The sequence below is a fragment of the Dendrobates tinctorius genome, unplaced genomic scaffold (assembly GCF_039654945.1).
Source record: "Dendrobates tinctorius isolate UK_male_01 unplaced genomic scaffold, ASM3965494v1 ptg000099l, whole genome shotgun sequence".
NCBI lineage: Eukaryota > Metazoa > Chordata > Amphibia > Anura > Dendrobatidae > Dendrobates > Dendrobates tinctorius.
This window is the reverse complement of record NW_027361767.1, coordinates 9,005,408-9,557,504: the sequence shown is the minus strand read 5'-3', so window position 1 is coordinate 9,557,504 and position 552,097 is coordinate 9,005,408. Positions and strand designations below refer to the sequence as shown.

Sequence of the window (552,097 nt, the reverse complement as noted above, 5' to 3'; positions counted from 1 at the left end):
TCAGAAGAAATCCCCAGATCTACGTCCTTCTAAAGAACCTAATAACTGCAAGATACAATATTGTTACGCTCCAGGAAGACATCCGGGCCTCTCTTGAACCCCTTGACTGAGTTCGCCATCCCCACCTCCTCAGACAAGGAATTCCAGATTCTCCCTGCCCTACCAGTAAAGAATCCTTTTCTATGTTGGTGGAAAAACCTTCTCTCCTCCAGATGCAGAGAATGCCCCCTTGTGACCGTCACCTTCCTTGGTATAAACAGATCCTCGGAGAGATATATACTTATACATGGTTATGAGATCACCCCTCAGTTTCTAGACTAAATAATACTTTTTACATTGATAATACATTGATAATCTCGCTGGGTACCGTAATTCTTCCATCCCGTTACTAAATTTTGTTGCCCCTTTTTGGACTTGCTCTAGTTCCACAAAAATCATAATTTCCAGGCTTGAATTGGGCAGGTTAATCTTTGCGAAGGACATGTGAATCAAGCCACATACAAGGTTATCCTGGAAAAATAGTTGATTCCTTCTGCTCAGGAAACGTTCCCCAACTCTGAGGACTGGCTTTTCCAGCAGAACAATGCACCATGCCACACGGCTAGGTAAACCAACGTGTGGATGAAGGAACACTAGCTCAAATCGCTGTCATGGCCAGCCCAATCTCCAAACCTGAACCCCATTGAAAACCTCTTGAATGTGAGGAAGATGGATAGTCACAAGCCATCAAACAAAGAAGAACTGCTTAAATTTTTGTACCAGGAGTGGCATAATGTCACCCAAAAGCAGTGTGAAAGACTGGTGGAAAGCATGCCAAGACACATGAAAGCTGTGATTAAAAATCATGGTTATTCCACAAAATATTGATTTCTGAACTCTTCCTGAGATAAAACATTAGTATTGTTGTTTCTAAATAATTATGAACTTGTTTTCGTAGCATTATTTGAGGTCTGCAAGCACTGCATTTTTTTTGCTATTTTGACCATTTTTCATTTTCTGAAAATAAGTACAAAATTTAGTGCTTGGAAATTCGAAGACATGTTGTCAGTAGTTTATAGAATATAAGAGCAATTTACATTTTACTCAAAAATATACCTATAAAGAGAAAATTAAGACAAACTGAAGATTTTGCAGTGGTCTCTTAATTTTTGCCAGAGCTGTAGTTAGCAAGGCCGAAAAAAGACATTTGTCCGTCCAGTTCAGCCTATATTCCGTCAGAAGAAATCCCCAGATCTACGTCCTTCTAAAGAACCTAATAACTGCAAGATACAATATTGTTACGCTCCAGGAAGACATCCGGGCCTCTCTTGAACCCCTTGACTGAGTTCGCCATCCCCACCTCCTCAGACAAGGAATTCCAGATTCTCCCTGCCCTACCAGTAAAGAATCCTTTTCTATGTTGGTGGAAAAACCTTCTCTCCTCCAGATGCAGAGAATCTAAATAATAATAATAGACTAAATAATACTTTTTTGCTAATCTCTCTGGGAATTGTAGTTGTTCTTTGTACTCGCTCTAGTTCCACACAGATCATAATTTCTTTAGACCTTTTATCAGCATACAAGTTACACCCACATTGCACCCCCATGATGACCTCACCTATTTTACATAACATTACCATTTATTAAAAGCTTACGCCCGAACAGGGACTTGAACCCTGGACCCTCAGATTAAAAGTCTGATGCTCTACCGACTGAGCTATCCGGGCTCTCTACATTGATAATCTCGCTGGGTACCGTAATTCTTCCATCCCGTTACTAAATTTTGTTGCCCCTTTTTGGACTTGCTCTAGTTCCACAAAAATCATAATTTCCAGGCTTGAATTGGGCAGGTTAATCTTTGCGAAGGACATGTGAATCAAGCCACATACAAGGTTATCCTGGAAAAATAGTTGATTCCTTCTGCTCAGGAAACGTTCCCCAACTCTGAGGACTGGCTTTTCCAGCAGAACAATGCACCATGCCACACGGCTAGGTAAACCAACGTGTGGATGAAGGAACACTAGCTCAAATCGCTGTCATGGCCAGCCCAATCTCCAAACCTGAACCCCATTGAAAACCTCTTGAATGTGAGGAAGATGGATAGTCACAAGCCATCAAACAAAGAAGAACTGCTTAAATTTTTGTACCAGGAGTGGCATAATGTCACCCAAAAGCAGTGTGAAAGACTGGTGGAAAGCATGCCAAGACACATGAAAGCTGTGATTAAAAATCATGGTTATTCCACAAAATATTGATTTCTGAACTCTTCCTGAGATAAAACATTAGTATTGTTGTTTCTAAATAATTATGAACTTGTTTTCGTAGCATTATTTGAGGTCTGCAAGCACTGCATTTTTTTTGCTATTTTGACCATTTTTCATTTTCTGAAAATAAGTACAAAATTTAGTGCTTGGAAATTCGAAGACATGTTGTCAGTAGTTTATAGAATATAAGAGCAATTTACATTTTACTCAAAAATATACCTATAAAGAGAAAATTAAGACAAACTGAAGATTTTGCAGTGGTCTCTTAATTTTTGCCAGAGCTGTAGTTAGCAAGGCCGAAAAAAGACATTTGTCCGTCCAGTTCAGCCTATATTCCGTCAGAAGAAATCCCCAGATCTACGTCCTTCTAAAGAACCTAATAACTGCAAGATACAATATTGTTACGCTCCAGGAAGACATCCGGGCCTCTCTTGAACCCCTTGACTGAGTTCGCCATCCCCACCTCCTCAGACAAGGAATTCCAGATTCTCCCTGCCCTACCAGTAAAGAATCCTTTTCTATGTTGGTGGAAAAACCTTCTCTCCTCCAGATGCAGAGAATCTAAATAATAATAATAGACTAAATAATACTTTTTTGCTAATCTCTCTGGGAATTGTAGTTGTTCTTTGTACTCGCTCTAGTTCCACACAGATCATAATTTCTTTAGACCTTTTATCAGCATACAAGTTACACCCACATTGCACCCCCATGATGACCTCACCTATTTTACATAACATTACCATTTATTAAAAGCTTACGCCCGAACAGGGACTTGAACCCTGGACCCTCAGATTAAAAGTCTGATGCTCTACCGACTGAGCTATCCGGGCTCTCTACATTGATAATCTCGCTGGGTACCGTAATTCTTCCATCCCGTTACTAAATTTTGTTGCCCCTTTTTGGACTTGCTCTAGTTCCACAAAAATCATAATTTCCAGGCTTGAATTGGGCAGGTTAATCTTTGCGAAGGACATGTGAATCAAGCCACATACAAGGTTATCCTGGAAAAATAGTTGATTCCTTCTGCTCAGGAAACGTTCCCCAACTCTGAGGACTGGCTTTTCCAGCAGAACAATGCACCATGCCACACGGCTAGGTAAACCAACGTGTGGATGAAGGAACACTAGCTCAAATCGCTGTCATGGCCAGCCCAATCTCCAAACCTGAACCCCATTGAAAACCTCTTGAATGTGAGGAAGATGGATAGTCACAAGCCATCAAACAAAGAAGAACTGCTTAAATTTTTGTACCAGGAGTGGCATAATGTCACCCAAAAGCAGTGTGAAAGACTGGTGGAAAGCATGCCAAGACACATGAAAGCTGTGATTAAAAATCATGGTTATTCCACAAAATATTGATTTCTGAACTCTTCCTGAGATAAAACATTAGTATTGTTGTTTCTAAATAATTATGAACTTGTTTTCGTAGCATTATTTGAGGTCTGCAAGCACTGCATTTTTTTTGCTATTTTGACCATTTTTCATTTTCTGAAAATAAGTACAAAATTTAGTGCTTGGAAATTCGAAGACATGTTGTCAGTAGTTTATAGAATATAAGAGCAATTTACATTTTACTCAAAAATATACCTATAAAGAGAAAATTAAGACAAACTGAAGATTTTGCAGTGGTCTCTTAATTTTTGCCAGAGCTGTAGTTAGCAAGGCCGAAAAAAGACATTTGTCCGTCCAGTTCAGCCTATATTCCGTCAGAAGAAATCCCCAGATCTACGTCCTTCTAAAGAACCTAATAACTGCAAGATACAATATTGTTACGCTCCAGGAAGACATCCGGGCCTCTCTTGAACCCCTTGACTGAGTTCGCCATCCCCACCTCCTCAGACAAGGAATTCCAGATTCTCCCTGCCCTACCAGTAAAGAATCCTTTTCTATGTTGGTGGAAAAACCTTCTCTCCTCCAGATGCAGAGAATGCCCCCTTGTGACCGTCACCTTCCTTGGTATAAACAGATCCTCGGAGAGATATTTGTATTGTCCCCTTATATACTTATACATGGTTATGAGATCACCCCTCAGTTTCTAGACAAAATAATACTTTTTTGCTAATCTCTCTGGGTATTGTAGTTGTTGCACCCACATTGCACCCACATTGTACCCCCATGATGACCTCACCTATTACCTATAACATTACCATTTATTAAAACCTTACGCCCGAACAGGGACTGAGCTATCCGGGCTCTCTACATTGATAATCTCGCTGGGTACCGTAATTCTTCCATCCCGTTACTAAATTTTGTTGCCCCTTTTTGGACTTGCTCTAGTTCCACAAAAATCATAATTTCCAGGCTTGAATTGGGCAGGTTAATCTTTGCGAAGGACATGTGAATCAAGCCACATACAAGGTTATCCTGGAAAAATAGTTGATTCCTTCTGCTCAGGAAACGTTCCCCAACTCTGAGGACTGGCTTTTCCAGCAGAACAATGCACCATGCCACACGGCTAGGTAAACCAACGTGTGGATGAAGGAACACTAGCTCAAATCGCTGTCATGGCCAGCCCAATCTCCAAACCTGAACCCCATTGAAAACCTCTTGAATGTGAGGAAGATGGATAGTCACAAGCCATCAAACAAAGAAGAACTGCTTAAATTTTTGTACCAGGAGTGGCATAATGTCACCCAAAAGCAGTGTGAAAGACTGGTGGAAAGCATGCCAAGACACATGAAAGCTGTGATTAAAAATCATGGTTATTCCACAAAATATTGATTTCTGAACTCTTCCTGAGATAAAACATTAGTATTGTTGTTTCTAAATAATTATGAACTTGTTTTCGTAGCATTATTTGAGGTCTGCAAGCACTGCATTTTTTTTGCTATTTTGACCATTTTTCATTTTCTGAAAATAAGTACAAAATTTAGTGCTTGGAAATTCGAAGACATGTTGTCAGTAGTTTATAGAATATAAGAGCAATTTACATTTTACTCAAAAATATACCTATAAAGAGAAAATTAAGACAAACTGAAGATTTTGCAGTGGTCTCTTAATTTTTGCCAGAGCTGTAGTTAGCAAGGCCGAAAAAAGACATTTGTCCGTCCAGTTCAGCCTATATTCCGTCAGAAGAAATCCCCAGATCTACGTCCTTCTAAAGAAACTAATAACTGCAAGATACAATATTGTTACGCTCCAGGAAGACATCCGGGCCTCTCTTGAACCCCTTGACTGAGTTCGCCATCCCCACCTCCTCAGACAAGGAATTCCAGATTCTCCCTGCCCTACCAGTAAAGAATCCTTTTCTATGTTGGTGGAAAAACCTTCTCTCCTCCAGATGCAGAGAATCTAAATAATAATAATAGACTAAATAATACTTTTTTGCTAATCTCTCTGGGAATTGTAGTTGTTCTTTGTACTCGCTCTAGTTCCACACAGATCATAATTTCTTTAGACCTTTTATCAGCATACAAGTTACACCCACATTGCACCCCCATGAAGTTACACCTCACCTATTTTACATAACATTACCATTTATTAAAAGCTTACGCCCGAACAGGGACTTGAACCCTGGACCCTCAGATTAAAAGTCTGATGCTCTACCGACTGAGCTATCCGGGCTCTCTACATTGATAATCTCGCTGGGTACCGTAATTCTTCCATCCCGTTACTAAATTTTGTTGCCCCTTTTTGGACTTGCTCTAGTTCCACAAAAATCATAATTTCCAGGCTTGAATTGGGCAGGTTAATCTTTGCGAAGGACATGTGAATCAAGCCACATACAAGGTTATCCTGGAAAAATAGTTGATTCCTTCTGCTCAGGAAACGTTCCCCAACTCTGAGGACTGGCTTTTCCAGCAGAACAATGCACCATGCCACACGGCTAGGTAAACCAACGTGTGGATGAAGGAACACTAGCTCAAATCGCTGTCATGGCCAGCCCAATCTCCAAACCTGAACCCCATTGAAAACCTCTTGAATGTGAGGAAGATGGATAGTCACAAGCCATCAAACAAAGAAGAACTGCTTAAATTTTTGTACCAGGAGTGGCATAATGTCACCCAAAAGCAGTGTGAAAGACTGGTGGAAAGCATGCCAAGACACATGAAAGCTGTGATTAAAAATCATGGTTATTCCACAAAATATTGATTTCTGAACTCTTCCTGAGATAAAACATTAGTATTGTTGTTTCTAAATAATTATGAACTTGTTTTCGTAGCATTATTTGAGGTCTGCAAGCACTGCATTTTTTTTGCTATTTTGACCATTTTTCATTTTCTGAAAATAAGTACAAAATTTAGTGCTTGGAAATTCGAAGACATGTTGTCAGTAGTTTATAGAATATAAGAGCAATTTACATTTTACTCAAAAATATACCTATAAAGAGAAAATTAAGACAAACTGAAGATTTTGCAGTGGTCTCTTAATTTTTGCCAGAGCTGTAGTTAGCAAGGCCGAAAAAAGACATTTGTCCGTCCAGTTCAGCCTATATTCCGTCAGAAGAAATCCCCAGATCTACGTCCTTCTAAAGAACCTAATAACTGCAAGATACAATATTGTTACGCTCCAGGAAGACATCCGGGCCTCTCTTGAACCCCTTGACTGAGTTCGCCATCCCCACCTCCTCAGACAAGGAATTCCAGATTCTCCCTGCCCTACCAGTAAAGAATCCTTTTCTATGTTGGTGGAAAAACCTTCTCTCCTCCAGATGCAGAGAATGCCCCCTTGTGACCGTCACCTTCCTTGGTATAAACAGATCCTCGGAGAGATATTTGTATTGTCCCCTTATATACTTATACATGGTTATGAGATCACCCCTCAGTTTCTAGACAAAATAATACTTTTTTGCTAATCTCTCTGGGTATTGTAGTTGTTGCACCCACATTGCACCCACATTGTACCCCCATGATGACCTCACCTATTACCTATAACATTACCATTTATTAAAACCTTACGCCCGAACAGGGACTGAGCTATCCGGGCTCTCTACATTGATAATCTCGCTGGGTACCGTAATTCTTCCATCCCGTTACTAAATTTTGTTGCCCCTTTTTGGACTTGCTCTAGTTCCACAAAAATCATAATTTCCAGGCTTGAATTGGGCAGGTTAATCTTTGCGAAGGACATGTGAATCAAGCCACATACAAGGTTATCCTGGAAAAATAGTTGATTCCTTCTGCTCAGGAAACGTTCCCCAACTCTGAGGACTGGCTTTTCCAGCAGAACAATGCACCATGCCACACGGCTAGGTAAACCAACGTGTGGATGAAGGAACACTAGCTCAAATCGCTGTCATGGCCAGCCCAATCTCCAAACCTGAACCCCATTGAAAACCTCTTGAATGTGAGGAAGATGGATAGTCACAAGCCATCAAACAAAGAAGAACTGCTTAAATTTTTGTACCAGGAGTGGCATAATGTCACCCAAAAGCAGTGTGAAAGACTGGTGGAAAGCATGCCAAGACACATGAAAGCTGTGATTAAAAATCATGGTTATTCCACAAAATATTGATTTCTGAACTCTTCCTGAGATAAAACATTAGTATTGTTGTTTCTAAATAATTATGAACTTGTTTTCGTAGCATTATTTGAGGTCTGCAAGCACTGCATTTTTTTTGCTATTTTGACCATTTTTCATTTTCTGAAAATAAGTACAAAATTTAGTGCTTGGAAATTCGAAGACATGTTGTCAGTAGTTTATAGAATATAAGAGCAATTTACATTTTACTCAAAAATATACCTATAAAGAGAAAATTAAGACAAACTGAAGATTTTGCAGTGGTCTCTTAATTTTTGCCAGAGCTGTAGTTAGCAAGGCCGAAAAAAGACATTTGTCCGTCCAGTTCAGCCTATATTCCGTCAGAAGAAATCCCCAGATCTACGTCCTTCTAAAGAACCTAATAACTGCAAGATACAATATTGTTACGCTCCAGGAAGACATCCGGGCCTCTCTTGAACCCCTTGACTGAGTTCGCCATCCCCACCTCCTCAGACAAGGAATTCCAGATTCTCCCTGCCCTACCAGTAAAGAATCCTTTTCTATGTTGGTGGAAAAACCTTCTCTCCTCCAGATGCAGAGAATGCCCCCTTGTGACCGTCACCTTCCTTGGTATAAACAGATCCTCGGAGAGATATATACTTATACATGGTTATGAGATCACCCCTCAGTTTCTAGACTAAATAATACTTTTTACATTGATAATACATTGATAATCTCGCTGGGTACCGTAATTCTTCCATCCCGTTACTAAATTTTGTTGCCCCTTTTTGGACTTGCTCTAGTTCCACAAAAATCATAATTTCCAGGCTTGAATTGGGCAGGTTAATCTTTGCGAAGGACATGTGAATCAAGCCACATACAAGGTTATCCTGGAAAAATAGTTGATTCCTTCTGCTCAGGAAACGTTCCCCAACTCTGAGGACTGGCTTTTCCAGCAGAACAATGCACCATGCCACACGGCTAGGTAAACCAACGTGTGGATGAAGGAACACTAGCTCAAATCGCTGTCATGGCCAGCCCAATCTCCAAACCTGAACCCCATTGAAAACCTCTTGAATGTGAGGAAGATGGATAGTCACAAGCCATCAAACAAAGAAGAACTGCTTAAATTTTTGTACCAGGAGTGGCATAATGTCACCCAAAAGCAGTGTGAAAGACTGGTGGAAAGCATGCCAAGACACATGAAAGCTGTGATTAAAAATCATGGTTATTCCACAAAATATTGATTTCTGAACTCTTCCTGAGATAAAACATTAGTATTGTTGTTTCTAAATAATTATGAACTTGTTTTCGTAGCATTATTTGAGGTCTGCAAGCACTGCATTTTTTTTGCTATTTTGACCATTTTTCATTTTCTGAAAATAAGTACAAAATTTAGTGCTTGGAAATTCGAAGACATGTTGTCAGTAGTTTATAGAATATAAGAGCAATTTACATTTTACTCAAAAATATACCTATAAAGAGAAAATTAAGACAAACTGAAGATTTTGCAGTGGTCTCTTAATTTTTGCCAGAGCTGTAGTTAGCAAGGCCGAAAAAAGACATTTGTCCGTCCAGTTCAGCCTATATTCCGTCAGAAGAAATCCCCAGATCTACGTCCTTCTAAAGAACCTAATAACTGCAAGATACAATATTGTTACGGTCCAGGAAGACATCCGGGCCTCTCTTGAACCCCTTGACTGAGTTCGCCATCCCCACCTCCTCAGACAAGGAATTCCAGATTCTCCCTGCCCTACCAGTAAAGAATCCTTTTCTATGTTGGTGGAAAAACCTTCTCTCCTCCAGATGCAGAGAATGCCCCCTTGTGACCGTCACCTTCCTTGGTATAAACAGATCCTCGGAGAGATATTTGTATTGTCCCCTTATATACTTATACATGGTTATGAGATCACCCCTCAGTTTCTAGACAAAATAATACTTTTTTGCTAATCTCTCTGGGTATTGTAGTTGCTGCACCCACATTGTACCCCCATGATGACCTCACCTATTACCTATAACATTACCATTTATTAAAATCTTACGCCCGAACAGGGACTTGAACCCTGGACCCTCAGATTAAAAGTCTGATGCTCTACCGACTGAGCTATCCGGGCTCTCTACATTGATAATCTCGCTGGGTACCGTAATTCTTCCATCCCGTTACTAAATTTTGTTGCCCCTTTTTGGACTTGCTCTAGTTCCACAAAAATCATAATTTCCAGGCTTGAATTGGGCAGGTTAATCTTTGCGAAGGACATGTGAATCAAGCCACATACAAGGTTATCCTGGAAAAATAGTTGATTCCTTCTGCTCAGGAAACGTTCCCCAACTCTGAGGACTGGCTTTTCCAGCAGAACAATGCACCATGCCACACGGCTAGGTAAACCAACGTGTGGATGAAGGAACACTAGCTCAAATCGCTGTCATGGCCAGCCCAATCTCCAAACCTGAACCCCATTGAAAACCTCTTGAATGTGAGGAAGATGGATAGTCACAAGCCATCAAACAAAGAAGAACTGCTTAAATTTTTGTACCAGGAGTGGCATAATGTCACCCAAAAGCAGTGTGAAAGACTGGTGGAAAGCATGCCAAGACACATGAAAGCTGTGATTAAAAATCATGGTTATTCCACAAAATATTGATTTCTGAACTCTTCCTGAGATAAAACATTAGTATTGTTGTTTCTAAATAATTATGAACTTGTTTTCGTAGCATTATTTGAGGTCTGCAAGCACTGCATTTTTTTTGCTATTTTGACCATTTTTCATTTTCTGAAAATAAGTACAAAATTTAGTGCTTGGAAATTCGAAGACATGTTGTCAGTAGTTTATAGAATATAAGAGCAATTTACATTTTACTCAAAAATATACCTATAAAGAGAAAATTAAGACAAACTGAAGATTTTGCAGTGGTCTCTTAATTTTTGCCAGAGCTGTAGTTAGCAAGGCCGAAAAAAGACATTTGTCCGTCCAGTTCAGCCTATATTCCGTCAGAAGAAATCCCCAGATCTACGTCCTTCTAAAGAACCTAATAACTGCAAGATACAATATTGTTACGCTCCAGGAAGACATCCGGGCCTCTCTTGAACCCCTTGACTGAGTTCGCCATCCCCACCTCCTCAGACAAGGAATTCCAGATTCTCCCTGCCCTACCAGTAAAGAATCCTTTTCTATGTTGGTGGAAAAACCTTCTCTCCTCCAGATGCAGAGAATCTAAATAATAATAATAGACTAAATAATACTTTTTTGCTAATCTCTCTGGGAATTGTAGTTGTTCTTTGTACTCGCTCTAGTTCCACACAGATCATAATTTCTTTAGACCTTTTATCAGCATACAAGTTACACCCACATTGCACCATTTTTTAAAACCTTACGCCCGAACAGGGACTTGAACCCTGGACCCTCAGATTAAAAGTCTGATGCTCTACCGACTGAGCTATCCGGGCTCTCTACATTGATAATCTCGCTGGGTACCGTAATTCTTCCATCCCGTTACTAAATTTTGTTGCCCCTTTTTGGACTTGCTCTAGTTCCACAAAAATCATAATTTCCAGGCTTGAATTGGGCAGGTTAATCTTTGCGAAGGACATGTGAATCAAGCCACATACAAGGTTATCCTGGAAAAATAGTTGATTCCTTCTGCTCAGGAAACGTTCCCCAACTCTGAGGACTGGCTTTTCCAGCAGAACAATGCACCATGCCACACGGCTAGGTAAACCAACGTGTGGATGAAGGAACACTAGCTCAAATCGCTGTCATGGCCAGCCCAATCTCCAAACCTGAACCCCATTGAAAACCTCTTGAATGTGAGGAAGATGGATAGTCACAAGCCATCAAACAAAGAAGAACTGCTTAAATTTTTGTACCAGGAGTGGCATAATGTCACCCAAAAGCAGTGTGAAAGACTGGTGGAAAGCATGCCAAGACACATGAAAGCTGTGATTAAAAATCATGGTTATTCCACAAAATATTGATTTCTGAACTCTTCCTGAGATAAAACATTAGTATTGTTGTTTCTAAATAATTATGAACTTGTTTTCGTAGCATTATTTGAGGTCTGCAAGCACTGCATTTTTTTTGCTATTTTGACCATTTTTCATTTTCTGAAAATAAGTACAAAATTTAGTGCTTGGAAATTCGAAGACATGTTGTCAGTAGTTTATAGAATATAAGAGCAATTTACATTTTACTCAAAAATATACCTATAAAGAGAAAATTAAGACAAACTGAAGATTTTGCAGTGGTCTCTTAATTTTTGCCAGAGCTGTAGTTAGCAAGGCCGAAAAAAGACATTTGTCCGTCCAGTTCAGCCTATATTCCGTCAGAAGAAATCCCCAGATCTACGTCCTTCTAAAGAACCTAATAACTGCAAGATACAATATTGTTACGCTCCAGGAAGACATCCGGGCCTCTCTTGAACCCCTTGACTGAGTTCGCCATCCCCACCTCCTCAGACAAGGAATTCCAGATTCTCCCTGCCCTACCAGTAAAGAATCCTTTTCTATGTTGGTGGAAAAACCTTCTCTCCTCCAGATGCAGAGAATCTAAATAATAATAATAGACTAAATAATACTTTTTTGCTAATCTCTCTGGGAATTGTAGTTGTTCTTTGTACTCGCTCTAGTTCCACACAGATCATAATTTCTTTAGACCTTTTATCAGCATACAAGTTACACCCACATTGCACCCCCATGATGACCTCACCTATTTTACATAACATTACCATTTATTAAAAGCTTACGCCCGAACAGGGACTTGAACCCTGGACCCTCAGATTAAAAGTCTGATGCTCTACCGACTGAGCTATCCGGGCTCTCTACATTGATAATCTCGCTGGGTACCGTAATTCTTCCATCCCGTTACTAAATTTTGTTGCCCCTTTTTGGACTTGCTCTAGTTCCACAAAAATCATAATTTCCAGGCTTGAATTGGGCAGGTTAATCTTTGCGAAGGACATGTGAATCAAGCCACATACAAGGTTATCCTGGAAAAATAGTTGATTCCTTCTGCTCAGGAAACGTTCCCCAACTCTGAGGACTGGCTTTTCCAGCAGAACAATGCACCATGCCACACGGCTAGGTAAACCAACGTGTGGATGAAGGAACACTAGCTCAAATCGCTGTCATGGCCAGCCCAATCTCCAAACCTGAACCCCATTGAAAACCTCTTGAATGTGAGGAAGATGGATAGTCACAAGCCATCAAACAAAGAAGAACTGCTTAAATTTTTGTACCAGGAGTGGCATAATGTCACCCAAAAGCAGTGTGAAAGACTGGTGGAAAGCATGCCAAGACACATGAAAGCTGTGATTAAAAATCATGGTTATTCCACAAAATATTGATTTCTGAACTCTTCCTGAGATAAAACATTAGTATTGTTGTTTCTAAATAATTATGAACTTGTTTTCGTAGCATTATTTGAGGTCTGCAAGCACTGCATTTTTTTTGCTATTTTGACCATTTTTCATTTTCTGAAAATAAGTACAAAATTTAGTGCTTGGAAATTCGAAGACATGTTGTCAGTAGTTTATAGAATATAAGAGCAATTTACATTTTACTCAAAAATATACCTATAAAGAGAAAATTAAGACAAACTGAAGATTTTGCAGTGGTCTCTTAATTTTTGCCAGAGCTGTAGTTAGCAAGGCCGAAAAAAGACATTTGTCCGTCCAGTTCAGCCTATATTCCGTCAGAAGAAATCCCCAGATCTACGTCCTTCTAAAGAACCTAATAACTGCAAGATACAATATTGTTACGCTCCAGGAAGACATCCGGGCCTCTCTTGAACCCCTTGACTGAGTTCGCCATCCCCACCTCCTCAGACAAGGAATTCCAGATTCTCCCTGCCCTACCAGTAAAGAATCCTTTTCTATGTTGGTGGAAAAACCTTCTCTCCTCCAGATGCAGAGAATCTAAATAATAATAATAGACTAAATAATACTTTTTTGCTAATCTCTCTGGGAATTGTAGTTGTTCTTTGTACTCGCTCTAGTTCCACACAGATCATAATTTCTTTAGACCTTTTATCAGCATACAAGTTACACCCACATTGCACCCCCATGATGACCTCACCTATTTTACATAACATTACCATTTATTAAAAGCTTACGCCCGAACAGGGACTTGAACCCTGGACCCTCAGATTAAAAGTCTGATGCTCTACCGACTGAGCTATCCGGGCTCTCTACATTGATAATCTCGCTGGGTACCGTAATTCTTCCATCCCGTTACTAAATTTTGTTGCCCCTTTTTGGACTTGCTCTAGTTCCACAAAAATCATAATTTCCAGGCTTGAATTGGGCAGGTTAATCTTTGCGAAGGACATGTGAATCAAGCCACATACAAGGTTATCCTGGAAAAATAGTTGATTCCTTCTGCTCAGGAAACGTTCCCCAACTCTGAGGACTGGCTTTTCCAGCAGAACAATGCACCATGCCACACGGCTAGGTAAACCAACGTGTGGATGAAGGAACACTAGCTCAAATCGCTGTCATGGCCAGCCCAATCTCCAAACCTGAACCCCATTGAAAACCTCTTGAATGTGAGGAAGATGGATAGTCACAAGCCATCAAACAAAGAAGAACTGCTTAAATTTTTGTACCAGGAGTGGCATAATGTCACCCAAAAGCAGTGTGAAAGACTGGTGGAAAGCATGCCAAGACACATGAAAGCTGTGATTAAAAATCATGGTTATTCCACAAAATATTGATTTCTGAACTCTTCCTGAGATAAAACATTAGTATTGTTGTTTCTAAATAATTATGAACTTGTTTTCGTAGCATTATTTGAGGTCTGCAAGCACTGCATTTTTTTTGCTATTTTGACCATTTTTCATTTTCTGAAAATAAGTACAAAATTTAGTGCTTGGAAATTCGAAGACATGTTGTCAGTAGTTTATAGAATATAAGAGCAATTTACATTTTACTCAAAAATATACCTATAAAGAGAAAATTAAGACAAACTGAAGATTTTGCAGTGGTCTCTTAATTTTTGCCAGAGCTGTAGTTAGCAAGGCCGAAAAAAGACATTTGTCCGTCCAGTTCAGCCTATATTCCGTCAGAAGAAATCCCCAGATCTACGTCCTTCTAAAGAACCTAATAACTGCAAGATACAATATTGTTACGCTCCAGGAAGACATCCGGGCCTCTCTTGAACCCCTTGACTGAGTTCGCCATCCCCACCTCCTCAGACAAGGAATTCCAGATTCTCCCTGCCCTACCAGTAAAGAATCCTTTTCTATGTTGGTGGAAAAACCTTCTCTCCTCCAGATGCAGAGAATCTAAATAATAATAATAGACTAAATAATACTTTTTTGCTAATCTCTCTGGGAATTGTAGTTGTTCTTTGTACTCGCTCTAGTTCCACACAGATCATAATTTCTTTAGACCTTTTATCAGCATACAAGTTACACCCACATTGCACCCCCATGATGACCTCACCTATTTTACATAACATTACCATTTATTAAAAGCTTACGCCCGAACAGGGACTTGAACCCTGGACCCTCAGATTAAAAGTCTGATGCTCTACCGACTGAGCTATCCGGGCTCTCTACATTGATAATCTCGCTGGGTACCGTAATTCTTCCATCCCGTTACTAAATTTTGTTGCCCCTTTTTGGACTTGCTCTAGTTCCACAAAAATCATAATTTCCAGGCTTGAATTGGGCAGGTTAATCTTTGCGAAGGACATGTGAATCAAGCCACATACAAGGTTATCCTGGAAAAATAGTTGATTCCTTCTGCTCAGGAAACGTTCCCCAACTCTGAGGACTGGCTTTTCCAGCAGAACAATGCACCATGCCACACGGCTAGGTAAACCAACGTGTGGATGAAGGAACACTAGCTCAAATCGCTGTCATGGCCAGCCCAATCTCCAAACCTGAACCCCATTGAAAACCTCTTGAATGTGAGGAAGATGGATAGTCACAAGCCATCAAACAAAGAAGAACTGCTTAAATTTTTGTACCAGGAGTGGCATAATGTCACCCAAAAGCAGTGTGAAAGACTGGTGGAAAGCATGCCAAGACACATGAAAGCTGTGATTAAAAATCATGGTTATTCCACAAAATATTGATTTCTGAACTCTTCCTGAGATAAAACATTAGTATTGTTGTTTCTAAATAATTATGAACTTGTTTTCGTAGCATTATTTGAGGTCTGCAAGCACTGCATTTTTTTTGCTATTTTGACCATTTTTCATTTTCTGAAAATAAGTACAAAATTTAGTGCTTGGAAATTCGAAGACATGTTGTCAGTAGTTTATAGAATATAAGAGCAATTTACATTTTACTCAAAAATATACCTATAAAGAGAAAATTAAGACAAACTGAAGATTTTGCAGTGGTCTCTTAATTTTTGCCAGAGCTGTAGTTAGCAAGGCCGAAAAAAGACATTTGTCCGTCCAGTTCAGCCTATATTCCGTCAGAAGAAATCCCCAGATCTACGTCCTTCTAAAGAACCTAATAACTGCAAGATACAATATTGTTACGCTCCAGGAAGACATCCGGGCCTCTCTTGAACCCCTTGACTGAGTTCGCCATCCCCACCTCCTCAGACAAGGAATTCCAGATTCTCCCTGCCCTACCAGTAAAGAATCCTTTTCTATGTTGGTGGAAAAACCTTCTCTCCTCCAGATGCAGAGAATCTAAATAATAATAATAGACTAAATAATACTTTTTTGCTAATCTCTCTGGGAATTGTAGTTGTTCTTTGTACTCGCTCTAGTTCCACACAGATCATAATTTCTTTAGACCTTTTATCAGCATACAAGTTACACCCACATTGCACCCCCATGATGACCTCACCTATTTTACATAACATTACCATTTATTAAAAGCTTACGCCCGAACAGGGACTTGAACCCTGGACCCTCAGATTAAAAGTCTGATGCTCTACCGACTGAGCTATCCTACATTGATAATCTCGCTGGGTACCGTAATTCTTCCATCCCGTTACTAAATTTTGTTGCCCCTTTTTGGACTTGCTCTAGTTCCACAAAAATCATAATTTCCAGGCTTGAATTGGGCAGGTTAATCTTTGCGAAGGACATGTGAATCAAGCCACATACAAGGTTATCCTGGAAAAATAGTTGATTCCTTCTGCTCAGGAAACGTTCCCCAACTCTGAGGACTGGCTTTTCCAGCAGAACAATGCACCATGCCACACGGCTAGGTAAACCAACGTGTGGATGAAGGAACACTAGCTCAAATCGCTGTCATGGCCAGCCCAATCTCCAAACCTGAACCCCATTGAAAACCTCTTGAATGTGAGGAAGATGGATAGTCACAAGCCATCAAACAAAGAAGAACTGCTTAAATTTTTGTACCAGGAGTGGCATAATGTCACCCAAAAGCAGTGTGAAAGACTGGTGGAAAGCATGCCAAGACACATGAAAGCTGTGATTAAAAATCATGGTTATTCCACAAAATATTGATTTCTGAACTCTTCCTGAGATAAAACATTAGTATTGTTGTTTCTAAATAATTATGAACTTGTTTTCGTAGCATTATTTGAGGTCTGCAAGCACTGCATTTTTTTTGCTATTTTGACCATTTTTCATTTTCTGAAAATAAGTACAAAATTTAGTGCTTGGAAATTCGAAGACATGTTGTCAGTAGTTTATAGAATATAAGAGCAATTTACATTTTACTCAAAAATATACCTATAAAGAGAAAATTAAGACAAACTGAAGATTTTGCAGTGGTCTCTTAATTTTTGCCAGAGCTGTAGTTAGCAAGGCCGAAAAAAGACATTTGTCCGTCCAGTTCAGCCTATATTCCGTCAGAAGAAATCCCCAGATCTACGTCCTTCTAAAGAACCTAATAACTGCAAGATACAATATTGTTACGCTCCAGGAAGACATCCGGGCCTCTCTTGAACCCCTTGACTGAGTTCGCCATCCCCACCTCCTCAGACAAGGAATTCCAGATTCTCCCTGCCCTACCAGTAAAGAATCCTTTTCTATGTTGGTGGAAAAACCTTCTCTCCTCCAGATGCAGAGAATCTAAATAATAATAATAGACTAAATAATACTTTTTTGCTAATCTCTCTGGGAATTGTAGTTGTTCTTTGTACTCGCTCTAGTTCCACACAGATCATAATTTCTTTAGACCTTTTATCAGCATACAAGTTACACCCACATTGCACCCCCATGATGACCTCACCTATTTTACATAACATTACCATTTATTAAAAGCTTATTAAAGCATCAGATTAAAAGTCTGATGCTCTACCGACTGAGCTATCCGGGCTCTCTACATTGATAATCTCGCTGGGTACCGTAATTCTTCCATCCCGTTACTAAATTTTGTTGCCCCTTTTTGGACTTGCTCTAGTTCCACAAAAATCATAATTTCCAGGCTTGAATTGGGCAGGTTAATCTTTGCGAAGGACATGTGAATCAAGCCACATACAAGGTTATCCTGGAAAAATAGTTGATTCCTTCTGCTCAGGAAACGTTCCCCAACTCTGAGGACTGGCTTTTCCAGCAGAACAATGCACCATGCCACACGGCTAGGTAAACCAACGTGTGGATGAAGGAACACTAGCTCAAATCGCTGTCATGGCCAGCCCAATCTCCAAACCTGAACCCCATTGAAAACCTCTTGAATGTGAGGAAGATGGATAGTCACAAGCCATCAAACAAAGAAGAACTGCTTAAATTTTTGTACCAGGAGTGGCATAATGTCACCCAAAAGCAGTGTGAAAGACTGGTGGAAAGCATGCCAAGACACATGAAAGCTGTGATTAAAAATCATGGTTATTCCACAAAATATTGATTTCTGAACTCTTCCTGAGATAAAACATTAGTATTGTTGTTTCTAAATAATTATGAACTTGTTTTCGTAGCATTATTTGAGGTCTGCAAGCACTGCATTTTTTTTGCTATTTTGACCATTTTTCATTTTCTGAAAATAAGTACAAAATTTAGTGCTTGGAAATTCGAAGACATGTTGTCAGTAGTTTATAGAATATAAGAGCAATTTACATTTTACTCAAAAATATACCTATAAAGAGAAAATTAAGACAAACTGAAGATTTTGCAGTGGTCTCTTAATTTTTGCCAGAGCTGTAGTTAGCAAGGCCGAAAAAAGACATTTGTCCGTCCAGTTCAGCCTATATTCCGTCAGAAGAAATCCCCAGATCTACGTCCTTCTAAAGAACCTAATAACTGCAAGATACAATATTGTTACGCTCCAGGAAGACATCCGGGCCTCTCTTGAACCCCTTGACTGAGTTCGCCATCCCCACCTCCTCAGACAAGGAATTCCAGATTCTCCCTGCCCTACCAGTAAAGAATCCTTTTCTATGTTGGTGGAAAAACCTTCTCTCCTCCAGATGCAGAGAATCTAAATAATAATAATAGACTAAATAATACTTTTTTGCTAATCTCTCTGGGAATTGTAGTTGTTCTTTGTACTCGCTCTAGTTCCACACAGATCATAATTTCTTTAGACCTTTTATCAGCATACAAGTTACACCCACATTGCACCCCCATGATGACCTCACCTATTTTACATAACATTACCATTTATTAAAAGCTTACGCCCGAACAGGGACTTGAACCCTGGACCCTCAGATTAAAAGTCTGATGCTCTACCGACTGAGCTATCCTACATTGATAATCTCGCTGGGTACCGTAATTCTTCCATCCCGTTACTAAATTTTGTTGCCCCTTTTTGGACTTGCTCTAGTTCCACAAAAATCATAATTTCCAGGCTTGAATTGGGCAGGTTAATCTTTGCGAAGGACATGTGAATCAAGCCACATACAAGGTTATCCTGGAAAAATAGTTGATTCCTTCTGCTCAGGAAACGTTCCCCAACTCTGAGGACTGGCTTTTCCAGCAGAACAATGCACCATGCCACACGGCTAGGTAAACCAACGTGTGGATGAAGGAACACTAGCTCAAATCGCTGTCATGGCCAGCCCAATCTCCAAACCTGAACCCCATTGAAAACCTCTTGAATGTGAGGAAGATGGATAGTCACAAGCCATCAAACAAAGAAGAACTGCTTAAATTTTTGTACCAGGAGTGGCATAATGTCACCCAAAAGCAGTGTGAAAGACTGGTGGAAAGCATGCCAAGACACATGAAAGCTGTGATTAAAAATCATGGTTATTCCACAAAATATTGATTTCTGAACTCTTCCTGAGATAAAACATTAGTATTGTTGTTTCTAAATAATTATGAACTTGTTTTCGTAGCATTATTTGAGGTCTGCAAGCACTGCATTTTTTTTGCTATTTTGACCATTTTTCATTTTCTGAAAATAAGTACAAAATTTAGTGCTTGGAAATTCGAAGACATGTTGTCAGTAGTTTATAGAATATAAGAGCAATTTACATTTTACTCAAAAATATACCTATAAAGAGAAAATTAAGACAAACTGAAGATTTTGCAGTGGTCTCTTAATTTTTGCCAGAGCTGTAGTTAGCAAGGCCGAAAAAAGACATTTGTCCGTCCAGTTCAGCCTATATTCCGTCAGAAGAAATCCCCAGATCTACGTCCTTCTAAAGAACCTAATAACTGCAAGATACAATATTGTTACGCTCCAGGAAGACATCCGGGCCTCTCTTGAACCCCTTGACTGAGTTCGCCATCCCCACCTCCTCAGACAAGGAATTCCAGATTCTCCCTGCCCTACCAGTAAAGAATCCTTTTCTATGTTGGTGGAAAAACCTTCTCTCCTCCAGATGCAGAGAATCTAAATAATAATAATAGACTAAATAATACTTTTTTGCTAATCTCTCTGGGAATTGTAGTTGTTCTTTGTACTCGCTCTAGTTCCACACAGATCATAATTTCTTTAGACCTTTTATCAGCATACAAGTTACACCCACATTGCACCCCCATGATGACCTCACCTATTTTACATAACATTACCATTTATTAAAAGCTTATTAAAGCATCAGATTAAAAGTCTGATGCTCTACCGACTGAGCTATCCGGGCTCTCTACATTGATAATCTCGCTGGGTACCGTAATTCTTCCATCCCGTTACTAAATTTTGTTGCCCCTTTTTGGACTTGCTCTAGTTCCACAAAAATCATAATTTCCAGGCTTGAATTGGGCAGGTTAATCTTTGCGAAGGACATGTGAATCAAGCCACATACAAGGTTATCCTGGAAAAATAGTTGATTCCTTCTGCTCAGGAAACGTTCCCCAACTCTGAGGACTGGCTTTTCCAGCAGAACAATGCACCATGCCACACGGCTAGGTAAACCAACGTGTGGATGAAGGAACACTAGCTCAAATCGCTGTCATGGCCAGCCCAATCTCCAAACCTGAACCCCATTGAAAACCTCTTGAATGTGAGGAAGATGGATAGTCACAAGCCATCAAACAAAGAAGAACTGCTTAAATTTTTGTACCAGGAGTGGCATAATGTCACCCAAAAGCAGTGTGAAAGACTGGTGGAAAGCATGCCAAGACACATGAAAGCTGTGATTAAAAATCATGGTTATTCCACAAAATATTGATTTCTGAACTCTTCCTGAGATAAAACATTAGTATTGTTGTTTCTAAATAATTATGAACTTGTTTTCGTAGCATTATTTGAGGTCTGCAAGCACTGCATTTTTTTTGCTATTTTGACCATTTTTCATTTTCTGAAAATAAGTACAAAATTTAGTGCTTGGAAATTCGAAGACATGTTGTCAGTAGTTTATAGAATATAAGAGCAATTTACATTTTACTCAAAAATATACCTATAAAGAGAAAATTAAGACAAACTGAAGATTTTGCAGTGGTCTCTTAATTTTTGCCAGAGCTGTAGTTAGCAAGGCCGAAAAAAGACATTTGTCCGTCCAGTTCAGCCTATATTCCGTCAGAAGAAATCCCCAGATCTACGTCCTTCTAAAGAACCTAATAACTGCAAGATACAATATTGTTACGCTCCAGGAAGACATCCGGGCCTCTCTTGAACCCCTTGACTGAGTTCGCCATCCCCACCTCCTCAGACAAGGAATTCCAGATTCTCCCTGCCCTACCAGTAAAGAATCCTTTTCTATGTTGGTGGAAAAACCTTCTCTCCTCCAGATGCAGAGAATCTAAATAATAATAATAGACTAAATAATACTTTTTTGCTAATCTCTCTGGGAATTGTAGTTGTTCTTTGTACTCGCTCTAGTTCCACACAGATCATAATTTCTTTAGACCTTTTATCAGCATACAAGTTACACCCACATTGCACCCCCATGATGACCTCACCTATTTTACATAACATTACCATTTATTAAATGCTTACGCCCGAACAGGGACTTGAACCCTGGACCCTCAGATTAAAAGTCTGATGCTCTACCGACTGAGCTATCCGGGCTCTCTACATTGATAATCTCGCTGGGTACCGTAATTCTTCCATCCCGTTACTAAATTTTGTTGCCCCTTTTTGGACTTGCTCTAGTTCCACAAAAATCATAATTTCCAGGCTTGAATTGGGCAGGTTAATCTTTGCGAAGGACATGTGAATCAAGCCACATACAAGGTTATCCTGGAAAAATAGTTGATTCCTTCTGCTCAGGAAACGTTCCCCAACTCTGAGGACTGGCTTTTCCAGCAGAACAATGCACCATGCCACACGGCTAGGTAAACCAACGTGTGGATGAAGGAACACTAGCTCAAATCGCTGTCATGGCCAGCCCAATCTCCAAACCTGAACCCCATTGAAAACCTCTTGAATGTGAGGAAGATGGATAGTCACAAGCCATCAAACAAAGAAGAACTGCTTAAATTTTTGTACCAGGAGTGGCATAATGTCACCCAAAAGCAGTGTGAAAGACTGGTGGAAAGCATGCCAAGACACATGAAAGCTGTGATTAAAAATCATGGTTATTCCACAAAATATTGATTTCTGAACTCTTCCTGAGATAAAACATTAGTATTGTTGTTTCTAAATAATTATGAACTTGTTTTCGTAGCATTATTTGAGGTCTGCAAGCACTGCATTTTTTTTGCTATTTTGACCATTTTTCATTTTCTGAAAATAAGTACAAAATTTAGTGCTTGGAAATTCGAAGACATGTTGTCAGTAGTTTATAGAATATAAGAGCAATTTACATTTTACTCAAAAATATACCTATAAAGAGAAAATTAAGACAAACTGAAGATTTTGCAGTGGTCTCTTAATTTTTGCCAGAGCTGTAGTTAGCAAGGCCGAAAAAAGACATTTGTCCGTCCAGTTCAGCCTATATTCCGTCAGAAGAAATCCCCAGATCTACGTCCTTCTAAAGAACCTAATAACTGCAAGATACAATATTGTTACGCTCCAGGAAGACATCCGGGCCTCTCTTGAACCCCTTGACTGAGTTCGCCATCCCCACCTCCTCAGACAAGGAATTCCAGATTCTCCCTGCCCTACCAGTAAAGAATCCTTTTCTATGTTGGTGGAAAAACCTTCTCTCCTCCAGATGCAGAGAATCTAAATAATAATAATAGACTAAATAATACTTTTTTGCTAATCTCTCTGGGAATTGTAGTTGTTCTTTGTACTCGCTCTAGTTCCACACAGATCATAATTTCTTTAGACCTTTTATCAGCATGATGACCTCACCTATTTTACATAACATTACCATTTATTAAAAGCTTACGCCCGAACAGGGACTTGAACCCTGGACCCTCAGATTAAAAGTCTGATGCTCTACCGACTGAGCTATCCGGGCTCTCTACATTGATAATCTCGCTGGGTACCGTAATTCTTCCATCCCGTTACTAAATTTTGTTGCCCCTTTTTGGACTTGCTCTAGTTCCACAAAAATCATAATTTCCAGGCTTGAATTGGGCAGGTTAATCTTTGCGAAGGACATGTGAATCAAGCCACATACAAGGTTATCCTGGAAAAATAGTTGATTCCTTCTGCTCAGGAAACGTTCCCCAACTCTGAGGACTGGCTTTTCCAGCAGAACAATGCACCATGCCACACGGCTAGGTAAACCAACGTGTGGATGAAGGAACACTAGCTCAAATCGCTGTCATGGCCAGCCCAATCTCCAAACCTGAACCCCATTGAAAACCTCTTGAATGTGAGGAAGATGGATAGTCACAAGCCATCAAACAAAGAAGAACTGCTTAAATTTTTGTACCAGGAGTGGCATAATGTCACCCAAAAGCAGTGTGAAAGACTGGTGGAAAGCATGCCAAGACACATGAAAGCTGTGATTAAAAATCATGGTTATTCCACAAAATATTGATTTCTGAACTCTTCCTGAGATAAAACATTAGTATTGTTGTTTCTAAATAATTATGAACTTGTTTTCGTAGCATTATTTGAGGTCTGCAAGCACTGCATTTTTTTTGCTATTTTGACCATTTTTCATTTTCTGAAAATAAGTACAAAATTTAGTGCTTGGAAATTCGAAGACATGTTGTCAGTAGTTTATAGAATATAAGAGCAATTTACATTTTACTCAAAAATATACCTATAAAGAGAAAATTAAGACAAACTGAAGATTTTGCAGTGGTCTCTTAATTTTTGCCAGAGCTGTAGTTAGCAAGGCCGAAAAAAGACATTTGTCCGTCCAGTTCAGCCTATATTCCGTCAGAAGAAATCCCCAGATCTACGTCCTTCTAAAGAACCTAATAACTGCAAGATACAATATTGTTACGCTCCAGGAAGACATCCGGGCCTCTCTTGAACCCCTTGACTGAGTTCGCCATCCCCACCTCCTCAGACAAGGAATTCCAGATTCTCCCTGCCCTACCAGTAAAGAATCCTTTTCTATGTTGGTGGAAAAACCTTCTCTCCTCCAGATGCAGAGAATCTAAATAATAATAATAGACTAAATAATACTTTTTTGCTAATCTCTCTGGGAATTGTAGTTGTTCTTTGTACTCGCTCTAGTTCCACACAGATCATAATTTCTTTAGACCTTTTATCAGCATACAAGTTACACCCACATTGCACCCCCATGAAGTTACACCTCACCTATTTTACATAACATTACCATTTATTAAAAGCTTACGCCCGAACAGGGACTTGAACCCTGGACCCTCAGATTAAAAGTCTGATGCTCTACCGACTGAGCTATCCGGGCTCTCTACATTGATAAACTCGCTGGGTACCGTAATTCTTCCATCCCGTTACTAAATTTTGTTGCCCCTTTTTGGACTTGCTCTAGTTCCACAAAAATCATAATTTCCAGGCTTGAATTGGGCAGGTTAATCTTTGCGAAGGACATGTGAATCAAGCCACATACAAGGTTATCCTGGAAAAATAGTTGATTCCTTCTGCTCAGGAAACGTTCCCCAACTCTGAGGACTGGCTTTTCCAGCAGAACAATGCACCATGCCACACGGCTAGGTAAACCAACGTGTGGATGAAGGAACACTAGCTCAAATCGCTGTCATGGCCAGCCCAATCTCCAAACCTGAACCCCATTGAAAACCTCTTGAATGTGAGGAAGATGGATAGTCACAAGCCATCAAACAAAGAAGAACTGCTTAAATTTTTGTACCAGGAGTGGCATAATGTCACCCAAAAGCAGTGTGAAAGACTGGTGGAAAGCATGCCAAGACACATGAAAGCTGTGATTAAAAATCATGGTTATTCCACAAAATATTGATTTCTGAACTCTTCCTGAGATAAAACATTAGTATTGTTGTTTCTAAATAATTATGAACTTGTTTTCGTAGCATTATTTGAGGTCTGCAAGCACTGCATTTTTTTTGCTATTTTGACCATTTTTCATTTTCTGAAAATAAGTACAAAATTTAGTGCTTGGAAATTCGAAGACATGTTGTCAGTAGTTTATAGAATATAAGAGCAATTTACATTTTACTCAAAAATATACCTATAAAGAGAAAATTAAGACAAACTGAAGATTTTGCAGTGGTCTCTTAATTTTTGCCAGAGCTGTAGTTAGCAAGGCCGAAAAAAGACATTTGTCCGTCCAGTTCAGCCTATATTCCGTCAGAAGAAATCCCCAGATCTACGTCCTTCTAAAGAACCTAATAACTGCAAGATACAATATTGTTACGCTCCAGGAAGACATCCGGGCCTCTCTTGAACCCCTTGACTGAGTTCGCCATCCCCACCTCCTCAGACAAGGAATTCCAGATTCTCCCTGCCCTACCAGTAAAGAATCCTTTTCTATGTTGGTGGAAAAACCTTCTCTCCTCCAGATGCAGAGAATCTAAATAATAATAATAGACTAAATAATACTTTTTTGCTAATCTCTCTGGGAATTGTAGTTGTTCTTTGTACTCGCTCTAGTTCCACACAGATCATAATTTCTTTAGACCTTTTATCAGCATACAAGTTACACCCACATTGCACCCCCATGATGACCTCACCTATTTTACATAATATTACCATTTATTAAAAGCTTACGCCCGAACAGGGACTTGAACCCTGGACCCTCAGATTAAAAGTCTGATGCTCTACCGACTGAGCTATCCGGGCTCTCTACATTGATAATCTCGCTGGGTACCGTAATTCTTCCATCCCGTTACTAAATTTTGTTGCCCCTTTTTGGACTTGCTCTAGTTCCACAAAAATCATAATTTCCAGGCTTGAATTGGGCAGGTTAATCTTTGCGAAGGACATGTGAATCAAGCCACATACAAGGTTATCCTGGAAAAATAGTTGATTCCTTCTGCTCAGGAAACGTTCCCCAACTCTGAGGACTGGCTTTTCCAGCAGAACAATGCACCATGCCACACGGCTAGGTAAACCAATGTGTGGATGAAGGAACACTAGCTCAAATCGCTGTCATGGCCAGCCCAATCTCCAAACCTGAACCCCATTGAAAACCTCTTGAATGTGAGGAAGATGGATAGTCACAAGCCATCAAACAAGAACTGCTTAAATTTTTGTACCAGGAGTGGCATAATGTCACCCAAAAGCAGTGTGAAAGACTGGTGGAAAGCATGCCAAGACACATGAAAGCTGTGATTAAAAATCATGGTTATTCCACAAAATATTGATTTCTGAACTCTTCCTGAGATAAAACATTAGTATTGTTGTTTCTAAATAATTATGAACTTGTTTTCGTAGCATTATTTGAGGTCTGCAAGCACTGCATTTTTTTTGCTATTTTGACCATTTTTCATTTTCTGAAAATAAGTACAAAATTTAGTGCTTGGAAATTCGAAGACATGTTGTCAGTAGTTTATAGAATATAAGAGCAATTTACATTTTACTCAAAAATATACCTATAAAGAGAAAATTAAGACAAACTGAAGATTTTGCAGTGGTCTCTTAATTTTTGCCAGAGCTGTAGTTAGCAAGGCCGAAAAAAGACATTTGTCCGTCCAGTTCAGCCTATATTCCGTCAGAAGAAATCCCCAGATCTACGTCCTTCTAAAGAACCTAATAACTGCAAGATACAATATTGTTACGCTCCAGGAAGACATCCGGGCCTCTCTTGAACCCCTTGACTGAGTTCGCCATCCCCACCTCCTCAGACAAGGAATTCCAGATTCTCCCTGCCCTACCAGTAAAGAATCCTTTTCTATGTTGGTGGAAAAACCTTCTCTCCTCCAGATGCAGAGAATGCCCCCTTGTGACCGTCACCTTCCTTGGTATAAACAGATCCTCGGAGAGATATTTGTATTGTCCCCTTATATACTTATACATGGTTATGAGATCACCCCTCAGTTTCTAGACAAAATAATACTTTTTTGCTAATCTCTCTGGGTATTGTAGTTGTTGCACCCACATTGCACCCACATGATGACCTCACCTATTACCTATAACATTACCATTTATTAAAACCATACGCCCGAACAGGGACTTGAACCCTGGACCCTCAGATTAAAAGTCTGATGCTCTACCGACTGAGCTATCCGGGCTCTCTACATTGATAATCTCGCTGGGTACCGTAATTCTTCCATCCCGTTACTAAATTTTGTTGCCCCTTTTTGGACTTGCTCTAGTTCCACAAAAATCATAATTTCCAGGCTTGAATTGGGCAGGTTAATCTTTGCGAAGGACATGTGAATCAAGCCACATACAAGGTTATCCTGGAAAAATAGTTGATTCCTTCTGCTCAGGAAACGTTCCCCAACTCTGAGGACTGGCTTTTCCAGCAGAACAATGCACCATGCCACACGGCTAGGTAAACCAACGTGTGGATGAAGGAACACTAGCTCAAATCGCTGTCATGGCCAGCCCAATCTCCAAACCTGAACCCCATTGAAAACCTCTTGAATGTGAGGAAGATGGATAGTCACAAGCCATCAAACAAAGAAGAACTGCTTACATTTTTGTACCAGGAGTGGCATAATGTCACCCAAAAGCAGTGTGAAAGACTGGTGGAAAGCATGCCAAGACACATGAAAGCTGTGATTAAAAATCATGGTTATTCCACAAAATATTGATTTCTGAACTCTTCCTGAGATAAAACATTAGTATTGTTGTTTCTAAATAATTATGAACTTGTTTTCGTAGCATTATTTGAGGTCTGCAAGCACTGCATTTTTTTTGCTATTTTGACCATTTTTCATTTTCTGAAAATAAGTACAAAATTTAGTGCTTGGAAATTCGAAGACATGTTGTCAGTAGTTTATAGAATATAAGAGCAATTTACATTTTACTCAAAAATATACCTATAAAGAGAAAATTAAGACAAACTGAAGATTTTGCAGTGGTCTCTTAATTTTTGCCAGAGCTGTAGTTAGCAAGGCCGAAAAAAGACATTTGTCCGTCCAGTTCAGCCTATATTCCGTCAGAAGAAATCCCCAGATCTACGTCCTTCTAAAGAACCTAATAACTGCAAGATACAATATTGTTACGCTCCAGGAAGACATCCGGGCCTCTCTTGAACCCCTTGACTGAGTTCGCCATCCCCACCTCCTCAGACAAGGAATTCCAGATTCTCCCTGCCCTACCAGTAAAGAATCCTTTTCTATGTTGGTGGAAAAACCTTCTCTCCTCCAGATGCAGAGAATGCCCCCTTGTGACCGTCACCTTCCTTGGTATAAACAGATCCTCGGAGAGATATTTGTATTGTCCCCTTATATACTTATACATGGTTATGAGATCACCCCTCAGTTTCTAGACAAAATAATACTTTTTTGCTAATCTCTCTGGGTATTGTAGTTGTTGCACCCACATGATGACCTCACCTATTACCTATAACATTACCATTTATTAAAACCTTACGCCCGAACAGGGACTTGAACCCTGGACCCTCAGATTAAAAGTCTGATGCTCTACCGACTGAGCTATCCGGGCTCTCTACATTGATAATCTCGCTGGGTACCGTAATTCTTCCATCCCGTTACTAAATTTTGTTGCCCCTTTTTGGACTTGCTCTAGTTCCACAAAAATCATAATTTCCAGGCTTGAATTGGGCAGGTTAATCTTTGCGAAGGACATGTGAATCAAGCCACATACAAGGTTATCCTGGAAAAACAGTTGATTCCTTCTGCTCAGGAAACGTTCCCCAACTCTGAGGACTGGCTTTTCCAGCAGAACAATGCACCATGCCACACGGCTAGGTAAACCAACGTGTGGATGAAGGAACACTAGCTCAAATCGCTGTCATGGCCAGCCCAATCTCCAAACCTGAACCCCATTGAAAACCTCTTGAATGTGAGGAAGATGGATAGTCACAAGCCATCAAACAAAGAAGAACTGCTTAAATTTTTGTACCAGGAGTGGCATAATGTCACCCAAAAGCAGTGTGAAAGACTGGTGGAAAGCATGCCAAGACACATGAAAGCTGTGATTAAAAATCATGGTTATTCCACAAAATATTGATTTCTGAACTCTTCCTGAGATAAAACATTAGTATTGTTGTTTCTAAATAATTATGAACTTGTTTTCGTAGCATTATTTGAGGTCTGCAAGCACTGCATTTTTTTTGCTATTTTGACCATTTTTCATTTTCTGAAAATAAGTACAAAATTTAGTGCTTGGAAATTCGAAGACATGTTGTCAGTAGTTTATAGAATATAAGAGCAATTTACATTTTACTCAAAAATATACCTATAAAGAGAAAATTAAGACAAACTGAAGATTTTGCAGTGGTCTCTTAATTTTTGCCAGAGCTGTAGTTAGCAAGGCCGAAAAAAGACATTTGTCCGTCCAGTTCAGCCTATATTCCGTCAGAAGAAATCCCCAGATCTACGTCCTTCTAAAGAACCTAATAACTGCAAGATACAATATTGTTACGCTCCAGGAAGACATCCGGGCCTCTCTTGAACCCCTTGACTGAGTTCGCCATCCCCACCTCCTCAGACAAGGAATTCCAGATTCTCCCTGCCCTACCAGTAAAGAATCCTTTTCTATGTTGGTGGAAAAACCTTCTCTCCTCCAGATGCAGAGAATGCCCCCTTGTGACCGTCACCTTCCTTGGTATAAACAGATCCTCGGAGAGATATTTGTATTGTCCCCTTATATACTTATACATGGTTATGAGATCACCCCTCAGTTTCTAGACAAAATAATACTTTTTTGCTAATCTCTCTGGGTATTGTAGTTGTTGCACCCACATGATGACCTCACCTATTACCTATAACATTACCATTTATTAAAACCTTACGCCCGAACAGGGACTTGAACCCTGGACCCTCAGATTAAAAGTCTGATGCTCTACCGACTGAGCTATCCGGGCTCTCTACATTGATAATCTCGCTGGGTACCGTAATTCTTCCATCCCGTTACTAAATTTTGTTGCCCCTTTTTGGACTTGCTCTAGTTCCACAAAAATCATAATTTCCAGGCTTGAATTGGGCAGGTTAATCTTTGCGAAGGACATGTGAATCAAGCCACATACAAGGTTATCCTGGAAAAACAGTTGATTCCTTCTGCTCAGGAAACGTTCCCCAACTCTGAGGACTGGCTTTTCCAGCAGAACAATGCACCATGCCACACGGCTAGGTAAACCAACGTGTGGATGAAGGAACACTAGCTCAAATCGCTGTCATGGCCAGCCCAATCTCCAAACCTGAACCCCATTGAAAACCTCTTGAATGTGAGGAAGATGGATAGTCACAAGCCATCAAACAAAGAAGAACTGCTTAAATTTTTGTACCAGGAGTGGCATAATGTCACCCAAAAGCAGTGTGAAAGACTGGTGGAAAGCATGCCAAGACACATGAAAGCTGTGATTAAAAATCATGGTTATTCCACAAAATATTGATTTCTGAACTCTTCCTGAGATAAAACATTAGTATTGTTGTTTCTAAATAATTATGAACTTGTTTTCGTAGCATTATTTGAGGTCTGCAAGCACTGCATTTTTTTTGCTATTTTGACCATTTTTCATTTTCTGAAAATAAGTACAAAATTTAGTGCTTGGAAATTCGAAGACATGTTGTCAGTAGTTTATAGAATATAAGAGCAATTTACATTTTACTCAAAAATATACCTATAAAGAGAAAATTAAGACAAACTGAAGATTTTGCAGTGGTCTCTTAATTTTTGCCAGAGCTGTAGTTAGCAAGGCCGAAAAAAGACATTTGTCCGTCCAGTTCAGCCTATATTCCGTCAGAAGAAATCCCCAGATCTACGTCCTTCTAAAGAACCTAATAACTGCAAGATACAATATTGTTACGCTCCAGGAAGACATCCGGGCCTCTCTTGAACCCCTTGACTGAGTTCGCCATCCCCACCTCCTCAGACAAGGAATTCCAGATTCTCCCTGCCCTACCAGTAAAGAATCCTTTTCTATGTTGGTGGAAAAACCTTCTCTCCTCCAGATGCAGAGAATGCCCCCTTGTGACCGTCACCTTCCTTGGTATAAACAGATCCTCGGAGAGATATTTGTATTGTCCCCTTATATACTTATACATGGTTATGAGATCACCCCTCAGTTTCTAGACAAAATAATACTTTTTTGCTAATCTCTCTGGGTATTGTAGTTGTTGCACCCACATGATGACCTCACCTATTACCTATAACATTACCATTTATTAAAACCTTACGCCCGAACAGGGACTTGAACCCTGGACCCTCAGATTAAAAGTCTGATGCTCTACCGACTGAGCTATCCGGGATCTCTACATTGATAATCTCGCTGGGTACCGTAATTCTTCCATCCCGTTACTAAATTTTGTTGCCCCTTTTTGGACTTGCTCTAGTTCCACAAAAATCATAATTTCCAGGCTTGAATTGGGCAGGTTAATCTTTGCGAAGGACATGTGAATCAAGCCACATACAAGGTTATCCTGGAAAAATAGTTGATTCCTTCTGCTCAGGAAACGTTCCCCAACTCTGAGGACTGGCTTTTCCAGCAGAACAATGCACCATGCCACACGGCTAGGTAAACCAACGTGTGGATGAAGGAACACTAGCTCAAATCGCTGTCATGGCCAGCCCAATCTCCAAACCTGAACCCCATTGAAAACCTCTTGAATGTGAGGAAGATGGATAGTCACAAGCCATCAAACAAAGAAGAACTGCTTACATTTTTGTACCAGGAGTGGCATAATGTCACCCAAAAGCAGTGTGAAAGACTGGTGGAAAGCATGCCAAGACACATGAAAGCTGTGATTAAAAATCATGGTTATTCCACAAAATATTGATTTCTGAACTCTTCCTGAGATAAAACATTAGTATTGTTGTTTCTAAATAATTATGAACTTGTTTTCGTAGCATTATTTGAGGTCTGCAAGCACTGCATTTTTTTTGCTATTTTGACCATTTTTCATTTTCTGAAAATAAGTACAAAATTTAGTGCTTGGAAATTCGAAGACATGTTGTCAGTAGTTTATAGAATATAAGAGCAATTTACATTTTACTCAAAAATATACCTATAAAGAGAAAATTAAGACAAACTGAAGATTTTGCAGTGGTCTCTTAATTTTTGCCAGAGCTGTAGTTAGCAAGGCCGAAAAAAGACATTTGTCCGTCCAGTTCAGCCTATATTCCGTCAGAAGAAATCCCCAGATCTACGTCCTTCTAAAGAACCTAATAACTGCAAGATACAATATTGTTACGCTCCAGGAAGACATCCGGGCCTCTCTTGAACCCCTTGACTGAGTTCGCCATCCCCACCTCCTCAGACAAGGAATTCCAGATTCTCCCTGCCCTACCAGTAAAGAATCCTTTTCTATGTTGGTGGAAAAACCTTCTCTCCTCCAGATGCAGAGAATGCCCCCTTGTGACCGTCACCTTCCTTGGTATAAACAGATCCTCGGAGAGATATTTGTATTGTCCCCTTATATACTTATACATGGTTATGAGATCACCCCTCAGTTTCTAGACAAAATAATACTTTTTTGCTAATCTCTCTGGGTATTGTAGTTGTTGCACCCACATGATGACCTCACCTATTACCTATAACATTACCATTTATTAAAACCTTACGCCCGAACAGGGACTTGAACCCTGGACCCTCAGATTAAAAGTCTGATGCTCTACCGACTGAGCTATCCGGGCTCTCTACATTGATAATCTCGCTGGGTACCGTAATTCTTCCATCCCGTTACTAAATTTTGTTGCCCCTTTTTGGACTTGCTCTAGTTCCACAAAAATCATAATTTCCAGGCTTGAATTGGGCAGGTTAATCTTTGCGAAGGACATGTGAATCAAGCCACATACAAGGTTATCCTGGAAAAACAGTTGATTCCTTCTGCTCAGGAAACGTTCCCCAACTCTGAGGACTGGCTTTTCCAGCAGAACAATGCACCATGCCACACGGCTAGGTAAACCAACGTGTGGATGAAGGAACACTAGCTCAAATCGCTGTCATGGCCAGCCCAATCTCCAAACCTGAACCCCATTGAAAACCTCTTGAATGTGAGGAAGATGGATAGTCACAAGCCATCAAACAAAGAAGAACTGCTTAAATTTTTGTACCAGGAGTGGCATAATGTCACCCAAAAGCAGTGTGAAAGACTGGTGGAAAGCATGCCAAGACACATGAAAGCTGTGATTAAAAATCATGGTTATTCCACAAAATATTGATTTCTGAACTCTTCCTGAGATAAAACATTAGTATTGTTGTTTCTAAATAATTATGAACTTGTTTTCGTAGCATTATTTGAGGTCTGCAAGCACTGCATTTTTTTTGCTATTTTGACCATTTTTCATTTTCTGAAAATAAGTACAAAATTTAGTGCTTGGAAATTCGAAGACATGTTGTCAGTAGTTTATAGAATATAAGAGCAATTTACATTTTACTCAAAAATATACCTATAAAGAGAAAATTAAGACAAACTGAAGATTTTGCAGTGGTCTCTTAATTTTTGCCAGAGCTGTAGTTAGCAAGGCCGAAAAAAGACATTTGTCCGTCCAGTTCAGCCTATATTCCGTCAGAAGAAATCCCCAGATCTACGTCCTTCTAAAGAACCTAATAACTGCAAGATACAATATTGTTACGCTCCAGGAAGACATCCGGGCCTCTCTTGAACCCCTTGACTGAGTTCGCCATCCCCACCTCCTCAGACAAGGAATTCCAGATTCTCCCTGCCCTACCAGTAAAGAATCCTTTTCTATGTTGGTGGAAAAACCTTCTCTCCTCCAGATGCAGAGAATGCCCCCTTGTGACCGTCACCTTCCTTGGTATAAACAGATCCTCGGAGAGATATTTGTATTGTCCCCTTATATACTTATACATGGTTATGAGATCACCCCTCAGTTTCTAGACAAAATAATACTTTTTTGCTAATCTCTCTGGGTATTGTAGTTGTTGCACCCACATGATGACCTCACCTATTACCTATAACATTACCATTTATTAAAACCTTACGCCCGAACAGGGACTTGAACCCTGGACCCTCAGATTAAAAGTCTGATGCTCTACCGACTGAGCTATCCGGGATCTCTACATTGATAATCTCGCTGGGTACCGTAATTCTTCCATCCCGTTACTAAATTTTGTTGCCCCTTTTTGGACTTGCTCTAGTTCCACAAAAATCATAATTTCCAGGCTTGAATTGGGCAGGTTAATCTTTGCGAAGGACATGTGAATCAAGCCACATACAAGGTTATCCTGGAAAAATAGTTGATTCCTTCTGCTCAGGAAACGTTCCCCAACTCTGAGGACTGGCTTTTCCAGCAGAACAATGCACCATGCCACACGGCTAGGTAAACCAACGTGTGGATGAAGGAACACTAGCTCAAATCGCTGTCATGGCCAGCCCAATCTCCAAACCTGAACCCCATTGAAAACCTCTTGAATGTGAGGAAGATGGATAGTCACAAGCCATCAAACAAAGAAGAACTGCTTAAATTTTTGTACCAGGAGTGGCATAATGTCACCCAAAAGCAGTGTGAAAGACTGGTGGAAAGCATGCCAAGACACATGAAAGCTGTGATTAAAAATCATGGTTATTCCACAAAATATTGATTTCTGAACTCTTCCTGAGATAAAACATTAGTATTGTTGTTTCTAAATAATTATGAACTTGTTTTCGTAGCATTATTTGAGGTCTGCAAGCACTGCATTTTTTTTGCTATTTTGACCATTTTTCATTTTCTGAAAATAAGTACAAAATTTAGTGCTTGGAAATTCGAAGACATGTTGTCAGTAGTTTATAGAATATAAGAGCAATTTACATTTTACTCAAAAATATACCTATAAAGAGAAAATTAAGACAAACTGAAGATTTTGCAGTGGTCTCTTAATTTTTGCCAGAGCTGTAGTTAGCAAGGCCGAAAAAAGACATTTGTCCGTCCAGTTCAGCCTATATTCCGTCAGAAGAAATCCCCAGATCTACGTCCTTCTAAAGAACCTAATAACTGCAAGATACAATATTGTTACGGTCCAGGAAGACATCCGGGCCTCTCTTGAACCCCTTGACTGAGTTCGCCATCCCCACCTCCTCAGACAAGGAATTCCAGATTCTCCCTGCCCTACCAGTAAAGAATCCTTTTCTATGTTGGTGGAAAAACCTTCTCTCCTCCAGATGCAGAGAATGCCCCCTTGTGACCGTCACCTTCCTTGGTATAAACAGATCCTCGGAGAGATATTTGTATTGTCCCCTTATATACTTATACATGGTTATGAGATCACCCCTCAGTTTCTAGACAAAATAATACTTTTTTGCTAATCTCTCTGGGTATTGTAGTTGTTGCACCCACATGATGACCTCACCTATTACCTATAACATTACCATTTATTAAAACCTTACGCCCGAACAGGGACTTGAACCCTGGACCCTCAGATTAAAAGTCTGATGCTCTACCGACTGAGCTATCCGGGATCTCTACATTGATAATCTCGCTGGGTACCGTAATTCTTCCATCCCGTTACTAAATTTTGTTGCCCCTTTTTGGACTTGCTCTAGTTCCACAAAAATCATAATTTCCAGGCTTGAATTGGGCAGGTTAATCTTTGCGAAGGACATGTGAATCAAGCCACATACAAGGTTATCCTGGAAAAATAGTTGATTCCTTCTGCTCAGGAAACGTTCCCCAACTCTGAGGACTGGCTTTTCCAGCAGAACAATGCACCATGCCACACGGCTAGGTAAACCAACGTGTGGATGAAGGAACACTAGCTCAAATCGCTGTCATGGCCAGCCCAATCTCCAAACCTGAACCCCATTGAAAACCTCTTGAATGTGAGGAAGATGGATAGTCACAAGCCATCAAACAAAGAAGAACTGCTTAAATTTTTGTACCAGGAGTGGCATAATGTCACCCAAAAGCAGTGTGAAAGACTGGTGGAAAGCATGCCAAGACACATGAAAGCTGTGATTAAAAATCATGGTTATTCCACAAAATATTGATTTCTGAACTCTTCCTGAGATAAAACATTAGTATTGTTGTTTCTAAATAATTATGAACTTGTTTTCGTAGCATTATTTGAGGTCTGCAAGCACTGCATTTTTTTTGCTATTTTGACCATTTTTCATTTTCTGAAAATAAGTACAAAATTTAGTGCTTGGAAATTCGAAGACATGTTGTCAGTAGTTTATAGAATATAAGAGCAATTTACATTTTACTCAAAAATATACCTATAAAGAGAAAATTAAGACAAACTGAAGATTTTGCAGTGGTCTCTTAATTTTTGCCAGAGCTGTAGTTAGCAAGGCCGAAAAAAGACATTTGTCCGTCCAGTTCAGCCTATATTCCGTCAGAAGAAATCCCCAGATCTACGTCCTTCTAAAGAACCTAATAACTGCAAGATACAATATTGTTACGCTCCAGGAAGACATCCGGGCCTCTCTTGAACCCCTTGACTGAGTTCGCCATCCCCACCTCCTCAGACAAGGAATTCCAGATTCTCCCTGCCCTACCAGTAAAGAATCCTTTTCTATGTTGGTGGAAAAACCTTCTCTCCTCCAGATGCAGAGAATGCCCCCTTGTGACCGTCACCTTCCTTGGTATAAACAGATCCTCGGAGAGATATTTGTATTGTCCCCTTATATACTTATACATGGTTATGAGATCACCCCTCAGTTTCTAGACAAAATAATACTTTTTTGCTAATCTCTCTGGGTATTGTAGTTGTTGCACCCACATGATGACCTCACCTATTACCTATAACATTACCATTTATTAAAAGCTTACGCCCGAACAGGGACTTGAACCCTGGACCCTCAGATTAAAAGTCTGATGCTCTACCGACTGAGCTATCCGGGCTCTCTACATTGATAATCTCGCTGGGTACCGTAATTCTTCCATCCCGTTACTAAATTTTGTTGCCCCTTTTTGGACTTGCTCTAGTTCCACAAAAATCATAATTTCCAGGCTTGAATTGGGCAGGTTAATCTTTGCGAAGGACATGTGAATCAAGCCACATACAAGGTTATCCTGGAAAAATAGTTGATTCCTTCTGCTCAGGAAACGTTCCCCAACTCTGAGGACTGGCTTTTCCAGCAGAACAATGCACCATGCCACACGGCTAGGTAAACCAACGTGTGGATGAAGGAACACTAGCTCAAATCGCTGTCATGGCCAGCCCAATCTCCAAACCTGAACCCCATTGAAAACCTCTTGAATGTGAGGAAGATGGATAGTCACAAGCCATCAAACAAAGAAGAACTGCTTAAATTTTTGTACCAGGAGTGGCATAATGTCACCCAAAAGCAGTGTGAAAGACTGGTGGAAAGCATGCCAAGACACATGAAAGCTGTGATTAAAAATCATGGTTATTCCACAAAATATTGATTTCTGAACTCTTCCTGAGATAAAACATTAGTATTGTTGTTTCTAAATAATTATGAACTTGTTTTCGTAGCATTATTTGAGGTCTGCAAGCACTGCATTTTTTTTGCTATTTTGACCATTTTTCATTTTCTGAAAATAAGTACAAAATTTAGTGCTTGGAAATTCGAAGACATGTTGTCAGTAGTTTATAGAATATAAGAGCAATTTACATTTTACTCAAAAATATACCTATAAAGAGAAAATTAAGACAAACTGAAGATTTTGCAGTGGTCTCTTAATTTTTGCCAGAGCTGTAGTTAGCAAGGCCGAAAAAAGACATTTGTCCGTCCAGTTCAGCCTATATTCCGTCAGAAGAAATCCCCAGATCTACGTCCTTCTAAAGAACCTAATAACTGCAAGATACAATATTGTTACGGTCCAGGAAGACATCCGGGCCTCTCTTGAACCCCTTGACTGAGTTCGCCATCCCCACCTCCTCAGACAAGGAATTCCAGATTCTCCCTGCCCTACCAGTAAAGAATCCTTTTCTATGTTGGTGGAAAAACCTTCTCTCCTCCAGATGCAGAGAATGCCCCCTTGTGACCGTCACCTTCCTTGGTATAAACAGATCCTCGGAGAGATATTTGTATTGTCCCCTTATATACTTATACATGGTTATGAGATCACCCCTCAGTTTCTAGACAAAATAATACTTTTTTGCTAATCTCTCTGGGTATTGTAGTTGCTGCACCCACATTGTACCCCCATGATGACCTCACCTATTACCTATAACATTACCATTTATTAAAACCTTACGCCCTAACAGGGACTTGAACCCTGGACCCTCAGATTAAAAGTCTGATGCTCTACCGACTGAGCTATCCGGGCTCTCTACATTGATAATCTCGCTGGGTACCGTAATTCTTCCATCCCGTTACTAAATTTTGTTGCCCCTTTTTGGACTTGCTCTAGTTCCACAAAAATCATAATTTCCAGGCTTGAATTGGGCAGGTTAATCTTTGCGAAGGACATGTGAATCAAGCCACATACAAGGTTATCCTGGAAAAATAGTTGATTCCTTCTGCTCAGGAAACGTTCCCCAACTCTGAGGACTGGCTTTTCCAGCAGAACAATGCACCATGCCACACGGCTAGGTAAACCAACGTGTGGATGAAGGAACACTAGCTCAAATCGCTGTCATGGCCAGCCCAATCTCCAAACCTGAACCCCATTGAAAACCTCTTGAATGTGAGGAAGATGGATAGTCACAAGCCATCAAACAAAGAAGAACTGCTTAAATTTTTGTACCAGGAGTGGCATAATGTCACCCAAAAGCAGTGTGAAAGACTGGTGGAAAGCATGCCAAGACACATGAAAGCTGTGATTAAAAATCATGGTTATTCCACAAAATATTGATTTCTGAACTCTTCCTGAGATAAAACATTAGTATTGTTGTTTCTAAATAATTATGAACTTGTTTTCGTAGCATTATTTGAGGTCTGCAAGCACTGCATTTTTTTTGCTATTTTGACCATTTTTCATTTTCTGAAAATAAGTACAAAATTTAGTGCTTGGAAATTCGAAGACATGTTGTCAGTAGTTTATAGAATATAAGAGCAATTTACATTTTACTCAAAAATATACCTATAAAGAGAAAATTAAGACAAACTGAAGATTTTGCAGTGGTCTCTTAATTTTTGCCAGAGCTGTAGTTAGCAAGGCCGAAAAAAGACATTTGTCCGTCCAGTTCAGCCTATATTCCGTCAGAAGAAATCCCCAGATCTACGTCCTTCTAAAGAACCTAATAACTGCAAGATACAATATTGTTACGCTCCAGGAAGACATCCGGGCCTCTCTTGAACCCCTTGACTGAGTTCGCCATCCCCACCTCCTCAGACAAGGAATTCCAGATTCTCCCTGCCCTACCAGTAAAGAATCCTTTTCTATGTTGGTGGAAAAACCTTCTCTCCTCCAGATGCAGAGAATGCCCCCTTGTGACCGTCACCTTCCTTGGTATAAACAGATCCTCGGAGAGATATTTGTATTGTCCCCTTATATACTTATGCATGGTTATGAGATCACCCCTCAGTTTCTAGACAAAATAATACTTTTTTGCTAATCTCTCTGGGTATTGTAGTTGTTGCACCCACATTGCACCCACATTGTACCCCCATGATGACCTCACCTATTACCTATAACATTACCATTTATTAAAACCTTACGCCCGAACAGGGACTTGAACCCTGGACCCTCAGATTAAAAGTCTGATGCTCTACCGACTGAGCTATCCGGGCTCTCTACATTGATAATCTCGCTGGGTACCGTAATTCTTCCATCCCGTTACTAAATTTTGTTGCCCCTTTTTGGACTTGCTCTAGTTCCACAAAAATCATAATTTCCAGGCTTGAATTGGGCAGGTTAATCTTTGCGAAGGACATGTGAATCAAGCCACATACAAGGTTATCCTGGAAAAATAGTTGATTCCTTCTGCTCAGGAAACGTTCCCCAACTCTGAGGACTGGCTTTTCCAGCAGAACAATGCACCATGCCACACGGCTAGGTAAACCAACGTGTGGATGAAGGAACACTAGCTCAAATCGCTGTCATGGCCAGCCCAATCTCCAAACCTGAACCCCATTGAAAACCTCTTGAATGTGAGGAAGATGGATAGTCACAAGCCATCAAACAAAGAAGAACTGCTTAAATTTTTGTACCAGGAGTGGCATAATGTCACCCAAAAGCAGTGTGAAAGACTGGTGGAAAGCATGCCAAGACACATGAAAGCTGTGATTAAAAATCATGGTTATTCCACAAAATATTGATTTCTGAACTCTTCCTGAGATAAAACATTAGTATTGTTGTTTCTAAATAATTATGAACTTGTTTTCGTAGCATTATTTGAGGTCTGCAAGCACTGCATTTTTTTTGCTATTTTGACCATTTTTCATTTTCTGAAAATAAGTACAAAATTTAGTGCTTGGAAATTCGAAGACATGTTGTCAGTAGTTTATAGAATATAAGAGCAATTTACATTTTACTCAAAAATATACCTATAAAGAGAAAATTAAGACAAACTGAAGATTTTGCAGTGGTCTCTTAATTTTTGCCAGAGCTGTAGTTAGCAAGGCCGAAAAAAGACATTTGTCCGTCCAGTTCAGCCTATATTCCGTCAGAAGAAATCCCCAGATCTACGTCCTTCTAAAGAACCTAATAACTGCAAGATACAATATTGTTACGCTCCAGGAAGACATCCGGGCCTCTCTTGAACCCCTTGACTGAGTTCGCCATCCCCACCTCCTCAGACAAGGAATTCCAGATTCTCCCTGCCCTACCAGTAAAGAATCCTTTTCTATGTTGGTGGAAAAACCTTCTCTCCTCCAGATGCAGAGAATGCCCCCTTGTGACCGTCACCTTCCTTGGTATAAACAGATCCTCGGAGAGATATTTGTATTGTCCCCTTATATACTTATGCATGGTTATGAGATCACCCCTCAGTTTCTAGACAAAATAATACTTTTTTGCTAATCTCTCTGGGTATTGTAGTTGTTGCACCCACATTGCACCCACATTGTACCCCCATGATGACCTCACCTATTACCTATAACATTACCATTTATTAAAACCTTACGCCCGAACAGGGACTTGAACCCTGGACCCTCAGATTAAAAGTCTGATGCTCTACCGACTGAGCTATCCGGGCTCTCTACATTGATAATCTCGCTGGGTACCGTAATTCTTCCATCCCGTTACTAAATTTTGTTGCCCCTTTTTGGACTTGCTCTAGTTCCACAAAAATCATAATTTCCAGGCTTGAATTGGGCAGGTTAATCTTTGCGAAGGACATGTGAATCAAGCCACATACAAGGTTATCCTGGAAAAATAGTTGATTCCTTCTGCTCAGGAAACGTTCCCCAACTCTGAGGACTGGCTTTTCCAGCAGAACAATGCACCATGCCACACGGCTAGGTAAACCAACGTGTGGATGAAGGAACACTAGCTCAAATCGCTGTCATGGCCAGCCCAATCTCCAAACCTGAACCCCATTGAAAACCTCTTGAATGTGAGGAAGATGGATAGTCACAAGCCATCAAACAAAGAAGAACTGCTTAAATTTTTGTACCAGGAGTGGCATAATGTCACCCAAAAGCAGTGTGAAAGACTGGTGGAAAGCATGCCAAGACACATGAAAGCTGTGATTAAAAATCATGGTTATTCCACAAAATATTGATTTCTGAACTCTTCCTGAGATAAAACATTAGTATTGTTGTTTCTAAATAATTATGAACTTGTTTTCGTAGCATTATTTGAGGTCTGCAAGCACTGCATTTTTTTTGCTATTTTGACCATTTTTCATTTTCTGAAAATAAGTACAAAATTTAGTGCTTGGAAATTCGAAGACATGTTGTCAGTAGTTTATAGAATATAAGAGCAATTTACATTTTACTCAAAAATATACCTATAAAGAGAAAATTAAGACAAACTGAAGATTTTGCAGTGGTCTCTTAATTTTTGCCAGAGCTGTAGTTAGCAAGGCCGAAAAAAGACATTTGTCCGTCCAGTTCAGCCTATATTCCGTCAGAAGAAATCCCCAGATCTACGTCCTTCTAAAGAACCTAATAACTGCAAGATACAATATTGTTACGGTCCAGGAAGACATCCGGGCCTCTCTTGAACCCCTTGACTGAGTTCGCCATCCCCACCTCCTCAGACAAGGAATTCCAGATTCTCCCTGCCCTACCAGTAAAGAATCCTTTTCTATGTTGGTGGAAAAACCTTCTCTCCTCCAGATGCAGAGAATGCCCCCTTGTGACCGTCACCTTCCTTGGTATAAACAGATCCTCGGAGAGATATTTGTATTGTCCCCTTATATACTTATACATGGTTATGAGATCACCCCTCAGTTTCTAGACAAAATAATACTTTTTTGCTAATCTCTCTGGGTATTGTAGTTGTTGCACCCACATTGCACCCACATTGTACCCACATGATGACCTCACCTATTACCTATAACATTACCATTTATTGAAACCTTACGCCCGAACAGGGACTTGAACCCTGGACCCTCAGATTAAAAGTCTGATGCTCTACCGACTGAGCTATCCGGGCTCTCTACATTGATAATCTCGCTGGGTACCGTAATTCTTCCATCCCGTTACTAAATTTTGTTGCCCCTTTTTGGACTTGCTCTAGTTCCACAAAAATCATAATTTCCAGGCTTGAATTGGGCAGGTTAATCTTTGCGAAGGACATGTGAATCAAGCCACATACAAGGTTATCCTGGAAAAATAGTTGATTCCTTCTGCTCAGGAAACGTTCCCCAACTCTGAGGACTGGCTTTTCCAGCAGAACAATGCACCATGCCACACGGCTAGGTAAACCAACGTGTGGATGAAGGAACACTAGCTCAAATCGCTGTCATGGCCAGCCCAATCTCCAAACCTGAACCCCATTGAAAACCTCTTGAATGTGAGGAAGATGGATAGTCACAAGCCATCAAACAAAGAAGAACTGCTTAAATTTTTGTACCAGGAGTGGCATAATGTCACCCAAAAGCAGTGTGAAAGACTGGTGGAAAGCATGCCAAGACACATGAAAGCTGTGATTAAAAATCATGGTTATTCCACAAAATATTGATTTCTGAACTCTTCCTGAGATAAAACATTAGTATTGTTGTTTCTAAATAATTATGAACTTGTTTTCGTAGCATTATTTGAGGTCTGCAAGCACTGCATTTTTTTTGCTATTTTGACCATTTTTCATTTTCTGAAAATAAGTACAAAATTTAGTGCTTGGAAATTCGAAGACATGTTGTCAGTAGTTTATAGAATATAAGAGCAATTTACATTTTACTCAAAAATATACCTATAAAGAGAAAATTAAGACAAACTGAAGATTTTGCAGTGGTCTCTTAATTTTTGCCAGAGCTGTAGTTAGCAAGGCCGAAAAAAGACATTTGTCCGTCCAGTTCAGCCTATATTCCGTCAGAAGAAATCCCCAGATCTACGTCCTTCTAAAGAACCTAATAACTGCAAGATACAATATTGTTACGCTCCAGGAAGACATCCGGGCCTCTCTTGAACCCCTTGACTGAGTTCGCCATCCCCACCTCCTCAGACAAGGAATTCCAGATTCTCCCTGCCCTACCAGTAAAGAATCCTTTTCTATGTTGGTGGAAAAACCTTCTCTCCTCCAGATGCAGAGAATGCCCCCTTGTGACCGTCACCTTCCTTGGTATAAACAGATCCTCGGAGAGATATTTGTATTGTCCCCTTATATACTTATGCATGGTTATGAGATCACCCCTCAGTTTCTAGACAAAATAATACTTTTTTGCTAATCTCTCTGGGTATTGTAGTTGTTGCACCCACATTGCACCCACATTGTACCCCCATGATGACCTCACCTATTACCTATAACATTACCATTTATTAAAACCTTACGCCCGAACAGGGACTTGAACCCTGGACCCTCAGATTAAAAGTCTGATGCTCTACCGACTGAGCTATCCGGGCTCTCTACATTGATAATCTCGCTGGGTACCGTAATTCTTCCATCCCGTTACTAAATTTTGTTGCCCCTTTTTGGACTTGCTCTAGTTCCACAAAAATCATAATTTCCAGGCTTGAATTGGGCAGGTTAATCTTTGCGAAGGACATGTGAATCAAGCCACATACAAGGTTATCCTGGAAAAATAGTTGATTCCTTCTGCTCAGGAAACGTTCCCCAACTCTGAGGACTGGCTTTTCCAGCAGAACAATGCACCATGCCACACGGCTAGGTAAACCAACGTGTGGATGAAGGAACACTAGCTCAAATCGCTGTCATGGCCAGCCCAATCTCCAAACCTGAACCCCATTGAAAACCTCTTGAATGTGAGGAAGATGGATAGTCACAAGCCATCAAACAAAGAAGAACTGCTTAAATTTTTGTACCAGGAGTGGCATAATGTCACCCAAAAGCAGTGTGAAAGACTGGTGGAAAGCATGCCAAGACACATGAAAGCTGTGATTAAAAATCATGGTTATTCCACAAAATATTGATTTCTGAACTCTTCCTGAGATAAAACATTAGTATTGTTGTTTCTAAATAATTATGAACTTGTTTTCGTAGCATTATTTGAGGTCTGCAAGCACTGCATTTTTTTTGCTATTTTGACCATTTTTCATTTTCTGAAAATAAGTACAAAATTTAGTGCTTGGAAATTCGAAGACATGTTGTCAGTAGTTTATAGAATATAAGAGCAATTTACATTTTACTCAAAAATATACCTATAAAGAGAAAATTAAGACAAACTGAAGATTTTGCAGTGGTCTCTTAATTTTTGCCAGAGCTGTAGTTAGCAAGGCCGAAAAAAGACATTTGTCCGTCCAGTTCAGCCTATATTCCGTCAGAAGAAATCCCCAGATCTACGTCCTTCTAAAGAACCTAATAACTGCAAGATACAATATTGTTACGCTCCAGGAAGACATCCGGGCCTCTCTTGAACCCCTTGACTGAGTTCGCCATCCCCACCTCCTCAGACAAGGAATTCCAGATTCTCCCTGCCCTACCAGTAAAGAATCCTTTTCTATGTTGGTGGAAAAACCTTCTCTCCTCCAGATGCAGAGAATGCCCCCTTGTGACCGTCACCTTCCTTGGTATAAACAGATCCTCGGAGAGATATTTGTATTGTCCCCTTATATACTTATACATGGTTATGAGATCACCCCTCAGTTTCTAGACAAAATAATACTTTTTTGCTAATCTCTCTGGGTATTGTAGTTGTTGCACCCACATGATGACCTCACCTATTACCTATAACATTACCATTTATTAAAACCTTACGCCCGAACAGGGACTTGAACCCTGGACCCTCAGATTAAAAGTCTGATGCTCTACCGACTGAGCTATCCGGGCTCTCTACATTGATAATCTCGCTGGGTACCGTAATTCTTCCATCCCGTTACTAAATTTTGTTGCCCCTTTTTGGACTTGCTCTAGTTCCACAAAAATCATAATTTCCAGGCTTGAATTGGGCAGGTTAATCTTTGCGAAGGACATGTGAATCAAGCCACATACAAGGTTATCCTGGAAAAATAGTTGATTCCTTCTGCTCAGGAAACGTTCCCCAACTCTGAGGACTGGCTTTTCCAGCAGAACAATGCACCATGCCACACGGCTAGGTAAACCAACGTGTGGATGAAGGAACACTAGCTCAAATCGCTGTCATGGCCAGCCCAATCTCCAAACCTGAACCCCATTGAAAACCTCTTGAATGTGAGGAAGATGGATAGTCACAAGCCATCAAACAAAGAAGAACTGCTTAAATTTTTGTACCAGGAGTGGCATAATGTCACCCAAAAGCAGTGTGAAAGACTGGTGGAAAGCATGCCAAGACACATGAAAGCTGTGATTAAAAATCATGGTTATTCCACAAAATATTGATTTCTGAACTCTTCCTGAGATAAAACATTAGTATTGTTGTTTCTAAATAATTATGAACTTGTTTTCGTAGCATTATTTGAGGTCTGCAAGCACTGCATTTTTTTTGCTATTTTGACCATTTTTCATTTTCTGAAAATAAGTACAAAATTTAGTGCTTGGAAATTCGAAGACATGTTGTCAGTAGTTTATAGAATATAAGAGCAATTTACATTTTACTCAAAAATATACCTATAAAGAGAAAATTAAGACAAACTGAAGATTTTGCAGTGGTCTCTTAATTTTTGCCAGAGCTGTAGTTAGCAAGGCCGAAAAAAGACATTTGTCCGTCCAGTTCAGCCTATATTCCGTCAGAAGAAATCCCCAGATCTACGTCCTTCTAAAGAACCTAATAACTGCAAGATACAATATTGTTACGCTCCAGGAAGACATCCGGGCCTCTCTTGAACCCCTTGACTGAGTTCGCCATCCCCACCTCCTCAGACAAGGAATTCCAGATTCTCCCTGCCCTACCAGTAAAGAATCCTTTTCTATGTTGGTGGAAAAACCTTCTCTCCTCCAGATGCAGAGAATGCCCCCTTGTGACCGTCACCTTCCTTGGTATAAACAGATCCTCGGAGAGATATTTGTATTGTCCCCTTATATACTTATACATGGTTATGAGATCACCCCTCAGTTTCTAGACAAAATAATACTTTTTTGCTAATCTCTCTGGGTATTGTAGTTGTTGCACCCACATTGTACCCCCATGATGACCTCACCTATTACCTATAACATTACCATTTATTAAAACCTTACGCCCGAACAGGGACTTGAACCCTGGACCCTCAGATTAAAAGTCTGATGCTCTACCGACTGAGCTATCCGGGCTCTCTACATTGATAATCTCGCTGGGTACCGTAATTCTTCCATCCCGTTACTAAATTTTGTTGCCCCTTTTTGGACTTGCTCTAGTTCCACAAAAATCATAATTTCCAGGCTTGAATTGGGCAGGTTAATCTTTGCGAAGGACATGTGAATCAAGCCACATACAAGGTTATCCTGGAAAAATAGTTGATTCCTTCTGCTCAGGAAACGTTCCCCAACTCTGAGGACTGGCTTTTCCAGCAGAACAATGCACCATGCCACACGGCTAGGTAAACCAACGTGTGGATGAAGGAACACTAGCTCAAATCGCTGTCATGGCCAGCCCAATCTCCAAACCTGAACCCCATTGAAAACCTCTTGAATGTGAGGAAGATGGATAGTCACAAGCCATCAAACAAAGAAGAACTGCTTAAATTTTTGTACCAGGAGTGGCATAATGTCACCCAAAAGCAGTGTGAAAGACTGGTGGAAAGCATGCCAAGACACATGAAAGCTGTGATTAAAAATCATGGTTATTCCACAAAATATTGATTTCTGAACTCTTCCTGAGATAAAACATTAGTATTGTTGTTTCTAAATAATTATGAACTTGTTTTCGTAGCATTATTTGAGGTCTGCAAGCACTGCATTTTTTTTGCTATTTTGACCATTTTTCATTTTCTGAAAATAAGTACAAAATTTAGTGCTTGGAAATTCGAAGACATGTTGTCAGTAGTTTATAGAATATAAGAGCAATTTACATTTTACTCAAAAATATACCTATAAAGAGAAAATTAAGACAAACTGAAGATTTTGCAGTGGTCTCTTAATTTTTGCCAGAGCTGTAGTTAGCAAGGCCGAAAAAAGACATTTGTCCGTCCAGTTCAGCCTATATTCCGTCAGAAGAAATCCCCAGATCTACGTCCTTCTAAAGAACCTAATAACTGCAAGATACAATATTGTTACGCTCCAGGAAGACATCCGGGCCTCTCTTGAACCCCTTGACTGAGTTCGCCATCCCCACCTCCTCAGACAAGGAATTCCAGATTCTCCCTGCCCTACCAGTAAAGAATCCTTTTCTATGTTGGTGGAAAAACCTTCTCTCCTCCAGATGCAGAGAATGCCCCCTTGTGACCGTCACCTTCCTTGGTATAAACAGATCCTCGGAGAGATATTTGTATTGTCCCCTTATATACTTATACATGGTTATGAGATCACCCCTCAGTTTCTAGACAAAATAATACTTTTTTGCTAATCTCTCTGGGTATTGTAGTTGTTGCACCCACATTGTACCCCCATGATGACCTCACCTATTACCTATAACATTACCATTTATTAAAACCTTACGCCCGAACAGGGACTTGAACCCTGGACCCTCAGATTAAAAGTCTGATGCTCTACCGACTGAGCTATCCGGGCTCTCTACATTGATAATCTCGCTGGGTACCGTAATTCTTCCATCCCGTTACTAAATTTTGTTGCCCCTTTTTGGACTTGCTCTAGTTCCACAAAAATCATAATTTCCAGGCTTGAATTGGGCAGGTTAATCTTTGCGAAGGACATGTGAATCAAGCCACATACAAGGTTATCCTGGAAAAATAGTTGATTCCTTCTGCTCAGGAAACGTTCCCCAACTCTGAGGACTGGCTTTTCCAGCAGAACAATGCACCATGCCACACGGCTAGGTAAACCAACGTGTGGATGAAGGAACACTAGCTCAAATCGCTGTCATGGCCAGCCCAATCTCCAAACCTGAACCCCATTGAAAACCTCTTGAATGTGAGGAAGATGGATAGTCACAAGCCATCAAACAAAGAAGAACTGCTTAAATTTTTGTACCAGGAGTGGCATAATGTCACCCAAAAGCAGTGTGAAAGACTGGTGGAAAGCATGCCAAGACACATGAAAGCTGTGATTAAAAATCATGGTTATTCCACAAAATATTGATTTCTGAACTCTTCCTGAGATAAAACATTAGTATTGTTGTTTCTAAATAATTATGAACTTGTTTTCGTAGCATTATTTGAGGTCTGCAAGCACTGCATTTTTTTTGCTATTTTGACCATTTTTCATTTTCTGAAAATAAGTACAAAATTTAGTGCTTGGAAATTCGAAGACATGTTGTCAGTAGTTTATAGAATATAAGAGCAATTTACATTTTACTCAAAAATATACCTATAAAGAGAAAATTAAGACAAACTGAAGATTTTGCAGTGGTCTCTTAATTTTTGCCAGAGCTGTAGTTAGCAAGGCCGAAAAAAGACATTTGTCCGTCCAGTTCAGCCTATATTCCGTCAGAAGAAATCCCCAGATCTACGTCCTTCTAAAGAACCTAATAACTGCAAGATACAATATTGTTACGCTCCAGGAAGACATCCGGGCCTCTCTTGAACCCCTTGACTGAGTTCGCCATCCCCACCTCCTCAGACAAGGAATTCCAGATTCTCCCTGCCCTACCAGTAAAGAATCCTTTTCTATGTTGGTGGAAAAACCTTCTCTCCTCCAGATGCAGAGAATGCCCCCTTGTGACCGTCACCTTCCTTGGTATAAACAGATCCTCGGAGAGATATTTGTATTGTCCCCTTATATACTTATACATGGTTATGAGATCACCCCTCAGTTTCTAGACAAAATAATACTTTTTTGCTAATCTCTCTGGGTATTGTAGTTGTTGCACCCACATGATGACCTCACCTATTACCTATAACATTACCATTTATTAAAACCTTACGCCCGAACAGGGACTTGAACCCTGGACCCTCAGATTAAAAGTCTGATGCTCTACCGACTGAGCTATCCGGGCTCTCTACATTGATAATCTCGCTGGGTACCGTAATTCTTCCATCCCGTTACTAAATTTTGTTGCCCCTTTTTGGACTTGCTCTAGTTCCACAAAAATCATAATTTCCAGGCTTGAATTGGGCAGGTTAATCTTTGCGAAGGACATGTGAATCAAGCCACATACAAGGTTATCCTGGAAAAATAGTTGATTCCTTCTGCTCAGGAAACGTTCCCCAACTCTGAGGACTGGCTTTTCCAGCAGAACAATGCACCATGCCACACGGCTAGGTAAACCAACGTGTGGATGAAGGAACACTAGCTCAAATCGCTGTCATGGCCAGCCCAATCTCCAAACCTGAACCCCATTGAAAACCTCTTGAATGTGAGGAAGATGGATAGTCACAAGCCATCAAACAAAGAAGAACTGCTTAAATTTTTGTACCAGGAGTGGCATAATGTCACCCAAAAGCAGTGTGAAAGACTGGTGGAAAGCATGCCAAGACACATGAAAGCTGTGATTAAAAATCATGGTTATTCCACAAAATATTGATTTCTGAACTCTTCCTGAGATAAAACATTAGTATTGTTGTTTCTAAATAATTATGAACTTGTTTTCGTAGCATTATTTGAGGTCTGCAAGCACTGCATTTTTTTTGCTATTTTGACCATTTTTCATTTTCTGAAAATAAGTACAAAATTTAGTGCTTGGAAATTCGAAGACATGTTGTCAGTAGTTTATAGAATATAAGAGCAATTTACATTTTACTCAAAAATATACCTATAAAGAGAAAATTAAGACAAACTGAAGATTTTGCAGTGGTCTCTTAATTTTTGCCAGAGCTGTAGTTAGCAAGGCCGAAAAAAGACATTTGTCCGTCCAGTTCAGCCTATATTCCGTCAGAAGAAATCCCCAGATCTACGTCCTTCTAAAGAACCTAATAACTGCAAGATACAATATTGTTACGCTCCAGGAAGACATCCGGGCCTCTCTTGAACCCCTTGACTGAGTTCGCCATCCCCACCTCCTCAGACAAGGAATTCCAGATTCTCCCTGCCCTACCAGTAAAGAATCCTTTTCTATGTTGGTGGAAAAACCTTCTCTCCTCCAGATGCAGAGAATGCCCCCTTGTGACCGTCACCTTCCTTGGTATAAACAGATCCTCGGAGAGATATTTGTATTGTCCCCTTATATACTTATACATGGTTATGAGATCACCCCTCAGTTTCTAGACAAAATAATACTTTTTTGCTAATCTCTCTGGGTATTGTAGTTGTTGCACCCACATTGCACCCACATTGTACCCCCATGATGACCTCACCTATTACCTATAACATTACCATTTATTAAAACCTTACGCCCGAACAGGGACTTGAACCCTGGACCCTCAGATTAAAAGTCTGATGCTCTACCGACTGAGCTATCCGGGCTGGATAATCTCGCTGGATAATCTCGCTGGGTACCGTAATTCTTCCATCCCGTTACTAAATTTTGTTGCCCCTTTTTGGACTTGCTCTAGTTCCACAAAAATCATAATTTCCAGGCTTGAATTGGGCAGGTTAATCTTTGCGAAGGACATGTGAATCAAGCCACATACAAGGTTATCCTGGAAAAATAGTTGATTCCTTCTGCTCAGGAAACGTTCCCCAACTCTGAGGACTGGCTTTTCCAGCAGAACAATGCACCATGCCACACGGCTAGGTAAACCAACGTGTGGATGAAGGAACACTAGCTCAAATCGCTGTCATGGCCAGCCCAATCTCCAAACCTGAACCCCATTGAAAACCTCTTGAATGTGAGGAAGATGGATAGTCACAAGCCATCAAACAAAGAAGAACTGCTTAAATTTTTGTACCAGGAGTGGCATAATGTCACCCAAAAGCAGTGTGAAAGACTGGTGGAAAGCATGCCAAGACACATGAAAGCTGTGATTAAAAATCATGGTTATTCCACAAAATATTGATTTCTGAACTCTTCCTGAGATAAAACATTAGTATTGTTGTTTCTAAATAATTATGAACTTGTTTTCGTAGCATTATTTGAGGTCTGCAAGCACTGCATTTTTTTTGCTATTTTGACCATTTTTCATTTTCTGAAAATAAGTACAAAATTTAGTGCTTGGAAATTCGAAGACATGTTGTCAGTAGTTTATAGAATATAAGAGCAATTTACATTTTACTCAAAAATATACCTATAAAGAGAAAATTAAGACAAACTGAAGATTTTGCAGTGGTCTCTTAATTTTTGCCAGAGCTGTAGTTAGCAAGGCCGAAAAAAGACATTTGTCCGTCCAGTTCAGCCTATATTCCGTCAGAAGAAATCCCCAGATCTACGTCCTTCTAAAGAACCTAATAACTGCAAGATACAATATTGTTACGCTCCAGGAAGACATCCGGGCCTCTCTTGAACCCCTTGACTGAGTTCGCCATCCCCACCTCCTCAGACAAGGAATTCCAGATTCTCCCTGCCCTACCAGTAAAGAATCCTTTTCTATGTTGGTGGAAAAACCTTCTCTCCTCCAGATGCAGAGAATGCCCCCTTGTGACCGTCACCTTCCTTGGTATAAACAGATCCTCGGAGAGATATTTGTATTGTCCCCTTATATACTTATACATGGTTATGAGATCACCCCTCAGTTTCTAGACAAAATAATACTTTTTTGCTAATCTCTCTGGGTATTGTAGTTGTTGCACCCACATTGCACCCACATTGTACCCCCATGATGACCTCACCTATTACCTATAACATTACCATTTATTAAAATAAAAAAATTACCTATAACATTACCATTTATTAAAACCTTACGCCCGAACAGGGACTTGAACCCTGGACCCTCAGATTAAAAGTCTGATGCTCTACCGACTGAGCTATCCGGGCTCTCTACATTGATAATCTCGCTGGGTACCGTAATTCTTCCATCCCGTTACTAAATTTTGTTGCCCCTTTTTGGACTTGCTCTAGTTCCACAAAAATCATAATTTCCAGGCTTGAATTGGGCAGGTTAATCTTTGCGAAGGACATGTGAATCAAGCCACATACAAGGTTATCCTGGAAAAATAGTTGATTCCTTCTGCTCAGGAAACGTTCCCCAACTCTGAGGACTGGCTTTTCCAGCAGAACAATGCACCATGCCACACGGCTAGGTAAACCAACGTGTGGATGAAGGAACACTAGCTCAAATCGCTGTCATGGCCAGCCCAATCTCCAAACCTGAACCCCATTGAAAACCTCTTGAATGTGAGGAAGATGGATAGTCACAAGCCATCAAACAAAGAAGAACTGCTTAAATTTTTGTACCAGGAGTGGCATAATGTCACCCAAAAGCAGTGTGAAAGACTGGTGGAAAGCATGCCAAGACACATGAAAGCTGTGATTAAAAATCATGGTTATTCCACAAAATATTGATTTCTGAACTCTTCCTGAGATAAAACATTAGTATTGTTGTTTCTAAATAATTATGAACTTGTTTTCGTAGCATTATTTGAGGTCTGCAAGCACTGCATTTTTTTTGCTATTTTGACCATTTTTCATTTTCTGAAAATAAGTACAAAATTTAGTGCTTGGAAATTCGAAGACATGTTGTCAGTAGTTTATAGAATATAAGAGCAATTTACATTTTACTCAAAAATATACCTATAAAGAGAAAATTAAGACAAACTGAAGATTTTGCAGTGGTCTCTTAATTTTTGCCAGAGCTGTAGTTAGCAAGGCCGAAAAAAGACATTTGTCCGTCCAGTTCAGCCTATATTCCGTCAGAAGAAATCCCCAGATCTACGTCCTTCTAAAGAACCTAATAACTGCAAGATACAATATTGTTACGCTCCAGGAAGACATCCGGGCCTCTCTTGAACCCCTTGACTGAGTTCGCCATCCCCACCTCCTCAGACAAGGAATTCCAGATTCTCCCTGCCCTACCAGTAAAGAATCCTTTTCTATGTTGGTGGAAAAACCTTCTCTCCTCCAGATGCAGAGAATGCCCCCTTGTGACCGTCACCTTCCTTGGTATAAACAGATCCTCGGAGAGATATTTGTATTGTCCCCTTATATACTTATACATGGTTATGAGATCACCCCTCAGTTTCTAGACAAAATAATACTTTTTTGCTAATCTCTCTGGGTATTGTAGTTGTTGCACCCACATGATGACCTCACCTATTACCTATAACATTACCATTTATTAAAACCTTACGCCCGAACAGGGACTTGAACCCTGGACCCTCAGATTAAAAGTCTGATGCTCTACCGACTGAGCTATCCGGGCTCTCTACATTGATAATCTCGCTGGGTACCGTAATTCTTCCATCCCGTTACTAAATTTTGTTGCCCCTTTTTGGACTTGCTCTAGTTCCACAAAAATCATAATTTCCAGGCTTGAATTGGGCAGGTTAATCTTTGCGAAGGACATGTGAATCAAGCCACATACAAGGTTATCCTGGAAAAATAGTTGATTCCTTCTGCTCAGGAAACGTTCCCCAACTCTGAGGACTGGCTTTTCCAGCAGAACAATGCACCATGCCACACGGCTAGGTAAACCAACGTGTGGATGAAGGAACACTAGCTCAAATCGCTGTCATGGCCAGCCCAATCTCCAAACCTGAACCCCATTGAAAACCTCTTGAATGTGAGGAAGATGGATAGTCACAAGCCATCAAACAAAGAAGAACTGCTTAAATTTTTGTACCAGGAGTGGCATAATGTCACCCAAAAGCAGTGTGAAAGACTGGTGGAAAGCATGCCAAGACACATGAAAGCTGTGATTAAAAATCATGGTTATTCCACAAAATATTGATTTCTGAACTCTTCCTGAGATAAAACATTAGTATTGTTGTTTCTAAATAATTATGAACTTGTTTTCGTAGCATTATTTGAGGTCTGCAAGCACTGCATTTTTTTTGCTATTTTGACCATTTTTCATTTTCTGAAAATAAGTACAAAATTTAGTGCTTGGAAATTCGAAGACATGTTGTCAGTAGTTTATAGAATATAAGAGCAATTTACATTTTACTCAAAAATATACCTATAAAGAGAAAATTAAGACAAACTGAAGATTTTGCAGTGGTCTCTTAATTTTTGCCAGAGCTGTAGTTAGCAAGGCCGAAAAAAGACATTTGTCCGTCCAGTTCAGCCTATATTCCGTCAGAAGAAATCCCCAGATCTACGTCCTTCTAAAGAACCTAATAACTGCAAGATACAATATTGTTACGCTCCAGGAAGACATCCGGGCCTCTCTTGAACCCCTTGACTGAGTTCGCCATCCCCACCTCCTCAGACAAGGAATTCCAGATTCTCCCTGCCCTACCAGTAAAGAATCCTTTTCTATGTTGGTGGAAAAACCTTCTCTCCTCCAGATGCAGAGAATGCCCCCTTGTGACCGTCACCTTCCTTGGTATAAACAGATCCTCGGAGAGATATTTGTATTGTCCCCTTATATACTTATACATGGTTATGAGATCACCCCTCAGTTTCTAGACAAAATAATACTTTTTTGCTAATCTCTCTGGGTATTGTAGTTGTTGCACCCACATTGCACCCACATTGTACCCCCATGATGACCTCACCTATTACCTATAACATTACCATTTATTAAAACCTTACGCCCGAACAGGGACTTGAACCCTGGACCCTCAGATTAAAAGTCTGATGCTCTACCGACTGAGCTATCCGGGCTGGATAATCTCGCTGGATAATCTCGCTGGGTACCGTAATTCTTCCATCCCGTTACTAAATTTTGTTGCCCCTTTTTGGACTTGCTCTAGTTCCACAAAAATCATAATTTCCAGGCTTGAATTGGGCAGGTTAATCTTTGCGAAGGACATGTGAATCAAGCCACATACAAGGTTATCCTGGAAAAATAGTTGATTCCTTCTGCTCAGGAAACGTTCCCCAACTCTGAGGACTGGCTTTTCCAGCAGAACAATGCACCATGCCACACGGCTAGGTAAACCAACGTGTGGATGAAGGAACACTAGCTCAAATCGCTGTCATGGCCAGCCCAATCTCCAAACCTGAACCCCATTGAAAACCTCTTGAATGTGAGGAAGATGGATAGTCACAAGCCATCAAACAAAGAAGAACTGCTTAAATTTTTGTACCAGGAGTGGCATAATGTCACCCAAAAGCAGTGTGAAAGACTGGTGGAAAGCATGCCAAGACACATGAAAGCTGTGATTAAAAATCATGGTTATTCCACAAAATATTGATTTCTGAACTCTTCCTGAGATAAAACATTAGTATTGTTGTTTCTAAATAATTATGAACTTGTTTTCGTAGCATTATTTGAGGTCTGCAAGCACTGCATTTTTTTTGCTATTTTGACCATTTTTCATTTTCTGAAAATAAGTACAAAATTTAGTGCTTGGAAATTCGAAGACATGTTGTCAGTAGTTTATAGAATATAAGAGCAATTTACATTTTACTCAAAAATATACCTATAAAGAGAAAATTAAGACAAACTGAAGATTTTGCAGTGGTCTCTTAATTTTTGCCAGAGCTGTAGTTAGCAAGGCCGAAAAAAGACATTTGTCCGTCCAGTTCAGCCTATATTCCGTCAGAAGAAATCCCCAGATCTACGTCCTTCTAAAGAACCTAATAACTGCAAGATACAATATTGTTACGCTCCAGGAAGACATCCGGGCCTCTCTTGAACCCCTTGACTGAGTTCGCCATCCCCACCTCCTCAGACAAGGAATTCCAGATTCTCCCTGCCCTACCAGTAAAGAATCCTTTTCTATGTTGGTGGAAAAACCTTCTCTCCTCCAGATGCAGAGAATGCCCCCTTGTGACCGTCACCTTCCTTGGTATAAACAGATCCTCGGAGAGATATTTGTATTGTCCCCTTATATACTTATACATGGTTATGAGATCACCCCTCAGTTTCTAGACAAAATAATACTTTTTTGCTAATCTCTCTGGGTATTGTAGTTGTTGCACCCACATTGCACCCACATTGTACCCACATTGTACCCCCATGATGACCTCACCTATTACCTATAACATTACCATTTATTAAAACCTTACGCCCGAACAGGGACTTGAACCCTGGACCCTCAGATTAAAAGTCTGATGCTCTACCGACTGAGCTATCCGGGCTCTCTACATTGATAATCTCGCTGGGTACCGTAATTCTTCCATCCCGTTACTAAATTTTGTTGCCCCTTTTTGGACTTGCTCTAGTTCCACAAAAATCATAATTTCCAGGCTTGAATTGGGCAGGTTAATCTTTGCGAAGGACATGTGAATCAAGCCACATACAAGGTTATCCTGGAAAAATAGTTGATTCCTTCTGCTCAGGAAACGTTCCCCAACTCTGAGGACTGGCTTTTCCAGCAGAACAATGCACCATGCCACACGGCTAGGTAAACCAACGTGTGGATGAAGGAACACTAGCTCAAATCGCTGTCATGGCCAGCCCAATCTCCAAACCTGAACCCCATTGAAAACCTCTTGAATGTGAGGAAGATGGATAGTCACAAGCCATCAAACAAAGAAGAACTGCTTAAATTTTTGTACCAGGAGTGGCATAATGTCACCCAAAAGCAGTGTGAAAGACTGGTGGAAAGCATGCCAAGACACATGAAAGCTGTGATTAAAAATCATGGTTATTCCACAAAATATTGATTTCTGAACTCTTCCTGAGATAAAACATTAGTATTGTTGTTTCTAAATAATTATGAACTTGTTTTCGTAGCATTATTTGAGGTCTGCAAGCACTGCATTTTTTTTGCTATTTTGACCATTTTTCATTTTCTGAAAATAAGTACAAAATTTAGTGCTTGGAAATTCGAAGACATGTTGTCAGTAGTTTATAGAATATAAGAGCAATTTACATTTTACTCAAAAATATACCTATAAAGAGAAAATTAAGACAAACTGAAGATTTTGCAGTGGTCTCTTAATTTTTGCCAGAGCTGTAGTTAGCAAGGCCGAAAAAAGACATTTGTCCGTCCAGTTCAGCCTATATTCCGTCAGAAGAAATCCCCAGATCTACGTCCTTCTAAAGAACCTAATAACTGCAAGATACAATATTGTTACGCTCCAGGAAGACATCCGGGCCTCTCTTGAACCCCTTGACTGAGTTCGCCATCCCCACCTCCTCAGACAAGGAATTCCAGATTCTCCCTGCCCTACCAGTAAAGAATCCTTTTCTATGTTGGTGGAAAAACCTTCTCTCCTCCAGATGCAGAGAATGCCCCCTTGTGACCGTCACCTTCCTTGGTATAAACAGATCCTCGGAGAGATATTTGTATTGTCCCCTTATATACTTATACATGGTTATGAGATCACCCCTCAGTTTCTAGACAAAATAATACTTTTTTGCTAATCTCTCTGGGTATTGTAGTTGTTGCACCCACATTGCACCCACATTGTACCCCCATGATGACCTCACCTATTACCTATAACATTACCATTTATTAAAACCTTACGCCCGAACAGGGACTTGAACCCTGGACCCTCAGATTAAAAGTCTGATGCTCTACCGACTGAGCTATCCGGGCTCTCTACATTGATAATCTCGCTGGGTACCGTAATTCTTCCATCCCGTTACTAAATTTTGTTGCCCCTTTTTGGACTTGCTCTAGTTCCACAAAAATCATAATTTCCAGGCTTGAATTGGGCAGGTTAATCTTTGCGAAGGACATGTGAATCAAGCCACATACAAGGTTATCCTGGAAAAATAGTTGATTCCTTCTGCTCAGGAAACGTTCCCCAACTCTGAGGACTGGCTTTTCCAGCAGAACAATGCACCATGCCACACGGCTAGGTAAACCAACGTGTGGATGAAGGAACACTAGCTCAAATCGCTGTCATGGCCAGCCCAATCTCCAAACCTGAACCCCATTGAAAACCTCTTGAATGTGAGGAAGATGGATAGTCACAAGCCATCAAACAAAGAAGAACTGCTTAAATTTTTGTACCAGGAGTGGCATAATGTCACCCAAAAGCAGTGTGAAAGACTGGTGGAAAGCATGCCAAGACACATGAAAGCTGTGATTAAAAATCATGGTTATTCCACAAAATATTGATTTCTGAACTCTTCCTGAGATAAAACATTAGTATTGTTGTTTCTAAATAATTATGAACTTGTTTTCGTAGCATTATTTGAGGTCTGCAAGCACTGCATTTTTTTTGCTATTTTGACCATTTTTCATTTTCTGAAAATAAGTACAAAATTTAGTGCTTGGAAATTCGAAGACATGTTGTCAGTAGTTTATAGAATATAAGAGCAATTTACATTTTACTCAAAAATATACCTATAAAGAGAAAATTAAGACAAACTGAAGATTTTGCAGTGGTCTCTTAATTTTTGCCAGAGCTGTAGTTAGCAAGGCCGAAAAAAGACATTTGTCCGTCCAGTTCAGCCTATATTCCGTCAGAAGAAATCCCCAGATCTACGTCCTTCTAAAGAACCTAATAACTGCAAGATACAATATTGTTACGCTCCAGGAAGACATCCGGGCCTCTCTTGAACCCCTTGACTGAGTTCGCCATCCCCACCTCCTCAGACAAGGAATTCCAGATTCTCCCTGCCCTACCAGTAAAGAATCCTTTTCTATGTTGGTGGAAAAACCTTCTCTCCTCCAGATGCAGAGAATGCCCCCTTGTGACCGTCACCTTCCTTGGTATAAACAGATCCTCGGAGAGATATTTGTATTGTCCCCTTATATACTTATACATGGTTATGAGATCACCCCTCAGTTTCTAGACAAAATATTACTTTTTTGCTAATCTCTCTGGGTATTGTAGTTGTTGCACCCACATTGTACCCCCATGATGACCTCACCTATTACCTATAACATTACCATTTATTAAAACCTTACGCCCGAACAGGGACTTGAACCCTGGACCCTCAGATTAAAAGTCTGATGCTCTACCGACTGAGCTATCCGGGCTCTCTACATTGATAATCTCGCTGGGTACCGTAATTCTTCCATCCCGTTACTAAATTTTGTTGCCCCTTTTTGGACTTGCTCTAGTTCCACAAAAATCATAATTTCCAGGCTTGAATTGGGCAGGTTAATCTTTGCGAAGGACATGTGAATCAAGCCACATACAAGGTTATCCTGGAAAAATAGTTGATTCCTTCTGCTCAGGAAACGTTCCCCAACTCTGAGGACTGGCTTTTCCAGCAGAACAATGCACCATGCCACACGGCTAGGTAAACCAACGTGTGGATGAAGGAACACTAGCTCAAATCGCTGTCATGGCCAGCCCAATCTCCAAACCTGAACCCCATTGAAAACCTCTTGAATGTGAGGAAGATGGATAGTCACAAGCCATCAAACAAAGAAGAACTGCTTAAATTTTTGTACCAGGAGTGGCATAATGTCACCCAAAAGCAGTGTGAAAGACTGGTGGAAAGCATGCCAAGACACATGAAAGCTGTGATTAAAAATCATGGTTATTCCACAAAATATTGATTTCTGAACTCTTCCTGAGATAAAACATTAGTATTGTTGTTTCTAAATAATTATGAACTTGTTTTCGTAGCATTATTTGAGGTCTGCAAGCACTGCATTTTTTTTGCTATTTTGACCATTTTTCATTTTCTGAAAATAAGTACAAAATTTAGTGCTTGGAAATTCGAAGACATGTTGTCAGTAGTTTATAGAATATAAGAGCAATTTACATTTTACTCAAAAATATACCTATAAAGAGAAAATTAAGACAAACTGAAGATTTTGCAGTGGTCTCTTAATTTTTGCCAGAGCTGTAGTTAGCAAGGCCGAAAAAAGACATTTGTCCGTCCAGTTCAGCCTATATTCCGTCAGAAGAAATCCCCAGATCTACGTCCTTCTAAAGAACCTAATAACTGCAAGATACAATATTGTTACGCTCCAGGAAGACATCCGGGCCTCTCTTGAACCCCTTGACTGAGTTCGCCATCCCCACCTCCTCAGACAAGGAATTCCAGATTCTCCCTGCCCTACCAGTAAAGAATCCTTTTCTATGTTGGTGGAAAAACCTTCTCTCCTCCAGATGCAGAGAATGCCCCCTTGTGACCGTCACCTTCCTTGGTATAAACAGATCCTCGGAGAGATATTTGTATTGTCCCCTTATATACTTATACATGGTTATGAGATCACCCCTCAGTTTCTAGACAAAATAATACTTTTTTGCTAATCTCTCTGGGTATTGTAGTTGTTGCACCCACATTGCACCCACATTGTACCCCCATGATGACCTCACCTATTACCTATAACATTACCATTTATTAAAACCTTACGCCCGAACAGGGACTTGAACCCTGGACCCTCAGATTAAAAGTCTGATGCTCTACCGACTGAGCTATCCGGGCTCTCTACATTGATAATCTCGCTGGGTACCGTAATTCTTCCATCCCGTTACTAAATTTTGTTGCCCCTTTTTGGACTTGCTCTAGTTCCACAAAAATCATAATTTCCAGGCTTGAATTGGGCAGGTTAATCTTTGCGAAGGACATGTGAATCAAGCCACATACAAGGTTATCCTGGAAAAATAGTTGATTCCTTCTGCTCAGGAAACGTTCCCCAACTCTGAGGACTGGCTTTTCCAGCAGAACAATGCACCATGCCACACGGCTAGGTAAACCAACGTGTGGATGAAGGAACACTAGCTCAAATCGCTGTCATGGCCAGCCCAATCTCCAAACCTGAACCCCATTGAAAACCTCTTGAATGTGAGGAAGATGGATAGTCACAAGCCATCAAACAAAGAAGAACTGCTTAAATTTTTGTACCAGGAGTGGCATAATGTCACCCAAAAGCAGTGTGAAAGACTGGTGGAAAGCATGCCAAGACACATGAAAGCTGTGATTAAAAATCATGGTTATTCCACAAAATATTGATTTCTGAACTCTTCCTGAGATAAAACATTAGTATTGTTGTTTCTAAATAATTATGAACTTGTTTTCGTAGCATTATTTGAGGTCTGCAAGCACTGCATTTTTTTTGCTATTTTGACCATTTTTCATTTTCTGAAAATAAGTACAAAATTTAGTGCTTGGAAATTCGAAGACATGTTGTCAGTAGTTTATAGAATATAAGAGCAATTTACATTTTACTCAAAAATATACCTATAAAGAGAAAATTAAGACAAACTGAAGATTTTGCAGTGGTCTCTTAATTTTTGCCAGAGCTGTAGTTAGCAAGGCCGAAAAAAGACATTTGTCCGTCCAGTTCAGCCTATATTCCGTCAGAAGAAATCCCCAGATCTACGTCCTTCTAAAGAACCTAATAACTGCAAGATACAATATTGTTACGCTCCAGGAAGACATCCGGGCCTCTCTTGAACCCCTTGACTGAGTTCGCCATCCCCACCTCCTCAGACAAGGAATTCCAGATTCTCCCTGCCCTACCAGTAAAGAATCCTTTTCTATGTTGGTGGAAAAACCTTCTCTCCTCCAGATGCAGAGAATGCCCCCTTGTGACCGTCACCTTCCTTGGTATAAACAGATCCTCGGAGAGATATTTGTATTGTCCCCTTATATACTTATACATGGTTATGAGATCACCCCTCAGTTTCTAGACAAAATAATACTTTTTTGCTAATCTCTCTGGGTATTGTAGTTGTTGCACCCACATTGCACCCACATTGTACCCCCATGATGACCTCACCTATTACCTATAACATTACCATTTATTAAAACCTTACGCCCGAACAGGGACTTGAACCCTGGACCCTCAGATTAAAAGTCTGATGCTCTACCGACTGAGGTATCCGGGCTCTCTACATTGATAATCTCGCTGGGTACCGTAATTCTTCCATCCCGTTACTAAATTTTGTTGCCCCTTTTTGGACTTGCTCTAGTTCCACAAAAATCATAATTTCCAGGCTTGAATTGGGCAGGTTAATCTTTGCGAAGGACATGTGAATCAAGCCACATACAAGGTTATCCTGGAAAAATAGTTGATTCCTTCTGCTCAGGAAACGTTCCCCAACTCTGAGGACTGGCTTTTCCAGCAGAACAATGCACCATGCCACACGGCTAGGTAAACCAACGTGTGGATGAAGGAACACTAGCTCAAATCGCTGTCATGGCCAGCCCAATCTCCAAACCTGAACCCCATTGAAAACCTCTTGAATGTGAGGAAGATGGATAGTCACAAGCCATCAAACAAAGAAGAACTGCTTAAATTTTTGTACCAGGAGTGGCATAATGTCACCCAAAAGCAGTGTGAAAGACTGGTGGAAAGCATGCCAAGACACATGAAAGCTGTGATTAAAAATCATGGTTATTCCACAAAATATTGATTTCTGAACTCTTCCTGAGATAAAACATTAGTATTGTTGTTTCTAAATAATTATGAACTTGTTTTCGTAGCATTATTTGAGGTCTGCAAGCACTGCATTTTTTTTGCTATTTTGACCATTTTTCATTTTCTGAAAATAAGTACAAAATTTAGTGCTTGGAAATTCGAAGACATGTTGTCAGTAGTTTATAGAATATAAGAGCAATTTACATTTTACTCAAAAATATACCTATAAAGAGAAAATTAAGACAAACTGAAGATTTTGCAGTGGTCTCTTAATTTTTGCCAGAGCTGTAGTTAGCAAGGCCGAAAAAAGACATTTGTCCGTCCAGTTCAGCCTATATTCCGTCAGAAGAAATCCCCAGATCTACGTCCTTCTAAAGAACCTAATAACTGCAAGATACAATATTGTTACGCTCCAGGAAGACATCCGGGCCTCTCTTGAACCCCTTGACTGAGTTCGCCATCCCCACCTCCTCAGACAAGGAATTCCAGATTCTCCCTGCCCTACCAGTAAAGAATCCTTTTCTATGTTGGTGGAAAAACCTTCTCTCCTCCAGATGCAGAGAATGCCCCCTTGTGACCGTCACCTTCCTTGGTATAAACAGATCCTCGGAGAGATATTTGTATTGTCCCCTTATATACTTATACATGGTTATGAGATCACCCCTCAGTTTCTAGACAAAATATTACTTTTTTGCTAATCTCTCTGGGTATTGTAGTTGTTGCACCCACATTGTACCCCCATGATGACCTCACCTATTACCTATAACATTACCATTTATTAAAACCTTACGCCCGAACAGGGACTTGAACCCTGGACCCTCAGATTAAAAGTCTGATGCTCTACCGACTGAGCTATCCGGGCTCTCTACATTGATAATCTCGCTGGGTACCGTAATTCTTCCATCCCGTTACTAAATTTTGTTGCCCCTTTTTGGACTTGCTCTAGTTCCACAAAAATCATAATTTCCAGGCTTGAATTGGGCAGGTTAATCTTTGCGAAGGACATGTGAATCAAGCCACATACAAGGTTATCCTGGAAAAATAGTTGATTCCTTCTGCTCAGGAAACGTTCCCCAACTCTGAGGACTGGCTTTTCCAGCAGAACAATGCACCATGCCACACGGCTAGGTAAACCAACGTGTGGATGAAGGAACACTAGCTCAAATCGCTGTCATGGCCAGCCCAATCTCCAAACCTGAACCCCATTGAAAACCTCTTGAATGTGAGGAAGATGGATAGTCACAAGCCATCAAACAAAGAAGAACTGCTTAAATTTTTGTACCAGGAGTGGCATAATGTCACCCAAAAGCAGTGTGAAAGACTGGTGGAAAGCATGCCAAGACACATGAAAGCTGTGATTAAAAATCATGGTTATTCCACAAAATATTGATTTCTGAACTCTTCCTGAGATAAAACATTAGTATTGTTGTTTCTAAATAATTATGAACTTGTTTTCGTAGCATTATTTGAGGTCTGCAAGCACTGCATTTTTTTTGCTATTTTGACCATTTTTCATTTTCTGAAAATAAGTACAAAATTTAGTGCTTGGAAATTCGAAGACATGTTGTCAGTAGTTTATAGAATATAAGAGCAATTTACATTTTACTCAAAAATATACCTATAAAGAGAAAATTAAGACAAACTGAAGATTTTGCAGTGGTCTCTTAATTTTTGCCAGAGCTGTAGTTAGCAAGGCCGAAAAAAGACATTTGTCCGTCCAGTTCAGCCTATATTCCGTCAGAAGAAATCCCCAGATCTACGTCCTTCTAAAGAACCTAATAACTGCAAGATACAATATTGTTACGCTCCAGGAAGACATCCGGGCCTCTCTTGAACCCCTTGACTGAGTTCGCCATCCCCACCTCCTCAGACAAGGAATTCCAGATTCTCCCTGCCCTACCAGTAAAGAATCCTTTTCTATGTTGGTGGAAAAACCTTCTCTCCTCCAGATGCAGAGAATGCCCCCTTGTGACCGTCACCTTCCTTGGTATAAACAGATCCTCGGAGAGATATTTGTATTGTCCCCTTATATACTTATACATGGTTATGAGATCACCCCTCAGTTTCTAGACAAAATAATACTTTTTTGCTAATCTCTCTGGGTATTGTAGTTGTTGCACCCACATGATGACCTCACCTATTACCTATAACATTACCATTTATTAAAACCTTACGCCCGAACAGGGACTTGAACCCTGGACCCTTGATCCGGGCTCTCTACATTGATAATCTCGCTGGGTACCGTAATTCTTCCATCCCGTTACTAAATTTTGTTGCCCCTTTTTGGACTTGCTCTAGTTCCACAAAAATCATAATTTCCAGGCTTGAATTGGGCAGGTTAATCTTTGCGAAGGACATGTGAATCAAGCCACATACAAGGTTATCCTGGAAAAACAGTTGATTCCTTCTGCTCAGGAAACGTTCCCCAACTCTGAGGACTGGCTTTTCCAGCAGAACAATGCACCATGCCACACGGCTAGGTAAACCAACGTGTGGATGAAGGAACACTAGCTCAAATCGCTGTCATGGCCAGCCCAATCTCCAAACCTGAACCCCATTGAAAACCTCTTGAATGTGAGGAAGATGGATAGTCACAAGCCATCAAACAAAGAAGAACTGCTTAAATTTTTGTACCAGGAGTGGCATAATGTCACCCAAAAGCAGTGTGAAAGACTGGTGGAAAGCATGCCAAGACACATGAAAGCTGTGATTAAAAATCATGGTTATTCCACAAAATATTGATTTCTGAACTCTTCCTGAGATAAAACATTAGTATTGTTGTTTCTAAATAATTATGAACTTGTTTTCGTAGCATTATTTGAGGTCTGCAAGCACTGCATTTTTTTTGCTATTTTGACCATTTTTCATTTTCTGAAAATAAGTACAAAATTTAGTGCTTGGAAATTCGAAGACATGTTGTCAGTAGTTTATAGAATATAAGAGCAATTTACATTTTACTCAAAAATATACCTATAAAGAGAAAATTAAGACAAACTGAAGATTTTGCAGTGGTCTCTTAATTTTTGCCAGAGCTGTAGTTAGCAAGGCCGAAAAAAGACATTTGTCCGTCCAGTTCAGCCTATATTCCGTCAGAAGAAATCCCCAGATCTACGTCCTTCTAAAGAACCTAATAACTGCAAGATACAATATTGTTACGCTCCAGGAAGACATCCGGGCCTCTCTTGAACCCCTTGACTGAGTTCGCCATCCCCACCTCCTCAGACAAGGAATTCCAGATTCTCCCTGCCCTACCAGTAAAGAATCCTTTTCTATGTTGGTGGAAAAACCTTCTCTCCTCCAGATGCAGAGAATGCCCCCTTGTGACCGTCACCTTCCTTGGTATAAACAGATCCTCGGAGAGATATTTGTATTGTCCCCTTATATACTTATACATGGTTATGAGATCACCCCTCAGTTTCTAGACAAAATAATACTTTTTTGCTAATCTCTCTGGGTATTGTAGTTGTTGCACCCACATGATGACCTCACCTATTACCTATAACATTACCATTTATTAAAACCTTACGCCCGAACAGGGACTTGAACCCTGGACCCTTGATCCGGGCTCTCTACATTGATAATCTCGCTGGGTACCGTAATTCTTCCATCCCGTTACTAAATTTTGTTGCCCCTTTTTGGACTTGCTCTAGTTCCACAAAAATCATAATTTCCAGGCTTGAATTGGGCAGGTTAATCTTTGCGAAGGACATGTGAATCAAGCCACATACAAGGTTATCCTGGAAAAACAGTTGATTCCTTCTGCTCAGGAAACGTTCCCCAACTCTGAGGACTGGCTTTTCCAGCAGAACAATGCACCATGCCACACGGCTAGGTAAACCAACGTGTGGATGAAGGAACACTAGCTCAAATCGCTGTCATGGCCAGCCCAATCTCCAAACCTGAACCCCATTGAAAACCTCTTGAATGTGAGGAAGATGGATAGTCACAAGCCATCAAACAAAGAAGAACTGCTTAAATTTTTGTACCAGGAGTGGCATAATGTCACCCAAAAGCAGTGTGAAAGACTGGTGGAAAGCATGCCAAGACACATGAAAGCTGTGATTAAAAATCATGGTTATTCCACAAAATATTGATTTCTGAACTCTTCCTGAGATAAAACATTAGTATTGTTGTTTCTAAATAATTATGAACTTGTTTTCGTAGCATTATTTGAGGTCTGCAAGCACTGCATTTTTTTTGCTATTTTGACCATTTTTCATTTTCTGAAAATAAGTACAAAATTTAGTGCTTGGAAATTCGAAGACATGTTGTCAGTAGTTTATAGAATATAAGAGCAATTTACATTTTACTCAAAAATATACCTATAAAGAGAAAATTAAGACAAACTGAAGATTTTGCAGTGGTCTCTTAATTTTTGCCAGAGCTGTAGTTAGCAAGGCCGAAAAAAGACATTTGTCCGTCCAGTTCAGCCTATATTCCGTCAGAAGAAATCCCCAGATCTACGTCCTTCTAAAGAACCTAATAACTGCAAGATACAATATTGTTACGCTCCAGGAAGACATCCGGGCCTCTCTTGAACCCCTTGACTGAGTTCGCCATCCCCACCTCCTCAGACAAGGAATTCCAGATTCTCCCTGCCCTACCAGTAAAGAATCCTTTTCTATGTTGGTGGAAAAACCTTCTCTCCTCCAGATGCAGAGAATGCCCCCTTGTGACCGTCACCTTCCTTGGTATAAACAGATCCTCGGAGAGATATTTGTATTGTCCCCTTATATACTTATACATGGTTATGAGATCACCCCTCAGTTTCTAGACAAAATAATACTTTTTTGCTAATCTCTCTGGGTATTAGTAGTTGTTGCACCCACATGATGACCTCACCTATTACCTATAACATTACCATTTATTAAAACCTTACGCCCGAACAGGGACTTGAACCCTGGACCCTCAGATTAAAAGTCTGATGCTCTACCGACTGAGCTATCCGGGCTCTCTACATTGATAATCTCGCTGGGTACCGTAATTCTTCCATCCCGTTACTAAATTTTGTTGCCCCTTTTTGGACTTGCTCTAGTTCCACAAAAATCATAATTTCCAGGCTTGAATTGGGCAGGTTAATCTTTGCGAAGGACATGTGAATCAAGCCACATACAAGGTTATCCTGGAAAAATAGTTGATTCCTTCTGCTCAGGAAACGTTCCCCAACTCTGAGGACTGGCTTTTCCAGCAGAACAATGCACCATGCCACACGGCTAGGTAAACCAACGTGTGGATGAAGGAACACTAGCTCAAATCGCTGTCATGGCCAGCCCAATCTCCAAACCTGAACCCCATTGAAAACCTCTTGAATGTGAGGAAGATGGATAGTCACAAGCCATCAAACAAAGAAGAACTGCTTAAATTTTTGTACCAGGAGTGGCATAATGTCACCCAAAAGCAGTGTGAAAGACTGGTGGAAAGCATGCCAAGACACATGAAAGCTGTGATTAAAAATCATGGTTATTCCACAAAATATTGATTTCTGAACTCTTCCTGAGATAAAACATTAGTATTGTTGTTTCTAAATAATTATGAACTTGTTTTCGTAGCATTATTTGAGGTCTGCAAGCACTGCATTTTTTTTGCTATTTTGACCATTTTTCATTTTCTGAAAATAAGTACAAAATTTAGTGCTTGGAAATTCGAAGACATGTTGTCAGTAGTTTATAGAATATAAGAGCAATTTACATTTTACTCAAAAATATACCTATAAAGAGAAAATTAAGACAAACTGAAGATTTTGCAGTGGTCTCTTAATTTTTGCCAGAGCTGTAGTTAGCAAGGCCGAAAAAAGACATTTGTCCGTCCAGTTCAGCCTATATTCCGTCAGAAGAAATCCCCAGATCTACGTCCTTCTAAAGAACCTAATAACTGCAAGATACAATATTGTTACGCTCCAGGAAGACATCCGGGCCTCTCTTGAACCCCTTGACTGAGTTCGCCATCCCCACCTCCTCAGACAAGGAATTCCAGATTCTCCCTGCCCTACCAGTAAAGAATCCTTTTCTATGTTGGTGGAAAAACCTTCTCTCCTCCAGATGCAGAGAATGCCCCCTTGTGACCGTCACCTTCCTTGGTATAAACAGATCCTCGGAGAGATATTTGTATTGTCCCCTTATATACTTATACATGGTTATGAGATCACCCCTCAGTTTCTAGACAAAATAATACTTTTTTGCTAATCTCTCTGGGTATTGTAGTTGTTGCACCCACATGATGACCTCACCTATTACCTATAACATTACCATTTATTAAAACCTTATGCCCGAACAGGGACTTGAACCCTGGACCCTCAGATTAAAAGTCTGATGCTCTACCGACTGAGCTATCCGGGCTCTCTACATTGATAATCTCGCTGGGTACCGTAATTCTTCCATCCCGTTACTAAATTTTGTTGCCCCTTTTTGGACTTGCTCTAGTTCCACAAAAATCATAATTTCCAGGCTTGAATTGGGCAGGTTAATCTTTGCGAAGGACATGTGAATCAAGCCACATACAAGGTTATCCTGGAAAAATAGTTGATTCCTTCTGCTCAGGAAACGTTCCCCAACTCTGAGGACTGGCTTTTCCAGCAGAACAATGCACCATGCCACACGGCTAGGTAAACCAACGTGTGGATGAAGGAACACTAGCTCAAATCGCTGTCATGGCCAGCCCAATCTCCAAACCTGAACCCCATTGAAAACCTCTTGAATGTGAGGAAGATGGATAGTCACAAGCCATCAAACAAAGAAGAACTGCTTAAATTTTTGTACCAGGAGTGGCATAATGTCACCCAAAAGCAGTGTGAAAGACTGGTGGAAAGCATGCCAAGACACATGAAAGCTGTGATTAAAAATCATGGTTATTCCACAAAATATTGATTTCTGAACTCTTCCTGAGATAAAACATTAGTATTGTTGTTTCTAAATAATTATGAACTTGTTTTTGTAGCATTATTTGAGGTCTGCAAGCACTGCATTTTTTTTGCTATTTTGACCATTTTTCATTTTCTGAAAATAAGTACAAAATTTAGTGCTTGGAAATTCGAAGACATGTTGTCAGTAGTTTATAGAATATAAGAGCAATTTACATTTTACTCAAAAATATACCTATAAAGAGAAAATTAAGACAAACTGAAGATTTTGCAGTGGTCTCTTAATTTTTGCCAGAGCTGTAGTTAGCAAGGCCGAAAAAAGACATTTGTCCGTCCAGTTCAGCCTATATTCCGTCAGAAGAAATCCCCAGATCTACGTCCTTCTAAAGAACCTAATAACTGCAAGATACAATATTGTTACGCTCCAGGAAGACATCCGGGCCTCTCTTGAACCCCTTGACTGAGTTCGCCATCCCCACCTCCTCAGACAAGGAATTCCAGATTCTCCCTGCCCTACCAGTAAAGAATCCTTTTCTATGTTGGTGGAAAAACCTTCTCTCCTCCAGATGCAGAGAATGCCCCCTTGTGACCGTCACCTTCCTTGGTATAAACAGATCCTCGGAGAGATATTTGTATTGTCCCCTTATATACTTATACATGGTTATGAGATCACCCCTCAGTTTCTAGACAAAATAATACTTTTTTGCTAATCTCTCTGGGTATTGTAGTTGTTGCACCCACATGATGACCTCACCTATTACCTATAACATTACCATTTATTAAAACCTTATGCCCGAACAGGGACTTGAACCCTGGACCCTCAGATTAAAAGTCTGATGCTCTACCGACTGAGCTATCCGGGCTCTCTACATTGATAATCTCGCTGGGTACCGTAATTCTTCCATCCCGTTACTAAATTTTGTTGCCCCTTTTTGGACTTGCTCTAGTTCCACAAAAATCATAATTTCCAGGCTTGAATTGGGCAGGTTAATCTTTGCGAAGGACATGTGAATCAAGCCACATACAAGGTTATCCTGGAAAAATAGTTGATTCCTTCTGCTCAGGAAACGTTCCCCAACTCTGAGGACTGGCTTTTCCAGCAGAACAATGCACCATGCCACACGGCTAGGTAAACCAACGTGTGGATGAAGGAACACTAGCTCAAATCGCTGTCATGGCCAGCCCAATCTCCAAACCTGAACCCCATTGAAAACCTCTTGAATGTGAGGAAGATGGATAGTCACAAGCCATCAAACAAAGAAGAACTGCTTAAATTTTTGTACCAGGAGTGGCATAATGTCACCCAAAAGCAGTGTGAAAGACTGGTGGAAAGCATGCCAAGACACATGAAAGCTGTGATTAAAAATCATGGTTATTCCACAAAATATTGATTTCTGAACTCTTCCTGAGATAAAACATTAGTATTGTTGTTTCTAAATAATTATGAACTTGTTTTTGTAGCATTATTTGAGGTCTGCAAGCACTGCATTTTTTTTGCTATTTTGACCATTTTTCATTTTCTGAAAATAAGTACAAAATTTAGTGCTTGGAAATTCGAAGACATGTTGTCAGTAGTTTATAGAATATAAGAGCAATTTACATTTTACTCAAAAATATACCTATAAAGAGAAAATTAAGACAAACTGAAGATTTTGCAGTGGTCTCTTAATTTTTGCCAGAGCTGTAGTTAGCAAGGCCGAAAAAAGACATTTGTCCGTCCAGTTCAGCCTATATTCCGTCAGAAGAAATCCCCAGATCTACGTCCTTCTAAAGAACCTAATAACTGCAAGATACAATATTGTTACGCTCCAGGAAGACATCCGGGCCTCTCTTGAACCCCTTGACTGAGTTCGCCATCCCCACCTCCTCAGACAAGGAATTCCAGATTCTCCCTGCCCTACCAGTAAAGAATCCTTTTCTATGTTGGTGGAAAAACCTTCTCTCCTCCAGATGCAGAGAATGCCCCCTTGTGACCGTCACCTTCCTTGGTATAAACAGATCCTCGGAGAGATATTTGTATTGTCCCCTTATATACTTATACATGGTTATGAGATCACCCCTCAGTTTCTAGACAAAATAATACTTTTTTGCTAATCTCTCTGGGTATTGTAGTTGTTGCACCCACATGATGACCTCACCTATTACCTATAACATTACCATTTATTAAAACCTTACGCCCGAACAGGGACTTGAACCCTGGACCCTCAGATTAAAAGTCTGATGCTCTACCGACTGAGCTATCCGGGCTCTCTACATTGATAATCTCGCTGGGTACCGTAATTCTTCCATCCCGTTACTAAATTTTGTTGCCCCTTTTTGGACTTGCTCTAGTTCCACAAAAATCATAATTTCCAGGCTTGAATTGGGCAGGTTAATCTTTGCGAAGGACATGTGAATCAAGCCACATACAAGGTTATCCTGGAAAAATAGTTGATTCCTTCTGCTCAGGAAACGTTCCCCAACTCTGAGGACTGGCTTTTCCAGCAGAACAATGCACCATGCCACACGGCTAGGTAAACCAACGTGTGGATGAAGGAACACTAGCTCAAATCGCTGTCATGGCCAGCCCAATCTCCAAACCTGAACCCCATTGAAAACCTCTTGAATGTGAGGAAGATGGATAGTCACAAGCCATCAAACAAAGAAGAACTGCTTAAATTTTTGTACCAGGAGTGGCATAATGTCACCCAAAAGCAGTGTGAAAGACTGGTGGAAAGCATGCCAAGACACATGAAAGCTGTGATTAAAAATCATGGTTATTCCACAAAATATTGATTTCTGAACTCTTCCTGAGATAAAACATTAGTATTGTTGTTTCTAAATAATTATGAACTTGTTTTCGTAGCATTATTTGAGGTCTGCAAGCACTGCATTTTTTTTGCTATTTTGACCATTTTTCATTTTCTGAAAATAAGTACAAAATTTAGTGCTTGGAAATTCGAAGACATGTTGTCAGTAGTTTATAGAATATAAGAGCAATTTACATTTTACTCAAAAATATACCTATAAAGAGAAAATTAAGACAAACTGAAGATTTTGCAGTGGTCTCTTAATTTTTGCCAGAGCTGTAGTTAGCAAGGCCGAAAAAAGACATTTGTCCGTCCAGTTCAGCCTATATTCCGTCAGAAGAAATCCCCAGATCTACGTCCTTCTAAAGAACCTAATAACTGCAAGATACAATATTGTTACGCTCCAGGAAGACATCCGGGCCTCTCTTGAACCCCTTGACTGAGTTCGCCATCCCCACCTCCTCAGACAAGGAATTCCAGATTCTCCCTGCCCTACCAGTAAAGAATCCTTTTCTATGTTGGTGGAAAAACCTTCTCTCCTCCAGATGCAGAGAATGCCCCCTTGTGACCGTCACCTTCCTTGGTATAAACAGATCCTCGGAGAGATATTTGTATTGTCCCCTTATATACTTATACATGGTTATGAGATCACCCCTCAGTTTCTAGACAAAATAATACTTTTTTGCTAATCTCTCTGGGTATTGTAGTTGTTGCACCCACATTGCACCCACATTGTACCCACATGATGACCTCACCTATTACCTATAACATTACCATTTATTAAAACCTTACGCCCGAACAGGGACTTGAACCCTGGACCCTCAGATTAAAAGTCTGATGCTCTACCGACTGAGCTATCCGGGCTCTCTACATTGATAATCTCGCTGGGTACCGTAATTCTTCCATCCCGTTACTAAATTTTGTTGCCCCTTTTTGGACTTGCTCTAGTTCCACAAAAATCATAATTTCCAGGCTTGAATTGGGCAGGTTAATCTTTGCGAAGGACATGTGAATCAAGCCACATACAAGGTTATCCTGGAAAAATAGTTGATTCCTTCTGCTCAGGAAACGTTCCCCAACTCTGAGGACTGGCTTTTCCAGCAGAACAATGCACCATGCCACACGGCTAGGTAAACCAACGTGTGGATGAAGGAACACTAGCTCAAATCGCTGTCATGGCCAGCCCAATCTCCAAACCTGAACCCCATTGAAAACCTCTTGAATGTGAGGAAGATGGATAGTCACAAGCCATCAAACAAAGAAGAACTGCTTAAATTTTTGTACCAGGAGTGGCATAATGTCACCCAAAAGCAGTGTGAAAGACTGGTGGAAAGCATGCCAAGACACATGAAAGCTGTGATTAAAAATCATGGTTATTCCACAAAATATTGATTTCTGAACTCTTCCTGAGATAAAACATTAGTATTGTTGTTTCTAAATAATTATGAACTTGTTTTCGTAGCATTATTTGAGGTCTGCAAGCACTGCATTTTTTTTGCTATTTTGACCATTTTTCATTTTCTGAAAATAAGTACAAAATTTAGTGCTTGGAAATTCGAAGACATGTTGTCAGTAGTTTATAGAATATAAGAGCAATTTACATTTTACTCAAAAATATACCTATAAAGAGAAAATTAAGACAAACTGAAGATTTTGCAGTGGTCTCTTAATTTTTGCCAGAGCTGTAGTTAGCAAGGCCGAAAAAAGACATTTGTCCGTCCAGTTCAGCCTATATTCCGTCAGAAGAAATCCCCAGATCTACGTCCTTCTAAAGAACCTAATAACTGCAAGATACAATATTGTTACGCTCCAGGAAGACATCCGGGCCTCTCTTGAACCCCTTGACTGAGTTCGCCATCCCCACCTCCTCAGACAAGGAATTCCAGATTCTCCCTGCCCTACCAGTAAAGAATCCTTTTCTATGTTGGTGGAAAAACCTTCTCTCCTCCAGATGCAGAGAATGCCCCCTTGTGACCGTCACCTTCCTTGGTATAAACAGATCCTCGGAGAGATATTTGTATTGTCCCCTTATATACTTATACATGGTTATGAGATCACCCCTCAGTTTCTAGACAAAATAATACTTTTTTGCTAATCTCTCTGGGTATTGTAGTTGTTGCACCCACATTGCACCCACATTGTACCCACATGATGACCTCACCTATTACCTATAACATTACCATTTATTAAAACCTTACGCCCGAACAGGGACTTGAACCCTGGACCCTCAGATTAAAAGTCTGATGCTCTACCGACTGAGCTATCCGGGCTCTCTACATTGATAATCTCGCTGGGTACCGTAATTCTTCCATCCCGTTACTAAATTTTGTTGCCCCTTTTTGGACTTGCTCTAGTTCCACAAAAATCATAATTTCCAGGCTTGAATTGGGCAGGTTAATCTTTGCGAAGGACATGTGAATCAAGCCACATACAAGGTTATCCTGGAAAAATAGTTGATTCCTTCTGCTCAGGAAACGTTCCCCAACTCTGAGGACTGGCTTTTCCAGCAGAACAATGCACCATGCCACACGGCTAGGTAAACCAACGTGTGGATGAAGGAACACTAGCTCAAATCGCTGTCATGGCCAGCCCAATCTCCAAACCTGAACCCCATTGAAAACCTCTTGAATGTGAGGAAGATGGATAGTCACAAGCCATCAAACAAAGAAGAACTGCTTAAATTTTTGTACCAGGAGTGGCATAATGTCACCCAAAAGCAGTGTGAAAGACTGGTGGAAAGCATGCCAAGACACATGAAAGCTGTGATTAAAAATCATGGTTATTCCACAAAATATTGATTTCTGAACTCTTCCTGAGATAAAACATTAGTATTGTTGTTTCTAAATAATTATGAACTTGTTTTCGTAGCATTATTTGAGGTCTGCAAGCACTGCATTTTTTTTGCTATTTTGACCATTTTTCATTTTCTGAAAATAAGTACAAAATTTAGTGCTTGGAAATTCGAAGACATGTTGTCAGTAGTTTATAGAATATAAGAGCAATTTACATTTTACTCAAAAATATACCTATAAAGAGAAAATTAAGACAAACTGAAGATTTTGCAGTGGTCTCTTAATTTTTGCCAGAGCTGTAGTTAGCAAGGCCGAAAAAAGACATTTGTCCGTCCAGTTCAGCCTATATTCCGTCAGAAGAAATCCCCAGATCTACGTCCTTCTAAAGAACCTAATAACTGCAAGATACAATATTGTTACGCTCCAGGAAGACATCCGGGCCTCTCTTGAACCCCTTGACTGAGTTCGCCATCCCCACCTCCTCAGACAAGGAATTCCAGATTCTCCCTGCCCTACCAGTAAAGAATCCTTTTCTATGTTGGTGGAAAAACCTTCTCTCCTCCAGATGCAGAGAATGCCCCCTTGTGACCGTCACCTTCCTTGGTATAAACAGATCCTCGGAGAGATATTTGTATTGTCCCCTTATATACTTATACATGGTTATGAGATCACCCCTCAGTTTCTAGACAAAATAATACTTTTTTGCTAATCTCTCTGGGTATTGTAGTTGTTGCACCCACATTGCACCCACATTGTACCCCCATGATGACCTCACCTATTACCTATAACATTACCATTTATTAAAACCCTGGACCCTCAGATTAAAAGTCTGATGCTCTACCGACTGAGCTATCCGGGCTCTCTACATTGATAATCTCGCTGGGTACCGTAATTCTTCCATCCCGTTACTAAATTTTGTTGCCCCTTTTTGGACTTGCTCTAGTTCCACAAAAATCATAATTTCCAGGCTTGAATTGGGCAGGTTAATCTTTGCGAAGGACATGTGAATCAAGCCACATACAAGGTTATCCTGGAAAAATAGTTGATTCCTTCTGCTCAGGAAACGTTCCCCAACTCTGAGGACTGGCTTTTCCAGCAGAACAATGCACCATGCCACACGGCTAGGTAAACCAACGTGTGGATGAAGGAACACTAGCTCAAATCGCTGTCATGGCCAGCCCAATCTCCAAACCTGAACCCCATTGAAAACCTCTTGAATGTGAGGAAGATGGATAGTCACAAGCCATCAAACAAAGAAGAACTGCTTAAATTTTTGTACCAGGAGTGGCATAATGTCACCCAAAAGCAGTGTGAAAGACTGGTGGAAAGCATGCCAAGACACATGAAAGCTGTGATTAAAAATCATGGTTATTCCACAAAATATTGATTTCTGAACTCTTCCTGAGATAAAACATTAGTATTGTTGTTTCTAAATAATTATGAACTTGTTTTCGTAGCATTATTTGAGGTCTGCAAGCACTGCATTTTTTTTGCTATTTTGACCATTTTTCATTTTCTGAAAATAAGTACAAAATTTAGTGCTTGGAAATTCGAAGACATGTTGTCAGTAGTTTATAGAATATAAGAGCAATTTACATTTTACTCAAAAATATACCTATAAAGAGAAAATTAAGACAAACTGAAGATTTTGCAGTGGTCTCTTAATTTTTGCCAGAGCTGTAGTTAGCAAGGCCGAAAAAAGACATTTGTCCGTCCAGTTCAGCCTATATTCCGTCAGAAGAAATCCCCAGATCTACGTCCTTCTAAAGAACCTAATAACTGCAAGATACAATATTGTTACGCTCCAGGAAGACATCCGGGCCTCTCTTGAACCCCTTGACTGAGTTCGCCATCCCCACCTCCTCAGACAAGGAATTCCAGATTCTCCCTGCCCTACCAGTAAAGAATCCTTTTCTATGTTGGTGGAAAAACCTTCTCTCCTCCAGATGCAGAGAATGCCCCCTTGTGACCGTCACCTTCCTTGGTATAAACAGATCCTCGGAGAGATATTTGTATTGTCCCCTTATATACTTATACATGGTTATGAGATCACCCCTCAGTTTCTAGACAAAATAATACTTTTTTGCTAATCTCTCTGGGTATTGTAGTTGTTGCACCCACATTGCACCCACATTGTACCCACATGATGACCTCACCTATTACCTATAACATTACCATTTATTAAAACCTTACGCCCGAACAGGGACTTGAACCCTGGACCCTCAGATTAAAAGTCTGATGCTCTACCGACTGAGCTATCCGGGCTCTCTACATTGATAATCTCGCTGGGTACCGTAATTCTTCCATCCCGTTACTAAATTTTGTTGCCCCTTTTTGGACTTGCTCTAGTTCCACAAAAATCATAATTTCCAGGCTTGAATTGGGCAGGTTAATCTTTGCGAAGGACATGTGAATCAAGCCACATACAAGGTTATCCTGGAAAAATAGTTGATTCCTTCTGCTCAGGAAACGTTCCCCAACTCTGAGGACTGGCTTTTCCAGCAGAACAATGCACCATGCCACACGGCTAGGTAAACCAACGTGTGGATGAAGGAACACTAGCTCAAATCGCTGTCATGGCCAGCCCAATCTCCAAACCTGAACCCCATTGAAAACCTCTTGAATGTGAGGAAGATGGATAGTCACAAGCCATCAAACAAAGAAGAACTGCTTAAATTTTTGTACCAGGAGTGGCATAATGTCACCCAAAAGCAGTGTGAAAGACTGGTGGAAAGCATGCCAAGACACATGAAAGCTGTGATTAAAAATCATGGTTATTCCACAAAATATTGATTTCTGAACTCTTCCTGAGATAAAACATTAGTATTGTTGTTTCTAAATAATTATGAACTTGTTTTCGTAGCATTATTTGAGGTCTGCAAGCACTGCATTTTTTTTGCTATTTTGACCATTTTTCATTTTCTGAAAATAAGTACAAAATTTAGTGCTTGGAAATTCGAAGACATGTTGTCAGTAGTTTATAGAATATAAGAGCAATTTACATTTTACTCAAAAATATACCTATAAAGAGAAAATTAAGACAAACTGAAGATTTTGCAGTGGTCTCTTAATTTTTGCCAGAGCTGTAGTTAGCAAGGCCGAAAAAAGACATTTGTCCGTCCAGTTCAGCCTATATTCCGTCAGAAGAAATCCCCAGATCTACGTCCTTCTAAAGAACCTAATAACTGCAAGATACAATATTGTTACGCTCCAGGAAGACATCCGGGCCTCTCTTGAACCCCTTGACTGAGTTCGCCATCCCCACCTCCTCAGACAAGGAATTCCAGATTCTCCCTGCCCTACCAGTAAAGAATCCTTTTCTATGTTGGTGGAAAAACCTTCTCTCCTCCAGATGCAGAGAATGCCCCCTTGTGACCGTCACCTTCCTTGGTATAAACAGATCCTCGGAGAGATATTTGTATTGTCCCCTTATATACTTATACATGGTTATGAGATCACCCCTCAGTTTCTAGACAAAATAATACTTTTTTGCTAATCTCTCTGGGTATTGTAGTTGTTGCACCCACATGATGACCTCACCTATTACCTATAACATTACCATTTATTAAAACCTTACGCCCGAACAGGGACTTGAACCCTGGACCCTCAGATTAAAAGTCTGATGCTCTACCGACTGAGCTATCCGGGCTCTCTACATTGATAATCTCGCTGGGTACCGTAATTCTTTCATCCCGTTACTAAATTTTGTTGCCCCTTTTTGGACTTGCTCTAGTTCCACAAAAATCATAATTTCCAGGCTTGAATTGGGCAGGTTAATCTTTGCGAAGGACATGTGAATCAAGCCACATACAAGGTTATCCTGGAAAAATAGTTGATTCCTTCTGCTCAGGAAACGTTCCCCAACTCTGAGGACTGGCTTTTCCAGCAGAACAATGCACCATGCCACACGGCTAGGTAAACCAACGTGTGGATGAAGGAACACTAGCTCAAATCGCTGTCATGGCCAGCCCAATCTCCAAACCTGAACCCCATTGAAAACCTCTTGAATGTGAGGAAGATGGATAGTCACAAGCCATCAAACAAAGAAGAACTGCTTAAATTTTTGTACCAGGAGTGGCATAATGTCACCCAAAAGCAGTGTGAAAGACTGGTGGAAAGCATGCCAAGACACATGAAAGCTGTGATTAAAAATCATGGTTATTCCACAAAATATTGATTTCTGAACTCTTCCTGAGATAAAACATTAGTATTGTTGTTTCTAAATAATTATGAACTTGTTTTCGTAGCATTATTTGAGGTCTGCAAGCACTGCATTTTTTTTGCTATTTTGACCATTTTTCATTTTCTGAAAATAAGTACAAAATTTAGTGCTTGGAAATTCGAAGACATGTTGTCAGTAGTTTATAGAATATAAGAGCAATTTACATTTTACTCAAAAATATACCTATAAAGAGAAAATTAAGACAAACTGAAGATTTTGCAGTGGTCTCTTAATTTTTGCCAGAGCTGTAGTTAGCAAGGCCGAAAAAAGACATTTGTCCGTCCAGTTCAGCCTATATTCCGTCAGAAGAAATCCCCAGATCTACGTCCTTCTAAAGAACCTAATAACTGCAAGATACAATATTGTTACGCTCCAGGAAGACATCCGGGCCTCTCTTGAACCCCTTGACTGAGTTCGCCATCCCCACCTCCTCAGACAAGGAATTCCAGATTCTCCCTGCCCTACCAGTAAAGAATCCTTTTCTATGTTGGTGGAAAAACCTTCTCTCCTCCAGATGCAGAGAATGCCCCCTTGTGACCGTCACCTTCCTTGGTATAAACAGATCCTCGGAGAGATATTTGTATTGTCCCCTTATATACTTATACATGGTTATGAGATCACCCCTCAGTTTCTAGACAAAATAATACTTTTTTGCTAATCTCTCTGGGTATTGTAGTTGTTGCACCCACATTGCACATTGCACCCACATTGTACCCACATGATGACCTCACCTATTACCTATAACATTACCATTTATTGAAACCTTACGCCCGAACAGGGACTTGAACCCTGGACCCTCAGATTAAAAGTCTGATGCTCTACCGACTGAGCTATCCGGGCTCTCTACATTGATAATCTCGCTGGGTACCGTAATTCTTCCATCCCGTTACTAAATTTTGTTGCCCCTTTTTGGACTTGCTCTAGTTCCACAAAAATCATAATTTCCAGGCTTGAATTGGGCAGGTTAATCTTTGCGAAGGACATGTGAATCAAGCCACATACAAGGTTATCCTGGAAAAACAGTTGATTCCTTCTGCTCAGGAAACGTTCCCCAACTCTGAGGACTGGCTTTTCCAGCAGAACAATGCACCATGCCACACGGCTAGGTAAACCAACGTGTGGATGAAGGAACACTAGCTCAAATCGCTGTCATGGCCAGCCCAATCTCCAAACCTGAACCCCATTGAAAACCTCTTGAATGTGAGGAAGATGGATAGTCACAAGCCATCAAACAAAGAAGAACTGCTTAAATTTTTGTACCAGGAGTGGCATAATGTCACCCAAAAGCAGTGTGAAAGACTGGTGGAAAGCATGCCAAGACACATGAAAGCTGTGATTAAAAATCATGGTTATTCCACAAAATATTGATTTCTGAACTCTTCCTGAGATAAAACATTAGTATTGTTGTTTCTAAATAATTATGAACTTGTTTTCGTAGCATTATTTGAGGTCTGCAAGCACTGCATTTTTTTTGCTATTTTGACCATTTTTCATTTTCTGAAAATAAGTACAAAATTTAGTGCTTGGAAATTCGAAGACATGTTGTCAGTAGTTTATAGAATATAAGAGCAATTTACATTTTACTCAAAAATATACCTATAAAGAGAAAATTAAGACAAACTGAAGATTTTGCAGTGGTCTCTTAATTTTTGCCAGAGCTGTAGTTAGCAAGGCCGAAAAAAGACATTTGTCCGTCCAGTTCAGCCTATATTCCGTCAGAAGAAATCCCCAGATCTACGTCCTTCTAAAGAACCTAATAACTGCAAGATACAATATTGTTACGCTCCAGGAAGACATCCGGGCCTCTCTTGAACCCCTTGACTGAGTTCGCCATCCCCACCTCCTCAGACAAGGAATTCCAGATTCTCCCTGCCCTACCAGTAAAGAATCCTTTTCTATGTTGGTGGAAAAACCTTCTCTCCTCCAGATGCAGAGAATGCCCCCTTGTGACCGTCACCTTCCTTGGTATAAACAGATCCTCGGAGAGATATTTGTATTGTCCCCTTATATACTTATACATGGTTATGAGATCACCCCTCAGTTTCTAGACAAAATAATACTTTTTTGCTAATCTCTCTGGGTATTGTAGTTGTTGCACCCACATTGCACATTGCACCCACATTGTACCCACATGATGACCTCACCTATTACCTATAACATTACCATTTATTGAAACCTTACGCCCGAACAGGGACTTGAACCCTGGACCCTCAGATTAAAAGTCTGATGCTCTACCGACTGAGCTATCCGGGCTCTCTACATTGATAATCTCGCTGGGTACCGTAATTCTTCCATCCCGTTACTAAATTTTGTTGCCCCTTTTTGGACTTGCTCTAGTTCCACAAAAATCATAATTTCCAGGCTTGAATTGGGCAGGTTAATCTTTGCGAAGGACATGTGAATCAAGCCACATACAAGGTTATCCTGGAAAAACAGTTGATTCCTTCTGCTCAGGAAACGTTCCCCAACTCTGAGGACTGGCTTTTCCAGCAGAACAATGCACCATGCCACACGGCTAGGTAAACCAACGTGTGGATGAAGGAACACTAGCTCAAATCGCTGTCATGGCCAGCCCAATCTCCAAACCTGAACCCCATTGAAAACCTCTTGAATGTGAGGAAGATGGATAGTCACAAGCCATCAAACAAAGAAGAACTGCTTAAATTTTTGTACCAGGAGTGGCATAATGTCACCCAAAAGCAGTGTGAAAGACTGGTGGAAAGCATGCCAAGACACATGAAAGCTGTGATTAAAAATCATGGTTATTCCACAAAATATTGATTTCTGAACTCTTCCTGAGATAAAACATTAGTATTGTTGTTTCTAAATAATTATGAACTTGTTTTCGTAGCATTATTTGAGGTCTGCAAGCACTGCATTTTTTTTGCTATTTTGACCATTTTTCATTTTCTGAAAATAAGTACAAAATTTAGTGCTTGGAAATTCGAAGACATGTTGTCAGTAGTTTATAGAATATAAGAGCAATTTACATTTTACTCAAAAATATACCTATAAAGAGAAAATTAAGACAAACTGAAGATTTTGCAGTGGTCTCTTAATTTTTGCCAGAGCTGTAGTTAGCAAGGCCGAAAAAAGACATTTGTCCGTCCAGTTCAGCCTATATTCCGTCAGAAGAAATCCCCAGATCTACGTCCTTCTAAAGAACCTAATAACTGCAAGATACAATATTGTTACGCTCCAGGAAGACATCCGGGCCTCTCTTGAACCCCTTGACTGAGTTCGCCATCCCCACCTCCTCAGACAAGGAATTCCAGATTCTCCCTGCCCTACCAGTAAAGAATCCTTTTCTATGTTGGTGGAAAAACCTTCTCTCCTCCAGATGCAGAGAATGCCCCCTTGTGACCGTCACCTTCCTTGGTATAAACAGATCCTCGGAGAGATATTTGTATTGTCCCCTTATATACTTATACATGGTTATGAGATCACCCCTCAGTTTCTAGACAAAATAATACTTTTTTGCTAATCTCTCTGGGTATTGTAGTTGTTGCACCCACATTGTACCCACATGATGACCTCACCTATTACCTATAACATTACCATTTATTGAAACCTTACGCCCGAACAGGGACTTGAACCCTGGACCCTCAGATTAAAAGTCTGATGCTCTACCGACTGAGCTATCCGGGCTCTCTACATTGATAATCTCGCTGGGTACCGTAATTCTTCCATCCCGTTACTAAATTTTGTTGCCCCTTTTTGGACTTGCTCTAGTTCCACAAAAATCATAATTTCCAGGCTTGAATTGGGCAGGTTAATCTTTGCGAAGGACATGTGAATCAAGCCACATACAAGGTTATCCTGGAAAAACAGTTGATTCCTTCTGCTCAGGAAACGTTCCCCAACTCTGAGGACTGGCTTTTCCAGCAGAACAATGCACCATGCCACACGGCTAGGTAAACCAACGTGTGGATGAAGGAACACTAGCTCAAATCGCTGTCATGGCCAGCCCAATCTCCAAACCTGAACCCCATTGAAAACCTCTTGAATGTGAGGAAGATGGATAGTCACAAGCCATCAAACAAAGAAGAACTGCTTAAATTTTTGTACCAGGAGTGGCATAATGTCACCCAAAAGCAGTGTGAAAGACTGGTGGAAAGCATGCCAAGACACATGAAAGCTGTGATTAAAAATCATGGTTATTCCACAAAATATTGATTTCTGAACTCTTCCTGAGATAAAACATTAGTATTGTTGTTTCTAAATAATTATGAACTTGTTTTCGTAGCATTATTTGAGGTCTGCAAGCACTGCATTTTTTTTGCTATTTTGACCATTTTTCATTTTCTGAAAATAAGTACAAAATTTAGTGCTTGGAAATTCGAAGACATGTTGTCAGTAGTTTATAGAATATAAGAGCAATTTACATTTTACTCAAAAATATACCTATAAAGAGAAAATTAAGACAAACTGAAGATTTTGCAGTGGTCTCTTAATTTTTGCCAGAGCTGTAGTTAGCAAGGCCGAAAAAAGACATTTGTCCGTCCAGTTCAGCCTATATTCCGTCAGAAGAAATCCCCAGATCTACGTCCTTCTAAAGAACCTAATAACTGCAAGATACAATATTGTTACGCTCCAGGAAGACATCCGGGCCTCTCTTGAACCCCTTGACTGAGTTCGCCATCCCCACCTCCTCAGACAAGGAATTCCAGATTCTCCCTGCCCTACCAGTAAAGAATCCTTTTCTATGTTGGTGGAAAAACCTTCTCTCCTCCAGATGCAGAGAATGCCCCCTTGTGACCGTCACCTTCCTTGGTATAAACAGATCCTCGGAGAGATATTTGTATTGTCCCCTTATATACTTATACATGGTTATGAGATCACCCCTCAGTTTCTAGACAAAATAATACTTTTTTGCTAATCTCTCTGGGTATTGTAGTTGTTGCACCCACATGATGACCTCACCTATTACCTATAACATTACCATTTATTAAAACCTTACGCCCGAACAGGGACTTGAACCCTGGACCCTCAGATTAAAAGTCTGATGCTCTACCGACATCCGGGCTCTCTACATTGATAATCTCGCTGGGTACCGTAATTCTTCCATCCCGTTACTAAATTTTGTTGCCCCTTTTTGGACTTGCTCTAGTTCCACAAAAATCATAATTTCCAGGCTTGAATTGGGCAGGTTAATCTTTGCGAAGGACATGTGAATCAAGCCACATACAAGGTTATCCTGGAAAAACAGTTGATTCCTTCTGCTCAGGAAACGTTCCCCAACTCTGAGGACTGGCTTTTCCAGCAGAACAATGCACCATGCCACACGGCTAGGTAAACCAACGTGTGGATGAAGGAACACTAGCTCAAATCGCTGTCATGGCCAGCCCAATCTCCAAACCTGAACCCCATTGAAAACCTCTTGAATGTGAGGAAGATGGATAGTCACAAGCCATCAAACAAAGAAGAACTGCTTAAATTTTTGTACCAGGAGTGGCATAATGTCACCCAAAAGCAGTGTGAAAGACTGGTGGAAAGCATGCCAAGACACATGAAAGCTGTGATTAAAAATCATGGTTATTCCACAAAATATTGATTTCTGAACTCTTCCTGAGATAAAACATTAGTATTGTTGTTTCTAAATAATTATGAACTTGTTTTCGTAGCATTATTTGAGGTCTGCAAGCACTGCATTTTTTTTGCTATTTTGACCATTTTTCATTTTCTGAAAATAAGTACAAAATTTAGTGCTTGGAAATTCGAAGACATGTTGTCAGTAGTTTATAGAATATAAGAGCAATTTACATTTTACTCAAAAATATACCTATAAAGAGAAAATTAAGACAAACTGAAGATTTTGCAGTGGTCTCTTAATTTTTGCCAGAGCTGTAGTTAGCAAGGCCGAAAAAAGACATTTGTCCGTCCAGTTCAGCCTATATTCCGTCAGAAGAAATCCCCAGATCTACGTCCTTCTAAAGAACCTAATAACTGCAAGATACAATATTGTTACGCTCCAGGAAGACATCCGGGCCTCTCTTGAACCCCTTGACTGAGTTCGCCATCCCCACCTCCTCAGACAAGGAATTCCAGATTCTCCCTGCCCTACCAGTAAAGAATCCTTTTCTATGTTGGTGGAAAAACCTTCTCTCCTCCAGATGCAGAGAATGCCCCCTTGTGACCGTCACCTTCCTTGGTATAAACAGATCCTCGGAGAGATATTTGTATTGTCCCCTTATATACTTATACATGGTTATGAGATCACCCCTCAGTTTCTAGACAAAATAATACTTTTTTGCTAATCTCTCTGGGTATTGTAGTTGTTGCACCCACATGATGACCTCACCTATTACCTATAACATTACCATTTATTAAAACCTTACGCCCGAACAGGGACTTGAACCCTGGACCCTCAGATTAAAAGTCTGATGCTCTACCGACATCCGGGCTCTCTACATTGATAATCTCGCTGGGTACCGTAATTCTTCCATCCCGTTACTAAATTTTGTTGCCCCTTTTTGGACTTGCTCTAGTTCCACAAAAATCATAATTTCCAGGCTTGAATTGGGCAGGTTAATCTTTGCGAAGGACATGTGAATCAAGCCACATACAAGGTTATCCTGGAAAAATAGTTGATTCCTTCTGCTCAGGAAACGTTCCCCAACTCTGAGGACTGGCTTTTCTAGCAGAACAATGCACCATGCCACACGGCTAGGTAAACCAACGTGTGGATGAAGGAACACTAGCTCAAATCGCTGTCATGGCCAGCCCAATCTCCAAACCTGAACCCCATTGAAAACCTCTTGAATGTGAGGAAGATGGATAGTCACAAGCCATCAAACAAAGAAGAACTGCTTAAATTTTTGTACCAGGAGTGGCATAATGTCACCCAAAAGCAGTGTGAAAGACTGGTGGAAAGCATGCCAAGACACATGAAAGCTGTGATTAAAAATCATGGTTATTCCACAAAATATTGATTTCTGAACTCTTCCTGAGATAAAACATTAGTATTGTTGTTTCTAAATAATTATGAACTTGTTTTCGTAGCATTATTTGAGGTCTGCAAGCACTGCATTTTTTTTGCTATTTTGACCATTTTTCATTTTCTGAAAATAAGTACAAAATTTAGTGCTTGGAAATTCGAAGACATGTTGTCAGTAGTTTATAGAATATAAGAGCAATTTACATTTTACTCAAAAATATACCTATAAAGAGAAAATTAAGACAAACTGAAGATTTTGCAGTGGTCTCTTAATTTTTGCCAGAGCTGTAGTTAGCAAGGCCGAAAAAAGACATTTGTCCGTCCAGTTCAGCCTATATTCCGTCAGAAGAAATCCCCAGATCTACGTCCTTCTAAAGAACCTAATAACTGCAAGATACAATATTGTTACGCTCCAGGAAGACATCCGGGCCTCTCTTGAACCCCTTGACTGAGTTCGCCATCCCCACCTCCTCAGACAAGGAATTCCAGATTCTCCCTGCCCTACCAGTAAAGAATCCTTTTCTATGTTGGTGGAAAAACCTTCTCTCCTCCAGATGCAGAGAATGCCCCCTTGTGACCGTCACCTTCCTTGGTATAAACAGATCCTCGGAGAGATATTTGTATTGTCCCCTTATATACTTATACATGGTTATGAGATCACCCCTCAGTTTCTAGACAAAATAATACTTTTTTGCTAATCTCTCTGGGTATTGTAGTTGTTGCACCCACATGATGACCTCACCTATTACCTATAACATTACCATTTATTAAAACCTTACGCCCGAACAGGGACTTGAACCCTGGACCCTCAGATTAAAAGTCTGATGCTCTACCGACTGAGCTATCCGGGCTCTCTACATTGATAATCTCGCTGGGTACTGTAATTCTTCCATCCCGTTACTAAATTTTGTTGCCCCTTTTTGGACTTGCTCTAGTTCCACAAAAATCATAATTTCCAGGCTTGAATTGGGCAGGTTAATCTTTGCGAAGGACATGTGAATCAAGCCACATACAAGGTTATCCTGGAAAAATAGTTGATTCCTTCTGCTCAGGCAACGTTCCCCAACTCTGAGGACTGGCTTTTCCAGCAGAACAATGCACCATACCACACGGCTAGGTAAACCAACGTGTGGATGAAGGAACACTAGCTCCTAGTTGTTGTTTCTAAATAATTATGAACTTGTTTTCGTAGCATTATTTGAGGTCTGCAAGCACTGCATTCTTTTTGCTATTTTGACCATTTTTCATTTTCTGAAAATAAGTACAAAATTTAGTGCTTGGAAATTCGAAGACATGTTGTCAGTAGTTTATAGAATATAAGAGCAATTTACATTTTACTCAAAAATATACCTATAAAGAGAAAATTAAGACAAACTGAAGATTTTGCAGTGGTCTCTTAATTTTTGCCAGAGCTGTAGTTAGCAAGGCCGAAAAAAGACATTTGTCCGTCCAGTTCAGCCTATATTCCGTCAGAAGAAATCCCCAGATCTACGTCCTTCTAAAGTGACCGTCACCTTCCTTGGTATAAACAGATCCTCGGAGAGATATTTGTATTGTCCCCTTATATACTTATACATGGTTATGAGATCACCCCTCAGTTTCTAGACTAAATAATACACACAGATCATAATTTCTTTAGACCTTTTAGGTGATGACCTCACCTATTTTACATAACATTACCATTTATTAAAAGCTATCCGGGCTCTCTACATTGATAATCTCGCTGGGTACCGTAATTCTTCCATCCCGTTACTAAATTTTGTTGCCCCTTTTTGGACTTGCTCTAGTTCCACAAAAATCATAATTTCCAGGCTTGAATTGGGCAGGTTAATCTTTGCGAAGGACATGTGAATCAAGCCACATACAAGGTTATCCTGGAAAAATAGTTGATTCCTTCTGCTCAGGCAACGTTCCCCAACTCTGAGGACTGGCTTTTCCAGCAGAACAATGCACCATGCCACACGGCTAGGTAAACCAACGTGTGGATGAAGGAACACTAGCTCAAATCGCTGTCATGGCCAGCCCAATCTCCAAACCTGAACCCCATTGAAAACCTCTTGAATGTGAGGAAGATGGATAGTCACAAGCCATCAAACAAAGAAGAACTGCTTAAATTTTTGTACCAGGAGTGGCATAATGTCACCCAAAAGCAGTGTGAAAGACTGATGGAAAGCATGCCAAGACACATGAAAGCTGTGATTAAAAATCATGGTTATTCCACAAAATATTGATTTCTGAACTCTTCCTGAGATAAAACATTAGTATTGTTGTTTCTAAATAATTATGAACTTGTTTTCGTAGCATTATTTGAGGTCTGCAAGCACTGCATTTTTTTTGCTATTTTGACCATTTTTCATTTTCTGAAAATAAGTACAAAATTTAGTGCTTGGAAATTCGAAGACATGTTGTCAGTAGTTTATAGAATATAAGAGCAATTTACATTTTACTCAAAAATATACCTATAAAGAGAAAATTAAGACAAACTGAAGATTTTGCAGTGGTCTCTTAATTTTTGCCAGAGCTGTAGTTAGCAAGGCCGAAAAAAGACATTTGTCCGTCCAGTTCAGCCTATATTCCGTCAGAAGAAATCCACAGATCTACGTCCTTCTAAAGTGACCGTCACCTTCCTTGGTATAAACAGATCCTCGGAGAGATATTTGTATTGTCCCCTTATATACTTATACATGGTTATGAGATCACCCCTCAGTTTCTAGACTAAATAATACTTTTTTGCTAAACTCTCTGGGTATTGTAGTTGTTGCCCTTCTTTGTACTCGCTCTAGTTCCACACAGATCATAATTTCTTTAGACCTTTTGATGCTCTACCGACTGAGCTATCCGGGCTCTCTACATTGATAATCTCGCTGGGTACCGTAATTCTTCCATCCCGTTACTAAATTTTGTTGCCCCTTTTTGGACTTGCTCTAGTTCCACAAAAATCATAATTTCCAGGCTTGAATTGGGCAGGTTAATCTTTGCGAAGGACATGTGAATCAAGCCACATACAAGGTTATCCTGGAAAAATAGTTGATTCCTTCTGCTCAGGAAACGTTCCCCAACTCTGAGGACTGGCTTTTCTAGCAGAACAATGCACCATGCCACACGGCTAGGTAAACCAACGTGTGGATGAAGGAACACTAGCTCAAATCGCTGTCATGGCCAGCCCAATCTCCAAACCTGAACCCCATTGAAAACCTCTTGAATGTGAGGAAGATGGATAGTCACAAGCCATCAAACAAAGAAGAACTGCTTAAATTTTTGTACCAGGAGTGGCATAATGTCACCCAAAAGCAGTGTGAAAGACTGGTGGAAAGCATGCCAAGACACATGAAAGCTGTGATTAAAAATCATGGTTATTCCACAAAATATTGATTTCTGAACTCTTCCTGAGATAAAACATTAGTATTGTTGTTTCTTAATAATTATGAACTTGTTTTCGTAGCATTATTTGAGGTCTGCAAGCACTGCATTTTTTTTGCTATTTTGACCATTTTTCATTTTCTGAAAATAAGTACAAAATTTAGTGCTTGGAAATTCGAAGACATGTTGTCAGTAGTTTATAGAATATAAGAGCAATTTACATTTTACTCAAAAATATACCTATAAAGAGAAAATTAAGACAAACTGAAGATTTTGCAGTGGTCTCTTAATTTTTGCCAGAGCTGTAGTTAGCAAGGCCGAAAAAAGACATTTGTCCGTCCAGTTCAGCCTATATTCCGTCAGAAGAAATCCCCAGATCTACGTCCTTCTAAAGTGACCGTCACCTTCCTTGGTATAAACAGATCCTCGGAGAGATATTTGTATTGTCCCCTTATATACTTATACATGGTTATGAGATCACCCCTCAGTTTCTAGACTAAATAATACTTTTTTGCTAAACTCTCTGGGTATTGTAGTTGTTGCCCTTCTTTGTACTCGCTCTAGTTCCACACAGATCATAATTTCTTTAGACCTTTTAGGTGATGACCTCACCTATTTTACATAACATTACCATTTATTAAAAGCTTACGCCCGAACAGGGACTTGAACCCTGGACCCTCAGATTAAAAGTCTGATGCTCTACCGACATCCGGGCTCTCTACATTGATAATCTCGCTGGGTACTGTAATTCTTCCATCCCATTACTAAATTTTGTTGCCCCTTTTTGGACTTGCTCTAGTTCCACAAAAATCATAATTTCCAGGCTTGAATTGGGCAGGTTAATCTTTGCGAAGGACATGTGAATCAAGCCACATACAAGGTTATCCTGGAAAAATAGTTGATTCCTTCTGCTCAGGAAACGTTCCCCAACTCTGAGGACTGGCTTTTCCAGCAGAACAATGCACCATGCCACACGGCTAGGTAAACCAACGTGTGGATGAAGGAACACTAGCTCAAATCGCTGTCATGGCCAGCCCAATCTCCAAACCTGAACCCCATTGAAAACCTCTTGAATGTGAGGAAGATGGATAGTCACAAGCCATCAAACAAAGAAGAACTGCTTAAATTTTTGTACCAGGAGTGGCATAATGTCACCCAAAAGCAGTGTGAAAGACTGGTGGAAAGCATGCCAAGACACATGAAAGCTGTGATTAAAAATCATGGTTATTCCACAAAATATTGATTTCTGAACTCTTCCTGAGATAAAACATTAGTATTGTTGTTTCTTAATAATTATGAACTTGTTTTCGTAGCATTATTTGAGGTCTGCAAGCACTGCATTTTTTTTTGCTATTTTGACCATTTTTCATTTTCTGAAAATAAGTACAAAATTTAGTGCTTGGAAATTCGAAGACATGTTGTCAGTAGTTTATAGAATATAAGAGCAATTTACATTTTACTCAAAAATATACCTATAAAGAGAAAATTAAGACAAACTGAAGATTTTGCAGTGGTCTCTTAATTTTTGCCAGAGCTGTAGTTAGCAAGGCCGAAAAAAGACATTTGTCCGTCCAGTTCAGCCTATATTCCGTCAGAAGAAATCCCCAGATCTACGTCCTTCTAAAGTGACCGTCACCTTCCTTGGTATAAACAGATCCTCGGAGAGATATTTGTATTGTCCCCTTATATACTTATACATGGTTATGAGATCACCCCTCAGTTTCTAGACTAAATAATACTTTTTTGCTAAACTCTCTGGGTATTGTAGTTGTTGCCCTTCTTTGTACTCGCTCTAGTTCCACACAGATCATAATTTCTTTAGACCTTTTAGGTGATGACCTCACCTATTTTACATAACATTACCATTTATTAAAAGCTTACGCCCGAACAGGGACTTGAACCCTGGACCCTCAGATTAAAAGTCTGATGCTCTACCGACATCCGGGCTCTCTACATTGATAATCTCGCTGGGTACCGTAATTCTTCCATCCCGTTACTAAATTTTGTTGCCCCTTTTTGGACTTGCTCTAGTTCCACAAAAATCATAATTTCCAGGCTTGAATTGGGCAGGTTAATCTTTGCGAAGGACATGTGAATCAAGCCACATACAAGGTTATCCTGGAAAAATAGTTGATTCCTTCTGCTCAGGAAACGTTCCCCAACTCTGAGGACTGGCTTTTCCAGCAGAACAATGCACCATGCCACACGGCTAGGTAAACCAACGTGTGGATGAAGGAACACTAGCTCAAATCGCTGTCATGGCCAGCCCAATCTCCAAACCTGAACCCCATTGAAAACCTCTTGAATGTGAGGAAGATGGATAGTCACAAGCCATCAAACAAAGAAGAACTGCTTAAATTTTTGTACCAGGAGTGGCATAATGTCACCCAAAAGCAGTGTGAAAGACTGGTGGAAAGCATGCCAAGACACATGAAAGCTGTGATTAAAAATCATGGTTATTCCACAAAATATTGATTTCTGAACTCTTCCTGAGATAAAACATTAGTATTGTTGTTTCTTAATAATTATGAACTTGTTTTCGTAGCATTATTTGAGGTCTGCAAGCACTGCATTTTTTTTGCTATTTTGACCATTTTTCATTTTCTGAAAATAAGTACAAAATTTAGTGCTTGGAAATTCGAAGACATGTTGTCAGTAGTTTATAGAATATAAGAGCAATTTACATTTTACTCAAAAATATACCTATAAAGAGAAAATTAAGACAAACTGAAGATTTTGCAGTGGTCTCTTAATTTTTGCCAGAGCTGTAGTTAGCAAGGCCGAAAAAAGACATTTGTCCGTCCAGTTCAGCCTATATTCCGTCAGAAGAAATCCCCAGATCTACGTCCTTCTAAAGTGACCGTCACCTTCCTTGGTATAAACAGATCCTCGGAGAGATATTTGTATTGTCCCCTTATATACTTATACATGGTTATGAGATCACCCCTCAGTTTCTAGACTAAATAATACTTTTTTGCTAAACTCTCTGGGTATTGTAGTTGTTGCCCTTCTTTGTACTCGCTCTAGTTCCACACAGATCATAATTTCTTTAGACCTTTTAGGTGATGACCTCACCTATTTTACATAACATTACCATTTATTAAAAGCTTACGCCCGAACAGGGACTTGAACCCTGGACCCTCAGATTAAAAGTCTGATGCTCTACCGACATCCGGGCTCTCTACATTGATAATCTCGCTGGGTACCGTAATTCTTCCATCCCGTTACTAAATTTTGTTGCCCCTTTTTGGACTTGCTCTAGTTCCACAAAAATCATAATTTCCAGGCTTGAATTGGGCAGGTTAATCTTTGCGAAGGACATGTGAATCAAGCCACATACAAGGTTATCCTGGAAAAATAGTTGATTCCTTCTGCTCAGGAAACGTTCCCCAACTCTGAGGACTGGCTTTTCCAGCAGAACAATGCACCATGCCACACGGCTAGGTAAACCAACGTGTGGATGAAGGAACACTAGCTCAAATCGCTGTCATGGCCAGCCCAATCTCCAAACCTGAACCCCATTGAAAACCTCTTGAATGTGAGGAAGATGGATAGTCACAAGCCATCAAACAAAGAAGAACTGCTTAAATTTTTGTACCAGGAGTGGCATAATGTCACCCAAAAGCAGTGTGAAAGACTGGTGGAAAGCATGCCAAGACACATGAAAGCTGTGATTAAAAATCATGGTTATTCCACAAAATATTGATTTCTGAACTCTTCCTGAGATAAAACATTAGTATTGTTGTTTCTTAATAATTATGAACTTGTTTTCGTAGCATTATTTGAGGTCTGCAAGCACTGCATTTTTTTTGCTATTTTGACCATTTTTCATTTTCTGAAAATAAGTACAAAATTTAGTGCTTGGAAATTCGAAGACATGTTGTCAGTAGTTTATAGAATATAAGAGCAATTTACATTTTACTCAAAAATATACCTATAAAGAGAAAATTAAGACAAACTGAAGATTTTGCAGTGGTCTCTTAATTTTTGCCAGAGCTGTAGTTAGCAAGGCCGAAAAAAGACATTTGTCCGTCCAGTTCAGCCTATATTCCGTCAGAAGAAATCCCCAGATCTACGTCCTTCTAAAGTGACCGTCACCTTCCTTGGTATAAACAGATCCTCGGAGAGATATTTGTATTGTCCCCTTATATACTTATACATGGTTATGAGATCACCCCTCAGTTTCTAGACTAAATAATACTTTTTTGCTAAACTCTCTGGGTATTGTAGTTGTTGCCCTTCTTTGTACTCGCTCTAGTTCCACACAGATCATAATTTCTTTAGACCTTTTAGGTGATGACCTCACCTATTTTACATAACATTACCATTTATTAAAAGCTTACGCCCGAACAGGGACTTGAACCCTGGACCCTCAGATTAAAAGTCTGATGCTCTACCGACATCCGGGCTCTCTACATTGATAATCTCGCTGGGTACCGTAATTCTTCCATCCCGTTACTAAATTTTGTTGCCCCTTTTTGGACTTGCTCTAGTTCCACAAAAATCATAATTTCCAGGCTTGAATTGGGCAGGTTAATCTTTGCGAAGGACATGTGAATCAAGCCACATACAAGGTTATCCTGGAAAAATAGTTGATTCCTTCTGCTCAGGAAACGTTCCCCAACTCTGAGGACTGGCTTTTCCAGCAGAACAATGCACCATGCCACACGGCTAGGTAAACCAACGTGTGGATGAAGGAACACTAGCTCAAATCGCTGTCATGGCCAGCCCAATCTCCAAACCTGAACCCCATTGAAAACCTCTTGAATGTGAGGAAGATGGATAGTCACAAGCCATCAAACAAAGAAGAACTGCTTAAATTTTTGTACCAGGAGTGGCATAATGTCACCCAAAAGCAGTGTGAAAGACTGGTGGAAAGCATGCCAAGACACATGAAAGCTGTGATTAAAAATCATGGTTATTCCACAAAATATTGATTTCTGAACTCTTCCTGAGATAAAACATTAGTATTGTTGTTTCTTAATAATTATGAACTTGTTTTCGTAGCATTATTTGAGGTCTGCAAGCACTGCATTTTTTTTGCTATTTTGACCATTTTTCATTTTCTGAAAATAAGTACAAAATTTAGTGCTTGGAAATTCGAAGACATGTTGTCAGTAGTTTATAGAATATAAGAGCAATTTACATTTTACTCAAAAATATACCTATAAAGAGAAAATTAAGACAAACTGAAGATTTTGCAGTGGTCTCTTAATTTTTGCCAGAGCTGTAGTTAGCAAGGCCGAAAAAAGACATTTGTCCGTCCAGTTCAGCCTATATTCCGTCAGAAGAAATCCCCAGATCTACGTCCTTCTAAAGTGACCGTCACCTTCCTTGGTATAAACAGATCCTCGGAGAGATATTTGTATTGTCCCCTTATATACTTATACATGGTTATGAGATCACCCCTCAGTTTCTAGACTAAATAATACTTTTTTGCTAAACTCTCTGGGTATTGTAGTTGTTGCCCTTCTTTGTACTCGCTCTAGTTCCACACAGATCATAATTTCTTTAGACCTTTTAGGTGATGACCTCACCTATTTTACATAACATTACCATTTATTAAAAGCTTACGCCCGAACAGGGACTTGAACCCTGGACCCTCAGATTAAAAGTCTGATGCTCTACCGACATCCGGGCTCTCTACATTGATAATCTCGCTGGGTACCGTAATTCTTCCATCCCGTTACTAAATTTTGTTGCCCCTTTTTGGACTTGCTCTAGTTCCACAAAAATCATAATTTCCAGGCTTGAATTGGGCAGGTTAATCTTTGCGAAGGACATGTGAATCAAGCCACATACAAGGTTATCCTGGAAAAATAGTTGATTCCTTCTGCTCAGGAAACGTTCCCCAACTCTGAGGACTGGCTTTTCCAGCAGAACAATGCACCATGCCACACGGCTAGGTAAACCAACGTGTGGATGAAGGAACACTAGCTCAAATCGCTGTCATGGCCAGCCCAATCTCCAAACCTGAACCCCATTGAAAACCTCTTGAATGTGAGGAAGATGGATAGTCACAAGCCATCAAACAAAGAAGAACTGCTTAAATTTTTGTACCAGGAGTGGCATAATGTCACCCAAAAGCAGTGTGAAAGACTGGTGGAAAGCATGCCAAGACACATGAAAGCTGTGATTAAAAATCATGGTTATTCCACAAAATATTGATTTCTGAACTCTTCCTGAGATAAAACATTAGTATTGTTGTTTCTTAATAATTATGAACTTGTTTTCGTAGCATTATTTGAGGTCTGCAAGCACTGCATTTTTTTTGCTATTTTGACCATTTTTCATTTTCTGAAAATAAGTACAAAATTTAGTGCTTGGAAATTCGAAGACATGTTGTCAGTAGTTTATAGAATATAAGAGCAATTTACATTTTACTCAAAAATATACCTATAAAGAGAAAATTAAGACAAACTGAAGATTTTGCAGTGGTCTCTTAATTTTTGCCAGAGCTGTAGTTAGCAAGGCCGAAAAAAGACATTTGTCCGTCCAGTTCAGCCTATATTCCGTCAGAAGAAATCCCCAGATCTACGTCCTTCTAAAGTGACCGTCACCTTCCTTGGTATAAACAGATCCTCGGAGAGATATTTGTATTGTCTCCTTATATACTTATACATGGTTATGAGATCACCCCTCAGTTTCTAGACTAAATAATACACACAGATCATAATTTCTTTAGACCTTTTAGGTGATGACCTCACCTATTTTACATAACATTACCATTTATTAAAAGCTTACGCCCGAACAGGGACTTGAACCCTGGACCCTCAGATTAAAAGTCTGATGCTCTACCGACATCCGGGCTCTCTACATTGATAATCTCGCTGGGTACCGTAATTCTTCCATCCCGTTACTAAATTTTGTTGCCCCTTTTTGGACTTGCTCTAGTTCCACAAAAATCATAATTTCCAGGCTTGAATTGGGCAGGTTAATCTTTGCGAAGGACATGTGAATCAAGCCACATACAAGGTTATCCTGGAAAAATAGTTGATTCCTTCTGCTCAGGAAACGTTCCCCAACTCTGAGGACTGGCTTTTCCAGCAGAACAATGCACCATGCCACACGGCTAGGTAAACCAACGTGTGGATGAAGGAACACTAGCTCAAATCGCTGTCATGGCCAGCCCAATCTCCAAACCTGAACCCCATTGAAAACCTCTTGAATGTGAGGAAGATGGATAGTCACAAGCCATCAAACAAAGAAGAACTGCTTAAATTTTTGTACCAGGAGTGGCATAATGTCACCCAAAAGCAGTGTGAAAGACTGGTGGAAAGCATGCCAAGACACATGAAAGCTGTGATTAAAAATCATGGTTATTCCACAAAATATTGATTTCTGAACTCTTCCTGAGATAAAACATTAGTATTGTTGTTTCTTAATAATTATGAACTTGTTTTCGTAGCATTATTTGAGGTCTGCAAGCACTGCATTTTTTTTGCTATTTTGACCATTTTTCATTTTCTGAAAATAAGTACAAAATTTAGTGCTTGGAAATTCGAAGACATGTTGTCAGTAGTTTATAGAATATAAGAGCAATTTACATTTTACTCAAAAATATACCTATAAAGAGAAAATTAAGACAAACTGAAGATTTTGCAGTGGTCTCTTAATTTTTGCCAGAGCTGTAGTTAGCAAGGCCGAAAAAAGACATTTGTCCGTCCAGTTCAGCCTATATTCCGTCAGAAGAAATCCCCAGATCTACGTCCTTCTAAAGTGACCGTCACCTTCCTTGGTATAAACAGATCCTCGGAGAGATATTTGTATTGTCCCCTTATATACTTATACATGGTTATGAGATCACCCCTCAGTTTCTAGACTAAATAATACTTTTTTGCTAAACTCTCTGGGTATTGTAGTTGTTGCCCTTCTTTGTACTCGCTCTAGTTCCACACAGATCATAATTTCTTTAGACCTTTTAGGTGATGACCTCACCTATTTTACATAACATTACCATTTATTAAAAGCTTACGCCCGAACAGGGACTTGAACCCTGGACCCTCAGATTAAAAGTCTGATGCTCTACCGACATCCGGGCTCTCTACATTGATAATCTCGCTGGGTACCGTAATTCTTCCATCCCGTTACTAAATTTTGTTGCCCCTTTTTGGACTTGCTCTAGTTCCACAAAAATCATAATTTCCAGGCTTGAATTGGGCAGGTTAATCTTTGCGAAGGACATGTGAATCAAGCCACATACAAGGTTATCCTGGAAAAATAGTTGATTCCTTCTGCTCAGGAAACGTTCCCCAACTCTGAGGACTGGCTTTTCCAGCAGAACAATGCACCATGCCACACGGCTAGGTAAACCAACGTGTGGATGAAGGAACACTAGCTCAAATCGCTGTCATGGCCAGCCCAATCTCCAAACCTGAACCCCATTGAAAACCTCTTGAATGTGAGGAAGATGGATAGTCACAAGCCATCAAACAAAGAAGAACTGCTTAAATTTTTGTACCAGGAGTGGCATAATGTCACCCAAAAGCAGTGTGAAAGACTGGTGGAAAGCATGCCAAGACACATGAAAGCTGTGATTAAAAATCATGGTTATTCCACAAAATATTGATTTCTGAACTCTTCCTGAGATAAAACATTAGTATTGTTGTTTCTTAATAATTATGAACTTGTTTTCTTAGCATTATTTGAGGTCTGCAAGCACTGCATTTTTTTTGCTATTTTGACCATTTTTCATTTTCTGAAAATAAGTACAAAATTTAGTGCTTGGAAATTCGAAGACATGTTGTCAGTAGTTTATAGAATATAAGAGCAATTTACATTTTACTCAAAAATATACCTATAAAGAGAAAATTAAGACAAACTGAAGATTTTGCAGTGGTCTCTTAATTTTTGCCAGAGCTGTAGTTAGCAAGGCCGAAAAAAGACATTTGTCCGTCCAGTTCAGCCTATATTCCGTCAGAAGAAATCCCCAGATCTACGTCCTTCTAAAGTGACCGTCACCTTCCTTGGTATAAACAGATCCTCGGAGAGATATTTGTATTGTCCCCTTATATACTTATACATGGTTATGAGATCACCCCTCAGTTTCTAGACTAAATAATACTTTTTTGCTAAACTCTCTGGGTATTGTAGTTGTTGCCCTTCTTTGTACTCGCTCTAGTTCCACACAGATCATAATTTCTTTAGACCTTTTAGGTGATGACCTCACCTATTTTACATAACATTACCATTTATTAAAAGCTTACGCCCGAACAGGGACTTGAACCCTGGACCCTCAGATTAAAAGTCTGATGCTCTACCGACATCCGGGCTCTCTACATTGATAATCTCGCTGGGTACCGTAATTCTTCCATCCCGTTACTAAATTTTGTTGCCCCTTTTTGGACTTGCTCTAGTTCCACAAAAATCATAATTTCCAGGCTTGAATTGGGCAGGTTAATCTTTGCGAAGGACATGTGAATCAAGCCACATACAAGGTTATCCTGGAAAAATAGTTGATTCCTTCTGCTCAGGAAACGTTCCCCAACTCTGAGGACTGGCTTTTCCAGCAGAACAATGCACCATGCCACACGGCTAGGTAAACCAACGTGTGGATGAAGGAACACTAGCTCAAATCGCTGTCATGGCCAGCCCAATCTCCAAACCTGAACCCCATTGAAAACCTCTTGAATGTGAGGAAGATGGATAGTCACAAGCCATCAAACAAAGAAGAACTGCTTAAATTTTTGTACCAGGAGTGGCATAATGTCACCCAAAAGCAGTGTGAAAGACTGGTGGAAAGCATGCCAAGACACATGAAAGCTGTGATTAAAAATCATGGTTATTCCACAAAATATTGATTTCTGAACTCTTCCTGAGATAAAACATTAGTATTGTTGTTTCTTAATAATTATGAACTTGTTTTCGTAGCATTATTTGAGGTCTGCAAGCACTGCATTTTTTTTGCTATTTTGACCATTTTTCATTTTCTGAAAATAAGTACAAAATTTAGTGCTTGGAAATTCGAAGACATGTTGTCAGTAGTTTATAGAATATAAGAGCAATTTACATTTTACTCAAAAATATACCTATAAAGAGAAAATTAAGACAAACTGAAGATTTTGCAGTGGTCTCTTAATTTTTGCCAGAGCTGTAGTTAGCAAGGCCGAAAAAAGACATTTGTCCGTCCAGTTCAGCCTATATTCCGTCAGAAGAAATCCCCAGATCTACGTCCTTCTAAAGTGACCGTCACCTTCCTTGGTATAAACAGATCCTCGGAGAGATATTTGTATTGTCTCCTTATATACTTATACATGGTTATGAGATCACCCCTCAGTTTCTAGACTAAATAATACACACAGATCATAATTTCTTTAGACCTTTTAGGTGATGACCTCACCTATTTTACATAACATTACCATTTATTAAAAGCTTACGCCCGAACAGGGACTTGAACCCTGGACCCTCAGATTAAAAGTCTGATGCTCTACCGACATCCGGGCTCTCTACATTGATAATCTCGCTGGGTACCGTAATTCTTCCATCCCGTTACTAAATTTTGTTGCCCCTTTTTGGACTTGCTCTAGTTCCACAAAAATCATAATTTCCAGGCTTGAATTGGGCAGGTTAATCTTTGCGAAGGACATGTGAATCAAGCCACATACAAGGTTATCCTGGAAAAATAGTTGATTCCTTCTGCTCAGGAAACGTTCCCCAACTCTGAGGACTGGCTTTTCCAGCAGAACAATGCACCATGCCACACGGCTAGGTAAACCAACGTGTGGATGAAGGAACACTAGCTCAAATCGCTGTCATGGCCAGCCCAATCTCCAAACCTGAACCCCATTGAAAACCTCTTGAATGTGAGGAAGATGGATAGTCACAAGCCATCAAACAAAGAAGAACTGCTTAAATTTTTGTACCAGGAGTGGCATAATGTCACCCAAAAGCAGTGTGAAAGACTGGTGGAAAGCATGCCAAGACACATGAAAGCTGTGATTAAAAATCATGGTTATTCCACAAAATATTGATTTCTGAACTCTTCCTGAGATAAAACATTAGTATTGTTGTTTCTTAATAATTATGAACTTGTTTTCGTAGCATTATTTGAGGTCTGCAAGCACTGCATTTTTTTTGCTATTTTGACCATTTTTCATTTTCTGAAAATAAGTACAAAATTTAGTGCTTGGAAATTCGAAGACATGTTGTCAGTAGTTTATAGAATATAAGAGCAATTTACATTTTACTCAAAAATATACCTATAAAGAGAAAATTAAGACAAACTGAAGATTTTGCAGTGGTCTCTTAATTTTTGCCAGAGCTGTAGTTAGCAAGGCCGAAAAAAGACATTTGTCCGTCCAGTTCAGCCTATATTCCGTCAGAAGAAATCCCCAGATCTACGTCCTTCTAAAGTGACCGTCACCTTCCTTGGTATAAACAGATCCTCGGAGAGATATTTGTATTGTCCCCTTATATACTTATACATGGTTATGAGATCACCCCTCAGTTTCTAGACTAAATAATACTTTTTTGCTAAACTCTCTGGGTATTGTAGTTGTTGCCCTTCTTTGTACTCGCTCTAGTTCCACACAGATCATAATTTCTTTAGACCTTTTAGGTGATGACCTCACCTATTTTACATAACATTACCATTTATTAAAAGCTTACGCCCGAACAGGGACTTGAACCCTGGACCCTCAGATTAAAAGTCTGATGCTCTACCGACATCCGGGCTCTCTACATTGATAATCTCGCTGGGTACCGTAATTCTTCCATCCCGTTACTAAATTTTGTTGCCCCTTTTTGGACTTGCTCTAGTTCCACAAAAATCATAATTTCCAGGCTTGAATTGGGCAGGTTAATCTTTGCGAAGGACATGTGAATCAAGCCACATACAAGGTTATCCTGGAAAAATAGTTGATTCCTTCTGCTCAGGAAACGTTCCCCAACTCTGAGGACTGGCTTTTCCAGCAGAACAATGCACCATGCCACACGGCTAGGTAAACCAACGTGTGGATGAAGGAACACTAGCTCAAATCGCTGTCATGGCCAGCCCAATCTCCAAACCTGAACCCCATTGAAAACCTCTTGAATGTGAGGAAGATGGATAGTCACAAGCCATCAAACAAAGAAGAACTGCTTAAATTTTTGTACCAGGAGTGGCATAATGTCACCCAAAAGCAGTGTGAAAGACTGGTGGAAAGCATGCCAAGACACATGAAAGCTGTGATTAAAAATCATGGTTATTCCACAAAATATTGATTTCTGAACTCTTCCTGAGATAAAACATTAGTATTGTTGTTTCTTAATAATTATGAACTTGTTTTCTTAGCATTATTTGAGGTCTGCAAGCACTGCATTTTTTTTGCTATTTTGACCATTTTTCATTTTCTGAAAATAAGTACAAAATTTAGTGCTTGGAAATTCGAAGACATGTTGTCAGTAGTTTATAGAATATAAGAGCAATTTACATTTTACTCAAAAATATACCTATAAAGAGAAAATTAAGACAAACTGAAGATTTTGCAGTGGTCTCTTAATTTTTGCCAGAGCTGTAGTTAGCAAGGCCGAAAAAAGACATTTGTCCGTCCAGTTCAGCCTATATTCCGTCAGAAGAAATCCCCAGATCTACGTCCTTCTAAAGTGACCGTCACCTTCCTTGGTATAAACAGATCCTCGGAGAGATATTTGTATTGTCCCCTTATATACTTATACATGGTTATGAGATCACCCCTCAGTTTCTAGACTAAATAATACTTTTTTGCTAAACTCTCTGGGTATTGTAGTTGTTGCCCTTCTTTGTACTCGCTCTAGTTCCACACAGATCATAATTTCTTTAGACCTTTTAGGTGATGACCTCACCTATTTTACATAACATTACCATTTATTAAAAGCTTACGCCCGAACAGGGACTTGAACCCTGGACCCTCAGATTAAAAGTCTGATGCTCTACCGACATCCGGGCTCTCTACATTGATAATCTCGCTGGGTACCGTAATTCTTCCATCCCGTTACTAAATTTTGTTGCCCCTTTTTGGACTTGCTCTAGTTCCACAAAAATCATAATTTCCAGGCTTGAATTGGGCAGGTTAATCTTTGCGAAGGACATGTGAATCAAGCCACATACAAGGTTATCCTGGAAAAATAGTTGATTCCTTCTGCTCAGGAAACGTTCCCCAACTCTGAGGACTGGCTTTTCCAGCAGAACAATGCACCATGCCACACGGCTAGGTAAACCAACGTGTGGATGAAGGAACACTAGCTCAAATCGCTGTCATGGCCAGCCCAATCTCCAAACCTGAACCCCATTGAAAACCTCTTGAATGTGAGGAAGATGGATAGTCACAAGCCATCAAACAAAGAAGAACTGCTTAAATTTTTGTACCAGGAGTGGCATAATGTCACCCAAAAGCAGTGTGAAAGACTGGTGGAAAGCATGCCAAGACACATGAAAGCTGTGATTAAAAATCATGGTTATTCCACAAAATATTGATTTCTGAACTCTTCCTGAGATAAAACATTAGTATTGTTGTTTCTTAATAATTATGAACTTGTTTTCGTAGCATTATTTGAGGTCTGCAAGCACTGCATTTTTTTTGCTATTTTGACCATTTTTCATTTTCTGAAAATAAGTACAAAATTTAGTGCTTGGAAATTCGAAGACATGTTGTCAGTAGTTTATAGAATATAAGAGCAATTTACATTTTACTCAAAAATATACCTATAAAGAGAAAATTAAGACAAACTGAAGATTTTGCAGTGGTCTCTTAATTTTTGCCAGAGCTGTAGTTAGCAAGGCCGAAAAAAGACATTTGTCCGTCCAGTTCAGCCTATATTCCGTCAGAAGAAATCCCCAGATCTACGTCCTTCTAAAGTGACCGTCACCTTCCTTGGTATAAACAGATCCTCGGAGAGATATTTGTATTGTCCCCTTATATACTTATACATGGTTATGAGATCACCCCTCAGTTTCTAGACTAAATAATACTTTTTTGCTAAACTCTCTGGGTATTGTAGTTGTTGCCCTTCTTTGTACTCGCTCTAGTTCCACACAGATCATAATTTCTTTAGACCTTTTAGGTGATGACCTCACCTATTTTACATAACATTACCATTTATTAAAAGCTTACGCCCGAACAGGGACTTGAACCCTGGACCCTCAGATTAAAAGTCTGATGCTCTACCGACATCCGGGCTCTCTACATTGATAATCTCGCTGGGTACCGTAATTCTTCCATCCCGTTACTAAATTTTGTTGCCCCTTTTTGGACTTGCTCTAGTTCCACAAAAATCATAATTTCCAGGCTTGAATTGGGCAGGTTAATCTTTGCGAAGGACATGTGAATCAAGCCACATACAAGGTTATCCTGGAAAAATAGTTGATTCCTTCTGCTCAGGAAACGTTCCCCAACTCTGAGGACTGGCTTTTCCAGCAGAACAATGCACCATGCCACACGGCTAGGTAAACCAACGTGTGGATGAAGGAACACTAGCTCAAATCGCTGTCATGGCCAGCCCAATCTCCAAACCTGAACCCCATTGAAAACCTCTTGAATGTGAGGAAGATGGATAGTCACAAGCCATCAAACAAAGAAGAACTGCTTAAATTTTTGTACCAGGAGTGGCATAATGTCACCCAAAAGCAGTGTGAAAGACTGGTGGAAAGCATGCCAAGACACATGAAAGCTGTGATTAAAAATCATGGTTATTCCACAAAATATTGATTTCTGAACTCTTCCTGAGATAAAACATTAGTATTGTTGTTTCTTAATAATTATGAACTTGTTTTCGTAGCATTATTTGAGGTCTGCAAGCACTGCATTTTTTTTGCTATTTTGACCATTTTTCATTTTCTGAAAATAAGTACAAAATTTAGTGCTTGGAAATTCGAAGACATGTTGTCAGTAGTTTATAGAATATAAGAGCAATTTACATTTTACTCAAAAATATACCTATAAAGAGAAAATTAAGACAAACTGAAGATTTTGCAGTGGTCTCTTAATTTTTGCCAGAGCTGTAGTTAGCAAGGCCGAAAAAAGACATTTGTCCGTCCAGTTCAGCCTATATTCCGTCAGAAGAAATCCCCAGATCTACGTCCTTCTAAAGTGACCGTCACCTTCCTTGGTATAAACAGATCCTCGGAGAGATATTTGTATTGTCTCCTTATATACTTATACATGGTTATGAGATCACCCCTCAGTTTCTAGACTAAATAATACACACAGATCATAATTTCTTTAGACCTTTTAGGTGATGACCTCACCTATTTTACATAACATTACCATTTATTAAAAGCTTACGCCCGAACAGGGACTTGAACCCTGGACCCTCAGATTAAAAGTCTGATGCTCTACCGACATCCGGGCTCTCTACATTGATAATCTCGCTGGGTACCGTAATTCTTCCATCCCGTTACTAAATTTTGTTGCCCCTTTTTGGACTTGCTCTAGTTCCACAAAAATCATAATTTCCAGGCTTGAATTGGGCAGGTTAATCTTTGCGAAGGACATGTGAATCAAGCCACATACAAGGTTATCCTGGAAAAATAGTTGATTCCTTCTGCTCAGGCAACGTTCCCCAACTCTGAGGACTGGCTTTTCCAGCAGAACAATGCACCATGCCACACGGCTAGTTAAACCAACGTGTGGATGAAGGAACACTAGCTCAAATCGCTGTCATGGCCAGCCCAATCTCCAAACCTGAACCCCATTGAAAACCTCTTGAATGTGAGGAAGATGGATAGTCACAAGCCATCAAACAAAGAAGAACTGCTTAAATTTTTGTACCAGGAGTGGCATAATGTCACCCAAAAGCAGTGTGAAAGACTGGTGGAAAGCATGCCAAGACACATGAAAGCTGTGATTAAAAATCATGGTTATTCCACAAAATATTGATTTCTGAACTCTTCCTGAGATAAAACATTAGTATTGTTGTTTCTAAATAATTATGAACTTGTTTTCGTAGCATTATTTGAGGTCTGCAAGCACTGCATTTTTTTTGCTATTTTGACCATTTTTCATTTTCTGAAAATAAGTACAAAATTTAGTGCTTGGAAATTCGAAGACATGTTGTCAGTAGTTTATAGAATATAAGAGCAATTTACATTTTACTCAAAAATATACCTATAAAGAGAAAATTAAGACAAACTGAAGATTTTGCAGTGGTCTCTTAATTTTTGCCAGAGCTGTAGTTAGCAAGGCCGAAAAAAGACATTTGTCCGTCCAGTTCAGCCTATATTCCGTCAGAAGAAATCCCCAGATCTACGTCCTTCTAAAGTGACCGTCACCTTCCTTGGTATAAACAGATCCTCGGAGAGATATTTGTATTGTCCCCTTATATACTTATACATGGTTATGAGATCACCCCTCAGTTTCTAGACTAAATAATACTTTTTTGCTAAACTCTCTGGGTATTGTAGTTGTTGCCCTTCTTTGTACTCGCTCTAGTTCCACACAGATCATAATTTCTTTAGACCTTTTGATGCTCTACCGACTGAGCTATCCGGGCTCTCTACATTGATAATCTCGCTGGGTACCGTAATTCTTCCATCCCGTTACTAAATTTTGTTGCCCCTTTTTGGACTTGCTCTAGTTCCACAAAAATCATAATTTCCAGGCTTGAATTGGGCAGGTTAATCTTTGCGAAGGACATGTGAATCAAGCCACATACAAGGTTATCCTGGAAAAATAGTTGATTCCTTCTGCTCAGGAAACGTTCCCCAACTCTGAGGACTGGCTTTTCCAGCAGAACAATGCACCATGCCACACGGCTAGGTAAACCAACGTGTGGATGAAGGAACACTAGCTCAAATCGCTGTCATGGCCAGCCCAATCTCCAAACCTGAACCCCATTGAAAACCTCTTGAATGTGAGGAAGATGGATAGTCACAAGCCATCAAACAAAGAAGAACTGCTTAAATTTTTGTACCAGGAGTGGCATAATGTCACCCAAAAGCAGTGTGAAAGACTGGTGGAAAGCATGCCAAGACACATGAAAGCTGTGATTAAAAATCATGGTTATTCCACAAAATATTGATTTCTGAACTCTTCCTGAGATAAAACATTAGTATTGTTGTTTCTTAATAATTATGAACTTGTTTTCGTAGCATTATTTGAGGTCTGCAAGCACTGCATTTTTTTTGCTATTTTGACCATTTTTCATTTTCTGAAAATAAGTACAAAATTTAGTGCTTGGAAATTCGAAGACATGTTGTCAGTAGTTTATAGAATATAAGAGCAATTTACATTTTACTCAAAAATATACCTATAAAGAGAAAATTAAGACAAACTGAAGATTTTGCAGTGGTCTCTTAATTTTTGCCAGAGCTGTAGTTAGCAAGGCCGAAAAAAGACATTTGTCCGTCCAGTTCAGCCTATATTCCGTCAGAAGAAATCCCCAGATCTACGTCCTTCTAAAGTGACCGTCACCTTCCTTGGTATAAACAGATCCTCGGAGAGATATTTGTATTGTCCCCTTATATACTTATACATGGTTATGAGATCACCCCTCAGTTTCTAGACTAAATAATACACACAGATCATAATTTCTTTAGACCTTTTAGGTGATGACCTCACCTATTTTACATAACATTACCATTTATTAAAAGCTTACGCCCGAACAGGGACTTGAACCCTGGACCCTCAGATTAAAAGTCTGATGCTCTACCGACATCCGGGCTCTCTACATTGATAATCTCGCTGGGTACCGTAATTCTTCCATCCCGTTACTAAATTTTGTTGCCCCTTTTTGGACTTGCTCTAGTTCCACAAAAATCATAATTTCCAGGCTTGAATTGGGCAGGTTAATCTTTGCGAAGGACATGTGAATCAAGCCACATACAAGGTTATCCTGGAAAAATAGTTGATTCCTTCTGCTCAGGCAACGTTCCCCAACTCTGAGGACTGGCTTTTCCAGCAGAACAATGCACCATGCCACACGGCTAGGTAAACCAACGTGTGGATGAAGGAACACTAGCTCAAATCGCTGTCATGGCCAGCCCAATCTCCAAACCTGAACCCCATTGAAAACCTCTTGAATGTGAGGAAGATGGATAGTCACAAGCCATCAAACAAAGAAGAACTGCTTAAATTTTTGTACCAGGAGTGGCATAATGTCACCCAAAAGCAGTGTGAAAGACTGGTGGAAAGCATGCCAAGACACATGAAAGCTGTGATTAAAAATCATGGTTATTCCACAAAATATTGATTTCTGAACTCTTCCTGAGATAAAACATTAGTATTGTTGTTTCTTAATAATTATGAACTTGTTTTCGTAGCATTATTTGAGGTCTGCAAGCACTGCATTTTTTTTGCTATTTTGACCATTTTTCATTTTCTGAAAATAAGTACAAAATTTAGTGCTTGGAAATTCGAAGACATGTTGTCAGTAGTTTATAGAATATAAGAGCAATTTACATTTTACTCAAAAATATACCTATAAAGAGAAAATTAAGACAAACTGAAGATTTTGCAGTGGTCTCTTAATTTTTGCCAGAGCTGTAGTTAGCAAGGCCGAAAAAAGACATTTGTCCGTCCAGTTCAGCCTATATTCCGTCAGAAGAAATCCCCAGATCTACGTCCTTCTAAAGTGACCGTCACCTTCCTTGGTATAAACAGATCCTCGGAGAGATATTTGTATTGTCCCCTTATATACTTATACATGGTTATGAGATCACCCCTCAGTTTCTAGACTAAATAATACACACAGATCATAATTTCTTTAGACCTTTTAGGTGATGACCTCACCTATTTTACATAACATTACCATTTATTAAAAGCTTACGCCCGAACAGGGACTTGAACCCTGGACCCTCAGATTAAAAGTCTGATGCTCTACCGACATCCGGGCTCTCTACATTGATAATCTCGCTGGGTACCGTAATTCTTCCATCCCGTTACTAAATTTTGTTGCCCCTTTTTGGACTTGCTCTAGTTCCACAAAAATCATAATTTCCAGGCTTGAATTGGGCAGGTTAATCTTTGCGAAGGACATGTGAATCAAGCCACATACAAGGTTATCCTGGAAAAATAGTTGATTCCTTCTGCTCAGGCAACGTTCCCCAACTCTGAGGACTGGCTTTTCCAGCAGAACAATGCACCATGCCACACGGCTAGGTAAACCAACGTGTGGATGAAGGAACACTAGCTCAAATCGCTGTCATGGCCAGCCCAATCTCCAAACCTGAACCCCATTGAAAACCTCTTGAATGTGAGGAAGATGGATAGTCACAAGCCATCAAACAAAGAAGAACTGCTTAAATTTTTGTACCAGGAGTGGCATAATGTCACCCAAAAGCAGTGTGAAAGACTGGTGGAAAGCATGCCAAGACACATGAAAGCTGTGATTAAAAATCATGGTTATTCCACAAAATATTGATTTCTGAACTCTTCCTGAGATAAAACATTAGTATTGTTGTTTCTAAATAATTATGAACTTGTTTTCGTAGCATTATTTGAGGTCTGCAAGCACTGCATTTTTTTTGCTATTTTGACCATTTTTCATTTTCTGAAAATAAGTACAAAATTTAGTGCTTGGAAATTCGAAGACATGTTGTCAGTAGTTTATAGAATATAAGAGCAATTTACATTTTACTCAAAAATATACCTATAAAGAGAAAATTAAGACAAACTGAAGATTTTGCAGTGGTCTCTTAATTTTTGCCAGAGCTGTAGTTAGCAAGGCCGAAAAAAGACATTTGTCCGTCCAGTTCAGCCTATATTCCGTCAGAAGAAATCCCCAGATCTACGTCCTTCTAAAGTGACCGTCACCTTCCTTGGTATAAACAGATCCTCGGAGAGATATTTGTATTGTCCCCTTATATACTTATACATGGTTATGAGATCACCCCTCAGTTTCTAGACTAAATAATACTTTTTTGCTAAACTCTCTGGGTATTGTAGTTGTTGCCCTTCTTTGTACTCGCTCTAGTTCCACACAGATCATAATTTCTTTAGACCTTTTGATGCTCTACCGACTGAGCTATCCGGGCTCTCTACATTGATAATCTCGCTGGGTACCGTAATTCTTCCATCCCGTTACTAAATTTTGTTGCCCCTTTTTGGACTTGCTCTAGTTCCACAAAAATCATAATTTCCAGGCTTGAATTGGGCAGGTTAATCTTTGCGAAGGACATGTGAATCAAGCCACATACAAGGTTATCCTGGAAAAATAGTTGATTCCTTCTGCTCAGGAAACGTTCCCCAACTCTGAGGACTGGCTTTTCCAGCAGAACAATGCACCATGCCACACGGCTAGGTAAACCAACGTGTGGATGAAGGAACACTAGCTCAAATCGCTGTCATGGCCAGCCCAATCTCCAAACCTGAACCCCATTGAAAACCTCTTGAATGTGAGGAAGATGGATAGTCACAAGCCATCAAACAAAGAAGAACTGCTTAAATTTTTGTACCAGGAGTGGCATAATGTCACCCAAAAGCAGTGTGAAAGACTGGTGGAAAGCATGCCAAGACACATGAAAGCTGTGATTAAAAATCATGGTTATTCCACAAAATATTGATTTCTGAACTCTTCCTGAGATAAAACATTAGTATTGTTGTTTCTTAATAATTATGAACTTGTTTTCGTAGCATTATTTGAGGTCTGCAAGCACTGCATTTTTTTTGCTATTTTGACCATTTTTCATTTTCTGAAAATAAGTACAAAATTTAGTGCTTGGAAATTCGAAGACATGTTGTCAGTAGTTTATAGAATATAAGAGCAATTTACATTTTACTCAAAAATATACCTATAAAGAGAAAATTAAGACAAACTGAAGATTTTGCAGTGGTCTCTTAATTTTTGCCAGAGCTGTAGTTAGCAAGGCCGAAAAAAGACATTTGTCCGTCCAGTTCAGCCTATATTCCGTCAGAAGAAATCCCCAGATCTACGTCCTTCTAAAGAACCTAATAACTGCAAGATACAATATTGTTACGCTCCAGGAAGACATCCGGGCCTCTCTTGAACTCCTTGACTGAGTTCGCCATCCCCACCTCCTCAGACAAGGAATTCCAGATTCTCCCTGCCCTACCAGTAAGGAATCCTTTTCTATGTTGGTGGAAAAACCTTCTCTCCTCCAGATGCAGAGAATGCCCCCTTGTGACCGTCACCTTCCTTGGTATAAACAGATCCTCGGAGAGATATTTGTATTGTCCCCTTATATACTTATACATGGTTATGAGATCACCCCTCAGTTTCTAGACTAAATAATACTTTTTTGCTAAACTCTCTGGGTATTGTAGTTGTTGCCCTTCTTTGTACTCGCTCTAGTTCCACACAGATCATAATTTCTTTAGACCTTTTATCAGCATACAAGTTACACCCACATTGCACCCCCATGATGACCTCACCTATTTTACATAACATTACCATTTATTAAAAGCTTACGCCCGAACAGGGACTGGAACTAGAGCGAGTACAAAGAAGGGCAACAACTACAATACCCAGAGAGATTAGCAAAAAAGTATTATTTTGTCTAGAAACTGAGGGGTGATCTCATAACCATGTATAAGTATATAAGGGGACAATACAAATATCTCTCCGAGGATCTGTTTATACCAAGGAAGGTGACGGTCACAAGGGGGCATTCTCTGCATCTGGAGGAGAGAAGGTTTTTCCACCAACATAGAAAAGGATTCTTTACTGGTAGGGCAGGGAGAATCTGGAATTCCTTGTCTGAGGAGGTGGGGATGGCGAACTCAGTCAAGGGGTTCAAGAGAGGCCCGGATGTCTTCCTGGAGCGTAACAATATTGTATCTTGCAGTTATTAGGTTCTTTAGAAGGACGTAGATCTGGGGATTTCTTCTGACGGAATATAGGCTGAACTGGACGGACAAATGTCTTTTTTCGGCCTTGCTAACTACAGCTCTGGCAAAAATTAAGAGACCACTGCAAAATCTTCAGTTTGTCTTAATTTTCTCTTTATAGGTATATTTTTGAGTAAAATGTAAATTGCTCTTATATTCTATAAACTACTGACAACATGTCTTCGAATTTCCAAGCACTAAATTTTGTACTTATTTTCAGAAAATGAAAAATGGTCAAAATAGCAAAAAAAATGCAGTGCTTGCAGACCTCAAATAATGCTACGAAAACAAGTTCATAATGATTAAGAAACAACAATACTAATGTTTTATCTCAGGAAGAGTTCAGAAATCAATATTTTGTGGAATAACCATGATTTTTAATCACAGCTTTCATGTGTCTTGGCATGCTTTCCACCAGTCTTTCACACTGCTTTTGGGTGACATTATGCCACTCCTGGTACAAAAATTTAAGCAGTTCTTCTTTGTTTGATGGCTTGTGACTATCCATCTTCCTCACATTCAAGAGGTTTTCAATGGGGTTCAGGTTTGGAGATTGGGCTGGCCATGACAGCGATTTGAGCTAGTGTTCCTTCATCCACACGTTGGTTTACCTAGCCGTGTGGCATGGTGCATTGTTCTGCTGGAAAAGCCAGTCCTCAGAGTTGGGGAACGTTTCCTGAGCAGAAGGAATCAACTATTTTTCCAGGATAACCTTGTATGTGGCTTGATTCACATGTCCTTCGCAAAGATTAACCTGCCCAATTCAAGCCTGGAAATTATGATTTTTGTGGAACTAGAGCAAGTCCAAAAAGGGGCAACAAAATTTAGTAACGGGATGGAAGAATTACGGTACCCAGCGAGATTATCAATGTAGAGAGCCCGGATAGCTCAGTCGGTAGAGCATCAGACTTTTAATCTGAGGGTCCAGGGTCCACCTAAAAGGTCTAAAGAAATTATGATCTGTGTGTATTATTTAGTCTAGAAACTGAGGGGTGATCTCATAACCATGTATAAGTATATAAGGGGACAATACAAATATCTCTCAGAGGATCTGTTTATACCAAGGAAGGTGACGGTGACTTTAGAAGGACGTAGATCTGGGGATTTCTTCTGACGGAATATAGGCTGAACTGGACGGACAAATGTCTTTTTTCGGCCTTGCTAACTACAGCTCTGGCAAAAATTAAGAGACCACTGCAAAATCTTCAGTTTGTCTTAATTTTCTCTTTATAGGTATATTTTTGAGTAAAATGTAAATTGCTCTTATATTCTATAAACTACTGACAACATGTCTTCGAATTTCCAAGCACTAAATTTTGTACTTATTTTCAGAAAATGAAAAATGGTCAAAATAGCAAAAAAAATGCAGTGCTTGCAGACCTCAAATAATGCTACGAAAACAAGTTCATAATTATTTAGAAACAACAATACTAATGTTTTATCTCAGGAAGAGTTCAGAAATCAATATTTTGTGGAATAACCATGATTTTTAATCACAGCTTTCATGTGTCTTGGCATGCTTTCCACCAGTCTTTCACACTGCTTTTGGGTGACATTATGCCACTCCTGGTACAAAAATTTAAGCAGTTCTTCTTTGTTTGATGGCTTGTGACTATCCATCTTCCTCACATTCAAGAGGTTTTCAATGGGGTTCAGGTTTGGAGATTGGGCTGGCCATGACAGCGATTTGAGCTAGTGTTCCTTCATCCACACGTTGGTTTACCTAGCCGTGTGGCATGGTGCATTGTTCTGCTGGAAAAGCCAGTCCTCAGAGTTGGGGAACGTTGCCTGAGCAGAAGGAATCAACTATTTTTCCAGGATAACCTTGTATGTGGCTTGATTCACATGTCCTTCGCAAAGATTAACCTGCCCAATTCAAGCCTGGAAATTATGATTTTTGTGGAACTAGAGCAAGTCCAAAAAGGGGCAACAAAATTTAGTAACAGGATGGAAGAATTATGGTACCCAGCGAGATTATCAATGTAGAGAGTCCGGATAGCTCAGTCGGTAGAGCATCAGACTTTTAATGTTATGTAAAATAGGTGAGGTCATCATGGGGGTGCAATGTGGGTGTAACTTGTATGCTGATAAAAGGTCTAAAGAAATTATGATCTGTGTGGAACTAGAGCGAGTACAAAGAAGGGCAACAACTACAATACCCAGAGAGATTAGCAAAAAAGTATTATTTTGTCTAGAAACTGAGGGGTGATCTCATAACCATGTATAAGTATATAAGGGGACAATACAAATATCTCTCCGAGGATCTGTTTATACCAAGGAAGGTGACGGTCACAAGGGGGCATTCTCTGCATCTGGAGGAGAGAAGGTTTTTCCACCAACATAGAAAAGGATTCCTTACTGGTAGGGCAGGGAGAATCTGGAATTCCTTGTCTGAGGAGGTGGGGATGGCGAACTCAGTCAAGGGGTTCAAGAGAGGCCCGGATGTCTTCCTGGAGCGTAACAATATTGTATCTTGCAGTTATTAGGTTCTTTAGAAGGACGTAGATCTGGGGATTTCTTCTGACGGAATATAGGCTGAACTGGACGGACAAATGTCTTTTTTCGGCCTTGCTAACTACAGCTCTGGCAAAAATTAAGAGACCACTGCAAAATCTTCAGTTTGTCTTAATTTTCTCTTTATAGGTATATTTTTGAGTAAAATGTAAATTGCTCTTATATTCTATAAACTACTGACAACATGTCTTCGAATTTCCAAGCACTAAATTTTGTACTTTTTTTCAGAAAATGAAAAATGGTCAAAATAGCAAAAAAAATGCAGTGCTTGCAGACCTCAAATAATGCTACGAAAACAAGTTCATAATTATTAAGAAACAAGAATACTAATGTTTTATCTCAGGAAGAGTTCAGAAATCAATATTTTGTGGAATAACCATGATTTTTAATCACAGCTTTCATGTGTCTTGGCATGCTTTCCACCAGTCTTTCACACTGCTTTTGGGTGACATTATGCCACTCCTGGTACAAAAATTTAAGCAGTTCTTCTTTGTTTGATGGCTTGTGACTATCCATCTTCCTCACATTCAAGAGGTTTTCAATGGGGTTCAGGTTTGGAGATTGGGCTGGCCATGACAGCGATTTGAGCTAGTGTTCCTTCATCCACACGTTGGTTTACCTAGCCGTGTGGCATGGTGCATTGTTCTGCTGGAAAAGCCAGTCCTCAGAGTTGGGGAACGTTTCCTGAGCAGAAGGAATCAACTATTTTTCCAGGATAACCTTGTATGTGGCTTGATTCACATGTCCTTCGCAAAAATTAACCTGCCCAATTCAAGCCTGGAAATTATGATTTTTGTGGAACTAGAGCAAGTCCAAAAAGGGGCAACAAAATTTAGTAATGGGATGGAAGAATTACGGTACCCAGCGAGATTATCAATGTAGAGAGCCCGGATAGCTCAGTCGGTAGAGCATCAGACTTTTAATCTGAGGGTCCAGGGTCCACCTAAAAGGTCTAAAGAAATTATGATCTGTGTGTATTATTTAGTCTAGAAACTGAGGGGTGATCTCATAACCATGTATAAGTATATAAGGGGACAATACAAATATCTCTCCGAGGATCTGTTTATACCAAGGAAGGTGACGGTCACTTTAGAAGGACGTAGATCTGGGGATTTCTTCTGACGGAATATAGGCTGAACTGGACGGACAAATGTCTTTTTTCGGCCTTGCTAACTACAGCTCTGGCAAAAATTAAGAGACCACTGCAAAATCTTCAGTTTGTCTTAATTTTCTCTTTATAGGTATATTTTTGAGTAAAATGTAAATTGCTCTTATATTCTATAAACTACTGACAACATGTCTTCGAATTTCCAAGCACTAAATTTTGTACTTATTTTCAGAAAATGAAAAATGGTCAAAATAGCAAAAAAAATGCAGTGCTTGCAGACCTCAAATAATGCTACGAAAACAAGTTCATAATTATTTAGAAACAACAATACTAATGTTTTATCTCAGGAAGAGTTCAGAAATCAATATTTTGTGGAATAACCATGATTTTTAATCACAGCTTTCATGTGTCTTGGCATGCTTTCCACCAGTCTTTCACACTGCTTTTGGGTGACATTATGCCACTCCTGGTACAAAAATTTAAGCAGTTCTTCTTTGTTTGATGGCTTGTGACTATCCATCTTCCTCACATTCAAGAGGTTTTCAATGGGGTTCAGGTTTGGAGATTGGGCTGGCCATGACAGCGATTTGAGCTAGTGTTCCTTCATCCACACGTTGGTTTACCTAGCCGTGTGGCATGGTGCATTGTTCTGCTGGAAAAGCCAGTCCTCAGAGTTGGGGAACGTTGCCTGAGCAGAAGGAATCAACTATTTTTCCAGGATAACCTTGTATGTGGCTTGATTCACATGTCCTTCGCAAAGATTAACCTGCCCAATTCAAGCCTGGAAATTATGATTTTTGTGGAACTAGAGCAAGTCCAAAAAGGGGCAACAAAATTTAGTAACAGGATGGAAGAATTATGGTACCCAGCGAGATTATCAATGTAGAGAGTCCGGATAGCTCAGTCGGTAGAGCATCAGACTTTTAATGTTATGTAAAATAGGTGAGGTCATCATGGGGGTGCAATGTGGGTGTAACTTGTATGCTGATAAAAGGTCTAAAGAAATTATGATCTGTGTGGAACTAGAGCGAGTACAAAGAAGGGCAACAACTACAATACCCAGAGAGATTAGCAAAAAAGTATTATTTTGTCTAGAAACTGAGGGGTGATCTCATAACCATGTATAAGTATATAAGGGGACAATACAAATATCTCTCCGAGGATCTGTTTATACCAAGGAAGGTGACGGTCACAAGGGGGCATTCTCTGCATCTGGAGGAGAGAAGGTTTTTCCACCAACATAGAAAAGGATTCCTTACTGGTAGGGCAGGGAGAATCTGGAATTCCTTGTCTGAGGAGGTGGGGATGGCGAACTCAGTCAAGGGGTTCAAGAGAGGCCCGGATGTCTTCCTGGAGCGTAACAATATTGTATCTTGCAGTTATTAGGTTCTTTAGAAGGACGTAGATCTGGGGATTTCTTCTGACGGAATATAGGCTGAACTGGACGGACAAATGTCTTTTTTCGGCCTTGCTAACTACAGCTCTGGCAAAAATTAAGAGACCACTGCAAAATCTTCAGTTTGTCTTAATTTTCTCTTTATAGGTATATTTTTGAGTAAAATGTAAATTGCTCTTATATTCTATAAACTACTGACAACATGTCTTCGAATTTCCAAGCACTAAATTTTGTACTTTTTTTCAGAAAATGAAAAATGGTCAAAATAGCAAAAAAAATGCAGTGCTTGCAGACCTCAAATAATGCTACGAAAACAAGTTCATAATTATTAAGAAACAAGAATACTAATGTTTTATCTCAGGAAGAGTTCAGAAATCAATATTTTGTGGAATAACCATGATTTTTAATCACAGCTTTCATGTGTCTTGGCATGCTTTCCACCAGTCTTTCACACTGCTTTTGGGTGACATTATGCCACTCCTGGTACAAAAATTTAAGCAGTTCTTCTTTGTTTGATGGCTTGTGACTATCCATCTTCCTCACATTCAAGAGGTTTTCAATGGGGTTCAGGTTTGGAGATTGGGCTGGCCATGACAGCGATTTGAGCTAGTGTTCCTTCATCCACACGTTGGTTTACCTAGCCGTGTGGCATGGTGCATTGTTCTGCTGGAAAAGCCAGTCCTCAGAGTTGGGGAACGTTTCCTGAGCAGAAGGAATCAACTATTTTTCCAGGATAACCTTGTATGTGGCTTGATTCACATGTCCTTCGCAAAAATTAACCTGCCCAATTCAAGCCTGGAAATTATGATTTTTGTGGAACTAGAGCAAGTCCAAAAAGGGGCAACAAAATTTAGTAACGGGATGGAAGAATTACGGTACCCAGCGAGATTATCAATGTAGAGAGCCCGGATAGCTCAGTCGGTAGAGCATCAGACTTTTAATCTGAGGGTCCAGGGTCCACCTAAAAGGTCTAAAGAAATTATGATCTGTGTGTATTATTTAGTCTAGAAACTGAGGGGTGATCTCATAATCATGTATAAGTATATAAGGGGACAATACAAATATCTCTCCGAGGATCTGTTTATACCAAGGAAGGTGACGGTCACTTTAGAAGGACGTAGATCTGGGGATTTCTTCTGACGGAATATAGGCTGAACTGGACGGACAAATGTCTTTTTTCGGCCTTGCTAACTACAGCTCTGGCAAAAATTAAGAGACCACTGCAAAATCTTCAGTTTGTCTTAATTTTCTCTTTATAGGTATATTTTTGAGTAAAATGTAAATTGCTCTTATATTCTATAAACTACTGACAACATGTCTTCGAATTTCCAAGCACTAAATTTTGTACTTATTTTCAGAAAATGAAAAATGGTCAAAATAGCAAAAAAAATGCAGTGCTTGCAGACCTCAAATAATGCTACGAAAACAAGTTCATAATTATTTAGAAACAACAATACTAATGTTTTATCTCAGGAAGAGTTCAGAAATCAATATTTTGTGGAATAACCATGATTTTTAATCACAGCTTTCATGTGTCTTGGCATGCTTTCCACCAGTCTTTCACACTGCTTTTGGGTGACATTATGCCACTCCTGGTACAAAAATTTAAGCAGTTCTTCTTTGTTTGATGGCTTGTGACTATCCATCTTCCTCACATTCAAGAGGTTTTCAATGGGGTTCAGGTTTGGAGATTGGGCTGGCCATGACAGCGATTTGAGCTAGTGTTCCTTCATCCACACGTTGGTTTACCTAGCCGTGTGGCATGGTGCATTGTTCTGCTGGAAAAGCCAGTCCTCAGAGTTGGGGAACGTTGCCTGAGCAGAAGGAATCAACTATTTTTCCAGGATAACCTTGTATGTGGCTTGATTCACATGTCCTTCGCAAAGATTAACCTGCCCAATTCAAGCCTGGAAATTATGATTTTTGTGGAACTAGAGCAAGTCCAAAAAGGGGCAACAAAATTTAGTAACAGGATGGAAGAATTATGGTACCCAGCGAGATTATCAATGTAGAGAGTCCGGATAGCTCAGTCGGTAGAGCATCAGACTTTTAATGTTATGTAAAATAGGTGAGGTCATCATGGGGGTGCAATGTGGGTGTAACTTGTATGCTGATAAAAGGTCTAAAGAAATTATGATCTGTGTGGAACTAGAGCGAGTACAAAGAAGGGCAACAACTACAATACCCAGAGAGATTAGCAAAAAAGTATTATTTTGTCTAGAAACTGAGGGGTGATCTCATAACCATGTATAAGTATATAAGGGGACAATACAAATATCTCTCCGAGGATCTGTTTATACCAAGGAAGGTGACGGTCACAAGGGGGCATTCTCTGCATCTGGAGGAGAGAAGGTTTTTCCACCAACATAGAAAAGGATTCCTTACTGGTAGGGCAGGGAGAATCTGGAATTCCTTGTCTGAGGAGGTGGGGATGGCGAACTCAGTCAAGGGGTTCAAGAGAGGCCCGGATGTCTTCCTGGAGCGTAACAATATTGTATCTTGCAGTTATTAGGTTCTTTAGAAGGACGTAGATCTGGGGATTTCTTCTGACGGAATATAGGCTGAACTGGACGGACAAATGTCTTTTTTCGGCCTTGCTAACTACAGCTCTGGCAAAAATTAAGAGACCACTGCAAAATCTTCAGTTTGTCTTAATTTTCTCTTTATAGGTATATTTTTGAGTAAAATGTAAATTGCTCTTATATTCTATAAACTACTGACAACATGTCTTCGAATTTCCAAGCACTAAATTTTGTACTTTTTTTCAGAAAATGAAAAATGGTCAAAATAGCAAAAAAAATGCAGTGCTTGCAGACCTCAAATAATGCTACGAAAACAAGTTCATAATTATTAAGAAACAAGAATACTAATGTTTTATCTCAGGAAGAGTTCAGAAATCAATATTTTGTGGAATAACCATGATTTTTAATCACAGCTTTCATGTGTCTTGGCATGCTTTCCACCAGTCTTTCACACTGCTTTTGGGTGACATTATGCCACTCCTGGTACAAAAATTTAAGCAGTTCTTCTTTGTTTGATGGCTTGTGACTATCCATCTTCCTCACATTCAAGAGGTTTTCAATGGGGTTCAGGTTTGGAGATTGGGCTGGCCATGACAGCGATTTGAGCTAGTGTTCCTTCATCCACACGTTGGTTTACCTAGCCGTGTGGCATGGTGCATTGTTCTGCTGGAAAAGCCAGTCCTCAGAGTTGGGGAACGTTTCCTGAGCAGAAGGAATCAACTATTTTTCCAGGATAACCTTGTATGTGGCTTGATTCACATGTCCTTCGCAAAAATTAACCTGCCCAATTCAAGCCTGGAAATTATGATTTTTGTGGAACTAGAGCAAGTCCAAAAAGGGGCAACAAAATTTAGTAACGGGATGGAAGAATTACGGTACCCAGCGAGATTATCAATGTAGAGAGCCCGGATGTCGGTAGAGCATCAGACTTTTAATCTGAGGGTCCAGGGTTCAAGTCCCTGTTCGGGCGTAAGCTTTTAATAAATGGTAATGTTATGTAAAATAGGTGAGGTCATCACCTAAAAGGTCTAAAGAAATTATGATCTGTGTGGAACTAGAGCGAGTACAAAGAAGGGCAACAACTACAATACCCAGAGAGATTAGCAAAAAAGTATTATTTTGTCTAGAAACTGAGGGGTGATCTCATAACCATGTATAAGTATATAAGGGGACAATACAAATATCTCTCCGAGGATCTGTTTATACCAAGGAAGGTGACGGTCACAAGGGGGCATTCTCTGCATCTGGAGGAGAGAAGGTTTTTCCACCAACATAGAAAAGGATTCCTTACTGGTAGGGCAGGGAGAATCTGGAATTCCTTGTCTGAGGAGGTGGGGATGGCGAACTCAGTCAAGGGGTTCAAGAGAGGCCCGGATGTCTTCCTGGAGCGTAACAATATTGTATCTTGCAGTTATTAGGTTCTTTAGAAGGACGTAGATCTGGGGATTTCTTCTGACGGAATATAGGCTGAACTGGACGGACAAATGTCTTTTTTCGGCCTTGCTAACTACAGCTCTGGCAAAAATTAAGAGACCACTGCAAAATCTTCAGTTTGTCTTAATTTTCTCTTTATAGGTATATTTTTGAGTAAAATGTAAATTGCTCTTATATTCTATAAACTACTGACAACATGTCTTCGAATTTCCAAGCACTAAATTTTGTACTTTTTTTCAGAAAATGAAAAATGGTCAAAATAGCAAAAAAAATGCAGTGCTTGCAGACCTCAAATAATGCTACGAAAACAAGTTCATAATTATTAAGAAACAAGAATACTAATGTTTTATCTCAGGAAGAGTTCAGAAATCAATATTTTGTGGAATAACCATGATTTTTAATCACAGCTTTCATGTGTCTTGGCATGCTTTCCACCAGTCTTTCACACTGCTTTTGGGTGACATTATGCCACTCCTGGTACAAAAATTTAAGCAGTTCTTCTTTGTTTGATGGCTTGTGACTATCCATCTTCCTCACATTCAAGAGGTTTTCAATGGGGTTCAGGTTTGGAGATTGGGCTGGCCATGACAGCGATTTGAGCTAGTGTTCCTTCATCCACACGTTGGTTTACCTAGCCGTGTGGCATGGTGCATTGTTCTGCTGGAAAAGCCAGTCCTCAGAGTTGGGGAACGTTTCCTGAGCAGAAGGAATCAACTATTTTTCCAGGATAACCTTGTATGTGGCTTGATTCACATGTCCTTCGCAAAAATTAACCTGCCCAATTCAAGCCTGGAAATTATGATTTTTGTGGAACTAGAGCAAGTCCAAAAAGGGGCAACAAAATTTAGTAACGGGATGGAAGAATTACGGTACCCAGCGAGATTATTAATGTAGAGAGCCCGGATGTCGGTAGAGCATCAGACTTTTAATCTGAGGGTCCAGGGTTCAAGTCCCTGTTCGGGCGTAAGCTTTTAATAAATGGTAATGTTATGTAAAATAGGTGAGGTCATCACCTAAAAGGTCTAAAGAAATTATGATCTGTGTGGAACTAGAGCGAGTACAAAGAAGGGCAACAACTACAATACCCAGAGAGATTAGCAAAAAAGTATTATTTTGTCTAGAAACTGAGGGGTGATCTCATAACCATGTATAAGTATATAAGGGGACAATACAAATATCTCTCCGAGGATCTGTTTATACCAAGGAAGGTGACGGTCACAAGGGGGCATTCTCTGCATCTGGAGGAGAGAAGGTTTTTCCACCAACATAGAAAAGGATTCCTTACTGGTAGGGCAGGGAGAATCTGGAATTCCTTGTCTGAGGAGGTGGGGATGGCGAACTCAGTCAAGGGGTTCAAGAGAGGCCCGGATGTCTTCCTGGAGCGTAACAATATTGTATCTTGCAGTTATTAGGTTCTTTAGAAGGACGTAGATCTGGGGATTTCTTCTGACGGAATATAGGCTGAACTGGACGGACAAATGTCTTTTTTCGGCCTTGCTAACTACAGCTCTGGCAAAAATTAAGAGACCACTGCAAAATCTTCAGTTTGTCTTAATTTTCTCTTTATAGGTATATTTTTGATTAAAATGTAAATTGCTCTTATATTCTATAAACTACTGACAACATGTCTTCGAATTTCCAAGCACTAAATTTTGTACTTTTTTTCAGAAAATGAAAAATGGTCAAAATAGCAAAAAAAATGCAGTGCTTGCAGACCTCAAATAATGCTACGAAAACAAGTTCATAATTATTAAGAAACAAGAATACTAATGTTTTATCTCAGGAAGAGTTCAGAAATCAATATTTTGTGGAATAACCATGATTTTTAATCACAGCTTTCATGTGTCTTGGCATGCTTTCCACCAGTCTTTCACACTGCTTTTGGGTGACATTATGCCACTCCTGGTACAAAAATTTAAGCAGTTCTTCTTTGTTTGATGGCTTGTGACTATCCATCTTCCTCACATTCAAGAGGTTTTCAATGGGGTTCAGGTTTGGAGATTGGGCTGGCCATGACAGCGATTTGAGCTAGTGTTCCTTCATCCACACGTTGGTTTACCTAGCCGTGTGGCATGGTGCATTGTTCTGCTGGAAAAGCCAGTCCTCAGAGTTGGGGAACGTTTCCTGAGCAGAAGGAATCAACTATTTTTCCAGGATAACCTTGTATGTGGCTTGATTCACATGTCCTTCGCAAAGATTAACCTGCCCAATTCAAGCCTGGAAATTATGATTTTTGTGGAACTAGAGCAAGTCCAAAAAGGGGCAACAAAATTTAGTAACGGGATGAAAGAATTACGGTACCCAGCGAGATTATCAATGTAGAGAGTCCGGATAGAGCAATGTAGAGAGCATCAGACTTTTAATCTGAGGTTCCAGGGTTTAAGTCCCTGTTCGGGCGTAAGCTTTTAATAAATGGTAATGTTATGTAAAATAGGTGAGGTCATCATGGGGGTGCAATGTGGGTGTAACTTGTATGTTGATAAAAGGTCTAAAGAAATTATGATCTGTGTGGAACTAGAGCGAGTACAAAGAAGGGCAACAACTACAATACCCAGAGAGATTAGCAAAAAAGTATTATTTAGTCTAGAAACTGAGGGGTGATCTCATAACCATGTATAAGTATATATCTCTCCGAGGATCTGTTTATACCAAGGAAGGTGACGGTCACAAGGGGGCATTCTCTGCATCTGGAGGAGAGAAGGTTTTTCCACCAACATAGAAAAGGATTCTTTACTGGTAGGGCAGGGAGAATCTGGAATTCCTTGTCTGAGGAGGTGGGGATGGCGAACTCAGTCAAGGGGTTCAAGAGAGGCCCGGATGTCTTCCTGGAGCGTAACAATATTGTATCTTGCAGTTATTAGGTTCTTTAGAAGGACGTAGATCTGGGGATTTCTTCTGACGGAATATAGGCTGAACTGGACGACAAATGTCTTTTTTCGGCCTTGCTAACTACAGCTCTGGCAAAAATTAAGAGACCACTGCAAAATCTTCAGTTTGTCTTAATTTTCTCTTTATAGGTATATTTTTGAGTAAAATGTAAATTGCTCTTATATTCTATAAACTACTGACAACATGTCTTCGAATTTCCAAGCACTAAATTTTGTACTTATTTTCAGAAAATGAAAAATGGTCAAAATAGCAAAAAAAATGCAGTGCTTGCAGACCTCAAATAATGCTACGAAAACAAGTTCATAATTATTTAGAAACAACAATACTAATGTTTTATCTCAGGAAGAGTTCAGAAATCAATATTTTGTGGAATAACCATGATTTTTAATCACAGCTTTCATGTGTCTTGGCATGCTTTCCACCAGTCTTTCACACTGCTTTTGGGTGACATTATGCCACTCCTGGTACAAAAATTTAAGCAGTTCTTCTTTGTTTGATGGCTTGTGACTATCCATCTTCCTCACATTCAAGAGGTTTTCAATGGGGTTCAGGTTTGGAGATTGGGCTGGCCATGACAGCGATTTGAGCTAGTGTTCCTTCATCCACACGTTGGTTTACCTAGCCGTGTGGCATGGTGCATTGTTCTGCTGGAAAAGCCAGTCCTCAGAGTTGGGGAACGTTGCCTGAGCAGAAGGAATCAACTATTTTTCCAGGATAACCTTGTATGTGGCTTGATTCACATGTCCTTCGCAAAGATTAACCTGCCCAATTCAAGCCTGGAAATTATGATTTTTGTGGAACTAGAGCAAGTCCAAAAAGGGGCAACAAAATTTAGTAACGGGATGGAAGAATTACGGTACCCAGCGAGATTATCAATGTAGAGACTTTTAATCTGAGGGTCCAGGGTTCAAGTCCCTGTTCGGGCGTAAGCTTTTAATAAATGGTAATGTTATGTAAAATAGGTGAGGTCATCATGGGGGTGCAATGTGGGTGTAACTTGTATGCTGATAAAAGGTCTAAAGAAATTATGATCTGTGTGGAACTAGAGCGAGTACAGTTCTGTGTGGAACTAGAGCGAGTACAAAGAAGGGCAACAACTACAATACCCAGAGAGATTAGCAAAAAAGTATTATTTTGTCTAGAAACTGAGGGGTGATCTCATAACCATGTATAAGTATATAAGGGGACAATACAAATATCTCTCCGAGGATCTGTTTATACCAAGGAAGGTGACGGTCACAAGGGGGCATTCTCTGCATCTGGAGGAGAGAAGGTTTTTCCACCAACATAGAAAAGGATTCTTTACTGGTAGGGTAGGGAGAATCTGGAATTCCTTGTCTGAGGAGGTGGGGATGGCAAACTCAGTCAAGGGGTTCAAGATAGGCCCGGATGTCTTCCTGGAGCGTAACAATATTGTATCTTGCAGTTATTAGGTTCTTTAGAAGGACGTAGATCTGGGGATTTCTTCTGACGGAATATAGGCTGAACTGGACGGACAAATGTCTTTTTTCGGCCTTGCTAACTACAGCTCTGGCAAAAATTAAGAGACCACTGCAAAATCTTCAGTTTGTCTTAATTTTCTCTTTATAGGTATATTTTTGAGTAAAATGTAAATTGCTCTTATATTCTATAAACTACTGACAACATGTCTTCGAATTTCCAAGCACTAAATTTTGTACTTATTTTCAGAAAATGAAAAATGGTCTAAATAGCAAAAAAAATGCAGTGCTTGCAGACCTCAAATAATGCTACGAAAACAAGTTCATAATTATTAAGAAACAACAATACTAATGTTTTATCTCAGGAAGAGTTCAGAAATCAATATTTTGTGGAATAACCATGATTTTTAATCACAGCTTTCATGTGTCTTGGCATGCTTTCCACCAGTCTTTCACACTGCTTTTGGGTGACATTATGCCACTCCTGGTACAAAAATTTAAGCAGTTCTTCTTTGTTTGATGGCTTGTGACTATCCATCTTCCTCACATTCAAGAGGTTTGCAATGGGGTTCAGGTTTGGAGATTGGGCTGGCCATGACAGCGATTTGAGCTAGTGTTCCTTCATCCACACGTTGGTTTACCTAGCCGTGTGGCATGGTGCATTGTTCTGCTGGAAAAGCCAGTCCTCAGAGTTGGGGAACGTTGCCTGAGCAGAAGGAATCAACTATTTTTCCAGGATAACCTTGTATGTGGCTTGATTCACATGTCCTTCGCAAAGATTAACCTGCCCAATTCAAGCCTGGAAATTATGATTTTTGTGGAACTAGAGCAAGTCCAAAAAGGGGCAACAAAATTTAGTAACGGGATGGAAGAATTACAGTACCCAGCGAGATTATCAATGTAGAGACTTTTAATCTGAGGGTCCAGGGTTCAAGTCCCTGTTCGGGCGTAAGCTTTTAATAAATGGTAATGTTATGTAAAATAGGTGAGGTCATCATGGGGGTGCAATGTGGGTGTAACTTGTATGCTGATAAAAGGTCTAAAGAAAATATGATCTGTGTGGAACTAGAGCGAGTACAGTTCTGTGTGGAACTAGAGCGAGTACAAAGAAGGGCAACAACTACAATACCCAGAGAGATTAGCAAAAAAGTATTATTTTGTCTAGAAACTGAGGGGTGATCTCATAACCATGTATAAGTATATAAGGGGACAATACAAATATCTCTCCGAGGATCTGTTTATACCAAGGAAGGTGACGGTCACAAGGGGGCATTCTCTGCATCTGGAGGAGAGAAGGTTTTTCCACCAACATAGAAAAGGATTCTTTACTGGTAGGGTAGGGAGAATCTGGAATTCCTTGTCTGAGGAGGTGGGGATGGCGAACTCAGTCAAGGGGTTCAAGAGAGGCCCGGATGTCTTCCTGGAGCGTAACAATATTGTATCTTGCAGTTATTAGGTTCTTTAGAAGGACGTAGATCTGGGGATTTCTTCTGACGGAATATAGGCTGAACTGGACGGACAAATGTCTTTTTTCGGCCTTGCTAACTACAGCTCTGGCAAAAATTAAGAGACCACTGCAAAATCTTCAGTTTGTCTTAATTTTCTCTTTATAGGTATATTTTTGAGTAAAATGTAAATTGCTCTTATATTCTATAAACTACTGACAACATGTCTTCGAATTTCCAAGCACTAAATTTTGTACTTATTTTCAGAAAATGAAAAATGGTCAAAATAGCAAAAAAAATGCAGTGCTTGCAGACCTCAAATAATGCTACGAAAACAAGTTCATAATTATTAAGAAACAACAATACTAATGTTTTATCTCAGGAAGAGTTCAGAAATCAATATTTTGTGGAATAACCATGATTTTTAATCACAGCTTTCATGTGTCTTGGCATGCTTTCCACCAGTCTTTCACACTGCTTTTGGGTGACATTATGCCACTCCTGGTACAAAAATTTAAGCAGTTCTTCTTTGTTTGATGGCTTGTGACTATCCATCTTCCTCACATTCAAGAGGTTTTCAATGGGGTTCAGGTTTGGAGATTGGGCTGGCCATGACAGCGATTTGAGCTAGTGTTCCTTCATCCACACGTTGGTTTACCTAGCCGTGTGGCATGGTGCATTGTTCTGCTGGAAAAGCCAGTCCTCAGAGTTGGGGAACGTTTCCTGAGCAGAAGGAATCAACTATTTTTCCAGGATAACCTTGTATGTGGCTTGAGTCACATGTCCTTCGCAAAGATTAACCTGCCCAATTCAAGCCTGGAAATTATGATTTTTGTGGAACTAGAGCAAGTCCAAAAAGGGGCAACAAAATTTAGTAACTGGATGAAAGAATTACGGTACCCAGCGAGATTATCAATGTAGAGAGTCCGGATAGCTCAGTCGGTAGAGTATCAGACTTTTAATCTGAGGGTCCAGGGTTCAAGTCCCTGTTCGGGCGTAAGCTTTTAATAAATGGTAATGTTATGTAAAATAGGTGAGGTCATCATAGATGTAGATCTGGGGATTTCTTCTGACGGAATATAGGCTGAACTGGACGGACAAGTGTCTTTTTTCGGCCTTGCTAACTACAGCTCTGGCAAAAATTAAGAGACCACTGCAAAATCTTCAGTTTGTCTTAATTTTCTCTTTATAGGTATATTTTTGAGTAAAATGTAAATTGCTCTTATATTCTATAAACTACTGACAACATGTCTTCGAATTTCCAAGCACTAAATTTTGTACTTATTTTCAGAAAATGAAAAATGGTCAAAATAGCAAAAAAAATGCAGTGCTTGCAGACCTCAAATAATGCTACGAAAACAAGTTCATAATTATTTAGAAACAACAATACTAATGTTTTATCTCAGGAAGAGTTCAGAAATCAATATTTTGTGGAATAACCATGATTTTTAATCACAGCTTTCATGTGTCTTGGCATGCTTTCCACCAGTCTTTCACACTGCTTTTGGGTGACATTATGCCACTCCTGGTACAAAAATTTAAGCAGTTCTTCTTTGTTTGATGGCTTGTGACTATCCATCTTCCTCACATTCAAGAGGTTTTCAATGGGGTTCAGGTTTGGAGATTGGGCTGGCCATGACAGCGATTTGAGCTAGTGTTCCTTCATCCACACGTTGGTTTACCTAGCCGTGTGGCATGGTGCATTGTTCTGCTGGAAAAGCCAGTCCTCAGAGTTGGGGAACGTTTCCTGAGCAGAAGGAATCAACTATTTTTCCAGGATAACCTTGTATGTGGCTTGATTCACATGTCCTTCGCAAAGATTAACCTGCCCAATTCAAGCCTGGAAATTATGATTTTTGTGGAACTAGAGCAAGTCCAAAAAGGGGCAACAAAATTTAGTAACGGGATGGAAGAATTACGGTACCCAGCGAGATTATCAATGTAGAGAGCCCGGATGTCGGTAGAGCATCAGACTTTTAATCTGAGGGTCCAGGGTTCAAGTCCCTGTTCGGGCGTAATAAATATAAATAAATGGTAATAAATAAATTAATAAATGGTAATGTTATAGGTAATAGGTGAGGTCATCATGTGGGTGCAATGTGGGTGCAACAACTACAATACCCAGAGAGATTAGCAAAAAAGTATTATTTTGTCTAGAAACTGAGGGGTGATCTCATAACCATGTATAAGTATATAAGGGGACAATACAAATATCTCTCCGAGGATCTGTTTATACCAAGGAAGGTGACGGTCACAAGGGGGCATTCTCTGCATCTGGAGGAGAGAAGGTTTTTCCACCAACATAGAAAAGGATTCTTTACTGGTAGGGCAGGGAGAATCTGGAATTCCTTGTCTGAGGAGGTGGGGATGGCGAACTCAGTCAAGGGGTTCAAGAGAGGCCCGGATGTCTTCCTGGAGCGTAACAATATTGTATCTTGCAGTTATTAGGTTCTTTAGAAGGACGTAGATCTGGGGATTTCTTCTGACGGAATATAGGCTGAACTGGACGGACAAATGTCTTTTTTCGGCCTTGCTAACTACAGCTCTGGCAAAAATTAAGAGACCACTGCAAAATCTTCAGTTTGTCTTAATTTTCTCTTTATAGGTATATTTTTGAGTAAAATGTAAATTGCTCTTATATTCTATAAACTACTGACAACATGTCTTCGAATTTCCAAGCACTAAATTTTGTACTTATTTTCAGAAAATGAAAAATGGTCAAAATAGCAAAAAAAATGCAGTGCTTGCAGACCTCAAATAATGCTACGAAAACAAGTTCATAATTATTTAGAAACAACAATACTAATGTTTTATCTCAGGAAGAGTTCAGAAATCAATATTTTGTGGAATAACCATGATTTTTAATCACAGCTTTCATGTGTCTTGGCATGCTTTCCACCAGTCTTTCACACTGCTTTTGGGTGACATTATGCCACTCCTGGTACAAAAATTTAAGCAGTTCTTCTTTGTTTGATGGCTTGTGACTATCCATCTTCCTCACATTCAAGAGGTTTTCAATGGGGTTCAGGTTTGGAGATTGGGCTGGCCATGACAGCGATTTGAGCTAGTGTTCCTTCATCCACACGTTGGTTTACCTAGCCGTGTGGCATGGTGCATTGTTCTGCTGGAAAAGCCAGTCCTCAGAGTTGGGGAACGTTTCCTGAGCAGAAGGAATCAACTATTTTTCCAGGATAACCTTGTATGTGGCTTGATTCACATGTCCTTCGCAAAGATTAACCTGCCCAATTCAAGCCTGGAAATTATGATTTTTGTGGAACTAGAGCAAGTCCAAAAAGGGGCAACAAAATTTAGTAACGGGATGGAAGAATTACGGTACCCAGCGAGATTATCAATGTAGAGAGCCCGGATAGCTCAGTCGGTAGAGCATCAAAAGGTCTAAAGAAATTATGATCTGTGTGGAACTAGAGCGAGTACAAAGAAGGGCAACAACTACAATACCCAGAGAGATTAGCAAAAAAGTATTATTTAGTCTAGAAACTGAGGGGTGATCTCATAACCATGTATAAGTATATAAGGGGACAATACAAATATCTCTCCGAGGATCTGTTTATACCAAGGAAGGTGACGGTCACTTTAGAAGGACGTAGATCTGGGGATTTCTTCTGACGGAATATAGGCTGAACTGGACGGACAAATGTCTTTTTTCGGCCTTGCTAACTACAGCTCTGGCAAAAATTAAGAGACCACTGCAAAATCTTCAGTTTGTCTTAATTTTCTCTTTATAGGTATATTTTTGAGTAAAATGTAAATTGCTCTTATATTCTATAAACTACTGACAACATGTCTTCGAATTTCCAAGCACTAAATTTTGTACTTATTTTCAGAAAATGAAAAATGGTCAAAATAGCAAAAAAAATGCAGTGCTTGCAGACCTCAAATAATGCTACGAAAACAAGTTCATAATTATTTAGAAACAACAATACTAATGTTTTATCTCAGGAAGAGTTCAGAAATCAATATTTTGTGGAATAACCATGATTTTTAATCACAGCTTTCATGTGTCTTGGCATGCTTTCCACCAGTCTTTCACACTGCTTTTGGGTGACATTATGCCACTCCTGGTACAAAAATTTAAGCAGTTCTTCTTTGTTTGATGGCTTGTGACTATCCATCTTCCTCACATTCAAGAGGTTTTCAATGGGGTTCAGGTTTGGAGATTGGGCTGGCCATGACAGCGATTTGAGCTAGTGTTCCTTCATCCACACGTTGGTTTACCTAGCCGTGTGGCATGGTGCATTGTTCTGCTGGAAAAGCCAGTCCTCAGAGTTGGGGAACGTTTCCTGAGCAGAAGGAATCAACTATTTTTCCAGGATAACCTTGTATGTGGCTTGATTCACATGTCCTTCGCAAAGATTAACCTGCCCAATTCAAGCCTGGAAATTATGATTTTTGTGGAACTAGAGCAAGTCCAAAAAGGGGCAACAAAATTTAGTAACGGGATGGAAGAATTACGGTACCCAGCGAGATTATCAATGTAGAGAGCCCGGATGTCGGTAGAGCATCAGACTTTTAATCTGAGGGTCCAGGGTTCAAGTCCCTGTTCGGGCGTAATAAATATAAATAAATGGTAATAAATAAATTAATAAATGGTAATGTTATAGGTAATAGGTGAGGTCATCATGTGGGTGCAATGTGGGTGCAACAACTACAATACCCAGAGAGATTAGCAAAAAAGTATTATTTTGTCTAGAAACTGAGGGGTGATCTCATAACCATGTATAAGTATATAAGGGGACAATACAAATATCTCTCCGAGGATCTGTTTATACCAAGGAAGGTGACGGTCACAAGGGGGCATTCTCTGCATCTGGAGGAGAGAAGGTTTTTCCACCAACATAGAAAAGGATTCTTTACTGGTAGGGCAGGGAGAATCTGGAATTCCTTGTCTGAGGAGGTGGGGATGGCGAACTCAGTCAAGGGGTTCAAGAGAGGCCCGGATGTCTTCCTGGAGCGTAACAATATTGTATCTTGCAGTTATTAGGTTCTTTAGAAGGACGTAGATCTGGGGATTTCTTCTGACGGAATATAGGCTGAACTGGACGGACAAATGTCTTTTTTCGGCCTTGCTAACTACAGCTCTGGCAAAAATTAAGAGACCACTGCAAAATCTTCAGTTTGTCTTAATTTTCTCTTTATAGGTATATTTTTGAGTAAAATGTAAATTGCTCTTATATTCTATAAACTACTGACAACATGTCTTCGAATTTCCAAGCACTAAATTTTGTACTTATTTTCAGAAAATGAAAAATGGTCAAAATAGCAAAAAAAATGCAGTGCTTGCAGACCTCAAATAATGCTACGAAAACAAGTTCATAATTATTTAGAAACAACAATACTAATGTTTTATCTCAGGAAGAGTTCAGAAATCAATATTTTGTGGAATAACCATGATTTTTAATCACAGCTTTCATGTGTCTTGGCATGCTTTCCACCAGTCTTTCACACTGCTTTTGGGTGACATTATGCCACTCCTGGTACAAAAATTTAAGCAGTTCTTCTTTGTTTGATGGCTTGTGACTATCCATCTTCCTCACATTCAAGAGGTTTTCAATGGGGTTCAGGTTTGGAGATTGGGCTGGCCATGACAGCGATTTGAGCTAGTGTTCCTTCATCCACACGTTGGTTTACCTAGCCGTGTGGCATGGTGCATTGTTCTGCTGGAAAAGCCAGTCCTCAGAGTTGGGGAACGTTTCCTGAGCAGAAGGAATCAACTATTTTTCCAGGATAACCTTGTATGTGGCTTGATTCACATGTCCTTCGCAAAGATTAACCTGCCCAATTCAAGCCTGGAAATTATGATTTTTGTGGAACTAGAGCAAGTCCAAAAAGGGGCAACAAAATTTAGTAACGGGATGGAAGAATTACGGTACCCAGCGAGATTATCAATGTAGAGAGCCCGGATAGCTCAGTCGGTAGAGCATCAAAAGGTCTAAAGAAATTATGATCTGTGTGGAACTAGAGCGAGTACAAAGAAGGGCAACAACTACAATACCCAGAGAGATTAGCAAAAAAGTATTATTTAGTCTAGAAACTGAGGGGTGATCTCATAACCATGTATAAGTATATAAGGGGACAATACAAATATCTCTCCGAGGATCTGTTTATACCAAGGAAGGTGACGGTCACTTTAGAAGGACGTAGATCTGGGGATTTCTTCTGACGGAATATAGGCTGAACTGGACGGACAAATGTCTTTTTTCGGCCTTGCTAACTACAGCTCTGGCAAAAATTAAGAGACCACTGCAAAATCTTCAGTTTGTCTTAATTTTCTCTTTATAGGTATATTTTTGAGTAAAATGTAAATTGCTCTTATATTCTATAAACTACTGACAACATGTCTTCGAATTTCCAAGCACTAAATTTTGTACTTATTTTCAGAAAATGAAAAATGGTCAAAATAGCAAAAAAAATGCAGTGCTTGCAGACCTCAAATAATGCTACGAAAACAAGTTCATAATTATTTAGAAACAACAATACTAATGTTTTATCTCAGGAAGAGTTCAGAAATCAATATTTTGTGGAATAACCATGATTTTTAATCACAGCTTTCATGTGTCTTGGCATGCTTTCCACCAGTCTTTCACACTGCTTTTGGGTGACATTATGCCACTCCTGGTACAAAAATTTAAGCAGTTCTTCTTTGTTTGATGGCTTGTGACTATCCATCTTCCTCACATTCAAGAGGTTTTCAATGGGGTTCAGGTTTGGAGATTGGGCTGGCCATGACAGCGATTTGAGCTAGTGTTCCTTCATCCACACGTTGGTTTACCTAGCCGTGTGGCATGGTGCATTGTTCTGCTGGAAAAGCCAGTCCTCAGAGTTGGGGAACGTTTCCTGAGCAGAAGGAATCAACTATTTTTCCAGGATAACCTTGTATGTGGCTTGATTCACATGTCCTTCGCAAAGATTAACCTGCCCAATTCAAGCCTGGAAATTATGATTTTTGTGGAACTAGAGCAAGTCCAAAAAGGGGCAACAAAATTTAGTAACGGGATGGAAGAATTACGGTACCCAGCGAGATTATCAATGTAGAGAGCCCGGATATCTCAGTCGGTAGAGCATCAGACTTTTAATCTGAGGGTCCAGGGTTCAAGTCCCTGTTCGGGCGTAAGGTTTTAATAAATGGTAATGTTATAGGTAATAGGTGAGGTCATCATGGGGGTACAATGTGGGTGCAATGTGGGTGCAACAACTACAATACCCAGAGAGATTAGCAAAAAAGTATTATTTTGTCTAGAAACTGAGGGGTGATCTCATAACCATGTATAAGTATATAAGGGGACAATACAAATATCTCTCCGAGGATCTGTTTATACCAAGGAAGGTGACGGTCACAAGGGGGCATTCTCTGCATCTGGAGGAGAGAAGGTTTTTCCACCAACATAGAAAAGGATTCTTTACTGGTAGGGCAGGGAGAATCTGGAATTCCTTGTCTGAGGAGGTGGGGATGGCGAACTCAGTCAAGGGGTTCAAGAGAGGCCCGGATGTCTTCCTGGAGCGTAACAATATTGTATCTTGCAGTTATTAGGTTCTTTAGAAGGACGTAGATCTGGGGATTTCTTCTGACGGAATATAGGCTGAACTGGACGGACAAATGTCTTTTTTCGGCCTTGCTAACTACAGCTCTGGCAAAAATTAAGAGACCACTGCAAAATCTTCAGTTTGTCTTAATTTTCTCTTTATAGGTATATTTTTGAGTAAAATGTAAATTGCTCTTATATTCTATAAACTACTGACAACATGTCTTCGAATTTCCAAGCACTAAATTTTGTACTTATTTTCAGAAAATGAAAAATGGTCAAAATAGCAAAAAAAATGCAGTGCTTGCAGACCTCAAATAATGCTACGAAAACAAGTTCATAATTATTTAGAAACAACAATACTAATGTTTTATCTCAGGAAGAGTTCAGAAATCAATATTTTGTGGAATAACCATGATTTTTAATCACAGCTTTCATGTGTCTTGGCATGCTTTCCACCAGTCTTTCACACTGCTTTTGGGTGACATTATGCCACTCCTGGTACAAAAATTTAAGCAGTTCTTCTTTGTTTGATGGCTTGTGACTATCCATCTTCCTCACATTCAAGAGGTTTTCAATGGGGTTCAGGTTTGGAGATTGGGCTGGCCATGACAGCGATTTGAGCTAGTGTTCCTTCATCCACACGTTGGTTTACCTAGCCGTGTGGCATGGTGCATTGTTCTGCTGGAAAAGCCAGTCCTCAGAGTTGGGGAACGTTTCCTGAGCAGAAGGAATCAACTATTTTTCCAGGATAACCTTGTATGTGGCTTGATTCACATGTCCTTCGCAAAGATTAACCTGCCCAATTCAAGCCTGGAAATTATGATTTTTGTGGAACTAGAGCAAGTCCAAAAAGGGGCAACAAAATTTAGTAACGGGATGGAAGAATTACGGTACCCAGCGAGATTATCAATGTAGAGAGCCCGGATGTCGGTAGAGCATCAGACTTTTAATCTGAGGGTCCAGGGTTCAAGTCCCTGTTCGGGCGTAATAAATATAAATAAATGGTAATAAATAAATTAATAAATGGTAATGTTATAGGTAATAGGTGAGGTCATCATGTGGGTGCAATGTGGGTGCAACAACTACAATACCCAGAGAGATTAGCAAAAAAGTATTATTTTGTCTAGAAACTGAGGGGTGATCTCATAACCATGTATAAGTATATAAGGGGACAATACAAATATCTCTCCGAGGATCTGTTTATACCAAGGAAGGTGACGGTCACAAGGGGGCATTCTCTGCATCTGGAGGAGAGAAGGTTTTTCCACCAACATAGAAAAGGATTCTTTACTGGTAGGGCAGGGAGAATCTGGAATTCCTTGTCTGAGGAGGTGGGGATGGCGAACTCAGTCAAGGGGTTCAAGAGAGGCCCGGATGTCTTCCTGGAGCGTAACAATATTGTATCTTGCAGTTATTAGGTTCTTTAGAAGGACGTAGATCTGGGGATTTCTTCTGACGGAATATAGGCTGAACTGGACGGACAAATGTCTTTTTTCGTCCTTGCTAACTACAGCTCTGGCAAAAATTAAGAGACCACTGCAAAATCTTCAGTTTGTCTTAATTTTCTCTTTATAGGTATATTTTTGAGTAAAATGTAAATTGCTCTTATATTCTATAAACTACTGACAACATGTCTTCGAATTTCCAAGCACTAAATTTTGTACTTATTTTCAGAAAATGAAAAATGGTCAAAATAGCAAAAAAAATGCAGTGCTTGCAGACCTCAAATAATGCTACGAAAACAAGTTCATAATTATTTAGAAACAACAATACTAATGTTTTATCTCAGGAAGAGTTCAGAAATCAATATTTTGTGGAATAACCATGATTTTTAATCACAGCTTTCATGTGTCTTGGCATGCTTTCCACCAGTCTTTCACACTGCTTTTGGGTGACATTATGCCACTCCTGGTACAAAAATTTAAGCAGTTCTTCTTTGTTTGATGGCTTGTGACTATCCATCTTCCTCACATTCAAGAGGTTTTCAATGGGGTTCAGGTTTGGAGATTGGGCTGGCCATGACAGCGATTTGAGCTAGTGTTCCTTCATCCACACGTTGGTTTACCTAGCCGTGTGGCATGGTGCATTGTTCTGCTGGAAAAGCCAGTCTTCAGAGTTGGGGAACGTTTCCTGAGCAGAAGGAATCAACTATTTTTCCAGGATAACCTTGTATGTGGCTTGATTCACATGTCCTTCGCAAAGATTAACCTGCCCAATTCAAGCCTGGAAATTATGATTTTTGTGGAACTAGAGCAAGTCCAAAAAGGGGCAACAAAATTTAGTAACGGGATGGAAGAATTACGGTACCCAGCGAGATTATCAATGTAGAGAGCCCGGATAGCTCAGTCGGTAGAGCATCAAAAGGTCTAAAGAAATTATGATCTGTGTGGAACTAGAGCGAGTACAAAGAAGGGCAACAACTACAATACCCAGAGAGATTAGCAAAAAAGTATTATTTAGTCTAGAAACTGAGGGGTGATCTCATAACCATGTATAAGTATATAAGGGGACAATACAAATATCTCTCCGAGGATCTGTTTATACCAAGGAAGGTGACGGTCACTTTAGAAGGACGTAGATCTGGGGATTTCTTCTGACGGAATATAGGCTGAACTGGACGGACAAATGTCTTTTTTCGGCCTTGCTAACTACAGCTCTGGCAAAAATTAAGAGACCACTGCAAAATCTTCAGTTTGTCTTAATTTTCTCTTTATAGGTATATTTTTGAGTAAAATGTAAATTGCTCTTATATTCTATAAACTACTGACAACATGTCTTCGAATTTCCAAGCACTAAATTTTGTACTTATTTTCAGAAAATGAAAAATGGTCAAAATAGCAAAAAAAATGCAGTGCTTGCAGACCTCAAATAATGCTACGAAAACAAGTTCATAATTATTTAGAAACAACAATACTAATGTTTTATCTCAGGAAGAGTTCAGAAATCAATATTTTGTGGAATAACCATGATTTTTAATCACAGCTTTCATGTGTCTTGGCATGCTTTCCACCAGTCTTTCACACTGCTTTTGGGTGACATTATGCCACTCCTGGTACAAAAATTTAAGCAGTTCTTCTTTGTTTGATGGCTTGTGACTATCCATCTTCCTCACATTCAAGAGGTTTTCAATGGGGTTCAGGTTTGGAGATTGGGCTGGCCATGACAGCGATTTGAGCTAGTGTTCCTTCATCCACACGTTGGTTTACCTAGCCGTGTGGCATGGTGCATTGTTCTGCTGGAAAAGCCAGTCCTCAGAGTTGGGGAACGTTTCCTGAGCAGAAGGAATCAACTATTTTTCCAGGATAACCTTGTATGTGGCTTGATTCACATGTCCTTCGCAAAGATTAACCTGCCCAATTCAAGCCTGGAAATTATGATTTTTGTGGAACTAGAGCAAGTCCAAAAAGGGGCAACAAAATTTAGTAACGGGATGGAAGAATTACGGTACCCAGCGAGATTATCAATGTAGAGAGCCCGGATATCTCAGTCGGTAGAGCATCAGACTTTTAATCTGAGGGTCCAGGGTTCAATTCCCTGTTCGGGCGTAAGGTTTTAATAAATGGTAATGTTATAGGTAATAGGTGAGGTCATCATGGGGGTACAATGTGGGTGCAATGTGGGTGCAACAACTACAATACCCAGAGAGATTAGCAAAAAAGTATTATTTTGTCTAGAAACTGAGGGGTGATCTCATAACCATGTATAAGTATATAAGGGGACAATACAAATATCTCTCCGAGGATCTGTTTATACCAAGGAAGGTGACGGTCACAAGGGGGCATTCTCTGCATCTGGAGGAGAGAAGGTTTTTCCACCAACATAGAAAAGGATTCTTTACTGGTAGGGCAGGGAGAATCTGGAATTCCTTGTCTGAGGAGGTGGGGATGGCGAACTCAGTCAAGGGGTTCAAGAGAGGCCCGGATGTCTTCCTGGAGCGTAACAATATTGTATCTTGCAGTTATTAGGTTCTTTAGAAGGACGTAGATCTGGGGATTTCTTCTGACGGAATATAGGCTGAACTGGACGGACAAATGTCTTTTTTCGGCCTTGCTAACTACAGCTCTGGCAAAAATTAAGAGACCACTGCAAAATCTTCAGTTTGTCTTAATTTTCTCTTTATAGGTATATTTTTGAGTAAAATGTAAATTGCTCTTATATTCTATAAACTACTGACAACATGTCTTCGAATTTCCAAGCACTAAATTTTGTACTTATTTTCAGAAAATGAAAAATGGTCAAAATAGCAAAAAAAATGCAGTGCTTGCAGACCTCAAATAATGCTACGAAAACAAGTTCATAATTATTTAGAAACAACAATACTAATGTTTTATCTCAGGAAGAGTTCAGAAATCAATATTTTGTGGAATAACCATGATTTTTAATCACAGCTTTCATGTGTCTTGGCATGCTTTCCACCAGTCTTTCACACTGCTTTTGGGTGACATTATGCCACTCCTGGTACAAAAATTTAAGCAGTTCTTCTTTGTTTGATGGCTTGTGACTATCCATCTTCCTCACATTCAAGAGGTTTTCAATGGGGTTCAGGTTTGGAGATTGGGCTGGCCATGACAGCGATTTGAGCTAGTGTTCCTTCATCCACACGTTGGTTTACCTAGCCATGTGGCATGGTGCATTGTTCTGCTGGAAAAGCCAGTCCTCAGAGTTGGGGAACGTTTCCTGAGCAGAAGGAATCAACTATTTTTCCAGGATAACCTTGTATGTGGCTTGATTCACATGTCCTTCGCAAAGATTAACCTGCCCAATTCAAGCCTGGAAATTATGATTTTTGTGGAACTAGAGCAAGTCCAAAAAGGGGCAACAAAATTTAGTAACGGGATGGAAGAATTACGGTACCCAGCGAGATTATCAATGTAGAGAGCCCGGATAGCTCAGACTTTTAATCTGAGGGTCCAGGGTTCAAGTCCCTGTTCGGGCGTAAGGTTTTAATAAATGGTAATGTTATAGGTAATAGGTGAGGTCATCATGGGGGTACAATGTGGGTGCAACAACTACAATACCCAGAGAGATTAGCAAAAAAGTTTTATTTTGTCTAGAAACTGAGGGGTGATCTCATAACCATGTATAAGTATATAAGGGGACAATACAAATATCTCTCCGAGGATCTGTTTATACCAAGGAAGGTGACGGTCACAAGGGGGCATTCTCTGCATCTGGAGGAGAGAAGGTTTTTCCACCAACATAGAAAAGGATTCTTTACTGGTAGGGCAGGGAGAATCTGGAATTCCTTGTCTGAGGAGGTGGGGATGGCGAACTCAGTCAAGGGGTTCAAGAGAGGCCCGGATGTCTTCCTGGAGCGTAACAATATTGTATCTTGCAGTTATTAGGTTCTTTAGAAGGACATAGAACTGGGGATTTCTTCTGACGGAATATAGGCTGAACTGGACGGACAAATGTCTTTTTTCGGCCTTGCTAACTACAGCTCTGGCAAAAATTAAGAGACCACTGCAAAATCTTCAGTTTGTCTTAATTTTCTCTTTATAGGTATATTTTTGAGTAAAATGTAAATTGCTCTTATATTCTATAAACTACTGACAACATGTCTTCGAATTTCCAAGCACTAAATTTTGTACTTATTTTCAGAAAATGAAAAATGGTCAAAATAGCAAAAAAAATGCAGTGCTTGCAGACCTCAAATAATGCTACGAAAACAAGTTCATAATTATTTAGAAACAACAATACTAATGTTTTATCTCAGGAAGAGTTCAGAAATCAATATTTTGTGGAATAACCATGATTTTTAATCACAGCTTTCATGTGTCTTGGCATGCTTTCCACCAGTCTTTCACACTGCTTTTGGGTGACATTATGCCACTCCTGGTACAAAAATTTAAGCAGTTCTTCTTTGTTTGATGGCTTGTGACTATCCATCTTCCTCACATTCAAGAGGTTTTCAATGGGGTTCAGGTTTGGAGATTGGGCTGGCCATGACAGCGATTTGAGCTAGTGTTCCTTCATCCACACGTTGGTTTACCTAGCCGTGTGGCATGGTGCATTGTTCTGCTGGAAAAGCCAGTCCTCAGAGTTGGGGAACGTTTCCTGAGCAGAAGGAATCAACTATTTTTCCAGGATAACCTTGTATGTGGCTTGATTCACATGTCCTTCGCAAAGATTAACCTGCCCAATTCAAGCCTGGAAATTATGATTTTTGTGGAACTAGAGCAAGTCCAAAAAGGGGCAACAAAATTTAGTAACGGGATGGAAGAATTACGGTACCCAGCGAGATTATCAATGTAGAGAGCCCGGATAGCTCAGTCGGTAGAGCATCAGACTTTTAATCTGAGGGTCCAAGTATTATTTTGTCTAGAAACTGACGGGTGATCTCATAACCATGTATAAGTATATAAGGGGACAATACAAATATCTCTCCGAGGATCTGTTTATACCAAGGAAGGTGACGGTCACAAGGGGGCATTCTCTGCATCTGGAGGAGAGAAGGTTTTTCCACCAACATAGAAAAGGATTCTTTACTGGTAGGGCAGGGAGAATCTGGAATTCCTTGTCTGAGGAGGTGGGGATGGCGAACTCAGTCAAGGGGTTCAAGAGAGGCCCGGATGTCTTCCTGGAGCGTAACAATATTGTATCTTGCAGTTATTAGGTTCTTTAGAAGGACGTAGATCTGGGGATTTCTTCTGACGGAATATAGGCTGAACTGGACGGACAAATGTCTTTTTTCGGCCTTGCTAACTACAGCTCTGGCAAAAATTAAGAGACCACTGCAAAATCTTCAGTTTGTCTTAATTTTCTCTTTATAGGTATATTTTTGAGTAAAATGTAAATTGCTCTTATATTCTATAAACTACTGACAACATGTCTTCGAATTTCCAAGCACTAAATTTTGTACTTATTTTCAGAAAATGAAAAATGGTCAAAATAGCAAAAAAAATGCAGTGCTTGCAGACCTCAAATAATGCTACGAAAACAAGTTCATAATTATTTAGAAACAACAATACTAATGTTTTATCTCAGGAAGAGTTCAGAAATCAATATTTTGTGGAATAACCATGATTTTTAATCACAGCTTTCATGTGTCTTGGCATGCTTTCCACCAGTCTTTCACACTGCTTTTGGGTGACATTATGCCACTCCTGGTACAAAAATTTAAGCAGTTCTTCTTTGTTTGATGGCTTGTGACTATCCATCTTCCTCACATTCAAGAGGTTTTCAATGGGGTTCAGGTTTGGAGATTGGGCTGGCCATGACAGCGATTTGAGCTAGTGTTCCTTCATCCACACGTTGGTTTACCTAGCCGTGTGGCATGGTGCATTGTTCTGCTGGAAAAGCCAGTCCTCAGAGTTGGGGAACGTTTCCTGAGCAGAAGGAATCAACTATTTTTCCAGGATAACCTTGTATGTGGCTTGATTCACATGTCCTTCGCAAAGATTAACCTGCCCAATTCAAGCCTGGAAATTATGATTTTTGTGGAACTAGAGCAAGTCCAAAAAGGGGCAACAAAATTTAGTAACGGGATGGAAGAATTACGGTACCCAGCGAGATTATCAATGTAGAGAGCCCGGATAGCTCAGTTGGTAGAGCATCAGGCTTTTAATCTGAGGGTCCAGGGTTCAAGTCCCTGTTCGGGCGTAAGGTTTTAATAAATGGTAATGTTATAGGTAATAGGTGAGGTCATCATGGGGGTACAATGTGGGTGCAATGTGGGTGCAACAACTACAATACCCAGAGAGATTAGCAAAAAAGTATTATTTTGTCTAGAAACTGAGGGGTGATCTCATAACCATGTATAAGTATATAAGGGGACAATACAAATATCTCTCCGAGGATCTGTTTATACCAAGGAAGGTGACGGTCACAAGGGGGCATTCTCTGCATCTGGAGGAGAGAAGGTTTTTCCACCAACATAGAAAAGGATTCTTTACTGGTAGGGCAGGGAGAATCTGGAATTCCTTGTCTGAGGAGGTGGGGATGGCGAACTCAGTCAAGGGGTTCAAGAGAGGCCCGGATGTCTTCCTGGAGCGTAACAATATTGTATCTTGCAGTTATTAGGTTCTTTAGAAGGACGTAGATCTGGGGATTTCTTCTGACGGAATATAGGCTGAACTGGACGGACAAATGTCTTTTTTCGGCCTTGCTAACTACAGCTCTGGCAAAAATTAAGAGACCACTGCAAAATCTTCAGTTTGTCTTAATTTTCTCTTTATAGGTATATTTTTGAGTAAAATGTAAATTGCTCTTATATTCTATAAACTACTGACAACATGTCTTCGAATTTCCAAGCACTAAATTTTGTACTTATTTTCAGAAAATGAAAAATGGTCAAAATAGCAAAAAAAATGCAGTGCTTGCAGACCTCAAATAATGCTACGAAAACAAGTTCATAATTATTTAGAAACAACAATACTAATGTTTTATCTCAGGAAGAGTTCAGAAATCAATATTTTGTGGAATAACCATGATTTTTAATCACAGCTTTCATGTGTCTTGGCATGCTTTCCACCAGTCTTTCACACTGCTTTTGGGTGACATTATGCCACTCCTGGTACAAAAATTTAAGCAGTTCTTCTTTGTTTGATGGCTTGTGACTATCCATCTTCCTCACATTCAAGAGGTTTTCAATGGGGTTCAGGTTTGGAGATTGGGCTGGCCATGACAGCGATTTGAGCTAGTGTTCCTTCATCCACACGTTGGTTTACCTAGCCGTGTGGCATGGTGCATTGTTCTGCTGGAAAAGCCAGTCCTCAGAGTTGGGGAACGTTTCCTGAGCAGAAGGAATCAACTATTTTTCCAGGATAACCTTGTATGTGGCTTGATTCACATGTCCTTCGCAAAGATTAACCTGCCCAATTCAAGCCTGGAAATTATGATTTTTGTGGAACTAGAGCAAGTCCAAAAAGGGGCAACAAAATTTAGTAACGGGATGGAAGAATTACGGTACCCAGCGAGATTATCAATGTAGAGAGCCCGGATAGCTCAGTCGGTAGAGCATCAGACTTTTAATCTGAGGGTCCAAGTATTATTTTGTCTAGAAACTGACGGGTGATCTCATAACCATGTATAAGTATATAAGGGGACAATACAAATATCTCTCCGAGGATCTGTTTATACCAAGGAAGGTGACGGTCACAAGGGGGCATTCTCTGCATCTGGAGGAGAGAAGGTTTTTCCACCAACATAGAAAAGGATTCTTTACTGGTAGGGCAGGGAGAATCTGGAATTCATTGTCTGAGGAGGTGGGGATGGCGAACTCAGTCAAGGGGTTCAAGAGAGGCCCGGGTGTCTTCCTGGAGCGTAACAATATTGTATCTTGCAGTTATTAGGTTCTTTAGAAGGACGTAGATCTGGGGATTTCTTCTGACGGAATATAGGCTGAACTGGACGGACAAATGTCTTTTTTCGGCCTTGCTAACTACAGCTCTGGCAAAAATTAAGAGACCACTGCAAAATCTTCAGTTTGTCTTAATTTTCTCTTTATAGGTATATTTTTGAGTAAAATGTAAATTGCTCTTATATTCTATAAACTACTGACAACATGTCTTCGAATTTCCAAGCACTAAATTTTGTACTTATTTTCAGAAAATGAAAAATGGTCAAAATAGCAAAAAAAATGCAGTGCTTGCAGACCTCAAATAATGCTACGAAAACAAGTTCATAATTATTTAGAAACAACAATACTAATGTTTTATCTCAGGAAGAGTTCAGAAATCAATATTTTGTGGAATAACCATGATTTTTAATCACAGCTTTCATGTGTCTTGGCATGCTTTCCACCAGTCTTTCACACTGCTTTTGGGTGACATTATGCCACTCCTGGTACAAAAATTTAAGCAGTTCTTCTTTGTTTGATGGCTTGTGACTATCCATCTTCCTCACATTCAAGAGGTTTTCAATGGGGTTCAGGTTTGGAGATTGGGCTGGCCATGACAGCGATTTGAGCTAGTGTTCCTTCATCCACACGTTGGTTTACCTAGCCGTGTGGCATGGTGCATTGTTCTGCTGGAAAAGCCAGTCCTCAGAGTTGGGGAACGTTTCCTGAGCAGAAGGAATCAACTATTTTTCCAGGATAACCTTGTATGTGGCTTGATTCACATGTCCTTCGCAAAGATTAACCTGCCCAATTCAAGCCTGGAAATTATGATTTTTGTGGAACTAGAGCAAGTCCAAAAAGGGGCAACAAAATTTAGTAACGGGATGAAAGAATTACGGTACCCAGCGAGATTATCAATGTAGAGAGTCCGGATAGCTCAGTCGGTAGAGCATCAGACTTTTAATCTGAGGGTCCAGGGTTCAAGTCCCTGTTTGGGCGTAAGCTTTTAATAAATGGTAATGTTATGTAAAATAGGTGAGGTATGATCTGTGTGGAACTAGAGCGAGTACAAAGAAGGGCAACAACTACAATACCCAGAGAGATTAGCAAAAAAGTATTATTTAGTCTAGAAACTGAGGGGTGATCTCATAACCATGTATAAGTATATAAGGGGACAATACAAATATCTCTCCGAGGATCTGTTTATACCAAGGAAGGTGACGGTCACTTTAGAAGGACGTAGATCTGGGGATTTCTTCTGACGGAATATAGGCTGAACTGGACGGACAAATGTCTTTTTTCGGCCTTGCTAACTACAGCTCTGGCAAAAATTAAGAGACCACTGCAAAATCTTCAGTTTGTCTTAATTTTCTCTTTATAGGTATATTTTTGAGTAAAATGTAAATTGCTCTTATATTCTATAAACTACTGACAACATGTCTTCGAATTTCCAAGCACTAAATTTTGTACTTATTTTCAGAAAATGAAAAATGGTCAAAATAGCAAAAAAAATGCAGTGCTTGCAGACCTCAAATAATGCTACGAAAACAAGTTCATAATTATTAAGAAACAACAATACTAATGTTTTATCTCAGGAAGAGTTCAGAAATCAATATTTTGTGGAATAACCATGATTTTTAATCACAGCTTTCATGTGTCTTGGCATGCTTTCCACCAGTCTTTCACACTGCTTTTGGGTGACATTATGCCACTCCTGGTACAAAAATTTAAGCAGTTCTTCTTTGTTTGATGGCTTGTGACTATCCATCTTCCTCACATTCAAGAGGTTTTCAATGGGGTTCAGGTTTGGAGATTGGGCTGGCCATGACAGCGATTTGAGCTAGTGTTCCTTCATCCACATGTTGGTTTACCTAGCCGTGTGGCATGGTGCATTGTTCTGCTGGAAAAGCCAGTCCTCAGAGTTGGGGAACGTTTCCTGAGCAGAAGGAATCAACTATTTTTCCAGGATAACCTTGTATGTGGCTTGATTTACATGTCCTTCGCAAAGATTAACCTTCCCAATTCAAGCCTGGAAATTATGATTTTTGTGGAACTAGAGCAAGTCCAAAAAGGGGCAACAAAATTTAGTAACGGGATGGAAGAATTACGGTACCCAGCGAGATTATCAATGTAGAGACTTTTAATCTGAGGGTCCAGGGTTCAAGTCCCTGTTCGGGCGTAAGCTTTTAATAAATGGTAATGTTATGTAAAATAGGTGAGGTCATCATGGGGGTGCAATGTGGGTGTAACTTGTATGCTGATAAAAGGTCTAAAGAAATTATGATCTGTGTGGAACTAGAGCGAGTACAGCTCGAAGGGCAACAACTACAATACCCAGAGAGATTAGCAAAAAAGTATTATTTTGTCTAGAAACTGAGGGGTGATCTCATAACCATGTATAAGTATATAAGGGGACAATACAAATATCTCTCCGAGGATCTGTTTATACCAAGGAAGGTGACGGTCACAAGGGGGCATTCTCTGCATCTGGAGGAGAGAAGGTTTTTCCACCAACATAGAAAAGGATTCTTTACTGGTAGGGCAGGGAGAATCTGGAATTCCTTGTCTGAGGAGGTGGGGATGGCGAACTCAGTCAAGGGGTTCAAGAGAGGCCCGGATGTCTTCCTGGAGCGTAACAATATTGTATCTTGCAGTTATTAGGTTCTTTAGAAGGACGTAGATCTGGGGATTTCTTCTGACGGAATATAGGCTGAACTGGACGGACAAATGTCTTTTTTCGGCCTTGCTAACTACAGCTCTGGCAAAAATTAAGAGACCACTGCAAAATCTTCAGTTTGTCTTAATTTTCTCTTTATAGGTATATTTTTGAGTAAAATGTAAATTGCTCTTATATTCTATAAACTACTGACAACATGTCTTCGAATTTCCAAGCACTAAATTTTGTACTTATTTTCAGAAAATGAAAAATGGTCAAAATAGCAAAAAAAATGCAGTGCTTGCAGACCTCAAATAATGCTACGAAAACAAGTTCATAATTATTTAGAAACAACAATACTAATGTTTTATCTCAGGAAGAGTTCAGAAATCAATATTTTGTGGAATAACCATGATTTTTAATCACAGCTTTCATGTGTCTTGGCATGCTTTCCACCAGTCTTTCACACTGCTTTTGGGTGACATTATGCCACTCCTGGTACAAAAATTTAAGCAGTTGTTCTTTGTTTGATGGCTTGTGACTATCCATCTTCCTCACATTCAAGAGGTTTTCAATGGGGTTCAGGTTTGGAGATTGGGCTGGCCATGACAGCGATTTGAGCTAGTGTTCCTTCATCCACGCGTTGGTTTACCTAGCCGTGTGGCATGGTGCATTGTTCTGCTGGAAAAGCCAGTCCTCAGAGTTGGGGAACGTTTCCTGAGCAGAAGGAATCAACTATTTTTCCAGGATAACCTTGTATGTGGCTTGATTCACATGTCCTTCGCAAAGATTAACCTGCCCAATTCAAGCCTGGAAATTATGATTTTTGTGGAACTAGAGCAAGTCCAAAAAGGGGCAACAAAATTTAGTAACGGGATGGAAGAATTACGGTACCCAGTGAGATTATCAATGTAGAGACTTTTAATCTGAGGGTCCAGGGTTCAAGTCCCTGTTCGGGCGTAAGCTTTTAATAAATGGTAATGTTATGTAAAATAGGTGAGGTCATCATGGGGGTGCAATGTGGGTGTAACTTGTATGCTGATAAAAGGTCTAAAGAAATTATGATCTGTGTGGAACTAGAGCGAGTACAGCTCGAAGGGCAACAACTACAATACCCAGAGAGATTAGCAAAAAAGTATTATTTTGTCTAGAAACTGAGGGGTGATCTCATAACCATGTATAAGTATATAAGGGGACAATACAAATATCTCTCCGAGGATCTGTTTATACCAAGGAAGGTGACGGTCACAAGGGGGCATTCTCTGCATCTGGAGGAGAGAAGGTTTTTCCACCAACATAGAAAAGGATTCTTTACTGGTAGGGCAGGGAGAATCTGGAATTCATTGTCTGAGGAGGTGGGGATGGCGAACTCAGTCAAGGGGTTCAAGAGAGGCCCGGATGTCTTCCTGGAGCGTAACAATATTGTATCTTGCAGTTATTAGGTTCTTTAGAAGGACGTAGATCTGGGGATTTCTTCTGACGGAATATAGGCTGAACTGGACGGACAAATGTCTTTTTTCGGCCTTGCTAACTACAGCTCTGGCAAAAATTAAGAGACCACTGCAAAATCTTCAGTTTGTCTTAATTTTCTCTTTATAGGTATATTTTTGAGTAAAATGTAAATTGCTCTTATATTCTATAAACTACTGACAACATGTCTTCGAATTTCCAAGCACTAAATTTTGTACTTATTTTCAGAAAATGAAAAATGGTCAAAATAGCAAAAAAAATGCAGTGCTTGCAGACCTCAAATAATGCTACGAAAACAAGTTCATAATTATTTAGAAACAACAATACTAATGTTTTATCTCAGGAAGAGTTCAGAAATCAATATTTTGTGGAATAACCATGATTTTTAATCACAGCTTTCATGTGTCTTGGCATGCTTTCCACCAGTCTTTCACACTGCTTTTGGGTGACATTATGCCACTCCTGGTACAAAAATTTAAGCAGTTGTTCTTTGTTTGATGGCTTGTGACTATCCATCTTCCTCACATTCAAGAGGTTTTCAATGGGGTTCAGGTTTGGAGATTGGGCTGGCCATGACAGCGATTTGAGCTAGTGTTCCTTCATCCACGCGTTGGTTTACCTAGCCGTGTGGCATGGTGCATTGTTCTGCTGGAAAAGCCAGTCCTCAGAGTTGGGGAACGTTTCCTGAGCAGAAGGAATCAACTATTTTTCCAGGATAACCTTGTATGTGGCTTGATTCACATGTCCTTCGCAAAGATTAACCTGCCCAATTCAAGCCTGAAAATTATGATTTTTGTGGAACTAGAGCAAGTCCAAAAAGGGGCAACAAAATTTAGTAACGGGATGGAAGAATTACGGTACCCAGCGAGATTATCAATGTAGAGAGCCCGGATAGCTCAGTCGGTAGAGCATCAGACTTTTAATCTGAGGGTCCAAGTATTATTTTGTCTAGAAACTGACGGGTGATCTCATAACCATGTATAAGTATATAAGGGGACAATACAAATATCTCTCCGAGGATCTGTTTATACCAAGGAAGGTGACGGTCACAAGGGGGCATTCTCTGCATCTGGAGGAGAGAAGGTTTTTCCACCAACATAGAAAAGGATTCTTTACTGGTAGGGCAGGGAGAATCTGGAATTCATTGTCTGAGGAGGTGGGGATGGCGAACTCAGTCAAGGGGTTCAAGAGAGGCCCGGGTGTCTTCCTGGAGCGTAACAATATTGTATCTTGCAGTTATTAGGTTCTTTAGAAGGACGTAGATCTGGGGATTTCTTCTGACGGAATATAGGCTGAACTGGACGGACAAATGTCTTTTTTCGGCCTTGCTAACTACAGCTCTGGCAAAAATTAAGAGACCACTGCAAAATCTTCAGTTTGTCTTAATTTTCTCTTTATAGGTATATTTTTGAGTAAAATGTAAATTGCTCTTATATTCTATAAACTACTGACAACATGTCTTCGAATTTCCAAGCACTAAATTTTGTACTTATTTTCAGAAAATGAAAAATGGTCAAAATAGCAAAAAAAATGCAGTGCTTGCAGACCTCAAATAATGCTACGAAAACAAGTTCATAATTATTTAGAAACAACAATACTAATGTTTTATCTCAGGAAGAGTTCAGAAATCAATATTTTGTGGAATAACCATGATTTTTAATCACAGCTTTCATGTGTCTTGGCATGCTTTCCACCAGTCTTTCACACTGCTTTTGGGTGACATTATGCCACTCCTGGTACAAAAATTTAAGCAGTTCTTCTTTGTTTGATGGCTTGTGACTATCCATCTTCCTCACATTCAAGAAGTTTTCAATGGGGTTCAGGTTTGGAGATTGGGCTGGCCATGACAGCGATTTGAGCTAGTGTTCCTTCATCCACACGTTGGTTTAGCTAGCCGTGTGGCATGGTGCATTGTTCTGCTGGAAAAGCCAGTCCTCAGAGTTGGGGAACGTTTCCTGAGCAGAAGGAATCAACTATTTTTCCAGGATAACCTTGTATGTGGCTTGATTCACATGTCCTTCGCAAAGATTAACCTGCCCAATTCAAGCCTGGAAATTATGATTTTTGTGGAACTAGAGCAAGTCCAAAAAGGGGCAACAAAATTTAGTAACGGGATGAAAGAATTACGGTACCCAGCGAGATTATCAATGTTGAGAGCCCGGATAGCTCAGTCGGTAGAGCATCAGACTTTTAATCTGAGGGTCCAGGGTTCAAGTCCCTGTTTGGGCGTAAGCTTTTAATAAATGGTAATGTTATGTAAAATAGGTGAGGTCATCATGGGGGTGCAATGTGGGTGTAACTTGTATGCTGATAAAAGGTCTAAAGAAATTATGATCTGTGTGGAACTAGAGCGAGTACAAAGAAGGGCAACAACTACAATACCCAGAGAGATTAGCAAAAAAGTATTATTTAGTCTAGAAACTGAGGGGTGATCTCATAACCATGTATAAGTATATAAGGGGACAATACAAATATCTCTCCGAGGATCTGTTTATACCAAGGAAGGTGACGGTCACTTTAGAAGGACGTAGATCTGGGGATTTCTTCTGACGGAATATAGGCTGAACTGGACGGACAAATGTCTTTTTTCGGCCTTGCTAACTACAGCTCTGGCAAAAATTAAGAGACCACTGCAAAATCTTCAGTTTGTCTTAATTTTCTCTTTATAGGTATATTTTTGAGTAAAATGTAAATTGCTCTTATATTCTATAAACTACTGACAACATGTCTTCGAATTTCCAAGCACTAAATTTTGTACTTATTTTCAGAAAATGAAAAATGGTCAAAATAGCAAAAAAAATGCAGTGCTTGCAGACCTCAAATAATGCTACGAAAACAAGTTCATAATTATTAAGAAACAACAATACTAATGTTTTATCTCAGGAAGAGTTCAGAAATCAATATTTTGTGGAATAACCATGATTTTTAATCACAGCTTTCATGTGTCTTGGCATGCTTTCCACCAGTCTTTCACACTGCTTTTGGGTGACATTATGCCACTCCTGGTACAAAAATTTAAGCAGTTCTTCTTTGTTTGATGGCTTGTGACTATCCATCTTCCTCACATTCAAGAGGTTTTCAATGGGGTTCAGGTTTGGAGATTGGGCTGGCCATGACAGCGATTTGAGCTAGTGTTCCTTCATCCACATGTTGGTTTACCTAGCCGTGTGGCATGGTGCATTGTTCTGCTGGAAAAGCCAGTCCTCAGAGTTGGGGAACGTTTCCTGAGCAGAAGGAATCAACTATTTTTCCAGGATAACCTTGTATGTGGCTTGATTCACATGTCCTTCGCAAAGATTAACCTTCCCAATTCAAGCCTGGAAATTATGATTTTTGTGGAACTAGAGCAAGTCCAAAAAGGGGCAACAAAATTTAGTAACGGGATGGAAGAATTACGGTACCCAGCGAGATTATCAATGTAGAGACTTTTAATCTGAGGGTCCAGGGTTCAAGTCCCTGTTCGGGCGTAAGCTTTTAATAAATGGTAATGTTATGTAAAATAGGTGAGGTCATCATGGGGGTGCAATGTGGGTGTAACTTGTATGCTGATAAAAGGTCTAAAGAAATTATGATCTGTGTGGAACTAGAGCGAGTACAGCTCGAAGGGCAACAACTACAATACCCAGAGAGATTAGCAAAAAAGTATTATTTTGTCTAGAAACTGAGGGGTGATCTCATAACCATGTATAAGTATATAAGGGGACAATACAAATATCTCTCCGAGGATCTGTTTATACCAAGGAAGGTGACGGTCACAAGGGGGCATTCTCTGCATCTGGAGGAGAGAAGGTTTTTCCACCAACATAGAAAAGGATTCTTTACTGGTAGGGCAGGGAGAATCTGGAATTCATTGTCTGAGGAGGTGGGGATGGCGAACTCAGTCAAGGGGTTCAAGAGAGGCCCGGATGTCTTCCTGGAGCGTAACAATATTGTATCTTGCAGTTATTAGGTTCTTTAGAAGGACGTAGATCTGGGGATTTCTTCTGACGGAATATAGGCTGAACTGGACGGACAAATGTCTTTTTTCGGCCTTGCTAACTACAGCTCTGGCAAAAATTAAGAGACCACTGCAAAATCTTCAGTTTGTCTTAATTTTCTCTTTATAGGTATATTTTTGAGTAAAATGTAAATTGCTCTTATATTCTATAAACTACTGACAACATGTCTTCGAATTTCCAAGCACTAAATTTTGTACTTATTTTCAGAAAATGAAAAATGGTCAAAATAGCAAAAAAAATGCAGTGCTTGCAGACCTCAAATAATGCTACGAAAACAAGTTCATAATTATTTAGAAACAACAATACTAATGTTTTATCTCAGGAAGAGTTCAGAAATCAATATTTTGTGGAATAACCATGATTTTTAATCACAGCTTTCATGTGTCTTGGCATGCTTTCCACCATTCTTTCACACTGCTTTTGGGTGACATTATGCCACTCCTGGTACAAAAATTTAAGCAGTTGTTCTTTGTTTGATGGCTTGTGACTATCCATCTTCCTCACATTCAAGAGGTTTTCAATGGGGTTCAGGTTTGGAGATTGGGCTGGCCATGACAGCGATTTGAGCTAGTGTTCCTTCATCCACACGTTGGTTTACCTAGCCGTGTGGCATGGTGCATTGTTCTGCTGGAAAAGCCAGTCCTCAGAGTTGGGGAACGTTTCCTGAGCAGAAGGAATCAACTATTTTTCCAGGATAACCTTGTATGTGGCTTGATTCACATGTCCTTCGCAAAGATTAACCTGCCCAATTCAAGCCTGGAAATTATGATTTTTGTGGAACTAGAGCAAGTCCAAAAAGGGGCAACAAAATTTAGTAACGGGATGGAAGAATTACGGTACCCAGCGAGATTATCAATGTAGAGAGCCAGGATAGCTCAGTCGGTAGAGCATCAGACTTTTAATCTGAGGGTCCAGGGTTCAAGTCCCTGTTCGGGCGTAAGGTTTTAATAAATGGTAATGTTATAGGTAATAGGTGAGGTCATCATGGGGGTACAATGTGGGTGCAACAACTACAATACCCAGAGAGATTAGCAAAAAAGTATTATTTTGTCTAGAAACTGAGGGGTGATCTCATAACCATGTATAAGTATATAAGGGGACAATACAAATATCTCTCCGAGGATCTGTTTATACCAAGGAAGGTGACGGTCACAAGGGGGCATTCTCTGCATCTGGAGGAGAGAAGGTTTTTCCACCAACATAGAAAAGGATTCTTTACTGGTAGGGCAGGGAGAATCTGGAATTCATTGTCTGAGGAGGTGGGGATGGCGAACTCAGTCAAGGGGTTCAAGAGAGGCCCGGATGTCTTCCTGGAGCGTAACAATATTGTATCTTGCAGTTATTAGGTTCTTTAGAAGGACGTAGATCTGGGGATTTCTTCTGACGGAATATAGGCTGAACTGGACGGACAAATGTCTTTTTTCGTCCTTGCTAACTACAGCTCTGGCAAAAATTAAGAGACCACTGCAAAATCTTCAGTTTGTCTTAATTTTCTCTTTATAGGTATATTTTTGAGTAAAATGTAAATTGCTCTTATATTCTATAAACTACTGACAACATGTCTTCGAATTTCCAAGCACTAAATTTTGTACTTATTTTCAGAAAATGAAAAATGGTCAAAATAGCAAAAAAAATGCAGTGCTTGCAGACCTCAAATAATGCTACGAAAACAAGTTCATAATTATTTAGAAACAACAATACTAATGTTTTATCTCAGGAAGAGTTCAGAAATCAATATTTTGTGGAATAACCATGATTTTTAATCACAGCTTTCATGTGTCTTGGCATGCTTTCCACCATTCTTTCACACTGCTTTTGGGTGACATTATGCCACTCCTGGTACAAAAATTTAAGCAGTTGTTCTTTGTTTGATGGCTTGTGACTATCCATCTTCCTCACATTCAAGAGGTTTTCAATGGGGTTCAGGTTTGGAGATTGGGCTGGCCATGACAGCGATTTGAGCTAGTGTTCCTTCATCCACACGTTGGTTTAACTAGCCGTGTGGCATGGTGCATTGTTCTGCTGGAAAAGCCAGTCCTCAGAGTTGGGGAACGTTTCCTGAGCAGAAGGAATCAACTATTTTTCCAGGATAACCTTGTATGTGGCTTGATTCACATGTCCTTCGCAAAGATTAACCTGCCCAATTCAAGCCTGGAAATTATGATTTTTGTGGAACTAGAGCAAGTCCAAAAAGGGGCAACAAAATTTAGTAACGGGATGGAAGAATTACGGTACCCAGCGAGATTATCAATGTAGAGAGCCCGGATAGCTCAGTCGGTAGAGCATCAGACTTTTAATCTGAGGGTCCAGGGTTCAAGTCCCTGTTCGGGCGTAAGGTTTTAATAAATGGTAATGTTATAGGTAATAGGTGAGGTCATCATGGGGGTACAATGTGGGTGCAACAACTACAATACCCAGAGAGATTAGCAAAAAAGTATTATTTTGTCTAGAAACTGAGGGGTGATCTCATAACCATGTATAAGTATATAAGGGGACAATACAAATATCTCTCCGAGGATCTGTTTATACCAAGGAAGGTGACGGTCACAAGGGGGCATTCTCTGCATCTGGAGGAGAGAAGGTTTTTCCACCAACATAGAAAAGGATTCTTTACTGGTAGGGCAGGGAGAATCTGGAATTCATTGTCTGAGGAGGTGGGGATGGCGAACTCAGTCAAGGGGTTCAAGAGAGGCCCGGATGTCTTCCTGGAGCGTAACAATATTGTATCTTGCAGTTATTAGGTTCTTTAGAAGGACGTAGATCTGGGGATTTCTTCTGACGGAATATAGGCTGAACTGGACGGACAAATGTCTTTTTTCGTCCTTGCTAACTACAGCTCTGGCAAAAATTAAGAGACCAGTGCAAAATCTTCAGTTTGTCTTAATTTTCTCTTTATAGGTATATTTTTGAGTAAAATGTAAATTGCTCTTATATTCTATAAACTACTGACAACATGTCTTCGAATTTCCAAGCACTAAATTTTGTACTTATTTTCAGAAAATGAAAAATGGTCAAAATAGCAAAAAAAATGCAGTGCTTGCAGACCTCAAATAATGCTACGAAAACAAGTTCATAATTATTTAGAAACAACAATACTAATGTTTTATCTCAGGAAGAGTTCAGAAATCAATATTTTGTGGAATAACCATGATTTTTAATCACAGCTTTCATGTGTCTTGGCATGCTTTCCACCAGTCTTTCACACTGCTTTTGGGTGACATTATGCCACTCCTGGTACAAAAATTTAAGCAGTTCTTCTTTGTTTGATGGCTTGTGACTATCCATCTTCCTCACATTCAAGAGGTTTTCAATGGGGTTCAGGTTTGGAGATTGGGCTGGCCATGACAGCGATTTGAGCTAGTGTTCCTTCATCCACACGTTGGTTTACCTAGCCGTGTGGCATGGTGCATTGTTCTGCTGGAAAAGCCAGTCCTCAGAGTTGGGGAACATTTCCTGAGCAGAAGGAATCAACTATTTTTCCAGGATAACCTTGTATGTGGCTTGATTCACATGTCCTTCGCAAAGATTAACCTGCCCAATTCAAGCCTGGAAATTATGATTTTTGTGGAACTAGAGCAAGTCCAAAAAGGGGCAACAAAATTTAGTAACGGGATGGAAGAATTACGGTACCCAGCGAGATTATCAATGTAGAGAGCCCGGATATCTCAGTCGGTAGAGCATCAGACTTTTAATCTGAGGGTCCAGGGTTCAAGTCCCTGTTCGGGCGTAAGCTTTTAATAAATGGTAATGTTATAGGTAATAGGTGAGGTCATCATGGGGGTCTGTGTGGAACTAGAGCGAGTACAAAGAAGGGCAACAACTACAATACCCAGAGAGATTAGCAAAAAAGTATTATTTTGTCTAGAAACTGAGGGGTGATCTCATAACCATGTATAAGTATATAAGGGGACAATACAAATATCTCTCCGAGGATCTGTTTATACCAAGGAAGGTGACGGTCACAAGGGGGCATTCTCTGCATCTGGAGGAGAGAAGGTTTTTCCACCAACATAGAAAAGGATTCTTTACTGGTAGGGCAGGGAGAATCTGGAATTCATTGTCTGAGGAGGTGGGGATGGCGAACTCAGTCAAGGGGTTCAAGAGAGGCCCGGATGTCTTCCTGGAGCGTAACAATATTGTATCTTGCAGTTATTAGGTTCTTTAGAAGGACGTAGATCTGGGGATTTCTTCTGACGGAATATAGGCTGAACTGGACGGACAAATGTCTTTTTTCGTCCTTGCTAACTACAGCTCTGGCAAAAATTAAGAGACCAGTGCAAAATCTTCAGTTTGTCTTAATTTTCTCTTTATAGGTATATTTTTGAGTAAAATGTAAATTGCTCTTATATTCTATAAACTACTGACAACATGTCTTCGAATTTCCAAGCACTAAATTTTGTACTTATTTTCAGAAAATGAAAAATGGTCAAAATAGCAAAAAAAATGCAGTGCTTGCAGACCTCAAATAATGCTACGAAAACAAGTTCATAATTATTTAGAAACAACAATACTAATGTTTTATCTCAGGAAGAGTTCAGAAATCAATATTTTGTGGAATAACCATGATTTTTAATCACAGCTTTCATGTGTCTTGGCATGCTTTCCACCAGTCTTTCACACTGCTTTTGGGTGACATTATGCCACTCCTGGTACAAAAATTTAAGCAGTTGTTCTTTGTTTGATGGCTTGTGACTATCCATCTTCCTCACATTCAAGAGGTTTTCAATGGGGTTCAGGTTTGGAGATTGGGCTGGCCATGACAGCGATTTGAGCTAGTGTTCCTTCATCCACACGTTGGTTTACCTAGCCGTGTGGCATGGTGCATTGTTCTGCTGGAAAAGCCAGTCCTCAGAGTTGGGGAACATTTCCTGAGCAGAAGGAATCAACTATTTTTCCAGGATAACCTTGTATGTGGCTTGATTCACATGTCCTTCGCAAAGATTAACCTGCCCAATTCAAGCCTGGAAATTATGATTTTTGTGGAACTAGAGCAAGTCCAAAAAGGGGCAACAAAATTTAGTAACGGGATGGAAGAATTACGGTACCCAGCGAGATTATCAATGTAGAGAGCCCCGATATCTCAGTCGGTAGAGCATCAGACTTTTAATCTGATATTACTAATAAATGGTAATGTTATAGGTAATAGGTGAGGTCATCATGGGGGTCTGTGTGGAACTAGAGCGAGTACAAAGAAGGGCAACAACTACAATACCCAGAGAGATTAGCAAAAAAGTATTATTTTGTCTAGAAACTGAGGGGTGATCTCATAACCATGTATAAGTATATAAGGGGACAATACAAATATCTCTCCGAGGATCTGTTTATACCAAGGAAGGTGACGGTCACAAGGGGGCATTCTCTGCATCTGGAGGAGAGAAGGTTTTTCCACCAACATAGAAAAGGATTCTTTACTGGTAGGGCAGGGAGAATCTGGAATTCATTGTCTGAGGAGGTGGGGATGGCGAACTCAGTCAAGGGGTTCAAGAGAGGCCCGGATGTCTTCCTGGAGCGTAACAATATTGTATCTTGCAGTTATTAGGTTCTTTAGAAGGACGTAGATCTGGGGATTTCTTCTGACGGAATATAGGCTGAACTGGACGGACAAATGTCTTTTTTCGTCCTTGCTAACTACAGCTCTGGCAAAAATTAAGAGACCAGTGCAAAATCTTCAGTTTGTCTTAATTTTCTCTTTATAGGTATATTTTTGAGTAAAATGTAAATTGCTCTTATATTCTATAAACTACTGACAACATGTCTTCGAATTTCCAAGCACTAAATTTTGTACTTATTTTCAGAAAATGAAAAATGGTCAAAATAGCAAAAAAAATGCAGTGCTTGCAGACCTCAAATAATGCTACGAAAACAAGTTCATAATTATTTAGAAACAACAATACTAATGTTTTATCTCAGGAAGAGTTCAGAAATCAATATTTTGTGGAATAACCATGATTTTTAATCACAGCTTTCATGTGTCTTGGCATGCTTTCCACCAGTCTTTCACACTGCTTTTGGGTGACATTATGCCACTCCTGGTACAAAAATTTAAGCAGTTCTTCTTTGTTTGATGGCTTGTGACTATCCATCTTCCTCACATTCAAGAGGTTTTCAATGGGGTTCAGGTTTGGAGATTGGGCTGGCCATGACAGCGATTTGAGCTAGTGTTCCTTCATCCACACGTTGGTTTACCTAGCCGTGTGGCATGGTGCATTGTTCTGCTGGAAAAGCCAGTCCTCAGAGTTGGGGAACATTTCCTGAGCAGAAGGAATCAACTATTTTTCCAGGATAACCTTGTATGTGGCTTGATTCACATGTCCTTCGCAAAGATTAACCTGCCCAATTCAAGCCTGGAAATTATGATTTTTGTGGAACTAGAGCAAGTCCAAAAAGGGGCAACAAAATTTAGTAACGGGATGGAAGAATTACGGTACCCAGCGAGATTATCAATCTAGAGAGCCCGGATATCTCAGTCGGTAGAGCATCAGACTTTTAATCTGAGGGTCCAGGGTTCAAGTCCCTGTTCGGGCGTAAGCTTTTAATAAATGGTAATGTTATAGGTAATAGGTGAGGTCATCATGGGGGTCTGTGTGGAACTAGAGCGAGTACAAAGAAGGGCAACAACTACAATACCCAGAGAGATTAGCAAAAAAGTATTATTTTGTCTAGAAACTGAGGGGTGATCTCATAACCATGTATAAGTATATAAGGGGACAATACAAATATCTCTCCGAGGATCTGTTTATACCAAGGAAGGTGACGGTCACAAGGGGGCATTCTCTGCATCTGGAGGAGAGAAGGTTTTTCCACCAACATAGAAAAGGATTCTTTACTGGTAGGGCAGGGAGAATCTGGAATTCATTGTCTGAGGAGGTGGGGATGGCGAACTCAGTCAAGGGGTTCAAGAGAGGCCCGGATGTCTTCCTGGAGCGTAACAATATTGTATCTTGCAGTTATTAGGTTCTTTAGAAGGACGTAGATCTGGGGATTTCTTCTGACGGAATATAGGCTGAACTGGACGGACAAATGTCTTTTTTCGTCCTTGCTAACTACAGCTCTGGCAAAAATTAAGAGACCAGTGCAAAATCTTCAGTTTGTCTTAATTTTCTCTTTATAGGTATATTTTTGAGTAAAATGTAAATTGCTCTTATATTCTATAAACTACTGACAACATGTCTTCGAATTTCCAAGCACTAAATTTTGTACTTATTTTCAGAAAATGAAAAATGGTCAAAATAGCAAAAAAAATGCAGTGCTTGCAGACCTCAAATAATGCTACGAAAACAAGTTCATAATTATTTAGAAACAACAATACTAATGTTTTATCTCAGGAAGAGTTCAGAAATCAATATTTTGTGGAATAACCATGATTTTTAATCACAGCTTTCATGTGTCTTGGCATGCTTTCCACCAGTCTTTCACACTGCTTTTGGGTGACATTATGCCACTCCTGGTACAAAAATTTAAGCAGTTGTTCTTTGTTTGATGGCTTGTGACTATCCATCTTCCTCACATTCAAGAGGTTTTCAATGGGGTTCAGGTTTGGAGATTGGGCTGGCCATGACAGCGATTTGAGCTAGTGTTCCTTCATCCACACGTTGGTTTACCTAGCCGTGTGGCATGGTGCATTGTTCTGCTGGAAAAGCCAGTCCTCAGAGTTGGGGAACATTTCCTGAGCAGAAGGAATCAACTATTTTTCCAGGATAACCTTGTATGTGGCTTGATTCACATGTCCTTCGCAAAGATTAACCTGCCCAATTCAAGCCTGGAAATTATGATTTTTGTGGAACTAGAGCAAGTCCAAAAAGGGGCAACAAAATTTAGTAACGGGATGGAAGAATTACGGTACCCAGCGAGATTATCAATGTAGAGAGCCCCGATATCTCAGTCGGTAGAGCATCAGACTTTTAATCTGATATTACTAATAAATGGTAATGTTATAGGTAATAGGTGAGGTCATCATGGGGGTCTGTGTGGAACTAGAGCGAGTACAAAGAAGGGCAACAACTACAATACCCAGAGAGATTAGCAAAAAAGTATTATTTTGTCTAGAAACTGAGGGGTGATCTCATAACCATGTATAAGTATATAAGGGGACAATACAAATATCTCTCCGAGGATCTGTTTATACCAAGGAAGGTGACGGTCACAAGGGGGCATTCTCTGCATCTGGAGGAGAGAAGGTTTTTCCACCAACATAGAAAAGGATTCTTTACTGGTAGGGCAGGGAGAATCTGGAATTCATTGTCTGAGGAGGTGGGGATGGCGAACTCAGTCAAGGGGTTCAAGAGAGGCCCGGATGTCTTCCTGGAGCGTAACAATATTGTATCTTGCAGTTATTAGGTTCTTTAGAAGGACGTAGATCTGGGGATTTCTTCTGACGGAATATAGGCTGAACTGGACGGACAAATGTCTTTTTTCGTCCTTGCTAACTACAGCTCTGGCAAAAATTAAGAGACCAGTGCAAAATCTTCAGTTTGTCTTAATTTTCTCTTTATAGGTATATTTTTGAGTAAAATGTAAATTGCTCTTATATTCTATAAACTACTGACAACATGTCTTCGAATTTCCAAGCACTAAATTTTGTACTTATTTTCAGAAAATGAAAAATGGTCAAAATAGCAAAAAAAATGCAGTGCTTGCAGACCTCAAATAATGCTACGAAAACAAGTTCATAATTATTTAGAAACAACAATACTAATGTTTTATCTCAGGAAGAGTTCAGAAATCAATATTTTGTGGAATAACCATGATTTTTAATCACAGCTTTCATGTGTCTTGGCATGCTTTCCACCAGTCTTTCACACTGCTTTTGGGTGACATTATGCCACTCCTGGTACAAAAATTTAAGCAGTTCTTCTTTGTTTGATGGCTTGTGACTATCCATCTTCCTCACATTCAAGAGGTTTTCAATGGGGTTCAGGTTTGGAGATTGGGCTGGCCATGACAGCGATTTGAGCTAGTGTTCCTTCATCCACACGTTGGTTTACCTAGCCGTGTGGCATGGTGCATTGTTCTGCTGGAAAAGCCAGTCCTCAGAGTTGGGGAACATTTCCTGAGCAGAAGGAATCAACTATTTTTCCAGGATAACCTTGTATGTGGCTTGATTCACATGTCCTTCGCAAAGATTAACCTGCCCAATTCAAGCCTGGAAATTATGATTTTTGTGGAACTAGAGCAAGTCCAAAAAGGGGCAACAAAATTTAGTAACGGGATGGAAGAATTACGGTACCCAGCGAGATTATCAATGTAGAGAGCCCGGATATCTCAGTCGGTAGAGCATCAGACTTTTAATCTGAGGGTCCAGGGTTCAAGTCCCTGTTCGGGCGTAAGCTTTTAATAAATGGTAATGTTATAGGTAATAGGTGAGGTCATCATGGGGGTCTGTGTGGAACTAGAGCGAGTACAAAGAAGGGCAACAACTACAATACCCAGAGAGATTAGCAAAAAAGTATTATTTTGTCTAGAAACTGAGGGGTGATCTCATAACCATGTATAAGTATATAAGGGGACAATACAAATATCTCTCCGAGGATCTGTTTATACCAAGGAAGGTGACGGTCACAAGGGGGCATTCTCTGCATCTGGAGGAGAGAAGGTTTTTCCACCAACATAGAAAAGGATTCTTTACTGGTAGGGCAGGGAGAATCTGGAATTCATTGTCTGAGGAGGTGGGGATGGCGAACTCAGTCAAGGGGTTCAAGAGAGGCCCGGATGTCTTCCTGGAGCGTAACAATATTGTATCTTGCAGTTATTAGGTTCTTTAGAAGGACGTAGATCTGGGGATTTCTTCTGACGGAATATAGGCTGAACTGGACGGACAAATGTCTTTTTTCGTCCTTGCTAACTACAGCTCTGGCAAAAATTAAGAGACCAGTGCAAAATCTTCAGTTTGTCTTAATTTTCTCTTTATAGGTATATTTTTGAGTAAAATGTAAATTGCTCTTATATTCTATAAACTACTGACAACATGTCTTCGAATTTCCAAGCACTAAATTTTGTACTTATTTTCAGAAAATGAAAAATGGTCAAAATAGCAAAAAAAATGCAGTGCTTGCAGACCTCAAATAATGCTACGAAAACAAGTTCATAATTATTTAGAAACAACAATACTAATGTTTTATCTCAGGAAGAGTTCAGAAATCAATATTTTGTGGAATAACCATGATTTTTAATCACAGCTTTCATGTGTCTTGGCATGCTTTCCACCAGTCTTTCACACTGCTTTTGGGTGACATTATGCCACTCCTGGTACAAAAATTTAAGCAGTTGTTCTTTGTTTGATGGCTTGTGACTATCCATCTTCCTCACATTCAAGAGGTTTTCAATGGGGTTCAGGTTTGGAGATTGGGCTGGCCATGACAGCGATTTGAGCTAGTGTTCCTTCATCCACACGTTGGTTTACCTAGCCGTGTGGCATGGTGCATTGTTCTGCTGGAAAAGCCAGTCCTCAGAGTTGGGGAACATTTCCTGAGCAGAAGGAATCAACTATTTTTCCAGGATAACCTTGTATGTGGCTTGATTCACATGTCCTTCGCAAAGATTAACCTGCCCAATTCAAGCCTGGAAATTATGATTTTTGTGGAACTAGAGCAAGTCCAAAAAGGGGCAACAAAATTTAGTAACGGGATGGAAGAATTACGGTACCCAGCGAGATTATCAATGTAGAGAGCCCCGATATCTCAGTCGGTAGAGCATCAGACTTTTAATCTGAGGGTCCAGGGTTCAAGTCCCTGTTCGGGCGTAAGCTTTTAATAAATGGTAATGTTATAGGTAATAGGTGAGGTCATCATGGGGGTCTGTGTGGAACTAGAGCGAGTACAAAGAAGGGCAACAACTACAATACCCAGAGAGATTAGCAAAAAAGTATTATTTTGTCTAGAAACTGAGGGGTGATCTCATAACCATGTATAAGTATATAAGGGGACAATACAAATATCTCTCCGAGGATCTGTTTATACCAAGGAAGGTGACGGTCACAAGGGGGCATTCTCTGCATCTGGAGGAGAGAAGGTTTTTCCACCAACATAGAAAAGGATTCTTTACTGGTAGGGCAGGGAGAATCTGGAATTCCTTGTCTGAGGAGGTGGGGATGGCGAACTCAGTCAAGGGGTTCAAGAGAGGCCCGGATGTCTTCCTGGAGCGTAACAATATTGTATCTTGCAGTTATTAGGTTCTTTAGAAGGACGTAGATCTGGGGATTTCTTCTGACGGAATATAGGCTGAACTGGACGGACAAATGTCTTTTTTCGTCCTTGCTAACTACAGCTCTGGCAAAAATTAAGAGACCAGTGCAAAATCTTCAGTTTGTCTTAATTTTCTCTTTATAGGTATATTTTTGAGTAAAATGTAAATTGCTCTTATATTCTATAAACTACTGACAACATGTCTTCGAATTTCCAAGCACTAAATTTTGTACTTATTTTCAGAAAATGAAAAATGGTCAAAATAGCAAAAAAAATGCAGTGCTTGCAGACCTCAAATAATGCTACGAAAACAAGTTCATAATTATTTAGAAACAACAATACTAATGTTTTATCTCAGGAAGAGTTCAGAAATCAATATTTTGTGGAATAACCATGATTTTTAATCACAGCTTTCATGTGTCTTGGCATGCTTTCCACCAGTCTTTCACACTGCTTTTGGGTGACATTATGCCACTCCTGGTACAAAAATTTAAGCAGTTGTTCTTTGTTTGATGGCTTGTGACTATCCATCTTCCTCACATTCAAGAGGTTTTCAATGGGGTTCAGGTTTGGAGATTGGGCTGGCCATGACAGCGATTTGAGCTAGTGTTCCTTCATCCACACGTTGGTTTACCTAGCCGTGTGGCATGGTGCATTGTTCTGCTGGAAAAGCCAGTCCTCAGAGTTGGGGAACATTTCCTGAGCAGAAGGAATCAACTATTTTTCCAGGATAACCTTGTATGTGGCTTGATTCACATGTCCTTCGCAAAGATTAACCTGCCCAATTCAAGCCTGGAAATTATGATTTTTGTGGAACTAGAGCAAGTCCAAAAAGGGGCAACAAAATTTAGTAACGGGATGGAAGAATTACGGTACCCAGCGAAATTATCAATGTAGAGAGCCCGGATATCTCAGTCGGTAGAGCATCAGACTTTTAATCTGAGGGTCCAGGGTTCAAGTCCCTGTTCGGGCGTAAGCTTTTAATAAATGGTAATGTTATAGGTAATAGGTGAGGTCATCATGGGGGTCTGTGTGGAACTAGAGCGAGTACAAAGAAGGGCAACAACTACAATACCCAGAGAGATTAGCAAAAAAGTATTATTTTGTCTAGAAACTGAGGGGTGATCTCATAACCATGTATAAGTATATAAGGGGACAATACAAATATCTCTCCGAGGATCTGTTTATACCAAGGAAGGTGACGGTCACAAGGGGGCATTCTCTGCATCTGGAGGAGAGAAGGTTTTTCCACCAACAAAGAAAAGGATTCTTTACTGGTAGGGCAGGGAGAATCTGGAATTCCTTGTCTGAGGAGGTGGGGATGGCGAACTCAGTCAAGGGGTTCAAGAGAGGCCCGGATGTCTTCCTGGAGCGTAACAATATTGTATCTTGCAGTTATTAGGTTCTTTAGAAGGACGTAGATCTGGGGATTTCTTCTGACGGAATATAGGCTGAACTGGACGGACAAATGTCTTTTTTCGTCCTTGCTAACTACAGCTCTGGCAAAAATTAAGAGACCAGTGCAAAATCTTCAGTTTGTCTTAATTTTCTCTTTATAGGTATATTTTTGAGTAAAATGTAAATTGCTCTTATATTCTATAAACTACTGACAACATGTCTTCGAATTTCCAAGCACTAAATTTTGTACTTATTTTCAGAAAATGAAAAATGGTCAAAATAGCAAAAAAAATGCAGTGCTTGCAGACCTCAAATAATGCTACGAAAACAAGTTCATAATTATTTAGAAACAACAATACTAATGTTTTATCTCAGGAAGAGTTCAGAAATCAATATTTTGTGGAATAACCATGATTTTTAATCACAGCTTTCATGTGTCTTGGCATGCTTTCCACCAGTCTTTCACACTGCTTTTGGGTGACATTATGCCACTCCTGGTACAAAAATTTAAGCAGTTGTTCTTTGTTTGATGGCTTGTGACTATCCATCTTCCTCACATTCAAGAGGTTTTCAATGGGGTTCAGGTTTGGAGATTGGGCTGGCCATGACAGCGATTTGAGCTAGTGTTCCTTCATCCACACGTTGGTTTACCTAGCCGTGTGGCATGGTGCATTGTTCTGCTGGAAAAGCCAGTCCTCAGAGTTGGGGAACATTTCCTGAGCAGAAGGAATCAACTATTTTTCCAGGATAACCTTGTATGTGGCTTGATTCACATGTCCTTCGCAAAGATTAACCTGCCCAATTCAAGCCTGGAAATTATGATTTTTGTGGAACTAGAGCAAGTCCAAAAAGGGGCAACAAAATTTAGTAACGGGATGGAAGAATTACGGTACCCAGCGAGATTATCAATGTAGAGAGCCCGGATATCTCAGTCGGTAGAGCATCAGACTTTTAATCTGTTCGGGCGTAAGCTTTTAATAAATGGTAATGTTATAGGTAATAGGTGAGGTCATCATGGGGGTCTGTGTGGAACTAGAGCGAGTACAAAGAAGGGCAACAACTACAATACCCAGAGAGATTAGCAAAAAAGTATTATTTTGTCTAGAAACTGAGGGGTGATCTCATAACCATGTATAAGTATATAAGGGGACAATACAAATATCTCTCCGAGGATCTGTTTATACCAAGGAAGGTGACGGTCACAAGGGGGCATTCTCTGCATCTGGAGGAGAGAAGGTTTTTCCACCAACATAGAAAAGGATTCTTTACTGGTAGGGCAGGGAGAATCTGGAATTCCTTGTCTGAGGAGGTGGGGATGGCGAACTCAGTCAAGGGGTTCAAGAGAGGCCCGGATGTCTTCCTGGAGCGTAACAATATTGTATCTTGCAGTTATTAGGTTCTTTAGAAGGACGTAGATCTGGGGATTTCTTCTGACGGAATATAGGCTGAACTGGACGGACAAATGTCTTTTTTCGGCCTTGCTAACTACAGCTCTGGCAAAAATTAAGAGACCACTGCAAAATCTTCAGTTTGTCTTAATTTTCTCTTTATAGGTATATTTTTGAGTAAAATGTAAATTGCTCTTATATTCTATAAACTACTGACAACATGTCTTCGAATTTCCAAGCACTAAATTTTGTACTTATTTTCAGAAAATGAAAAATGGTCAAAATAGCAAAAAAAATGCAGTGCTTGCAGACCTCAAATAATGCTACGAAAACAAGTTCATAATTATTTAGAAACAACAATACTAATGTTTTATCTCAGGAAGAGTTCAGAAATCAATATTTTGTGGAATAACCATGATTTTTAATCACAGCTTTCATGTGTCTTGGCATGCTTTCCACCAGTCTTTCACACTGCTTTTGGGTGACATTATGCCACTCCTGGTACAAAAATTTAAGCAGTTCTTCTTTGTTTGATGGCTTGTGACTATCCATCTTCCTCACATTCAAGAGGTTTTCAATGGGGTTCAGGTTTGGAGATTGGGCTGGCCATGACAGCGATTTGAGCTAGTGTTCCTTCATCCACACGTTGGTTTACCTAGCCGTGTGGCATGGTGCATTGTTCTGCTGGAAAAGCCAGTCCTCAGAGTTGGGGAACGTTTCCTGAGCAGAAGGAATCAACTATTTTTCCAGGATAACCTTGTATGTGGCTTGATTCATATGTGCTTCGCAAAGATTAACCTGCCCAATTCAAGCCTGGAAATTATGATTTTTGTGGAACTAGAGCAAGTCCAAAAAGGGGCAACAAAATTTAGTAACGGGATGGAAGAATTACGGTACCCAGCGAGATTATCAATGTAGAGAGCCCGGATAGCTCAGTTGGTAGAGCATCAGACTTTTAATCTGAGGGCGTTCGGGCGTAAGGTTTTAATAAATGGTAATGTTATAGGTAATAGGTGAGGTCATCATGGGGGTACAATGTGGGTGCAATGTGGGTGCAACAACTACAATACCCAGAGAGATTAGCAAAAAAGTATTATTTTGTCTAGAAACAATCTCATAATCATGATCATGATTATGAGATTGATAATATGATGATCTCATAACCATGTATAAGTATATAAGGGGACAATACAAATATCTCTCCGAGGATCTGTTTATACCAAGGAAGGTGACGGTCACAAGGGGGCATTCTCTGCATCTGGAGGAGAGAAGGTTTTTCCACCAACATAGAAAAGGATTCTTTACTGGTAGGGCAGGGAGAATCTGGAATTCCTTGTCTGAGGAGGTGGGGATGGCGAACTCAGTCAAGGGGTTCAAGAGAGGCCCGGATGTCTTCCTGGAGCGTAACAATATTGTATCTTGCAGTTATTAGGTTCTTTAGAAGGACGTAGATCTGGGGATTTCTTCTGACGGAATATAGGCTGAACTGGACGGACAAATGTCTTTTTTCGGCCTTGCTAACTACAGCTCTGGCAAAAATTAAGAGACCACTGCAAAATCTTCAGTTTGTCTTAATTTTCTCTTTATAGGTATATTTTTGAGTAAAATGTAAATTGCTCTTATATTCTATAAACTACTGACAACATGTCTTCGCATTTCCAAGCACTAAATTTTGTACTTATTTTCAGAAAATGAAAAATGGTCAAAATAGCAAAAAAAATGCAGTGCTTGCAGACCTCAAATAATGCTACGAAAACAAGTTCATAATTATTTAGAAACAACAATACTAATGTTTTATCTCAGGAAGAGTTCAGAAATCAATATTTTGTGGAATAACCATGATTTTTAATCACAGCTTTCATGTGTCTTGGCATGCTTTCCACCAGTCTTTCACACTGCTTTTGGGTGACATTATGCCACTCCTGGTACAAAAATTTAAGCAGTTCTTCTTTGTTTGATGGCTTGTGACTATCCATCTTCCTCACATTCAAGAGGTTTTCAATGGGGTTCAGGTTTGGAGATTGGGCTGGCCATGACAGCGATTTGAGCTAGTGTTCCTTCATCCACACGTTGGTTTACCTAGCCGTGTGGCATGGTGCATTGTTCTGCTGGAAAAGCCAGTCCTCAGAGTTGGGGAACGTTTCCTGAGCAGAAGGAATCAACTATTTTTCCAGGATAACCTTGTATGTGGCTTGATTCACATGTCCTTCGCAAAGATTAACCTGCCCAATTCAAGCCTGGAAATTATGATTTTTGTGGAACTAGAGCAAGTCCAAAAAGGGGCAACAAAATTTAGTAACGGGATGGAAGAATTACGGTACCCAGCGAGATTATCAATGTAGAGAGCCCGGATAGCTCAGTCGGTAGAGCATCAGACTTTTAATCTGAGGGTCCAGGGTTCAAGTCCCTGTTCGGGCGTAAGGTTTTAATAAATGGTAATGTTATAGGTAATAGGTGAGGTCATCATGGGGGTACAATGTGGGTGCAATGTGGGTGCAACAACTACAATACCCAGAGAGATTAGCAAAAAAGTATTATTTTGTCTAGAAACTGAGGGGTGATCTCATAACCATGTATAAGTATATAAGGGGACAATACAAATATCTCTCCGAGGATCTGTTTATACCAAGGAAGGTGACGGTCACAAGGGGGCATTCTCTGCATCTGGAGGAGAGAAGGTTTTTCCACCAACATAGAAAAGGATTCTTTACTGGTAGGGCAGGGAGAATCTGGAATTCCTTGTCTGAGGAGGTGGGGATGGCGAACTCAGTCAAGGGGTTCAAGAGAGGCCCGGATGTCTTCCTGGAGCGTAACAATATTGTATCTTGCAGTTATTAGGTTCTTTAGAAGGACGTAGATCTGGGGATTTCTTCTGACGGAATATAGGCTGAACTGGACGGACAAATGTCTTTTTTCGGCCTTGCTAACTACAGCTCTGGCAAAAATTAAGAGACCACTGCAAAATCTTCAGTTTGTCTTAATTTTCTCTTTATAGGTATATTTTTGAGTAAAATGTAAATTGCTCTTATATTCTATAAACTACTGACAACATGTCTTCGAATTTCCAAGCACTAAATTTTGTACTTATTTTCAGAAAATGAAAAATGGTCAAAATAGCAAAAAAAATGCAGTGCTTGCAGACCTCAAATAATGCTACGAAAACAAGTTCATAATTATTTAGAAACAACAATACTAATGTTTTATCTCAGGAAGAGTTCAGAAATCAATATTTTGTGGAATAACCATGATTTTTAATCACAGCTTTCATGTGTCTTGGCATGCTTTCCACCAGTCTTTCACACTGCTTTTGGGTGACATTATGCCACTCCTGGTACAAAAATTTAAGCAGTTCTTCTTTGCTTGATGGCTTGTGACTATCCATCTTCCTCACATTCAAGAGGTTTTCAATGGGGTTCAGGTTTGGAGATTGGGCTGGCCATGACAGCGATTTGAGCTAGTGTTCCTTCATCCACACGTTGGTTTACCTAGCCGTGTGGCATGGTGCATTGTTCTGCTGGAAAAGCCAGTCCTCAGAGTTGGGGAACGTTTCCTGAGCAGAAGGAATCAACTATTTTTCCAGGATAACCTTGTATGTGGCTTGATTCACATGTCCTTCGCAAAGATTAACCTGCCCAATTCAAGCCTGGAAATTATGATTTTTGTGGAACTAGAGCAAGTCCAAAAAGGGGCAACAAAATTTAGTAACGGGATGGAAGAATTACGGTACCCAGCGAGATTATCAATGTAGAGAGCCCGGATAGCTCAGTCGGTAGAGCATCAGACTTTTAATCTGAGGGTCCAGGGTTCAAGTCCCTGTTCGGGCGTAAGGTTTTAATAAATGGTAATGTTATAGGTAATAGGTGAGGTCATCATGGGGGTACAATGTGGGTGCAGCAACTACAATACCCAGAGAGATTAGCAAAAAAGTATTATTTTGTCTAGAAACTGAGGGGTGATCTCATAACCATGTATAAGTATATAAGGGGACAATACAAATATCTCTCCGAGGATCTGTTTATACCAAGGAAGGTGACGGTCACAAGGGGGCATTCTCTGCATCTGGAGGAGAGAAGGTTTTTCCACCAACATAGAAAAGGATTCTTTACTGGTAGGGCAGGGAGAATCTGGAATTCCTTGTCTGAGGAGGTGGGGATGGCGAACTCAGTCAAGGGGTTCAAGAGAGGCCCGGATGTCTTCCTGGAGCGTAACAATATTGTATCTTGCAGTTATTAGGTTCTTTAGAAGGACGTAGATCTGGGGATTTCTTCTGACGGAATATAGGCTGAACTGGACGGACAAATGTCTTTTTTCGGCCTTGCTAACTACAGCTCTGGCAAAAATTAAGAGACCACTGCAAAATCTTCAGTTTGTCTTAATTTTCTCTTTATAGGTATATTTTTGAGTAAAATGTAAATTGCTCTTATATTCTATAAACTACTGACAACATGTCTTCGAATTTCCAAGCACTAAATTTTGTACTTATTTTCAGAAAATGAAAAATGGTCAAAATAGCAAAAAAAATGCAGTGCTTGCAGACCTCAAATAATGCTGCGAAAACAAGTTCATAATTATTTAGAAACAACAATACTAATGTTTTATCTCAGGAAGAGTTCAGAAATCAATATTTTGTGGAATAACCATGATTTTTAATCACAGCTTTCATGTGTCTTGGCATGCTTTCCACCAGTCTTTCACACTGCTTTTGGGTGACATTATGCCACTCCTGGTACAAAAATTTAAGCAGTTCTTCTTTGCTTGATGGCTTGTGACTATCCATCTTCCTCACATTCAAGAGGTTTTCAATGGGGTTCAGGTTTGGAGATTGGGCTGGCCATGACAGCGATTTGAGCTAGTGTTCCTTCATCCACACGTTGGTTTACCTAGCCGTGTGGCATGGTGCATTGTTCTGCTGGAAAAGCCAGTCCTCAGAGTTGGGGAACGTTTCCTGAGCAGAAGGAATCAACTATTTTTCCAGGATAACCTTGTATGTGGCTTGATTCACATGTCCTTCGCAAAGATTAACCTGCCCAATTCAAGCCTGGAAATTATGATTTTTGTGGAACTAGAGCAAGTCCAAAAAGGGGCAACAAAATTTAGTAACGGGATGGAAGAATTACGGTACCCAGCGAGATTATCAATGTAGAGAGGGTCCAGGGTTCAAGTCCCTGTTCGGGCGTAAGGTTTTAATAAATGGTAATGTTATAGGTAATAGGTGAGGTCATCATGGGGGTACAATGTGGGTGCAGCAACTACAATACCCAGAGAGATTAGCAAAAAAGTATTATTTTGTCTAGAAACTGAGGGGTGATCTCATAACCATGTATAAGTATATAAGGGGACAATACAAATATCTCTCCGAGGATCTGTTTATACCAAGGAAGGTGACGGTCACAAGGGGGCATTCTCTGCATCTGGAGGAGAGAAGGTTTTTCCACCAACATAGAAAAGGATTCTTTACTGGTAGGGCAGGGAGAATCTGGAATTCCTTGTCTGAGGAGGTGGGGATGGCGAACTCAGTCAAGGGGTTCAAGAGAGGCCCGGATGTCTTCCTGGAGCGTAACAATATTGTATCTTGCAGTTATTAGGTTCTTTAGAAGGACGTAGATCTGGGGATTTCTTCTGACGGAATATAGGCTGAACTGGACGGACAAATGTCTTTTTTCGGCCTTGCTAACTACAGCTCTGGCAAAAATTAAGAGACCACTGCAAAATCTTCAGTTTGTCTTAATTTTCTCTTTATAGGTATATTTTTGAGTAAAATGTAAATTGCTCTTATATTCTATAAACTACTGACAACATGTCTTCGAATTTCCAAGCACTAAATTTTGTACTTATTTTCAGAAAATGAAAAATGGTCAAAATAGCAAAAAAAATGCAGTGCTTGCAGACCTCAAATAATGCTACGAAAACAAGTTCATAATTATTTAGAAACAACAATACTAATGTTTTATCTCAGGAAGAGTTCAGAAATCAATATTTTGTGGAATAACCATGATTTTTAATCACAGCTTTCATGTGTCTTGGCATGCTTTCCACCAGTCTTTCACACTGCTTTTGGGTGACATTATGCCACTCCTGGTACAAAAATTTAAGCAGTTCTTCTTTGCTTGATGGCTTGTGACTATCCATCTTCCTCACATTCAAGAGGTTTTCAATGGGGTTCAGGTTTGGAGATTGGGCTGGCCATGACAGCGATTTGAGCTAGTGTTCCTTCATCCACACGTTGGTTTACCTAGCCGTGTGGCATGGTGCATTGTTCTGCTGGAAAAGCCAGTCCTCAGAGTTGGGGAACGTTTCCTGAGCAGAAGGAATCAACTATTTTTCCAGGATAACCTTGTATGTGGCTTGATTCACATGTCCTTCGCAAAGATTAACCTGCCCAATTCAAGCCTGGAAATTATGATTTTTGTGGAACTAGAGCAAGTCCAAAAAGGGGCAACAAAATTTAGTAACGGGATGGAAGAATTACGGTACCCAGCGAGATTATCAATGTAGAGAGGGTCCAGGGTTCAAGTCCCTGTTCGGGCGTAAGGTTTTAATAAATGGTAATGTTATAGGTAATAGGTGAGGTCATCATGGGGGTACAATGTGGGTGCAGCAACTACAATACCCAGAGAGATTAGCAAAAAAGTATTATTTTGTCTAGAAACTGAGGGGTGATCTCATAACCATGTATAAGTATATAAGGGGACAATACAAATATCTCTCCGAGGATCTGTTTATACCAAGGAAGGTGACGGTCACAAGGGGGCATTCTCTGCATCTGGAGGAGAGAAGGTTTTTCCACCAACATAGAAAAGGATTCTTTTCTGGTAGGGCAGGGAGAATCTGGAATTCCTTGTCTGAGGAGGTGGGGATGGCGAACTCAGTCAAGGGGTTCAAGAGAGGCCCGGATGTCTTCCTGGAGCGTAACAATATTGTATCTTGCAGTTATTAGGTTCTTTAGAAGGACGTAGATCTGGGGATTTCTTCTGACGGAATATAGGCTGAACTGGACGGACAAATGTCTTTTTTCGGCCTTGCTAACTACAGCTCTGGCAAAAATTAAGAGACCACTGCAAAATCTTCAGTTTGTCTTAATTTTCTCTTTATAGGTATATTTTTGAGTAAAATGTAAATTGCTCTTATATTCTATAAACTACTGACAACATGTCTTCGAATTTCCAAGCACTAAATTTTGTACTTATTTTCAGAAAATGAAAAATGGTCAAAATAGCAAAAAAAATGCAGTGCTTGCAGACCTCAAATAATGCTACGAAAACAAGTTCATAATTATTTAGAAACAACAATACTAATGTTTTATCTCAGGAAGAGTTCAGAAATCAATATTTTGTGGAATAACCATGATTTTTAATCACAGCTTTCATGTGTCTTGGCATGCTTTCCACCAGTCTTTCACACTGCTTTTGGGTGACATTATGCCACTCCTGGTACAAAAATTTAAGCAGTTCTTCTTTGCTTGATGGCTTGTGACTATCCATCTTCCTCACATTCAAGAGGTTTTCAATGGGGTTCAGGTTTGGAGATTGGGCTGGCCATGACAGCGATTTGAGCTAGTGTTCCTTCATCCACACGTTGGTTTACCTAGCCGTGTGGCATGGTGCATTGTTCTGCTGGAAAAGCCAGTCCTCAGAGTTGGGGAACGTTTCCTGAGCAGAAGGAATCAACTATTTTTCCAGGATAACCTTGTATGTGGCTTGATTCACATGTCCTTCGCAAAGATTAACCTGCCCAATTCAAGCCTGGAAATTATGATTTTTGTGGAACTAGAGCAAGTCCAAAAAGGGGCAACAAAATTTAGTAACGGGATGGAAGAATTACGGTACCCAGCGAGATTATCAATGTAGAGAGCCCGGATAGCTCAGTCGGTAGAGCATCAGACTTTTAATCTGAGGGTCCAGGGTTCAAGTCCCTGTTCGGGCGTAAGGTTTTAATAAATGGTAATGTTATAGGTAATAGGTGAGGTCATCATGGGGGTACAATGTGGGTGCAGCAACTACAATACCCAGAGAGATTAGCAAAAAAGTATTATTTTGTCTAGAAACTGAGGGGTGATCTCATAACCATGTATAAGTATATAAGGGGACAATACAAATATCTCTCCGAGGATCTGTTTATACCAAGGAAGGTGACGGTCACAAGGGGGCATTCTCTGCATCTGGAGGAGAGAAGGTTTTTCCACCAACATAGAAAAGGATTCTTTACTGGTAGGGCAGGGAGAATCTGGAATTCCTTGTCTGAGGAGGTGGGGATGGCGAACTCAGTCAAGGGGTTCAAGAGAGGCCCGGATGTCTTCCTGGAGCGTAACAATATTGTATCTTGCAGTTATTAGGTTCTTTAGAAGGATGTAGATCTGGGGATTTCTTCTGACGGAATATAGGCTGAACTGGACGGACAAATGTCTTTTTTCGGCCTTGCTAACTACAGCTCTGGCAAAAATTAAGAGACCACTGCAAAATCTTCAGTTTGTCTTAATTTTCTCTTTATAGGTATATTTTTGAGTAAAATGTAAATTGCTCTTATATTCTATAAACTACTGACAACATGTCTTCGAATTTCCAAGCACTAAATTTTGTACTTATTTTCAGAAAATGAAAAATGGTCAAAATAGCAAAAAAAATGCAGTGCTTGCAGACCTCAAATAATGCTACGAAAACAAGTTCATAATTATTTAGAAACAACAATACTAATGTTTTATCTCAGGAAGAGTTCAGAAATCAATATTTTGTGGAATAACCATGATTTTTAATCACAGCTTTCATGTGTCTTGGCATGCTTTCCACCAGTCTTTCACACTGCTTTTGGGTGACATTATGCCACTCCTGGTACAAAAATTTAAGCAGTTCTTCTTTGCTTGATGGCTTGTGACTATCCATCTTCCTCACATTCAAGAGGTTTTCAATGGGGTTCAGGTTTGGAGATTGGGCTGGCCATGACAGCGATTTGAGCTAGTGTTCCTTCATCCACACATTGGTTTACCTAGCCGTGTGGCATGGTGCATTGTTCTGCTGGAAAAGCCAGTCCTCAGAGTTGGGGAACGTTTCCTGAGCAGAAGGAATCAACTATTTTTCCAGGATAACCTTGTATGTGGCTTGATTCACATGTCCTTCGCAAAGATTAACCTGCCCAATTCAAGCCTGGAAATTATGATTTTTGTGGAACTAGAGCAAGTCCAAAAAGGGGCAACAAAATTTAGTAACGGGATGGAAGAATTACGGTACCCAGCGAGATTATCAATGTAGAGAGCGCGGATAGCTCAGTCGGTAGAGGATCAGACTTTTAATCTGAGGGTCCAGGGTTCAAGTCCCTGTTTGGGCGTAAGCTTTTAATAAATGGTAATGTTATGTAAAATAGGTGAGGTCATCATGGGGGTGCAATGTGGGTGTAACTTGTATGCTGATAAAAGGTCTAAAGAAATTATGATCTGTGTGGAACTAGAGCGAGTACAAAGAAGGGCAACAACTACAATACCCAGAGAGATTAGCAAAAAAGTATTATTTTGTCTAGAAACTGAGGGGTGATCTCATAACCATGTATAAGTATATAAGGGGACAATACAAATATCTCTCCGAGGATCTGTTTATACCAAGGAAGGTGACGGTCACAAGGGGGCATTCTCTGCATCTGGAGGAGAGAAGGTTTTTCCACCAACATAGAAAAGGATTCTTTACTGGTAGGGCAGGGAGAATCTGGAATTCCTTGTCTGAGGAGGTGGGGATGGCGAACTCAGTCAAGGGGTTCAAGAGAGGCCCGGATGTCTTCCTGGAGCGTAACAATATTGTATCTTGCAGTTATTAGGTTCTTTAGAAGGACGTAGATCTGGGGATTTCTTCTGACGGAATATAGGCTGAACTGGACGGACAAATGTCTTTTTTCGGCCTTGCTAACTACAGCTCTGGCAAAAATTAAGAGACCACTGCAAAATCTTCAGTTTGTCTTAATTTTCTCTTTATAGGTATATTTTTGAGTAAAATGTAAATTGCTCTTATATTCTATAAACTACTGACAACATGTCTTCGAATTTCCAAGCACTAAATTTTGTACTTATTTTCAGAAAATGAAAAATGGTCAAAATAGCAAAAAAAATGCAGTGCTTGCAGACCTCAAATAATGCTACGAAAACAAGTTCATAATTATTTAGAAACAACAATACTAATGTTTTATCTCAGGAAGAGTTCAGAAATCAATATTTTGTGGAATAACCATGATTTTTAATCACAGCTTTCATGTGTCTTGGCATGCTTTCCACCAGTCTTTCACACTGCTTTTGGGTGACATTATGCCACTCCTGGTACAAAAATTTAAGCAGTTCTTCTTTGCTTGATGGCTTGTGACTATCCATCTTCCTCACATTCAAGAGGTTTTCAATGGGGTTCAGGTTTGGAGATTGGGCTGGCCATGACAGCGATTTGAGCTAGTGTTCCTTCATCCACACATTGGTTTACCTAGCCGTGTGGCATGGTGCATTGTTCTGCTGGAAAAGCCAGTCCTCAGAGTTGGGGAACGTTTCCTGAGCAGAAGGAATCAACTATTTTTCCAGGATAACCTTGTATGTGGCTTGATTCACATGTCCTTCGCAAAGATTAACCTGCCCAATTCAAGCCTGGAAATTATGATTTTTGTGGAACTAGAGCAAGTCCAAAAAGGGGCAACAAAATTTAGTAACGGGATGGAAGAATTACGGTACCCAGCGAGATTATCAATGTAGAGAGCCCGGATAGCTCAGTCGGTAGAGCATCAGACTTTTAATCTGAGGGTCCAGGGTTCAAGTCCCTGTTCGGGCGTTAGGTTTTAATAAATGGTAATGTTATAGGTAATAGGTGAGGTCATCATGGGGGTACAATGTGGGTGCAGCAACTACAATACCCAGAGAGATTAGCAAAAAAGTATTATTTTGTCTAGAAACTGAGGGGTGATCTCATAACCATGTATAAGTATATAAGGGGACAATACAAATATCTCTCCGAGGATCTGTTTATACCAAGGAAGGTGACGGTCACAAGGGGGCATTCTCTGCATCTGGAGGAGAGAAGGTTTTTCCACCAACATAGAAAAGGATTCTTTACTGGTAGGGCAGGGAGAATCTGGAATTCCTTGTCTGAGGAGGTGGGGATGGCGAACTCAGTCAAGGGGTTCAAGAGAGGCCCGGATGTCTTCCTGGAGCGTAACAATATTGTATCTTGCAGTTATTAGGTTCTTTAGAAGGACGTAGATCTGGGGATTTCTTCTGACGGAATATAGGCTGAACTGGACGGACAAATGTCTTTTTTCGGCCTTGCTAACTACAGCTCTGGCAAAAATTAAGAGACCACTGCAAAATCTTCAGTTTGTCTTAATTTTCTCTTTATAGGTATATTTTTGAGTAAAATGTAAATTGCTCTTATATTCTATAAACTACTGACAACATGTCTTCGAATTTCCAAGCACTAAATTTTGTACTTATTTTCAGAAAATGAAAAATGGTCAAAATAGCAAAAAAAATGCAGTGCTTGCAGACCTCAAATAATGCTACGAAAACAAGTTCATAATTATTTAGAAACAACAATACTAATGTTTTATCTCAGGAAGAGTTCAGAAATCAATATTTTGTGGAATAACCATGATTTTTAATCACAGCTTTCATGTGTCTTGGCATGCTTTCCACCAGTCTTTCACACTGCTTTTGGGTGACATTATGCCACTCCTGGTACAAAAATTTAAGCAGTTCTTCTTTGCTTGATGGCTTGTGACTATCCATCTTCCTCACATTCAAGAGGTTTTCAATGGGGTTCAGGTTTGGAGATTGGGCTGGCCATGACAGCGATTTGAGCTAGTGTTCCTTCATCCACACGTTGGTTTACCTAGCCGTGTGGCATGGTGCATTGTTCTGCTGGAAAAGCCAGTCCTCAGAGTTGGGGAACGTTTCCTGAGCAGAAGGAATCAACTATTTTTCCAGGATAACCTTGTATGTGGCTTGATTCACATGTCCTTCGCAAAGATTAACCTGCCCAATTCAAGCCTGGAAATTATGATTTTTGTGGAACTAGAGCAAGTCCAAAAAGGGGCAACAAAATTTAGTAACGGGATGGAAGAATTACGGTACCCAGCGAGATTATCAATGTAGAGAGCCCGGATAGCTCAGTCGGTAGAGCATCAGACTTTTAATCTGAGGGTCCAGGGTTCAAGTCCCTGTTCGGGCGTAAGGTTTTAATAAATGGTAATGTTATAGGTAATAGGTGAGGTCATCATGGGGGTACAATGTGGGTGCAGCAACTACAATACCCAGAGAGATTAGCAAAAAAGTATTATTTTGTCTAGAAACTGAGGGGTGATCTCATAACCATGTATAAGTATATAAGGGGACAATACAAATATCTCTCCGAGGATCTGTTTATACCAAGGAAGGTGACGGTCACAAGGGGGCATTCTCTGCATCTGGAGGAGAGAAGGTTTTTCCACCAACATAGAAAAGGATTCTTTACTGGTAGGGCAGGGAGAATCTGGAATTCCTTGTCTGAGGAGGTGGGGATGGCGAACTCAGTCAAGGGGTTCAAGAGAGGCCCGGATGTCTTCCTGGAGCGTAACAATATTGTATCTTGCAGTTATTAGGTTCTTTAGAAGGACGTAGATCTGGGGATTTCTTCTGACGGAATATAGGCTGAACTGGACGGACAAATGTCTTTTTTCGGCCTTGCTAACTACAGCTCTGGCAAAAATTAAGAGACCACTGCAAAATCTTCAGTTTGTCTTAATTTTCTCTTTATAGGTATATTTTTGAGTAAAATGTAAATTGCTCTTATATTCTATAAACTACTGACAACATGTCTTCGAATTTCCAAGCACTAAATTTTGTACTTATTTTCAGAAAATGAAAAATGGTCAAAATAGCAAAAAAAATGCAGTGCTTGCAGACCTCAAATAATGCTACGAAAACAAGTTCATAATTATTTAGAAACAACAATACTAATGTTTTATCTCAGGAAGAGTTCAGAAATCAATATTTTGTGGAATAACCATGATTTTTAATCACAGCTTTCATGTGTCTTGGCATGCTTTCCACCAGTCTTTCACACTGCTTTTGGGTGACATTATGCCACTCCTGGTACAAAAATTTAAGCAGTTCTTCTTTGCTTGATGGCTTGTGACTATCCATCTTCCTCACATTCAAGAGGTTTTCAATGGGGTTCAGGTTTGGAGATTGGGCTGGCCATGACAGCGATTTGAGCTAGTGTTCCTTCATCCACACGTTGGTTTACCTAGCCGTGTGGCATGGTGCATTGTTCTGCTGGAAAAGCCAGTCCTCAGAGTTGGGGAACGTTTCCTGAGCAGAAGGAATCAACTATTTTTCCAGGATAACCTTGTATGTGGCTTGATTCACATGTCCTTCGCAAAGATTAACCTGCCCAATTCAAGCCTGGAAATTATGATTTTTGTGGAACTAGAGCAAGTCCAAAAAGGGGCAACAAAATTTAGTAACGGGATGGAAGAATTACGGTACCCAGCGAGATTATCAATGATCATGATTATGAGATTGATAATATGATGATCTCATAACCATGTATAAGTATATAAGGGGACAATACAAATATCTCTCCGAGGATCTGTTTATACCAAGGAAGGTGACGGTCACAAGGGGGCATTCTCTGCATCTGGAGGAGAGAAGGTTTTTCCACCAACATAGAAAAGGATTCTTTACTGGTAGGGCAGGGAGAATCTGGAATTCCTTGTCTGAGGAGGTGGGGATGGCGAACTCAGTCAAGGGGTTCAAGAGAGGCCCGGATGTCTTCCTGGAGCGTAACAATATTGTATCTTGCAGTTATTAGGTTCTTTAGAAGGACGTAGATCTGGGGATTTCTTCTGACGGAATATAGGCTGAACTGGACGGACAAATGTCTTTTTTCGGCCTTGCTAACTACAGCTCTGGCAAAAATTAAGAGACCACTGCAAAATCTTCAGTTTGTCTTAATTTTCTCTTTATAGGTATATTTTTGAGTAAAATGTAAATTGCTCTTATATTCTATAAACTACTGACAACATGTCTTCGAATTTCCAAGCACTAAATTTTGTACTTATTTTCAGAAAATGAAAAATGGTCAAAATAGCAAAAAAAATGCAGTGCTTGCAGACCTCAAATAATGCTACGAAAACAAGTTCATAATTATTTAGAAACAACAATACTAATGTTTTATCTCAGGAAGAGTTCAGAAATCAATATTTTGTGGAATAACCATGATTTTTAATCACAGCTTTCATGTGTCTTGGCATGCTTTCCACCAGTCTTTCACACTGCTTTTGGGTGACATTATGCCACTCCTGGTACAAAAATTTAAGCAGTTCTTCTTTGCTTGATGGCTTGTGACTATCCATCTTCCTCACATTCAAGAGGTTTTCAATGGGGTTCAGGTTTGGAGATTGGGCTGGCCATGACAGCGATTTGAGCTAGTGTTCCTTCATCCACACGTTGGTTTACCTAGCCGTGTGGCATGGTGCATTGTTCTGCTGGAAAAGCCAGTCCTCAGAGTTGGGGAACGTTTCCTGAGCAGAAGGAATCAACTATTTTTCCAGGATAACCTTGTATGTGGCTTGATTCACATGTCCTTCGCAAAGATTAACCTGCCCAATTCAAGCCTGGAAATTATGATTTTTGTGGAACTAGAGCAAGTCCAAAAAGGGGCAACAAAATTTAGTAACGGGATGGAAGAATTACGGTACCCAGCGAGATTATCAATGTAGAGAGCCCGGATAGCTCAGTCGGTAGAGCATCAGACTTTTAATCTACAACTACAATACCCAGAGAGATTAGCAAAAAAGTATTATTTTGTCTAGAAACTGAGGGGTGATCTCATAACCATGTATAAGTATATAAGGGGACAATACAAATATCTCTCCGAGGATCTGTTTATACCAAGGAAGGTGACGGTCACAAGGGGGCATTCTCTGCATCTGGAGGAGAGAAGGTTTTTCCACCAACATAGAAAAGGATTCTTTACTGGTAGGGCAGGGAGAATCTGGAATTCCTTGTCTGAGGAGGTGGGGATGGCGAACTCAGTCAAGGGGTTCAAGAGAGGCCCGGATGTCTTCCTGGAGCGTAACAATATTGTATCTTGCAGTTATTAGGTTCTTTAGAAGGACGTAGATCTGGGGATTTCTTCTGACGGAATATAGGCTGAACTGGACGGACAAATGTCTTTTTTCGGCCTTGCTAACTACAGCTCTGGCAAAAATTAAGAGACCACTGCAAAATCTTCAGTTTGTCTTAATTTTCTCTTTATAGGTATATTTTTGAGTAAAATGTAAATTGCTCTTATATTCTATAAACTACTGACAACATGTCTTCGAATTTCCAAGCACTAAATTTTGTACTTATTTTCAGAAAATGAAAAATGGTCAAAATAGCAAAAAAAATGCAGTGCTTGCAGACCTCAAATAATGCTACGAAAACAAGTTCATAATTATTTAGAAACAACAATACTAATGTTTTATCTCAGGAAGAGTTCAGAAATCAATATTTTGTGGAATAACCATGATTTTTAATCACAGCTTTCATGTGTCTTGGCATGCTTTCCACCAGTCTTTCACACTGCTTTTGGGTGACATTATGCCACTCCTGGTACAAAAATTTAAGCAGTTCTTCTTTGCTTGATGGCTTGTGACTATCCATCTTCCTCACATTCAAGAGGTTTTCAATGGGGTTCAGGTTTGGAGATTGGGCTGGCCATGACAGCGATTTGAGCTAGTGTTCCTTCATCCACACGTTGGTTTACCTAGCCGTGTGGCATGGTGCATTGTTCTGCTGGAAAAGCCAGTCCTCAGAGTTGGGGAACGTTTCCTGAGCAGAAGGAATCAACTATTTTTCCAGGATAACCTTGTATGTGGCTTGATTCACATGTCCTTCGCAAAGATTAACCTGCCCAATTCAAGCCTGGAAATTATGATTTTTGTGGAACTAGAGCAAGTCCAAAAAGGGGCAACAAAATTTAGTAACGGGATGGAAGAATTACGGTACCCAGCGAGATTATCAATGTAGAGAGCCCGGATAGCTCAGTCGGTAGAGCATCAGACTTTTAATCTGAGGGTCCAGGGTTCAAGTCCCTGTTCGGGCGTAAGGTTTTAATAAATGGTAATGTTATAGGTAATAGGTGAGGTCATCATGGGGGTACAATGTGGGTGCAGCAACTACAATACCCAGAGAGATTAGCAAAAAAGTATTATTTTGTCTAGAAACTGAGGGGTGATCTCATAACCATGTATAAGTATATAAGGGGACAATACAAATATCTCTCCGAGGATCTGTTTATACCAAGGAAGGTGACGGTCTGGGCAGGGAGAATCTGGAATTCCTTGTCTGAGGAGGTGGGGATGGCGAACTCAGTCAAGGGGTTCAAGAGAGGCCCGGATGTCTTCCTGGAGCGTAACAATATTGTATCTTGCAGTTATTAGGTTCTTTAGAAGGACGTAGATCTGGGGATTTCTTCTGACGGAATATAGGCTGAACTGGACGGACAAATGTCTTTTTTCGGCCTTGCTAACTACAGCTCTGGCAAAAATTAAGAGACCACTGCAAAATCTTCAGTTTGTCTTAATTTTCTCTTTATAGGTATATTTTTGAGTAAAATGTAAATTGCTCTTATATTCTATAAACTACTGACAACATGTCTTCGAATTTCCAAGCACTAAATTTTGTACTTATTTTCAGAAAATGAAAAATGGTCAAAATAGCAAAAAAAATGCAGTGCTTGCAGACCTCAAATAATGCTACGAAAACAAGTTCATAATTATTTAGAAACAACAATACTAATGTTTTATCTCAGGAAGAGTTCAGAAATCAATATTTTGTGGAATAACCATGATTTTTAATCACAGCTTTCATGTGTCTTGGCATGCTTTCCACCAGTCTTTCACACTGCTTTTGGGTGACATTATGCCACTCCTGGTACAAAAATTTAAGCAGTTCTTCTTTGCTTGATGGCTTGTGACTATCCATCTTCCTCACATTCAAGAGGTTTTCAATGGGGTTCAGGTTTGGAGATTGGGCTGGCCATGACAGCGATTTGAGCTAGTGTTCCTTCATCCACACGTTGGTTTACCTAGCCGTGTGGCATGGTGCATTGTTCTGCTGGAAAAGCCAGTCCCCAGAGTTGGGGAACGTTTCCTGAGCAGAAGGAATCAACTATTTTTCCAGGATAACCTTGTATGTGGCTTGATTCACATGTCCTTCGCAAAGATTAACCTGCCCAATTCAAGCCTGGAAATTATGATTTTTGTGGAACTAGAGCAAGTCCAAAAAGGGGCAACAAAATTTAGTAACGGGATGGAAGAATTACGGTACCCAGCGAGATTATCAATGTAGAGAGCCCCGATATCTCAGTCGGTAGAGCATCAGACTTTTAATCTGAGGGTCCAGGGTTCAAGTCCCTGTTCGGGCGTAAGGTTTTAATAAATGGTAATGTTATAGGTAATAGGTGAGGTCATCATGGGGGTACAATGTGGGTGCAGCAACTACAATACCCAGAGAGATTAGCAAAAAAGTATTATTTTGTCTAGAAACTGAGGGGTGATCTCATAACCATGTATAAGTATATAAGGGGACAATACAAATATCTCTCCGAGGATCTGTTTATACCAAGGAAGGTGACGGTCACAAGGGGGCATTCTCTGCATCTGGAGGAGAGAAGGTTTTTCCACCAACATAGAAAAGGATTCTTTACTGGTAGGGCAGGGAGAATCTGGAATTCCTTGTCTGAGGAGGTGGGGATGGCGAACTCAGTCAAGGGGTTCAAGAGAGGCCCGGATGTCTTCCTGGAGCGTAACAATATTGTATCTTGCAGTTATTAGGTTCTTTAGAAGGACGTAGATCTGGGGATTTCTTCTGACGGAATATAGGCTGAACTGGACGGACAAATGTCTTTTTTCGGCCTTGCTAACTACAGCTCTGGCAAAAATTAAGAGACCACTGCAAAATCTTCAGTTTGTCTTAATTTTCTCTTTATAGGTATATTTTTGAGTAAAATGTAAATTGCTCTTATATTCTATAAACTACTGACAACATGTCTTCGAATTTCCAAGCACTAAATTTTGTACTTATTTTCAGAAAATGAAAAATGGTCAAAATAGCAAAAAAAATGCAGTGCTTGCAGACCTCAAATAATGCTACGAAAACAAGTTCATAATTATTTAGAAACAACAATACTAATGTTTTATCTCAGGAAGAGTTCAGAAATCAATATTTTGTGGAATAACCATGATTTTTAATCACAGCTTTCATGTGTCTTGGCATGCTTTCCACCAGTCTTTCACACTGCTTTTGGGTGACATTATGCCACTCCTGGTACAAAAATTTAAGCAGTTCTTCTTTGCTTGATGGCTTGTGACTATCCATCTTCCTCACATTCAAGAGGTTTTCAATGGGGTTCAGGTTTGGAGATTGGGCTGGCCATGACAGCGATTTGAGCTAGTGTTCCTTCATCCACACGTTGGTTTACCTAGCCGTGTGGCATGGTGCATTGTTCTGCTGGAAAAGCCAGTCCTCAGAGTTGGGGAACGTTTCCTGAGCAGAAGGAATCAACTATTTTTCCAGGATAACCTTGTATGTGGCTTGATTCACATGTCCTTCGCAAAGATTAACCTGCCCAATTCAAGCCTGGAAATTATGATTTTTGTGGAACTAGAGCAAGTGCAAAAAGGGGCAACAAAATTTAGTAACGGGATGGAAGAATTACGGTACCCAGCGAGATTATCAGCCAGATAGCTCAGTCGGTAGAGCATCAGACTTTTAATCTGAGGGTCCAGGGTTCAAGTCCCTGTTCGGGCGTAAGGTTTTAATAAATGGTAATGCTATAGGTAATAGGTGAGGTCATCATGGGGGTACAATGTGACGGTCACAAGGGGGCATTCTCTGCATCTGGAGGAGAGAAGGTTTTTCCACCAACATAGAAAAGGATTCTTTACTGGTAGGGCAGGGAGAATCTGGAATTCCTTGTCTGAGGAGGTGGGGATGGCGAACTCAGTCAAGGGGTTCAAGAGAGGCCCGGATGTCTTCCTGGAGCGTAACAATATTGTATCTTGCAGTTATTAGGTTCTTTAGAAGGACGTAGATCTGGGGATTTCTTCTGACGGAATATAGGCTGAACTGGACGGACAAATGTCTTTTTTCGGCCTTGCTAACTACAGCTCTGGCAAAAATTAAGAGACCACTGCAAAATCTTCAGTTTGTCTTAATTTTCTCTTTATAGGTATATTTTTGAGTAAAATGTAAATTGCTCTTATATTCTATAAACTACTGACAACATGTCTTCGAATTTCCAAGCACTAAATTTTGTACTTATTTTCAGAAAATGAAAAATGGTCAAAATAGCAAAAAAAATGCAGTGCTTGCAGACCTCAAATAATGCTACGAAAACAAGTTCATAATTATTTAGAAACAACAATACTAATGTTTTATCTCAGGAAGAGTTCAGAAATCAATATTTTGTGGAATAACCATGATTTTTAATCACAGCTTTCATGTGTCTTGGCATGCTTTCCACCAGTCTTTCACACTGCTTTTGGGTGACATTATGCCACTCCTGGTACAAAAATTTAAGCAGTTCTTCTTTGTTTGATGGCTTGTGACTATCCATCTTCCTCACATTCAAGAGGTTTTCAATGGGGTTCAGGTTTGGAGATTGGGCTGGCCATGACAGCGATTTGAGCTAGTGTTCCTTCATCCACACGTTGGTTTACCTAGCCGTGTGGCATGGTGCATTGTTCTGCTGGAAAAGCCAGTCCTCAGAGTTGGGGAACGTTTCCTGAGCAGAAGGAATCAACTATTTTTCCAGGATAACCTTGTATGTGGCTTGATTCACATGTCCTTCGCAAAGATTAACCTGCCCAATTCAAGCCTGGAAATTATGATTTTTGTGGAACTAGAGCAAGTCCAAAAAGGGGCAACAAAATTTAGTAACGGGATGGAAGAATTACGGTACCCAGCGAGATTATCAATGTAGAGACTTTTAATCTGAGGGTCCAGGGTTCAAGTCCCTGTTTGGGCGTAAGCTTTTAATAAATGGTAATGTTATGTAAAATAGGTGAGGTCATCAATGGGGGTGCAATGTGGGTGTAACTTGTATGCTGATAAAAGGTCGTGTGGAAGATCTGTGTGGAACTAGAGCGAGTACAAAGAAGGGCAACAACTACAATACCCAGAGAGATTAGCAAAAAAGTATTATTTTGTCTAGAAACTGAGGGGTGATCTCATAACCATGTATAAGTATATAAGGGGACAATACAAATATCTCTCCGAGGATCTGTTTATACCAAGGAAGGTGACGGTCACAAGGGGGCATTCTCTGCATCTGGAGGAGAGAAGGTTTTTCCACCAACATAGAAAAGGATTCTTTACTGGTAGGGCAGGGAGAATCTGGAATTCCTTGTCTGAGGAGGTGGGGATGGCGAACTCAGTCAAGGGGTTCAAGAGAGGCCCGGATGTCTTCCTGGAGCGTAACAATATTGTATCTTGCAGTTATTAGGTTCTTTAGAAGGACGTAGATCTGGGGATTTCTTCTGACGGAATATAGGCTGAACTGGACGGACAAATGTCTTTTTTCGGCCTTGCTAACTACAGCTCTGGCAAAAATTAAGAGACCACTGCAAAATCTTCAGTTTGTCTTAATTTTCTCTTTATAGGTATATTTTTGAGTAAAATGTAAATTGCTCTTATATTCTATAAACTACTGACAACATGTCTTCGAATTTCCAAGCACTAAATTTTGTACTTATTTTCAGAAAATGAAAAATGGTCAAAATAGCAAAAAAAATGCAGTGCTTGCAGACCTCAAATAATGCTACGAAAACAAGTTCATAATTATTTAGAAACAACAATACTAATGTTTTATCTCAGGAAGAGTTCAGAAATCAATATTTTGTGGAATAACCATGATTTTTAATCACAGCTTTCATGTGTCTTGGCATGCTTTCCACCAGTCTTTCACACTGCTTTTGGGTGACATTATGCCACTCCTGGTACAAAAATTTAAGCAGTTCTTCTTTGTTTGATGGCTTGTGACTATCCATCTTCCTCACATTCAAGAGGTTTTCAATGGGGTTCAGGTTTGGAGATTGGGCTGGCCATGACAGCGATTTGAGCTAGTGTTCCTTCATCCACACGTTGGTTTACCTAGCCGTGTGGCATGGTGCATTGTTCTGCTGGAAAAGCCAGTCCTCAGAGTTGGGGAACGTTTCCTGAGCAGAAGGAATCAACTATTTTTCCAGGATAACCTTGTATGTGGCTTGATTCACATGTCCTTCGCAAAGATTAACCTGCCCAATTCAAGCCTGGAAATTATGATTTTTGTGGAACTAGAGCAAGTCCAAAAAGGGGCAACAAAATTTAGTAACGGGATGGAAGAATTACGGTACCCAGCGAGATTATCAATGTAGAGACTTTTAATCTGAGGGTCCAGGGTTCAAGTCCCTGTTTGGGCGTAAGCTTTTAATAAATGGTAATGTTATGTAAAATAGGTGAGGTCATCAATGGGGGTGCAATGTGGGTGTAACTTGTATGCTGATAAAAGGTCGTGTGGAAGATCTGTGTGGAACTAGAGCGAGTACAAAGAAGGGCAACAACTACAATACCCAGAGAGATTAGCAAAAAAGTATTATTTTGTCTAGAAACTGAGGGGTGATCTCATAACCATGTATAAGTATATAAGGGGACAATACAAATATCTCTCCGAGGATCTGTTTATACCAAGGAAGGTGACGGTCACAAGGGAGCATTCTCTGCATCTGGAGGAGAGAAGGTTTTTCCACCAACATAGAAAAGGATTCTTTACTGGTAGGGCAGGGAGAATCTGGAATTCCTTGTCTGAGGAGGTGGGGATGGCGAACTCAGTCAAGGGGTTCAAGAGAGGCCCGGATGTCTTCCTGGAGCGTAACAATATTGTATCTTGCAGTTATTAGGTTCTTTAGAAGGACGTAGATCTGGGGATTTCTTCTGATGGAATATAGGCTGAACTGGACGGACAAATGTCTTTTTTCGGCCTTGCTAACTACAGCTCTGGCAAAAATTAAGAGACCACTGCAAAATCTTCAGTTTGTCTTAATTTTCTCTTTATAGGTATATTTTTGAGTAAAATGTAAATTGCTCTTATATTCTATAAACTACTGACAACATGTCTTCGAATTTCCAAGCACTAAATTTTGTACTTATTTTCAGAAAATGAAAAATGGTCAAAATAGCAAAAAAAATGCAGTGCTTGCAGACCTCAAATAATGCTACGAAAACAAGTTCATAATTATTTAGAAACAACAATACTAATGTTTTATCTCAGGAAGAGTTCAGAAATCAATATTTTGTGGAATAACCATGATTTTTAATCACAGCTTTCATGTGTCTTGGCATGCTTTCCACCAGTCTTTCACACTGCTTTTGGGTGACATTATGCCACTCCTGGTACAAAAATTTAAGCAGTTCTTCTTTGTTTGATGGCTTGTGACTATCCATCTTCCTCACATTCAAGAGGTTTTCAATGGGGTTCAGGTTTGGAGATTGGGCTGGCCATGACAGCGATTTGAGCTAGTGTTCCTTCATCCACATGTTGGTTTACCTAGCCGTGTGGCATGGTGCATTGTTCTGCTGGAAAAGCCAGTCCTCAGAGTTGGGGAACGTTTCCTGAGCAGAAGGAATCAACTATTTTTCCAGGATAACCTTGTATGTGGCTTGATTCACATGTCCTTCGCAAAGATTAACCTGCCCAATTCAAGCCTGGAAATTATGATTTTTGTGGAACTAGAGCAAGTCCAAAAAGGGGCAACAAAATTTAGTAACGGGATGGAAGAATTACGGTACCCAGCGAGATTATCAATGTAGAGACTTTTAATCTGAGGGTCCAGGGTTCAAGTCCCTGTTTGGGCGTAAGCTTTTAATAAATGGTAATGTTATGTAAAATAGGTGAGGTCATCATGGGGGTGCAATGTGGGTGTAACTTGTATGCTGATAAAAGGTCTAAAGAAATTATGATCTGTGTGGAACTAGAGCGAGTACAAAGAAGGGCAACAACTACAATACCCAGAGAGATTAGCAAAAAAGTATTATTTAGTCTAGAAACTGAGGGGTGATCTCATAACCATGTATAAGTATATAAGGGGACAATACAAATATCTCTCCGAGGATCTGTTTATACCAAGGAAGGTGACGGTCACTTTAGAAGGACGTAGATCTGGGGATTTCTTCTGACGGAATATAGGCTGAACTGGACGGACAAATGTCTTTTTTCGGCCTTGCTAACTACAGCTCTGGCAAAAATTAAGAGACCACTGCAAAATCTTCAGTTTGTCTTAATTTTCTCTTTATAGGTATATTTTTGAGTAAAATGTAAATTGCTCTTATATTCTATAAACTACTGACAACATGTCTTCGAATTTCCAAGCACTAAATTTTGTACTTATTTTCAGAAAATGAAAAATGGTCAAAATAGCAAAAAAAATGCAGTGCTTGCAGACCTCAAATAATGCTACGAAAACAAGTTCATAATTATTAAGAAACAACAATACTAATGTTTTATCTCAGGAAGAGTTCAGAAATCAATATTTTGTGGAATAACCATGATTTTTAATCACAGCTTTCATGTATCTTGGCATGCTTTCCACCAGTCTTTCACACTGCTTTTGGGTGACATTATGCCACTCCTGGTACAAAAATTTAAGCAGTTCTTCTTTGTTTGATGGCTTGTGACTATCCATCTTCCTCACATTCAAGAGGTTTTCAATGGGGTTCAGGTTTGGAGATTGGGCTGGCCATGACAGCGATTTGAGCTAGTGTTCCTTCATCCACACATTGGTTTACCTAGCCGTGTGGCATGGTGCATTGTTCTGCTGGAAAAGCCAGTCCTCAGAGTTGGGGAACATTTCCTGAGCAGAAGGAATCAACTATTTTTCCAGGATAACCTTGTATGTGGCTTGATTCACATGTCCTTCGCAAAGATTAACCTGCCCAATTCAAGCCTGGAAATTATGATTTTTGTGGAACTAGAGCAAGTCCAAAAAGGGGCAACAAAATTTAGTAACGGGATGGAAGAATTACGGTACCCAGCGAGATTTTCAATGTAGAGAGTCTGGATAGCTCAGTCGGTAGAGCATCAGACTTTTAATCTGAGGGTCCAGGGTTCAAGTCCCTGTTCGGGCGTAAGGTTTTAATAAATGGTAATGTTATAGGTAATAGGTGAGGTCATCATGGGGGTACAATGTGGGTGCAGCAACTACAATACCCAGAGAGATTAGCAAAAAAGTATTATTTTGTCTAGAAACTGAGGGGTGATCTCATAACCATGTATAAGTATATAAGGGGACAATACAAATATCTCTCCGAGGATCTGTTTATACCAAGGAAGGTGACGGTCACAAGGGGGCATTCTCTGCATCTGGAGGAGAGAAGGTTTTTCCACCAACATAGAAAAGGATTCTTTACTGGTAGGGCAGGGAGAATCTGGAATTCCTTGTCTGAGGAGGTGGGGATGGCGAACTCAGTCAAGGGGTTCAAGAGAGGCCCGGATGTCTTCCTGGAGCGTAACAATATTGTATCTTGCAGTTATTAGGTTCTTTAGAAGGACGTAGATCTGGGGATTTCTTCTGACGGAATATAGGCTGAACTGGACGGACAAATGTCTTTTTTCGGCCTTGCTAACTACAGCTCTGGCAAAAATTAAGAGACCACTGCAAAATCTTCAGTTTGTCTTAATTTTCTCTTTATAGGTATATTTTTGAGTAAAATGTAAATTGCTCTTATATTCTATAAACTACTGACAACATGTCTTCGAATTTCCAAGCACTAAATTTTGTACTTATTTTCAGAAAATGAAAAATGGTCAAAATAGCAAAAAAAATGCAGTGCTTGCAGACCTCAAATAATGCTACGAAAACAAGTTCATAATTATTTAGAAACAACAATACTAATGTTTTATCTCAGGAAGAGTTCAGAAATCAATATTTTGCGGAATAACCATGATTTTTAATCACAGCTTTCATGTGTCTTGGCATGCTTTCCACCAGTCTTTCACACTGCTTTTGGGTGACATTATGCCACTCCTGGTACAAAAATTTAAGCAGTTCTTCTTTGTTTGATGGCTTGTGACTATCCATCTTCCTCACATTCAAGAGGTTTTCAATGGGGTTCAGGTTTGGAGATTGGGCTGGCCATGACAGCGATTTGAGCTAGTGTTCCTTCATCCACACGTTGGTTTACCTAGCCGTGTGGCATGGTGCATTGTTCTGCTGGAAAAGCCAGTCCTCAGAGTTGGGGAACGTTTCCTGAGCAGAAGGAATCAACTATTTTTCCAGGATAACCTTGTATGTGGCTTGATTCACATGTCCTTCGCAAAGATTAACCTGCCCAATTCAAGCCTGGAAATTATGATTTTTGTGGAACTAGAGCAAGTCCAAAAAGGGGCAACAAAATTTAGTAACGGGATGGAAGAATTACGGTACCCAGCGAGATTATCAATGTAGAGACTTTTAATCTGAGGGTCCAGGGTTCAAGTCCCTGTTTGGGCGTAAGCTTTTAATAAATGGTAATGTTATGTAAAATAGGTGAGGTCATCAATGGGGGTGCAATGTGGGTGTAACTTGTATGCTGATAAAAGGTCGTGTGGAAGATCTGTGTGGAACTAGAGCGAGTACAAAGAAGGGCAACAACTACAATACCCAGAGAGATTAGCAAAAAAGTATTATTTTGTCTAGAAACTGAGGGGTGATCTCATAACCATGTATAAGTATATAAGGGGACAATACAAATATCTCTCCGAGGATCTGTTTATACCAAGGAAGGTGACGGTCACAAGGGGGCATTCTCTGCATCTGGAGGAGAGAAGGTTTTTCCACCAACATAGAAAAGGATTCTTTACTGGTAGGGCAGGGAGAATCTGGAATTCCTTGTCTGAGGAGGTGGGGATGGCGAACTCAGTCAAGGGGTTCAAGAGAGGCCCGGATGTCTTCCTGGAGCGTAACAATATTGTATCTTGCAGTTATTAGGTTCTTTAGAAGGACGTAGATCTGGGGATTTCTTCTGATGGAATATAGGCTGAACTGGACGGACAAATGTCTTTTTTCGGCCTTGCTAACTACAGCTCTGGCAAAAATTAAGAGACCACTGCAAAATCTTCAGTTTGTCTTAATTTTCTCTTTATAGGTATATTTTTGAGTAAAATGTAAATTGCTCTTATATTCTATAAACTACTGACAACATGTCTTCGAATTTCCAAGCACTAAATTTTGTACTTATTTTCAGAAAATGAAAAATGGTCAAAATAGCAAAAAAAATGCAGTGCTTGCAGACCTCAAATAATGCTACGAAAACAAGTTCATAATTATTTAGAAACAACAATACTAATGTTTTATCTCAGGAAGAGTTCAGAAATCAATATTTTGTGGAATAACCATGATTTTTAATCACAGCTTTCATGTGTCTTGGCATGCTTTCCACCAGTCTTTCACACTGCTTTTGGGTGACATTATGCCACTCCTGGTACAAAAATTTAAGCAGTTCTTCTTTGTTTGATGGCTTGTGACTATCCATCTTCCTCACATTCAAGAGGTTTTCAATGGGGTTCAGGTTTGGAGATTGGGCTGGCCATGACAGCGATTTGAGCTAGTGTTCCTTCATCCACACGTTGGTTTACCTAGCCGTGTGGCATGGTGCATTGTTCTGCTGGAAAAGCCAGTCCTCAGAGTTGGGGAACGTTTCCTGAGCAGAAGGAATCAACTATTTTTCCAGGATAACCTTGTATGTGGCTTGATTCACATGTCCTTCGCAAAGATTAACCTGCCCAATTCAAGCCTGGAAATTATGATTTTTGTGGAACTAGAGCAAGTCCAAAAAGGGGCAACAAAATTTAGTAACGGGATGAAAGAATTACGGTACCCAGCGAGATTATCAATGTAGAGAGTCCGGATAGCTCAGTCGGTAGAGCATCAGACTTTTAATCTGAGGGTCCAGGGTTCAAGTCCCTGTTCGGGCGTAAGCTTTTAATAAATGGTAATGTTATGTAAAATAGGTGAGGTCATCATGACGGGGGGCAATGTGGGTGTAACTTGTATGCTGATAAAAGGTCTAAAGAAATTATGATCTGTGTGGAACTAGAGCGAGTACAAAGAAGGGCAACAACTACAATACCCAGAGAGATTAGCAAAAAAGTATTATTTAGTCTAGAAACTGAGGGGTGATCTCATAACCATGTATAAGTATATAAGGGGACAATACAAATATCTCTCCGAGGATCTGTTTATACCAAGGAAGGTGACGGTCACTTTAGAAGGACGTAGATCTGGGGATTTCTTCTGACGGAATATAGGCTGAACTGGACGGACAAATGTCTTTTTTCGGCCTTGCTAACTACAGCTCTGGCAAAAATTAAGAGACCACTGCAAAATCTTCAGTTTGTCTTAATTTTCTCTTTATAGGTATATTTTTGAGTAAAATGTAAATTGCTCTTATATTCTATAAACTACTGACAACATGTCTTCGAATTTCCAAGCACTAAATTTTGTACTTATTTTCAGAAAATGAAAAATGGTCAAAATAGCAAAAAAAATGCAGTGCTTGCAGACCTCAAATAATGCTACGAAAACAAGTTCATAATTATTAAGAAACAACAATACTAATGTTTTATCTCAGGAAGAGTTCAGAAATCAATATTTTGTGGAATAACCATGATTTTTAATCACAGCTTTCATGTGTCTTGGCATGCTTTCCACCAGTCTTTCACACTGCTTTTGGGTGACATTATGCCACTCCTGGTACAAAAATTTAAGCAGTTCTTCTTTGTTTGATGGCTTGTGACTATCCATCTTCCTCACATTCAAGAGGTTTTCAATGGGGTTCAGGTTTGGAGATTGGGCTGGCCATGACAGCGATTTGAGCTAGTGTTCCTTCATCCACACGTTGGTTTACCTAGCCGTGTGGCATGGTGCATTGTTCTGCTGGAAAAGCCAGTCCTCAGAGTTGGGGAACGTTTCCTGAGCAGAAGGAATCAACTATTTTTCCAGGATAACCTTGTATGTGGCTTGATTCACATGTCCTTCGCAAAGATTAACCTGCCCAATTCAAGCCTGGAAATTATGATTTTTGTGGAACTAGAGCAAGTCCAAAAAGGGGCAACAAAATTTAGTAACGGGATGGAAGAATTACGGTACCCAGCGAGATTATCAATGTAGAGACTTTTAATCTGAGGGTCCAGGGTTCAAGTCCCTGTTTGGGCGTAAGCTTTTAATAAATGGTAATGTTATGTAAAATAGGTGAGGTCATCAATGGGGGTGCAATGTGGGTGTAACTTGTATGCTGATAAAAGGTCGTGTGGAAGATCTGTGTGGAACTAGAGCGAGTACAAAGAAGGGCAACAACTACAATACCCAGAGAGATTAGCAAAAAAGTATTATTTTGTCTAGAAACTGAGGGGTGATCTCATAACCATGTATAAGTATATAAGGGGACAATATAAATATCTCTCCGAGGATCTGTTTATACCAAGGAAGGTGACGGTCACAAGGGGGCATTCTCTGCATCTGGAGGAGAGAAGGTTTTTCCACCAACATAGAAAAGGATTCTTTACTGGTAGGGCAGGGAGAATCTGGAATTCCTTGTCTGAGGAGGTGGGGATGGCGAACTCAGTCAAGGGGTTCAAGAGAGGCCCGGATGTCTTCCTGGAGCGTAACAATATTGTATCTTGCAGTTATTAGGTTCTTTAGAAGGACGTAGATCTGGGGATTTCTTCTGATGGAATATAGGCTGAACTGGACGGACAAATGTCTTTTTTCGGCCTTGCTAACTACAGCTCTGGCAAAAATTAAGAGACCACTGCAAAATCTTCAGTTTGTCTTAATTTTCTCTTTATAGGTATATTTTTGAGTAAAATGTAAATTGCTCTTATATTCTATAAACTACTGACAACATGTCTTCGAATTTCCAAGCACTAAATTTTGTACTTATTTTCAGAAAATGAAAAATGGTCAAAATAGCAAAAAAAATGCAGTGCTTGCAGACCTCAAATAATGCTACGAAAACAAGTTCATAATTATTTAGAAACAACAATACTAATGTTTTATCTCAGGAAAGGAAGAGTTCAGAAATCAATATTTTGTGGAATAACCATGATTTTTAATCACAGCTTTCATGTGTCTTGGCATGCTTTCCACCAGTCTTTCACACTGCTTTTGGGTGACATTATGCCACTCCTGGTACAAAAATTTAAGCAGTTCTTCTTTGTTTGATGGCTTGTGACTATCCATCTTCCTCACATTCAAGAGGTTTTCAATGGGGTTCAGGTTTGGAGATTGGGCTGGCCATGACAGCGATTTGAGCTAGTGTTCCTTCATCCACACGTTGGTTTACTTAGCCGTGTGGCATGGTGCATTGTTCTGCTGGAAAAGCCAGTCCTCAGAGTTGGGGAACGTTTCCTGAGCAGAAGGAATCAACTATTTTTCCAGGATAACCTTGTATGTGGCTTGATTCACATGTCCTTCGCAAAGATTAACCTGCCCAATTCAAGCCTGGAAATTATGATTTTTGTGGAACTAGAGCAAGTCCAAAAAGGGGCAACAAAATTTAGTAACGGGATGAAAGAATTACGGTACCCAGCGAGATTATCAATGTAGAGAGTCCGGATAGCTCAGTCGGTAGAGCATCAGACTTTTAATCTGAGGGTCCAGGGTTCAAGTCCCTGTTCGGGCGTAAGCTTTTAATAAATGGTAATGTTATGTAAAATAGGTGAGGTCATCATGGGGGTGCAATGTGGGTGTAACTTGTATGCTGATAAAAGGTCTAAAGAAATTATGATCTGTGTGGAACTAGAGCGAGTACAAAGAAGGGCAACAACTACAATACCCAGAGAGATTAGCAAAAAAGTATTATTTAGTCTAGAAACTGAGGGGTGATCTCATAACCATGTATAAGTATATAAGGGGACAATACAAATATCTCTCCGAGGATCTGTTTATACCAAGGAAGGTGACGGTCACTTTAGAAGGACGTAGATCTGGGGATTTCTTCTGACGGAATATAGGCTGAACTGGACGGACAAATGTCTTTTTTCGGCCTTGCTAACTACAGCTCTGGCAAAAATTAAGAGACCACTGCAAAATCTTCAGTTTGTCTTAATTTTCTCTTTATAGGTATATTTTTGAGTAAAATGTAAATTGCTCTTATATTCTATAAACTACTGACAACATGTCTTCGAATTTCCAAGCACTAAATTTTGTACTTATTTTCAGAAAATGAAAAATGGTCAAAATAGCAAAAAAAATGCAGTGCTTGCAGACCTCAAATAATGCTACGAAAACAAGTTCATAATTATTAAGAAACAACAATACTAATGTTTTATCTCAGGAAGAGTTCAGAAATCAATATTTTGTGGAATAACCATGATTTTTAATCACAGCTTTCATGTGTCTTGGCATGCTTTCCACCAGTCTTTCACACTGCTTTTGGGTGACATTATGCCACTCCTGGTACAAAAATTTAAGCAGTTCTTCTTTGTTTGATGGCTTGTGACTATCCATCTTCCTCACATTCAAGAGGTTTTCAATGGGGTTCAGGTTTGGAGATTGGGCTGGCCATGACAGCGATTTGAGCTAGTGTTCCTTCATCCACACGTTGGTTTACCTAGCCGTGTGGCATGGTGCATTGTTCTGCTGGAAAAGCCAGTCCTCAGAGTTGGGGAACGTTTCCTGAGCAGAAGGAATCAACTATTTTTCCAGGATAACCTTGTATGTGGCTTGATTCACATGTCCTTCGCAAAGATTAAGCTGCCCAATTCAAGCCTGGAAATTATGATTTTTGTGGAACTAGAGCAAGTCCAAAAAGGGGCAACAAAATTTAGTAACGGGATGGAAGAATTACGGTACCCAGCGAGATTATCAATGTAGAGACTTTTAATCTGAGGGTCCAGGGTTCAAGTCCCTGTTTGGGCGTAAGCTTTTAATAAATGGTAATGTTATGTAAAATAGGTGAGGTCATCAATGGGGGTGCAATGTGGGTGTAACTTGTATGCTGATAAAAGGTCGTGTGGAAGATCTGTGTGGAACTAGAGCGAGTACAAAGAAGAGCAACAACTACAATACCCAGAGAGATTAGCAAAAAAGTATTATTTTGTCTAGAAACTGAGGGGTGATCTCATAACCATGTATAAGTATATAAGGGGACAATACAAATATCTCTCCGAGGATCTGTTTATACCAAGGAAGGTGACGGTCACAAGGGGGCATTCTCTGCATCTGGAGGAGAGAAGGTTTTTCCACCAACATAGAAAAGGATTCTTTACTGGTAGGGCAGGGAGAATCTGGAATTCCTTGTCTGAGGAGGTGGGGATGGCGAACTCAGTCAAGGGGTTCAAGAGAGGCCCGGATGTCTTCCTGGAGCGTAACAATATTGTATCTTGCAGTTATTAGGTTCTTTAGAAGGACGTAGATCTGGGGATTTCTTCTGATGGAATATAGGCTGAACTGGACGGACAAATGTCTTTTTTCGGCCTTGCTAACTACAGCTCTGGCAAAAATTAAGAGACCACTGCAAAATCTTCAGTTTGTCTTAATTTTCTCTTTATAGGTATATTTTTGAGTAAAATGTAAATTGCTCTTATATTCTATAAACCACTGACAACATGTCTTCGAATTTCCAAGCACTAAATTTTGTACTTATTTTCAGAAAATGAAAAATGGTCAAAATAGCAAAAAAAATGCAGTGCTTGCAGACCTCAAATAATGCTACGAAAACAAGTTCATAATTATTTAGAAACAACAATACTAATGTTTTATCTCAGGAAGAGTTCAGAAATCAATATTTTGTGGAATAACCATGATTTTTAATCACAGCTTTCATGTGTCTTGGCATGCTTTCCACCAGTCTTTCACACTGCTTTTGGGTGACATTATGCCACTCCTGGTACAAAAATTTAAGCAGTTCTTCTTTGTTTGATGGCTTGTGACTATCCATCTTCCTCACATTCAAGAGGTTTTCAATGGGGTTCAGGTTTGGAGATTGGGCTGGCCATGACAGCGATTTGAGCTAGTGTTCCTTCATCCACACGTTGGTTTACCTAGCCGTGTGGCATGGTGCATTGTTCTGCTGGAAAAGCCAGTCCTCAGAGTTGGGGAACGTTTCCTGAGCAGAAGGAATCAACTATTTTTCCAGGATAACCTTGTATGTGGCTTGATTCACATGTCCTTCGCAAAGATTAACCTGCCCAATTCAAGCCTGGAAATTATGATTTTTGTGGAACTAGAGCAAGTCCAAAAAGGGGCAACAAAATTTAGTAACGGGATGAAAGAATTACGGTACCCAGCGAGATTATCAATGTAGAGAGTCCGGATAGCTCAGTCGGTAGAGCATCAAACTTTTAATCTGAGGGTCCAGGGTTCAAGTCCCTGTTTGGGCGTAAGCTTTTAATAAATGGTAATGTTATGTAAAATAGGTGAGGTCATCATGGGGGTGCAATGTGGGTGTATCTTGTATGCTGATAAAAGGTCTAAAGAAATTATGATCTGTGTGGAACTAGAGCGAGTACAAAGAAGGGCAACAACTACAATACCCAGAGAGATTAGCAAAAAAGTATTATTTAGTCTAGAAACTGAGGGGTGATCTCATAACCATGTATAAGTATATAAGGGGACAATACAAATATCTCTCCGAGGATCTGTTTATACCAAGGAAGGTGACGGTCACTTTAGAAGGACGAAGATCTGGGGATTTCTTCTGACGGAATATAGGCTGAACTGGACGGACAAATGTCTTTTTTCGGCCTTGCTAACTACAGCTCTGGCAAAAATTAAGAGACCACTGCAAAATCTTCAGTTTGTCTTAATTTTCTCTTTATAGGTATATTTTTGAGTAAAATGTAAATTGCTCTTATATTCTATAAACTACTGACAACATGTCTTCGAATTTCCAAGCACTAAATTTTGTACTTATTTTCAGAAAATGAAAAATGGTCAAAATAGCAAAAAAAATGCAGTGCTTGCAGACCTCAAATAATGCTACGAAAACAAGTTCATAATTATTAAGAAACAACAATACTAATGTTTTATCTCAGGAAGAGTTCAGAAATCAATATTTTGTGGAATAACCATGATTTTTAATCACAGCTTTCATGTGTCTTGGCATGCTTTCCACCAGTCTTTCACACTGCTTTTGGGTGACATTATGCAACTCCTGGTACAAAAATTTAAGCAGTTCTTCTTTGTTTGATGGCTTGTGACTATCCATCTTCCTCACATTCAAGAGGTTTTCAATGGGGTTCAGGTTTGGAGATTGGGCTGGCCATGACAGCGATTTGAGCTAGTGTTCCTTCATCCACATGTTGGTTTACCTAGCCGTGTGGCATGGTGCATTGTTCTGCTGGAAAAGCCAGTCCTCAGAGTTGGGGAACGTTTCCTGAGCAGAAGGAATCAACTATTTTTCCAGGATAACCTTGTATGTGGCTTGATTCACATGTCCTTCGCAAAGATTAACCTGCCCAATTCAAGCCTGGAAATTATGATTTTTGTGGAACTAGAGCAAGTCCAAAAAGGGGCAACAAAATTTAGTAACGGGATGGAAGAATTACGGTACCCAGCGAGATTATCAATGTAGAGACTTTTAATCTGAGGGTCCAGGGTTCAAGTCCCTGTTTGGGCGTAAGCTTTTAATAAATGGTAATGTTATGTAAAATAGGTGAGGTCATCATGGGGGTGCAATGTGGGTGTAACTTGTATGCTGATAAAAGGTCTAAAGAAATTATGATCTGTGTGGAACTAGAGCGAGTACAGCTCGAAGGGCAACAACTACAATACCCAAAGAGATTAGCAAAAAAGTATTATTTTGTCTAGAAACTGAGGGGTGATCTCATAACCATGTATAAGTATATAAGGGGACAATACAAATATCTCTCCGAGGATCTGTTTATACCAAGGAAGGTGACGGTCACAAGGGGGCATTCTCTGCATCTGGAGGAGAGAAGGTTTTTCCACCAACATAGAAAAGGATTCTTTACTGGTAGGGCAGGGAGAATCTGGAATTCCTTTTCTGAGGAGGTGGGGATGGCGAACTCAGTCAAGGGGTTCAAGAGAGGCCCGGATGTCTTCCTGGAGCGTAACAATATTGTATCTTGCAGTTATTAGGTTCTTTAGAAGGACGTAGATCTGGGGATTTCATCTGACGGAATATAGGCTCAACTGGACGGACAAATGTCTTTTTTCGGCCTTGCTAACTACAGCTCTGGCAAAAATTAAGAGACCACTGCAAAATCTTCAGTTTGTCTTAATTTTCTCTTTATAGGTATATTTTTGAGTAAAATGTAAATTGCTCTTATATTCTATAAACTACTGACAACATGTCTTCGAATTTCCAAGCACTAAATTTTGTACTTATTTTCAGAAAATGAAAAATGGTCAAAATAGCAAAAAAAATGCAGTGCTTGCAGACCTCAAATAATGCTACGAAAACAAGTTCATAATTATTAAGAAACAACAATACTAATGTTTTATCTCAGGAAGAGTTCAGAAATCAATATTTTGTGGAATAACCATGATTTTTAATCACAGCTTTCATGTGTCTTGGCATGCTTTCCACCAGTCTTTCACACTGCTTTTGGGTGACATTATGCCACTCCTGGTACAAAAATTTAAGCAGTTCTTCTTTGTTTGATGGCTTGTGACTATCCATCTTCCTCACATTCAAGAGGTTTTCAATGGGGTTCAGGTTTGGAGATTGGGCTGGCCATGACAGCGATTTGAGCTAGTGTTCCTTCATCCACATGTTGGTTTACCTAGCCGTGTGGCATGGTGCATTGTTCTGCTGGAAAAGCCAGTCCTCAGAGTTGGGGAACGTTTCCTGAGCAGAAGGAATCAACTATTTTTCCAGGATAACCTTGTATGTGGCTTGATTCACATGTCCTTCGCAAAGATTAACCTGCCCAATTCAAGCCTGGAAATTATGATTTTTGTGGAACTAGAGCAAGTCCAAAAAGGGGCAACAAAATTTAGTAACGGGATGGAAGAATTACGGTACCCAGCGAGATTATCAATGTAGAGAGCCCGGATAGCTCAGTCGGTAGAGCATCAGACTTTTACTCTGAGGGTCCAGGGTCCAAGTCCCTGTTTGGGCGTAAGCTTTTAATAAATGGTAATGTTATGTAAAATAGGTGAGGTCATCATGGGGGTGCAATGTGGGTGTAACTTGTATGCTGATAAAAGGTCTAAAGAAATTATGATCTGTGTGGAACTAGAGCGAGTACAAAGAAGGGCAACAACTACAATACCCAGAGAGATTAGCAAAAAAGTATTATTTAGTCTAGAAACTGAGGGGTGATCTCATAACCATGTATAAGTATATAAGGGGACAATACAAATATCTCTCCGAGGATCTGTTTATACCAAGGAAGGTGACGGTCACTTTAGAAGGACGTAGATCTGGGGATTTCTTCTGACGGAATATAGGCTGAACTGGACGGACAAAGTCCCTGTTTGGGCGTAAGCTTTTAATAAATGGTAATGTTATGTAAAATAGGTGAGGTCATCATGGGGGTGCAATGTGGGTGTAACTTGTATGCTGATAAAAGGTCTAAAGAAATTATGATCTGTGTGGAACTAGAGCGAGTACAAAGAAGGGCAACAACTACAATACCCAGAGAGATTAGCAAAAAAGTATTATTTAGTCTAGAAACTGAGGGGTGATCTCATAACCATGTATAAGTATATAAGGGGACAATACAAATATCTCTCCGAGGATCTGTTTATACCAAGGAAGGTGACGGTCACTTTAGAAGGACGTAGATCTGGGGATTTCTTCTGACGGAATATAGGCTGAACTGGACGGACAAATGTCTTTTTTCGGCCTTGCTAACTACACCTCTGGCAAAAATGAAGAGACCACTGCAAAATCTTCAGTTTGTCTTAATTTTCTCTTTATAGGTATATTTTTGAGTAAAATGTAAATTGCTCTTATATTCTATAAACTACTGACAACATGTCTTCGAATTTCCAAGCACTAAATTTTGTACTTATTTTCAGAAAATGAAAAATGGTCAAAATAGCAAAAAAAATGCAGTGCTTGCAGACCTCAAATAATGCTACGAAAACAAGTTCATAATTATTTAGAAACAACAATACTAATGTTTTATCTCAGGAAGAGTTCAGAAATCAATATTTTGTGGAATAACCATGATTTTTAATCACAGCTTTCATGTGTCTTGGCATGCTTTCCACCAGTCTTTCACACTGCTTTTGGGTGACATTATGCCACTCCTGGTACAAAAATTTAAGCAGTTCTTCTTTGTTTGATGGCTTGTGACTATCCATCTTCCTCACATTCAAGAGGTTTTCAATGGGGTTCAGGTTTGGAGATTGGGCTGGCCATGACAGCGATTTGAGCTAGTGTTCCTTCATCCACATGTTGGTTTACCTAGCCGTGTGGCATGGTGCATTGTTCTGCTGGAAAAGCCAGTCCTCAGAGTTGGGGAACGTTTCCTGAGCAGAAGGAATCAACTATTTTTCCAGGATAACCTTGTATGTGGCTTGATTCACATGTCCTTCGCAAAGATTAACCTGCCCAATTCAAGCCTGGAAATTATGATTTTTGTGGAACTAGAGCAAGTCCAAAAAGGGGCAACAAAATTTAGTAACGGGATGGAAGAATTACGGTACCCAGCGAGATTATCAATGTAGAGAGCCCGGATAGCTCAGTCGGTAGAGCATCAGACTTTTACTCTGAGGGTCCAGGGTCCAAGTCCCTGTTTGGGCGTAAGCTTTTAATAAATGGTAATGTTATGTAAAATAGGTGAGGTCATCATGGGGGTGCAATGTGGGTGTAACTTGTATGCTGATAAAAGGTCTAAAGAAATTATGATCTGTGTGGAACTAGAGCGAGTACAAAGAAGGGCAACAACTACAATACCCAGAGAGATTAGCAAAAAAGTATTATTTAGTCTAGAAACTGAGGGGTGATCTCATAACCATGTATAAGTATATAAGGGGACAATACAAATATCTCTCCGAGGATCTGTTTATACCAAGGAAGGTGACGGTCACTTTAGAAGGACGTAGATCTGGGGATTTCTTCTGACGGAATATAGGCTGAACTGGACGGACAAAGTCCCTGTTTGGGCGTAAGCTTTTAATAAATGGTAATGTTATGTAAAATAGGTGAGGTCATCATGGGGGTGCAATGTGGGTGTAACTTGTATGCTGATAAAAGGTCTAAAGAAATTATGATCTGTGTGGAACTAGAGCGAGTACAAAGAAGGGCAACAACTACAATACCCAGAGAGATTAGCAAAAAAGTATTATTTAGTCTAGAAACTGAGGGGTGATCTCATAACCATGTATAAGTATATAAGGGGACAATACAAATATCTCTCCGAGGATCTGTTTATACCAAGGAAGGTGACGGTCACTTTAGAAGGACGTAGATCTGGGGATTTCTTCTGACGGAATATAGGCTGAACTGGACGGACAAATGTCTTTTTTCGGCCTTGCTAACTACACCTCTGGCAAAAATGAAGAGACCACTGCAAAATCTTCAGTTTGTCTTAATTTTCTCTTTATAGGTATATTTTTGAGTAAAATGTAAATTGCTCTTATATTCTATAAACTACTGACAACATGTCTTCGAATTTCCAAGCACTAAATTTTGTACTTATTTTCAGAAAATGAAAAATGGTCAAAATAGCAAAAAAAATGCAGTGCTTGCAGACCTCAAATAATGCTACGAAAACAAGTTCATAATTATTTAGAAACAACAATACTAATGTTTTATCTCAGGAAGAGTTCAGAAATCAATATTTTGTGGAATAACCATGATTTTTAATCACAGCTTTCATGTGTCTTGGCATGCTTTCCACCAGTCTTTCACACTGCTTTTGGGTGACATTATGCCACTCCTGGTACAAAAATTTAAGCAGTTCTTCTTTGTTTGATGGCTTGTGACTATCCATCTTCCTCACATTCAAGAGGTTTTCAATGGGGTTCAGGTTTGGAGATTGGGCTGGCCATGACAGCGATTTGAGCTAGTGTTCCTTCATCCACATGTTGGTTTACCTAGCCGTGTGGCATGGTGCATTGTTCTGCTGGAAAAGCCAGTCCTCAGAGTTGGGGAACGTTTCCTGAGCAGAAGGAATCAACTATTTTTCCAGGATAACCTTGTATGTGGCTTGATTCACATGTCCTTCGCAAAGATTAACCTGCCCAATTCAAGCCTGGAAATTATGATTTTTGTGGAACTAGAGCAAGTCCAAAAAGGGGCAACAAAATTTAGTAACGGGATGGAAGAATTACAGTACCCAGCGAGCTTATCAATGTAGGTTCAAGTCCCTGTTTGGGCGTAAGCTTTTAATAAATGGTAATGTTATGTAAAATAGGTGAGGTCATCATGGGGGTGCAATGTGGGTGTAACTTGTATGCTGATAAAAGGTCTAAAGAAATTATGATCTGTGTGGAACTAGAGCGAGTACAAAGAAGGGCAACAACTACAATACCCAGAGAGATTAGCAAAAAAGTATTATTTAGTCTAGAAACTGAGGGGTGATCTCATAACCATGTATAAGTATATAAGGGGACAATACAAATATCTCTCCGAGGATCTGTTTATACCAAGGAAGGTGACGGTCACTTTAGAAGGACGTAGATCTGGGGATTTCTTCTGACGGAATATAGGCTGAACTGGACGGACAAAGTCCCTGTTTGGGCGTAAGCTTTTAATAAATGGTAATGTTATGTAAAATAGGTGAGGTCATCATGGGGGTGCAATGTGGGTGTAACTTGTATGCTGATAAAAGGTCTAAAGAAATTATGATCTGTGTGGAACTAGAGCGAGTACAAAGAAGGGCAACAACTACAATACCCAGAGAGATTAGCAAAAAAGTATTATTTAGTCTAGAAACTGAGGGGTGATCTCATAACCATGTATAAGTATATAAGGGGACAATACAAATATCTCTCCGAGGATCTGTTTATACCAAGGAAGGTGACGGTCACTTTAGAAGGACGTAGATCTGGGGATTTCTTCTGACGGAATATAGGCTGAACTGGACGGACAAATGTCTTTTTTCGGCCTTGCTAACTACACCTCTGGCAAAAATGAAGAGACCACTGCAAAATCTTCAGTTTGTCTTAATTTTCTCTTTATAGGTATATTTTTGAGTAAAATGTAAATTGCTCTTATATTCTATAAACTACTGACAACATGTCTTCGAATTTCCAAGCACTAAATTTTGTACTTATTTTCAGAAAATGAAAAATGGTCAAAATAGCAAAAAAAATGCAGTGCTTGCAGACCTCAAATAATGCTACGAAAACAAGTTCATAATTATTTAGAAACAACAATACTAATGTTTTATCTCAGGAAGAGTTCAGAAATCAATATTTTGTGGAATAACCATGATTTTTAATCACAGCTTTCATGTGTCTTGGCATGCTTTCCACCAGTCTTTCACACTGCTTTTGGGTGACATTATGCCACTCCTGGTACAAAAATTTAAGCAGTTCTTCTTTGTTTGATGGCTTGTGACTATCCATCTTCCTCACATTCAAGAGGTTTTCAATGGGGTTCAGGTTTGGAGATTGGGCTGGCCATGACAGCGATTTGAGCTAGTGTTCCTTCATCCACATGTTGGTTTACCTAGCCGTGTGGCATGGTGCATTGTTCTGCTGGAAATGCCAGTCCTCAGAGTTGGGGAACGTTTCCTGAGCAGAAGGAATCAACTATTTTTCCAGGATAACCTTGTATGTGGCTTGATTCACATGTCCTTCGCAAAGATTAACCTGCCCAATTCAAGCCTGGAAATTATGATTTTTGTGGAACTAGAGCAAGTCCAAAAAGGGGCAACAAAATTTAGTAACGGGATGGAAGAATTACGGTACCCAGCGAGGTTATCAATGTAGAGAGCCCGGATAGCTCAGTCGGTAGAGCATCAGACTTTTAATCTGAGGGTCCAGGGTTCAAGTCCCTGTTTGGGCGTAAGATTTTAATAAATGGTAATGTTATGTAAAATAGGTGAGGTCATCATGGGGGTGCAATGTGGGTGTAACTTGTATGCTGATAAAAGGTCTAAAGAAATTATGATCTGTGTGGAACTAGAGCGAGTACAAAGAAGGGCAACAACTACAATACCCAGAGAGATTAGCAAAAAAGTATTATTTAGTCTAGAAACTGAGGGGTGATCTCATAACCATGTATAAGTATATAAGGGGACAATACAAATATCTCTCCGAGGATCTGTTTATACCAAGGAAGGTGACGGTCACTTTAGAAGGACGTAGATCTGGGGATTTCTTCTGACGGAATATAGGCTGAACTGGACGGACAAATGTCTTTTTTCGGCCTTGCTAACTACAGCTCTGGCAAAAATTAAGAGACCACTGCAAAATCTTCAGTTTGTCTTAATTTTCTCTTTATAGGTATATTTTTGAGTAAAATGTAAATTGCTCTTATATTCTATAAACTACTGACAACATGTCTTCGAATTTCCAAGCACTAAATTTTGTACTTATTTTCAGAAAATGAAAAATGGTCAAAATAGCAAAAAAAATGCAGTGCTTGCAGACCTCAAATAATGCTACGAAAACAAGTTCATAATTATTAAGAAACAACAATACTAATGTTTTATCTCAGGAAGAGTTCAGAAATCAATATTTTGTGGAATAACCATGATTTTTAATCACAGCTTTCATGTGTCTTGGCATGCTTTCCACCAGTCTTTCACACTGCTTTTGGGTGACATTATGCCACTCCTGGTACAAAAATTTAAGCAGTTCTTCTTTGTTTGATGGCTTGTGACTATCCATCTTCCTCACATTCAAGAGGTTTTCAATGGGGTTCAGGTTTGGAGATTGGGCTGGCCATGACAGCGATTTGAGCTAGTGTTCCTTCATCCACATGTTGGTTTACCTAGCCGTGTGGCATGGTGCATTGTTCTGCTGGAAATGCCAGTCCTCAGAGTTGGGGAACGTTTCCTGAGCAGAAGGAATCAACTATTTTTCCAGGATAACCTTGTATGTGGCTTGATTCACATGTCCTTCGCAAAGATTAACCTGCCCAATTCAAGCCTGGAAATTATGATTTTTGTGGAACTAGAGCAAGTCCAAAAAGGGGCAACAAAATTTAGTAACGGGATGGAAGAATTACGGTACCCAGCGAGATTATCAATGTAGAGACTTTTAATCTGAGGGTCCAGGGTTCAAGTCCCTGTTTGGGCGTAAGCTTTTAATAAATGGTAATGTTATGTAAAATAGGTGAGGTCATCATGGGGGTGCAATGTGGGTGTAACTTGTATGCTGATAAAAGGTCTAAAGAAATTATGATCTGTGTGGAACTAGAGCGAGTACAAAGAAGGGCAACAACTACAATACCCAGAGAGATTAGCAAAAAAGTATTATTTAGTCTAGAAACTGAGGGGTGATCTCATAACCATGTATAAGTATATAAGGGGACAATACAAATATCTCTCCGAGGATCTGTTTATACCAAGGAAGGTGACGGTCACTTTAGAAGGACGTAGATCTGGGGATTTCTTCTGACGGAATATAGGCTGAACTGGACAGACAAATGTCTTTTTTCGGCCTTGCTAACTACAGCTCTGGCAAAAATTAAGAGACCACTGCAAAATCTTCAGTTTGTCTTAATTTTCTCTTTATAGGTATATTTTTGAGTAAAATGTAAATTGCTCTTATATTCTATAAACTACTGACAACATGTCTTCGAATTTCCAAGCACTAAATTTTGTACTTATTTTCAGAAAATGAAAAATGGTCAAAATAGCAAAAAAAATGCAGTGCTTGCAGACCTCAAATAATGCTACGAAAACAAGTTCATAATTATTAAGAAACAACAATACTAATGTTTTATCTCAGGAAGAGTTCAGAAATCAATATTTTGTGGAATAACCATGATTTTTAATCACAGCTTTCATGTATCTTGGCATGCTTTCCACCAGTCTTTCACACTGCTTTTGGGTGACATTATGCCACTCCTGGTACAAAAATTTAAGCAGTTCTTCTTTGTATGATGGCTTGTGACTATCCATCTTCCTCACATTCAAGAGGTTTTCAATGGGGTTCAGGTTTGGAGATTGGGCTGGCCATGACAGCGATTTGAGCTAGTGTTCCTTCATCCACATGTTGGTTTACCTAGCCGTGTGGCATGGTGCATTGTTCTGCTGGAAAAGCCAGTCCTCAGAGTTGGGGAAGGTTTCCTGAGCAGAAGGAATCAACTATTTTTCCAGGATAACCTTGTATGTGGCTTGATTCACATGTCCTTCGCAAAGATTAACCTGCCCAATTCAAGCCTGGAAATTATGATTTTTGTGGAACTAGAGCAAGTCCAAAAAGGGGCAACAAAATTTAGTAACGGGATGGAAGAATTACGGTACCCAGCGAGATTATCAATGTAGAGAGCGCGGATAGCTCAGTCGGTAGAGGATCAGACTTTTAATCTGAGGGTCCAGGGTTCAAGTCCCTGTTTGGGCGTAAGCTTTTAATAAATGGTAATGTTATGTAAAATAGGTGAGGTCATCATGGGGGTGCAATGTGGGTGTAACTTGTATGCTGATAAAAGGTCTAAAGAAATTATGATCTGTGTGGAACTAGAGCGAGTACAAAGAAGGGCAACAACTACAATACCCAGAGAGATTAGCAAAAAAGTATTATTTAGTCTAGAAACTGAGGGGTGATCTCATAACCATGTATAAGTATATAAGGGGACAATACAAATATCTCTCCGAGGATCTGTTTATACCAAGGAAGGTGACGGTCACTTTAGAAGGACGTAGATCTGGGGATTTCTTCTGACGGAATATAGGCTGAACTGGACGGACAAATGTCTTTTTTCGGCCTTGCTAACTACAGCTCTGGCAAAAATTAAGAGACCACTGCAAAATCTTCAGTTTGTCTTAATTTTCTCTTTATAGGTATATTTTTGAGTAAAATGTAAATTGCTCTTATATTCTATAAACTACTGACAACATGTCTTCGAATTTCCAAGCACTAAATTTTGTACTTATTTTCAGAAAATGAAAAATGGTCAAAATAGCAAAAAAAATGCAGTGCTTGCAGACCTCAAATAATGCTACGAAAACAAGTTCATAATTATTAAGAAACAACAATACTAATGTTTTATCTCAGGAAGAGTTCAGAAATCAATATTTTGTGGAATAACCATGATTTTTAATCACAGCTTTCATGTATCTTGGCATGCTTTCCACCAGTCTTTCACACTGCTTTTGGGTGACATTATGCCACTCCTGGTACAAAAATTTAAGCAGTTCTTCTTTGTATGATGGCTTGTGACTATCCATCTTCCTCACATTCAAGAGGTTTTCAATGGGGTTCAGGTTTGGAGATTGGGCTGGCCATGACAGCGATTTGAGCTAGTGTTCCTTCATCCACATGTTGGTTTACCTAGCCGTGTGGCATGGTGCATTGTTCTGCTGGAAAAGCCAGTCCTCAGAGTTGGGGAACGTTTCCTGAGCAGAAGGAATCAACTATTTTTCCAGGATAACCTTGTATGTGGCTTGATTCACATGTCCTTCGCAAAGATTAACCTGCCCAATTCAAGCCTGGAAATTATGATTTTTGCGGAACTAGAGCAAGTCCAAAAAGGGGCAACAAAATTTAGTAACGGGATGGAAGAATTACGGTACCCAGCGAGATTATCAATGTAGAGAGCGCGGATAGCTCAGTCGGTAGAGGATCAGACTTTTAATCTGAGGGTCCAGGGTTCAAGTCCCTGTTTGGGCGTAAGCTTTTAATAAATGGTAATGTTATGTAAAATAGGTGAGGTCATCATGGGGGTGCAATGTGGGTGTAACTTGTATGCTGATAAAAGGTCTAAAGAAATTATGATCTGTGTGGAACTAGAGCGAGTACAAAGAAGGGCAACAACTACAATACCCAGAGAGATTAGCAAAAAAGTATTATTTAGTCTAGAAACTGAGGGGTGATCTCATAACCATGTATAAGTATATAAGGGGACAATACAAATATCTCTCCGAGGATCTGTTTATACCAAGGAAGGTGACGGTCACTTTAGAAGGACGTAGATCTGGGGATTTCTTCTGACGGAATATAGGCTGAACTGGACGGACAAATGTCTTTTTTCGGCCTTGCTAACTACAGCTCTGGCAAAAATTAAGAGACCACTGCAAAATCTTCAGTTTGTCTTAATTTTCTCTTTATAGGTATATTTTTGAGTAAAATGTAAATTGCTCTTATATTCTATAAACTACTGACAACATGTCTTCGAATTTCCAAGCACTAAATTTTGTACTTATTTTCAGAAAATGAAAAATGGTCAAAATAGCAAAAAAAATGCAGTGCTTGCAGACCTCAAATAATGCTACGAAAACAAGTTCATAATTATTAAGAAACAACAATACTAATGTTTTATCTCAGGAAGAGTTCAGAAATCAATATTTTGTGGAATAACCATGATTTTTAATCACAGCTTTCATGTGTCTTGGCATGCTTTCCACCAGTCTTTCACACTGCTTTTGGGTGACATTATGCCACTCCTGGTACAAAAATTTAAGCAGTTCTTCTTTGTTTGATGGCTTGTGACTATCCATCTTCCTCACATTCAAGAGGTTTTCAATGGGGTTCAGGTTTGGAGATTGGGCTGGCCATGACAGCGATTTGAGCTAGTGTTCCTTCATCCACATGTTGGTTTACCTAGCCGTGTGGCATGGTGCATTGTTCTGCTGGAAAAGCCAGTCCTCAGAGTTGGGGAACGTTTCCTGAGCAGAAGGAATCAACTATTTTTCCAGGATAACCTTGTATGTGGCTTGATTCACATGTCCTTCGCAAAGATTAACCTGCCCAATTCAAGCCTGGAAATTATGATTTTTGTGGAACTAGAGCAAGTCCAAAAAGGGGCAACAAAATTTAGTAACGGGATGGAAGAATTACGGTACCCAGCGAGATTATCAATGTAGAGACTTTTAATCTGAGGGTCCAGGGTTCAAGTCCCTGTTTGGGCGTAAGCTTTTAATAAATGGTAATGTTATGTAAAATAGGTGAGGTCATCATGGGGGTGCAATGTGGGTGTAACTTGTATGCTGATAAAAGGTCTAAAGAAATTATGATCTGTGTGGAACTAGAGCGAGTACAAAGAAGGGCAACAACTACAATACCCAGAGAGATTAGCAAAAAAGTATTATTTAGTCTAGAAACTGAGGGGTGATCTCATAACCATGTATAAGTATATAAGGGGACAATACAAATATCTCTCCGAGGATCTGTTTATACCAAGGAAGGTGACGGTCACTTTAGAAGGACGTAGATCTGGGGATTTCTTCTGACGGAATATAGGCTGAACTGGACGGACAAATGTCTTTTTTCGGCCTTGCTAACTACAGCTCTGGCAAAAATTAAGAGACCACTGCAAAATCTTCAGTTTGTCTTAATTTTCTCTTTATAGGTATATTTTTGAGTAAAATGTAAATTGCTCTTATATTCTATAAACTACTGACAACATGTCTTCGAATTTCCAAGCACTAAATTTTGTACTTATTTTCAGAAAATGAAAAATGGTCAAAATAGCAAAAAAAATGCAGTGCTTGCAGACCTCAAATAATGCTACGAAAACAAGTTCATAATTATTAAGAAACAACAATACTAATGTTTTATCTCAGGAAGAGTTCAGAAATCAATATTTTGTGGAATAACCATGATTTTTAATCACAGCTTTCATGTGTCTTGGCATGCTTTCCACCAGTCTTTCACACTGCTTTTGGGTGACATTATGCCACTCCTGGTACAAAAATTTAAGCAGTTCTTCTTTGTTTGATGGCTTGTGACTATCCATCTTCCTCACATTCAAGAGGTTTTCAATGGGGTTCAGGTTTGGAGATTGGGCTGGCCATGACAGCGATTTGAGCTAGTGTTCCTTCATCCACATGTTGGTTTACCTAGCCGTGTGGCATGGTGCATTGTTCTGCTGGAAAAGCCAGTCCTCAGAGTTGGGGAACGTTTCCTGAGCAGAAGGAATCAACTATTTTTCCAGGATAACCTTGTATGTGGCTTGATTCACATGTCCTTCGCAAAGATTAACCTGCCCAATTCAAGCCTGGAAATTATGATTTTTGTGGAACTAGAGCAAGTCCAAAAAGGGGCAACAAAATTTAGTAACGGGATGGAAGAATTACGGTACCCAGCGAGATTATCAATGTAGAGACTTTTAATCTGAGGGTCCAGGGTTCAAGTCCCTGTTTGGGCGTAAGCTTTTAATAAATGGTAATGTTATGTAAAATAGGTGAGGTCATCATGGGGGTGCAATGTGGGTGTAACTTGTATGCTGATAAAAGGTCTAAAGAAATTATGATCTGTGTGGAACTAGAGCGAGTACAAAGAAGGGCAACAACTACAATACCCAGAGAGATTAGCAAAAAAGTATTATTTAGTCTAGAAACTGAGGGGTGATCTCATAACCATGTATAAGTATATAAGGGGACAATACAAATATCTCTCCGAGGATCTGTTTATACCAAGGAAGGTGACGGTCACTTTAGAAGGACGTAGATCTGGGGATTTCTTCTGACGGAATATAGGCTGAACTGGACGGACAAATGTCTTTTTTCGGCCTTGCTAACTACAGCTCTGGCAAAAATTAAGAGACCACTGCAAAATCTTCAGTTTGTCTTAATTTTCTCTTTATAGGTATATTTTTGAGTAAAATGTAAATTGCTCTTATATTCTATAAACTACTGACAACATGTCTTCGAATTTCCAAGCACTAAATTTTGTACTTATTTTCAGAAAATGAAAAATGGTCAAAATAGCAAAAAAAATGCAGTGCTTGCAGACCTCAAATAATGCTACGAAAACAAGTTCATAATTATTAAGAAACAACAATACTAATGTTTTATCTCAGGAAGAGTTCAGAAATCAATATTTTGTGGAATAACCATGATTTTTAATCACAGCTTTCATGTGTCTTGGCATGCTTTCCACCAGTCTTTCACACTGCTTTTGGGTGACATTATGCCACTCCTGGTACAAAAATTTAAGCAGTTCTTCTTTGTTTGATGGCTTGTGACTATCCATCTTCCTCACATTCAAGAGGTTTTCAATGGGGTTCAGGTTTGGAGATTGGGCTGGCCATGACAGCGATTTGAGCTAGTGTTCCTTCATCCACATGTTGGTTTACCTAGCCGTGTGGCATGGTGCATTGTTCTGCTGGAAAAGCCAGTCCTCAGAGTTGGGGAACGTTTCCTGAGCAGAAGGAATCAACTATTTTTCCAGGATAACCTTGTATGTGGCTTGATTCACATGTCCTTCGCAAAGATTAACCTGCCCAATTCAAGCCTGGAAATTATGATTTTTGTGGAACTAGAGCAAGTCCAAAAAGGGGCAACAAAATTTAGTAACGGGATGGAAGAATTACGGTACCCAGCGAGATTATCAATGTAGAGACTTTTAATCTGAGGGTCCAGGGTTCAAGTCCCTGTTTGGGCGTAAGCTTTTAATAAATGGTAATGTTATGTAAAATAGGTGAGGTCATCATGGGGGTGCAATGTGGGTGTAACTTGTATGCTGATAAAAGGTCGTGTGGAATATCTGTGTGGAACTAGAGCGAGTACAAAGAAGGGCAACAACTACAATACCCAGAGAGATTAGCAAAAAAGTATTATTTTGTCTAGAAACTGAGGGGTGATCTCATAACCATGTATAAGTATATAAGGGGACAATACAAATATCTCTCCGAGGATCTGTTTATACCAAGGAAGGTGACGGTCACAAGGGGGCATTCTCTGCATCTGGAGGAGAGAAGGTTTTTCCACCAACATAGAAAAGGATTCTTTACTGGTAGGGCAGGGAGAATCTGGAATTCCTTGTCTGAGGAGGTGGGGATGGCGAACTCAGTCAAGGGGTTCAAGAGAGGCCCGGATGTCTTCCTGGAGCGTAACAATATTGTATCTTGCAGTTATTAGGTTCTTTAGAAGGACGTAGATCTGGGGATTTCTTCTGACGGAATATAGGCTGAACTGGACGGACAAATGTCTTTTTTCGTCCTTGCTAACTACAGCTCTGGCAAAAATTAAGAGACCACTGCAAAATCTTCAGTTTGTCTTAATTTTCTCTTTATAGGTATATTTTTGAGTAAAATGTAAATTGCTCTTATATTCTATAAACTACTGACAACATGTCTTCGAATTTCCAAGCACTAAATTTTGTACTTATTTTCAGAAAATGAAAAATGGTCAAAATAGCAAAAAAAATGCAGTGCTTGCAGACCTCAAATAATGCTACGAAAACAAGTTCATAATTATTTAGAAACAACAATACTAATGTTTTATCTCAGGAAGAGTTCAGAAATCAATATTTTGTGGAATAACCATGATTTTTAATCACAGCTTTCATGTGTCTTGGCATGCTTTCCACCAGTCTTTCACACTGCTTTTGGGTGACATTATGCCACTCCTGGTACAAAAATTTAAGCAGTTCTTGTTTGATGGCTTGTGACTATCCATCTTCCTCACATTCAAGAGGTTTTCAATGGGGTTCAGGTTTGGAGATTGGGCTGGCCATGACAGCGATTTGAGCTAGTGTTCCTTCATCCACACATTGGTTTACCTAGCCGTGTGGCATGGTGCATTGTTCTGCTGGAAAAGCCAGTCCTCAGAGTTGGGGAACGTTTCCTGAGCAGAAGGAATCAACTATTTTTCCAGGATAACCTTGTATGTGGCTTGATTCACATGTCCTTCGCAAAGATTAACCTGCCCAATTCAAGCCTGGAAATTATGATTTTTGTGGAACTAGAGCAAGTCCAAAAAGGGGCAACAAAATTTAGTAACGGGATGGAAGAATTACGGTACCCAGCGAGATTATCAATGTAGAGAGCCCGGATAGCTCAGTCGGTAGAGCATCAGACTTTTAATCTGAGGGTCCAGGGTTCAAGTCCCTGTTTGGGCGTAAGCTTTTAATAAATGGTAATGTTATGTAAAATAGGTGAGGTCATCATGGGGGTGCAATGTGGAACTAGAGCGAGTACAAAGAAGGGCAACAACTACAATACCCAGAGAGATTAGCAAAAAAGTATTATTTTGTCTAGAAACTGAGGGGTGATCTCATAACCATGTATAAGTATATAAGGGGACAATACAAATATCTCTCCGAGGATCTGTTTATACCAAGGAAGGTGACGGTCACAAGGGGGCATTCTCTGCATCTGGAGGAGAGAAGGTTTTTCCACCAACATAGAAAAGGATTCTTTACTGGTAGGGCAGGGAGAATCTGGAATTCCTTGTCTGAGGAGGTGGGGATGGCGAACTCAGTCAAGGGGTTCAAGAGAGGCCCGGATGTCTTCCTGGAGCGTAACAATATTGTATCTTGCAGTTATTAGGTTCTTTAGAAGGACGTAGATCTGGGGATTTCTTCTGACGGAATATAGGCTGAACTGGACGGACAAATGTCTTTTTTCGTCCTTGCTAACTACAGCTCTGGCAAAAATTAAGAGACCACTGCAAAATCTTCAGTTTGTCTTAATTTTCTCTTTATAGGTATATTTTTGAGTAAAATGTAAATTGCTCTTATATTCTATAAACTACTGACAACATGTCTTCGAATTTCCAAGCACTAAATTTTGTACTTATTTTCAGAAAATGAAAAATGGTCAAAATAGCAAAAAAAATGCAGTGCTTGCAGACCTCAAATAATGCTACGAAAACAAGTTCATAATTATTTAGAAACAACAATACTAATGTTTTATCTCAGGAAGAGTTCAGAAATCAATATTTTGTGGAATAACCATGATTTTTAATCACAGCTTTCATGTGTCTTGGCATGCTTTCCACCAGTCTTTCACACTGCTTTTGGGTGACATTATGCCACTCCTGGTACAAAAATTTAAGCAGTTCTTGTTTGATGGCTTGTGACTATCCATCTTCCTCACATTCAAGAGGTTTTCAATGGGGTTCAGGTTTGGAGATTGGGCTGGCCATGACAGCGATTTGAGCTAGTGTTCCTTCATCCACACATTGGTTTACCTAGCCGTGTGGCATGGTGCATTGTTCTGCTGGAAAAGCCAGTCCTCAGAGTTGGGGAACGTTTCCTGAGCAGAAGGAATCAACTATTTTTCCAGGATAACCTTGTATGTGGCTTGATTCACATGTCCTTCGCAAAGATTAACCTGCCCAATTCAAGCCTGGAAATTATGATTTTTGTGGAACTAGAGCAAGTCCAAAAAGGGGCAACAAAATTTAGTAACGGGATGGAAGAATTACGGTACCCAGCGAGATTATCAATGTAGAGAGCCCGGATAGCTCAGTCGGTAGAGCATCAGACTTTTAATCTGAGGGTCCAGGGTTCAAGTCCCTGTTTGGGCGTAAGCTTTTAATAAATGGTAATGTTATGTAAAATAGGTGAGGTCATCATGGGGGTGCAATGTGGGTGTAACTTGTATGCTGATAAAAGGTCGTGTGGAAGATCTGTGTGGAACTAGAGCGAGTACAAAGAAGGGCAACAACTACAATACCCAGAGAGATTAGCAAAAAAGTATTATTTTGTCTAGAAACTGAGGGGTGATCTCATAACCATGTATAAGTATATAAGGGGACAATACAAATATCTCTCCGAGGATCTGTTTATACCAAGGAAGGTGACGGTCACAAGGGGGCATTCTCTGCATCTGGAGGAGAGAAGGTTTTTCCACCAACATAGAAAAGGATTCTTTACTGGTAGGGCAGGGAGAATCTGGAATTCCTTGTCTGAGGAGGTGGGGATGGCGAACTCAGTCAAGGGGTTCAAGAGAGGCCCGGATGTCTTCCTGGAGCGTAACAATATTGTATCTTGCAGTTATTAGGTTCTTTAGAAGGACGTAGATCTGGGGATTTCTTCTGACGGAATATAGGCTGAACTGGACGGACAAATGTCTTTTTTCGTCCTTGCTAACTACAGCTCTGGCAAAAATTAAGAGACCACTGCAAAATCTTCAGTTTGTCTTAATTTTCTCTTTATAGGTATATTTTTGAGTAAAATGTAAATTGCTCTTATATTCTATAAACTACTGACAACATGTCTTCGAATTTCCAAGCACTAAATTTTGTACTTATTTTCAGAAAATGAAAAATGGTCAAAATAGCAAAAAAAATGCAGTGCTTGCAGACCTCAAATAATGCTACGAAAACAAGTTCATAATTATTTAGAAACAACAATACTAATGTTTTATCTCAGGAAGAGTTCAGAAATCAATATTTTGTGGAATAACCATGATTTTTAATCACAGCTTTCATGTGTCTTGGCATGCTTTCCACCAGTCTTTCACACTGCTTTTGGGTGACATTATGCCACTCCTGGTACAAAAATTTAAGCAGTTCTTGTTTGATGGCTTGTGACTATCCATCTTCCTCACATTCAAGAGGTTTTCAATGGGGTTCAGGTTTGGAGATTGGGCTGGCCATGACAGCGATTTGAGCTAGTGTTCCTTCATCCACACATTGGTTTACCTAGCCGTGTGGCATGGTGCATTGTTCTGCTGGAAAAGCCAGTCCTCAGAGTTGGGGAACGTTTCCTGAGCAGAAGGAATCAACTATTTTTCCAGGATAACCTTGTATGTGGCTTGATTCACATGTCCTTCGCAAAGATTAACCTGCCCAATTCAAGCCTGGAAATTATGATTTTTGTGGAACTAGAGCAAGTCCAAAAAGGGGCAACAAAATTTAGTAACGGGATGGAAGAATTACGGTACCCAGCGAGATTATCAATGTAGAGAGCCCGGATAGCTCAGTCGGTAGAGCATCAGACTTTTAATCTGTGGGTCCAGGGTTCAAGTCCCTGTTTGGGCGTAAGCTTTTAATAAATGGTAATGTTATGTAAAATAGGTGAGGTCATCATGGGGGTGCAATGTGGGTGTAACTTGTATGATGCTAAAAGGTCGTGTGGAAGATCTGTGTGGAACTAGAGCGAGTACAAAGAAGGGCAACAACTACAATACCCAGAGAGATTAGCAAAAAAGTATTATTTTGTCTAGAAACTGAGGGGTGATCTCATAACCATGTATAAGTATATAAGGGGACAATACAAATATCTCTCCGAGGATCTGTTTATACCAAGGAAGGTGACGGTCACAAGGGGGCATTCTCTGCATCTGGAGGAGAGAAGGTTTTTCCACCAACATAGAAAAGGATTCTTTACTGGTAGGGCAGGGAGAATCTGGAATTCCTTGTCTGAGGAGGTGGGGATGGCGAACTCAGTCAAGGGGTTCAAGAGAGGCCCGGATGTCTTCCTGGAGCGTAACAATATTGTATCTTGCAGTTATTAGGTTCTTTAGAAGGACGTAGATCTGGGGATTTCTTCTGACGGAATATAGGCTGAACTGGACGGACAAATGTCTTTTTTCGTCCTTGCTAACTACAGCTCTGGCAAAAATTAAGAGACCACTGCAAAATCTTCAGTTTGTCTTAATTTTCTCTTTATAGGTATATTTTTGAGTAAAATGTAAATTGCTCTTATATTCTATAAACTACTGACAACATGTCTTCGAATTTCCAAGCACTAAATTTTGTACTTATTTTCAGAAAATGAAAAATGGTCAAAATAGCAAAAAAAATGCAGTGCTTGCAGACCTCAAATAATGCTACGAAAACAAGTTCATAATTATTTAGAAACAACAATACTAATGTTTTATCTCAGGAAGAGTTCAGAAATCAATATTTTGTGGAATAACCATGATTTTTAATCACAGCTTTCATGTGTCTTGGCATGCTTTCCACCAGTCTTTCACACTGCTTTTGGGTGACATTATGCCACTCCTGGTACAAAAATTTAAGCAGTTCTTGTTTGATGGCTTGTGACTATCCATCTTCCTCACATTCAAGAGGTTTTCAATGGGGTTCAGGTTTGGAGATTGGGCTGGCCATGACAGCGATTTGAGCTAGTGTTCCTTCATCCACACATTGGTTTACCTAGCCGTGTGGCATGGTGCATTGTTCTGCTGGAAAAGCCAGTCCTCAGAGTTGGGGAACGTTTCCTGAGCAGAAGGAATCAACTATTTTTCCAGGATAACCTTGTATGTGGCTTGATTCACATGTCCTTCGCAAAGATTAACCTGCCCAATTCAAGCCTGGAAATTATGATTTTTGTGGAACTAGAGCAAGTCCAAAAAGGGGCAACAAAATTTAGTAACGGGATGGAAGAATTACGGTACCCAGCGAGATTATCAATGTAGAGAGCCCGGATAGCTCAGTCGGTAGAGCATCAGACTTTTAATCTGTGGGTCCAGGGTTCAAGTCCCTGTTTGGGCGTAAGCTTTTAATAAATGGTAATGTTATGTAAAATAGGTGAGGTCATCATGGGGGTGCAATGTGGGTGTAACTTGTATGATGCTAAAAGGTCGTGTGGAAGATCTGTGTGGAACTAGAGCGAGTACAAAGAAGGGCAACAACTACAATACCCAGAGAGATTAGCAAAAAAGTATTATTTTGTCTAGAAACTGAGGGGTGATCTCATAACCATGTATAAGTATATAAGGGGACAATACAAATATCTCTCCGAGGATCTGTTTATACCAAGGAAGGTGACGGTCACAAGGGGGCATTCTCTGCATCTGGAGGAGAGAAGGTTTTTCCACCAACATAGAAAAGGATTCTTTACTGGTAGGGCAGGGAGAATCTGGAATTCCTTGTCTGAGGAGGTGGGGATGGCGAACTCAGTCAAGGGGTTCAAGAGAGGCCCGGATGTCTTCCTGGAGCGTAACAATATTGTATCTTGCAGTTATTAGGTTCTTTAGAAGGACGTAGATCTGGGGATTTCTTCTGACGGAATATAGGCTGAACTGGACGGACAAATGTCTTTTTTCGTCCTTGCTAACTACAGCTCTGGCAAAAATTAAGAGACCACTGCAAAATCTTCAGTTTGTCTTAATTTTCTCTTTATAGGTATATTTTTGAGTAAAATGTAAATTGCTCTTATATTCTATAAACTACTGACAACATGTCTTCGAATTTCCAAGCACTAAATTTTGTACTTATTTTCAGAAAATGAAAAATGGTCAAAATAGCAAAAAAAATGCAGTGCTTGCAGACCTCAAATAATGCTACGAAAACAAGTTCATAATTATTTAGAAACAACAATACTAATGTTTTATCTCAGGAAGAGTTCAGAAATCAATATTTTGTGGAATAACCATGATTTTTAATCACAGCTTTCATGTGTCTTGGCATGCTTTCCACCAGTCTTTCACACTGCTTTTGGGTGACATTATGCCACTCCTGGTACAAAAATTTAAGCAGTTCTTGTTTAATGGCTTGTGACTATCCATCTTCCTCACATTCAAGAGGTTTTCAATGGGGTTCAGGTTTGGAGATTGGGCTGGCCATGACAGCGATTTGAGCTAGTGTTCCTTCATCCACACATTGGTTTACCTAGCCGTGTGGCATGGTGCATTGTTCTGCTGGAAAAGCCAGTCCTCAGAGTTGGGGAACGTTTCCTGAGCAGAAGGAATCAACTATTTTTCCAGGATAACCTTGTATGTGGCTTGATTCACATGTCCTTCGCAAAGATTAACCTGCCCAATTCAAGCCTGGAAATTATGATTTTTGTGGAACTAGAGCAAGTCCAAAAAGGGGCAACAAAATTTAGTAACGGGATGGAAGAATTACGGTACCCAGCGAGATTATCAATGTAGAGAGCCCGGATAGCTCAGTCGGTAGAGCATCAGACTTTTAATCTGAGGGTCCAGGGTTCAAGTCCCTGTTTGGGCGTAAGCTTTTAATAAATGGTAATGTTATGTAAAATAGGTGAGGTCATCATGGGGGTGCAATGTGGGTGTAACTTGTATGCTGATAAAAGGTCGTGTGGAAGATCTGTGTGGAACTAGAGCGAGTACAAAGAAGGGCAACAACTACAATACCCAGAGAGATTAGCAAAAAAGTATTATTTTGTCTAGAAACTGAGGGGTGATCTCATAACCATGTATAAGTATATAAGGGGACAATACAAATATCTCTCCGAGGATCTGTTTATACCAAGGAAGGTGACGGTCACAAGGGGGCATTCTCTGCATCTGGAGGAGAGAAGGTTTTTCCACCAACATAGAAAAGGATTCTTTACTGGTAGGGCAGGGAGAATCTGGAATTCCTTGTCTGAGGAGGTGGGGATGGCGAACTCAGTCAAGGGGTTCAAGAGAGGCCCGGATGTCTTCCTGGAGCGTAACAATATTGTATCTTGCAGTTATTAGGTTCTTTAGAAGGACGTAGATCTGGGGATTTCTTCTGACGGAATATAGGCTGAACTGGACGGACAAATGTCTTTTTTCGTCCTTGCTAACTACAGCTCTGGCAAAAATTAAGAGACCACTGCAAAATCTTCAGTTTGTCTTAATTTTCTCTTTATAGGTATATTTTTGAGTAAAATGTAAATTGCTCTTATATTCTATAAACTACTGACAACATGTCTTCGAATTTCCAAGCACTAAATTTTGTACTTATTTTCAGAAAATGAAAAATGGTCAAAATAGCAAAAAAAATGCAGTGCTTGCAGACCTCAAATAATGCTACGAAAACAAGTTCATAATTATTTAGAAACAACAATACTAATGTTTTATCTCAGGAAGAGTTCAGAAATCAATATTTTGTGGAATAACCATGATTTTTAATCACAGCTTTCATGTGTCTTGGCATGCTTTCCACCAGTCTTTCACACTGCTTTTGGGTGACATTATGCCACTCCTGGTACAAAAATTTAAGCAGTTCTTGTTTGATGGCTTGTGACTATCCATCTTCCTCACATTCAAGAGGTTTTCAATGGGGTTCAGGTTTGGAGATTGGGCTGGCCATGACAGCGATTTGAGCTAGTGTTCCTTCATCCACACATTGGTTTACCTAGCCGTGTGGCATGGTGCATTGTTCTGCTGGAAAAGCCAGTCCTCAGAGTTGGGGAACGTTTCCTGAGCAGAAGGAATCAACTATTTTTCCAGGATAACCTTGTATGTGGCTTGATTCACATGTCCTTCGCAAAGATTAACCTGCCCAATTCAAGCCTGGAAATTATGATTTTTGTGGAACTAGAGCAAGTCCAAAAAGGGGCAACAAAATTTAGTAACGGGATGGAAGAATTACGGTACCCAGCGAGATTATCAATGTAGAGAGCCCGGATAGCTCAGTCGGTAGAGCATCAGACTTTTAATCTGTGGGTCCAGGGTTCAAGTCCCTGTTTGGGCGTAAGCTTTTAATAAATGGTAATGTTATGTAAAATAGGTGAGGTCATCATGGGGGTGCAATGTGGGTGTAACTTGTATGATGCTAAAAGGTCGTGTGGAAGATCTGTGTGGAACTAGAGCGAGTACAAAGAAGGGCAACAACTACAATACCCAGAGAGATTAGCAAAAAAGTATTATTTTGTCTAGAAACTGAGGGGTGATCTCATAACCATGTATAAGTATATAAGGGGACAATACAAATATCTCTCCGAGGATCTGTTTATACCAAGGAAGGTGACGGTCACAAGGGGGCATTCTCTGCATCTGGAGGAGAGAAGGTTTTTCCACCAACATAGAAAAGGATTCTTTACTGGTAGGGCAGGGAGAATCTGGAATTCCTTGTCTGAGGAGGTGGGGATGGCGAACTCAGTCAAGGGGTTCAAGAGAGGCCCGGATGTCTTCCTGGAGCGTAACAATATTGTATCTTGCAGTTATTAGGTTCTTTAGAAGGACGTAGATCTGGGGATTTCTTCTGACGGAATATAGGCTGAACTGGACGGACAAATGTCTTTTTTCGTCCTTGCTAACTACAGCTCTGGCAAAAATTAAGAGACCACTGCAAAATCTTCAGTTTGTCTTAATTTTCTCTTTATAGGTATATTTTTGAGTAAAATGTAAATTGCTCTTATATTCTATAAACTACTGACAACATGTCTTCGAATTTCCAAGCACTAAATTTTGTACTTATTTTCAGAAAATGAAAAATGGTCAAAATAGCAAAAAAAATGCAGTGCTTGCAGACCTCAAATAATGCTACGAAAACAAGTTCATAATTATTTAGAAACAACAATACTAATGTTTTATCTCAGGAAGAGTTCAGAAATCAATATTTTGTGGAATAACCATGATTTTTAATCACAGCTTTCATGTGTCTTGGCATGCTTTCCACCAGTCTTTCACACTGCTTTTGGGTGACATTATGCCACTCCTGGTACAAAAATTTAAGCAGTTCTTGTTTGATGGCTTGTGACTATCCATCTTCCTCACATTCAAGAGGTTTTCAATGGGGTTCAGGTTTGGAGATTGGGCTGGCCATGACAGCGATTTGAGCTAGTGTTCCTTCATCCACACATTGGTTTACCTAGCCGTGTGGCATGGTGCATTGTTCTGCTGGAAAAGCCAGTCCTCAGAGTTGGGGAACGTTTCCTGAGCAGAAGGAATCAACTATTTTTCCAGGATAACCTTGTATGTGGCTTGATTCACATGTCCTTCGCAAAGATTAACCTGCCCAATTCAAGCCTGGAAATTATGATTTTTGTGGAACTAGAGCAAGTCCAAAAAGGGGCAACAAAATTTAGTAACGGGATGGAAGAATTACGGTACCCAGCGAGATTATCAATGAGGTCATCATGGGGGTGCAATGTGGGTGTAACTTGTATGATGCTAAAAGGTCGTGTGGAAGATCTGTGTGGAACTAGAGCGAGTACAAAGAAGGGCAACAACTACAATACCCAGAGAGATTAGCAAAAAAGTATTATTTTGTCTAGAAACTGAGGGGTGATCTCATAACCATGTATAAGTATATAAGGGGACAATACAAATATCTCTCCGAGGATCTGTTTATACCAAGGAAGGTGACGGTCACAAGGGGGCATTCTCTGCATCTGGAGGAGAGAAGGTTTTTCCACCAACATAGAAAAGGATTCTTTACTGGTAGGGCAGGGAGAATCTGGAATTCCTTGTCTGAGGAGGTGGGGATGGCGAACTCAGTCAAGGGGTTCAAGAGAGGCCCGGATGTCTTCCTGGAGCGTAACAATATTGTATCTTGCAGTTATTAGGTTCTTTAGAAGGACGTAGATCTGGGGATTTCTTCTGACGGAATATAGGCTGAACTGGACGGACAAATGTCTTTTTTCGTCCTTGCTAACTACAGCTCTGGCAAAAATTAAGAGACCACTGCAAAATCTTCAGTTTGTCTTAATTTTCTCTTTATAGGTATATTTTTGAGTAAAATGTAAATTGCTCTTATATTCTATAAACTACTGACAACATGTCTTCGAATTTCCAAGCACTAAATTTTGTACTTATTTTCAGAAAATGAAAAATGGTCAAAATAGCAAAAAAAATGCAGTGCTTGCAGACCTCAAATAATGCTACGAAAACAAGTTCATAATTATTTAGAAACAACAATACTAATGTTTTATCTCAGGAAGAGTTCAGAAATCAATATTTTGTGGAATAACCATGATTTTTAATCACAGCTTTCATGTGTCTTGGCATGCTTTCCACCAGTCTTTCACACTGCTTTTGGGTGACATTATGCCACTCCTGGTACAAAAATTTAAGCAGTTCTTGTTTGATGGCTTGTGACTATCCATCTTCCTCACATTCAAGAGGTTTTCAATGGGGTTCAGGTTTGGAGATTGGGCTGGCCATGACAGCGATTTGAGCTAGTGTTCCTTCATCCACACATTGGTTTACCTAGCCGTGTGGCATGGTGCATTGTTCTGCTGGAAAAGCCAGTCCTCAGAGTTGGGGAACGTTTCCTGAGCAGAAGGAATCAACTATTTTTCCAGGATAACCTTGTATGTGGCTTGATTCACATGTCCTTCGCAAAGATTAACCTGCCCAATTCAAGCCTGGAAATTATGATTTTTGTGGAACTAGAGCAAGTCCAAAAAGGGGCAACAAAATTTAGTAACGGGATGGAAGAATTACGGTACCCAGCGAGAATATCAATGTAGAGAGCCCGGATAGCTCAGTCGGTAGAGCATCAGACTTTTAATCTGAGGGTCCAGGGTTCAAGTCCCTGTTTGGGCGTAAGCTTTTAATAAATGGTAATGTTATGTAAAATAGGTGAGGTCATCATGGGGGTGCAATGTGGGTGTAACTTGTATGCTGATAAAAGGTCGTGTGGAAGATCTGTGTGGAACTAGAGCGAGTACAAAGAAGGGCAACAACTACAATACCCAGAGAGATTAGCAAAAAAGTATTATTTTGTCTAGAAACTGAGGGGTGATCTCATAACCATGTATAAGTATATAAGGGGACAATACAAATATCTCTCCGAGGATCTGTTTATACCAAGGAAGGTGACGGTCACAAGGGGGCATTCTCTGCATCTGGAGGAGAGAAGGTTTTTCCACCAACATAGAAAAGGATTCTTTACTGGTAGGGCAGGGAGAATCTGGAATTCCTTGTCTGAGGAGGTGGGGATGGCGAACTCAGTCAAGGGGTTCAAGAGAGGCCCGGATGTCTTCCTGGAGCGTAACAATATTGTATCTTGCAGTTATTAGGTTCTTTAGAAGGACGTAGATCTGGGGATTTCTTCTGACGGAATATAGGCTGAACTGGACGGACAAATGTCTTTTTTCGTCCTTGCTAACTACAGCTCTGGCAAAAATTAAGAGACCACTGCAAAATCTTCAGTTTGTCTTAATTTTCTCTTTATAGGTATATTTTTGAGTAAAATGTAAATTGCTCTTATATTCTATAAACTACTGACAACATGTCTTCGAATTTCCAAGCACTAAATTTTGTACTTATTTTCAGAAAATGAAAAATGGTCAAAATAGCAAAAAAAATGCAGTGCTTGCAGACCTCAAATAATGCTACGAAAACAAGTTCATAATTATTTAGAAACAACAATACTAATGTTTTATCTCAGGAAGAGTTCAGAAATCAATATTTTGTGGAATAACCATGATTTTTAATCACAGCTTTCATGTGTCTTGGCATGCTTTCCACCAGTCTTTCACACTGCTTTTGGGTGACATTATGCCACTCCTGGTACAAAAATTTAAGCAGTTCTTGTTTGATGGCTTGTGACTATCCATCTTCCTCACATTCAAGAGGTTTTCAATGGGGTTCAGGTTTGGAGATTGGGCTGGCCATGACAGCGATTTGAGCTAGTGTTCCTTCATCCACACATTGGTTTACCTAGCCGTGTGGCATGGTGCATTGTTCTGCTGGAAAAGCCAGTCCTCAGAGTTGGGGAACGTTTCCTGAGCAGAAGGAGTCAACTATTTTTCCAGGATAACCTTGTATGTGGCTTGATTCACATGTCCTTCGCAAAGATTAACCTGCCCAATTCAAGCCTGGAAATTATGATTTTTGTGGAACTAGAGCAAGTCCAAAAAGGGGCAACAAAATTTAGTAACGGGATGGAAGAATTACGGTACCCAGCGAGATTATCAATGTAGAGAGCCCGGATAGCTCAGTCGGTAGAGCATCAGACTTTTAATCTGAGGGTCCAGGGTTCAAGTCCCTGTTTGGGCGTAAGCTTTTAATAAATGGTAATGTTATGTAAAATAGGTGAGGTCATCATGGGGGTGCAATGTGGGTGTAACTTGGATGCTGATAAAAGGTCGTGTGGAAGATCTGTGTGGAACTAGAGCGAGTACAAAGAAGGGCAACAACTACAATACCCAGAGAGATTAGCAAAAAAGTATTATTTTGTCTAGAAACTGAGGGGTGATCTCATAACCATGTATAAGTATATAAGGGGACAATACAAATATCTCTCCGAGGATCTGTTTATACCAAGGAAGGTGACGGTCACAAGGGGGCATTCTCTGCATCTGGAGGAGAGAAGGTTTTTCCACCAACATAGAAAAGGATTCTTTACTGGTAGGGCAGGGAGAATCTGGAATTCCTTGTCTGAGGAGGTGGGGATGGCGAACTCAGTCAAGGGGTTCAAGAGAGGCCCGGATGTCTTCCTGGAGCGTAACAATATTGTATCTTGCAGTTATTAGGTTCTTTAGAAGGACGTAGATCTGGGGATTTCTTCTGACGGAATATAGGCTGAACTGGACGGACAAATGTCTTTTTTCGTCCTTGCTAACTACAGCTCTGGCAAAAATTAAGAGACCACTGCAAAATCTTCAGTTTGTCTTAATTTTCTCTTTATAGGTATATTTTTGAGTAAAATGTAAATTGCTCTTATATTCTATAAACTACTGACAACATGTCTTCGAATTTCCAAGCACTAAATTTTGTACTTATTTTCAGAAAATGAAAAATGGTCAAAATAGCAAAAAAAATGCAGTGCTTGCAGACCTCAAATAATGCTACGAAAACAAGTTCATAATTATTTAGAAACAACAATACTAATGTTTTATCTCAGGAAGAGTTCAGAAATCAATATTTTGTGGAATAACCATGATTTTTAATCACAGCTTTCATGTGTCTTGGCATGCTTTCCACCAGTCTTTCACACTGCTTTTGGGTGACATTATGCCACTCCTGGTACAAAAATTTAAGCAGTTCTTGTTTGATGGCTTGTGACTATCCATCTTCCTCACATTCAAGAGGTTTTCAATGGGGTTCAGGTTTGGAGATTGGGCTGGCCATGACAGCGATTTGAGCTAGTGTTCCTTCATCCACACATTGGTTTACCTAGCCGTGTGGCATGGTGCATTGTTCTGCTGGAAAAGCCAGTCCTCAGAGTTGGGGAACGTTTCCTGAGCAGAAGGAGTCAACTATTTTTCCAGGATAACCTTGTATGTGGCTTGATTCACATGTCCTTCGCAAAGATTAACCTGCCCAATTCAAGCCTGGAAATTATGATTTTTGTGGAACTAGAGCAAGTCCAAAAAGGGGCAACAAAATTTAGTAACGGGATGGAAGAATTACGGTACCCAGCGAGATTATCAATGTAGAGAGCCCGGATAGCTCAGTCGGTAGAGCATCAGACTTTTAATCTGAGGGTCCAGGGTTCAACAATACTAATGTTTTATCTCAGGAAGAGTTCAGAAATCAATATTTTGTGGAATAACCATGATTTTTAATCACAGCTTTCATGTGTCTTGGCATGCTTTCCACCAGTCTTTCACACTGCTTTTGGGTGACATTATGCCACTCCTGGTACAAAAATTTAAGCAGTTCTTGTTTGATGGCTTGTGACTATCCATCTTCCTCACATTCAAGAGGTTTTCAATGGGGTTCAGGTTTGGAGATTGGGCTGGCCATGACAGCGATTTGAGCTAGTGTTCCTTCATCCACACATTGGTTTACCTAGCCGTGTGGCATGGTGCATTGTTCTGCTGGAAAAGCCAGTCCTCAGAGTTGGGGAACGTTTCCTGAGCAGAAGGAGTCAACTATTTTTCCAGGATAACCTTGTATGTGGCTTGATTCACATGTCCTTCGCAAAGATTAACCTGCCCAATTCAAGCCTGGAAATTATGATTTTTGTGGAACTAGAGCAAGTCCAAAAAGGGGCAACAAAATTTAGTAACGGGATGGAAGAATTACGGTACCCAGCGAGATTATCAATGTAGAGAGCCCGGATGTCGGTAGAGCATCAGACTTTTAATCTGAGGGTCCAGGGTTCAAGTCCCTGTTTGGGCGTAAGCTTTTAATAAATGGTAATGTTATGTAAAATAGGTGAGGTCATCATGGGGGTGCAATGTGGGTGTAACTTGTATGCTGATAAAAGGTCGTGTGGAAGATCTGTGTGGAACTAGAGCGAGTACAAAGAAGGGCAACAACTACAATACCCAGAGAGATTAGCAAAAAAGTATTATTTTGTCTAGAAACTGAGGGGTGATCTCATAACCATGTATAAGTATATAAGGGGACAATACAAATATCTCTCCGAGGATCTGTTTATACCAAGGAAGGTGACGGTCACAAGGGGGCATTCTCTGCATCTGGAGGAGAGAAGGTTTTTCCACCAACATAGAAAAGGATTCTTTACTGGTAGGGCAGGGAGAATCTGGAATTCCTTGTCTGAGGAGGTGGGGATGGCGAACTCAGTCAAGGGGTTCAAGAGAGGCCCGGATGTCTTCCTGGAGCGTAACAATATTGTATCTTGCAGTTATTAGGTTCTTTAGAAGGACGTAGATCTGGGGATTTCTTCTGACGGAATATAGGCTGAACTGGACGGACAAATGTCTTTTTTCGTCCTTGCTAACTACAGCTCTGGCAAAAATTAAGAGACCACTGCAAAATCTTCAGTTTGTCTTAATTTTCTCTTTATAGGTATATTTTTGAGTAAAATGTAAATTGCTCTTATATTCTATAAACTACTGACAACATGTCTTCGAATTTCCAAGCACTAAATTTTGTACTTATTTTCAGAAAATGAAAAATGGTCAAAATAGCAAAAAAAATGCAGTGCTTGCAGACCTCAAATAATGCTACGAAAACAAGTTCATAATTATTTAGAAACAACAATACTAATGTTTTATCTCAGGAAGAGTTCAGAAATCAATATTTTGTGGAATAACCATGATTTTTAATCACAGCTTTCATGTGTCTTGGCATGCTTTCCACCAGTCTTTCACACTGCTTTTGGGTGACATTATGCCACTCCTGGTACAAAAATTTAAGCAGTTCTTGTTTGATGGCTTGTGACTATCCATCTTCCTCACATTCAAGAGGTTTTCAATGGGGTTCAGGTTTGGAGATTGGGCTGGCCATGACAGCGATTTGAGCTAGTGTTCCTTCATCCACACATTGGTTTACCTAGCCGTGTGGCATGGTGCATTGTTCTGCTGGAAAAGCCAGTCCTCAGAGTTGGGGAACGTTTCCTGAGCAGAAGGAGTCAACTATTTTTCCAGGATAACCTTGTATGTGGCTTGATTCACATGTCCTTCGCAAAGATTAACCTGCCCAATTCAAGCCTGGAAATTATGATTTTTGTGGAACTAGAGCAAGTCCAAAAAGGGGCAACAAAATTTAGTAACGGGATGGAAGAATTACGGTACCCAGCGAGATTATCAATGTAGAGAGCCCGGATGTCGGTAGAGCATCAGACTTTTAATCTGAGGGTCCAGGGTTCAAGTCCCTGTTTGGGCGTAAGCTTTTAATAAATGGTAATGTTATGTAAAATAGGTGAGGTCATCATGGGGGTGCAATGTGGGTGTAACTTGTATGCTGATAAAAGGTCGTGTGGAAGATCTGTGTGGAACTAGAGCGAGTACAAAGAAGGGCAACAACTACAATACCCAGAGAGATTAGCAAAAAAGTATTATTTTGTCTAGAAACTGAGGGGTGATCTCATAACCATGTATAAGTATATAAGGGGACAATACAAATATCTCTCCGAGGATCTGTTTATACCAAGGAAGGTGACGGTCACAAGGGGGCATTCTCTGCATCTGGAGGAGAGAAGGTTTTTCCACCAACATAGAAAAGGATTCTTTACTGGTAGGGCAGGGAGAATCTGGAATTCCTTGTCTGAGGAGGTGGGGATGGCGAACTCAGTCAAGGGGTTCAAGAGAGGCCCGGATGTCTTCCTGGAGCGTAACAATATTGTATCTTGCAGTTATTAGGTTCTTTAGAAGGACGTAGATCTGGGGATTTCTTCTGACGGAATATAGGCTGAACTGGACGGACAAATGTCTTTTTTCGTCCTTGCTAACTACAGCTCTGGCAAAAATTAAGAGACCACTGCAAAATCTTCAGTTTGTCTTAATTTTCTCTTTATAGGTATATTTTTGAGTAAAATGTAAATTGCTCTTATATTCTATAAACTACTGACAACATGTCTTCGAATTTCCAAGCACTAAATTTTGTACTTATTTTCAGAAAATGAAAAATGGTCAAAATAGCAAAAAAAATGCAGTGCTTGCAGACCTCAAATAATGCTACGAAAACAAGTTCATAATTATTTAGAAACAACAATACTAATGTTTTATCTCAGGAAGAGTTCAGAAATCAATATTTTGTGGAATAACCATGATTTTTAATCACAGCTTTCATGTGTCTTGGCATGCTTTCCACCAGTCTTTCACACTGCTTTTGGGTGACATTATGCCACTCCTGGTACAAAAATTTAAGCAGTTCTTGTTTGATGGCTTGTGACTATCCATCTTCCTCACATTCAAGAGGTTTTCAATGGGGTTCAGGTTTGGAGATTGGGCTGGCCATGACAGCGATTTGAGCTAGTGTTCCTTCATCCACACATTGGTTTACCTAGCCGTGTGGCATGGTGCATTGTTCTGCTGGAAAAGCCAGTCCTCAGAGTTGGGGAACGTTTCCTGAGCAGAAGGAGTCAACTATTTTTCCAGGATAACCTTGTATGTGGCTTGATTCACATGTCCTTCGCAAAGATTAACCTGCCCAATTCAAGCCTGGAAATTATGATTTTTGTGGAACTAGAGCAAGTCCAAAAAGGGGCAACAAAATTTAGTAACGGGATGGAAGAATTACGGTACCCAGCGAGATTATCAATGTAGAGAGCCCGGATAGCTCAGTCGGTAGAGCATCAGACTTTTAATCTGAGGGTCCAGGGTTCAAGTCCCTGTTTGGGCGTAAGCTTTTAATAAATGGTAATGTTATGTAAAATAGGTGAGGTCATCATGGGGGTGCAATGTGGGTGTAACTTGGATGCTGATAAAAGGTCGTGTGGAAGATCTGTGTGGAACTAGAGCGAGTACAAAGAAGGGCAACAACTACAATACCCAGAGAGATTAGCAAAAAAGTATTATTTTGTCTAGAAACTGAGGGGTGATCTCATAACCATGTATAAGTATATAAGGGGACAATACAAATATCTCTCCGAGGATCTGTTTATACCAAGGAAGGTGACGGTCACAAGGGGGCATTCTCTGCATCTGGAGGAGAGAAGGTTTTTCCACCAACATAGAAAAGGATTCTTTACTGGTAGGGCAGGGAGAATCTGGAATTCCTTGTCTGAGGAGGTGGGGATGGCGAACTCAGTCAAGGGGTTCAAGAGAGGCCCGGATGTCTTCCTGGAGCGTAACAATATTGTATCTTGCAGTTATTAGGTTCTTTAGAAGGACGTAGATCTGGGGATTTCTTCTGACGGAATATAGGCTGAACTGGACGGACAAATGTCTTTTTTCGTCCTTGCTAACTACAGCTCTGGCAAAAATTAAGAGACCACTGCAAAATCTTCAGTTTGTCTTAATTTTCTCTTTATAGGTATATTTTTGAGTAAAATGTAAATTGCTCTTATATTCTATAAACTACTGACAACATGTCTTCGAATTTCCAAGCACTAAATTTTGTACTTATTTTCAGAAAATGAAAAATGGTCAAAATAGCAAAAAAAATGCAGTGCTTGCAGACCTCAAATAATGCTACGAAAACAAGTTCATAATTATTTAGAAACAACAATACTAATGTTTTATCTCAGGAAGAGTTCAGAAATCAATATTTTGTGGAATAACCATGATTTTTAATCACAGCTTTCATGTGTCTTGGCATGCTTTCCACCAGTCTTTCACACTGCTTTTGGGTGACATTATGCCACTCCTGGTACAAAAATTTAAGCAGTTCTTGTTTGATGGCTTGTGACTATCCATCTTCCTCACATTCAAGAGGTTTTCAATGGGGTTCAGGTTTGGAGATTGGGCTGGCCATGACAGCGATTTGAGCTAGTGTTCCTTCATCCACACATTGGTTTACCTAGCCGTGTGGCATGGTGCATTGTTCTGCTGGAAAAGCCAGTCCTCAGAGTTGGGGAACGTTTCCTGAGCAGAAGGAATCAACTATTTTTCCAGGATAACCTTGTATGTGGCTTGATTCACATGTCCTTCGCAAAGATTAACCTGCCCAATTCAAGCCTGGAAATTATGATTTTTGTGGAACTAGAGCAAGTCCAAAAAGGGGCAACAAAATTTAGTAACGGGATGGAAGAATTACGGTACCCAGCGAGATTATCAATGTAGAGAGCCCGGATAGCTCAGTCGGTAGAGCATCAGACTTTTAATCTGTGGGTCCAGGGTTGTAAAAATAGGTGAGGTCATCATGGGGGTGCAATGTGGGTGTAACTTGTATGCTGATAAAAGGTCGTGTGGAAGATCTGTGTGGAACTAGAGCGAGTACAAAGAAGGGCAACAACTACAATACCCAGAGAGATTAGCAAAAAAGTATTATTTTGTCTAGAAACTGAGGGGTGATCTCATAACCATGTATAAGTATATAAGGGGACAATACAAATATCTCTCCGAGGATCTGTTTATACCAAGGAAGGTGACGGTCACAAGGGGGCATTCTCTGCATCTGGAGGAGAGAAGGTTTTTCCACCAACATAGAAAAGGATTCTTTACTGGTAGGGCAGGGAGAATCTGGAATTCCTTGTCTGAGGAGGTGGGGATGGCGAACTCAGTCAAGGGGTTCAAGAGAGGCCCGGATGTCTTCCTGGAGCGTAACAATATTGTATCTTGCAGTTATTAGGTTCTTTAGAAGGACGTAGATCTGGGGATTTCTTCTGACGGAATATAGGCTGAACTGGACGGACAAATGTCTTTTTTCGTCCTTGCTAACTACAGCTCTGGCAAAAATTAAGAGACCACTGCAAAATCTTCAGTTTGTCTTAATTTTCTCTTTATAGGTATATTTTTGAGTAAAATGTAAATTGCTCTTATATTCTATAAACTACTGACAACATGTCTTCGAATTTCCAAGCACTAAATTTTGTACTTATTTTCAGAAAATGAAAAATGGTCAAAATAGCAAAAAAAATGCAGTGCTTGCAGACCTCAAATAATGCTACGAAAACAAGTTCATAATTATTTAGAAACAACAATACTAATGTTTTATCTCAGGAAGAGTTCAGAAATCAATATTTTGTGGAATAACCATGATTTTTAATCACAGCTTTCATGTGTCTTGGCATGCTTTCCACCAGTCTTTCACACTGCTTTTGGGTGACATTATGCCACTCCTGGTACAAAAATTTAAGCAGTTCTTGTTTGATGGCTTGTGACTATCCATCTTCCTCACATTCAAGAGGTTTTCAATGGGGTTCAGGTTTGGAGATTGGGCTGGCCATGACAGCGATTTGAGCTAGTGTTCCTTCATCCACACATTGGTTTACCTAGCCGTGTGGCATGGTGCATTGTTCTGCTGGAAAAGCCAGTCCTCAGAGTTGGGGAACGTTTCCTGAGCAGAAGGAATCAACTATTTTTCCAGGATAACCTTGTATGTGGCTTGATTCACATGTCCTTCGCAAAGATTAACCTGCCCAATTCAAGCCTGGAAATTATGATTTTTGTGGAACTAGAGCAAGTCCAAAAAGGGGCAACAAAATTTAGTAACGGGATGGAAGAATTACGGTACCCAGCGAGAATATCAATGTAGAGAGCCCGGATAGCTCAGTCGGTAGAGCATCAGACTTTTAATCTGAGGGTCCAGGGTTCAAGTCCCTGTTTGGGCGTAAGCTTTTAATAAATGGTAATGTTATGTAAAATAGGTGAGGTCATCATGGGGGTGCAATGTGGGTGTAACTTGTATGCTGATAAAAGGTCGTGTGGAAGATCTGTGTGGAACTAGAGCGAGTACAAAGAAGGGCAACAACTACAATACCCAGAGAGATTAGCAAAAAAGTTTTATTTTGTCTAGAAACTGAGGGGTGATCTCATAACCATGTATAAGTATATAAGGGGACAATACAAATATCTCTCCGAGGATCTGTTTATACCAAGGAAGGTGACGGTCACAAGGGGGCATTCTCTGCATCTGGAGGAGAGAAGGTTTTTCCACCAACATAGAAAAGGATTCTTTACTGGTAGGGCAGGGAGAATCTGGAATTCCTTGTCTGAGGAGGTGGGGATGGCGAACTCAGTCAAGGGGTTCAAGAGAGGCCCGGATGTCTTCCTGGAGCGTAACAATATTGTATCTTGCAGTTATTAGGTTCTTTAGAAGGACGTAGATCTGGGGATTTCTTCTGACGGAATATAGGCTGAACTGGACGGACAAATGTCTTTTTTCATCCTTGCTAACTACAGCTCTGGCAAAAATTAAGAGACCACTGCAAAATCTTCAGTTTGTCTTAATTTTCTCTTTATAGGTATATTTTTGAGTAAAATGTAAATTGCTCTTATATTCTATAAACTACTGACAACATGTCTTCGAATTTCCAAGCACTAAATTTTGTACTTATTTTCAGAAAATGAAAAATGGTCAAAATAGCAAAAAAAATGCAGTGCTTGCAGACCTCAAATAATGCTACGAAAACAAGTTCATAATTATTTAGAAACAACAATACTAATGTTTTATCTCAGGAAGAGTTCAGAAATCAATATTTTGTGGAATAACCATGATTTTTAATCACAGCTTTCATGTGTCTTGGCATGCTTTCCACCAGTCTTTCACACTGCTTTTGGGTGACATTATGCCACTCCTGGTACAAAAATTTAAGCAGTTCTTGTTTGATGGCTTGTGACTATCCATCTTCCTCACATTCAAGAGGTTTTCAATGGGGTTCAGGTTTGGAGATTGGGCTGGCCATGACAGCGATTTGAGCTAGTGTTCCTTCATCCACACATTGGTTTACCTAGCCGTGTGGCATGGTGCATTGTTCTGCTGGAAAAGCCAGTCCTCAGAGTTGGGGAACGTTTCCTGAGCAGAAGGAATCAACTATTTTTCCAGGATAACCTTGTATGTGGCTTGATTCACATGTCCTTCGCAAAGATTAACCTGCCCAATTCAAGCCTGGAAATTATGATTTTTGTGGAACTAGAGCAAGTCCAAAAAGGGGCAACAAAATTTAGTAACGGGATGGAAGAATTACGGTACCCAGCGAGATTATCAATGTAGAGAGCCCGGATAGCTCAGTCGGTAGAGCATCAGACTTTTAATGTTATGTAAAATAGGTGAGGTCATCATGGGGGTGCAATGTGGGTGTAACTTGGATGCTGATAAAAGGTCGTGTGGAAGATCTGTGTGGAACTAGAGCGAGTACAAAGAAGGGCAACAACTACAATACCCAGAGAGATTAGCAAAAAAGTATTATTTTGTCTAGAAACTGAGGGGTGATCTCATAACCATGTATAAGTATATAAGGGGACAATACAAATATCTCTCCGAGGATCTGTTTATACCAAGGAAGGTGACGGTCACAAGGGGGCATTCTCTGCATCTGGAGGAGAGAAGGTTTTTCCACCAACATAGAAAAGGATTCTTTACTGGTAGGGCAGGGAGAATCTGGAATTCCTTGTCTGAGGAGGTGGGGATGGCGAACTCAGTCAAGGGGTTCAAGAGAGGCCCGGATGTCTTCCTGGAGCGTAACAATATTGTATCTTGCAGTTATTAGGTTCTTTAGAAGGACGTAGATCTGGGGATTTCTTCTGACGGAATATAGGCTGAACTGGACGGACAAATGTCTTTTTTCGTCCTTGCTAACTACAGCTCTGGCAAAAATTAAGAGACCACTGCAAAATCTTCAGTTTGTCTTAATTTTCTCTTTATAGGTATATTTTTGAGTAAAATGTAAATTGCTCTTATATTCTATAAACTACTGACAACATGTCTTCGAATTTCCAAGCACTAAATTTTGTACTTATTTTCAGAAAATGAAAAATGGTCAAAATAGCAAAAAAAATGCAGTGCTTGCAGACCTCAAATAATGCTACGAAAACAAGTTCATAATTATTTAGAAACAACAATACTAATGTTTTATCTCAGGAAGAGTTCAGAAATCAATATTTTGTGGAATAACCATGATTTTTAATCACAGCTTTCATGTGTCTTGGCATGCTTTCCACCAGTCTTTCACACTGCTTTTGGGTGACATTATGCCACTCCTGGTACAAAAATTTAAGCAGTTCTTGTTTGATGGCTTGTGACTATCCATCTTCCTCACATTCAAGAGGTTTTCAATGGGGTTCAGGTTTGGAGATTGGGCTGGCCATGACAGCGATTTGAGCTAGTGTTCCTTCATCCACACATTGGTTTACCTAGCCGTGTGGCATGGTGCATTGTTCTGCTGGAAAAGCCAGTCCTCAGAGTTGGGGAACGTTTCCTGAGCAGAAGGAATCAACTATTTTTCCAGGATAACCTTGTATGTGGCTTGATTCACATGTCCTTCGCAAAGATTAACCTGCCCAATTCAAGCCTGGAAATTATGATTTTTGTGGAACTAGAGCAAGTCTAAAAAGGGGCAACAAAATTTAGTAACGGGATGGAAGAATTACGGTACCCAGCGAGATTATCAATGTAGAGAGCCCGGATAGCTCAGTCGGTAGAGCATCAGACTTTTAATCTGTGGGTCCAGGGTTCAAGTCCCTGTTTGGGCGTAAGCTTTTAATAAATGGTAATGTTATGTAAAATAGGTGAGGTCATCATGGGGGTGCAATGTGGGTGTAACTTGTATGCTGATAAAAGGTCGTGTGGAAGATCTGTGTGGAACTAGAGCGAGTACAAAGAAGGGCAACAACTACAATACCCAGAGAGATTAGCAAAAAAGTATTATTTTGTCTAGAAACTGAGGGGTGATCTCATAACCATGTATAAGTATATAAGGGGACAATACAAATATCTCTCCGAGGATCTGTTTATACCAAGGAAGGTGACGGTCACAAGGGGGCATTCTCTGCATCTGGAGGAGAGAAGGTTTTTCCACCAACATAGAAAAGGATTCTTTACTGGTAGGGCAGGGAGAATCTGGAATTCCTTGTCTGAGGAGGTGGGGATGGCGAACTCAGTCAAGGGGTTCAAGAGAGGCCCGGATGTCTTCCTGGAGCGTAACAATATTGTATCTTGCAGTTATTAGGTTCTTTAGAAGGACGTAGATCTGGGGATTTCTTCTGACGGAATATAGGCTGAACTGGACGGACAAATGTCTTTTTTCGTCCTTGCTAACTACAGCTCTGGCAAAAATTAAGAGACCACTGCAAAATCTTCAGTTTGTCTTAATTTTCTCTTTATAGGTATATTTTTGAGTAAAATGTAAATTGCTCTTATATTCTATAAACTACTGACAACATGTCTTCGAATTTCCAAGCACTAAATTTTGTACTTATTTTCAGAAAATGAAAAATGGTCAAAATAGCAAAAAAAATGCAGTGCTTGCAGACCTCAAATAATGCTACGAAAACAAGTTCATAATTATTTAGAAACAACAATACTAATGTTTTATCTCAGGAAGAGTTCAGAAATCAATATTTTGTGGAATAACCATGATTTTTAATCACAGCTTTCATGTGTCTTGGCATGCTTTCCACCAGTCTTTCACACTGCTTTTGGGTGACATTATGCCACTCCTGGTACAAAAATTTAAGCAGTTCTTGTTTGATGGCTTGTGACTATCCATCTTCCTCACATTCAAGAGGTTTTCAATGGGGTTCAGGTTTGGAGATTGGGCTGGCCATGACAGCGATTTGAGCTAGTGTTCCTTCATCCACACATTGGTTTACCTAGCCGTGTGGCATGGTGCATTGTTCTGCTGGAAAAGCCAGTCCTCAGAGTTGGGGAACGTTTCCTGAGCAGAAGGAATCAACTATTTTTCCAGGATAACCTTGTATGTGGCTTGATTCACATGTCCTTCGCAAAGATTAACCTGCCCAATTCAAGCCTGGAAATTATGATTTTTGTGGAACTAGAGCAAGTCCAAAAAGGGGCAACAAAATTTAGTAACGGGATGGAAGAATTACGGTACCCAGCGAGATTATCAATGTAGAGAGCCCGGATAGCTCAGTCGGTAGAGCATCAGACTTTTAATCTGAGGGTCCAGGGTTCAAGTCCCTGTTTGGGCGTAAGCTTTTAATAAATGGTAATGTTATGTAAAATAGGTGAGGTCATCATGGGGGTGCAATGTGGGTGTAACTTGTATGCTGATAAAAGGTCGTGTGGAAGATCTGTGTGGAACTAGAGCGAGTACAAAGAAGGGCAACAACTACAATACCCAGAGAGATTAGCAAAAAAGTATTATTTTGTCTAGAAACTGAGGGGTGATCTCATAACCATGTATAAGTATATAAGGGGACAATACAAATATCTCTCCGAGGATCTGTTTATACCAAGGAAGGTGACGGTCACAAGGGGGCATTCTCTGCATCTGGAGGAGAGAAGGTTTTTCCACCAACATAGAAAAGGATTCTTTACTGGTAGGGCAGGGAGAATCTGGAATTCCTTGTCTGAGGAGGTGGGGATGGCGAACTCAGTCAAGGGGTTCAAGAGAGGCCCGGATGTCTTCCTGGAGCGTAACAATATTGTATCTTGCAGTTATTAGGTTCTTTAGAAGGACGTAGATCTGGGGATTTCTTCTGACGGAATATAGGCTGAACTGGACGGACAAATGTCTTTTTTCGTCCTTGCTAACTACAGCTCTGGCAAAAATTAAGAGACCACTGCAAAATCTTCAGTTTGTCTTAATTTTCTCTTTATAGGTATATTTTTGAGTAAAATGTAAATTGCTCTTATATTCTATAAACTACTGACAACATGTCTTCGAATTTCCAAGCACTAAATTTTGTACTTATTTTCAGAAAATGAAAAATGGTCAAAATAGCAAAAAAAATGCAGTGCTTGCAGACCTCAAATAATGCTACGAAAACAAGTTCATAATTATTTAGAAACAACAATACTAATGTTTTATCTCAGGAAGAGTTCAGAAATCAATATTTTGTGGAATAACCATGATTTTTAATCACAGCTTTCATGTGTCTTGGCATGCTTTCCACCAGTCTTTCACACTGCTTTTGGGTGACATTATGCCACTCCTGGTACAAAAATTTAAGCAGTTCTTGTTTGATGGCTTGTGACTATCCATCTTCCTCACATTCAAGAGGTTTTCAATGGGGTTCAGGTTTGGAGATTGGGCTGGCCATGACAGCGATTTGAGCTAGTGTTCCTTCATCCACACATTGGTTTACCTAGCCGTGTGGCATGGTGCATTGTTCTGCTGGAAAAGCCAGTCCTCAGAGTTGGGGAACGTTTCCTGAGCAGAAGGAATCAACTATTTTTCCAGGATAACCTTGTATGTGGCTTGATTCACATGTCCTTCGCAAAGATTAACCTGCCCAATTCAAGCCTGGAAATTATGATTTTTGTGGAACTAGAGCAAGTCCAAAAAGGGGCAACAAAATTTAGTAACGGGATGGAAGAATTACGGTACCCAGCGAGATTATCAATGTAGAGAGCCCGGATAGCTCAGTCGGTAGAGCATCAGACTTTTAATCTGAGGGTCCAGGGTTCAAGTTTGGGCGTAAGCTTTTAATAAATGGTAATGTTATGTAAAATAGGTGAGGTCATCATGGGGGTGCAATGTGGGTGTAACTTGTATGCTGATAAAAGGTCGTGTGGAAGATCTGTGTGGAACTAGAGCGAGTACAAAGAAGGGCAACAACTACAATACCCAGAGAGATTAGCAAAAAAGTATTATTTTGTCTAGAAACTGAGGGGTGATCTCATAACCATGTATAAGTATATAAGGGGACAATACAAATATCTCTCCGAGGATCTGTTTATACCAAGGAAGGTGACGGTCACAAGGGGGCATTCTCTGCATCTGGAGGAGAGAAGGTTTTTCCACCAACATAGAAAAGGATTCTTTACTGGTAGGGCAGGGAGAATCTGGAATTCCTTGTCTGAGGAGGTGGGGATGGCGAACTCAGTCAAGGGGTTCAAGAGAGGCCCGGATGTCTTCCTGGAGCGTAACAATATTGTATCTTGCAGTTATTAGGTTCTTTAGAAGGACGTAGATCTGGGGATTTCTTCTGACGGAATATAGGCTGAACTGGACGGACAAATGTCTTTTTTCGTCCTTGCTAACTACAGCTCTGGCAAAAATTAAGAGACCACTGCAAAATCTTCAGTTTGTCTTAATTTTCTCTTTATAGGTATATTTTTGAGTAAAATGTAAATTGCTCTTATATTCTATAAACTACTGACAACATGTCTTCGAATTTCCAAGCACTAAATTTTGTACTTATTTTCAGAAAATGAAAAATGGTCAAAATAGCAAAAAAAATGCAGTGCTTGCAGACCTCAAATAATGCTACGAAAACAAGTTCATAATTATTTAGAAACAACAATACTAATGTTTTATCTCAGGAAGAGTTCAGAAATCAATATTTTGTGGAATAACCATGATTTTTAATCACAGCTTTCATGTGTCTTGGCATGCTTTCCACCAGTCTTTCACACTGCTTTTGGGTGACATTATGCCACTCCTGGTACAAAAATTTAAGCAGTTCTTCTTTGTTTGATGGCTTGTGACTATCCATCTTCCTCACATTCAAGAGGTTTTCAATGGGGTTCAGGTTTGGAGATTGGGTTGGCCATGACAGCGATTTGAGCTAGTGTTCCTTCATCCACACGTTGGTTTACCTAGGTGTGGCATGGTGCATTGTTCTGCTGGAAAAGCCAGTCCTCAGAGTTGGGGAACGTTGCCTGAGCAGAAGGAATCAACTATTTTTCCAGGATAACCTTGTATGTGGCTTGATTCACATGTCCTTCGCAAAGATTAACCTGCCCAATTCAAGCCTGGAAATTATGATTTTTGTGGAACTAGAGCAAGTCCAAAAAGGGGCAACAAAATTTAGTAACGGGATGGAACAATCACGGTACCCAGCGATATTATCAGTCGGTAGAGCATCAGACTTTTAATCTGAGGGTCCATGGTTCAAGTCCCTGTTCGGGCGTAAGCTTTTAATAAATGGTAATGTTATATAAAATAGGTGAGGTCATCATGGGGGTGCAATGTGGGTGTAACTTGTATGCTGATAAAAGGTCGTGTGGAAGATCTGTGTGGAACTAGAGCGAGTACAAAGAAGGGCAACAACTACAATACCCAGAGAGATTAGCAAAAAAGTATTATTTTGTCTAGAAACTGAGGGGTGATCTCATAACCATGTATAAGTATATAAGGGGACAATACAAATATCTCTCCGAGGATCTGTTTATACCAAGGAAGGTGACGGTCACAAGGGGGCATTCTCTGCATCTGGAGGAGAGAAGGTTTTTCCACCAACATAGAAAAGGATTCTTTACTGGTAGGGCAGGGAGAATCTGGAATTCCTTGTCTGAGGAGGTGGGGATGGCGAACTCAGTCAAGGGGTTCAAGAGAGGCCCGGATGTCTTCCTGGAGCGTAACAATATTGTATCTTGCAGTTATTAGGTTCTTTAGAAGGACGTAGATCTGGGGATTTCTTCTGACGGAATATAGGCTGAACTGGACGGACAAATGTCTTTTTTCGTCCTTGCTAACTACAGCTCTGGCAAAAATTAAGAGACCACTGCAAAATCTTCAGTTTGTCTTAATTTTCTCTTTATAGGTATATTTTTGAGTAAAATGTAAATTGCTCTTATATTCTATAAACTACTGACAACATGTCTTCGAATTTCCAAGCACTAAATTTTGTACTTATTTTCAGAAAATGAAAAATGGTCAAAATAGCAAAAAAAATGCAGTGCTTGCAGACCTCAAATAATGCTACGAAAACAAGTTCATAATTATTTAGAAACAACAATACTAATGTTTTATCTCAGGAAGAGTTCAGAAATCAATATTTTGTGGAATAACCATGATTTTTAATCACAGCTTTCATGTGTCTTGGCATGCTTTCCACCAGTCTTTCACACTGCTTTTGGGTGACATTATGCCACTCCTGGTACAAAAATTTAAGCAGTTCTTCTTTGTTTGATGGCTTGTGACTATCCATCTTCCTCACATTCAAGAGGTTTTCAATGGGGTTCAGGTTTGGAGATTGGGTTGGCCATGACAGCGATTTGAGCTAGTGTTCCTTCATCCACACGTTGGTTTACCTAGCCGTGTGGCATGGTGCATTGTTCTGCTGGAAAAGCCAGTCCTCAGAGTTGGGGAACGTTGCCTGAGCAGAAGGAATCAACTATTTTTCCAGGATAACCTTGTATGTGGCTTGATTCACATGTCCTTCGCAAAGATTAACCTGCCCAATTCAAGCCTGGAAATTATGATTTTTGTGGAACTAGAGCAAGTCCAAAAAGGGGCAACAAAATTTAGTAACGGGATGGAACAATCACGGTACCCAGCGATATTATCAGTCGGTAGAGCATCAGACTTTTAATCTGAGGGTCCATGGTTCAAGTCCCTGTTCGGGCGTAAGCTTTTAATAAATGGTAATGTTATATAAAATAGGTGAGGTCATCATGGGGGTGCAATGTGGGTGTAACTTGTATGCTGATAAAAGGTCGTGTGGAAGATCTGTGTGGAACTAGAGCGAGTACAGTTCTGTGTGGAACTAGAGCGAGTACAAAGAAGGGCAACAACTACAATACCCAGAGAGATTAGCAAAAAAGTATTATTTTGTCTAGAAACTGAGGGGTGATCTCATAACCATGTATAAGTGTATAAGGGGACAATACAAATATCTCTCCGAGGATCTGTTTATACCAAGGAAGGTGACGGTCACAAGGGGGCATTCTCTGCATCTGGAGGAGAGAAGGTTTTTCCACCAACATAGAAAAGGATTCTTTACTGGTAGGGCAGGGAGAATCTGGAATTCCTTGTCTGAGGAGGTGGGGATGGCGAACTCAGTCAAGGGGTTCAAGAGAGGCCCGGATGTCTTCCTGGAGCGTAACAATATTGTATCTTGCAGTTATTAGGTTCTTTAGAAGGACGTAGATCTGGGGATTTCTTCTGACGGAATATAGGCTGAACTGGACGGACAAATGTCTTTTTTCGGCCTTGCTAACTACAGCTCTGGCAAAAATTAAGAGACCACTGCAAAATCTTCAGTTTGTCTTAATTTTCTCTTTATAGGTATATTTTTGAGTAAAATGTAAATTGCTCTTATATTCTATAAACTACTGACAACATGTCTTCGAATTTCCAAGCACTAAATTTTGTACTTATTTTCAGAAAATGAAAAATGGTCAAAATAGCAAAAAAAATGCAGTGCTTGCAGACCTCAAATAATGCTACGAAAACAAGTTCATAATTATTTAGAAACAACAATACTAATGTTTTATCTCAGGAAGAGTTCAGAAATCAATATTTTGTGGAATAACCATGATTTTTAATCACAGCTTTCATGTGTCTTGGCATGCTTTCCACCAGTCTTTCACACTGCTTTTGGGTGACATTATGCCACTCCTGGTACAAAAATTTAAGCAGTTGTTCTTTGTTTGATGGCTTGTGACTATCCATCTTACTCACATTCAAGAGGTTTTCAATGGGGTTCAGGTTTGGAGATTGGGCTGGCCATGACAGCGATTTGAGCTAGTGTTCCTTCATCCACACGTTGGTTTACCTAGCCGTGTGGCATGGTGCATTGTTCTGCTGGAAAAGCCAGTCCTCAGAGTTGGGGAACGTTGCCTGAGCAGAAGGAATCAACTATTTTTCCAGGATAACCTTGTATGTGGCTTGATTCACATGTTCTTCGCAAAGATTAACCTGCCCAATTCAAGCTTGGAAATTATGATTTTTGTGGAACTAGAGCAAGTCCAAAAAGGGGCAACAAAATTTAGTAACGGGATGGAACAATCACGGTACCCAGCGATATTATCAGTCGGTAGAGCATCAGACTTTTAATCTGAGGGTCCATGGTTCAAGTCCCTGTTCGGGCGTAAGCTTTTAATAAATGGTAATGTTATATAAAATAGGTGAGGTCATCATGGGGGTGCAATGTGGGTGTAACTTGTATGCTGATAAAAGGTCGTGTGGAAGATCTGTGTGGAACTAGAGCGAGTACAAAGAAGGGCAACAACTACAATACCCAGAGAGATTAGCAAAAAAGTATTATTTTGTCTAGAAACTGAGGGGTGATCTCATAACCATGTATAAGTATATAAGGGGACAATACAAATATCTCTCCGAGGATCTGTTTATACCAAGGAAGGTGACGGTCACAAGGGGGCATTCTCTGCATCTGGAGGAGAGAAGGTTTTTCCACCAACATAGAAAAGGATTCTTTACTGGTAGGGCAGGGAGAATCTGGAATTCCTTGTCTGAGGAGGTGGGGATGGCGAACTCAGTCAAGGGGTTCAAGAGAGGCCCGGATGTCTTCCTGGAGCGTAACAATATTGTATCTTGCAGTTATTAGGTTCTTTAGAAGGACGTAGATCTGGGGATTTCTTCTGACGGAATATAGGCTGAACTGGACGGACAAATGTCTTTTTTCGTCCTTGCTAACTACAGCTCTGGCAAAAATTAAGAGACCACTGCAAAATCTTCAGTTTGTCTTAATTTTCTCTTTATAGGTATATTTTTGAGTAAAATGTAAATTGCTCTTATATTCTATAAACTACTGACAACATGTCTTCGAATTTCCAAGCACTAAATTTTGTACTTATTTTCAGAAAATGAAAAATGGTCAAAATAGCAAAAAAAATGCAGTGCTTGCAGACCTCAAATAATGCTACGAAAACAAGTTCATAATTATTTAGAAACAACAATACTAATGTTTTATCTCAGGAAGAGTTCAGAAATCAATATTTTGTGGAATAACCATGATTTTTAATCACAGCTTTCATGTGTCTTGGCATGCTTTCCACCAGTCTTTCACACTGCTTTTGGGTGACATTATGCCATTCCTGGTACAAAAATTTAAGCAGTTCTTCTTTGTTTGATGGCTTGTGACTATCCATCTTCCTCACATTCAAGAGGTTTTCAATGGGGTTCAGGTTTGGAGATTGGGCTGGCCATGACAGCGATTTGAGCTAGTGTTCCTTCATCCACACGTTGGTTTACCTAGCCGTGTGGCATGGTGCATTGTTCTGCTGGAAAAGCCAGTCCTCAGAGTTGGGGAACGTTGCCTGAGCAGAAGGAATCAACTATTTTTCCAGGATAACCTTGTATGTGGCTTGATTCACATGTCCTTCGCAAAGATTAACCTGCCCAATTCAAGCCTGGAAATTATGATTTTTGTGGAACTAGAGCAAGTCCAAAAAGGGGCAACAAAATTTAGTAACGGGATGGAACAATCACGGTACCCAGCGATATTATCAGTCGGTAGAGCATCAGACTTTTAATCTGAGGGTCCATGGTTCAAGTCCCTGTTCGGGCGTAAGCTTTTAATAAATGGTAATGTTATATAAAATAGGTGAGGTCATCATGGGGGTGCAATGTGGGTGTAACTTGTATGCTGATAAAAGGTCGTGTGGAAGATCTGTGTGGAACTAGAGCGAGTACAGTTCTGTGTGGAACTAGAGCGAGTACAAAGAAGGGCAACAACTACAATACCCAGAGAGATTAGCAAAAAAGTATTATTTTGTCTAGAAACTGAGGGGTGATCTCATAACCATGTATAAGTATATAAGGGGACAATACAAATATCTCTCCGAGGATCTGTTTATACCAAGGAAGGTGACGGTCACAAGGGGGCATTCTCTGCATCTGGAGGAGAGAAGGTTTTTCCACCAACATAGAAAAGGATTCTTTACTGGTAGGGCAGGTAGAATCTGGAATTCCTTGTCTGAGGAGGTGGGGATGGCGAACTCAGTCAAGGGGTTCAAGAGAGGCCCGGATGTCTTCCTGGAGCGTAACAATATTGTATCTTGCAGTTATTAGGTTCTTTAGAAGGACGTAGATCTGGGGATTTCTTCTGACGGAATATAGGCTGAACTGGACGGACAAATGTCTTTTTTCGGCCTTGCTAACTACAGCTCTGGCAAAAATTAAGAGACCACTGCAAAATCTTCAGTTTGTCTTAATTTTCTCTTTATAGGTATATTTTTGAGTAAAATGTAAATTGCTCTTATATTCTATAAACTACTGACAACATGTCTTCGAATTTCCAAGCACTAAATTTTGTACTTATTTTCAGAAAATGAAAAATGGTCAAAATAGCAAAAAAAATGCAGTGCTTGCAGACCTCAAATAATGCTACGAAAACAAGTTCATAATTATTTAGAAACAACAATACTAATGTTTTATCTCAGGAAGAGTTCAGAAATCAATATTTTGTGGAATAACCATGATTTTTAATCACAGCTTTCATGTGTCTTGGCATGCTTTCCACCAGTCTTTCACACTGCTTTTGGGTGACATTATGCCACTCCTGGTACAAAAATTTAAGCAGTTCTTCTTTGTTTGATGGCTTGTGACTATCCATCTTCCTCACATTCAAGAGGTTTTCAATGGGGTTCAGGTTTGGAGATTGGGCTGGCCATGACAGCGATTTGAGCTAGTGTTCCTTCATCCACACGTTGGTTTACCTAGCCGTGTGGCATGGTGCATTGTTCTGCTGGAAAAGCCAGTCCTCAGAGTTGGGGAACGTTGCCTGAGCAGAAGGAATCAACTATTTTTCCAGGATAACCTTGTATGTGGCTTGATTCACATGTTCTTCGCAAAGATTAACCTGCCCAATTCAAGCCTGGAAATTATGATTTTTGTGGAACTAGAGCAAGTCCAAAAAGGGGCAACAAAATTTAGTAACGGGATGGAACAATCACGGTACCCAGCGATATTATCAGTCGGTAGAGCATCAGACTTTTAATCTGAGGGTCCATGGTTCAAGTCCCTGTTCGGGCGTAAGCTTTTAATAAATGGTAATGTTATATAAAATAGGTGAGGTCATCATGGGGGTGCAATGTGGGTGTAACTTGTATGCTGATAAAAGGTCGTGTGGAAGATCTGTGTGGAACTAGAGCGAGTACAAAGAAGGGCAACAACTACAATACCCAGAGAGATTAGCAAAAAAGTATTATTTTGTCTAGAAACTGAGGGGTGATCTCATAACCATGTATAAGTATATAAGGGGACAATACAAATATCTCTCCGAGGATCTGTTTATACCAAGGAAGGTGACGGTCACAAGGGGGCATTCTCTGCATCTGGAGGAGAGAAGGTTTTTCCACCAACATAGAAAAGGATTCTTTACTGGTAGGGCAGGGAGAATCTGGAATTCCTTGTCTGAGGAGGTGGGGATGGCGAACTCAGTCAAGGGGTTCAAGAGAGGCCCGGATGTCTTCCTGGAGCGTAACAATATTGTATCTTGCAGTTATTAGGTTCTTTAGAAGGACGTAGATCTGGGGATTTCTTCTGACGGAATATAGGCTGAACTGGACGGACAAATGTCTTTTTTCGTCCTTGCTAACTACAGCTCTGGCAAAAATTAAGAGACCACTGCAAAATCTTCAGTTTGTCTTAATTTTCTCTTTATAGGTATATTTTTGAGTAAAATGTAAATTGCTCTTATATTCTATAAACTACTGACAACATGTCTTCGAATTTCCAAGCACTAAATTTTGTACTTATTTTCAGAAAATGAAAAATGGTCAAAATAGCAAAAAAAATGCAGTGCTTGCAGACCTCAAATAATGCTACGAAAACAAGTTCATAATTATTTAGAAACAACAATACTAATGTTTTATCTCAGGAAGAGTTCAGAAATCAATATTTTGTGGAATAACCATGATTTTTAATCACAGCTTTCATGTGTCTTGGCATGCTTTCCACCAGTCTTTCACACTGCTTTTGGGTGACATTATGCCACTCCTGGTACAAAAATTTAAGCAGTTCTTCTTTGTTTGATGGCTTGTGACTATCCATCTTCCTCACATTCAAGAGGTTTTCAATGGGGTTCAGGTTTGGAGATTGGGCTGGCCATGACAGCGATTTGAGCTAGTGTTCCTTCATCCACACGTTGGTTTACCTAGCCGTGTGGCATGGTGCATTGTTCTGCTGGAAAGCCAGTCCTCAGAGTTGGGGAACGTTGCCTGAGCAGAAGGAATCAACTATTTTTCCAGGATAACCTTGTATGTGGCTTGATTCACATGTCCTTCGCAAAGATTAACCTGCCCAATTCAAGCCTGGAAATTATGATTTTTGTGGAACTAGAGCAAGTCCAAAAAGGGGCAACAAAATTTAGTAACGGGATGGAAGAATTATGGTACCCAGCGAGATTATCAATGTAGAGAGCCCGGATATCTCAGTCGGTAGAGCATCAGACTTTTAATCTGAGGGTCCAGGGTTCAAGTCCCTGTTCGGGCATAAGCTTTTAATAAATGGTCATGTTATAGGTAATAGGTGAGGTCATCATGGGGGTGCAATTTTTAATAAATAGTCATGTTATAGGTAATAGGTGAGGTCATCATGGGGGTGCAATGTGGGTGCAATGTGGGTGTAACTTGTATGCTGATAAAAGAAATTATGATCTGTGTGGAACTAGAGCGAGTACAAAGAAGGGCAACAACTACAATACCCAGAATGATTAGCAGAAAAGTATTATTTTGTCTAGAAACTGAGTGGTGATCTCATAACCATGTATAAGTATATAAGGGGACAATACAAATATCTCTCCGAGGATCTGTTTATACCAAGGAAGGTGACGGTCACAAGGGGGCATTCTCTGCATCTGGAGGAGAGAAGGTTTTTCCACCAACATAGAAAAGGATTCTTTACTGGTAGGGCAGGGAGAATCTGGAATTCCTTGTCTGAGGAGGTGGGGATGGCGAACTCAGTCAAGGGGTTCAAGAGAGGCCCGGATGTCTTCCTGGAGCGTAACAATATTGTATCTTGCAGTTATTAGGTACTTTAGAAGGACGTAGATCTGGGGATTTCTTCTGACGGAATATAGGCTGAACTGGACGGACAAATGTCTTTTTTCGGCCTTGCTAACTACAGCTCTGGCAAAAATTAAGAGACCACTGCAAAATCTTCAGTTTGTCTTAATTTTCTCTTTATAGGTATATTTTTGAGTAAAATGTAAATTGCTCTTATATTCTATAAACTACTGACAACATGTCTTCGAATTTCCAAGCACTAAATTTTGTACTTATTTTCAGAAAATGAAAAATGGTCAAAATAGCAAAAAAAATGCAGTGCTTGCAGACCTCAAATAATGCTACGAAAACAAGTTCATAATTATTTAGAAACAACAATACTAATGTTTTATCTCAGGAAGAGTTCAGAAATCAATATTTTGTGGAATAACCATGATTTTTAATCACAGCTTTCATGTGTCTTGGCATGCTTTCCACCAGTCTTTCACACTGCTTTTGGGTGACATTATGCCACTCCTGGTACAAAAATTTAAGCAGTTCTTCTTTGTTTGATGGCTTGTGACTATCCATCTTCCTCACATTCAAGAGGTTTTCAATGGGGTTCAGGTTTGGAGATTGGGCTGGCCATGACAGCGATTTGAGCTAGTGTTCCTTCATCCACAAGTTGGTTTACCTAGCCGTGTGGCATGGTGCATTGTTCTGCTGGAAAAGCCAGTCCTCAGAGTTGGGGAACGTTGCCTGAGCAGAAGGAATCAACTATTTTTCCAGGATAACCTTGTATGTGGCTTGATTCACATGTCCTTCGCAAAGATTAACCTGCCCAATTCAAGCCTGGAAATTATGATTTTTGTGGAACTAGAGCAAGTCCAAAAAGGGGCAACAAAATTTAGTAACGGGATGGAACAATCACGGTACCCAGCGATATTATCAGTCGGTAGAGCATCAGACTTTTAATCTGAGGGTCCATGGTTCAAGTCCCTGTTCGGGCGTAAGCTTTTAATAAATGGTAATGTTATATAAAATAGGTGAGGTCATCATGGGGGTGCAATGTGGGTGTAACTTGTATGCTGATAAAAGGTCGTGTGGAAGATCTGTGTGGAACTAGAGCGAGTACAGTTCTGTGTGTAACTAGAGCGAGTACAAAGAAGGGCAACAACTACAATACCCAGAGAGATTAGCAAAAAAGTATTATTTTGTCTAGAAACTGAGGGGTGATCTCATAACCATGTATAAGTATATAAGGGGACAATACAAATATCTCTCCGAGGATCTGTTTATACCAAGGAAGGTGACGGTCACAAGGGGGCATTCTCTGCATCTGGAGGAGAGAAGGTTTTTCCACCAACATAGAAAAGGATTCTTTACTGGTAGGGCAGGGAGAATCTGGAATTCCTTGTCTGAGGAGGTGGGGATGGCGAACTCAGTCAAGGGGTTCAAGAGAGGCCCGGATGTCTTCCTGGAGCGTAACAATATTGTATCTTGCAGTTATTAGGTTCTTTAGAAGGACGTAGATCTGGGGATTTCTTCTGACGGAATATAGGCTGAACTGGACGGACAAATGTCTTTTTTCGGCCTTGCTAACTACAGCTCTGGCAAAAATTAAGAGACCACTGCAAAATCTTCAGTTTGTCTTAATTTTCTCTTTATAGGTATATTTTTGAGTAAAATGTAAATTGCTCTTATATTCTATAAACTACTGACAACATGTCTTCGAATTTCCAAGCACTAAATTTTGTACTTATTTTCAGAAAATGAAAAATGGTCAAAATAGCAAAAAAATGCAGTGCTTGCAGACCTCAAATAATGCTACGAAAACAAGTTCATAATTATTTAGAAACAACAATACTAATGTTTTATCTCAGGAAGAGTTCAGAAATCAATATTTTGTGGAATAACCATGATTTTTAATCACAGCTTTCATGTGTCTTGGCATGCTTTCCACCAGTCTTTCACACTGCTTTTGGGTGACATTATGCCACTCCTGGTACAAAAATTTAAGCAGTTCTTCTTTGTTTGATAGCTTGTGACTATCCATCTTCCTCACATTCAAGAGGTTTTCAATGGGGTTCAGGTTTGGAGATTGGGCTGGCCATGACAGCGATTTGAGCTAGTGTTCCTTCATCCACAAGTTGGTTTACCTAGCCGTGTGGCATGGTGCATTGTTCTGCTGGAAAAGCCAGTCCTCAGAGTTGGGGAATGTTGCCTGAGCAGAAGGAATCAACTATTTTTCCAGGATAACCTTGTATGTGGCTTGATTCACATGTCCTTCGCAAAGATTAACCTGCCCAATTCAAGCCTGGAAATTATGATTTTTGTGGAACTAGAGCAAGTCCAAAAAGGGGCAACAAAATTTAGTAACGGGATGGAACAATCACGGTACCCAGCGATATTATCAGTCGGTAGAGCATCAGACTTTTAATCTGAGGGTCCATGGTTCAAGTCCCTGTTCGGGCGTAAGCTTTTAATAAATGGTAATGTTATATAAAATAGGTGAGGTCATCATGGGGGTGCAATGTGGGTGTAACTTGTATGCTGATAAAAGGTCGTGTGGAAGATCTGTTTGGAACTAGAGCGAGTACAGTTCTGTGTGGAACTAGAGCGAGTACAAAGAAGGGCAACAACTACAATACCCAGAGAGATTAGCAAAAAAGTATTATTTTGTCTAGAAACAGGGGTGATCTCATAACCATGTATAAGTATATAAGGGGACAATACAAATATCTCTCCGAGGATCTGTTTATACCAAGGAAGGTGACGGTCACAAGGGGGCATTCTCTGCATCTGGAGGAGAGAAGGTTTTTCCACCAACATAGAAAAGGATTCTTTACTGGTAGGGCAGGGAGAATCTGGAATTCCTTGTCTGAGGAGGTGGGGATGGCGAACTCAGTCAAGGGGTTCAAGAGAGGCCCGGATGTCTTCCTGGAGCGTAACAATATTGTATCTTGCAGTTATTAGGTTCTTTAGAAGGACGTAGATCTGGGGATTTCTTCTGACGGAATATAGGCTGAACTGGACGGACAAATGTCTTTTTTCGGCCTTGCTAACTACAGCTCTGGCAATAATTAAGAGACCACTGCAAAATCTTCAGTTTGTCTTAATTTTCTCTTTATAGGTATATTTTTGAGTAAAATGTAAATTGCTCTTATATTCTATAAACTACTGACAACATGTCTTCGAATTTCCAAGCACTAAATTTTGTACTTATTTTCAGAAAATGAAAAATGGTCAAAATAGCAAAAAAAATGCAGTGCTTGCAGACCTCAAATAATGCTACGAAAACAAGTTCATAATTATTTAGAAACAACAATACTAATGTTTTATCTCAGGAAGAGTTCAGAAATCAATATTTTGTGGAATAACCATGATTTTTAATCACAGCTTTCATGTGTCTTGGCATGCTTTCCACCAGTCTTTCACACTGCTTTTGGGTGACATTATGCCACTCCTGGTACAAAAATTTAAGCAGTTCTTCTTTGTTTGATGGCTTGTGACTATCCATCTTCCTCACATTCAAGAGGTTTTCAATGGGGTTCAGGTTTGGAGATTGGGCTGGCCATGACAGCGATTTGAGCTAGTGTTCCTTCATCCACACGTTGGTTTACCTAGCCGTGTGGCATGGTGCATTGTTCTGCTGGAAAAGCCAGTCCTCAGAGTTGGGGAACGTTGCCTGAGCAGAAGGAATCAACTATTTTTCCAGGATAACCTTGTATGTGGCTTGATTCACATGTTCTTCGCAAAGATTAACCTGCCCAATTCAAGCCTGGAAATTATGATTTTTGTGGAACTAGAGCAAGTCCAAAAAGGGGCAACAAAATTTAGTAACGGGATGGAACAATCACGGTACCCAGCGATATTATCAGTCGGTAGAGCATCAGACTTTTAATCTGAGGGTCCATGGTTCAAGTCCCTGTTCGGGCGTAAGCTTTTAATAAATGGTAATGTTATATAAAATAGGTGAGGTCATCATGGGGGTGCAATGTGGGTGTAACTTGTATGCTGATAAAAGGTCGTGTGGAAGATCTGTGTGGAACTAGAGCGAGTACAGTTCTGTGTGTAACTAGAGCGAGTACAAAGAAGGGCAACAACTACAATACCCAGAGAGATTAGCAAAAAAGTATTATTTTGTCTAGAAACTGAGGGGTGATCTCATAACCATGTATAAGTATATAAGGGGAAAATACAAATATCTCTCCGAGGATCTGTTTATACCAAGGAAGGTGACGGTCACAAGGGGGCATTCTCTGCATCTGGAGGAGAGAAGGTTTTTCCACCAACATAGAAAAGGATTCTTTACTGGTAGGGCAGGGAGAATCTGGAATTCCTTGTCTGAGGAGGTGGGGATGGCGAACTCAGTCAAGGGGTTCAAGAGAGGCCCGGATGTCTTCCTGGAGCGTAACAATATTGTATCTTGCAGTTATTAGGTTCTTTAGAAGGACGTAGATCTGGGGATTTCTTCTGACGGAATATAGGCTGAACTGGACGGACAAATGTCTTTTTTCGTCCTTGCTAACTACAGCTCTGGCAAAAATTAAGAGACCACTGCAAAATCTTCAGTTTGTCTTAATTTTCTCTTTATAGGTATATTTTTGAGTAAAATGTAAATTTCTCTTATATTCTATAAACTACTGACAACATGTCTTCGAATTTCCAAGCACTAAATTTTGTACTTATTTTCAGAAAATGAAAAATGGTCAAAATAGCAAAAAAAATGCAGTGCTTGCAGACCTCAAATAATGCTACGAAAACAAGTTCATAATTATTTAGAAACAACAATGCTAATGTTTTATCTCAGGAAGAGTTCAGAAATCAATATTTTGTGGAATAACCATGATTTTTAATCACAGCTTTCATGTGTCTTGGCATGCTTTCCACCAGTCTTTCACACTGCTTTTGGGTGACATTATGCCATTCCTGGTACAAAAATTTAAGCAGTTCTTCTTTGTTTGATGGCTTGTGACTATCCATCTTCCTCACATTCAAGAGGTTTTCAATGGGGTTCAGGTTTGGAGATTGGGCTGGCCATGACAGCGATTTGAGCTAGTGTTCCTTCATCCACACGTTGGTTTACCTAGCCATGTGGCATGGTGCATTGTTCTGCTGGAAAAGCCAGTCCTCAGAGTTGGGGAACGTTGCCTGAGCAGAAGTAATCAACTATTTTTCCAGGATAACCTTGTATGTGGCTTGATTCACATGTCCTTCGCAAAGATTAACCTGCCCAATTCAAGCCTGGAAATTATGATTTTTGTGGAACTAGAGCAAGTCCAAAAAGGGGCAACAAAATTTAGTAACGGGATGGAAGAATTACGGTACCCAGCGAGATTATCAATGTAGAAAGCCCGGATAGCTCAGTCGGTAGAGCATCAGACTTTTAATCTGAGGGTCTAGGTTTCAAGTCCCTGTTCGGGCAAAAGCTTTTTAATAAATGGTAATGTTATGTAAAATAGGTGAGGTCATCATGGGGGTGCAATGTGGGTGTAACTTGTATGCTGATAAAAGGAATTATGATCTGTGTGGAACTAGAGCGAGTATAAAGAAGGGCAACAACTACAATACCCAGAGAGATTAGCAAAAAAGTATTATTTTGTCTAGAAACTGAGTGGTGATCTCATAACCATGTATAAGTATATAAGGGGACAATACAAATATCTCTCCGAGGATCTGTTTATACCAAGGAAGGTGACGGTCACAAGGGGGCATTCTCTGCATCTGGAGGAGAGAAGGTTTTTCCACCAACATAGAAAAGGATTCTTTACTGGTAGGGCAGGGAGAATCTGGAATTCCTTGTCTGAGGAGGTGGGGATGGCGAACTCAGTCAAGGGGTTCAAGAGAGGCCCGGATGTCTTCCTGGAGCGTAACAATATTGTATCTTGCAGTTATTAGGTTCTTTAGAAGGACGTAGATCTGGGGATTTCTTCTGACGGAATATAGGCTGAACTGGACGGACAAATGTCTTTTTTCGTCCTTGCTAACTACAGCTCTGGCAAAAATTAAGAGACCACTGCAAAATCTTCAGTTTGTCTTAATTTTCTCTTTATAGGTATATTTTTGAGTAAAATGTAAATTGCTCTTATATTCTATAAACTACTGACAACATGTCTTCGAATTTCCAAGCACTAAATTTTGTACTTATTTTCAGAAAATGAAAAATGGTCAAAATAGCAAAAAAAATGCAGTGCTTGCAGACCTCAAATAATGCTACGAAAACAAGTTCATAATTATTTAGAAACAACAATACTAATGTTTTATCTCAGGAAGAGTTCAGAAATCAATATTTTGTGGAATAACCATGATTTTTAATCACAGCTTTCATGTGTCTTGGCATGCTTTCCACCAGTCTTTCACACTGCTTTTGGGTGACATTATGCCACTCCTGGTACAAAAATTTAAGCAGTTCTTCTTTGTTTGATGGCTTGTGACTATCCATCTTCCTCACATTCAAGAGGTTTTCAATGGGGTTCAGGTTTGGAGATTGGGTTGGCAATGACAGCGATTTGAGCTAGTGTTCCTTCATCCACACGTTGGTTTACCTAGCCGTGTGGCATGGTGCATTGTTCTGCTGGAAAAGCAAGTCCTCAGAGTTGGGGAACGTTGCCTGAGCAGAAGGAATCAACTATTTTTCCAGGATAACCTTGTATGTGGCTTGATTCACATGTCCTTCGCAAAGATTAACCTGCCCAATTCAAGCCTGGAAATTATGATTTTTGTGGAACTAGAGCAAGTTCAAAAAGGGGCAACAAAATTTAGTAACGGGATGGAACAATCACGGTACCCAGCGATATTATCAGTCGGTAGAGCATCAGACTTTTAATCTGAGGGTCCATGGTTCAAGTCCCTGTTCGGGCGTAAGCTTTTAATAAATGGTAATGTTATATAAAATAGGTGAGGTCATCATGGGGGTGCAATGTGGGTGTAACTTGTATGCTGATAAAAGGTCGTGTGGAAGATCTGTGTGGAACTAGAGCGAGTACAGTTCTGTGTGGAACTAGAGCGAGTACAAAGAAGGGCAACAACTACAATACCCAGAGAGATTAGCAAAAAAGTATTATTTTGTCTAGAAACTGAGGGGTGATCTCATAACCATGTTTAAGTATATAAGGGGACAATACAAATATCTCTCCGAGGATCTGTTTATACCAAGGAAGGTGACGGTCACAAGGGGGCATTCTCTGCATCTGGAGGAGAGAAGGTTTTTCCACCAACATAGAAAAGGATTCTTTACTGGTAGGGCAGGGAGAATCTGGAATTCCTTGTCTGAGGAGGTGGGGATGGCGAACTCAGTCAAGGGGTTCAAGAGAGGCCCGGATGTCTTCCTGGAGCGTAACAATATTGTATCTTGCAGTTATTAGGTTCTTTAGAAGGACGTAGATCTGGGGATTTCTTCTGACGGAATATAGGCTGAACTGGACGGACAAATGTCTTTTTTCGGCCTTGCTAACTACAGCTCTGGCAAAAATTAAGAGACCACTGCAAAATCTTCAGTTTGTCTTAATTTTCTCTTTATAGGTATATTTTTGAGTAAAATGTAAATTGCTCTTATATTCTATAAACTACTGACAACATGTCTTCGAATTTCCAAGCACTAAATTTTGTACTTATTTTCAGAAAATGAAAAATGGTCAAAATAGCAAAAAAAATGCAGTGCTTGCAGACCTCAAATAATGCTATGAAAACAAGTTCATAATTATTTAGAAACAACAATACTAATGTTTTATCTCAGGAAGAGTTCAGAAATCAATATTTTGTGGAATAACCATGATTTTTAATCACAGCTTTCATGTGTCTTGGCATGCTTTCCACCAGTCTTTCACACTGCTTTTGGGTGACATTATGCCACTCCTGGTACAAAAATTTAAGCAGTTCTTCTTTGTTTGATGGCTTGTGACTATCCATCTTCCTCACATTCAAGAGGTTTTCAATGGGGTTCAGGTTTGGAGATTGGGCTGGCCATGACAGCGATTTGAGCTAGTGTTCCTTCATCCACACGTTGGTTTACCTAGCCGTGTGGCATGGTGCATTGTTCTGCTGGAAAAGCCAGTCCTCAGAGTTGGGGAACGTTGCCTGAGCAGAAGGAATCAACTATTTTTCCAGGATAACCTTGTATGTGGCTTGATTCACATGTTCTTCGCAAAGATTAAGCTGCCCAATTCAAGCCTGGAAATTATGATTTTTGTGGAACTAGAGCAAGTCCAAAAAGGAGCAACAAAATTTAGTAACGGGATGGAACAATCACGGTACCCAGCGATATTATCAGTCGGTAGAGCATCAGACTTTTAATCTGAGGGTCCAGGGTTCAAGTCCCTGTTCGGGCGTAAGCTTTTAATAAATGGTAATGTTATGTAAAATAGGTGAGGTCATCATGGGGGTGCAATGTGGGTGTAACTTGTATGCTGATAAAAGGTCTAAAGAAATTATGATGTGTGTGGAACTAGAGCGAGTACAAAGAAGGGCAACAACTACAATACCCAGAGAGATTAGCAAAAAAGTATTATTTAGTCTAGAAACTGAGGGGTGATCTCATAACCATGCATAAGTATATAAGGGGACAATACAAATATCTCTCCGAGGATCTGTTTATACCAAGGAAGGTGACGGTCACAAGGGGGCATTCTCTGCATCTGGAGGAGAGAAGGTTTTTCCACCAACATAGAAAAGGATTCTTTACTGGTAGGGCAGGGAGAATCTGGAATTCCTTGTCTGAGGAGGTGGGGATGGCGAACTCAGTCAAGGGGTTCAAGAGAGGCCCGGATGTCTTCCTGGAGCGTAACAATATTGTATCTTGCAGTTATTAGGTTCTTTAGAAGGACGTAGATCTGGGGATTTCTTCTGACGGAATATAGGCTGAACTGGACGGACAAATGTCTTTTTTCGGCCTTGCTAACTACAGCTCTGGCAAAAATTAAGAGACCACTGCAAAATCTTCAGTTTGTCTTAATTTTCTCTTTATAAGTATATTTTTGAGTAAAATGTAAATTGCTCTTATATTCTATAAACTACTGACAACATGTCTTCGAATTTCCAAGCACTAAATTTTGTACTTATTTTCAGAAAATGAAAAATGGTCAAAATAGCAAAAAAAATGCAGTGCTTGCAGACCTCAAATAATGCTACGAAAACAAGTTCATAATTATTTAGAAACAACAATACTAATGTTTTATCTCAGGAAGAGTTCAGAAATCAATATTTTGTGGAATAACCATGATTTTTAATCACAGCTTTCATGTGTCTTGGCATGCTTTCCACCAGTCTTTCACACTGCTTTTGGGTGACATTATGCCACTCCTGGTACAAAAATTTAAGCAGTTGTTCTTTGTTTGATGGCTTGTGACTATCCATCTTCCTCACATTCAAGAGGTTTTCAATGGGGTTCAGGTTTGGAGATTGGGCTGGCCATGACAGCGATTTGAGCTAGTGTTCCTTCATCCACACGTTGGTTTACCTAGCCGTGTGGCATGGTGCATTGTTCTGCTGGAAAAGCCAGTCCTCAGAGTTGGGGAACGTTGCCTGAGCAGAAGGAATCAACTATTTTTCCAGGATAACCTTGTATGTGGCTTGATTCACATGTCCTTCGCAAAGATTAACCTGCCCAATTCAAGCCTGGAAATTATGATTTTTGTGGAACTAGAGCAAGTCCAAAAAGGGGCAACAAAATTTAGTAACGGGATGGAAGAATTACGGTACCCAGCGAGATTATCAATGTAGAGACTTTTAATCTGAGGGTCCAGGGTTCAAGTCCCTGTTCGGGCGTAAGCTTTTAATAAATGGTAATGTTATGTAAAAAAGGTGAGGTCATCATGGGGGTGCAATGTGGGTGTAACTTGTATGCTGATAAAAGGTCTAAAGAAATTATGATCTGTGTGGAACTAGAGCGAGTACAAAGAAGGGCAACAACTACAATACCCAGAGAGATTAGCAAAAAAGTATTATTTTGTCTAGAAACTGAGGGGTGATCTCATAACCATGTATAAGTATATAAGGGGACAATACAAATATCTCTCCGAGGATATGTTTATACCAAGGAAGGTGACGGTCACAAGGGGGCATTCTCTGCATCTGGAGGAGAGAAGGTTTTTCCACCAACATAGAAAAGGATTCTTTACTGGTAGGGCAGGGAGAATCTGGAATTCCTTGTCTGAGGAGGTGGGGATGGCGAACTCAGTCAAGGGGTTCAAGAGAGGCCCGGATGTCTTCCTGGAGCGTAACAATATTGTATCTTGCAGTTATTAGGTTCTTTAGAAGGACGTAGATCTGGGGATTTCTTCTGACGGAATATAGGCTGAACTGGACGGACAAATGTCTTTTTTCGGCCTTGCTAACTACAGCTCTGGCAAAAATTAAGAGACCACTGCAAAATCTTCAGTTTGTCTTAATTTTCTCTTTATAGGTATATTTTTGAGTAAAATGTAAATTGCTCTTATATTCTATAAACTACTGACAACATGTCTTCGAATTTCCAAGCACTAAATTTTGTACTTATTTTCAGAAAATGAAAAATGGTCAAAATAGCAAAAAAAATGCAGTGCTTGCAGACCTCAAATAATGCTACGAAAACAAGTTCATAATTATTTAGAAACAACAATACTAATGTTTTATCTCAGGAAGAGTTCAGAAATCAATATTTTGTGGAATAACCATGATTTTTAATCACAGCTTTCATGTGTCTTGGCATGCTTTCCACCAGTCTTTCACACTGCTTTTGGGTGACATTATGCCACTCCTGGTACAAAAATTTAAGCAGTTCTTCTTTGTTTGATGGCTTGTGACTATCCATCTTCCTCACATTCAAGAGGTTTTCAATGGGGTTCAGGTTTGGAGATTGGGCTGGCCATGACAGCGATTTGAGCTAGTGTTCCTTCATCCACACGTTGGTTTACCTAGCCGTGTGGCATGGTGCATTGTTCTGCTGGAAAAGCCAGTCCTCAGAGTTGGGGAACGTTGCCTGAGCAGAAGGAATCAACTATTTTTCCAGGATAACCTTGTATGTGGCTTGATTCACATGTCCTTCGCAAAGATTAACCTGCCCAATTCAAGCCTGGAAATTATGATTTTTGTGGAACTAGAGCAAGTCCAAAAAGGGGCAACAAAATTTAGTAACGGGATGGAAGAATTACGGTACCCAGCGAGATTATCAATGTAGAGACTTTTAATCTGAGGGTCCAGGGTTCAAGTCCCTGTTCGGGCGTAAGCTTTTAATAAATGGTAATGTTATGTAAAATAGGTGAGGTCATCATGGGGGTGCAATGTGGGTGTAACTTGTATGCTGATAAAAGGTCTAAAGAAATTATGATCTGTGTGGAACTAGAGCGAGTACAAAGAAGGGCAACAACTACAATACCCAGAGAGATTAGCAAAAAAGTATTATTTTGTCTAGAAACTGAGGGGTGATCTCATAACCATGTATAAGTATATAAGGAGACAATACAAATATCTCTCCGAGGATCTGTTTATACCAAGGAAGGTGACGGTCACAAGGGGGCATTCTCTGCATCTGGAGGAGAGAAGGTTTTTCCACCAACATAGAAAAGGATTCTTTACTGGTAGGGCAGGGAGAATCTGGAATTCCTTGTCTGAGGAGGTGGGGATGGCGAACTCAGTCAAGGGGTTCAAGAGAGGCCCGGATGTCTTCCTGGAGCGTAACAATATTGTATCTTGCAGTTATTAGGTTCTTTAGAAGGATGTAGATCTGGGGATTTCTTCTGACGGAATATAGGCTGAACTGGACGGACAAATGTCTTTTTTCGGCCTTGCTAACTACAGCTCTGGCAAAAATTAAGAGACCACTGCAAAATCTTCAGTTTGTCTTAATTTTCTCTTTATAGGTATATTTTTGAGTAAAATGTAAATTGCTCTTATATTCTATAAACTACTGACAACATGTCTTCGAATTTCCAAGCACTAAATTTTGTACTTATTTTCAGAAAATGAAAAATGGTCAAAATAGCAAAAAAAATGCAGTGCTTGCAGACCTCAAATAATGCTACGAAAACAAGTTCATAATTATTTAGAAACAACAATACTAATGTTTTATCTCAGGAAGAGTTCAGAAATCAATATTTTGTGGAATAACCATGATTTTTAATCACAGCTTTCATGTGTCTTGGCATGCTTTCCACCAGTCTTTCACACTGCTTTTGGGTGACATTATGCCACTCCTGGTACAAAAATTTAAGCAGTTCTTCTTTGTTTGATGGCTTGTGACTATCCATCTTCCTCACATTCAAGAGGTTTTCAATGGGGTTCAGGTTTGGAGATTGGGCTGGCCATGACAGCGATTTGAGCTAGTGTTCCTTCATCCACACGTTGGTTTACCTAGCCGTGTGGCATGGTGCATTGTTCTGCTGGAAAGCCAGTCCTCAGAGTTGGGGAACGTTGCCTGAGCAGAAGGAATCAACTATTTTTCCAGGATAACCTTGTATGTGGCTTGATTCACATGTCCTTCGCAAAGATTAACCTGCCCAATTCAAGCCTGGAAATTATGATTTTTGTGGAACTAGAGCAAGTCCAAAAAGGGGCAACAAAATTTAGTAACGGGATGGAACAATTACGGTACCCAGCGATATTATCAGTCGGTAGAGCATCAGACTTTTAATCTGAGGGTCCAGGGTTCAAGTCCCTGTTCGGGCGTAAGCTTTTAATAAATGGTAATGTTATGTAAAATAGGTGAGGTCATCATGGGGGTGCAATGTGGGTGTAACTTGTATGCTGATAAAAGGTCTAAAGAAATTATGATCTGTGTGGAACTAGAGCGAGTACAAAGAAGGGCAACAACTACAATACCCAGAGAGATTAGCAAAAAAGTATTATTTTGTCTAGAAACTGAGGGGTGATCTCATAACCATGTATAAGTATATAAGGGGACAATACAAATATCTCTCCGAGGATCAGTTTATACGGTCACAAGGGGGCATTCTCTGCATCTGGAGGAGAGACGGTTTTTCCACCAACATAGAAAAGGATTCTTTACTGGTAGGGCAGGGAGAATCTGGAATTCCTTGTCTGAGGAGGTGGGGATGGCGAACTCAGTCAAGGGGTTCAAGAGAGGCCCGGATGTCTTCCTGGAGCGTAACAATATTGTATCTTGCAGTTATTAGGTTCTTTAGAAGGACGTAGATCTGGGGATTTCTTCTGACGGAATATAGGCTGAACTGGACGGACAAATGTCTTTTTTCGGCCTTGCTAACTACAGCTCTGGCAAAAATTAAGAGACCACTGCAAAATCTTCAGTTTGTCTTAATTTTCTCTTTATAGGTATATTTTTGAGTAAAATGTAAATTGCTCTTATATTCTATAAACTACTGACAACATGTCTTCGAATTTCCAAGCACTAAATTTTGTACTTATTTTCAGAAAATGAAAAATGGTCAAAATAGCAAAAAAAATGCAGTGCTTGCAGACCTCAAATAATGCTACGAAAACAAGTTCATAATTATTTAGAAACAACAATACTAATGTTTTATCTCAGGAAGAGTTCAGAAATCAATATTTTGTGGAATAACCATGATTTTTAATCACAGCTTTCATGTGTCTTGGCATGCTTTCCACCAGTCTTTCACACTGCTTTTGGGTGACATTATGCCACTCCTGGTACAAAAATTTAAGCAGTTCTTCTTTGTTTGATGGCTTGTGACTATCCATCTTCCTCACATTCAAGAGGTTTTCAATGGGGTTCAGGTTTGGAGATTGGGCTGGCCATGACAGCGATTTGAGCTAGTGTTCCTTCATCCACACGTTGGTTTACCTAGCCGTGTGGCATGGTGCATTGTTCTGCTGGAAAAGCCAGTCCTCAGAGTTGGGGAACGTTGCCTGAGCAGAAGGAATCAACTATTTTTCCAGGATAACCTTGTATGTGGCTTGATTCACATGTCCTTCGCAAAGATTAACCTGCCCAATTCAAGCCTGGAAATTATGATTTTTGTGGAACTAGAGCAAGTCCAAAAAGGGGCAACAAAATTTAGTAACGGGATGGAAGAATTACGGTACCCAGCGAGATTATCAATGTAGAGACTTTTAATCTGAGGGTCCAGGGTTCAAGTCCCTGTTCGGGCGTAAGCTTTTAATAAATGGTAATGTTATGTAAAATAGGTGAGGTCATCATGGGGGTGCAATGTGGGTGTAACTTGTATGCTGATAAAAGGTCTAAAGAAATTATGATCTGTGTGGAACTAGAGCGAGTACAAAGAAGGGCAACAACTACAATACCCAGAGAGATTAGCAAAAAAGTATTATTTTGTCTAGAAACTGAGGGGTGATCTCATAACCATGTATAAGTATATAAGGAGACAATACAAATATCTCTCCGAGGATCTGTTTATACCAAGGAAGGTGACGGTCACAAGGGGGCATTCTCTGCATCTGGAGGAGAGAAGGTTTTTCCACCAACATAGAAAAGGATTCTTTACTGGTAGGGCAGGGAGAATCTGGAATTCCTTGTCTGAGGAGGTGGGGATGGCGAACTCAGTCAAGGGGTTCAAGAGAGGCCCGGATGTCTTCCTGGAGCGTAACAATATTGTATCTTGCAGTTATTAGGTTCTTTAGAAGGATGTAGATCTGGGGATTTCTTCTGACGGAATATAGGCTGAACTGGACGGACAAATGTCTTTTTTCGGCCTTGCTAACTACAGCTCTGGCAAAAATTAAGAGACCACTGCAAAATCTTCAGTTTGTCTTAATTTTCTCTTTATAGGTATATTTTTGAGTAAAATGTAAATTGCTCTTATATTCTATAAACTACTGACAACATGTCTTCGAATTTCCAAGCACTAAATTTTGTACTTATTTTCAGAAAATGAAAAATGGTCAAAATAGCAAAAAAAATGCAGTGCTTGCAGACCTCAAATAATGCTACGAAAACAAGTTCATAATTATTTAGAAACAACAATACTAATGTTTTATCTCAGGAAGAGTTCAGAAATCAATATTTTGTGGAATAACCATGATTTTTAATCACAGCTTTCATGTGTCTTGGCATGCTTTCCACCAGTCTTTCACACTGCTTTTGGGTGACATTATGCCACTCCTGGTACAAAAATTTAAGCAGTTCTTCTTTGTTTGATGGCTTGTGACTATCCATCTTCCTCACATTCAAGAGGTTTTCAATGGGGTTCAGGTTTGGAGATTGGGCTGGCCATGACAGCGATTTGAGCTAGTGTTCCTTCATCCACACGTTGGTTTACCTAGCCGTGTGGCATGGTGCATTGTTCTGCTGGAAAGCCAGTCCTCAGAGTTGGGGAACGTTGCCTGAGCAGAAGGAATCAACTATTTTTCCAGGATAACCTTGTATGTGGCTTGATTCACATGTCCTTCGCAAAGATTAACCTGCCCAATTCAAGCCTGGAAATTATGATTTTTGTGGAACTAGAGCAAGTCCAAAAAGGGGCAACAAAATTTAGTAACGGGATGGAACAATTACGGTACCCAGCGATATTATCAGTCGGTAGAGCATCAGACTTTTAATCTGAGGGTCCAGGGTTCAAGTCCCTGTTCGGGCGTAAGCTTTTAATAAATGGTAATGTTATGTAAAATAGGTGAGGTCATCATGGGGGTGCAATGTGGGTGTAACTTGTATGCTGATAAAAGGTCTAAAGAAATTATGATCTGTGTGGAACTAGAGCGAGTACAAAGAAGGGCAACAACTACAATACCCAGAGAGATTAGCAAAAAAGTATTATTTTGTCTAGAAACTGAGGGGTGATCTCATAACCATGTATAAGTATATAAGGGGACAATACAAATATCTCTCCGAGGATCAGTTTATACGGTCACAAGGGGGCATTCTCTGCATCTGGAGGAGAGAAGGTTTTTCCACCAACATAGAAAAGGATTCTTTACTGGTAGGGCAGGGAGAATCTGGAATTCCTTGTCTGAGGAGGTGGGGATGGCGAACTCAGTCAAGGGGTTCAAGAGAGGCCCGGATGTCTTCCTGGAGCGTAACAATATTGTATCTTGCAGTTATTAGGTTCTTTAGAAGGACGTAGATCTGGGGATTTCTTCTGACGGAATATAGGCTGAACTGGACGGACAAATGTCTTTTTTCGGCCTTGCTAACTACAGCTCTGGCAAAAATTAAGAGACCACTGCAAAATCTTCAGTTTGTCTTAATTTTCTCTTTATAGGTATATTTTTGAGTAAAATGTAAATTGCTCTTATATTCTATAAACTACTGACAACATGTCTTCGAATTTCCAAGCACTAAATTTTGTACTTATTTTCAGAAAATGAAAAATGGTCAAAATAGCAAAAAAAATGCAGTGCTTGCAGACCTCAAATAATGCTACGAAAACAAGTTCATAATTATTTAGAAACAACAATACTAATGTTTTATCTCAGGAAGAGTTCAGAAATCAATATTTTGTGGAATAACCATGATTCCACCAGTCTTTCACACTGCTTTTGGGTGACATTATGCCACTCCTGGTACAAAAATTTAAGCAGTTCTTCTTTGTTTGATGGCTTGTGACTATCCATCTTCCTCACATTCAAGAGGTTTTCAATGGGGTTCAGGTTTGGAGATTGGGCTGGCCATGACAGCGATTTGAGCTAGTGTTCCTTCATCCACACGTTGGTTTACCTAGCCGTGTGGCATGGTGCATTGTTCTGCTGGAAAAGCCAGTCCTCAGAGTTGGGGAACGTTGCGTGAGCAGAAGGAATCAACTATTTTTCCAGGATAACCTTGTATGTGGCTTGATTCACATGTCCTTCGCAAAGATTAACCTGCCCAATTCAAGCCTGGAAATTATGATTTTTGTGGAACTAGAGCAAGTCCAAAAAGGGGCAACAAAATTTAGTAACGGGATGGAAGAATTACGGTACCCAGCGAGATTATCAATGTAGAGAGCCCGGATAGCTCAGTCGGTAGAGCATCAGACTTTTAATCTGAGGGTCCAGGGTTCAAGTCCCTGTTCGGGCGTAAGGTTTTAATAAATGGTAATGTTATAGGTAATAGGTGAGGTCATCATGGGGGTACAATGTGGGTGCAACAACTACAATACCCAGAGAGATTAGCAAAAAAGTATTATTTTGTCTAGAAACTGAGGGGTGATCTCATAACCATGTATAAGTATATAAGGGGACAATACAAATATCTCTCCGAGGATCTGTTTATACCAAGGAAGGTGACGGTCACAAGGGGGCATTCTCTGCATCTGGAGGAGAGAAGGTTTTTCCACCAACATAGAAAAGGATTCTTTACTGGTAGGGCAGGGAGAATCTGGAATTCCTTGTCTGAGGAGGTGGGGATGGCGAACTCAGTCAAGGGGTTCAAGAGAGGCCCGGATGTCTTCCTGGAGCGTAACAATATTGTATCTTGCAGTTATTAGGTTCTTTAGAAGGACGTAGATCTGGGGATTTCTTCTGACGGAATATAGGCTGAACTGGACGGACAAATGTCTTTTTTCGGCCTTGCTAACTACAGCTCTGGCAAAAATTAAGAGACCACTGCAAAATCTTCAGTTTGTCTTAATTTTCTCTTTATAGGTATATTTTTGAGTAAAATGTAAATTGCTCTTATATTCTATAAACTACTGACAACATGTCTTCGAATTTCCAAGCACTAAATTTTGTACTTATTTTCAGAAAATGAAAAATGGTCAAAATAGCAAAAAAAATGCAGTGCTTGCAGACCTCAAATAATGCTACGAAAACAAGTTCATAATTATTTAGAAACAACAATACTAATGTTTTATCTCAGGAAGAGTTCAGAAATCAATATTTTGTGGAATAACCATGATTCCACCAGTCTTTCACACTGCTTTTGGGTGACATTATGCCACTCCTGGTACAAAAATTTAAGCAGTTCTTCTTTGTTTGATGGCTTGTGACTATCCATCTTCCTCACATTCAAGAGGTTTTCAATGGGGTTCAGGTTTGGAGATTGGGCTGGCCATGACAGCGATTTGAGCTAGTGTTCCTTCATCCACACGTTGGTTTACCTAGCCGTGTGGCATGGTGCATTGTTCTGCTGGAAAAGCCAGTCCTCAGAGTTGGGGAACGTTGCCTGAGCAGAAGGAATCAACTATTTTTCCAGGATAACCTTGTATGTGGCTTGATTCACATGTCCTTCGCAAAGATTAACCTGCCCAATTCAAGCCTGGAAATTATGATTTTTGTGGAACTAGAGCAAGTCCAAAAAGGGGCAACAAAATTTAGTAACGGGATGGAAGAATTACGGTACCCAGCGAGATTATCAATGTAGAGAGCCCGGATAGCTCAGACTTTTAATCTGAGGGTCCAGGGTTCAAGTCCCTGTTCGGGCGTAAGCTTTTTAATAAATGGTAATGTTATGTAAAATAGGTGAGGTCATCATGGGGGTGCAATGTGGGTGTAACTTGTATGCTGATAAAAGGTCTAAAGAAATTATGATCTGTGTGGAACTAGAGCGAGTACAAAGAAGGGCAACAACTACAATACCCAGAGAGATTAGCAAAAAAGTATTATTTAGTCTAGAAACTGAGGGGTGATCTCATAACCATGTATAAGTATATATCTCTCCGAGGATCTGTTTATACCAAGGAAGGTGACGGTCACAAGGGGGCATTCTCTGCATCTGGAGGAGAGAAGGTTTTTCCACCAACATAGAAAAGGATTCTTTACTGGTAGGGCAGGGAGAATCTGGAATTCCTTGTCTGAGGAGGTGGGGATGGCGAACTCAGTCAAGGGGTTCAAGAGAGGCCCGGATGTCTTCCTGGAGCGTAACAATATTGTATCTTGCAGTTATTAGGTTCTTTAGAAGGACGTAGATCTGGGGATTTCTTCTGACGGAATATAGGCTGAACTGGACGGACAAATGTCTTTTTTCGGCCTTGCTAACTACAGCTCTGGCAAAAATTAAGAGACCACTGCAAAATCTTCAGTTTGTCTTAATTTTCTCTTTATAGGTATATTTTTGAGTAAAATGTAAATTGCTCTTATATTCTATAAACTACTGACAACATGTCTTCGAATTTCCAAGCACTAAATTTTGTACTTATTTTCAGAAAATGAAAAATGGTCAAAATAGCAAAAAAAATGCAGTGCTTGCAGACCTCAAATAATGCTACGAAAACAAGTTCATAATTATTTAGAAACAACAATACTAATGTTTTATCTCAGGAAGAGTTCAGAAATCAATATTTTGTGGAATAACCATGATTTTTAATCACAGCTTTCATGTGTCTTGGCATGCTTTCCACCAGTCTTTCACACTGCTTTTGGGTGACATTATGCCACTCCTGGTACAAAAATTTAAGCAGTTCTTCTTTGTTTGATGGCTTGTGACTATCCATCTTCCTCACATTCAAGAGGTTTTCAATGGGGTTCAGGTTTGGAGATTGGGCTGGCCATGACAGCGATTTGAGCTAGTGTTCCTTCATCCACAAGTTGGTTTACCTAGCCGTGTGGCATGGTGCATTGTTCTGCTGGAAAAGCCAGTCCTCAGAGTTGGGGAACGTTTCCTGAGCAGAAGGAATCAACTATTTTTCCAGGATAACCTTGTATGTGGCTTGATTCACATGTCCTTCGCAAAGATTAACCTGCCCAATTCAAGCCTGGAAATTATGATTTTTGTGGAACTAGAGCAAGTCCAAAAAGGGGCAACAAAATTTAGTAACGGGATGGAAGAATTACGGTACCCAGCGAGATTATCAATGTAGAGAGCCCGGATAGCTCATTCGGTAGAGCATCAGACTTTTAATCTGAGGGTCCAGGTTTCAAGTCCCTGTTCGGGCGAAAGCTTTTTAATAAATGGTAATGTTATGTAAAATAGGTGAGGTCATCATGGGGGTGCAATGTGGGTGTAACTTGTATGCTGATAAAAGGTCTAAAGAAATTATGATCTGTGTGGAACTAGAGCGAGTACAAAGAAGGGCAACAACTACAATACCCAGTAAAGTATTATTTAGTCTAGAAACTGAGGGGTGATCTCATAACCATGTATAAGTATATATCTCTCCGAGGATCTGTTTATACCAAGGAAGGTGACGGTCACAAGGGGGCATTCTCTGCATCTGGAGGAGAGAAGGTTTTTCCACCAACATAGAAAAGGATTCTTTACTGGTAGGGCAGGGAGAATCTGGAATTCCTTGTCTGAGGAGGTGGGGATGGCGAACTCAGTCAAGGGGTTCAAGAGGGGCCCGGATGTCTTCCTGGAGCGTAACAATATTGTATCTTGCAGTTATTAGGTTCTTTAGAAGGACGTAGATCTGGGGATTTCTTCTGACGGAATATAGGCTGAACTGGACGGACAAATGTCTTTTTTCGGCCTTGCTAACTACAGCTCTGGCAAAAATTAAGAGACCACTGCAAAATCTTCAGTTTGTCTTAATTTTCTCTTTATAGGTATATTTTTGAGTAAAATGTAAATTGCTCTTATATTCTATAAACTACTGACAACATGTCTTCGAATTTCCAAGCACTAAATTTTGTACTTATTTTCAGAAAATGAAAAATGGTCAAAATAGCAAAAAAAATGCAGTGCTTGCAGACCTCAAATAATGCTACGAAAACAAGTTCATAATTATTTAGAAACAACAATACTAATGTTTTATCTCAGGAAGAGTTCAGAAATCAATATTTTGTGGAATAACCATGATTCCACCAGTCTTTCACACTGCTTTTGGGTGACATTATGCCACTCCTGGTACAAAAATTTAAGCAGTTCTTCTTTGTTTGATGGCTTGTGACTATCCATCTTCCTCACATTCAAGAGGTTTTCAATGGGGTTCAGGTTTGGAGATTGGGCTGGCCATGACAGCGATTTGAGCTAGTGTTCCTTCATCCACACGTTGGTTTACCTAGCCGTGTGGCATGGTGCATTGTTCTGCTGGAAAAGCCAGTCCTCAGAGTTGGGGAACGTTGCCTGAGCAGAAGGAATCAACTATTTTTCCAGGATAACCTTGTATGTGGCTTGATTCACATGTCCTTCGCAAAGATTAACCTGCCCAATTCAAGCCTGGAAATTATGATTTTTGTGGAACTAGAGCAAGTCCAAAAAGGGGCAACAAAATTTAGTAACGGGATGGAAGAATTACGGTACCCAGCGAGATTATCAATGTAGAGAGCCCGGATAGCTCAGACTTTTAATCTGAGGGTCCAGGGTTCAAGTCCCTGTTCGGGCGTAAGCTTTTTAATAAATGGTAATGTTATGTAAAATAGGTGAGGTCATCATGGGGGTGCAATGTGGGTGTAACTTGTATGCTGATAAAAGGTCTAAAGAAATTATGATCTGTGTGGAACTAGAGCGAGTACAAAGAAGGGCAACAACTACAATACCCAGAGAGATTAGCAAAAAAGTATTATTTAGTCTAGAAACTGAGGGGTGATCTCATAACCATGTATAAGTATATATCTCTCCGAGGATCTGTTTATACCAAGGAAGGTGACGGTCACAAGGGGGCATTCTCTGCATCTGGAGGAGAGAAGGTTTTTCCACCAACATAGAAAAGGATTCTTTACTGGTAGGGCAGGGAGAATCTGGAATTCCTTGTCTGAGGAGGTGGGGATGGCGAACTCAGTCAAGGGGTTCAAGAGAGGCCCGGATGTCTTCCTGGAGCGTAACAATATTGTATCTTGCAGTTATTAGGTTCTTTAGAAGGATGTAGATCTGGGGATTTCTTCTGACGGAATATAGGCTGAACTGGACGGACAAATGTCTTTTTTCGGCCTTGCTAACTACAGCTCTGGCAAAAATTAAGAGACCACTGCAAAATCTTCAGTTTGTCTTAATTTTCTCTTTATAGGTATATTTTTGAGTAAAATGTAAATTGCTCTTATATTCTATAAACTACTGACAACATGTCTTCGAATTTCCAAGCACTAAATTTTGTACTTATTTTCAGAAAATGAAAAATGGTCAAAATAGCAAAAAAAATGCAGTGCTTGCAGACCTCAAATAATGCTACGAAAACAAGTTCATAATTATTTAGAAACAACAATACTAATGTTTTATCTCAGGAAGAGTTCAGAAATCAATATTTTGTGGAATAACCATGATTTTTAATCACAGCTTTCATGTGTCTTGGCATGCTTTCCACCAGTCTTTCACACTGCTTTTGGGTGACATTATGCCACTCCTGGTACAAAAATTTAAGCAGTTCTTCTTTGTTTGATGGCTTGTGACTATCCATCTTCCTCACATTCAAGAGGTTTTCAATGGGGTTCAGGTTTGGAGATTGGGCTGGCCATGACAGCGATTTGAGCTAGTGTTCCTTCATCCACACGTTGGTTTACCTAGCCGTGTGGCATGGTGCATTGTTCTGCTGGAAAAGCCAGTCCTCAGAGTTGGGGAACGTTTCCTGAGCAGAAGGAATCAACTATTTTTCCAGGATAACCTTGTATGTGGCTTGATTCACATGTCCTTCGCAAAGATTAACCTGCCCAATTCAAGCCTGGAAATTATGATTTTTGTGGAACTAGAGCAAGTCCAAAAAGGGGCAACAAAATTTAGTAACGGGATGGAAGAATTACGGTACCCAGCGAGATTATCAATGTAGAGAGCCCGAATAGCTCAGTCGGTAGAGCATCAGACTTTTAATCTGAGGGTCCAGGGTAATAAAGTCCAAAAAGGGGCTATTAATAAATGGTAATGTTATAGGTAATAGGTGAGGTCATCATGTGGGTGCAACAACTACAATACCCAGAGAGATTAGCAAAAAAGTATTATTTTGTCTAGAAACTGAGGGGTGATCTCATAACCATGTATAAGTATATAAGGGGACAATACAAATATCTCTCCGAGGATCTGTTTATACCAAGGAAGGTGACGGTCACAAGGGGGCATTCTCTGCATCTGGAGGAGAGAAGGTTTTTCCACCAACATAGAAAAGGATTCTTTACTGGTAGGGCAGGGAGAATCTGGAATTCCTTGTCTGAGGAGGTGGGGATGGCGAACTCAGTCAAGGGGTTCAAGAGAGGCCCGGATGTCTTCCTGGAGCGTAACAATATTGTATCTTGCAGTTATTAGGTTCTTTAGAAGGACGTAGATCTGGGGATTTCTTCTGATGGAATATAGGCTGAACTGGACGGACAAATGTCTTTTTTCGGCCTTGCTAACTACAGCTCTGGCAAAAATTAAGAGACCACTGCAAAATCTTCAGTTTGTCTTAATTTTCTCTTTATAGGTATATTTTTGAGTAAAATGTAAATTGCTCTTATATTCTATAAACTACTGACAACATGTCTTCGAATTTCCAAGCACTAAATTTTGTACTTATTTTCAGAAAATGAAAAATGGTCAAAATAGCAAAAAAAATGCAGTGCTTGCAGACCTCAAATAATGCTACGAAAACAAGTTCATAATTATTTAGAAACAACAATACTAATGTTTTATCTCAGGAAGAGTTCAGAAATCAATATTTTGTGGAATAACCATGATTTTTAATCACAGCTTTCATGTGTCTTGGCATGCTTTCCACCAGTCTTTCACACTGCTTTTGGGTGACATTATGCCACTCCTGGTACAAAAATTTAAGCAGTTCTTCTTTGTTTGATGGCTTGTGACTATCCATCTTCCTCACATTCAAGAGGTTTTCAATGGGGTTCAGGTTTGGAGATTGGGCTGACCATGACAGCGATTTGAGCTAGTGTTCCTTCATCCACACGTTGGTTTACCTAGCCGTGTGGCATGGTGCATTGTTCTGCTGGAAAAGCCAGTCCTCAGAGTTGGGGAACGTTTCCTGAGCAGAAGGAATCAACTATTTTTCCAGGATAACCTTGTATGTGGCTTGATTCACATGTCCTTCGCAAAGATTAACCTGCCCAATTCAAGCCTGGAAATTATGATTTTTGTGGAACTAGAGCAAGTCCAAAAAGGGGCAACAAAATTTAGTAACGGGATGGAAGAATTACGGTACCCAGCGAGATTATCAATGTAGAGAGCCCGGATAGCTCAGTCGGTAGAGCATCAGACTTTTAATCTGAGGGTCCAGGGTTCAAGTCCCTGTTCGGGCGTAAGGTTTTAATAAATGGTAATGTTATAGGTAATAGGTGAGGTCATCATGGGGGTACAATGTGGGTGCAATGTGGGTGCAACAACTACAATACCCAGAGAGATTAGCAAAAAAGTATTATTTTGTCTAGAAACTGAGGGGTGATCTCATAACCATGTATAAGTATATAAGGGGACAATACAAATATCTCTCCGAGGATCTGTTTATACCAAGGAAGGTGACGGTCACAAATGGGGAATTCTCTGCATCTGGAGGAGAGAAGGTTTTTCCACCAACATAGAAAAGGATTCTTTACTGGTAGGGCAGGGAGAATCTGGAATTCCTTGTCTGAGGAGGTGGGGATGGCGAACTCAGTCAAGGGGTTCAAGAGAGGCCCGGATGTCTTCCTGGAGCGTAACAATATTGTATCTTGCAGTTATTAGGTTCTTTAGAAGGACGTAGATCTGGGGATTTCTTCTGACGGAATATAGGCTGAACTGGACGGACAAATGTCTTTTTTCGGCCTTGCTAACTACAGCTCTGGCAAAAATTAAGAGACCACTGCAAAATCTTCAGTTTGTCTTAATTTTCTCTTTATAGGTATATTTTTGAGTAAAATGTAAATTGCTCTTATATTCTATAAACTACTGACAACATGTCTTCGAATTTCCAAGCACTAAATTTTGTACTTATTTTCAGAAAATGAAAAATGGTCAAAATAGCAAAAAAAATGCAGTGCTTGCAGACCTCAAATAATGCTACGAAAACAAGTTCATAATTATTTAGAAACAACAATACTAATGTTTTATCTCAGGAAGAGTTCAGAAATCAATATTTTGTGGAATAACCATGATTTTTAATCACAGCTTTCATGTGTCTTGGCATGCTTTCCACCAGTCTTTCACACTGCTTTTGGGTGACATTATGCCACTCCTGGTACAAAAATTTAAGCAGTTCTTCTTTGTTTGATGGCTTGTGACTATCCATCTTCCTCACATTCAAGAGGTTTTCAATGGGGTTCAGGTTTGGAGATTGGGCTGGCCATGACAGCGATTTGAGCTAGTGTTCCTTCATCCACACGTTGGTTTACCTAGCCGTGTGGCATGGTGCATTGTTCTGCTGGAAAAGCCAGTCCTCAGAGTTGGGGAACGTTTCCTGAGCAGAAGGAATCAACTATTTTTCCAGGATAACCTTGTATGTGGCTTGATTCACATGTCCGTCGCAAAGATTAACCTGCCCAATTCAAGCCTGGAAATTATGATTTTTGTGGAACTAGAGCAAGTCCAAAAAGGGGCAACAAAATTTAGTAACGGGATGGAAGAATTACGGTACCCAGCGAAATTATCAATGTAGAGAGCCCGGATAGCTCAGTCGGTAGAGCATCAGACTTTTAATCTGAGGGTCCAGGGTTCAAGTCCCTGTTCGGGCGTAAGGTTTTAATAGGTAATAGGTAAACTAAGGTAAACTAAGGTTTTAATAGGTAATAGGTGAGGTCATCATGGGGGTACAATGTGGGTGCAATGTGGGTGCAACAACTACAATACCCAGAGAGATTAGCAAAAAAGTATTATTTTGTCTAGAAACTGAGGGGTGATCTCATAACCATGTATAAGTATATAAGGGGACAATACAAATATCTCTCCGAGGATCTGTTTATACCAAGGAAGGTGACGGTCACAAATGGGGAATTCTCTGCATCTGGAGGAGAGAAGGTTTTTCCACCAACATAGAAAAGGATTCTTTACTGGTAGGGCAGGGAGAATCTGGAATTCCTTGTCTGAGGAGGTGGGGATGGCGAACTCAGTCAAGGGGTTCAAGAGAGGCCCGGATGTCTTCCTGGAGCGTAACAATATTGTATCTTGCAGTTATTAGGTTCTTTAGAAGGACGTAGATCTGGGGATTTCTTCTGACGGAATATAGGCTGAACTGGACGGACAAATGTCTTTTTTCGGCCTTGCTAACTACAGCTCTGGCAAAAATTAAGAGACCACTGCAAAATCTTCAGTTTGTCTTAATTTTCTCTTTATAGGTATATTTTTGAGTAAAATGTAAATTGCTCTTATATTCTATAAACTACTGACAACATGTCTTCGAATTTCCAAGCACTAAATTTTGTACTTATTTTCAGAAAATGAAAAATGGTCAAAATAGCAAAAAAAATGCAGTGCTTGCAGACCTCAAATAATGCTACGAAAACAAGTTCATAATTATTTAGAAACAACAATACTAATGTTTTATCTCAGGAAGAGTTCAGAAATCAATATTTTGTGGAATAACCATGATTTTTAATCACAGCTTTCATGTGTCTTGGCATGCTTTCCACCAGTCTTTCACACTGCTTTTGGGTGACATTATGCCACTCCTGGTACAAAAATTTAAGCAGTTCTTCTTTGTTTGATGGCTTGTGACTATCCATCTTCCTCACATTCAAGAGGTTTTCAATGGGGTTCAGGTTTGGAGATTGGGCTGGCCATGACAGCGATTTGAGCTAGTGTTCCTTCATCCACACGTTGGTTTACCTAGCCGTGTGGCATGGTGCATTGTTCTGCTGGAAAAGCCAGTCCTCAGAGTTGGGGAACGTTTCCTGAGCAGAAGGAATCAACTATTTTACCAGGATAACCTTGTATGTGGCTTGATTCACATGTCCTTCGCAAAGATTAACCTGCCCAATTCAAGCCTGGAAATTATGATTTTTGTGGAACTAGAGCAAGTCCAAAAAGGGGCAACAAAATTTAGTAACGGGATGGAAGAATTACGGTACCCAGCGAGATTATCAATGTAGAGAGCCCGGATAGCTCAGTCGGTAGAGCATCAGACTTTTAATCTGAGGGTCCGGGGTTCAAGTCCCTGTTCGGGCGTAAGGTTTTAATAAATGGTAATGTTATAGGTAATAGGTGAGGTCATCATGTGGGTACAATGTGGGTGCAATGTGGGTGCAACAACTACAATACCCAGAGAGATTAGCAAAAAAGTATTATTTTGTCTAGAAACTGAGGGGTGATCTCATAACCATGTATAAGTATATAAGGGGACAATACAAATATCTCTCCGAGGATCTGTTTATACCAAGGAAGGTGACGGTCACAAGGGGGCATTCTCTGCATCTGGAGGAGAGAAGGTTTTTCCACCAACATAGAAAAGGATTCTTTACTGGTAGGGCAGGGAGAATCTGGAATTCCTTGTCTGAGGAGGTGGGGATGGCGAACTCAGTCAAGGGGTTCAAGAGAGGCCCGGATGTCTTCCTGGAGCGTAACAATATTGTATCTTGCAGTTATTAGGTTCTTTAGAAGGACGTAGATCTGGGGATTTCTTCTGACGGAATATAGGCTGAACTGGACGGACAAATGTCTTTTTTCGGCCTTGCTAACTACAGCTCTGGCAAAAATTAAGAGACCACTGCAAAATCTTCAGTTTGTCTTAATTTTCTCTTTATAGGTATATTTTTGAGTAAAATGTAAATTGCTCTTATATTCTATAAACTACTGACAACATGTCTTCGAATTTCCAAGCACTAAATTTTGTACTTATTTTCAGAAAATGAAAAATGGTCAAAATAGCAAAAAAAAATGCAGTGCTTGCAGACCTCAAATAATGCTACGAAAACAAGTTCATAATTATTTAGAAACAACAATACTAATGTTTTATCTCAGGAAGAGTTCAGAAATCAATATTTTGTGGAATAACCATGATTTTTAATCACAGCTTTCATGTGTCTTGGCATGCTTTCCACCAGTCTTTCACACTGCTTTTGGGTGACATTATGCCACTCCTGGTACAAAAATTTAAGCAGTTCTTCTTTGTTTGATGGCTTGTGACTATCCATCTTCCTCACATTCAAGAGGTTTTCAATGGGGTTCAGGTTTGGAGATTGGGCTGGCCATGACAGCGATTTGAGCTAGTGTTCCTTCATCCACACGTTGGTTTACCTAGCCGTGTGGCATGGTGCATTGTTCTGCTGGAAAAGCCAGTCCTCAGAGTTGGGGAACGTTTCCTGAGCAGAAGGAATCAACTATTTTACCAGGATAACCTTGTATGTGGCTTGATTCACATGTCCTTCGCAAAGATTAACCTGCCCAATTCAAGCCTGGAAATTATGATTTTTGTGGAACTAGAGCAAGTCCAAAAAGGGGCAACAAAATTTAGTAACGGGATGGAAGAATTACGGTACCCAGCGAGATTATCAATGTAGAGAGCCCGGATAGCTCAGTCGGTAGAGCATCAGACTTTTAATCTGAGGGTCCGGGGTTCAAGTCCCTGTTCGGGCGTAAGGTTTTAATAAATGGTAATGTTATAGGTAATAGGTGAGGTCATCATGTGGGTACAATGTGGGTGCAATGTGGGTGCAACAACTACAATACCCAGAGAGATTAGCAAAAAAGTATTATTTTGTCTAGAAACTGAGGGGTGATCTCATAACCATGTATAAGTATATAAGGGGACAATACAAATATCTCTCCGAGGATCTGTTTATACCAAGGAAGGTGACGGTCACAAGGGGGCATTCTCTGCATCTGGAGGAGAGAAGGTTTTTCCACCAACATAGAAAAGGATTCTTTACTGGTAGGGCAGGGAGAATCTGGAATTCCTTGTCTGAGGAGGTGGGGATGGCGAACTCAGTCAAGGGGTTCAAGAGAGGCCCGGATGTCTTCCTGGAGCGTAACAATATTGTATCTTGCAGTTATTAGGTTCTTTAGAAGGACGTAGATCTGGGGATTTCTTCTGACGGAATATAGGCTGAACTGGACGGACAAATGTCTTTTTTCGGCCTTGCTAACTACAGCTCTGGCAAAAATTAAGAGACCACTGCAAAATCTTCAGTTTGTCTTAATTTTCTCTTTATAGGTATATTTTTGAGTAAAATGTAAATTGCTCTTATATTCTATAAACTACTGACAACATGTCTTCGAATTTCCAAGCACTAAATTTTGTACTTATTTTCAGAAAATGAAAAATGGTCAAAATAGCAAAAAAAAATGCAGTGCTTGCAGACCTCAAATAATGCTACGAAAACAAGTTCATAATTATTTAGAAACAACAATACTAATGTTTTATCTCAGGAAGAGTTCAGAAATCAATATTTTGTGGAATAACCATGATTTTTAATCACAGCTTTCATGTGTCTTGGCATGCTTTCCACCAGTCTTTCACACTGCTTTTGGGTGACATTATGCCACTCCTGGTACAAAAATTTAAGCAGTTCTTCTTTGTTTGATGGCTTGTGACTATCCATCTTCCTCACATTCAAGAGGTTTTCAATGGGGTTCAGGTTTGGAGATTGGGCTGGCCATGACAGCGATTTGAGCTAGTGTTCCTTCATCCACACGTTGGTTTACCTAGCCGTGTGGCATGGTGCATTGTTCTGCTGGAAAAGCCAGTCCTCAGAGTTGGGGAACGTTTCCTGAGCAGAAGGAATCAACTATTTTTCCAGGATAACCTTGTATGTGGCTTGATTCACATGTCCTTCGCAAAGATTAACCTGCCCAATTCAAGCCTGGAAATTATGATTTTTGTGGAACTAGAGCAAGTCCAAAAAGGGGCAACAAAATTTAGTAACGGGATGGAAGAATTACGGTACCCAGCGAGATTATCAATGTAGAGAGCCCGGATAGCTCAGTCGGTAGAGCATCAGACTTTTAATCTGAGGGTCCAGGGTTCAAGTCCCTGTTCGGGCGTAAGGTTTTAATAAATGGTAATGTTATAGGTAATAGGTGAGGTCATCATGTGGGTACAATGTGGGTGCAATGTGGGTGCAACAACTACAATACCCAGAGAGATTAGCAAAAAAGTATTATTTTGTCTAGAAACTGAGGGGTGATCTCATAACCATGTATAAGTATATAAGGGGACAATACAAATATCTCTCCGAGGATCTGTTTATACCAAGGAAGGTGACGGTCACAAGGGGGCATTCTCTGCATCTGGAGGAGAGAAGGTTTTTCCACCAACATAGAAAAGGATTCTTTACTGGTAGGGCAGGGAGAATCTGGAATTCCTTGTCTGAGGAGGTGGGGATGGCGAACTCAGTCAAGGGGTTCAAGAGAGGCCCGGATGTCTTCCTGGAGCGTAACAATATTGTATCTTGCAGTTATTAGGTTCTTTAGAAGGACGTAGATCTGGGGATTTCTTCTGACGGAATATAGGCTGAACTGGACGGACAAATGTCTTTTTTCGGCCTTGCTAACTACAGCTCTGGCAAAAATTAAGAGACCACTGCAAAATCTTCAGTTTGTCTTAATTTTCTCTTTATAGGTATATTTTTGAGTAAAATGTAAATTGCTCTTATATTCTATAAACTACTGACAACATGTCTTCGAATTTCCAAGCACTAAATTTTGTACTTATTTTCAGAAAATGAAAAATGGTCAAAATAGCAAAAAAAAATGCAGTGCTTGCAGACCTCAAATAATGCTACGAAAACAAGTTCATAATTATTTAGAAACAACAATACTAATGTTTTATCTCAGGAAGAGTTCAGAAATCAATATTTTGTGGAATAACCATGATTTTTAATCACAGCTTTCATGTGTCTTGGCATGCTTTCCACCAGTCTTTCACACTGCTTTTGGGTGACATTATGCCACTCCTGGTACAAAAATTTAAGCAGTTCTTCTTTGTTTGATGGCTTGTGACTATCCATCTTCCTCACATTCAAGAGGTTTTCAATGGGGTTCAGGTTTGGAGATTGGGCTGGCCATGACAGCGATTTGAGCTAGTGTTCCTTCATCCACACGTTGGTTTACCTAGCCGTGTGGCATGGTGCATTGTTCTGCTGGAAAAGCCAGTCCTCAGAGTTGGGGAACGTTTCCTGAGCAGAAGGAATCAACTATTTTTCCAGGATAACCTTGTATGTGGCTTGATTCACATGTCCTTCGCAAAGATTAACCTGCCCAATTCAAGCCTGGAAATTATGATTTTTGTGGAACTAGAGCAAGTCCAAAAAGGGGCAACAAAATTTAGTAACGGGATGGAAGAATTACGGTACCCAGCGAGATTATCAATGTAGAGAGCCCGGATAGCTCAGTCGGTAGAGCATCAGACTTTTAATCTGAGGGTCCGGGGTTCAAGTCCCTGTTCGGGCGTAAGGTTTTAATAAATGGTAATGTTATAGGTAATAGGTGAGGTCATCATGTGGGTACAATGTGGGTGCAATGTGGGTGCAACAACTACAATACCCAGAGAGATTAGCAAAAAAGTATTATTTTGTCTAGAAACTGAGGGGTGATCTCATAACCATGTATAAGTATATAAGGGGACAATACAAATATCTCTCCGAGGATCTGTTTATACCAAGGAAGGTGACGGTCACAAATGGGGAATTCTCTGCATCTGGAGGAGAGAAGGTTTTTCCACCAACATAGAAAAGGATTCTTTACTGGTAGGGCAGGGAGAATCTGGAATTCCTTGTCTGAGGAGGTGGGGATGGCGAACTCAGTCAAGGGGTTCAAGAGAGGCCCGGATGTCTTCCTGGAGCGTAACAATATTGTATCTTGCAGTTATTAGGTTCTTTAGAAGGACGTAGATCTGGGGATTTCTTCTGACGGAATATAGGCTGAACTGGACGGACAAATGTCTTTTTTCGGCCTTGCTAACTACAGCTCTGGCAAAAATTAAGAGACCACTGCAAAATCTTCAGTTTGTCTTAATTTTCTCTTTATAGGTATATTTTTGAGTAAAATGTAAATTGCTCTTATATTCTATAAACTACTGACAACATGTCTTCGAATTTCCAAGCACTAAATTTTGTACTTATTTTCAGAAAATGAAAAATGGTCAAAATAGCAAAAAAAATGCAGTGCTTGCAGACCTCAAATAATGCTACGAAAACAAGTTCATAATTATTTAGAAACAACAATACTAATGTTTTATCTCAGGAAGAGTTCAGAAATCAATATTTTGTGGAATAACCATGATTTTTAATCACAGCTTTCATGTGTCTTGGCATGCTTTCCACCAGTCTTTCACACTGCTTTTGGGTGACATTATGCCACTCCTGGTACAAAAATTTAAGCAGTTCTTCTTTGTTTGATGGCTTGTGACTATCCATCTTCCTCACATTCAAGAGGTTTTCAATGGGGTTCAGGTTTGGAGATTGGGCTGGCCATGACAGCGATTTGAGCTAGTGTTCCTTCATCCACACGTTGGTTTACCTAGCCGTGTGGCATGGTGCATTGTTCTGCTGGAAAAGCCAGTCCTCAGAGTTGGGGAACGTTTCCTGAGCAGAAGGAATCAACTATTTTACCAGGATAACCTTGTATGTGGCTTGATTCACATGTCCTTCGCAAAGATTAACCTGCCCAATTCAAGCCTGGAAATTATGATTTTTGTGGAACTAGAGCAAGTCCAAAAAGGGGCAACAAAATTTAGTAACGGGATGGAAGAATTACGGTACCCAGCGAGATTATCAATGTAGAGAGCCCGGATAGCTCAGTCGGTAGAGCATCAGACTTTTAATCTGAGGGTCCGGGGTTCAAGTCCCTGTTCGGGCGTAAGGTTTTAATAAATGGTAATGTTATAGGTAATAGGTGAGGTCATCATGTGGGTACAATGTGGGTGCAATGTGGGTGCAACAACTACAATACCCAGAGAGATTAGCAAAAAAGTATTATTTTGTCTAGAAACTGAGGGGTGATCTCATAACCATGTATAAGTATATAAGGGGACAATACAAATATCTCTCCGAGGATCTGTTTATACCAAGGAAGGTGACGGTCACAAGGGGGCATTCTCTGCATCTGGAGGAGAGAAGGTTTTTCCACCAACATAGAAAAGGATTCTTTACTGGTAGGGCAGGGAGAATCTGGAATTCCTTGTCTGAGGAGGTGGGGATGGCGAACTCAGTCAAGGGGTTCAAGAGAGGCCCGGATGTCTTCCTGGAGCGTAACAATATTGTATCTTGCAGTTATTAGGTTCTTTAGAAGGACGTAGATCTGGGGATTTCTTCTGACGGAATATAGGCTGAACTGGACGGACAAATGTCTTTTTTCGGCCTTGCTAACTACAGCTCTGGCAAAAATTAAGAGACCACTGCAAAATCTTCAGTTTGTCTTAATTTTCTCTTTATAGGTATATTTTTGAGTAAAATGTAAATTGCTCTTATATTCTATAAACTACTGACAACATGTCTTCGAATTTCCAAGCACTAAATTTTGTACTTATTTTCAGAAAATGAAAAATGGTCAAAATAGCAAAAAAAAATGCAGTGCTTGCAGACCTCAAATAATGCTACGAAAACAAGTTCATAATTATTTAGAAACAACAATACTAATGTTTTATCTCAGGAAGAGTTCAGAAATCAATATTTTGTGGAATAACCATGATTTTTAATCACAGCTTTCATGTGTCTTGGCATGCTTTCCACCAGTCTTTCACACTGCTTTTGGGTGACATTATGCCACTCCTGGTACAAAAATTTAAGCAGTTCTTCTTTGTTTGATGGCTTGTGACTATCCATCTTCCTCACATTCAAGAGGTTTTCAATGGGGTTCAGGTTTGGAGATTGGGCTGGCCATGACAGCGATTTGAGCTAGTGTTCCTTCATCCACACGTTGGTTTACCTAGCCGTGTGGCATGGTGCATTGTTCTGCTGGAAAAGCCAGTCCTCAGAGTTGGGGAACGTTTCCTGAGCAGAAGGAATCAACTATTTTTCCAGGATAACCTTGTATGTGGCTTGATTCACATGTCCTTCGCAAAGATTAACCTGCCCAATTCAAGCCTGGAAATTATGATTTTTGTGGAACTAGAGCAAGTCCAAAAAGGGGCAACAAAATTTAGTAACGGGATGGAAGAATTACGGTACCCAGCGAGATTATCAATGTAGAGAGCCCGGATAGCTCAGTCGGTAGAGCATCAGACTTTTAATCTGAGGGTCCAGGGTTCAAGTCCCTGTTCGGGCGTAAGGTTTTAATAAATGGTAATGTTATAGGTAATAGGTGAGGTCATCATGTGGGTACAATGTGGGTGCAATGTGGGTGCAACAACTACAATACCCAGAGAGATTAGCAAAAAAGTATTATTTTGTCTAGAAACTGAGGGGTGATCTCATAACCATGTATAAGTATATAAGGGGACAATACAAATATCTCTCCGAGGATCTGTTTATACCAAGGAAGGTGACGGTCACAAGGGGGCATTCTCTGCATCTGGAGGAGAGAAGGTTTTTCCACCAACATAGAAAAGGATTCTTTACTGGTAGGGCAGGGAGAATCTGGAATTCCTTGTCTGAGGAGGTGGGGATGGCGAACTCAGTCAAGGGGTTCAAGAGAGGCCCGGATGTCTTCCTGGAGCGTAACAATATTGTATCTTGCAGTTATTAGGTTCTTTAGAAGGACGTAGATCTGGGGATTTCTTCTGACGGAATATAGGCTGAACTGGACGGACAAATGTCTTTTTTCGGCCTTGCTAACTACAGCTCTGGCAAAAATTAAGAGACCACTGCAAAATCTTCAGTTTGTCTTAATTTTCTCTTTATAGGTATATTTTTGAGTAAAATGTAAATTGCTCTTATATTCTATAAACTACTGACAACATGTCTTCGAATTTCCAAGCACTAAATTTTGTACTTATTTTCAGAAAATGAAAAATGGTCAAAATAGCAAAAAAAATGCAGTGCTTGCAGACCTCAAATAATGCTACGAAAACAAGTTCATAATTATTTAGAAACAACAATACTAATGTTTTATCTCAGGAAGAGTTCAGAAATCAATATTTTGTGGAATAACCATGATTTTTAATCACAGCTTTCATGTGTCTTGGCATGCTTTCCACCAGTCTTTCACACTGCTTTTGGGTGACATTATGCCACTCCTGGTACAAAAATTTAAGCAGTTCTTCTTTGTTTGATGGCTTGTGACTATCCATCTTCCTCACATTCAAGAGGTTTTCAATGGGGTTCAGGTTTGGAGATTGGGCTGGCCATGACAGCGATTTGAGCTAGTGTTCCTTCATCCACACGTTGGTTTACCTAGCCGTGTGGCATGGTGCATTGTTCTGCTGGAAAAGCCAGTCCTCAGAGTTGGGGAACGTTTCCTGAGCAGAAGGAATCAACTATTTTTCCAGGATAACCTTGTATGTGGCTTGATTCACATGTCCTTCGCAAAGATTAACCTGCCCAATTCAAGCCTGGAAATTATGATTTTTGTGGAACTAGAGCAAGTCCAAAAAGGGGCAACAAAATTTAGTAACGGGATGGAAGAATTACGGTACCCAGCGAGATTATCAATGTAGAGAGCCCGGATAGCTCAGTCGGTAGAGCATCAGACTTTTAATCTGAGGGTCCAGGGTTCAAGTCCCTGTTCGGGCGTAAGGTTTTAATAAATGGTAATGTTATAGGTAATAGGTGAGGTCATCATGTGGGTACAATGTGGGTGCAATGTGGGTGCAACAACTACAATACCCAGAGAGATTAGCAAAAAAGTATTATTTTGTCTAGAAACTGAGGGGTGATCTCATAACCATGTATAAGTATATAAGGGGACAATACAAATATCTCTCCGAGGATCTGTTTATACCAAGGAAGGTGACGGTCACAAGGGGGCATTCTCTGCATCTGGAGGAGAGAAGGTTTTTCCACCAACATAGAAAAGGATTCTTTACTGGTAGGGCAGGGAGAATCTGGAATTCCTTGTCTGAGGAGGTGGGGATGGCGAACTCAGTCAAGGGGTTCAAGAGAGGCCCGGATGTCTTCCTGGAGCGTAACAATATTGTATCTTGCAGTTATTAGGTTCTTTAGAAGGACGTAGATCTGGGGATTTCTTCTGACGGAATATAGGCTGAACTGGACGGACAAATGTCTTTTTTCGGCCTTGCTAACTACAGCTCTGGCAAAAATTAAGAGACCACTGCAAAATCTTCAGTTTGTCTTAATTTTCTCTTTATAGGTATATTTTTGAGTAAAATGTAAATTGCTCTTATATTCTATAAACTACTGACAACATGTCTTCGAATTTCCAAGCACTAAATTTTGTACTTATTTTCAGAAAATGAAAAATGGTCAAAATAGCAAAAAAAATGCAGTGCTTGCAGACCTCAAATAATGCTACGAAAACAAGTTCATAATTATTTAGAAACAACAATACTAATGTTTTATCTCAGGAAGAGTTCAGAAATCAATATTTTGTGGAATAACCATGATTTTTAATCACAGCTTTCATGTGTCTTGGCATGCTTTCCACCAGTCTTTCACACTGCTTTTGGGTGACATTATGCCACTCCTGGTACAAAAATTTAAGCAGTTCTTCTTTGTTTGATGGCTTGTGACTATCCATCTTCCTCACATTCAAGAGGTTTTCAATGGGGTTCAGGTTTGGAGATTGGGCTGGCCATGACAGCGATTTGAGCTAGTGTTCCTTCATCCACACGTTGGTTTACCTAGCCGTGTGGCATGGTGCATTGTTCTGCTGGAAAAGCCAGTCCTCAGAGTTGGGGAACGTTTCCTGAGCAGAAGGAATCAACTATTTTTCCAGGATAACCTTGTATGTGGCTTGATTCACATGTCCTTCGCAAAGATTAACCTGCCCAATTCAAGCCTGGAAATTATGATTTTTGTGGAACTAGAGCAAGTCCAAAAAGGGGCAACAAAATTTAGTAACGGGATGGAAGAATTACGGTACCCAGCGAGATTATCAATGTAGAGAGCCCGGATAGCTCAGTCGGTAGAGCATCAGACTTTTAATCTGAGGGTCCAGGGTTCAAGTCCCTGTTCGGGCGTAAGGTTTTAATAAATGGTAATGTTATAGGTAATAGGTGAGGTCATCATGTGGGTGCAACAACTACAATACCCAGAGAGATTAGCAAAAAAGTATTATTTTGTCTAGAAACTGAGGGGTGATCTCATAACCATGTATAAGTATATAAGGGGACAATACAAATATCTCTCCGAGGATCTGTTTATACCAAGGAAGGTGACGGTCACAAGGGGGCATTCTCTGCATCTGGAGGAGAGAAGGTTTTTCCACCAACATAGAAAAGGATTCTTTACTGGTAGGGCAGGGAGAATCTGGAATTCCTTGTCTGAGGAGGTGGGGATGGCGAACTCAGTCAAGGGGTTCAAGAGAGGCCCGGATGTCTTCCTGGAGCGTAACAATATTGTATCTTGCAGTTATTAGGTTCTTTAGAAGGACGTAGATCTGGGGATTTCTTCTGACGGAATATAGGCTGAACTGGACGGACAAATGTCTTTTTTCGGCCTTGCTAACTACAGCTCTGGCAAAAATTAAGAGACCACTGCAAAATCTTCAGTTTGTCTTAATTTTCTCTTTATAGGTATATTTTTGAGTAAAATGTAAATTGCTCTTATATTCTATAAACTACTGACAACATGTCTTCGAATTTCCAAGCACTAAATTTTGTACTTATTTTCAGAAAATGAAAAATGGTCAAAATAGCAAAAAAAATGCAGTGCTTGCAGACCTCAAATAATGCTACGAAAACAAGTTCATAATTATTTAGAAACAACAATACTAATGTTTTATCTCAGGAAGAGTTCAGAAATCAATATTTTGTGGAATAACCATGATTTTTAATCACAGCTTTCATGTGTCTTGGCATGCTTTCCACCAGTCTTTCACACTGCTTTTGGGTGACATTATGCCACTCCTGGTACAAAAATTTAAGCAGTTCTTCTTTGTTTGATGGCTTGTGACTATCCATCTTCCTCACATTCAAGAGGTTTTCAATGGGGTTCAGGTTTGGAGATTGGGCTGGCCATGACAGCGATTTGAGCTAGTGTTCCTTCATCCACACGTTGGTTTACCTAGCCGTGTGGCATGGTGCATTGTTCTGCTGGAAAAGCCAGTCCTCAGAGTTGGGGAACGTTTCCTGAGCAGAAGGAATCAACTGTTTTTCCAGGATAACCTTGTATGTGGCTTGATTCACATGTCCTTCGCAAAGATTAACCTGCCCAATTCAAGCCTGGAAATTATGATTTTTGTGGAACTAGAGCAAGTCCAAAAAGGGGCAACAAAATTTAGTAACGGGATGGAAGAATTACGGTACCCAGCGAGATTATCAATGTAGAGAGCCCGGATAGCTCAGTCGGTAGAGCATCAGACTTTTAATCTGAGGGTCCAGGGTTCAAGTCCCTGTTCGGGCGTAAGGTTTTAATAAATGGTAATGTTATAGGTAATAGGTGAGGTCATCATGTGGGTGCAACAACTACAATACCCAGAGAGATTAGCAAAAAAGTATTATTTTGTCTAGAAACTGAGGGGTGATCTCATAACCATGTATAAGTATATAAGGGGACAATACAAATATCTCTCCGAGGATCTGTTTATACCAAGGAAGGTGACGGTCACAAGGGGGCATTCTCTGCATCTGGAGGAGAGAAGGTTTTTCCACCAACATAGAAAAGGATTCTTTACTGGTAGGGCAGGGAGAATCTGGAATTCCTTGTCTGAGGAGGTGGGGATGGCGAACTCAGTCAAGGGGTTCAAGAGAGGCCCGGATGTCTTCCTGGAGCGTAACAATATTGTATCTTGCAGTTATTAGGTTCTTTAGAAGGACGTAGATCTGGGGATTTCTTCTGACGGAATATAGGCTGAACTGGACGGACAAATGTCTTTTTTCGGCCTTGCTAACTACAGCTCTGGCAAAAATTAAGAGACCACTGCAAAATCTTCAGTTTGTCTTAATTTTCTCTTTATAGGTATATTTTTGAGTAAAATGTAAATTGCTCTTATATTCTATAAACTACTGACAACATGTCTTCGAATTTCCAAGCACTAAATTTTGTACTTATTTTCAGAAAATGAAAAATGGTCAAAATAGCAAAAAAAATGCAGTGCTTGCAGACCTCAAATAATGCTACGAAAACAAGTTCATAATTATTTAGAAACAACAATACTAATGTTTTATCTCAGGAAGAGTTCAGAAATCAATATTTTGTGGAATAACCATGATTTTTAATCACAGCTTTCATGTGTCTTGGCATGCTTTCCACCAGTCTTTCACACTGCTTTTGGGTGACATTATGCCACTCCTGGTACAAAAATGTAAGCAGTTCTTCTTTGTTTGATGGCTTGTGACTATCCATCTTCCTCACATTCAAGAGGTTTTCAATGGGGTTCAGGTTTGGAGATTGGGCTGGCCATGACAGCGATTTGAGCTAGTGTTCCTTCATCCACACGTTGGTTTACCTAGCCGTGTGGCATGGTGCATTGTTCTGCTGGAAAAGCCAGTCCTCAGAGTTGGGGAACGTTTCCTGAGCAGAAGGAATCAACTATTTTTCCAGGATAACCTTGTATGTGGCTTGATTCACATGTCCTTCGCAAAGATTAACCTGCCCAATTCAAGCCTGGAAATTATGATTTTTGTGGAACTAGAGCAAGTCCAAAAAGGGGCAACAAAATTTAGTAACGGGATGGAAGAATTACGGTACCCAGCGAGATTATCAATGTAGAGAGCCCGGATAGCTCAGTCGGTAGAGCATCAGACTTTTAATCTGAGGGTCCAGGGTTCAAGTCCCTGTTCGGGCGTAAGGTTTTAATAAATGGTAATGTTATAGGTAATAGGTGAGGTCATCATGTGGGTGCAACAACTACAATACCCAGAGAGATTAGCAAAAAAGTATTATTTTGTCTAGAAACTGAGGGGTGATCTCATAACCATGTATAAGTATATAAGGGGACAATACAAATATCTCTCCGAGGATCTGTTTATACCAAGGAAGGTGACGGTCACAAGGGGGCATTCTCTGCATCTGGAGGAGAGAAGGTTTTTCCACCAACATAGAAAAGGATTCTTTACTGGTAGGGCAGGGAGAATCTGGAATTCCTTGTCTGAGGAGGTGGGGATGGCGAACTCAGTCAAGGGGTTCAAGAGAGGCCCGGATGTCTTCCTGGAGCGTAACAATATTGTATCTTGCAGTTATTAGGTTCTTTAGAAGGACGTAGATCTGGGGATTTCTTCTGACGGAATATAGGCTGAACTGGACGGACAAATGTCTTTTTTCGGCCTTGCTAACTACAGCTCTGGCAAAAATTAAGAGACCACTGCAAAATCTTCAGTTTGTCTTAATTTTCTCTTTATAGGTATATTTTTGAGTAAAATGTAAATTGCTCTTATATTCTATAAACTACTGACAACATGTCTTCGAATTTCCAAGCACTAAATTTTGTACTTATTTTCAGAAAATGAAAAATGGTCAAAATAGCAAAAAAAATGCAGTGCTTGCAGACCTCAAATAATGCTACGAAAACAAGTTCATAATTATTTAGAAACAACAATACTAATGTTTTATCTCAGGAAGAGTTCAGAAATCAATATTTTGTGGAATAACCATGATTTTTAATCACAGCTTTCATGTGTCTTGGCATGCTTTCCACCAGTCTTTCACACTGCTTTTGGGTGACATTATGCCACTCCTGGTACAAAAATTTAAGCAGTTCTTCTTTGTTTGATGGCTTGTGACTATCCATCTTCCTCACATTCAAGAGGTTTTCAATGGGGTTCAGGTTTGGAGATTGGGCTGGCCATGACAGCGATTTGAGCTAGTGTTCCTTCATCCACACGTTGGTTTACCTAGCCGTGTGGCATGGTGCATTGTTCTGCTGGAAAAGCCAGTCCTCAGAGTTGGGGAACGTTTCCTGAGCAGAAGGAATCAACTATTTTTCCAGGATAACCTTGTATGTGGCTTGATTCACATGTCCTTCGCAAAGATTAACCTGCCCAATTCAAGCCTGGAAATTATGATTTTTGTGGAACTAGAGCAAGTCCAAAAAGGGGCAACAAAATTTAGTAACGGGATGGAAGAATTACGGTACCCAGCGAGATTATCAATGTAGAGAGCCCGGATAGCTCAGTCGGTAGAGCATCAGACTTTTAATCTGAGGGTCCAGGGTTCAAGTCCCTGTTCGGGCGTAAGGTTTTAATAAATGGTAATGTTATAGGTAATAGGTGAGGTCATCATGGGGGTACAATGTGGGTGCAATGTGGGTGCAACAACTACAATACCCAGAGAGATTAGCAAAAAAGTATTATTTTGTCTAGAAACTGAGGGGTGATCTCATAACCATGTATAAGTATATAAGGGGACAATACAAATATCTCTCCGAGGATCTGTTTATACCAAGGAAGGTGACGGTCACAAGGGGGCATTCTCTGCATCTGGAGGAGAGAAGGTTTTTCCACCAACATAGAAAAGGATTCTTTACTGGTAGGGCAGGGAGAATCTGGAATTCCTTGTCTGAGGAGGTGGGGATGGCGAACTCAGTCAAGGGGTTCAAGAGAGGCCCGGATGTCTTCCTGGAGCGTAACAATATTGTATCTTGCAGTTATTAGGTTCTTTAGAAGGACGTAGATCTGGGGATTTCTTCTGACGGAATATAGGCTGAACTGGACGGACAAATGTCTTTTTTCGGCCTTGCTAACTACAGCTCTGGCAAAAATTAAGAGACCACTGCAAAATCTTCAGTTTGTCTTAATTTTCTCTTTATAGGTATATTTTTGAGTAAAATGTAAATTGCTCTTATATTCTATAAACTACTGACAACATGTCTTCGAATTTCCAAGCACTAAATTTTGTACTTATTTTCAGAAAATGAAAAATGGTCAAAATAGCAAAAAAAATGCAGTGCTTGCAGACCTCAAATAATGCTACGAAAACAAGTTCATAATTATTTAGAAACAACAATACTAATGTTTTATCTCAGGAAGAGTTCAGAAATCAATATTTTGTGGAATAACCATGATTTTTAATCACAGCTTTCATGTGTCTTGGCATGCTTTCCACCAGTCTTTCACACTGCTTTTGGGTGACATTATGCCACTCCTGGTACAAAAATTTAAGCAGTTCTTCTTTGTTTGATGGCTTGTGACTATCCATCTTCCTCACATTCAAGAGGTTTTCAATGGGGTTCAGGTTTGGAGATTGGGCTGGCCATGACAGCGATTTGAGCTAGTGTTCCTTCATCCACACGTTGGTTTACCTAGCCGTGTGGCATGGTGCATTGTTCTGCTGGAAAAGCCAGTCCTCAGAGTTGGGGAACGTTTCCTGAGCAGAAGGAATCAACTATTTTTCCAGGATAACCTTGTATGTGGCTTGATTCACATGTCCTTCGCAAAGATTAACCTGCCCAATTCAAGCCTGGAAATTATGATTTTTGTGGAACTAGAGCAAGTCCAAAAAGGGGCAACAAAATTTAGTAACGGGATGGAAGAATTACGGTACCCAGCGAGATTATCAATGTAGAGAGCCCGGATAGCTCAGTCGGTAGAGCATCAGACTTTTAATCTGAGGGTCCAGGGTTCAAGTCCCTGTTCGGGCGTAAGGTTTCAATAAATGGTAATGTTATAGGTAATAGGTGAGGTCATCATGTGGGTACAATGTGGGTGCAATGTGGGTGCAACAACTACAATACCCAGAGAGATTAGCAAAAAAGTATTATTTTGTCTAGAAACTGAGGGGTGATCTCATAACCATGTATAAGTATATAAGGGGACAATACAAATATCTCTCCGAGGATCTGTTTATACCAAGGAAGGTGACGGTCACAAGGGGGCATTCTCTGCATCTGGAGGAGAGAAGGTTTTTCCACCAACATAGAAAAGGATTCTTTACTGGTAGGGCAGGGAGAATCTGGAATTCCTTGTCTGAGGAGGTGGGGATGGCGAACTCAGTCAAGGGGTTCAAGAGAGGCCCGGATGTCTTCCTGGAGCGTAACAATATTGTATCTTGCAGTTATTAGGTTCTTTAGAAGGACGTAGATCTGGGGATTTCTTCTGACGGAATATAGGCTGAACTGGACGGACAAATGTCTTTTTTCGGCCTTGCTAACTACAGCTCTGGCAAAAATTAAGAGACCACTGCAAAATCTTCAGTTTGTCTTAATTTTCTCTTTATAGGTATATTTTTGAGTAAAATGTAAATTGCTCTTATATTCTATAAACTACTGACAACATGTCTTCGAATTTCCAAGCACTAAATTTTGTACTTATTTTCAGAAAATGAAAAATGGTCAAAATAGCAAAAAAAATGCAGTGCTTGCAGACCTCAAATAATGCTACGAAAACAAGTTCATAATTATTTAGAAACAACAATACTAATGTTTTATCTCAGGAAGAGTTCAGAAATCAATATTTTGTGGAATAACCATGATTTTTAATCACAGCTTTCATGTGTCTTGGCATGCTTTCCACCAGTCTTTCACACTGCTTTTGGGTGACATTATGCCACTCCTGGTACAAAAATTTAAGCAGTTCTTCTTTGTTTGATGGCTTGTGACTATCCATCTTCCTCACATTCAAGAGGTTTTCAATGGGGTTCAGGTTTGGAGATTGGGCTGGCCATGACAGCGATTTGAGCTAGTGTTCCTTCATCCACACGTTGGTTTACCTAGCCGTGTGGCATGGTGCATTGTTCTGCTGGAAAAGCCAGTCCTCAGAGTTGGGGAACGTTTCCTGAGCAGAAGGAATCAACTATTTTTCCAGGATAACCTTGTATGTGGCTTGATTCACATGTCCTTCGCAAAGATTAACCTGCCCAATTCAAGCCTGGAAATTATGATTTTTGTGGAACTAGAGCAAGTCCAAAAAGGGGCAACAAAATTTAGTAACGGGATGGAAGAATTACGGTACCCAGCGAGATTATCAATGTATAGAGCCCGGATAGCTCAGTCGGTAGAGCATCAGACTTTTAATCTGAGGGTCCAGGGTTCAAGTCCCTGTTCGGGCGTAAGGTTTTAATAAATGGTAATGTTATAGGTAATAGGTGAGGTCATCATGTGGGTGCAACAACTACAATACCCAGAGAGATTAGCAAAAAAGTATTATTTTGTCTAGAAACTGAGGGGTGATCTCATAACCATGTATAAGTATATAAGGGGACAATACAAATATCTCTCCGAGGATCTGTTTATACCAAGGAAGGTGACGGTCACAAGGGGGCATTCTCTGCATCTGGAGGAGAGAAGGTTTTTCCACCAACATAGAAAAGGATTCTTTACTGGTAGGGCAGGGAGAATCTGGAATTCCTTGTCTGAGGAGGTGGGGATGGCGAACTCAGTCAAGGGGTTCAAGAGAGGCCCGGATGTCTTCCTGGAGCGTAACAATATTGTATCTTGCAGTTATTAGGTTCTTTAGAAGGACGTAGATCTGGGGATTTCTTCTGACGGAATATAGGCTGAACTGGACGGACAAATGTCTTTTTTCGGCCTTGCTAACTACAGCTCTGGCAAAAATTAAGAGACCACTGCAAAATCTTCAGTTTGTCTTAATTTTCTCTTTATAGGTATATTTTTGAGTAAAATGTAAATTGCTCTTATATTCTATAAACTACTGACAACATGTCTTCGAATTTCCAAGCACTAAATTTTGTACTTATTTTCAGAAAATGAAAAATGGTCAAAATAGCAAAAAAAATGCAGTGCTTGCAGACCTCAAATAATGCTACGAAAACAAGTTCATAATTATTTAGAAACAACAATACTAATGTTTTATCTCAGGAAGAGTTCAGAAATCAATATTTTGTGGAATAACCATGATTTTTAATCACAGCTTTCATGTGTCTTGGCATGCTTTCCACCAGTCTTTCACACTGCTTTTGGGTGACATTATGCCACTCCTGGTACAAAAATTTAAGCAGTTCTTCTTTGTTTGATGGCTTGTGACTATCCATCTTCCTCACATTCAAGAGGTTTTCAATGGGGTTCAGGTTTGGAGATTGGGCTGGCCATGACAGCGATTTGAGCTAGTGTTCCTTCATCCACACGTTGGTTTACCTAGCCGTGTGGCATGGTGCATTGTTCTGCTGGAAAAGCCAGTCCTCAGAGTTGGGGAACGTTTCCTGAGCAGAAGGAATCAACTATTTTTCCAGGATAACCTTGTATGTGGCTTGATTCACATGTCCTTCGCAAAGATTAACCTGCCCAATTCAAGCCTGGAAATTATGATTTTTGTGGAACTAGAGCAAGTCCAAAAAGGGGCAACAAAATTTAGTAACGGGATGGAAGAATTACGGTACCCAGCGAGATTATCAATGTAGAGAGCCCGGATAGCTCAGTCGGTAGAGCATCAGACTTTTAATCTGAGGGTCCAGGGTTCAAGTCCCTGTTCGGGCGTAAGGTTTTAATAAATGGTAATGTTATAGGTAATAGGTGAGGTCATCATGTGGGTGCAACAACTACAATACCCAGAGAGATTAGCAAAAAAGTATTATTTTGTCTAGAAACTGAGGGGTGATCTCATAACCATGTATAAGTATATAAGGGGACAATACAAATATCTCTCCGAGGATCTGTTTATACCAAGGAAGGTGACGGTCACAAGGGGGCATTCTCTGCATCTGGAGGAGAGAAGGTTTTTCCACCAACATAGAAAAGGATTCTTTACTGGTAGGGCAGGGAGAATCTGGAATTCCTTGTCTGAGGAGGTGGGGATGGCGAACTCAGTCAAGGGGTTCAAGAGAGGCCCGGATGTCTTCCTGGAGCGTAACAATATTGTATCTTGCAGTTATTAGGTTCTTTAGAAGGACGTAGATCTGGGGATTTCTTCTGACGGAATATAGGCTGAACTGGACGGACAAATGTCTTTTTTCGGCCTTGCTAACTACAGCTCTGGCAAAAATTAAGAGACCACTGCAAAATCTTCAGTTTGTCTTAATTTTCTCTTTATAGGTATATTTTTGAGTAAAATGTAAATTGCTCTTATATTCTATAAACTACTGACAACATGTCTTCGAATTTCCAAGCACTAAATTTTGTACTTATTTTCAGAAAATGAAAAATGGTCAAAATAGCAAAAAAAATGCAGTGCTTGCAGACCTCAAATAATGCTACGAAAACAAGTTCATAATTATTTAGAAACAACAATACTAATGTTTTATCTCAGGAAGAGTTCAGAAATCAATATTTTGTGGAATAACCATGATTTTTAATCACAGCTTTCATGTGTCTTGGCATGCTTTCCACCAGTCTTTCACACTGCTTTTGGGTGACATTATGCCACTCCTGGTACAAAAATTTAAGCAGTTCTTCTTTGTTTGATGGCTTGTGACTATCCATCTTCCTCACATTCAAGAGGTTTTCAATGGGGTTCAGGTTTGGAGATTGGGCTGGCCATGACAGCGATTTGAGCTAGTGTTCCTTCATCCACACGTTGGTTTACCTAGCCGTGTGGCATGGTGCATTGTTCTGCTGGAAAAGCCAGTCCTCAGAGTTGGGGAACGTTTCCTGAGCAGAAGGAATCAACTATTTTTCCAGGATAACCTTGTATGTGGCTTGATTCACATGTCCTTCGCAAAGATTAACCTGCCCAATTCAAGCCTGGAAATTATGATTTTTGTGGAACTAGAGCAAGTCCAAAAAGGGGCAACAAAATTTAGTAACGGGATGGAAGAATTACGGTACCCAGCGAGATTATCAATGTAGAGAGCCCGGATAGCTCAGTCGGTAGAGCATCAGACTTTTAATCTGAGGGTCCAGGGTTCAAGTCCCTGTTCGGGCGTAAGGTTTTAATAAATGGTAATGTTATAGGTAATAGGGACAATACAAATATCTCTCCGAGGATCTGTTTATACCAAGGAAGGTGACGGTCACAAGGGGGCATTCTCTGCATCTGGAGGAGAGAAGGTTTTTCCACCAACATAGAAAAGGATTCTTTACTGGTAGGGCAGGGAGAATCTGGAATTCCTTGTCTGAGGAGGTGGGGATGGCGAACTCAGTCAAGGGGTTCAAGAGAGGCCCGGATGTCTTCCTGGAGCGTAACAATATTGTATCTTGCAGTTATTAGGTTCTTTAGAAGGACGTAGATCTGGGGATTTCTTCTGACGGAATATAGGCTGAACTGGACGGACAAATGTCTTTTTTCGGCCTTGCTAACTACAGCTCTGGCAAAAATTAAGAGACCACTGCAAAATCTTCAGTTTGTCTTAATTTTCTCTTTATAGGTATATTTTTGAGTAAAATGTAAATTGCTCTTATATTCTATAAACTACTGACAACATGTCTTCGAATTTCCAAGCACTAAATTTTGTACTTATTTTCAGAAAATGAAAAATGGTCAAAATAGCAAAAAAAATGCAGTGCTTGCAGACCTCAAATAATGCTACGAAAACAAGTTCATAATTATTTAGAAACAACAATACTAATGTTTTATCTCAGGAAGAGTTCAGAAATCAATATTTTGTGGAATAACCATGATTTTTAATCACAGCTTTCATGTGTCTTGGCATGCTTTCCACCAGTCTTTCACACTGCTTTTGGGTGACATTATGCCACTCCTGGTACAAAAATTTAAGCAGTTCTTCTTTGTTTGATGGCTTGTGACTATCCATCTTCCTCACATTCAAGAGGTTTTCAATGGGGTTCAGGTTTGGAGATTGGGCTGGCCATGACAGCGATTTGAGCTAGTGTTCCTTCATCCACACGTTGGTTTACCTAGCCGTGTGGCATGGTGCATTGTTCTGCTGGAAAAGCCAGTCCTCAGAGTTGGGGAACGTTTCCTGAGCAGAAGGAATCAACTATTTTTCCAGGATAACCTTGTATGTGGCTTGATTCACATGTCCTTCGCAAAGATTAACCTGCCCAATTCAAGCCTGGAAATTATGATTTTTGTGGAACTAGAGCAAGTCCAAAAAGGGGCAACAAAATTTAGTAACGGGATGGAAGAATTACGGTACCCAGCGAGATTATCAATGTAGAGAGCCCGGATAGCTCAGTCGGTAGAGCATCAGACTTTTAATCTGAGGGTCCAGGGTTCAAGTCCCTGTTCGGGCGTAAGGTTTCAATAAATGGTAATGTTATAGGTAATAGGTGAGGTCATCATGTGGGTACAATGTGGGTGCAATGTGGGTGCAACAACTACAATACCCAGAGAGATTAGCAAAAAAGTATTATTTTGTCTAGAAACTGAGGGGTGATCTCATAACCATGTATAAGTATATAAGGGGACAATACAAATATCTCTCCGAGGATCTGTTTATACCAAGGAAGGTGACGGTCACAAGGGGGCATTCTCTGCATCTGGAGGAGAGAAGGTTTTTCCACCAACATAGAAAAGGATTCTTTACTGGTAGGGCAGGGAGAATCTGGAATTCCTTGTCTGAGGAGGTGGGGATGGCGAACTCAGTCAAGGGGTTCAAGAGAGGCCCGGATGTCTTCCTGGAGCGTAACAATATTGTATCTTGCAGTTATTAGGTTCTTTAGAAGGACGTAGATCTGGGGATTTCTTCTGACGGAATATAGGCTGAACTGGACGGACAAATGTCTTTTTTCGGCCTTGCTAACTACAGCTCTGGCAAAAATTAAGAGACCACTGCAAAATCTTCAGTTTGTCTTAATTTTCTCTTTATAGGTATATTTTTGAGTAAAATGTAAATTGCTCTTATATTCTATAAACTACTGACAACATGTCTTCGAATTTCCAAGCACTAAATTTTGTACTTATTTTCAGAAAATGAAAAATGGTCAAAATAGCAAAAAAAATGCAGTGCTTGCAGACCTCAAATAATGCTACGAAAACAAGTTCATAATTATTTAGAAACAACAATACTAATGTTTTATCTCAGGAAGAGTTCAGAAATCAATATTTTGTGGAATAACCATGATTTTTAATCACAGCTTTCATGTGTCTTGGCATGCTTTCCACCAGTCTTTCACACTGCTTTTGGGTGACATTATGCCACTCCTGGTACAAAAATTTAAGCAGTTCTTCTTTGTTTGATGGCTTGTGACTATCCATCTTCCTCACATTCAAGAGGTTTTCAATGGGGTTCAGGTTTGGAGATTGGGCTGGCCATGACAGCGATTTGAGCTAGTGTTCCTTCATCCACACGTTGGTTTACCTAGCCGTGTGGCATGGTGCATTGTTCTGCTGGAAAAGCCAGTCCTCAGAGTTGGGGAACGTTTCCTGAGCAGAAGGAATCAACTATTTTTCCAGGATAACCTTGTATGTGGCTTGATTCACATGTCCTTCGCAAAGATTAACCTGCCCAATTCAAGCCTGGAAATTATGATTTTTGTGGAACTAGAGCAAGTCCAAAAAGGGGCAACAAAATTTAGTAACGGGATGGAAGAATTACGGTACCCAGCGAGATTATCAATGTAGTCCCTGTTCGGGCGTAAGGTTTTAATAAATGGTAATGTTATAGGTAATAGGTGAGGTCATCATGTGGGTGCAACAACTACAATACCCAGAGAGATTAGCAAAAAAGTATTATTTTGTCTAGAAACTGAGGGGTGATCTCATAACCATGTATAAGTATATAAGGGGACAATACAAATATCTCTCCGAGGATCTGTTTATACCAAGGAAGGTGACGGTCACAAGGGGGCATTCTCTGCATCTGGAGGAGAGAAGGTTTTTCCACCAACATAGAAAAGGATTCTTTACTGGTAGGGCAGGGAGAATCTGGAATTCCTTGTCTGAGGAGGTGGGGATGGCGAACTCAGTCAAGGGGTTCAAGAGAGGCCCGGATGTCTTCCTGGAGCGTAACAATATTGTATCTTGCAGTTATTAGGTTCTTTAGAAGGACGTAGATCTGGGGATTTCTTCTGACGGAATATAGGCTGAACTGGACGGACAAATGTCTTTTTTCGGCCTTGCTAACTACAGCTCTGGCAAAAATTAAGAGACCACTGCAAAATCTTCAGTTTGTCTTAATTTTCTCTTTATAGGTATATTTTTGAGTAAAATGTAAATTGCTCTTATATTCTATAAACTACTGACAACATGTCTTCGAATTTCCAAGCACTAAATTTTGTACTTATTTTCAGAAAATGAAAAATGGTCAAAATAGCAAAAAAAATGCAGTGCTTGCAGACCTCAAATAATGCTACGAAAACAAGTTCATAATTATTTAGAAACAACAATACTAATGTTTTATCTCAGGAAGAGTTCAGAAATCAATATTTTGTGGAATAACCATGATTTTTAATCACAGCTTTCATGTGTCTTGGCATGCTTTCCACCAGTCTTTCACACTGCTTTTGGGTGACATTATGCCACTCCTGGTACAAAAATGTAAGCAGTTCTTCTTTGTTTGATGGCTTGTGACTATCCATCTTCCTCACATTCAAGAGGTTTTCAATGGGGTTCAGGTTTGGAGATTGGGCTGGCCATGACAGCGATTTGAGCTAGTGTTCCTTCATCCACACGTTGGTTTACCTAGCCGTGTGGCATGGTGCATTGTTCTGCTGGAAAAGCCAGTCCTCAGAGTTGGGGAACGTTTCCTGAGCAGAAGGAATCAACTATTTTTCCAGGATAACCTTGTATGTGGCTTGATTCACATGTCCTTCGCAAAGATTAACCTGCCCAATTCAAGCCTGGAAATTATGATTTTTGTGGAACTAGAGCAAGTCCAAAAAGGGGCAACAAAATTTAGTAACGGGATGGAAGAATTACGGTACCCAGCGAGATTATCAATGTAGAGAGCCCGGATAGCTCAGTCGGTAGAGCATCAGACTTTTAATCTGAGGGTCCAGGGTTCAAGTCCCTGTTCGGGCGTAAGGTTTTAATAAATGGTAATGTTATAGGTAATAGGTGAGGTCATCATGGGGGTACAATGTGGGTGCAATGTGGGTGCAACAACTACAATACCCAGAGAGATTAGCAAAAAAGTATTATTTTGTCTAGAAACTGAGGGGTGATCTCATAACCATGTATAAGTATATAAGGGGACAATACAAATATCTCTCCGAGGATCTGTTTATACCAAGGAAGGTGACGGTCACAAGGGGGCATTCTCTGCATCTGGAGGAGAGAAGGTTTTTCCACCAACATAGAAAAGGATTCTTTACTGGTAGGGCAGGGAGAATCTGGAATTCCTTGTCTGAGGAGGTGGGGATGGCGAACTCAGTCAAGGGGTTCAAGAGAGGCCCGGATGTCTTCCTGGAGCGTAACAATATTGTATCTTGCAGTTATTAGGTTCTTTAGAAGGACGTAGATCTGGGGATTTCTTCTGACGGAATATAGGCTGAACTGGACGGACAAATGTCTTTTTTCGGCCTTGCTAACTACAGCTCTGGCAAAAATTAAGAGACCACTGCAAAATCTTCAGTTTGTCTTAATTTTCTCTTTATAGGTATATTTTTGAGTAAAATGTAAATTGCTCTTATATTCTATAAACTACTGACAACATGTCTTCGAATTTCCAAGCACTAAATTTTGTACTTATTTTCAGAAAATGAAAAATGGTCAAAATAGCAAAAAAAATGCAGTGCTTGCAGACCTCAAATAATGCTACGAAAACAAGTTCATAATTATTTAGAAACAACAATACTAATGTTTTATCTCAGGAAGAGTTCAGAAATCAATATTTTGTGGAATAACCATGATTTTTAATCACAGCTTTCATGTGTCTTGGCATGCTTTCCACCAGTCTTTCACACTGCTTTTGGGTGACATTATGCCACTCCTGGTACAAAAATTTAAGCAGTTCTTCTTTGTTTGATGGCTTGTGACTATCCATCTTCCTCACATTCAAGAGGTTTTCAATGGGGTTCAGGTTTGGAGATTGGGCTGGCCATGACAGCGATTTGAGCTAGTGTTCCTTCATCCACACGTTGGTTTACCTAGCCGTGTGGCATGGTGCATTGTTCTGCTGGAAAAGCCAGTCCTCAGAGTTGGGGAACGTTTCGTGAGCAGAAGGAATCAACTATTTTTCCAGGATAACCTTGTATGTGGCTTGATTCACATGTCCTTCGCAAAGATTAACCTGCCCAATTCAAGCCTGGAAATTATGATTTTTGTGGAACTAGAGCAAGTCCAAAAAGGGGCAAGAAAATTTAGTAACGGGATGGAAGAATTACGGTACCCAGCGAGATTATCAATGTAGAGAGCCCGGATAGCTCAGTCGGTAGAGCATCAGACTTTTAATCTGAGGGTCCAGGGTTCAAGTCCCTGTTCGGGCGTAAGGTTTTAATAAATGGTAATGTTATAGGTAATAGGTGAGGTCATCATGTGGGTGCAACAACTACAATACCCAGAGAGATTAGCAAAAAAGTATTATTTTGTCTAGAAACTGAGGGGTGATCTCATAACCATGTATAAGTATATAAGGGGACAATACAAATATCTCTCCGAGGATCTGTTTATACCAAGGAAGGTGACGGTCACAAGGGGGCATTCTCTGCATCTGGAGGAGAGAAGGTTTTTCCACCAACATAGAAAAGGATTCTTTACTGGTAGGGCAGGGAGAATCTGGAATTCCTTGTCTGAGGAGGTGGGGATGGCGAACTCAGTCAAGGGGTTCAAGAGAGGCCCGGATGTCTTCCTGGAGCGTAACAATATTGTATCTTGCAGTTATTAGGTTCTTTAGAAGGACGTAGATCTGGGGATTTCTTCTGACGGAATATAGGCTGAACTGGACGGACAAATGTCTTTTTTCGGCCTTGCTAACTACAGCTCTGGCAAAAATTAAGAGACCACTGCAAAATCTTCAGTTTGTCTTAATTTTCTCTTTATAGGTATATTTTTGAGTAAAATGTAAATTGCTCTTATATTCTATAAACTACTGACAACATGTCTTCGAATTTCCAAGCACTAAATTTTGTACTTATTTTCAGAAAATGAAAAATGGTCAAAATAGCAAAAAAAATGCAGTGCTTGCAGACCTCAAATAATGCTACGAAAACAAGTTCATAATTATTTAGAAACAACAATACTAATGTTTTATCTCAGGAAGAGTTCAGAAATCAATATTTTGTGGAATAACCATGATTTTTAATCACAGCTTTCATGTGTCTTGGCATGCTTTCCACCAGTCTTTCACACTGCTTTTGGGTGACATTATGCCACTCCTGGTACAAAAATTTAAGCAGTTCTTCTTTGTTTGATGGCTTGTGACTATCCATCTTCCTCACATTCAAGAGGTTTTCAATGGGGTTCAGGTTTGGAGATTGGGCTGGCCATGACAGCGATTTGAGCTAGTGTTCCTTCATCCACACGTTGGTTTACCTAGCCGTGTGGCATGGTGCATTGTTCTGCTGGAAAAGCCAGTCCTCAGAGTTGGGGAACGTTTCCTGAGCAGAAGGAATCAACTATTTTTCCAGGATAACCTTGTATGTGGCTTGATTCACATGTCCTTCGCAAAGATTAACCTGCCCAATTCAAGCCTGGAAATTATGATTTTTGTGGAACTAGAGCAAGTCCAAAAAGGGGCAACAAAATTTAGTAACGGGATGGAAGAATTACGGTACCCAGCGAGATTATCAATGTAGAGAGCCCGGATAGCTCAGTCGGTAGAGCATCAGACTTTTAATCTGAGGGTCCAGGGTTCAAGTCCCTGTTCGGGCGTAAGGTTTCAATAAATGGTAATGTTATAGGTAATAGGTGAGGTCATCATGTGGGTACAATGTGGGTGCAATGTGGGTGCAACAACTACAATACCCAGAGAGATTAGCAAAAAAGTATTATTTTGTCTAGAAACTGAGGGGTGATCTCATAACCATGTATAAGTATATAAGGGGACAATACAAATATCTCTCCGAGGATCTGTTTATACCAAGGAAGGTGACGGTCACAAGGGGGCATTCTCTGCATCTGGAGGAGAGAAGGTTTTTCCACCAACATAGAAAAGGATTCTTTACTGGTAGGGCAGGGAGAATCTGGAATTCCTTGTCTGAGGAGGTGGGGATGGCGAACTCAGTCAAGGGGTTCAAGAGAGGCCCGGATGTCTTCCTGGAGCGTAACAATATTGTATCTTGCAGTTATTAGGTTCTTTAGAAGGACGTAGATCTGGGGATTTCTTCTGACGGAATATAGGCTGAACTGGACGGACAAATGTCTTTTTTCGGCCTTGCTAACTACAGCTCTGGCAAAAATTAAGAGACCACTGCAAAATCTTCAGTTTGTCTTAATTTTCTCTTTATAGGTATATTTTTGAGTAAAATGTAAATTGCTCTTATATTCTATAAACTACTGACAACATGTCTTCGAATTTCCAAGCACTAAATTTTGTACTTATTTTCAGAAAATGAAAAATGGTCAAAATAGCAAAAAAAATGCAGTGCTTGCAGACCTCAAATAATGCTACGAAAACAAGTTCATAATTATTTAGAAACAACAATACTAATGTTTTATCTCAGGAAGAGTTCAGAAATCAATATTTTGTGGAATAACCATGATTTTTAATCACAGCTTTCATGTGTCTTGGCATGCTTTCCACCAGTCTTTCACACTGCTTTTGGGTGACATTATGCCACTCCTGGTACAAAAATTTAAGCAGTTCTTCTTTGTTTGATGGCTTGTGACTATCCATCTTCCTCACATTCAAGAGGTTTTCAATGGGGTTCAGGTTTGGAGATTGGGCTGGCCATGACAGCGATTTGAGCTAGTGTTCCTTCATCCACACGTTGGTTTACCTAGCCGTGTGGCATGGTGCATTGTTCTGCTGGAAAAGCCAGTCCTCAGAGTTGGGGAACGTTTCGTGAGCAGAAGGAATCAACTATTTTTCCAGGATAACCTTGTATGTGGCTTGATTCACATGTCCTTCGCAAAGATTAACCTGCCCAATTCAAGCCTGGAAATTATGATTTTTGTGGAACTAGAGCAAGTCCAAAAAGGGGCAAGAAAATTTAGTAACGGGATGGAAGAATTACGGTACCCAGCGAGATTATCAATGTAGAGAGCCCGGATAGCTCAGTCGGTAGAGCATCAGACTTTTAATCTGAGGGTCCAGGGTTCAAGTCCCTGTTCGGGCGTAAGGTTTTAATAAATGGTAATGTTATAGGTAATAGGTGAGGTCATCATGTGGGTACAATGTGGGTGCAACAACTACAATACCCAGAGAGATTAGCAAAAAAGTATTATTTTGTCTAGAAACTGAGGGGTGATCTCATAACCATGTATAAGTATATAAGGGGACAATACAAATATCTCTCCGAGGATCTGTTTATACCAAGGAAGGTGACGGTCACAACTGAGGGGTGATCTCATAACCATGTATAAGTATATAAGGGGACAATACAAATATCTCTCCGAGGATCTGTTTATACCAAGGAAGGTGACGGTCACAAGGGGGCATTCTCTGCATCTGGAGGAGAGAAGGTTTTTCCACCAACATAGAAAAGGATTCTTTACTGGTAGGGCAGGGAGAATCTGGAATTCCTTGTCTGAGGAGGTGGGGATGGCGAACTCAGTCAAGGGGTTCAAGAGAGGCCCGGATGTCTTCCTGGAGCGTAACAATATTGTATCTTGCAGTTATTAGGTTCTTTAGAAGGACGTAGATCTGGGGATTTCTTCTGACGGAATATAGGCTGAACTGGACGGACAAATGTCTTTTTTCGGCCTTGCTAACTACAGCTCTGGCAAAAATTAAGAGACCACTGCAAAATCTTCAGTTTGTCTTAATTTTCTCTTTATAGGTATATTTTTGAGTAAAATGTAAATTGCTCTTATATTCTATAAACTACTGACAACATGTCTTCGAATTTCCAAGCACTAAATTTTGTACTTATTTTCAGAAAATGAAAAATGGTCAAAATAGCAAAAAAAATGCAGTGCTTGCAGACCTCAAATAATGCTACGAAAACAAGTTCATAATTATTTAGAAACAACAATACTAATGTTTTATCTCAGGAAGAGTTCAGAAATCAATATTTTGTGGAATAACCATGATTTTTAATCACAGCTTTCATGTGTCTTGGCATGCTTTCCACCAGTCTTTCACACTGCTTTTGGGTGACATTATGCCACTCCTGGTACAAAAATTTAAGCAGTTCTTCTTTGTTTGATGGCTTGTGACTATCCATCTTCCTCACATTCAAGAGGTTTTCAATGGGGTTCAGGTTTGGAGATTGGGCTGGCCATGACAGCGATTTGAGCTAGTGTTCCTTCATCCACACGTTGGTTTACCTAGCCGTGTGGCATGGTGCATTGTTCTGCTGGAAAAGCCAGTCCTCAGAGTTGGGGAACGTTTCCTGAGCAGAAGGAATCAACTATTTTTCCAGGATAACCTTGTATGTGGCTTGATTCACATGTCCTTCGCAAAGATTAACCTGCCCAATTCAAGCCTGGAAATTATGATTTTTGTGGAACTAGAGCAAGTCCAAAAAGGGGCAACAAAATTTAGTAACGGGATGGAAGAATTACGGTACCCAGCGAGATTATCAATGTATATAGCCCGGATAGCTCAGTCGGTAGAGCATCAGACTTTTAATCTGAGGGTCCAGGGTTCAAGTCCCTGTTCGGGCGTAAGGTTTTAATAAATGGTAATGTTATAGGTAATAGGTGAGGTCATCATGTGGGTGCAACAACTACAATACCCAGAGAGATTAGCAAAAAAGTATTATTTTGTCTAGAAACTGAGGGGTGATCTCATAACCATGTATAAGTATATAAGGGGACAATACAAATATCTCTCCGAGGATCTGTTTATACCAAGGAAGGTGACGGTCACAAGGGGGCATTCTCTGCATCTGGAGGAGAGAAGGTTTTTCCACCAACATAGAAAAGGATTCTTTACTGGTAGGGCAGGGAGAATCTGGAATTCCTTGTCTGAGGAGGTGGGGATGGCGAACTCAGTCAAGGGGTTCAAGAGAGGCCCGGATGTCTTCCTGGAGCGTAACAATATTGTATCTTGCAGTTATTAGGTTCTTTAGAAGGACGTAGATCTGGGGATTTCTTCTGACGGAATATAGGCTGAACTGGACGGACAAATTTCTTTTTTCGGCCTTGCTAACTACAGCTCTGGCAAAAATTAAGAGACCACTGCAAAATCTTCAGTTTGTCTTAATTTTCTCTTTATAGGTATATTTTTGAGTAAAATGTAAATTGCTCTTATATTCTATAAACTACTGACAACATGTCTTCGAATTTCCAAGCACTAAATTTTGTACTTATTTTCAGAAAATGAAAAATGGTCAAAATAGCAAAAAAAATGCAGTGCTTGCAGACCTCAAATAATGCTACGAAAACAAGTTCATAATTATTTAGAAACAACAATACTAATGTTTTATCTCAGGAAGAGTTCAGAAATCAATATTTTGTGGAATAACCATGATTTTTAATCACAGCTTTCATGTGTCTTGGCATGCTTTCCACCAGTCTTTCACACTGCTTTTGGGTGACATTATGCCACTCCTGGTACAAAAATTTAAGCAGTTCTTCTTTGTTTGATGGCTTGTGACTATCCATCTTCCTCACATTCAAGAGGTTTTCAATGGGGTTCAGGTTTGGAGATTGGGCTGGCCATGACAGCGATTTGAGCTAGTGTTCCTTCATCCACACGTTGGTTTACCTAGCCGTGTGGCATGGTGCATTGTTCTGCTGGAAAAGCCAGTCCTCAGAGTTGGGGAACGTTTCCTGAGCAGAAGGAATCAACTATTTTTCCAGGATAACCTTGTATGTGGCTTGATTCACATGTCCTTCGCAAAGATTAACCTGCCCAATTCAAGCCTGGAAATTATGATTTTTGTGGAACTAGAGCAAGTCCAAAAAGGGGCAACAAAATTTAGTAACGGGATGGAAGAATTACGGTACCCAGCGAGATTATCAATGTAGAGAGCCCGGATAGCTCAGTCGGTAGAGCATCAGACTTTTAATCTGAGGGTCCAGGGTTCAAGTCCCTGTTCGGGCGTAAGGTTTTAATAAATGGTAATGTTATAGGTAATAGGTGAGGTCATCATGTGGGTACAATGTGGGTGCAATGTGGGTGCAACAACTACAATACCCAGAGAGATTAGCAAAAAAGTATTATTTTGTCTAGAAACTGAGGGGTGATCTCATAACCATGTATAAGTATATAAGGGGACAATACAAATATCTCTCCGAGGATCTGTTTATACCAAGGAAGGTGACGGTCACAAGGGGGCATTCTCTGCATCTGGAGGAGAGAAGGTTTTTCCACCAACATAGAAAAGGATTCTTTACTGGTAGGGCAGGGAGAATCTGGAATTCCTTGTCTGAGGAGGTGGGGATGGCGAACTCAGTCAAGGGGTTCAAGAGAGGCCCGGATGTCTTCCTGGAGCGTAACAATATTGTATCTTGCAGTTATTAGGTTCTTTAGAAGGACGTAGATCTGGGGATTTCTTCTGACGGAATATAGGCTGAACTGGACGGACAAATGTCTTTTTTCGGCCTTGCTAACTACAGCTCTGGCAAAAATTAAGAGACCACTGCAAAATCTTCAGTTTGTCTTAATTTTCTCTTTATAGGTATATTTTTGAGTAAAATGTAAATTGCTCTTATATTCTATAAACTACTGACAACATGTCTTCGAATTTCCAAGCACTAAATTTTGTACTTATTTTCAGAAAATGAAAAATGGTCAAAATAGCAAAAAAAATGCAGTGCTTGCAGACCTCAAATAATGCTACGAAAACAAGTTCATAATTATTTAGAAACAACAATACTAATGTTTTATCTCAGGAAGAGTTCAGAAATCAATATTTTGTGGAATAACCATGATTTTTAATCACAGCTTTCATGTGTCTTGGCATGCTTTCCACCAGTCTTTCACACTGCTTTTGGGTGACATTATGCCACTCCTGGTACAAAAATTTAAGCAGTTCTTCTTTGTTTGATGGCTTGTGACTATCCATCTTCCTCACATTCAAGAGGTTTTCAATGGGGTTCAGGTTTGGAGATTGGGCTGGCCATGACAGCGATTTGAGCTAGTGTTCCTTCATCCACACGTTGGTTTACCTAGCCGTGTGGCATGGTGCATTGTTCTGCTGGAAAAGCCAGTCCTCAGAGTTGGGGAACGTTTCCTGAGCAGAAGGAATCAACTATTTTTCCAGGATAACCTTGTATGTGGCTTGATTCACATGTCCTTCGCAAAGATTAACCTGCCCAATTCAAGCCTGGAAATTATGATTTTTGTGGAACTAGAGCAAGTCCAAAAAGGGGCAACAAAATTTAGTAACGGGATGGAAGAATTACGGTACCCAGCGAGATTATCAATGTAGAGAGCCCGGATATCTCAGTCGGTAGAGCATCAGACTTTTAATCTGAGGGTCCAGGGTTCAAGTCCCTGTTCGGGCGTAAGGTTTTAATAAATGGTAATGTTATAGGTAATAGGTGAGGTCATCATGTGGGTACAATGTGGGTGCAACAACTACAATACCCAGAGAGATTAGCAAAAAAGTATTATTTTGTCTAGAAACTGAGGGGTGATCTCATAACCATGTATAAGTATATAAGGGGACAATACAAATATCTCTCCGAGGATCTGTTTATACCAAGGAAGGTGACGGTCACAAGGGGGCATTCTCTGCATCTGGAGGAGAGAAGGTTTTTCCACCAACATAGAAAAGGATTCTTTACTGGTAGGGCAGGGAGAATCTGGAATTCCTTGTCTGAGGAGGTGGGGATGGCGAACTCAGTCAAGGGGTTCAAGAGAGGCCCGGATGTCTTCCTGGAGCGTAACAATATTGTATCTTGCAGTTATTAGGTTCTTTAGAAGGACGTAGATCTGGGGATTTCTTCTGACGGAATATAGGCTGAACTGGACGGACAAATGTCTTTTTTCGGCCTTGCTAACTACAGCTCTGGCAAAAATTAAGAGACCACTGCAAAATCTTCAGTTTGTCTTAATTTTCTCTTTATAGGTATATTTTTGAGTAAAATGTAAATTGCTCTTATATTCTATAAACTACTGACAACATGTCTTCGAATTTCCAAGCACTAAATTTTGTACTTATTTTCAGAAAATGAAAAATGGTCAAAATAGCAAAAAAAATGCAGTGCTTGCAGACCTCAAATAATGCTACGAAAACAAGTTCATAATTATTTAGAAACAACAATACTAATGTTTTATCTCAGGAAGAGTTCAGAAATCAATATTTTGTGGAATAACCATGATTTTTAATCACAGCTTTCATGTGTCTTGGCATGCTTTCCACCAGTCTTTCACACTGCTTTTGGGTGACATTATGCCACTCCTGGTACAAAAATTTAAGCAGTTCTTCTTTGTTTGATGGCTTGTGACTATCCATCTTCCTCACATTCAAGAGGTTTTCAATGGGGTTCAGGTTTGGAGATTGGGCTGGCCATGACAGCGATTTGAGCAAGTGTTCCTTCATCCACACGTTGGTTTACCTAGCCGTGTGGCATGGTGCATTGTTCTGCTGGAAAAGCCAGTCCTCAGAGTTGGGGAACGTTTCCTGAGCAGAAGGAATCAACTATTTTTCCAGGATAACCTTGTATGTGGCTTGATTCACATGTCCTTCGCAAAGATTAACCTGCCCAATTCAAGCCTGGAAATTATGATTTTTGTGGAACTAGAGCAAGTCCAAAAAGGGGCAACAAAATTTAGTAACGGGATGGAAGAATTACGGTACCCAGCGAGATTATCAATGTAGAGAGCCCGGATATCTCAGTCGGTAGAGCATCAGACTTTTAATCTGAGGGTCCAGGGTTCAAGTCCCTGTTCGGGCGTAAGGTTTTAATAAATGGTAATGTTATAGGTAATAGGTGAGGTCATCATGTGGGTACAATGTGGGTGCAATGTGGGTGCAACAACTACAATACCCAGAGAGATTAGCAAAAAAGTATTATTTTGTCTAGAAACTGAGGGGTGATCTCATAACCATGTATAAGTATATAAGGGGACAATACAAATATCTCTCCGAGGATCTGTTTATACCAAGGAAGGTGACGGTCACAAGGGGGCATTCTCTGCATCTGGAGGAGAGAAGGTTTTTCCACCAACATAGAAAAGGATTCTTTACTGGTAGGGCAGGGAGAATCTGGAATTCCTTGTCTGAGGAGGTGGGGATGGCGAACTCAGTCAAGGGGTTCAAGAGAGGCCCGGATGTCTTCCTGGAGCGTAACAATATTGTATCTTGCAGTTATTAGGTTCTTTAGAAGGACGTAGATCTGGGGATTTCTTCTGACGGAATATAGGCTGAACTGGACGGACAAATGTCTTTTTTCGGCCTTGCTAACTACAGCTCTGGCAAAAATTAAGAGACCACTGCAAAATCTTCAGTTTGTCTTAATTTTCTCTTTATAGGTATATTTTTGAGTAAAATGTAAATTGCTCTTATATTCTATAAACTACTGACAACATGTCTTCGAATTTCCAAGCACTAAATTTTGTACTTATTTTCAGAAAATGAAAAATGGTCAAAATAGCAAAAAAAATGCAGTGCTTGCAGACCTCAAATAATGCTACGAAAACAAGTTCATAATTATTTAGAAACAACAATACTAATGTTTTATCTCAGGAAGAGTTCAGAAATCAATATTTTGTGGAATAACCATGATTTTTAATCACAGCTTTCATGTGTCTTGGCATGCTTTCCACCAGTCTTTCACACTGCTTTTGGGTGACATTATGCCACTCCTGGTACAAAAATTTAAGCAGTTCTTCTTTGTTTGATGGCTTGTGACTATCCATCTTCCTCACATTCAAGAGGTTTTCAATGGGGTTCAGGTTTGGAGATTGGGCTGGCCATGACAGCGATTTGAGCTAGTGTTCCTTCATCCACACGTTGGTTTACCTAGCCGTGTGGCATGGTGCATTGTTCTGCTGGAAAAGCCAGTCCTCAGAGTTGGGGAACGTTTCCTGAGCAGAAGGAATCAACTATTTTTCCAGGATAACCTTGTATGTGGCTTGATTCACATGTCCTTCGCAAAGATTAACCTGCCCAATTCAAGCCTGGAAATTATGATTTTTGTGGAACTAGAGCAAGTCCAAAAAGGGGCAACAAAATTTAGTAACGGGATGGAAGAATTACGGTACCCAGCGAGATTATCAATGTAGAGAGCCCGGATAGCTCAGTCGCCCTGTTCGGGCGTAAGGTTTTAATAAATGGTAATGTTATAGGTAATAGGTGAGGTCATCATGGGGGTACAATGTGGGTGCAATGTGGGTGCAACAACTACAATACCCAGAGAGATTAGCAAAAAAGTATTATTTTGTCTAGAAACTGAGGGGTGATCTCATAACCATGTATAAGTATATAAGGGGACAATACAAATATCTCTCCGAGGATCTGTTTATACCAAGGAAGGTGACGGTCACAAGGGGGCATTCTCTGCATCTGGAGGAGAGAAGGTTTTTCCACCAACATAGAAAAGGATTCTTTACTGGTAGGGCAGGGAGAATCTGGAATTCCTTGTCTGAGGAGGTGGGGATGGCGAACTCAGTCAAGGGGTTCAAGAGAGGCCCGGATGTCTTCCTGGAGCGTAACAATATTGTATCTTGCAGTTATTAGGTTCTTTAGAAGGACGTAGATCTGGGGATTTCTTCTGACGGAATATAGGCTGAACTGGACGGACAAATGTCTTTTTTCGGCCTTGCTAACTACAGCTCTGGCAAAAATTAAGAGACCACTGCAAAATCTTCAGTTTGTCTTAATTTTCTCTTTATAGGTATATTTTTGAGTAAAATGTAAATTGCTCTTATATTCTATAAACTACTGACAACATGTCTTCGAATTTCCAAGCACTAAATTTTGTACTTATTTTCAGAAAATGAAAAATGGTCAAAATAGCAAAAAAAATGCAGTGCTTGCAGACCTCAAATAATGCTACGAAAACAAGTTCATAATTATTTAGAAACAACAATACTAATGTTTTATCTCAGGAAGAGTTCAGAAATCAATATTTTGTGGAATAACCATGATTTTTAATCACAGCTTTCATGTGTCTTGGCATGCTTTCCACCAGTCTTTCACACTGCTTTTGGGTGACATTATGCCACTCCTGGTACAAAAATTTAAGCAGTTCTTCTTTGTTTGATGGCTTGTGACTATCCATCTTCCTCACATTCAAGAGGTTTTCAATGGGGTTCAGGTTTGGAGATTGGGCTGGCCATGACAGCGATTTGAGCTAGTGTTCCTTCATCCACACGTTGGTTTACCTAGCCGTGTGGCATGGTGCATTGTTCTGCTGGAAAAGCCAGTCCTCAGAGTTGGGGAACGTTTCCTGAGCAGAAGGAATCAACTATTTTTCCAGGATAACCTTGTATGTGGCTTGATTCACATGTCCTTCGCAAAGATTAACCTGCCCAATTCAAGCCTGGAAATTATGATTTTTGTGGAACTAGAGCAAGTCCAAAAAGGGGCAACAAAATTTAGTAACGGGATGGAAGAATTACGGTACCCAGCGAGATTATCAATGTAGAGAGCCCGGATAGCTCAGTCGGTAGAGCATCAGACTTTTAATCTGAGGGTCCAGGGTTCAAGTCCCTGTTCGGGCGTAAGGTTTTAATAAATGGTAATGTTATAGGTAATAGGTGAGGTCATCATGTGGGTGCAACAACTACTAATACCCAGAGAGATTAGCAAAAAAGTATTATTTTGTCTAGAAACTGAGGGGTGATCTCATAACCATGTATAAGTATATAAGGGGACAATACAAATATCTCTCCGAGGATCTGTTTATACCAAGGAAGGTGACGGTCACAAGGGGGCATTCTCTGCATCTGGAGGAGAGAAGGTTTTTCCACCAACATAGAAAAGGATTCTTTACTGGTAGGGCAGGGAGAATCTGGAATTCCTTGTCTGAGGAGGTGGGGATGGCGAACTCAGTCAAGGGGTTCAAGAGAGGCCCGGATGTCTTCCTGGAGCGTAACAATATTGTATCTTGCAGTTATTAGGTTCTTTAGAAGGACGTAGATCTGGGGATTTCTTCTGACGGAATATAGGCTGAACTGGACGGACAAATGTCTTTTTTCGGCCTTGCTAACTACAGCTCTGGCAAAAATTAAGAGACCACTGCAAAATCTTCAGTTTGTCTTAATTTTCTCTTTATAGGTATATTTTTGAGTAAAATGTAAATTGCTCTTATATTCTATAAACTACTGACAACATGTCTTCGAATTTCCAAGCACTAAATTTTGTACTTATTTTCAGAAAATGAAAAATGGTCAAAATAGCAAAAAAAATGCAGTGCTTGCAGACCTCAAATAATGCTACGAAAACAAGTTCATAATTATTTAGAAACAACAATACTAATGTTTTATCTCAGGAAGAGTTCAGAAATCAATATTTTGTGGAATAACCATGATTTTTAATCACAGCTTTCATGTGTCTTGGCATGCTTTCCACCAGTCTTTCACACTGCTTTTGGGTGACATTATGCCACTCCTGGTACAAAAATTTAAGCAGTTCTTCTTTGTTTGATGGCTTGTGACTATCCATCTTCCTCACATTCAAGAGGTTTTCAATGGGGTTCAGGTTTGGAGATTGGGCTGGCCATGACAGCGATTTGAGCTAGTGTTCCTTCATCCACACGTTGGTTTACCTAGCCGTGTGGCATGGTGCATTGTTCTGCTGGAAAAGCCAGTCCTCAGAGTTGGGGAACGTTTCCTGAGCAGAAGGAATCAACTGTTTTTCCAGGATAACCTTGTATGTGGCTTGATTCACATGTCCTTCGCAAAGATTAACCTGCCCAATTCAAGCCTGGAAATTATGATTTTTGTGGAACTAGAGCAAGTCCAAAAAGGGGCAACAAAATTTAGTAACGGGATGGAAGAATTACGGTACCCAGCGAGATTATCAATGTAGAGAGCCCGGATCAAGGGTCCAGGGTTCAAGTCCCTGTTCGGGCGTAAGGTTTTAATAAATGGTAATGTTATAGGTAATAGGTGAGGTCATCATGTGGGTGCAACAACTACAATACCCAGAGAGATTAGCAAAAAAGTATTATTTTGTCTAGAAACTGAGGGGTGATCTCATAACCATGTATAAGTATATAAGGGGACAATACAAATATCTCTCCGAGGATCTGTTTATACCAAGGAAGGTGACGGTCACAAGGGGGCATTCTCTGCATCTGGAGGAGAGAAGGTTTTTCCACCAACATAGAAAAGGATTCTTTACTGGTAGGGCAGGGAGAATCTGGAATTCCTTGTCTGAGGAGGTGGGGATGGCGAACTCAGTCAAGGGGTTCAAGAGAGGCCCGGATGTCTTCCTGGAGCGTAACAATATTGTATCTTGCAGTTATTAGGTTCTTTAGAAGGACGTAGATCTGGGGATTTCTTCTGACGGAATATAGGCTGAACTGGACGGACAAATGTCTTTTTTCGGCCTTGCTAACTACAGCTCTGGCAAAAATTAAGAGACCACTGCAAAATCTTCAGTTTGTCTTAATTTTCTCTTTATAGGTATATTTTTGAGTAAAATGTAAATTGCTCTTATATTCTATAAACTACTGACAACATGTCTTCGAATTTCCAAGCACTAAATTTTGTACTTATTTTCAGAAAATGAAAAATGGTCAAAATAGCAAAAAAAATGCAGTGCTTGCAGACCTCAAATAATGCTACGAAAACAAGTTCATAATTATTTAGAAACAACAATACTAATGTTTTATCTCAGGAAGAGTTCAGAAATCAATATTTTGTGGAATAACCATGATTTTTAATCACAGCTTTCATGTGTCTTGGCATGCTTTCCACCAGTCTTTCACACTGCTTTTGGGTGACATTATGCCACTCCTGGTACAAAAATTTAAGCAGTTCTTCTTTGTTTGATGGCTTGTGACTATCCATCTTCCTCACATTCAAGAGGTTTTCAATGGGGTTCAGGTTTGGAGATTGGGCTGGCCATGACAGCGATTTGAGCTAGTGTTCCTTCATCCACACGTTGGTTTACCTAGCCGTGTGGCATGGTGCATTGTTCTGCTGGAAAAGCCAGTCCTCAGAGTTGGGGAACGTTTCCTGAGCAGAAGGAATCAACTATTTTTCCAGGATAACCTTGTATGTGGCTTGATTCACATGTCCTTCGCAAAGATTAACCTGCCCAATTCAAGCCTGGAAATTATGATTTTTGTGGAACTAGAGCAAGTCCAAAAAGGGGCAACAAAATTTAGTAACGGGATGGAAGAATTACGGTACCCAGCGAGATTATCAATGTAGAGAGCCCGAATAGCTCAGTCGGTAGAGCATCAGACTTTTAATCTGAGGGTCCAGGGTAATAAAGTCCAAAAAGGGGCTATTAATAAATGGTAATGTTATAGGTAATAGGTGAGGTCATCATGTGGGTGCAACAACTACAATACCCAGAGAGATTAGCAAAAAAGTATTATTTTGTCTAGAAACTGAGGGGTGATCTCATAACCATGTATAAGTATATAAGGGGACAATACAAATATCTCTCCGAGGATCTGTTTATACCAAGGAAGGTGACGGTCACAAGGGGGCATTCTCTGCATCTGGAGGAGAGAAGGTTTTTCCACCAACATAGAAAAGGATTCTTTACTGGTAGGGCAGGGAGAATCTGGAATTCCTTGTCTGAGGAGGTGGGGATGGCGAACTCAGTCAAGGGGTTCAAGAGAGGCCCGGATGTCTTCCTGGAGCGTAACAATATTGTATCTTGCAGTTATTAGGTTCTTTAGAAGGACGTAGATCTGGGGATTTCTTCTGACGGAATATAGGCTGAACTGGACGGACAAATGTCTTTTTTCGGCCTTGCTAACTACAGCTCTGGCAAAAATTAAGAGACCACTGCAAAATCTTCAGTTTGTCTTAATTTTCTCTTTATAGGTATATTTTTGAGTAAAATGTAAATTGCTCTTATATTCTATAAACTACTGACAACATGTCTTCGAATTTCCAAGCACTAAATTTTGTACTTATTTTCAGAAAATGAAAAATGGTCAAAATAGCAAAAAAAATGCAGTGCTTGCAGACCTCAAATAATGCTACGAAAACAAGTTCATAATTATTTAGAAACAACAATACTAATGTTTTATCTCAGGAAGAGTTCAGAAATCAATATTTTGTGGAATAACCATGATTTTTAATCACAGCTTTCATGTGTCTTGGCATGCTTTCCACCAGTCTTTCACACTGCTTTTGGGTGACATTATGCCACTCCTGGTACAAAAATTTAAGCAGTTCTTCTTTGTTTGATGGCTTGTGACTATCCATCTTCCTCACATTCAAGAGGTTTTCAATGGGGTTCAGGTTTGGAGATTGGGCTGGCCATGACAGCGATTTGAGCTAGTGTTCCTTCATCCACACGTTGGTTTACCTAGCCGTGTGGCATGGTGCATTGTTCTGCTGGAAAAGCCAGTCCTCAGAGTTGGGGAACGTTTCCTGAGCAGAAGGAATCAACTATTTTTCCAGGATAACCTTGTATGTGGCTTGATTCACATGTCCTTCGCAAAGATTAACCTGCCCAATTCAAGCCTGGAAATTATGATTTTTGTGGAACTAGAGCAAGTCCAAAAAGGGGCAACAAAATTTAGTAACGGGATGGAAGAATTACGGTACCCAGCGAGATTATCAATGTAGAGAGCCCGGATAGCTCAGTCGGTAGAGCATCAGACTTTTAATCTGAGGGTCCAGGGTTCAAGTCCCTGTTCGGGCGTAAGGTTTTAATAAATGGTAATGTTATAGGTAATAGGTGAGGTCATCATGTGGGTGCAACAACTACAATACCCAGAGAGATTAGCAAAAAAGTATTATTTTGTCTAGAAACTGAGGGGTGATCTCATAACCATGTATAAGTATATAAGGGGACAATACAAATATCTCTCCGAGGATCTGTTTATACCAAGGAAGGTGACGGTCACAAGGGGGCATTCTCTGCATCTGGAGGAGAGAAGGTTTTTCCACCAACATAGAAAAGGATTCTTTACTGGTAGGGCAGGGAGAATCTGGAATTCCTTGTCTGAGGAGGTGGGGATGGCGAACTCAGTCAAGGGGTTCAAGAGAGGCCCGGATGTCTTCCTGGAGCGTAACAATATTGTATCTTGCAGTTATTAGGTTCTTTAGAAGGACGTAGATCTGGGGATTTCTTCTGACGGAATATAGGCTGAACTGGACGGACAAATGTCTTTTTTCGGCCTTGCTAACTACAGCTCTGGCAAAAATTAAGAGACCACTGCAAAATCTTCAGTTTGTCTTAATTTTCTCTTTATAGGTATATTTTTGAGTAAAATGTAAATTGCTCTTATATTCTATAAACTACTGACAACATGTCTTCGAATTTCCAAGCACTAAATTTTGTACTTATTTTCAGAAAATGAAAAATGGTCAAAATAGCAAAAAAAATGCAGTGCTTGCAGACCTCAAATAATGCTACGAAAACAAGTTCATAATTATTTAGAAACAACAATACTAATGTTTTATCTCAGGAAGAGTTCAGAAATCAATATTTTGTGGAATAACCATGATTTTTAATCACAGCTTTCATGTGTCTTGGCATGCTTTCCACCAGTCTTTCACACTGCTTTTGGGTGACATTATGCCACTCCTGGTACAAAAATTTAAGCAGTTCTTCTTTGTTTGATGGCTTGTGACTATCCATCTTCCTCACATTCAAGAGGTTTTCAATGGGGTTCAGGTTTGGAGATTGGGCTGGCCATGACAGCGATTTGAGCTAGTGTTCCTTCATCCACACGTTGGTTTACCTAGCCGTGTGGCATGGTGCATTGTTCTGCTGGAAAAGCCAGTCCTCAGAGTTGGGGAACGTTTCCTGAGCAGAAGGAATCAACTATTTTTCCAGGATAACCTTGTATGTGGCTTGATTCACATGTCCTTCGCAAAGATTAACCTGCCCAATTCAAGCCTGGAAATTATGATTTTTGTGGAACTAGAGCATGTCCAAAAAGGGGCAACAAAATTTAGTAACGGGATGGAAGAATTACGGTACCCAGCGAGATTATCAATGTAGAGAGCCCGGATAGCTCAGTCGGTAGAGCATCAGACTTTTAATCTGAGGGTCCCTGTTCGGGCGTAAGCTTTTAATAAATGGTAATGTTATGTAAAATAGGTGAGGTCATCATGGGGGTGCAATGTGGGGTGCAATGTGGGTGTAACTTGTATGCTGATAAAAGGTCTAAAGAAATTATGATCTGTGTGGATCATAGTACAAAGAAGGGCAACAACTACAATACCCAGAGAGATTAGCAAAAAAGTATTATTTTGTCTAGAAACTGAGGGGTGATCTCATAACCATGTATAAGTATATAAGGGGACAATACAAATATCTCTCCGAGGATCTGTTTATACCAAGGAAGGTGACGGTCACAAGGGGGCATTCTCTGCATCTGGAGGAGAGAAGGTTTTTCCACCAACATAGAAAAGGATTCTTTACTGGTAGGGCAGGGAGAATCTGGAATTCCTTGTCTGAGGAGGTGGGGATGGCGAACTCAGTCAAGGGGTTCAAGAGAGGCCCGGATGTCTTCCTGGAGCGTAACAATATTGTATCTTGCAGTTATTAGGTTCTTTAGAAGGACGTAGATCTGGGGATTTCTTCTGACGGAATATAGGCTGAACTGGACGGACAAATGTCTTTTTTCGGCCTTGCTAACTACAGCTCTGGCAAAAATTAAGAGACCACTGCAAAATCTTCAGTTTGTCTTAATTTTCTCTTTATAGGTATATTTTTGAGTAAAATGTAAATTGCTCTTATATTCTATAAACTACTGACAACATGTCTTCGAATTTCCAAGCACTAAATTTTGTACTTATTTTCAGAAAATGAAAAATGGTCAAAATAGCAAAAAAAATGCAGTGCTTGCAGACCTCAAATAATGCTACGAAAACAAGTTCATAATTATTTAGAAACAACAATACTAATGTTTTATCTCAGGAAGAGTTCAGAAATCAATATTTTGTGGAATAACCATGATTTTTAATCACAGCTTTCATGTGTCTTGGCATGCTTTCCACCAGTCTTTCACACTGCTTTTGGGTGACATTATGCCACTCCTGGTACAAAAATTTAAGCAGTTCTTCTTTGTTTGATGGCTTGTGACTATCCATCTTCCTCACATTCAAGAGGTTTTCAATGGGGTTCAGGTTTGGAGATTGGGCTGGCCATGACAGCGATTTGAGCAAGTGTTCCTTCATCCACACGTTGGTTTACCTAGCCGTGTGGCATGGTGCATTGTTCTGCTGGAAAAGCCAGTCCTCAGAGTTGGGGAACGTTTCCTGAGCAGAAGGAATCAACTATTTTTCCAGGATAACCTTGTATGTGGCTTGATTCACATGTCCTTCGCAAAGATTAACCTGCCCAATTCAAGCCTGGAAATTATGATTTTTGTGGAACTAGAGCAAGTCCAAAAAGGGGCAACAAAATTTAGTAACGGGATGGAAGAATTACGGTACCCAGCGAGATTATCAATGTAGAGAGCCCGGATAGCTCAGTCGGTAGAGCATCAGACTTTTAATCTGAGGGTCCCTGTTCGGGCGTAAGCTTTTAATAAATGGTAATGTTATGTAAAATAGGTGAGGTCATCATGGGGGTGCAATGTGGGGTGCAATGTGGGTGTAACTTGTATGCTGATAAAAGGTCTAAAGAAATTATGATCTGTGTGGATCATAGTACAAAGAAGGGCAACAACTACAATACCCAGAGAGATTAGCAAAAAAGTATTATTTTGTCTAGAAACTGAGGGGTGATCTCATAACCATGTATAAGTATATAAGGGGACAATACAAATATCTCTCCGAGGATCTGTTTATACCAAGGAAGGTGACGGTCACAAGGGGGCATTCTCTGCATCTGGAGGAGAGAAGGTTTTTCCACCAACATAGAAAAGGATTCTTTACTGGTAGGGCAGGGAGAATCTGGAATTCCTTGTCTGAGGAGGTGGGGATGGCGAACTCAGTCAAGGGGTTCAAGAGAGGCCCGGATGTCTTCCTGGAGCGTAACAATATTGTATCTTGCAGTTATTAGGTTCTTTAGAAGGACGTAGATCTGGGGATTTCTTCTGACGGAATATAGGCTGAACTGGACGGACAAATGTCTTTTTTCGGCCTTGCTAACTACAGCTCTGGCAAAAATTAAGAGACCACTGCAAAATCTTCAGTTTGTCTTAATTTTCTCTTTATAGGTATATTTTTGAGTAAAATGTAAATTGCTCTTATATTCTATAAACTACTGACAACATGTCTTCGAATTTCCAAGCACTAAATTTTGTACTTATTTTCAGAAAATGAAAAATGGTCAAAATAGCAAAAAAAATGCAGTGCTTGCAGACCTCAAATAATGCTACGAAAACAAGTTCATAATTATTTAGAAACAACAATACTAATGTTTTATCTCAGGAAGAGTTCAGAAATCAATATTTTGTGGAATAACCATGATTTTTAATCACAGCTTTCATGTGTCTTGGCATGCTTTCCACCAGTCTTTCACACTGCTTTTGGGTGACATTATGCCACTCCTGGTACAAAAATTTAAGCAGTTCTTCTTTGTTTGATGGCTTGTGACTATCCATCTTCCTCACATTCAAGAGGTTTTCAATGGGGTTCAGGTTTGGAGATTGGGCTGGCCATGACAGCGATTTGAGCTAGTGTTCCTTCATCCACACGTTGGTTTACCTAGCCGTGTGGCATGGTGCATTGTTCTGCTGGAAAAGCCAGTCCTCAGAGTTGGGGAACGTTTCCTGAGCAGAAGGAATCAACTATTTTTCCAGGATAACCTTGTATGTGGCTTGATTCACATGTCCTTCGCAAAGATTAACCTGCCCAATTCAAGCCTGGAAATTATGATTTTTGTGGAACTAGAGCAAGTCCAAAAAGGGGCAACAAAATTTAGTAACGGGATGGAAGAATTACGGTACCCAGCGAGATTATCAATGTAGAGAGCCCGGATAGCTCAGTCGGTAGAGCATCAGACTTTTAATCTGAGGGTCCAGGGTTCAAGTCCCTGTTCGGGCGTAAGGTTTTAATAAATGGTAATGTTATAGGTAATAGGTGAGGTCATCATGTGGGTGCAACAACTACAATACCCAGAGAGATTAGCAAAAAAGTATTATTTTGTCTAGAAACTGAGGGGTGATCTCATAACCATGTATAAGTATATAAGGGGACAATACAAATATCTCTCCGAGGATCTGTTTATACCAAGGAAGGTGACGGTCACAAGGGGGCATTCTCTGCATCTGGAGGAGAGAAGGTTTTTCCACCAACATAGAAAAGGATTCTTTACTGGTAGGGCAGGGAGAATCTGGAATTCCTTGTCTGAGGAGGTGGGGATGGCGAACTCAGTCAAGGGGTTCAAGAGAGGCCCGGATGTCTTCCTGGAGCGTAACAATATTGTATCTTGCAGTTATTAGGTTCTTTAGAAGGACGTAGATCTGGGGATTTCTTCTGACGGAATATAGGCTGAACTGGACGGACAAATGTCTTTTTTCGGCCTTGCTAACTACAGCTCTGGCAAAAATTAAGAGACCACTGCAAAATCTTCAGTTTGTCTTAATTTTCTCTTTATAGGTATATTTTTGAGTAAAATGTAAATTGCTCTTATATTCTATAAACTACTGACAACATGTCTTCGAATTTCCAAGCACTAAATTTTGTACTTATTTTCAGAAAATGAAAAATGGTCAAAATAGCAAAAAAAATGCAGTGCTTGCAGACCTCAAATAATGCTACGAAAACAAGTTCATAATTATTTAGAAACAACAATACTAATGTTTTATCTCAGGAAGAGTTCAGAAATCAATATTTTGTGGAATAACCATGATTTTTAATCACAGCTTTCATGTGTCTTGGCATGCTTTCCACCAGTCTTTCACACTGCTTTTGGGTGACATTATGCCACTCCTGGTACAAAAATTTAAGCAGTTCTTCTTTGTTTGATGGCTTGTGACTATCCATCTTCCTCACATTCAAGAGGTTTTCAATGGGGTTCAGGTTTGGAGATTGGGCTGGCCATGACAGCGATTTGAGCTAGTGTTCCTTCATCCACACGTTGGTTTACCTAGCCGTGTGGCATGGTGCATTGTTCTGCTGGAAAAGCCAGTCCTCAGAGTTGGGGAACGTTTCCTGAGCAGAAGGAATCAACTATTTTTCCAGGATAACCTTGTATGTGGCTTGATTCACATGTCCTTCGCAAAGATTAACCTGCCCAATTCAAGCCTGGAAATTATGATTTTTGTGGAACTAGAGCATGTCCAAAAAGGGGCAACAAAATTTAGTAACGGGATGGAAGAATTACGGTACCCAGCGAGATTATCAATGTAGAGAGCCCGGATAGCTCAGTCGGTAGAGCATCAGACTTTTAATCTGAGGGTCCCTGTTCGGGCGTAAGCTTTTAATAAATGGTAATGTTATGTAAAATAGGTGAGGTCATCATGGGGGTGCAATGTGGGGTGCAATGTGGGTGTAACTTGTATGCTGATAAAAGGTCTAAAGAAATTATGATCTGTGTGGATCATAGTACAAAGAAGGGCAACAACTACAATACCCAGAGAGATTAGCAAAAAAGTATTATTTTGTCTAGAAACTGAGGGGTGATCTCATAACCATGTATAAGTATATAAGGGGACAATACAAATATCTCTCCGAGGATCTGTTTATACCAAGGAAGGTGACGGTCACAAGGGGGCATTCTCTGCATCTGGAGGAGAGAAGGTTTTTCCACCAACATAGAAAAGGATTCTTTACTGGTAGGGCAGGGAGAATCTGGAATTCCTTGTCTGAGGAGGTGGGGATGGCGAACTCAGTCAAGGGGTTCAAGAGAGGCCCGGATGTCTTCCTGGAGCGTAACAATATTGTATCTTGCAGTTATTAGGTTCTTTAGAAGGACGTAGATCTGGGGATTTCTTCTGACGGAATATAGGCTGAACTGGACGGACAAATGTCTTTTTTCGGCCTTGCTAACTACAGCTCTGGCAAAAATTAAGAGACCACTGCAAAATCTTCAGTTTGTCTTAATTTTCTCTTTATAGGTATATTTTTGAGTAAAATGTAAATTGCTCTTATATTCTATAAACTACTGACAACATGTCTTCGAATTTCCAAGCACTAAATTTTGTACTTATTTTCAGAAAATGAAAAATGGTCAAAATAGCAAAAAAAATGCAGTGCTTGCAGACCTCAAATAATGCTACGAAAACAAGTTCATAATTATTTAGAAACAACAATACTAATGTTTTATCTCAGGAAGAGTTCAGAAATCAATATTTTGTGGAATAACCATGATTTTTAATCACAGCTTTCATGTGTCTTGGCATGCTTTCCACCAGTCTTTCACACTGCTTTTGGGTGACATTATGCCACTCCTGGTACAAAAATTTAAGCAGTTCTTCTTTGTTTGATGGCTTGTGACTATCCATCTTCCTCACATTCAAGAGGTTTTCAATGGGGTTCAGGTTTGGAGATTGGGCTGGCCATGACAGCGATTTGAGCTAGTGTTCCTTCATCCACACGTTGGTTTACCTAGCCGTGTGGCATGGTGCATTGTTCTGCTGGAAAAGCCAGTCCTCAGAGTTGGGGAACGTTTCCTGAGCAGAAGGAATCAACTATTTTTCCAGGATAACCTTGTATGTGGCTTGATTCACATGTCCTTCGCAAAGATTAACCTGCCCAATTCAAGCCTGGAAATTATGATTTTTGTGGAACTAGAGCAAGTCCAAAAAGGGGCAACAAAATTTAGTAACGGGATGGAAGAATTACGGTACCCAGCGAGATTATCAATGTAGAGAGCCCGGATAGCTCAGTCGGTAGAGCATCAGACTTTTAATCTGAGGGTCCCTGTTCGGGCGTAAGCTTTTAATAAATGGTAATGTTATGTAAAATAGGTGAGGTCATCATGGGGGTGCAATGTGGGGTGCAATGTGGGTGTAACTTGTATGCTGATAAAAGGTCTAAAGAAATTATGATCTGTGTGGATCATAGTACAAAGAAGGGCAACAACTACAATACCCAGAGAGATTAGCAAAAAAGTATTATTTTGTCTAGAAACTGAGGGGTGATCTCATAACCATGTATAAGTATATAAGGGGACAATACAAATATCTCTCCGAGGATCTGTTTATACCAAGGAAGGTGACGGTCACAAGGGGGCATTCTCTGCATCTGGAGGAGAGAAGGTTTTTCCACCAACATAGAAAAGGATTCTTTACTGGTAGGGCAGGGAGAATCTGGAATTCCTTGTCTGAGGAGGTGGGGATGGCGAACTCAGTCAAGGGGTTCAAGAGAGGCCCGGATGTCTTCCTGGAGCGTAACAATATTGTATCTTGCAGTTATTAGGTTCTTTAGAAGGACGTAGATCTGGGGATTTCTTCTGACGGAATATAGGCTGAACTGGACGGACAAATGTCTTTTTTCGGCCTTGCTAACTACAGCTCTGGCAAAAATTAAGAGACCACTGCAAAATCTTCAGTTTGTCTTAATTTTCTCTTTATAGGTATATTTTTGAGTAAAATGTAAATTGCTCTTATATTCTATAAACTACTGACAACATGTCTTCGAATTTCCAAGCACTAAATTTTGTACTTATTTTCAGAAAATGAAAAATGGTCAAAATAGCAAAAAAAATGCAGTGCTTGCAGACCTCAAATAATGCTACGAAAACAAGTTCATAATTATTTAGAAACAACAATACTAATGTTTTATCTCAGGAAGAGTTCAGAAATCAATATTTTGTGGAATAACCATGATTTTTAATCACAGCTTTCATGTGTCTTGGCATGCTTTCCACCAGTCTTTCACACTGCTTTTGGGTGACATTATGCCACTCCTGGTACAAAAATTTAAGCAGTTCTTCTTTGTTTGATGGCTTGTGACTATCCATCTTCCTCACATTCAAGAGGTTTTCAATGGGGTTCAGGTTTGGAGATTGGGCTGGCCATGACAGCGATTTGAGCTAGTGTTCCTTCATCCACACGTTGGTTTACCTAGCCGTGTGGCATGGTGCATTGTTCTGCTGGAAAAGCCAGTCCTCAGAGTTGGGGAACGTTTCCTGAGCAGAAGGAATCAACTATTTTTCCAGGATAACCTTGTATGTGGCTTGATTCACATGTCCTTCGCAAAGATTAACCTGCCCAATTCAAGCCTGGAAATTATGATTTTTGTGGAACTAGAGCAAGTCCAAAAAGGGGCAACAAAATTTAGTAACGGGATGGAAGAATTACGGTACCCAGCGAGATTATCAATGTAGAGAGCCCGGATAGCTCAGTCGGTAGAGCATCAGACTTTTAATCTGAGGGTCCCTGTTCGGGCGTAAGCTTTTAATAAATGGTAATGTTATGTAAAATAGGTGAGGTCATCATGGGGGTGCAATGTGGGGTGCAATGTGGGTGTAACTTGTATGCTGATAAAAGGTCTAAAGAAATTATGATCTGTGTGGATCATAGTACAAAGAAGGGCAACAACTACAATACCCAGAGAGATTAGCAAAAAAGTATTATTTTGTCTAGAAACTGAGGGGTGATCTCATAACCATGTATAAGTATATAAGGGGACAATACAAATATCTCTCCGAGGATCTGTTTATACCAAGGAAGGTGACGGTCACAAGGGGGCATTCTCTGCATCTGGAGGAGAGAAGGTTTTTCCACCAACATAGAAAAGGATTCTTTACTGGTAGGGCAGGGAGAATCTGGAATTCCTTGTCTGAGGAGGTGGGGATGGCGAACTCAGTCAAGGGGTTCAAGAGAGGCCCGGATGTCTTCCTGGAGCGTAACAATATTGTATCTTGCAGTTATTAGGTTCTTTAGAAGGACGTAGATCTGGGGATTTCTTCTGACGGAATATAGGCTGAACTGGACGGACAAATGTCTTTTTTCGGCCTTGCTAACTACAGCTCTGGCAAAAATTAAGAGACCACTGCAAAATCTTCAGTTTGTCTTAATTTTCTCTTTATAGGTATATTTTTGAGTAAAATGTAAATTGCTCTTATATTCTATAAACTACTGACAACATGTCTTCGAATTTCCAAGCACTAAATTTTGTACTTATTTTCAGAAAATGAAAAATGGTCAAAATAGCAAAAAAAATGCAGTGCTTGCAGACCTCAAATAATGCTACGAAAACAAGTTCATAATTATTTAGAAACAACAATACTAATGTTTTATCTCAGGAAGAGTTCAGAAATCAATATTTTGTGGAATAACCATGATTTTTAATCACAGCTTTCATGTGTCTTGGCATGCTTTCCACCAGTCTTTCACACTGCTTTTGGGTGACATTATGCCACTCCTGGTACAAAAATTTAAGCAGTTCTTCTTTGTTTGATGGCTTGTGACTATCCATCTTCCTCACATTCAAGAGGTTTTCAATGGGGTTCAGGTTTGGAGATTGGGCTGGCCATGACAGCGATTTGAGCTAGTGTTCCTTCATCCACACGTTGGTTTACCTAGCCGTGTGGCATGGTGCATTGTTCTGCTGGAAAAGCCAGTCCTCAGAGTTGGGGAACGTTTCCTGAGCAGAAGGAATCAACTATTTTTCCAGGATAACCTTGTATGTGGCTTGATTCACATGTCCTTCGCAAAGATTAACCTGCCCAATTCAAGCCTGGAAATTATGATTTTTGTGGAACTAGAGCAAGTCCAAAAAGGGGCAACAAAATTTAGTAACGGGATGGAAGAATTACGGTACCCAGCGAGATTATCAATGTAGAGAGCCCGGATAGCTCAGTCGGTAGAGCATCAGACTTTTAATCTGAGGGTCCCTGTTCGGGCGTAAGCTTTTAATAAATGGTAATGTTATGTAAAATAGGTGAGGTCATCATGGGGGTGCAATGTGGGGTGCAATGTGGGTGTAACTTGTATGCTGATAAAAGGTCTAAAGAAATTATGATCTGTGTGGTTCATAGTACAAAGAAGGGCAACAACTACAATACCCAGAGAGATTAGCAAAAAAGTATTATTTTGTCTAGAAACTGAGGGGTGATCTCATAACCATGTATAAGTATAAAAGGGGACAATACAAATATCTCTCCGAGGATCTGTTTATACCAAGGAAGGTGACGGTCACAAGGGGGCATTCTCTGCATCTGGAGGAGAGAAGGTTTTTCCACCAACATAGAAAAGGATTCTTTACTGGTAGGGCAGGGAGAATCTGGAATTCCTTGTCTGAGGAGGTGGGGATGGCGAACTCAGTCAAGGGGTTCAAGAGAGGCCCGGATGTCTTCCTGGAGCGTAACAATATTGTATCTTGCAGTTATTAGGTTCTTTAGAAGGACGTAGATCTGGGGATTTCTTCTGACGGAATATAGGCTGAACTGGACGGACAAATGTCTTTTTTCGGCCTTGCTAACTACAGCTCTGGCAAAAATTAAGAGACCACTGCAAAATCTTCAGTTTGTCTTAATTTTCTCTTTATAGGTATATTTTTGAGTAAAATGTAAATTGCTCTTATATTCTATAAACTACTGACAACATGTCTTCGAATTTCCAAGCACTAAATTTTGTACTTATTTTCAGAAAATGAAAAATGGTCAAAATAGCAAAAAAAATGCAGTGCTTGCAGACCTCAAATAATGCTACGAAAACAAGTTCATAATTATTTAGAAACAACAATACTAATGTTTTATCTCAGGAAGAGTTCAGAAATCAATATTTTGTGGAATAACCATGATTTTTAATCACAGCTTTCATGTGTCTTGGCATGCTTTCCACCAGTCTTTCACACTGCTTTTGGGTGACATTATGCCACTCCTGGTACAAAAATTTAAGCAGTTCTTCTTTGTTTGATGGCTTGTGACTATCCATCTTCCTCACATTCAAGAGGTTTTCAATGGGGTTCAGGTTTGGAGATTGGGCTGGCCATGACAGCGATTTGAGCTAGTGTTCCTTCATCCACACGTTGGTTTACCTAGCCGTGTGGCATGGTGCATTGTTCTGCTGGAAAAGCCAGTCCTCAGAGTTGGGGAACGTTTCCTGAGCAGAAGGAATCAACTATTTTTCCAGGATAACCTTGTATGTGGCTTGATTCACATGTCCTTCGCAAAGATTAACCTGCCCAATTCAAGCCTGGAAATTATGATTTTTGTGGAACTAGAGCAAGTCCAAAAAGGGGCAACAAAATTTAGTAACGGGATGGAAGAATTACGGTACCCAGCGAGATTATCAATGTAGAGAGCCCGGATAGCTCAGTCGGTAGAGCATCAGACTTTTAATCTGAGGGTCCAGGGTTCAAGTCCCTGTTCGGGCGTAAGGTTTTAATAAATGGTAATGTTATAGGTAATAGGTGAGGTCATCATGTGGGTACAATGTGGGTGCAATGTGGGTGCAACAACTACAATACCCAGAGAGATTAGCAAAAAAGTATTATTTTGTCTAGAAACTGAGGGGTGATCTCATAACCATGTATAAGTATATAAGGGGACAATACAAATATCTCTCCGAGGATCTGTTTATACCAAGGAAGGTGACGGTCACAAGGGGGCATTCTCTGCATCTGGAGGAGAGAAGGTTTTTCCACCAACATAGAAAAGGATTCTTTACTGGTAGGGCAGGGAGAATCTGGAATTCCTTGTCTGAGGAGGTGGGGATGGCGAACTCAGTCAAGGGGTTCAAGAGAGGCCCGGATGTCTTCCTGGAGCGTAACAATATTGTATCTTGCAGTTATTAGGTTCTTTAGAAGGACGTAGATCTGGGGATTTCTTCTGACGGAATATAGGCTGAACTGGACGGACAAATGTCTTTTTTCGGCCTTGCTAACTACAGCTCTGGCAAAAATTAAGAGACCACTGCAAAATCTTCAGTTTGTCTTAATTTTCTCTTTATAGGTATATTTTTGAGTAAAATGTAAATTGCTCTTATATTCTATAAACTACTGACAACATGTCTTCGAATTTCCAAGCACTAAATTTTGTACTTATTTTCAGAAAATGAAAAATGGTCAAAATAGCAAAAAAAATGCAGTGCTTGCAGACCTCAAATAATGCTACGAAAACAAGTTCATAATTATTTAGAAACAACAATACTAATGTTTTATCTCAGGAAGAGTTCAGAAATCAATATTTTGTGGAATAACCATGATTTTTAATCACAGCTTTCATGTGTCTTGGCATGCTTTCCACCAGTCTTTCACACTGCTTTTGGGTGACATTATGCCACTCCTGGTACAAAAATTTAAGCAGTTCTTCTTTGTTTGATGGCTTGTGACTATCCATCTTCCTCACATTCAAGAGGTTTTCAATGGGGTTCAGGTTTGGAGATTGGGCTGGCCATGACAGCGATTTGAGCTAGTGTTCCTTCATCCACACGTTGGTTTACCTAGCCGTGTGGCATGGTGCATTGTTCTGCTGGAAAAGCCAGTCCTCAGAGTTGGGGAACGTTTCCTGAGCAGAAGGAATCAACTATTTTTCCAGGATAACCTTGTATGTGGCTTGATTCACATGTCCTTCGCAAAGATTAACCTGCCCAATTCAAGCCTGGAAATTATGATTTTTGTGGAACTAGAGCAAGTCCAAAAAGGGGCAACAAAATTTAGTAACGGGATGGAAGAATTACGGTACCCAGCGAGATTATCAATGTAGAGAGCCCGGATAGCTCAGTCGGTAGAGCATCAGACTTTTAATCTGAGGGTCCAGGGTTCAAGTCCCTGTTTTAATAAATGGTAATGTTATAGGTAATAGGTGAGGTCATCATGGGGGTACAATGTGGGTGCAACAACTACAATACCCAGAGAGATTAGCAAAAAAGTATTATTTTGTCTAGAAACTGAGGGGTGATCTCATAACCATGTATAAGTATATAAGGGGACAATACAAATATCTCTCCGAGGATCTGTTTATACCAAGGAAGGTGACGGTCACAAGGGGGCATTCTCTGCATCTGGAGGAGAGAAGGTTTTTCCACCAACATAGAAAAGGATTCTTTACTGGTAGGGCAGGGAGAATCTGGAATTCCTTGTCTGAGGAGGTGGGGATGGCGAACTCAGTCAAGGGGTTCAAGAGAGGCCCGGATGTCTTCCTGGACCGTAACAATATTGTATCTTGCAGTTATTAGGTTCTTTAGAAGGACGTAGATCTGGGGATTTCTTCTGACGGAATATAGGCTGAACTGGACGGACAAATGTCTTTTTTCGGCCTTGCTAACTACAGCTCTGGCAAAAATTAAGAGACCACTGCAAAATCTTCAGTTTGTCTTAATTTTCTCTTTATAGGTATATTTTTGAGTAAAATGTAAATTGCTCTTATATTCTATAAACTACTGACAACATGTCTTCGAATTTCCAAGCACTAAATTTTGTACTTATTTTCAGAAAATGAAAAATGGTCAAAATAGCAAAAAAAATGCAGTGCTTGCAGACCTCAAATAATGCTACGAAAACAAGTTCATAATTATTTAGAAACAACAATACTAATGTTTTATCTCAGGAAGAGTTCAGAAATCAATATTTTGTGGAATAACCATGATTTTTAATCACAGCTTTCATGTGTCTTGGCATGCTTTCCACCAGTCTTTCACACTGCTTTTGGGTGACATTATGCCACTCCTGGTACAAAAATTTAAGCAGTCCTTCTTTGTTTGATGGCTTGTGACTATCCATCTTCCTCACATTCAAGAGGTTTTCAATGGGGTTCAGGTTTGGAGATTGGGCTGGCCATGACAGCGATTTGAGCTAGTGTTCCTTCATCCACACGTTGGTTTACCTAGCCGTGTGGCATGGTGCATTGTTCTGCTGGAAAAGCCAGTCCTCAGAGTTGGGGAACGTTTCCTGAGCAGAAGGAATCAACTATTTTTCCAGGATAACCTTGTATGTGGCTTGATTCACATGTCCTTCGCAAAGATTAACCTGCCCAATTCAAGCCTGGAAATTATGATTTTTGTGGAACTAGAGCAAGTCCAAAAAGGGGCAACAAAATTTAGTAACGGGATGAAAGAATTACGGTACCCAGCGAGATTATCAATGTAGAGAACCCGGATAGCTCAGTCGGTAGAGCATCAGACTTTTAATCTGAGGGTCCAGGGTTCAAGTCCCTGTTCGGGCGTAAGGTTTTAATAAATGGTAATGTTATAGGTAATAGGTGAGGTCATCATGGGGGTACAATGTGGGTGCAATGTGGGTGCAACAACTACAATACCCAGAGAGATTAGCAAAAAAGTATTATTTTGTCTAGAAACTGAGGGGTGATCTCATAACCATGTATAAGTATATAAGGGGACAATACAAATATCTCTCCGAGGATCTGTTTATACCAAGGAAGGTGACGGTCACAAGGGGGCATTCTCTGCATCTGGAGGAGAGAAGGTTTTTCCACCAACATAGAAAAGGATTCTTTACTGGTAGGGCAGGGAGAATCTGGAATTCCTTGTCTGAGGAGGTGGGGATGGCGAACTCAGTCAAGGGGTTCAAGAGAGGCCCGGATGTCTTCCTGGACCGTAACAATATTGTATCTTGCAGTTATTAGGTTCTTTAGAAGGACGTAGATCTGGGGATTTCTTCTGACGGAATATAGGCTGAACTGGACGGACAAATGTCTTTTTTCGGCCTTGCTAACTACAGCTCTGGCAAAAATTAAGAGACCACTGCAAAATCTTCAGTTTGTCTTAATTTTCTCTTTATAGGTATATTTTTGAGTAAAATGTAAATTGCTCTTATATTCTATAAACTACTGACAACATGTCTTCGAATTTCCAAGCACTAAATTTTGTACTTATTTTCAGAAAATGAAAAATGGTCAAAATAGCAAAAAAAATGCAGTGCTTGCAGACCTCAAATAATGCTACGAAAACAAGTTCATAATTATTTAGAAACAACAATACTAATGTTTTATCTCAGGAAGAGTTCAGAAATCAATATTTTGTGGAATAACCATGATTTTTAATCACAGCTTTCATGTGTCTTGGCATGCTTTCCACCAGTCTTTCACACTGCTTTTGGGTGACATTATGCCACTCCTGGTACAAAAATTTAAGCAGTTCTTCTTTGTTTGATGGCTTGTGACTATCCATCTTCCTCACATTCAAGAGGTTTTCAATGGGGTTCAGGTTTGGAGATTGGGCTGGCCATGACAGCGATTTGAGCTAGTGTTCCTTCATCCACACGTTGGTTTACCTAGCCGTGTGGCATGGTGCATTGTTCTGCTGGAAAAGCCAGTCCTCAGAGTTGGGGAACGTTTCCTGAGCAGAAGGAATCAACTATTTTTCCAGGATAACCTTGTATGTGGCTTGATTCACATGTCCTTCGCAAAGATTAACCTGCCCAATTCAAGCCTGGAAATTATGATTTTTGTGGAACTAGAGCAAGTCCAAAAAGGGGCAACAAAATTTAGTAACGGGATGGAAGAATTACGGTACCCAGCGAGATTATCAATGTAGAGAGCCCGGATAGCTCAGTCGGTAGAGCATCAGACTTTTAATCTGAGGGTCCAGGGTTCAAGTCCCTGTTCGGGCGTAAGGTTTTAATAAATGGTAATGTAATGGTAATGTTATAGGTAATATAATATATGTTATAGGTATGTTATAGGTAATAGGTGAGGTCATCATGGGGGTACAATGTGGGTGCAGCAACTACAATACCCAGAGAGATTAGCAAAAAAGTATTATTTTGTCTAGAAACTGAGGGGTGATCTCATAACCATGTATAAGTATATAAGGGGACAATACAAATATCTCTCCGAGGATCTGTTTATACCAAGGAAGGTGACGGTCACAAGGGGGCATTCTCTGCATCTGGAGGAGAGAAGGTTTTTCCACCAACATAGAAAAGGATTCTTTACTGGTAGGGCAGGGAGAATCTGGAATTCCTTGTCTGAGGAGGTGGGGATGGCGAACTCAGTCAAGGGGTTCAAGAGAGGCCCGGATGTCTTCCTGGACCGTAACAATATTGTATCTTGCAGTTATTAGGTTCTTTAGAAGGACGTAGATCTGGGGATTTCTTCTGACGGAATATAGGCTGAACTGGACGGACAAATGTCTTTTTTCGGCCTTGCTAACTACAGCTCTGGCAAAAATTAAGAGACCACTGCAAAATCTTCAGTTTGTCTTAATTTTCTCTTTATAGGTATATTTTTGAGTAAAATGTAAATTGCTCTTATATTCTATAAACTACTGACAACATGTCTTCGAATTTCCAAGCACTAAATTTTGTACTTATTTTCAGAAAATGAAAAATGGTCAAAATAGCAAAAAAAATGCAGTGCTTGCAGACCTCAAATAATGCTACGAAAACAAGTTCATAATTATTTAGAAACAACAATACTAATGTTTTATCTCAGGAAGAGTTCAGAAATCAATATTTTGTGGAATAACCATGATTTTTAATCACAGCTTTCATGTGTCTTGGCATGCTTTCCACCAGTCTTTCACACTGCTTTTGGGTGACATTATGCCACTCCTGGTACAAAAATTTAAGCAGTTCTTCTTTGTTTGATGGCTTGTGACTATCCATCTTCCTCACATTCAAGAGGTTTTCAATGGGGTTCAGGTTTGGAGATTGGGCTGGCCATGACAGCGATTTGAGCTAGTGTTCCTTCATCCACACGTTGGTTTACCTAGCCGTGTGGCATGGTGCATTGTTCTGCTGGAAAAGCCAGTCCTCAGAGTTGGGGAACGTTTCCTGAGCAGAAGGAATCAACTATTTTTCCAGGATAACCTTGTATGTGGCTTGATTCACATGTCCTTCGCAAAGATTAACCTGCCCAATTCAAGCCTGGAAATTATGATTTTTGTGGAACTAGAGCAAGTCCAAAAAGGGGCAACAAAATTTAGTAACGGGATGGAAGAATTACGGTACCCAGCGAGATTATCAATGTAGAGAGCCCGGATAGCTCAGTCGGTAGAGCATCAGACTTTTAATCTGAGGGTCCAGGGTTCAAGTCCCTGTTCGGGCGTAAGGTTTTAATAAATGGTAATGTTATAGGTAATAGGTGAGGTCATCATGGGGGTACAATGTGGGTGCAGCAACTACAATACCCAGAGAGATTAGCAAAAAAGTATTATTTTGTCTAGAAACTGAGGGGTGATCTCATAACCATGTATAAGTATATAAGGGGACAATACAAATATCTCTCCGAGGATCTGTTTATACCAAGGAAGGTGACGGTCACAAGGGGGCATTCTCTGCATCTGGAGGAGAGAAGGTTTTTCCACCAACATAGAAAAGGATTCTTTACTGGTAGGGCAGGGAGAATCTGGAATTCCTTGTCTGAGGAGGTGGGGATGGCGAACTCAGTCAAGGGGTTCAAGAGAGGCCCGGATGTCTTCCTGGACCGTAACAATATTGTATCTTGCAGTTATTAGGTTCTTTAGAAGGACGTAGATCTGGGGATTTCTTCTGACGGAATATAGGCTGAACTGGACGGACAAATGTCTTTTTTCGGCCTTGCTAACTACAGCTCTGGCAAAAATTAAGAGACCACTGCAAAATCTTCAGTTTGTCTTAATTTTCTCTTTATAGGTATATTTTTGAGTAAAATGTAAATTGCTCTTATATTCTATAAACTACTGACAACATGTCTTCGAATTTCCAAGCACTAAATTTTGTACTTATTTTCAGAAAATGAAAAATGGTCAAAATAGCAAAAAAAATGCAGTGCTTGCAGACCTCAAATAATGCTACGAAAACAAGTTCATAATTATTTAGAAACAACAATACTAATGTTTTATCTCAGGAAGAGTTCAGAAATCAATATTTTGTGGAATAACCATGATTTTTAATCACAGCTTTCATGTGTCTTGGCATGCTTTCCACCAGTCTTTCACACTGCTTTTGGGTGACATTATGCCACTCCTGGTACAAAAATTTAAGCAGTTCTTCTTTGTTTGATGGCTTGTGACTATCCATCTTCCTCACATTCAAGAGGTTTTCAATGGGGTTCAGGTTTGGAGATTGGGCTGGCCATGACAGCGATTTGAGCTAGTGTTCCTTCATCCACACGTTGGTTTACCTAGCCGTGTGGCATGGTGCATTGTTCTGCTGGAAAAGCCAGTCCTCAGAGTTGGGGAACGTTTCCTGAGCAGAAGGAATCAACTATTTTTCCAGGATAACCTTGTATGTGGCTTGATTCACATGTCCTTCGCAAAGATTAACCTGCCCAATTCAAGCCTGGAAATTATGATTTTTGTGGAACTAGAGCAAGTCCAAAAAGGGGCAACAAAATTTAGTAACGGGATGGAAGAATTACGGTACCCAGCGAGATTATCAATGTAGAGAGCCCGGATAGCTCAGTCGGTAGAGCATCAGACTTTTAATCTGAGGGTCCAGGGTTCAAGTCCCTGTTCGGGCGTAAGGTTTTAATAAATGGTAATGTTATAGGTAATAGGTGAGGTCATCATGGGGGTACAATGTGGGTGCAGCAACTACAATACCCAGAGAGATTAGCAAAAAAGTATTATTTTGTCTAGAAACTGAGGGGTGATCTCATAACCATGTATAAGTATATAAGGGGACAATACAAATATCTCTCCGAGGATCTGTTTATACCAAGGAAGGTGACGGTCACAAGGGGGCATTCTCTGCATCTGGAGGAGAGAAGGTTTTTCCACCAACATAGAAAAGGATTCTTTACTGGTAGGGCAGGGAGAATCTGGAATTCCTTGTCTGAGGAGGTGGGGATGGCGAACTCAGTCAAGGGGTTCAAGAGAGGCCCGGATGTCTTCCTGGACCGTAACAATATTGTATCTTGCAGTTATTAGGTTCTTTAGAAGGACGTAGATCTGGGGATTTCTTCTGACGGAATATAGGCTGAACTGGACGGACAAATGTCTTTTTTCGGCCTTGCTAACTACAGCTCTGGCAAAAATTAAGAGACCACTGCAAAATCTTCAGTTTGTCTTAATTTTCTCTTTATAGGTATATTTTTGAGTAAAATGTAAATTGCTCTTATATTCTATAAACTACTGACAACATGTCTTCGAATTTCCAAGCACTAAATTTTGTACTTATTTTCAGAAAATGAAAAATGGTCAAAATAGCAAAAAAAATGCAGTGCTTGCAGACCTCAAATAATGCTACGAAAACAAGTTCATAATTATTTAGAAACAACAATACTAATGTTTTATCTCAGGAAGAGTTCAGAAATCAATATTTTGTGGAATAACCATGATTTTTAATCACAGCTTTCATGTGTCTTGGCATGCTTTCCACCAGTCTTTCACACTGCTTTTGGGTGACATTATGCCACTCCTGGTACAAAAATTTAAGCAGTTCTTCTTTGTTTGATGGCTTGTGACTATCCATCTTCCTCACATTCAAGAGGTTTTCAATGGGGTTCAGGTTTGGAGATTGGGCTGGCCATGACAGCGATTTGAGCTAGTGTTCCTTCATCCACACGTTGGTTTACCTAGCCGTGTGGCATGGTGCATTGTTCTGCTGGAAAAGCCAGTCCTCAGAGTTGGGGAACGTTTCCTGAGCAGAAGGAATCAACTATTTTTCCAGGATAACCTTGTATGTGGCTTGATTCACATGTCCTTCGCAAAGATTAACCTGCCCAATTCAAGCCTGGAAATTATGATTTTTGTGGAACTAGAGCAAGTCCAAAAAGGGGCAACAAAATTTAGTAACGGGATGGAAGAATTACGGTACCCAGCGAGATTATCAATGTAGAGAGCCCGGATAGCTCAGTCGGTAGAGCATCAGACTTTTAATCTGAGGGTCCAGGGTTCAAGTCCCTGTTCGGGCGTAAGGTTTTAATAAATGGTAATGTTATAGGTAATAGGTGAGGTCATCATGGGGGTACAATGTGGGTGCAGCAACTACAATACCCAGAGAGATTAGCAAAAAAGTATTATTTTGTCTAGAAACTGAGGGGTGATCTCATAACCATGTATAAGTATATAAGGGGACAATACAAATATCTCTCCGAGGATCTGTTTATACCAAGGAAGGTGACGGTCACAAGGGGGCATTCTCTGCATCTGGAGGAGAGAAGGTTTTTCCACCAACATAGAAAAGGATTCTTTACTGGTAGGGCAGGGAGAATCTGGAATTCCTTGTCTGAGGAGGTGGGGATGGCGAACTCAGTCAAGGGGTTCAAGAGAGGCCCGGATGTCTTCCTGGACCGTAACAATATTGTATCTTGCAGTTATTAGGTTCTTTAGAAGGACGTAGATCTGGGGATTTCTTCTGACGGAATATAGGCTGAACTGGACGGACAAATGTCTTTTTTCGGCCTTGCTAACTACAGCTCTGGCAAAAATTAAGAGACCACTGCAAAATCTTCAGTTTGTCTTAATTTTCTCTTTATAGGTATATTTTTGAGTAAAATGTAAATTGCTCTTATATTCTATAAACTACTGACAACATGTCTTCGAATTTCCAAGCACTAAATTTTGTACTTATTTTCAGAAAATGAAAAATGGTCAAAATAGCAAAAAAAATGCAGTGCTTGCAGACCTCAAATAATGCTACGAAAACAAGTTCATAATTATTTAGAAACAACAATACTAATGTTTTATCTCAGGAAGAGTTCAGAAATCAATATTTTGTGGAATAACCATGATTTTTAATCACAGCTTTCATGTGTCTTGGCATGCTTTCCACCAGTCTTTCACACTGCTTTTGGGTGACATTATGCCACTCCTGGTACAAAAATTTAAGCAGTTCTTCTTTGTTTGATGGCTTGTGACTATCCATCTTCCTCACATTCAAGAGGTTTTCAATGGGGTTCAGGTTTGGAGATTGGGCTGGCCATGACAGCGATTTGAGCTAGTGTTCCTTCATCCACACGTTGGTTTACCTAGCCGTGTGGCATGGTGCATTGTTCTGCTGGAAAAGCCAGTCCTCAGAGTTGGGGAACGTTTCCTGAGCAGAAGGAATCAACTATTTTTCCAGGATAACCTTGTATGTGGCTTGATTCACATGTCCTTCGCAAAGATTAACCTGCCCAATTCAAGCCTGGAAATTATGATTTTTGTGGAACTAGAGCAAGTCCAAAAAGGGGCAACAAAATTTAGTAACGGGATGGAAGAATTACGGTACCCAGCGAGATTATCAATGTAGAGAGCCCGGATAGCTCAGTCGGTAGAGCATCAGACTTTTAATCTGAGGGTCCAGGGTTCAAGTCCCTGTTCGGGCGTAAGGTTTTAATAAATGGTAATGTTATAGGTAATAGGTGAGGTCATCATGGGGGTACAATGTGGGTGCAGCAACTACAATACCCAGAGAGATTAGCAAAAAAGTATTATTTTGTCTAGAAACTGAGGGGTGATCTCATAACCATGTATAAGTATATAAGGGGACAATACAAATATCTCTCCGAGGATCTGTTTATACCAAGGAAGGTGACGGTCACAAGGGGGCATTCTCTGCATCTGGAGGAGAGAAGGTTTTTCCACCAACATAGAAAAGGATTCTTTACTGGTAGGGCAGGGAGAATCTGGAATTCCTTGTCTGAGGAGGTGGGGATGGCGAACTCAGTCAAGGGGTTCAAGAGAGGCCCGGATGTCTTCCTGGACCGTAACAATATTGTATCTTGCAGTTATTAGGTTCTTTAGAAGGACGTAGATCTGGGGATTTCTTCTGACGGAATATAGGCTGAACTGGACGGACAAATGTCTTTTTTCGGCCTTGCTAACTACAGCTCTGGCAAAAATTAAGAGACCACTGCAAAATCTTCAGTTTGTCTTAATTTTCTCTTTATAGGTATATTTTTGAGTAAAATGTAAATTGCTCTTATATTCTATAAACTACTGACAACATGTCTTCGAATTTCCAAGCACTAAATTTTGTACTTATTTTCAGAAAATGAAAAATGGTCAAAATAGCAAAAAAAATGCAGTGCTTGCAGACCTCAAATAATGCTACGAAAACAAGTTCATAATTATTTAGAAACAACAATACTAATGTTTTATCTCAGGAAGAGTTCAGAAATCAATATTTTGTGGAATAACCATGATTTTTAATCACAGCTTTCATGTGTCTTGGCATGCTTTCCACCAGTCTTTCACACTGCTTTTGGGTGACATTATGCCACTCCTGGTACAAAAATTTAAGCAGTTCTTCTTTGTTTGATGGCTTGTGACTATCCATCTTCCTCACATTCAAGAGGTTTTCAATGGGGTTCAGGTTTGGAGATTGGGCTGGCCATGACAGCGATTTGAGCTAGTGTTCCTTCATCCACACATTGGTTTACCTAGCCGTGTGGCATGGTGCATTGTTCTGCTGGAAAAGCCAGTCCTCAGAGTTGGGGAACGTTTCCTGAGCAGAAGGAATCAACTATTTTTCCAGGATAACCTTGTATGTGGCTTGATTCACATGTCCTTCGCAAAGATTAACCTGCCCAATTCAAGCCTGGAAATTATGATTTTTGTGGAACTAGAGCAAGTCCAAAAAGGGGCAACAAAATTTAGTAACGGGATGGAAGAATTACGGTACCCAGCGAGATTATCAATGTAGAGAGCCCGGATAGCTCAGTCGGTAGAGCATCAGACTTTTAATCTGAGGGTCCAGGGTTCAAGTCCCTGTTCGGGCGTAAGGTTTTAATAAATGGTAATGTTATAGGTAATAGGTGAGGTCATCATGGGGGTACAATGTGGGTGCAATGTGGGTGCAACAACTACAATACCCAGAGAGATTAGCAAAAAAGTATTATTTTGTCTAGAAACTGAGGGGTGATCTCATAACCATGTATAAGTATATAAGGGGACAATACAAATATCTCTCCGAGGATCTGTTTATACCAAGGAAGGTGACGGTCACAAGGGGGCATTCTCTGCATCTGGAGGAGAGAAGGTTTTTCCACCAACATAGAAAAGGATTCTTTACTGGTAGGGCAGGGAGAATCTGGAATTCCTTGTCTGAGGAGGTGGGGATGGCGAACTCAGTCAAGGGGTTCAAGAGAGGCCCGGATGTCTTCCTGGACCGTAACAATATTGTATCTTGCAGTTATTAGGTTCTTTAGAAGGACGTAGATCTGGGGATTTCTTCTGACGGAATATAGGCTGAACTGGACGGACAAATGTCTTTTTTCGGCCTTGCTAACTACAGCTCTGGCAAAAATTAAGAGACCACTGCAAAATCTTCAGTTTGTCTTAATTTTCTCTTTATAGGTATATTTTTGAGTAAAATGTAAATTGCTCTTATATTCTATAAACTACTGACAACATGTCTTCGAATTTCCAAGCACTAAATTTTGTACTTATTTTCAGAAAATGAAAAATGGTCAAAATAGCAAAAAAAATGCAGTGCTTGCAGACCTCAAATAATGCTACGAAAACAAGTTCATAATTATTTAGAAACAACAATACTAATGTTTTATCTCAGGAAGAGTTCAGAAATCAATATTTTGTGGAATAACCATGATTTTTAATCACAGCTTTCATGTGTCTTGGCATGCTTTCCACCAGTCTTTCACACTGCTTTTGGGTGACATTATGCCACTCCTGGTACAAAAATTTAAGCAGTCCTTCTTTGTTTGATGGCTTGTGACTATCCATCTTCCTCACATTCAAGAGGTTTTCAATGGGGTTCAGGTTTGGAGATTGGGCTGGCCATGACAGCGATTTGAGCTAGTGTTCCTTCATCCACACGTTGGTTTACCTAGCCGTGTGGCATGGTGCATTGTTCTGCTGGAAAAGCCAGTCCTCAGAGTTGGGGAACGTTTCCTGAGCAGAAGGAATCAACTATTTTTCCAGGATAACCTTGTATGTGGCTTGATTCACATGTCCTTCGCAAAGATTAACCTGCCCAATTCAAGCCTGGAAATTATGATTTTTGTGGAACTAGAGCAAGTCCAAAAAGGGGCAACAAAATTTAGTAACGGGATGGAAGAATTACGGTACCCAGCGAGATTATCAATGTAGAGAGCCCGGATAGCTCAGTCGGTAGAGCATCAGACTTTTAATCTGAGGGTCCAGGGTTCAAGTCCCTGTTCGGGCGTAAGGTTTTAATAAATGGTAATGTTATAGGTAATAGGTGAGGTCATCATGGGGGTACAATGTGGGTGCAATGTGGGTGCAACAACTACAATACCCAGAGAGATTAGCAAAAAAGTATTATTTTGTCTAGAAACTGAGGGGTGATCTCATAACCATGTATAAGTATATAAGGGGACAATACAAATATCTCTCCGAGGATCTGTTTATACCAAGGAAGGTGACGGTCACAAGGGGGCATTCTCTGCATCTGGAGGAGAGAAGGTTTTTCCACCAACATAGAAAAGGATTCTTTACTGGTAGGGCAGGGAGAATCTGGAATTCCTTGTCTGAGGAGGTGGGGATGGCGAACTCAGTCAAGGGGTTCAAGAGAGGCCAGGATGTCTTCCTGGACCGTAACAATATTGTATCTTGCAGTTATTAGGTTCTTTAGAAGGACGTAGATCTGGGGATTTCTTCTGACGGAATATAGGCTGAACTGGACGGACAAATGTCTTTTTTCGGCCTTGCTAACTACAGCTCTGGCAAAAATTAAGAGACCACTGCAAAATCTTCAGTTTGTCTTAATTTTCTCTTTATAGGTATATTTTTGAGTAAAATGTAAATTGCTCTTATATTCTATAAACTACTGACAACATGTCTTCGAATTTCCAAGCACTAAATTTTGTACTTATTTTCAGAAAATGAAAAATGGTCAAAATAGCAAAAAAAATGCAGTGCTTGCAGACCTCAAATAATGCTACGAAAACAAGTTCATAATTATTTAGAAACAACAATACTAATGTTTTATCTCAGGAAGAGTTCAGAAATCAATATTTTGTGGAATAACCATGATTTTTAATCACAGCTTTCATGTGTCTTGGCATGCTTTCCACCAGTCTTTCACACTGCTTTTGGGTGACATTATGCCACTCCTGGTACAAAAATTTAAGCAGTTCTTCTTTGTTTGATGGCTTGTGACTATCCATCTTCCTCACATTCAAGAGGTTTTCAATGGGGTTCAGGTTTGGAGATTGGGCTGGCCATGACAGCGATTTGAGCTAGTGTTCCTTCATCCACACGTTGGTTTACCTAGCCGTGTGGCATGGTGCATTGTTCTGCTGGAAAAGCCAGTCCTCAGAGTTGGGGAACGTTTCCTGAGCAGAAGGAATCAACTATTTTTCCAGGATAACCTTGTATGTGGCTTGATTCACATGTCCTTCGCAAAGATTAACCTGCCCAATTCAAGCCTGGAAATTATGATTTTTGTGGAACTAGAGCAAGTCCAAAAAGGGGCAACAAAATTTAGTAACGGGATGGAAGAATTACGGTACCCAGCGAGATTATCAATGTAGAGAGCCTGGATAGCTCAGTCGGTAGAGCATCAGACTTTTAATCTGAGGGTCCAGGGTTCAAGTCCCTGTTCGGGCGTAAGGTTTTAATAAATGGTAATGTTATAGGTAATAGGTGAGGTCATCATGGGGGTACAATGTGGGTGCAGCAACTACAATACCCAGAGAGATTAGCAAAAAAGTATTATTTTGTCTAGAAACTGAGGGGTGATCTCATAACCATGTATAAGTATATAAGGGGACAATACAAATATCTCTCCGAGGATCTGTTTATACCAAGGAAGGTGACGGTCACAAGGGGGCATTCTCTGCATCTGGAGGAGAGAAGGTTTTTCCACCAACATAGAAAAGGATTCTTTACTGGTAGGGCAGGGAGAATCTGGAATTCCTTGTCTGAGGAGGTGGGGATGGCGAACTCAGTCAAGGGGTTCAAGAGAGGCCCGGATGTCTTCCTGGACCGTAACAATATTGTATCTTGCAGTTATTAGGTTCTTTAGAAGGACGTAGATCTGGGGATTTCTTCTGACGGAATATAGGCTGAACTGGACGGACAAATGTCTTTTTTCGGCCTTGCTAACTACAGCTCTGGCAAAAATTAAGAGACCACTGCAAAATCTTCAGTTTGTCTTAATTTTCTCTTTATAGGTATATTTTTGAGTAAAATGTAAATTGCTCTTATATTCTATAAACTACTGACAACATGTCTTCGAATTTCCAAGCACTAAATTTTGTACTTATTTTCAGAAAATGAAAAATGGTCAAAATAGCAAAAAAAATGCAGTGCTTGCAGACCTCAAATAATGCTACGAAAACAAGTTCATAATTATTTAGAAACAACAATACTAATGTTTTATCTAAGGAAGAGTTCAGAAATCAATATTTTGTGGAATAACCATGATTTTTAATCACAGCTTTCATGTGTCTTGGCATGCTTTCCACCAGTCTTTCACACTGCTTTTGGGTGACATTATGCCACTCCTGGTACAAAAATTTAAGCAGTTCTTCTTTGTTTGATGGCTTGTGACTATCCATCTTCCTCACATTCAAGAGGTTTTCAATGGGGTTCAGGTTTGGAGATTGGGCTGGCCATGACAGCGATTTGAGCTAGTGTTCCTTCATCCACACATTGGTTTACCTAGCCGTGTGGCATGGTGCATTGTTCTGCTGGAAAAGCCAGTCCTCAGAGTTGGGGAACGTTTCCTGAGCAGAAGGAATCAACTATTTTTCCAGGATAACCTTGTATGTGGCTTGATTCACATGTCCTTCGCAAAGATTAACCTGCCCAATTCAAGCCTGGAAATTATGATTTTTGTGGAACTAGAGCAAGTCCAAAAAGGGGCAACAAAATTTAGTAACGGGATGGAAGAATTACGGTACCCAGCGAGATTATCAATGTAGAGAGCCCGGATAGCTCAGTCGGTAGAGCATCAGACTTTTAATCTGAGGGTCCAGGGTTCAAGTCCCTGTTCGGGCGTAAGGTTTTAATAAATGGTAATGTTATAGGTAATAGGTGAGGTCATCATGGGGGTACAATGTGGGTGCAATGTGGGTGCAACAACTACAATACCCAGAGAGATTAGCAAAAAAGTATTATTTTGTCTAGAAACTGAGGGGTGATCTCATAACCATGTATAAGTATATAAGGGGACAATACAAATATCTCTCCGAGGATCTGTTTATACCAAGGAAGGTGACGGTCACAAGGGGGCATTCTCTGCATCTGGAGGAGAGAAGGTTTTTCCACCAACATAGAAAAGGATTCTTTACTGGTAGGGCAGGGAGAATCTGGAATTCCTTGTCTGAGGAGGTGGGGATGGCGAACTCAGTCAAGGGGTTCAAGAGAGGCCCGGATGTCTTCCTGGACCGTAACAATATTGTATCTTGCAGTTATTAGGTTCTTTAGAAGGACGTAGATCTGGGGATTTCTTCTGACGGAATATAGGCTGAACTGGACGGACAAATGTCTTTTTTCGGCCTTGCTAACTACAGCTCTGGCAAAAATTAAGAGACCACTGCAAAATCTTCAGTTTGTCTTAATTTTCTCTTTATAGGTATATTTTTGAGTAAAATGTAAATTGCTCTTATATTCTATAAACTACTGACAACATGTCTTCGAATTTCCAAGCACTAAATTTTGTACTTATTTTCAGAAAATGAAAAATGGTCAAAATAGCAAAAAAAATGCAGTGCTTGCAGACCTCAAATAATGCTACGAAAACAAGTTCATAATTATTTAGAAACAACAATACTAATGTTTTATCTCAGGAAGAGTTCAGAAATCAATATTTTGTGGAATAACCATGATTTTTAATCACAGCTTTCATGTGTCTTGGCATGCTTTCCACCAGTCTTTCACACTGCTTTTGGGTGACATTATGCCACTCCTGGTACAAAAATTTAAGCAGTTCTTCTTTGTTTGATGGCTTGTGACTATCCATCTTCCTCACATTCAAGAGGTTTTCAATGGGGTTCAGGTTTGGAGATTGGGCTGGCCATGACAGCGATTTGAGCTAGTGTTCCTTCATCCACACGTTGGTTTACCTAGCCGTGTGGCATGGTGCATTGTTCTGCTGGAAAAGCCAGTCCTCAGAGTTGGGGAACGTTTCCTGAGCAGAAGGAATCAACTATTTTTCCAGGATAACCTTGTATGTGGCTTGATTCACATGTCCTTCGCAAAGATTAACCTGCCCAATTCAAGCCTGGAAATTATGATTTTTGTGGAACTAGAGCAAGTCCAAAAAGGGGCAACAAAATTTAGTAACGGGATGGAAGAATTACGGTACCCAGCGAGATTATCAATGTAGAGAGCCCGGATAGCTCAGTCGGTAGAGCATCAGACTTTTAATCTGAGGGTCCAGGGTTCAAGTCCCTGTTCGGGCGTAAGGTTTTAATAAATGGTAATGTTATAGGTAATAGGTGAGGTCATCATGGGGGTACAATGTGGGTGCAATGTGGGTGCAACAACTACAATACCCAGAGAGATTAGCAAAAAAGTATTATTTTGTCTAGAAACTGAGGGGTGATCTCATAACCATGTATAAGTATATAAGGGGACAATACAAATATCTCTCCGAGGATCTGTTTATACCAAGGAAGGTGACGGTCACAAGGGGGCATTCTCTGCATCTGGAGGAGAGAAGGTTTTTCCACCAACATAGAAAAGGATTCTTTACTGGTAGGGCAGGGAGAATCTGGAATTCCTTGTCTGAGGAGGTGGGGATGGCGAACTCAGTCAAGGGGTTCAAGAGAGGCCCGGATGTCTTCCTGGAGCGTAACAATATTGTATCTTGCAGTTATTAGGTTCTTTAGAAGGACGTAGATCTGGGGATTTCTTCTGACGGAATATAGGCTGAACTGGACGGACAAATGTCTTTTTTCGGCCTTGCTAACTACAGCTCTGGCAAAAATTAAGAGACCACTGCAAAATCTTCAGTTTGTCTTAATTTTCTCTTTATAGGTATATTTTTGAGTAAAATGTAAATTGCTCTTATATTCTATAAACTACTGACAACATGTCTTCGAATTTCCAAGCACTAAATTTTGTACTTATTTTCAGAAAATGAAAAATGGTCAAAATAGCAAAAAAAATGCAGTGCTTGCAGACCTCAAATAATGCTACGAAAACAAGTTCATAATTATTTAGAAACAACAATACTAATGTTTTATCTCAGGAAGAGTTCAGAAATCAATATTTTGTGGAATAACCATGATTTTTAATCACAGCTTTCATGTGTCTTGGCATGCTTTCCACCAGTCTTTCACACTGCTTTTGGGTGACATTATGCCACTCCTGGTACAAAAATTTAAGCAGTTCTTCTTTGTTTGATGGCTTGTGACTATCCATCTTCCTCACATTCAAGAGGTTTTCAATGGGGTTCAGGTTTGGAGATTGGGCTGGCCATGACAGCGATTTGAGCTAGTGTTCCTTCATCCACACGTTGGTTTACCTAGCCGTGTGGCATGGTGCATTGTTCTGCTGGAAAAGCCAGTCCTCAGAGTTGGGGAACGTTTCGTGAGCAGAAGGAATCAACTATTTTTCCAGGATAACCTTGTATGTGGCTTGATTCACATGTCCTTCGCAAAGATTAACCTGCCCAATTCAAGCCTGGAAATTATGATTTTTGTGGAACTAGAGCAAGTCCAAAAAGGGGCAAGAAAATTTAGTAACGGGATGGAAGAATTACGGTACCCAGCGAGATTATCAATGTAGAGAGCCCGGATAGCTCAGTCGGTAGAGCATCAGACTTTTAATCTGAGGGTCCAGGGTTCAAGTCCCTGTTCGGGCGTAAGGTTTTAATAAATGGTAATGTTATAGGTAATAGGTGAGGTCATCATGTGGGTGCAACAACTACAATACCCAGAGAGATTAGCAAAAAAGTATTATTTTGTCTAGAAACTGAGGGGTGATCTCATAACCATGTATAAGTATATAAGGGGACAATACAAATATCTCTCCGAGGATCTGTTTATACCAAGGAAGGTGACGGTCACAAGGGGGCATTCTCTGCATCTGGAGGAGAGAAGGTTTTTCCACCAACATAGAAAAGGATTCTTTACTGGTAGGGCAGGGAGAATCTGGAATTCCTTGTCTGAGGAGGTGGGGATGGCGAACTCAGTCAAGGGGTTCAAGAGAGGCCCGGATGTCTTCCTGGACCGTAACAATATTGTATCTTGCAGTTATTAGGTTCTTTAGAAGGACGTAGATCTGGGGATTTCTTCTGACGGAATATAGGCTGAACTGGACGGACAAATGTCTTTTTTCGGCCTTGCTAACTACAGCTCTGGCAAAAATTAAGAGACCACTGCAAAATCTTCAGTTTGTCTTAATTTTCTCTTTATAGGTATATTTTTGAGTAAAATGTAAATTGCTCTTATATTCTATAAACTACTGACAACATGTCTTCGAATTTCCAAGCACTAAATTTTGTACTTATTTTCAGAAAATGAAAAATGGTCAAAATAGCAAAAAAAATGCAGTGCTTGCAGACCTCAAATAATGCTACGAAAACAAGTTCATAATTATTTAGAAACAACAATACTAATGTTTTATCTCAGGAAGAGTTCAGAAATCAATATTTTGTGGAATAACCATGATTTTTAATCACAGCTTTCATGTGTCTTGGCATGCTTTCCACCAGTCTTTCACACTGCTTTTGGGTGACATTATGCCACTCCTGGTACAAAAATTTAAGCAGTTCTTCTTTGTTTGATGGCTTGTGACTATCCATCTTCCTCACATTCAAGAGGTTTTCAATGGGGTTCAGGTTTGGAGATTGGGCTGGCCATGACAGCGATTTGAGCTAGTGTTCCTTCATCCACACGTTGGTTTACCTAGCCGTGTGGCATGGTGCATTGTTCTGCTGGAAAAGCCAGTCCTCAGAGTTGGGGAACGTTTCCTGAGCAGAAGGAATCAACTATTTTTCCAGGATAACCTTGTATGTGGCTTGATTCACATGTCCTTCGCAAAGATTAACCTGCCCAATTCAAGCCTGGAAATTATGATTTTTGTGGAACTAGAGCAAGTCCAAAAAGGGGCAACAAAATTTAGTAACGGGATGGAAAAATTACGGTACCCAGCGAGATTATCAATGTAGAGAGCCCGGATAGCTCAGTCGGTAGAGCATCAGACTTTTAATCTGAGGGTCCAGGGTTCAAGTCCCTGTTCGGTCGTAAGGTTTTAATAAATGGTAATGTTATAGGTAATAGGTGAGAGATTAGCAAAAAAGTATTATTTTGTCTAGAAACTGAGGGGTGATCTCATAACCATGTATAAGTATATAAGGGGACAATACAAATATTTCTCCGAGGATCTGTTTATACCAAGGAAGGTGACGGTCACAAGGGGGCATTCTCTGCATCTGGAGGAGAGAAGGTTTTTCCACCAACATAGAAAAGGATTCTTTACTGGTAGGGCAGGGAGAATCTGGAATTCCTTGTCTGAGGAGGTGGGGATGGCGAACTCAGTCAAGGGGTTCAAGAGAGGCCCGGATGTCTTCCTGGACCGTAACAATATTGTATCTTGCAGTTATTAGGTTCTTTAGAAGGACGTAGATCTGGGGATTTCTTCTGACGGAATATAGGCTGAACTGGACGGACAAATGTCTTTTTTCGGCCTTGCTAACTACAGCTCTGGCAAAAATTAAGAGACCACTGCAAAATCTTCAGTTTGTCTTAATTTTCTCTTTATAGGTATATTTTTGAGTAAAATGTAAATTGCTCTTATATTCTATAAACTACTGACAACATGTCTTCGAATTTCCAAGCACTAAATTTTGTACTTATTTTCAGAAAATGAAAAATGGTCAAAATAGCAAAAAAAATGCAGTGCTTGCAGACCTCAAATAATGCTACGAAAACAAGTTCATAATTATTTAGAAACAACAATACTAATGTTTTATCTCAGGAAGAGTTCAGAAATCAATATTTTGTGGAATAACCATGATTTTTAATCACAGCTTTCATGTGTCTTGGCATGCTTTCCACCAGTCTTTCACACTGCTTTTGGGTGACATTATGCCACTCCTGGTACAAAAATTTAAGCAGTTCTTCTTTGTTTGATGGCTTGTGACTATCCATCTTCCTCACATTCAAGAGGTTTTCAATGGGGTTCAGGTTTGGAGATTGGGCTGGCCATGACAGCGATTTGAGCTAGTGTTCCTTCATCCACACGTTGGTTTACCTAGCCGTGTGGCATGGTGCATTGTTCTGCTGGAAAAGCCAGTCCTCAGAGTTGGGGAACGTTTCCTGAGCAGAAGGAATCAACTATTTTTCCAGGATAACCTTGTATGTGGCTTGATTCACATGTCCTTCGCAAAGATTAACCTGCCCAATTCAAGCCTGGAAATTATGATTTTTGTGGAACTAGAGCAAGTCCAAAAAGGGGCAACAAAATTTAGTAACGGGATGAAAGAATTACGGTACCCAGCGAGATTATCAATGTAGAGAGCCCGGATAGCTCAGTCGGTAGAGCATCAGACTTTTAATCTGAGGGTCCAGGGTTCAAGTCCCTGTTCGGGCGTAAGGTTTTAATAAATGGTAATGTTATAGGTAATAGGTGAGGTCATCATGGGGGTACAATGTGGGTGCAGCAACTACAATACCCAGAGAGATTAGCAAAAAAGTATTATTTTGTCTAGAAACTGAGGGGTGATCTCATAACCATGTATAAGTATATAAAGGGACAATACAAATATCTCTCCGAGGATCTGTTTATACCAAGGAAGGTGACGGTCACAAGGGGGCATTCTCTGCATCTGGAGGAGAGAAGGTTTATCCACCAACATAGAAAAGGATTCTTTACTGGTAGGGCAGGGAGAATCTGGAATTCCTTGTCTGAGGAGGTGGGGATGGCGAACTCAGTCAAGGGGTTCAAGAGAGGCCCGGATGTCTTCCTGGACCGTAACAATATTGTATCTTGCAGTTATTAGGTTCTTTAGAAGGACGTAGATCTGGGGATTTCTTCTGACGGAATATAGGCTGAACTGGACGGACAAATGTCTTTTTTCGGCCTTGCTAACTACAGCTCTGGCAAAAATTAAGAGACCACTGCAAAATCTTCAGTTTGTCTTAATTTTCTCTTTATAGGTATATTTTTGAGTAAAATGTAAATTGCTCTTATATTCTATAAACTACTGACAACATGTCTTCGAATTTCCAAGCACTAAATTTTGTACTTATTTTCAGAAAATGAAAAATGGTCAAAATAGCAAAAAAAATGCAGTGCTTGCAGACCTCAAATAATGCTACGAAAACAAGTTCATAATTATTTAGAAACAACAATACTAATGTTTTATCTCAGGAAGAGTTCAGAAATCAATATTTTGTGGAATAACCATGATTTTTAATCACAGCTTTCATGTGTCTTGGCATGCTTTCCACCAGTCTTTCACACTGCTTTTGGGTGACATTATGCCACTCCTGGTACAAAAATTTAAGCAGTTCTTCTTTGTTTGATGGCTTGTGACTATCCATCTTCCTCACATTCAAGAGGTTTTCAATGGGGTTCAGGTTTGGAGATTGGGCTGGCCATGACAGCGATTTGAGCTAGTGTTCCTTCATCCACACGTTGGTTTACCTAGCCGTGTGGCATGGTGCATTGTTCTGCTGGAAAAGCCAGTCCTCAGAGTTGGGGAACGTTTCCTGAGCAGAAGGAATCAACTATTTTTCCAGGATAACCTTGTATGTGGCTTGATTCACATGTCCTTCGCAAAGATTAACCTGCCCAATTCAAGCCTGGAAATTATGATTTTTGTGGAACTAGAGCAAGTCCAAAAAGGGGCAACAAAATTTAGTAACGGGATGAAAGAATTACGGTACCCAGCGAGATTATCAATGTAGAGAGCCCGGATAGCTCAGTCGGTAGAGCATCAGACTTTTAATCTGAGGGTCCAGGGTTCAAGTCCCTGTTCGGGCGTAAGGTTTTAATAAATGGTAATGTTATAGGTAATAGGTGAGGTCATCATGGGGGTACAATGTGGGTGCAGCAACTACAATACCCAGAGAGATTAGCAAAAAAGTATTATTTTGTCTAGAAACTGAGGGGTGATCTCATAACCATGTATAAGTATATAAAGGGACAATACAAATATCTCTCCGAGGATCTGTTTATACCAAGGAAGGTGACGGTCACAAGGGGGCATTCTCTGCATCTGGAGGAGAGAAGGTTTTTCCACCAACATAGAAAAGGATTCTTTACTGGTAGGGCAGGGAGAATCTGGAATTCCTTGTCTGAGGAGGTGGGGATGGCGAACTCAGTCAAGGGGTTCAAGAGAGGCCCGGATGTCTTCCTGGACCGTAACAATATTGTATCTTGCAGTTATTAGGTTCTTTAGAAGGACGTAGATCTGGGGATTTCTTCTGACGGAATATAGGCTGAACTGGACGGACAAATGTCTTTTTTCGGCCTTGCTAACTACAGCTCTGGCAAAAATTAAGAGACCACTGCAAAATCTTCAGTTTGTCTTAATTTTCTCTTTATAGGTATATTTTTGAGTAAAATGTAAATTGCTCTTATATTCTATAAACTACTGACAACATGTCTTCGAATTTCCAAGCACTAAATTTTGTACTTATTTTCAGAAAATGAAAAATGGTCAAAATAGCAAAAAAAATGCAGTGCTTGCAGACCTCAAATAATGCTACGAAAACAAGTTCATAATTATTTAGAAACAACAATACTAATGTTTTATCTCAGGAAGAGTTCAGAAATCAATATTTTGTGGAATAACCATGATTTTTAATCACAGCTTTCATGTGTCTTGGCATGCTTTCCACCAGTCTTTCACACTGCTTTTGGGTGACATTATGCCACTCCTGGTACAAAAATTTAAGCAGTTCTTCTTTGTTTGATGGCTTGTGACTATCCATCTTCCTCACATTCAAGAGGTTTTCAATGGGGTTCAGGTTTGGAGATTGGGCTGGCCATGACAGCGATTTGAGCTAGTGTTCCTTCATCCACACGTTGGTTTACCTAGCCGTGTGGCATGGTGCATTGTTCTGCTGGAAAAGCCAGTCCTCAGAGTTGGGGAACGTTTCCTGAGCAGAAGGAATCAACTATTTTTCCAGGATAACCTTGTATGTGGCTTGATTCACATGTCCTTCGCAAAGATTAACCTGCCCAATTCAAGCCTGGAAATTATGATTTTTGTGGAACTAGAGCAAGTCCAAAAAGGGGCAACAAAATTTAGTAACGGGATGGAAGAATTACGGTACCCAGCGAGATTATCAATGTAGAGAGCCCGGATAGCTCAGTCGGTAGAGCATCAGACTTTTAATCTGAGGGTCCAGGGTTCAAGTCCCTGTTCGGGCGTAAGGTTTTAATAAATGGTAATGTTATAGGTAATAGGTGAGGTCATCATGGGGGTACAATGTGGGTGCAGCAACTACAATACCCAGAGAGATTAGCAAAAAAGTATTATTTTGTCTAGAAACTGAGGGGTGATCTCATAACCATGTATAAGTATATAAAGGGACAATACAAATATCTCTCCGAGGATCTGTTTATACCAAGGAAGGTGACGGTCACAAGGGGGCATTCTCTGCATCTGGAGGAGAGAAGGTTTATCCACCAACATAGAAAAGGATTCTTTACTGGTAGGGCAGGGAGAATCTGGAATTCCTTGTCTGAGGAGGTGGGGATGGCGAACTCAGTCAAGGGGTTCAAGAGAGGCCCGGATGTCTTCCTGGACCGTAACAATATTGTATCTTGCAGTTATTAGGTTCTTTAGAAGGACGTAGATCTGGGGATTTCTTCTGACGGAATATAGGCTGAACTGGACGGACAAATGTCTTTTTTCGGCCTTGCTAACTACAGCTCTGGCAAAAATTAAGAGACCACTGCAAAATCTTCAGTTTGTCTTAATTTTCTCTTTATAGGTATATTTTTGAGTAAAATGTAAATTGCTCTTATATTCTATAAACTACTGACAACATGTCTTCGAATTTCCAAGCACTAAATTTTGTACTTATTTTCAGAAAATGAAAAATGGTCAAAATAGCAAAAAAAATGCAGTGCTTGCAGACCTCAAATAATGCTACGAAAACAAGTTCATAATTATTTAGAAACAACAATACTAATGTTTTATCTCAGGAAGAGTTCAGAAATCAATATTTTGTGGAATAACCATGATTTTTAATCACAGCTTTCATGTGTCTTGGCATGCTTTCCACCAGTCTTTCACACTGCTTTTGGGTGACATTATGCCACTCCTGGTACAAAAATTTAAGCAGTTCTTCTTTGTTTGATGGCTTGTGACTATCCATCTTCCTCACATTCAAGAGGTTTTCAATGGGGTTCAGGTTTGGAGATTGGGCTGGCCATGACAGCGATTTGAGCTAGTGTTCCTTCATCCACACGTTGGTTTACCTAGCCGTGTGGCATGGTGCATTGTTCTGCTGGAAAAGCCAGTCCTCAGAGTTGGGGAACGTTTCCTGAGCAGAAGGAATCAACTATTTTTCCAGGATAACCTTGTATGTGGCTTGATTCACATGTCCTTCGCAAAGATTAACCTGCCCAATTCAAGCCTGGAAATTATGATTTTTGTGGAACTAGAGCAAGTCCAAAAAGGGGCAACAAAATTTAGTAACGGGATGGAAGAATTACGGTACCCAGCGAGATTATCAATGTAGAGAGCCCGGATAGCTCAGTCGGTAGAGCATCAGACTTTTAATCTGAGGGTCCAGGGTTCAAGTCCCTGTTCGGGCGTAAGATTTTAATAAATGGTAATGTTATAGGTAATAGGTGAGGTCATCATGGGTGTACAATGTGGGTGCAGCAACTACAATACCCAGAGAGATTAGCAAAAAAGTATTATTTTGTCTAGAAACTGAGGGGTGATCTCATAACCATGTATAAGTATATAAGGGGACAATACAAATATCTCTCCGAGGATCTGTTTATACCAAGGAAGGTGACGGTCACAAGGGGGCATTCTCTGCATCTGGAGGAGAGAAGGTTTTTCCACCAACATAGAAAAGGATTCTTTACTGGTAGGGCAGGGAGAATCTGGAATTCCTTGTCTGAGGAGGTGGGGATGGCGAACTCAGTCAAGGGGTTCAAGAGAGGCCCGGATGTCTTCCTGGACCGTAACAATATTGTATCTTGCAGTTATTAGGTTCTTTAGAAGGACGTAGATCTGGGGATTTCTTCTGACGGAATATAGGCTGAACTGGACGGACAAATGTCTTTTTTCGGCCTTGCTAACTACAGCTCTGGCAAAAATTAAGAGACCACTGCAAAATCTTCAGTTTGTCTTAATTTTCTCTTTATAGGTATATTTTTGAGTAAAATGTAAATTGCTCTTATATTCTATAAACTACTGACAACATGTCTTCGAATTTCCAAGCACTAAATTTTGTACTTATTTTCAGAAAATGAAAAATGGTCAAAATAGCAAAAAAAATGCAGTGCTTGCAGACCTCAAATAATGCTACGAAAACAAGTTCATAATTATTTAGAAACAACAATACTAATGTTTTATCTCAGGAAGAGTTCAGAAATCAATATTTTGTGGAATAACCATGATTTTTAATCACAGCTTTCATGTGTCTTGGCATGCTTTCCACCAGTCTTTCACACTGCTTTTGGGTGACATTATGCCACTCCTGGTACAAAAATTTAAGCAGTTCTTCTTTGTTTGATGGCTTGTGACTATCCATCTTCCTCACATTCAAGAGGTTTTCAATGGGGTTCAGGTTTGGAGATTGGGCTGGCCATGACAGCGATTTGAGCTAGTGTTCCTTCATCCACACGTTGGTTTACCTAGCCGTGTGGCATGGTGCATTGTTCTGCTGGAAAAGCCAGTCCTCAGAGTTGGGGAACGTTTCCTGAGCAGAAGGAATCAACTATTTTTCCAGGATAACCTTGTATGTGGCTTGATTCACATGTCCTTCGCAAAGATTAACCTGCCCAATTCAAGCCTGGAAATTATGATTTTTGTGGAACTAGAGCAAGTCCAAAAAGGGGCAACAAAATTTAGTAACGGGATGGAAGAATTACGGTACCCAGCGAGATTATCAATGTATTATCAATGTAAAAAGTATTATTTAGTCTAGAAACTGAGGGGTGATCTCATAACCATGTATAAGTATATATCTCTCCGAGGATCTGTTTATACCAAGGAAGGTGACGGTCACAAGGGGGCATTCTCTGCATCTGGAGGAGAGAAGGTTTTTCCACCAACATAGAAAAGGATTCTTTACTGGTAGGGCAGGGAGAATCTGGAATTCCTTGTCTGAGGAGGTGGGGATGGCGAACTCAGTCAAGGGGTTCAAGAGAGGCCCGGATGTCTTCCTGGAGCGTAACAATATTGTATCTTGCAGTTATTAGGTTCTTTAGAAGGACGTAGATCTGGGGATTTCTTCTGACGGAATATAGGCTGAACTGGACGGACAAATGTCTTTTTTCGGCCTTGCTAACTACAGCTCTGGCAAAAATTAAGAGACCACTGCAAAATCTTCAGTTTGTCTTAATTTTCTCTTTATAGGTATATTTTTGAGTAAAATGTAAATTGCTCTTATATTCTATAAACTACTGACAACATGTCTTCGAATTTCCAAGCACTAAATTTTGTACTTATTTTCAGAAAATGAAAAATGGTCAAAATAGCAAAAAAAATGCAGTGCTTGCAGACCTCAAATAATGCTACGAAAACAAGTTCATAATTATTTAGAAACAACAATACTAATGTTTTATCTCAGGAAGAGTTCAGAAATCAATATTTTGTGGAATAACCATGATTTTTAATTACAGCTTTCATGTGTCTTGGCATGCTTTCCACCAGTCTTTCACACTGCTTTTGGGTGACATTATGCCACTCCTGGTACAAAAATTTAAGCAGTTCTTCTTTGTTTGATGGCTTGTGACTATCCATCTTCCTCACATTCAAGAGGTTTTCAATGGGGTTCAGGTTTGGAGATTGGGCTGGCCATGACAGCGATTTGAGCTAGTGTTCCTTCATCCACACGTTGGTTTACCTAGCCATGTGGCATGGTGCATTGTTCTGCTGGAAAAGCCAGTCCTCAGAGTTGGGGAACGTTGCCTGAGCAGAAGGAATCAACTATTTTTCCACGATAACCTTGTATGTGGCTTGATTCACATGTCCTTCGCAAAGATTAACCTGCCCAATTCAAGCCTGGAAATTATGATTTTTGTGGAACTAGAGCAAGTCCAAAAAGGGTCAACAAAATTTAGTAACGGGAAGGAAGAATTACGGTACCCAGCGAGATTATCAATGTATTATCAATGTAAAAAGTATTATTTAGTCTAGAAACTGAGGGGTGATCTCATAACCATGTATAAGTATATAAGGGGACAATACAAATATCTCTCCGAGGATCTGTTTATACCAAGGAAGGTGACGGTCACAAGGGGGCATTCTCTGCATCTGGAGGAGAGAAGGTTTTTCCACCAACATAGAAAAGGATTCTTTACTGGTAGGGCAGGGAGAATCTGGAATTCCTTGTCTGAGGAGGTGGGGATGGCGAACTCAGTCAAGGGGTTCAAGAGAGGCCCGGATGTCTTCCTGGAGCGTAACAATATTGTATCTTGCAGTTATTAGGTTCTTTAGAAGGACGTAGATCTGGGGATTTCTTCTGACGGAATATAGGCTGAACTGGACGGACAAATGTCTTTTTTCGGCCTTGCTAACTACAGCTCTGGCAAAAATTAAGAGACCACTGCAAAATCTTCAGTTTGTCTTAATTTTCTCTTTATAGGTATATTTTTGAGTAAAATGTAAATTGCTCTTATATTCTATAAACTACTGACAACATGTCTTCGAATTTCCAAGCACTAAATTTTGTACTTATTTTCAGAAAATGAAAAATGGTCAAAATAGCAAAAAAAATGCAGTGCTTGCAGACCTCAAATAATGCTACGAAAACAAGTTCATAATTATTTAGAAACAACAATACTAATGTTTTATCTCAGGAAGAGTTCAGAAATCAATATTTTGTGGAATAACCATGATTTTTAATCACAGCTTTCATGTGTCTTGGCATGCTTTCCACCAGTCTTTCACACTGCTTTTGGGTGACATTATGCCACTCCTGGTACAAAAATTTAAGCAGTTCTTCTTTGTTTGATGGCTTGTGACTATCCATCTTCCTCACATTCAAGAGGTTTTCAATGGGGTTCAGGTTTGGAGATTGGGCTGGCCATGACAGCGATTTGAGCTAGTGTTCCTTCATCCACACGTTGGTTTACCTAGCCGTGTGGCATGGTGCATTGTTCTGCTGGAAAAGCCAGTCCTCAGAGTTGGGGAACGTTTCCTGAGCAGAAGGAATCAACTATTTTTCCAGGATAACCTTGTATGTGGCTTGATTCACATGTCCTTCGCAAAGATTAACCTGCCCAATTCAAGCCTGGAAATTATGATTTTTGTGGAACTAGAGCAAGTCCAAAAAGGGGCAACAAAATTTAGTAACGGGATGGAAGAATTACGGTACCCAGCGAGATTATCAATGTAGAGAGCCCGGATAGCTCAGTCGGTAGAGCATCAGACTTTTAATCTGAGGGTCCAGGGTTCAAGTCCCTGTTCGGGCGTAAGGTTTTAATAAATGGTAATGTTATAGGTAATAGGTGAGGTCATCATGTGGGTGCAATGTGGGTGCAACAACTACAATACCCAGAGAGATTAGCAAAAAAGCATTATTTTGTCTCATAACCATTATGTGATCTCATAACCATGTATAAGTATATAAGGGGACAATACAAATATCTCTCCGAGGATCTGTTTATACCAAGGAAGGTGACGGTCACAACTGAGGGGTGATCTCATAACCATGTATAAGTATATAAGGGGACAATACAAATATCTCTCCGAGGATCTGTTTATACCAAGGAAGGTGACGGTCACAAGGGGGCATTCTCTGCATCTGGAGGAGAGAAGGTTTTTCCACCAACATAGAAAAGGATTCTTTACTGGTAGGGCAGGTAGAATCTGGAATTCCTTGTCTGAGGAGGTGGGGATGGCGAACTCAGTCAAGGGGTTCAAGAGAGGCCCGGATGTCTTCCTGCAGCGTAACAATATTGTATCTTGCAGTTATTAGGTTCTTTAGAAGGACGTAGATCTGGGGATTTCTTCTGACGGAATATAGGCTGAACTGGACGGACAAATGTCTTTTTTCGGCCTTGCTAACTACAGCTCTGGCAAAAATTAAGAGACCACTGCAAAATCTTCAGTTTGTCTTAATTTTCTCTTTATAGGTATATTTTTGAGTAAAATGTAAATTGCTCTTATATTCTATAAACTACTGACAACATGTCTTCGAATTTCCAAGCACTAAATTTTGTACTTATTTTCAGAAAATGAAAAATGGTCAAAATAGCAAAAAAAATGCAGTGCTTGCAGACCTCAAATAATGCTACGAAAACAAGTTCATAATTATTTAGAAACAACAATACTAATGTTTTATCTCAGGAAGAGTTCAGAAATCAATATTTTGTGGAATAACCATGATTTTTAATCACAGCTTTCATGTGTCTTGGCATGCTTTCCACCAGTCTTTCACACTGCTTTTGGGTGACATTATGCCACTCCTGGTACAAAAATTTAAGCAGTTCTTCTTTGTTTGATGGCTTGTGACTATCCATCTTCCTCACATTCAAGAGGTTTTCAATGGGGTTCAGGTTTGGAGATTGGGCTGGCCATGACAGCGATTTGAGCTAGTGTTCCTTCATCCACACGTTGGTTTACCTAGCCGTGTGGCATGGTGCATTGTTCTGCTGGAAAAGCCAGTCCTCAGAGTTGGGGAACGTTTCCTGAGCAGAAGGAATCAACTATTTTTCCAGGATAACCTTGTATGTGGCTTGATTCACATGTCCTTCGCAAAGATTAACCTGCCCAATTCAAGCCTGGAAATTATGATTTTTGTGGAACTAGAGCAAGTCCAAAAAGGGGCAACAAAATTTAGTAACGGGATGGAAGAATTACGGTACCCAGCGAGATTATCAATGTAGATTATAGCTCAGTCGGTAGAGCATCAGACTTTTAATCTGAGGGTCCAGGGTTCAAGTCCCTGTTCGGGCGTAAGGTTTTAATAAATGGTAATGTTATAGGTAATAGGTGAGGTCATCATGGGGGTACAATGTGGGTGCAATGTGGGTGCAACAACTACAATACCCAGAGAGATTAGCAAAAAAGTATTATTTTGTCTAGAAACTGAGGGGTGATCTCATAACCATGTATAAGTATATAAGGGGACAATACAAATATCTCTCCGAGGATCTGTTTATACCAAGGAAGGTGACGGTCACAAGGGGGCATTCTCTGCATCTGGAGGAGAGAAGGTTTTTCCACCAACATAGAAAAGGATTCTTTACTGGTAGGGCAGGGAGAATCTGGAATTCCTTGTCTGAGGAGGTGGGGATGGCGAACTCAGTCAAGGGGTTCAAGAGAGGCCCGGATGTCTTCCTGGACCGTAACAATATTGTATCTTGCAGTTATTAGGTTCTTTAGAAGGACGTAGATCTGGGGATTTCTTCTGACGGAATATAGGCTGAACTGGACGGACAAATGTCTTTTTTCGGCCTTGCTAACTACAGCTCTGGCAAAAATTAAGAGACCACTGCAAAATCTTCAGTTTGTCTTAATTTTCTCTTTATAGGTATATTTTTGAGTAAAATGTAAATTGCTCTTATATTCTATAAACTACTGACAACATGTCTTCGAATTTCCAAGCACTAAATTTTGTACTTATTTTCAGAAAATGAAAAATGGTCAAAATAGCAAAAAAAATGCAGTGCTTGCAGACCTCAAATAATGCTACGAAAACAAGTTCATAATTATTTAGAAACAACAATACTAATGTTTTATCTCAGGAAGAGTTCAGAAATCAATATTTTGTGGAATAACCATGATTTTTAATCACAGCTTTCATGTGTCTTGGCATGCTTTCCACCAGTCTTTCACACTGCTTTTGGGTGACATTATGCCACTCCTGGTACAAAAATTTAAGCAGTTCTTCTTTGTTTGATGGCTTGTGACTATCCATCTTCCTCACATTCAAGAGGTTTTCAATGGGGTTCAGGTTTGGAGATTGGGCTGGCCATGACAGCGATTTGAGCTAGTGTTCCTTCATCCACACGTTGGTTTACCTAGCCGTGTGGCATGGTGCATTGTTCTGCTGGAAAAGCCAGTCCTCAGAGTTGGGGAACGTTTCCTGAGCAGAAGGAATCAACTATTTTTCCAGGATAACCTTGTATGTGGCTTGATTCACATGTCCTTCGCAAAGATTAACCTGCCCAATTCAAGCCTGGAAATTATGATTTTTGTGGAACTAGAGCAAGTCCAAAAAGGGGCAACAAAATTTAGTAACGGGATGGAAGAATTACGGTACCCAGCGAGATTATCAATGTAGATTATAGCTCAGTCGGTAGAGCATCAGACTTTTAATCTGAGGGTCCAGGGTTCAAGTCCCTGTTCGGGCGTAAGGTTTTAATAAATGGTAATGTTATAGGTAATAGGTGAGGTCATCATGGGGGTACAATGTGGGTGCAATGTGGGTGCAACAACTACAATACCCAGAGAGATTAGCAAAAAAGTATTATTTTGTCTAGAAACTGAGGGGTGATCTCATAACCATGTATAAGTATATAAGGGGACAATACAAATATCTCTCCGAGGATCTGTTTATACCAAGGAAGGTGACGGTCACAAGGGGGCATTCTCTGCATCTGGAGGAGAGAAGGTTTTTCCACCAACATAGAAAAGGATTCTTTACTGGTAGGGCAGGGAGAATCTGGAATTCCTTGTCTGAGGAGGTGGGGATGGCGAACTCAGTCAAGGGGTTCAAGAGAGGCCCGGATGTCTTCCTGGACCGTAACAATATTGTATCTTGCAGTTATTAGGTTCTTTAGAAGGACGTAGATCTGGGGATTTCTTCTGACGGAATATAGGCTGAACTGGACGGACAAATGTCTTTTTTCGGCCTTGCTAACTACAGCTCTGGCAAAAATTAAGAGACCACTGCAAAATCTTCAGTTTGTCTTAATTTTCTCTTTATAGGTATATTTTTGAGTAAAATGTAAATTGCTCTTATATTCTATAAACTACTGACAACATGTCTTCGAATTTCCAAGCACTAAATTTTGTACTTATTTTCAGAAAATGAAAAATGGTCAAAATAGCAAAAAAAATGCAGTGCTTGCAGACCTCAAATAATGCTACGAAAACAAGTTCATAATTATTTAGAAACAACAATACTAATGTTTTATCTCAGGAAGAGTTCAGAAATCAATATTTTGTGGAATAACCATGATTTTTAATCACAGCTTTCATGTGTCTTGGCATGCTTTCCACCAGTCTTTCACACTGCTTTTGGGTGACATTATGCCACTCCTGGTACAAAAATTTAAGCAGTTCTTCTTTGTTTGATGGCTTGTGACTATCCATCTTCCTCACATTCAAGAGGTTTTCAATGGGGTTCAGGTTTGGAGATTGGGCTGGCCATGACAGCGATTTGAGCTAGTGTTCCTTCATCCACACGTTGGTTTACCTAGCCGTGTGGCATGGTGCATTGTTCTGCTGGAAAAGCCAGTCCTCAGAGTTGGGGAACGTTTCCTGAGCAGAAGGAATCAACTATTTTTCCAGGATAACCTTGTATGTGGCTTGATTCACATGTCCTTCGCAAAGATTAACCTGCCCAATTCAAGCCTGGAAATTATGATTTTTGTGGAACTAGAGCAAGTCCAAAAAGGGGCAACAAAATTTAGTAACGGGATGGAAGAATTACGGTACCCAGCGAGATTATCAATGTAGAGAGCCCGGATAGCTCAGTCGGTAGAGCATCAGACTTTTAATCTGAGGGTCCAGGGTTCAAGTCCCTGTTCGGGCGTAAGGTTTTAATAAATGGTAATGTTATAGGTAATAGGTGAGGTCATCGTGGGGGTACAATGTGGGTGCAATGTGGGTGCAACAACTACAATACCCAGAGAGATTAGCAAAAAAGTATTATTTTGTCTAGAAACTGAGGGGTGATCTCATAACCATGTATAAGTATATAAGGGGACAATACAAATATCTCTCCGAGGATCTGTTTATACCAAGGAAGGTGACGGTCACAAGGGGGCATTCTCTGCATCTGGAGGAGAGAAGGTTTTTCCACCAACATAGAAAAGGATTCTTTACTGGTAGGGCAGGGAGAATCTGGAATTCCTTGTCTGAGGAGGTGGGGATGGCGAACTCAGTCAAGGGGTTCAAGAGAGGCCCGGATGTCTTCCTGGACCGTAACAATATTGTATCTTGCAGTTATTAGGTTCTTTAGAAGGACGTAGATCTGGGGATTTCTTCTGACGGAATATAGGCTGAACTGGACGGACAAATGTCTTTTTTCGGCCTTGCTAACTACAGCTCTGGCAAAAATTAAGAGACCACTGCAAAATCTTCAGTTTGTCTTAATTTTCTCTTTATAGGTATATTTTTGAGTAAAATGTAAATTGCTCTTATATTCTATAAACTACTGACAACATGTCTTCGAATTTCCAAGCACTAAATTTTGTACTTATTTTCAGAAAATGAAAAATGGTCAAAATAGCAAAAAAAATGCAGTGCTTGCAGACCTCAAATAATGCTACGAAAACAAGTTCATAATTATTTAGAAACAACAATACTAATGTTTTATCTCAGGAAGAGTTCAGAAATCAATATTTTGTGGAATAACCATGATTTTTAATCACAGCTTTCATGTGTCTTGGCATGCTTTCCACCAGTCTTTCACACTGCTTTTGGGTGACATTATGCCACTCCTGGTACAAAAATTTAAGCAGTTCTTCTTTGTTTGATGGCTTGTGACTATCCATCTTCCTCACATTCAAGAGGTTTTCAATGGGGTTCAGGTTTGGAGATTGGGCTGGCCATGACAGCGATTTGAGCTAGTGTTCCTTCATCCACACGTTGGTTTACCTAGCCGTGTGGCATGGTGCATTGTTCTGCTGGAAAAGCCAGTCCTCAGAGTTGGGGAACGTTTCCTGAGCAGAAGGAATCAACTATTTTTCCAGGATAACCTTATATGTGGCTTGATTCACATGTCCTTCGCAAAGATTAACCTGCCCAATTCAAGCCTGGAAATTATGATTTTTGTGGAACTAGAGCAAGTCCAAAAAGGGGCAACAAAATTTAGTAACGGGATGGAAGAATTACGGTACCCAGCGAGATTATCAATGTAGAGAGCCCGGATAGCTCAGTCGGTAGAGCATCAGACTTTTAATCTGAGGGTCCAGGGTTCAAGTCCCTGTTCGGGCGTAAGGTTTTAATAAATGGTAATGTTATAGGTAATAGGTGAGGTCATCGTGGGGGTACAATGTGGGTGCAATGTGGGTGCAACAACTACAATACCCAGAGAGATTAGCAAAAAAGTATTATTTTGTCTAGAAACTGAGGGGTGATCTCATAACCATGTATAAGTATATAAGGGGACAATACAAATATCTCTCCGAGGATCTGTTTATACCAAGGAAGGTGACGGTCACAAGGGGGCATTCTCTGCATCTGGAGGAGAGAAGGTTTTTCCACCAACATAGAAAAGGATTCTTTACTGGTAGGGCAGGGAGAATCTGGAATTCCTTGTCTGAGGAGGTGGGGATGGCGAACTCAGTCAAGGGGTTCAAGAGAGGCCCGGATGTCTTCCTGGACCGTAACAATATTGTATCTTGCAGTTATTAGGTTCTTTAGAAGGACGTAGATCTGGGGATTTCTTCTGACGGAATATAGGCTGAACTGGACGGACAAATGTCTTTTTTCGGCCTTGCTAACTACAGCTCTGGCAAAAATTAAGAGACCACTGCAAAATCTTCAGTTTGTCTTAATTTTCTCTTTATAGGTATATTTTTGAGTAAAATGTAAATTGCTCTTATATTCTATAAACTACTGACAACATGTCTTCGAATTTCCAAGCACTAAATTTTGTACTTATTTTCAGAAAATGAAAAATGGTCAAAATAGCAAAAAAAATGCAGTGCTTGCAGACCTCAAATAATGCTACGAAAACAAGTTCATAATTATTTAGAAACAACAATACTAATGTTTTATCTCAGGAAGAGTTCAGAAATCAATATTTTGTGGAATAACCATGATTTTTAATCACAGCTTTCATGTGTCTTGGCATGCTTTCCACCAGTCTTTCACACTGCTTTTGGGTGACATTATGCCACTCCTGGTACAAAAATTTAAGCAGTTCTTCTTTGTTTGATGGCTTGTGACTATCCATCTTCCTCACATTCAAGAGGTTTTCAATGGGGTTCAGGTTTGGAGATTGGGCTGGCCATGACAGCGATTTGAGCTAGTGTTCCTTCATCCACACGTTGGTTTACCTAGCCGTGTGGCATGGTGCATTGTTCTGCTGGAAAAGCCAGTCCTCAGAGTTGGGGAACGTTTCCTGAGCAGAAGGAATCAACTATTTTTCCAGGATAACCTTGTATGTGGCTTGATTCACATGTCCTTCGCAAAGATTAACCTGCCCAATTCAAGCCTGGAAATTATGATTTTTGTGGAACTAGAGCAAGTCCAAAAAGGGGCAACAAAATTTAGTAACGGGATGGAAGAATTACGGTACCCAGCGAGATTATCAATGTAGAGAGCCCGGATAGCTCAGTCGGTAGAGCATCAGACTTTTAATCTGAGGGTCCAGGGTTCAAGTCCCTGTTCGGGCGTAAGGTTTTAATAAATGGTAATGTTATAGGTAATAGGTGAGGTCATCATGGGGGTACAATGTGGGTGCAGCAACTACAATACCCAGAGAGATTAGCAAAAAAGTATTATTTTGTCTAGAAACTGAGGGGTGATCTCATAACCATGTATAAGTATATAAGGGGACAATACAAATATCTCTCCGAGGATCTGTTTATACCAAGGAAGGTGACGGTCACAAGGGGGCATTCTCTGCATCTGGAGGAGAGAAGGTTTTTCCACCAACATAGAAAAGGATTCTTTACTGGTAGGGCAGGGAGAATCTGGAATTCCTTGTCTGAGGAGGTGGGGATGGCGAACTCAGTCAAGGGGTTCAAGAGAGGCCCGGATGTCTTCCTGGACCGTAACAATATTGTATCTTGCAGTTATTAGGTTCTTTAGAAGGACGTAGATCTGGGGATTTCTTCTGACGGAATATAGGCTGAACTGGACGGACAAATGTCTTTTTTCGGCCTTGCTAACTACAGCTCTGGCAAAAATTAAGAGACCACTGCAAAATCTTCAGTTTGTCTTAATTTTCTCTTTATAGGTATATTTTTGAGTAAAATGTAAATTGCTCTTATATTCTATAAACTACTGACAACATGTCTTCGAATTTCCAAGCACTAAATTTTGTACTTATTTTCAGAAAATGAAAAATGGTCAAAATAGCAAAAAAAATGCAGTGCTTGCAGACCTCAAATAATGCTACGAAAACAAGTTCATAATTATTTAGAAACAACAATACTAATGTTTTATCTCAGGAAGAGTTCAGAAATCAATATTTTGTGGAATAACCATGATTTTTAATCACAGCTTTCATGTGTCTTGGCATGCTTTCCACCAGTCTTTCACACTGCTTTTGGGTGACATTATGCCACTCCTGGTACAAAAATTTAAGCAGTTCTTCTTTGTTTGATGGCTTGTGACTATCCATCTTCCTCACATTCAAGAGGTTTTCAATGGGGTTCAGGTTTGGAGATTGGGCTGGCCATGACAGCGATTTGAGCTAGTGTTCCTTCATCCACACGTTGGTTTACCTAGCCGTGTGGCATGGTGCATTGTTCTGCTGGAAAAGCCAGTCCTCAGAGTTGGGGAACGTTTCCTGAGCAGAAGGAATCAACTATTTTTCCAGGATAACCTTATATGTGGCTTGATTCACATGTCCTTCGCAAAGATTAACCTGCCCAATTCAAGCCTGGAAATTATGATTTTTGTGGAACTAGAGCAAGTCCAAAAAGGGGCAACAAAATTTAGTAACGGGATGGAAGAATTACGGTACCCAGCGAGATTATCAATGTAGATTATAGCTCAGTCGGTAGAGCATCAGACTTTTAATCTGAGGGTCCAGGGTTCAAGTCCCTGTTCGGGCGTAAGGTTTTAATAAATGGTAATGTTATAGGTAATAGGTGAGGTCATCATGGGGGTACAATGTGGGTGCAACAACTACAATACCCAGAGAGATTAGCAAAAAAGTATTATTTTGTCTAGAAACTGAGGGGTGATCTCATAACCATGTATAAGTATATAAGGGGACAATACAAATATCTCTCCGAGGATCTGTTTATACCAAGGAAGGTGACGGTCACAAGGGGGCATTCTCTGCATCTGGAGGAGAGAAGGTTTTTCCACCAACATAGAAAAGGATTCTTTACTGGTAGGGCAGGGAGAATCTGGAATTCCTTGTCTGAGGAGGTGGGGATGGCGAACTCAGTCAAGGGGTTCAAGAGAGGCCCGGATGTCTTCCTGGACCGTAACAATATTGTATCTTGCAGTTATTAGGTTCTTTAGAAGGACGTAGATCTGGGGATTTCTTCTGACGGAATATAGGCTGAACTGGACGGACAAATGTCTTTTTTCGGCCTTGCTAACTACAGCTCTGGCAAAAATTAAGAGACCACTGCAAAATCTTCAGTTTGTCTTAATTTTCTCTTTATAGGTATATTTTTGAGTAAAATGTAAATTGCTCTTATATTCTATAAACTACTGACAACATGTCTTCGAATTTCCAAGCACTAAATTTTGTACTTATTTTCAGAAAATGAAAAATGGTCAAAATAGCAAAAAAAATGCAGTGCTTGCAGACCTCAAATAATGCTACGAAAACAAGTTCATAATTATTTAGAAACAACAATACTAATGTTTTATCTCAGGAAGAGTTCAGAAATCAATATTTTGTGGAATAACCATGATTTTTAATCACAGCTTTCATGTGTCTTGGCATGCTTTCCACCAGTCTTTCACACTGCTTTTGGGTGACATTATGCCACTCCTGGTACAAAAATTTAAGCAGTTCTTCTTTGTTTGATGGCTTGTGACTATCCATCTTCCTCACATTCAAGAGGTTTTCAATGGGGTTCAGGTTTGGAGATTGGGCTGGCCATGACAGCGATTTGAGCTAGTGTTCCTTCATCCACACGTTGGTTTACCTAGCCGTGTGGCATGGTGCATTGTTCTGCTGGAAAAGCCAGTCCTCAGAGTTGGGGAACGTTTCCTGAGCAGAAGGAATCAACTATTTTTCCAGGATAACCTTGTATGTGGCTTGATTCACATGTCCTTCGCAAAGATTAACCTGCCCAATTCAAGCCTGGAAATTATGATTTTTGTGGAACTAGAGCAAGTCCAAAAAGGGGCAACAAAATTTAGTAACGGGATGGAAGAATTACGGTACCCAGCGAGATTATCAATGTAGAGAGCCCGGATAGCTCAGTCGGTAGAGCATCAGACTTTTAATCTGAGGGTCCAGGGTTCAAGTCCCTGTTCGGGCGTAAGGTTTTAATAAATGGTAATGTTATAGGTAATAGGTGAGGTCATCGTGGGGGTACAATGTGGGTGCAATGTGGGTGCAACAACTACAATACCCAGAGAGATTAGCAAAAAAGTATTATTTTGTCTAGAAACTGAGGGGTGATCTCATAACCATGTATAAGTATATAAGGGGACAATACAAATATCTCTCCGAGGATCTGTTTATACCAAGGAAGGTGACGGTCACAAGGGGGCATTCTCTGCATCTGGAGGAGAGAAGGTTTTTCCACCAACATAGAAAAGGATTCTTTACTGGTAGGGCAGGGAGAATCTGGAATTCCTTGTCTGAGGAGGTGGGGATGGCGAACTCAGTCAAGGGGTTCAAGAGAGGCCCGGATGTCTTCCTGGACCGTAACAATATTGTATCTTGCAGTTATTAGGTTCTTTAGAAGGACGTAGATCTGGGGATTTCTTCTGACGGAATATAGGCTGAACTGGACGGACAAATGTCTTTTTTCGGCCTTGCTAACTACAGCTCTGGCAAAAATTAAGAGACCACTGCAAAATCTTCAGTTTGTCTTAATTTTCTCTTTATAGGTATATTTTTGAGTAAAATGTAAATTGCTCTTATATTCTATAAACTACTGACAACATGTCTTCGAATTTCCAAGCACTAAATTTTGTACTTATTTTCAGAAAATGAAAAATGGTCAAAATAGCAAAAAAAATGCAGTGCTTGCAGACCTCAAATAATGCTACGAAAACAAGTTCATAATTATTTAGAAACAACAATACTAATGTTTTATCTCAGGAAGAGTTCAGAAATCAATATTTTGTGGAATAACCATGATTTTTAATCACAGCTTTCATGTGTCTTGGCATGCTTTCCACCAGTCTTTCACACTGCTTTTGGGTGACATTATGCCACTCCTGGTACAAAAATTTAAGCAGTTCTTCTTTGTTTGATGGCTTGTGACTATCCATCTTCCTCACATTCAAGAGGTTTTCAATGGGGTTCAGGTTTGGAGATTGGGCTGGCCATGACAGCGATTTGAGCTAGTGTTCCTTCATCCACACGTTGGTTTACCTAGCCGTGTGGCATGGTGCATTGTTCTGCTGGAAAAGCCAGTCCTCAGAGTTGGGGAACGTTTCCTGAGCAGAAGGAATCAACTATTTTTCCAGGATAACCTTATATGTGGCTTGATTCACATGTCCTTCGCAAAGATTAACCTGCCCAATTCAAGCCTGGAAATTATGATTTTTGTGGAACTAGAGCAAGTCCAAAAAGGGGCAACAAAATTTAGTAACGGGATGGAAGAATTACGGTACCCAGCGAGATTATCAATACCCAGAGAGATTAGCAAAAAAGTATTATTTTGTCTAGAAACTGAGGGGTGATCTCATAACCATGTATAAGTATATAAGGGGACAATACAAATATCTCTCCGAGGATCTGTTTATACCAAGGAAGGTGACGGTCACAAGGGGGCATTCTCTGCATCTGGAGGAGAGAAGGTTTTTCCACCAACATAGAAAAGGATTCTTTACTGGTAGGGCAGGGAGAATCTGGAATTCCTTGTCTGAGGAGGTGGGGATGGCGAACTCAGTCAAGGGGTTCAAGAGAGGCCCGGATGTCTTCCTGGACCGTAACAATATTGTATCTTGCAGTTATTAGGTTCTTTAGAAGGACGTAGATCTGGGGATTTCTTCTGACGGAATATAGGCTGAACTGGACGGACAAATGTCTTTTTTCGGCCTTGCTAACTACAGCTCTGGCAAAAATTAAGAGACCACTGCAAAATCTTCAGTTTGTCTTAATTTTCTCTTTATAGGTATATTTTTGAGTAAAATGTAAATTGCTCTTATATTCTATAAACTACTGACAACATGTCTTCGAATTTCCAAGCACTAAATTTTGTACTTATTTTCAGAAAATGAAAAATGGTCAAAATAGCAAAAAAAATGCAGTGCTTGCAGACCTCAAATAATGCTACGAAAACAAGTTCATAATTATTTAGAAACAACAATACTAATGTTTTATCTCAGGAAGAGTTCAGAAATCAATATTTTGTGGAATAACCATGATTTTTAATCACAGCTTTCATGTGTCTTGGCATGCTTTCCACCAGTCTTTCACACTGCTTTTGGGTGACATTATGCCACTCCTGGTACAAAAATTTAAGCAGTTCTTCTTTGTTTGATGGCTTGTGACTATCCATCTTCCTCACATTCAAGAGGTTTTCAATGGGGTTCAGGTTTGGAGATTGGGCTGGCCATGACAGCGATTTGAGCTAGTGTTCCTTCATCCACACGTTGGTTTACCTAGCCGTGTGGCATGGTGCATTGTTCTGCTGGAAAAGCCAGTCCTCAGAGTTGGGGAACGTTTCCTGAGCAGAAGGAATCAACTATTTTTCCAGGATAACCTTGTATGTGGCTTGATTCACATGTCCTTCGCAAAGATTAACCTGCCCAATTCAAGCCTGGAAATTATGATTTTTGTGGAACTAGAGCAAGTCCAAAAAGGGGCAACAAAATTTAGTAACGGGATGGAAGAATTACGGTACCCAGCGAGATTATCAATGTAGAGAGCCCGGATAGCTCAGTCGGTAGAGCATCAGACTTTTAATCTGAGGGTCCAGGGTTCAAGTCCCTGTTCGGGCGTAAGGTTTTAATAAATGGTAATGTTATAGGTAATAGGTGAGGTCATCATGGGGGTACAATGTGGGTGCAGCAACTACAATACCCAGAGAGATTAGCAAAAAAGTATTATTTTGTCTAGAAACTGAGGGGTGATCTCATAACCATGTATAAGTATATAAGGGGACAATACAAATATCTCTCCGAGGATCTGTTTATACCAAGGAAGGTGACGGTCACAAGGGGGCATTCTCTGCATCTGGAGGAGAGAAGGTTTTTCCACCAACATAGAAAAGGATTCTTTACTGGTAGGGCAGGGAGAATCTGGAATTCCTTGTCTGAGGAGGTGGGGATGGCGAACTCAGTCAAGGGGTTCAAGAGAGGCCCGGATGTCTTCCTGGACCGTAACAATATTGTATCTTGCAGTTATTAGGTTCTTTAGAAGGACGTAGATCTGGGGATTTCTTCTGACGGAATATAGGCTGAACTGGACGGACAAATGTCTTTTTTCGGCCTTGCTAACTACAGCTCTGGCAAAAATTAAGAGACCACTGCAAAATCTTCAGTTTGTCTTAATTTTCTCTTTATAGGTATATTTTTGAGTAAAATGTAAATTGCTCTTATATTCTATAAACTACTGACAACATGTCTTCGAATTTCCAAGCACTAAATTTTGTACTTATTTTCAGAAAATGAAAAATGGTCAAAATAGCAAAAAAAATGCAGTGCTTGCAGACCTCAAATAATGCTACGAAAACAAGTTCATAATTATTTAGAAACAACAATACTAATGTTTTATCTCAGGAAGAGTTCAGAAATCAATATTTTGTGGAATAACCATGATTTTTAATCACAGCTTTCATGTGTCTTGGCATGCTTTCCACCAGTCTTTCACACTGCTTTTGGGTGACATTATGCCACTCCTGGTACAAAAATTTAAGCAGTTCTTCTTTGTTTGATGGCTTGTGACTATCCATCTTCCTCACATTCAAGAGGTTTTCAATGGGGTTCAGGTTTGGAGATTGGGCTGGCCATGACAGCGATTTGAGCTAGTGTTCCTTCATCCACACGTTGGTTTACCTAGCCGTGTGGCATGGTGCATTGTTCTGCTGGAAAAGCCAGTCCTCAGAGTTGGGGAACGTTTCCTGAGCAGAAGGAATCAACTATTTTTCCAGGATAACCTTATATGTGGCTTGATTCACATGTCCTTCGCAAAGATTAACCTGCCCAATTCAAGCCTGGAAATTATGATTTTTGTGGAACTAGAGCAAGTCCAAAAAGGGGCAACAAAATTTAGTAACGGGATGGAAGAATTACGGTACCCAGCGAGATTATCAATGTAGAGAGCCCGGATAGCTCAGTCGGTAGAGCATCAGACTTTTAATCTGAGGGTCCAGGGTTCAAGTCCCTGTTCGGGCGTAAGGTTTTAATAAATGGTAATGTTATAGGTAATAGGTGAGGTCATCGTGGGGGTGCAATGTGGGTGCAACAACTACAATACCCAGAGAGATTAGCAAAAAAGTATTATTTTGTCTAGAAACTGAGGGGTGATCTCATAACCATGTATAAGTATATAAGGGGACAATACAAATATCTCTCCGAGGATCTGTTTATACCAAGGAAGGTGACGGTCACAAGGGGGCATTCTCTGCATCTGGAGGAGAGAAGGTTTTTCCACCAACATAGAAAAGGATTCTTTACTGGTAGGGCAGGGAGAATCTGGAATTCCTTGTCTGAGGAGGTGGGGATGGCGAACTCAGTCAAGGGGTTCAAGAGAGGCCCGGATGTCTTCCTGGACCGTAACAATATTGTATCTTGCAGTTATTAGGTTCTTTAGAAGGACGTAGATCTGGGGATTTCTTCTGACGGAATATAGGCTGAACTGGACGGACAAATGTCTTTTTTCGGCCTTGCTAACTACAGCTCTGGCAAAAATTAAGAGACCACTGCAAAATCTTCAGTTTGTCTTAATTTTCTCTTTATAGGTATATTTTTGAGTAAAATGTAAATTGCTCTTATATTCTATAAACTACTGACAACATGTCTTCGAATTTCCAAGCACTAAATTTTGTACTTATTTTCAGAAAATGAAAAATGGTCAAAATAGCAAAAAAAATGCAGTGCTTGCAGACCTCAAATAATGCTACGAAAACAAGTTCATAATTATTTAGAAACAACAATACTAATGTTTTATCTCAGGAAGAGTTCAGAAATCAATATTTTGTGGAATAACCATGATTTTTAATCACAGCTTTCATGTGTCTTGGCATGCTTTCCACCAGTCTTTCACACTGCTTTTGGGTGACATTATGCCACTCCTGGTACAAAAATTTAAGCAGTTCTTCTTTGTTTGATGGCTTGTGACTATCCATCTTCCTCACATTCAAGAGGTTTTCAATGGGGTTCAGGTTTGGAGATTGGGCTGGCCATGACAGCGATTTGAGCTAGTGTTCCTTCATCCACACGTTGGTTTACCTAGCCGTGTGGCATGGTGCATTGTTCTGCTGGAAAAGCCAGTCCTCAGAGTTGGGGAACGTTTCCTGAGCAGAAGGAATCAACTATTTTTCCAGGATAACCTTATATGTGGCTTGATTCACATGTCCTTCGCAAAGATTAACCTGCCCAATTCAAGCCTGGAAATTATGATTTTTGTGGAACTAGAGCAAGTCCAAAAAGGGGCAACAAAATTTAGTAACGGGATGGAAGAATTACGGTACCCAGCGAGATTATCAATGTAGAGAGCCCGGATAGCTCAGTCGGTAGAGCATCAGACTTTTAATCTGAGGGTCCAGGGTTCAAGTCCCTGTTCGGGCGTAAGGTTTTAATAAATGGTAATGTTATAGGTAATAGGTGAGGTCATCGTGGGGGTACAATGTGGGTGCAATGTGGGTGCAACAACTACAATACCCAGAGAGATTAGCAAAAAAGTATTATTTTGTCTAGAAACTGAGGGGTGATCTCATAACCATGTATAAGTATATAATAGGTGAGGTCATCATGGGGGTACAATGTGGGTGCAGCAACTACAATACCCAGAGAGATTAGCAAAAAAGTATTATTTTGTCTAGAAACTGAGGGGTGATCTCATAACCATGTATAAGTATATAAGGGGACAATACAAATATCTCTCCGAGGATCTGTTTATACCAAGGAAGGTGACGGTCACAAGGGGGCATTCTCTGCATCTGGAGGAGAGAAGGTTTTTCCACCAACATAGAAAAGGATTCTTTACTGGTAGGGCAGGGAGAATCTGGAATTCCTTGTCTGAGGAGGTGGGGATGGCGAACTCAGTCAAGGGGTTCAAGAGAGGCCCGGTTGTCTTCCTGGACCGTAACAATATTGTATCTTGCAGTTATTAGGTTCTTTAGAAGGACGTAGATCTGGGGATTTCTTCTGACGGAATATAGGCTGAACTGGACGGACAAATGTCTTTTTTCGGCCTTGCTAACTACAGCTCTGGCAAAAATTAAGAGACCACTGCAAAATCTTCAGTTTGTCTTAATTTTCTCTTTATAGGTATATTTTTGAGTAAAATGTAAATTGCTCTTATATTCTATAAACTACTGACAACATGTCTTCGAATTTCCAAGCACTAAATTTTGTACTTATTTTCAGAAAATGAAAAATGGTCAAAATAGCAAAAAAAATGCAGTGCTTGCAGACCTCAAATAATGCTACGAAAACAAGTTCATAATTATTTAGAAACAACAATACTAATGTTTTATCTCAGGAAGAGTTCAGAAATCAATATTTTGTGGAATAACCATGATTTTTAATCACAGCTTTCATGTGTCTTGGCATGCTTTCCACCAGTCTTTCACACTGCTTTTGGGTGACATTATGCCACTCCTGGTACAAAAATTTAAGCAGTTCTTCTTTGTTTGATGGCTTGTGACTATCCATCTTCCTCACATTCAAGAGGTTTTCAATGGGGTTCAGGTTTGGAGATTGGGCTGGCCATGACAGCGATTTGAGCTAGTGTTCCTTCATCCACACGTTGGTTTACCTAGCCGTGTGGCATGGTGCATTGTTCTGCTGGAAAAGCCAGTCCTCAGAGTTGGGGAACGTTTCCTGAGCAGAAGGAATCAACTATTTTTCCAGGATAACCTTGTATGTGGCTTGATTCACATGTCCTTCGCAAAGATTAACCTGCCCAATTCAAGCCTGGAAATTATGATTTTTGTGGAACTAGAGCAAGTCCAAAAAGGGGCAACAAAATTTAGTAACGGGATGGAAGAATTACGGTACCCAGCGAGATTATCAATGTAGAGAGCCCGGATAGCTCAGTCGGTAGAGCATCAGACTTTTAATCTGAGGGCGTAAGGTTTTAATAAATGGTAATGTTATAGGTAATAGGTGAGGTCATCATGGGGGTACAATGTGGGTGCAGCAACTACAATACCCAGAGAGATTAGCAAAAAAGTATTATTTTGTCTAGAAACTGAGGGGTGATCTCATAACCATGTATAAGTATATAAGGGGACAATACAAATATCTCTCCGAGGATCTGTTTATACCAAGGAAGGTGACGGTCACAAGGGGGCATTCTCTGCATCTGGAGGAGAGAAGGTTTTTCCACCAACATAGAAAAGGATTCTTTACTGGTAGGGCAGGGAGAATCTGGAATTCCTTGTCTGAGGAGGTGGGGATGGCGAACTCAGTCAAGGGGTTCAAGAGAGGCCCGGATGTCTTCCTGGACCGTAACAATATTGTATCTTGCAGTTATTAGGTTCTTTAGAAGGACGTAGATCTGGGGATTTCTTCTGACGGAATATAGGCTGAACTGGACGGACAAATGTCTTTTTTCGGCCTTGCTAACTACAGCTCTGGCAAAAATTAAGAGACCACTGCAAAATCTTCAGTTTGTCTTAATTTTCTCTTTATAGGTATATTTTTGAGTAAAATGTAAATTGCTCTTATATTCTATAAACTACTGACAACATGTCTTCGAATTTCCAAGCACTAAATTTTGTACTTATTTTCAGAAAATGAAAAATGGTCAAAATAGCAAAAAAAATGCAGTGCTTGCAGACCTCAAATAATGCTACGAAAACAAGTTCATAATTATTTAGAAACAACAATACTAATGTTTTATCTCAGGAAGAGTTCAGAAATCAATATTTTGTGGAATAACCATGATTTTTAATCACAGCTTTCATGTGTCTTGGCATGCTTTCCACCAGTCTTTCACACTGCTTTTGGGTGACATTATGCCACTCCTGGTACAAAAATTTAAGCAGTTCTTCTTTGTTTGATGGCTTGTGACTATCCATCTTCCTCACATTCAAGAGGTTTTCAATGGGGTTCAGGTTTGGAGATTGGGCTGGCCATGACAGCGATTTGAGCTAGTGTTCCTTCATCCACACGTTGGTTTACCTAGCCGTGTGGCATGGTGCATTGTTCTGCTGGAAAAGCCAGTCCTCAGAGTTGGGGAACGTTTCCTGAGCAGAAGGAATCAACTATTTTTCCAGGATAACCTTGTATGTGGCTTGATTCACATGTCCTTCGCAAAGATTAACCTGCCCAATTCAAGCCTGGAAATTATGATTTTTGTGGAACTAGAGCAAGTCCAAAAAGGGGCAACAAAATTTAGTAACGGGATGGAAGAATTACGGTACCCAGCGAGATTATCAATGTAGAGAGCCCGGATAGCTCAGTCGGTAGAGCATCAGACTTTTAATCTGAGGGTCCAGGGTTCAAGTCCCTGTTCGGGCGTAAGGTTTTAATAAATGGTAATGTTATAGGTAATAGGTGAGGTCATCATGGGGGTACAATGTGGGTGCAGCAACTACAATACCCAGAGAGATTAGCAAAAAAGTATTATTTTGTCTAGAAACTGAGGGGTGATCTCATAACCATGTATAAGTATATAAGGGGACAATACAAATATCTCTCCGAGGATCTGTTTATACCAAGGAAGGTGACGGTCACAAGGGGGCATTCTCTGCATCTGGAGGAGAGAAGGTTTTTCCACCAACATAGAAAAGGATTCTTTACTGGTAGGGCAGGGAGAATCTGGAATTCCTTGTCTGAGGAGGTGGGGATGGCGAACTCAGTCAAGGGGTTCAAGAGAGGCCCGGATGTCTTCCTGGACCGTAACAATATTGTATCTTGCAGTTATTAGGTTCTTTAGAAGGACGTAGATCTGGGGATTTCTTCTGACGGAATATAGGCTGAACTGGACGGACAAATGTCTTTTTTCGGCCTTGCTAACTACAGCTCTGGCAAAAATTAAGAGACCACTGCAAAATCTTCAGTTTGTCTTAATTTTCTCTTTATAGGTATATTTTTGAGTAAAATGTAAATTGCTCTTATATTCTATAAACTACTGACAACATGTCTTCGAATTTCCAAGCACTAAATTTTGTACTTATTTTCAGAAAATGAAAAATGGTCAAAATAGCAAAAAAAATGCAGTGCTTGCAGACCTCAAATAATGCTACGAAAACAAGTTCATAATTATTTAGAAACAACAATACTAATGTTTTATCTCAGGAAGAGTTCAGAAATCAATATTTTGTGGAATAACCATGATTTTTAATCACAGCTTTCATGTGTCTTGGCATGCTTTCCACCAGTCTTTCACACTGCTTTTGGGTGACATTATGCCACTCCTGGTACAAAAATTTAAGCAGTTCTTCTTTGTTTGATGGCTTGTGACTATCCATCTTCCTCACATTCAAGAGGTTTTCAATGGGGTTCAGGTTTGGAGATTGGGCTGGCCATGACAGCGATTTGAGCTAGTGTTCCTTCATCCACACGTTGGTTTACCTAGCCGTGTGGCATGGTGCATTGTTCTGCTGGAAAAGCCAGTCCTCAGAGTTGGGGAACGTTTCCTGAGCAGAAGGAATCAACTATTTTTCCAGGATAACCTTGTATGTGGCTTGATTCACATGTCCTTCGCAAAGATTAACCTGCCCAATTCAAGCCTGGAAATTATGATTTTTGTGGAACTAGAGCAAGTCCAAAAAGGGGCAACAAAATTTAGTAACGGGATGGAAGAATTACGGTACCCAGCGAGATTATCAATGTAGAGAGCCCGGATACAGGGTTCAAGTCCCTGTTCGGGCGCAAGGTTTTAATAAATGGTAATGTTATAGGTAATAGGTGAGGTCATCATGGGGGTACAATGTGGGTGCAGCAACTACAATACCCAGAGAGATTAGCAAAAAAGTATTATTTTGTCTAGAAACTGAGGGGTGATCTCATAACCATGTATAAGTATATAAGGGGACAATACAAATATCTCTCCGAGGATCTGTTTATACCAAGGAAGGTGACGGTCACAAGGGGGCATTCTCTGCATCTGGAGGAGAGAAGGTTTTTCCACCAACATAGAAAAGGATTCTTTACTGGTAGGGCAGGGAGAATCTGGAATTCCTTGTCTGAGGAGGTGGGGATGGCGAACTCAGTCAAGGGGTTCAAGAGAGGCCCGGATGTCTTCCTGGAGCGTAACAATATTGTATCTTGCAGTTATTAGGTTCTTTAGAAGGACGTAGATCTGGGGATTTCTTCTGACGGAATATAGGCTGAACTGGACGGACAAATGTCTTTTTTCGGCCTTGCTAACTACAGCTCTGGCAAAAATTAAGAGACCACTGCAAAATCTTCAGTTTGTCTTAATTTTCTCTTTATAGGTATATTTTTGAGTAAAATGTAAATTGCTCTTATATTCTATAAACTACTGACAACATGTCTTCGAATTTCCAAGCACTAAATTTTGTACTTATTTTCAGAAAATGAAAAATGGTCAAAATAGCAAAAAAAATGCAGTGCTTGCAGACCTCAAATAATGCTACGAAAACAAGTTCATAATTATTTAGAAACAACAATACTAATGTTTTATCTCAGGAAGAGTTCAGAAATCAATATTTTGTGGAATAACCATGATTTTTAATCACAGCTTTCATGTGTCTTGGCATGCTTTCCACCAGTCTTTCACACTGCTTTTGGGTGACATTATGCCACTCCTGGTACAAAAATTTAAGCAGTTCTTCTTTGTTTGATGGCTTGTGACTATCCATCTTCCTCACATTCAAGAGGTTTTCAATGGGGTTCAGGTTTGGAGATTGGGCTGGCCATGACAGCGATTTGAGCTAGTGTTCCTTCATCCACACGTTGGTTTACCTAGCCGTGTGGCATGGTGCATTGTTCTGCTGGAAAAGCCAGTCCTCAGAGTTGGGGAACGTTTCCTGAGCAGAAGGAATCAACTATTTTTCCAGGATAACCTTGTATGTGGCTTGATTCACATGTCCTTCGCAAAGATTAACCTGCCCAATTCAAGCCTGGAAATTATGATTTTTGTGGAACTAGAGCAAGTCCAAAAAGGGGCAACAAAATTTAGTAACGGGATGGAAGAATTACGGTACCCAGCGAGATTATCAATGTAGAGAGCCCGGATACAGGGTTCAAGTCCCTGTTCGGGCGCAAGGTTTTAATAAATGGTAATGTTATAGGTAATAGGTGAGGTCATCATGGGGGTACAATGTGGGTGCAGCAACTACAATACCCAGAGAGATTAGCAAAAAAGTATTATTTTGTCTAGAAACTGAGGGGTGATCTCATAACCATGTATAAGTATATAAGGGGACAATACAAATATCTCTCCGAGGATCTGTTTATACCAAGGAAGGTGACGGTCACAAGGGGGCATTCTCTGCATCTGGAGGAGAGAAGGTTTTTCCACCAACATAGAAAAGGATTCTTTACTGGTAGGGCAGGGAGAATCTGGAATTCCTTGTCTGAGGAGGTGGGGATGGCGAACTCAGTCAAGGGGTTCAAGAGAGGCCCGGATGTCTTCCTGGAGCGTAACAATATTGTATCTTGCAGTTATTAGGTTCTTTAGAAGGACGTAGATCTGGGGATTTCTTCTGACGGAATATAGGCTGAACTGGACGGACAAATGTCTTTTTTCGGCCTTGCTAACTACAGCTCTGGCAAAAATTAAGAGACCACTGCAAAATCTTCAGTTTGTCTTAATTTTCTCTTTATAGGTATATTTTTGAGTAAAATGTAAATTGCTCTTATATTCTATAAACTACTGACAACATGTCTTCGAATTTCCAAGCACTAAATTTTGTACTTATTTTCAGAAAATGAAAAATGGTCAAAATAGCAAAAAAAATGCAGTGCTTGCAGACCTCAAATAATGCTACGAAAACAAGTTCATAATTATTTAGAAACAACAATACTAATGTTTTATCTCAGGAAGAGTTCAGAAATCAATATTTTGTGGAATAACCATGATTTTTAATCACAGCTTTCATGTGTCTTGGCATGCTTTCCACCAGTCTTTCACACTGCTTTTGGGTGACATTATGCCACTCCTGGTACAAAAATTTAAGCAGTTCTTCTTTGTTTGATGGCTTGTGACTATCCATCTTCCTCACATTCAAGAGGTTTTCAATGGGGTTCAGGTTTGGAGATTGGGCTGGCCATGACAGCGATTTGAGCTAGTGTTCCTTCATCCACACGTTGGTTTACCTAGCCGTGTGGCATGGTGCATTGTTCTGCTGGAAAAGCCAGTCCTCAGAGTTGGGGAACGTTTCCTGAGCAGAAGGAATCAACTATTTTTCCAGGATAACCTTGTATGTGGCTTGATTCACATGTCCTTCGCAAAGATTAACCTGCCCAATTCAAGCCTGGAAATTATGATTTTTGTGGAACTAGAGCAAGTCCAAAAAGGGGCAACAAAATTTAGTAACGGGATGGAAGAATTACGGTACCCAGCGAGATTATCAATGTAGAGAGCCCGGATAGCTCAGTCGGTAGAGCATCAGACTTTTAATCTGAGGGCGTAAGGTTTTAATAAATGGTAATGTTATAGGTAATAGGTGAGGTCATCATGGGGGTACAATGTGGGTGCAGCAACTACAATACCCAGAGAGATTAGCAAAAAAGTATTATTTTGTCTAGAAACTGAGGGGTGATCTCATAACCATGTATAAGTATATAAGGGGACAATACAAATATCTCTCCGAGGATCTGTTTATACCAAGGAAGGTGACGGTCACAAGGGGGCATTCTCTGCATCTGGAGGAGAGAAGGTTTTTCCACCAACATAGAAAAGGATTCTTTACTGGTAGGGCAGGGAGAATCTGGAATTCCTTGTCTGAGGAGGTGGGGATGGCGAACTCAGTCAAGGGGTTCAAGAGAGGCCCGGATGTCTTCCTGGACCGTAACAATATTGTATCTTGCAGTTATTAGGTTCTTTAGAAGGACGTAGATCTGGGGATTTCTTCTGACGGAATATAGGCTGAACTGGACGGACAAATGTCTTTTTTCGGCCTTGCTAACTACAGCTCTGGCAAAAATTAAGAGACCACTGCAAAATCTTCAGTTTGTCTTAATTTTCTCTTTATAGGTATATTTTTGAGTAAAATGTAAATTGCTCTTATATTCTATAAACTACTGACAACATGTCTTCGAATTTCCAAGCACTAAATTTTGTACTTATTTTCAGAAAATGAAAAATGGTCAAAATAGCAAAAAAAATGCAGTGCTTGCAGACCTCAAATAATGCTACGAAAACAAGTTCATAATTATTTAGAAACAACAATACTAATGTTTTATCTCAGGAAGAGTTCAGAAATCAATATTTTGTGGAATAACCATGATTTTTAATCACAGCTTTCATGTGTCTTGGCATGCTTTCCACCAGTCTTTCACACTGCTTTTGGGTGACATTATGCCACTCCTGGTACAAAAATTTAAGCAGTTCTTCTTTGTTTGATGGCTTGTGACTATCCATCTTCCTCACATTCAAGAGGTTTTCAATGGGGTTCAGGTTTGGAGATTGGGCTGGCCATGACAGCGATTTGAGCTAGTGTTCCTTCATCCACACGTTGGTTTACCTAGCCGTGTGGCATGGTGCATTGTTCTGCTGGAAAAGCCAGTCCTCAGAGTTGGGGAACGTTTCCTGAGCAGAAGGAATCAACTATTTTTCCAGGATAACCTTGTATGTGGCTTGATTCACATGTCCTTCGCAAAGATTAACCTGCCCAATTCAAGCCTGGAAATTATGATTTTTGTGGAACTAGAGCAAGTCCAAAAAGGGGCAACAAAATTTAGTAACGTTTTTCCACCAACATAGAAAAGGATTCTTTACTGGTAGGGCAGGGAGAATCTGGAATTCCTTGTCTGAGGAGGTGGGGATGGCGAACTCAGTCAAGGGGTTCAAGAGAGGCCCGGATGTCTTCCTGGACCGTAACAATATTGTATCTTGCAGTTATTAGGTTCTTTAGAAGGACGTAGATCTGGGGATTTCTTCTGACGGAATATAGGCTGAACTGGACGGACAAATGTCTTTTTTCGGCCTTGCTAACTACAGCTCTGGCAAAAATTAAGAGACCACTGCAAAATCTTCAGTTTGTCTTAATTTTCTCTTTATAGGTATATTTTTGAGTAAAATGTAAATTGCTCTTATATTCTATAAACTACTGACAACATGTCTTCGAATTTCCAAGCACTAAATTTTGTACTTATTTTCAGAAAATGAAAAATGGTCAAAATAGCAAAAAAAATGCAGTGCTTGCAGACCTCAAATAATGCTACGAAAACAAGTTCATAATTATTTAGAAACAACAATACTAATGTTTTATCTCAGGAAGAGTTCAGAAATCAATATTTTGTGGAATAACCATGATTTTTAATCACAGCTTTCATGTGTCTTGGCATGCTTTCCACCAGTCTTTCACACTGCTTTTGGGTGACATTATGCCACTCCTGGTACAAAAATTTAAGCAGTTCTTCTTTGTTTGATGGCTTGTGACTATCCATCTTCCTCACATTCAAGAGGTTTTCAATGGGGTTCAGGTTTGGAGATTGGGCTGGCCATGACAGCGATTTGAGCTAGTGTTCCTTCATCCACACGTTGGTTTACCTAGCCGTGTGGCATGGTGCATTGTTCTGCTGGAAAAGCCAGTCCTCAGAGTTGGGGAACGTTTCCTGAGCAGAAGGAATCAACTATTTTTCCAGGATAACCTTGTATGTGGCTTGATTCACATGTCCTTCGCAAAGATTAACCTGCCCAATTCAAGCCTGGAAATTATGATTTTTGTGGAACTAGAGCAAGTCCAAAAAGGGGCAACAAAATTTAGTAACGGGATGGAAGAATTACGGTACCCAGCGAGATTATCAATGTAGAGAGCCCGGATAGCTCAGTCGGTAGAGCATCAGACTTTTAATCTGAGGGCGTAAGGTTTTAATAAATGGTAATGTTATAGGTAATAGGTGAGGTCATCATGGGGGTACAATGTGGGTGCAGCAACTACAATACCCAGAGAGATTAGCAAAAAAGTATTATTTTGTCTAGAAACTGAGGGGTGATCTCATAACCATGTATAAGTATATAAGGGGACAATACAAATATCTCTCCGAGGATCTGTTTATACCAAGGAAGGTGACGGTCACAAGGGGGCATTCTCTGCATCTGGAGGAGAGAAGGTTTTTCCACCAACATAGAAAAGGATTCTTTACTGGTAGGGCAGGGAGAATCTGGAATTCCTTGTCTGAGGAGGTGGGGATGGCGAACTCAGTCAAGGGGTTCAAGAGAGGCCCGGATGTCTTCCTGGACCGTAACAATATTGTATCTTGCAGTTATTAGGTTCTTTAGAAGGACGTAGATCTGGGGATTTCTTCTGACGGAATATAGGCTGAACTGGACGGACAAATGTCTTTTTTCGGCCTTGCTAACTACAGCTCTGGCAAAAATTAAGAGACCACTGCAAAATCTTCAGTTTGTCTTAATTTTCTCTTTATAGGTATATTTTTGAGTAAAATGTAAATTGCTCTTATATTCTATAAACTACTGACAACATGTCTTCGAATTTCCAAGCACTAAATTTTGTACTTATTTTCAGAAAATGAAAAATGGTCAAAATAGCAAAAAAAATGCAGTGCTTGCAGACCTCAAATAATGCTACGAAAACAAGTTCATAATTATTTAGAAACAACAATACTAATGTTTTATCTCAGGAAGAGTTCAGAAATCAATATTTTGTGGAATAACCATGATTTTTAATCACAGCTTTCATGTGTCTTGGCATGCTTTCCACCAGTCTTTCACACTGCTTTTGGGTGACATTATGCCACTCCTGGTACAAAAATTTAAGCAGTTCTTCTTTGTTTGATGGCTTGTGACTATCCATCTTCCTCACATTCAAGAGGTTTTCAATGGGGTTCAGGTTTGGAGATTGGGCTGGCCATGACAGCGATTTGAGCTAGTGTTCCTTCATCCACACGTTGGTTTACCTAGCCGTGTGGCATGGTGCATTGTTCTGCTGGAAAAGCCAGTCCTCAGAGTTGGGGAACGTTTCCTGAGCAGAAGGAATCAACTATTTTTCCAGGATAACCTTGTATGTGGCTTGATTCACATGTCCTTCGCAAAGATTAACCTGCCCAATTCAAGCCTGGAAATTATGATTTTTGTGGAACTAGAGCAAGTCCAAAAAGGGGCAACAAAATTTAGTAACGGGATGGAAGAATTACGGTACCCAGCGAGATTATCAATGTAGAGAGCCCGGATAGCTCAGTCGGTAGAGCATCAGACTTTTAATCTGAGGGCGTAAGGTTTTAATAAATGGTAATGTTATAGGTAATAGGTGAGGTCATCATGGGGGTACAATGTGGGTGCAGCAACTACAATACCCAGAGAGATTAGCAAAAAAGTATTATTTTGTCTAGAAACTGAGGGGTGATCTCATAACCATGTATAAGTATATAAGGGGACAATACAAATATCTCTCCGAGGATCTGTTTATACCAAGGAAGGTGACGGTCACAAGGGGGCATTCTCTGCATCTGGAGGAGAGAAGGTTTTTCCACCAACATAGAAAAGGATTCTTTACTGGTAGGGCAGGGAGAATCTGGAATTCCTTGTCTGAGGAGGTGGGGATGGCGAACTCAGTCAAGGGGTTCAAGAGAGGCCCGGATGTCTTCCTGGACCGTAACAATATTGTATCTTGCAGTTATTAGGTTCTTTAGAAGGACGTAGATCTGGGGATTTCTTCTGACGGAATATAGGCTGAACTGGACGGACAAATGTCTTTTTTCGGCCTTGCTAACTACAGCTCTGGCAAAAATTAAGAGACCACTGCAAAATCTTCAGTTTGTCTTAATTTTCTCTTTATAGGTATATTTTTGAGTAAAATGTAAATTGCTCTTATATTCTATAAACTACTGACAACATGTCTTCGAATTTCCAAGCACTAAATTTTGTACTTATTTTCAGAAAATGAAAAATGGTCAAAATAGCAAAAAAAATGCAGTGCTTGCAGACCTCAAATAATGCTACGAAAACAAGTTCATAATTATTTAGAAACAACAATACTAATGTTTTATCTCAGGAAGAGTTCAGAAATCAATATTTTGTGGAATAACCATGATTTTTAATCACAGCTTTCATGTGTCTTGGCATGCTTTCCACCAGTCTTTCACACTGCTTTTGGGTGACATTATGCCACTCCTGGTACAAAAATTTAAGCAGTTCTTCTTTGTTTGATGGCTTGTGACTATCCATCTTCCTCACATTCAAGAGGTTTTCAATGGGGTTCAGGTTTGGAGATTGGGCTGGCCATGACAGCGATTTGAGCTAGTGTTCCTTCATCCACACGTTGGTTTACCTAGCCGTGTGGCATGGTGCATTGTTCTGCTGGAAAAGCCAGTCCTCAGAGTTGGGGAACGTTTCCTGAGCAGAAGGAATCAACTATTTTTCCAGGATAACCTTGTATGTGGCTTGATTCACATGTCCTTCGCAAAGATTAACCTGCCCAATTCAAGCCTGGAAATTATGATTTTTGTGGAACTAGAGCAAGTCCAAAAAGGGGCAACAAAATTTAGTAACGGGATGGAAGAATTACGGTACCCAGCGAGATTATCAATGTAGAGAGCCCGGATAGCTCAGTCGGTAGAGCATCAGACTTTTAATCTGAGGGTCCAGGGTTCAAGTCCCTGTTCGGGCGTAAGGTTTTAATAAATGGTAATGTTATAGGTAATAGGTGAGGTCATCATGGGGGTACAATGTGGGTGCAATGTGGGTGCAACAACTACAATACCCAGAGAGATTAGCAAAAAAGTATTATTTTGTCTAGAAACTGAGGGGTGATCTCATAACCATGTATAAGTATATAAGGGGACAATACAAATATTTCTCCGAGGATCTGTTTATACCAAGGAAGGTGACGGTCACAAGGGGGCATTCTCTGCATCTGGAGGAGAGAAGGTTTTTCCACCAACATAGAAAAGGATTCTTTACTGGTAGGGCAGGGAGAATCTGGAATTCCTTGTCTGAGGAGGTGGGGATGGCGAACTCAGTCAAGGGGTTCAAGAGAGGCCCGGATGTCTTCCTGGACCGTAACAATATTGTATCTTGCAGTTATTAGGTTCTTTAGAAGGACGTAGATCTGGGGATTTCTTCTGACGGAATATAGGCTGAACTGGACGGACAAATGTCTTTTTTCGGCCTTGCTAACTACAGCTCTGGCAAAAATTAAGAGACCACTGCAAAATCTTCAGTTTGTCTTAATTTTCTCTTTATAGGTATATTTTTGAGTAAAATGTAAATTGCTCTTATATTCTATAAACTACTGACAACATGTCTTCGAATTTCCAAGCACTAAATTTTGTACTTATTTTCAGAAAATGAAAAATGGTCAAAATAGCAAAAAAAATGCAGTGCTTGCAGACCTCAAATAATGCTACGAAAACAAGTTCATAATTATTTAGAAACAACAATACTAATGTTTTATCTCAGGAAGAGTTCAGAAATCAATATTTTGTGGAATAACCATGATTTTTAATCACAGCTTTCATGTGTCTTGGCATGCTTTCCACCAGTCTTTCACACTGCTTTTGGGTGACATTATGCCACTCCTGGTACAAAAATTTAAGCAGTTCTTCTTTGTTTGATGGCTTGTGACTATCCATCTTCCTCACATTCAAGAGGTTTTCAATGGGGTTCAGGTTTGGAGATTGGGCTGGCCATGACAGCGATTTGAGCTAGTGTTCCTTCATCCACACGTTGGTTTACCTAGCCGTGTGGCATGGTGCATTGTTCTGCTGGAAAAGCCAGTCCTCAGAGTTGGGGAACGTTTCCTGAGCAGAAGGAATCAACTATTTTTCCAGGATAACCTTGTATGTGGCTTGATTCACATGTCCTTCGCAAAGATTAACCTGCCCAATTCAAGCCTGGAAATTATGATTTTTGTGGAACTAGAGCAAGTCCAAAAAGGGGCAACAAAATTTAGTAACGGGATGGAAGAATTACGGTACCCAGCGAGATTATCAATGTAGAGAGCCCGGATAGCTCAGTCGGTAGAGCATCAGACTTTTAATCTGAGGGCGTAAGGTTTTAATAAATGGTAATGTTATAGGTAATAGGTGAGGTCATCATGGGGGTACAATGTGGGTGCAGCAACTACAATACCCAGAGAGATTAGCAAAAAAGTATTATTTTGTCTAGAAACTGAGGGGTGATCTCATAACCATGTATAAGTATATAAGGGGACAATACAAATATCTCTCCGAGGATCTGTTTATACCAAGGAAGGTGACGGTCACAAGGGGGCATTCTCTGCATCTGGAGGAGAGAAGGTTTTTCCACCAACATAGAAAAGGATTCTTTACTGGTAGGGCAGGGAGAATCTGGAATTCCTTGTCTGAGGAGGTGGGGATGGCGAACTCAGTCAAGGGGTTCAAGAGAGGCCCGGATGTCTTCCTGGACCGTAACAATATTGTATCTTGCAGTTATTAGGTTCTTTAGAAGGACGTAGATCTGGGGATTTCTTCTGACGGAATATAGGCTGAACTGGACGGACAAATGTCTTTTTTCGGCCTTGCTAACTACAGCTCTGGCAAAAATTAAGAGACCACTGCAAAATCTTCAGTTTGTCTTAATTTTCTCTTTATAGGTATATTTTTGAGTAAAATGTAAATTGCTCTTATATTCTATAAACTACTGACAACATGTCTTCGAATTTCCAAGCACTAAATTTTGTACTTATTTTCAGAAAATGAAAAATGGTCAAAATAGCAAAAAAAATGCAGTGCTTGCAGACCTCAAATAATGCTACGAAAACAAGTTCATAATTATTTAGAAACAACAATACTAATGTTTTATCTCAGGAAGAGTTCAGAAATCAATATTTTGTGGAATAACCATGATTTTTAATCACAGCTTTCATGTGTCTTGGCATGCTTTCCACCAGTCTTTCACACTGCTTTTGGGTGACATTATGCCACTCCTGGTACAAAAATTTAAGCAGTTCTTCTTTGTTTGATGGCTTGTGACTATCCATCTTCCTCACATTCAAGAGGTTTTCAATGGGGTTCAGGTTTGGAGATTGGGCTGGCCATGACAGCGATTTGAGCTAGTGTTCCTTCATCCACACGTTGGTTTACCTAGCCGTGTGGCATGGTGCATTGTTCTGCTGGAAAAGCCAGTCCTCAGAGTTGGGGAACGTTTCCTGAGCAGAAGGAATCAACTATTTTTCCAGGATAACCTTGTATGTGGCTTGATTCACATGTCCTTCGCAAAGATTAACCTGCCCAATTCAAGCCTGGAAATTATGATTTTTGTGGAACTAGAGCAAGTCCAAAAAGGGGCAACAAAATTTAGTAACGGGATGGAAGAATTACGGTACCCAGCGAGATTATCAATGTAGAGAGCCCGGATAGCTCAGTCGGTAGAGCATCAGACTTTTAATCTGAGGGCGTAAGGTTTTAATAAATGGTAATGTTATAGGTAATAGGTGAGGTCATCATGGGGGTACAATGTGGGTGCAGCAACTACAATACCCAGAGAGATTAGCAAAAAAGTATTATTTTGTCTAGAAACTGAGGGGTGATCTCATAACCATGTATAAGTATATAAGGGGACAATACAAATATCTCTCCGAGGATCTGTTTATACCAAGGAAGGTGACGGTCACAAGGGGGCATTCTCTGCATCTGGAGGAGAGAAGGTTTTTCCACCAACATAGAAAAGGATTCTTTACTGGTAGGGCAGGGAGAATCTGGAATTCCTTGTCTGAGGAGGTGGGGATGGCGAACTCAGTCAAGGGGTTCAAGAGAGGCCCGGATGTCTTCCTGGACCGTAACAATATTGTATCTTGCAGTTATTAGGTTCTTTAGAAGGACGTAGATCTGGGGATTTCTTCTGACGGAATATAGGCTGAACTGGACGGACAAATGTCTTTTTTCGGCCTTGCTAACTACAGCTCTGGCAAAAATTAAGAGACCACTGCAAAATCTTCAGTTTGTCTTAATTTTCTCTTTATAGGTATATTTTTGAGTAAAATGTAAATTGCTCTTATATTCTATAAACTACTGACAACATGTCTTCGAATTTCCAAGCACTAAATTTTGTACTTATTTTCAGAAAATGAAAAATGGTCAAAATAGCAAAAAAAATGCAGTGCTTGCAGACCTCAAATAATGCTACGAAAACAAGTTCATAATTATTTAGAAACAACAATACTAATGTTTTATCTCAGGAAGAGTTCAGAAATCAATATTTTGTGGAATAACCATGATTTTTAATCACAGCTTTCATGTGTCTTGGCATGCTTTCCACCAGTCTTTCACACTGCTTTTGGGTGACATTATGCCACTCCTGGTACAAAAATTTAAGCAGTTCTTCTTTGTTTGATGGCTTGTGACTATCCATCTTCCTCACATTCAAGAGGTTTTCAATGGGGTTCAGGTTTGGAGATTGGGCTGGCCATGACAGCGATTTGAGCTAGTGTTCCTTCATCCACACGTTGGTTTACCTAGCCGTGTGGCATGGTGCATTGTTCTGCTGGAAAAGCCAGTCCTCAGAGTTGGGGAACGTTTCCTGAGCAGAAGGAATCAACTATTTTTCCAGGATAACCTTGTATGTGGCTTGATTCACATGTCCTTCGCAAAGATTAACCTGCCCAATTCAAGCCTGGAAATTATGATTTTTGTGGAACTAGAGCAAGTCCAAAAAGGGGCAACAAAATTTAGTAACGGGATGGAAGAATTACGGTACCCAGCGAGATTATCAATGTAGAGAGCCCGGATACAGGGTTCAAGTCCCTGTTCGGGCGCAAGGTTTTAATAAATGGTAATGTTATAGGTAATAGGTGAGGTCATCATGGGGGTACAATGTGGGTGCAGCAACTACAATACCCAGAGAGATTAGCAAAAAAGTATTATTTTGTCTAGAAACTGAGGGGTGATCTCATAACCATGTATAAGTATATAAGGGGACAATACAAATATCTCTCCGAGGATCTGTTTATACCAAGGAAGGTGACGGTCACAAGGGGGCATTCTCTGCATCTGGAGGAGAGAAGGTTTTTCCACCAACATAGAAAAGGATTCTTTACTGGTAGGGCAGGGAGAATCTGGAATTCCTTGTCTGAGGAGGTGGGGATGGCGAACTCAGTCAAGGGGTTCAAGAGAGGCCCGGATGTCTTCCTGGAGCGTAACAATATTGTATCTTGCAGTTATTAGGTTCTTTAGAAGGACGTAGATCTGGGGATTTCTTCTGACGGAATATAGGCTGAACTGGACGGACAAATGTCTTTTTTCGGCCTTGCTAACTACAGCTCTGGCAAAAATTAAGAGACCACTGCAAAATCTTCAGTTTGTCTTAATTTTCTCTTTATAGGTATATTTTTGAGTAAAATGTAAATTGCTCTTATATTCTATAAACTACTGACAACATGTCTTCGAATTTCCAAGCACTAAATTTTGTACTTATTTTCAGAAAATGAAAAATGGTCAAAATAGCAAAAAAAATGCAGTGCTTGCAGACCTCAAATAATGCTACGAAAACAAGTTCATAATTATTTAGAAACAACAATACTAATGTTTTATCTCAGGAAGAGTTCAGAAATCAATATTTTGTGGAATAACCATGATTTTTAATCACAGCTTTCATGTGTCTTGGCATGCTTTCCACCAGTCTTTCACACTGCTTTTGGGTGACATTATGCCACTCCTGGTACAAAAATTTAAGCAGTTCTTCTTTGTTTGATGGCTTGTGACTATCCATCTTCCTCACATTCAAGAGGTTTTCAATGGGGTTCAGGTTTGGAGATTGGGCTGGCCATGACAGCGATTTGAGCTAGTGTTCCTTCATCCACACGTTGGTTTACCTAGCCGTGTGGCATGGTGCATTGTTCTGCTGGAAAAGCCAGTCCTCAGAGTTGGGGAACGTTTCCTGAGCAGAAGGAATCAACTATTTTTCCAGGATAACCTTGTATGTGGCTTGATTCACATGTCCTTCGCAAAGATTAACCTGCCCAATTCAAGCCTGGAAATTATGATTTTTGTGGAACTAGAGCAAGTCCAAAAAGGGGCAACAAAATTTAGTAACGGGATGGAAGAATTACGGTACCCAGCGAGATTATCAATGTAGAGAGCCCGGATAGCTCAGTCGGTAGAGCATCAGACTTTTAATCTGAGGGTCCAGGGTTCAAGTCCCTGTTCGGGCGTAAGGTTTTAATAAATGGTAATGTTATAGGTAATAGGTGAGGTCATCATGGGGGTACAATGTGGGTGCAATGTGGGTGCAACAACTACAATACCCAGAGAGATTAGCAAAAAAGTATTATTTTGTCTAGAAACTGAGGGGTGATCTCATAACCATGTATAAGTATATAAGGGGACAATACAAATATTTCTCCGAGGATCTGTTTATACCAAGGAAGGTGACGGTCACAAGGGGGCATTCTCTGCATCTGGAGGAGAGAAGGTTTTTCCACCAACATAGAAAAGGATTCTTTACTGGTAGGGCAGGGAGAATCTGGAATTCCTTGTCTGAGGAGGTGGGGATGGCGAACTCAGTCAAGGGGTTCAAGAGAGGCCCGGATGTCTTCCTGGACCGTAACAATATTGTATCTTGCAGTTATTAGGTTCTTTAGAAGGACGTAGATCTGGGGATTTCTTCTGACGGAATATAGGCTGAACTGGACGGACAAATGTCTTTTTTCGGCCTTGCTAACTACAGCTCTGGCAAAAATTAAGAGACCACTGCAAAATCTTCAGTTTGTCTTAATTTTCTCTTTATAGGTATATTTTTGAGTAAAATGTAAATTGCTCTTATATTCTATAAACTACTGACAACATGTCTTCGAATTTCCAAGCACTAAATTTTGTACTTATTTTCAGAAAATGAAAAATGGTCAAAATAGCAAAAAAAATGCAGTGCTTGCAGACCTCAAATAATGCTACGAAAACAAGTTCATAATTATTTAGAAACAACAATACTAATGTTTTATCTCAGGAAGAGTTCAGAAATCAATATTTTGTGGAATAACCATGATTTTTAATCACAGCTTTCATGTGTCTTGGCATGCTTTCCACCAGTCTTTCACACTGCTTTTGGGTGACATTATGCCACTCCTGGTACAAAAATTTAAGCAGTTCTTCTTTGTTTGATGGCTTGTGACTATCCATCTTCCTCACATTCAAGAGGTTTTCAATGGGGTTCAGGTTTGGAGATTGGGCTGGCCATGACAGCGATTTGAGCTAGTGTTCCTTCATCCACACGTTGGTTTACCTAGCCGTGTGGCATGGTGCATTGTTCTGCTGGAAAAGCCAGTCCTCAGAGTTGGGGAACGTTTCCTGAGCAGAAGGAATCAACTATTTTTCCAGGATAACCTTGTATGTGGCTTGATTCACATGTCCTTCGCAAAGATTAACCTGCCCAATTCAAGCCTGGAAATTATGATTTTTGTGGAACTAGAGCAAGTCCAAAAAGGGGCAACAAAATTTAGTAACGGGATGGAAGAATTACGGTACCCAGCGAGATTATCAATGTAGAGAGCCCGGATAGCTCAGTCGGTAGAGCATCAGACTTTTAATCTGAGGGTCCAGGGTTCAAGTCCCTGTTCGGGCGTAAGGTTTTAATAAATGGTAATGTTATAGGTAATAGGTGAGGTCATCATGGGGGTACAATGTGGGTGCAATGTGGGTGCAACAACTACAATACCCAGAGAGATTAGCAAAAAAGTATTATTTTGTCTAGAAACTGAGGGGTGATCTCATAACCATGTATAAGTATATAAGGGGACAATACAAATATTTCTCCGAGGATCTGTTTATACCAAGGAAGGTGACGGTCACAAGGGGGCATTCTCTGCATCTGGAGGAGAGAAGGTTTTTCCACCAACATAGAAAAGGATTCTTTACTGGTAGGGCAGGGAGAATCTGGAATTCCTTGTCTGAGGAGGTGGGGATGGCGAACTCAGTCAAGGGGTTCAAGAGAGGCCCGGATGTCTTCCTGGACCGTAACAATATTGTATCTTGCAGTTATTAGGTTCTTTAGAAGGACGTAGATCTGGGGATTTCTTCTGACGGAATATAGGCTGAACTGGACGGACAAATGTCTTTTTTCGGCCTTGCTAACTACAGCTCTGGCAAAAATTAAGAGACCACTGCAAAATCTTCAGTTTGTCTTAATTTTCTCTTTATAGGTATATTTTTGAGTAAAATGTAAATTGCTCTTATATTCTATAAACTACTGACAACATGTCTTCGAATTTCCAAGCACTAAATTTTGTACTTATTTTCAGAAAATGAAAAATGGTCAAAATAGCAAAAAAAATGCAGTGCTTGCAGACCTCAAATAATGCTACGAAAACAAGTTCATAATTATTTAGAAACAACAATACTAATGTTTTATCTCAGGAAGAGTTCAGAAATCAATATTTTGTGGAATAACCATGATTTTTAATCACAGCTTTCATGTGTCTTGGCATGCTTTCCACCAGTCTTTCACACTGCTTTTGGGTGACATTATGCCACTCCTGGTACAAAAATTTAAGCAGTTCTTCTTTGTTTGATGGCTTGTGACTATCCATCTTCCTCACATTCAAGAGGTTTTCAATGGGGTTCAGGTTTGGAGATTGGGCTGGCCATGACAGCGATTTGAGCTAGTGTTCCTTCATCCACACGTTGGTTTACCTAGCCGTGTGGCATGGTGCATTGTTCTGCTGGAAAAGCCAGTCCTCAGAGTTGGGGAACGTTTCCTGAGCAGAAGGAATCAACTATTTTTCCAGGATAACCTTGTATGTGGCTTGATTCACATGTCCTTCGCAAAGATTAACCTGCCCAATTCAAGCCTGGAAATTATGATTTTTGTGGAACTAGAGCAAGTCCAAAAAGGGGCAACAAAATTTAGTAACGGGATGGAAGAATTACGGTACCCAGCGAGATTATCAATGTAGAGAGCCCGGATAGCTCAGTCGGTAGAGCATCAGACTTTTAATCTGAGGGTCCAGGGTTCAAGTCCCTGTTCGGGCGTAAGGTTTTAATAAATGGTAATGTTATAGGTAATAGGTGAGGTCATCATGGGGGTACAATGTGGGTGCAATGTGGGTGCAACAACTACAATACCCAGAGAGATTAGCAAAAAAGTATTATTTTGTCTAGAAACTGAGGGGTGATCTCATAACCATGTATAAGTATATAAGGGGACAATACAAATATTTCTCCGAGGATCTGTTTATACCAAGGAAGGTGACGGTCACAAGGGGGCATTCTCTGCATCTGGAGGAGAGAAGGTTTTTCCACCAACATAGAAAAGGATTCTTTACTGGTAGGGCAGGGAGAATCTGGAATTCCTTGTCTGAGGAGGTGGGGATGGCGAACTCAGTCAAGGGGTTCAAGAGAGGCCCGGATGTCTTCCTGGACCGTAACAATATTGTATCTTGCAGTTATTAGGTTCTTTAGAAGGACGTAGATCTGGGGATTTCTTCTGACGGAATATAGGCTGAACTGGACGGACAAATGTCTTTTTTCGGCCTTGCTAACTACAGCTCTGGCAAAAATTAAGAGACCACTGCAAAATCTTCAGTTTGTCTTAATTTTCTCTTTATAGGTATATTTTTGAGTAAAATGTAAATTGCTCTTATATTCTATAAACTACTGACAACATGTCTTCGAATTTCCAAGCACTAAATTTTGTACTTATTTTCAGAAAATGAAAAATGGTCAAAATAGCAAAAAAAATGCAGTGCTTGCAGACCTCAAATAATGCTACGAAAACAAGTTCATAATTATTTAGAAACAACAATACTAATGTTTTATCTCAGGAAGAGTTCAGAAATCAATATTTTGTGGAATAACCATGATTTTTAATCACAGCTTTCATGTGTCTTGGCATGCTTTCCACCAGTCTTTCACACTGCTTTTGGGTGACATTATGCCACTCCTGGTACAAAAATTTAAGCAGTTCTTCTTTGTTTGATGGCTTGTGACTATCCATCTTCCTCACATTCAAGAGGTTTTCAATGGGGTTCAGGTTTGGAGATTGGGCTGGCCATGACAGCGATTTGAGCTAGTGTTCCTTCATCCACACGTTGGTTTACCTAGCCGTGTGGCATGGTGCATTGTTCTGCTGGAAAAGCCAGTCCTCAGAGTTGGGGAACGTTTCCTGAGCAGAAGGAATCAACTATTTTTCCAGGATAACCTTGTATGTGGCTTGATTCACATGTCCTTCGCAAAGATTAACCTGCCCAATTCAAGCCTGGAAATTATGATTTTTGTGGAACTAGAGCAAGTCCAAAAAGGGGCAACAAAATTTAGTAACGGGATGGAAGAATTACGGTACCCAGCGAGATTATCAATGTAGAGAGCCCGGATAGCTCAGTCGGTAGAGCATCAGACTTTTAATCTGAGGGTCCAGGGTTCAAGTCCCTGTTCGGGCGTAAGGTTTTAATAAATGGTAATGTTATAGGTAATAGGTGAGGTCATCATGGGGGTACAATGTGGGTGCAATGTGGGTGCAACAACTACAATACCCAGAGAGATTAGCAAAAAAGTATTATTTTGTCTAGAAACTGAGGGGTGATCTCATAACCATGTATAAGTATATAAGGGGACAATACAAATATTTCTCCGAGGATCTGTTTATACCAAGGAAGGTGACGGTCACAAGGGGGCATTCTCTGCATCTGGAGGAGAGAAGGTTTTTCCACCAACATAGAAAAGGATTCTTTACTGGTAGGGCAGGGAGAATCTGGAATTCCTTGTCTGAGGAGGTGGGGATGGCGAACTCAGTCAAGGGGTTCAAGAGAGGCCCGGATGTCTTCCTGGACCGTAACAATATTGTATCTTGCAGTTATTAGGTTCTTTAGAAGGACGTAGATCTGGGGATTTCTTCTGACGGAATATAGGCTGAACTGGACGGACAAATGTCTTTTTTCGGCCTTGCTAACTACAGCTCTGGCAAAAATTAAGAGACCACTGCAAAATCTTCAGTTTGTCTTAATTTTCTCTTTATAGGTATATTTTTGAGTAAAATGTAAATTGCTCTTATATTCTATAAACTACTGACAACATGTCTTCGAATTTCCAAGCACTAAATTTTGTACTTATTTTCAGAAAATGAAAAATGGTCAAAATAGCAAAAAAAATGCAGTGCTTGCAGACCTCAAATAATGCTACGAAAACAAGTTCATAATTATTTAGAAACAACAATACTAATGTTTTATCTCAGGAAGAGTTCAGAAATCAATATTTTGTGGAATAACCATGATTTTTAATCACAGCTTTCATGTGTCTTGGCATGCTTTCCACCAGTCTTTCACACTGCTTTTGGGTGACATTATGCCACTCCTGGTACAAAAATTTAAGCAGTTCTTCTTTGTTTGATGGCTTGTGACTATCCATCTTCCTCACATTCAAGAGGTTTTCAATGGGGTTCAGGTTTGGAGATTGGGCTGGCCATGACAGCGATTTGAGCTAGTGTTCCTTCATCCACACGTTGGTTTACCTAGCCGTGTGGCATGGTGCATTGTTCTGCTGGAAAAGCCAGTCCTCAGAGTTGGGGAACGTTTCCTGAGCAGAAGGAATCAACTATTTTTCCAGGATAACCTTGTATGTGGCTTGATTCACATGTCCTTCGCAAAGATTAACCTGCCCAATTCAAGCCTGGAAATTATGATTTTTGTGGAACTAGAGCAAGTCCAAAAAGGGGCAACAAAATTTAGTAACGGGATGGAAGAATTACGGTACCCAGCGAGATTATCAATGTAGAGAGCCCGGATAGCTCAGTCGGTAGAGCATCAGACTTTTAATCTGAGGGTCCAGGGTTCAAGTCCCTGTTCGGGCGTAAGGTTTTAATAAATGGTAATGTTATAGGTAATAGGTGAGGTCATCATGGGGGTACAATGTGGGTGCAATGTGGGTGCAACAACTACAATACCCAGAGAGATTAGCAAAAAAGTATTATTTTGTCTAGAAACTGAGGGGTGATCTCATAACCATGTATAAGTATATAAGGGGACAATACAAATATTTCTCCGAGGATCTGTTTATACCAAGGAAGGTGACGGTCACAAGGGGGCATTCTCTGCATCTGGAGGAGAGACGGTTTTTCCACCAACATAGAAAAGGATTCTTTACTGGTAGGGCAGGGAGAATCTGGAATTCCTTGTCTGAGGAGGTGGGGATGGCGAACTCAGTCAAGGGGTTCAAGAGAGGCCCGGATGTCTTCCTGGACCGTAACAATATTGTATCTTGCAGTTATTAGGTTCTTTAGAAGGACGTAGATCTGGGGATTTCTTCTGACGGAATATAGGCTGAACTGGACGGACAAATGTCTTTTTTCGGCCTTGCTAACTACAGCTCTGGCAAAAATTAAGAGACCACTGCAAAATCTTCAGTTTGTCTTAATTTTCTCTTTATAGGTATATTTTTGAGTAAAATGTAAATTGCTCTTATATTCTATAAACTACTGACAACATGTCTTCGAATTTCCAAGCACTAAATTTTGTACTTATTTTCAGAAAATGAAAAATGGTCAAAATAGCAAAAAAAATGCAGTGCTTGCAGACCTCAAATAATGCTACGAAAACAAGTTCATAATTATTTAGAAACAACAATACTAATGTTTTATCTCAGGAAGAGTTCAGAAATCAATATTTTGTGGAATAACCATGATTTTTAATCACAGCTTTCATGTGTCTTGGCATGCTTTCCACCAGTCTTTCACACTGCTTTTGGGTGACATTATGCCACTCCTGGTACAAAAATTTAAGCAGTTCTTCTTTGTTTGATGGCTTGTGACTATCCATCTTCCTCACATTCAAGAGGTTTTCAATGGGGTTCAGGTTTGGAGATTGGGCTGGCCATGACAGCGATTTGAGCTAGTGTTCCTTCATCCACACGTTGGTTTACCTAGCCGTGTGGCATGGTGCATTGTTCTGCTGGAAAAGCCAGTCCTCAGAGTTGGGGAACGTTTCCTGAGCAGAAGGAATCAACTATTTTTCCAGGATAACCTTGTATGTGGCTTGATTCACATGTCCTTCGCAAAGATTAACCTGCCCAATTCAAGCCTGGAAATTATGATTTTTGTGGAACTAGAGCAAGTCCAAAAAGGGGCAACAAAATTTAGTAACGGGATGGAAGAATTACGGTACCCAGCGAGATTATCAATGTAGAGAGCCCGGATAGCTCAGTCGGTAGAGCATCAGACTTTTAATCTGAGGGTCCAGGGTTCAAGTCCCTGTTCGGGCGTAAGGTTTTAATAAATGGTAATGTTATAGGTAATAGGTGAGGTCATCATGGGGGTACAATGTGGGTGCAGCAACTACAATACCCAGAGAGATTAGCAAAAAAGTATTATTTTGTCTAGAAACTGAGGGGTGATCTCATAACCATGTATAAGTATATAAGGGGACAATACAAATATCTCTCCGAGGATCTGTTTATACCAAGGAAGGTGACGGTCACAAGGGGGCATTCTCTGCATCTGGAGGAGAGAAGGTTTTTCCACCAACATAGAAAAGGATTCTTTACTGGTAGGGCAGGGAGAATCTGGAATTCCTTGTCTGAGGAGGTGGGGATGGCGAACTCAGTCAAGGGGTTCAAGAGAGGCCCGGATGTCTTCCTGGACCGTAACAATATTGTATCTTGCAGTTATTAGGTTCTTTAGAAGGACGTAGATCTGGGGATTTCTTCTGACGGAATATAGGCTGAACTGGACGGACAAATGTCTTTTTTCGGCCTTGCTAACTACAGCTCTGGCAAAAATTAAGAGACCACTGCAAAATCTTCAGTTTGTCTTAATTTTCTCTTTATAGGTATATTTTTGAGTAAAATGTAAATTGCTCTTATATTCTATAAACTACTGACAACATGTCTTCGAATTTCCAAGCACTAAATTTTGTACTTATTTTCAGAAAATGAAAAATGGTCAAAATAGCAAAAAAAATGCAGTGCTTGCAGACCTCAAATAATGCTACGAAAACAAGTTCATAATTATTTAGAAACAACAATACTAATGTTTTATCTCAGGAAGAGTTCAGAAATCAATATTTTGTGGAATAACCATGATTTTTAATCACAGCTTTCATGTGTCTTGGCATGCTTTCCACCAGTCTTTCACACTGCTTTTGGGTGACATTATGCCACTCCTGGTACAAAAATTTAAGCAGTTCTTCTTTGTTTGATGGCTTGTGACTATCCATCTTCCTCACATTCAAGAGGTTTTCAATGGGGTTCAGGTTTGGAGATTGGGCTGGCCATGACAGCGATTTGAGCTAGTGTTCCTTCATCCACACGTTGGTTTACCTAGCCGTGTGGCATGGTGCATTGTTCTGCTGGAAAAGCCAGTCCTCAGAGTTGGGGAACGTTTCCTGAGCAGAAGGAATCAACTATTTTTCCAGGATAACCTTGTATGTGGCTTGATTCACATGTCCTTCGCAAAGATTAACCTGCCCAATTCAAGCCTGGAAATTATGATTTTTGTGGAACTAGAGCAAGTCCAAAAAGGGGCAACAAAATTTAGTAACGGGATGGAAGAATTACGGTACCCAGCGAGATTATCAATGTAGAGAGCCCGGATAGCTCAGTCGGTAGAGCATCAGACTTTTAATCTGAGGGTCCAGGGTTCAAGTCCCTGTTCGGGCGTAAGGTTTTAATAAATGGTAATGTTATAGGTGACGGTGAGGTCATCATGGGGGTACAATGTGGGTGCAGCAACTACAATACCCAGAGAGATTAGCAAAAAAGTATTATTTTGTCTAGAAACAATCTCATAATCATGATTATGAGATTGATAATATGATGATCTCATAACCATGTATAAGTATATAAGGGGACAATACAAATATCTCTCCGAGGATCTGTTTATACCAAGGAAGGTGACGGTCACAAGGGGGCATTCTCTGCATCTGGAGGAGAGAAGGTTTTTCCACCAACATAGAAAAGGATTCTTTACTGGTAGGGCAGGGAGAATCTGGAATTCCTTGTCTGAGGAGGTGGGGATGGCGAACTCAGTCAAGGGGTTCAAGAGAGGCCCGGATGTCTTCCTGGAGCGTAACAATATTGTATCTTGCAGTTATTAGGTTCTTTAGAAGGACGTAGATCTGGGGATTTCTTCTGACGGAATATAGGCTGAACTGGACGGACAAATGTCTTTTTTCGGCCTTGCTAACTACAGCTCTGGCAAAAATTAAGAGACCACTGCAAAATCTTCAGTTTGTCTTAATTTTCTCTTTATAGGTATATTTTTGAGTAAAATGTAAATTGCTCTTATATTCTATAAACTACTGACAACATGTCTTCGAATTTCCAAGCACTAAATTTTGTACTTATTTTCAGAAAATGAAAAATGGTCAAAATAGCAAAAAAAATGCAGTGCTTGCAGACCTCAAATAATGCTACGAAAACAAGTTCATAATTATTTAGAAACAACAATACTAATGTTTTATCTCAGGAAGAGTTCAGAAATCAATATTTTGTGGAATAACCATGATTTTTAATCACAGCTTTCATGTGTCTTGGCATGCTTTCCACCAGTCTTTCACACTGCTTTTGGGTGACATTATGCCACTCCTGGTACAAAAATTTAAGCAGTTCTTCTTTGTTTGATGGCTTGTGACTATCCATCTTCCTCACATTCAAGAGGTTTTCAATGGGGTTCAGGTTTGGAGATTGGGCTGGCCATGACAGCGATTTGAGCTAGTGTTCCTTCATCCACACGTTGGTTTACCTAGCCGTGTGGCATGGTGCATTGTTCTGCTGGAAAAGCCAGTCCTCAGAGTTGGGGAACGTTGCCTGAGCAGAAGGAATCAACTATTTTTCCAGGATAACCTTGTATGTGGCTTGATTCACATGTCCTTCGCAAAGATTAACCTGCCCAATTCAAGCCTGGAAATTATGATTTTTGTGGAACTAGAGCAAGTCCAAAAAGGGGCAACAAAATTTAGTAACGGGATGGAAGAATTACGGTACCCAGCGAGATTATCAATGTAGAGAACCCGGATAGCTCAGTCGGTAGAGCATCAGACTTTTAATCTGAGGGTCCCTGTTCGGGCGTAAGCTTTTAATAAATGGTAATGTTATGTAAAATAGGTGAGGTCATCATGGGGGTGCAATGTGGGGTGCAATGTGGGTGTAACTTGTATGCTGATAAAAGGTCTAAAGAAATTATGATCTGTGTGGATCATAGTACAAAGAAGGGCAACAACTACAATACCCAGAGAGATTAGCAAAAAAGTATTATTTAGTCTAGAAACTGAGGGGTGATCTCATAACCATGTATAAGTATATAAGGGGACAATACAAATATCTCTCCGAGGATCTGTTTATACCAAGGAAGGTGACGGTCACAAGGGGGCATTCTCTGCATCTGGAGGAGAGAAGGTTTTTCCACCAACATAGAAAAGGATTCTTTACTGGTAGGGCAGGGAGAATCTGGAATTCCTTGTCTGAGGAGGTGGGGATGGCGAACTCAGTCAAGGGGTTCAAGAGAGGCCCGGATGTCTTCCTGGAGCGTAACAATATTGTATCTTGCAGTTATTAGGTTCTTTAGAAGGACGTAGATCTGGGGATTTCTTCTGACGGAATATAGGCTGAACTGGACGGACAAATGTCTTTTTTCGGCCTTGCTAACTACAGCTCTGGCAAAAATTAAGAGACCACTGCAAAATCTTCAGTTTGTCTTAATTTTCTCTTTATAGGTATATTTTTGAGTAAAATGTAAATTGCTCTTATATTCTATAAACTACTGACAACATGTCTTCGAATTTCCAAGCACTAAATTTTGTACTTATTTTCAGAAAATGAAAAATGGTCAAAATAGCAAAAAAAATGCAGTGCTTGCAGACCTCAAATAATGCTACGAAAACAAGTTCATAATTATTTAGAAACAACAATACTAATGTTTTATCTCAGGAAGAGTTCAGAAATCAATATTTTGTGGAATAACCATGATTTTTAATCACAGCTTTCATGTGTCTTGGCATGCTTTCCACCAGTCTTTCACACTGCTTTTGGGTGACATTATGCCACTCCTGGTACAAAAATTTAAGCAGTTCTTCTTTGTTTGATAGCTTGTGACTATCCATCTTCCTCACATTCAAGAGGTTTTCAATGGGGTTCAGGTTTGGAGATTGGGCTGGCCATGACAGTGATTTGAGCTAGTGTTCCTTCATCCACACGTTGGTTTACCTAGCCGTGTGGCATGGTGCATTGTTCTGCTGGAAAAGCCAGTCCTCAGAGTTGGGGAACGTTTCCTGAGCAGAAGGAATCAACTATTTTTCCAGGATAACCTTGTATGTGGCTTGATTCACATGTCCTTCGCAAAGATTAACCTGCCCAATTCAAGCCTGGAAATTATGATTTTTGTGGAACTAGAGCAAGTCCAAAAAGGGGCAACAAAATTTAGTAACGGGATGGAAGAATTACGGTACCCAGCGAGATTATCAATGTAGAGAGCCCGAATAGCTCAGTCGGTAGAGCATCAGACTTTTAATCTGAGGGTCCAGGGTTCGGGCGTAAGCTTTTAATAAATGGTAATGTTATGTAAAATAGGTGAGGTCATCATGGGGGTGCAATGTGTTTGTAACTTGTATGCTGATAAAAGGTCTAAAGAAATTATGATCTGTGTGGATCATAGTACGAAGAAGGGCAACAACTACAATACCCAGAGAGATTAGCAAAAAAGTATTATTTTGTCTAGAAACTGAGGGGTGATCTCATAACCATGTATAAGTATATAAGGGGACAATACAAATATCTCTCCGAGGATCTGTTTATACCAAGGAAGGTGACGGTCACAAGGGGGCATTCTCTGCATCTGGAGGAGAGAAGGTTTTTCCACCAACATAGAAAAGGATTCTTTACTGGTAGGGCAGGGAGAATCTGGAATTCCTTGTCTGAGGAGGTGGGATGGCGAACTCAGTCAAGGGGTTCAAGAGAGGCCCGGATGTCTTCCTGGAGCGTAACAATATTGTATCTTGCAGTTATTAGGTTCTTTAGAAGGACGTAGATCTGGGGATTTCTTCTGACGGAATATAGGCTGAACTGGACGGACAAATGTCTTTTTTCGGCCTTGCTAACTACAGCTCTGGCAAAAATTAAGAGACCACTGCAAAATCTTCAGTTTGTCTTAATTTTCTCTTTATAGGTATATTTTTGAGTAAAATGTAAATTGCTCTTATATTCTATAAACTACTGACAACATGTCTTCGAATTTCCAAGCACTAAATTTTGTACTTATTTTCAGAAAATGAAAAATGGTCAAAATAGCAAAAAAAATGCAGTGCTTGCAGACCTCAAATAATGCTACGAAAACAAGTTCATAATTATTTAGAAACAACAATACTAATGTTTTATCTCAGGAAGAGTTCAGAAATCAATATTTTGTGGAATAACCATGATTTTTAATCACAGCTTTCATGTGTCTTGGCATGCTTTCCACCAGTCTTTCACACTGCTTTTGGGTGACATTATGCCACTCCTGGTACAAAAATTTAAGCAGTTCTTCTTTGTTTGATAGCTTGTGACTATCCATCTTCCTCACATTCAAGAGGTTTTCAATGGGGTTCAGGTTTGGAGATTGGGCTGGCCATGACAGCGATTTGAGCTAGTGTTCCTTCATCCACACGTTGGTTTACCTAGCCGTGTGGCATGGTGCATTGTTCTGCTGGAAAAGCCAGTCCTCAGAGTTGGGGAACATTGCCTGAGCAGAAGGAATCAACTATTTTTCCAGGATAACCTTGTATGTGGCTTGATTCACATGTCCTTCGCAAAGATTAACCTGCCCAATTCAAGCCTGGAAATTATGATTTTTGTGGAACTAGAGCAAGTCCAAAAAGGGGCAACAAAATTTAGTAACGGGATGGAAGAATTACGGTACCCAGCGAGATTATCAATGTAGAGAGCCCGGATAGCTCAGTCGGTAGAGCATCAGACTTTTAATCTGAGGGTCCAGGTTCGGGCGTAAGCTTTTAATAAATGGTAATGTTATGTAAAATAGGTGAGGTCATCATGGGGGTGCAATGTGGGTGTAACTTGTATGCTGATAAAAGGTCTAAAGAAATTATGATCTGTGTGGATCATAGTACAAAGAAGGGCAACAACTACAATACCCAGAGAGATTAGCAAAAAAGTATTATTTTGTCTAGAAACTGAGTGGTGATCTCATAACCATGTATAAGTATATAAGGGGACAATACAAATATCTCTCCGAGGATCTGTTTATACCAAGGAAGGTGACGGTCACAAGGGGGCATTCTCTGCATCTGGAGGAGAGAAGGTTTTTCCACCAACATAGAAAAGGATTCTTTACTGGTAGGGCAGGGAGAATCTGGAATTCCTTGTCTGAGGAGGTGGGGATGGCGAACTCAGTCAAGGGGTTCAAGAGAGGCCCGGATGTCTTCCTGGAGCGTAACAATATTGTATCTTGCAGTTATTAGGTTCTTTAGAAGGACGTAGATCTGGGGATTTCTTCTGACGGAATATAGGCTGAACTGGACGGACAAATGTCTTTTTTCGGCCTTGCTAACTACAGCTCTGGCAAAAATTAAGAGACCACTGCAAAATCTTCAGTTTGTCTTAATTTTCTCTTTATAGGTATATTTTTGAGTAAAATGTAAATTGCTCTTATATTCTATAAACTACTGACAACATGTCTTCGAATTTCCAAGCACTAAATTTTGTACTTATTTTCAGAAAATGAAAAATGGTCAAAATAGCAAAAAAAATGCAGTGCTTGCAGACCTCAAATAATGCTACGAAAACAAGTTCATAATTATTTAGAAACAACAATACTAATGTTTTATCTCAGGAAGAGTTCAGAAATCAATATTTTGTGGAATAACCATGATTTTTAATCACAGCTTTCATGTGTCTTGGCATGCTTTCCACCAGTCTTTCACACTGCTTTTGGGTGACATTATGCCACTCCTGGTACAAAAATTTAAGCAGTTCTTCTTTGTTTGATAGCTTGTGACTATCCATCTTCCTCACATTCAAGAGGTTTTCAATGGGGTTCAGGTTTGGAGATTGGGCTGGCCATGACAGCGATTTGAGCTAGTGTTCCTTCATCCACACGTTGGTTTACCTAGCCGTGTGGCATGGTGCATTGTTCTGCTGGAAAAGCCAGTCCTCAGAGTTGGGGAACGTTGCCTGAGCAGAAGGAATCAACTATTTTTCCAGGATAACCTTGTATGTGGCTTGATTCACATGTCCTTCGCAAAGATTAACCTGCCCAATTCAAGCCTGGAAATTATGATTTTTGTGGAACTAGAGCAAGTCCAAAAAGGGGCAACAAAATTTAGTAACGGGATGGAAGAATTACGGTACCCAGCGAGATTATCAATGTAGAGAGCCCGAATAGCTCAGTCGGTAGAGCATCAGACTTTTAATCTGAGGGTCCAGGTTCGGGCGTAAGCTTTTAATAAATGGTAATGTTATGTAAAATAGGTGAGGTCATCATGGGGGTGCAATGTGTTTGTAACTTGTATGCTGATAAAAGGTCTAAACAAATTATGATCTGTGTGGATCATAGTACGAAGAAGGGCAACAACTACAATACCCAGAGAGATTAGCAAAAAAGTATTATTTTGTCTAGAAACTGAGGGGTGATCTCATAACCATGTATAAGTATATAAGGGGACAATACAAATATCTCTCCGAGGATCTGTTTATACCAAGGAAGGTGACGGTCACAAGGGGGCATTCTCTGCATCTGGAGGAGAGAAGGTTTTTCCACCAACATAGAAAAGGATTCTTTACTGGTAGGGCAGGGAGAATCTGGAATTCCTTGTCTGAGGAGGTGGGGATGGCGAACTCAGTCAAGGGGTTCAAGAGAGGCCCGGATGTCTTCCTGGAGCGTAACAATATTGTATCTTGCAGTTATTAGGTTCTTTAGAAGGACGTAGATCTGGGGATTTCTTCTGACGGAATATAGGCTGAACTGGACGGACAAATGTCTTTTTTCGGCCTAGCTAACTACAGCTCTGGCAAAAATTAAGAGACCACTGCAAAATCTTCAGTTTGTCTTAATTTTCTCTTTATAGGTATATTTTTGAGTAAAATGTAAATTGCTCTTATATTCTATAAACTACTGACAACATGTCTTCGAATTTCCAAGCACTAAATTTTGTACTTATTTTCAGAAAATGAAAAATGGTCAAAATAGCAAAAAAAATGCAGTGCTTGCAGACCTCAAATAATGCTACGAAAACAAGTTCATAATTATTTAGAAACAACAATACTAATGTTTTATCTCAGGAAGAGTTCAGAAATCAATATTTTGTGGAATAACCATGATTTTTAATCACAGCTTTCATGTGTCTTGGCATGCTTTCCACCAGTCTTTCACACTGCTTTTGGGTGACATTATGCCACTCCTGGTACAAAAATTTAAGCAGTTCTTCTTTGTTTGATAGCTTGTGACTATCCATCTTCCTCACATTCAAGAGGTTTTCAATGGGGTTCAGGTTTGGAGATTGGGCTGGCCATGACAGCGATTTGAGCTAGTGTTCCTTCATCCACACGTTGGTTTACCTAGCCGTGTGGCATGGTGCATTGTTCTGCTGGAAAAGCCAGTCCTCAGAGTTGGGGAACGTTGCCTGAGCAGAAGGAATCAACTATTTTTCCAGGATAACCTTGTATGTGGCTTGATTCACATGTCCTTCGCAAAGATTAACCTGCCCAATTCAAGCCTGGAAATTATGATTTTTGTGGAACTAGAGCAAGTCCAAAAAGGGGCAACAAAATTTAGTAACGGGATGGAAGAATTACGGTACCCAGCGAGATTATCAATGTAGAGAGCCCGGATAGCTCAGTCGGTAGAGCATCAGACTTTTAATCTGAGGGTCCAGGGTTCAAGCCCCTGTTCATTTTTAATAAATGGTAATGTTATGTAAAATAGGTGAGGTCATCATGGGGGTGCAATGTGGGTGTAACTTGTATGCTGATAAAAGGTCTAAAGAAATTATGATCTGTGTGGATCATAGTACAAAGAAGGGCAACAACTACAATACCCAGAGAGATTAGCAAAAAAGTATTATTTTGTCTAGAAACTGAGGGGTGATCTCATAACCATGTATAAGTATATAAGGGGACAATACAAATATCTCTCCGAGGATCTGTTTATACCAAGGAAGGTGACGGTCACAAGGGGGCATTCTCTGCATCTGGAGGAGAGAAGGTTTTTCCACCAACATAGAAAAGGATTCTTTACTGGTAGGGCAGGGAGAATCTGGAATTCCTTGTCTGAGGAGGTGGGGATGGCGAACTCAGTCAAGGGGTTCAAGAGAGGCCCGGATGTCTTCCTGGAGCGTAACAATATTGTATCTTGCAGTTATTAGGTTCTTTAGAAGGACGTAGATCTGGGGATTTCTTCTGACGGAATATAGGCTGAACTGGACGGACAAATGTCTTTTTTCGGCCTTGCTAACTACAGCTCTGGCAAAAATTAAGAGACCACTGCAAAATCTTCAGTTTGTCTTAATTTTCTCTTTATAGGTATATTTTTGAGTAAAATGTAAATTGCTCTTATATTCTATAAACTACTGACAACATGTCTTCGAATTTCCAAGCACTAAATTTTGTACTTATTTTCAGAAAATGAAAAATGGTCAAAATAGCAAAAAAAATGCAGTGCTTGCAGACCTCAAATAATGCTACGAAAACAAGTTCATAATTATTTAGAAACAACAATACTAATGTTTTATCTCAGGAAGAGTTCAGAAATCAATATTTTGTGGAATAACCATGATTTTTAATCACAGCTTTCATGTGTCTTGGCATGCTTTCCACCAGTCTTTCACACTGCTTTTGGGTGACATTATGCCACTCCTGGTACAAAAATTTAAGCAGTTCTTCTTTGTTTGATAGCTTGTGACTATCCATCTTCCTCACATTCAAGAGGTTTTCAATGGGGTTCAGGTTTGGAGATTGGGCTGGCCATGACAGCGATTTGAGCTAGTGTTCCTTCATCCACACGTTGGTTTACCTAGCCGTGTGGCATGGTGCATTGTTCTGCTGGAAAAGCCAGTCCTCAGAGTTGGGGAACGTTGCCTGAGCAGAAGGAATCAACTATTTTTCCAGGATAACCTTGTATGTGGCTTGATTCACATGTCCTTCACAAAGATTAACCTGCCCAATTCAAGCCTGGAAATTATGATTTTTGTGGAACTAGAGCAAGTCCAAAAAGGGGCAACAAAATTTAGTAACGGGATGGAAGAATTACGGTACCCAGCGAGATTATCAATGTAGAGAGCCCGGATAGCTCAGTCGGTAGAGCATCAGACTTTTAATCTGAGGGTCCAGGTTCGGGCGTAAGCTTTTAATAAATGGTAATGTTATGTAAAATAGGTGAGGTCATCATGGGGGTGCAATGTGTTTGTAACTTGTATGCTGATAAAAGGTCTAAAGAAATTATTATCTGTGTGGATCATAGTACGAAGAAGGGCAACAACTACAATACCCAGAGAGATTAGCAAAAAAGTATTATTTTGTCTAGAAACTGAGGGGTGATCTCATAACCATGTATAAGTATATAAGGGGACAATACAAATATCTCTCCGAGGATCTGTTTATACCAAGGAAGGTGACGGTCACAAGGGGGCATTCTCTGCATCTGGAGGAGAGAAGGTTTTTCCACCAACATAGAAAAGGATTCTTTACTGGTAGGGCAGGGAGAATCTGGAATTCCTTGTCTGAGGAGGTGGGGATGGCGAACTCAGTCAAGGGGTTCAAGAGAGGCCCGGATGTCTTCCTGGAGCGTAACAATATTGTATCTTGCAGTTATTAGGTTCTTTAGAAGGACGTAGATCTGGGGATTTCTTCTGACGGAATATAGGCTGAACTGGACGGACAAATGTCTTTTTTCGGCCTTGCTAACTACAGCTCTGGCAAAAATTAAGAGACCACTGCAAAATCTTCAGTTTGTCTTAATTTTCTCTTTATAGGTATATTTTTGAGTAAAATGTAAATTGCTCTTATATTCTATAAACTACTGACAACATGTCTTCGAATTTCCAAGCACTAAATTTTGTACTTATTTTCAGAAAATGAAAAATGGTCAAAATAGCAAAAAAAATGCAGTGCTTGCAGACCTCAAATAATGCTACGAAAACAAGTTCATAATTATTTAGAAACAACAATACTAATGTTTTATCTCAGGAAGAGTTCAGAAATCAATATTTTGTGGAATAACCATGATTTTTAATCACAGCTTTCATGTGTCTTGGCATGCTTTCCACCAGTCTTTCACACTGCTTTTGGGTGACATTAAGCCACTCCTGGTACAAAAATTTAAGCAGTTCTTCTTTGTTTGATAGCTTGTGACTATCCATCTTCCTCACATTCAAGAGGTTTTCAATGGGGTTCAGGTTTGGAGATTGGGCTGGCCATGACAGCGATTTGAGCTAGTGTTCCTTCATCCACACGTTGGTTTACCTAGCCGTGTGGCATGGTGCATTGTTCTGCTGGAAAAGCCAGTCCTCAGAGTTGGGGAACGTTGCCTGAGCAGAAGGAATCAACTATTTTTCCAGGATAACCTTGTATGTGGCTTGATTCACATGTCCTTCGCAAAGATTAACCTGCCCAATTCAAGCCTGGAAATTATGATTTTTGTGGAACTAGAGCAAGTCCAAAAAGGGGCAACAAAATTTAGTAACGGGATGGAAGAATTACGGTACCCAGCGAGATTATCAATGTAGCGAGCCCGGATAGCTCAGTCGGTAGAGCATCAGACTTTTAATCTGAGGGTCCAGGTTCGGGCGTAAGCTTTTAATAAATGGTAATGTTATGTAAAATAGGTGAGGTCATCATGGGGGTGCAATGTGGGTGCAACTTGTATGCTGATAAAAGGTCTAAAGAAATTATGATCTGTGTGGATCATAGTACAAAGAAGGGCAACAACTACAATACCCAGAGAGATTAGCAAAAAAGTATTATTTTGTCTAGAAACTGAGGGGTGATCTCATAACCATGTATAAGTATATAAGGGGACAATACAAATATCTCTCCGAGGATCTGTTTATACCAAGGAAGGTGACGGTCACAAGGGGGCATTCTCTGCATCTGGAGGAGAGAAGGTTTTTCCACCAACATAGAAAAGGATTCTTTACTGGTAGGGCAGGGAGAATCTGGAATTCCTTGTCTGAGGAGGTGGGGATGGCGAACTCAGTCAAGGGGTTCAAGAGAGGCCCGGATGTCTTCCTGGAGCGTAACAATATTGTATCTTGCAGTTATTAGGTTCTTTAGAAGGACGTAGATCTGGGGATTTCTTCTGACGGAATATAGGCTGAACTGGACGGACAAATGTCTTTTTTCGGCCTTGCTAACTACAGCTCTGGCAAAAATTAAGAGACCACTGCAAAATCTTCAGTTTGTCTTAATTTTCTCTTTATAGGTATATTTTTGAGTAAAATGTAAATTGCTCTTATATTCTATAAACTACTGACAACATGTCTTCGAATTTCCAAGCACTAAATTTTGTACTTATTTTCAGAAAATGAAAAATGGTCAAAATAGCAAAAAAAATGCAGTGCTTGCAGACCTCAAATAATGCTACGAAAACAAGTTCATAATTATTTAGAAACAACAATACTAATGTTTTATCTCAGGAAGAGTTCAGAAATCAATATTTTGTGGAATAACCATGATTTTTAATCACAGCTTTCATGTGTCTTGGCATGCTTTCCACCAGTCTTTCACACTGCTTTTGGGTGACATTATGCCACTCCTGGTACAAAAATTTAAGCAGTTCTTCTTTGTTTGATAGCTTGTGACTATCCATCTTCCTCACATTCAAGAGGTTTTCAATGGGGTTCAGGTTTGGAGATTGGGCTGGCCATGACAGCGATTTGAGCTAGTGTTCCTTCATCCACACGTTGGTTTACCTAGCCGTGTGGCATGGTGCATTGTTCTGCTGGAAAAGCCAGTCCTCAGAGTTGGGGAACGTTGCCTGAGCAGAAGGAATCAACTATTTTTCCAGGATAACCTTGTATGTGGCTTGATTCACATGTCCTTCGCAAAGATTAACCTGCCCAATTCAAGCCTGGAAATTATGATTTTTGTGGAACTAGAGCAAGTCCAAAAAGGGGCAACAAAATTTAGTAACGGGATGGAAGAATTACGGTACCCAGCGAGATTATCAATGTAGAGAGCCCGGATAGCTCAGTCGGTAGAGCATCAGACTTTTAATCTGAGGGTCCAGGTTCGGGCGTAAGCTTTTAATAAATGGTAATGTTATGTAAAATAGGTGAGGTCATCATGGGGGTGCAATGTGGGTGTAACTTGTATGCTGATAAAAGGTCTAAAGAAATTATGATCTGTGTGGATCATAGTACAAAGAAGGGCAACAACTACAATACCCAGAGAGATTAGCAAAAAAGTATTATTTTGTCTAGAAACTGAGGGGTGATCTCATAACCATGTATAAGTATATAAGGGGACAATACAAATATCTCTCCGAGGATCTGTTTATACCAAGGAAGGTGACGGTCACAAGGGGGCATTCTCTGCATCTGGAGGAGAGAAGGTTTTTCCACCAACATAGAAAAGGATTCTTTACTGGTAGGGCAGGGAGAATCTGGAATTCCTTGTCTGAGGAGGTGGGGATGGCGAACTCAGTCAAGGGGTTCAAGAGAGGCCCGGATGTCTTCCTGGAGCGTAACAATATTGTATCTTGCAGTTATTAGGTTCTTTAGAAGGACGTAGATCTGGGGATTTCTTCTGACGGAATATAGGCTGAACTGGACGGACAAATGTCTTTTTTCGGCCTTGCTAACTACAGCTCTGGCAAAAATTAAGAGACCACTGCAAAATCTTCAGTTTGTCTTAATTTTCTCTTTATAGGTATATTTTTGAGTAAAATGTAAATTGCTCTTATATTCTATAAACTACTGACAACATGTCTTCGAATTTCCAAGCACTAAATTTTGTACTTATTTTCAGAAAATGAAAAATGGTCAAAATAGCAAAAAAAATGCAGTGCTTGCAGACCTCAAATAATGCTACGAAAACAAGTTCATAATTATTTAGAAACAACAATACTAATGTTTTATCTCAGGAAGAGTTCAGAAATCAATATTTTGTGGAATAACCATGATTTTTAATCACAGCTTTCATGTGTCTTGGCATGCTTTCCACCAGTCTTTCACACTGCTTTTGGGTGACATTATGCCACTCCTGGTACAAAAATTTAAGCAGTTCTTCTTTGTTTGATAGCTTGTGACTATCCATCTTCCTCACATTCAAGAGGTTTTCAATGGGGTTCAGGTTTGGAGATTGGGCTGGCCATGACAGCGATTTGAGCTAGTGTTCCTTCATCCACACGTTGGTTTACCTAGCCGTGTGGCATGGTGCATTGTTCTGCTGGAAAAGCCAGTCCTCAGAGTTGGGGAACGTTGCCTGAGCAGAAGGAATCAACTATTTTTCCAGGATAACCTTGTATGTGGCTTGATTCACATGTCCTTCGCAAAGATTAACCTGCCCAATTCAAGCCTGGAAATTATGATTTTTGTGGAACTAGAGCAAGTCCAAAAAGGGGCAACAAAATTTAGTAACGGGATGGAAGAATTACGGTACCCAGCGAGATTATCAATGTAGCGAGCCCGGATAGCTCAGTCGGTAGAGCATCAGACTTTTAATCTGAGGGTCCAGGTTCGGGCGTAAGCTTTTAATAAATGGTAATGTTATGTAAAATAGGTGAGGTCATCATGGGGGTGCAATGTGGGTGCAACTTGTATGCTGATAAAAGGTCTAAAGAAATTATGATCTGTGTGGATCATAGTACAAAGAAGGGCAACAACTACAATACCCAGAGAGATTAGCAAAAAAGTATTATTTTGTCTAGAAACTGAGGGGTGATCTCATAACCATGTATAAGTATATAAGGGGACAATACAAATATCTCTCCGAGGATCTGTTTATACCAAGGAAGGTGACGGTCACAAGGGGGCATTCTCTGCATCTGGAGGAGAGAAGGTTTTTCCACCAACATAGAAAAGGATTCTTTACTGGTAGGGCAGGGAGAATCTGGAATTCCTTGTCTGAGGAGGTGGGGATGGCGAACTCAGTCAAGGGGTTCAAGAGAGGCCCGGATGTCTTCCTGGAGCGTAACAATATTGTATCTTGCAGTTATTAGGTTCTTTAGAAGGACGTAGATCTGGGGATTTCTTCTGACGGAATATAGGCTGAACTGGACGGACAAATGTCTTTTTTCGGCCTTGCTAACTACAGCTCTGGCAAAAATTAAGAGACCACTGCAAAATCTTCAGTTTGTCTTAATTTTCTCTTTATAGGTATATTTTTGAGTAAAATGTAAATTGCTCTTATATTCTATAAACTACTGACAACATGTCTTCGAATTTCCAAGCACTAAATTTTGTACTTATTTTCAGAAAATGAAAAATGGTCAAAATAGCAAAAAAAATGCAGTGCTTGCAGACCTCAAATAATGCTACGAAAACAAGTTCATAATTATTTAGAAACAACAATACTAATGTTTTATCTCAGGAAGAGTTCAGAAATCAATATTTTGTGGAATAACCATGATTTTTAATCACAGCTTTCATGTGTCTTGGCATGCTTTCCACCAGTCTTTCACACTGCTTTTGGGTGACATTATGCCACTCCTGGTACAAAAATTTAAGCAGTTCTTCTTTGTTTGATAGCTTGTGACTATCCATCTTCCTCACATTCAAGAGGTTTTCAATGGGGTTCAGGTTTGGAGATTGGGCTGGCCATGACAGCGATTTGAGCTAGTGTTCCTTCATCCACACGTTGGTTTACCTAGCCGTGTGGCATGGTGCATTGTTCTGCTGGAAAAGCCAGTCCTCAGAGTTGGGGAACGTTGCCTGAGCAGAAGGAATCAACTATTTTTCCAGGATAACCTTGTATGTGGCTTGATTCACATGTCCTTCGCAAAGATTAACCTGCCCAATTCAAGCCTGGAAATTATGATTTTTGTGGAACTAGAGCAAGTCCAAAAAGGGGCAACAAAATTTAGTAACGGGATGGAAGAATTACGGTACCCAGCGAGATTATCAATGTAGAGAGCCCGGATAGCTCAGTCGGTAGAGCATCAGACTTTTAATCTGAGGGTCCAGGTTCGGGCGTAAGCTTTTAATAAATGGTAATGTTATGTAAAATAGGTGAGGTCATCATGGGGGTGCAATGTGGGTGTAACTTGTATGCTGATAAAAGGTCTAAAGAAATTATGATCTGTGTGGATCATAGTACAAAGAAGGGCAACAACTACAATACCCAGAGAGATTAGCAAAAAAGTATTATTTTGTCTAGAAACTGAGGGGTGATCTCATAACCATGTATAAGTATATAAGGGGACAATACAAATATCTCTCCGAGGATCTGTTTATACCAAGGAAGGTGACGGTCACAAGGGGGCATTCTCTGCATCTGGAGGAGAGAAGGTTTTTCCACCAACATAGAAAAGGATTCTTTACTGGTAGGGCAGGGAGAATCTGGAATTCCTTGTCTGAGGAGGTGGGGATGGCGAACTCAGTCAAGGGGTTCAAGAGAGGCCCGGATGTCTTCCTGGAGCGTAACAATATTGTATCTTGCAGTTATTAGGTTCTTTAGAAGGACGTAGATCTGGGGATTTCTTCTGACGGAATATAGGCTGAACTGGACGGACAAATGTCTTTTTTCGGCCTTGCTAACTACAGCTCTGGCAAAAATTAAGAGACCACTGCAAAATCTTCAGTTTGTCTTAATTTTCTCTTTATAGGTATATTTTTGAGTAAAATGTAAATTGCTCTTATATTCTATAAACTACTGACAACATGTCTTCGAATTTCCAAGCACTAAATTTTGTACTTATTTTCAGAAAATGAAAAATGGTCAAAATAGCAAAAAAAATGCAGTGCTTGCAGACCTCAAATAATGCTACGAAAACAAGTTCATAATTATTTAGAAACAACAATACTAATGTTTTATCTCAGGAAGAGTTCAGAAATCAATATTTTGTGGAATAACCATGATTTTTAATCACAGCTTTCATGTGTCTTGGCATGCTTTCCACCAGTCTTTCACACTGCTTTTGGGTGACATTATGCCACTCCTGGTACAAAAATTTAAGCAGTTCTTCTTTGTTTGATGGCTTGTGACTATCCATCTTCCTCACATTCAAGAGGTTTTCAATGGGGTTCAGGTTTGGAGATTGGGCTGGCCATGACAGCGATTTGAGCTAGTGTTCCTTCATCCACACGTTGGTTTACCTAGCCGTGTGGCATGGTGCATTGTTCTGCTGGAAAAGCCAGTCCTCAGAGTTGGGGAACGTTGCCTGAGCAGAAGGAATCAACTATTTTTCCAGGATAACCTTGTATGTGGCTTGATTCACATGTCCTTCACAAAGATTAACCTGCCCAATTCAAGCCTGGAAATTATGATTTTTGTGGAACTAGAGCAAGTCCAAAAAGGGGCAACAAAATTTAGTAACGGGATGGAAGAATTACGGTACCCAGCGAGATTATCAATGTAGAGAGCCCGGATAGCTCAGTCGGTAGAGCATCAGACTTTTAATCTGAGGGTCCAGGTTCGGGCGTAAGCTTTTAATAAATGGTAATGTTATGTAAAATAGGTGAGGTCATCATGGGGGTGCAATGTGGGTGTAACTTGTATGCTGATAAAAGGTCTAAAGAAATTATCATCTGTGTGGATCATAGTACAAAGAAGGGCAACAACTACAATACCCAGAGAGATTAGCAAAAAAGTATTATTTTGTCTAGAAACTGAGGGGTGATCTCATAACCATGTATAAGTATATAAGGGGACAATACAAATATCTCTCCGAGGATCTGTTTATACCAAGGAAGGTGACGGTCACAAGGGGGCATTCTCTGCATCTGGAGGAGAGAAGGTTTTTCCACCAACATAGAAAAGGATTCTTTACTGGTAGGGCAGGGAGAATCTGGAATTCCTTGTCTGAGGAGGTGGGGATGGCGAACTCAGTCAAGGGGTTCAAGAGAGGCCCGGATGTCTTCCTGGAGCGTAACAATATTGTATCTTGCAGTTATTAGGTTCTTTAGAAGGACGTAGATCTGGGGATTTCTTCTGACGGAATATAGGCTGAACTGGACGGACAAATGTCTTTTTTCGGCCTTGCTAACTACAGCTCTGGCAAAAATTAAGAGACCACTGCAAAATCTTCAGTTTGTCTTAATTTTCTCTTTATAGGTATATTTTTGAGTAAAATGTAAATTGCTCTTATATTCTATAAACTACTGACAACATGTCTTCGAATTTCCAAGCACTAAATTTTGTACTTATTTTCAGAAAATGAAAAATGGTCAAAATAGCAAAAAAAATGCAGTGCTTGCAGACCTCAAATAATGCTACGAAAACAAGTTCACAATTATTTAGAAACAACAATACTAATGTTTTATCTCAGGAAGAGTTCAGAAATCAATATTTTGTGGAATAACCATGATTTTTAATCACAGCTTTCATGTGTCTTGGCATGCTTTCCACCAGTCTTTCACACTGCTTTTGGGTGACATTATGCCACTCCTGGTAAAAAAATTTAAGCAGTTCTTCTTTGTTTGATAGCTTGTGACTATCCATCTTCCTCACATTCAAGAGGTTTTCAATGGGGTTCAGGTTTGGAGATTGGGCTGGCCATGACAGCGATTTGAGCTAGTGTTCCTTCATCCACACGTTGGTTTACCTAGCCGTGTGGCATGGTGCATTGTTCTGCTGGAAAAGCCAGTCCTCAGAGTTGGGGAACGTTGCCTGAGCAGAAGGAATCAACTATTTTTCCAGGATAACCTTGTATGTGGCTTGATTCACATGTCCTTCGCAAAGATTAACCTGCCCAATTCAAGCCTGGAAATTATGATTTTTGTGGAACTAGAGCAAGTCCAAAAAGGGGCAACAAAATTTAGTAACGGGATGGAAGAATTACGGTACCCAGCGAGATTATCAATGTAGAGAGCCCGGATAGCTCAGTCGGTAGAGCATCAGACTTTTAATCTGAGGGTCCAGGTTCGGGCGTAAGCTTTTAATAAATGGTAATGTGATGTAAAATAGGTGAGGTCATCATGGGGGTGCAATGTGGGTGTAACTTGTATGCTGATAAAAGGTCTAAAGAAATTATGATCTGTGTGGATCATAGTACAAAGAAGGGCAACAACTACAATACCCAGAGAGATTAGCAAAAAAGTATTATTTTGTCTAGAAACTGAGGGGTGATCTCATAACCATGTATAAGTATATAAGGGGACAATACAAATATCTCTCCGAGGATCTGTTTATACCAAGGAAGGTGACGGTCACAAGGGGGCATTCTCTGCATCTGGAGGAGAGAAGGTTTTTCCACCAACATAGAAAAGGATTCTTTACTGGTAGGGCAGGGAGGATCTGGAATTCCTTGTCTGAGGAGGTGGGGATGGCGAACTCAGTCAAGGGGTTCAAGAGAGGCCCGGATGTCTTCCTGGAGCGTAACAATATTGTATCTTGCAGTTATTAGGTTCCTTAGAAGGACGTAGATCTGGGGATTTCTTCTGACGGAATATAGGCTGAACTGGACGGACAAATGTCTTTTTTCGGCCTTGCTAACTACAGCTCTGGCAAAAATTAAGAGACCACTGCAAAATCTTCAGTTTGTCTTAATTTTCTCTTTATAGGTATATTTTTGAGTAAAATGTAAATTGCTCTTATATTCTATAAACTACTGACAACATGTCTTCGAATTTCCAAGCACTAAATTTTGTACTTATTTTCAGAAAATGAAAAATGGTCAAAATAGCAAAAAAAATGCAGTGCTTGCAGACCTCAAATAATGCTACGAAAACAAGTTCACAATTATTTAGAAACAACAATACTAATGTTTTATCTCAGGAAGAGTTCAGAAATCAATATTTTGTGGAATAACCATGATTTTTAATCACAGCTTTCATGTGTCTTGGCATGCTTTCCACCAGTCTTTCACACTGCTTTTGGGTGACATTATGCCACTCCTGGTACAAAAATTTAAGCAGTTCTTCTTTGTTTGATAGCTTGTGACTATCCATCTTCCTCACATTCAAGAGGTTTTCAATGGGGTTCAGGTTTGGAGATTGGGCTGGCCATGACAGCGATTTGAGCTAGTGTTCCTTCATCCACACGTTGGTTTACCTAGCTGTGTGGCATGGTGCATTGTTCTGCTGGAAAAGCCAGTCCTCAGAGTTGGGGAACGTTGCCTGAGCAGAAGGAATCAACTATTTTTCCAGGATAACCTTGTATGTGGCTTGATTCACATGTCCTTCGCAAAGATTAACCTGCCCAATTCAAGCCTGGAAATTATGATTTTTGTGGAACTAGAGCAAGTCCAAAAAGGGGCAACAAAATTTAGTAACGGGATGGAAGAATTACGGTACCCAGCGAGATTATCAATGTAGAGAGCCCGGATAGCTCAGTCGGTAGAGCATCAGACTTTTAATCTGAGGGTCCAGGTTCGGGCGTAAGCTTTTAATAAATGGTAATGTTATGTAAAATAGGTGAGGTCATCATGGGGGTGCAATGTGGGTGTAACTTGTATGCTGATAAAAGGTCTAAAGAAATTATGATCTGTGTGGATCATAGTACAAAGAAGGGCAACAACTACAATACCCAGAGAGATTAGCAAAAAAGTATTATTTTGTCTAGAAACTGAGGGGTGATCTCATAACCATGTATAAGTATATAAGGGGACAATACAAATATCTCTCCGAGGATCTGTTTATACCAAGGAAGGTGACGGTCACAAGGGGGCATTCTCTGCATCTGGAGGAGAGAAGGTTTTTCCACCAACATAGAAAAGGATTCTTTACTGGTAGGGCAGGGAGAATCTGGAATTCCTTGTCTGAGGAGGTGGGGATGGCGAACTCAGTCAAGGGGTTCAAGAGAGGCCCGGATGTCTTCCTGGAGCGTAACAATATTGTATCTTGCAGTTATTAGGTTCTTTAGAAGGACGTAGATCTGGGGATTTCTTCTGACGGAATATAGGCTGAACTGGACGGACAAATGTCTTTTTTCGGCCTTGCTAACTACAGCTCTGGCAAAAATTAAGAGACCACTGCAAAATCTTCAGTTTGTCTTAATTTTCTCTTTATAGGTATATTTTTGAGTAAAATGTAAATTGCTCTTATATTCTATAAACTACTGACAACATGTCTTCGAATTTCCAAGCACTAAATTTTGTACTTATTTTCAGAAAATGAAAAATGGTCAAAATAGCAAAAAAAATGCAGTGCTTGCAGACCTCAAATAATGCTACGAAAACAAGTTCATAATTATTTAGAAACAACAATACTAATGTTTTATCTCAGGAAGAGTTCAGAAATCAATATTTTGTGGAATAACCATGATTTTTAATCACAGCTTTCATGTGTCTTGGCATGCTTTCCACCAGTCTTTCACACTGCTTTTGGGTGACATTATGCCACTCCTGGTACAAAAATTTAAGCAGTTCTTCTTTGTTTGATGGCTTGTGACTATCCATCTTCCTCACATTCAAGAGGTTTTCAATGGGGTTCAGGTTTGGAGATTGGGCTGGCCATGACAGCGATTTGAGCTAGTGTTCCTTCATCCACACGTTGGTTTACCTAGCCGTGTGGCATGGTGCATTGTTCTGCTGGAAAAGCCAGTCCTCAGAGTTGGGGAACGTTGCCTGAGCAGAAGGAATCAACTATTTTTCCAGGATAACCTTGTATGTGGCTTGATTCACATGTCCTTCGCAAAGATTAACCTGCCCAATTCAAGCCTGGAAATTATGATTTTTGTGGAACTAGAGCAAGTCCAAAAAGGGGCAACAAAATTTAGTAACGGGATGGGAGAATTACGGTACCCAGCGAGATTATCAATGTAGAGAGCCCGGATAGCTCAGTCGGTAGAGCATCAGACTTTTAATCTGAGGGTCCAGGTTCGGGCGTAAGCTTTTAATAAATGGTAATGTTATGTAAAATAGGTGAGGTCATCATGGGGGTGCAATGTGGGTGTAACTTGTATGCTGATAAAAGGTCTAAAGAAATTATGATCTGTGTGGATCATAGTACAAAGAAGGGCAACAACTACAATACCCAGAGAGATTAGCAAAAAAGTATTATTTTGTCTAGAAACTGAGGGGTGATCTCATAACCATGTATAAGTATATAAGGGGACAATACAAATATCTCTCCGAGGATCTGTTTATACCAAGGAAGGTGACGGTCACAAGGGGGCATTCTCTGCATCTGGAGGAGAGAAGGTTTTTCCACCAACATAGAAAAGGATTCTTTACTGGTAGGGCAGGGAGAATCTGGAATTCCTTGTCTGAGGAGGTGGGGATGGCGAACTCAGTCAAGGGGTTCAAGAGAGGCCCGGATGTCTTCCTGGAGCATAACAATATTGTATCTTGCAGTTATTAGGTTCTTTAGAAGGACGTAGATCTGGGGATTTCTTCTGACGGAATATAGGCTGAACTGGACGGACAAATGTCTTTTTTCGGCCTTGCTAACTACAGCTCTGGCAAAAATTAAGAGACCACTGCAAAATCTTCAGTTTGTCTTAATTTTCTCTTTATAGGTATATTTTTGAGTAAAATGTAAATTGCTCTTATATTCTATAAACTACTGACAACATGTCTTCGAATTTCCAAGCACTAAATTTTGTACTTATTTTCAGAAAATGAAAAATGGTCAAAATAGCAAAAAAAATGCAGTGCTTGCAGACCTCAAATAATGCTACGAAAACAAGTTCATAATTATTTAGAAACAACAATACTAATGTTTTATCTCAGGAAGAGTTCAGAAATCAATATTTTGTGGAATAACCATGATTTTTAATCACAGCTTTCATGTGTCTTGGCATGCTTTCCACCAGTCTTTCACACTGCTTTTGGGTGACATTATGCCACTCCTGGTACAAAAATTTAAGCAGTTCTTCTTTGTTTGATGGCTTGTGACTATCCATCTTCCTCACATTCAAGAGGTTTTCAATGGGGTTCAGGTTTGGAGATTGGGCTGGCCATGACAGCGATTTGAGCTAGTGTTCCTTCATCCACACGTTGGTTTACCTAGCCGTGTGGCATGGTGCATTGTTCTGCTGGAAAAGCCAGTCCTCAGAGTTGGGGAACGTTGCCTGAGCAGAAGGAATCAACTATTTTTCCAGGATAACCTTGTATGTGGCTTGATTCACATGTCCTTCGCAAAGATTAACCTGCCCAATTCAAGCCTGGAAATTATGATTTTTGTGGAACTAGAGCAAGTCCAAAAAGGGGCAACAAAATTTAGTAACGGGATGGAAGAATTACGGTACCCAGCGAGATTATCAATGTAGAGAGCCCGGATAGCTCAGTCGGTAGAGCATCAGACTTTTAATCTGAGGGTCCAGGTTCGGGCGTAAGCTTTTAATAAATGGTAATGTGATGTAAAATAGGTGAGGTCATCATGGGGGTGCAATGTGGGTGTAACTTGTATGCTGATAAAAGGTCTAAAGAAATTATGATCTGTGTGGATCATAGTACAAAGAAGGGCAACAACTACAATACCCAGAGAGATTAGCAAAAAAGTATTATTTTGTCTAGAAACTGAGGGGTGATCTCATAACCATGTATAAGTATATAAGGGGACAATACAAATATCTCTCCGAGGATCTGTTTATACCAAGGAAGGTGACGGTCACAAGGGGGCATTCTCTGCATCTGGAGGAGAGAAGGTTTTTCCACCAACATAGAAAAGGATTCTTTACTGGTAGGGCAGGGAGAATCTGGAATTCCTTGTCTGAGGAGGTGGGGATGGCGAACTCAGTCAAGGGGTTCAAGAGAGGCCCGGATGTCTTCCTGGAGCGTAACAATATTGTATCTTGCAGTTATTAGGTTCCTTAGAAGGACGTAGATCTGGGGATTTCTTCTGACGGAATATAGGCTGAACTGGACGGACAAATGTCTTTTTTCGGCCTTGCTAACTACAGCTCTGGCAAAAATTAAGAGACCACTGCAAAATCTTCAGTTTGTCTTAATTTTCTCTTTATAGGTATATTTTTGAGTAAAATGTAAATTGCTCTTATATTCTATAAACTACTGACAACATGTCTTCGAATTTCCAAGCACTAAATTTTGTACTTATTTTCAGAAAATGAAAAATGGTCAAAATAGCAAAAAAAATGCAGTGCTTGCAGACCTCAAATAATGCTACGAAAACAAGTTCACAATTATTTAGAAACAACAATACTAATGTTTTATCTCAGGAAGAGTTCAGAAATCAATATTTTGTGGAATAACCATGATTTTTAATCACAGCTTTCATGTGTCTTGGCATGCTTTCCACCAGTCTTTCACACTGCTTTTGGGTGACATTATGCCACTCCTGGTACAAAAATTTAAGCAGTTCTTCTTTGTTTGATAGCTTGTGACTATCCATCTTCCTCACATTCAAGAGGTTTTCAATGGGGTTCAGGTTTGGAGATTGGGCTGGCCATGACAGCGATTTGAGCTAGTGTTCCTTCATCCACACGTTGGTTTACCTAGCCGTGTGGCATGGTGCATTGTTCTGCTGGAAAAGCCAGTCCTCAGAGTTGGGGAACGTTGCCTGAGCAGAAGGAATCAACTATTTTTCCAGGATAACCTTGTATGTGGCTTGATTCACATGTCCTTCGCAAAGATTAACCTGCCCAATTCAAGCCTGGAAATTATGATTTTTGTGGAACTAGAGCAAGTCCAAAAAGGGGCAACAAAATTTAGTAACGGGATGGAAGAATTACGGTACCCAGCGAGATTATCAATGTAGAGAGCCCGGATAGCTCAGTCGGTAGAGCATCAGACTTTTAATCTGAGGGTCCAGGTTCGGGCGTAAGCTTTTAATAAATGGTAATGTTATGTAAAATAGGTGAGGTCATCATGGGGGTGCAATGTGGGTGTAACTTGTATGCTGATAAAAGGTCTAAAGAAATTATGATCTGTGTGGATCATAGTACAAAGAAGGGCAACAACTACAATACCCAGAGAGATTAGCAAAAAAGTATTATTTTGTCTAGAAACTGAGGGGTGATCTCATAACCATGTATAAGTATATAAGGGGACAATACAAATATCTCTCCGAGGATCTGTTTATACCAAGGAAGGTGACGGTCACAAGGGGGCATTCTCTGCATCTGGAGGAGAGAAGGTTTTTCCACCAACATAGAAAAGGATTCTTTACTGGTAGGGCAGGGAGAATCTGGAATTCCTTGTCTGAGGAGGTGGGGATGGCGAACTCAGTCAAGGGGTTCAAGAGAGGCCCGGATGTCTTCCTGGAGCGTAACAATATTGTATCTTGCAGTTATTAGGTTCTTTAGAAGGACGTAGATCTGGGGATTTCTTCTGACGGAATATAGGCTGAACTGGACGGACAAATGTCTTTTTTCGGCCTTGCTAACTACAGCTCTGGCAAAAATTAAGAGACCACTGCAAAATCTTCAGTTTGTCTTAATTTTCTCTTTATAGGTATATTTTTGAGTAAAATGTAAATTGCTCTTATATTCTATAAACTACTGACAACATGTCTTCGAATTTCCAAGCACTAAATTTTGTACTTATTTTCAGAAAATGAAAAATGGTCAAAATAGCAAAAAAAATGCAGTGCTTGCAGACCTCAAATAATGCTACGAAAACAAGTTCATAATTATTTAGAAACAACAATACTAATGTTTTATCTCAGGAAGAGTTCAGAAATCAATATTTTGTGGAATAACCATGATTTTTAATCACAGCTTTCATGTGTCTTGGCATGCTTTCCACCAGTCTTTCACACTGCTTTTGGGTGACATTATGCCACTCCTGGTACAAAAATTTAAGCAGTTCTTCTTTGTTTGATGGCTTGTGACTATCCATCTTCCTCACATTCAAGAGGTTTTCAATGGGGTTCAGGTTTGGAGATTGGGCTGGCCATGACAGCGATTTGAGCTAGTGTTCCTTCATCCACACGTTGGTTTACCTAGCCGTGTGGCATGGTGCATTGTTCTGCTGGAAAAGCCAGTCCTCAGAGTTGGGGAACGTTGCCTGAGCAGAAGGAATCAACTATTTTTCCAGGATAACCTTGTATGTGGCTTGATTCACATGTCCTTCGCAAAGATTAACCTGCCCAATTCAAGCCTGGAAATTATGATTTTTGTGGAACTAGAGCAAGTCCAAAAAGGGGCAACAAAATTTAGTAACGGGATGGAAGAATTACGGTACCCAGCGAGATTATCAATGTAGAGAGCCCGGATAGCTCAGTCGGTAGAGCATCAGACTTTTAATCTGAGGGTCCAGGTTCGGGCGTAAGCTTTTAATAAATGGTAATGTTATGTAAAATAGGTGAGGTCATCATGGGGGTGCAATGTGTTTGTAACTTGTATGCTGATAAAAGGTCTAAAGAAATTATTATCTGTGTGGATCATAGTACGAAGAAGGGCAACAACTACAATACCCAGAGAGATTAGCAAAAAAGTATTATTTTGTCTAGAAACTGAGGGGTGATCTCATAACCATGTATAAGTATATAAGGGGACAATACAAATATCTCTCCGAGGATCTGTTTATACCAAGGAAGGTGACGGTCACAAGGGGGCATTCTCTGCATCTGGAGGAGAGAAGGTTTTTCCACCAACATAGAAAAGGATTCTTTACTGGTAGGGCAGGGAGAATCTGGAATTCCTTGTCTGAGGAGGTGGGGATGGCGAACTCAGTCAAGGGGTTCAAGAGAGGCCCGGATGTCTTCCTGGAGCGTAACAATATTGTATCTTGCAGTTATTAGGTTCTTTAGAAGGACGTAGATCTGGGGATTTCTTCTGACGGAATATAGGCTGAACTGGACGGACAAATGTCTTTTTTCGGCCTTGCTAACTACAGCTCTGGCAAAAATTAAGAGACCACTGCAAAATCTTCAGTTTGTCTTAATTTTCTCTTTATAGGTATATTTTTGAGTAAAATGTAAATTGCTCTTATATTCTATAAACTACTGACAACATGTCTTCGAATTTCCAAGCACTAAATTTTGTACTTATTTTCAGAAAATGAAAAATGGTCAAAATAGCAAAAAAAATGCAGTGCTTGCAGACCTCAAATAATGCTACGAAAACAAGTTCATAATTATTTAGAAACAACAATACTAATGTTTTATCTCAGGAAGAGTTCAGAAATCAATATTTTGTGGAATAACCATGATTTTTAATCACAGCTTTCATGTGTCTTGGCATGCTTTCCACCAGTCTTTCACACTGCTTTTGGGTGACATTATGACACTCCTGGTACAAAAATTTAAGCAGTTCTTCTTTGTTTGATGGCTTGTGACTATCCATCTTCCTCACATTCAAGAGGTTTTCAATGGGGTTCAGGTTTGGAGATTGGGCTGGCCATGACAGCGATTTGAGCTAGTGTTCCTTCATCCACACGTTGGTTTACCTAGCCGTGTGGCATGGTGCATTGTTCTGCTGGAAAAGCCAGTCCTCAGAGTTGGGGAACGTTGCCTGAGCAGAAGGAATCAACTATTTTTCCAGGATAACCTTGTATGTGGCTTGATTCACATGTCCTTCGCAAAGATTAACCTGCCCAATTCAAGCCTGGAAATTATGATTTTTGTGGAACTAGAGCAAGTCCAAAAAGGGGCAACAAAATTTAGTAACGGGATGGAAGAATTACGGTACCCAGCGAGATTATCAATGTAGAGAGCCCGGATAGCTCAGTCGGTAGAGCATCAGACTTTTAATCTGAGGGTCCAGGTTCGGGCGTAAGCTTTTAATAAATGGTAATGTTATGTAAAATAGGTGAGGTCATCATGGGGGTGCAATGTGGGTGTAACTTGTATGCTGATAAAAGGTCTAAAGAAATTATCATCTGTGTGGATCATAGTACAAAGAAGGGCAACAACTACAATACCCAGAGAGATTAGCAAAAAAGTATTATTTTGTCTAGAAACTGAGGGGTGATCTCATAACCATGTATAAGTATATAAGGGGACAATACAAATATCTCTCCGAGGATCTGTTTATACCAAGGAAGGTGACGGTCACAAGGGGGCATTCTCTGCATCTGGAGGAGAGAAGGTTTTTCCACCAACATAGAAAAGGATTCTTTACTGGTAGGGCAGGGAGAATCTGGAATTCCTTGTCTGAGGAGGTGGGGATGGCGAACTCAGTCAAGGGGTTCAAGAGAGGCCCGGATGTCTTCCTGGAGCGTAACAATATTGTATCTTGCAGTTATTAGGTTCTTTAGAAGGACGTAGATCTGGGGATTTCTTCTGACGGAATATAGGCTGAACTGGACGGACAAATGTCTTTTTTCGGCCTTGCTAACTACAGCTCTGGCAAAAATTAAGAGACCACTGCAAAATCTTCAGTTTGTCTTAATTTTCTCTTTATAGGTATATTTTTGAGTAAAATGTAAATTGCTCTTATATTCTATAAACTACTGACAACATGTCTTCGAATTTCCAAGCACTAAATTTTGTACTTATTTTCAGAAAATGAAAAATGGTCAAAATAGCAAAAAAAATGCAGTGCTTGCAGACCTCAAATAATGCTACGAAAACAAGTTCACAATTATTTAGAAACAACAATACTAATGTTTTATCTCAGGAAGAGTTCAGAAATCAATATTTTGTGGAATAACCATGATTTTTAATCACAGCTTTCATGTGTCTTGGCATGCTTTCCACCAGTCTTTCACACTGCTTTTGGGTGACATTATGCCACTCCTGGTAAAAAAATTTAAGCAGTTCTTCTTTGTTTGATAGCTTGTGACTATCCATCTTCCTCACATTCAAGAGGTTTTCAATGGGGTTCAGGTTTGGAGATTGGGCTGGCCATGACAGCGATTTGAGCTAGTGTTCCTTCATCCACACGTTGGTTTACCTAGCCGTGTGGCATGGTGCATTGTTCTGCTGGAAAAGCCAGTCCTCAGAGTTGGGGAACGTTGCCTGAGCAGAAGGAATCAACTATTTTTCCAGGATAACCTTGTATGTGGCTTGATTCACATGTCCTTCGCAAAGATTAACCTGCCCAATTCAAGCCTGGAAATTATGATTTTTGTGGAACTAGAGCAAGTCCAAAAAGGGGCAACAAAATTTAGTAACGGGATGGAAGAATTACGGTACCCAGCGAGATTATCAATGTAGAGAGCCCGGATAGCTCAGTCGGTAGAGCATCAGACTTTTAATCTGAGGGTCCAGGTTCGGGCGTAAGCTTTTAATAAATGGTAATGTTATGTAAAATAGGTGAGGTCATCATGGGGGTGCAATGTGGGTGTAACTTGTATGCTGATAAAAGGTCTAAAGAAATTATGATCTGTGTGCATCATAGTACAAAGAAGGGCAACAACTACAATACCCAGAGAGATTAGCAAAAAAGTATTATTTTGTCTAGAAACTGAGGGGTGATCTCATAACCATGTATAAGTATATAAGGGGACAATACAAATATCTCTCCGAGGATCTGTTTATACCAAGGAAGGTGACGGTCACAAGGGGGCATTCTCTGCATCTGGAGGAGAGAAGGTTTTTCCACCAACATAGAAAAGGATTCTTTACTGGTAGGGCAGGGAGAATCTGGAATTCCTTGTCTGAGGAGGTGGGGATGGCGAACTCAGTCAAGGGGTTCAAGAGAGGCCCGGATGTCTTCCTGGAGCGTAACAATATTGTATCTTGCAGTTATTAGGTTCTTTAGAAGGACGTAGATCTGGGGATTTCTTCTGACGGAATATAGGCTGAACTGGACGGACAAATGTCTTTTTTCGGCCTTGCTAACTACAGCTCTGGCAAAAATTAAGAGACCACTGCAAAATCTTCAGTTTGTCTTAATTTTCTCTTTATAGGTATATTTTTGAGTAAAATGTAAATTGCTCTTATATTCTATAAACTACTGACAACATGTCTTCGAATTTCCAAGCACTAAATTTTGTACTTATTTTCAGAAAATGAAAAATGGTCAAAATAGCAAAAAAAATGCAGTGCTTGCAGACCTCAAATAATGCTACGAAAACAAGTTCATAATTATTTAGAAACAACAATACTAATGTTTTATCTCAGGAAGAGTTCAGAAATCAATATTTTGTGGAATAACCATGATTTTTAATCACAGCTTTCATGTGTCTTGGCATGCTTTCCACCAGTCTTTCACACTGCTTTTGGGTGACATTATGCCACTCCTGGTACAAAAATTTAAGCAGTTCTTCTTTGTTTGATGGCTTGTGACTATCCATCTTCCTCACATTCAAGAGGTTTTCAATGGGGTTCAGGTTTGGAGATTGGGCTGGCCATGACAGCGATTTGAGCTAGTGTTCCTTCATCCACACGTTGGTTTACCTAGCCGTGTGGCATGGTGCATTGTTCTGCTGGAAAAGCCAGTCCTCAGAGTTGGGGAACGTTGCCTGAGCAGAAGGAATCAACTATTTTTCCAGGATAACCTTGTATGTGGCTTGATTCACATGTCCTTCGCAAAGATTAACCTGCCCAATTCAAGCCTGGAAATTATGATTTTTGTGGAACTAGAGCAAGTCCAAAAAGGGGCAACAAAATTTAGTAACGGGATGGAAGAATTACGGTACCCAGCGAGATTATCAATGTAGAGAGCCCGGATAGCTCAGTCGGTAGAGCATCAGACTTTTAATCTGAGGGTCCAGGTTCGGGCGTAAGCTTTTAATAAATGGTAATGTGATGTAAAATAGGTGAGGTCATCATGGGGGTGCAATGTGGGTGTAACTTGTATGCTGATAAAAGGTCTAAAGAAATTATGATCTGTGTGGATCATAGTACAAAGAAGGGCAACAACTACAATACCCAGAGAGATTAGCAAAAAAGTATTATTTTGTCTAGAAACTGAGGGGTGATCTCATAACCATGTATAAGTATATAAGGGGACAATACAAATATCTCTCCGAGGATCTGTTTATACCAAGGAAGGTGACGGTCACAAGGGGGCATTCTCTGCATCTGGAGGAGAGAAGGTTTTTCCACCAACATAGAAAAGGATTCTTTACTGGTAGGGCAGGGAGAATCTGGAATTCCTTGTCTGAGGAGGTGGGGATGGCGAACTCAGTCAAGGGGTTCAAGAGAGGCCCGGATGTCTTCCTGGAGCGTAACAATATTGTATCTTGCAGTTATTAGGTTCCTTAGAAGGACGTAGATCTGGGGATTTCTTCTGACGGAATATAGGCTGAACTGGACGGACAAATGTCTTTTTTCGGCCTTGCTAACTACAGCTCTGGCAAAAATTAAGAGACCACTGCAAAATCTTCAGTTTGTCTTAATTTTCTCTTTATAGGTATATTTTTGAGTAAAATGTAAATTGCTCTTATATTCTATAAACTACTGACAACATGTCTTCGAATTTCCAAGCACTAAATTTTGTACTTATTTTCAGAAAATGAAAAATGGTCAAAATAGCAAAAAAAATGCAGTGCTTGCAGACCTCAAATAATGCTACGAAAACAAGTTCACAATTATTTAGAAACAACAATACTAATGTTTTATCTCAGGAAGAGTTCAGAAATCAATATTTTGTGGAATAACCATGATTTTTAATCACAGCTTTCATGTGTCTTGGCATGCTTTCCACCAGTCTTTCACACTGCTTTTGGGTGACATTATGCCACTCCTGGTACAAAAATTTAAGCAGTTCTTCTTTGTTTGATAGCTTGTGACTATCCATCTTCCTCACATTCAAGAGGTTTTCAATGGGGTTCAGGTTTGGAGATTGGGCTGGCCATGACAGCGATTTGAGCTAGTGTTCCTTCATCCACACGTTGGTTTACCTAGCTGTGTGGCATGGTGCATTGTTCTGCTGGAAAAGCCAGTCCTCAGAGTTGGGGAACGTTGCCTGAGCAGAAGGAATCAACTATTTTTCCAGGATAACCTTGTATGTGGCTTGATTCACATGTCCTTCGCAAAGATTAACCTGCCCAATTCAAGCCTGGAAATTATGATTTTTGTGGAACTAGAGCAAGTCCAAAAAGGGGCAACAAAATTTAGTAACGGGATGGAAGAATTACGGTACCCAGCGAGATTATCAATGTAGAGAGCCCGGATAGCTCAGTCGGTAGAGCATCAGACTTTTAATCTGAGGGTCCAGGTTCGGGCGTAAGCTTTTAATAAATGGTAATGTTATGTAAAATAGGTGAGGTCATCATGGGGGTGCAATGTGGGTGTAACTTGTATGCTGATAAAAGGTCTAAAGAAATTATGATCTGTGTGGATCATAGTACAAAGAAGGGCAACAACTACAATACCCAGAGAGATTAGCAAAAAAGTATTATTTTGTCTAGAAACTGAGGGGTGATCTCATAACCATGTATAAGTATATAAGGGGACAATACAAATATCTCTCCGAGGATCTGTTTATACCAAGGAAGGTGACGGTCACAAGGGGGCATTCTCTGCATCTGGAGGAGAGAAGGTTTTTCCACCAACATAGAAAAGGATTCTTTACTGGTAGGGCAGGGAGAATCTGGAATTCCTTGTCTGAGGAGGTGGGGATGGCGAACTCAGTCAAGGGGTTCAAGAGAGGCCCGGATGTCTTCCTGGAGCGTAACAATATTGTATCTTGCAGTTATTAGGTTCTTTAGAAGGACGTAGATCTGGGGATTTCTTCTGACGGAATATAGGCTGAACTGGACGGACAAATGTCTTTTTTCGGCCTTGCTAACTACAGCTCTGGCAAAAATTAAGAGACCACTGCAAAATCTTCAGTTTGTCTTAATTTTCTCTTTATAGGTATATTTTTGAGTAAAATGTAAATTGCTCTTATATTCTATAAACTACTGACAACATGTCTTCGAATTTCCAAGCACTAAATTTTGTACTTATTTTCAGAAAATGAAAAATGGTCAAAATAGCAAAAAAAATGCAGTGCTTGCAGACCTCAAATAATGCTACGAAAACAAGTTCATAATTATTTAGAAACAACAATACTAATGTTTTATCTCAGGAAGAGTTCAGAAATCAATATTTTGTGGAATAACCATGATTTTTAATCACAGCTTTCATGTGTCTTGGCATGCTTTCCACCAGTCTTTCACACTGCTTTTGGGTGACATTATGCCACTCCTGGTACAAAAATTTAAGCAGTTCTTCTTTGTTTGATGGCTTGTGACTATCCATCTTCCTCACATTCAAGAGGTTTTCAATGGGGTTCAGGTTTGGAGATTGGGCTGGCCATGACAGCGATTTGAGCTAGTGTTCCTTCATCCACACGTTGGTTTACCTAGCCGTGTGGCATGGTGCATTGTTCTGCTGGAAAAGCCAGTCCTCAGAGTTGGGGAACGTTGCCTGAGCAGAAGGAATCAACTATTTTTCCAGGATAACCTTGTATGTGGCTTGATTCACATGTCCTTCGCAAAGATTAACCTGCCCAATTCAAGCCTGGAAATTATGATTTTTGTGGAACTAGAGCAAGTCCAAAAAGGGGCAACAAAATTTAGTAACGGGATTGAAGAATTACGGTACCCAGCGAGATTATCAATGTAGAGAGCCCGGATAGCTCAGTCGGTAGAGCATCAGACTTTTAATCTGAGGGTCCAGGTTCGGGCGTAAGCTTTTAATAAATGGTAATGTTATGTAAAATAGGTGAGGTCATCATGGGGGTGCAATGTGGGTGTAACTTGTATGCTGATAAAAGGTCTAAAGAAATTATGATCTGTGTGGATCATAGTACAAAGAAGGGCAACAACTACAATACCCAGAGAGATTAGCAAAAAAGTATTATTTTGTCTAGAAACTGAGGGGTGATCTCATAACCATGTATAAGTATATAAGGGGACAATACAAATATCTCTCCGAGGATCTGTTTATACCAAGGAAGGTGACGGTCACAAGGGGGCATTCTCTGCATCTGGAGGAGAGAAGGTTTTTCCACCAACATAGAAAAGGATTCTTTACTGGTAGGGCAGGGAGAATCTGGAATTCCTTGTCTGAGGAGGTGGGGATGGCGAACTCAGTCAAGGGGTTCAAGAGAGGCCCGGATGTCTTCCTGGAGCATAACAATATTGTATCTTGCAGTTATTAGGTTCTTTAGAAGGACGTAGATCTGGGGATTTCTTCTGACGGAATATAGGCTGAACTGGACGGACAAATGTCTTTTTTCGGCCTTGCTAACTACAGCTCTGGCAAAAATTAAGAGACCACTGCAAAATCTTCAGTTTGTCTTAATTTTCTCTTTATAGGTATATTTTTGAGTAAAATGTAAATTGCTCTTATATTCTATAAACTACTGACAACATGTCTTCGAATTTCCAAGCACTAAATTTTGTACTTATTTTCAGAAAATGAAAAATGGTCAAAATAGCAAAAAAAATGCAGTGCTTGCAGACCTCAAATAATGCTACGAAAACAAGTTCACAATTATTTAGAAACAACAATACTAATGTTTTATCTCAGGAAGAGTTCAGAAATCAATATTTTGTGGAATAACCATGATTTTTAATCACAGCTTTCATGTGTCTTGGCATGCTTTCCACCAGTCTTTCACACTGCTTTTGGGTGACATTATGCCACTCCTGGTAAAAAAATTTAAGCAGTTCTTCTTTGTTTGATAGCTTGTGACTATCCATCTTCCTCACATTCAAGAGGTTTTCAATGGGGTTCAGGTTTGGAGATTGGGCTGGCCATGACAGCGATTTGAGCTAGTGTTCCTTCATCCACACGTTGGTTTACCTAGCCGTGTGGCATGGTGCATTGTTCTGCTGGAAAAGCCAGTCCTCAGAGTTGGGGAACGTTGCCTGAGCAGAAGGAATCAACTATTTTTCCAGGATAACCTTGTATGTGGCTTGATTCACATGTCCTTCGCAAAGATTAACCTGCCCAATTCAAGCCTGGAAATTATGATTTTTGTGGAACTAGAGCAAGTCCAAAAAGGGGCAACAAAATTTAGTAACGGGATGGAAGAATTACGGTACCCAGCGAGATTATCAATGTAGAGAGCCCGGATAGCTCAGTCGGTAGAGCATCAGACTTTTAATCTGAGGGTCCAGGTTCGGGCGTAAGCTTTTAATAAATGGTAATGTTATGTAAAATAGGTGAGGTCATCATGGGGGTGCAATGTGGGTGTAACTTGTATGCTGATAAAAGGTCTAAAGAAATTATGATCTGTGTGCATCATAGTACAAAGAAGGGCAACAACTACAATACCCAGAGAGATTAGCAAAAAAGTATTATTTTGTCTAGAAACTGAGGGGTGATCTCATAACCATGTATAAGTATATAAGGGGACAATACAAATATCTCTCCGAGGATCTGTTTATACCAAGGAAGGTGACGGTCACAAGGGGGCATTCTCTGCATCTGGAGGAGAGAAGGTTTTTCCACCAACATAGAAAAGGATTCTTTACTGGTAGGGCAGGGAGAATCTGGAATTCCTTGTCTGAGGAGGTGGGGATGGCGAACTCAGTCAAGGGGTTCAAGAGAGGCCCGGATGTCTTCCTGGAGCGTAACAATATTGTATCTTGCAGTTATTAGGTTCTTTAGAAGGACGTAGATCTGGGGATTTCTTCTGACGGAATATAGGCTGAACTGGACGGACAAATGTCTTTTTTCGGCCTTGCTAACTACAGCTCTGGCAAAAATTAAGAGACCACTGCAAAATCTTCAGTTTGTCTTAATTTTCTCTTTATAGGTATATTTTTGAGTAAAATGTAAATTGCTCTTATATTCTATAAACTACTGACAACATGTCTTCGAATTTCCAAGCACTAAATTTTGTACTTATTTTCAGAAAATGAAAAATGGTCAAAATAGCAAAAAAAATGCAGTGCTTGCAGACCTCAAATAATGCTACGAAAACAAGTTCATAATTATTTAGAAACAACAATACTAATGTTTTATCTCAGGAAGAGTTCAGAAATCAATATTTTGTGGAATAACCATGATTTTTAATCACAGCTTTCATGTGTCTTGGCATGCTTTCCACCAGTCTTTCACACTGCTTTTGGGTGACATTATGCCACTCCTGGTACAAAAATTTAAGCAGTTCTTCTTTGTTTGATGGCTTGTGACTATCCATCTTCCTCACATTCAAGAGGTTTTCAATGGGGTTCAGGTTTGGAGATTGGGCTGGCCATGACAGCGATTTGAGCTAGTGTTCCTTCATCCACACGTTGGTTTACCTAGCCGTGTGGCATGGTGCATTGTTCTGCTGGAAAAGCCAGTCCTCAGAGTTGGGGAACGTTGCCTGAGCAGAAGGAATCAACTATTTTTCCAGGATAACCTTGTATGTGGCTTGATTCACATGTCCTTCGCAAAGATTAACCTGCCCAATTCAAGCCTGGAAATTATGATTTTTGTGGAACTAGAGCAAGTCCAAAAAGGGGCAACAAAATTTAGTAACGGGATGGAAGAATTACGGTACCCAGCGAGATTATCAATGTAGAGAGCCCGGATAGCTCAGTCGGTAGAGCATCAGACTTTTAATCTGAGGGTCCAGGTTCGGGCGTAAGCTTTTAACAAATGGTAATGTGATGTAAAATAGGTGAGGTCATCATGGGGGTGCAATGTGGGTGTAACTTGTATGCTGATAAAAGGTCTAAAGAAATTATGATCTGTGTGGATCATAGTACAAAGAAGGGCAACAACTACAATACCCAGAGAGATTAGCAAAAAAGTATTATTTTGTCTAGAAACTGAGGGGTGATCTCATAACCATGTATAAGTATATAAGGGGACAATACAAATATCTCTCCGAGGATCTGTTTATACCAAGGAAGGTGACGGTCACAAGGGGGCATTCTCTGCATCTGGAGGAGAGAAGGTTTTTCCACCAACATAGAAAAGGATTCTTTACTGGTAGGGCAGGGAGAATCTGGAATTCCTTGTCTGAGGAGGTGGGGATGGCGAACTCAGTCAAGGGGTTCAAGAGAGGCCCGGATGTCTTCCTGGAGCGTAACAATATTGTATCTTGCAGTTATTAGGTTCCTTAGAAGGACGTAGATCTGGGGATTTCTTCTGACGGAATATAGGCTGAACTGGACGGACAAATGTCTTTTTTCGGCCTTGCTAACTACAGCTCTGGCAAAAATTAAGAGACCACTGCAAAATCTTCAGTTTGTCTTAATTTTCTCTTTATAGGTATATTTTTGAGTAAAATGTAAATTGCTCTTATATTCTATAAACTACTGACAACATGTCTTCGAATTTCCAAGCACTAAATTTTGTACTTATTTTCAGAAAATGAAAAATGGTCAAAATAGCAAAAAAAATGCAGTGCTTGCAGACCTCAAATAATGCTACGAAAACAAGTTCACAATTATTTAGAAACAACAATACTAATGTTTTATCTCAGGAAGAGTTCAGAAATCAATATTTTGTGGAATAACCATGATTTTTAATCACAGCTTTCATGTGTCTTGGCATGCTTTCCACCAGTCTTTCACACTGCTTTTGGGTGACATTATGCCACTCCTGGTACAAAAATTTAAGCAGTTCTTCTTTGTTTGATAGCTTGTGACTATCCATCTTCCTCACATTCAAGAGGTTTTCAATGGGGTTCAGGTTTGGAGATTGGGCTGGCCATGACAGCGATTTGAGCTAGTGTTCCTTCATCCACACGTTGGTTTACCTAGCCGTGTGGCATGGTGCATTGTTCTGCTGGAAAAGCCAGTCCTCAGAGTTGGGGAACGTTGCCTGAGCAGAAGGAATCAACTATTTTTCCAGGATAACCTTGTATGTGGCTTGATTCACATGTCCTTCGCAAAGATTAACCTGCCCAATTCAAGCCTGGAAATTATGATTTTTGTGGAACTAGAGCAAGTCCAAAAAGGGGCAACAAAATTTAGTAACGGGATGGAAGAATTACGGTACCCAGCGAGATTATCAATGTAGAGAGCCCGGATAGCTCAGTCGGTAGAGCATCAGACTTTTAATCTGAGGGTCCAGGTTCGGGCGTAAGCTTTTAATAAATGGTAATGTTATGTAAAATAGGTGAGGTCATCATGGGGGTGCAATGTGGGTGTAACTTGTATGCTGATAAAAGGTCTAAAGAAATTATGATCTGTGTGGATCATAGTACAAAGAAGGGCAACAACTACAATACCCAGAGAGATTAGCAAAAAAGTATTATTTTGTCTAGAAACTGAGGGGTGATCTCATAACCATGTATAAGTATATAAGGGGACAATACAAATATCTCTCCGAGGATCTGTTTATACCAAGGAAGGTGACGGTCACAAGGGGGCATTCTCTGCATCTGGAGGAGAGAAGGTTTTTCCACCAACATAGAAAAGGATTCTTTACTGGTAGGGCAGGGAGAATCTGGAATTCCTTGTCTGAGGAGGTGGGGATGGCGAACTCAGTCAAGGGGTTCAAGAGAGGCCCGGATGTCTTCCTGGAGCGTAACAATATTGTATCTTGCAGTTATTAGGTTCTTTAGAAGGACGTAGATCTGGGGATTTCTTCTGACGGAATATAGGCTGAACTGGACGGACAAATGTCTTTTTTCGGCCTTGCTAACTACAGCTCTGGCAAAAATTAAGAGACCACTGCAAAATCTTCAGTTTGTCTTAATTTTCTCTTTATAGGTATATTTTTGAGTAAAATGTAAATTGCTCTTATATTCTATAAACTACTGACAACATGTCTTCGAATTTCCAAGCACTAAACTTTGTACTTATTTTCAGAAAATGAAAAATGGTCAAAATAGCAAAAAAAATGCAGTGCTTGCAGACCTCAAATAATGCTACGAAAACAAGTTCATAATTATTTAGAAACAACAATACTAATGTTTTATCTCAGGAAGAGTTCAGAAATCAATATTTTGTGGAATAACCATGATTTTTAATCACAGCTTTCATGTGTCTTGGCATGCTTTCCACCAGTCTTTCACACTGCTTTTGGGTGACATTATGCCACTCCTGGTACAAAAATTTAAGCAGTTCTTCTTTGTTTGATGGCTTGTGACTATCCATCTTCCTCACATTCAAGAGGTTTTCAATGGGGTTCAGGTTTGGAGATTGGGCTGGCCATGACAGCGATTTGAGCTAGTGTTCCTTCATCCACACGTTGGTTTACCTAGCCGTGTGGCATGGTGCATTGTTCTGCTGGAAAAGCCAGTCCTCAGAGTTGGGGAACGTTGCCTGAGCAGAAGGAATCAACTATTTTTCCAGGATAACCTTGTATGTGGCTTGATTCACATGTCCTTCGCAAAGATTAACCTGCCCAATTCAAGCCTGGAAATTATGATTTTTGTGGAACTAGAGCAAGTCCAAAAAGGGGCAACAAAATTTAGTAACGGGATTGAAGAATTACGGTACCCAGCGAGATTATCAATGTAGAGAGCCCGGATAGCTCAGTCGGTAGAGCATCAGACTTTTAATCTGAGGGTCCAGGTTCGGGCGTAAGCTTTTAATAAATGGTAATGTTATGTAAAATAGGTGAGGTCATCATGGGGGTGCAATGTGGGTGTAACTTGTATGCTGATAAAAGGTCTAAAGAAATTATGATCTGTGTGGATCATAGTACAAAGAAGGGCAACAACTACAATACCCAGAGAGATTAGCAAAAAAGTATTATTTTGTCTAGAAACTGAGGGGTGATCTCATAACCATGTATAAGTATATAAGGGGACAATACAAATATCTCTCCGAGGATCTGTTTATACCAAGGAAAGTGACGGTCACAAGGGGGCATTCTCTGCATCTGGAGGAGAGAAGGTTTTTCCACCAACATAGAAAAGGATTCTTTACTGGTAGGGCAGGGAGAATCTGGAATTCCTTGTCTGAGGAGGTGGGGATGGCGAACTCAGTCAAGGGGTTCAAGAGAGGCCCGGATGTCTTCCTGGAGCATAACAATATTGTATCTTGCAGTTATTAGGTTCTTTAGAAGGACGTAGATCTGGGGATTTCTTCTGACGGAATATAGGCTGAACTGGACGGACAAATGTCTTTTTTCGGCCTTGCTAACTACAGCTCTGGCAAAAATTAAGAGACCACTGCAAAATCTTCAGTTTGTCTTAATTTTCTCTTTATAGGTATATTTTTGAGTAAAATGTAAATTGCTCTTATATTCTATAAACTACTGACAACATGTCTTCGAATTTCCAAGCACTAAATTTTGTACTTATTTTCAGAAAATGAAAAATGGTCAAAATAGCAAAAAAATGCAGTGCTTGCAGACCTCAAATAATGCTACGAAAACAAGTTCACAATTATTTAGAAACAACAATACTAATGTTTTATCTCAGGAAGAGTTCAGAAATCAATATTTTGTGGAATAACCATGATTTTTAATCACAGCTTTCATGTGTCTTGGCATGCTTTCCACCAGTCTTTCACACTGCTTTTGGGTGACATTATGCCACTCCTGGTAAAAAAATTTAAGCAGTTCTTCTTTGTTTGATAGCTTGTGACTATCCATCTTCCTCACATTCAAGAGGTTTTCAATGGGGTTCAGGTTTGGAGATTGGGCTGGCCATGACAGCGATTTGAGCTAGTGTTCCTTCATCCACACGTTGGTTTACCTAGCCGTGTGGCATGGTGCATTGTTCTGCTGGAAAAGCCAGTCCTCAGAGTTGGGGAACGTTGCCTGAGCAGAAGGAATCAACTATTTTTCCAGGATAACCTTGTATGTGGCTTGATTCACATGTCCTTCGCAAAGATTAACCTGCCCAATTCAAGCCTGGAAATTATGATTTTTGTGGAACTAGAGCAAGTCCAAAAAGGGGCAACAAAATTTAGTAACGGGATGGAAGAATTACGGTACCCAGCGAGATTATCAATGTAGAGAGCCCGGATAGCTCAGTCGGTAGAGCATCAGACTTTTAATCTGAGGGTCCAGGTTCGGGCGTAAGCTTTTAATAAATGGTAATGTTATGTAAAATAGGTGAGGTCATCATGGGGGTGCAATGTGGGTGTAACTTGTATGCTGATAAAAGGTCTAAAGAAATTATGATCTGTGTGGATCATAGTACAAAGAAGGGCAACAACTACAATACCCAGAGAGATTAGCAAAAAAGTATTATTTTGTCTAGAAACTGAGGGGTGATCTCATAACCATGTATAAGTATATAAGGGGACAATACAAATATCTCTCCGAGGATCTGTTTATACCAAGGAAGGTGACGGTCACAAGGGGGCATTCTCTGCATCTGGAGGAGAGAAGGTTTTTCCACCAACATAGAAAAGGATTCTTTACTGGTAGGGCAGGGAGAATCTGGAATTCCTTGTCTGAGGAGGTGGGGATGGCGAACTCAGTCAAGGGGTTCAAGAGAGGCCCGGATGTCTTCCTGGAGCGTAACAATATTGTATCTTGCAGTTATTAGGTTCTTTAGAAGGACGTAGATCTGGGGATTTCTTCTGACGGAATATAGGCTGAACTGGACGGACAAATGTCTTTTTTCGGCCTTGCTAACTACAGCTCTGGCAAAAATTAAGAGACCACTGCAAAATCTTCAGTTTGTCTTAATTTTCTCTTTATAGGTATATTTTTGAGTAAAATGTAAATTGCTCTTATATTCTATAAACTACTGACAACATGTCTTCGAATTTCCAAGCACTAAATTTTGTACTTATTTTCAGAAAATGAAAAATGGTCAAAATAGCAAAAAAAATGCAGTGCTTGCAGACCTCAAATAATGCTACGAAAACAAGTTCATAATTATTTAGAAACAACAATACTAATGTTTTATCTCAGGAAGAGTTCAGAAATCAATATTTTGTGGAATAACCATGATTTTTAATCACAGCTTTCATGTGTCTTGGCATGCTTTCCACCAGTCTTTCACACTGCTTTTGGGTGACATTATGCCACTCCTGGTACAAAAATTTAAGCAGTTCTTCTTTGTTTGATGGCTTGTGACTATCCATCTTCCTCACATTCAAGAGGTTTTCAATGGGGTTCAGGTTTGGAGATTGGGCTGGCCATGACAGCGATTTGAGCTAGTGTTCCTTCATCCACACGTTGGTTTACCTAGCCGTGTGGCATGGTGCATTGTTCTGCTGGAAAAGCCAGTCCTCAGAGTTGGGGAACGTTGCCTGAGCAGAAGGAATCAACTATTTTTCCAGGATAACCTTGTATGTGGCTTGATTCACATGTCCTTCGCAAAGATTAACCTGCCCAATTCAAGCCTGGAAATTATGATTTTTGTGGAACTAGAGCAAGTCCAAAAAGGGGCAACAAAATTTAGTAACGGGATGGAAGAATTACGGTACCCAGCGAGATTATCAATGTAGAGAGCCCGGATAGCTCAGTCGGTAGAGCATCAGACTTTTAATCTGAGGGTCCAGGTTCGGGCGTAAGCTTTTAATAAATGGTAATGTTATGTAAAATAGGTGAGGTCATCATGGGGGTGCAATGTGGGTGTAACTTGTATGCTGATAAAAGGTCTAAAGAAATTATGATCTGTGTGGATCATAGTACAAAGAAGGGCAACAACTACAATACCCAGAGAGATTAGCAAAAAAGTATTATTTTGTCTAGAAACTGAGGGGTGATCTCATAACCATGTATAAGTATATAAGGGGACAATACAAATATCTCTCCGAGGATCTGTTTATACCAAGGAAGGTGACGGTCACAAGGGGGCATTCTCTGCATCTGGAGGAGAGAAGGTTTTTCCACCAACATAGAAAAGGATTCTTTACTGGTAGGGCAGGGAGAATCTGGAATTCCTTGTCTGAGGAGGTGGGGATGGCGAACTCAGTCAAGGGGTTCAAGAGAGGCCCGGATGTCTTCCTGGAGCGTAACAATATTGTATCTTGCAGTTATTAGGTTCTTTAGAAGGACGTAGATCTGGGGATTTCTTCTGACGGAATATAGGCTGAACTGGACGGACAAATGTCTTTTTTCGGCCTTGCTAACTACAGCTCTGGCAAAAATTAAGAGACCACTGCAAAATCTTCAGTTTGTCTTAATTTTCTCTTTATAGGTATATTTTTGAGTAAAATGTAAATTGCTCTTATATTCTATAAACTACTGACAACATGTCTTCGAATTTCCAAGCACTAAATTTTGTACTTATTTTCAGAAAATGAAAAATGGTCAAAATAGCAAAAAAAATGCAGTGCTTGCAGACCTCAAATAATGCTACGAAAACAAGTTCATAATTATTTAGAAACAACAATACTAATGTTTTATCTCAGGAAGAGTTCAGAAATCAATATTTTGTGGAATAACCATGATTTTTAATCACAGCTTTCATGTGTCTTGGCATGCTTTCCACCAGTCTTTCACACTGCTTTTGGGTGACATTATGCCACTCCTGGTACAAAAATTTAAGCAGTTCTTCTTTGTTTGATGGCTTGTGACTATCCATCTTCCTCACATTCAAGAGGTTTTCAATGGGGTTCAGGTTTGGAGATTGGGCTGGCCATGACAGCGATTTGAGCTAGTGTTCCTTCATCCACACGTTGGTTTACCTAGCCGTGTGGCATGGTGCATTGTTCTGCTGGAAAAGCCAGTCCTCAGAGTTGGGGAACGTTGCCTGAGCAGAAGGAATCAACTATTTTTCCAGGATAACCTTGTATGTGGCTTGATTCACATGTCCTTCGCAAAGATTAACCTGCCCAATTCAAGCCTGGAAATTATGATTTTTGTGGAACTAGAGCAAGTCCAAAAAGGGGCAACAAAATTTAGTAACGGGATGGAAGAATTACGGTACCCAGCGAGATTATCAATGTAGAGAGCCCGGATAGCTCAGTCGGTAGAGCATCAGACTTTTAATCTGAGGGTCCAGGTTCGGGCGTAAGCTTTTAATAAATGGTAATGTTATGTAAAATAGGTGAGGTCATCATGGGGGTGCAATGTGGGTGTAACTTGTATGCTGATAAAAGGTCTAAAGAAATTATGATCTGTGTGGATCATAGTACAAAGAAGGGCAACAACTACAATACCCAGAGAGATTAGCAAAAAAGTATTATTTTGTCTAGAAACTGAGGGGTGATCTCATAACCATGTATAAGTATATAAGGGGACAATACAAATATCTCTCCGAGGATCTGTTTATACCAAGGAAGGTGACGGTCACAAGGGGGCATTCTCTGCATCTGGAGGAGAGAAGGTTTTTCCACCAACATAGAAAAGGATTCTTTACTGGTAGGGCAGGGAGAATCTGGAATTCCTTGTCTGAGGAGGTGGGGATGGCGAACTCAGTCAAGGGGTTCAAGAGAGGCCCGGATGTCTTCCTGGAGCGTAACAATATTGTATCTTGCAGTTATTAGGTTCTTTAGAAGGACGTAGATCTGGGGATTTCTTCTGACGGAATATAGGCTGAACTGTACGGACAAATGTCTTTTTTCGGCCTTGCTAACTACAGCTCTGGCAAAAATTAAGAGACCACTGCAAAATCTTCAGTTTGTCTTAATTTTCTCTTTATAGGTATATTTTTGAGTAAAATGTAAATTGCTCTTATATTCTATAAACTACTGACAACATGTCTTCGAATTTCCAAGCACTAAATTTTGTACTTATTTTCAGAAAATGAAAAATGGTCAAAATAGCAAAAAAAATGCAGTGCTTGCAGACCTCAAATAATGCTACGAAAACAAGTTCATAATTATTTAGAAACAACAATACTAATGTTTTATCTCAGGAAGAGTTCAGAAATCAATATTTTGTGGAATAACCATGATTTTTAATCACAGCTTTCATGTGTCTTGGCATGCTTTCCACCAGTCTTTCACACTGCTTTTGGGTGACATTATGCCACTCCTGGTACAAAAATTTAAGCAGTTCTTCTTTGTTTGATGGCTTGTGACTATCCATCTTCCTCACATTCAAGAGGTTTTCAATGGGGTTCAGGTTTGGAGATTGGGCTGGCCATGACAGCGATTTGAGCTAGTGTTCCTTCATCCACACGTTGGTTTACCTAGCCGTGTGGCATGGTGCATTGTTCTGCTGGAAAAGCCAGTCCTCAGAGTTGGGGAACGTTGCCTGAGCAGAAGGAATCAACTATTTTTCCAGGATAACCTTGTATGTGGCTTGATTCACATGTCCTTCGCAAAGATTAACCTGCCCAATTCAAGCCTGGAAATTATGATTTTTGTGGAACTAGAGCAAGTCCAAAAAGGGGCAACAAAATTTAGTAACGGGATTGAAGAATTACGGTACCCAGCGAGATTATCAATGTAGAGAGCCCGGATAGCTCAGTCGGTAGAGCATCAGACTTTTAATCTGAGGGTCCAGGTTCGGGCGTAAGCTTTTAATAAATGGTAATGTTATGTAAAATAGGTGAGGTCATCATGGGGGTGCAATGTGGGTGTAACTTGTATGCTGATAAAAGGTCTAAAGAAATTATGATCTGTGTGGATCATAGTACAAAGAAGGGCAACAACTACAATACCCAGAGAGATTAGCAAAAAAGTATTATTTTGTCTAGAAACTGAGGGGTGATCTCATAACCATGTATAAGTATATAAGGGGACAATACAAATATCTCTCCGAGGATCTGTTTATACCAAGGAAGGTGACGGTCACAAGGGGGCATTCTCTGCATCTGGAGGAGAGAAGGTTTTTCCACCAACATAGAAAAGGATTCTTTACTGGTAGGGCAGGGAGAATCTGGAATTCCTTGTCTGAGGAGGTGGGGATGGCGAACTCAGTCAAGGGGTTCAAGAGAGGCCCGGATGTCTTCCTGGAGCGTAACAATATTGTATCTTGCAGTTATTAGGTTCTTTAGAAGGACGTAGATCTGGGGATTTCTTCTGACGGAATATAGGCTGAACTGGACGGACAAATGTCTTTTTTCGGCCTTGCTAACTACAGCTCTGGCAAAAATTAAGAGACCACTGCAAAATCTTCAGTTTGTCTTAATTTTCTCTTTATAGGTATATTTTTGAGTAAAATGTAAATTGCTCTTATATTCTATAAACTACTGACAACATGTCTTCGAATTTCCAAGCACTAAATTTTGTACTTATTTTCAGAAAATGAAAAATGGTCAAAATAGCAAAAAAAATGCAGTGCTTGCAGACCTCAAATAATGCTACGAAAACAAGTTCATAATTATTTAGAAACAACAATACTAATGTTTTATCTCAGGAAGAGTTCAGAAATCAATATTTTGTGGAATAACCATGATTTTTAATCACAGCTTTCATGTGTCTTGGCATGCTTTCCACCAGTCTTTCACACTGCTTTTGGGTGACATTATGCCACTCCTGGTACAAAAATTTAAGCAGTTCTTCTTTGTTTGATGGCTTGTGACTATCCATCTTCCTCACATTCAAGAGGTTTTCAATGGGGTTCAGGTTTGGAGATTGGGCTGGCCATGACAGCGATTTGAGCTAGTGTTCCTTCATCCACACGTTGGTTTACCTAGCCGTGTGGCATGGTGCATTGTTCTGCTGGAAAAGCCAGTCCTCAGAGTTGGGGAACGTTTCCTGAGCAGAAGGAATCAACTATTTTTCCAGGATAACCTTGTATGTGGCTTGATTCACATGTCCTTCGCAAAGATTAACCTGCCCAATTCAAGCCTGGAAATTATGATTTTTGTGGAACTAGAGCAAGTCCAAAAAGGGGCAACAAAATTTAGTAACGGGATTGAAGAATTACGGTACCCAGCGAGATTATCAATGTAAAGAGCCCGGATAGCTCCGTCGGTAGAGCATCAGACTTTTAATCTGAGGGTCCAGGGTTCAAGTCCCTGTCCCTTGTTTTAATAAATGGTAATGTTATGTAAAATAGGTGAGGTCATCATGGGGGTGCAATGTGGGTGTAACTTGTATGCTGATAAAAGGTCTAAAGAAATTATGATCTGTGTGGATCATAGTACAAAGAAGGGCAACAACTACAATACCCAGAGAGATTAGCAAAAAAGTATTATTTTGTCTAGAAACTGAGGGGTGATCTCATAACCATGTATAAGTATATAAGGGGACAATACAAATATCTCTCCGAGGATCTGTTTATACCAAGGAAGGTGACGGTCACAAGGGGGCATTCTCTGCATCTGGAGGAGAGAAGGTTTTTCCACCAACATAGAAAAGGATTCTTTACTGGTAGGGCAGGGAGAATCTGGAATTCCTTGTCTGAGGAGGTGGGGATGGCGAACTCAGTCAAGGGGTTCAAGAGAGGCCCGGATGTCTTCCTGGAGCGTAACAATATTGTATCTTGCAGTTATTAGGTTCTTTAGAAGGACGTAGATCTGGGGATTTCTTCTGACGGAATATAGGCTGAACTGGACGGACAAATGTCTTTTTTCGGCCTTGCTAACTACAGCTCTGGCAAAAATTAAGAGACCACTGCAAAATCTTCAGTTTGTCTTAATTTTCTCTTTATAGGTATATTTTTGAGTAAAATGTAAATTGCTCTTATATTCTATAAACTACTGACAACATGTCTTCGAATTTCCAAGCACTAAATTTTGTACTTATTTTCAGAAAATGAAAAATGGTCAAAATAGCAAAAAAAATGCAGTGCTTGCAGACCTCAAATAATGCTACGAAAACAAGTTCATAATTATTTAGAAACAACAATACTAATGTTTTATCTCAGGAAGAGTTCAGAAATCAATATTTTGTGGAATAACCATGATTTTTAATCACAGCTTTCATGTGTCTTGGCATGCTTTCCACCAGTCTTTCACACTGCTTTTGGGTGACATTATGCCACTCCTGGTACAAAAATTTAAGCAGTTCTTCTTTGTTTGATGGCTTGTGACTATCCATCTTCCTCACATTCAAGAGGTTTTCAATGGGGTTCAGGTTTGGAGATTGGGCTGGCCATGACAGCGATTTGAGCTAGTGTTCCTTCATCCACACGTTGGTTTACCTAGCCGTGTGGCATGGTGCATTGTTCTGCTGGAAAAGCCAGTCCTCAGAGTTGGGGAACGTTGCCTGAGCAGAAGGAATCAACTATTTTTCCAGGATAACCTTGTATGTGGCTTGATTCACATGTCCTTCGCAAAGATTAACCTGCCCAATTCAAGCCTGGAAATTATGATTTTTGTGGAACTAGAGCAAGTCCAAAAAGGGGCAACAAAATTTAGTAACGGGATTGAAGAATTACGGTACCCAGCGAGATTATCAATGTAGAGAGCCTGGATAGCTCAGTCGGTAGAGCATCAGACTTTTAATCTGAGGGTCCAGGTTCGGGCGTAAGCTTTTAATAAATGGTAATGTTATGTAAAATAGGTGAGGTCATCATGGGGGTGCAATGTGGGTGTAACTTGTATGCTGATAAAAGGTCTAAAGAAATTATGATCTGTGTGGATCATAGTACAAAGAAGGGCAACAACTACAATACCCAGAGAGATTAGCAAAAAAGTATTATTTTGTCTAGAAACTGAGGGGTGATCTCATAACCATGTATAAGTATATAAGGGGACAATACAAATATCTCTCCGAGGATCTGTTTATACCAAGGAAGGTGACGGTCACAAGGGGGCATTCTCTGCATCTGGAGGAGAGAAGGTTTTTCCACCAACATAGAAAAGGATTCTTTACTGGTAGGGCAGGGAGAATCTGGAATTCCTTGTCTGAGGAGGTGGGGATGGCGAACTCAGTCAAGGGGTTCAAGAGAGGCCCGGATGTCTTCCTGGAGCGTAACAATATTGTATCTTGCAGTTATTAGGTTCTTTAGAAGGACGTAGATCTGGGGATTTCTTCTGACGGAATATAGGCTGAACTGGACGGACAAATGTCTTTTTTCGGCCTTGCTAACTACAGCTCTGGCAAAAATTAAGAGACCACTGCAAAATCTTCAGTTTGTCTTAATTTTCTCTTTATAGGTATATTTTTGAGTAAAATGTAAATTGCTCTTATATTCTATAAACTACTGACAACATGTCTTCGAATTTCCAAGCACTAAATTTTGTACTTATTTTCAGAAAATGAAAAATGGTCAAAATAGCAAAAAAAATGCAGTGCTTGCAGACCTCAAATAATGCTACGAAAACAAGTTCATAATTATTTAGAAACAACAATACTAATGTTTTATCTCAGGAAGAGTTCAGAAATCAATATTTTGTGGAATAACCATGATTTTTAATCACAGCTTTCATGTGTCTTGGCATGCTTTCCACCAGTCTTTCACACTGCTTTTGGGTGACATTATGCCACTCCTGGTACAAAAATTTAAGCAGTTCTTCTTTGTTTGATGGCTTGTGACTATCCATCTTCCTCACATTCAAGAGGTTTTCAATGGGGTTCAGGTTTGGAGATTGGGCTGGCCATGACAGCGATTTGAGCTAGTGTTCCTTCATCCACACGTTGGTTTACCTAGCCGTGTGGCATGGTGCATTGTTCTGCTGGAAAAGCCAGTCCTCAGAGTTGGGGAACGTTGCCTGAGCAGAAGGAATCAACTATTTTTCCAGGATAACCTTGTATGTGGCTTGATTCACATGTCCTTCGCAAAGATTAACCTGCCCAATTCAAGCCTGGAAATTATGATTTTTGTGGAACTAGAGCAAGTCCAAAAAGGGGCAACAAAATTTAGTAACGGGATTGAAGAATTACGGTACCCAGCGAGATTATCAATGTAGAGAGCCCGGATAGCTCAGTCGGTAGAGCATCAGACTTTTAATCTGAGGGTCCAGGTTCGGGCGTAAGCTTTTAATAAATGGTAATGTTATGTAAAATAGGTGAGGTCATCATGGGGGTGCAATGTGGGTGTAACTTGTATGCTGATAAAAGGTCTAAAGAAATTATGATCTGTGTGGATCATAGTACAAAGAAGGGCAACAACTACAATACCCAGAGAGATTAGCAAAAAAGTATTATTTTGTCTAGAAACTGAGGGGTGATCTCATAACCATGTATAAGTATATAAGGGGACAATACAAATATCTCTCCGAGGATCTGTTTATACCAAGGAAGGTGACGGTCACAAGGGGGCATTCTCTGCATCTGGAGGAGAGAAGGTTTTTCCACCAACATAGAAAAGGATTCTTTACTGGTAGGGCAGGGAGAATCTGGAATTCCTTGTCTGAGGAGGTGGGGATGGCGAACTCAGTCAAGGGGTTCAAGAGAGGCCCGGATGTCTTCCTGGAGCATAACAATATTGTATCTTGCAGTTATTAGGTTCTTTAGAAGGACGTAGATCTGGGGATTTCTTCTGACGGAATATAGGCTGAACTGGACGGACAAATGTCTTTTTTCGGCCTTGCTAACTACAGCTCTGGCAAAAATTAAGAGACCACTGCAAAATCTTCAGTTTGTCTTAATTTTCTCTTTATAGGTATATTTTTGAGTAAAATGTAAATTGCTCTTATATTCTATAAACTACTGACAACATGTCTTCGAATTTCCAAGCACTAAATTTTGTACTTATTTTCAGAAAATGAAAAATGGTCAAAATAGCAAAAAAAATGCAGTGCTTGCAGACCTCAAATAATGCTACGAAAACAAGTTCACAATTATTTAGAAACAACAATACTAATGTTTTATCTCAGGAAGAGTTCAGAAATCAATATTTTGTGGAATAACCATGATTTTTAATCACAGCTTTCATGTGTCTTGGCATGCTTTCCACCAGTCTTTCACACTGCTTTTGGGTGACATTATGCCACTCCTGGTAAAAAAATTTAAGCAGTTATTCTTTGTTTGATAGCTTGTGACTATCCATCTTCCTCACATTCAAGAGGTTTTCAATGGGGTTCAGGTTTGGAGATTGGGCTGGCCATGACAGCGATTTGAGCTAGTGTTCCTTCATCCACACGTTGGTTTACCTAGCCGTGTGGCATGGTGCATTGTTCTGCTGGAAAAGCCAGTCCTCAGAGTTGGGGAACGTTGCCTGAGCAGAAGGAATCAACTATTTTTCCAGGATAACCTTGTATGTGGCTTGATTCACATGTCCTTCGCAAAGATTAACCTGCCCAATTCAAGCCTGGAAATTATGATTTTTGTGGAACTAGAGCAAGTCCAAAAAGGGGCAACAAAATTTAGTAACGGGATGGAAGAATTACGGTACCCAGCGAGATTATCAATGTAGAGAGCCCGGATAGCTCAGTCGGTAGAGCATCAGACTTTTAATCTGAGGGTCCAGGTTCGGGCGTAAGCTTTTAATAAATGGTAATGTTATGTAAAATAGGTGAGGTCATCATGGGGGTGCAATGTGGGTGTAACTTGTATGCTGATAAAAGGTCTAAAGAAATTATGATCTGTGTGGATCATAGTACAAAGAAGGGCAACAACTACAATACCCAGAGAGATTAGCAAAAAAGTATTATTTTGTCTAGAAACTGAGGGGTGATCTCATAACCATGTATAAGTATATAAGGGGACAATACAAATATCTCTCCGAGGATCTGTTTATACCAAGGAAGGTGACGGTCACAAGGGGGCATTCTCTGCATCTGGAGGAGAGAAGGTTTTTCCACCAACATAGAAAAGGATTCTTTACTGGTAGGGCAGGGAGAATCTGGAATTCCTTGTCTGAGGAGGTGGGGATGGCGAACTCAGTCAAGGGGTTCAAGAGAGGCCCGGATGTCTTCCTGGAGCGTAACAATATTGTATCTTGCAGTTATTAGGTTCTTTAGAAGGACGTAGATCTGGGGATTTCTTCTGACGGAATATAGGCTGAACTGGACGGACAAATGTCTATTTTCGGCCTTGCTAACTACAGCTCTGGCAAAAATTAAGAGACCACTGCAAAATCTTCAGTTTGTCTTAATTTTCTCTTTATAGGTATATTTTTGAGTAAAATGTAAATTGCTCTTATATTCTATAAACTACTGACAACATGTCTTCGAATTTCCAAGCACTAAATTTTGTACTTATTTTCAGAAAATGAAAAATGGTCAAAATAGCAAAAAAAATGCAGTGCTTGCAGACCTCAAATAATGCTACGAAAACAAGTTCATAATTATTTAGAAACAACAATACTAATGTTTTATCTCAGGAAGAGTTCAGAAATCAATATTTTGTGGAATAACCATGATTTTTAATCACAGCTTTCATGTGTCTTGGCATGCTTTCCACCAGTCTTTCACACTGCTTTTGGGTGACATTATGCCACTCCTGGTACAAAAATTTAAGCAGTTCTTCTTTGTTTGATGGCTTGTGACTATCCATCTTCCTCACATTCAAGAGGTTTTCAATGGGGTTCAGGTTTGGAGATTGGGCTGGCCATGACAGCGATTTGAGCTAGTGTTCCTTCATCCACACGTTGGTTTACCTAGCCGTGTGGCATGGTGCATTGTTCTGCTGGAAAAGCCAGTCCTCAGAGTTGGGGAACGTTGCCTGAGCAGAAGGAATCAACTATTTTTCCAGGATAACCTTGTATGTGGCTTGATTCACATGTCCTTCGCAAAGATTAACCTGCCCAATTCAAGCCTGGAAATTATGATTTTTGTGGAACTAGAGCAAGTCCAAAAAGGGGCAACAAAATTTAGTAACGGGATGGAAGAATTACGGTACCCAGCGAGATTATCAATGTAGAGAGCCCGGATAGCTCAGTCGGTAGAGCATCAGACTTTTAATCTGAGGGTCCAGGTTCGGGCGTAAGCTTTTAATAAATGGTAATGTTATGTAAAATAGGTGAGGTCATCATGGGGGTGCAATGTGGGTGTAACTTGTATGCTGATAAAAGGTCTAAAGAAATTATGATCTGTGTGGATCATAGTACAAAGAAGGGCAACAGCTACAATACCCAGAGAGATTAGCAAAAAAGTATTATTTTGTCTAGAAACTGAGGGGTGATCTCATAACCATGTATAAGTATATAAGGGGACAATACAAATATCTCTCCGAGGATCTGTTTATACCAAGGAAGGTGACGGTCACAAGGGGGCATTCTCTGCATCTGGAGGAGAGAAGGTTTTTCCACCAACATAGAAAAGGATTCTTTACTGGTAGGGCAGGGAGAATCTGGAATTCCTTGTCTGAGGAGGTGGGGATGGCGAACTCAGTCAAGGGGTTCAAGAGAGGCCCGGATGTCTTCCTGGAGCGTAACAATATTGTATCTTGCAGTTATTAGGTTCTTTAGAAGGACGTAGATCTGGGGATTTCTTCTGACGGAATATAGGCTGAACTGGACGGACAAATGTCTTTTTTCGGCCTTGCTAACTACAGCTCTGGCAAAAATTAAGAGACCACTGCAAAATCTTCAGTTTGTCTTAATTTTCTCTTTATAGGTATATTTTTGAGTAAAATGTAAATTGCTCTTATATTCTATAAACTACTGACAACATGTCTTCGAATTTCCAAGCACTAAATTTTGTACTTATTTTCAGAAAATGAAAAATGGTCAAAATAGCAAAAAAAATGCAGTGCTTGCAGACCTCAAATAATGCTACGAAAACAAGTTCATAATTATTTAGAAACAACAATACTAATGTTTTATCTCAGGAAGAGTTCAGAAATCAATATTTTGTGGAATAACCATGATTTTTAATCACAGCTTTCATGTGTCTTGGCATGCTTTCCACCAGTCTTTCACACTGCTTTTGGGTGACATTATGCCACTCCTGGTACAAAAATTTAAGCAGTTCTTCTTTGTTTGATGGCTTGTGACTATCCATCTTCCTCACATTCAAGAGGTTTTCAATGGGGTTCAGGTTTGGAGATTGGGCTGGCCATGACAGCGATTTGAGCTAGTGTTCCTTCATCCACACGTTGGTTTACCTAGCCGTGTGGCATGGTGCATTGTTCTGCTGGAAAAGCCAGTCCTCAGAGTTGGGGAACGTTGCCTGAGCAGAAGGAATCAACTATTTTTCCAGGATAACCTTGTATGTGGCTTGATTCACATGTCCTTCGCAAAGATTAACCTGCCCAATTCAAGCCTGGAAATTATGATTTTTGTGGAACTAGAGCAAGTCCAAAAAGGGGCAACAAAATTTAGTAACGGGATTGAAGAATTACGGTACCCAGCGAGATTATCAATGTAGAGAGCCCGGGTAGCTCAGTCGGTAGAGCATCAGACTTTTAATCTGAGGGTCCAGGTTCGGGCGTAAGCTTTTAATAAATGGTAATGTTATGTAAAATAGGTGAGGTCATCATGGGGGTGCAATGTGGGTGTAACTTGTATGCTGATAAAAGGTCTAAAGAAATTATGATCTGTGTGGATCATAGTACAAAGAAGGGCAACAACTACAATACCCAGAGAGATTAGCAAAAAAGTATTATTTTGTCTAGAAACTGAGGGGTGATCTCATAACCATGTATAAGTATATAAGGGGACAATACAAATATCTCTCCGAGGATCTGTTTATACCAAGGAAGGTGACGGTCACAAGGGGGCATTCTCTGCATCTGGAGGAGAGAAGGTTTTTCCACCAACATAGAAAAGGATTCTTTACTGGTAGGGCAGGGAGAATCTGGAATTCCTTGTCTGAGGAGGTGGGGATGGCGAACTCAGTCAAGGGGTTCAAGAGAGGCCCGGATGTCTTCCTGGAGCGTAACAATATTGTATCTTGCAGTTATTAGGTTCTTTAGAAGGACGTAGATCTGGGGATTTCTTCTGACGGAATATAGGCTGAACTGGACGGACAAATGTCTTTTTTCGGCCTTGCTAACTACAGCTCTGGCAAAAATTAAGAGACCACTGCAAAATCTTCAGTTTGTCTTAATTTTCTCTTTATAGGTATATTTTTGAGTAAAATGTAAATTGCTCTTATATTCTATAAACTACTGACAACATGTCTTCGAATTTCCAAGCACTAAATTTTGTACTTATTTTCAGAAAATGAAAAATGGTCAAAATAGCAAAAAAAATGCAGTGCTTGCAGACCTCAAATAATGCTACGAAAACAAGTTCATAATTATTTAGAAACAACAATACTAATGTTTTATCTCAGGAAGAGTTCAGAAATCAATATTTTGTGGAATAACCATGATTTTTAATCACAGCTTTCATGTGTCTTGGCATGCTTTCCACCAGTCTTTCACACTGCTTTTGGGTGACATTATGCCACTCCTGGTACAAAAATTTAAGCAGTTCTTCTTTGTTTGATGGCTTGTGACTATCCATCTTCCTCACATTCAAGAGGTTTTCAATGGGGTTCAGGTTTGGAGATTGGGCTGGCCATGACAGCGATTTGAGCTAGTGTTCCTTCATCCACACGTTGGTTTACCTAGCCGTGTGGCATGGTGCATTGTTCTGCTGGAAAAGCCAGTCCTCAGAGTTGGGGAACGTTTCCTGAGCAGAAGGAATCAACTATTTTTCCAGGATAACCTTGTATGTGGCTTGATTCACATGTCCTTCGCAAAGATTAACCTGCCCAATTCAAGCCTGGAAATTATGATTTTTGTGGAACTAGAGCAAGTCCAAAAAGGGGCAACAAAATTTAGTAACGGGATTGAAGAATTACGGTACCCAGCGAGATTATCAATGTAGAGAGCCCGGATAGCTTTTAATAAATGGTAATGTTATGTAAAATAGGTGAGGTCATCATGGGGGTGCAATGTGGGTGTAACTTGTATGCTGATAAAAGGTCTAAAGAAATTATGATCTGTGTGGATCATAGTACAAAGAAGGGCAACAACTACAATACCCAGAGAGATTAGCAAAAAAGTATTATTTTGTCTAGAAACTGAGGGGTGATCTCATAACCATGTATAAGTATATAAGGGGACAATACAAATATCTCTCCGAGGATCTGTTTATACCAAGGAAGGTGACGGTCACAAGGGGGCATTCTCTGCATCTGGAGGAGAGAAGGTTTTTCCACCAACATAGAAAAGGATTCTTTACTGGTAGGGCAGGGAGAATCTGGAATTCCTTGTCTGAGGAGGTGGGGATGGCGAACTCAGTCAAGGGGTTCAAGAGAGGCCCGGATGTCTTCCTGGAGCGTAACAATATTGTATCTTGCAGTTATTAGGTTCTTTAGAAGGACGTAGATCTGGGGATTTCTTCTGACGGAATATAGGCTGAACTGGACGGACAAATGTCTTTTTTCGGCCTTGCTAACTACAGCTCTGGCAAAAATTAAGAGACCACTGCAAAATCTTCAGTTTGTCTTAATTTTCTCTTTATAGGTATATTTTTGAGTAAAATGTAAATTGCTCTTATATTCTATAAACTACTGACAACATGTCTTCGAATTTCCAAGCACTAAATTTTGTACTTATTTTCAGAAAATGAAAAATGGTCAAAATAGCAAAAAAAATGCAGTGCTTGCAGACCTCAAATAATGCTACGAAAACAAGTTCATAATTATTTAGAAACAACAATACTAATGTTTTATCTCAGGAAGAGTTCAGAAATCAATATTTTGTGGAATAACCATGATTTTTAATTACAGCTTTCATGTGTCTTGGCATGCTTTCCACCAGTCTTTCACACTGCTTTTGGGTGACATTATGCCACTCCTGGTACAAAAATTTAAGCAGTTCTTCTTTGTTTGATGGCTTGTGACTATCCATCTTCCTCACATTCAAGAGGTTTTCAATGGGGTTCAGGTTTGGAGATTGGGCTGGCCATGACAGCGATTTGAGCTAGTGTTCCTTCATCCACACGTTGGTTTACCTAGCCATGTGGCATGGTGCATTGTTCTGCTGGAAAAGCCAGTCCTCAGAGTTGGGGAACGTTGCCTGAGCAGAAGGAATCAACTATTTTTCCAGGATAACCTTGTATGTGGCTTGAATCACATGTCCTTCGCAAAGATTAACCTGCCCAATTCAAGCCTGGAAATTATGATTTTTGTGGAACTAGAGCAAGTCCAAAAAGGGGCAACAAAATTTAGTAACGGGATGGAAGAATTACGGTACCCAGCGAGATTATCAATGTATTATCAATGTAAAAAGTATTATTTAGTCTAGAAACTGAGGGGTGATCTCATAACCATGTATAAGTATATATCTCTCCGAGGATCTGTTTATACCAAGGAAGGTGACGGTCACAAGGGGGCATTCTCTGCATCTGGAGGAGAGAAGGTTTTTCCACCAACATAGAAAAGGATTCTTTACTGGTAGGGCAGGGAGAATCTGGAATTCCTTGTCTGAGGAGGTGGGGATGGCGAACTCAGTCAAGGGGTTCAAGAGAGGCCCGGATGTCTTCCTGGAGCGTAACAATATTGTATCTTGCAGTTATTAGGTTCTTTAGAAGGACGTAGATCTGGGGATTTCTTCTGACGGAATATAGGCTGAACTGGACGGACAAATGTCTTTTTTCGGCCTTGCTAACTACAGCTCTGGCAAAAATTAAGAGACCACTGCAAAATCTTCAGTTTGTCTTAATTTTCTCTTTATAGGTATATTTTTGAGTAAAATGTAAATTGCTCTTATATTCTATAAACTACTGACAACATGTCTTCGAATTTCCAAGCACTAAATTTTGTACTTATTTTCAGAAAATGAAAAATGGTCAAAATAGCAAAAAAAATGCAGTGCTTGCAGACCTCAAATAATGCTACGAAAACAAGTTCATAATTATTTAGAAACAACAATACTAATGTTTTATCTCAGGAAGAGTTCAGAAATCAATATTTTGTGGAATAACCATGATTTTTAATCACAGCTTTCATGTGTCTTGGCATGCTTTCCACCAGTCTTTCACACTGCTTTTGGGTGACATTATGCCACTCCTGGTACAAAAATTTAAGCAGTTCTTCTTTGTTTGATGGCTTGTGACTATCCATCTTCCTCACATTCAAGAGGTTTTCAATGGGGTTCAGGTTTGGAGATTGGGCTGGCCATGACAGCGATTTGAGCTAGTGTTCCTTCATCCACACGTTGGTTTACCTAGCCGTGTGGCATGGTGCATTGTTCTGCTGGAAAAGCCAGTCCTCAGAGTTGGGGAACGTTGCCTGAGCAGAAGGAATCAACTATTTTTCCAGGATAACCTTGTATGTGGCTTGATTCACATGTCCTTCGCAAAGATTAACCTGCCCAATTCAAGCCTGGAAATTATGATTTTTGTGGAACTAGAGCAAGTCCAAAAAGGGGCAACAAAATTTAGTAACGGGATTGAAGAATTACGGTACCCAGCGAGATTATCAATGTAGAGAGCCTGGATAGCTCAGTCGGTAGAGCATCAGACTTTTAATCTGAGGGTCCAGGTTCGGGCGTAAGCTTTTAATAAATGGTAATGTTATGTAAAATAGGTGAGGTCATCATGGGGGTGCAATGTGGGTGTAACTTGTATGCTGATAAAAGGTCTAAAGAAATTATGATCTGTGTGGATCATAGTACAAAGAAGGGCAACAACTACAATACCCAGAGAGATTAGCAAAAAAGTATTATTTTGTCTAGAAACTGAGGGGTGATCTCATAACCATGTATAAGTATATAAGGGGACAATACAAATATCTCTCCGAGGATCTGTTTATACCAAGGAAGGTGACGGTCACAAGGGGGCATTCTCTGCATCTGGAGGAGAGAAGGTTTTTCCACCAACATAGAAAAGGATTCTTTACTGGTAGGGCAGGGAGAATCTGGAATTCCTTGTCTGAGGAGGTGGGGATGGCGAACTCAGTCAAGGGGTTCAAGAGAGGCCCGGATGTCTTCCTGGAGCGTAACAATATTGTATCTTGCAGTTATTAGGTTCTTTAGAAGGACGTAGATCTGGGGATTTCTTCTGACGGAATATAGGCTGAACTGGACGGACAAATGTCTTTTTTCGGCCTTGCTAACTACAGCTCTGGCAAAAATTAAGAGACCACTGCAAAATCTTCAGTTTGTCTTAATTTTCTCTTTATAGGTATATTTTTGAGTAAAATGTAAATTGCTCTTATATTCTATAAACTACTGACAACATGTCTTCGAATTTCCAAGCACTAAATTTTGTACTTATTTTCAGAAAATGAAAAATGGTCAAAATAGCAAAAAAAATGCAGTGCTTGCAGACCTCAAATAATGCTACGAAAACAAGTTCATAATTATTTAGAAACAACAATACTAATGTTTTATCTCAGGAAGAGTTCAGAAATCAATATTTTGTGGAATAACCATGATTTTTAATCACAGCTTTCATGTGTCTTGGCATGCTTTCCACCAGTCTTTCACACTGCTTTTGGGTGACATTATGCCACTCCTGGTACAAAAATTTAAGCAGTTCTTCTTTGTTTGATGGCTTGTGACTATCCATCTTCCTCACATTCAAGAGGTTTTCAATGGGGTTCAGGTTTGGAGATTGGGCTGGCCATGACAGCGATTTGAGCTAGTGTTCCTTCATCCACACGTTGGTTTACCTAGCCGTGTGGCATGGTGCATTGTTCTGCTGGAAAAGCCAGTCCTCAGAGTTGGGGAACGTTGCCTGAGCAGAAGGAATCAACTATTTTTCCAGGATAACCTTGTATGTGGCTTGATTCACATGTCCTTCGCAAAGATTAACCTGCCCAATTCAAGCCTGGAAATTATGATTTTTGTGGAACTAGAGCAAGTCCAAAAAGGGGCAACAAAATTTAGTAACGGGATTGAAGAATTACGGTACCCAGCGAGATTATCAATGTAGAGAGCCCGGATAGCTCAGTCGGTAGAGCATCAGACTTTTAATCTGAGGGTCCAGGTTCGGGCGTAAGCTTTTAATAAATGGTAATGTTATGTAAAATAGGTGAGGTCATCATGGGGGTGCAATGTGGGTGTAACTTGTATGCTGATAAAAGGTCTAAAGAAATTATGATCTGTGTGGATCATAGTACAAAGAAGGGCAACAACTACAATACCCAGAGAGATTAGCAAAAAAGTATTATTTTGTCTAGAAACTGAGGGGTGATCTCATAACCATGTATAAGTATATAAGGGGACAATACAAATATCTCTCCGAGGATCTGTTTATACCAAGGAAGGTGACGGTCACAAGGGGGCATTCTCTGCATCTGGAGGAGAGAAGGTTTTTCCACCAACATAGAAAAGGATTCTTTACTGGTAGGGCAGGGAGAATCTGGAATTCCTTGTCTGAGGAGGTGGGGATGGCGAACTCAGTCAAGGGGTTCAAGAGAGGCCCGGATGTCTTCCTGGAGCATAACAATATTGTATCTTGCAGTTATTAGGTTCTTTAGAAGGACGTAGATCTGGGGATTTCTTCTGACGGAATATAGGCTGAACTGGACGGACAAATGTCTTTTTTCGGCCTTGCTAACTACAGCTCTGGCAAAAATTAAGAGACCACTGCAAAATCTTCAGTTTGTCTTAATTTTCTCTTTATAGGTATATTTTTGAGTAAAATGTAAATTGCTCTTATATTCTATAAACTACTGACAACATGTCTTCGAATTTCCAAGCACTAAATTTTGTACTTATTTTCAGAAAATGAAAAATGGTCAAAATAGCAAAAAAAATGCAGTGCTTGCAGACCTCAAATAATGCTACGAAAACAAGTTCACAATTATTTAGAAACAACAATACTAATGTTTTATCTCAGGAAGAGTTCAGAAATCAATATTTTGTGGAATAACCATGATTTTTAATCACAGCTTTCATGTGTCTTGGCATGCTTTCCACCAGTCTTTCACACTGCTTTTGGGTGACATTATGCCACTCCTGGTAAAAAAATTTAAGCAGTTATTCTTTGTTTGATAGCTTGTGACTATCCATCTTCCTCACATTCAAGAGGTTTTCAATGGGGTTCAGGTTTGGAGATTGGGCTGGCCATGACAGCGATTTGAGCTAGTGTTCCTTCATCCACACGTTGGTTTACCTAGCCGTGTGGCATGGTGCATTGTTCTGCTGGAAAAGCCAGTCCTCAGAGTTGGGGAACGTTGCCTGAGCAGAAGGAATCAACTATTTTTCCAGGATAACCTTGTATGTGGCTTGATTCACATGTCCTTCGCAAAGATTAACCTGCCCAATTCAAGCCTGGAAATTATGATTTTTGTGGAACTAGAGCAAGTCCAAAAAGGGGCAACAAAATTTAGTAACGGGATGGAAGAATTACGGTACCCAGCGAGATTATCAATGTAGAGAGCCCGGATAGCTCAGTCGGTAGAGCATCAGACTTTTAATCTGAGGGTCCAGGTTCGGGCGTAAGCTTTTAATAAATGGTAATGTTATGTAAAATAGGTGAGGTCATCATGGGGGTGCAATGTGGGTGTAACTTGTATGCTGATAAAAGGTCTAAAGAAATTATGATCTGTGTGGATCATAGTACAAAGAAGGGCAACAACTACAATACCCAGAGAGATTAGCAAAAAAGTATTATTTTGTCTAGAAACTGAGGGGTGATCTCATAACCATGTATAAGTATATAAGGGGACAATACAAATATCTCTCCGAGGATCTGTTTATACCAAGGAAGGTGACGGTCACAAGGGGGCATTCTCTGCATCTGGAGGAGAGAAGGTTTTTCCACCAACATAGAAAAGGATTCTTTACTGGTAGGGCAGGGAGAATCTGGAATTCCTTGTCTGAGGAGGTGGGGATGGCGAACTCAGTCAAGGGGTTCAAGAGAGGCCCGGATGTCTTCCTGGAGCGTAACAATATTGTATCTTGCAGTTATTAGGTTCTTTAGAAGGACGTAGATCTGGGGATTTCTTCTGACGGAATATAGGCTGAACTGGACGGACAAATGTCTTTTTTCGGCCTTGCTAACTACAGCTCTGGCAAAAATTAAGAGACCACTGCAAAATCTTCAGTTTGTCTTAATTTTCTCTTTATAGGTATATTTTTGAGTAAAATGTAAATTGCTCTTATATTCTATAAACTACTGACAACATGTCTTCGAATTTCCAAGCACTAAATTTTGTACTTATTTTCAGAAAATGAAAAATGGTCAAAATAGCAAAAAAAATGCAGTGCTTGCAGACCTCAAATAATGCTACGAAAACAAGTTCATAATTATTTAGAAACAACAATACTAATGTTTTATCTCAGGAAGAGTTCAGAAATCAATATTTTGTGGAATAACCATGATTTTTAATCACAGCTTTCATGTGTCTTGGCATGCTTTCCACCAGTCTTTCACACTGCTTTTGGGTGACATTATGCCACTCCTGGTACAAAAATTTAAGCAGTTCTTCTTTGTTTGATGGCTTGTGACTATCCATCTTCCTCACATTCAAGAGGTTTTCAATGGGGTTCAGGTTTGGAGATTGGGCTGGCCATGACAGCGATTTGAGCTAGTGTTCCTTCATCCACACGTTGGTTTACCTAGCCGTGTGGCATGGTGCATTGTTCTGCTGGAAAAGCCAGTCCTCAGAGTTGGGGAACGTTGCCTGAGCAGAAGGAATCAACTATTTTTCCAGGATAACCTTGTATGTGGCTTGATTCACATGTCCTTCGCAAAGATTAACCTGCCCAATTCAAGCCTGGAAATTATGATTTTTGTGGAACTAGAGCAAGTCCAAAAAGGGGCAACAAAATTTAGTAACGGGATGGAAGAATTACGGTACCCAGCGAGATTATCAATGTAGAGAGCCCGGATAGCTCAGTCGGTAGAGCATCAGACTTTTAATCTGAGGGTCCAGGTTCGGGCGTAAGCTTTTAATAAATGGTAATGTTATGTAAAATAGGTGAGGTCATCATGGGGGTGCAATGTGGGTGTAACTTGTATGCTGATAAAAGGTCTAAAGAAATTATGATCTGTGTGGATCATAGTACAAAGAAGGGCAACAACTACAATACCCAGAGAGATTAGCAAAAAAGTATTATTTTGTCTAGAAACTGAGGGGTGATCTCATAACCATGTATAAGTATATAAGGGGACAATACAAATATCTCTCCGAGGATCTGTTTATACCAAGGAAGGTGACGGTCACAAGGGGGCATTCTCTGCATCTGGAGGAGAGAAGGTTTTTCCACCAACATAGAAAAGGATTCTTTACTGGTAGGGCAGGGAGAATCTGGAATTCCTTGTCTGAGGAGGTGGGGATGGCGAACTCAGTCAAGGGGTTCAAGAGAGGCCCGGATGTCTTCCTGGAGCGTAACAATATTGTATCTTGCAGTTATTAGGTTCTTTAGAAGGACGTAGATCTGGGGATTTCTTCTGACGGAATATAGGCTGAACTGGACGGACAAATGTCTTTTTTCGGCCTTGCTAACTACAGCTCTGGCAAAAATTAAGAGACCACTGCAAAATCTTCAGTTTGTCTTAATTTTCTCTTTATAGGTATATTTTTGAGTAAAATGTAAATTGCTCTTATATTCTATAAACTACTGACAACATGTCTTCGAATTTCCAAGCACTAAATTTTGTACTTATTTTCAGAAAATGAAAAATGGTCAAAATAGCAAAAAAAATGCAGTGCTTGCAGACCTCAAATAATGCTACAAAAACAAGTTCATAATTATTTAGAAACAACAATACTAATGTTTTATCTCAGGAAGAGTTCAGAAATCAATATTTTGTGGAATAACCATGATTTTTAATCACAGCTTTCATGTGTCTTGGCATGCTTTCCACCAGTCTTTCACACTGCTTTTGGGTGACATTATGCCACTCCTGGTACAAAAATTTAAGCAGTTCTTCTTTGTTTGATGGCTTGTGACTATCCATCTTCCTCACATTCAAGAGGTTTTCAATGGGGTTCAGGTTTGGAGATTGGGCTGGCCATGACAGCGATTTGAGCTAGTGTTCCTTCATCCACACGTTGGTTTACCTAGCCGTGTGGCATGGTGCATTGTTCTGCTGGAAAAGCCAGTCCTCAGAGTTGGGGAACGTTTCCTGAGCAGAAGGAATCAACTATTTTTCCAGGATAACCTTGTATGTGGCTTGATTCACATGTCCTTCGCAAAGATTAACCTGCCCAATTCAAGCCTGGAAATTATGATTTTTGTGGAACTAGAGCAAGTCCAAAAAGGGGCAACAAAATTTAGTAACGGGATTGAAGAATTACGGTACCCAGCGAGATTATCAATGTAGAGAGCCCGGATAGCTCCGTCGGTAGAGCATCAGACTTTTAATCTGAGGGTCCAGGGTTCAAGTCCCTGTCCCTTGTTTTAATAAATGGTAATGTTATGTAAAATAGGTGAGGTCATCATGGGGGTGCAATGTGGGTGTAACTTGTATGCTGATAAAAGGTCTAAAGAAATTATGATCTGTGTGGATCATAGTACAAAGAAGGGCAACAACTACAATACCCAGAGAGATTAGCAAAAAAGTATTATTTTGTCTAGAAACTGAGGGGTGATCTCATAACCATGTATAAGTATATAAGGGGACAATACAAATATCTCTCCGAGGATCTGTTTATACCAAGGAAGGTGACGGTCACAAGGGGGCATTCTCTGCATCTGGAGGAGAGAAGGTTTTTCCACCAACATAGAAAAGGATTCTTTACTGGTAGGGCAGGGAGAATCTGGAATTCCTTGTCTGAGGAGGTGGGGATGGCGAACTCAGTCAAGGGGTTCAAGAGAGGCCCGGATGTCTTCCTGGAGCGTAACAATATTGTATCTTGCAGTTATTAGGTTCTTTAGAAGGACGTAGATCTGGGGATTTCTTCTGACGGAATATAGGCTGAACTGGACGGACAAATGTCTTTTTTCGGCCTTGCTAACTACAGCTCTGGCAAAAATTAAGAGACCACTGCAAAATCTTCAGTTTGTCTTAATTTTCTCTTTATAGGTATATTTTTGAGTAAAATGTAAATTGCTCTTATATTCTATAAACTACTGACAACATGTCTTCGAATTTCCAAGCACTAAATTTTGTACTTATTTTCAGAAAATGAAAAATGGTCAAAATAGCAAAAAAAATGCAGTGCTTGCAGACCTCAAATAATGCTACGAAAACAAGTTCATAATTATTTAGAAACAACAATACTAATGTTTTATCTCAGGAAGAGTTCAGAAATCAATATTTTGTGGAATAACCATGATTTTTAATCACAGCTTTCATGTGTCTTGGCATGCTTTCCACCAGTCTTTCACACTGCTTTTGGGTGACATTATGCCACTCCTGGTACAAAAATTTAAGCAGTTCTTCTTTGTTTGATGGCTTGTGACTATCCATCTTCCTCACATTCAAGAGGTTTTCAATGGGGTTCAGGTTTGGAGATTGGGCTGGCCATGACAGCGATTTGAGCTAGTGTTCCTTCATCCACACGTTGGTTTACCTAGCCGTGTGGCATGGTGCATTGTTCTGCTGGAAAAGCCAGTCCTCAGAGTTGGGGAACGTTGCCTGAGCAGAAGGAATCAACTATTTTTCCAGGATAACCTTGTATGTGGCTTGATTCACATGTCCTTCGCAAAGATTAACCTGCCCAATTCAAGCCTGGAAATTATGATTTTTGTGGAACTAGAGCAAGTCCAAAAAGGGGCAACAAAATTTAGTAACGGGATTGAAGAATTACGGTACCCAGCGAGATTATCAATGTAGAGAGCCCGGATAGCTCAGTCGGTAGAGCATCAGACTTTTAATCTGAGGGTCCAGGTTCGGGCGTAAGCTTTTAATAAATGGTAATGTTATGTAAAATAGGTGAGGTCATCATGGGGGTGCAATGTGGGTGTAACTTGTATGCTGATAAAAGGTCTAAAGAAATTATGATCTGTGTGGATCATAGTACAAAGAAGGGCAACAACTACAATACCCAGAGAGATTAGCAAAAAAGTATTATTTTGTCTAGAAACTGAGGGGTGATCTCATAACCATGTATAAGTATATAAGGGGACAATACAAATATCTCTCCGAGGATCTGTTTATACCAAGGAAGGTGACGGTCACAAGGGGGCATTCTCTGCATCTGGAGGAGAGAAGGTTTTTCCACCAACATAGAAAAGGATTCTTTACTGGTAGGGCAGGGAGAATCTGGAATTCCTTGTCTGAGGAGGTGGGGATGGCGAACTCAGTCAAGGGGTTCAAGAGAGGCCCGGATGTCTTCCTGGAGCGTAACAATATTGTATCTTGCAGTTATTAGGTTCTTTAGAAGGACGTAGATCTGGGGATTTCTTCTGACGGAATATAGGCTGAACTGGACGGACAAATGTCTTTTTTCGGCCTTGCTAACTACAGCTCTGGCAAAAATTAAGAGACCACTGCAAAATCTTCAGTTTGTCTTAATTTTCTCTTTATAGGTATATTTTTGAGTAAAATGTAAATTGCTCTTATATTCTATAAACTACTGACAACATGTCTTCGAATTTCCAAGCACTAAATTTTGTACTTATTTTCAGAAAATGAAAAATGGTCAAAATAGCAAAAAAAATGCAGTGCTTGCAGACCTCAAATAATGCTACGAAAACAAGTTCATAATTGTTTAGAAACAACAATACTAATGTTTTATCTCAGGAAGAGTTCAGAAATCAATATTTTGTGGAATAACCATGATTTTTAATCACAGCTTTCATGTGTCTTGGCATGCTTTCCACCAGTCTTTCACACTGCTTTTGGGTGACATTATGCCACTCCTGGTACAAAAATTTAAGCAGTTCTTCTTTGTTTGATGGCTTGTGACTATCCATCTTCCTCACATTCAAGAGGTTTTCAATGGGGTTCAGGTTTGGAGATTGGGCTGGCCATGACAGCGATTTGAGCTAGTGTTCCTTCATCCACACGTTGGTTTACCTAGCCGTGTGGCATGGTGCATTGTTCTGCTGGAAAAGCCAGTCCTCAGAGTTGGGGAACGTTGCCTGAGCAGAAGGAATCAACTATTTTTCCAGGATAACCTTGTATGTGGCTTGATTCACATGTCCTTCGCAAAGATTAACCTGCCCAATTCAAGCCTGGAAATTATGATTTTTGTGGAACTAGAGCAAGTCCAAAAAGGGGCAACAAAATTTAGTAACGGGATTGAAGAATTACGGTACCCAGCGAGATTATCAATGTAGAGAGCCCGGATAGCTCAGTCGGTAGAGCATCAGACTTTTAATCTGAGGGTCCAGGTTCGGGCGTAAGCTTTTAATAAATGGTAATGTTATGTAAAATAGGTGAGGTCATCATGGGGGTGCAATGTGGGTGTAACTTGTATGCTGATAAAAGGTCTAAAGAAATTATGATCTGTGTGGATCATAGTACAAAGAAGGGCAACAACTACAATACCCAGAGAGATTAGCAAAAAAGTATTATTTTGTCTAGAAACTGAGGGGTGATCTCATAACCATGTATAAGTATATAAGGGGACAATACAAATATCTCTCCGAGGATCTGTTTATACCAAGGAAGGTGACGGTCACTTTAGAAGGACGTAGATCTGGGGATTTCTTCTGACGGAATATAGGCTGAACTGGACTGACAAATGTCTTTTTTCGGCCTTGCTAACTACAGCTCTGGCAAAAATTAAGAGACCACTGCAAAATCTTCAGACAAAAGACATTTGTCCGTCCAGTTCAGCCTATATTCCGTCAGAAGAAATCCCCAGATCTACGTCCTTCTAAAGTGACCGTCACCTTCCTTGGTATAAACAGATCCTCGGAGAGATATTTGTATTGTCCCCTTATATACTTATACATGGTTATGAGATCACCCCTCAGTTTCTAGACTAAATAATACTTTTTTGCTAAACTCTCTGGGTATTGTAGATGTTGCCCTTCTTTGTACTCGCTCTAGTTCCACACAGATCATAATTTCTTTAGACCTTTTATCAGCATACAAGTTACACCCACATTGCACCCCCATGATGACCTCACCTATTTTACATAACATTACCATTTATTAAAAGCTTACGCCCGAACAGGGACTTGAACCCTGGACCCTCAGATTAAAAGTCTGATGCTCTACTGACATCCGGGCTCTCTACATTGATAATCTCGCTGGGTACCGTAATTCTTCCATCCCGTTACTAAATTTTGTTGCCCCTTTTTGGACTTGCTCTAGTTCCACAAAAATCATAATTTCCAGGCTTGAATTGGGCAGGTTAATCTTTGCGAAGGACATGTGAATCAAGCCACATACAAGGTTATCCTGGAAAAATAGTTGATTCCTTCTGCTCAGGAAACGTTCCCCAACTCTGAGGACTGGCTTTTCCAGCAGAACAATGCACCATGCCACACGGCTAGGTAAACCAACGTGTGGATGAAGGAACACTAGCTCCTAGTTGTTGTTTCTTAATAATTATGAACTTTTTTTCGTAGCATTATTTGAGGTCTGCAAGCACTGCATTTTTTTTGCTATTTTGACCATTTTTCATTTTCTGAAAATAAGTACAAAATTTAGTGCTTGGAAATTCGAAGACATGTTGTCAGTAGTTTATAGAATATAAGAGCAATTTACATTTTACTCAAAAATATACCTATAAAGAGAAAATTAAGTCAAACTGAAGATTTTGCAGTGGTCTCTTAATTTTTGCCAGAGCTGTAGTTAGCAAGGCCGAAAAAAGACATTTGTCCGTCCAGTTCAGCCTATATTCCGTCAGAAGAAATCCCCAGATCTACGTCCTTCTAAAGTGACCGTCACCTTCCTTGGTATAAACAGATCCTCGGAGAGATATTTGTATTGTCCCCTTATATACTTATACATGGTTATGAGATCACCCCTCAGTTTCTAGACTAAATAATACTTTTTTGCTAAACTCTCTGGGTATTGTAGTTGTTGCCCTTCTTTGTACTCGCTCTAGTTCCACACAGATCATAATTTCTTTAGACCTTTTATCAGCATACAAGTTACACCCACATTGCACCCCCATGATGACCTCACCTATTTTACATAACATTACCATTTATTAAAAGCTTACGCCCGAACAGGGACTTGAACCCTGGACCCTCAGATTAAAAGTCTGATGCTCTACCGACATCCGGGCTCTCTACATTGATAATCTCGCTGGGTACCGTAATTCTTCCATCCCGTTACTAAATTTTGTTGCCCCTTTTTGGACTTGCTCTAGTTCCACAAAAATCATAATTTCCAGGCTTGAATTGGGCAGGTTAATCTTTGCGAAGGACATGTGAATCAAGCCACATACAAGGTTATCCTGGAAAAATAGTTGATTCCTTCTGCTCAGGAAACGTTCCCCAACTCTGAGGACTGGCTTTTCCAGCAGAACAATGCACCATGCCACACGGCTAGGTAAACCAACGTGTGGATGAAGGAACACTAGCTCCTAGTTGTTGTTTCTTAATAATTATGAACTTGTTTTCGTAGCATTATTTGAGGTCTGCAAGCACTGCATTTTTTTTGCTATTTTGACCATTTTTCATTTTCTGAAAATAAGTACAAAATTTAGTGCTTGGAAATTCGAAGACATGTTGTCAGTAGTTTATAGAATATAAGAGCAATTTACATTTTACTCAAAAATATACCTATAAAGAGAAAATTAAGACAAACTGAAGATTTTGCAGTGGTCTCTTAATTTTTGCCAGAGCTGTAGTTAGCAAGGCCGAAAAAAGACATTTGTCCGTCCAGTTCAGCCTATATTCCGTCAGAAGAAATCCCCAGATCTACGTCCTTCTAAAGTGACCGTCACCTTCCTTGGTATAAACAGATCCTCGGAGAGATATTTGTATTGTCCCCTTATATACTTATACATGGTTATGAGATCACCCCTCAGTTTCTAGACTAAATAATACTTTTTTGCTAAACTCTCTGGGTATTGTAGTTGTTGCCCTTCTTTGTACTCGCTCTAGTTCCACACAGATCATAATTTCTTTAGACCTTTTATCAGCATACAAGTTACACCCACATTGCACCCCCATGATGACCTCACCTATTTTACATAACATTACCATTTATTAAAAGCTTACGCCCGAACAGGGACTTGAACCCTGGACCCTCAGATTAAAAGTCTGATGCTCTACCGACATCCGGGCTCTCTACATTGATAATCTCGCTGGGTACCGTAATTCTTCCATCCCGTTACTAAATTTTGTTGCCCCTTTTTGGACTTGCTCTAGTTCCACAAAAATCATAATTTCCAGGCTTGAATTGGGCAGGTTAATCTTTGCGAAGGACATGTGAATCAAGCCACATACAAGGTTATCCTGGAAAAATAGTTGATTCCTTCTGCTCAGGAAACGTTCCCCAACTCTGAGGACTGGCTTTTCCAGCAGAACAATGCACCATGCCACACGGCTAGGTAAACCAACGTGTGGATGAAGGAACACTAGCTCAAATCGCTGTCATGGCCATCCCAATCTCCAAACCTGAACCCCATTGAAAACCTCTTGAATGTGAGGAAGATGGATAGTCACAAGCCATCAAACAAAGAAGAACTGCTTAAATTTTTGTACCAGGAGTGGCATAATGTCACCCAAAAGCAGTGTGAAAGACTGGTGGAAAGCATGCCAAGACACATGAAAGCTGTGATTAAAAATCATGGTTATTCCACAAAATATTGATTTCTGAACTCTTCCTGAGATAAAACATTAGTATTGTTGTTTCTTAATAATTATGAACTTGTTTTCGTAGCATTATTTGAGGTCTGCAAGCACTGCATTTTTTTTGCTATTTTGACCATTTTTCATTTTCTGAAAATAAGTACAAAATTTAGTGCTTGGAAATTCGAAGACATGTTGTCAGTAGTTTATAGAATATAAGAGCAATTTACATTTTACTCAAAAATATACCTATAAAGAGAAAATTAAGACAAACTGAAGATTTTGCAGTGGTCTCTTAATTTTTGCCAGAGCTGTAGTTAGCAAGGCCGAAAAAAGACATTTGTCCGTCCAGTTCAGCCTATATTCCGTCAGAAGAAATCCCCAGATCTACGTCCTTCTAAAGTGACCGTCACCTTCCTTGGTATAAACAGATCCTCGGAGAGATATTTGTATTGTCCCCTTATATACTTATACATGGTTATGAGATCACCCCTCAGTTTCTAGACTAAATAATACTTTTTTGCTAAACTCTCTGGGTATTGTAGTTGTTGCCCTTCTTTGTACTCGCTCTAGTTCCACACAGATCATAATTTCTTTAGACCTTTTATCAGCATACAAGTTACACCCACATTGCACCCCCATGATGACCTCACCTATTTTACATAACATTACCATTTATTAAAAGCTTACGCCCGAACAGGGACTTGAACCCTGAACCCTCAGATTAAAAGTCTGATGCTCTACTGACATCCGGGCTCTCTACATTGATAATCTCGCTGGGTACCGTAATTCTTCCATCCCGTTACTAAATTTTGTTGCCCCTTTTTGGACTTGCTCTAGTTCCACAAAAATCATAATTTCCAGGCTTGAATTGGGCAGGTTAATCTTTGCGAAGGACATGTGAATCAAGCCACATACAAGGTTATCCTGGAAAAATAGTTGATTCCTTCTGCTCAGGAAACGTTCCCCAACTCTGAGGACTGGCTTTTCCAGCAGAACAATGCACCATGCCACACGGCTAGGTAAACCAACGTGTGGATGAAGGAACACTAGCTCAAATCGCTGTCATGGCCAGCCCAATCTCCAAACCTGAACCCCATTGAAAACCTCTTGAATGTGAGGAAGATGGATAGTCACAAGCCATCAAACAAAGAAGAACTGCTTAAATTTTTGTACCAGGAGTGGCATAATGTCACCCAAAAGCAGTGTGAAAGACTGGTGGAAAGCATGCCAAGACACATGAAAGCTGTGATTAAAAATCATGGTTATTCCACAAAATATTGATTTCTGAACTCTTCCTGAGATAAAACATTAGTATTGTTGTTTCTTAATAATTATGAACTTGTTTTCGTAGCATTATTTGAGGTCTGCAAGCACTGCATTTTTTTTGCTATTTTGACCATTTTTCATTTTCTGAAAATAAGTACAAAATTTAGTGCTTGGAAATTCGAAGACATGTTGTCAGTAGTTTATAGAATATAAGAGCAATTTACATTTTACTCAAAAATATACCTATAAAGAGAAAATTAAGACAAACTGAAGATTTTGCAGTGGTCTCTTAATTTTTGCCAGAGCTGTAGTTAGCAAGGCCGAAAAAAGACATTTGTCCGTCCAGTTCAGCCTATATTCCGTCAGAAGAAATCCCCAGATCTACGTCCTTCTAAAGTGACCGTCACCTTCCTTGGTATAAACAGATCCTCGGAGAGATATTTGTATTGTCCCCTTATATACTTATACATGGTTATGAGATCACCCCTCAGTTTCTAGACTAAATAATACTTTTTTGCTAAACTCTCTGGGTATTGTAGTTGTTGCCCTTCTTTGTACTCGCTCTAGTTCCACACAGATCATAATTTCTTTAGACCTTTTATCAGCATACAAGTTACACCCACATTGCACCCCCATGATGACCTCACCTATTTTACATAACATTACCATTTATTAAATGGTCTGATGCTTTACCGACTGAGCTATCCGGGCTCTCTACATTGATAATCTCGCTGGGTACCGTAATTCTTCCATCCCGTTACTAAATTTTGTTGCCCCTTTTTGGACTTGCTCTAGTTCCACAAAAATCATAATTTCCAGGCTTGAATTGGGCAGGTTAATCTTTGCGAAGGACATGTGAATCAAGCCACATACAAGGTTATCCTGGAAAAATAGTTGATTCCTTCTGCTCAGGAAACGTTCCCCAACTCTGAGGACTGGCTTTTCCAGCAGAACAATGCACCATGCCACACGGCTAGGTAAACCAACGTGTGGATGAAGGAACACTAGCTCAAATCGCTGTCATGGCCAGCCCAATCTCCAAACCTGAACCCCATTGAAAACCTCTTGAATGTGAGGAAGATGGATAGTCACAAGCCATCAAACAAAGAAGAACTGCTTAAATTTTTGTACCAGGAGTGGCATAATGTCAACCAAAAGCAGTGTGAAAGACTGGTGGAAAGCATGCCAAGACACATGAAAGCTGTGATTAAAAATCATGGTTATTCCACAAAATATTGATTTCTGAACTCTTCCTGAGATAAAACATTAGTATTGTTGTTTCTTAATAATTATGAACTTGTTTTCGTAGCATTATTTGAGGTCTGCAAGCACTGCATTTTTTTTGCTATTTTGACCATTTTTCATTTTCTGAAAATAAGTACAAAATTTAGTGCTTGGAAATTCGAAGACATGTTGTCAGTAGTTTATAGAATATAAGAGCAATTTACATTTTACTCAAAAATATACCTATAAAGAGAAAATTAAGACAAACTGAAGATTTTGCAGTGGTCTCTTAATTTTTGCCAGAGCTGTAGTTAGCAAGGCCGAAAAAAGACATTTGTCCGTCCAGTTCAGCCTATATTCCGTCAGAAGAAATCCCCAGATCTACGTCCTTCTAAAGTGACCGTCACCTTCCTTGGTATAAACAGATCCTCGGAGAGATATTTGTATTGTCCCCTTATATACTTATACATGGTTACTTATACATGGTTATGAGATCACCCCTCAGTTTCTAGACTAAATAATACTTTTTTGCTAAACTCTCTGGGTATTGTAGTTGTTGCCCTTCTTTGTACTCAGCATACAAGTTACACCCACATTGCACCCCCATGATGACCTCACCTATTTTACATAACATTACCATTTATTAAAAGCTTACGCCCGAACAGGGACTTGAACCCTGGACCCTCAGATTAAAAGTCTGATGCTCTACCGACATGCAGGCTCTCTACATTGATAATCTCGCTGGGTACCGTAATTCTTCCATCCCGTTACTAAATTTTGTTGCCCCTTTTTGGACTTGCTCTAGTTCCACAAAAATCATAATTTCCAGGCTTGAATTGGGCAGGTTAATCTTTGCGAAGGACATGTGAATCAAGCCACATACAAGGTTATCCTGGAAAAATAGTTGATTCCTTCTGCTCAGGAAACGTTCCCCAACTCTGAGGACTGGCTTTTCCAGCAGAACAATGCACCATGCCACACGGCTAGGTAAACCAACGTGTGGATGAAGGAACACTAGCTCAAATCGCTGTCATGGCCAGCCCAATCTCCAAACCTGAACCCCATTGAAAACCTCTTGAATGTGAGGAAGATGGATAGTCACAAGCCATCAAACAAAGAAGAACTGCTTAAATTTTTGTACCAGGAGTGGCATAATGTCAACCAAAAGCAGTGTGAAAGACTGGTGGAAAGCATGCCAAGACACATGAAAGCTGTGATTAAAAATCATGGTTATTCCACAAAATATTGATTTCTGAACTCTTCCTGAGATAAAACATTAGTATTGTTGTTTCTTAATAATTATGAACTTGTTTTCGTAGCATTATTTGAGGTCTGCAAGCACTGCATTTTTTTTGCTATTTTGACCATTTTTCATTTTCTGAAAATAAGTACAAAATTTAGTGCTTGGAAATTCGAAGACATGTTGTCAGTAGTTTATAGAATATAAGAGCAATTTACATTTTACTCAAAAATATACCTATAAAGAGAAAATTAAGACAAACTGAAGATTTTGCAGTGGTCTCTTAATTTTTGCCAGAGCTGTAGTTAGCAAGGCCGAAAAAAGACATTTGTCCGTCCAGTTCAGCCTATATTCCGTCAGAAGAAATCCCCAGATCTACGTCCTTCTAAAGTGACCGTCACCTTCCTTGGTATAAACAGATCCTCGGAGAGATATTTGTATTGTCCCCTTATATACTTATACATGGTTACTTATACATGGTTATGAGATCACCCCTCAGTTTCTAGACTAAATAATACTTTTTTGCTAAACTCTCTGGGTATTGTAGTTGTTGCCCTTCTTTGTACTCAGCATACAAGTTACACCCACATTGCACCCCCATGATGACCTCACCTATTTTACATAACATTACCATTTATTAAAAGCTTACGCCCGAACAGGGACTTGAACCCTGGACCCTCAGATTAAAAGTCTGATGCTCTACCGACATGCGGGCTCTCTACATTGATAATCTCGCTGGGTACCGTAATTCTTCCATCCCGTTACTAAATTTTGTTGCCCCTTTTTGGACTTGCTCTAGTTCCACAAAAATCATAATTTCCAGGCTTGAATTGGGCAGGTTAATCTTTGCGAAGGACATGTGAATCAAGCCACATACAAGGTTATCCTGGAAAAATAGTTGATTCCTTCTGCTCAGGAAACGTTCCCCAACTCTGAGGACTGGCTTTTCCAGCAGAACAATGCACCATGCCACACGGCTAGGTAAACCAACGTGTGGATGAAGGAACACTAGCTCAAATCGCTGTCATGGCCAGCCCAATCTCCAAACCTGAACCCCATTGAAAACCTCTTGAATGTGAGGAAGATGGATAGTCACAAGCCATCAAACAAAGAAGAACTGCTTAAATTTTTGTACCAGGAGTGGCATAATGTCAACCAAAAGCAGTGTGAAAGACTGGTGGAAAGCATGCCAAGACACATGAAAGCTGTGATTAAAAATCATGGTTATTCCACAAAATATTGATTTCTGAACTCTTCCTGAGATAAAACATTAGTATTGTTGTTTCTTAATAATTATGAACTTGTTTTCGTAGCATTATTTGAGGTCTGCAAGCACTGCATTTTTTTTGCTATTTTGACCATTTTTCATTTTCTGAAAATAAGTACAAAATTTAGTGCTTGGAAATTCGAAGACATGTTGTCAGTAGTTTATAGAATATAAGAGCAATTTACATTTTACTCAAAAATATACCTATAAAGAGAAAATTAAGACAAACTGAAGATTTTGCAGTGGTCTCTTAATTTTTGCCAGAGCTGTAGTTAGCAAGGCCGAAAAAAGACATTTGTCCGTCCAGTTCAGCCTATATTCCGTCAGAAGAAATCCCCAGATCTACGTCCTTCTAAAGTGACCGTCACCTTCCTTGGTATAAACAGATCCTCGGAGAGATATTAGATATTTGTATTGTCCCCTTATATACTTATACATGGTTATGAGATCACCCCTCAGTTTCTAGACTAAATAATACTTTTTTGCTAAACTCTCTGGGTATTGTAGTTGTTGCCCTTCTTTGTACTCGCTCTAGTTCCACACAGATCATAATTTCTTTAGACCTTTTATCAGCATACAAGTTACACCCACATTGCACCCCCATGATGACCTCACCTATTTTACATAACATTACCATTTATTAAATGGTCTGATGCTTTACCGACTGAGCTATCCGGGCTCTCTACATTGATAATCTCGCTGGGTACCGTAATTCTTCCATCCCGTTACTAAATTTTGTTGCCCCTTTTTGGACTTGCTCTAGTTCCACAAAAATCATAATTTCCAGGCTTGAATTGGGCAGGTTAATCTTTGCGAAGGACATGTGAATCAAGCCACATACAAGGTTATCCTGGAAAAATAGTTGATTCCTTCTGCTCAGGAAACGTTCCCCAACTCTGAGGACTGGCTTTTCCAGCAGAACAATGCACCATTCCACACGGCTAGGTAAACCAACGTGTGGATGAAGGAACACTAGCTCAAATCGCTGTCATGGCCAGCCCAATCTCCAAACCTGAACCCCATTGAAAACCTCTTGAATGTGAGGAAGATGGATAGTCACAAGCCATCAAACAAAGAAGAACTGCTTAAATTTTTGTACCAGGAGTGGCATAATGTCAACCAAAAGCAGTGTGAAAGACTGGTGGAAAGCATGCCAAGACACATGAAAGCTGTGATTAAAAATCATGGTTATTCCACAAAATATTGATTTCTGAACTCTTCCTGAGATAAAACATTAGTATTGTTGTTTCTTAATAATTATGAACTTGTTTTCGTAGCATTATTTGAGGTCTGCAAGCACTGCATTTTTTTTTGCTATTTTGACCATTTTTCATTTTCTGAAAATAAGTACAAAATTTAGTGCTTGGAAATTCGAAGACATGTTGTCAGTAGTTTATAGAATATAAGAGCAATTTACATTTTACTCAAAAATATACCTATAAAGAGAAAATTAAGACAAACTGAAGATTTTGCAGTGGTCTCTTAATTTTTGCCAGAGCTGTAGTTAGCAAGGCCGAAAAAAGACATTTGTCCGTCCAGTTCAGCCTATATTCCGTCAGAAGAAATCCCCAGATCTACGTCCTTCTAAAGTGACCGTCACCTTCCTTGGTATAAACAGATCCTCGGAGAGATATTTGTATTGTCCCCTTATATACTTATACATGGTTACTTATACATGGTTATGAGATCACCCCTCAGTTTCTAGACTAAATAATACTTTTTTGCTAAACTCTCTGGGTATTGTAGTTGTTGCCCTTCTTTGTACTCAGCATACAAGTTAAACCCACATTGCACCCCCATGATGACCTCACCTATTTTACATAACATTACCATTTATTAAAAGCTTACGCCCGAACAGGGACTTGAACCCTGGACCCTCAGATTAAAAGTCTGATGCTCTACCGACATGCGGGCTCTCTACATTGATAATCTCGCTGGGTACCGTAATTCTTCCATCCCGTTACTAAATTTTGTTGCCCCTTTTTGGACTTGCTCTAGTTCCACAAAAATCATAATTTCCAGGCTTGAATTGGGCAGGTTAATCTTTGCGAAGGACATGTGAATCAAGCCACATACAAGGTTATCCTGGAAAAATAGTTGATTCCTTCTGCTCAGGAAACGTTCCCCAACTCTGAGGACTGGCTTTTCCAGCAGAACAATGCACCATGCCACACGGCTAGGTAAACCAACGTGTGGATGAAGGAACACTAGCTCAAATCGCTGTCATGGCCAGCCCAATCTCCAAACCTGAACCCCATTGAAAACCTCTTGAATGTGAGGAAGATGGATAGTCACAAGCCATCAAACAAAGAAGAACTGCTTAAATTTTTGTACCAGGAGTGGCATAATGTCACCCAAAAGCAGTGTGAAAGACTGGTGGAAAGCATGCCAAGACACATGAAAGCTGTGATTAAAAATCATGGTTATTCCACAAAATATTGATTTCTGAACTCTTCCTGAGATAAAACATTAGTATTGTTGTTTCTTAATAATTATGAACTTGTTTTCGTAGCATTATTTGAGGTCTGCAAGCACTGCATTTTTTTTGCTATTTTGACCATTTTTCATTTTCTGAAAATAAGTACAAAATTTAGTGCTTGGAAATTCGAAGACATGTTGTCAGTAGTTTATAGAATATAAGAGCAATTTACATTTTACTCAAAAATATACCTATAAAGAGAAAATTAAGACAAACTGAAGATTTTGCAGTGGTCTCTTAATTTTTGCCAGAGCTGTAGTTAGCAAGGCCGAAAAAAGACATTTGTCCGTCCAGTTCAGCCTATATTCCGTCAGAAGAAATCCCCAGATCTACGTCCTTCTAAAGTGACCGTCACCTTCCTTGGTATAAACAGATCCTCGGAGAGATATTTGTATTGTCCCCTTATATACTTATACATGGTTACTTATACATGGTTATGAGATCACCCCTCAGTTTCTAGACTAAATAATACTTTTTTGCTAAACTCTCTGGGTATTGTAGTTGTTGCCCTTCTTTGTACTCAGCATACAAGTTACACCCACATTGCACCCCCATGATGACCTCACCTATTTTACATAACATTACCATTTATTAAAAGCTTACGCCTGAACAGGGACTTGAACCCTGGACCCTCAGATTAAAAGTCTGATGCTCTACCGATATGCGGGCTCTCTACATTGATAATCTCGCTGGGTACCGTAATTCTTCCATCCCGTTACTAAATTTTGTTGGCCCTTTTTGGACTTGCTCTAGTTCCACAAAAATCATAATTTCCAGGCTTGAATTGGGCAGGTTAATCTTTGCGAAGGACATGTGAATCAAGCCACATACAAGGTTATCCTGGAAAAATAGTTGATTCCTTCTGCTCAGGAAACGTTCCCCAACTCTGAGGACTGGCTTTTCCAGCAGAACAATGCACCATGCCACACGACTAGGTAAACCAACGTGTGGATGAAGGAACACTAGCTCAAATCGCTGTCATGGCCAGCCCAATCTCCAAACCTGAACCCCATTGAAAACCTCTTGAATGTGAGGAAGATGGATAGTCACAAGCCATCAAACAAAGAAGAACTGCTTAAATTTTTGTACCAGGAGTGGCATAATGTCAACCAAAAGCAGTGTGAAAGACTGGTGGAAAGCATGCCAAGACACATGAAAGCTGTGATTAAAAATCATGGTTATTCCACAAAATATTGATTTCTGAACTCTTCCTGAGATAAAACATTAGTATTGTTGTTTCTTAATAATTATGAACTTGTTTTCGTAGCATTATTTGAGGTCTGCAAGCACTGCATTTTTTTTGCTCTTTTGACCATTTTTCATTTTCTGAAAATAAGTACAAAATTTAGTGCTTGGAAATTCGAAGACATGTTGTCAGTAGTTTATAGAATATAAGAGCAATTTACATTTTACTCAAAAATATACCTATAAAGAGAAAATTAAGACAAACTGAAGATTTTGCAGTGGTCTCTTAATTTTTGCCAGAGCAGTAGTTAGCAAGGCCGAAAAAAGACATTTGTCCGTCCAGTTCAGCCTATATTCCGTCAGAAGAAATCCCCAGATCTACGTCCTTCTAAAGTGACCGTCACCTTCCTTGGTATAAACAGATCCTCGGAGAGATATTTGTATTGTCCCCTTATATACTTATACATGGTTACTTATACATGGTTATGAGATCACCCCTCAGTTTCTAGACTAAATAATTCTTTTTTGCTAAACTCTCTGGGTATTGTAGTTGTTGCCCTTCTTTGTACTCAGCATACAAGTTACACCCACATTGCACCCCCATGATGACCTCACCTATTTTACAAAACATTACCATTTATTAAAAGCTTACGCCCGAACAGGGACTTGAACCCTGGACCCTCAGATTAAAAGTCTGATGCTCTACCGACATGCGGGCTCTCTACATTGATAATCTCGCTGGGTACCGTAATTCTTCCATCCCGTTACTAAATTTTGTTGCCCCTTTTTGGACTTGCTCTAGTTCCACAAAAATCATAATTTCCAGGCTTGAATTGGGCAGGTTAATCATTGCGAAGGACATGTGAATCAAGCCACATACAAGGTTATCCTGGAAAAATAGTTGATTCCTTATGCTCAGGAAACGTTCCCCAACTCTGAGGACTGGCTTTTCCAGCAGAACAATGCACCATGCCACACGGCTAGGTAAACCAACGTGTGGATGAAGGAACACTAGCTCCTAGTTGTTGTTTCTTAATAATTATGAACTTGTTTTCGTAGCATTATTTGAGGTCTGCAAGCACTGCATTTTTTTTGCTATTTTGACCATTTTTCATTTTCTGAAAATAAGTACAAAATTTAGTGCTTGGAAATTCGAAGACATGTTGTCAGTAGTTTATAGAATATAAGAGCAATTTACATTTTACTCAAAAATATACCTATAAAGAGAAAATTAAGACAAACTGAAGATTTTGCAGTGGTCTCTTAATTTCTGCCAGAGCTGTAGTTAGCAAGGCCGAAAAAAGACATTTGTCCGTCCAGTTCAGCCTATATTCCGTCAGAAGAAATCCCCAGATCTACGTCCTTCTAAAGTGACCGTCACCTTCCTTGGTATAAACAGATCCTCGGAGAGATATTTGTATTGTCCCCTTATATACTTATACATGGTTATGAGATCACCCCTCAGTTTCTAGACTAAATAATACTTTTTTGCTAAACTCTCTGGGTATTGTAGATGTTGCCCTTCTTTGTACTCGCTCTAGTTCCACACAGATCATAATTTCTTTAGACCTTTTATCAGCATACAAGTTACACCCACATTGCACCCCCATGATGACCTCACCTATTTTACATAACATTACCATTTATTAAAAGCTTACGCACGAACAGGGACTTGAACCATGGACCCTCAGATTAAAAGTCTGATGCTCTACCGACATCCGGGCTCTCTACATTGATAATCTCGCTGGGTACCGTAATTCTTCCATCCCGTTACTAAATTTTGTTGCCCCTTTTTGGACTTGCTCTAGTTCCACAAAAATCATAATTTCCAGGCTTGAATTGGGCAGGTTAATCTTTGCGAAGGACATGTGAATCAAGCCACATACAAGGTTATCCTGGAAAAATAGTTGATTCCTTCTGCTCAGGCAACGTTCCCCAACTCTGAGGACTGGCTTTTCCAGCAGAACAATGCACCATGCCACACGGCTAGGTAAACCAACGTGTGGATGAAGGAACACTAGCTCAAATCGCTGTCATGGCCAGCCCAATCTCCAAACCTGAACCCCATTGAAAACCTCTTGAATGTGAGGAAGATGGATAGTCACAAGCCATCAAACAAAGAAGAACTGCTTAAATTTTTGTACCAGGAGTGGCATAATGTCACCCAAAAGCAGTGTGAAAGACTGGTGGAAAGCATGCCAAGACACATGAAAGCTGTGATTAAAAATCATGGTTATTCCACAAAATATTGATTTCTGAACTCTTCCTGAGATAAAACATTAGTATTGTGGTTTCTTAATAATTATGAACTTGTTTTCGTAGCATTATTTGAGGTCTGCAAGCACTGCATTTTTTTTGCTATATTGACCATTTTTCATTTTCTGAAAATAAGTACAAAATTTAGTGCTTGGAAATTCGAAGACATGTTGTCAGTAGTTTATAGAATATAAGAGCAATTTACATTTTACTCAAAAATATACCTATAAAGAGAAAATTAAGACAAACTGAAGATTTTGCAGTGGTCTCTTAATTTTTGCCAGAGCTGTAGTTAGCAAGGCCGAAAAAAGACATTTGTCCGTCCAGTTCAGCCTATATTCCGTCAGAAGAAATCCCCAGATCTACGTCCTTCTAAAGAACCTAATAACTGCAAGATACAATATTGTTACGCTCCAGGAAGACATCCGGGCCTCTCTTGAACCCCTTGACTGAGTTCGCCATCCCAACCTCCTCAGACAAGGAATTCCAGATTCTCCCTGCCCTACCAGTAAAGAATCCTTTTCTATGTTGGTGGAAAAACCTTCTCTCCTCCAGATGCAGAGAATGCCCCCTTGTGACCGTCACCTTCCTTGGTATAAACAGATCCTCGGAGAGATATTTGTATTGTCCCCTTATATACTTATACATGGTTATGAGATCACCCCTCAGTTTCTAGACAAAATAATACTTTTTTGCTAATCTCTCTGGGTATTGTAGTTGTTGCCCTTCTTTGTACTCGCTCTAGTTCCACACAGAACTGTACTCGCTCTAGTTCCACACAGATCATAATTTCTTTAGACCTTTTATCAGCATACAAGTTACACCCACATTGCACCCCCATGATGACCTCACCTATTTTACATAACATTAGATTAAAACCCTCAGATTAAAAGTCTGATGCTCTACCGACTGAGCTATCCGGGCTCTCTACATTGATAATCTCGCTGGGTACCGTAATTCTCCCATCCCGTTACTAAATTTTGTTGCCCCTATTTGGACTTGCTCTAGTTCCACAAAAATCATAATTTCCAGGCTTGAATTGGGCAGGTTAATCTTTGCGAAGGACATGTGAATCAAGCCACATACAAGGTTATCCTGGAAAAATAGTTGATTCCTTCTGCTCAGGAAACGTTCCCCAACTCTGAGGACTGGCTTTTCCAGCAGAACAATGCACCATGCCACATGGCTAGGTAAACCAACGTGTGGATGAAGGAACACTAGCTCAAATCGCTGTCATGGCCAGCCCAATCTCCAAACCTGAACCCCATTGAAAACCTCTTGAATGTGAGGAAGATGGATAGTCACAAGCCATCAAACAAAGAAGAACTGCTTAAATTTTTGTACCAGGAGTGGCATAATGTCACCCAAAAGCAGTGTGAAAGACTGGTGGAAAGCATGCCAAGACACATGAAAGCTGTGATTAAAAATCATGGTTATTCCACAAAATATTGATTTCTGAACTCTTCCTGAGATAAAACATTAGTATTGTTGTTTCTTAATAATTATGAACTTGTTTTCGTAGCATTATTTGAGGTCTGCAAGCACTGCATTTTTTTTGCTATTTTGACCATTTTTCATTTTCTGAAAATAAGTACAAAATTTAGTGCTTGGAAATTCGAAGACATGTTGTCATTAGTTTATAGAATATAAGAGCAATTTACATTTTACTCAAAAATATACCTATAAAGAGAAAATTAAGACAAACTGAAGATTTTGCAGTGGTCTCTTAATTTTTGCCAGAGCTGTAGTTAGCAAGGCCGAAAAAAGACATTTGTCCGTCCAGTTCAGCCTATATTCCGTCTGAAGAAATCCCCAGATCTACGTCCTTCTAAAGAACCTAATAACTGCAAGATACAATATTGTTACGCTCCAGGAAGACATCCGGGCCTCTCTTGAACCCCTTGACTGAGTTCGCCATCCCCACCTCCTCAGACAAGGAATTCCAGATTCTCCCTGCCCTACCAGTAAAGAATCTTTTTCTATGTTGGTGGAAAAATCTTCTCTCCTCCAGATGCAGAGAATGCCCCCTTGTGACCGTCACCTTCCTTGGTATAAACAGATCCTCGGAGAGATATATACTTATACATGGTTATGAGATCACCCCTCAGTTTCTAGACTAAATAATACTTTTTTGCTAATCTCTCTGGGTATTGTAGTTGTTGCCCTTCTTTGTACTCGCTCTAGTTCCACACAGATCATAATTTCTTTAGACCTTTTATCAGCATACAAGTTACACCCACATTGCACCCCCATGATGACCTCACCTATTTTACATAACATTACCATATATTAAAAGCTTACGCCCGAACAGGGACTTGAACCCTGGACCCTCAGATTAAAAGTCTGAGCTATCCGGGCTCTCTACATTGATAATCTCGCTGGGTACCGTAATTCTTCCATCCCGTTACTAAATTTTGTTGCCCCTTTTTGGACTTGCTCTAGTTCCACAAAAATCATAATTTCCAGGCTTGAATTGGGCAGGTTAATCTTTGCGAAGGACATGTGAATCAAGCCACATACAAGGTTATCCTGGAAAAATAGTTGATTCCTTCTGCTCAGGCAACGTTCCCCAACTCTGAGGACTGCCTTTTCCAGCAGAACAATGCACCATGCCACACGGCTAGGTAAACCAACGTGTGGATGAAGGAACACTAGCTCAAATCGCTGTCATGGCCAGCCCAATCTCCAAACCTGAACCCCATTGAAAACCTCTTGAATGTGAGGAAGATGGATAGTCACAAGCCATCAAACAGAGAAGAACTGCTTAAATTTTTGTACCAGTAGTGGCATAATGTCACCCAAAAGCAGTGTGAAAGACTGGTGGAAAGCATGCCAAGACACATGAAAGCTGTGATTAAAAATCATGGTTATTCCACAAAATATTGATTTCTGAACTCTTCCTGAGATAAAACATTAGTATTGTTGTTTCTAAATAATTATGAACTTGTTTTCGTAGCATTATTTGAGGTCTGCAAGCACTGCATTTTTTTTGCTATTTTGACCATTTTTCATTTTCTGAAAATAAGTACAAAATTTAGTGCTTGGAAATTCGAAGACATGTTGTCAGTAGTTTATAGAATATAAGAGCAATTTACATTTTACTCAAAAATATACCTATAAAGAGAAAATTAAGACAAACTGAAGATTTTGCAGTGGTCTCTTAATTTTTGCCAGAGCTGTAGTTAGCAAGGCCGAAAAAAGACATTTGTCCGTCCAGTTCAGCCTATATTCCGTCAGAAGAAATCCCCAGATCTACGTCCTTCTAAAGAACCTAATAACTGCAAGATACAATATTGTTACGCTCCAGGAAGACATCCGGGCCTCTCTTGAACCCCTTGACTGAGTTCGCCATCCCCACCTCCTCAGACAAGGAATTCCAGATTCTCCCTACCCTACCAGTAAAGAATCCTTTTCTATGTTGGTGGAAAAACCTTCTCTCCTCCAGATGCAGAGAATGCCCCCTTGTGACCGTCACCTTCCTTGGTATAAACAGATCCTCGGAGAGATATATACTTATACATGGTTATGAGATCACCCCTCAGTTTCTAGACTAAATAATACTTTTTTGCTAATCTCTCTGGGTATTGTAGTTGTTGCCCTTCTTTGTACTCGCTCTAGTTCCACACAGATCATAATTTCTTTAGACCTTTTATCAGCATACAAGTTACACCCACATTGCACCCCCATGATGACCTCACCTATTTTACATAACATTACCATATATTAAAAGCTTACGCCCGAACAGGGACTTGAACTCTGGACCCTCAGATTAAAAGTCTGAGCTATCCGGGCTCTCTACATTGATAATCTCGCTGGGTACCGTAATTCTTCCATCCCGTTACTAAATTTTGTTGACCCTTTTTGGACTTGCTCTAGTTCCACAAAAATCATAATTTCCAGGCTTGAATTGGGCAGGTTAATCTTTGCGAAGGACATGTGAATCAAGCCACATACAAGGTTATCCTGGAAAAATAGTTGATTCCTTCTGCTCAGGCAACGTTCCCCAACTCTGAGGACTGGCTTTTCCAGCAGAACAATGCACCATGCCACACGGCTAGGTAAACCAACGTGTGGATGAAGGAACACTAGCTCAAATCGCTGTCATGGCCAGCCCAATCTCCAAACCTGAACCCCATTGAAAACCTCTTGAATGTGAGGAAGATGGGTAGTCACAAGCCATCAAACAAAGAAGAACTGCTTAAATTTTTGTACCAGGAGTGGCATAATGTCACCCAAAAGCAGTGTGAAAGACTGGTGGAAAGCATGCCAAGACACATGAAAGCTGTAATTAAAAATCATGGTTATTCCACAAAATATTGATTTCTGAACTCTTCCTGAGATAAAACATTAGTATTGTTGTTTCTAAATAATTATGAACTTGTTTTCGTAGCATTATTTGAGGTCTGCAAGCACTGCATTTTTTTTGCTATTTTGACCATTTTTCATTTTCTGAAAATAAGTACAAAATTTAGTGCTTGGAAATTCGAAGACATGTTGTCAGTAGTTTATAGAATATAAGAGCAATTTACATTTTACTCAAAAATATATCTATAAAGAGAAAATTAAGACAAACTGAAGATTTTGCAGTGGTCTCTTAATTTTTGCCAGAGCTGTAGTTAGCAAGGCCGAAAAAAGACATTTGTCCGTCCAGTTCAGCCTATATTCCGTCAGAAGAAATCCCCAGATCTACGTCCTTCTAAAGAACCTAATAACTGCAAGATACAATATTGTTACGCTCCAGGAAGACATCCGGGCCTCTCTTGAACCCCTTGACTGAGTTCGCCATCCCCACCTCCTCAGACAAGGAATTCCAGATTCTCCCTGCCCTACCAGTAAAGAATCCTTTTCTATGTTGGTGGAAAAACCTTCTCTCCTCCAGATGCAGAGAATGCCCCCTTGTGACCGTCACCTTCCTTGGTATAAACAGATCCTCGGAGAGATATATACTTATACATGGTTATGAGATCACCCCTCAGTTTCTAGACTAAATAATACTTTTTACATTGATAATACATTGATAATCTCGCTGGGTACCGTAATTCTTCCATCCCGTTACTAAATTTTGTTGACCCTTTTTGGACTTGCTCTAGTTCCACAAAAATCATAATTTCCAGGCTTGAATTGGGCAGGTTAATCTTTGCGAAGGACATGTGATTCAAGCCACATACAAGGTTATCCTGGAAAAATAGTTGATTCCTTCTGCTCAGGCAACGTTCCCCAACTCTGAGGACTGGCTTTTCCAGCAGAACAATGCACCATGCCACATGGCTAGGTAAACCAACGTGTGGATGAAGGAACACTAGCTCAAATCGCTGTCATGGCCAGCCCAATCTCCAAACCTGAACCCCATTGAAAACCTCTTGAATGTGAGGAAGATGGATAGTCACAAGCCATCAAACAAAGAAGAACTGCTTAAATTTTTGTACCAGGAGTGGCATAATGTCACCCAAAAGCAGTGTGAAAGACTGGTGGAAAGCATGCCAAGACACATGAAAGCTGTAATTAAAAATCATGGTTATTCCACAAAATATTGATTTCTGAACTCTTCCTGAGATAAAACATTAGTATTGTTGTTTCTAAATAATTATGAACTTGTTTTCGTAGCATTATTTGAGGTCTGCAAGCACTGCATTTTTTTTGCTATTTTGACCATTTTTCATTTTCTGAAAATAAGTACAAAATTTAGTGCTTGGAAATTCGAAGACATGTTGTCAGTAGTTTATAGAATATAAGAGCAATTTACATTTTACTCAAAAATATACCTATAAAGAGAAAATTAAGACAAACTGAAGATTTTGCAGTGGTCTCTTAATTTTTGCCAGAGCTGTAGTTAGCAAGGCCGAAAAAAGACATTTGTCCATCCAGTTCAGCCTATATTCCGTCAGAAGAAATCCCCAGATCTACGTCCTTCTAAAGAACCTAATAACTGCAAGATACAATATTGTTACGCTCCAGGAAGACATCCGGGCCTCTCTTGAACCCCTTGACTGAGTTCGCCATCCCCACCTCCTCAGACAAGGAATTCCAGATTCTCCCTGCCCTACCAGTAAAGAATCCTTTTCTATGTTGGTGGAAAAACCTTCTCTCCTCCAGATGCAGAGAATGCCCCCTTGTGACCGTCACCTTCCTTGGTATAAACAGATCCTCGGAGAGATATATACTTATACATGGTTATGAGATCACCCCTCAGTTTCTAGACTAAATAATACTTTTTACATTGATAATACATTGATAATCTCGCTGGGTACCGTAATTCTTCCATCCCGTTACTAAATTTTGTTGACCCTTTTTGGACTTGCTCTAGTTCCACAAAAATCATAATTTCCAGGCTTGAATTGGGCAGGTTAATCTTTGCGAAGGACATGTGAATCAAGCCACATACAAGGTTATCCTGGAAAAATAGTTGATTCCTTCTGCTCAGGCAACGTTCCCCAACTCTGAGGACTGGCTTTTCCAGCAGAACAATGCACCATGCCACACGGCTAGGTAAACCAACGTGTGGATGAAGGAACACTAGCACAAATCGCTGTCATGGCCAGCCCAATCTCCAAACCTGAACCCCATTGAAAACCTCTTGAATGTGAGGAAGATGGATAGTCACAAGCCATCAAACAAAGAAGAACTGCTTAAATTTTTGTACCAGGAGTGGCATAATGTCACCCAAAAGCAGTGTGAAAGACTGGTGGAAAGCATGCCAAGACACATGAAAGCTGTAATTAAAAATCATGGTTATTCCACAAAATATTGATTTCTGAACTCTTCCTGAGATAAAACATTAGTATTGTTGTTTCTAAATAATTATGAACTTGTTTTCGTAGCATTATTTGAGGTCTGCAAGCACTGCATTTTTTTTGCTATTTTGACCATTTTTCATTTTCTGAAAATAAGTACAAAATTTAGTGCTTGGAAATTCGAAGACATGATGTCATTAGTTTATAGAATATAAGAGCAATTTACATTTTACTCAAAAATATACCTATAAAGAGAAAATTAAGACAAACTGAAGATTTTGCAGTGGTCTCTTAATTTTTGCCAGAGCTGTAGTTAGCAAGGCCGAAAAAAGACATTTGTCCGTCCAGTTCAGCCTATATTCCGTCAGAAGAAATCCCCAGATCTACGTCCTTCTAAAGAACCTAATAACTGCAAGATACAATATTGTTACGCTCCAGGAAGACATCCGGGCCTCTCTTGAACCCCTTGACTGAGTTCGCCATCCCCACCTCCTCAGACAAGGAATTCCAGATTCTCCCTGCCCTACCAGTAAAGAATCCTTTTCTATGTTGGTGGAAAAATCTTCTCTCCTCCAGATGCAGAGAATGCCCCCTTGTGACCGTCACCTTCCTTGGTATAAACAGATCCTCGGAGAGATATATACTTATACATGGTTATGAGATCACCCCTCAGTTTCTAGACTAAATAATACTTTTTTGCTAATCTCTCTGGGTATTGTAGTTGTTGCCCTTCTTTGTACTCGCTCTAGTTCCACACAGATCATAATTTCTTTAGACCTTTTATCAGCATACAAGTTACACCCACATTGCACCCCCATGATGACCTCACCTATTTTACATAACATTACCATATATTAAAAGCTTACGCCCGAACAGGGACTTGAACCCTGGACCCTCAGATTAAAAGTCTGAGCTATCCGGGCTCTCTACATTGATAATCTCGCTGGGTACCGTAATTCTTCCATCCCGTTACTAAATTTTGTTGCCCCTTTTTGGACTTGCTCTAGTTCCACAAAAATCATAATTTCCAGGCTTGAATTGGGCAGGTTAATCTTTGCGAAGGACATGTGAATCAAGCCACATACAAGGTTATCCTGGAAAAATAGTTGATTCCTTCTGCTCAGGCAACGTTCCCCAACTCTGAGGACTGCCTTTTCCAGCAGAACAATGCACCATGCCACACGGCTAGGTAAACCAACGTGTGGATGAAGGAACACTAGCTCAAATCGCTGTCATGGCCAGCCCAATCTCCAAACCTGAACCCCATTGAAAACCTCTTGAATGTGAGGAAGATGGATAGTCACAAGCCATCAAACAAAGAAGAACTGCTTAAATTTTTGTACCAGTAGTGGCATAATGTCACCCAAAAGCAGTGTGAAAGACTGGTGGAAAGCATGCCAAGACACATGAAAGCTGTGATTAAAAATCATGGTTATTCCACAAAATATTGATTTCTGAACTCTTCCTGAGATAAAACATTAGTATTGTTGTTTCTAAATAATTATGAACTTGTTTTCGTAGCATTATTTGAGGTCTGCAAGCACTGCATTTTTTTTGCTATTTTGACCATTTTTCATTTTCTGAAAATAAGTACAAAATTTAGTGCTTGGAAATTCGAAGACATGTTGTCAGTAGTTTATAGAATATAAGAGCAATTTACATTTTACTCAAAAATATACCTATAAAGAGAAAATTAAGACAAACTGAAGATTTTGCAGTGGTCTCTTAATTTTTGCCAGAGCTGTAGTTAGCAAGGCCGAAAAAAGACATTTGTCCGTCCAGTTCAGCCTATATTCCGTCAGAAGAAATCCCCAGATCTACGTCCTTCTAAAGAACCTAATAACTGCAAGATACAATATTGTTACGCTCCAGGAAGACATCCGGGCCTCTCTTGAACCCCTTGACTGAGTTCGCCATCCCCACCTCCTCAGACAAGGAATTCCAGATTCTCCCTGCCCTACCAGTAAAGAATCCTTTTCTATGTTGGTGGAAAAACCTTCTCTCCTCCAGATGCAGAGAATGCCCCCTTGTGACCGTCACCTTCCTTGGTATAAACAGATCCTTCGAGAGATATATACTTATACATGGTTATGAGATCACCCCTCAGTTTCTAGACTAAATAATACTTTTTTGCTAATCTCTCTGGGTATTGTAGTTGTTGACCTTCTTTGTACTCGCTCTAGTTCCACACAGATCATAATTTCTTTAGACCTTTTATCAGCATACAAGTTACACCCACATTGCACCCCCATGATGACCTCACCTATTTTACATAACATTACCATATATTAAAAGCTTACGCCCGAACAGGGACTTGAACTCTGGACCCTCAGATTAAAAGTCTGAGCTATCCGGGCTATCTACATTGATAATCTCGCTGGGTACCGTAATTCTTCCATCCCGTTACTACATTTTGTTGCCCCTTTTTGGACTTGCTCTAGTTCCACAAAAATCATAATTTCCAGGCTTGAATTGGGCAGGTTAATCTTTGCGAAGGACATGTGAATCAAGCCACATACAAGGTTATCCTGGAAAAATAGTTGATTCCTTCTGCTCAGGCAACGTTCCCCAACTCTGAGGACTGGCTTTTCCAGCAGAACAATGCACCATGCCACACGGCTAGGTAAACCAACGTGTGGATGAAGGAACACTAGCTCAAATCGCTGTCATGGCCAGCCCAATCTCCAAACCTGAACCCCATTGAAAACCTCTTGAATGTGAGGAAGATGGATAGTCACAAGCCATCAAACAAAGAAGAACTGCTTAAATTTTTGTACCAGGAGTGGCATAATGTCACCCAAAAGCAGTGTGAAAGACTGGTGGAAAGCATGCCAAGACACATGAAAGCTGTAATTAAAAATCATGGTTATTCCACAAAATATTGATTTCTGAACTCTTCCTGAGATAAAACATTAGTATTGTTGTTTCTAAATAATTATGAACTTGTTTTCGTAGCATTATTTGAGGTCTGCAAGCACTGCATTTTTTTTGCTATTTTGACCATTTTTCATTTTCTGAAAATAAGTACAAAATTTAGTGCTTGGAAATTCGAAGACATGTTGTCAGTAGTTTATAGAATATAAGAGCAATTTACATTTTACTCAAAAATATACCTATAAAGAGAAAATTAAGACAAACTGAAGATTTTGCAGTGGTCTCTTAATTTTTGCCAGAGCTGTAGTTAGCATGGCCGAAAAAAGACATTTGTCCGTCCAGTTCAGCCTATATTCCGTCAGAAGAAATCCCCAGATCTACGTCCTTCTAAAGAACCTAATAACTGCAAGATACAATATTGTTACGCTCCAGGAAGACATCCGGGCCTCTCTTGAACCCCTTGACTGAGTTCGCCATCCCCACCTCCTCAGACAAGGAATTCCAGATTCTCCCTGCCCTACCAGTAAAGAATCCTTTTCTATGTTGGTGGAAAAACCTTCTCTCCTCCAGATGCAGAGAATGCCCCCTTGTGACCGTCACCTTCCTTGGTATAAACAGATCCTCGGAGAGATATATACTTATACATGGTTATGAGATCACCCCTCAGTTTCTAGACTAAATAATACTTTTTACATTGATAATACATTGATAATCTCGCTGGGTACCGTAATTCTTCCTTCCCGTTACTAAATTTTGTTGACCCTTTTTGGACTTGCTCTAGTTCCACAAAAATCATAATTTCCAGGCTTGAATTGGGCAGGTTAATCTTTGCGAAGGACATGTGAATCAAGCCACATACAAGGTTATCCTGGAAAAATAGTTGATTCCTTCTGCTCAGGCAACGTTCCCCAACTCTGAGGACTGGCTTTTCCAGCAGAACAATGCACCATGCCACATGGCTAGGTAAACCAACGTGTGGATGAAGGAACACTAGCTCAAATCGCTGTCATGGCCAGCCCAATCTCCAAACCTGAACCCCATTGAAAACCTCTTGAATGTGAGGAAGATGGATAGTCACAAGCCATCAAACAAAGAAGAACTGCTTAAATTTTTGTACCAGGAGTGGCATAATGTCGCCCAAAAGCAGTGTGAAAGACTGGTGGAAAGCATGCCAAGACACATGAAAGCTGTAATTAAAAATCATGGTTATTCCACAAAATATTGATTTCTGAACTCTTCCTGAGATAAAACATTAGTATTGTTGTTTCTAAATAATTATGAACTTGTTTTCGTAGCATTATTTGAGGTCTGCAAGCACTGCATTTTTTTTGCTATTTTGACCATTTTTCATTTTCTGAAAATAAGTACAAAATTTAGTGCTTGGAAATTCGAAGACATGTTGTCAGTAGTTTATAGAATATAAGAGCAATTTACATTTTACTCAAAAATATACCTATAAAGAGAAAATTAAGACAAACTGAAGATTTTGCAGTGGTCTCTTAATTTTTGCCAGAGCTGTAGTTAGCAAGGCCGAAAAAAGACATTTGTCCGTCCAGTTCAGCCTATATTCCGTCAGAAGAAATCCCCAGATCTACGTCCTTCTAAAGAACCTAATAACTGCAAGATACAATATTGTTACGCTCCAGGAAGACATCCGGGCCTCTCTTGAACCCCTTGACTGAGTTCGCCATCCCCACCTCCTCAGACAAGGAATTCCAGATTCTCCCTGCCCTACCAGTAAAGAATCCTTTTCTATGTTGGTGGAAAAACCTTCTCTCCTCCAGATGCAGAGAATGCCCCCTTGTGACCGTCACCTTCCTTGGTATAAACAGATCCTCGGAGAGATATATACTTATACATGGTTATGAGATCACCCCTCAGTTTCTAGACTAAATAATACTTTTTACATTGATAATACATTGATAATCTCGATGGGTACCGTAATTCTTCCATCCCGTTACTAAATTTTGTTGACCCTATTTGGACTTGCTCTAGTTCCACAAAAATCATAATTTCCAGGCTTGAATTGGGCAGGTTAATCTTTGCGAAGGACATGTGAATCAAGCCACATACAAGGTTATCCTGGAAAAATAGTTGATTCCTTCTGCTCAGGCAACGTTCCCCAACTCTGAGGACTGGCTTTTCCAGCAGAACAATGCACCATGCCACACGGCTAGGTAAACCAACGTGTGGATGAAGGAACACTAGCTCAAATCGCTGTCATGGCCAGCCCAATCTCCAAACCTGAACCCCATTGAAAACCTCTTGAATGTGAGGAAGATGGATAGTCACAAGCCATCAAACAAAGAAGAACTGCTTAAATTTTTGTACCAGGAGTGGCATAATGTCACCCAAAAGCAGTGTGAAAGACTGGTGGAAAGCATGCCAAGACACATGAAAGCTGTAATTAAAAATCATGGTTATTCCACAAAATATTGATTTCTGAACTCTTCCTGAGATAAAACATTAGTATTGTTGTTTCTAAATAATTATGAACTTGTTTTCGTAGCATTATTTGAGGTCTGCAAGCACTGCATTTTTTTTGCTATTTTGACCATTTTTCATTTTCTGAAAATAAGTACAAAATTTAGTGCTTGGAAATTCGAAGACATGTTGTCAGTAGTTTATAGAATATAAGAGCAATTTACATTTTACTCAAAAATATACCTATAAAGAGAAAATTAAGACAAACTGAAGATTTTGCAGTGGTCTCTTAATTTTTGCCAGAGCTGTAGTTAGCAAGGCCGAAAAAAGACATTTGTCCGTCCAGTTCAGCCTATATTCCGTCAGAAGAAATCCCCAGATCTACGTCCTTCTAAAGAACCTAATAACTGCAAGATACAATATTGTTACGCTCCAGGAAGACATCCGGGCCTCTCTTGAACCCCTTGACTGAGTTCGCCATCCCCACCTCCTCAGACAAGGAATTCCAGATTCTCCCTGCCCTACCAGTAAAGAATCCTTTTCTATGTTGGTGGAAAAACCTTCTCTCCTCCAGATGCAGAGAATGCCCCCTTGTGACCGTCACCTTCCTTGGTATAAACAGATCCTCGGAGAGATATATACTTATACATGGTTATGAGATCACCCCTCAGTTTCTAGACTAAATAATACTTTTTACATTGATAATACATTGATAATCTCGCTGGGTACCGTAATTCTTCCATCCCGTTACTAAATTTTGTTGACCCTTTTTGGACTTGCTCTAGTTCCACAAAAATCATAATTTCCAGGCTTGAATTGGGCAGGTTAATCTTTGCGAAGGACATGTGATTCAAGCCACATACAAGGTTATCCTGGAAAAATAGTTGATTCCTTCTGCTCAGGCAACGTTCCCCAACTCTGAGGACTGGCTTTTCCAGCAGAACAATGCACCATGCCACACGGCTAGGTAAACCAACGTGTGGATGAAGGAACACTAGCTCAAATCGCTGTCATGGCCAGCCCAATCTCCAAACCTGAACCCCATTGAAAACCTCTTGAATGTGAGGAAGATGGATAGTCACAAGCCATCAAACAAAGAAGAACTGCTTAAATTTTTGTACCAGGAGTGGCATAATGTCACCCAAAAGCAGTGTGAAAGACTGGTGGAAAGCATGCCAAGACACATGAAAGCTGTAATTAAAAATCATGGTTATTCCACAAAATATTGATTTCTGAACTCTTCCTGAGATAAAACATTAGTATTGTTGTTTCTAAATAATTATGAACTTGTTTTCGTAGCATTATTTGAGGTCTGCAAGCACTGCATTTTTTTTGCTATTTTGACCATTTTTCATTTTCTGAAAATAAGTACAAAATTTAGTGCTTGGAAATTCGAAGACATGTTGTCAGTAGTTTATAGAATATAAGAGCAATTTACATTTTACTCAAAAATATACCTATAAAGAGAAAATTAAGACAAACTGAAGATTTTGCAGTGGTCTCTTAATTTTTGCCAGAGCTGTAGTTAGCAAGGCCGAAAAAAGACATTTGTCCGTCCAGTTCAGCCTATATTCCGTCAGAAGAAATCCCCAGATCTACGTCCTTCTAAAGAACCTAATAACTGCAAGATACAATATTGTTACGCTCCAGGAAGACATCCGGGCCTCTCTTGAACCCCTTGACTGAGTTCGCCATCCCCACCTCCTCAGACAAGGAATTCCAGATTCTCCCTGCCCTACCAGTAAAGAATCCTTTTCTATGTTGGTGGAAAAACCTTCTCTCCTCCAGATGCAGAGAATGCCCCCTTGTGACCGTCACCTTCCTTGGTATAAACAGATCCTCGGAGAGATATATACTTATACATGGTTATGAGATCACCCCTCAGTTTCTAGACTAAATAATACTTTTTACATTGATAATACATTGATAATCTCGCTGGGTACCGTAATTCTTCCATCCCGTTACTAAATTTTGTTGACCCTTTTTGGACTTGCTCTAGTTCCACAAAAATCATAATTTCCAGGCTTGAATTGGGCAGGTTAATCTTTGCGAAGGACATGTGAATCAAGCCACATACAAGGTTATCCTGGAAAAATAGTTGATTCCTTCTGCTCAGGCAACGTTCCCCAACTCTGAGGACTGGCTTTTCCAGCAGAACAATGCACCATGCCACACGGCTAGGTAAACCAACGTGTGGATGAAGGAACACTAGCTCAAATCGCTGTCATGGCCAGCCCAATCTCCAAACCTGAACCCCATTGAAAACCTCTTGAATGTGAGGAAGATGGATAGTCACAAGCCATCAAACAAAGAAGAACTGCTTAAATTTTTGTACCAGGAGTGGCATAATGTCACCCAAAAGCAGTGTGAAAGACTGGTGGAAAGCATGCCAAGACACATGAAAGCTGTAATTAAAAATCATGGTTATTCCACAAAATATTGATTTCTGAACTCTTCCTGAGATAAAACATTAGTATTGTTGTTTCTAAATAATTATGAACTTGTTTTCGTAGCATTATTTGAGGTCTGCAAGCACTGCATTTTTTTTGCTATTTTGACCATTTTTCATTTTCTGAAAATAAGTACAAAATTTAGTTCTTGGAAATTCGAAGACATGATGTCATTAGTTTATAGAATATAAGAGCAATTTACATTTTACTCAAAAATATACCTATAAAGAGAAAATTAAGACAAACTGAAGATTTTGCAGTGGTCTCTTAATTTTTGCCAGAGCTGTAGTTAGCATGGCCGAAAAAAGACATTTGTCCGTCCAGTTCAGCCTATATTCCGTCAGAAGAAATCCCCAGATCTACGTCCTTCTAAAGAACCTAATAACTGCAAGATACAATATTGTTACGCTCCAGGAAGACATCCGGGCCTCTCTTGAACCCCTTGACTGAGTTCGCCATCCCCACCTCCTCAGACAAGGAATTCCAGATTCTCCCTGCCCTACCAGTAAAGAATCCTTTTCTATGTTGGTGGAAAAACCTTCTCTCCTCCAGATGCAGAGAATGCCCCCTTGTGACCGTCACCTTCCTTGGTATAAACAGATCCTCGGAGAGATATATACTTATACATGGTTATGAGATCACCCCTCAGTTTCTAGACTAAATAATACTTTTTACATTGATAATACATTGATAATCTCGCTGGGTACCGTAATTCTTCCTTCCCGTTACTAAATTTTGTTGACCCTTTTTGGATTTGCTCTAGTTCCACAAAAATCATAATTTCCAGGCTTGAATTGGGCAGGTTAATCTTTGCGAAGGACATGTGAATCAAGCCACATACAAGGTTATCCTGGAAAAATAGTTGATTCCTTCTGCTCAGGCAACGTTCCCCAACTCTGAGGACAGGCTTTTCCAGCAGAACAATGCACCATGCCACATGGCTAGGTAAACCAACGTGTGGATGAAGGAACACTAGCTCAAATCGCTGTCATGGCCAGCCCAATCTCCAAACCTGAACCCCATTGAAAACCTCTTGAATGTGAGGAAGATGGATAGTCACAAGCCATCAAACAAAGAAGAACTGCTTAAATTTTTGTACCAGGAGTGGCATAATGTCATCCAAAAGCAGTGTGAAAGACTGGTGGAAAGCATGCCAAGACACATGAAAGCTGTAATTAAAAATCATGGTTATTCCACAAAATATTGATTTCTGAACTCTTCCTGAGATAAAACATTAGTATTGTTGTTTCTAAATAATTATGAACTTGTTTTCGTAGCATTATTTGAGGTCTGCAAGCACTGCATTTTTTTTGCTATTTTGACCATTTTTCATTTTCTGAAAATAAGTACAAAATTTAGTGCTTGGAAATTCGAAGACATGTTGTCAGTAGTTTATAGAATATAAGAGCAATTTACATTTTACTCAAAAATATACCTATAAAGAGAAAATTAAGACAAACTGAAGATTTTGCAGTGGTCTCTTAATTTTTGCCAGAGCTGTAGTTAGCAAGGCCGAAAAAAGACATTTGTCCGTCCAGTTCAGCCTATATTCCGTCAGAAGAAATCCCCAGATCTACGTCCTTCTAAAGAACCTAATAACTGCAAGATACAATATTGTTACGCTCCAGGAAGACATCCGGGCCTCTCTTGAACCCCTTGACTGAGTTCGCCATCCCCACCTCCTCAGACAAGGAATTCCAGATTCTCCCTGCCCTACCAGTAAAGAATCCTTTTCTATGTTGGTGGAAAAACCTTCTCTCCTCCAGATGCAGAGAATGCCCCCTTGTGACCGTCACCTTCCTTGGTATAAACAGATCCTCGGAGAGATATATACTTATACATGGTTATGAGATCACCCCTCAGTTTCTAGACTAAATAATACTTTTTACATTGATAATACATTGATAATCTCGATGGGTACCGTAATTCTTCCATCCCGTTACTAAATTTTGTTGACCCTTTTTGGACTTGCTCTAGTTCCACAAAAATCATAATTTCCAGGCTTGAATTGGGCAGGTTAATCTTTGCGAAGGACATGTGAATCAAGCCACATACAAGGTTATCCTGGAAAAATAGTTGATTCCTTCTGCTCAGGCAACGTTCCCCAACTCTGAGGACTGGCTTTTCCAGCAGAACAATGCACCATGCCACACGGCTAGGTAAACCAACGTGTGGATGAAGGAACACTAGCTCAAATCGCTGTCATGGCCAGCCCAATCTCCAAACCTGAACCCCATTGAAAACCTCTTGAATGTGAGGAAGATGGATAGTCACAAGCCATCAAACAAAGAAGAACTGCTTAAATTTTTGTACCAGGAGTGGCATAATGTCACCCAAAAGCAGTGTGAAAGACTGGTGGAAAGCATGCCAAGACACATGAAAGCTGTAATTAAAAATCATGGTTATTCCACAAAATATTGATTTCTGAACTCTTCCTGAGATAAAACATTAGTATTGTTGTTTCTAAATAATTATGAACTTGTTTTCGTAGCATTATTTGAGGTCTGCAAGCACTGCATTTTTTTTGCTATTTTGACCATTTTTCATTTTCTGAAAATAAGTACAAAATTTAGTGCTTGGAAATTCGAAGACATGTTGTCAGTAGTTTATAGAATATAAGAGCAATTTACATTTTACTCAAAAATATACCTATAAAGAGAAAATTAAGACAAACTGAAGATTTTGCAGTGGTCTCTTAATTTTTGCCAGAGCTGTAGTTAGCAAGGCCGAAAAAAGACATTTGTCCGTCCAGTTCAGCCTATATTCCGTCAGAAGAAATCCCCAGATCTACGTCCTTCTAAAGAACCTAATAACTGCAAGATACAATATTGTTACGCTCCAGGAAGACATCCTCACCTCCTCAGACAAGGAATTCCAGATTCTCCCTGCCCTACCAGTAAAGAATCCTTTTCTATGTTGGTGGAAAAACCTTCTCTCCTCCAGATGCAGAGAATGCCCCCTTGTGACCGTCACCTTCCTTGGTATAAACAGATCCTCGGAGAGATATATTCTTATACATGGTTATGAGATCACCCCTCAGTTTCTAGACTAAATAATACTTTTTTGCTAATCTCTCTGGGTATTGTAGTTGTTGCCCTTCTTTGTACTAGCTCTAGTTCCACACAGATCATAATTTCATAATTGCACCCCCATGATGACCTCACCTATTTTTAAACATTACCATTTATTAAAAGCTTACGCCCGAACAGGGACTTGAACCCTGGACCCTCAGATTAAAAGTCTGATGCTCTACCGACTGAGCTATCCGGGCTCTCTACATTGATAATCTCGCTGGGTACCGTAATTCTTCCATCCCGTTACTAAATTTTGTTGACCCTATTTGGACTTGCTCTAGTTCCACAAAAATCATAATTTCCAGGCTTGAATTGGGCAGGTTAATCTTTGCGAAGGACATGTGAATCAAGCCACATACAAGGTTATCCTGGAAAAATAGTTGATTCCTTCTGCTCAGGCAACGTTCCCCAACTCTGAGGACTGGCTTTTCCAGCAGAACAATGCACCATGCCACACGGCTAGGTAAACCAACGTGTGGATGAAGGAACACTAGCTCAAATCGCTGTCATGGCCAGCCCAATCTCCAAACCTGAACCCCATTGAAAACCTCTTGAATGTGAGGAAGATGGATAGTCACAAGCCATCAAACAAAGAAGAACTGCTTAAATTTTTGTACCAGGAGTGGCATAATGTCACCCAAAAGCAGTGTGAAAGACTGGTGGAAAGCATGCCAAGACACATGAAAGCTGTAATTAAAAATCATGGTTATTCCACAAAATATTGATTTCTGAACTCTTCCTGAGATAAAACATTAGTATTGTTGTTTCTAAATAATTATGAACTTGTTTTCGTAGCATTATTTGAGGTCTGCAAGCACTGCATTTTTTTTGCTATTTTGACCATTTTTCATTTTCTGAAAATAAGTACAAAATTTAGTGCTTGGAAATTCGAAGACATGTTGTCAGTAGTTTATAGAATATAAGAGCAATTTACATTTTACTCAAAAATATACCTATAAAGAGAAAATTAAGACAAACTGAAGATTTTGCAGTGGTCTCTTAATTTTTGCCAGAGCTGTAGTTAGCAAGGCCGAAAAAAGACATTTGTCCGTCCAGTTCAGCCTATATTCCGTCAGAAGAAATCCCCAGATCTACGTCCTTCTAAAGAACCTAATAACTGCAAGATACAATATTGTTACGCTCCAGGAAGACATCCGGGCCTCTCTTGAACCCCTTGACTGAGTTCGCCATCCCCACCTCCTCAGACAAGGAATTCCAGATTCCCCCTGCCCTACCAGTAAAGAATCCTTTTCTATGTTGGTGGAAAAACCTTCTCTCCTCCAGATGCAGAGAATGCCCCCTTGTGACCGTCACCTTCCTTGGTATAAACAGATCCTCGGAGAGATATTTGTATTGTCCCCTTATATACTTATACATGGTTATGAGATCACCCCTCAGTTTCTAGACAAAATAATACTTTTTTGCTAATCTCTCTGGGTATTGTAGTTGTTGCCCTTCTTTGTACTATGATCCACACAGATCATAATTTCTTTAGACCTTTTATCAGCATACAAGTTACACCCACATTGCACCCCCCATGATGACCTCACCTATTTTACATAACATTACCATTTATTAAAAGCTTACGCCCGAACAGGGACTTGAACCCTGGACCCTCAGATTGGACCCCTGCACCCCCAATTGCACCCCCATGATGACCTCACCTATTTTACATAACATTACCATATATTAAAAGCTTTCGCCCGAACAGGGACTTGAACCCTGGACCCTCAGATTAAAAGTCTGATGCTCTACCGACTGAGCTATCATTATACATTGATAATATCGCTGGGTACCGTAATTCTTCCATCCCGTTACTAAATTTTGTTGCCCCTTTTTGGACTTGCTCTAGTTCCACAAAAATCATAATTTCCAGGCTTGAATTGGGCAGATTAATCTTTGCGAAGGACATGTGAATCAAGCCACATACAAGGTTATCCTGGAAAAATAGTTGATTCCTTCTGCTCAGGCAACGTTCCCCAACTCTGAGGACTGGCTTTTCCAGCAGAACAATGCACCATGCCACACGGCTAGGTAAACCAACGTGTGGATGAAGGAACACTAGCTCAAATCGCTGTCATGGCCAGCCCAATCTCCAAACCTGAACCCCATTGAAAACCTCTTGAATGTGAGGAAGATGGATAGTCACAAGCCATCAAACAAAGAAGAGCTGCTTAAATTTTTGTACCAGGAGTGGCATAATGTCACCCAAAAGCAGTATGAAAGACTTGTGGAAAGCATGCCAAGACACATGAAAGCTGTGATTAAAAATCATGGTTATTCCACAAAATATTGATTTCTGAACTCTTCCTGAGATAAAACATTAGTATTGTTGTTTCTAAATAATTATGAACTTGTTTTCGTAGCATTATTTGAGGTCTGCAAGCACTGCATTTTTTTTGCTATTTTGACCATTTTTCATTTTCTGAAAATAAGTACAAAATTTAGTGCTTGGAAATTCGAAGACATGTTGTCAGTAGTTTATAGAATATAAGAGCAATTTACATTTTACTCAAAAATATACCTATAAAGAGAAAATTAAGACAAACTGAAGATTTTGCAGTGGTCTCTTAATTTTTGCCAGAGCTGTAGTTAGCAAGGCCGAAAAAAGACATTTGTCCGTCCAGTTCAGCCTATATTCCGTCAGAAGAAATCCCCAGATCTACGTCCTTCTAAAGAACCTAATAACTGCAAGATACAATATTGTTACGCTCCAGGAAGACATCCGGGCCTCTCTTGAACCCCTTGACTGAGTTCGCCATCCCCACCTCCTCAGACAAGGAATTCCAGATTCTCCCTGCCCTACCAGTAAAGAATCCTTTTCTATGTTGGTGGAAAAACCTTCTCTCCTCCAGATGCAGAGAATGCCCCCTTGTGACCGTCACCTTCCTTGGTATAAACAGATACTCGGAGAGATATTTGTATTGTCCCCTTATATACTTATACATGGTTATGAGATCACCCCTCAGTTTCTAAAGTGACCGTCACCTTCCTTGGTATAAACAGATCCTCGGAGAGATATTTGTATTGTCCCCTTATATACTTATACATGGTTATGAGATCACCCCTCAGTTTCTAGACGAAATAATACTTTTTTGCTAATCTCTCTCTGTAGTTGTTGCCCTTCTTTGTACTCGCTCTAGTTCCACAATTTCTTTAGACCTTTTATCAGCATACAAGTTACACCCACATTGCAACCCCATGATGACCTCACCTATTTTACATAACATTACCATTTATTAAAAGCTTACGCCCAAACAGGGACTTGAACCCTGGACCCTCAGATTAAAAGTCTGATGCTCTACCGACTGAGCTATCCGGGCTCTCTACATTGATAATCTCGCTGGGTACCGTAATTCTTCCATCCCGTTACTAAATTTTGTTGCCCCTTTTTGGACTTGCTCTAGTTCCACAAAAATCATAATTTCCAGGCTTGAATTGGGCAGATTAATCTTTGCGAAGGACATGTGAATCAAGCCACATACAAGGTTATCCTGGAAAAATAGTTGATTCCTTCTGCTCAGGCAACGTTCCCCAACTCTGAGGACTGGCTTTTCCAGCAGAACAATGCACCATGCCACACGGCTAGGTAAACCAACGTGTGGATGAAGGAACACTAGCTCAAATCGCTGTCATGGCCAGCCCAATCTCCAAACCTGAACCCCATTGAAAACCTCTTGAATGTGAGGAAGATGGATAGTCACAAGCCATCAAACAAAGAAGAACTGCTTAAATTTTTGTACCAGGAGTGGCATAATGTCACCCAAAAGCAGTATGAAAGACTTGTGGAAAGCATGCCAAGACACATGAAAGCTGTGATTAAAAATCATGGTTATTCCACAAAATATTGATTTCTGAACTCTTCCTGAGATAAAACATTAGTATTGTTGTTTCTAAATAATTATGAACTTGTTTTCGTAGCATTATTTGAGGTCTGCAAGCACTGCATTTTTTTTGCTATTTTGACCATTTTTCATTTTCTGAAAATAAGTACAAAATTTAGTGCTTGGAAATTCGAAGACATGTTGTCAGTAGTTTATAGAATATAAGAGCAATTTACATTTTACTCAAAAATATACCTATAAAGAGAAAATTAAGACAAACTGAAGATTTTGCAGTGGTCTCTTAATTTTTGCCAGAGCTGTAGTTAGCAAGGCCGAAAAAAGACATTTGTCCGTCCAGTTCAGCCTATATTCCGTCAGAAGAAATCCCCAGATCTACGTCCTTCTAAAGAACCTAATAACTGCAAGATACAATATTGTTACGCTCCAGGAAGACATCCGGGCCTCTCTTGAACCCCTTGACTGAGTTCGCCATCCCCACCTCCTCAGACAAGGAATTCCAGATTCTCCCTGCCCTACCAGTAAAGAATCCTTTTCTATGTTGGTGGAAAAACCTTCTCTCCTCCAGATGCAGAGAATGCCCCCTTGTGACCGTCACCTTCCTTGGTATAAACAGATCCTCGGAGAGATATTTGTATTGTCCCCTTATATACTTATACATGGTTATGAGATCACCCCTCAGTTTCTAGACGAAATAATACTTTTTTGCTAATCTCTCTCTGTAGTTGTTGCCCTTCTTTGTACTCGCTCTAGTTCCACAATTTCTTTAGACCTTTTATCAGCATACAAGTTACACCCACATTGCAACCCCATGATGACCTCACCTATTTTACATAACATTACCATTTATTAAAAGCTTACGCCCAAACAGGGACTTGAACCCTGGACCCTCAGATTAAAAGTCTGATGCTCTACCGACTGAGCTATCCGGGCTCTCTACATTGATAATCTCGCTGGGTACCGTAATTCTTCCATCCCGTTACTAAATTTTGTTGCCCCTTTTTGGACTTACTCTAGTTCCACAAAAATCATAATTTCCAGGCTTGAATTGGGCAGGTTAATCTTTGCGAAGGACATGTGAATCAAGCCACATACAAGGTTTTCCTGGAAAAATAGTTGATTCCTTCTGCTCAGGCAACGTTCCCCAACTCTGAGGACTGGCTTTTCCAGCAGAACAATGCACCATGCCACACGGCTAGGTAAACCAACGTGTGGATGAAGGAACACTAGCTCAAATCGCTGTCATGGCCAGCCCAATCTCCAAACCTGAACCCCATTGAAAACCTCTTGAATGTGAGGAAGATGGATAGTCACAAGCTATCAAACAAAGAAGAACTGCTTAAATTTTTGTACCAGGAGTGGCATAATGTCACCCAAAAGCAGTGTGAAAGACTGGTGGAAAGCATGCCAAGACACATGAAAGCTGTGATTAAAAATCATGGTTATTCCACAAAATATTGATTTCTGAACTCTTCCTGAGATAAAACATTAGTATTGTTGTTTCTAAATAATTATGAACTTGTTTTCGTAGCATTATTTGAGGTCTGCAAGCACTGCATTTTTTTTGCTATTTTGACCATTTTTCATTTTCTGAAAATAAGTACAAAATTTAGTGCTTGGAAATTCGAAGACATGTTGTCAGTAGTTTATAGAATATAAGAGCAATTTACATTTTACTCAAAAATATACCTATAAAGAGAAAATTAAGACAAACTGAAGATTTTGCAGTGGTCTCTTAATTTTTGCCAGAGCTGTAGTTAGCTAGGCCGAAAAAAGACATTTGTCCGTCCAGTTCAGCCTATATTCCGTCAGAAGAAATCCCCAGATCTACGTCCTTCTAAAGAACCTAATAACTGCAAGATACAATATTGTTACGCTCCAGGAAGACATCCGGGCCTCTCTTGAACCCCTTGACTGAGTTCGCCATCCCCACCTCCTCAGACAAGGAATTCCAGATTCTCCCTGCCCTACCAGTAAAGAATCCTTTTCTATGTTGGTGGAAAAACCTTCTCTCCTCCAGATGCAGAGAATGCCCCCTTGTGACCGTCACCTTCCTTGGTATAAACAGATCCTCGGAGAGATATTTGTATTGTCCCCTTATATACTTATACATGGTTATGAGATCACCCCTCAGTTTCTAGACAAAATAATACTTTTTTGCTAATCTCTCTGGGTATTGTAGTTGTTGCCCTTCTTTGTACTATGATCCACACAGATCATAATTTCTTTAGACCTTTTATCAGCATACAAGTTACACCCACATTGCACCACCATGATGACCTCACCTATTTTACATAACATTACCATTTATTAAAAGCTTACGCCCGAACAGGGATTTGAACCCTGGACCCTCAGATTAAAAGTCTGATGCTCTACCGACATTGATAATCTCGCTGGGTACCGTAATTCTTCCATCCCGTTACTAAATTTTGTTGCCCCTTTTTGGACTTGCTCTAGTTCCACAAAAATCATAATTTCCAGGCTTGAATTGGGCAGGTTAATCTTTGCGAAGGACATGTGAATCAAGCCACATACAAGGTTATCCTGGAAAAATAGTTGATTCCTTCTGCTCAGGCAACGTTCCCCAACTCTGAGGACTGGCTTTTCCAGCAGAACAATGCACCATGCCACACGGCTAGGTAAACCAACGTGTGGATGAAGGAACACTAGCTCAAATCGCTGTCATGGCCAGCCCAATCTCCAAACCTGAACCCCATTGAAAACCTCTTGAATGTGAGGAAGATGGATAGTCACAAGCTATCAAACAAAGAAGAACTGCTTAAATTTTTGTACCAGGAGTGGCATAATGTCACCCAAAAGCAGTGTGAAAGACTGGTGGAAAGCATGCCAAGACACATGAAAGCTGTGATTAAAAATCATGGTTATTCCACAAAATATTGATTTCTGAACTCTTCCTGAGATAAAACATTAGTATTGTTGTTTCTAAATAATTATGAACTTGTTTTCGTAGCATTATTTGAGGTCTGCAAGCACTGCATTTTTTTTGCTATTTTGACCATTTTTCATTTTCTGAAAATAAGTACAAAATTTAGTGCTTGGAAATTCGAAGACATGTTGTCAGTAGTTTATAGAATATAAGAGCAATTTACATTTTACTCAAAAATATACCTATAAAGAGAAAATTAAGACAAACTGAAGATTTTGCAGTGGTCTCTTAATTTTTGCCAGAGCTGTAGTTAGCTAGGCCGAAAAAAGACATTTGTCCGTCCAGTTCAGCCTATATTCCGTCAGAAGAAATCCCCAGATCTACGTCCTTCTAAAGAACCTAATAACTGCAAGATACAATATTGTTACGCTCCAGGAAGACATCCGGGCCTCTCTTGAACCCCTTGACTGAGTTCGCCATCCCCACCTCCTCAGACAAGGAATTCCAGATTCTCCCTGCCCTACCAGTAAAGAATCCTTTTCTATGTTGGTGGAAAAACCTTCTCTCCTCCAGATGCAGAGAATGCCCCCTTGTGACCGTCACCTTCCTTGGTATAAACAGATCCTCGGAGAGATATTTGTATTGTCCCCTTATATACTTATACATGGTTATGAGATCACCCCTCAGTTTCTAGACAAAATAATACTTTTTTGCTAATCTCTCTGGGTATTGTAGTTGTTGCCCTTCTTTGTACTATGATCCACACAGATCATAATTTCTTTAGACCTTTTATCAGCATACAAGTTACACCCACATTGCACCACCATGATGACCTCACCTATTTTACATAACATTACCATTTATTAAAAGCTTACGCCCGAACAGGGACTTGAACCCTGGACCCTCAGATTAAAAGTCTGATGCTCTACCGACATTGATAATCTCGCTGGGTACCGTAATTCTTCCATCCCGTTACTAAATTTTGTTGCCCCTTTTTGGACTTGCTCTAGTTCCACAAAAATCATAATTTCCAGGCTTGAATTGGGCAGGTTAATCTTTGCGAAGGACATGTGAATCAAGCCACATACAAGGTTATCCTGGAAAAATAGTTGATTCCTTCTGCTCAGGCAACGTTCCCCAACTCTGAGGACTGGCTTTTCCAGCAGAACAATGCACCATGCCACACGGCTAGGTAAACCAACGTGTGGATGAAGGAACACTAGCTCAAATCGCTGTCATGGCCAGCCCAATCTCCAAACCTGAACCCCATTGAAAACCTCTTGAATGTGAGGAAGATGGATAGTCACAAGCTATCAAACAAAGAAGAACTGCTTAAATTTTTGTACCAGGAGTGGCATAATGTCACCCAAAAGCAGTGTGAAAGACTGGTGGAAAGCATGCCAAGACACATGAAAGCTGTGATTAAAAATCATGGTTATTCCACAAAATATTGATTTCTGAACTCTTCCTGAGATAAAACATTAGTATTGTTGTTTCTAAATAATTATGAACTTGTTTTCGTAGCATTATTTGAGGTCTGCAAGCACTGCATTTTTTTTGCTATTTTGACCATTTTTCATTTTCTGAAAATAAGTACAAAATTTAGTGCTTGGAAATTCGAAGACATGTTGTCAGTAGTTTATAGAATATAAGAGCAATTTACATTTTACTCAAAAATATACCTATAAAGAGAAAATTAAGACAAACTGAAGATTTTGCAGTGGTCTCTTAATTTTTGCCAGAGCTGTAGTTAGCTAGGCCGAAAAAAGACATTTGTCCGTCCAGTTCAGCCTATATTCCGTCAGAAGAAATCCCCAGATCTACGTCCTTCTAAAGAACCTAATAACTGCAAGATACAATATTGTTACGCTCCAGGAAGACATCCGGGCCTCTCTTGAACCCCTTGACTGAGTTCGCCATCCCCACCTCCTCAGACAAGGAATTCCAGATTCTCCCTGCCCTACCAGTAAAGAATCCTTTTCTATGTTGGTGGAAAAACCTTCTCTCCTCCAGATGCAGAGAATGCCCCCTTGTGACCGTCACCTTCCTTGGTATAAACAGATCCTCGGAGAGATATTTGTATTGTCCCCTTATATACTTATACATGGTTATGAGATCACCCCTCAGTTTCTAGACAAAATAATACTTTTTTGCTAATCTCTCTGGGTATTGTAGTTGTTGCCCTTCTTTGTACTCGCTCTAGTTCCACACAGATCATAATTTCTTTAGACCTTTTATCAGCATACAAGTTACACCCACATTGCACCCCCATGATGACCTCACCTATTTTACATAACATTACCATTTATTAAAAGCTTACGCCCGAACAGGGACTTGAACCCTGCTCTACCGACTGAGCTATCCGGGCTCTCTACATTGATAATCTCGCTGGGTACCGTAATTCTTTCATCCCGTTACTAAATTTTGTTGCCCCTTTTTGGACTTGCTCTAGTTCCACAAAAATCATAATTTCCAGGCTTGAATTGGGCAGGTTAATCTTTGCGAAGAACATGTGAATCAAGCCACATACAAGGTTATCCTGGAAAAATAGTTGATTCCTTCTGCTCAGGAAACGTTCCCCAACTCTGAGGACTGGCTTTTCCAGCAGAACAATGCACCATGCCACACGGCTAGGTAAACCAACGTGTGGATGAAGGAACACTAGCTCAAATCGCTGTCATGGCCAGCCCAATCTCCAAACCTGAACCCCATTGAAAACCTCTTGAATGTGAGGAAGATGGATAGTCACAAGCTATCAAAAAAGAAGAACTGCTTAAATTTTTGTACCAGGAGTGGCATAATGTCACCCAAAAGCAGTGTGAAAGACTGGTGGAAAGCATGCCAAGACACATGAAAGCTGTGATTAAAAATCATGGTTATTCCACAAAATATTGATTTCTGAACTCTTCCTGAGATAAAACATTAGTATTGTTGTTTCTAAATAATTATGAACTTGTTTTCGTAGCATTATTTGAGGTCTGCAAGCACTGCATTTTTTTTGCTATTTTGACCATTTTTCATTTTCTGAAAATAAGTACAAAATTTAGTGCTTGGAAATTCGAAGACATGTTGTCAGTAGTTTATAGAATATAAGAGCAATTTACATTTTACTCAAAAATATACCTATAAAGAGAAAATTAAGACAAACTGAAGATTTTGCAGTGGTCTCTTAATTTTTGCCAGAGCTGTAGTTAGCTAGGCCGAAAAAAGACATTTGTCCGTCCAGTTCAGCCTATATTCCGTCAGAAGAAATCCCCAGATCTACGTCCTTCTAAAGAACCTAATAACTGCAAGATACAATATTGTTACGCTCCAGGAAGACATCCGGGCCTCTCTTGAACCCCTTGACTGAGTTCGCCATCCCCACCTCCTCAGACAAGGAATTCCAGATTCTCCCTGCCCTACCAGTAAAGAATCCTTTTCTATGTTGGTGGAAAAACCTTCTCTCCTCCAGATGCAGAGAATGCCCCCTTGTGACCGTCACCTTCCTTGGTATAAACAGATCCTCGGAGAGATATTTGTATTGTCCCCTTATATACTTATACATGGTTATGAGATCACCCCTCAGTTTCTAGACAAAATAATACTTTTTTGCTAATCTCTCTGGGTATTGTAGTTGTTGCCCTTCTTTGTACTCGCTCTAGTTCCACACAGATCATAATTTCTTTAGACCTTTTATCAGCATACAAGTTACACCCACATTGCACCCCCATGATGACCTCACCTATTTTACATAACATTACCATTTATTAAAAGCTTACGCCCGAACAGGGACTTGAACCCTGCTCTACCGACTGAGCTATCCGGGCTCTCTACATTGATAATCTCGCTGGGTACCGTAATTCTTTCATCCCGTTACTAAATTTTGTTGCCCCTTTTTGGACTTGCTCTAGTTCCACAAAAATCATAATTTCCAGGCTTGAATTGGGCAGGTTAATCTTTGCGAAGAACATGTGAATCAAGCCACATACAAGGTTATCCTGGAAAAATAGTTGATTCCTTCTGCTCAGGAAACGTTCCCCAACTCTGAGGACTGGCTTTTCCAGCAGAACAATGCACCATGCCACACGGCTAGGTAAACCAACGTGTGGATGAAGGAACACTAGCTCAAATCGCTGTCATGGCCAGCCCAATCTCCAAACCTGAACCCCATTGAAAACCTCTTGAATGTGAGGAAGATGGATAGTCACAAGCTATCAAAAAAGAAGAACTGCTTAAATTTTTGTACCAGGAGTGGCATAATGTCACCCAAAAGCAGTGTGAAAGACTGGTGGAAAGCATGCCAAGACACATGAAAGCTGTGATTAAAAATCATGGTTATTCCACAAAATATTGATTTCTGAACTCTTCCTGAGATAAAACATTAGTATTGTTGTTTCTAAATAATTATGAACTTGTTTTCGTAGCATTATTTGAGGTCTGCAAGCACTGCATTTTTTTTGATATTTTGACCATTTTTCATTTTCTGAAAATAAGTACAAAATTTAGTGCTTGGAAATTCGAAGACATGTTGTCAGTAGTTTATAGAATATAAGAGCAATTTACATTTTACTCAAAAATATACCTATAAAGAGAAAATTAAGACAAACTGAAGATTTTGCAGTGGTCTCTTAATTTTTGCCAGAGCTGTAGTTAGCAAGGCCGAACTGTCCGTCCAGTTCAGCCTATATTCCGTCAGAAGAAATCCCCAGATCTACGTCCTTCTAAAGAACCTAATAACTGCAAGATACAATATTGTTACGCTCCAGGAAGACATCCGGGCCTCTCTTGAACCCCTTGACTGAGTTCGCCATCCCCACCTCCTCAGACAAGGAATTCCAGATTCTCCCTGCCCTACCAGTAAAGAATCCTTTTCTATGTTGGTGGAAAAACCTTCTCTCCTCCAGATGCAGAGAATGCACCCTTGTGACCGTCACCTTCCTTGGTATAAACAGATCCTCGGAGACATATATACTTATACATGGTTATGAGATCACCCCTCAGTTTCTAGACAAAATAATACTTTTTTGCTAATCTCTCTGGGTATTGTAGTTGTTGCCCTTCTTTGTACTCGCTCTAGTTCCACAAAGATCATAATTTCTTTAGACCTTTTATCAGCATACAAGTTACACCCACATTGCACCCCCATGATGACCTCACCTATTTTACATAACATTACCATTTATTAAAAGCTTACGCCCGAACAGGGACTTGAACCCTGGACCCTCAGATTAAAAGTCTGATGCTCTACCGACTGAGCTATCCGGGCTCTCTACATTGATAATCTCGCTGGGTACCGTAATTCTTTCATCCCGTTACTAAATTTTGTTGCCCCTTTTTGGACTTGCTCTAGTTCCACAAAAATCATAATTTCCAGGCTTGAATTGGGCAGGTTAATCTTTGCGAAGAACATGTGAATCAAGCCACATACAAGGTTATCCTGGAAAAATAGTTGATTCCTTCTGCTCAGGAAACGTTCCCCAACTCTGAGGACTGGCTTTTCCAGCAGAACAATGCACCATGCCACACGGCTAGGTAAACCAACGTGTGGATGAAGGAACACTAGCTCAAATCGCTGTCATGGCCAGCCCAATCTCCAAACCTGAACCCCATTGAAAACCTCTTGAATGTGAGGAAGATGGATAGTCACAAGCTATCAAAAAAGAAGAACTGCTTAAATTTTTGTACCAGGAGTGGCATAATGTCACCCAAAAGCAGTGTGAAAGACTGGTGGAAAGCATGCCAAGACACATGAAAGCTGTGATTAAAAATCATGGTTATTCCACAAAATATTGATTTCTGAACTCTTCCTGAGATAAAACATTAGTATTGTTGTTTCTAAATAATTATGAACTTGTTTTCGTAGCATTATTTGAGGTCTGAAAGCACTGCATTTTTTTTGATATTTTGACCATTTTTCATTTTCTGAAAATAAGTACAAAATTTAGTGCTTGGAAATTCGAAGACATGTTGTCAGTAGTTTATAGAATATAAGAGCAATTTACATTTTACTCAAAAATATACCTATAAAGAGAAAATTAAGACAAACTGAAGATTTTGCAGTGGTCTCTTAATTTTTGCCAGAGCTGTAGTTAGCAAGGCCGAACTGTCCGTCCAGTTCAGCCTATATTCCGTCAGAAGAAATCCCCAGATCTACGTCCTTCTAAAGAACCTAATAACTGCAAGATACAATATTGTTACGCTCCAGGAAGACATCCGGGCCTCTCTTGAACCCCTTGACTGAGTTCGCCATCCCCACCTCCTCAGACAAGGAATTCCAGATTCTCCCTGCCCTACCAGTAAAGAATCCTTTTCTATGTTGGTGGAAAAACCTTCTCTCCTCCAGATGCAGAGAATGCACCCTTGTGACCGTCACCTTCCTTGGTATAAACAGATCCTCGGAGACATATATACTTATACATGGTTATGAGATCACCCCTCAGTTTCTAGACAAAATAATACTTTTTTGCTAATCTCTCTGGGTATTGTAGTTGTTGCCCTTCTTTGTACTCGCTCTAGTTCCACACAGATCATAATTTCTTTAGACCTTTTATCAGCATACAAGTTACACCCACATTGCACCCCCATGATGACCTCACCTATTTTACATAACATTACCATTTATTAAAAGTTACGCCCGAACAGGGACGTAACCCTGGACGAACCCTGGACCCTCAGATTAAAAGTCTGATGCTCTACCGACTGAGCTATCCGGGCTCTCTACATTGATAATCTCGCTGGGTACCGTAATTCTTTCATCCCGTTACTAAATTTTGTTGCCCCTTTTTGGACTTGCTCTAGTTCCACAAAAATCATAATTTCCAGGCTTGAATTGGGCAGGTTAATCTTTGCGAAGAACATGTGAATCAAGCCACATACAAGGTTATCCTGGAAAAATAGTTGATTCCTTCTGCTCAGGAAACGTTCCCCAACTCTGAGGACTGGCTTTTCCAGCAGAACAATGCACCATGCCACACGGCTAGGTAAACCAACGTGTGGATGAAGGAACACTAGCTCAAATCGCTGTCATGGCCAGCCCAATCTCCAAACCTGAACCCCATTGAAAACCTCTTGAATGTGAGGAAGATGGATAGTCACAAGCTATCAAAAAAGAAGAACTGCTTAAATTTTTGTACCAGGAGTGGCATAATGTCACCCAAAAGCAGTGTGAAAGACTGGTGGAAAGCATGCCAAGACACATGAAAGCTGTGATTAAAAATCATGGTTATTCCACAAAATATTGATTTCTGAACTCTTCCTGAGATAAAACATTAGTATTGTTGTTTCTAAATAATTATGAACTTGTTTTCGTAGCATTATTTGAGGTCTGCAAGCACTGCATTTTTTTTGCTATTTTGACCATTTTTCATTTTCTGAAAATAAGTACAAAATTTAGTGCTTGGAAATTCGAAGACATGTTGTCAGTAGTTTATAGAATATAAGAGCAATTTACATTTTACTCAAAAATATACCTATAAAGAGAAAATTAAGACAAACTGAAGATTTTGCAGTGGTCTCTTAATTTTTGCCAGAGCTGTAGTTAGCTAGGCCGAAAAAAGACATTTGTCCGTCCAGTTCAGCCTATATTCCGTCAGAAGAAATCCCCAGATCTACGTCCTTCTAAAGAACCTAATAACTGCAAGATACAATATTGTTACGCTCCAGGAAGACATCCGGGCCTCTCTTGAACCCCTTGACTGAGTTCGCCATCCCCACCTCCTCAGACAAGGAATTCCAGATTCTCCCTGCCCTACCAGTAAAGAATCCTTTTCTATGTTGGTGGAAAAACCTTCTCTCCTCCAGATGCAGAGAATGCCCCCTTGTGACCGTCACCTTCCTTGGTATAAACAGATCCTCGGAGAGATATTTGTATTGTCCCCTTATATACTTATACATGGTTATGAGATCACCCCTCAGTTTCTAGACAAAATAATACTTTTTTGCTAATCTCTCTGGGTATTGTAGTTGTTGCCCTTCTTTGTACTCGCTCTAGTTCCACACAGATCATAATTTCTTTAGACCTTTTACCATTACCATTTATTAAAAGCTTACGCCCGAACAGGGACTTGAACCCTGGACCCTCAGAATAAAAGTCTGATGCTCTACCGACTGAGCTATCCGGGCTCTCTACATTGATAATCTCGCTGGGTACCGTAATTCTTCCATCCCGTTACTAAATTTTGTTGCCCCTTTTTGGACTTGCTCTAGTTCCACAAAAATCATAATTTCCAGGCTTGAATTGGGCAGGTTAATCTTTGCGAAGGACATGTGAATCAAGCCACATACAAGGTTATCCTGGAAAAATAGTTGATTCCTTCTGCTCAGGCAACGTTCCCCAACTCTGAGGACTGGCTTTTCCAGCAGAACAATGCACCATGCCACACGGCTAGGTAAACCAACGTGTGGATGAAGGAACACTAGCTCAAATCGCTGTCATGGCCAGCCCAATCTCCAAACCTGAACCCCATTGAAAACCTCTTGAATGTGAGGAAGATGGATAGTCACAAGCTATCAAACAAAGAAGAACTGCTTAAATTTTTGTACCAGGAGTGGCATAATGTCACCCAAAAGCAGTGTGAAAGACTGGTGGAAAGCATGCCAAGACACATGAAAGCTGTGATTAAAAATCATGGTTATTCCACAAAATATTGATTTCTGAACTCTTCCTGAGATAAAACATTAGTATTGTTGTTTCTAAATAATTATGAACTTGTTTTCGTAGCATTATTTGAGGTCTGCAAGCACTGCATTTTTTTTGCTATTTTGACCATTTTTCATTTTCTGAAAATAAGTACAAAATTTAGTGCTTGGAAATTCGAAGACATGTTGTCAGTAGTTTATAGAATATAAGAGCAATTTACATTTTACTCAAAAATATACCTATAAAGAGAAAATTAAGACAAACTGAAGATTTTGCAGTGGTCTCTTAATTTTTGCCAGAGCTGTAGTTAGCAAGGCCGAACTGTCCGTCCAGTTCAGCCTATATTCCGTCAGAAGAAATCCCCAGATCTACGTCCTTCTAAAGAACCTAATAACTGCAAGATACAATATTGTTACGCTCCAGGAAGACATCCGGGCCTCTCTTGAACCCCTTGACTGAGTTCGCCATCCCCACCTCCTCAGACAAGGAATTCCAGATTCTCCCTGCCCTACCAGTAAAGAATCCTTTTCTATGTTGGTGGAAAAACCTTCTCTCCTCCAGATGCAGAGAATGCACCCTTGTGACCGTCACCTTCCTTGGTATAAACAGATCCTCGGAGACATATATACTTATACATGGTTATGAGATCACCCCTCAGTTTCTAGACTAAATAATACTTTTTTGCTAATCTCTCTGGGTATTGTAGTTGTTGCCCTTCTTTGTACTCGCTCTAGTTCCACACAGATCATAATTTCTTTAGACCTTTTATCAGCATACAAGTTACACCCACATTGCACCCCCATGATGACCTCACCTATTTTACATAACATTACCATTTATTAAAAGCTTACGCCCGAACAGGGACTTGAACCCTGGACCCTCAGATTAAAAGTCTGATGCTCTACCGACTGAGCTATCCGGGATCTCTACATTGATAATCTCGCTGGGTACCGTAATTCTTTCATCCCGTTACTAAATTTTGTTGCCCCTTTTTGGACTTGCTCTAGTTCCACAAAAATCATAATTTCCAGGCTTGAATTCTGCAGGTTAATCTTTGCGAAGAACATGTGAATCAAGCCACATACAAGGTTATCCTGGAAAAATAGTTGATTCCTTCTGCTCAGGAAACGTTCCCCAACTCTGAGGACTGGCTTTTCCAGCAGAACAATGCACCATGCCACACGGCTAGGTAAACCAACGTGTGGATGAAGGAACACTAGCTCAAATCGCTGTCATGGCCAGCCCAATCTCCAAACCTGAACCCCATTGAAAACCTCTTGAATGTGAGGAAGATGGATAGTCACAAGCTATCAAAAAAGAAGAACTGCTTAAATTTTTGTACCAGGAGTGGCATAATGTCACCCAAAAGCAGTGTGAAAGACTGGTGGAAAGCATTCCAAGACACATGAAAGCTGTGATTAAAAATCATGGTTATTCCACAAAATATTGATTTCTGAACTCTTCCTGAGATAAAACATTAGTATTGTTGTTTCTAAATAATTATGAACTTGTTTTCGTAGCATTATTTGAGGTCTGCAAGCACTGCATTTTTTTTGCTATTTTGACCATTTTTCATTTTCTGAAAATAAGTACAAAATTTAGTGCTTGGAAATTCGAAGACATGTTGTCAGTAGTTTATAGAATATAAGAGCAATTTACATTTTACTCAAAAATATACCTATAAAGAGAAAATTAAGACAAACTGAAGATTTTGCAGTGGTCTCTTAATTTTTGCCAGAGCTGTAGTTAGCTAGGCCGAAAAAAGACATTTGTCCGTCCAGTTCAGCCTATATTCCGTCAGAAGAAATCCCCAGATCTACGTCCTTCTAAAGAACCTAATAACTGCAAGATACAATATTGTTACGCTCCAGGAAGACATCCGGGCCTCTCTTGAACCCCTTGACTGAGTTCGCCATCCCCACCTCCTCAGACAAGGAATTCCAGATTCTCCCTGCCCTACCAGTAAAGAATCCTTTTCTATGTTGGTGGAAAAACCTTCTCTCCTCCAGATGCAGAGAATGCCCCCTTGTGACCGTCACCTTCCTTGGTATAAACAGATCCTCGGAGAGATATTTGTATTGTCCCCTTATATACTTATACATGGTTATGAGATCACCCCTCAGTTTCTAGACAAAATAATACTTTTTTGCTAATCTCTCTGGGTATTGTAGTTGTTGCCCTTCTTTGTACTCGCTCTAGTTCCACACAGATCATAATTTCTTTAGACCTTTTATCAGCATACAAGTTACACCCACATTGATGACCTCACCTATTTTACATAACATTACCATTTATTAAAAGCTTATGCCCGAACAGGGACTTGAACCCTGGACCCTCAGAATAAAAGTCTGACGCTCTACCGACTGAGCTATCCGGGCTCTCTACGTTGATAATCTCGCTGGGTACCGTAATTCTTCCATCCCGTTACTAAATTTTGTTGCCCCTTTTTGGACTTGCTCTAGTTCCACAAAAATCATAATTTCCAGGCTTGAATTGGGCAGGTTAATCTTTGCGAAGGACATGTGAATCAAGCCACATACAAGGTTATCCTGGAAAAATAGTTGATTCCTTCTGCTCAGGCAACGTTCCCCAACTCTGAGGACTGGCTTTTCCAGCAGAACAATGCACCATGCCACACGGCTAGGTAAACCAACGTGTGGATGAAGGAACACTAGCTCAAATCGCTGTCATGGCCAGCCCAATCTCCAAACCTGAACCCCATTGAAAACCTCTTGAATGTGAGGAAGATGGATAGTCACAAGCTATCAAAAAAGAAGAACTGCTTAAATTTTTGTACCAGGAGTGGCATAATGTCACCCAAAAGCAGTGTGAAAGACTGGTGGAAAGCATGCCAAGACACATGAAAGCTGTGATTAAAAATCATGGTTATTCCACAAAATATTGATTTCTGAACTCTTCCTGAGATAAAACATTAGTATTGTTGTTTCTAAATAATTATGAACTTGTTTTCGTAGCATTATTTGAGGTCTGCAAGCACTGCATTTTTTTTGCTATTTTGACCATTTTTCATTTTCTGAAAATAAGTACAAAATTTAGTGCTTGGAAATTCGAAGACATGTTGTCAGTAGTTTATAGAATATAAGAGCAATTTACATTTTACTCAAAAATATACCTATAAAGAGAAAATTAAGACAAACTGAAGATTTTGCAGTGGTCTCTTAATTTTTGCCAGAGCTGTAGTTAGCAAGGCCGAACTGTCCGTCCAGTTCAGCCTATATTCCGTCAGAAGAAATCCCCAGATCTACGTCCTTCTAAAGAACCTAATAACTGCAAGATACAATATTGTTACGCTCCAGGAAGACATCCGGGCCTCTCTTGAACCCCTTGACTGAGTTCGCCATCCCCACCTCCTCAGACAAGGAATTCCAGATTCTCCCTGCCCTACCAGTAAAGAATCCTTTTCTATGTTGGTGGAAAAACCTTCTCTCCTCCAGATGCAGAGAATGCACCCTTGTGACCGTCACCTTCCTTGGTATAAACAGATCCTCGGAGACATATATACTTATACATGGTTATGAGATCACCCCTCAGTTTCTAGACTAAATAATACTTTTTTGCTAATCTCTCTGGGTATTGTAGTTGTTGCCCTTCTTTGTACTCGCTCTAGTTCCACACAGATCATAATTTCTTTAGACCTTTTATCAGCATACAAGTTACACCCACATTGCACCCCCATGATGACCTCACCTATTTTACATAACATTACCATTTATTAAAAGCTTACGCCCGAACAGGGACTTGAACCCTGGACCCTCAGATTAAAAGTCTGATGCTCTACCGACTGAGCTATCCGGGCTCTCTACATTGATAATCTCGCTGGGTACCGTAATTCTTTCATCCCGTTACTAAATTTTGTTGCCCCTTTTTGGACTTGCTCTAGTTCCACAAAAATCATAATTTCCAGGCTTGAATTCTGAAGGTTAATCTTTGCGAAGAACATGTGAATCAAGCCACATACAAGGTTATCCTGGAAAAATAGTTGATTCCTTCTGCTCAGGAAACGTTCCCCAACTCTGAGGACTGGCTTTTCCAGCAGAACAATGCACCATGCCACACGGCTAGGTAAACCAACGTGTGGATGAAGGAACACTAGCTCAAATCGCTGTCATGGCCAGCCCAATCTCCAAACCTGAACCCCATTGAAAACCTCTTGAATGTGAGGAAGATGGATAGTCACAAGCTATCAAAAAAGAAGAACTGCTTAAATTTTTGTACCAGGAGTGGCATAATGTCACCCAAAAGCAGTGTGAAAGACTGGTGGAAAGCATGCCAAGACACATGAAAGCTGTGATTAAAAATCATGGTTATTCCACAAAATATTGATTTCTGAACTCTTCCTGAGATAAAACATTAGTATTGTTGTTTCTAAATAATTATGAACTTGTTTTCGTAGCATTATTTGAGGTCTGCAAGCACTGCATTTTTTTTGCTATTTTGACCATTTTTCATTTTCTGAAAATAAGTACAAAATTTAGTGCTTGGAAATTCGAAGACATGTTGTCAGTAGTTTATAGAATATAAGAGCAATTTACATTTTACTCAAAAATATACCTATAAAGAGAAAATTAAGACAAACTGAAGATTTTGCAGTGGTCTCTTAATTTTTGCCAGAGCTGTAGTTAGCTAGGCCGAAAAAAGACATTTGTCCGTCCAGTTCAGCCTATATTCCGTCAGAAGAAATCCCCAGATCTACGTCCTTCTAAAGAACCTAATAACTGCAAGATACAATATTGTTACGCTCCAGGAAGACATCCGGGCCTCTCTTGAACCCCTTGACTGAGTTCGCCATCCCCACCTCCTCAGACAAGGAATTCCAGATTCTCCCTGCCCTACCAGTAAAGAATCCTTTTCTATGTTGGTGGAAAAACCTTCTCTCCTCCAGATGCAGAGAATGCCCCCTTGTGACCGTCACCTTCCTTGGTATAAACAGATCCTCGGAGAGATATTTGTATTGTCCCCTTATATACTTATACATGGTTATGAGATCACCCCTCAGTTTCTAGACAAAATAATACTTTTTTGCTAGTAGTTGTTGCCCTTCTTTGTACTCGCTCTAGTTCCACACAGATCATAATTTCTTTAGACCTTTTATCAGCATACAAGTTACACCCACATTGCACCCCCATGATGACCTCACCTATTTTACATAACATTACCATTTATTAAAAGCTTACGCCCGAACAGGGACTTGAACCCTGGACCCTCAGAATAAAAGTCTGATGCTCTACCGACTGAGCTATCCGGGCTCTCTACATTGATAATCTCGCTGGGTACCGTAATTCTTCCATCCCGTTACTAAATTTTGTTGCCCCTTTTTGGACTTGCTCTAGTTCCACAAAAATCATAATTTCCAGGCTTGAATTCTGCAGGTTAATCTTTGCGAAGAACATGTGAATCAAGCCACATACAAGGTTATCCTGGAAAAATAGTTGATTCCTTCTGCTCAGGAAACGTTCCCCAACTCTGAGGACTGGCTTTTCCAGCAGAACAATGCACCATGCCACACGGCTAGGTAAACCAACGTGTGGATGAAGGAACACTAGCTCAAATCGCTGTCATGGCCAGCCCAATCTCCAAACCTGAACCCCATTGAAAACCTCTTGAATGTGAGGAAGATGGATAGTCACAAGCTATCAAAAAAGAAGAACTGCTTAAATTTTTGTACCAGGAGTGGCATAATGTCACCCAAAAGCAGTGTGAAAGACTGGTGGAAAGCATGCCAAGACACATGAAAGCTGTGATTAAAAATCATGGTTATTCCACAAAATATTGATTTCTGAACTCTTCCTGAGATAAAACATTAGTATTGTTGTTTCTAAATAATTATGAACTTGTTTTCGTAGCATTATTTGAGGTCTGCAAGCGCTGCATTTTTTTTGCTATTTTGACCATTTTTCATTTTCTGAAAATAAGTACAAAATTTAGTGCTTGGAAATTCGAAGACATGTTGTCAGTAGTTTATAGAATATAAGAGCAATTTACATTTTACTCAAAAATATACCTATAAAGAGAAAATTAAGACAAACTGAAGATTTTGCAGTGGTCTCTTAATTTTTGCCAGAGCTGTAGTTAGCTAGGCCGAAAAAAGACATTTGTCCGTCCAGTTCAGCCTATATTCCGTCAGAAGAAATCCCCAGATCTACGTCCTTCTAAAGAACCTAATAACTGCAAGATACAATATTGTTACGCTCCAGGAAGACATCCGGGCCTCTCTTGAACCCCTTGACTGAGTTTGCCATCCCCACCTCCTCAGACAAGGAATTCCAGATTCTCCCTGCCCTACCAGTAAAGAATCCTTTTCTATGTTGGTGGAAAAACCTTCTCTCCTCCAGATGCAGAGAATGCCCCCTTGTGACCGTCACCTTCCTTGGTATAAACAGATCCTCGGAGAGATATTTGTATTGTCCCCTTATATACTTATACATGGTTATGAGATCACCCCTCAGTTTCTAGACAAAATAATACTTTTTTGCTAATCTCTCTGGGTATTGTAGTTGTTGCCCTTCTTTGTACTCGCTCTAGTTCCACACAGATCATAATTTCTTTAGACCTTTTATCAGCATACAAGTTACACCCACATTGATGACCTCACCTATTTTACATAACATTACCATTTATTAAAAGCTTATGCCCGAACAGGGACTTGAACCCTGGACCCTCAGAATAAAAGTCTGATGCTCTACCGACTGAGCTATCCGGGCTCTCTACGTTGATAATCTCGCTGGGTACCGTAATTCTTCCATCCCGTTACTAAATTTTGTTGCCCCTTTTTGGACTTGCTCTAGTTCCACAAAAATCATAATTTCCAGGCTTGAATTGGGCAGGTTAATCTTTGCGAAGGACATGTGAATCAAGCCACATACAAGGTTATCCTGGAAAAATAGTTGATTCCTTCTGCTCAGGCAACGTTCCCCAACTCTGAGGACTGGCTTTTCCAGCAGAACAATGCACCATGCCACACGGCTAGGTAAACCAACGTGTGGATGAAGGAACACTAGCTCAAATCGCTGTCATGGCCAGCCCAATCTCCAAACCTGAACCCCATTGAAAACCTCTTGAATGTGAGGAAGATGGATAGTCACAAGCTATCAAAAAAGAAGAACTGCTTAAATTTTTGTACCAGGAGTGGCATAATGTCACCCAAAAGCAGTGTGAAAGACTGGTGGAAAGCATGCCAAGACACATGAAAGCTGTGATTAAAAATCATGGTTATTCCACAAAATATTGATTTCTGAACTCTTCCTGAGATAAAACATTAGTATTGTTGTTTCTAAATAATTATGAACTTGTTTTCGTAGCATTATTTGAGGTCTGCAAGCACTGCATTTTTTTTGCTATTTTGACCATTTTTCATTTTCTGAAAATAAGTACAAAATTTAGTGCTTGGAAATTCGAAGACATGTTGTCAGTAGTTTATAGAATATAAGAGCAATTTACATTTTACTCAAAAATATACCTATAAAGAGAAAATTAAGACAAACTGAAGATTTTGCAGTGGTCTCTTAATTTTTGCCAGAGCTGTAGTTAGCTAGGCCGAAAAAAGACATTTGTCCGTCCAGTTCAGCCTATATTCCGTCAGAAGAAATCCCCAGATCTACGTCCTTCTAAAGAACCTAATAACTGCAAGATACAATATTGTTACGCTCCAGGAAGACATCCGGGCCTCTCTTGAACCCCTTGACTGAGTTCGCCATCCCCACCTCCTCAGACAAGGAATTCCAGATTCTCCCTGCCCTACCAGTAAAGAATCCTTTTCTATGTTGGTGGAAAAACCTTCTCTCCTCCAGATGCAGAGAATGCCCCCTTGTGACCGTCACCTTCCTTGGTATAAACAGATCCTCGGAGAGATATTTGTATTGTCCCCTTATATACTTATACATGGTTATGAGATCACCCCTCAGTTTCTAGACAAAATAATACTTTTTTGCTAATCTCTCTGGGTATTGTAGTTGTTGCCCTTCTTTGTACTCGCTCTAGTTCCACACAGATCATAATTTCTTTAGACCTTTTATCAGCATACAAGTTACACCCACATTGCACCCCCATGATGACCTCACCTATTTTACATAACATTACCATTTATTAAAAGCTTACGCCCGAACCTGGACCCTCAGATTAAAAGTCTGATGCTCTACCGACTGAGCTATCCGGGCTCTCTACATTGATAATCTCGCTGGGTACCGTAATTCTTCCATCCCGTTACTAAATTTTGTTGCCCCTTTTTGGACTTGCTCTAGTTCCACAAAAATCATAATTTCCAGGCTTGAATTCTGCAGGTTAATCTTTGCGAAGAACATGTGAATCAAGCCACATACAAGGTTATCCTGGAAAAATAGTTGATTCCTTCTGCTCAGGAAACGTTCCCCAACTCTGAGGACTGGCTTTTCCAGCAGAACAATGCACCATGCCACACGGCTAGGTAAACCAACGTGTGGATGAAGGAACACTAGCTCAAATCGCTGTCATGGCCAGCCCAATCTCCAAACCTGAACCCCATTGAAAACCTCTTGAATGTGAGGAAGATGGATAGTCACAAGCTATCAAACAAAGAAGAACTGCTTAAATTTTTGTACCAGGAGTGGCATAATGTCACCCAAAAGCAGTGTGAAAGACTGGTGGAAAGCATGCCAAGACACATGAAAGCTGTGATTAAAAATCATGGTTATTCCACAAAATATTGATTTCTGAACTCTTCCTGAGATAAAACATTAGTATTGTTGTTTCTAAATAATTATGAACTTGTTTTCGTAGCATTATTTGAGGTCTGCAAGCACTGCATTTTTTTTGCTATTTTGACCATTTTTCATTTTCTGAAAATAAGTACAAAATTTAGTGCTTGGAAATTCGAAGACATGTTGTCAGTAGTTTATAGAATATAAGAGCAATTTACATTTTACTCAAAAATATACCTATAAAGAGAAAATTAAGACAAACTGAAGATTTTGCAGTGGTCTCTTAATTTTTGCCAGAGCTGTAGTTAGCAAGGCCGAACTGTCCGTCCAGTTCAGCCTATATTCCGTCAGAAGAAATCCCCAGATCTACGTCCTTCTAAAGAACCTAATAACTGCAAGATACAATATTGTTACGCTCCAGGAAGACATCCGGGCCTCTCTTGAACCCCTTGACTGAGTTCGCCATCCCCACCTCCTCAGACAAGGAATTCCAGATTCTCCCTGCCCTACCAGTAAAGAATCCTTTTCTATGTTGGTGGAAAAACCTTCTCTCCTCCAGATGCAGAGAATGCACCCTTGTGACCGTCACCTTCCTTGGTATAAACAGATCCTCGGAGACATATATACTTATACATGGTTATGAGATCACCCCTCAGTTTCTAGACTAAATAATACTTTTTTGCTAATCTCTCTGGGTATTGTAGTTGTTGCCCTTCTTTGTACTCGCTCTAGTTCCACACAGATCATAATTTCTTTAGACCTTTTATCAGCATACAAGTTACACCCACATTGCACCCCCATGATGACCTCACCTATTTTACATAACATTACCATTTATTAAAAGCTTACGCCCGAACAGGGACTTGAACCCTGGACCCTCAGATTAAAAGTCTGATGCTCTACCGGGCTCTCTACATTGATAATCTCGCTGGGTACCGTAATTCTTCCATCCCGTTACTAAATTTTGTTGCCCCTTTTTGGACTTGCTCTAGTTCCACAAAAATCATAATTTCCAGGCTTGAATTGGGCAGGTTAATCTTTGCGAAGGACATGTGAATCAAGCCACATACAAGGTTATCCTGGAAAAATAGTTGATTCCTTCTGCTCAGGCAACGTTCCCCAACTCTGAGGACTGGCTTTTCCAGCAGAACAATGCACCATGCCACACGGCTAGGTAAACCAACGTGTGGATGAAGGAACACTAGCTCAAATCGCTGTCATGGCCAGCCCAATCTCCAAACCTGAACCCCATTGAAAACCTCTTGAATGTGAGGAAGATGGATAGTCACAAGCTATCAAACAAAGAAGAACTGCTTAAATTTTTGTACCAGGAGTGGCATAATGTCACCCAAAAGCAGTGTGAAAGACTGGTGGAAAGCATGCCAAGACACATGAAAGCTGTGATTAAAAATCATGGTTATTCCACAAAATATTGATTTCTGAACTCTTCCTGAGATAAAACATTAGTATTGTTGTTTCTAAATAATTATGAACTTGTTTTCGTAGCATTATTTGAGGTCTGCAAGCACTGCATTTTTTTTGATATTTTGACCATTTTTCATTTTCTGAAAATAAGTACAAAATTTAGTGCTTGGAAATTCGAAGACATGTTGTCAGTAGTTTATAGAATATAAGAGCAATTTACATTTTACTCAAAAATATACCTATAAAGAGAAAATTAAGACAAACTGAAGATTTTGCAGTGGTCTCTTAATTTTTGCCAGAGCTGTAGTTAGCAAGGCCGAACTGTCCGTCCAGTTCAGCCTATATTCCGTCAGAAGAAATCCCCAGATCTACGTCCTTCTAAAGAACCTAATAACTGCAAGATACAATATTGTTACGCTCCAGGAAGACATCCGGGACTCTCTTGAACCCCTTGACTGAGTTCGCCATCCCCACCTCCTCAGACAAGGAATTCCAGATTCTCCCTGCCCTACCAGTAAAGAATCCTTTTCTATGTTGGTGGAAAAACCTTCTCTCCTCCAGATGCAGAGAATGCAACCTTGTGACCGTCACCTTCCTTGGTATAAACAGATCCTCGGAGAGATATTTGTATTGTCCCCTTATATACTTATACATGGTTATGAGATCACCCCTCAATTTCTAGACAAAATAATACTTTTTTGCTAATCTCTCTGGGTATTGTAGTTGTTGCCCTTCTTTGTACTCGCTCTAGTTCCACACAGATCATAATTTCTTTAGACCTTTTATCAGCATACAAGTTACACCCACATTGCACCCCCATGATGACCTCACCTATTTTACATAACATTACCATTTATTAAAAGCTTACGCCCGAACAGGGACTTGAACCCTGCTCTACCGACTGAGCTATCCGGGCTCTCTACATTGATAATCTCGCTGGGTACCGTAATTCTTCCATCCCGTTACTAAATTTTGTTGCCCCTTTTTGGACTTGCTCTAGTTCCACAAAAATCATAATTTCCAGGCTTGAATTGGGCAGGTTAATCTTTGCGAAGGACATGTGAATCAAGCCACATACAAGGTTATCCTGGAAAAATAGTTGATTCCTTCTGCTCAGGCAACGTTCCCCAACTCTGAGGACTGGCTTTTCCAGCAGAACAATGCACCATGCCACACGGCTAGGTAAACCAACATGTGGATGAAGGAACACTAGCTCAAATCGCTGTCATGGCCAGCCCAATCTCCAAACCTGAACCCCATTGAAAACCTCTTGAATGTGAGGAAGATGGATAGTCACAAGCTATCAAACAAAGAAGAACTGCTTAAATTTTTGTACCAGGAGTGGCATAATGTCACCCAAAAGCAGTGTGAAAGACTGGTGGAAAGCATGCCAAGACACATGAAAGCTGTGATTAAAAATCATGGTTATTCCACAAAATATTGATTTCTGAACTCTTCCTGAGATAAAACATTAGTATTGTTGTTTCTAAATAATTATGAACTTGTTTTCGTAGCATTATTTGAGGTCTGCAAGCACTGCATTTTTTTTGATATTTTGACCATTTTTCATTTTCTGAAAATAAGTACAAAATTTAGTGCTTGGAAATTCGAAGACATGTTGTCAGTAGTTTATAGAATATAAGAGCAATTTACATTTTACTCAAAAATATACCTATAAAGAGAAAATTAAGACAAACTGAAGATTTTGCAGTGGTCTCTTAATTTTTGCCAGAGCTGTAGTTAGCAAGGCCGAACTGTCCGTCCAGTTCAGCCTATATTCCGTCAGAAGAAATCCCCAGATCTACGTCCTTCTAAAGAACCTAATAACTGCAAGATACAATATTGTTACGCTCCAGGAAGACATCCGGGCCTCTCTTGAACCCCTTGACTGAGTTCGCCATCCCCACCTCCTCAGACAAGGAATTCCAGATTCTCCCTGCCCTACCAGTAAAGAATTCTTTTCTATGTTGGTGGAAAAACCTTCTCTCCTCCAGATGCAGAGAATGCACCCTTGTGACCGTCACCTTCCTTGGTATAAACAGATCCTCGGAGACATATATACTTATACATGGTTATGAGATCACCCCTCAGTTTCTAGACTAAATAATACTTTTTTGCTAATCTCTCTGGGTATTGTAGTTGTTGCCCTTCTTTGTACTCGCTCTAGTTCCACACAGATCATAATTTCTTTAGACCTTTTATCAGCATACAAGTTACACCCACATTGCACCCCCATGATGACCTCACCTATTTTACATAACATTACCATTTATTAAAAGCTTACGCCCGAACAGGGACTTGAACCCTGGACCCTCAGATTAAAAGTCTGATGCTCTACCGACTGAGCTATCCGGGCTCTCTACATTGATAATCTCGCTGGGTACCGTAATTCTTTCATCCCGTTACTAAATTTTGTTGCCCCTTTTTGGACTTGCTCTAGTTCCACAAAAATCATAATTTCCAGGCTTGAATTGGGCAGGTTAATCTTTGCGAAGAACATGTGAATCAAGCCACATACAAAGTTATCCTGGAAAAATAGTTGATTCCTTCTGCTCAGGAAACGTTCCCCAACTCTGAGGACTGGCTTTTCCAGCAGAACAATGCACCATGCCACACGGCTAGGTAAACCAACGTGTGGATGAAGGAACACTAGCTCAAATCGCTGTCATGGCCAGCCCAATCTCCAAACCTGAACCCCATTGAAAACCTCTTGAATGTGAGGAAGATGGATAGTCACAAGCTATCAAACAAAGAAGAACTGCTTACATTTTTGTACCAGGAGTGGCATAATGTCACCCAAAAGCAGTGTGAAAGACTGGTGGAAAGCATGCCAAGACACATGAAAGCTGTGATTAAAAATCATGGTTATTCCACAAAATATTGATTTCTGAACTCTTCCTGAGATAAAACATTAGTATTGTTGTTTCTAAATAATTATGAACTTGTTTTCGTAGCATTATTTGAGGTCTGCAAGCACTGCATTTTTTTTGCTATTTTGACCATTTTTCATTTTCTGAAAATAAGTACAAAATTTAGTGCTTGGAAATTCGAAGACATGTTGTCAGTAGTTTATAGAATATAAGAGCAATTTACATTTTACTCAAAAATATACCTATAAAGAGAAAATTAAGACAAACTGAAGATTTTGCAGTGGTCTCTTAATTTTTGCCAGAGCTGTAGTTAGCAAGGCCGAACTGTCCGTCCAGTTCAGCCTATATTCCGTCAGAAGAAATCCCCAGATCTACGTCCTTCTAAAGAACCTAATAACTGCAAGATACAATATTGTTACGCTCCAGGAAGACATCCGGGCCTCTCTTGAACCCCTTGACTGAGTTCGCCATCCCCACCTCCTCAGACAAGGAATTCCAGATTCTCCCTGCCCTACCAGTAAAGAATCCTTTTCTATGTTGGTGGAAAAACCTTCTCTCCTCCAGATGCAGAGAATGCACCCTTGTGACCGTCACCTTCCTTGGTATAAACAGATCCTCGGAGACATATATACTTATACATGGGTATTGTAGTTGTTGCCCTTCTTTGTACTCGCTCTAGTTCCACACAGATCATAATTTCTTTAGACCTTTTATCAGCATACAAGTTACACCCACATTGCACCCCCATGATGACCTCACCTATTTTACATAACATTACCATTTATTAAAAGCTTACGCCCGAACAGGGACTTGAACCCTGCTCTACCGACTGAGCTATCCGGGCTCTCTACATTGATAATCTCGCTGGGTACCGTAATTCTTTCATCCCGTTACTAAATTTTGTTGCCCCTTTTTGGACTTGCTCTAGTTCCACAAAAATCATAATTTCCAGGCTTGAATTGGGCAGGTTAATCTTTGCGAAGGACATGTGAATCAAGCCACATACAAGGTTATCCTGGAAAAATAGTTGATTCCTTCTGCTCAGGAAACGTTCCCCAACTCTGAGGACTGGCTTTTCCAGCAGAACAATGCACCATGCCACACGGCTAGGTAAACCAACGTGTGGATGAAGGAACACTAGCTCAAATCGCTGTCATGGCCAGCCCAATCTCCAAACCTGAACCCCATTGAAAACCTCTTGAATGTGAGGAAGATGGATAGTCACAAGCCATCAAACAAAGAAGAACTGCTTAAATTTTTGTACCAGGAGTGGCATAATGTCACCCAAAAGCAGTGTGAAAGACTGGTGGAAAGCATGCCAAGACACATGAAAGCTGTGACTAAAAATCATGGTTATTCCACAAAATATTGATTTCTGAACTCTTCCTGAGATAAAACATTAGTATTGTTGTTTCTAAATAATTATGAACTTGTTTTCGTAGCATTATTTGAGGACTGCAAGCACTGCATTTTTTTTGCTATTTTGACCATTTTTCATTTTCTGAAAATAAGTACAAAATTTAGTGCTTGGAAATTCGAAGACATGTTGTCAGTAGTTTATAGAATATAAGAGCAATTTACATTTTACTCAAAAATATACCTCTAAAGAGAAAATTAAGACAAACTGAAGATTTTGCAGTGGTCTCTTAATTTTTGCCAGAGCTGTAGTTAGCAAGGCCGAAAAAAGACATTTGTCCGTCCAGTTCAGCCTATATTCCGTCAGAAGAAATCCCCAGATCTACGTCCTTCTAAAGAACCTAATAACTGCAAGATACAATATTGTTACGCTCCAGGAAGACATCCGGGCCTCTCTTGAACCCCTTGACTGAGTTCGCCATCCCCACCTCCTCAGACAAGGAATTCCAGATTCTCCCTGCCCTACCAGTAAAGAATCCTTTTCTATGTTGGTGGAAAAACCTTCTCTCCTCCAGATGCAGAGAATGCACCCTTGTGACCGTCACCTTCCTTGGTATAAACAGATCCTCGGAGACATATATACTTATACATGGTTATGAGATCACCCCTCAGTTTCTAGACTAAATAATACTTTTTTGCTAATCTCTCTGGGTATTGTAGTTGTTGCCCTTCTTTGTACTCGCTCTAGTTCCACACAGATCATAATTTCTTTAGACCTTTTATCAGCATACAAGTTACACCCACATTGATGACCTCACCTATTTTACATAACATTACCATTTATTAAAAGCTTACGCCCGAACAGGGACTTGAACCCTGCTCTACCGACTGAGCTATCCGGGCTCTCTACATTGATAATCTCGCTGGGTACCGTAATTCTTTCATCCCGTTACTAAATTTTGTTGCCCCTTTTTGGACTTGCTCTAGTTCCACAAAAATCATAATTTCCAGGCTTGAATTGGGCAGGTTAATCTTTGCGAAGGACATGTGAATCAAGCCACATACAAGGTTATCCTGGAAAAATAGTTGATTCCTTCTGCTCAGGAAACGTTCCCCAACTCTGAGGACTGGCTTTTCCAGCAGAACAATGCACCATGCCACACGGCTAGGTAAACCAACGTGTGGATGAAGGAACACTAGCTCAAATCGCTGTCATGGCCAGCCCAATCTCCAAACCTGAACCCCATTGAAAACCTCTTGAATGTGAGGAAGATGGATAGTCACAAGCCATCAAACAAAGAAGAACTGCTTAAATTTTTGTACCAGGAGTGGCATAATGTCACCCAAAAGCAGTGTGAAAGACTGGTGGAAAGCATGCCAAGACACATGAAAGCTGTGACTAAAAATCATGGTTATTCCACAAAATATTGATTTCTGAACTCTTCCTGAGATAAAACATTAGTATTGTTGTTTCTAAATAATTATGAACTTGTTTTCGTAGCATTATTTGAGGACTGCAAGCACTGCATTTTTTTTGCTATTTTGACCATTTTTCATTTTCTGAAAATAAGTACAAAATTTAGTGCTTGGAAATTCGAAGACATGTTGTCAGTAGTTTATAGAATATAAGAGCAATTTACATTTTACTCAAAAATATACCTCTAAAGAGAAAATTAAGACAAACTGAAGATTTTGCAGTGGTCTCTTAATTTTTGCCAGAGCTGTAGTTAGCAAGGCCGAAAAAAGACATTTGTCCGTCCAGTTCAGCCTATATTCCGTCAGAAGAAATCCCCAGATCTACGTCCTTCTAAAGAACCTAATAACTGCAAGATACAATATTGTTACGCTCCAGGAAGACATCCGGGCCTCTCTTGAACCCCTTGACTGAGTTCGCCATCCCCACCTCCTCAGACAAGGAATTCCAGATTCTCCCTGCCCTACCAGTAAAGAATCCTTTTCTATGTTGGTGGAAAAACCTTCTCTCCTCCAGATGCAGAGAATGCACCCTTGTGACCGTCACCTTCCTTGGTATAAACAGATCCTCGGAGACATATATACTTATACATGGTTATGAGATCACCCCTCAGTTTCTAGACTAAATAATACTTTTTTGCTAATCTCTCTGGGTATTGTAGTTGTTGCCCTTCTTTGTACTCGCTCTAGTTCCACACAGATCATAATTTCTTTAGACCTTTTATCAGCATACAAGTTACACCCACATTGATGACCTCACCTATTTTACATAACATTACCATTTATTAAAAGCTTACGCCCGAACAGGGACTTGAACCCTGGACCCTCAGATTAAAAGTCTGATGCTCTACCGACTGAGCTACCCGGGCTCTCTACATTGATAGTCTCGCTGGGTACCGTAATTCTTTCATCCCGTTACTAAATTTTGTTGCCCCTTTTTGGACTTGCTCTAGTTCCACAAAAATCATAATTTCCAGGCTTGAATTGGGCAGGTTAATCTTTGCGAAGGACATGTGAATCAAGCCACATACAAGGTTATCCTGGAAAAATTGTTGATTCCTTCTGCTCAGGAAACGTTCCCCAACTCTGAGGACTGGCTTTTCCAGCAGAACAATGCACCATGCCACACGGCTAGGTAAACCAACGTGTGGATGAAGGAACACTAGCTCAAATCGCTGTCATGGCCAGCCCAATCTCCAAACCTGAACCCCATTGAAAACCTCTTGAATGTGAGGAAGATGGATAGTCACAAGCCATCAAACAAAGAAGAACTGCTTAAATTTTTGTACCAGGAGTGGCATAATGTCACCCAAAAGCAGTGTGAAAGACTGGTGGAAAGCATGCCAAGACACATGAAAGCTGTGATTAAAAATCATGGTTATTCCACAAAATATTGATTTCTGAACTCTTCCTGAGATAAAACATTAGTATTGTTGTTTCTAAATAATTATGAACTTGTTTTCGTAGCATTATTTGAGGTCTGCAAGCACTGCATTTTTTTTGCTATTTTGACCATTTTTCATTTTCTGAAAATAAGTACAAAATTTAGTGCTTGGAAATTCGAAGACATGTTGTCAGTAGTTTATAGAATATAAGAGCAATTTACATTTTACTCAAAAATATACCTATAAAGAGAAAATTAAGACAAACTGAAGATTTTGCAGTGGTCTCTTAATTTTTGCCAGAGCTGTAGTTAGCAAGGCCGAAAAAAGACATTTGTCCGTCCAGTTCAGCCTATATTCCGTCAGAAGAAATCCCCAGATCTACGTCCTTCTAAAGAACCTAATAACTGCAAGATACAATATTGTTACGCTCCAGGAAGACATCCGGGCCTCTCTTGAACCCCTTGACTGAGTTCGCCATCCCCACCTCCTCAGACAAGGAATTCCAGATTCTCCCTGCCCTACCAGTAAAGAATCCTTTTCTATGTTGGTGGAAAAACCTTCTCTCCTCCAGATGCAGAGAATGCCCCCTTGTGACCGTCACCTTCCTTGGTATAAACAGATCCTCGGAGAGATATTTGTATTGTATATTTGTCTGATGCATCAGACTTTTAATCTGAGGGTCCAGGGTTCAAATCCCTGTTCGGGCGTAAGCTTTTAATAAATGGTAATGTTATGTAAAATAGGTGAGGTCGTCATGGGGGTGCAATGTGGGTGTAACTTGTATGCTGATAAAAGGTCTAAAGAAATTATGATCTGTGTGGAACTAGAGCGAGTACAAAGAAGGGCAACAACTACAATACCCAGAGAGATTAGCAAAAAAGTATTATTTAGTCTAGAAAAGAGGCAACTGAGGGGTGATCTCATAACCATGTATAAGTATATAAGGGGACAATACAAATTTCTCTCCGAGGATCTGTTTATACCAAGGAAGGTGACGGTCACAAGGGGGCATTCTCTGCATCTGGAGGAGAGAAGGTTTTTCCACCAACATAGAAAAGGATTCTTTACTGGTAGGGCAGGGAGAATCTGGAATTCCTTGTCTGAGGAGGTGGGGATGGCGAACTCAGTCAAGGGGTTCAAGAGAGGCCCGGATGTCTTCCTGGAGCGTAACAATATTGTATCTTGCAGTTATTAGGTTCTTTAGAAGGACGTAGATCTGCGGATTTCTTCTGACGGAATATTGGATGGACAAATGTCTTTTTTCGGCCTTGCTAACTACAGCTCTGGCAAAAATTAAGAGACCACTGCAAAATTTTCAGTTTGTCTTAATTTTCTCTTTATAGGTATATTTTTGAGTAAAATGTAAATTGCTCTTATATTCTATAAACTACTGACAACATGTCTTCGAATTTCCAAGCACTAAATTTTGTACTTATTTTCAGAAAATGAAAAATGGTCAAAATAGCAAAAAAAAAAATGCAGTGCTTGCAGACCTCAAATAATGCTACGAAAACAAGTTCATAATTATTTAGAAACAACAATACTAATGTTTTAGCTCAGGAAGAGTTCAGAAATCAATATTTTGTGGAATAACCATGATTTTTAATCACAGCTTTCATGTGTCTTGGCATGCTTTCCACCAGTCTTTCACACTGCTTTTGGGTGACATTATGCCACTCCTGGTACAAAAATTTAAGCAGTTCTTCTTTGTTTGATGGCTTGTGACTATCCATCTTCCTCACATTCAAGAGGTTTTCAATGGGGTTCAGGTTTGGAGATTGGGCTGTCCATGACAGCGATTTGAGCTAGTGTTCCTTCATCCACACGTTGGTTTACCTAGCCGTGTGGCATGGTGCATTGTTCTGCTGGAAAAACCAGTCCTAAGAGTTGGGGAATGTTGCCTGAGCAGAAGGAGTCAACTGTTTTTCCAGGATAACCTTGTATGCGGCTTGATTCACATGTACTTCACAAAGATTAACCTGCCCAATTCAAGCCTGGAAATTATGATTTTTGTGGAACTAGAGCAAGTCCAAAAAGGGGCAACAAAATTTAGTAACGGGATGGTAGAATTACAGTACCCAGCGAGATTGTCAAAGTAGAGAGCCCGGATAGCTCAGTCGGTAGAGCATCAGACTTTTAATCTGAGGGTCCAGGGTTTGTTTCAATAAATGGTAATGTTATGTACCATGGATATGGTATGACTGTACTCAGTCACTATTTGGCACTATTATGCGGTTCTGTTATGGTGATATTCAGAAGATGCACATTTTTCATAACTGTATCTCCTGCCTGTAAGCCACAAATCAATAGTGGACAGATCGATAACAACAGCCATGTCATGTTTGGTCTCTGGGTAGTGGTAAAATCCGATAAAAGATATGGCGGCAATCTCAAACTTTTGCGATCATCAGGGGTGAAGATATCACATAAGTTGGGAATTTCATAAAATCCTGAAGGGCTGAGGGCATCCCACAACCGGTCTCCCATGAGGTCATCATGGGGGTGCAATGTGGGTCTTACTTGTGTGCTGATAAAAGGTCTAAAGAAATTATGATCTGTGTGGAACTAGAACGAGTACAAAGAAGGGCAACAAAATTAATAAAGGGGATGGAGGAACTACAATACCCAGAGAGATTAGCAAAAAAGTATTATTTAGTCTAGAAAAGAGGCAACTGAAGGGCGATCTCATAACCATGTATAAGTATATAAGGGGACAATACAAATATCTCTCCGAGGATCTGTTTATACCAAGGAAGGTGACGGTCACAAGGGGGCATTCTCTGCGTCTGGAGGAGAAAAGGTTTCTCCACCAACATAGAAAAGGATTCTTTACTGGTAGGGAAGGGAGAATTTGGAATTCCTTGTCTGAAGAGGTGGGGATGGCGAACTCAGTCAAGGGGTTCAAGAGAGGCCCGGATGTCTTCCTGGAGCGTAACAATATTGTATCTTGCAGTTATTAGGTTCTTTAGAAGGACGTAGATTTGGGGATTTCTTCTGACGGAATATAGGCTGAACTGGATGGACAAATGTCTTTTTTCGGCCTTGCTAACTACAGCTCTGGCAAAAATTAAGAGACCACTGCAAAATTTTCAGTTTGTCTTAATTTTCTCTTTATAGGTATATTTTTGAGTAAAATGTAAATTGCTCTTATATTCTATAAACTACTGACAACATGTCTTCGAATTTCCAAGCACTAAATTTTGTACTTATTTTCAGAAAATGAAAAATGGTCAAAATAGCAAAAAAAAATGCAGTGCTTGCAGACCTCAAATAATGCTACGAAAACAAGTTCATAATTATTTAGAAACAACAATACTAATGTTTTATCTCAGGAAGAGTTCAGAAATCAATATTTTGTGGAATAACCATGATTTTTAATCACAGCTTTCATGTGTCTTGGCATGCTTTCCACCAGTCTTTCACACTGCTTTTGGGTGACATTATGCCACTCCTGGTACAAAAATTTAAGCAGTTCTTCTTTGTTTGATGGCTTGTGACTATCCATCTTCCTCACATTCAAGAGGTTTTCAATGGGGTTCAGGTTTGGAGATTGGGCTGGCCATGACAGCGATTTGAGCTAGTGTTCCTTCATCCACACGTTGGTTTACCTAGCCGTGTGGCATGGTGCATTGTTCTGCTGGAAAAACCAGTCCTCAGAGTTGGGGAACGTTGCCTGAGCAGAAGGAGTCAACTGTTTTTCCAGGATAACCTTGTATGCGGCTTGATTCACATGTACTTCGCAAAGATTAACCTGCCCAATTCAAGCCTGGAAATTATGATTTTTGTGGAACTAGAGCAAGTCCAAAAAGGGGCAACAAAATTTAGTAACGGGATGGAAGAATTACAGTACCCAGCGAGAATGTCCAAGTAGAGACCCTGGATAGCTCAGTCGGTAGAGCATCACACTTTTAATCTGAGGGTCCAGGGTTCAAGTCCCTGTTCAGGCGTAAGATTTTAATAAATGATAATGTTATGTACCATGGATATGGTATGACGGTACTCAGTCACTATTTGGCACTTTTATGTGGTTCTGCTATGGTGATATTCAGAAGATGCATGTTTTTCATAACTGTATCTCCTGCCTGTAAGCCACAAATCAATAGTGGACACATCGCTAACAACAGCCATGTCATGTTTGGTCTCTGGGTAGTGGTAAAATCCGATAAAAGATATGGCGGCAATCTCAAACTTTTGCGATCATCAGGGGTGAAGATATCACATAAGTTGGGAATTTCATAAAATCCTGAAGGGCTGAGGGCATCGCACAACCGGTCTCCCATGAGGTCATCATGGGGGTGCAATGTGGGTGTAACTTGTGTGCTGATAAAAGGTCTAAAGAAATTATGATCTGTGTGGAACTAGAGCGAGTACAAAGAAGGGCAACAAAATGAATAAAGGGGATGGAGGAACTACAATACCCAGAGAGATTAGCAAAAAAGTATGTATAACCATGTATAAGTATATAAGGGGACAATACAAATATCTCTCCGAGGATCTGTTTATACCAAGGAAGGTGACGGTCACAAGGGGGCATTCTCTGCGTCTGGAGGAGAGAAGGTTTTTCCACCAACATAGAAAATGATTCTTTACTGGTAGGGCAGGGAGAATCTGGAATTCCTTGTCTGAGGAGGTGGGGATGGCGAACTCAGTCAAGGGGTTCAAGAGAGGCCCGGATGTCGTCCTGGAGCGTAACAATATTGTATCTTGCAGTTATTAGGTTCTTTAGAAGGACGTAGATCTGCGGATTTCTTCTGACGGAATATTGGATGGACAAATGTCTTTTTTCGGCCTTGCTAACTACAGCTCTGGCAAAAATTAAGAGACCACTGCAAAATTTTCAGTTTGTCTTAATTTTCTCTTTATAGGTATATTTTTGAGTAAAATGTAAATTGCTCTTATATTCTATAAACTACTGACAACATGTCTTCGAATTTCCAAGCACTAAATTTTGTACTTATTTTCAGAAAATGAAAAATGGTCAAAATAGCAAAAAAAAAAATGCAGTGCTTGCAGACCTCAAATAATGCTACAAAAACAAGTTCATAATTATTTAGAAACAACAATACTAATGTTTTATCTCAGGAAGAGTTCAGAAATCAATATTTTGTGGAATAACCATGATTTTTAATCACAGCTTTCATGTGTCTTGGCATGCTTTCCACCAGTCTTTCACACTGCTTTTGGGTGACATTATGCCACTCCTGGTACAAAAATTAAAGCAGTTCTTCTTTGTTTGATGGCTTGTGACTATCCATCTTCCTCACATTCAAGAGGTTTTCAATGGGGTTCAGGTTTGGAGATTGGGCTGTCCATGACAGCGATTTGAGCTAGTGTTCCTTCATCCACACGTTGGTTTACCTAGCCGTGTGGCATGGTGCATTGTTCTGCTGGAAAAACCAGTCCTCAGAGTTGGGGAACGTTGCCTGAGCAGAAGGAGTCAACTGTTTTTCCAGGATAACCTTGTATGCGGCTTGATTCACATGTACTTCGCAAAGATTAACCTGCCCAATTCAAGCCTGGAAATTATGATTTTTGTGGAACTAGAGCAAGTCCAAAAAGGGGCAACAAAATTTAGTAACGGGATGGAAGAATTACAGTACCCAGCGAGATTGTCAAAGTAGAGAGCCCGGATAGCTCAGTCGGTAGAGCATCAGACTTTTAATCTGAGGGTCCAGGGTTTGTTTCAATAAATGGTAATGTTATATACCATGGATATGGTATGACGGTACTCAGTCATTATTTGGCACTATTATGTGGTTCTGTTATGGTGATATTGAGAAGATGCCTATTTTTCATAACTGTATCTCCTGCCTGTAAGCCACAAATCAATAGTGGACAGATCGCTAACAACAGCCATGTCATGTTTGGTCTCTGGGTAGTGGTAAAATCCGATAAAAGATATGGCGGCAATCTCAAACTTTTGCAATCATCAGGGGTGAAGACATCACATAAGTTGGGAATTTCATAAAATCCTGAAGGGCTGAGGGCATCCCACAACCGGTCTCCCATGAGGTCATCATGTGGGTGCAATGTGGGTGTAACTTGTGTGCTGATAAAAGGTCTAAAGAAATTATGATCTGTGTGGAACTAGAGCGAGTACAAAGAAGGTCAACAAAATTAATAAAGGGGATGGAGGAACTACAATACCCAGAGAGATTAGCAAAAAAGTATTATTTAGTCTAGAAAAGAGGCAACTGAGGGGCGATCTCATAACCATGTATAAGTATATAAGGGGACAATACAAATATCTCTCCGAGGATCTGTTTATACCAAGGAAGGTGACGGTCACAAGGGGGCATTCTCTGCGTCTGGAGGAGAGAAGGTTTTTCCACCAACATAGAAAAGGGTTCTTTACTGGTAGGGCAGGGAGAATCTGGAATTCCTTGTCTGAGGAGGTGGGGATGGCGAACTCAGTCAAGGGGTTCAAGAGAGGCCCGGATGGCTTCCTGGAGCGTAACAATATTGTATCTTGCAGTTATTAGGTTCTTTAGAAGGACGTAGATCTGGGGATTTCTTCCGACGGAATATAGGCTGAACTGGACGGACAAATGTCTTTTTTCGGCCTTGCTAACTACAGCTCTGGCAAAAATTAAGAGACCACTGCAAAATTTTCAGTTTGTCTTAATTTTCTCTTTATAGGTATATTTTTGAGTAAAATGTAAATTGCTCTTATATTCTATAAACTACTGACAACATGTCTTCGAATTTCCAAGCACTAAATTTTGTACTTATTTTCAGAAAATGAAAAATGGTCAAAATAGCAAAAAAAAAATGCAGTGCTTGCAGACCTCAAATAATGCTACGAAAACAAGTTCATAATTATTTAGAAACAACAATACTAATGTTTTATCTCAGGAAGAGTTCAGAAATCCATATTTTGTGGAATAACCATGATTTTTATTCACAGCTTTCATGTGTCTTGGCATGCTTTCCACCAGTCTTTCACACTGCTTTTGGGTGACATTATGCCACTCCTGGTACAAAATTTTAAGCAGTTCTTTGTTTGATGGCTTGTGACTATCCATCTTCCTCACATTCAAGAGGTTTTCAATGGGGTTCAGGTTTGGAGATTGGGCTGGCCATGACAGCGATTTGAGCTAGTGTTCCTTCATCCAAACGTTGGTTTACCTAGCCGTGTGGCATGGTGCATTGTTCTGCTGGAAAAGCCAGTCCTCAGAGTTGGGGAACGTTGCCTGAGCAGAAGGAATAAACTATTTTTCCAGGATAACCTTGTATGTGGCTTGATTCACATGTCCTTCGCAAAGATTAACCTGCCCAATTCAAGCCTGGAAATTATGATTTTTGTGGAACTAGAGCAAGTCCAAAAAGGTGCAACAAAATTTAGTAACGGCATGGAAGAATTACGGTACCCAGCGAGATTATCAATGTAGAGTTCCCGGATATCTCAGTCGGTAGAGCATCAGACTTTTAATCTGAGGGTCCAGGGTTCAAGTCCCTGTTGAATAACATTATTTAAATGAATAATTTATTTAATATTAATAACATTAATAACATTACCATTTACCAACAAAATTTAGTAACGGCATGGAAGAATAACATTACCATGTTATTAAATAAATGGTAATGTTATTTACCATGGATATGGTATGACGGTACTCAGTCACTATTTGGCACTATTATGTGGTTCTCTTATGGTGATATTCAGAAGATGCATATTTTTCATAACTGTATCTCCTGCCTATAAGCCACAAATCAATAGTGGACAGATCGCTAACAACAGCCATGTCATGTTTGGTCTCTGGGTAGTGGTAAAATCCCGATAAAAGATATGGCGGCAATCTCAAACTTTTGCGATCATCAGGGGTGAAGATATCACATAAGTTGGGAATTTCATAAAATCCTGAAGGGCTGAGGGCATCCCACAACCGGTCTTCTATGAGGTCATCATGGGGGTGCAATGTGGGTGTAACTTGTGTGCTGATAAAAGGTCTAAAGAAATTATGATCTGTGTGGAACTAGAGCGAGTACAAAGAAGGGCAACAAAATTAATAAAGGGGATGGAGGAACTACAATACCCAGAGAGATTAGCAAAAAAGTATTATTTAGTCTAGAAAAGAGGCAACTGAGGGGTGATCTCATAACCATGTATAAGTATATAAGGAGACAATACAAATATCTCTCCGAGGATCTGTTTATACCAAGGAAGGTGACGGTCACAAGGGGGCATTCTCTGCATCTGGAGGAGAGAAGGTTTTTCCACCAACATAGAAAAGGATTCTTTACTGGCAGGGCAGGGAGAATCTGGAATTCCTTGTCTGAGGACGTGGGGATGGCGAACTCAGTCAAGGGGTTCAAGAGAGGCCCGGATGTCTTCCTGGAGCGTAACAATATTGTATCTTGCAGTTATTAGGTTCTTTAGAAGGACGTAGATCTGGGGATTTCTTCTGACGGAATATAGGCTTAACTGGACGGACAAATGTCTTTTTTCGGCCTTGCTAACTACAGCTCTGGCAAAAATTAAGAGACCACTGCAAAATTTTCAGTTTGTCTTAATTTTCTCTTTATAGGTATATTTTTGAGTAAAATGTAAATTGCTCTTATATTCTATAAACTACTGACAACATATCTTCGAATTTCCAAGCACTAAATTTTGTACTTATTTTCAGAAAATGAAAAATGGTCAAAATAGCAAAAAAAATGCAGTGCTTGCAGACCTCAAATAATGCTACAAAAACAAGTTCATAATTATTTAGAAACAACAATACTAATGTTTTATCTCAGGAAGAGTTCAGAAATCAATATTTTGTGGAATAACCATGATTTTTAATCACAGCTTTCATGTGTCTTGGCATGCTTTCCACCAGTCTATCACACTGCTTTTGGGTGACATTATGCCACTCCTGGTACAAAAATTTAAGCAGTTCTTCTTTGTTTGATGGCTTGTGACTATCCATCTTCCTCACATTCAAGAGGTTTTCAATGGGGTTCAGGTTTGGAGATTGGGCTGGCCATGACAGCGATTTGAGCTAGTGTTCCTTCATCCACACGTTGGTTTACCTAGCCGTGTGGCATGGTGCATTGTTCTGCTGGAAAAGCCAGTCCTCAGAGTTGGGGAACGTTGCCTGAGCAGAAGAAATCAACTATTTTTCCAGGATAACCTTGTATGTGGCTTGATTCACATGTCCTTCGCAAAGATTAACCTGCCCAATTCAAGCCTGGAAATTATGATTTTTGTGGAACTAGAGCAAGTCCAAAAAGGGGCAACAAAATTTAGTAACGGCATGGAAGAATTACAGTACCCAGTGAGATTATCAATGTAGAGAGCCCGGATAGCTCAGTCGGTAGAGTATCAGACTTTTAATCTGAGGGTCCATAAATGGTAATGTTATGATGGTACTCAGGCACTATTATGTGGTTCTGTTATGGTGATATTCAGAAGATGAATATTTTTCATAACTGTATCTCCTGCCTATAAGCCACAAATCAATAGTGGACAGATCGCTAACAACAACCATGTCATGTTTGGTCTCTGGGTATTGGTAAAATCCCGATAAAAGATATGGCGGCAATCTCAAACTTTTGCGATCATCAGGGGTGAAGATATCACATAAGTTTGGAATTTCATAAAATCCTGAAGGGCTGAGGGCATCCGGTCTCCCATGAGGTCATCATGGGGGTGCAATGTGGGTCTAACTTGTGTGCTGATAAAAGGTCTAAAGAAATTATGATCTGTGTGGAACTAGAGCGAGTACAAAGAAGGGCAACAAAATTAATAAAGGGGATGGAGGAACTACAATACCCAGAGAGATTAGCAAAAAAAGTATTATTTAGTCTAGAAAAGAGGCAACTGAGGGGTGATCTCATAACCATGTATAAGTATATAAGAGGAGAGAAGGTTTTTCCACCAACATAGAAAAGGATTCTTTACTGGTAGGGAAGGGAGAATCTGGAATTCCTTGTCTGAGGAGGTGGGGATGGTGAACTCAGTCAAGGGGTTCAAGAGAGGCCCGGATGTCTTCCTGGAGCATAACAATATTGTATCTTGCAGTTATTAGGTTCTTTAGAAGGACGTAGATCTGGGGATTTCTTCTGACGGAATATAGGCTGAACTGGACGGACAAATGTCTTTTTTCGGCCTTGCTAACTACAGCTCTGGCAAAAATTAAGAGACCACTGCAAAATTTTCATTTTGTCTTAATTTTCTCTTTATAGGTATATTTTTGAGTAAAATGTAAATTGCTCTTATATTCTATAAACTACTGACAACATGTCTTCGAATTTCCAAGCACTAAATTTTGTACTTATTTTCAGAAAATGAAAAATGGTCAAAATAGCAAAAAAAATGCAGTGCTTGCAGACCTCAAATAATGCTACGAAAACAAGTTCATAATTATTTAGAAACAACAATACTAATGTTTTATCTCAGGAAGAGTTCAGAAATCAATATTTTGTGGAATAACCATGATTTTTAATCACAGCTTTCATGTGTCTTGGCATGCTTTCCACCAGTCTTTCACACTGCTTTTGGGTGACATTATGCCACTCCTGGTACAAAAATTTAAGCATTTCTTCTTTGTTTGATGGCTTGTGACTATTCATCTTCCTCACATTCAAGAGGTTTTCAATGGGGTTCAGGTTTGGAGATTGGGCTGGCCATGACAGCGATTTGAGCTAGTGTTCCTTCATCCACACATTGGTTTACCTAGCCATGTGGCATGGTGCATTGTTCTGCTGGAAAAGCCAGTCTTCAGAGTTGGGGAACGTTGCCTGAGCAGAAGGAATCAACTGACTTTTAATCTGAGGGTCCAGGGTTCAAGTCCCTGTTCGGGCGTAAGCTTTTAATAAATGGTAATGTTATGTACCATGAATATGGTATGACGGTACTCAGTCACTATTTGGCACTATTATGTGGTTCTGTTATGGTGATATTCAGTAGATGCATATCTTTCATAACTGTATCTCCTGCCTATAAGCCACAAATCAATAGTGGACAGATCGCTAACAACAGCCATGTCATGTTTGGTCTCTGGGTAGTGGTAAAATCCCGATAAAAGATATGGCGGCAATCTCAAACTTTTGCGATCATCAGGGGTGAAGATATCACATAAGTTGGGAATTTCATAAAATCCTGAAGGGCTGAGGGCATCCCCCAACCGGGATGCCAGGATAACCTTGTATGCGGCTTGATTCACATGTCCTTCGCAAAGATTAACCTGCCCAATTCAAGCCTGGAAATTATGATTTTTGTGGAACTAGAGCAAGTCCAAAAAGGGTCAACAAAATTTAGTAACGGCATGAAAGAATTACGTTACCCAGCGAGATTATCAATATGGAGAGCCCGGATAGCTCAGTCGGTAGAGCATCAGACTTTTAATCTGAGGGTCCAGGGTTCAAGTCATAATAAATGGTAATGTTATGTACCATGGATATGGTATGAAGATGCTTTGGCACTAATATGTGGTTCTGTTATGGTGATATTCAGAAGATGCATATTTTTCATAACTGTATCTCCTGCCTATAAGCCACAAATCAATAGTGGACAGATCGCTAACAACAGCCATGTCATGTTTGGTCTCTGGGTAGTGGTAAAATCCCGATAAAAGATATGGCGGCAATCTCAAACTTTTGCGATCATCAGGGGTGAAGATATCACATAAGTTGGGAATTTCATAAAATCCTGAAGGGCTGAGGGCATCCCACAACCGGTCTCCCATGAGGTCATCATGGGGGTGCAATGTGGGTGTAACTTGTGTGCTGATAAAAGGTCTAAAGAAATTATGATCTGTGTGGAACTAGAGCGAGTACAAAGAAGGGCAACAAAATTAATAAAGGGGATGGAGGAACTACAATACCCAGAGAGATTAGCAAAAAAAGTATTATTTAGTCTAGAAAAGAGGCAACTGAGGGGTGATCTCATAACCATGTATAAGTATATAAGAGGAGAGAAGGTTTTTCCACCAACATAGAAAAGGATTCTTTACTGGTAGGGCAGGGAGAATCTGGAGGTGGGGATGGCGAACTCAGTCAAGGGGTTCAAGAGAGGCCCGGATGTCTTCCTGGAGCGTAACAATATTGTATCTTGCAGTTATTAGGTTCTTTAGAAGGACGTAGATCTGGGGATTTCTTCTGACGGAATATAGGCTGAACTGGACGGACAAATGTCTTTTTTCGGCCTTGCTAACTACAGCTCTGGCAAAAATTAAGAGACCACTGCAAAATTTTCATTTTGTCTTAATTTTCTCTTTATAGGTATATTTTTGAGTAAAATGTAAATTGCTCTTATATTCTATAAACTACTGACAACATGTCTTCGAATTTCTAAGCAGTAAATTTTGTACTTATTTTCAGAAAATGAAAAATGGTCAAAATAGCAAAAAAAATGCAGTGCTTGCAGACCTCAAATAATGCTACGAAAACAAGTTCATAATTATTTAGAAACAACAATACTAATGTTTTATCTCAGGAAGAGTTCAGAAATCAATATTTTGTGGAATAACCATGATTTTTAATCACAGCTTTCATGTGTCTTGGCATGCTTTCCACCAGTCTTTCACACTGCTTTTGGGTGACATTATGCCACTCCTGGTACAAAAATTTAAGCATTTCTTCTTTGTTTGATGGCTTGTGACTATCCATCTTCCTCACATTCAAGAGGTTTTCAATGGGATTCAGGTTTGGAGATTGGGCTGGCCATGACAGCGATTTGAGCTAGTGTTCCTTCATCCACACGTTGGTTTACCTAGCTGTGTGGCATGATGCATTGTTCTGCTGGAAAAGCCAGTCCTCAGAGTTGGGGAACATTGCCTGAGCAGAAGGAATCAACTGTTTTTCCAGGATAACCTTGTATGCGGCTTGATTCACATGTCCTTCGCAAAGATTAACCTGCCAAATTCAAGCCTGGAAATTATGATTTTTGTGGAACTAGAGCAAGTCCAAAAAGGGGCAACAAAATTTAGTAACGGGATGGAAGAATTACGGTACCCAGCGAGATTATCAATGTAGAGAGCGCAGATAGCTCAGTCAGTAGAGCATCAGATTTTTAATCAAGTCCCTGTTCGGGCATAAGATTTTAATAAATGGTAATGTTATGTACCATGGATATGGTATGACGGTACTCAGGCACTATTATGTGGTTCTGTTATGGTGATATTCAGAAGTTGCATATTTTTCATAACTGTATCTCCTGCCTATAAGCCACAAATCAATAGTGGACAGATCGCTAACAACAGCCATGTCATGTTTGGTCTCTGGGTAGTGGTAAAATCCCGATAAAAGATATGGCGGCAATCTCAAACTTTTGCGATCATCAGGGGTGAAGATATCACATAAGTTGGGAATTTCATAAATTCCTGAAGGGCTGAGGGCATCCCACAACCGGTCTCCCATGAGGTCATCATGGGAGTGCAATGTGGGTGTAACTTGTGTGCTGATAAAAGGTCTAAAGAAATTATGATCTGTGTGGAACTAGAGCGAGTACAAAGAAGGGCAACAAAATTAATAAAGGGGATGGAGGAACTACAATACCCAGAGAGATTAGCAAAAAAGTATTATTTAGTCTAGAAAAGAGGCAACTGAGGGGCGATCTCATAACCATGTATAAGTATATAAGGGGACATTACAAATATCTCTCCGAGGATCTGTTTATACCAAGGAAGGTGACGGTCACAAGGGGGCATTCTTTGCGTCTGGAGGAGAGAAGGTTTTTACACCAACATAGAAAAGGATTCTTTACTGGTAGGGCAGGGAGAATCTGGAATTCCTTGTCTGAGGAGGTGGGGATGGCGAACTCAGTTAAGGGGTTCAAGAGAGGCCCGGATGTCTTCCTGGAGCGTAACAATATTGTATCTTGCAGTTATTAGGCTCTTTAGAAGGACGTAGATCTGGGGATTTCTTCTGACGGAATATAGGCTGAACTGGACGGACAAATGTCTTTTTTCGGCCTTGCTAACTACAGCTCTGGCAAAAATTAAGAGACCACTGCAAAATTTTCAGTTTGTCTTAATTTTCTCTTTATAGGTATATTTTTGAGTAAAATGTAAATTGCTCTTTTATTCTATAAACTACTGACAACATGTCTTCGAATTTCCAAGCACTAAATTTTGTACTTATTTTCAGAAAATGAAAAATGGTCAAAATAGCAAAAAAAATGCAGTGCTTGCAGACCTCAAATAATGCTACGAAAACAAGTTCATAATTATTTAGAAACAACAATACTAATGTTTTATCTCAGGAAGAGTTCAGAAATCAATATTTTGTGGAATAACCATGATTTTTAATCACAGCTTTCATGTGTCTTGGCATGCTTTCCACCAGTCTTTCACACTGCTTTTGGGTGACATTATGCCACTCCTGGTACAAAAATTTAAGCAGTTCTTCTTTGTTTGATGGCTTGTGACTATCCATCTTCCTCACATTCAAGAGGTTTTCAATGGGGTTCAGGTTTGGAGATTGGGCTGGCCATGACAGCGATTTGAGCTAGTGTTCCTTCATCAACACGTTGGTTTACCTAGCCGTGTGGCATGGTGCATTGTTCTGCTGGAAAACCAGTCCTCAGAGTTGGGGAACGTTGCCTGAGCAGAAGAAATCAACTGTTTTTCCAGGATAACCTTGTATGCGGCTTGATTCACATGTCCTTCGCAAAGATTAACCTGCCCAATTCAAGCCAGAAACCACTGGAGCCATAGGCGGAGGAGGACATGACTTGGCGATGGGTGGACCTTTACTCCTGCAGCTTTTTTGGTGTAGTGGTGTAGATTTTTAAGCACGAGGGATGTTGCTTTCAGAGTAAGAAGCCCAGTATGTCTGTGCCTCGGGGTTACTGTGAGGAGGGTGGGCTTATATAGAGCAGGAAATCTGCCTCTCTCCCTCATTCTTGTACAGGATGAACAGGAGGAAGCATGTCTGCAGTTTCAGGGAGTATAATACTGGGGTTGTCACCTCACATGACAGATGATAGGAGTACATTCACCTCAGACATCATGTACCAGTGTAGTATCAGCTCCTACATCATATCTGGGATCAATATTACCTCAGCAATTCATGCAGCTGCCATGTCCCTCATGTGCATGCTACATTTTCCTCACAGACTGTGAGACAACTTCTGGGTGACCTCCCTGTAGACATGTTTGATATACTACTCTGCACTCACCTCAGACATTGTGTAGTGTGTACTAGGGTAGTATCAGCTCCTACATCATATCTGGGATCAAGATTACCTCAGAAATTCATGTAGCTGCCATGTTCCCTCACTTATTGCAGAGGCAGCTTTTGTGTGACCTCCCTGCAGACATTTCTGATACACCACATTACTGCTGTATTATACAGAGTCTTCATGAGTTCTGGGTTTACTGTATGTATGATAGGAGAGAGCAGGGACACATGCAGTGTCTGCCATTACTATGGTGGAGCTGGACAGTCCCATGTATTAGAGACACTGGTGAGAGGGGCAGTCGGGGGATGGTATATGTATGATGATGAGAGGCTGCACTTCATGTCATTGCACTGTATACTGACCCTGCTGTGTGCGGATTATGCCCCCCTTCCCAGTTATGGAGTCTGATGATCTGTATGTGACCTCATCTGTTACATACTGTGAGGCTGGGTGTGCGGATCCTGTGTAACCAGGTTACTCACTATATGTGGTATATGTGTAAAGGCTCTATTCCTGTGCTGTATACTTAACCTCTACCACAGGTCTGTATACATGATATCACTCCTCACTCTGCTATATACAGATCGTGCTGGGTATAGACATCCTGTGTCTCCAGGTTATTTTCTTGGCTGTACATATAACCTGGACATGACTTCCAGCTTAGTGCTTGATTTCTGTAGCTATTGCTGCCATTAGTCCTCTTATGTTACATGCTGTCCTGCCGGATATATCCATCCTGTTTATATTGTCCCCCTCGTATGTTGCATGATCAGAGTATACCCACCAAGAGCTTATTTTATATTACCTAAGATGGTGGATAGCACAGGCCTGAATGGATTATGTTTTTTCATGTGTAAAATAAATAATCGTGGAGTAACTCGGCACATTTGAGTGGGCAGTAATAACTCAGCACATGGCGGGCAGTGAGTGGGCACTAATAACTCAGCACATGGCGGGCAGTGAGTGGGCACTAATAACTCAGCACATGGTGGGCAGTGAGTGGGCACTAATAACTCAGCACATGGTGGGCAGTGAGTGGGCACTAATAACTCAGCACATGGCGGGCAGTGAGTGGGCACTAATAACTCAGCACATGGCTGGCAGTGAGTGGGCACTAATAACTCAGCACATGGCGGGCAGTGAGTGGGCACTAATAACTCAGCACATGGCTGGCAGTGAGTGGGCACTAATAACTCAGGACATGGCGGGCAGTGAGTGGGCACTAATAACTCAGCACATGGCGGGCAGTGAGTGGGCACTAATAACTCAGCACATGGTGGGCAGTGAGTGGGCACTAATAACTCAGCACATGGTGGGCAGTGAGTGGGCACTCCTAGTGTGATGCTGCACATTGCTCTGGAGGACACAGCATGGGCCCAGTTTTCAGCCCTGTCTCTTGTCTATTGTATGTAGTAGAGTGACTGGGATACAGAACTTGCAGTTTGCTGCTCACACACCTATGGCTGCAGGCAGCTTATATTAGACCTACATGTTTCTTACCATTTATGTGCAGCTGGTGATTAGAGTCTGTCTGTAACTGCTGTAGAGGAGCAGGCGGCTTCTCATTTATTGTTACAGCATATAACACAGCATTGCCCATCTCTGTCTATTCCTGGACCTTACGATGGGATATTTTCCATTATTAACCTGTTGTATACCTTGGTTGTAAACCTGCATGATTTTCACCCTCACTTATCACACATTTTGTGCGGTTGGAGGGGTCCTTGAAGTTGGTTAAATATGGTCTGGGGGATCCATTGGGATATGGTTTCCTCCTTTTGGAATTCAATATGGTTCTAATCTGGTGAAAGGTGGAGGGGAGTTTCGGCAAGGGTTTGTCGGATCCCCTGGAAATTCAAGTGAACATTGGAACCCTTGTGGTTATGGTGCTCCCGAGCTGGTGGGGTAACGGCTGGGAGTAATTGTTGGTACATTTTTATGTTCACTTTATGTTTGGTAATTTTGGGAGCTTCAAGGACTCCTACCAGCGTGTTAATATTATTTATGCTTTGATGTTTTATGGTATGTTTGTTTTAATAAAGGTGTGAATAATAATTATATTAAAAAAAAAAAAGGATCGGTGTATACCCACCAAGTGCTTATTTTATATTACTTAAGATGGCGGATAGCGCAGGCCTGAGTGGATTACCTGGAGCCTGGTGGTTGGGGGGGTCCTTGAAGTTGGTTAGAAATTGGTCTGGGGGATCCATTGGGATATGGATTCCTCTTTTTGGAAGTTAATATGGTTCTGGACCTGGTGAAAGGTGGAGGGGAGTTTCGGCAAGGGTTTGTCGGATCCCCAGGAAATTCAAGTGAACATTGGAACCCTTGTGGTTATGGTGCTCCTGAGCCAGTGGGGTAACGGCTGGGAGTAATTGTTGGTACATTTTATGTTTGGTAATCACCAGATTTGGGAGCTTCAAGGACTCCCCCAGCGTGTTAACTTTATTTATGCTTTGATGTTTATTTTATGTTTATTTTAATAAGGACATGAGTTTAAAATTAAAAAAAAAACAAAAACAAAAAAACAAACAAACAGTTATTTGTTTTCCTTTTAGTGGGTCCTTGGAAGTTATTTATAAATTTGTCAGTAGGGGTAACCATATTAAGTATGGACCTCTGGGGTGGGGTTCTTGGAGTTGACGTTGAATCAGCGAAAAGGAATTGGTAGTTAAAATTCTGGATCTGGCTTTTGGTTACGGCTCTGGACGGGTAACACTGGACGGGGTGTTACCCGGGAGCCTTTGGTGGTTGGACTTCCCGGAACGGGATGTTTGGTGCCCTCGAGCTGGTGGTTTACGGCTGAGGGTAACGTGGATTTTTAAGTTCTTGTGTTTTTGCCAAATATTTAGCCAGAATTTTTGGGGCTCCAAGAACCCTTCCCTCATGTCGTATAAGATTGTGTATTTAATACTTATTGTAAATGTTTATGTTATTTGTTAATAAACTGGCCGCTGACCCCCCCGGGTTTGGAAGGGTAACCATTTCAGGTATGGCACCCTGTTTTTGAGGGGTAATCATCTCAGGTATGGCCCCCTGGTGTGGAGGGTAACCATCTCGTGTATGGCCCCCTGGTGTGGAGGGGGTAACCATCTCGGGTATGGCCCCCTGGTTTCAAGAAGCATTTATATTTTATAGGACCCTGTTAGGGTAAAGTCCCTGGGGTCATGGCAATCATATTTTGCATGCCTACAGAAGAAATTGCCTCCTCTGAGCCAGGAACAGCGGCTGGAGGGGAGAAGAGAACAAGGTTGTCGTCTGGACAATGCAGTTATCTAGTGCATGAAACTGAAGAGCAATGTACCTAATCTATGTTCCCTTGAGCCAGTGGGAGCGGCTAAGGGTAAAGTAATCAAGTGCATTAACACGAAGGGCAATATGCCTATTCCCAATGCCTTTGACCCAGTTGGAGAGGTCAACAGTAAATGTTATCAAGCGCATGAAAAACAACAATGGCGTGGCAGGGTTATTAATAATGCCTTTGTAGACTTTTTCTGCTTTAGGTTTATTTAAATTACTACTTCCAGATATTCTGAACGTTATTTTATGGTCCGTTATAATGTTGTTATATTGTGTATAGTTTTTAATTACTCCCTATTTATAATATCTTTCTATTGATGTGTTCATCACTTTTCGGGTAGTGATCGTAAGTGGGTTTAAGAAATTTTACTGCACAGCTACTGTAAATAATGGTGGTTTCTAGAACTAAAATCTGTGATTTGGTGAATTATTAGAGCTGGCTACAATACGTGCGGTATAATAGTTTTTTGAGGCATGACAGATGTCATTATACAGGTATTCAGATTGTGGCTACGACCTTAATTATGGTTTACTTTCCACATTCCCCATTATGGGATCCTCATTGCAGGATGTTTAGCAACTGCTATTTTGCTGTAGTTACCGTATTATCGATCATAACTTGGTAGCATGGCATTGATAAAATTAATCTGTCGGAGCTCTGGATTTTTAAGTTTATTACTTGTGTGCACAGACTTTCCATAGCATGTAGAAATGGTTGATGGGGGTCGAGTCCATTTAAGGTGTCAAATGGCCTCTCTGGTGGCGGTTTAGGAGTCAGGTGGAAGTTGCAGGCAAGTTAAGGTGGACTCATTTTAACTAATAGAGGATGTAAAACCTCATGGTGGTGAACAGGCTCGGCTTTGGTGGCCAGCCTCAAGGACGTTGTAATGGTAACGTCAATCAGGGGCGGTACAGTGGTTAAGCACAGGAGTGAGGATAATAGGGTCATTGGTGCCCTGAAAGTTTACTGGCTCTGCTTGAATGGCAAGCCAGTGCGTGCCGCCCCTTTATAGCTGTCTGTCCTGGTTCTGTATGTCAGACAGCTGGGGATATCACAGTACTTGTGAATCCCAATGTACTAGCACTTCACCTGACTCCTACTGTGATTGTTTTAATTCCTGTGATTTAAATAAAGCTGTGGCCATTTTGACAACCAAAATAATGTGTTGTGTATTTATTCTAGTGCCTAGGTTTACTGTAGTTATGGTGGTTTTAAGATGGAGTGGGGGTCCGTCCCATATCCATAAGTCAAGAAACCACTGGAGCCATAGGCGGAGGAGGACATGACTTGGGGATGGGTGGACCTTTACTCCTGCAGCTTTTTTGGTGTAGTGGTGTAGATTTTTAAGCACGAGGGATGTTGCTTTCAGAGTAAGAAGCCCAGTATGTCTGTGCCTGGGGCAGGGCTGCCACTAGGAATTTCGGGGCCCCATACTGGCAAAATTTTTGGGGCCCCCCTTGAGACTCCGCCCAAGCTCCACCCCAGCCCCGCCTCCACCCTTCGAACTGTCCACAGCCCCACCGCTCTCTCTTGGAGAAACTCCACTTCTCACCAATCACACATTAACAGTTCCCCATCACCAGATCACACATATAACCAGCAGCTTTTGTTTTGGCCAAAAGATTTTTTAAGCTGCCACCATAACACGGTAGACACTTTTGGCCGAGCTCTACTCTACTGTAATCTATTAAATATTTCTTAAAATATGCAATACAATTTAGGTACATTTTTATTTATTTTTCAATTTTTAAAATGACCAATAATATCGCATACAAGGGACAAATAGCACCGCACCATGTCCAGACCACATAGTGACCTATAATACCATACAGAAGGAACAAATACCGCCAGACCAGACCACATATTACCACCACAGTGACCGAATAATATCACATACAAGGAACACATAAGACGGCACCATGACCAGACCACATATTACCACCACATAGTGACCTGTAATACCACATACAAAGAAGAAATACCGCCACACCATGACCAGACCACACATTACCACCACAGTGACAGAATAATGGCACATACAAGGGACAAATACCACCGCACCATGACCAGACCACATATTACCACCACATTGACCGAATAATAGCACATACAAGAGACAAATACCGCAATACCATGTCCAGACCACATAGTAGCACCACATAGTGACTGAATATTACAATACTGATCAGTAATAAAAAAACACAATAATATCACCATAAGTGCCATTATACACAGGAGATCTGTACTTAGTATGCAGTGTCTGTGTGTACAGGTATTACAGTGATCACTAGTGACATTGTACACAGGAGCTCTGTATATAGTATACAGTTTACAGTGGCAGTGTACAGGTAACACACTCACTCACCACTGATGTCTCTAGGTGAAGTCCTTCATCCTTGCTTTTCATCTTTCATCCAGCACAGACCGCCATCACTTCTTCCAGCCAGGACTCGTCTCTGCAGGAAATAACAGTTATCTAGAGCTCCGCTTGCAGAACACATTACTTATTTTTTCCTAACTTCTACATTACATCACATGAAGAAAAAAAGGCAACATAGAATCACTCTATACAGTAACAGGACCACCCCCCCATTTAAAACAGTATACTCAAGAAATAAAATAAATACATCACTGCAGTAATAATATCCCTTAATTAGCCCCTATGGGAATAATATCCCCCATCCTGGCTCCGTGTGTCTCATTCCAGGCTTCAGCCATATGTTCTCCCATCCCACCCTCATGAGTATCCATTCTGCCCCATATGATCTCCCCATCCTTCCCCATCCATCTCCATCATATCCATCCTGCCCCATGATCCTGCACAATCTGTCTCAAACCTTTCCCCCAGTGTCTCCAATCATGCCCCCATTGTCCCCAATCATGCCCCCATTGTAACCAATCATGCCTCCAGTGTCTCCAATCATGCCCCATGTCTTTCATCCTGCCCCCTGTTTCTCCAATCATTAACTAGGGGTAACTAGTGGGACAATTTTATAGGTCGGGTCGTTGCGGACGCGGTGCTGATATTAAATACGTGCACTTTTAGTGTTTAGATTTTTTTCTTCAAAGAATGATTTAATGATGGAATATTGATTTTTTTTATATATATTTTTTCACTTATTTATTTTTTAAAAATTTTTTACACTGTATCCTGCCCTGTGAGCCCTGTTGGAATGCGGCCCCCCTGCCTGCCCTGGGCCCTGTTGTTGGATGCTGCGGCTGCGCAGGGCCCCCCCTGCCTACCCTGGGAATTCTGAAGTGCGTGCGCCCCCCCCCCGGGCCCTGTTGGTGGATCATGATCCCCTGGGCCCTGTTGGTGGAAGCTGCAGCTGCGTCAGATCCCCCTGCCTGCCTTGTGGCTGTGGGAATGCTGCAGTGCAGGTGCCCCCCGGCCCTGTTGGTGGATGCTGCAGCTGCGCCGGGTCCCCCCTGCCTGCCCTGGGGCCCTGTGGCTGTGCGAATGCTGAAGTGTGCAAGTGCCCCCTCCCGGCCCTGTTGGTGGATCATGAAGCTGCGGGCGACTGCGCCGGCCCCCCCTGCCTGCCCTGTGGCTGTGGGAATGCTGCAGTGTGGGCGCCCCCCCTGGGCCCTGTTGGTGGATGCTGCAGCTGCGCCGGGTCCCCCCTGCCTGCCCTGGGGCCCTGTGGCTGTGCGAATGCTGAAGTCTGCAAGCGCCCCCCTCGGGCCCTGTTGGTGGATCATGAAGCTGTGGGTAACTGCGCCGGGCCCCCCCTGCCTGCCCTGTGGCTGTGGGAATGCTGCAGTGTGGGGGCCCCCCCGGGCCCTGTTGAGGGAGGGATGCTGCAGCTGCGCCGGGTCCCCCCTGCCTGCCCTGGGGCCCTGTGGCTGTGCGAATTCTGAAGTGTGCGGGCCTGTTGGTGGATGCTGTGGGCGGCTGCGCCGGGCGCCCCCTGCCAGCCCTGTGGCTGTGGGCCCTGTTAGTGGATGGCTGCTGGCTGCATTGGGCCCCCCTGCCTGCCCTGCTGAGACAGGCTACTCACCCGGCCTGCTCATTCGCCTGCCGCCTCCAGCTGCACATCCGATCCGGTCCACTGCACTTCTCCTCTGGTGTCCGTCCTCTCTGACCGCCGTCTGCCGGGCCCGACCGCTGTCCACTGCTCCCATCCACATGGCACACCACACATGCTGCTCTGCTCCGGAATGAGGAAGTGGAGCAGAGTAGTGTGTGTCTGTGTGACATCAGGAGAGGCTGGCTAGACCATGATGCACTGGGGCAGGCCGTAGCTTAAAGCTACAGTGCCCGCCCATTTCCTCTTGCCGGCTGGGCCCGGGGCATTGTAAAATATAAGCGCCTGCTGCCTGAATAAAATATCGGGGGCCCCACGCACGCACGGGCCCCTCAAATCACCGGGCCCCATACAGGAGTAAGGGCTGTAATGCCCTGATGGCGGCCCTGGCCTGGGGGTTACTGTGAGGAGGGTGGGGCTTATATAGAGCAGGAAATCTGTGTCTCTTCCTCTTTCATGCACAGGATGAACAGGAGGAAGCATTTCCCGCCCACCCGCCCTGTTTATAATCATTGTCCTAAAATGTTTTAATTATTGCTTGTATGATGAATGCTTTATTGTATTTTTGAACTTACCATTGTATATTTTGTTCCAGGTTCAATTTTATCATGGCTATAAAGAGTTAACAGCATTAACCTTCTAAGCCCAAGGGAAGGGCCATCCTTCAGCCATGGTTCCCTAGAGGTTTCCTCCACAGGGGGTTTTTCCTCTCCTGAGTGCTGTAGGATGACTCTTTGTGAGTCGGAGGTTTGCCAAGTTAGTCCCCTTAATGCTTTTGCAGGGACTTCTAGTTTATAAGTTTACTAAAGTGATTTATGAAAAAAAAAAAAAATGGTGTCAAATGTGAATTTACAACCCGTCACAGCTTTGCGGTTTAGGAGTCAGGTGGAAGTTGCAGGCAAGTTAAGGTGGACTCATTTTAACTAATAGAGGATGTAAAACCTCATGGTGGTGAACAGGCTCGGCTTTGGTGGCCAGCCTCAAGGACGTTGTAATGGTAACGTCAATCAGGGGCGGGCACAGTGGTTAAGCACAGGAGTGAGGATAATAGGCTCATTGGTGCCCTGAAAGTTTACTGGCTCTGCTTGAATGGCAAGCCAGTGCGTGCCGCCCCCCTTTATGGCTGTCTGGCCTGGTTCTGTATGTCAGACAGCTGGGGATATCACAGTACTTGTGAATCCCAATGTACTAGCACTTCACCTGACTCCTACTGTGATTGTTTTTAATCCTGTGATTTAAATAAAGCTGTGGCCATTTTGACAACCAAAATAATGTGTTGTGTATTTATTCTAGTGCCTAGGTTTACTGTAGTTATGGTGGTTTTAAGATGGAGTGGGGGTCCGTCCCATATCCATAAGTCATGGAAATTATGATTTTTGTGGAACTAGAGCAAGTCCAAAAAGGGGCAACAAAATTTAGTAACGGGATGAAAGAATTACGGTACCCAGCAAGATTATCAATGTAGAGAGCACAGATAGCTCAGTCGGTAGAGCATCAGACTTTTAATCTGAGGGTCCAGGGTTCAAGTGCCTGTTCAGGCATAAGCTTTTAATAAATGGTAATGTTATGTACCATGGATATGGTTGAATGTGGTTGTGTTATGGTGATATTCAGAAGATGCATATTTTTCATAACTGTATCTCCTGCCTATACGCCACAAATCAATAGTGGACAGATCGCTAACAACAGCCATGTCATGTTTGGTCTCTGGGTAGTGGTAAAATCCCGATAAAAGATATGGCGGCAATCTCAAACTTTTGCGATCATCAGGGGTGAAGATATCACATAAGTTGGGAATTTCATAAAATCCTGAAGGGCTGAAGGCATCCCACAACCGGTCTCCCATGAGGTCATCATGGGGGTGCAATGTGGGTGTAACTTGTGTGCTGATAAAAGGTCTAAAGAAATTATGATCTGTGTGGAACTATAGCGAGTACAAAGAAGGGCAACAAAATTAATAAAGGGGATGGAGGAACTACAATACCCAGAGAGATTAGCAAAAAAGTATTATTTAGTCTAGAAAAGAGGCAACTGAGGGGCGATCTCATAACCATGTATAAGTATATAAGGGGACAATACAAATATCTCTCCGAGGATCTGTTTATACCAAGGAAGGTGACGGTCACAAGGGGGCATTCTCTGCGTCTGGAGGAGAGAAGGTTTTTACACCAACATAGAAAAGGATTCTTTACTGTTAGGGCAGGGAGACTCTGGAATTCCTTGTCTGAGGAGGTGGGGATGGCGAACTCAGTCAAGGGGTTCAAGAGAGGCCCGGATGTCTTCCTGGAGCGTAACAATATTGTATCTTGCAGTTATTAGGTTCTTTAGAAGGACGTAGATCTGGGGATTTCTTCTGACGGAATATAGGCTGAACTGGACAGACAAATGTCTTTTTTCGGCCTTGCTAACTACAGCTCTGGGAAAAATTAAGAGACCACTGCAAAATTTTCAGTTTGTCTTAATTTTCTCTTTATAGGTATATTTTTGAGTAAAATGTAAATTGCTCTTTTATTCTATAAACTACTGACAACATGTCTTCGAATTTCCAAGCACCAAATTTTGTACTTATTTTCAGAAAATGAAAAATGGTCAAAATAGCAAAAAAAATGCAGTGCTTGCAGACCTCAAATAATGCTACGAAAACAAGTTCATAATTATTTAGAAACAACAATACTAATGTTTTATCTCAGGAAGAGTTCAGAAATCAATATTTTGTGGAATAACCATGATTTTTAATCCCAGCTTTCATGTGTCTTGGCATGCTTTCCACCAGTCTTCCACACTGCTTTTGGGTGACATTATGCCACTCCTGGTACAAAAATTTAAGCAGTTCTTCTTTGTTTGATGGCTTGTGACTATCCATCTTCCTCACATTCAAGAGGTTTTCAATGGGGTTCAGGTATGGAG

The 552,097-nt window shown here is 40.2% G+C and overlaps 179 non-coding genes across 179 annotated transcripts; 115 read left to right on the top strand and 64 right to left on the bottom strand.

Annotated features, from left to right (window-relative positions):
* Positions 1-1,633: 1,633 nt before the first annotated feature.
* TRNAK-UUU (transfer RNA lysine (anticodon UUU)) lies at positions 1,634-1,706 on the bottom strand. The gene has a single exon. It is a non-coding gene; the product is annotated as a tRNA-Lys (tRNA).
* Positions 1,707-3,000: 1,294 nt separating this feature from the next.
* Positions 3,001-3,073, bottom strand: TRNAK-UUU (transfer RNA lysine (anticodon UUU)). The gene has a single exon. It is a non-coding gene; the product is annotated as a tRNA-Lys (tRNA).
* A 2,660-nt stretch (positions 3,074-5,733) lies between these two features.
* On the bottom strand, positions 5,734-5,806 carry TRNAK-UUU (transfer RNA lysine (anticodon UUU)). The gene has a single exon. It is a non-coding gene; the product is annotated as a tRNA-Lys (tRNA).
* A 3,898-nt stretch (positions 5,807-9,704) lies between these two features.
* Positions 9,705-9,777, bottom strand: TRNAK-UUU (transfer RNA lysine (anticodon UUU)). Its single transcript has one exon. It is a non-coding gene; the product is annotated as a tRNA-Lys (tRNA).
* Positions 9,778-11,035: 1,258 nt separating this feature from the next.
* Positions 11,036-11,108, bottom strand: TRNAK-UUU (transfer RNA lysine (anticodon UUU)). Its single transcript has one exon. It is a non-coding gene; the product is annotated as a tRNA-Lys (tRNA).
* Positions 11,109-12,402: 1,294 nt separating this feature from the next.
* TRNAK-UUU (transfer RNA lysine (anticodon UUU)) lies at positions 12,403-12,475 on the bottom strand. The gene has a single exon. It is a non-coding gene; the product is annotated as a tRNA-Lys (tRNA).
* A 1,294-nt stretch (positions 12,476-13,769) lies between these two features.
* On the bottom strand, positions 13,770-13,842 carry TRNAK-UUU (transfer RNA lysine (anticodon UUU)). Its single transcript has one exon. It is a non-coding gene; the product is annotated as a tRNA-Lys (tRNA).
* A 1,294-nt stretch (positions 13,843-15,136) lies between these two features.
* Positions 15,137-15,209, bottom strand: TRNAK-UUU (transfer RNA lysine (anticodon UUU)). Its single transcript has one exon. It is a non-coding gene; the product is annotated as a tRNA-Lys (tRNA).
* Positions 15,210-21,911: 6,702 nt separating this feature from the next.
* Positions 21,912-21,984, bottom strand: TRNAK-UUU (transfer RNA lysine (anticodon UUU)). The gene has a single exon. It is a non-coding gene; the product is annotated as a tRNA-Lys (tRNA).
* A 1,266-nt stretch (positions 21,985-23,250) lies between these two features.
* TRNAK-UUU (transfer RNA lysine (anticodon UUU)) lies at positions 23,251-23,323 on the bottom strand. The gene has a single exon. It is a non-coding gene; the product is annotated as a tRNA-Lys (tRNA).
* A 1,298-nt stretch (positions 23,324-24,621) lies between these two features.
* On the bottom strand, positions 24,622-24,694 carry TRNAK-UUU (transfer RNA lysine (anticodon UUU)). Its single transcript has one exon. It is a non-coding gene; the product is annotated as a tRNA-Lys (tRNA).
* A 1,294-nt stretch (positions 24,695-25,988) lies between these two features.
* TRNAK-UUU (transfer RNA lysine (anticodon UUU)) lies at positions 25,989-26,061 on the bottom strand. The gene has a single exon. It is a non-coding gene; the product is annotated as a tRNA-Lys (tRNA).
* A 1,318-nt stretch (positions 26,062-27,379) lies between these two features.
* TRNAK-UUU (transfer RNA lysine (anticodon UUU)) lies at positions 27,380-27,452 on the bottom strand. The gene has a single exon. It is a non-coding gene; the product is annotated as a tRNA-Lys (tRNA).
* A 1,311-nt stretch (positions 27,453-28,763) lies between these two features.
* Positions 28,764-28,836, bottom strand: TRNAK-UUU (transfer RNA lysine (anticodon UUU)). The gene has a single exon. It is a non-coding gene; the product is annotated as a tRNA-Lys (tRNA).
* Positions 28,837-30,147: 1,311 nt separating this feature from the next.
* TRNAK-UUU (transfer RNA lysine (anticodon UUU)) lies at positions 30,148-30,220 on the bottom strand. The gene has a single exon. It is a non-coding gene; the product is annotated as a tRNA-Lys (tRNA).
* Positions 30,221-31,531: 1,311 nt separating this feature from the next.
* On the bottom strand, positions 31,532-31,604 carry TRNAK-UUU (transfer RNA lysine (anticodon UUU)). Its single transcript has one exon. It is a non-coding gene; the product is annotated as a tRNA-Lys (tRNA).
* Positions 31,605-32,915: 1,311 nt separating this feature from the next.
* TRNAK-UUU (transfer RNA lysine (anticodon UUU)) lies at positions 32,916-32,988 on the bottom strand. Its single transcript has one exon. It is a non-coding gene; the product is annotated as a tRNA-Lys (tRNA).
* Positions 32,989-34,299: 1,311 nt separating this feature from the next.
* On the bottom strand, positions 34,300-34,372 carry TRNAK-UUU (transfer RNA lysine (anticodon UUU)). The gene has a single exon. It is a non-coding gene; the product is annotated as a tRNA-Lys (tRNA).
* Positions 34,373-35,683: 1,311 nt separating this feature from the next.
* TRNAK-UUU (transfer RNA lysine (anticodon UUU)) lies at positions 35,684-35,756 on the bottom strand. Its single transcript has one exon. It is a non-coding gene; the product is annotated as a tRNA-Lys (tRNA).
* A 1,311-nt stretch (positions 35,757-37,067) lies between these two features.
* Positions 37,068-37,140, bottom strand: TRNAK-UUU (transfer RNA lysine (anticodon UUU)). The gene has a single exon. It is a non-coding gene; the product is annotated as a tRNA-Lys (tRNA).
* A 1,322-nt stretch (positions 37,141-38,462) lies between these two features.
* TRNAK-UUU (transfer RNA lysine (anticodon UUU)) lies at positions 38,463-38,535 on the bottom strand. The gene has a single exon. It is a non-coding gene; the product is annotated as a tRNA-Lys (tRNA).
* A 1,333-nt stretch (positions 38,536-39,868) lies between these two features.
* TRNAK-UUU (transfer RNA lysine (anticodon UUU)) lies at positions 39,869-39,941 on the bottom strand. Its single transcript has one exon. It is a non-coding gene; the product is annotated as a tRNA-Lys (tRNA).
* Positions 39,942-41,274: 1,333 nt separating this feature from the next.
* TRNAK-UUU (transfer RNA lysine (anticodon UUU)) lies at positions 41,275-41,347 on the bottom strand. The gene has a single exon. It is a non-coding gene; the product is annotated as a tRNA-Lys (tRNA).
* A 1,333-nt stretch (positions 41,348-42,680) lies between these two features.
* On the bottom strand, positions 42,681-42,753 carry TRNAK-UUU (transfer RNA lysine (anticodon UUU)). The gene has a single exon. It is a non-coding gene; the product is annotated as a tRNA-Lys (tRNA).
* Positions 42,754-44,086: 1,333 nt separating this feature from the next.
* On the bottom strand, positions 44,087-44,159 carry TRNAK-UUU (transfer RNA lysine (anticodon UUU)). Its single transcript has one exon. It is a non-coding gene; the product is annotated as a tRNA-Lys (tRNA).
* Positions 44,160-45,470: 1,311 nt separating this feature from the next.
* Positions 45,471-45,543, bottom strand: TRNAK-UUU (transfer RNA lysine (anticodon UUU)). Its single transcript has one exon. It is a non-coding gene; the product is annotated as a tRNA-Lys (tRNA).
* Positions 45,544-46,865: 1,322 nt separating this feature from the next.
* On the bottom strand, positions 46,866-46,938 carry TRNAK-UUU (transfer RNA lysine (anticodon UUU)). The gene has a single exon. It is a non-coding gene; the product is annotated as a tRNA-Lys (tRNA).
* A 1,322-nt stretch (positions 46,939-48,260) lies between these two features.
* On the bottom strand, positions 48,261-48,333 carry TRNAK-UUU (transfer RNA lysine (anticodon UUU)). The gene has a single exon. It is a non-coding gene; the product is annotated as a tRNA-Lys (tRNA).
* A 1,311-nt stretch (positions 48,334-49,644) lies between these two features.
* On the bottom strand, positions 49,645-49,717 carry TRNAK-UUU (transfer RNA lysine (anticodon UUU)). Its single transcript has one exon. It is a non-coding gene; the product is annotated as a tRNA-Lys (tRNA).
* A 1,333-nt stretch (positions 49,718-51,050) lies between these two features.
* Positions 51,051-51,123, bottom strand: TRNAK-UUU (transfer RNA lysine (anticodon UUU)). Its single transcript has one exon. It is a non-coding gene; the product is annotated as a tRNA-Lys (tRNA).
* A 1,374-nt stretch (positions 51,124-52,497) lies between these two features.
* Positions 52,498-52,570, bottom strand: TRNAK-UUU (transfer RNA lysine (anticodon UUU)). The gene has a single exon. It is a non-coding gene; the product is annotated as a tRNA-Lys (tRNA).
* A 1,311-nt stretch (positions 52,571-53,881) lies between these two features.
* On the bottom strand, positions 53,882-53,954 carry TRNAK-UUU (transfer RNA lysine (anticodon UUU)). The gene has a single exon. It is a non-coding gene; the product is annotated as a tRNA-Lys (tRNA).
* Positions 53,955-55,287: 1,333 nt separating this feature from the next.
* Positions 55,288-55,360, bottom strand: TRNAK-UUU (transfer RNA lysine (anticodon UUU)). The gene has a single exon. It is a non-coding gene; the product is annotated as a tRNA-Lys (tRNA).
* Positions 55,361-56,709: 1,349 nt separating this feature from the next.
* Positions 56,710-56,782, bottom strand: TRNAK-UUU (transfer RNA lysine (anticodon UUU)). Its single transcript has one exon. It is a non-coding gene; the product is annotated as a tRNA-Lys (tRNA).
* A 1,333-nt stretch (positions 56,783-58,115) lies between these two features.
* TRNAK-UUU (transfer RNA lysine (anticodon UUU)) lies at positions 58,116-58,188 on the bottom strand. Its single transcript has one exon. It is a non-coding gene; the product is annotated as a tRNA-Lys (tRNA).
* A 1,322-nt stretch (positions 58,189-59,510) lies between these two features.
* Positions 59,511-59,583, bottom strand: TRNAK-UUU (transfer RNA lysine (anticodon UUU)). Its single transcript has one exon. It is a non-coding gene; the product is annotated as a tRNA-Lys (tRNA).
* A 1,333-nt stretch (positions 59,584-60,916) lies between these two features.
* On the bottom strand, positions 60,917-60,989 carry TRNAK-UUU (transfer RNA lysine (anticodon UUU)). Its single transcript has one exon. It is a non-coding gene; the product is annotated as a tRNA-Lys (tRNA).
* Positions 60,990-62,322: 1,333 nt separating this feature from the next.
* TRNAK-UUU (transfer RNA lysine (anticodon UUU)) lies at positions 62,323-62,395 on the bottom strand. Its single transcript has one exon. It is a non-coding gene; the product is annotated as a tRNA-Lys (tRNA).
* Positions 62,396-63,717: 1,322 nt separating this feature from the next.
* TRNAK-UUU (transfer RNA lysine (anticodon UUU)) lies at positions 63,718-63,790 on the bottom strand. The gene has a single exon. It is a non-coding gene; the product is annotated as a tRNA-Lys (tRNA).
* Positions 63,791-67,806: 4,016 nt separating this feature from the next.
* On the bottom strand, positions 67,807-67,879 carry TRNAK-UUU (transfer RNA lysine (anticodon UUU)). Its single transcript has one exon. It is a non-coding gene; the product is annotated as a tRNA-Lys (tRNA).
* A 1,311-nt stretch (positions 67,880-69,190) lies between these two features.
* Positions 69,191-69,263, bottom strand: TRNAK-UUU (transfer RNA lysine (anticodon UUU)). The gene has a single exon. It is a non-coding gene; the product is annotated as a tRNA-Lys (tRNA).
* A 1,311-nt stretch (positions 69,264-70,574) lies between these two features.
* On the bottom strand, positions 70,575-70,647 carry TRNAK-UUU (transfer RNA lysine (anticodon UUU)). The gene has a single exon. It is a non-coding gene; the product is annotated as a tRNA-Lys (tRNA).
* A 1,311-nt stretch (positions 70,648-71,958) lies between these two features.
* On the bottom strand, positions 71,959-72,031 carry TRNAK-UUU (transfer RNA lysine (anticodon UUU)). The gene has a single exon. It is a non-coding gene; the product is annotated as a tRNA-Lys (tRNA).
* A 1,333-nt stretch (positions 72,032-73,364) lies between these two features.
* TRNAK-UUU (transfer RNA lysine (anticodon UUU)) lies at positions 73,365-73,437 on the bottom strand. Its single transcript has one exon. It is a non-coding gene; the product is annotated as a tRNA-Lys (tRNA).
* A 1,333-nt stretch (positions 73,438-74,770) lies between these two features.
* On the bottom strand, positions 74,771-74,843 carry TRNAK-UUU (transfer RNA lysine (anticodon UUU)). The gene has a single exon. It is a non-coding gene; the product is annotated as a tRNA-Lys (tRNA).
* Positions 74,844-77,557: 2,714 nt separating this feature from the next.
* On the bottom strand, positions 77,558-77,630 carry TRNAK-UUU (transfer RNA lysine (anticodon UUU)). Its single transcript has one exon. It is a non-coding gene; the product is annotated as a tRNA-Lys (tRNA).
* Positions 77,631-78,941: 1,311 nt separating this feature from the next.
* Positions 78,942-79,014, bottom strand: TRNAK-UUU (transfer RNA lysine (anticodon UUU)). Its single transcript has one exon. It is a non-coding gene; the product is annotated as a tRNA-Lys (tRNA).
* A 1,340-nt stretch (positions 79,015-80,354) lies between these two features.
* Positions 80,355-80,427, bottom strand: TRNAK-UUU (transfer RNA lysine (anticodon UUU)). Its single transcript has one exon. It is a non-coding gene; the product is annotated as a tRNA-Lys (tRNA).
* A 1,340-nt stretch (positions 80,428-81,767) lies between these two features.
* TRNAK-UUU (transfer RNA lysine (anticodon UUU)) lies at positions 81,768-81,840 on the bottom strand. The gene has a single exon. It is a non-coding gene; the product is annotated as a tRNA-Lys (tRNA).
* A 1,322-nt stretch (positions 81,841-83,162) lies between these two features.
* TRNAK-UUU (transfer RNA lysine (anticodon UUU)) lies at positions 83,163-83,235 on the bottom strand. Its single transcript has one exon. It is a non-coding gene; the product is annotated as a tRNA-Lys (tRNA).
* Positions 83,236-87,302: 4,067 nt separating this feature from the next.
* TRNAK-UUU (transfer RNA lysine (anticodon UUU)) lies at positions 87,303-87,375 on the bottom strand. The gene has a single exon. It is a non-coding gene; the product is annotated as a tRNA-Lys (tRNA).
* A 39,920-nt stretch (positions 87,376-127,295) lies between these two features.
* Positions 127,296-127,368, top strand: TRNAK-UUU (transfer RNA lysine (anticodon UUU)). Its single transcript has one exon. It is a non-coding gene; the product is annotated as a tRNA-Lys (tRNA).
* Positions 127,369-133,427: 6,059 nt separating this feature from the next.
* TRNAK-UUU (transfer RNA lysine (anticodon UUU)) lies at positions 133,428-133,500 on the top strand. Its single transcript has one exon. It is a non-coding gene; the product is annotated as a tRNA-Lys (tRNA).
* A 3,887-nt stretch (positions 133,501-137,387) lies between these two features.
* TRNAK-UUU (transfer RNA lysine (anticodon UUU)) lies at positions 137,388-137,460 on the top strand. Its single transcript has one exon. It is a non-coding gene; the product is annotated as a tRNA-Lys (tRNA).
* Positions 137,461-141,444: 3,984 nt separating this feature from the next.
* TRNAK-UUU (transfer RNA lysine (anticodon UUU)) lies at positions 141,445-141,517 on the top strand. Its single transcript has one exon. It is a non-coding gene; the product is annotated as a tRNA-Lys (tRNA).
* Positions 141,518-144,121: 2,604 nt separating this feature from the next.
* TRNAK-UUU (transfer RNA lysine (anticodon UUU)) lies at positions 144,122-144,194 on the top strand. The gene has a single exon. It is a non-coding gene; the product is annotated as a tRNA-Lys (tRNA).
* A 5,283-nt stretch (positions 144,195-149,477) lies between these two features.
* On the top strand, positions 149,478-149,550 carry TRNAK-UUU (transfer RNA lysine (anticodon UUU)). The gene has a single exon. It is a non-coding gene; the product is annotated as a tRNA-Lys (tRNA).
* Positions 149,551-152,183: 2,633 nt separating this feature from the next.
* TRNAK-UUU (transfer RNA lysine (anticodon UUU)) lies at positions 152,184-152,256 on the top strand. The gene has a single exon. It is a non-coding gene; the product is annotated as a tRNA-Lys (tRNA).
* Positions 152,257-153,578: 1,322 nt separating this feature from the next.
* Positions 153,579-153,651, top strand: TRNAK-UUU (transfer RNA lysine (anticodon UUU)). Its single transcript has one exon. It is a non-coding gene; the product is annotated as a tRNA-Lys (tRNA).
* Positions 153,652-154,973: 1,322 nt separating this feature from the next.
* TRNAK-UUU (transfer RNA lysine (anticodon UUU)) lies at positions 154,974-155,046 on the top strand. The gene has a single exon. It is a non-coding gene; the product is annotated as a tRNA-Lys (tRNA).
* A 2,725-nt stretch (positions 155,047-157,771) lies between these two features.
* Positions 157,772-157,844, top strand: TRNAK-UUU (transfer RNA lysine (anticodon UUU)). The gene has a single exon. It is a non-coding gene; the product is annotated as a tRNA-Lys (tRNA).
* Positions 157,845-160,569: 2,725 nt separating this feature from the next.
* Positions 160,570-160,642, top strand: TRNAK-UUU (transfer RNA lysine (anticodon UUU)). Its single transcript has one exon. It is a non-coding gene; the product is annotated as a tRNA-Lys (tRNA).
* Positions 160,643-161,984: 1,342 nt separating this feature from the next.
* Positions 161,985-162,057, top strand: TRNAK-UUU (transfer RNA lysine (anticodon UUU)). Its single transcript has one exon. It is a non-coding gene; the product is annotated as a tRNA-Lys (tRNA).
* Positions 162,058-163,399: 1,342 nt separating this feature from the next.
* TRNAK-UUU (transfer RNA lysine (anticodon UUU)) lies at positions 163,400-163,472 on the top strand. The gene has a single exon. It is a non-coding gene; the product is annotated as a tRNA-Lys (tRNA).
* A 4,158-nt stretch (positions 163,473-167,630) lies between these two features.
* Positions 167,631-167,703, top strand: TRNAK-UUU (transfer RNA lysine (anticodon UUU)). Its single transcript has one exon. It is a non-coding gene; the product is annotated as a tRNA-Lys (tRNA).
* Positions 167,704-169,036: 1,333 nt separating this feature from the next.
* TRNAK-UUU (transfer RNA lysine (anticodon UUU)) lies at positions 169,037-169,109 on the top strand. Its single transcript has one exon. It is a non-coding gene; the product is annotated as a tRNA-Lys (tRNA).
* Positions 169,110-173,135: 4,026 nt separating this feature from the next.
* Positions 173,136-173,208, top strand: TRNAK-UUU (transfer RNA lysine (anticodon UUU)). The gene has a single exon. It is a non-coding gene; the product is annotated as a tRNA-Lys (tRNA).
* A 1,322-nt stretch (positions 173,209-174,530) lies between these two features.
* TRNAK-UUU (transfer RNA lysine (anticodon UUU)) lies at positions 174,531-174,603 on the top strand. The gene has a single exon. It is a non-coding gene; the product is annotated as a tRNA-Lys (tRNA).
* Positions 174,604-175,996: 1,393 nt separating this feature from the next.
* TRNAK-UUU (transfer RNA lysine (anticodon UUU)) lies at positions 175,997-176,069 on the top strand. The gene has a single exon. It is a non-coding gene; the product is annotated as a tRNA-Lys (tRNA).
* Positions 176,070-177,391: 1,322 nt separating this feature from the next.
* Positions 177,392-177,464, top strand: TRNAK-UUU (transfer RNA lysine (anticodon UUU)). The gene has a single exon. It is a non-coding gene; the product is annotated as a tRNA-Lys (tRNA).
* Positions 177,465-181,294: 3,830 nt separating this feature from the next.
* On the top strand, positions 181,295-181,367 carry TRNAK-UUU (transfer RNA lysine (anticodon UUU)). Its single transcript has one exon. It is a non-coding gene; the product is annotated as a tRNA-Lys (tRNA).
* Positions 181,368-182,617: 1,250 nt separating this feature from the next.
* On the top strand, positions 182,618-182,690 carry TRNAK-UUU (transfer RNA lysine (anticodon UUU)). Its single transcript has one exon. It is a non-coding gene; the product is annotated as a tRNA-Lys (tRNA).
* Positions 182,691-184,002: 1,312 nt separating this feature from the next.
* TRNAK-UUU (transfer RNA lysine (anticodon UUU)) lies at positions 184,003-184,075 on the top strand. The gene has a single exon. It is a non-coding gene; the product is annotated as a tRNA-Lys (tRNA).
* Positions 184,076-189,354: 5,279 nt separating this feature from the next.
* TRNAK-UUU (transfer RNA lysine (anticodon UUU)) lies at positions 189,355-189,427 on the top strand. The gene has a single exon. It is a non-coding gene; the product is annotated as a tRNA-Lys (tRNA).
* Positions 189,428-192,181: 2,754 nt separating this feature from the next.
* Positions 192,182-192,254, top strand: TRNAK-UUU (transfer RNA lysine (anticodon UUU)). Its single transcript has one exon. It is a non-coding gene; the product is annotated as a tRNA-Lys (tRNA).
* Positions 192,255-194,889: 2,635 nt separating this feature from the next.
* Positions 194,890-194,962, top strand: TRNAK-UUU (transfer RNA lysine (anticodon UUU)). Its single transcript has one exon. It is a non-coding gene; the product is annotated as a tRNA-Lys (tRNA).
* Positions 194,963-197,590: 2,628 nt separating this feature from the next.
* TRNAK-UUU (transfer RNA lysine (anticodon UUU)) lies at positions 197,591-197,663 on the top strand. Its single transcript has one exon. It is a non-coding gene; the product is annotated as a tRNA-Lys (tRNA).
* A 2,633-nt stretch (positions 197,664-200,296) lies between these two features.
* On the top strand, positions 200,297-200,369 carry TRNAK-UUU (transfer RNA lysine (anticodon UUU)). The gene has a single exon. It is a non-coding gene; the product is annotated as a tRNA-Lys (tRNA).
* A 1,561-nt stretch (positions 200,370-201,930) lies between these two features.
* Positions 201,931-202,003, top strand: TRNAK-UUU (transfer RNA lysine (anticodon UUU)). Its single transcript has one exon. It is a non-coding gene; the product is annotated as a tRNA-Lys (tRNA).
* Positions 202,004-205,143: 3,140 nt separating this feature from the next.
* TRNAK-UUU (transfer RNA lysine (anticodon UUU)) lies at positions 205,144-205,216 on the top strand. The gene has a single exon. It is a non-coding gene; the product is annotated as a tRNA-Lys (tRNA).
* A 2,434-nt stretch (positions 205,217-207,650) lies between these two features.
* Positions 207,651-207,723, top strand: TRNAK-UUU (transfer RNA lysine (anticodon UUU)). The gene has a single exon. It is a non-coding gene; the product is annotated as a tRNA-Lys (tRNA).
* Positions 207,724-208,919: 1,196 nt separating this feature from the next.
* TRNAK-UUU (transfer RNA lysine (anticodon UUU)) lies at positions 208,920-208,992 on the top strand. Its single transcript has one exon. It is a non-coding gene; the product is annotated as a tRNA-Lys (tRNA).
* Positions 208,993-214,091: 5,099 nt separating this feature from the next.
* Positions 214,092-214,164, top strand: TRNAK-UUU (transfer RNA lysine (anticodon UUU)). Its single transcript has one exon. It is a non-coding gene; the product is annotated as a tRNA-Lys (tRNA).
* A 1,339-nt stretch (positions 214,165-215,503) lies between these two features.
* On the top strand, positions 215,504-215,576 carry TRNAK-UUU (transfer RNA lysine (anticodon UUU)). The gene has a single exon. It is a non-coding gene; the product is annotated as a tRNA-Lys (tRNA).
* A 1,385-nt stretch (positions 215,577-216,961) lies between these two features.
* On the top strand, positions 216,962-217,034 carry TRNAK-UUU (transfer RNA lysine (anticodon UUU)). The gene has a single exon. It is a non-coding gene; the product is annotated as a tRNA-Lys (tRNA).
* A 1,385-nt stretch (positions 217,035-218,419) lies between these two features.
* Positions 218,420-218,492, top strand: TRNAK-UUU (transfer RNA lysine (anticodon UUU)). The gene has a single exon. It is a non-coding gene; the product is annotated as a tRNA-Lys (tRNA).
* A 1,385-nt stretch (positions 218,493-219,877) lies between these two features.
* On the top strand, positions 219,878-219,950 carry TRNAK-UUU (transfer RNA lysine (anticodon UUU)). The gene has a single exon. It is a non-coding gene; the product is annotated as a tRNA-Lys (tRNA).
* A 1,385-nt stretch (positions 219,951-221,335) lies between these two features.
* On the top strand, positions 221,336-221,408 carry TRNAK-UUU (transfer RNA lysine (anticodon UUU)). The gene has a single exon. It is a non-coding gene; the product is annotated as a tRNA-Lys (tRNA).
* A 2,725-nt stretch (positions 221,409-224,133) lies between these two features.
* On the top strand, positions 224,134-224,206 carry TRNAK-UUU (transfer RNA lysine (anticodon UUU)). Its single transcript has one exon. It is a non-coding gene; the product is annotated as a tRNA-Lys (tRNA).
* Positions 224,207-225,591: 1,385 nt separating this feature from the next.
* On the top strand, positions 225,592-225,664 carry TRNAK-UUU (transfer RNA lysine (anticodon UUU)). Its single transcript has one exon. It is a non-coding gene; the product is annotated as a tRNA-Lys (tRNA).
* Positions 225,665-230,571: 4,907 nt separating this feature from the next.
* TRNAK-UUU (transfer RNA lysine (anticodon UUU)) lies at positions 230,572-230,644 on the top strand. Its single transcript has one exon. It is a non-coding gene; the product is annotated as a tRNA-Lys (tRNA).
* A 2,799-nt stretch (positions 230,645-233,443) lies between these two features.
* On the top strand, positions 233,444-233,516 carry TRNAK-UUU (transfer RNA lysine (anticodon UUU)). The gene has a single exon. It is a non-coding gene; the product is annotated as a tRNA-Lys (tRNA).
* A 2,787-nt stretch (positions 233,517-236,303) lies between these two features.
* TRNAK-UUU (transfer RNA lysine (anticodon UUU)) lies at positions 236,304-236,376 on the top strand. The gene has a single exon. It is a non-coding gene; the product is annotated as a tRNA-Lys (tRNA).
* Positions 236,377-237,761: 1,385 nt separating this feature from the next.
* TRNAK-UUU (transfer RNA lysine (anticodon UUU)) lies at positions 237,762-237,834 on the top strand. Its single transcript has one exon. It is a non-coding gene; the product is annotated as a tRNA-Lys (tRNA).
* Positions 237,835-247,921: 10,087 nt separating this feature from the next.
* TRNAK-UUU (transfer RNA lysine (anticodon UUU)) lies at positions 247,922-247,994 on the top strand. Its single transcript has one exon. It is a non-coding gene; the product is annotated as a tRNA-Lys (tRNA).
* Positions 247,995-253,840: 5,846 nt separating this feature from the next.
* On the top strand, positions 253,841-253,913 carry TRNAK-UUU (transfer RNA lysine (anticodon UUU)). The gene has a single exon. It is a non-coding gene; the product is annotated as a tRNA-Lys (tRNA).
* An 11,423-nt stretch (positions 253,914-265,336) lies between these two features.
* On the top strand, positions 265,337-265,409 carry TRNAK-UUU (transfer RNA lysine (anticodon UUU)). Its single transcript has one exon. It is a non-coding gene; the product is annotated as a tRNA-Lys (tRNA).
* Positions 265,410-268,131: 2,722 nt separating this feature from the next.
* Positions 268,132-268,204, top strand: TRNAK-UUU (transfer RNA lysine (anticodon UUU)). Its single transcript has one exon. It is a non-coding gene; the product is annotated as a tRNA-Lys (tRNA).
* Positions 268,205-272,349: 4,145 nt separating this feature from the next.
* On the top strand, positions 272,350-272,422 carry TRNAK-UUU (transfer RNA lysine (anticodon UUU)). The gene has a single exon. It is a non-coding gene; the product is annotated as a tRNA-Lys (tRNA).
* A 1,334-nt stretch (positions 272,423-273,756) lies between these two features.
* TRNAK-UUU (transfer RNA lysine (anticodon UUU)) lies at positions 273,757-273,829 on the top strand. Its single transcript has one exon. It is a non-coding gene; the product is annotated as a tRNA-Lys (tRNA).
* Positions 273,830-275,185: 1,356 nt separating this feature from the next.
* Positions 275,186-275,258, top strand: TRNAK-UUU (transfer RNA lysine (anticodon UUU)). The gene has a single exon. It is a non-coding gene; the product is annotated as a tRNA-Lys (tRNA).
* A 1,334-nt stretch (positions 275,259-276,592) lies between these two features.
* TRNAK-UUU (transfer RNA lysine (anticodon UUU)) lies at positions 276,593-276,665 on the top strand. The gene has a single exon. It is a non-coding gene; the product is annotated as a tRNA-Lys (tRNA).
* A 1,334-nt stretch (positions 276,666-277,999) lies between these two features.
* On the top strand, positions 278,000-278,072 carry TRNAK-UUU (transfer RNA lysine (anticodon UUU)). Its single transcript has one exon. It is a non-coding gene; the product is annotated as a tRNA-Lys (tRNA).
* A 1,334-nt stretch (positions 278,073-279,406) lies between these two features.
* TRNAK-UUU (transfer RNA lysine (anticodon UUU)) lies at positions 279,407-279,479 on the top strand. Its single transcript has one exon. It is a non-coding gene; the product is annotated as a tRNA-Lys (tRNA).
* A 1,334-nt stretch (positions 279,480-280,813) lies between these two features.
* Positions 280,814-280,886, top strand: TRNAK-UUU (transfer RNA lysine (anticodon UUU)). The gene has a single exon. It is a non-coding gene; the product is annotated as a tRNA-Lys (tRNA).
* A 1,334-nt stretch (positions 280,887-282,220) lies between these two features.
* On the top strand, positions 282,221-282,293 carry TRNAK-UUU (transfer RNA lysine (anticodon UUU)). Its single transcript has one exon. It is a non-coding gene; the product is annotated as a tRNA-Lys (tRNA).
* Positions 282,294-283,626: 1,333 nt separating this feature from the next.
* On the top strand, positions 283,627-283,699 carry TRNAK-UUU (transfer RNA lysine (anticodon UUU)). Its single transcript has one exon. It is a non-coding gene; the product is annotated as a tRNA-Lys (tRNA).
* Positions 283,700-285,032: 1,333 nt separating this feature from the next.
* TRNAK-UUU (transfer RNA lysine (anticodon UUU)) lies at positions 285,033-285,105 on the top strand. Its single transcript has one exon. It is a non-coding gene; the product is annotated as a tRNA-Lys (tRNA).
* A 1,311-nt stretch (positions 285,106-286,416) lies between these two features.
* On the top strand, positions 286,417-286,489 carry TRNAK-UUU (transfer RNA lysine (anticodon UUU)). Its single transcript has one exon. It is a non-coding gene; the product is annotated as a tRNA-Lys (tRNA).
* Positions 286,490-287,800: 1,311 nt separating this feature from the next.
* Positions 287,801-287,873, top strand: TRNAK-UUU (transfer RNA lysine (anticodon UUU)). Its single transcript has one exon. It is a non-coding gene; the product is annotated as a tRNA-Lys (tRNA).
* Positions 287,874-289,184: 1,311 nt separating this feature from the next.
* On the top strand, positions 289,185-289,257 carry TRNAK-UUU (transfer RNA lysine (anticodon UUU)). Its single transcript has one exon. It is a non-coding gene; the product is annotated as a tRNA-Lys (tRNA).
* A 1,333-nt stretch (positions 289,258-290,590) lies between these two features.
* On the top strand, positions 290,591-290,663 carry TRNAK-UUU (transfer RNA lysine (anticodon UUU)). The gene has a single exon. It is a non-coding gene; the product is annotated as a tRNA-Lys (tRNA).
* Positions 290,664-291,996: 1,333 nt separating this feature from the next.
* On the top strand, positions 291,997-292,069 carry TRNAK-UUU (transfer RNA lysine (anticodon UUU)). Its single transcript has one exon. It is a non-coding gene; the product is annotated as a tRNA-Lys (tRNA).
* A 1,311-nt stretch (positions 292,070-293,380) lies between these two features.
* Positions 293,381-293,453, top strand: TRNAK-UUU (transfer RNA lysine (anticodon UUU)). Its single transcript has one exon. It is a non-coding gene; the product is annotated as a tRNA-Lys (tRNA).
* A 1,311-nt stretch (positions 293,454-294,764) lies between these two features.
* TRNAK-UUU (transfer RNA lysine (anticodon UUU)) lies at positions 294,765-294,837 on the top strand. The gene has a single exon. It is a non-coding gene; the product is annotated as a tRNA-Lys (tRNA).
* Positions 294,838-296,035: 1,198 nt separating this feature from the next.
* On the top strand, positions 296,036-296,108 carry TRNAK-UUU (transfer RNA lysine (anticodon UUU)). Its single transcript has one exon. It is a non-coding gene; the product is annotated as a tRNA-Lys (tRNA).
* A 2,655-nt stretch (positions 296,109-298,763) lies between these two features.
* On the top strand, positions 298,764-298,836 carry TRNAK-UUU (transfer RNA lysine (anticodon UUU)). Its single transcript has one exon. It is a non-coding gene; the product is annotated as a tRNA-Lys (tRNA).
* Positions 298,837-300,169: 1,333 nt separating this feature from the next.
* TRNAK-UUU (transfer RNA lysine (anticodon UUU)) lies at positions 300,170-300,242 on the top strand. The gene has a single exon. It is a non-coding gene; the product is annotated as a tRNA-Lys (tRNA).
* A 1,311-nt stretch (positions 300,243-301,553) lies between these two features.
* On the top strand, positions 301,554-301,626 carry TRNAK-UUU (transfer RNA lysine (anticodon UUU)). Its single transcript has one exon. It is a non-coding gene; the product is annotated as a tRNA-Lys (tRNA).
* A 1,333-nt stretch (positions 301,627-302,959) lies between these two features.
* Positions 302,960-303,032, top strand: TRNAK-UUU (transfer RNA lysine (anticodon UUU)). Its single transcript has one exon. It is a non-coding gene; the product is annotated as a tRNA-Lys (tRNA).
* Positions 303,033-304,451: 1,419 nt separating this feature from the next.
* On the top strand, positions 304,452-304,524 carry TRNAK-UUU (transfer RNA lysine (anticodon UUU)). Its single transcript has one exon. It is a non-coding gene; the product is annotated as a tRNA-Lys (tRNA).
* Positions 304,525-305,835: 1,311 nt separating this feature from the next.
* Positions 305,836-305,908, top strand: TRNAK-UUU (transfer RNA lysine (anticodon UUU)). Its single transcript has one exon. It is a non-coding gene; the product is annotated as a tRNA-Lys (tRNA).
* A 1,333-nt stretch (positions 305,909-307,241) lies between these two features.
* TRNAK-UUU (transfer RNA lysine (anticodon UUU)) lies at positions 307,242-307,314 on the top strand. The gene has a single exon. It is a non-coding gene; the product is annotated as a tRNA-Lys (tRNA).
* A 1,322-nt stretch (positions 307,315-308,636) lies between these two features.
* Positions 308,637-308,709, top strand: TRNAK-UUU (transfer RNA lysine (anticodon UUU)). The gene has a single exon. It is a non-coding gene; the product is annotated as a tRNA-Lys (tRNA).
* A 2,697-nt stretch (positions 308,710-311,406) lies between these two features.
* TRNAK-UUU (transfer RNA lysine (anticodon UUU)) lies at positions 311,407-311,479 on the top strand. The gene has a single exon. It is a non-coding gene; the product is annotated as a tRNA-Lys (tRNA).
* Positions 311,480-315,523: 4,044 nt separating this feature from the next.
* TRNAK-UUU (transfer RNA lysine (anticodon UUU)) lies at positions 315,524-315,596 on the top strand. Its single transcript has one exon. It is a non-coding gene; the product is annotated as a tRNA-Lys (tRNA).
* Positions 315,597-319,827: 4,231 nt separating this feature from the next.
* Positions 319,828-319,900, top strand: TRNAK-UUU (transfer RNA lysine (anticodon UUU)). Its single transcript has one exon. It is a non-coding gene; the product is annotated as a tRNA-Lys (tRNA).
* Positions 319,901-327,051: 7,151 nt separating this feature from the next.
* Positions 327,052-327,124, top strand: TRNAK-UUU (transfer RNA lysine (anticodon UUU)). Its single transcript has one exon. It is a non-coding gene; the product is annotated as a tRNA-Lys (tRNA).
* Positions 327,125-328,457: 1,333 nt separating this feature from the next.
* Positions 328,458-328,530, top strand: TRNAK-UUU (transfer RNA lysine (anticodon UUU)). The gene has a single exon. It is a non-coding gene; the product is annotated as a tRNA-Lys (tRNA).
* A 1,309-nt stretch (positions 328,531-329,839) lies between these two features.
* Positions 329,840-329,912, top strand: TRNAK-UUU (transfer RNA lysine (anticodon UUU)). The gene has a single exon. It is a non-coding gene; the product is annotated as a tRNA-Lys (tRNA).
* Positions 329,913-331,245: 1,333 nt separating this feature from the next.
* TRNAK-UUU (transfer RNA lysine (anticodon UUU)) lies at positions 331,246-331,318 on the top strand. The gene has a single exon. It is a non-coding gene; the product is annotated as a tRNA-Lys (tRNA).
* A 1,365-nt stretch (positions 331,319-332,683) lies between these two features.
* TRNAK-UUU (transfer RNA lysine (anticodon UUU)) lies at positions 332,684-332,756 on the top strand. Its single transcript has one exon. It is a non-coding gene; the product is annotated as a tRNA-Lys (tRNA).
* A 1,322-nt stretch (positions 332,757-334,078) lies between these two features.
* On the top strand, positions 334,079-334,151 carry TRNAK-UUU (transfer RNA lysine (anticodon UUU)). Its single transcript has one exon. It is a non-coding gene; the product is annotated as a tRNA-Lys (tRNA).
* A 1,322-nt stretch (positions 334,152-335,473) lies between these two features.
* TRNAK-UUU (transfer RNA lysine (anticodon UUU)) lies at positions 335,474-335,546 on the top strand. Its single transcript has one exon. It is a non-coding gene; the product is annotated as a tRNA-Lys (tRNA).
* A 1,322-nt stretch (positions 335,547-336,868) lies between these two features.
* TRNAK-UUU (transfer RNA lysine (anticodon UUU)) lies at positions 336,869-336,941 on the top strand. Its single transcript has one exon. It is a non-coding gene; the product is annotated as a tRNA-Lys (tRNA).
* Positions 336,942-338,263: 1,322 nt separating this feature from the next.
* On the top strand, positions 338,264-338,336 carry TRNAK-UUU (transfer RNA lysine (anticodon UUU)). Its single transcript has one exon. It is a non-coding gene; the product is annotated as a tRNA-Lys (tRNA).
* Positions 338,337-339,669: 1,333 nt separating this feature from the next.
* Positions 339,670-339,742, top strand: TRNAK-UUU (transfer RNA lysine (anticodon UUU)). The gene has a single exon. It is a non-coding gene; the product is annotated as a tRNA-Lys (tRNA).
* A 1,333-nt stretch (positions 339,743-341,075) lies between these two features.
* On the top strand, positions 341,076-341,148 carry TRNAK-UUU (transfer RNA lysine (anticodon UUU)). Its single transcript has one exon. It is a non-coding gene; the product is annotated as a tRNA-Lys (tRNA).
* Positions 341,149-342,470: 1,322 nt separating this feature from the next.
* On the top strand, positions 342,471-342,543 carry TRNAK-UUU (transfer RNA lysine (anticodon UUU)). The gene has a single exon. It is a non-coding gene; the product is annotated as a tRNA-Lys (tRNA).
* Positions 342,544-343,876: 1,333 nt separating this feature from the next.
* On the top strand, positions 343,877-343,949 carry TRNAK-UUU (transfer RNA lysine (anticodon UUU)). Its single transcript has one exon. It is a non-coding gene; the product is annotated as a tRNA-Lys (tRNA).
* Positions 343,950-345,282: 1,333 nt separating this feature from the next.
* Positions 345,283-345,355, top strand: TRNAK-UUU (transfer RNA lysine (anticodon UUU)). The gene has a single exon. It is a non-coding gene; the product is annotated as a tRNA-Lys (tRNA).
* Positions 345,356-346,666: 1,311 nt separating this feature from the next.
* TRNAK-UUU (transfer RNA lysine (anticodon UUU)) lies at positions 346,667-346,739 on the top strand. Its single transcript has one exon. It is a non-coding gene; the product is annotated as a tRNA-Lys (tRNA).
* A 1,275-nt stretch (positions 346,740-348,014) lies between these two features.
* On the top strand, positions 348,015-348,087 carry TRNAK-UUU (transfer RNA lysine (anticodon UUU)). The gene has a single exon. It is a non-coding gene; the product is annotated as a tRNA-Lys (tRNA).
* Positions 348,088-349,409: 1,322 nt separating this feature from the next.
* Positions 349,410-349,482, top strand: TRNAK-UUU (transfer RNA lysine (anticodon UUU)). The gene has a single exon. It is a non-coding gene; the product is annotated as a tRNA-Lys (tRNA).
* Positions 349,483-350,804: 1,322 nt separating this feature from the next.
* TRNAK-UUU (transfer RNA lysine (anticodon UUU)) lies at positions 350,805-350,877 on the top strand. Its single transcript has one exon. It is a non-coding gene; the product is annotated as a tRNA-Lys (tRNA).
* Positions 350,878-352,199: 1,322 nt separating this feature from the next.
* TRNAK-UUU (transfer RNA lysine (anticodon UUU)) lies at positions 352,200-352,272 on the top strand. Its single transcript has one exon. It is a non-coding gene; the product is annotated as a tRNA-Lys (tRNA).
* Positions 352,273-356,039: 3,767 nt separating this feature from the next.
* Positions 356,040-356,112, top strand: TRNAK-UUU (transfer RNA lysine (anticodon UUU)). The gene has a single exon. It is a non-coding gene; the product is annotated as a tRNA-Lys (tRNA).
* Positions 356,113-360,331: 4,219 nt separating this feature from the next.
* On the top strand, positions 360,332-360,404 carry TRNAK-UUU (transfer RNA lysine (anticodon UUU)). The gene has a single exon. It is a non-coding gene; the product is annotated as a tRNA-Lys (tRNA).
* A 1,333-nt stretch (positions 360,405-361,737) lies between these two features.
* Positions 361,738-361,810, top strand: TRNAK-UUU (transfer RNA lysine (anticodon UUU)). Its single transcript has one exon. It is a non-coding gene; the product is annotated as a tRNA-Lys (tRNA).
* Positions 361,811-363,143: 1,333 nt separating this feature from the next.
* On the top strand, positions 363,144-363,216 carry TRNAK-UUU (transfer RNA lysine (anticodon UUU)). Its single transcript has one exon. It is a non-coding gene; the product is annotated as a tRNA-Lys (tRNA).
* A 2,711-nt stretch (positions 363,217-365,927) lies between these two features.
* On the top strand, positions 365,928-366,000 carry TRNAK-UUU (transfer RNA lysine (anticodon UUU)). Its single transcript has one exon. It is a non-coding gene; the product is annotated as a tRNA-Lys (tRNA).
* Positions 366,001-368,568: 2,568 nt separating this feature from the next.
* On the top strand, positions 368,569-368,641 carry TRNAK-UUU (transfer RNA lysine (anticodon UUU)). The gene has a single exon. It is a non-coding gene; the product is annotated as a tRNA-Lys (tRNA).
* A 1,322-nt stretch (positions 368,642-369,963) lies between these two features.
* On the top strand, positions 369,964-370,036 carry TRNAK-UUU (transfer RNA lysine (anticodon UUU)). The gene has a single exon. It is a non-coding gene; the product is annotated as a tRNA-Lys (tRNA).
* Positions 370,037-371,358: 1,322 nt separating this feature from the next.
* On the top strand, positions 371,359-371,431 carry TRNAK-UUU (transfer RNA lysine (anticodon UUU)). The gene has a single exon. It is a non-coding gene; the product is annotated as a tRNA-Lys (tRNA).
* Positions 371,432-374,259: 2,828 nt separating this feature from the next.
* On the top strand, positions 374,260-374,332 carry TRNAK-UUU (transfer RNA lysine (anticodon UUU)). The gene has a single exon. It is a non-coding gene; the product is annotated as a tRNA-Lys (tRNA).
* A 9,172-nt stretch (positions 374,333-383,504) lies between these two features.
* On the top strand, positions 383,505-383,577 carry TRNAK-UUU (transfer RNA lysine (anticodon UUU)). The gene has a single exon. It is a non-coding gene; the product is annotated as a tRNA-Lys (tRNA).
* A 5,429-nt stretch (positions 383,578-389,006) lies between these two features.
* TRNAK-UUU (transfer RNA lysine (anticodon UUU)) lies at positions 389,007-389,079 on the top strand. Its single transcript has one exon. It is a non-coding gene; the product is annotated as a tRNA-Lys (tRNA).
* Positions 389,080-390,412: 1,333 nt separating this feature from the next.
* On the top strand, positions 390,413-390,485 carry TRNAK-UUU (transfer RNA lysine (anticodon UUU)). The gene has a single exon. It is a non-coding gene; the product is annotated as a tRNA-Lys (tRNA).
* Positions 390,486-391,818: 1,333 nt separating this feature from the next.
* TRNAK-UUU (transfer RNA lysine (anticodon UUU)) lies at positions 391,819-391,891 on the top strand. The gene has a single exon. It is a non-coding gene; the product is annotated as a tRNA-Lys (tRNA).
* A 1,333-nt stretch (positions 391,892-393,224) lies between these two features.
* Positions 393,225-393,297, top strand: TRNAK-UUU (transfer RNA lysine (anticodon UUU)). Its single transcript has one exon. It is a non-coding gene; the product is annotated as a tRNA-Lys (tRNA).
* A 1,333-nt stretch (positions 393,298-394,630) lies between these two features.
* TRNAK-UUU (transfer RNA lysine (anticodon UUU)) lies at positions 394,631-394,703 on the top strand. The gene has a single exon. It is a non-coding gene; the product is annotated as a tRNA-Lys (tRNA).
* A 1,333-nt stretch (positions 394,704-396,036) lies between these two features.
* Positions 396,037-396,109, top strand: TRNAK-UUU (transfer RNA lysine (anticodon UUU)). The gene has a single exon. It is a non-coding gene; the product is annotated as a tRNA-Lys (tRNA).
* A 1,322-nt stretch (positions 396,110-397,431) lies between these two features.
* Positions 397,432-397,504, top strand: TRNAK-UUU (transfer RNA lysine (anticodon UUU)). The gene has a single exon. It is a non-coding gene; the product is annotated as a tRNA-Lys (tRNA).
* A 96,818-nt stretch (positions 397,505-494,322) lies between these two features.
* Positions 494,323-494,395, bottom strand: TRNAK-UUU (transfer RNA lysine (anticodon UUU)). The gene has a single exon. It is a non-coding gene; the product is annotated as a tRNA-Lys (tRNA).
* Positions 494,396-497,448: 3,053 nt separating this feature from the next.
* Positions 497,449-497,521, bottom strand: TRNAK-UUU (transfer RNA lysine (anticodon UUU)). The gene has a single exon. It is a non-coding gene; the product is annotated as a tRNA-Lys (tRNA).
* A 1,379-nt stretch (positions 497,522-498,900) lies between these two features.
* On the bottom strand, positions 498,901-498,973 carry TRNAK-UUU (transfer RNA lysine (anticodon UUU)). Its single transcript has one exon. It is a non-coding gene; the product is annotated as a tRNA-Lys (tRNA).
* A 7,129-nt stretch (positions 498,974-506,102) lies between these two features.
* TRNAK-UUU (transfer RNA lysine (anticodon UUU)) lies at positions 506,103-506,175 on the bottom strand. The gene has a single exon. It is a non-coding gene; the product is annotated as a tRNA-Lys (tRNA).
* Positions 506,176-507,540: 1,365 nt separating this feature from the next.
* On the bottom strand, positions 507,541-507,623 carry TRNAK-UUU (transfer RNA lysine (anticodon UUU)). The gene has a single exon. It is a non-coding gene; the product is annotated as a tRNA-Lys (tRNA).
* A 1,334-nt stretch (positions 507,624-508,957) lies between these two features.
* Positions 508,958-509,030, bottom strand: TRNAK-UUU (transfer RNA lysine (anticodon UUU)). The gene has a single exon. It is a non-coding gene; the product is annotated as a tRNA-Lys (tRNA).
* A 1,367-nt stretch (positions 509,031-510,397) lies between these two features.
* On the bottom strand, positions 510,398-510,470 carry TRNAK-UUU (transfer RNA lysine (anticodon UUU)). Its single transcript has one exon. It is a non-coding gene; the product is annotated as a tRNA-Lys (tRNA).
* A 1,382-nt stretch (positions 510,471-511,852) lies between these two features.
* Positions 511,853-511,925, bottom strand: TRNAK-UUU (transfer RNA lysine (anticodon UUU)). The gene has a single exon. It is a non-coding gene; the product is annotated as a tRNA-Lys (tRNA).
* A 1,366-nt stretch (positions 511,926-513,291) lies between these two features.
* TRNAK-UUU (transfer RNA lysine (anticodon UUU)) lies at positions 513,292-513,364 on the bottom strand. Its single transcript has one exon. It is a non-coding gene; the product is annotated as a tRNA-Lys (tRNA).
* Positions 513,365-514,741: 1,377 nt separating this feature from the next.
* On the bottom strand, positions 514,742-514,814 carry TRNAK-UUU (transfer RNA lysine (anticodon UUU)). The gene has a single exon. It is a non-coding gene; the product is annotated as a tRNA-Lys (tRNA).
* Positions 514,815-516,196: 1,382 nt separating this feature from the next.
* On the bottom strand, positions 516,197-516,269 carry TRNAK-UUU (transfer RNA lysine (anticodon UUU)). The gene has a single exon. It is a non-coding gene; the product is annotated as a tRNA-Lys (tRNA).
* A 5,679-nt stretch (positions 516,270-521,948) lies between these two features.
* TRNAK-UUU (transfer RNA lysine (anticodon UUU)) lies at positions 521,949-522,021 on the bottom strand. Its single transcript has one exon. It is a non-coding gene; the product is annotated as a tRNA-Lys (tRNA).
* Positions 522,022-526,160: 4,139 nt separating this feature from the next.
* TRNAK-UUU (transfer RNA lysine (anticodon UUU)) lies at positions 526,161-526,233 on the bottom strand. The gene has a single exon. It is a non-coding gene; the product is annotated as a tRNA-Lys (tRNA).
* A 4,390-nt stretch (positions 526,234-530,623) lies between these two features.
* Positions 530,624-530,696, top strand: TRNAK-UUU (transfer RNA lysine (anticodon UUU)). The gene has a single exon. It is a non-coding gene; the product is annotated as a tRNA-Lys (tRNA).
* Positions 530,697-534,147: 3,451 nt separating this feature from the next.
* TRNAK-UUU (transfer RNA lysine (anticodon UUU)) lies at positions 534,148-534,218 on the top strand. Its single transcript has one exon. It is a non-coding gene; the product is annotated as a tRNA-Lys (tRNA).
* A 16,440-nt stretch (positions 534,219-550,658) lies between these two features.
* Positions 550,659-550,731, top strand: TRNAK-UUU (transfer RNA lysine (anticodon UUU)). The gene has a single exon. It is a non-coding gene; the product is annotated as a tRNA-Lys (tRNA).
* Positions 550,732-552,097: the final 1,366 nt, after the last annotated feature.